Source organism: Manis pentadactyla, chromosome 4, assembly GCF_030020395.1.
Source record: "Manis pentadactyla isolate mManPen7 chromosome 4, mManPen7.hap1, whole genome shotgun sequence".
Taxonomy (NCBI): domain Eukaryota; kingdom Metazoa; phylum Chordata; class Mammalia; order Pholidota; family Manidae; genus Manis; species Manis pentadactyla.
Genome location: NC_080022.1, coordinates 149997941 through 150559784, shown reverse-complemented (window position 1 = coordinate 150559784; position 561844 = coordinate 149997941). Strand labels below are relative to the sequence as shown.

General features: G+C 40.8%; 6 protein-coding genes and 1 long non-coding RNA gene across 42 annotated transcripts; 6 read left to right on the top strand and 1 right to left on the bottom strand.

Annotated features, from left to right (window-relative positions):
• Positions 1–3970: 3970 nt before the first annotated feature.
• Positions 3971–69201, top strand: ZNF207 (zinc finger protein 207). 32 transcript variants are annotated; one of them, XR_008997270.1, is made up of 17 exons: positions 17610–18734; positions 20155–20281; positions 24790–24928; positions 26441–26611; positions 26735–26810; positions 27318–27365; positions 28426–28496; positions 29586–29743; positions 30898–30990; positions 32023–32265; positions 32831–32990; positions 33136–33319; positions 33536–33619; positions 36309–36367; positions 40194–40255; positions 41435–41511; positions 42367–42648. XR_008997270.1 is itself a non-coding variant. In XM_057501180.1 (13 exons), the coding sequence occupies exons 2-13, from the start codon at positions 18694–18696 to the stop codon at positions 33294–33296; spliced, it is 1488 nt and encodes a 495-aa protein (XP_057357163.1). In that variant the 5' UTR covers positions 3971–4087; positions 17827–18693; the 3' UTR covers positions 33297–34224. The 32 variants fall into 32 exon arrangements, 10 of the variants coding, with proteins under 10 accessions (XP_057357163.1, XP_036734920.1, XP_036734924.1 ...); XR_008997272.1 differs by lacking the exons at positions 41435–41511; positions 42367–42648 and adding an exon at positions 64590–69201 and having other exon boundaries at positions 40197–40255; XR_008997271.1 differs by lacking the exons at positions 41435–41511; positions 42367–42648 and adding an exon at positions 64590–69201.
• Positions 69202–75460: 6259 nt separating this feature from the next.
• PSMD11 (proteasome 26S subunit, non-ATPase 11) lies at positions 75461–103249 on the top strand. The gene is made up of 14 exons (XM_036879030.2): positions 75461–75616; positions 77918–78019; positions 83253–83377; positions 89220–89291; positions 89698–89755; positions 91910–92104; positions 95952–96096; positions 96921–96981; positions 98715–98777; positions 100233–100358; positions 100856–100891; positions 101140–101191; positions 101482–101624; positions 101740–103249. The coding sequence occupies exons 1-13, from the start codon at positions 75526–75528 to the stop codon at positions 101622–101624; spliced, it is 1269 nt and encodes a 422-aa protein (XP_036734925.1). The 5' UTR covers positions 75461–75525; the 3' UTR covers positions 101740–103249.
• Positions 103250–107343: 4094 nt separating this feature from the next.
• CDK5R1 (cyclin dependent kinase 5 regulatory subunit 1) lies at positions 107344–111947 on the top strand. Its single transcript, XM_036879018.2, has 2 exons — positions 107344–107800; positions 108129–111947. Exon 2 carries the CDS (start codon positions 108270–108272, stop codon positions 109191–109193), a length of 924 nt encoding a protein of 307 aa, XP_036734913.1. The 5' UTR covers positions 107344–107800; positions 108129–108269; the 3' UTR covers positions 109194–111947.
• Positions 111948–113554: 1607 nt separating this feature from the next.
• MYO1D (myosin ID) lies at positions 113555–472052 on the bottom strand. 3 transcript variants are annotated; one of them, XM_036879015.2, is made up of 22 exons: positions 471613–472051; positions 372694–372902; positions 370704–370797; positions 368362–368527; positions 367075–367128; positions 365359–365454; positions 359113–359229; positions 357200–357403; positions 353608–353753; positions 353421–353535; positions 349467–349637; positions 344782–344852; positions 341084–341158; positions 328662–328794; positions 309203–309369; positions 292757–292964; positions 248690–248913; positions 243637–243781; positions 243038–243142; positions 230347–230460; positions 192632–192786; positions 113555–115958 (listed from the first exon to the last, which is right to left on the bottom strand). In XM_036879015.2, exons 1-22 carry the CDS (start codon positions 471705–471707, stop codon positions 115802–115804), a joined length of 3021 nt encoding a protein of 1006 aa, XP_036734910.1. In that variant the 5' UTR covers positions 471708–472051; the 3' UTR covers positions 113555–115801. The 3 variants fall into 3 exon arrangements, with proteins under 3 accessions (XP_036734910.1, XP_036734911.1, XP_036734912.1); XM_036879017.2 differs by lacking the exon at positions 113555–115958 and adding an exon at positions 145598–146739 and having other exon boundaries at positions 471613–472052; XM_036879016.2 differs by lacking the exon at positions 230347–230460 and having other exon boundaries at positions 471613–472052.
• Positions 472053–472538: 486 nt separating this feature from the next.
• LOC118908975 (uncharacterized) lies at positions 472539–493396 on the top strand. Of its 2 annotated transcripts, none has more exons than XR_005023449.2 (3): positions 472539–473333; positions 473995–474074; positions 493110–493396. It is a non-coding gene; the product is annotated as an uncharacterized LOC118908975 (long non-coding RNA). The 2 variants fall into 2 exon arrangements; XR_008997256.1 differs by lacking the exon at positions 493110–493396 and adding an exon at positions 474179–475872.
• Positions 493397–499086: 5690 nt separating this feature from the next.
• TMEM98 (transmembrane protein 98) lies at positions 499087–512169 on the top strand. Of its 2 annotated transcripts, XM_036879037.2 has the most exons (8): positions 499118–499225; positions 500673–500810; positions 501439–501599; positions 502805–502936; positions 503887–503920; positions 505860–505975; positions 508349–508408; positions 509690–512169. In XM_036879037.2, the coding sequence occupies exons 3-8, from the start codon at positions 501469–501471 to the stop codon at positions 509895–509897; spliced, it is 681 nt and encodes a 226-aa protein (XP_036734932.1). In that variant the 5' UTR covers positions 499118–499225; positions 500673–500810; positions 501439–501468; the 3' UTR covers positions 509898–512169. The 2 variants fall into 2 exon arrangements, with proteins under 2 accessions (XP_036734934.1, XP_036734932.1); XM_036879039.2 differs by lacking the exon at positions 500673–500810 and having other exon boundaries at positions 499087–499225.
• Positions 512170–535681: 23512 nt separating this feature from the next.
• On the top strand, positions 535682–557230 carry SPACA3 (sperm acrosome associated 3). Its single transcript, XM_036879031.2, has 5 exons — positions 535682–536363; positions 551858–552123; positions 552913–553071; positions 553370–553448; positions 556131–557230. The coding sequence occupies exons 2-5, from the start codon at positions 551988–551990 to the stop codon at positions 556195–556197; spliced, it is 441 nt and encodes a 146-aa protein (XP_036734926.1). The 5' UTR covers positions 535682–536363; positions 551858–551987; the 3' UTR covers positions 556198–557230.
• The last annotated feature ends 4614 nt before the right edge of the window (positions 557231–561844 follow it).

Below are 561844 nucleotides of genomic sequence, written 5' to 3'. Positions count from 1 at the left end.
AATCTGAATGTTGGTCAATAGGGAACTGATTAAATAAGTTATGGTGGTAGGCTCTCTTGTCCCTTCCTGGCATGAGCCAGGAGCTCTGTCCTCTCACTTTATCTCTAAATAAAAGCCTTTGCCTTGCTCTCCTAAAAAAATTAAGAAGAAAAAAAAAAAAAGTTATGGTACATGTGGTGGAAAATTAATCCTCATTTTGTAGTTGAGGAAACTGAGGCTGCATCAATATAAATACTCAAACTATGCCTCTGACTCTCAAATCCGTATTCTAAACTGTTATTTTATATCGTATTTTCCTGAAGCAACTCTTGAGAATATGGCTCTGATAGTATGATGTAGATACCCCAGCAGTTCACCTTGTTGTAATTTAGTTCTTGCTTAAGCTTAATCTATAGCCAAAACTAATTTAAGAGAAAGAACAATATGTGTTGCGTCTTGGAATCTGGTGTGAGTCATGAGCAGTGTGCAACAAGAACTGCAAATAGTTCTCCTGATCCTTCTAAGGCAAGACCAGATAAGGAACATGCTGTGGAACTCACCTAACTGGATGACTTGACTCAACATAAGAGGGACTTTAAAAAAACATACTTAGCTTGCAGTTGTTTGGCTAGATGAAAAAGCACATCCTATAATCATTAATAGATGCTTGTCTTTCTGCTTGCTGTAACTTAATAAAAGCACAGGGGAGCGCTGACTTGGTGTTTAGTCTCCAGAGAAAGTCTAAGCCCTCTGTTTAAAACGCCATTCTGACTCGGTTTCTCATTTTCGCCATCCCTAACTGCGACGGTATGATGTGCAGGGGCCTTCAAAATCTAGCTTCTACTTCTCCCTTTGACTTCATGTCCTGTCATCCTCCCCCTTGCTCACTCTTGTCCCTGTCAAATTTCTCAAAAATTCCAATTTGTTTCCAGTTTAACAGTTTTTACTTTGCTCTTTTCTCTACTTGGATTGCCCCCAGGTATTTGCACGTCTTCCTTCACATTATTCAAGTCTCTGCACAAAGGTCACCTCCTCAGAGACACCTTCCCTGACTGCCCTATACAAAACACATCCCACATGCACCTGCATTGCTATCCCATCAGTCTCTATACTATCCCCTTATACTGTTTAGTTTTCATGGCACTTACCACTCCAATATCACATATTTATTTTCATCCCCCACCACCAGAGTGCCAGCTTGCTCACTGCTCTATCCTCCATCCTAGCACATGGCCTATAGTGCTCAAGAACTGTTTGCTGAATTAATTTAAGACTTGGTAACCTCTAGGTACCTTTTTCTTGCATATCTCACCTTACACTATATCAAAGATATTAAAGTACACCTACATTCCACACATCCCACATTAACTTTACATAGAAAAAGTAGTATCTAACATTTATTGGGCATTTAATGTGAGGACTCTTCTAAGTGCTTTACAAATACTAACTCATTTAATTCTCACAACTCCACAAGGTAGATATTACTCTCTTTAGAGTGGAGTAAGCCAAGGCCAGAGTTACTTAACTTGTCCATGGTAAAAAAGCTAGTATGTGGCAGAGTGACCTTCAAACCAAAACACTCTGGCTCTAGAATTTTTAATACCATGAAAGTGAGCTGAGGATTAGCTGGTGTTCTAAAATAATATTTTGTAGCCACTTAATTGAAGTTATTAACTTCAGGGTTGTTTTGTTTTCACTTCTTTAGATCTTCTGTATTTTCTTAGGACAGTATTTTGATTTTCAGAATGTAATTTTGGAACTTCTTTGGTAAAATTTATTCCTAAATATTCTTTCTGATGCTACTTGTAAATGGAATTGTTTTCTTAATTTCCTTTTTGGATTGCTAATATATAGAGGTACAATTGGCTTTTGTATACTGATCTTGTATTGTGAACCTTGTTGACCTCTTCTTAATTCTAGATTTTTAAATGCATTCCTTAGGATTTTCTATATACAAGTGTATCTGTTTGCTAGGGGGCCATAACAAAGTACCACAGACTGAGTGGCTTAAGCAACAGAATTTATTATAGTCTCACAGTTCTAGAGGCTAGACGTCCAAAATCAAGGTGTCAGCAGGGTTGGTTCTTTCTGATGGCTGTAGGGGAAGAATCTGTTCCAGGTCTTTCTCGACTGGTAGATGGTGCTTTTCATCCTTTTCTTCACATTGCTTTCTTTCTGTGTGTATCTCTGTGTCCAAATTTCTTCTTTTTATAAAGACACCAGTCATATTGGTACTAAGCCCACCTTAAAGACCTCACCTTAGCTTGATTACCTCTGTAAAGACTATCTCCAAATAAGCTCACATTCTGAGTTATGGGGGGTTAGGACATCAATTCATTAATTTTTCTTTGTAGGAGGAATAGATCAGTGATGGTGGGGGACACAATGACACAGATTAGCCCATAACAACAAGATCATGCCATCTGTGATTAAAGGTGGTTCTACTTCTCTCTTTCTAATCTGGATTCCTTTTATTTCTTTTTCTTACCTTATTGCCCTGGCTAGACCTCCAGTACAATGTTGAATAGACATGGCAAGAGTGGACGTCTTTATCTTGTTCTATCATGTTCTTTTTCCCATTTTTGTTTTTGGTAGAGGTCACTACCTAAAACTACGTTTATTTAGGAAGAATGAATAAATGACTTCCTGCTACCACTACACTTTAGACTGGTTTCTTTTCTCCTTCAGATTACTGTCACATTCTCTATGAATTGCCTCTTTCGTAGTCTCCACCAATATGTTGTTCACACTTAAACTGATTTTTCTAAAACTCGAATCTAATTCAGCTCCATACTTACTCTGCGACCTTGGCTAAATTACTTCAACTCTCCTAAGCATCTTTTTCTTCATCTGTATTAACAGTGTGACAATACCGGCACCTACATCACAGGCTTCTTGAGACAAGTAAGGTAAAACCACAATGCCGGCATACAGTAAGTGCTCCATGGATGTCTTCTATTATTGCTTCCTTAAGAGTAATATATAATTTACATTACTAGTTAGTCCTATATGACAAACTCTAAGCGCAGCAGAGGAAGTTTAAGTGGTTTTCCCAAAGTTAGGCAGATAGGTACTGGCGCTGGTGTAAAATGAACCCCATGCAGGCTCTTTACCCTGTAGTCCACCTATTACTTGCCTTATTCTCTAACTGTCCTGTTAGAACTTTCTTGCTTCCCGTAGACTTCAGCATGAAGTCCAGCTCCTCAGACTGCTTCTGGTAGCTCCAGAAGTCGACTTTGCCAGCCTCTTCTCTAGGACCTCTAGCCCTACTACCTGGGGGTCTTGTTCAGGTGCTCAGCCTCAGAGACTTGCACATTTTTGTTCCCTTCGTGAGATACGCTTTCCGCCACCTCACTTGCTCCCACTGACCCTTCAAGAAGCCGTTCTTGCCAACCTAACGACCTCCCAGGACCTTCTTCTGAGGTCCTGCAGCACCTTCTGCTTCCTCTAACACCGCGCTGACCGCACGCACTGCGTTGTTTACTCGGCTGTTGCTAATCTGTAAATTACAAGGCAGAGACTACACTTTTGATTTAGCATGTATAATGTCCAACACTACAGAAAGGACTAATGCCGGCAATGAAACCAAATTTTTAAAAGAGCGCTGTCTCAGTTATCCTTTATTTGTAGTCTGCTTTTAATTACGCTGGTGTGAAGGGGTCGGCCTTTGTTTTCCCCATGTCTACACGCAGAATGGGAAAGCACCTGTGACGCCAGCTTGAAAACAACTGGTGCAAGTCCTTGGAAGCTATCTGCCCACAAAAGCGTATCTTGTTCTCGCTAACGAGCCAAGATGCTTTACACTGCAAACAGAAAGGCCTTGGGGACGTGTGCACACACCGCCCCTGCTTACTGGGCAGATTTTAAGAAATCAACAAAATGTTTTGGTCTGTTCCCCGGAAAAAGAAAAGATAAATACGACATCTGGCTGAGGTCCGAGAAAGGCAGTATAAAAATAAAGGAGCTGCGCCACATCTGGGCTGCAGCCATTGTCTATCTTTGTTTGTGTTTTTTGTAAATTCCCAGGACACCTCAGCAGGTCGCAACATTTGGCGCCCAACGTGGGGCACGACCGGTGGCTGGGAACCAGAAGAGGGAACAACTTCGGGTAAGCTGAAACCGCGATAGCTGAGCTTCTGGCATGCATGGGGAATTCCCCGTCTTTAGAAAAGGAATACCAGCGACTTATACAGGGACTTTTGCATTCTATTGGTATTCCTGCTAAAGACAAGTTGTTAAAAGAATTATTTAGTAAAGTACAGAAACATTGCTTTTGTTTTCGTTTTCAGTCTGAGGTGCAACTAAATAATGAAGCCTGGCGAAAAGTTGTTCAAACTCTTCTCCAGGCTCATCAACAAGGGGACACAATGCCCGTCTCCTTATGGTCCCTTTGTAGTTTCATTTCTTAAGCATTACAATTATTGGAAACAAATTCGGAGAGAGACGCTGGATCAGCTGATCTCGCTACACGCGACCCTTTATATGAAGATGTTGCCGACGCTTTAAGCTTGCCACCTCCTCCAGACGAGGGTGGTGGTCAGCAGGAGAGTGGAGATGAGGGTTCTAAGGTCTCTTCCGATTCTCACTCAGACATACAAAAACTTACTGGTTTATTAACAGAATTTCTACAGAAATTAACCTTAGCCACAAATCCTCCCGAACCTTCCCCTTCTGCTCCTTCTTTGCCTGCCTTTCCTATTTCCTATTTCCGCGCCTTCTCTGCCTCCCGAACACCTACTTTCGTGCCGCCTCCGCCCCCGGTTCCGCAGGTGGCTGGACGCTCTTTACTTTCCCTAAGGACTCTTCACACGATATTAATTATAATGATGACTTTCCACCATCCCCCGATTTCCTTTCATCTCCAACTTCATACCCTCCGCGGACTAATTTTTCACTTTTCCCTATTGCTAGACAACCCATCCCTCCCAACCCTCAATATCCTCAAGGAGGAATTGAGGTGACGTATTTACCTGTTGCTTATAAAGTACTGAAGGAATTGAAACAAGCTGTTCAGAATTATGCCCCACAGTCTCCTTTTGTGCTGGGTCTGCTTAATGCCATTTCGGCTGAAAATTTGTTACCGGTAGATTGGAAGAATATTTGCAAGACAGTCTTGGAAGGATCTCAATGGCTGCAATTGAAAAGCTGGTGGTATGAGGAAGCTACTTTACAGGCTCGACGAAATGCCACCCGTCAACCCCCTGGTCCAGTTGAGTCAGAACCTAACTGGGACCGGACCCCATGCCACTTTAAAGGCTCAGGCTGGTCTCTCAAATCTAGCTTTGACTCAAGTAAAATCTATTGTGTTGAGAGCATGGATGAAAATTGAATTATCTGGAAAAATAGTTCCTTCTTTTACAAAACTATTCAAGGCCCAATGGAGCCCTATACAGATTTTTTTTTTTGGTATCATTAATCTACAATTACATGAGGAACATTATGTTTACTAGACTCCCCCCATCACCAAGTCCGCCCCGCCCAAACACCATTACAGTCACTGTCCGTCAGCATAGTAAGATGCTGTAGAATCACTACTTGTCTTCTCTGGGTTGCACAGTCCTCCCATGACCCCACACACATTATACATGCTAATCATAATGCCCCCTTTCTTTTTCTCCCCCCCTTATTCCTCCCTTCCCATCCATCCTCCCCAGTCCCTTTCCCTTTGGTAACTGTTAGTCCATTCTTGGGTTCTGTGAGTCTGATGCTATTTTGTTCCTTCAGTTTTTTCTTTGTTTTTATACTCCACATATGAGTGAAATCATTTGGTACTTTTCTTCTCCACCTTACTTACTTCACTGAGCATAATACCCTCTAGCTCCATCCATGTTGTTGCAAATGGTAGGATTTGTTTTCTTCTTACGGCTGAATCATATTCCATTGTGTATATGTACCACATCTTCTTTAGCCATTCATCTACTGATGGACACTTAGGTTGCTTCCATTTCTTGACTATTGTAAATAGTGCTGCAATAAACATAGGGGTGCATATGTCTTTTTCAAACTGGACTGTTGCATTCTTAGGGTAAATTCCTAGAAGTAGAATTCCTGGGTCAAATGGTATTTCTATTTTGAGCTTTTTGAGGAACCTCCATACTGCTTTCCACAATGGTTTAAGTAGTTTACATTCCCACCAGCAGTGAAGGAGGGTTCCCCTTTCTCCACAACCTTGCCAAAATTTGTTGTTGTTTGTCTTTTGAATGGTGACAATCCTTACTGGTGTGAGGTGATATCTCATTGTGGTTTTAATTTGCATTTCTCTGATGACTAGCGATGTGGAGCATCTTTTCATGTGTCTGTTGGCCATCTGAATTTCTTCTTTAGAGAACTCTCTGTTCAGCTCCTTTACCCATTTTTTAATTGGATTATTTGCTTTTTGTTTGTTGAGGTGTGTGAACTCTTTATATATTTTGGATGTCAACCCTTTGTCGGATCTGTCATTTATGAATATGTTCTGCCACACTGTAGGATGCCTTTTTGATCTATTGGTGGTGTCCTTTGCTGTACAGAAACTTTTCAGCTTGATATAGTTCCACCTGTTCATTTTTGCTTATGTTTCCCTTTGCCCGGGGAGATATGTTCATGAAGAAGTCTCTCATGTTTATGTCCAAGAGATTTTTGCCTATGTTTTTTTCTAAGAGTTTTATGGTTTCATGACTTACATTCAGGTCTTTGATCCATTTCGAATTTACTTTTGTGTATGGGGTTAGACAATGATCCAGTTTCATTCTCTTACATGTAGCTGTCCAGTTTTGCCAACACCAGCTCTTGAAGAGGTTGTCATTTCCCCATTGTATGTCCATGACTCCTTTATCATATATTCATTGACCATATATGTTTGGGTTAATATCTGGACTTGCTATCCTGTTCCAATGGTCTGTAGGTCTGTTCTTGTGCCAATACCAAATTGTCTTGATTACTGTGGCTTTGTAGTAGAGCTTGAAGTTGGGAAGAGAGATCACCCCCACTTTATTCTTCCTTCACAGGATTGCTTTGGCTATTCAGGGTCTTTTGTGGTTCCATATGAATTTTAGAACAATTTGTTCCAGTTCATTGAAGAATGCTGTTGGTATTTTGATAGGGATTGCATTGAATCTGTAGATTTCTTTAGGCAGGATGGCCATTTTGACAATATTAATTCATCCTAGCCAAGAGCATGGGATGAGTTTCTATTTGTTAGCGTCCTCTTTAATTTCTCTTAAGAGTGTCTTATAGTTTTCAGGGTATAGGTCTTTCACTTCCTTGGTTAAGTTTATTCCTAGGTATTTTATTCTTTTTGATGCTATTGTGAATGGAATTGTTTTCCTGATTTCTCTTTCTGCAAGTTCATCATTACTGTATAGGAAAGCAACAGATTTGTGTGTATTAATTTTGTATCCTGCAACTTTGCTGAATTCAGATATTAGTTGTAGTAGTTTTGGAGTGGAGTCTTTAGGGTTTTTTCATGTGCAATTTCATGTGATCTGCAAATAGTGACAGTTTTACTTCTTCTTTACCAATCTGGATGCCTTGTGTTTCTTTGTTTTGTCTGATTACCGTGGCTAGGACCTCCAGTACTATGTTGAATAACAGTGGGGAGAGTGGGCTTCCCTGTCTTGTTCCCAATCTTAGGGGAAAAGCTTTCAGCTTCTCGCTGTTCAGTATGATGTTGGCTGTGGGTTTGTCATATACGGCCTTTATTGTGTTGAGGTACTTGCCCTCTATACCCATTTTGTTGAGAGTTTTTATCATGAATGGATGTTGAATTTTCTTGAATGCTTTTCAGCGTCTATGGAGAAGATCATGTGGTTTTTGTCCTTATTTTTGTTGATGTGATGGATGATGTTGATGGACTTTCGAATGTTGTACCATCCTTACATCCCTGGGATGAATCACACTTGGTCATGGTATATGATCCTCTTGATGTATTTTTGAATTCGGTTTGTTAATATTTTGTTGAGTATTTTTGCATCTATGTTCATCAGGGATATTGGTCTGTAATTTTCTTTTTTTGTGGTGTCTTTGCCTGGTTTTGGTATTAGAGTGTTGCTGGCTTCATAGGATGAGTTTGGAAGTATTCCCTCCTCTTCTATTTTTTGGAAAACTTTAAGGAGAATGGGTATTATGTGTTCTCTGTATGTCTGATAAAATTCTGTAGTTTGCTCTTGGGTAGTTTTTTGATTACCGATTCAATTTTGTTGCTGGTAATTGGTCTGTTTAGATTTTCTGTTTCTTCCTTGGTCAGTCTTGGAAGGTTGTATTTTTCTAGGAAGTTGTCTATTTCTTCTAGGTTTTCCATTTTGTTTGCATACAGATTCTCATAGTATTCTCTAATGATTCTTTGTATTTCTGTGGGGTCCATTGTGATTTTTCTGTTCTCGTTTCTGATTCTGTTGATGTGTGTAGATTCTCTTTTTCTCTTAGTAAGTCTGGGTAGGAGTTTATCTATTTTGTTTATTTTCTCAAAGAACTGGCTCTTGGTTTCATTGATATTTTCTATTGTTTTATTCTTCTCAATTTTATTTATTTCTTCTCTAATCTGTATTATGTCCCTCCTTCTGCTGACTTTGGACCTCATTTATTCTTCTTTTTCCAGTTCAATAATTGTGACTTTAGACTATTCATTTGGGATTGTTCTTCCTTCTTTAAATAGACCTGGATTGCTATATACCTTCTTCTTAGAACTGCCTTCGCTGCATCCCACAGAAGTTGGGGCTTTGTGCTGTTGTTGTCATTTGTCTCCATATATTGCTTGATCTCTATTTTAATTTGGTCATTGATCTATTTATTATTTAGGAGCATGTTGTTAAGCCTCCATGTATTTATGAGCCTTTTTGGGTTTTTTGTACAATTTATTTCTAGTTTTATACCTTTGTGGTATGAGAAGTTGGTTGGTAAAATTTCAATCTTTTAAAATTTACTGAGGCTCTTTTTGTGGCCTCATATGTGGTCTATTCTGGAAAATGTTCCATGTGCACTTGAGAAGAATGTGTATCCTGCTGCCTTTGGGTGTAGAGTCCTATAGATGTCTACTAGGTCCATCTGTTCTAGTGTGTTGTTCAGTGCCTCTGTGTCCTTACTTATTTTCTGTCTGGTGGATCTGTCTTTTGGAGTGAGTGGTGTGTTGAAATCTCCTCAAATGAATGCATTGCATTGTTTCCTCTTTTAATTCTGTTAGTATTTGTTCACATATGTTGGTGCTCCTGTATTGGATGCATATATATTTATAATGGTTATATCCTCTTATTGGACTGAGCACTTTATCATTATGTAATGTCCTTCTTTATCTCATTACTTTGCTTTGAAGTCTATTTTGTCTGATACAAGTACTGCAACACCTGCTTTTTTCTCCCTATTGTTTGCATGAAATATCTTTTTCCATCCCTTGACTTTTAGTCTGTGTATGTCTTTGGGTTTGAGGTGGGTCTCTTGTAACCAGCATATAGACGGGTCTTGCTTTTTTATCCATTCTATTACTCTGTGTCTTTTGATTGGTGCATTCAGTCCATTAACATTTAGGGTGACTATTGAAAGATATGTACTTATTGCCATTGCAGGCTTTAGATTTTCGTGGTTACCAAAGGTTCAAGGGTAGCTTCTTTACTATCTAACTGTCTAACTTAACTCGCTTATTAAGCTATTATAAACACAGTCTGATGATTCTTTATTTCTCTCCCTTCTTATTCCTCCTCCTCCATTCTTTATATGTGTGGTGTTTTATTCTTTACTCTTTTGTGTTTCCTTTGACTGCTTTTGTGAGTAGTTGATTTTATTTTTTGCCTTTAGTTAGCATTTGGTTGGTCTGCTTTCTTTGCTGTGATTTTATTTTCTCTGGTGACATCTGTTTAGCCTCAGGAGTGCTTCCATCTAGAGCAGTCCCTTTAAAATATCCTGTGAGAGGTGGTTTGTGGGAGGCAAATTCCCTCAACTTTGGCTTGTCTGGGAATTGTTTAATCCCTCCTTCATGTTTAAATGATCATCTTGCTGGATACAGTATTCTTGGTTCAAGGCCCTTCTGTTTCATTTCATTAAACATATCATGCCATTCTCTTCTGGCCTGTAAGGTTTCTGTTGAGAAGTCTGATGATAGCCTGATGGGTTTTCCTTTGTAGATGACCTTTTTTCTCTCTCTGGCTGCCTTTAATACTCTGTCCTTGTCCTTGATCTTTGCCATTTTAATTATTATGTGTCTTGGTGTTGTCCTCCTTGTGTCCCTTGTGTTGGGAGATCTCTTGGCTTCCGTGGTCTGAGAGATTATTTCCTTTCCCAGTTTGGGGAAGTTTTCAGCAATTATTTCTTCAAAGACACTTTCTATCCCTTTTTCTCTTTTCTTCTTCTTCTGGTACCCCTATAATGCAAATATTGTTCTGTTTGGCTTGGTCACACAGTTCTCTTAATATTGTTTCATTTCTGGAGATCCTTTTATCTCTCTTGCCTCAGCTTCTCTGTGTTCTTGTTCTCTGATCTCTATTCCATTGATGGCCTCTTGCACCTCATCCAGTCTTCTCTTAGGTCCTTCCAGAGATTGTTTTATTTCTGTATTCTCCCCCTTAACTTGATCCTTTACCTCTTGTATATTTCTCTGCAGGTCCATCAGCATGGTTATGACCTTTATTTTGAATTCTTTTTCAGGAAGATTTGTTAAATCTATCTCCCCAGGCTCCCTCTTGGGGGTTGTTTGAATAATTCTGGACTGAATCAAGTTCTTCTGCCTTTTCATGGTGATAGAGGTAGTCATAGGGAGTTGGCGTGTGTGTCAACTGGGAGAACAATGTCCCTTCCTGCTTGCTGGTCACCTTGCCCTTCTCCATTGCCTGTGCCGACTACCTGCACATGAGGAGGAGCTTCCGGTTTTATTTTCTGAGCCACCATGGGCGGGACAGCCATTGGGGCAGCCCAGAGCCTGGCGGGGAGAGGCAGGCATGCCGGGTGTGCTCTTCTGCGAGAATGGCGACCCTTTGCATCCTGTCCTGGCTTCCTCTGTTTGTGCTGGGCTGCCATGCACCCAGCAGGGCCTCTGAGTCTGGCCTGGGCCGCTGTGGAGGAGGCTCTGGGTGGCTGCTGTGGACGTGGGCATTCTCAGGCTGCTCCCCTGCTGTCGCGGGGCCGTGCAGGATGGAAAATGGACAGGAGGCTGCTTATCACCATGAGGGGCTTCAGAGCTGTGCTGCTGCCAAGGGAGTTAGGGCGCCTGAAGTTCCCCAGGATTCCCAGCCTGCTGGGCCGAGTGTGCTGGGATGGTTCCATCCAGCTGTGAGGCCCCTGTCCCTTTAAGACTTTCAAAAACCACTTGCTTTTCTTTTGTCCCAGGGGTGCCAGCTGCAGGGACCCGCTCACAGGTTTTACTGTTCCATTTCCCTACTATCCAGCACACCATGCACTGTGTGTTTGCGCTCCCAGTGCAGATGACTAGGGCTGGGTATTTAGCAGTCCTGGGCTCCCACTTCCCTCCCTGCTCTGACTCCTCTTCTTCTGCCGGTGGGCTGGGGTGGGGAGCATGCTCAGGTCCCACTGGGCCATGGCTTGTATCTTCCCCCCTTCATGAGGCGCTGAGTTCTCACAGATGTAGATACAGCCTGACTGTTGTACCATATCTTCTGGCCTCTCTTTTAGGAAGAGTGGTGTTTGTTTTATTTTCAAAATGTATATGGTTTTGGGAGGAGATTTCCACTGCCCTCCTCAGACCGCCATCTTGGCTCCTCCCCTATACTGACTTTTTATCCCGTTTGAAAGATGCTGTGTTTCGCAGTCTAGCAGATAGTCCCGCTGCTACTACACTCCTACAAGTTTTAGTCTTTGAAAATGCTAATCCAGAATGTCAAAAAGCCCTCCACCCTTAAAAGCCAGTGGAGCCCTGGTAGATGAATTGATTAGGGCATGTGCCGGAATAGGTGGAGTTGCTTATCAGGCTGAAGATCTATCCGGAGCTACATAGAAGGGGATCCCTAGACCAATTTGCTTTAATTGTGGAAAACCTGGACATACACAGAGAAATTGTAAAAAGAAAAGACCTTTGCCTTCTTCCCCTCAAGGGTTAAAATCATGTAAAAGGTGTGGAAAAGGGAGACATTGGGCTATGGAATGCCGATCTGTTACAGACAAGAATGGCAATCCTCTTCCCCCACCAGGAAACGGCAAGGCAGGGCCAAGGTTCTGGGCCCTGCCGAACGACAATACAGGACCCCTTTCTTTCCCAGTCAGCAATGGGATGGCTCATCAGATGAGCAACCCACCACCTTAAATGTATCTGACCTCCGAGCTGCTACTCTTGGCAGCGTGTCCGCCAATCTCAGTTCTGCCCAAAACTATACTTTATCCCCCGGTGGAGGAGTTTATTAACTATCCACTGGAATCTTTGGTCCTATTCCCCCAAACACTGTAGGGTTGATTATTGGTCATAGTAGCTCTACTACGAAAGGGCTGTTTGTTCATGTTGGAGTAATAGATGAAGATTATACAAGCAAGATTAAAATTATGGCAAGTGTATCTCAAACTATCCATATTCTCCCTGGTGATTGCATAGCACAATTATTACTCCTTCCTTATGTTTCCTTTCCAAAAATAGATCAGCCACGCCAGGGTGGTTTTGGCAGCATAGGAAAAAAGATTTTCTGGGAAACTCTTATTAATGATCAGAGACCTACTTCGATGTTAAAAATACAAGATATTGAATTTTTAGGGTTAATTGATACTGGGGCAGATGTTTCTATTATTTCTTTACATACCTGGCCAAACATATGGGAAAAACAAAGGGCACAAATCACTTTGTCTGGATTAGGAAGCTCTCGGGAAGTTTTTCAAAGTTCCTCTCCTATGACATGTATAGGCCCTGAAGGACAAACAGCTGTTGTATCTTTCTATATAGTAGATATTTCCATCAACTTATGGGGTTGAGATATACTTAAGCAATTTGGTGCATTTCTTAACATTCCATCTTTATCCCCACAGGCTAAAAATATCATGATGAATATGGGCTTTAATCCTCTTGTCCGTGCTGATAACTCTGTCTGATTCTTTAATGAAAGCTTTAAACTAGAGGCCACTGCCCACTTGAGTCCTCAAGCTTTACAATTAGAATAGATACAGACTAAACCTGTCTGGGTAGAGCAGTGGCCCCTACCTAAAGATAAACTGGAGGCATTGAAATCTCTAGTACAGGAACAATTAAGTCTTAAACACATTGAGCCTTCCATTTCCCCTTGGAATTCTCCAGTTTTTGTTATAAAGAAGGCTAGTTAGTGGTAAATGGAGGTTGCTAATGGATTTAAGAGAGGTAAATAAATGCATCAAGCCTATGGGTCCCCTACAACTAGGAGTGTGCCTTACCCTTCTATGATTCCTAAGGATTGGCTTTTACTGGTAACTGATCTGAAAGATTGTTTTTTTACCATTCCTTTACAAGACACAGATAAAGAAAAATTGGCTTTTACTATTCCTGAATTCAACCATGATAGACCCACAACCAGATATCAGTGGCATGTCTTACCTCAAGGTATGCTTAATAGCCCAACTTTATGTCAGGAATTTGTAAACAGAGCTCTCTTACCAGTTAGGCACCAATTTCCTCAAATTCTCCTATATCATTACATGGATGATATTCTTTTAGCCACACCCACTATCTATGCAACAAGAAGCTTATCAATATCTCCTATCCCAGTTGTCCTTATATAACTTATGTATAGCTCCTGAAAAGATACAACAGAACCTTCCTATACATTATCTTGGATACCTTCTAAGTGACACACAAATTAAACCTCAAAGGACTTCAATTAGATGTGATAACTTAAAAACTTTAAATGATTTTCAGAGACTTTTGGGAGACATTAATTGGTTGCACCCATCTTTAGGTATTCCAACCTATGCCCTACAACATTTATTTCAAACTTTAGAGGGCACTCCACAGTTGGACAGCCCTCGCTTCTTTTTATTGAAGGGTAGTTGACACACAGTATTACATTAGTTTCAGGTGTACAACACAGTGATTCAACATTTGTATACATGATAATTCTAGGTACCAGTTGTCACCATACCAAGTTGTTACAATATTTTGACTATATTCCTTATGCTATACATTACATCCCGGTTACTTATTTATTTTACAATTGGAAGTGTGTGTATATATATATATATATATATATATTTTTTTTTTTTGTGAGGGCATCTCTCATATTTATTGATCAAATGGTTGTTGACAACAATAAAATTCTCTATAGGGGGGTCAATGCTCAATGCACAATCATTAATCCACCCCAAGCCTAATTTTCATCAGTCTCCAATCTTTTGAAGCTTAATGAACAAGTTCTTACATGGAGTACAGATTCTTACATAGTGAATAAGTTACATGGTGAACATTACAGGCAGCCCTCGCTTCTTATCTCCCTTAGTGGAACAAGAACTCCAATTTGTTGAACAACGTATTTCAGAAGCCTTTCTTTCACGCCTTAACCCCTTGTATCCTCTCTCGTTGTGCATTTTTCATACTCCTCACTCACCTTCTGCTGCATTAGGCCAACCTCACGGTCTTTTAGAGTGGATTTTTTTACCTAACAAACAAAATAAATGACTAATAACCTATCTTGATAAAATTTAATTCTTAAAGTCGTCATTGCTGTCGTCAACTTCAAGGTGTGGATCCAATCCCAAATTGTTTCTAATCTGTCTTCTTCAGAAATCTCTCAATGTCTTGAATTTCACATCAATTGGCAGATCGCCTGTGCTGGTTTTCGGGGTACATTTGATAATTATTATCCTCCTAATAAGCTGTTTTCCTTTTTAAAGACTCACCTGATGGTACCCCTCACCCTCATTGCTTTGGTTCCAGTGAAAGGCCCTACACTCTTCACTGACGCTTCCAGTTCTGGAAAAGCTGGGTATTGGTCAGAAGGCAAACAGAAAATTGTTCTCTCTCCATATTTCTCTGTACAACAGAACGAATTGTTTGCTATCCTGTTAGCCCTTCAAGATTTCTCCTGCCCTTTTAATAATGTCAGTGACTCTCAGTATGCTGTTTATACTGTGTCCCTGTTGCCTTTTACACACCTACCCCCTTCATTTTCCTCACAACCTACTTCCCTTCTGTCGCTTTTCTGTGCTGACCAATCGCATATTCTTCATCGGCATTCACCCTTTTTTATCACTCATATCTGCTCACATTCTCTTCTTCCTGGTCCCCTTAGATACGGAAATGCTAAATTTGATTCTCTCCTAATAGGTACTATTCAAGCAGCAACAGAAGAATATGCACTGCATCATACTAATGCCCGTGGTTTACATACTCGGTTCCATATCTCACGCCAACAAGCTCGTGATATCCTTCGTTCTTGTTCTATTTGTCAATCCCTTAATACCCCTTTGCTCCCACCAGGATTTAATCCCCTCGGCCTTCATGGAAACCATATCTGGCAAATGGATGTCTTCCAATTCCCTCCTTTTGGGAAATTGCGCTACGTTCACCACACCATTGACACCTTTTCTCATTTTCAGTGGGCAACCCCTTCATCTTCCGAAAAACCTGATAGTGTCATCCAACATTTACTGTCCTGCTTTGCTGTTATGGGTCTTCCCTAAACTTTGAAGACTGATAATGCCCCTGCATATACCTCTAAAAAATTGTCCACCTTTCTACAACATTATCATATTCAACATATCACTGGCATCCCCTTTAATAGTCAAGGTCAAGCTATTATTGAACATGCCAATAGGACATTTAAAGATTATTTACATAAACACAAGGGGGGATGCAGGGGGTTCCCTTATTACAATGACTCCATGAATACTCATATACAAAGTTTTGTTTACTCTTAATTTTTTAAATCATTGGAATGCGCTTCCTAAAGGTTCAGCGGCAGAAACACATTTTATCCCTTTTAACTACTCATTCTTCTGTTTACCAACCTGTTTTACACAGGACTATAGAAGGACAATGGCTCCCAGGACATGTTTTACATTGGGGACGTGGTTATGCTTATGTTTATGTTTCCACAGGGAACCAGTGTGAGTGGCTACCTAGCAAACGCCTGAAATTACATCATAACCAAACGTAGTAGGGATGAGGAATTTCTACGAGCATTCCAAGACCTCAATGTTAGGGCTCGCACTCATACTATGGGAACTAGACAAGCTTCAGTCCCCACATGGGGACAGCTAAAGAAGCTCACCCAAGAAGGTGAACGAGTGGTCTGGCAAGCGGGCCAAACGCTGACACCTTCGTCCCTCTTTCTGATGATGACAGCCATTGTAACATGTCAGGTAGGCGCAGATCGTGTCTCTTGGATTTATATCCCGACCCCCCTCTCTTTCTAGCCGTTTCTTAGGGAGACCCTGAAGTTTTAGTATACACAAATGAAACACAATGGATGCCAGGACCTTTTGACCCTCTCCTGCCTGCACACCCCAATGAAGAAGGAAAGCCAGCCGGAGGAGATAACTCCTGTTCTTTTCCCTTAGAGGCAGAAGATATTCTCCTCTGCATAGGGAAAGGATCTCATTGTCTTCAAATATCACATGAAGCCTGGTGTCTCAGATACAATCATTCTCATTTCACAGCAAGCACCTTTTTGTTATCCACAAAGAGCTTTAAAGTGGGAAATAATACTACAGAGGGACATCCCCCTACACTTGTCTCTTTGTGCCCGATTCCTGAAGTAGATGCTGAGATCTCATCTTACATGGACTCGATGCAGAGGACATACCCCAAAAATATTGATATCCAGTACAGAGGCAAATAACCAGTCTTTCTCTGTTATTCATTAGAGTCCCCATGGCGATCTTAGAACAAAATTTTCTCAAATGTCTCTTAAGTGGCATAAAGAAAACCACAGTATTTCTGCCCAGGCTAAAGAAACTATCATTTGGCATGAGGCAGGGTTAACTACTCCTCTGCCTCATCTGTCTGAATGGATCAGTAATGGTTCAAGGACATATTTGCAAATTGCTTGCAGCCTTTGAACCTGTTAGCACATGGAGAGGAAATATGTCATATAAGAATAATTCCATTAAAATACACTTACATACTAACGGCACTAAATTTATCCAGGCATGTGTACAGTTCCCTTTTCTCCTTCTAAAGGGCTCTGTGACCTGGCACCCTGAGAATGGATCTTTGAATTGCACCTCGGAATGTCAACTTTTTACTTGTATCAATTCTTCTTTAACTTCAAATTCTAGTTCACAGAGCCTTTATCTGCTTCGCGGGTGAACAGAACTCTGGCTCCCCGTGAACCTCACTCGCCCTTGGAGCGAGTCTGCTGGAGTAACTCAATTATACCAATTATTTACTGACCTTACTCATAGAGCAACAAGCTTCGTAGGGACGCTTATAACTGTAGTTTTAGGACTCATAGCTATCACTTCTACAGTAGCAGTTGCAGGAGTAGCTTTACAAGAAAGTCTTCAGAGAGCAGATTTTGTACAAAATTGGCATTACAATTCTCATTTATTATGGCAACAACAACATGATATTGATACTCAATTAGAAACTGATAAACTGATATTCAAAACCTTAAACAAACAGTCTCTTGGCTTGGAGACCAGATTCGCATGCTTACTACGCGGTCCTTATTAAAATGTGATTGGAATTCCACTCAATTTTGTGTAACCCCGATTCTTTATAATACGTCCTCAGAATGGACTAAGATAAAAGATTTTCTCTGGGGACACAAGAACACATCCCCGCAAATACGCGAGCTCCAAACCCAAATAACCAATACTTTCACCCAAGAACTTCCCAAATTAAGTGGAGAAGATATTTTCAAAGGAATAGGTCAGAGACTCTTGGACCTTAACCATATCTCTCAGATTAAGGGTGCTTTGCTTCTTCTCTGCTTAGCTCAGGAACTTTGTTCTTACTAATGTGTTTCTGTTTCCTAGTCTACTGCTGGTGGAGTCGAAGAGAACGAACTGTGAAACGAAATAATCAAGTTATGTCTGTCTTTCGACATGTTCAACCTCAGCTGTGCAATATTTAAAGAAAAGGGGAGATGAAAGGGACGGCCTTTGTTTTCCCCATGTCTGCACGCAGAATGGGAAAGCACCTATGATGCCAGCTTGGAAACAACTGGTGCAGTCCTTGGAAGCTGTATGCCCACAAAAGCGTATCCAAGATGCCTTACACTGCAAACAGAAAGAGGCCTTGGGGACATGTGCACACACCGCCCTGCTTACTGGGCAGATTTTAAGAAATCAACAAAATGTTCTAGTCTGTTCCCCGTGAGAAAGAAAAGATAAATATGACATCTGGCTGAGGTCCGAGAAAGGCAGTATAAAAATAAAGGAGCTGCGCCACATCGGGGCTGCAGCCATTGTCTATCTTTGTTGCTTGTGTTTTTTGTAACTTCCCAGTACACCCCAGCAGGTCGAAACACTGGTGCTATCAGGCGGTTTTTGTTTTTTTTCACGAGTGTCTCGGCGTACCTAAGTCGCTGTCTCCTTCACAAAGGAAGCCTCAGAGGTTAACAAGCACAGCCACCGAGAGCACAGGCCCCTTAAATGAACAAGATGGCGGCCGCGGGTCTCCACCCACTCAGGGCGGATGCCTGGGTCACGTGACCCCCTGCCTGGCACCGCCTCCGGCTGCAGTGCCCGACGGGAGACAGAGCCGCGAACGAGGCCGTCGGCCATTTTGTGTCTGTTTCCTGTGGGACGGGTGGTGGCCGTTGGGTCGGAAGAGTGAACGATTTTTACTTCTTTTTCCTGCTTGTTTTCTCCCCTCTTCTACTTTGTCGGTAGGGTGCGGTTATGGGTCGCAAGAAGAAGAAGCAGCTGAAGCCGTGGTGCTGATATCCTTTGTCGGTTTGAAGGCGAGGCCGAGCGTGGGCGCCGCGCCGTTCTCTCGTGACTGGAACTGGGAAGCCTGGCTTTGGCCTATGGCGGAGAGCGTCAGGGATTTAGGCCTCGGTGTGGGTGGCTTGGTGGCTGGAGGCGGATTTGGGAAGGTTTCTCGGAAAATGGTGTTCCTAGGATGAGAGGCTTTGGCATTTGTGGGTCGTGGGACTCCGTGACTCAGGAGTTTCTTGGTTTGGTGCGAGCGTTGACCCACAAGGGAGGTGCTTTGGACCCCTCCACCAAGGACGGTGTCTCCTGAGGAGAGTTCTGCCTCGCTCCGCTGTTTCGGTGACGGTTCAACAAAGGGACGCTTTAAGGGTACAGTACGCTGATTTGACTATGGAGGTTAAGGCAAGACCGTCCGGAGTCGGTCACCCACCTTTTCTGTGTGTATGGTTGGGTTTTTTTTTTTGTTTTTTTTTTGGTGGAGTCGGTTGTTTAGTAAAGGCTTCTGTTAGCCAACCCTGATTTGGAGCCTTATTTTGTAGGGGATTTGGGGTGGCGGGGGAAGAAGGAGCTTCCGTATCTCTTAACCGGCGCCTTAATCCTCAAGAAACATTCTCTTACAGGGTGGAGTTTCTTGTATCTATTACCTAGGTTTGTAGGATTAAAAAATGTCTCTTATTAATAAAACGTGGCGTCTTTTTGGTATTTTTTTTTTGTGGAAGCGTTAATACACTAAGTTAACGATTTTATTTACTGCCTCGTATCTAAATTGGGTTGTTACAGAACTGAGTTTACCTATATAATAATTAAACGGTTATCAATACTGTGATGTACTTCAGGAAAATCAGACTAGTGAGGTAAGAACTCTTGTATTAATGTAACTCAGCTGTGAAATGACTTGGCGACAAAAAGCGGTACGGAGTTGAAAACAACTTCATGGATTGTTCAAGAGAAGTTGCGTCATTCTTATTCACTATGAACTTATCCTTGGATTCTAAATATATTCTTGAATTCTAAATGTAAATAAATTAATATTTCGATTAGTTTTGTTTTCTACCTAATTAATGAATTCTGTCTTGAAATTCTATCTTGACATGAACTTGGGAGTTTTTTAACATTGAACTCTTCCAGTCCACAATGTGCATTTGTAAATATTGAAATACTGAGTAAAAGAAAAGTTAATGCCACTTAAGTCTATTAAATGCAGGAGTTCGAAACTATGGCTGTTTACCGAGATGTGTCTATTTAGGGGTGATAAATTAGATAATGGGCTTCCAGGAAGTTGAAAATCTTACGTGTCAGATTCTATAGAGTATCTTTGGTTTTAGCTGTTCCTGTATTTTGTTATTTCTATTATAATATGACAAGTTTTTTAATAGGCAGTGTCATTATTGTGTGCTCTTTTTATACCTTAACAATATTGATCAGGTATTGTAATAGAGATTTTGATGATGAGAAGATCCTTATACAACACCAAAAAGCAAAGCATTTTAAATGCCATATATGCCATAAGAAACTGTATACAGGGCCTGGTTTAGCTATTCATTGCATGCAGGTAAGGATTTTCCTTCTATATTTAGTTTTTGACCCCTTTTAGTTTGGAAACATGAAAAAAAATTTGAATTTCTCTTTGGCAACTGGAGGGGTTTTTTTTGTTTATTGCAAAAGGTCAGATAAGATGTCCGGTGAGCTTTAAAAAATAAACCTGTTCTTTAGCATCAAGTAGATAAGCAGTTGATTTTTTTTTGTTTAAAGAGTTTATATTGGTAGTATTTAAATTACTGATAGTTTCTTTTTCGGTTAGATTGGTGACAATTAGGTTTAAGTCACACACACAAAATTGCCTCCGTATTTGGGTAAGAGAACAAGGATTAGTGATTTAAATTTGTGGGCAGACTGACCAGACCATAAAAATTTGCATAATTAGCTGCCATTACTCTGCACTTGAAGGATTTGTTGCAGTCTCTTGCCTGTGGCTGGGCTGGCTTAATTTATTCCATAGACTTCTTTGGAACGGTAGCAATCGTGTTTCATTTAATAACTTCTAGGTGTTTTGAGTCCTTTTACCAGTAGGTAGGGAGAGCTTTGTAGTTTATTATTTTTAAAGATTCAGTAAGTACTTTTATGTCTTTTATTCAACGTTTCTAATACTTTTGCTATTTCTAGACTGTCTGAATTTATGCCTAATTGGACTCTAGAGAGATGTGAAATGATCAAATCCCTATTCATTGGAAATTACTGTTGATAGGAGGCAGGGAAGTAAATTAAAACGTTGCTTCCCATTTTTAAAAAGTTTTTACAGGTTTTTTTTTCACTCCCAATTATGTCACTATAACAACAATTTAATATGCATTCAAAATTTTGAGTCTGTTACATGCTGTGTAACAGCATTTTTTCACATTGGCAGTTATTCACCTGGATATCCAATAGGTCTTCTCAAAACTAACATACCCACTCAAAATTAATATAACACAATGTGTTTCCACTGTGGCAGTTACTATGTTGGGGGGAGGGTTGTGTATTTTCCTCTGTCCTTGTCCCTGCCGCAACAAAGAATTGAAGGGCAGAGACACAGTAGTGAAGCAGAGTAAAAGTTTTATTTAAAGTTACTTAGAGAAAAAGCAGGCGACCTCAGAGAGAGAGCAGCATCCTGAAAGGTTGAAAAAGAGAGTTTAAAATTAAAAGGTTACGCACTTAGAAAGTGTGGGTGACCTCAGAGAGAGGAGCACCCTGAAAGGTTGGGGGTTCCCCTTTTAAGGATTCTTGAGGAATGTGACTAAGAGCTGGGGGTGCGAACTTGATAAGTGTTACATGTGGCTATTTAAAAAAAAATTAAAAATTAAAATTTTAGTTCCTCAGCCATATTTTAGCCACACTTCCAGTGCTCAGTAGTCACATGTGGCTGGGAGATTAGTGTTGTATTCTGTTGGAACATTACCATTTATCACAACGTTCCCATGAGACAGCACGGTGCTAGACACTTTTAGGCACTGAGTATGCAGCAGTGAGTACAGCACAATCACTATTGTGGAGTATAGATATTAAACTAATACAAAGGAAGATAACCTGTAAATAGTTTGTCTTATGGTGATAAGGGAAAACTAATACTAAGTAGGGAGCATAGGGAGGGTCACAGAATAGGAAAGTTCTTAATGAGAAGCTGACTCCTGAGCAGAGATCTGAAAGGAAGCAAGGAAGAGCTTCCAGGGAGCAGCAAGGCTCTGACTTTAGTAGCATTCCTCATACTGAAGGAGAGGGAAAGGGCATCACTGTGCCATGCTATAAAGAAGGCCTCCCTACTGTATTTACCGTTTGAAAAAAGCTGTAACATGCTCTGGTGCACTTTTAAAGGATCACTCACTGCAGGGTTGAGAATAGTGCAGTGAGACCACTCAAGACTAGAGTATTCCAAGCAAAAAGTAATGGTGACAGGTCAGAGTTTGCTGATGGGTTAGATGTAGAATATGAGAGAAAGTGAGGAGTTAAGGATGACCTGTTTGGCCCGAACAATGTGAAAAAATGAGTTACGATATACTAACGTGGAAAGCTGCAGGAAGAACAGGCTTAGCTCTGAGGATACCAGGATTGTGTTATATTAATTTTGAGTGGGTATATTAGTTTTGAGAAGACCTATTGGATATCCAGGTGAAGTTGGATCTACAAGTAATGAGTTCAGAGAGGTTGGAGCTGGGGATGGAAATTTGGAAGGACACGGTTTTTTAAGCCATGATCCTAATAGATGTCCTTCCCTTTTAGGGAGTAGAATATAGATAGAAAGCTGCAGGGACTCTGCTGTGGTACTCCTAGCACTTAAAAGTCATAAGATTAAAAGAAACCACTCAAGGAAATTGAAGAGGTAGGAAAACCAAGAGTTAGTGCCAAATGAAGTGTTTCAAGGAATTATTTAACTGAGTCAAATGCCTGGTGATAGGTCCTATAAGGAGAGGACTGAGATTGGATTAATCTCAAAATGGAGGACATTGGTCAGTTGCCGAGAGTGATTTCCTAGAATGATGAGGATGAAAGCCTGGTTGCAGTGCTTTCAAGAGAAAATAAGTAAGTAGAGGCATTCTTTCAGGGAGTTGAGCTATAGAGAAGAGCAGAAAAATGAAGTGGAAACTGGAAGGAGATTAGTTGAGAAACTGTTAGTAATGGCTTTTAATTGCTTCTATTTATACATACAGGCATACTTAGGAGCTTGCGGGTTGGGTTCCAGACCACTGCAATAAAGCAAGCCAAGTGAATTTTTTTGGTTTCCCAGTGCATATAAAAGTTAAGTTTATACTGTAGTCTATTAAGTGTGCAGAGCATTATGTCAAAAAAATGTATATACCTTAATTTAAAAATAACTTTATTGCTGAAAATTGCTAACCCATCATTTGAGCACTCAGTGAGTAATGGATAACAGATCACTGTAACAAATAATAATGAAAAGGTTTGCTATATTGCGAGAATTACCAAAATTATACTAAGTGAACAAATGCTGTTGGAAAATGGTGCTGATAGACTTAACACAGGGTTGCCACAACCTTTAGTTTGTAAAAACCAACCACCCAAAAACCCATGTAATATCTGAAGCATGACACAGCAAGATATATATACCTGTATAGTCTTTGTTTCGTAGCAACTTGTGAAATGGGCATGACAGTTAAATCTGACACATCCTCCAATTTTATACTTGATAAACCTAGGACATTGCTAGTTTAGATGGTTCACATCAGTGCTTGCTTCTATCTTTCCAACCCAGGCCATACTGACTATATGCAAGCTTGTGAGATACCTAATCCTGGCTGTACTGTACTGGGAGGATTTTAAACAAATCATGTTATTTTTCTCTTTGCAACGCCTTTTAATTAGTCTACGCTCGCTGTTATTTAGAAACGTGAAGACTAGTTAATGTGTATGTGAATGGAATTGTATTTCTTTAAAGAGCATGACTGACTTCATCTGCATTCAAGAATAGTAACATTCAGAATACTTAGGAAATCGTGATTAAGTCACTTGCTGAGGAGCTTTATTCATGTATCTTTTAATCACAATGAAAAGCTGTTAAAGATTAATCAGAAATTTCTGAATTTGTTTTCCATGTCACTTTAAAATTTTTGAGCTACATCTCTTAAGAAGAAAACACTTAGCTTTCTTTAATTACCTTTCTGTTCTTACGTGGAAGTGTCCTGGGAGGAGGAAAAATTGAGTCTTTCTTAGACAAGTATGTCTAAGTTGTTAGCCTAAATCAATAATTACCTGGCTTGAGCTTGCATCAGAATCACCTGAAGGCTTAAAAACACGGGTTGCCTGATTAGATACGGCTCAGGTTGGGGGACTCAGAATTTGCATTTCCAGTCAGTTTCCAGGTAGTGCTGATAGTCTCGGCCAAAAACTTTGACATACTTGAGCCTAAGTCAAATGACATTTGCTGAAGAAACGGGGACTGACAGGGATCTTACATAGTGGCAAAGGTTATCCACATTTGAGCATTGGAAATGTTTGATTAAGCAAAAAACATACGGATGGAGGGTGGGGTGTTTTACAGTAAAATCTTTTTTCTTTTGTGACCTGAATAAATTGAAAGTGATGGGATCACTACTGTGGCAGTGTTAAGTGTCTCGGGTAACTCATTAGCTATGGGTAATGATAATTGTAAATGTCACTTGTTTGTAACTACAAGCTTGTCTCAAGATCCATTCTTGGAAAATTTATTCTTCTGTTTGATAAACTTTATTCAGACTTGAAACTTTGATTTGAGTAGGACTATTAGACATTGCTAGTAATTCAAATATGGTAAACTTGAAGTAACATTTACTGAGCCATTTTTATGTGTTAGACATCCTGCCAGCTTCAACAGAGGCTTTAGAGAGAGAAGTGATTTGCTCAATCAACATAGATAGTAGTGGCAAAACTGAGGATTAAATTCAGATAACTCTCATTTTAGGACCAGACATTCTTAACCTTTGTACTAAGCGGTCTCTGAGTAATTTGAAATTACTCTTTAAAAAGCTTTTATGAGCCACTTTTGTCTATTTGATGGAAGTTTATTTTTTTGCCTTTTTTTTTTAATGTTAGGTGCATAAAGAGACAATAGATGCTGTACCAAATGCAATACCAGGAAGAACAGACATAGAGTTGGAAATATATGGTATGGAAGGTATTCCAGAAAAAGACATGGATGAAAGAAGACGACTTCTTGAACAAAAAACACAAGGTAATACTAAAATACATGCTTTTTTCTTAATACAGCTTCATTAATGAGAGGAGTCCTACAATTTTCAAGTGTAAATTTAATAGTAGATGTTAGAATTATTCAGAATTCCAATTTTGAGTTCTAGTTTTTCTTTACATCTTATATTTGAGGTTGTGTATTTGATTTGTATGTATATATAATAACATTTGGATCATTAAAAAATTTCAGTATATTTTTATTTGTGACTGAATTCCAAGTGGAATTAGCAAGTGTTGAGTCCTTTGAAAATAAAAGTTGTTTTGATTTATGTAACCACTAATTACAATTTTTCTGTAGTACTGTTATTTGACTTAGAATTTGCAGCCAGCTACTATCCAGATGATAGAAGCTGTTATTGATGTTTTGTTTTGAAAAGCATTGCAGAGAAGTCAGACCTCTATCACAATTTTACCTTTTGAAGTGGAATAGAAAGCCCTTTTATTTAAAAAATATATTTTATTTCTAAAAATTAAAAATAATTTTATTTAAACATAAAACTGAGTTAGGGCATAGAAGCCACAGGGCATAAATCTGCAAAGAAGTAAAAAGCTAACCTTTTCAAACAATATGGCTTCTTTCTCACTTACCAACTTCACATCTCCCTGTATGGCCCCGGAAGATGACTGGTTAGCCAGAGACGGTTAAGATTCCTCAAGGGAGGAACAACCTAAGACAGGCACAGTCGCAGGGAAGCCATCAGGTGAGAAATTGGGGATCAACAGAGGTGAGGCTTAGAACCTCACCCCCCCTGTTTTGAGAGAAATCTTCTGCATCCGTGGATGTTTTATTGCCCTTGTATAGCTTGGATTAACACATAGTCTACAGGCACACACCTGATCATCTACATTTGCTCTCTTACAACACTAAACTAAGTTTTCTACCTTTATCTTACATCTACCTACCACTTCAGCATTTTATTTAAAAAAAAAAAAAATAATAATAATAATAATAAAGGGAGAAATGTGGGATCCACATATAAATCAAGTATAAAAATCAAACGAATATTCATATTTGACCTGATTGTTTATAGTTCATAATGCGTGATCAAAACCAAAAGTTTCTGTGATGACTGCCCTTGCACTGTTCACCATGTAAGAACTTGTTTGTTATACTTTAGAAGATTGGAGACTGTTGAGAATTAGGCTTGGGGTTGATTAGTGATTGTGCATTGAGTCCCCTATACAGAATTTTATTGTTGTTAACAACCATTTGATCAATAAACATAAGATATGCCCTCTCAAAAAAAAAAAAACCGAGTTAGGAAAATTATTTTTTACCTGTCAAAATAGGGAAAGGATGTTAACCTTCCTGCTTAGTATAGATTGAAAACACTTTTGAAGAGTAAAGAACAATATTAATTGATTGAATTTTTTGAGAAGAAAAAAACCACATGAGCCAACTGCTCTGAAATAATTTTTAAAAATACTGAATGTCTTAAATTTGCTGAATTTTCTTTTTTTACTCTGTGGGGAAAATTAATTAAAACTTTCTTAGCAGAGAGTCAGAAAAAGAAGCAACAAGATGACTCTGATGAATATGATGATGACGACTCTGCAGCTTCAACTTCCTTTCAACCGCAGCCTGTTCAACCTCAACAAGGTTATATCCCCCCAATGGCACAGCCAGGATTGCCACCAGTTCCTGGAGCACCAGGAATGCCTCCAGGTAGCACATACTCCTATGAGTGAACATTCTTAGGGCTTTATGGATATTGTGTAGAAGATTAAGTTCCTCCTCCTAACCCTGTAATATTAATTTGTGATGTTTTGTTGGAATTGTTATTCATAGGCATACCTCCATTAATGCCAGGTGTTCCTCCATTGATGCCAGGAATGCCACCAGTTATGCCAGGCATGCCACCTGGGTAAGAAAATTCTTTTAATTGGCTTGTGGGCTTGTGCCTAGCACTGATTTTTTTCACCTTGGGTGTTACTATGAATTATATGTTATTTTTTTCTTTCCTTTTTTTTTTTTTGCTTCTAAAAGGTAATGGGCTTTATAAATATTAAGCTTATCTAATAAAGGGGTCTGCCAGTAATTTTAAAGAATATAAATTTGCCTCTTAGTAGATTTGGTTATTAGGTTGTATGTAGACAGCCATCTGCTTCACTTGCATCTGATGTAATTAAAGTAGTTGGTTGTACATTTGAGTTTCTTAGATTCAGAACTGCCCATGACACATTGTAGTTGTGACAAGAAGCAGACTCTGTAAATGATTTATTTGTCAAATCATCAAGAACTAAAATGAATATGAGGTGCTCGTGCCCATCACTTTTACTTAAGTATTGTTGGATGTGAGAGGTATACAATACACTTTCCCACTGTATTTTGAAAATCAGTTAGATTTTGATTTTGTCATACATTTTCACAGATTGCATCATCAGAGAAAATACACCCAGTCATTTTGCGGTGAAAACATGTAAGCATCTCATTCATAATGTAATTCAGGAGGTATAATCATAATGTCATTTTTGTGTGTGTGTTAAATGGTATCTATTCAGTTGACTTCAGGAATTCTCTAACCTTCCTCAATAAAACTTGTAAAATTTCCAAGCTGATGGACATAGGTCTCTTAAAGAAGGGAAATAAAACAACTGTGAGGAAATAGTAGTAAACCCATATAAATAATTCTCTAAATGTGTAGCTGTTTTCCCCAAACTAGTAATGGGACTTAATAAAAAGGGTTGGCATTTAAGAAAGAATATATATTCTTTTGACAAATTACATGCTTTATAATTATAGAAGGTAATTGAATTTTCTTCTAATAAAATCTATTTAGAGAAGCTAATTTTCTGATAAAAATCCTAAGTCAAGAATTCACAAAGTTGTGAATTTTTAAGTGAATTGGACACTGATATTTAAAGGTGAGCTCTTTTAGGGGAAGGAAAATAAATACAGGTTATGTTTTTAAAGTCATTGTTTATTGTTAAATAATTATTCTAAATAAAAATTTAGGCAGCCTGAATACTTTGATTACCTTTAATTTTGGTGGTAGTTTTTCCATGTCCCAACAAAAACAGTCTTTCTCCATGGTGTACATTCAGTATTTGCTTTTGAAAAATCTGACAATTCTAAAATAGATCTTTTTTATTTATATTCTGTGTGGATATTTTCCAAGTGAGACAAAAGGTGATTTTGATTTCGGGTTACCTATATTTTAGATGAATCCCTCTTGTATGTATGTGGGAGAGTATAATATTTCTTCTCAGTGAATTGAATGTATTAAAATGTTTTGTCAATGAATATTGAATTTTTTACCTCATTTTACTGGTAAACCCTAGAGTTTTTTGGTTTTTAGAGGATTTATCTTGATAGGATTATTTTAGTGTGTTGTGTATTCATTCAGCTTGATTACTTTCAATATTAGGGGTCAAATTTAAGTCTTTTTATCTATTGTTTCAGTCTTTAGCCAAAATATTTTTTAATAGTTTATACTATTGACTGACTTTAGTTGTTTCTTGAAATCTGCTTTCTAATAGAATGATGCCAATGGGTGGAATGATGCCACCTGGACCAGGAATACCACCTCTTATGCCTGGTATGCCACCAGGTATGAAATGTTAATTTCATTTTTAATATGGTTGACATGCTTTATTAGTATATTTGTGGGCATTGGTGCATTGTAAGTTAGAATTTTCTAGGTTGATGACTTCCTTAAATTACTTGGAAAGGTGTTAAGATGGACCCCCACTTTTTTGTTTTGTTTTGAAATAGATGTTAAAAAACAGGCTTCAAAGCAGTCAAAATGAATCACAAAGCCTATACACTGAAGCTCATATATTTGAGTGGTTCCGTTTTTTAAGAATATTTTAGATAAGTAATGGACACTCTTCTGGCAAGTAATAGAGAAATCGAACAAACTGTACTAAATATAAATAGCATAGGCATTCATTATCTCATTTAACACAAAGAAAGGTAGATTCAGTGGCTTGGTAATATCAAGGACCCATGGTTTTAAAATTTTCTGCTTTGCTAATCGTAGTTTTTCTCCCTCAGACATCACTCAGGTAGTTAAAAGACGATGCTGGCAAGAAAAGGTGTCAACAACAGTGTGCTCTCCTTTTTCTTTTATTAGGGAGCAAAGTACTTCTCAGATGCTCCTTAACTTCTTATATATATTGGTCAGAAGTAGGACTAATGGACCCTCCAGCTACAAGGGAGCCTAGGAAGTAAAGTATCTTGACTGTTTAGCCTATAATGCAGGGAAAGGGATTTCTTTAGCCAAATAAGTGTGCCACAGAGACCTTCATGATGCTCCTTCAGTCAGTTGCCTTGCTTTTTATGCTTAATCCTAGCAAGTTAGATTTGCAAGCCATAGCAGATTTAGAAGTTTACTAAACCAGAAACATCAGCTTAATTGCTGCTTTGTCCATACACAGGGTTTCTAGTGGTATCTTTCACTTACCAAAATTCTGAGGCGATAAAAGGGAATAGAAAGTTTGAACCAAGATTGTTGCAAGGGGCAAATGCCTAAATTCTTTGGACGTGTTGAGTACGGCAGTTAATCATTAGTGACTTACAGTATAAAAGCATTTTCAATGAGGAATATTTTAACAGCGAAGGTTTGGGGAAGATACTTTTTCCAAAGTAAATGTTTCAACAACTGGGTTTCCTACTCCCCAACGTGTCCTCTGTACAGGTATGCCCCCTCCTGTTCCACGTCCTGGAATCCCGCCGATGACGCAAGCACAGGCCGTTTCAGCACCAGGTATTCTTAATAGACCACCTGCACCAACAGCCGCAGTTCCTGCTCCACAGCCTCCAGTTACTAAACCTCTTTTCCCCAGTGCTGGACAGGTAAGGTGAAATTTCTGAAAGGAGTATACTTACATTTAAAGGTAAAGTGCAGTTCATAGAAACCTTTGAATTGTCATAGGTCAATTTTTTGTTTATAGTCTTTGTAATATAATTTATTAAGTATACTAAGAAATGGCCTATTGTCTTCCGTGTCTGCACACACTTATTTCCTCTACCTAAAAGATTGATTGGAGCCAGAGCTGTGTAGTATGTTACTTTTCTGTAGCTGTGAACTCTCATTATTCTTTGCTTTAGTTAGAAATGAAAGATTAATTTTTGGGGACTTAAGTATTAATGATAATGTTCAGAGGCCTCTTTTACCTGTTGAACTATGAGTGGAATGAAACCAAAGCCAAAGAGGAAACTCCTAAGAACTTAGCAAGTCATATTTTGGGCTTTCTCTAGTCTGCACTAGTGACAAACTACAATGTTACAATTCTGCTGTCCTTTAATGGCTTTTACCTTGTCACGTTTATATTTCCTGCTAGTCTTGTCTTTTTTCAGGACTCAGAAGCTAAAAATGCTTCTGTTGCATACAATACATATATAATGGTTGTTACCTTTGCTTTTTTTTTTTTTCAGTTTAATTAAGAATTAAGTACATGTATGTTCAGAATTACGAAGATCAGGATGTATGTTCTTAATTTTTCACTTTAAAGTTATCCCTCAGATGTTTTCAATTTTCTGTTTATACTTGCTAAATTTAAAAGAATTAATTTTTAAATTCCCTTTAAGCATTTAACTTATGTTTTTGATGGGGATGGGGAGTTTGTTTATAGAGAGATGTTAAAACATTTGGCAAGTCTTTTGTAGAGTAATTGATAGAGAATTGGATTGAAGAGTTAGTAATCATCCTGATTCTCAGTTCAATATACCATTTTTGAAGTATGACAGGGCAAAACACTTTAGTTTTAGAAAAGAAGTTGCGGTTAACTAGGTTTGTTGGGTTTTTTTTTTTTTTTTTTTTTTTTTTGAGGCTCATAATATCACTTTATTGTAAATGCATTAATTGCCTGCCTCTAAATGCGAGGTTTGATTGCATTATACTTTGCATTACAAAAAATGCAATCGATACTGAAAAAAATCTACCACATGGCTTATATTCACCCATTTGTTTGGAGACTTTTCATTGTTTCCTTTCTTTTATGCTACAGATGGGGACACCTGTAACAAGCTCAAGTACAGCTTCATCCAATTCAGAAAGTCTGTCTGCATCTTCTAAAGCTCTGTTTCCTAGCACAGCACAAGTACGCAGGAAGTTGCAGTTTAAAATTGTTAAAATGGCTTTATTACTTAACCCTTTGGACCCTACTTTAAAACTAAATCTTTCCCCAAAACTATACTATGTTTAATTTTTTTAAAGTAAAATCAATGGTATATATAAATCAGTGATATTTGAAAATCTGAACTCACTAATAAAAACTATACCCCAAACTCATGGTTCTAAAGGGTTAAAAAGCATGTAAGCAGTAAATGCATTATAGTGGCCAATGGCTAGCCTGATGCATGATTAAGCTATTTTGATTTACGCTGTTTAATGCATCACATATAATGTAAGGAAATTTAGTATTTTGCATTTGGTTCCAAAGTTGGTCTGGACTACATGTTTCAGATATTTGGTATTCTGAAAAGTATAACACACTACTGGTAGCTTTGTCCTTAAAGGATCTTCCTAAACCCTTTATCTGTGATAATCATGTAGCCATTGTTAATTGGGAGGGCATTGTGTTAACTGTAAAAGAAATATCTTTTGAGGAACATAGCCTTAATGTGTCACCATTGATATTAACTGTTTATGCTATGCTTAGTAACTGAAATTCATCCAAACGTTTGTATGTTATAATTTCTAACTTTCTTGTTTTTTGGAGCTGCTTGGTAGATGGATAAAACAACTTGGTAGATTGATTAAACAACTAATTTAGAAGAGTAAAATTAGAACATTCACGCTATTCCATTGTTACATTTTATCAATCTGGGATAAAAACAATGCTTTATAAATTAAATAATTTTTGGTGAGGGAAGTAGATGACATTTGAGAAGTTACATATGCAGTCTTACTTGATTTTTGTTCCCACTACAGTGTGTTGGATGTGGCTTTGACCCAGCATCTTTGATATTTTTGTGTTGTCTTGAATTTTGTGGAGCGTTTATCATGTTAACATTTCAATTTCATTTAAAGTTTTGATTATTTTTTGAATGTTGGTGTCTTATTTTTAAGTTGAATTTGTAGTAGATACTTGGATTTTGAAGTTTTGTTGACAAAAGATTGTGTTTTACAGGCTCAGGCAGCCGTCCAAGGACCTGTTGGTACAGATTTCAAGCCCTTAAATAATACTCCTGCAACAACTACAGAACCCCCAAAGCCTACATTCCCTGCTTATACGCAGTCTACAGCTTCAACCACTAGTACGACAAATAGCACTGCAGCTAAGCCAGCGGCTTCAATAACAAGTAAGCCTGCTACACTTACAACAACAAGTGCAACCAGTAAGTTGATCCATCCAGATGAGGATATATCACTGGTAAGTTGTGTACCATTGTAACAACTTGTCCATTTGAAAAGTGGAGATTTTCTTGTACACTGATGGTTTCATGATCCGATACTATGCTTACTGAGTGGTTTTTTTACCATACTTATTAAGAACCACAAAATAAGGTGAATATTGCTTGTTTTGATCTTAGATGCATTCCTTCTCCCCACAGACTCTTTCTAAAAGATAGCAGTAATTTTGGGTTCTTGCTCTCATATTAGTTAGACATAGACTTGTAAATTAATTAAAGAAATCGTTAAGTGTGAGGTTGAATCTGCAGAACCCTTGAGGCCCATGTACTAGATAACTTTCGTGCTGGAGTTAATTTATAATTGTTGGAAAGTTGTTAGCCATTCTTCAAATATAAAATGAGGTTTTCTTAAGGCATCAAGATTTTACATAGTTGGACTTTTGTGGAGCAAAAGTGATCTGTTGAGAAGGGTACATTTTTTTTGAAAATTACTCTTACTCTGTAAGATTTTACATGTTTGACTTTTATGCCTAATGAATATCTCTGCATTAAGGTGTTTATCATTGTATTTATTTTTATTCCTAGGAAGAGAGAAGGGCACAGTTACCTAAATACCAACGTAATCTTCCTCGACCAGGACAGGCTCCCATTGGTAATCCACCAGTTGGACCAATGGGAGGTATGATGCCACCACAGCCAGGCATCCCACAGCAACAAGGAATGAGACCCCCAATGCCACCTCATGGTATTCCTCTATTTATGCTTATTTATTTAATGGATTTTCTAAGTATACACATAAAACAAATTTATCTGAAAATACATTGCATTTAAAAGTACAATGCACAGACCAACCCAGTCTATTTTTTGTGTTTATGTTTTTTTTTTTTTAGGTCAGTATGGTGGTCATCATCAAGCCATGCCAGGTTACCTTCCTGGTGCTATGCCACCATATGGGCAGGGACCGCCAATGGTGCCCCCATACCAAGGTGGGCCTCCTCGACCTCCAATGGGAATGAGACCTCCTGTAATGTCGCAAGGTGGCCGTTACTGATCTTACTTCATCCAGTCTAATAGGTTTGGAGATTAAACCTTTTCTCAACTTGTGCTGTTTATATAGCCAAGCTTCCGTCAATAAGGCTTCATTGTGACTTTAACAAACATTATCTTCCCACATACCAGGAACTATTGGACATTTATTTTACATGGGAAATTTATTTGGAATAATAAAGCAGGAACTTTTCCTGAAGTTGCAATTTATACTGTATGGCTTCTTTTTCATGTTTCATCTAGGTTTTTAGAAGTGAAGTATAGTAAATTTGGTTCGTTATATTGTGAAGGCGCTGGAATTACATGAACATACCACCTTAATTAAAGGCAAGTTCTGTAAGCTTACATTGCTATTTGTAAAGTTATGCCTTCACAGCATTTCAGATGCTGTTGGACTCCATGTCCCCAACCTAGCTTGGTGAGGGCTGTAACTGTTTCCAAGTACCTGTACATTGGAACTCTGAATGTATAACAATATTTAATGTATTTAGAATTCCTCATGTTGCAGGGTTTAAGAAATCTGGCCCACCAAGGTCATGTGACTTTTCTGTACTGTTAAACTTCATTGTAATAAAATGAGAGAAAAAATTATGCCTTTTTATTCATAACCCAGCTGTGGACCACTGCCTGAAAGGTTTGTATAGATGCTTGCCACAGTAGATGTCCACGTAATAAAATTCATAGTTACCAGTACAGTTTTGATATATCATTGGATTCTGTCTTTCAATGGAAGATTGTTCTTAAGCTGCATGTTTTAGACTGAACGGCATATATAGAACTGCTAGTGCTTCGGTTGAAAGAAAAACCTAGATACATATGAGTCATTACATAATGGGTATGAAATTTTATATTTTGTCACCTTTCCACTCCTGTAGTGTCAGTACATGTTAGATGTCATAGATACTTTAAAAATAAACCTTACATTACCTCTTTCCTGCTGCTGCTGTTTGAGCCTAGTGCCAGACCCATTGATTTCCTTCTGGTTATTTTTGAGACTGCAGTACTGCATGGACCTCAGAAGCTTTTCAGGTGTATACTTCTAGAGGCTTAGGTGCATGCAGTAGTAGCTTTTTATGCTGTTAATGGATTGGTATATGTTTTAAGTGTAGTGGATTTGAAATTTTTAATTTTGTTTCTGGAAGATTATATCCTTTGATGGGGTGGCTGCCCTCTGTTATTATAAAGGGCTTTATTGTTAACTTTTTCATTCTTGGAAATCGGAATGTTAAGTTATTAGAACTTTGCTGTGGAGATAACTGCTATTGATCAGTATCTTGTGTTACAAGTCTCATAATAATAGCTCTTATTAACCTTTTTTAGGGATCCATTTTTTCTATCTTTACATTTGCAGGGTATTTTTGTGATTACTGAAATATTGAATGACCTGTACAAAGTATAAGAATATAATGAACTCAAGTTGAGTTTTCCTCAATATGAAGTTAAGACTTCTGAGAAAATGGCAACCTTTCTTTATAACCTTTATGTCAAGGTGTAGATAGAAGACATGAAATACAAAGTTTCATTTAGAAGAACAGTCTTTAACATTGTAGGAAAATACTGTAAAATCATGTTTTAATCATAGAAGAGCTTATATGTAGGTGACAACAAGTAAAAATCATTCATTTAAACAAAATATTGCAGGTACTACAAAGCTATTTTAACTATATTTTGCTCCAGTGAAATGTTTTATAGCTCCTGTGTTGTACCATTAAGGTTCGAAATACTACATAGTTTGAAAAGGCAACACCATGTGTCACCAATAATGCATATCTTCCTTCAGCCAGCAGCCAAGCACCCTACCCCATACTGCACCACATGCTTGCCTACCTAAATAGTTCTGAAATTAATACACACTTATATTTGGCAACACTTTTACCACACTGCCAAAGGAAAACCTTTGTTAAAAATCTTTAAGGTGAAAATGGAATGATTAAGTTTAGAATGATTAAATAGGAACCGTTATCCCAAACCAAATGTCTCTTAAGCATTTCATATACAGGCTTATCAACAATCTAAAAATGGGTTAGTAATGTTTTAAATGTTATACAAAGCTTTATTTGCCTTTAATGCAAAGAAAACAAGTATTTTTTATTAAGATTTGCTTTCTGAGGTCAAAAGGGAGAAAATATTACTACTTTTAAATTAGTGATAGAATTCTAATTAAAAATTAATTCAAAGTGTTAACACATGGCACCTAAATTTAGGATGCCATCTCCTGTGTGTTTTATAGTTATATGACTGGTGGTGCACATTCAGTATACTTAAGTGTAATTTATGCATGCATCAGAGCATACTTAAGCTTCTAGAAAATACCTTTAATCTAACTGCTTCTGGGGTCCATATAGTACTGTTAAATCATGAGTGAAACAAATTACGTTGAAAAATTAACTCTGACTTATGCTTCCTTAAATAATAGATGGGAGTTGAGGTAAACTAAACTTCATCTGTCCTCATAGAAGATAATTTTTAGAATTTGATATATTCAGGTAGGCATTGCGATTGCCACCATAATTCAGGAAGTAGTAAGATTAATGGGCTGCCAGCTTTGGCTCTCCTTTCATCTAGTCTTGTATCACCTTTTTTTAAAAATAGGAAAAAGATCTAAACATTTTGTCTGGCACTAGTTTCTATTGTATAGATTTTACTACTATATGACAGTAACAAGATCAGGTGAGGATCAACTTTTGAGTGGCTGCTGGAATTACTTAATTTGAAAACAATATTTTAGTGATCTCTCACATTTGCCACTAGGAATGAGGAAAATACTCCTTGTATACTCCTATTCCATTGATCAAGTTATATAATGAACTTAAACTCAGCTTAATTAAACTTATGGGGGGAGATCCCCAACAAAAACAAGAGCTCAGAATGGATTTATAGTGGACAATAGTTTTTTTAAGAAGAGCTGCTCTCTTTTCCTTTGCTTGCTTGATCATTGGGATTTTTTTTTTATTGCATGTCTTTTAAATTAATTGGGTAATGTTTTTCTAAAATTAAAATTTTCTTCTTCCTATAGCCCTGCCATAGGACAGGCTGAGGCTGAGTCTCAGTGTTGCCCTGTTCAGTCTGAGGCAAGTGGGATTTATTTTATTCCTTACAGGGGCTTTCACAGCTTTATGGCTGTTGGATATTTATGTCCCCAAACTTGCAGCAAGTTTGGTGAAGGCCCCTAAATTTAATTAAACTTAGGATTTTTATACTCTTTTGGCAGAGAAGGCTCTATATTAATATTCATGTTTGTGGTGTTACAATAAACATAGTATTTGATATCTATAACTTCATGTAATTTACTCTGTGTAGATAATATTTAACAGCCTCAGTAAAGCTGGTATTGCTATATTGAACTTGAGTAAATTGATAAAATTTGACATTCTTGATTTGGAGGCATGGAATGTTTCATTCAAATTTTCCACTTTTACTTTCAGGAAAATCTTACTGGTTGTTTTTTCCTCAAACTATTAAATTTAACCTCAAGGATAAGTTTAAATATTGGAAATGCCACTGGATACTGAAGTTTGCATTCTTAATCCCAAAGTTACACATTGAACATTAAGGTTGAAAGGTCATCTGCAAAGGCTTGTGCTAGTATTTTCAAGTTCACCACATTAGAGCAAATGTTAATGTAGAGCCCTGTGAAGAGTGGGATGGGAAGGTGGTGTGTGTGGTGTTTGGTATACCCTACACATGTATAATAGAAGTTTGGGTATTACACACCTGTCAGTATGGATAGATTACTAATTTTCAGGTAGCCAGACTGGAATTGTATCATGTGGTAGTTAGTTTATTGAACTGTGATTTTTGAACATTTTGAGGTTTATTTTCAGGTTCAGTATTTAAAATTGAGTAATTTATGCAATATGCACACACAAAAAGTATCCACATTTGTTTTCAAGTAAGATTTGCTTTTATTTGGTGAGAAAAGTTGTGTTTATGTGTGTATGTTGTAGGGAGTCAAGAGGAAACTGGAAGAAAGGCCAAAACAAACCTGAATTCGTTTTGTTCATCGCTGTGTTTAAGCCACTGTTCTAACCAGATAACATTTTCCTCTGAACAGTAACAATTACCATATAATACAATCTTTAGTGAACCCAGGATTGTGTTGCTATGTGGTTTTAAATCTTGGAAGCATAAAGAAAAAATGTGCATTAACTGAATTTCTTATTTTCACCTTTGTAAGTAGAACATACACTTTTTCTTCACTGAATCATGGGAAAACATTCTAATGTTTGCAAAAATAATTTTGTCGCAACAAATATTCCATTGAAATATTTTTTAATCTCAGTAATTGCACTGTTTAAGTCTCCTTAGTGGGAGATGTTTCTTTTTTCACCTAGCATTCCCCAATATACTGAATTATTTCAAGAATGAAGCCACTTGTCCTCATTCTAATAGTGATAAATAATTATCATTGAAATGGGCTCTGATATACTTGAGTACTGGGAGTGGGAAGGATTTTTAAGAGTGGCATAATTTGTTGAAGGTCTTACCTAACTAAGGTGTAATTTCTTTGCTATCTGTGTGACTCAGACAAATATAATTTTGAGAATTAAAAAACTTTCACATATCTTCTATATCCGTTGGTAAAAGTTGGTAAATGAAAGGAAATGTTGAAGTAACTTTACCGAGATTAAAATTTTGAGTAAACTGATGTTTGTATTGTTTAAGGGATGCAAAAAACCATGTGCCCTAAAAATTTTGTATAAATTAGTTATATCTTTAAAAATATAGTATTCACCTACTTAATATTGAATAACTTTTGTATGTTACTCCAAAACAAAAACTGTTTTTTTTCTTACTGTAACTTTTATGAAAAAGTCTTCTAAAAAAGGAGGGATTCAGTTATAAGACTAGAATGCAGATTGTTGTAAGTAAACCCCCCAGTTAACACTTCTGCTTGCCATCTCATGACTTGAATATCAGTGAAGATTAATCCTTTTTTTTTACCCTTCATTCTCAGTATTTTGTTTTCTGTCACCTGAATCATTTTAATAAATAACCTTTTGTTTTCATAGCATAGAAATCATCTAACTTTTCTGTGTGATATTTCTTGGCAAAATAAGAATCATTTACTTTAATGGTATTGTATATAGTGTCGTGCACATAGTGGGTATTCACAATTTTGTGATTTGAATTTCCAGAACTGTATTTTAATATCTTTACTCTTGGGCATCCCCTATTATGGATTTAATTCATATTAATGGAGAAAGCAGGACTTCAGTTTGAGCTCCTTCAAAGTATTTCTTACTTTTCCAAGTGTTTTCATGGTCTTATTTGGCATTTTTGTTGGGAAATAAGTTTGAAGATAGCATTTTCTTAAAAATAACAGTTATTCAGTACAGCTCAGAAGGAAAATTGCTTTTTATAAGCTTGTATTTCCTGTTCTGGGTTCTATACACTCTTTCATAATAATTTGGCTATAAAAGGAAGACCTTTTTGTTTTCCTCCCAATCCTGGGAAGAGCTTGACAGTGAATTTAGTTTGAAATATTTGAATCATCACTCTTAAAGCATCTATTCAGCTAATCTCATATATTCTCAGGGAAAAATATCTTTATTTTACCAAGCAGGATATAGAAGTCATATTAAGGCAGAAATTAGAGAAAAGGAGATCATCACTGAAGCTAATTTGAACTATTTCTATTTGAAGCAAATTGAACACCATATTACATAACCCATCACTCATTCATGGTTAGGTTCTTTAGGAGACATACTCATCTATATTAAGAGTGATTGTGTTTATGTTTAATTTTGATTGAATAAACTAATTTAACAGGTGATTATTTGGACCCCACCCATTAGTTCTAAATGCTGCTGTATAAGGTGGTGATAGAGCACAGCTTCAGTAATGTGCTGTGTATTTGGTCAGGGGTTTGTATAATGTTATCTTTGTAAAAAGGGGAGTCTTTTATTGGAATTCTCCAAGCCCTTTGGCATTCTTTTACTGTGCCTTGGGTTTTGTTTTTGTTGTATTACTATAGTTAAAGAATCTGTATGCCTTCACCTTTGGTTAAATTTGAGGAACTGGCAGTGACATTCATTGATGCCCAACTTGGATAAAAATGAAGAATGATGTTTCCCCAGTGTTACTATACAGACCATAGTGATTATTTGGGAGAGACCATTATATAGTGTTGTTAGACTTATGAACCTTAAATGTAGTAAAGGGTAGTAACATTCCCTCTCTCTCTATTAAGGTGTCAGTAAATCATTTCTTACAATGCTGTATAACGTTTTATTCATAAATGGTTCAATCAGTCAGAGATGAAAATAAACATTGCTGCATCGTTTCCCAGTGTCTAGTAATAAAACAAGGTTGCCTAGCTACCCAAGTGAACCAAGGGAAGTATTAAAGTTCCTGTAAGTTTGAGTTACAAAACATAGGGCATGTGTTATTTAGCAAAGCTTACCCCTTTAACTGTTAGCTTGTTAGTGTACTTTCAGGAGAAGCAATATAATTTATTTTTTAGCCCGTGTTTTTTAAATCAAATATCTAATACAAGAAAATAAAATCAAGTTTTCAAAAAGAAAATTAAAAATTACCAAAAATTGCTTCCTCTATGGGTTGTGTCTATATATACTTAAGTTTTAAAATGACTATGTTGAAGAGATTTTTTTCCTAGATACGTGCCCAACCTTTTTTAGAGTAACCAGAATGTCCATGTAATAACACACAATACATAGTTTACTAAAATTAAGGTGTGTCCAGGAGATACACAGTGTTATTGATTCATTCTCATAAGGTCACTCTAAATTTAATAGCCAATGTAAGGTAACTTGTAAGACTTAGGGACATTTTTTAAATGTATTAATGTCAGGCTCTGAGGAAATTTAATGCACATTGACTTTAAACTATGGATTGAACTCCTCAGTTTAATACAATTTGTGTTTTTGTTAACTAGCAGCAGATTTCAGCATTTGCTACTTACTGGTAGAGAAGAAAAATCCCACAGCCCTGCCAGTACAGGTTAGTTTAATCTGTAAGTACCTGATGTTCCTATTTTTTTGAAACATATCCATATAACCCACACAAGGAAGAAAGCTGTGCAGTTGCTTAAATGTGAGTATAACTAATAATAGATCCATCGGACACTCTCAGACACTCAATACGTGGGCCAAAGTAGCTCTAGGTTTGTTAAACCTCAGTTGTAATAAAGGCGTAATATTGCTCCTTTATTATCTCGTGGTTGAACGTACGTAGATGTGTTGTACATAAAAGGAAAAGTGAAAGTTTCAATTTGCTATATGCTCGTTTTGACACATGATACAGAGTGCAGGGCTTAGTATTTTAGGGTCTTTTATTTAAGCCACTCCTGTGGTAGTACTCATATTTACCTTTCAACTTTTTACAGTATGCATCAACCTAAGAATATCAGGTTTCCTCACCTGTAGCAATGATAAGTGGTGTGTAATCATAAGCTAGAAAATGTTTTTTTATATTAATCTTTCGTTCTTAAATGATTTTAGTAGTTTGCTGTAAATAAGTACTTGTTCATCTTTTTTGTAAACTATACCTTATTTTGTTGGTGCACCACCACCATGGGTTCATTTACTGTGCACTCAAATAACAAGTCTTACTTTCTTAATATTCAAATGAAAGCTGACCACCCATCAAGGAGTCTAGACAGATTCTTCGTGCTTTCCTTTTGAGGGGCAGTGGGTAGGTAAGGGGTTGTAAAAAATATGTTAAAAGTTTTTATTGTTTTTATTGGTGCTACCAAAATTCATTGTTGTCTTGAACCATCTTTGAGAGATTAACCTTACTATTGTGCTTTTAAGTAGATAAAAATGTAAATCAAGGAGAAAAGAGCAAAGCATATAGTTTATTTAGACTGTACAAGCCTGAAACCATCCTTCCAGTCTTTAGCATTGACTAGGGTACATGGCTTCCTCCTATTCAAACCTTAAGTATAAGAGGTCTAATTTGAGACAGTCTGTCCATAAAATGATCTGATCTTGTACTCCTGTTAAACTGGATGGTGATCAGCCACTGAAAACATAATTTTAATGTTATTTTAAGTGAAAGTCATGTGTTCAGTTAAATTTTTTTTAAGTCAATGATTTATCAACTGAAAATATATATTATAGGCACTTTTTTTTTTAATATAAAATTGCCTGAAGGCTTAAGTTTCATTGCCTTTCACAGTTTAATCTGTATAAGAAATGGTGTAGATACAGTGGAAATGGTTTTCCTTAAACCATCTCTTTAAAGCTGCCTTTCTGGTGAGTACTATTTTCTACTTTATATATAAATCAAACTTTTTCCCTTCAAATATATGTGAAATTTGGGACACTTTGTTTAAAGAAGAAAATGTGAATTTCTGCTTCTTTAGATAGTGCCTGAAACAAATATTAAGAAGGTGATTATTCTACCTCCTGACATTTTCTTCATAATCCAGGTTCATTTTTTTCTGACCTTCACTTAACAGACTATAAAAACTTTGAACACATAAATTGTTTCCTATTGGTGAGGTGGAAAAAATGTTTTTACTCAGAACTAGCCAGCATTTTTAAAAATTAATCTAAACATTTTAGTTGATAAAAGTTTTTCTCAGTGCTTTTAGTTCCCACACTGTACAAGTTTAAAATTTAAGTACCAAAATTTCTGTCCTTGTTGAAGCTGTTAGAGTGAGCAGTTAAGCTGAAGGTAGGGTTGAAGGAAGGATTGCCTGAAATGGTCATGCACACTAATGGTTACAGGATTCTCTTGGAGGCTAGAGAATTTCAAGTGTACTTGTAAATCACTCTAAGCTTGCATGAAAAACTTGGGTTTTATATACTGATTTCTGGGACTGTGTATACCAGTGAAAATTTGCCTTTGAGTATCTTTATAATTACATTATACCCTGTTTAATACCTTCCCTCAGTATAACATGGATTTTCTTTAGTTTTTAGCCACATCCTAGCTAATGTCAGTATATGCTACGTATGTTTGCACATTGTATTTCCTGCTGTAATCTTTGTAAACCAGAAGCGAACAGTCAACTCTTAATGCTTTTCAGTATGAACAGTGAGTCTTCTGAAAGAAATCTGAAAATTGATATCTGAGTATGTGATAATGGTGATGTATTCTTCTAGATAAGCACTAAACAAAGTATGGACCCTCAATTTATGATTTAAAGTGAAGTAAATTTCTAAGGAACTCTGTCCTTTCCTAGCAAGGATAAGCAGACATTGAAAATTTGGTAAGTATGTAACTTTAAATGCATGTAATATTGATGAGAATAAATAGGCAACGTTTCCATAATTTAATTAATATTTGAACACGAACAAGAATTCTTAAATCTGCGACTTAAATGTATGTGTGTCTAGGAATTTTACAAATTTGTGTGCACCATGATTAAATTGAAATGTACCTTACTCTTTGTCTGGTTTGTTTCCTTTTTATTTCATATGATGTGTTAAATACTAATTTTACATTTTGAGCTTTTTTCAGGGTAGAAATAAGTGGCTGTATCTGTTCCAAGAAGAATTATTTAAATGTCCCTATTTTAAGACCCAGTGATGACTTTGAGTTTGCTAATAAGCCTTTGGTTTTTCAGCTTCAGCTAAAACTAACAATAGGCAGCTAATAAATGGGGAGGGGGGGAATGTTTGTGCTTTTCCTGGAATATTATAAGAGTCCTTGTGTATAAGAGTAAAATGTTAAGCCAGTACTTGCTTTTCATGGAGGCAGTGCTTTTTAAATTAAGAAAGGTAATGAGGTTTGTAATCTCCCTCTTCCCTGGGATGTTGTATTAAGGTGGTAAATGGAGGTTAAAATGAAAAGATTTAATTGCTTCACCAGGGAAGGTGATTTATTTCTGAGTAATATGTCTATTTCTTTCCAAACTAGAGTAGCATTATTTTGTGAAGTGATAAAAATATCTCAAAGAGTTGTAGGGAAGAGGGGCCTTTGCCTCCATTCTTCAGGCTTCACTACCAACATTGTACTGGCAAGAAGGGAAGTGAAGAGCAAGTCATACAAGGGATTCGATGGTAAGGTAGCCCTGAACAAAACAAGGGAAGATAAATGGCTAGTCCATTTGTATGATGAAATGGTCTAGCCAAACACGAAACTTTTGACGAGTAGCATAATTTTAATGTAAGTAAATGAACTCACTAAAGGTTGTAATTAAATATTGAAAGATTTACCAATATTAAAACTCTAGTAAATAATACTTGCATTTTGTGGGGTTATTTTAAAATTTTCTTAAATAATACTAGTGCATTCATCACTTTCATGTATCACTTGAAGCCTGTGCAGAAGAAAAATGACATGGATGACCATGTTTATTGTGAATTTTAGTCTACTGATAGGGATTAAGAGGAAGAGATGTTCTTAACATGTGTAGCCATAATAGACGAGAACTCAAAAAAGGCACTGTTGTTTTTTTGCTTCCCTCAGGTGGTTGTGGGGTATTTGCTAGGTTTTAAGAAGCCAAAACTACCATTTGAAAAATGGTGCTTTATTTCTATATTTGAAGCAATTATTCAGTCTGTGTGTTTTCATCTAAAATTTGGAAGGTTTTTGCTTCTGCATTATTAAAAGCAAACCTCTTCTTGTCTCAAGATTATGGCTGATAACAAACATTTGAGTGCCTGTTATTTACAAAGATGAATAAAATTTTTCATTTATTTAAGATACTTGTCTGAGCCCCTTTTATTAAGTTATATTCAGAACCATTTTATATGCATCATCTGTTCTGACTAGTTTTTGATGTGCCTTGGGAAATGAAAGACAGTAAATTTTGTTAAAATATAATGACTATTGGGAGGAAGTAAGGGCTAAATGAAGATGTTTAGACTGTGGGTATGGAGTCTGTGATAAAAGGGTTAATTGAGATAGTAGATGGAACCAGCAATCAAATCCTCCATCACATACTAGCTGTATGACCTTGATCAAGTTACTTCTCTGAAATGCTGGTAATAAATTTCCTAGGATTTTGAGAAAAAGTTACTACATGTAGAAGAACTGAACCTTGTCAGGCCAGTGAAAATGGTAGGAGGCAGGTTAGGGCAGGTGGTTTAATAAAAACCTAAAAATGTTATTTAGTAAATGCATGTGAATTCACTAGCAAGTAGACAAGCAAAAGCCTATTATGTGTGTGGATGCTATCCTGTGTGCAGATACATAGGGAGTGCATCTGAAAAGGGACCTTGGTATTGAGGATTTAAGAAGCCAGCTCTCGCAAACACTTTTGTTGGGTAACAGTATTCCAGGCAGAAGGAATAGTAGGTGCAGAAATTGAGATGGGAAAGCATAACATCTTGGAAGAAAAAATGAAATATGAGCGGTAGATTGGGAAGGGGACGTTTGTGACTGGAAAGGTAGATGAACCAAATTACACTCTGGACCATGGTTTGAATTTTATTCTAATGGAAGTCATTAAAGAACTTCAAGCTGGTGAATAATATATTTATATGATTTTTAAAGGTTGATTCTAAATTGTGTCAGGGTTGGGGGATTGATGGATAGTGTAGAGACTAAAGGCAAGAACCTGGCCCAAAACAACTTGAGAATAACTGGTGTTTTGAATTACTGCGACTAGATGATTAGAAAAATTGGGTGATGCCTACCCTCTCTAAGAAGCACAGAAAGACAAAAAGGTTTGACAGTTGATTTTTTTTCACATGGTTTAGTCCACACCTGGTTTGCAAGACTCACTTTAGGAAATGTTTTTGAGGATTTAGTAAGACATTGAGAGGTAAAGTTTTCCTCCAAGTCAAAGAAGGATAAATGATAAAAAGAACCAAGTGAAAATACCTTGAGTGAAAGTCAAGTTTGGAGGGTAATTTTGTCAGGGGAAAGGTTTGAACTAGGTTCTGAAGGATTGTTAGGATTTGGACAAATTGAAAAAAGTGTTGAAGGCTAGAAAATGCAAGAGTATAGAGACATGTTAAAGTTTAGGGAATGGGACAAGATAATTTGAAGCTAACACATAAAGGTCCTTGAACACCACATTAGGTATATACATTTCCTCTAGGAATTAGACTCTCTTTGATTTTGGCATCAAAGTTACACTGGAGCTGTGGGTTTGGACTGTCAGAAGCACTCAAAAATCTACTGGATCCCCACGGGCTGCAACCATTTCCTCATCTCTGTTGGCCTGGTGTGGAATAATGAGATTCATTATTGGTCCTGACTGCTATTGATTTGGTCGTTAAAACTAAAATCCCCTTCTGTTCATCAGCACTAGCTTAGGATGTTTGGAAGCCTTTGATACCTTAAACCTTTATTTTCCGTGGTCACCTTCCTGTAAATGCTTCAGTGTTTATGCCATTTTCCCTAATTGTAAGACATTGCTCCCCTCCCTCAATCTGTTATCCCCACATTGTCTCATTTCATATAACTGAACTACCTTATCTGAATTCATAGAACCTTCCTGAAATCTGGTTCTCCATAAAAGTAGTTTCTAGTAGTTGTCTGGAGCATGCTATTCATTCTTTCAGATTATTTGTACCTGGAGTTTGAAAGGTGGTTTCAGCAAGCTGCCCATTACCTAAAACAAAGCAAGCCATTATTTATAAATTTGCTCCATTTGGCCTCATGACCTCTTTGACCCTGCTGCTGTAATCTGATTCCTTGTGGTTGCCCTTAATTGAAATCTTTGGTAAATTATTTACATAGTAGGTGCTCAGTTTTTTTACTGATATTCTTTGAGGATTATTGATTGTAGTAGTGCTACTGAAGGCAGTCACACAGCCTTACAAGTTGCGTCTCCTTGTGCTTCCACCACCTCTGGCCACCACAGTATACCCTTGTCAGGTGACTCCTAATTCATGAGATAGTAAAAGCTAAGGCCCTTAATTTTTAGATGCTGTATGTATAAAATAACCTGCACTTAACACCTTATGTTGCCTTGGGCTAGGTATGCATTCTTTATGGCTAATATCTACTATGCTCTGGAATCCTACCAACTCCTTTTGTTTAAGACTTTTTTTTTTTTAGCAGTTTTAAGTTTACAACAATAGGGAAATACAGATAGAAGGGTTTCTCATAGGCCCTTTGCTCCCACACAAGCATAACCTCTCCAACTGTCAAAATCCTTCACCAGGATGGTACTTTTTTTAAATCAAGGATAAATCTACACTGATAAAGCCACCCTGAATCCATAGTTTACACTGATAAAGTTACCCTAAATCCATAGGTTCACTCTTCGTGTTATACATTCTGTGGGTTTGGCTAAAAGTACAAAGATGTATATCCACTCACAGAGTATTTTCACCGCCCTCCAAATCGTCCCTGCTCTGCTCAATTCCCCAACTCCCACCCCTGGTGACCACTGGTTGTCTTACTATCTCCATAATTTTGCCTTTTCCAAAATGTCATATAGTTGAAATCGTACGTTATTTAGCTGCCTCAGATCAGTTGATTTCACTTAGTAATACGCATTTTAAGATTCTTCCATGGCTTGACAGCTCCTTTCTTTTAAGTGCTGAATACTGTTCCATTGGATGTACCACAGTTTATCCACTTACCTACTGACATACCTTGGTTGCTTCCAGGTTTTGGCAATTATGAATAAAGCTGATGTAAACATTAGCATGCAGGTTTTTGTATGAATATGTTTTCAACTGTTGGGTAAAAAAGAAATGCAGTTGGTGAATTGTATGGTACGATCTGTTTAGTTTTATTAAAAACTGCCAAACTGTCTTCCAAAGTGGTTGTACCATTTTGCATTCTCACCAGCAGTATATGAGAGTTCCTCTTGTTCCTCTTGCTCCACATCCTTCCCTGCATTTGATAATCAGTGTTCCAGATTTGGGCCATTCTACTGGATACATAGTGGTAATCTTCTTTTACATTGCATTTCCCTGATAACAATGTAGAGCATCTTATATGTATATATAAATCTTTGGTAAGGTGTCTGTTAAGGTCTTTGGCCCATTTTTTCCTTGGGTTGTTTACTTATTGTTGAGTTTTAAGAGTCCTTTGTAGATTTTGGATATTCAGAGTCCTTTTATCAGGTCTTTTGCAAATACTTTCTCCCAGTCTTGTCTTCTAATTTTCTTGATACTGCCTCCGTAGAGCAACTCCTGCCTCTTAGTGATTTCTAGATTATTCCTTCTGATGTTTCTTCAGCTTCTTTTCCTGTTTCTCATGGTTATAAATGACTCCTCTTTTCCCTCAAGTTGAAACTTGAATGATTTGCAAGTGGCATAAGGGGTAGAAGTCAAGAGTGACACACAGGTTTTACTTCTCTATTTGACTCAGAAGACCGTTCATAATCTGACCCCTGCTTATCTTTATTTCTTGCTATTCCCCCTTGGTACTCAAGCTCTCACTTCCCTCTCTCCTGTCCTTACCTCTTTGACTTCATTAACTTCTGCTTCCTCACATTTACCAAATTTTAGTTTAGAGATTGTTTCTCTTACAAGTCCTTGAGCCTTCATAATGACCTTCATATGTGCTATCATTGCATCAGGTACTTAAAACCACAATGTTGCCAGTTTGTACTAGAGTGTAACCTTGAAAGTAGTGTGTCTTCATTGCACTTCTAAAACCTAGCATACTTCTTCATGGTACTTAAAGAGAGGCACACACTTAATTGCTGAATTCAACTGATTAGCCAATACTGTGTTCATTGATTGCATCAAAACAGACTAGAGGTTGAGATAGATGTGTGCCTTTATTTGAACGTTGTGCAATTTAAATCTGACTAGTCATCCTGATCTTTTGAACAGAATCTTTAGAAAGTACTTATTGGTTGGCTAAAAATAGCCCTTTCCAACAGCAAAGGTCTCTTGGTCCTGAAAAACAATGTAATTTGTGTTTTCTACGGAAGATTAGAAGGATTTTTTGAAAAACTTTTCCTATGGGAAATTTGCCAGAAAAAGTTCTCAATTCCTACATAGTGAAAGATAAGCTCTAGTTTTAGAATAGAAGTAGGCTAGACTAGGGATTGCAAACTGAAATACCTGTAAAAATCAGGTAATAAGAAATGGGTGAAATAAGCCAATTGGAGTGTAGTTAACTCAGGACTTTTTTTAAGCAAGGTTCATGTTGTCTAATGTTCAGTGAAGGTTGACAAATATTACAGAAAAGCTAGAAATCTTCAAATTTGGTAAAAAGGTAGCTGTTAAAACCGGTATGGGTGAAACATACTAACTATAGGACAGTTCTGTGGATCACAGGACTGTGGCCCAGTGTGGATTTCTCGGATGGATGCTGATGTTCGCGGGAATTTATCTAGTGGTTTTCCATAGCAGGAAACCTGATAGTCTCAGAAAGAAGATTTGATAATGGACAAGAGACAAATAATCTGTCAGCATAAGGGAGCATGATGCTGGGGGGAACAAGACTGGTGCAATTAAACCAGGAATCAGCTACTATGATCCAGCTGCAGATTGTAGGGAATAAGTACAGGAATTGGTGTTTAGCATCAGGATTTCAGTTTCTAGAAAGATTTCTGGGCAATGCAGTACCCCAAGACAATTGAGATTACACAAGTAAAACTTCAGAATTATCAGTGAATATTTTGGGTGGGAGAAGACACATCTTGGAAATAGCTGTAGTGGGTGACTAAGTTTCTTACTCTATAGTGTTTGCAAGAGGTTATTCTACCTCTGGTTCATAGTGCCTGGCATGTAGTGGACAATATGTGTTTGTTATATTGAGTAGGTTCATTTCTATGACGTTATACTCAAATCAAAAAAAGCTGTGAATAACTGTCAGGGTCAGGGTATTGACAAAACATACTTGAGTCTTCTTTCTCAATCAGCAGATAGTGAGACAAAAAGGGAAAGAATTTAACTTAGTAGTTCATAATTACTAAGAGCACAGAATCTTATCCCAGGAAATTTGTACAAAGTTGTACACAGTTGTACAAGGTTGTAGGGAATAAGTACAGGAATTAGTGTTCAGCATCAGGATTTCAGTTTCTAGAAGGATTTCTGGGCAATTCAGTACCCCAAGACAATTGAGATTACACAAGTAAAACTTGAGAAATATCAGTGAATATTTTCTACAAAGGTTCATACTGTACCTTTTCTAGAAAGTATATTTTTGTTTAAAGTATTACATATTTTTAAAAATCCAATATGGATCAAATTTTAAAACAATAGTTGCCCACCCCCAGTCACAACCCCAAGTAAGAACTACTTTTAATATTTCTCTTGGCTTCACCTCAGATACTTAACATCCTTCTGTGATTGACATAAATACTGTCATCTATTGATTTCTACTATCTTAGGCAAGGAGTTAGCTCACTTGTTACATCTCACCATACCTTCCCCCTTTATGTAATTATATCACTCCTTTTGTTCCACTATTTGTTACCTCTGTAACATATCTTTATTCCTTGTTCATCAACTAAAGACAATCTCACCTCCTGGCTTAGTGTTTTAAAGATTTCATCATCCTTTCATACTCTTCTTTCCACCTTTCACTTTCTTCTTTGGACAGTTAAATCTCTGTCTCTTGTTTAGCCTGCTTTTGTTATATCCTTTATTCCTCTAATTTTTCAACAATAGTGTAAGCCTTTGGAATGCCTCTTTCCTGTTGTATACCTTTTATAAGGAAAATTCATCATGCAGTGTTACAGAAGTTTGCAGCTCCTCAGTGCTTTCTGATAGATGTTTCCATATTTAGAATGGAGGATAATGTTGCCAAGCTCCACTCATGTGACAGGTACTGTTAAATCAACCTTTTTGTTTGGCATTTAGGAAAAAAAGTAGCCCACAACAAGTCAGATCAGGAAGAAGAAATTCGTGGAGAGAGAGAGAGAGAGTGGGTGTGTGTACATATATATATGTATGTATGTAGATAAATACCCAGAATATTTAAAGCATTTAATTGATGAGAAAAAATGTAATCCAAATGAAAAAGTGGGCAGAGGGTACCGACCGGCAATTCACAGAAGTCTAGAATAGCCAATATATGAAAAGATAATTTCACTAGTAAAAAGGAAATGCAAATTAAAACAAAAGTGCAATACCATTTAAAAACTTATTGCATTGGCAAAAATTAAAGTCTGATGTTAAAAAATGTTGGCAAAGATGTGAAACAACATACATACTGCCAACGGGGATGTATTTTTGCTAGCAACAAAACCCAACTATAATATCATTTAACAAAGTGAAGTTTTTCTCTTGTAACAGCCCAAGCATAGGGCTGGTACGTGTTTGTGACACACATTCCTTTTAATTTGCTGATGTGTCACCTTTAATAGGCACCTTTGTTCACAATAGCTACTCTAGCTACTGCCATTATATCCATCTATCAACCAACAAAAAGGCGAGGGACCATCTTGTCGTTTTAAGGCTCAAATGGATCAATTACCTCTGCTTGTGCCATTGGTCAGAACTTACGTACATGGCCACAGATAGTTACAAGAAATCATGAGAACTGGTATTATATATTATAGTTGGTTATGCACCCATCTAAAATTTGGAAGATTTGTTATTACTGAAAAAGGCAAATTAATATTTTGGACTTCTTAGCAGATGTTGCCATGTACAGTAAACTAGTTCAAGAGCACTTTGGAGAGCAATTTGGCAAGGTTCAGTAAAGTTGGAGATGTACATATCCTTACACCCCATTTCCACTTCTAGATACGTATCTTAGAGAAACCAGACATACAAGGAGAGGTAGGTACAGAAACCTTACTGTGGTATTATTTGTAACTGAAAAATTGGAAACAACCAAATGTTCATCAGTAGAAGAATGATAACTTAAATATGAATAGATAAATGTAGAAAAATACAGCAGTTAAAATGAACCAGGTAGAGGTATGTATGAACATGGGTAAGTACGTAACATTGTGGGATAAAAGCAAAATACGTTATAGCTTAAGCCTGATCTTCAGCTGATCTTCAGCTCCCAATGCAGTGTGCCTTCTGCCACCAATACTCCTTGTCCTTCATGTTATTTTTCTGTACAACCAGATCCTATCCATACACAAAAATATCACGTGCTTCACAAAGCCATTAGTCATTCACTTGGAAGAAATTTGTCTTTCTGAATGTCCTTAATTATTGTTCACAGTTGAGCTTAATGATAATTACATGTTTACGTTTTGGCTCCCTTACTAGAGGCAATACGCATAGTGCTTAGGATTTGAGGTTCTCGAACAGTTTGGGGTTGTAAACTCAGCGTCACATTGTAGTTATATGAAGGTATGGTGATAACAGAAAGGGCAAGTTACTCATCCTCCAGGTCAGTTTTCTCATCTTTAAAATGGGATTAAGTGAGCTACTAAATGTAAAACAACACAAGATCTGGCACACAGCATGCAATTTAAGTGTTTTTGTTAATACTGTTCTTAATTCATGAAGCTCTGAGAGCCAGATCTAGTGTTTGATAAGTGTTTGGGTACATAGTATGGGCTCAATAGATATTTGATGAATGAACAATAAAATTAGTACTTAAGGTATGTAATCTCCCCCAAATACTTAATAATTGATTTATAAGAGAACTGGGTAAATATTTAATATGATGCTGCTGGTACCCTACCAGGTAATAACTCACCTTGCTGGCAGCCATCCTAACTACCTAATACCTTGCCCATAGTTCTTAACCAGACAGAACCCAGGATCTTGGGATTATGTATATTAGGCATTTCTGGTCCAGACACAGCCTTTGTGAGGCCACCCCATGAAAATTTTATCCTTTGGAGTTGGAAAGAAGTGTTTATTTAAATTTAAAAGTTGAGATTATTATACATGGATTTTTATAATTTAGTGATAAATCTCTTAGTTTTGCTTGACCAAGAGGTTTGGATCCAAAGTAGATTTCTTTTGCTGTTTTTTGAAAAAGTAGATAGTTTATATCTTGAGTCTAGGATGTAGTCTAATATTTTAGGGATATTGACAGGAAATATGAACATATTAATATATATTAATAATGCCTTGAATTTATATTCATATCTGTATAAATTGGTGCTTCCTTGAGGAGTTGGTTTCTCTAATTTACTGTTTGTGAATGTCCACTTTTAGTACTAAAAAATAAAACTAGAGCATATCACTAAAGTTTGATTGCATGGGCCTTCATCTGTATTGGTGATAGGGTCTAATGCTCTGAATGTAAGGATTTACATGTATGACTCCCTATCTGACCTGTGTCCCTAATCTCCACTGCTGGAGCCCCTCAGTCTCAACCACAGGCCAAGCTAAACCTAAGACCCTGGACTGACATCCTCCTTGCCCTCAGCTGTTGAACTCATTCTGACTTGAGTGTGATTTTAGTATCTGAGCCCATGTCTTACTTCCACCTTCTCTGCCATCTTCCACCTTTCAAACTGACCCTTTTGTTTCTTGGCATACATGATAGCAAGTTCAAGATGCTGCTCCATCTGCTGCCAGATCTGTCTTATGATTTTTCATGAACTACTAAACTGCCTCAGTTTCCATGTATGATAAAGGACAGACCAGACCAAACAGACATATATTGAAGCAAACTAAAGTTGATACTTGTGCACCACCCCCTCCACATTGGACTGTCCCCATTGCAGACCAGCTGCTGTTTCATGAGACCTTCCTAACAAATACTGCATGACTGATCATTTCTCACAAGACCTTTAGATGTGACTGAATATTTGACCTCTCCCCTTTTGGTTCCACTGAATCCATAGAACATTTTAGGATGCTGGCAAACAGGTAGTTGAAATGTGAAATCTTTTCCAGTTCCCTCTTTCAGAATTTGGTTCGTTCTTTTTGTATCCATAGCTCCATATTTATTTGCCTGTTACAGTAAATAAGGTAGTAAAGACAGTAAATGTTTAAAAAAAGATTTTAAGGTTGATTTTTTTCTGATTACAAAATACATTCATTTTTTAAAATGTGGAAATAAGGTGTGACTTCCGATTGAGTTAGTGAAGTGCATACTTCAACACAATTCCTCTGCCTCAAACACCTAGCAGTAACATAAAATAGTTAAAGAAAAGAGAGAGATGTTTAAAATGGGAGAGAGAGCCTTAGTGGTGAGTGAGGCTCACCATGGGACTCAGGCTTTGGCTCTAGAACCTGGGTGGCTGTTCGTAGAACAGACCTTGCGAGCCTCCGTGACCAAGGTAGACAAGCTAGTCAGTGATTGAAGCCAGGGCTTGGAAAGAAAGCACGTCAGATCGTGAAAGCAGGCTGATAAAATTGTTGACTCACTGCCTGCGACTATTGTTTTGTAAAAAAACTGGGCTCAGTGAGAGTGAATGAGAAAATAACATTTTTTGCTTTTTGGTTTTTTGTGTTTTTTTTAATGGCTTAATGACTGGATCTGTGAGGTAGTATCAGAACAGTAAGCTCAAAACACTACTTAGGACCTAGTTCTTAATTGAAGGCTCTGGAGGAACAATTGAAGACAACTGTAGCCTTCCAGATAGAGTGGGGTAAGAAAAAGAAAAGGGAGAGATTTTAAAAACAAGCAGAGAGAACCTTAACCTTAAGTAAAACCTTTCAAAGCTATTGAGAAACTTAATTCTAGGACAGCCAAAAATGATCATCATGGATGATGATGATCAACATGATTTACACAAGTTGAAAGTAATTTATAGGACAATATGATATATGCTCAAAGAGGTAAAGAATAACATCCATTTAAAAAGAGCATAAGTTTTGAAGCAAAATAGGCAACAACAAAATAAATGCTTAAAAAAGAGCCTAACAGGAATTTTGGATATGGAAAATGTAATTACTGAAATAAGACACTCTAACATGGACATGTTGAAAAGATAGTAAGTGAACTGGAAGATACTAAAGAATTTTCCTGAAGTGTAGCAGAGTGGATAGATAAGAATTATGAAGTGTTAGAGAATTAATTTAAACTTAAAGACTCCAAAATGTATTGAAATGGGAGTTCTACAGCAGTGTTCCTGAGCCTCAACACTATTGACGTTTTGGGCCCAATAATTCTTTGTTGTGGGGTTCTGCCTTGTGTATTATAGGATGGTTAGCAGCCTCCCTGCCAGCTTTCTCCTATATGCGAGGAGCACACCAGTCTCCAGATACTGCAAAAATTGTGCCTGGTTGAGACCACACTTCTAGAGAAATGGAGTAGAGGGAATGGCAGATAAGTAATATTTGAGAAAACCACTGAAAAACTAGATTCAACAAAATGCAAGAATTTTCAGAGGAGGTGTTCATCCTGAGGACCAGGCAGAATAAAAGATAATACACGACTTTAATACAAACCCTCACTTAAAATTTTTAAAGATTCACTTCTGCAAAAAGAAAAGTGAATCCAAAGGGAAGGTGAGGATGTCAAGAAGCAAAAGTAGTTTCTGTAATGGAAAAGGTAGTGGCTAAAAAAAATAATCTGAACATAGAAACTGATTTAACAAGTCAGTACATTTAAACCAACTATTGACTCAACATGTGTGTGTGTGATAAAAAAGCCTGAAATAAAAATTTAAGCCAACAGCCCTGAAATGTGTTGGTCTCAGATCTCCTTTTAAAATTACTGAAGGCCCAAAGAGCTCTTGTTATGTGGGTTATATCAATATTTACCACATTAGAAACTGAAACTAACATTTGAAAATATTTCGTTTACAAATTATAAACCCAGTACAAGTTAATATTTTTAGGAAAAATAACTTTTAAGACAAAAAATATGTGACATTTATTTTACATTTCTGCAAATTGTTTGGCTTAATAGACAATTCTTGTACATGAATCATTTTAGTATATGTATATATGAATCACATAAATACTTATTTCTGAATTGAAATACATGGAGAAAATTCAGCTTTACACAGATATGTAATTTGAGAAGGAAGTATTTTAATAACCTTTTTGCTTGAAAGCTTAAATTTTTTTTTGTTGAAACAAACACTGAGTTGTTTTCCTTAAAATAACAGGCTCACTTCATTTTTTAGGAAATGTCTGTCAAACATACCCATGTCTGTAGAACCGTGGTTTGTCTGCCAGTTGTTCTTTCAAGTACAAATATTGTGCTGTAGAAAAAAGTGGCCAATTAAGCTTAGATCAGTCACACAAGTGCTTTTCCATGAACCATCATAACTGCGTGTGGCTTAAGTGCTTTACCATGCTTCCCACATCGTCACTCAGAATTTTAAAAAGGCATGTATTCGTGGGTCAAAATAAAATTAACAATTCTTACTGCCTCATCAAGGACGTTTTTAAGCATAACTGGCTCCCCACCCGCCACCTCCTGTGAGAGCATAACAATGAATACAATGACTGTTGTAACAGTTTGGTACCACTGCCTTGGTTCATGCAAAGGGACCAGCTGTTTTGCTCATCACTGCTTTTGAGTCATCAATGCAAATGCCATCAGAATGGAAAAAAAGCATCTGGATACTATAAAAATAGCTTTAACCTTGCAGATTCTTTAAAGGGTCTTGGGAAACACACTCTGAGAACTGCTGTTCTAAATTGTAATAACAAGAGAGGATTTGTCCAATGATGTGCTAAGATCCTCTTTGTCTTCCAGGAGGAAGACAAACATAGCTGCAGAAAATGTAGAGTTAAGTGTGCCCTTTAAAAACTAGTAACTACTGGGGAAAAAAAGACATAGAGGTTCCAAACAACTATAAAGGGAAATACAGAAATTATCAATTCAATAGAAGGCAAGAAAAGAAAATAAAAAAGGGTAACAAATACACAGAAAACGCTATATGAGGAAGTAAGTCCAGCTAAGTGGTCACAATAAATGTGAAGTGATTTAACTCCTCTGTAAAAAATTAGTTTGTCGTTGTGAGAAACACACTCACTGGTCTAAATTCAGTAAGTGGACACGGAGACAGAACAGCGGAGCGAGGATTTAATGTCGGCCTTGCAAGGTCGGGTGTCTGGTGGGCAGGCACACCTGGGGAGTTTGGCGCCAATAATTTTATCTCCTAGTGCGCGAGTCCCTCCCTTGGTTCCTCATTGGGTGAGTACACAAGATTCACATTCTTTCCCGGACGTCGCCTAAGCCATTTATATCTTTCTTTTACATTTGTCTTAATTTTATTGGTAGGTTTAAAAAACTCAAACAGGTATAGCCAGGCCCTTATCAATTCCCCCACCCCCACCCTCAGCCTGAGCAGCTTCCACCACTTGGCCCTTTGTTAATACCTTACTGTTAAAATGTTTTAAACCTCCTGGTGGGAATAAATCACATTTAGGTTTTATGCTGTTTTCTAACAGTCATACTGGATTTTTATGAATCCATCTCTAAGCTGCTTAAAAGACAGCTAAAACCTAATTTTGGAAAATGTTGAAAATGAGAAAATTCAGGTAACTAGTAACTAAAAGTTTGTACAGCATTATTATTGGACAAAATTATATTTAAGGACATTACCAGTAAAAAATGATCTAAGAAGATAAAACTGCATCTTCCAATGTACTCACTGACAATTGCAAGGAAAAGATTACCTTGTCATGGTTGAAAAGTTTGATGTAGCTCTATCAGAAATTGGTATAGAATTTTAAAAAGTAACAGCTTACAAAAAACAAAAGCATGCTTATACACGTTACAATTAGTATATGCAACAGAAAAAACTAATAGCAACCAACTCATTCTATGATTCTTGTTGCAAGATTACAACCTTTATATAAGAATGAACAAGGTAGTTCAAGAAAGAAAACTGGAAATTAATCTCATGAGTATAAATTAAAAACGATTCTAGCAAGTTTAATAGTGTGCTAAAATAATATATAATGCACAAAGAGGATTTATTCTGGAAATGCAAGAATTTAAAAATTATTTTAAAATGTCGTATTTATTACTCCTTTGCTCAAAATTCTCCAGTGGCAAGATAAAAGTTCTGCCCTGAAGGCCTTTGTACCTGTGGTTCATTCAGCCTAGCATGGGCTTTGTGAGATCTTTCCTCACATGTCACCTCAGTGAGCCTTTCCCTGACTATCCTACTTAAGTTTTATTTTCTAGCTAGCACTTCTCATCCTCCTGAGTACTTACCACAACGTGTTGTATTGTATTTCATCTTCTAGTTATTATCTGTCTCCCCAGCTAGAATTTAAGCTTCACGAGGACAGGGTATCATATCCAAGAAATCATTGACATACCCAATGTCATATCCAAAGCACTTTTGCACACTTTACTTCATTTATGTCCCAAAGATAGTGAAGGAGGTTTATTTCAACTCAGCGATCATTTATAGAGTGGATTCTATACTAGATCTTGGGGAACCAAAGATAAGACAAGGACCCTGACCTCAGTAATATTGTCAGGTAACAGGACTATACAACCAGAAGTGTAAATGTGAAAACAATTAGGGGAGCACAGATTGGGATGTGGTAATGATAGACAATATGATTCATATATACATATATTAAAATGAACATAAGATTCATATATAAGAATCCAGTTGTCTTCTAGTAAGTCAAACATTAAAGGTTTGCAGAAATGTACAACTAATGTCACTCATTACCTTGTCTTAGAAAACAGTTATTTTCCCTAAAGATGTTAACTAGTACTGGGCTTATAACTTTGTTTTTCAGCAATGTTTTAGATAATGCTTTGGAGGTTTGTATTGTTATTTTTAGGTCTGAAAAAAGATGAAGAGAAATAAAACAATGACAAATCTAGGGATTGAAGTACAGGAAACAAATCAAACAGTAACACAAAAGCCCTTGAAATGAAGAACAGAAAATCTGTGATTTTAGTAATTATTAGTTCCACAGGGGTATTAAAGTGATCAGGTATCAGTAACAAGGGGGAATGGATTTTTAAGTTTTGAGAAGTAGGGAAGCCATTACTTTAGGGTGTGTCTCATAGCTACTCAGAAAATTTTGCTTTTTCTTCAGTTGGGCATCAATGATGAATAAATACTCCATTCATATTAATTACCCTGAATGCTTCCACAATACATAGGCATTATTAATTACACTGATATAAATCTATATACCAAAGAAAGTATGCAAGTTTGCAGATTCCTTTGTGCATTGTGTAAATTCCTTACCTCACCTGAAAGTGACCCTGTAAACACTAGACCAAAAGCTTTGTTAGGAGCTGGTTTTCTTTTGGAATGGGATCCCCTCCTTTTGATAATTTATTCTAACAGAAGACCTCTTCTCAGTACAATAATGGAATTATTTTGAGCAATGCTACCATCAAACCAGAGAAAGCTAGCATTCAGGGCAATCCTAGGGCTCGCTGTCTTCTTCCCAAGGCCAAGTCCAGCTTTTCCACCAGGAGTGGCCTGTGGATGGCAGGCTTGGAATACCTGGTAGGAGGCATATATTAATGTTGCCTAGTCATCTTTTCTGGTTGCTTTTGTGTTATTTAGATGCAGATTTTATCAGTGACTGACCATGACATCAGAAGAACTGAATGCAAGTCCTGATGTTTTCTGAGAACAGGCCTCTGTTATACAGGTCTTATTACTAGGCAAAGACAGTGGTAAAATACAGGCTGATCAGAAGCATTATGCATAATGAAACCTTGCAACTCTGTGTGTATCAATGTATGTGGTGTATGTGTGTGCATGTGTGCAGATTATGAGTTATTAAAGATGACTAACACTGACTGAAGCAGTAATCTCTAATGTATAAAAGAAAAAAAAAACGGGTTTGAAAGACCCTCCCTGACAAGACTTCATGGGTCTGACAATATGCTAGTACTTCTGTGTTGCCATATTGAGGACATGTTCATCAGGTCCTGGAAGCAAAGGCAGGGAAGAGGCCCCTGGAATTAACTAGCTTGCACCAGACACTCAGGTAAATGTAGGACAATTATTTGGCTGAGAAAATTCCCAAGTGAAGTTACATATGTGAAAGTTTCACCATCAGTTACTTGATAAGCACCCCTGTTCTAAGGAGCTAAGATCGAGAGACAGACCATGTCACTTCACTACTAGTCTGTGGCCACCTAACACTAGCGCTTCTAATCCTGTTCTAACTTGTGCTCCTTATTAATCATTTCTCTTCTACCCAGTGGAAGAACACCAAATGGAGCCAGTCGTGGACCTGATGAAGCCCTTTATAAGTGACTGTAATGCTATGAATGACAGTTCTTGCACAGGATGGGTTTCCAAATAAGCCCCTGGGATAGAGTATAATTTCAGAGGCCTGAGAAAAGCCTGAGAACTCCTCAGAAAGATGTGGATGTGTAAAACACCAGTTCTTTCTTTTGTTTTTTAAACAACATTATTTAGATACAACATATTATACAATGCATCCATTTAAAGTGTAAAATTCAGTGGCTTTTAGTATATTTACAGAGTTGTATAGCTATCACCACAATCAGTTTTAGATTATTTTCATCATTCTCAAACCCTGTGTCCATTGGCAGTCCCTCCCCACTTCCCTCCAATGCCCCCAGCCCTAGGCAACAATCTACACTCTGTTTTTATACATTTGCCTACTCTGCACATTCATAGAAATGGAATCATACAATATGGGGCCTTTTGTGACTGGCTTCTTTCATTTAGTGTAATGTTTTCAAGGTTCATCCACATTGTAGCATAGATCAGTACTTCATTTTTATGGCTGAAATATTCCATTGTATGTATAGACCACATTTTATTTATCCATTCACCAGTTGTTGGTCCTTTGGACTAGTTCCTTCTGAATTCTCTCTTTTACGTGGTCTTCACAGAGAAGAGACGCACAGAAGATAACTTGACTTTACTAACTCCATGATGAAAGCCCTGAAGTAGGTGTTTCCTAGTGTGCACGACTTAATCCACTGCATTACCTGAACCAAATATGAAGATTCAAATGACAGAACCAATGTTCCTCAACTCTTCTAGTGTATTTAATGGTACTGTTAAACTATTTACTTGTCCTGGTGGCTCCTAATTTCAGATTAAACACCTTTTGAATTTTTTTTTCTTTTTTTACAGTTGTAACAAAAATACAGGGACAGGGTTGAAATTGGGAAAGGCAGATAGGCAAAATTAAAAATCACCTGTCATCCCAACACTCAAGGACAACTAACTTTAACATGCTTTTAAGAATGAATTTATTTGTGGAAATGGTACATCACAAATTCTGAAAAATGTAAAAAATCAGTAAATCACTTCAAATCCCACCATCCAGAAATAACTTCTAATATTAAGTTAAAAGCATTCCAAACATCTTTCCCTTTAATTACATATATAGAGAGAGAAGGAAAGATGGATGAACAGATAGAAAAAAGTATATAAATGAAACATCATACATGATGATTCTTAACAAAAAATAATATTTTACTTTAATTTTATGGAAGAGTTTCTGGTCCCAGGTGGTGAATTAAGCACATCCTGCAGTTTCAGTCCTTTCCCCCAAACTCTAGAAATTATAGGGAAAAAAATTAATGTTTTCAGAGATGTGCTCTAAAACAAGATGAAGTATCAGAGATTGTGAGAAATTCCTGACTAAAATCGGGTGGGGTAGAACTGAAGAGGGTAATGGCAGTCTAATGTGCTTGTGGCAGTCTAATGCCACAAGAAGTGGGGGCTCCATTCTCAGATGGGAGGTGCTGCAAGCTGGAAGTAGGAAAAAGCCTTGCAATGGGAGCTGGGTAGTAAAGCCGTAGCCTCCAGACCTATTGTCCCTGTAGCCCGCTCCATCCTCCCTTCTGTAGGCCATCCAACTGCAACCACTCTCTCCAGATAGAAGCAGTATCTCAGAGCTAAGTCAGTGTCTCAAGTGGCTGGCAACATCAAGGATAAATGAGTACTGAAGCCCAGAAAACTAGCTGCTGAGGACACCATTGCTCACAGCATATTCTACCCATTTTTCAGTCTTACTGAAAACCACCTGCAGCAGAAACTCCGAAAGCAAATTCGCACCTCCCTCAACCACACTCCTAACTCCAAGGTCAGCTGCCCAAGTGGAGAAAGTGCCAATCTAGTAGGGATCTCAGTGGGAAAAAAAAAAAGGACTTATGATAAAGAATCTCCAGATACTTGAGTAGCACCTTGAAATAGGGTTAAAAAACCAGAAGAATTTCACTGGAAGAAATGTAACTAAGAGAATTGGAGCAAACTTTTAGAATATGCATAGAGAGATGGCAAGGATATTGCATCTATGCAACAAGAACAGGTATTATAAAAATGAACTAAATTGGAGATGTTGACAATCAAAAATGTGACTTAAAATAAAACATTCATTAGGATGGGTTGATTGGCAGAGTGGATATGCTGAAGAGTGAATAGTGAGCTGGAAGATTGGGTGGAGAAATGCAGAGTGCAGTAGGGAAAGAGAATGCAAGAATGAATGACATGGAGGTAGATGAAGCAGTGCTAACATCAGTTTAATAGGAGTGATAGAAGAAAGTGGAAAAAATGGGGGAGAGGTGGCAATGTGCTCTGTTACTCCTACAACTACCATTCCCTGACTGTTCCCTGCCAGCCAGGCTCTCCCAACACAGACACTGAAAATTTCCACAGATGGCTTTTCCAGCCACCTTGAAGCTGGGGGCATGGATGTGTGACCCAGTCCTGGTCAACGGGACCTGACAGGAGTTGTGCTAGGAGATTTCCATGAAAGATATTTCTCCATGATGCCAAGATTTTCTCAAGGAACACCTGCTTTCCTGCTTTTGGGTGCAGTTGTATGGATAACGAGCTGCAGTGACCATCCTGTAGCCCCGGGGGGTGGCGGGGTGGGCAAAAGTAATGCCGAGAATTGCTGAACAGAAAGATGGCCCTTGAGTCCTTACATATGTTAGATATCAATCCCCTATTAACTTGGTTTATGTGGTGTCTTTTATGTATGGAAATAATTTTGATGTACTCCAATTCTTGTTTTCCTGTACAGTTTGTGCTTTTGAAGCTTTGTGGGTCACAGAGTTTCATCCCGTATAGTTTTACTTTCACAGTTGGTTCCTTAACTCCTCTGGAGTTTGCTCTTATAGGTGATGTCGGCTAGCAAGCAGCTTTGTTTTTCTCCATATAGTGAACCAGTTTTCCCAACTTCACCTTCTTTCCCCATTGATTTGTGATATATCCTTTATTGTATATTAAGTGTCCATTATAACTGGGTCCTTCATAGAGTTCTCTACTTTGTTCCATTTGTCTAGCAAATACCTTATTATGGCCTTGCAATATGGCTTAATATCTGGTTGAGCAAGCCTCCTTTTCCCCATTTATTCTTCTGAAAAGAAAATAAGTGTTGCAACTAGAAATTCTATTCCTGCCAAACCACCACTCAAATTTGGAAAAGAAATATGTAAAGAGGCACACGAGAAGCTTAGAAAATTTGCCACCCATAGACTTACTCTGAAATAACTATTTTTAGCTATATTAGTTAGATTTTTCTAGGGACTCAAAAATGTGTTTTACGGGCCTTGGAGTTAACCCAAACATTAGTGGGTGAAGGGATTTTATTTCACTTATTAAAATGAGATTTGACATAAAAACAATTTGATACCTCAGGAGATATTATCTCTGTCAAGAAGCACAACAAGGAGGGCAATAACTTAAGATAGAGCATATCAGATTTAACTTGAAACATTTACTCTGCTTGATGGAGACTAGCTGGCTGGCTTGTAACTGTTTTGTATCGTCACTTTTCCTATTGGCATAGAGAATGGCAAGTGATGTTATTGCTCCTATATAAACAAAGTATTTTTAGGTTCACAAGATTGCTTTCTCCAACAACAGTGTGATATTTTTTTCATGTCACATTTCTCTAAGACAGAACTATACTTTCCAGTTTCACAAATAATTTCTTCAAAATGCTGAAAGGAAAATAAACGTTGCAACTAGGAATTCTATTCCCACCAAACCACCACTCAAATTTGGAAAAGAAATATAGAGGCACACAAGAAGCTTAGAAAATTTGCCACCCATAGGCTTACTCTGAAATAACTATTTTTAGTTATTTTAGTTATATTTTTCTAGGGACAGGAGCCAGGTTCAGTTTAATCAAGAAATGAAACATCTGCCTCCCCTAAGAGTATTCCAACCTAGGGGGGTACAGAGGATACACTTATGGAGTATGTAATCTTTTAGTTGGTTTCTTTGTTAGAAAATGTGCTTTGCAGGAAGAAAGAAGGAGGAAACAATGAGGTACAAGAAGAAACAATGAGCAAATAAATCAGTGGAACTTACTGTCTAAATGTTAATTGGATTAAAAAGTTTTAAAGTAATTATGAATTAAAATTCCAGTCATAGGAACATGGTAGGTATGTTACATTGGAGCAGGCGAGCCCTCAGCAGACAGAGATAAGAACATGCTAAGGCTCTTGGGATCCCGTCTGTTTGAGGCGAGGACATAGATATTTATTAACTCTAGATATTAGAAAAAAAGTTATGTGTGTAACAATTTAAAGGTCGTCACTAGAAGATTAAAAGTTGAATAGAAAAAAATTGAGTAAAGAAACTTGATCAATCCAGTGGAAGGCAGGAAAGTGACAATGAGGAGATAAAAAAGAGAAAATATACTAAGTAAAAAAAAACAAAATAAAATGGCCAAAATAAGTAAGAATATAGATTTGCATAAAAGAAAATGGATTAAATACACAATTTTTAACAAGCTTACCTTGGATTAAAATCACACATATCCAAATCCAGCTATATATTATTTATAGGGGACATACATAAAACAATATAGAACAGAAAATTATATATTAAACAGAAAAAGTTATACCAGGCAAAGAGTAATCAAAAGACACCTGGAGTAGCAATTTAATACTAGTCAAAATGTGATGTGAAAAAAACAAGGAAATTTAATTTTTATAAAACGAAGAATCCATCTAAAAGATTTAACAATCATATTGTTCAAGTAGTGAGGATATGGAAAAAATGGTATTCTGTCATGCCACTTGTGAGAGGGTTAGGTATGTTGATAGATGGTCATGTTGAAAGAGAAATTTTGCATTATCTAATAAAACTAAAAATGAGCCTTCCTTATAATCCAACTATACTTCTAGGTATACGGAGAAACTTTCACAGGTGTCAGGATGTTCATGGGAGCATTGTAACAGCAAAAAACAAATTGAAGGGTAACAATCTAAGTGTTCATTTATAGTGGAATGGATGAGTAAGTGTGGAATAGTCATACAGTGGAATTTATACAGTTAATAGGGACAAACTGCTCCATAGGCAGTTTATTCAGTAATACAGAATGAAAAAAGCAAGATGCAGAACAATGTATGCTACCATTATTAAATTATTAAATAAAAAATGTGCATACAAAGCAATACTACGTATTAGTTACTGATATCTACCTACTTACCTTCTTCCTCTGTGTCTATTTATCCATCAACTATCTGTCTGTTTATCTGTTTAAACCAAATGGAAAAGTTTTTGCTCTGCATGAGAGGGATGGGACTGGAATGGTGGCTTAAAGGGGACATTAACCTTTTCTTTTTAATGTTTTATTTCCTAAGAAGATGTATCAAATTTGTGACATTTGGAATAATTAATTTTGAGTGGTAGGAATGTAGGTGTTTGTTTTACAATTCATACTACTTTTCTCTATTTTTTTCTTAGAAATTAACAACAAAAGAGGAAATTGAAGTAAAATTGAAGAAACGATTGAACTTCACTAAATATTTCTTCATTGGAAGAGCTATTATTTCCCAGACTATCTGCTCAAAGTCAGGAAAAGAGATATTAAAACATTCAGTAATTGAAATTATTGTATGTTTTAGCTACATGTCTTATTTTTGGACACTTTTGCTAAATATCTTACTATAGAAAGATGAAGAAGTTGAAGTTAACACTGGTAAACTTTCCACCTTCTTTCCCCTGTCCCACTGTTTTTGTAGTTGTTATTTGTCAAGTTTTATAACATTACTTTATGTCCTGTTTAGTATTAGTTCTGTATTTAAATGGAACCACTGCTAACCACCAGCAGAGTTTTCCCTATTGAGTTCATTGTTTTGACCCATCACTGAATTTGATTTTATCAAGTGTTTTTTTCCAGAAAAGTTCTTTGTCCTATATTCCCTGATTTTTTTTTTTTTATGTTGAGAATATCTGTCTGTTTCTATAATATTTGAAAATATCTAGACTGGGTATCATATTTTTGGGTCACATTTTAGTTCTTCTGAAATGTGTGGCAAGATCTCATTGTTTTCTGGTTTTGACCCTTGCCTTAAAGAGATCTGAGACAACCCTGATTCCCAGCTCCCCTTCACCCCTCTTAGTCAACTTGTTTTGTCTGGTTGTCCAAAGAATTTTTTCTTCAACTTTGATGTTAAATAACTTAAATGGGTAGGGATCTGTGTCTACTATTCTGTACCAGCATTTTTTTCTTCCTGGAAATGGTTATTTCCATCTATAATTCATTCCTCATGAATTATTCATGAATAATTTCTTCATTTATAAAAGAAAAGTTTTCAAAAATTATTTCTTTGAAAAATTTTACTGTTTTATTTTTTACTTTACTTCAGGGACATCAGTTATCTTTATGGTAGATGCCCTTTCTTCTTTACTATTATTACCTCTATAGTCTATAAATTTCCCAAAGTCTATAAACTAATGTAAATTACAGTCATGGAACAGTGCTGTAGGTATGGGTGGGCAGAAACAAACTCATCTCAGGTCCTAGAAATAATGAAGATAAAACCCTGCAGAAGATTAGTTCACAATACAAAATGACAACACATGAGAAACAATTCTCCAGGAGGGAGAGTCAGCAGACGTAACAAACTGCAGGATTAGAAACCAAGAACATCAAATAATTATCAGATACAGATTCCCATCCCCCTCAGATATGGATTATACACATTGGTTTAAATGACTAAGAACATTAAAGAAGGAACCTAAAGCATAAGGAAGTAAACAATACTTTGAAAGAAGAACAGTTCTGGAAAAGGACCAAATAAATCTTGTAGAAATGGAAATATATATATTTCAATTTGATTAAAACTTAGTAGTGTATTAAATAGCAGATTAGAAGTAGCTGATTATATAATCAGTGAACTATTAAATTCTTAAAAATTACCTAGAATGTATAGCATCTTACTATGCTGATAGACACTGACTGCAATGGGGTGTGTGTGTGGGACCTGATAATAGGGGTGAATGTTGAAACCACAATGTTGTTTATGTGAAACCTTCATAAGATTGTATATCAATGATACCTTAACTTAAAAAAATTACCTAGAATGTAGCATGAGATAAGGAGATGGAAAAGATAAGAAATATAGTGAAAAGGTGCAGATAATCCAACACAATGATGTCCAATAGAAATATAATATGAGGAACATATGTAACAAGTTCTAGGATCAAGGCTAAAGAAAGTAAAAAGAAACAGGTGAAATTAATCCAAAATATCATTTCAATATATACTCAATATAAAAGTTATAAATCAGATATTTTACATTTTTTTCCTACTGTCTTTAAAATCCAGCATGTATTTTGTATTAACAACATAGTTCAATCTGGATTAGCCACATTTCAAGTGCTCAATAGCCACAAATATCTATGGACTATTGAATTGGGCATAACTTAAATCTAAAAGGATTTCCAGGAGAGAAGAGAGGTAGAGGAGGCAATATTTGAAGAGATAATGGTTGAGACATTTCCAGGATTAATGTAAGACATGAATCCTCAGATGCAGGAAGCACAGTTGCTCTGAAACTGTAGAGAGACGAGGGCAGAAGATACATTAAAATTAATCAGAGAAAATGTTTACCTACAAAGGAACTTCAACTGGACTGAGGGCAGTTATCTTTAATCTCTTTAAAATGCTGAGTAAAAATAAGTGCCAACATAAGAATTTTATACCCGCTGTCAATTAAGAATGAGAGTAAAATGAAGGCATTCTCAGTCAAAAACAAAGTATCACTAGCAGACTTTCACTGTAGGAGAACCATAATAAAACACAAATACAGTAAGCTATCTGTAGATGTGGGGAGAAGTGGTAGCATGAGATTTCCAAAGAGAAGTGAAAAGATAATGACATACATTCTGTACTTTCTAGTGTCTTTGTCCTCTTTAGAACTCCAGGGGTAGTGAGTGTACAGAGTTGAGCAGTCAGTACTAGCCTAGAACTGCCAACCTTAGCTCCTTGTCTCTGCTGCAGCATATGAGGCTGAGAAGGAAGAGTATGACCTCTTGCACAAGTGATGATAGCATTCCCCTATTTGCTCAGCTATGGAATACAAAGTGTTTAAAAAGCTCAGTGAAAAGTTAACAGTTATATGAGGAAAGAAGTAGCTTTGGAATAGGGTAGCGTGGGAGAGATCAGGGCTTTGTAGCATGGTTGGAGTGATGTTGGGACAGAAAGAAACTTAGAGAGGGAAGGGAGGTGGCAAGACCAAGGGTGCGAAGTGTAAGATGGGAAAGAATTGACAACTGATTGCTACCCAACTGCAATAAAAATCACCAATTAAACCTTCCTTTAGCTCTCCAAGAGGGCTCCATGAGAAAGAGGAGTAGTGGGTGCTAACCAGACAATTTAATCAGCGACTTAATTATAATTTGAATAGCTGCCATTTATGGAGCACTTACATGTGTCAGCCATAGTGCTGAAGTGTTCTAGTGTCTTTGAAAATTTAATCTTCAAACACTTCTGTGAATGAGGTTCTTTCTATTGTGGTAAAATATACATAACAAAATTTACAAGTTTAACTTTTTAAGGGTACAATTTTGTGGTATTAGGCACATTATATTGTTGTGCAACCACTAAGGGAAGTGTGTGTATATATATATATATATATATATATATATATACACACACATATATATTTTTAAATTCTTATCTTAGTTACTGCTTTATTTATTTATTTTTTTATTTTGGTATCATTAATCTACAATTACAGAAAGAACATTATGTTTACTAGGTTCCCCCCTTCACCAAGTCCCCCCCACATACCCCTTCACAGTCACTGTCCATCTGCGTAGTAAGATGCTGTAAAATCACTACTTGTCTTCTCTGTGTTGTGCAAGGGAAGTATATTTTAAAAATAATTTTACTGATGGAGGTACTTCTTTGCTTTGTGCAGAGACCCCCACACAGATGCCTTGACTGAAACCCCTAGGACTCTGTCCAGTTTTTCCAGCACCAAGTCTGGCTCTGGCTCTGTCAAGAAGTTGGTATTCAAAAACTATAAAGATAAAGCTCTGATGCTGGAAAAGTACACTGAAGAAACATGGCAAAAATTAAAGGAGGCTATACAAGCTATCCAGAACAACGTCTCCATTAAGTACTCCCTGGAAGAACTTATCAGACTCCAAATTAGGAGGCACAAAGACAAGCCCCAGAGTGGAAACACACATCTACAGTTCCTTGAGAACAAGGTCTGTATTCCCCTGACTGTCCCCAGCAAGCAGTGGATTTGCTGTCACTATGATTGTTGAAAACTTTTGCTCCTTCAATTTATCTGCAAACTTGTATAAACAACTGAAGCGGCTTTGTGAACTCCATATCAAGGCACAAGTTCATCAGTTCAGAGAATGAGTGAAATCATTTGGTACTTGTCTTTCTCCGCCTAGCTTATTTCACTGAGAATAATACCCTCTAGCTCCATCCATGTTGTTGCAAACAATCATGATTAGGAACATTTTTCTGTTCCTAGACAGATCTTATGTTTTTTGGAATCCAGTGTTACCTCCATTTGGGACATGGGCTTGAATTATTTAAATCACACATAATTTGTGATCAGAACATTGAGAGCAAGACTATAGATGGGACTCTTCTGTTGATTGAAAAAGAAAGAAATGGTGAAGCGGTTGATCGACATTTGATTCAAAGACTTTTAAATATGCTTTCTGATTTGCAAATTTGCAAAGAATCTTTTGAGAATAAACTACCCAAAGAAACAAGGAAGTTCTATGCAACAGAGGGAAGGAACTTCGTGCAAAAACAAGAGATGAGTGAAATCATTCGATACTTGTTTTTCTCTGCCTGGCCTACCTCACTGAGCATAACACCCTCCAGCTCCATCCATCTTGCCGCAAACGCCTACTGATCTGAAAAAGCAAAAGAATCCTTAACTGACAGAGACTGCATTGAAAGATACAAGGAAAACCCAAACCAGTTCAAGTATATTGCATAAAACTCTGGCCTTAACCTGAACATATGATACTCTTTCCACTTTCAGTGGGTACCTCATGGTCCTGTCTTTTGAATAAATATGGTGTCTGAATAAAAGCAATGTATTAAAAATATAAATGCAGAATTAAAATTTCCATCAATGTTATCACTTAAAGCATACACCTATATGAGTGAAAATTTGTTTAAATGCCACTATCTACAATGTACTTAATCATCTAAAAGTACCTGGGTTATTTCACACTCTTTGCTATCTATCCTCTATTACGATATGTTTAATGTTGTCTACATGTAGAACAAATTACTTTCAGGAAGAGCAGGAATATATCCAAACATTTAAAGGAAAATGGCAAAATGATTTATATACCTGTATGGTTTAAGCTTTATTTACATATAAGAATTAAAGATATCTATTTGTCCTTAAAAAAAAATAACAATTTTATTGATGACCAAACTCAATCTCAGAGTTTAAGTAATTTGACTATTAATTGGTGGTAGAATGAAGACTTAAGCTCCAGGTTTGTCTGACTTCAAATTCCACACTTTTTCTACAGTATGTAGCTCCTTTCACCAAAAGGAGCTTGAAAGGCGTATTTAAAGATTATAAATCTGGGGCAGGAACCTGAAGGAGTTGCTGGTCTTCCATCAGAGGTGTGATTTTGAAATGAAAAGAAGGTTAATGAGAGGTGTATCATTGCTTGCATAATGACACTGAAACCAGGACTTGGTTTTCTGGACCAAATAATCACTTGCTTATACATATTTGTGATGTTTTCCATGTCCACATACCATATGTGTTGCTATTTAAATTACTCGCTTTATTTTTCATTGTAAATTTATGTCCTTATTTTCAATGGAAAACCAGTAGTACTACTGGCCGTAAGAGAATGTATCCATCAAATCAAGAATAAGGAAACCAAAACTCCATGTGGATTCTGCTGCTTTCTCTCAACTTGTTAAAAAGAAAAATGAAAGTATATTAAGGAGCCATTAAGAACATAGCGACACCACACTGAACCTTTCTTCTTAATATAAAGGATTGGAAGGTATTTGGAAAGGGAATATGTCACACTATTCCAAAAATGGGGAATATGCTATGGGTGGGCCTCAGGAGAGTGGAACCAGGAAGCAGAAAGGTGCTAGGAGCTGAGGCGGCCTCTGTGGAGGTGTTTGGATTCCCTTCCATGACATTCCTGCCCCTCTCCACTTATGTACTAAGTTAGCTCTCTACCATCGTGGGTCTGGTTGGTTCCATGTGACAGATTTTGGTTTCCATTCCTTTGGATTACTGGCTCAGTCTCTTAATTCCCTAATTCCTAAGAGAGGAATTGGATTGATCCAGCTAATCTTTCCAGGCCAGCTCCCATAAACCCTAGGTCACTGGCTAATCTGTGACGGCCCCTTTTTCTCCACCAACCCAATCAGCAACAGTCACATAGGGTAGGACATGGACAGTCGGGGCCCTGTAAGGCTGTGGCAGAATGATCCTAGCACTCATCATCCAGCACATACTCATGGAGTGTTCATCATGTGTGTCCCTATTGTAGGAGATGGCACCCTAACTATGGACAAGATTGACAAGGTCCTTGAAACCTTGTGGAGGGAGGTGAGCTTTAAACAAGTGACAGAATAAAATCACAGGCTGTGTTGTCCCAGGAAGGAAATAAACAGAGTGATATAATGGTTACTGGATTAGAGGTACAGGAGATTACTTTTAATGGGATGGCATGGAAGGCCTCTTTGTGGAAGTGGTCTTGGAGCTGAAAGCCAAGGGGGGAATATAAAGGCTTTGAGGTGGGAAAGAATGTTGACATGTTTGAAAAGAAAGAAAGAAAAAAATAAAGGAACCAGATCAGCAGAGTGTGTTCAGGGCAGAGCAGTAAGAGTTGAAGTTGGAAAAGTAGGCAGCAGCCAGATTATGCAACATTTTGTGGACCCAGTAAGGGGGGTGGTAATCAGACCCTCACAAGGCCCAGACTATTAGACACATACAGAGAATATGAAGAAGGCAACTGGGGGAGGGTGAGTGGGAGCTCTTGGTGGCATTGAGAATGTCACATTCCTGAGAACACCTCACATTTATAGTACTGAAGTTTAGGAACATTGGTTACCTACCAAAGCAGTCAATGAGAAGTAACTACTAAGCAGTGGCTAGCTAGTGATCCTTATGAAATAAATTACTTCCACTGTTATGTAATGGAGATGCTATAGGGCAAGAAAATAACAGTTATTCAACATGTTCCATATTATCTCCTATCCTTACAACCTTGAGAACTAGGGTTCATTATCCTTTTTTCTCAGATGAGAAAAAACAAAGATGGAAGAAACTAAGAAACATGGTAAAATCACTAGCTACTAAGTGGCTGGCCTGGAATTTAAAAGCAAGTGGGTTACTCCAAAACCCATGGTCCTTTTATTGCATTTGCTGTTTGATGCCAGTGTTTGAAAGAAAAAGGTACAACATAGGTTTAGAGATCACAGTCTCAGACTTGCGGAGAAAAGGGAATGATCCAGAATGACAAGTGTAATAAACTAGTCCTGTACGCAACTGTGGACTCAAGATTCCCCCCTTGGTCACTGCCTCCTGAAGTCCACTCTTCCAGCCTCTTGTCTCCTCACCCTGGCAGGTGGCCTTATTGAGTAGGTCCTTTCAAGACAGTCCTGGATAATCTGCCTTTGCACCTTTCCCTTGGCTCATGTCAAACACAGGTAGTGGACTGTCCCATCCTTGCCCTTACCCCTTGTCCTGTTATGGAGTATGTCAGCCAGCTTCTCTAATTCAGAATTCTTCTGGCCAGAAGAGGGTAAACATCTTCATGAATGTGCCTTAAGGCCCCACACTTCTGGAGAGAGATGTCTGGTTCACCTCAAAACTCTCACCATAGTGACTGCACAGAAATGGGCTTGTAAATTTCTGAAGTTAGCAAAACTCACCAGCTTGGGAGCAAAATCTGGCAGACACCCCCAGTCTTTTGTAGTACTCCCATTTTGTAGTGATGTGAGAACTCGGTCTTCTCCTAAGATTTCTTCTGTTGAATTCCTTTTGAACTTTTATATCTCCCTGATGGAGGCTGGAAGTGGATGGTTTCAGGACAGGTCTAGACACTTTTTAGCAGATTCTTTGGGAAATAACTGGTAACTCCTCTTTAGAAGGTGGTTTGTTGTTCTCAGCTTTGGAATTTTTATAGCCCATTAATATTCAGGTACAATATTATTAATTGAACACCAAATTGAGAATGGAGGAATGTCTTTTTTTGAGCAAAGAAAGGCTCAGTTTTACATTGAGCTTCATGGAATCTCAGAGTTAGCAGAAATTTAGAAGTTATTTAATCCAATTCCCCACCAATATCCTGAATCCTGCTTACAACAACTTCATGAGAAGTTATCCAGTTTTCATTTGAACATATCCAGGAACTAGGAATGCATTCCGTTTCAGATCTTAGCTCTGTCAATTACCATATGAGCTTCACCAAATTACTCAGACCTCCCTATTCTCTCACCTACGATAGGGCTGTATATAGTATTTTCTTCATAGTCACAGAGGAGGCAATGTTGATTCTCTTTACAAGTCCCTTTAGGGGACAGTGTATTCCATTTTTGGACTGTCTTTACCTGGAGAAAGATCTTCCTCATACCAAACTGCCTCTGTACATTTTTAGCCCCTTCCTAAAGCTAAGCCTTCAGTGTTCACATAAAATGTCTTTTTTCCTTCCATGTGACAGTCTTCAGACATCTGTGATTTTAGTTGAAGGAACTGAAGATAGTGGAAAGAAAAATTACTTTTTTTTTCTTTTTTGAGCTGGGCTGTTAGACTTCTGCATGACACCTGCAAGAGGAATTTACTGAGTGAATGGGTCAAAGATGATATTTTACTTTCTAGTACCAGTTTTCTCTGACACTGGTGGATTTAATCACAGTCTGGCCAGGGTTCTGTATGACTCTAGCCTGGAAAGTGTGTGTGTGTTTTCTCATCCAGGCGTTGTTAGACACTTGAACACATTTGACAGTGGTATTCTTTGCCACATAGTGAATACTTTATAAGATCGTTTATTGCCCTGAAGGGATGTTGAGACGTGGACGCTACAAAGACAAACAGCTTTCAATGGATATCAATCTGGGTGCTTAAAAACTCTCCAGGCTGAAAACTACAAGACACTCTTGAGAGAAATTAAAGAGGACACTAATAAATGGAAATTCATCCCATGCTCTTGGGTAGGAAGAATTAACATTTTCAAAATGGCCATCCTGCCTAAAGCAATCTACAGATGCAATGCAATCCCTATCAAAATACCAACAGCATTCTTCAACTAGAAGAAATAGTTTTAAAATTCATATGGAACTACAAAAGACCCCAAATAGCCAAAGCAATCCTGAGAAGGAAGAGTAAGGTGGGGGGAATTATGCTCCCCAACTTTGAGCTCTACTACAAAGCGACAGTAATCAAGACGATTTGGTACTGGCACAAGAACAGACCCATAGATCAATGGAACAAAATAGAGAGCCCAGATATAAACCCACACATATATGGCCAATTAATATATGATAAAGGAGCCATGGACAAACAATGGGGAAATGATAGCCTCTTCAACAGCTGGTGTTGGCAAAACTGGACAGCTACATGTAAGAGAACGAAACTGGATTACTGTCTAACACCACAAAAGTAAACTCGAAATGGATCAAATACCTGAATGTAAGTCATGAAACCATAAAACTCTTAGAAAAAAACAGGCAAAACTCCCCTGAATATAAACATGAGCAACTTTTTTCATGAACTTATCTCCTCAGGCAAGGGAAACATAAGCAAAAATGAGCAAGTGGGACTTTATCAAACTAAAAAGCTTCTGTACAGCAAAGGACACCATCAAGAGAACAAAAAGGCATCCTACGGTATGGGAGAATATATTCATAAATGACATCTGATAAAGGGTTGACATCTAAAATATATAAAGAACTTGTGCACTTCAACAACCAAAAAGCAAATAACCTGATTAAAAAATGGGCAGAGGATCTGAACAGACACTTCTCCAAAGAAGAAATTCAGATGGCCAACAGGCACATGAAAAGATGCTCCACATCACTAATCATCAGGGAAGTGCAAATTAAAACCACAATGAGATATCACCTCACACCAGTTAGGATGGCCAACATCCAAAAGACAAACAACAACAAATGTTGGCAAGGATGAAGAGAAACGGGAACCCTTCTACACTGCTGATGGGAATGTAAATTAGTTCAACCATTGTGGAAAGCTATATGGAGGTTCCTCAAAAAACTAAAAATAGAAATGCCATTTGACTCAGGAATTCCACTCCTAGGAATTTACCCTAAGAATACAGGGTTGAGATTCAAAAAGACATATGCACCCCTATGTTTATCGCAACACTATTTACAATAGCCAAGAAATGGAAGCAACCTAAGTGTCCATCAGTAGATGAATGGATAAAGAAGATGTGGTACATATACACACTGGAATACTATTCAGCCATAAGAAAGAAACAAATCCTACCATTTGCAACAACATGGATGGAGCTAGAGGGTATTATGCTCAGTGAAATAAGCCAGGCAGAGAAAGACAAGTACTAAATGATTTCACTCATCTGTGGAGTATAACAACAAAGCAAAAAGTGAAGGAACAAAACAGCATCAGACTCACAGAACCCAAGAATGGACTAACAGCTGCCAAAGGGAAAGGGACTGGGGAGGGTGGGTGCGAAGGGAGGGATAAGAGGATTAAAGGGCTTTATGATTAGCACACATAATATAGGGGGGCACTGGGAAGGAAGTATAGCACAGAGAAGCTTACTATGCTATTGGATGAGGTCTTGATAAAACAAAACAAAACAAAACAAAAAATTCTCCAGGCGAGCGAGGGGAGTTGGAGTTAAGAGGCCTCTTTTGCAGTGGGTGGGGTCTAACTAGCCTGGGGCTCCAATTCTTAGGCACCGCCTCTTTTATATATATATATATATAAATTTTTAAAATTAAGGTATCATTGATATACAGTCTTATGCTCAGGTTTCACATGAGCAACACTGTGGTTATTACACTCCCCCTATTATCAAGTCCCCCCCACATACCCCATTACAGTCACTGTCCATCAGCGCAGTAAGACGCTATAGAGTGACTAGTTGTCTTCTCTGTGCTACACTGCCTTCCCCGTGCCCCCCCTATAGTATGTAGGCACCACCTCTTTACTCGCCGACAGGCCGCTAGGCGGCGCTGCGGAGCTTGCAGCCCTCTAGCGAGGTGCCCCCGCCCTCACCCTCACTCCTCGTCCCCCGCGCGGCAGAAAAACTACGACTCCCGTGGTGCTCTGGGAACCGAGGCGGGGGGCCCAGGGAGAAGAGGGGTGCGAGGGCGGGTCTTCCGGGCGTGTGTTTCCGGCGACGGCGGCCGCGGCCGGGACGGTCTGAAAGCGGTAAGATGGCGGCAGCGGCGGTGGTGGAGTTCCAGAGAGCCCAGTCTCTACTCAGCACCGACCGGGAGGCGTCCATCGACATCCTGCACTCCATAGGTAAAGGCCGCCGCGCCCCCCCCCAGTCCTGCGGGAACCGCTTGGCTTGTGTCGGGCGGCGCCAGCGGAGCGGGGCCGGGTTAGCCGGCTCCGGTGCTGCTGACTCACTGTGTGTGAGGGGGCCGGGCCGGGGCACAGGCCGCTAGGACTTCCCGGAGCCCCCGGGTCCCGCCCCGGTAGGAAGCCCCGAGGCACCCCGGCGCCCCCTCGCCGGCTGCTGACTCACGGCGGGCCAGCCTGGGGTGGGAGAGCGGGCCGAGCCGGGCCCCGCCGCTCCCAGCCTCGTTCCCCGCCTGGCCCTTGCGGGCTGGCCCGGGGCCGGGAGCGGAGCCGTGCCGGCCGGCAGCGTGTTCCGACCTGGTCTGCGTCTCGAGTTGAGGGCCTTGGCGGAACCCGCTCCAGACAAGCATTTCCCGCCGTTGTTATCAGCACTGCCTCCTCGGGGTGGGAGCGCGAGCGCTTGCTTTGCTCCTGGAGTTTCCTTACGCGGGACGTTGGGAACTGCTACTTCTTGCGTGCCCCGCGGCGGAAAGCTGCGTTAAAGGGGGACCACACATCTCGGGTTGGCATTTGGTTTGAGGAGGTGACCGAGAGCTTCCTTTGCCCCCATGTAGAGTGTAAGAGCGAGATGTTGGGGTGGGACCGCCCGGCTGGTGGAGGTGACTGATCGTCTAGTCTCCCTGGTAAGAGGTTGGAAGTGAGTTTGGGGAGTTAGTTGTCAGCCGCGGAGTTAGGGAACTCTGGAATCGGCCGGCTGCATATTGCCGGAGAAAATGATGGAAATTTTTCTTAAGGCTGCAATATGATTGTTTTACATCTTGCACAAAGCAAGGAAACTGAAATGGGAGCCTCTGCCAGTCGCTTCTGACAGCTTTCTACCGGGATTCAGGTGTGAACAGAAATAGATTTATGAGTACAGAGATGACTTTTAATGTTCAGTCATAAAGGGTTCAGTTAGGGCATGGGCTAACTCTTAACATGTACTAATATGATCTTTTTAATATAGCTTTAAAAGATTCGAATTGAATCAACAAGTAGTATGAGAATGCACTTGGATGTGGGACCTCCAGAATGTTGGCTTTTATGTTGGCTTATTAATGTCTGTTGAGTTTTGGTACTTCTGACTTGCATGGAGAAAGGACAGTGACCTTAATGTCTTTATCTTTGGGAGTGTTCGAGAAGGAGAGGAGGTGAGGGTTAAGCTGCATCTGTGAACGGATGATATGTAATTAAGGGGTGTTTCATTTTGAAGTTCTGATCTTGACTTATTTCAGTTACAGTTACAGAACCAGAGTCATCTCAGTCACTGCTAATTACGTATTTTTATTCTGTGAGTACACAGTAATACTTAGAACTAATATAAGCATGATTTGTGTCTGTGTGTGCCTAGTGCCTAATATTTTGTCTTTTATAATGTGGAAATTATGGTAAATACTGTAATTAGAGTATTTCTTGCTTGCCCACTGTACTAGGAGAGTTCCCTAAAGGTTCCCTGTTAGAGCAAGCTTGAGTCATGATGCTTGACTGCCTTACTTTTTCCGGACTCCATCATGGAGTATCAAAATCTTGGTTTTTGTCAAGTCATGATGCTTTTAAGAAAAGTGATAACTAGTGATGATCACTAAAATTATCACTACAAAGTTGGAGAGGCTCTTCAATGTTGGAGTGGTAGAATAGTTATTAACTGTTGAAAGTGGGGCAGATATCACAAAGTTAGTTTAATAGGTTCTGAGTCCATTCTAAAGCAGCAGTCCCTCCTAAGGTTCACACTGGCGCTTTGGGTTGTTTTTCCTGAATGGCTTTGTAGGATTCCTTATCCCTAACACATCTGAAGCTGAGGCTTTCCATAGGCCTAAAGTTTATTCTTGACAGACTTTTGACTTCATACTCATCAATAACTTGGTTATTTGATTTTAGTTTGTGGAAGGTAAATGCATACGTATGTTTCCTATTTTTAGATAAGGTAGTGCCTAGAATGGGGCTTTACCGCCCCAAGTATGAAGAACTTGTTTTGTTTGAATTTTGCTTTAACCAGGTGACTGCAACAGAAACCTCAGTGTATGTGGGGTAAGGAAAATTCTACTTGGTAGACTGAAAAAGCACATTTAAAATCACAGAGGAATCTATTTTTATGATTTACATGGGACATGTCCTACATGATAATTTTACTTTTTATTTAAAGCTCTCTAGAATTTGTCTTTTATTAACTGTTTGACTTTGTAATGTCTCGTGAGGGTGAAATTTCCCCCAGTCTTCACTTTTTATTAGAATTTTAAGAAGGTTTGCATTTTCCTCTTCCAGTGAAGCGTGACATTCAGGAGAACGATGAGGAGGCAGTGCAGGTCAAAGAGCAGAGCATCCTGGAACTGGGGTCTCTCCTGGCAAAGACTGGACAAGCTGCAGGTAAGTGCTGCCAATGGGTTGCTCTCTCTTTTACCTGAAATGCTGGGTGAAGTGTCAAGTTTTGTTGGAGTAAAGGAATATAGGAATGCATCCACACAGTTTATTGGTGGTATAATTCAATTTTATTGCCAACTTATTGAGCCTAAGCTTTGTAGCAGGAAGTTAAGTGGCTGTTCAACTCAGTTCTTTTCATGGAAGAGTTTTTGTTCTGCAGGTGAGGAAAAGTCCTGTTCCTGATGGGATATAGTAATCTGTGATTTGTTCCTGGTTTGAATTTATACTGTATTCCTGTATGTACAGGCAGCAGCAGTCTTTAGTTACTTCACCAGGCAGCTCTGATGTATGGAAAGTGGATAGTGACTTTAGGTCCCTGACTTGAAAATGACTAGGGATTTGCTATCCAAGTAAGAGACTTGCTGTCCTTTATTTCTGATACAGAATGAGTAAGATATTAAATGGAAAGAGCCTTCCCAAAATGTCTTCATTGGTACTTAGGACTTTGTGCATGTCATTGCCCAAATACTTTAATTGTAACTGAACTGTTGAATTTCTAGGCTGGAGATGATATTCTGTTGATGGGTTTGTCCTTGGAGTGAAAGTCCTGCTGACCAGAAAGGGCCTTTGACCAGTAAAGTGGTAATATTATTTATAGAGAAGCTGGCTTAAACTTAAAATGGATGGCTTTTGTAAACTTTCAAGTGAATTTAGACCATATCTGATTAGAATGGATTAAGATAAGTAAGTGACCTTTGAATTCTTTTCCCCAAAATTATGTTGTTAGCCAAGAGAACTACAGGTGGAAGCTAGCAAAAGTTACTTGAGAACTGAGATGTTTCCCAATTAAGGGTGAATAGCTTATTAATTATTGGGCTCAGTTAATAGAAAGCTGAGTAACTATGTATGACATTGGGAGGATGTGTTTATGTGATTCATGAATCTTTTTAAAAATAGCATTTAAAACTATCTGTAGTAAGGAAAATAGTTTTTGAATGCTTACCATGAACTAGTTGCTGTTTTAAACCCAAACAATCCTTCAAACAACTTGATAAAGTAGATACTGTAATCCCCTTTACATTTGAGGAAACTGTATACAGAAAAGTTTAATAATTTACCCAAGATGACTCAGCTAGCACATAAGAGAGTAAGGATTTAAACTCCTGTAGTCCCACTTCAGAGCCCATGGCCTCATGGTATAATGGTTATTGCTTTTCACAGTTACATCTGCTTATGGATTATCAGTGGTAGGTGCTAGCCTTTTCATTTTAAGCTGAATTCCCTCCTATTTAACGTATTTATGTAGTCCTTTTGCCTGTCAGTGTCAGCTTGGGGGTTGCAAAATAGTTTGAATAAGTAGTCCATACAAAATGTAATTAATAAAATATTTTTCCTGAAAGAATTAGAAAGCCAGGTAAAGTGATTTAAGTTTTTTCTGTTGTTGACATATCCAACATGTTGAAATGTCTGTTTTCCCCAGTAGCATGGATAATTTAAAATGTCATGTAGTATAGTCACTGTTTCAGAAAATTTATCCAAAAATGTGTACTGTTTTGTTTTAAATTCCTATTTTGTGCTTTTCTCTCTTCTAAGGCCTTGTCCTCCCCTCCTTGTGACCCAATACGTGAGAAGGTTAGAAGTGTAAACTTCTAAACCTATTGGGATTTAACAGGTGAATCATAAAGACTTTCAAAAACTTTTCCAATTAACATTGTATTCTAAGAAAGAGTTTGATGAGTATAGGTATATATAATAGAAACCCTAAGGAAGTCTTGAGGCCTACATTCATTTACCTGTCTTTGCTATTAATAATTGACAGGTTTGTGTTCCTTTGATTTTTGGTTTCCTTGAGGACAGAAAACATGTCTGTTCCATTATCTTCAATTTTGCTTTATTGTATGTTTAATATATAGCTAGCAGCATGCTAAGTACTCTACTCAAAAAGTTTGGTAGGATCCCTAACCAGAAGCAGTCCCTTGGGAATTAGTGAATGAGAGAGCATCTGATACATAATAGTGATTGAAAGTAGTGCTGAACATCATCAAACATGATGTCTGGGCTTGGAATTTGCAGATTTCATAGCCTGAGACTCTTAAAAGGATTAGGTTTAGTTCTGTGAAATCCTAAAAAGGAAGTTCTGGACATATAATTGCAAATAATCTTAGTGAAAATAAGAGGAAGAGGTCAATATGATTCTATGGGAATTAAAAAAAGTTAATTCAGTGTGTATCAACATGGAGAGAAACAATGTAATGAAGAAGGAATAAGAAACAGTAGCAGACTAAATTGAAAAATGAACTGAGTCTTTTGGCAACTAAGAGACCATTTGTTTCTCTGTTAGGGTAAGAAGAATAACACCGAGTGTTTGGAGAAAATACTGTGATTCTAGCAGGTGCTAGAGAGAAAGGCAGACTGTCTAGCCCATGTTTTGCTCCTGCCTTTTCCAGGAAGGAAAATGATTTTCAAAAAGAAAAGATAGAAGTAACATCAGAAAGAGAGAATTAAAGCCAAGGTAGGTGAGAGAAGAGAGAGGAGATAGTCTCTTTAAATAAGTTCAGATCTCTAGGCTCTGACAAATTCTGTCTTTTAATATCAAAAGAACAGTTCTAGCAGATATATTTATAGAGCTACTATTATTATTCTGAGAAAAATCATGGAAGATGGAAGTGTATAAAGAAACTGAGAATGGGCAAAACATTCCAGTTTTCAAGAAGGTAATGAAAAGAATAAATTCTAGATACTATGAACTGGTAATCATCAATAAAGTTCCAGGACAGACTATTTGATAAAGAGGTTTTAATCACTTAAAATCACTTTAATAAGAAAAGACTATTTCATATCCACCTTAGTTCTCTTTGGTTTGCGTTATCAGCCCAGTAGATTCGCAGGGCTTCATAGACAATGGCTTGCCAGCTATTTTTGTAAGTAAAGTTCTGTTGGAACATAGTCACATCCATTTGTTTATATATGTATGATCGCTTCTGCACTACAATGGCCTACCTGCCACTGAGACCACAGCCTGCAAAGCCTAAAATATTTACTATTTCGCTCTTCACAGAAACTTTTCCAACCCCTGGGTTAGAGGAACAATATATATTACTTTTCTGATGTAAGCAGGGTTTGTGAACATGTGCTGTAATTTAATGACAGGTGTAAGTTATGCATTTATCATGACAGATGCATCATCTGTTGACCTGGAGGGAGGTCTCTAGCATCTCGTGATAGGTGTATGTCCTTGTTCTTCTGGTCAGTGTCTGGCATTATGGCCAAAGCCATTTCAGAAGGCATGCTTATTTTTGTAGATGGCTCAGTACGGTAGAGGACAGAATTAAGATTCAGAGTTATTGCCAAATCCAGCAAGATTAAATTCAAGTGTGGTAAGTATAAAGTTATATACTTAAAGTATTTATCAACACAGAGGGTGGGGATTATCTGTTTATGCAAAAAAGATCTTAATGGACTCAGTCTGAACAAAGAGTGCTATAAGAAAAAGCAAAACATGCTGTCTTGTGTTACCAGATCTAGAAAGGGGCCAGATCAAGAGAATTAAGCCATGGCTTTACTGGTCAGACCCCACCTGGAGCATTGTTTTTAGTTCTGGCTACTACAAGTGGTACATTTGCCAACTAGTGTTTCTTCAGAGTAGGGCAACCAAGTGATAAGGAATCTAGGAACCAGGATTTAGAGGGACAGTTGAAATAGCTAAAGGCGTTTAGCTTGGAGAAAGGGAAAGTTAGGGAGATATAAATGGTAGTTGTCTTCAAATATTTGAAGCCATGTTGAAGGAGGATATAGACTTCTGTTTTAAAAAGATTGGTTTAATTTGATCAACATTGGAATAGTCTGCTTTTGAAAATTTCTTTCATTAGAAATTGTTCAGAATTTTTCAGGCATAGTAGGAAATGATGTGGGAGAAGGCACATTGCACTAGACTACTTTTAAAAAGCTACAATTTAATAATATAATTGAAATTTGCATATGTGCAAAAGGAATTTGAAAGGGAGAAATCAGTGGCATGGATGACTCAATAGGACTTTAGCTGGACCTAAAAGGATATCCAAGATTTTACATTGGTAGAGAAGATGGGGGAGAAATTCCAGATGGGAATGCAGCATAAGGAAGTCATGAAAACAGGAATGTGTTTAATCTATACAGAGTGAATGGAGTGGCAGAATGGGAAAAAAATCTTAGATAGTGGGACCTATCAAAGATCAGTACTGGGGAATAAAAGGAAAGATGAATTTTTCCACTATATAGAAAGTCCCTTTTGTACCTGACACAGTCCCATGCAACCTGTGACTATTTAGGCAGATGAGGATTTTAGGACCCTGAATTAGCATTCTCAGGAGGGTAAGGTTTGCTTGCCCTGAATTACAGTTCTCAGGAGGGTGAGTCTACAATTGGAGAATATTAAAGAGGCAGTGGCACTAAAGTAATTTTAACCTACTTTCCAAAAGTACTTACTTAGTTGTTGAAATATTCTCTTAATCTTTATTCGTGTTTCTGAAGATGCTCCCTTAAAATTACTGTACCAGTTTGTTTTCTTATACAGGGGGAAAACACCTCTGTGGTGGACACCTTGTTTGGTTATAGTTTAATACTTAGGTTTGGCAGGTTAATGAGGAATTTTAAAGCATGTAACTTTAAGGGAAGAACACCTTAACTTATATGTGAAAAGTTTATTCACGAGTGCTAGGGAAGTGACACTGCTAGAAGGGCAAACTGAGGAGTACTTCAGGAAGGGAGGAAAAGGTGAACCTGGAAAGGAAAATCTCTTTGTGTTTAGAGCAACTGCTAAGGCAGACTGAGAAGTTAAAAAAAAAGAAATTACTCCTATAACCTGATCAGATTTGTTGGTTGTGAGGCAATGATTTTGTGTGAGGTGGCAGAGACCCAGCATATTTCATGTTCTAGAAAACTGTTCTCTTGAGATTATGAGTACCTTGCTGTTTATCTTTCATTAAGATAGATAAATGAGGCAGAGAGATAGAAGCTTTTTCCAGGGCCCTCATAGTAATCCAGTGGCTGAGTGAGGAATAGAATACAAATTTGGTATATGTTGTTTACTTATTTTTGCTATTCTGTTACCTGCTAAGAATGCTTTGAATTCCTACTAAGTTTCATTTAGACTGATTCCAGTGACAGTACTGGTTTTATGATCTTGAATCATTTTTTTAATGGATATTTTGTCCCTAATATTGATGTTTACTGTTTCTTTTCTGAATTGTCTTCCACACAGAGCTTGGAGGACTCCTGAAGTATGTGCGACCCTTCTTGAATTCCATCAGCAAGGCTAAAGCAGCTCGTCTGGTCCGATCTCTTCTTGATCTGTTTCTTGATATGGAAGCAGCTACAGGGCAAGAGGTAAACTACTTTAATGAAGAAGGTAGACAATATGGAAAAAAGTGTTTAAGTGAAAGAAATGCCTACCTGCACTGTGGTACTAATGGGGAAGGGACAGCTGGGAGGACAGCTCAGGACTTATCATGTCAGTTTCTCTTTGTTAACAGGGCATTTGATACTTTGGGTCTGTTCCATGCTTTGCTTTGTAAGTGGAGAGTGTCAGTGGTCCCTGGAATCCTCATTACATCAGGGTCACAAACTGATTCTTGTCTTTGAGGTATTGTATTGCCACACCTTTGTAATGTTTTCTGTGTCACCAAAGCTCATGGTGAGCACTAAATAAGTCTTGTAGCATCCCTTCTTGGCATGTTTTATACTGCGTATATGCCTTTATTGTGGGGAGCATCCATCTGTTTCTGTCTTGTGTGTGCAGAGGTGACTTTGGTGTACCTGTACTCTCCTCTACAAGTTCAGACTAGATGCTGAGTTGTGTTGAAGGGTGCCTCTTTGGAGTCACTGAGCTGCTTCTAACATTTCAAAGATACCTGTATTTTCTGCAGTTTCAGAGAAGGAGACACTACCAAAGTTGAAACTGATTTTGGAAAATGTGGCAGATTCAAGCAGGGTATATTGTGGTTGCTTGAACCTGTTTGTGACTGTAGTTGTTGTCTTCCCTATAGATGTATTGATCAGTACTCATTGAATGCCTGCTATGTGATAGGCAGTGTTATAGGTACTAGTAGGGGATACATTTGTTAAAAACACAGTCACTGCCATCACAAGGATTATATTTTAAAGAGGAAGACAGGCAATAAATATATACAGCATCACCTAGTAATAATAAGGGCAGGGATAGGAATAGCTAATTAGTTATGTGTCTGATTGTTTGCCGTAACCTCTGTGGGTGTACAAGGGAAAGGTATGAAAGAGCATGGCAGCATATTGAATAAATAATGAGGAATTTCAGAAACCTATGACATGTGGATTCCATTCTGAAGTCATCTCTATTGTAAAATTTGGTTTCTTGCCTTAGTGATTCTTTGAAGCCTAATTTAAACACCATAAACTAATTTCATTTGTAGAAAATTCATCTGTAGAGAAGTCTTCAAATTCATCTCTTTCTGAGAGAACTATGTTTTATGATAGCAGATCAAAAGTGGATAATATTTAGGCCTTTTGACCCAAAGCATAAGAATTATTTCTATGAATAATGTAAAAGAAAAATGTTATTTTTAAAGGGGTATTAGTCTTAGCTAACTCTTTTTTTTTTTTTTAATTCTTATGAAGAAGTGGCACCATCTTTTTTTTTGAAATAGTGTGCCTTCAAATGGGCTGAGCAATAAATGTTAGTTTGAAACAGACTGATACATGTTACTTGGAGTTTTTAGGCAAAAAAACCCCAATAATTATCCAACTCCTCTTTTGTATACTGAAGTTTCTGGAATTTGTCTCTTCCCATAACATAGAGCTGACTCAGTGGATAGAGCCGTATTTATTTAATGATTGGTTCTCCTCCTCTGTGGAAGTCCTCAAATCATACACTGCTTTTTTAACAACTGGCTCGTGGGACTTTCTGGCCTTGACCATGTAGTTCCATGTCTGCTTAGGCCCTCCCTTAACTGTGTTTGTACAGTGCCAGTGCTCGTTGCACATTACATTTTGTCAACTAGAAGCCTTTCTTTCTTTTCATAGGCTGAAGGGAAACATTCCTAGATATTGTCTCATTTTATCACCAGTGTTTCTTTAGTGCCAAGTAAAAGCTGCCGGTTTGGTTGTTTTTGATGATTAACAATTTAGGTTTTGTCAACAGCCACAGTCTTAATCCACTTAGCAGGGCTGCTTCTTCTTTTTTTGTTTTTCTGAGCACAATTCACAGGATCCCTTTATTTAACCAAAATACTTCTCTTTCTCTTACTTCCATAGTAATGATAATGCCTTATTTTTTGTATAATGCTCTAGCAGGGCTTCTTTTAATAATTTTTGTGTATTATAGGTTATTTGCTTGTTGTTGAACAAATTATGAATCATCCAGAACTGTTACACCTGTACCTCAAACTCAACATAGCCATCAACATTCAACCATTTATTAAATTAATGTCAACTCAACTTTCTTCAATGTTTGTTTCTACACCTCTTTTATTTGTTCTTTCTTTGCAACTAACATCTAGTTTGGTTCCTAATTATTTCTTATTTAGGCCAGTGCAAAAGCCTCATTCCATCTTGTGTACCACCATTGTGAGAGAGAGCCTACCAGCTAGCCAGCTCTCTGAGTATTTTATTCTTCTCCCCACTCACCCCCAGCTTGAGCCTTCAGTGGCTGTCCATTGCCATGGAAAATTAGGTATTTAATGGTTTTCTATAGTACAACCTATCACAGCAGCCTGATATCCTGGGATTCTGTGAGGGTACCAAATATGCCAGTTATGTTAGATGCCTGGCTGTTTGCTGAGCAAGCCCTGTGTGTACCTCATACTGTACCTTTCCCTTCTGTAGTCTCATCTCAGGTCGCAGCCAGAAATCTTTGCTTGTTGACTTCAGTGTGATCTTAATTCTGTCAATGATCCACGTCATGATTTGTGCCTATTATTTATTATCCTGCCATATATGACAGTTACTTAAACATTTGCCTTCTTTACTGTAATAAAATTTCATTCAGGTGAAGCAGTGTATACTTTGTGGTACCCCAGAGCCCTTCTCATTTCTAATACCTGGTTACTCCTTAACCATGGCTATCTCACCCACCATACTATTCTTTTACTTTCTTTACAGCTGTAATATTGGCCTTTTTGCCATAACTTCAGACTATTTTGGCCTTGGGGCATTTTTATATATCTTGATTGCTCTCAGCCTGATTTTACCATGGTTTTTTCCTTCACATCACTTCTTACATTTCATTTTGCTTGTATTTCACTTCCTCAGAGACCTTCCTTGATCATCCTATCTAGAATACTTTATCTCTGCTTTACTTTTCTTCATATTTATTTTACTTATTAACATCTGTACCCACCTTAGAATATAAATTCCATTAGGATAACTACTTTGTCCTATTCACTGCTGTGTCGTTGGCACTCAGAGTAGTTTGGCCCAGGGGAGCCACATAACTAGTATTTGTTGTAGGAAGGTGTGGATGTCTTTGTTGTGGTAGATGGTCAGCAGATACTTTGTTAAGACATAAACTTATTGAATTGAGATACAAGCATGAGATACTACATTTGTCTAGATGATTCAAGGTCTTCAACTTGGGGAAATTGGATATATTCATCTTGGAAATTTCTAGCTTCTTTTTAAGTTCTTTGAGTGAGGGGAAAAGATAGAGGAGAATAGATAGATCACTGTCATAGTAGTATTGAGCCCTGATGCAAAATGCAAAGTTTTAGAACATTGTTAAGGGAGTTAGGAACTTTGTGTTGGAGAGTTTGGTACCAAGAGTATGTGGGAAGGGGTGTTCCTTGCCTTTTTAGTGTGGGGACTAACCGTAAGCCAGATCTACAGAACAGTCTTCAGCTTGCTGTGTCCTGAAAGCTGATGATTCAGGTTAGGATCAGGTTAATTGTATAAGGTTTAGAGCCTAGAAAGTGAGGATGTGGGGGTAGGGTAGAAGAGTGAGGATGGGGTGATTGGCAGGGGAGGGTGATTGGCAGTAAAAGAAAATTGGAATGGGCAGGGGAGAAAGGAGACTGAACCAGACCCTTGCCAAACTGAAATTCTGAAATTAACCTTACTTTGCAGAAATCTCTAGGTAGTTGCCTAAGGGAAGTCATTTTTTGGTAAAGTCTATCCAACTAAAACATACAATAGCACATTTTAAGAAACTGTATGTTGAAAATCCTATTATTGAAATAGTTATTCCAGTGGAAAAAAGGAGCTTGTGCTAGAGAATTTGAGCCTTGGAATGGTAGTGAATAAACTTGTTAATTTACCTGTTTTTTTTTTTTTTACCATTGGAATTCACTTAATAAAGGCATTTAAAAAAAATGGTTGGGTGTATTAATTTAAAACTTCAGTATCTAATTGTGACTGCATCAAGCTTTTGTACTCAAGTACGGACTTCCTCCAGAAGCATGGGCTTCTCGCATATTCTTTCCCCTTTATGAGTTGCTGTCAGCGTTAACAAAACACAAAGCCCCTCAAAGTAGCTGTGAAGCAAAGGCAGTGGCCTTTAAAATTCTTCCTTAGAAGTGGAGTGCTGGTTCCACTAGTTAGAGTCCTGGATAATGCAAATCTTGTACCCCATAATTGATAACAGATAGGCAGGGCATTTTTGTGAAGAATCTGTACTCTAGGAGAAATGTCTGGAATGACCCGAACTTATTAAGGCTGGTTGAGGTAGAAAGAGCCCTAGAGATAGAGTCAGTTCTAATGCCATCAGCTGATATGTGACCATGAATGGGTAAGTCACTTAACATCTGAACTGTCAGGGAAATGGGGACAGGTGAAGAGGCTGGAGTAGAATTCAGTGTTTCTTAACTAGGATATACATCAGAGTGGCCATACTATATCCAGACCACTCAATCAGGAGCCTCGGCATTTGTTTTTGTATTGTTTGAAAAAAGTGCCTTGGGTAAAATTGTGATGGTAGTAAGCATTTCTTAGTCCCCCACAACACATAGGACTAAAAGACTGTTTTTTTACTAAAAATATTCAGTAAAATATTTTCAGTTCCATTTATATAATGAACAGAGATCTTACTTTTGAGTTTGGCTTTTCAGAACATAACTCTCAATTTGTGATTGGCTTGCTTTTATTTTAGTCTTTGTAGATTTGTTATGGGGTCAGTTGAGAGAGTTTGGAGTTGGAGATTAAGTAGCCACCAGGGGGCTCCAATGAGTTGTAAAGGTTTCACTGAAACTCCAAGTGGTATGTAATGTCATCCATTTATTTACTGAGCTTAAGACTAAGGAGTTTAAAGCAGACTATCTGTTGTTTCCTTTTCTCTCCTTACAACATCTCTTAGAGAACTTCGGACTTAAATAAAAACCTGTTGTATTAGCAATCAGTGGAATCAGTTTCTTTTTATCTTATGCTCTGATTAAGAATCTTAATACAAAACTTCAGTAACAAAAGTGATACACGGTCTGCGATACTTAATAGGTACTTTGTCACAGCTACTCTGTCAGGGATACCTAATGGCATGTAGACCATCTAGCATAGAACACTACTTTAAATCAGTTAATTTGCATGTTATATCACTGCTTGGGTGGCAGATAGGACTGGAGGTTCAGAGTGCCTTCAAATAAAGCTGAAAAGTCCTTCTAAGTGTTAGACTAATTCGAATTTTTTTTACTCCCTTTATTATAAGTTAAGTTTGCTGTATTGTGAAGATGAATTGATGAATTGGTTAGCTGTTCTTCTTAGTATCTGAAAGGGAAGAGGCAGCTGGGCCTTTTGAGTCCAGGGAAAACAGTTAGGATCAAGGCATTTGTGCCTAGGCAGAAAATTTCTCCCCCTTATTACCAGTATATTCACATTAACACATTACTATTACTGTTTGCAACTATTCAGGGAGAAATTTCTGCTTTAAAAATTCCTCAGCCATTGTAGAAAACTACATTCTAGGGCTATACATATGTTGGAAGTTCTGGGTCCCTTCTGTGAAGGTAGAAGGGGAGTCTTGAAGATGAAGCTCTTTTCCACAAGAACACAGTCTAAGCCCAAAGAAACTTTGTGTATAAAAAGCCAGGCTGATTCTCCAATATGATATAACCATTACAAATTGAGATATTGTGGATCAAGGCATGTTCCCTGAAACATTAAACAGAGCAACTTAGATAATATATAGGGAAGAAATTAAAACTATTCTCCAAAGCATGGTTTTTGGGTAGAATGTGAGGACATAATGCTGCATGTACTGTCTCTGCTTCAGGTCGAGTTGTGTTTAGAGTGCATCGAATGGGCCAAATCAGAGAAAAGAACTTTCTTACGCCAAGCTTTGGAGGTATGTGCTTATGTTAATTGATTTCAGGTCCCTATGCGTTTGACAGACTATGAATGTAAGTGACACCATCCTGATCAAAAGTATTTTCAGCAACTTTGTATTATTCAGACACCCAAAGATTATTGGTAGTAATCTCACTTAGGAGAATTGCTCTGGTTGAAGTTTTGAAAGACAGACTTGCTACTTGGCTCAGAGAAGTAAGCAGCAACATGGTAGGTAAAGTTAACAGTCAGTGGCCATAATGGGAGATGTAGCCATGGACTAGATCATTTCTTTGACTAGATTTGATGCTATCATCAGGACTTGTATGCTCAACAGTAACAATTCTGTGACTGTCAGTCTTTGATTTCTTTCTTTGGCTTTTTTTCCTCCCTTTCCATCAGTCAATGCCTTTTCTCTTTCCTAGGCAAGACTGGTGTCTTTGTACTTTGATACCAAGAGGTACCAGGAGGCATTACATTTGGGTAAGTAAGTTGGTGGAAATTAGTAAGGCATATAGCTAGCTAAATAAATGTATTCTGAACCAGGCTGTACTCTTACTAATATATTAATTTATGTTTGCCTACTTCTAAGAAGGATTTAAGATGGCTTATATTTACTGAATCTGTCATGGAAAACTGCATTTGGAAGTTCTAAGAAACGAGTTAATCTGTCAGATTTATAGAACAAAAGGGTCAAATTACAAGTATTTCACTTATCACAGTTACTATATCTACTTGTAATTATTAAAATCTATTTTATATCTCAGGGTATTAATTGGGTACAAAATATATGGAAACTATAGTGGGCTGACTAAATGCTTTTTCCCATGTGGTCTTTAAATACTGAAGTATTTGCCTACTGCTTTCTTTTTTTTTAATTAATGGGTAAGTCCGGACTGTTTACCCCACATGGAAGAGTATGACTTACATGATCTGTGAGAGTGAAAAATTGCCAGTATTCAATTTTTTATCCCGCAAAAATGGCAATTTCATATGGTTTAAACAAATAATAGCATTTAAAAGTAACAGTTTTATTAAGATATAATTCACAGACCATAAAATTCATCCTTTTAAAGAGTACAGTGCAGTGGTTTTTAGTATATTCACAAAGTTGTGCAACCACCATCATCTGATTTCAGGACATTTTCATCACCCCAGAAAGAACCCTGTGTACCCATTAGTTATCACTTTCCCATCTGTCATCTCTGCACTCCCAGACCTAGGCAACCACTAATGTACTTTCTGCCTCTGTAGATTTGCCTGTTCTGGACATTTCGTATAAGTGGAATCATACAATGTGGGGTTTTTTGTGACTGGCTTAATTCACTTAAGCAAATGTTTTCAAGTATCATCCATGTGGTAGCATATATCAGTACTTCATTCATTTTTATTACTGTGTAATAGTCCATTTTATGGCCGTACCATAGTTTATTTATTCATTCAGCAGTTGATTGCCATTTAGATTGTTCCCACTTTTTGGTTATTGTGAATACTGCTATGAACAGGTTTCATGTGGGTATGTTGTTCTTTGGGGTATATACGCAGGAGTGGAATTCCTGGGCACTGTAGTAACTCTGTTTAACTTTTGAGGAACTGCCAAACTGATTTCCAAAGTGGCTATACCATTATACAGTCTCACCAGCAGTGAGGGTTCCAGTTTCTCCCTGTCCTCACTAACATTTGTTAATATTCTCTGTTTTTTTATTTTAGCTCACTTTGTGGGTGTAAAATGGTATCTAATTTTGGTTTTTATTTGTATTTCCCTAGTGGCTAATGATATTAAGCATCTTTTCTTGTACTTAATGGACATTTGTATGTCTTGGGAGAAATGTCTATTCAAGTCCTTTGCTTATTCTTTAATTGGCTTATTTGTGTTTTTATTGTTTATTGTGGATACAAGTCCCTTTATGGAATATATGATATGCAAATACATTTTTTCCCCCATTCTATGGGTTGTTTTTTCACTTTCTGGAGGGTGTCCTCTGAAGCACATTTTAATTTTGATTAAGTTCCATTTATCATTTTTTCTTTTGTTACACTTTTGGTATCATATCTAAGAAGTCATTGTCTGATTGAAGATGATAAAGATTTACTCCTATGTTTTATTGGTTTAGCTCTTATAGTTAGATCTTTGATTCATTTTGAGTTAATTTTTATGTATCATGAAGTCTTTAGATTTGATTTTCTCATCTGAGACGGGGAAGAAGGTGTATTTGGAGAACACTGGTATGCCCAGAACTCTTTCCTTCCCCCACCAATCCTGGTGCCTGGTGTTGGGTATGTAGTCTTGTGATTGCTGGAGAAGAAGAGAGTGAGATCAGACTCCAAACTGGATAACAAGTTTCAGGGTTTTCTGGATGGAGATTCTTAGTGTATTCACATATTTGGAGTGCTTTAAGACTCTGGGGTCTGATTTTTGTCCTTTGAATGCAGGAAGTTCAAAGACATCTGTGCTTTTCTTCTGGACAATACCATGTTAGCAGAAAATTTAATTCTTGCAAATAGATAACCTCATCTTGAGTTCAGGCAGGTTTCTTTATCCTGAGTGTTCTTACGAGGGTGGGAAAGTGAGATGTTACAGTATTAAGGTACTATGATTATGGCTAACAAAGGGGGGTGTGTATTTTTCTTCTCCAGGTTCTCAGCTGCTGCGAGAATTGAAAAAGATGGATGATAAAGCCCTTTTGGTAGAAGTACAGCTTTTAGAAAGCAAAACATACCATGCCCTGAGCAACCTACCGAAAGCCCGAGCTGCCTTAACCTCTGCTCGAACTACAGCAAATGCCATCTACTGCCCCCCTAAATTGCAGGCCACCTTGGATATGCAGTCAGGTAATACTCATAGCTGTTATGGGATGTTTTCTTAAAGATGATCTTATCTCATAGGTGGAAGGAATGGGGTAGTGGCTGGAGGATAAAATTGTTTGATGGGGCTCAAGCTTCCTCAGAGAAGCCAGTTAGAAGGCTACCTCTCTAGCCAGCTGCCCTCTGCCCTTCCCACTCCCCTCCATTAACTGCTAATAATGCCTAAAATATATTCAGAACATGCTTATTTGTGGTTGACCAGACAACCTGTTGTTAGAGCTGAGGTCCTAGAGCAGTCTACTTAGGTTTAGAAAGCTCTCCGTCAGAGCCCCTTAGATGGTAGCACTTCCCTCCAGGGTTGGACTAACCAAGTCTGTTGTCACTCCGAGACCTTTGTAAAGCATGTTGGACTTTTCCAGAGGGCCTCAGATCAGGGCTGAGGAAAAACTCCCCAGCCTCGGTTTCAGTCTCGTGTAGTGGATAGCTTTCTGATGGAGTGTGAATGTTGGGGCTAGGAGGCCATGGATGTGCAGTAGAATACTTCTTGTAGTTGGCAACTATTAGTTGTAATTTATTACCATCACTGAAAGAAGCGCTGGGACTGGAGGCAGAAGACTAGTGTAAGCCTGGTGTTAACAATCTTTGTTTCCACATCTGTTACAGAGAGAATAGCTGCCCCGCTTGTCTCTGGTGTATTGTTAGTGTCAAATGACATGTTTCATTACTCAGTTTTTAGGAGCAGAAGTTCTAAAAACCAACTTTCCTGGGTTGAAATTTCGGTTTTGTCAATTTTTGGCTGTATGACTTTGGGTAAGCTATTTATCTTTAGCTGATGTATAGAATGGTGGTAATAATTTACTTCCTGATAGGATTGTGATGAGGATTAAATGAGATGATGAATATAAAGCTTTTATGACAATACCTAGCATTGACCAAATATTTGCACTTTCTTTAAGCTGCTGCTCTTTTATTATGCTCTTCCTTAATGGACAAGAGTTGAATTAGCATTGTATTTCTCAGGAAAGAGGCCATTTTTATGTGAACCAGCTTTACTTTTCTTTCCAGGTTTTGTATCACTGCATTTTTACCCCTTATCAGGTGATCCTTCTTCCTGCCTTTTTGGTCTTCTAAATCTTTAGTCTTTTCTTGTCCACTTGGATCTTCCTCTTAATCTTTGAACTGCTTCAGCTGAAAACAGCCATTTCTCTTTTTAAATTGCTGTGTGCAAGCTTCTTGAAAAAGTTGAGAGAGTATCCTCCTTACTAGGTGACTCTGTTGACCCCTTGAGAGAAGTTGAACAACCCCTTTGTAACCTCTGATTTTTGGCAGGGAATTTGACCCCAATGAATACTCTAGGCTTCTTTAATGTCACTGTCCTCTTAGTCCTCTTCCCTTGACTAATTATCTTCAGTCCCACTTTGCTGTCCCCTTTTTCTTCTGACTGCCTCTGAAGTGTGGGTGTTCCTCAGTGTTCTCATAGTTCCTCTCTCTGCTCTGTCTGACTCTTGCCTGATTCCATACTGTCCCATGGCTTTCGCTGCCACGTACCACTGATTGTCTCTTCATCTGGGTCTGCAGTAGCTTCCCTTTCCTGAATTCCAGATCCAGAGTTCTAGCTGCATAATGAATGTATGCACACACCTAAATATTCCATAGATATCTCAGTCTTAATGTGTCAAAACTAAAATACTGTCTAACCTCTTCCTCCTCAATTGTTGTTTTCTACATTTCCTATTTAGTTAACAAATCATTATTGATTAGTTGCTCAAGCTATTATCTTTGGGGTAATTTTTACTCCATTCTCCTTCACCCTTCATATCAACTCAGTTGCCAGATTAGGTTGAATGTGCCTTTAAATCTGCCCTTTCCTTTCCATCTCTGTAGTCACTACTGTCATTAAGGCCTAGACCACTGGAGTAATTGTTTATTGATCTAATTGTCCCTAATCACTTTTACCAATCCACTTTGCCTTATTTGGCCCCAGTATCTTTTCTGAAACAAATCTGATCATGTAATTTTCCTATGGTTCCACATTATCCCAGGCTAAATTTTACTTTAATTTGGCATTCAAAAGGAAGGCAACCTTTCCTTTTCATCCTCATCTCTGGTTTTCAGTCCTAGTCACCAGTGACTTCATGTGTTCCTGCTTCTGTGCTTTGCACATTTTCTCTTTGCTTGGGAAGTCCCCTTTCATCTGTCCTCTTGGCAAAATCTGATGTATTTCTTCCACAGCCAGCTCAGATGTCTCCTTTATAAACCTTTTTCGGTGCCCTTTGCTCTCAGACTTCCCTATCAAAGGTATTCTTTCTACATATTAATGGTACTAATCTCCTCTTTCCATTTTGGTGATGTCTTTCCCTTTGTGAGACAGTGACTCCTTGCTTTATTCATGTATTTCCTTTATAGTGGCTATACCAGTGCTTGATATATGGTAGGCGCTTGTTAATATTTGTGTGAGTGAGTGACAGTCTAGTTTTTTGTTTTTGTTTTTTTAAATAACAGACCTCATATGCCAGCTATGTACTCATAGTCCTCATGTGGCCTCTACTTATGATGTGCTTGGAAAAGCAGTATACCAGTTCTTGGTGCTTATTTTATTTATTTATTTTTCATTAACCATCTTATTTTGGGTCTGGTATATGCTCTTCTAATTCTAGGCTAGGAGATCTGGGAGAATGGTGATTCTAACTCAGCTAGGTTAGCAGTGTTAATAGTTTGTTGGGTACTCTTAAAGGAGCTCTTCTTGGTTGTAGGGAAGGTCCACTTTTCTCCAGGCTTCTAATTAAGAACAGTAGTAGAAGGACCTAATTACTTCAGCCTCAAAATAGGAGGCTTTTTGGGTAGGGTAAAAAGTACTGGGCATGGCATGTATCACTCAATAAATGGTTACTAAGCCAGAAGTTCCCAGGCGTCATGCCAGGCATACCAGGTATGTCACAGGTGGGTTAAAAGTGTGCTGAAACATCAATCTTCTGGGGTCATGTGTAAGCAGTTTCATCCTTTTACTCTAGTGGGCTGAATACTTTCTACATGTACCTTGATGTGAAAAATGTCAGGAAGCACTGTGGTAAACAAATGGATGGGGCTGAGGTGTGTAGCCTCATAAGGGGTAGAACTGATACAGAATCTGAGGGCTTAGCTGTCTCCCAAAATAAAAGGAACCAAACTTCATGTTATCTCAAGTGATGTGTAGATTGGGGGTCATAGCAGATTTAATCAAAGTTCAGCTCATTGGAGGCAATCCAACTTCTAAGCAGTAGAGAATTGTTTAGATGAACTATGGTATATCAGCCTGAGGAGATGCTTAACTATGTATAGTTAAGTTCATGGATTTGGCATTATGTGAAATCTGTATACTGATTGCATCTAAGCAAAAGCACACCCATAAAGGACAAATATCTATAATGAGAATATGAGAGATTGGATTTTTTTGTTCTCCCATGAAAGCTGCTTACATATAAAAATGTCAACTTTAGAAAAACTATCTTAGAGAAATATTAGAACAGGTCATTCAAGCAGTCCAGGGATATTTGCGTCAACTTCCTGACTTGTGAAGGTGATGTCATTTAGGGTAGACATGGCTTTTTCTAGTGGTTCCAGAAGATAGTAGGACTGCAGTGGTGATGGAAAGCATGGGAAAAGATGTTAGAGTAGGTGGTTTTTAGGATCCCTCTTGAGTTGGGTCTTTAACATCTTTGGAATTTGTATTGGCAAGATGACATTGAACTAGCTGACAGAGACTTTGGGCAGGTCCTTTCCTGTGCTCTTCAATAAGTAGATGGGGTTGGGATAGATTTCTGAGGCCCTTTCCAGCGCTGATCTTTCCTGGTCCCATTATTCATGTGGTTCTTACTCCTTTCTTTTCAATGCCCAGGTATTATTCATGCAGCAGAGGAGAAGGATTGGAAAACTGCATACTCATATTTCTATGAGGCATTTGAGGGTTATGACTCCATCGATAGCCCCAAGGCCATCACATCTTTGAAGTACATGTTGCTGTGCAAAATCATGCTCAACACGTAGGTGCACATTAACTTTGGGATATGAGAACTTAAGTCTTTCAGCTAAGTTTCCCTGCCATAGCAGAGATGGCTTGGGCAGGGAGTTTGGCCAGTTAAAGGAGCAGCAGGAGCCACTTCTGGAGCTGGTTGAGGTAGAGGGGGAGGGTTAAAGGTATCCAAAGCACTTTTGATTGCTAGTTTTTCAGAGTTGGAGAGACAGAGTTTAGAAATCTCCTTCTTAGCCTCTTGGAATGTTTTCCTCATCCTGTGGTTATTCTCTCCAGATTAGGTGCTGAGCACAGGACAGAGGGCCAGGAAATAGCTGACAGAACAGTAGCAGCAACTGGGCCACCCAGAATGGGAGTGGGTTAAGAAAGAGGTTAGGGAGAGGTTTGAAAAAGGGAACAGCAGAGATTTTGATAAAGGTCTTTTTATAAAGAATTCTACAGAATTTGTCCACATTCCTTTGGGAATAAATGAGACTGACTGGGACGCTGTTTGGATCTTTGGATTACACAGGGGTGCTGTTTTACTAAGGTCTGTTATATTGGGATTTGACCTTATGCTTAACCATTCTGCCTGTTGGGTTTGTTACTCTTGGTAGGTTTAGTGCAGCTTTCTTTATAACGTTGGAGTTTTCTACTTTAAGTGCTGAGCTTTGGTCCAGTGTGGTGAAGTCTGGCTTCTGTGATGTGAAGGGCATATGGGTTTAGGGCTGGGGACTCGTTATCTCTGTGGGCAGGGTCTTCTCAGTAGAACTCTGAGAAAAAGAAATTTGCTTAAACCTATACTTAGAAATGTAACATTCTGGAACAATTGACCAAGTGTGTCTTTTTTTCTAGCCCAGAAGACGTCCAGGCCTTGGTGAGCGGGAAGCTTGCACTTCGGTATGCGGGGAGGCAGGTAAGGGAATACTGACTGCAGTTCTGATTTCTATTCCCTCTGATGCCAGCTTGTTGTCAGTCATGATGCCCAGTGGGACCAGTGCTCTTCAGGTCTCCATTCTACTCTTCATTCTTTTTTTGCCCCTTTTCCTTAAGCCTATTTAGTGTATTTCCTATAGTGTTAAATTCTTGGTCTAGAGACTCAATATTTTGGTGCTGTCATGGATACCAGGTGGTTTGAGGGACTTAGAGAACTGAACTGTATGTAGCATCTGTAGTGAGTTATATTGTATTTAATTTTGGCCAGAAAAATTATCTGCTGTGAGCCTGACTTGTCAATTTATCATGTGTGGGACGTGAAGTATTGGCTCCTCTGACTCTAGAGCCTGGTAAGGTCTGATGTCCATGTGCTTTGGGGAGGTTGGATTGCTTGGCACAGAAACCAGGTTTTGGTATCTCCCCTGAGTGCTTCTCATATCAGTATCTTTCCACTCATGTCCTAAGTTTTGGGTATTGTGCAAGAAGAAGCCATTCATTGGAGGTCAGTACCCCCTTTGTGCCTAAGTAGGGAAGAATGTGACCTGTGTAAAGATGAAGTCTCAGATGTCTGGATCATCTGTTCTTTGTACTTTACCTGATTATCACTAGTGAAGTAAAAGTAATCTTTCTAAATTTCTAATGCAGTTGTCTGTAAACAGACAGATTGGTTATCTTATTATTTCTTTAGGAGGAATGGCCACAACAGATGACTTCCTCCTTCTCTACAAGTGGCCCTAATTGGCTTTTCATCAGAAAGTTTCAGATCAGCTCCTGGTTTTGACCACAAGAATCCTGTTAATACTGTGGTGAAAGACTCACTCCCCTCTCTAGAACTGGAGTTGAGGAGATTGGCTGAGAGAGGTTAAATGTCCGGGGCAAGGTCAGGTAACTAGCAGGTGGTGGAGCCAGGCTTTGAACTTGGATTTTCTGGCTCTTAGTTCCAGGCTTTTCTCATGACATTTGTTATTGTAGGACAGTAGTGGAGACAAACTATACTAATGGTTAGCTTTTTGCACCATTTTAAAAGTCTGCTGTATAAGATGCACAATCCTAGTTTAAGTACATGGACTGGTTACAAGAGGAGCTTCTTTTGGTCCTTTGTTCCTCGATGGCAGCTTTCAAGCTGGAGTCAGGCTGGTCTAGAAAGATGAATGTTGTAGATTTATTGTTGAATGGAGATTTGACAGCTTGATCACTTGCCTTTTATAACCAGGTTACAAATTGCCCATAACCACTTGGTTGTAGCTTCATCCCTCTATGGGGTTTTAGGAATCAGTGTAATGGGGAGAATTTTGATGCCTCAACCCTGAAAAACCTTGGCCAGTGCTCTACCAACCTAGCAGAATAAGTCTTGGTAAAACAGGGCAAAAAGGAGTCTGAGGGGATAGGAAGTCTTGCAGTTGGGGGAAGAAATCACAGTTTTCTGGCCATTTTCCCTTTTAGCTTGTTCTTCTTTGGAAAATGTTGTATTGGGGTCTGCTTTTTGGGGGGGAAACTTTCTGTTAGTATTAAGTCATTTCAGATCTCAAAGGGCAGATGGGTGGCACAAACAGTGGCTTTTCTTCCCAGGTCTTTGAAGAAGAAAAACAGTGGGGCAGGTTCTTCCTTGTAGCCAGAAGTTGTATGAACATAGCAGCCTGCTTACGAGACTTGTTTGTTGGGATGGGAGTGTGTAAAATAGGTCACTTTCACTATTTTTCTCTTTATTCTTAGACAGAAGCATTAAAATGTGTGGCTCAGGCTAGCAAGAACAGATCACTGGCAGATTTTGAAAAGGTAAGTATGGTATTGGGTTGGTAGGGAACGGGTGGAGAGGAGCATTTAAGTACTTGTAAAAAATTTAAAAAAAATTTTTTTAAGTGATTATAGTTTCATAAGAAGTTATAAAGAGAGCACAGAGCAATTCCATGTATCATTCTCCTAGTCTTCCCCCGTGGTTACATCTCTGTTGTAGCAGGATATCCAAACCAGGACATAGTTAAGCACTTTTGTGCAATGAGACTTGTTGAGTTGTAATACCTCATTTATATATAGCACCTGTCAGTTTCACAAAGTTCTTCCTGTCATCCTTTTTTCACAACAAGCCTATTACCTGCATTTTATGGCTGAGGAAGCTGGGAGTCAGAGAGGATGCTGGAAGTCACAGAGCTAATGTGTGTCAGGGTTTGACTCCATGCCTAGTGCTTGTTGCATGTGGCACAGTCGTAGGTATTCCCTCAGGTCCAGAAATGCCAGGTCTGCTCCTCTGTGGGCAAAAGAGAAATCTTAGTGTGTGCAGCTGGGCTGGAAGATACTTCCAGGCTGATGTTCCAGACTTGCTTTCCCTCCTGTGTTTTTTACTCATGGTTTGCGAAGGTTGAAAAGGGAGAAAAGCTTGTGTGAGCAGTAGGGTGGGTCCTGTGTGTGCTCCTCTGAGCCTCTGTCTTCTCAGTCTGAGTATACAGAGAACGTAAACCTAGACCCAGGAAGAAAACGTTAGTGTGGATGGAGACTAGACTGGCTGCTGCCAAGGTTCATCACCCTTCTGGAGGCTTCTTGCCAGTTCCCACACTTGGCATGCTCTGTTGCTTCCCGTATGCCTTGTAGCACAGTTGACATGAGGTGGGGACGTTGATTTACTAACAGTAATTTTTACATACATGAATAAACAAACTGTCTCCATCATTTTCCTCCAAAGTTTGGAGTGTTCGATGGAACACGTTGATAAATAGGGGCTCCTTGGTAAAAGGGTCTGTCGCCAGTTATTTGGGAGACACTAGGGTTAAAGTTAGAAAGGTACTTTGTTTTCTTTTAATTGCTGAACTGTACTATGCTGATGTTCCTTATAAAATTCCAAGAGCTAGCTATGGAATTCAGCATTTCCTATTATTTAATCTCAGAATTCTTTTCCCCCCAGTGGAGACACTGTTTGTCCTGTAAAAATACATGTTGAGAACTGCTTGTTTAGTTAATTTGATTTACAAGCTGAGCTGCTCTTGGGCTTAAGTAGTTTGAGCTGTTAACGTGGGGCTTTCAGATGGAAAGGTGGTGCCTAGAGGTGGCTCCGTCTTTAGTTCTTAATGTTCCTTTTCTTCTGTTCTCTGTCACGGCTGTTCTTCCATCCCCCACCAAGTCCTCCAGAACCCCAGTCAACCATGTAGTTACAAGGGCCAGCGGGCTATTAAGGAACCTAGGAGTAGAGTGACTTCCAGTGCTCCCCTGTGCCATCTCTGTGACTGGCTCTTTTGGCAGGCCCTGACTGACTACCGGGCGGAGCTCCGGGATGACCCCATCATCAGCACGCACTTGGCCAAGCTGTATGATAACTTACTGGAACAGAACCTGATCCGAGTCATTGAGCCTTTTTCCCGAGTACAGGTAAGAACCCTGCTGGGGCTCGAGCCTTTCTCTGGTGTGAGGGGGTCCTGGCTAGGCATCCTCACTGTTCCCCCTCCCCTCCCATCCAGAATAGGGACTCGCTTCTGGAGTGTGCCTGGTGGGCAAGAGGCCCCCAGGAGCTTGGGCTTTTCTAAACATGGGAACCACAGTTGAGGAGAGGGATGCTGGAGGGCAGAGGCTGGCGGGAGTGCCCCCCTTGTATTGAGTGTAGTCTCCTCCTTGCTTTTCTACTTACTGTGTGTATGGTAAACGTTTTGTCACTGGGTGTGTGGAACAGGAGTGTATATATTGTCTGTAGTGATGAAGGGCAGGCTGATGGACAAAGCACAGGAGACCTAAGCACGGCCAAGAGCGTCTGGCCCTGTAGAGACATATTCAGCAAGATTTCAAGAGAGAGTGATTCACCCTCCTGATCCCCCATATTAGAGGCAAAAGTAAAACTTTCAGTGTTGGTGTCTCTCTGCCTTTCCTTTTAGATTGAACACATATCTAGCCTCATCAAACTCTCCAAGGTAAGGAGTCCTGAGCTTGCCTTGGGGGTAGGGATGGGGGTGGGAGTGTGTTTACACCCAGTGGGCCTTGTTGGAAAGCTCCCAAGCTTCTCAGTGGGGAAAGGGGACGTGGGCTCAGAGCTGGAGTTGCATTGTTGCTGTTGTGTTTTTTAATCCATTTGCCCTAAGACCCTTTGATACAAGGCTTTCACATCAGTGTTATCTCTGACTAGTGGATACTGGTCTTTAATCATGTGCTTTGATTTTAGGCTGATGTGGAAAGGAAATTATCGCAGATGATACTTGACAAGAAATTTCATGGTGAGTAACAGTCACACAGATGAGGGGGCTGGTGGTGATGAAATGGTTGAAGAGACATTGTGCTCTTATCTTGAAAGATGTTTTTGTCTCACTTGGTGGTTTCCTGGGATCCTGGCCCCTCTTGTCCCTGTGATGAGAGTATAAAAAACATGCACAAGTGAACAGGGAGACGTGCGCTCTGCTCTGTATTCCTTTCTGGAGAAAGTCAGGCAGCTGGGGAGTGGGCTGCTTCTCACATGCTTGGCCTCTAACCCCTTCTTTTACCTGGGCCGACCTTGTGTTTCCTGCAGGGATCTTGGACCAGGGGGAGGGTGTCTTGATTATTTTCGATGAACCCCCAGTAGATAAAACTTATGAAGCTGCTCTGGAAACAATTCAGAACATGAGTAAAGTAGTGGATTCCCTCTACAACAAAGCCAAGAAACTGACATAGGTGAGTGCTGGTGCCGGACCAGCCTGGGCAGCGCTGTCTTCTGCCTGTCAAGACTGAGAACCTCCTGGTGGCCTGGTGGCTTACCCAATTGACACTGCTCTGTCTTCTCTTGCAGAGTTGGATCTGTAGCGGTCCTTTGGAGAGTGTCTGTGGCGGGAGAGTGAAACCTTTGGGGAAAATGCTAGGGGATTCTTTTTTCTTTTTGTTCTACTTTTCGCTCGAAAAGTTTTTAAATCCTCATTTGGTGCATCTGTATTCCAGCCAATAGGTGTGCCAGTTTTCATGTAATCTTTACTGGCCCTACTTGGGAGTGGGGAAATTGCTTAAAAAAAAAGAAAAAGAAAAAAAAAGGTTATTCTAAATAAAAGGAAAAGGCTTACACTACCTAAAGCTGTGCTCTCTGCCTCCTGGGAGAAGGCCGCAAAGCCAGGCCCTCCGCCAGCCACTGGGGGCTCCTGATCCACCTGCCTGGCGTCACCTCTCTTCAGAATTGGGTGTTTGCCTGACCATCAAAGCAACGACTTTTTATTCTGTTTGTACTGAACCAAAACAAACAACTGTGTATAGACTGCTATTTTCTTTGTTATTTGAAATGAGGTGTTCCGGTGTTCTTTCCCCTGCCCTATGGCCTGTCCACTAGCCCTTCCTCCAGCAAGAGGGCCGGCAGGCTGGCCGAAGGTCTGCCGCCGCACCTGCACAGCTCCGCTCCAGCCTGTGAAGGAAGGGGAATGAGTCCAGGAGCTGGTGCCCACTCCGGCCACACGAGGAGCAGTGTGGGCCCTTGGGGCCTGCTGTGCATGTGGCTCTTTTTAACCCAGTAAACTAGATTAGATGTCAGTGTTTTAATTGTCCCTTCTCTGCTCTTTTCTCTCCCTTCACTTTCCCCTCCGAACTGGAGACCATTCCCGCGTGTCTCTTCCTTCCTTCCTCCTCCAGGGGATCCAGGCTGTCTGAAATTCATCAGCTTCTCTCCCTTTCCCACTCCTTCTCTCCTGCTGTCAGATGGATTTTTTTCCTTTTTTAAACAGTGATCATCGAAAATGAGACTGTGGGATGTGGGTTTTTTTGTTTTTTTGTTGTTGGATTTTCAAGCGACCTCATGTCCGCCTCCTAGGGAGCTTCTTTCTTTACGTCCTAGAAGTTGAGTGGATGGGAGGTAGAGCACTGTATTTCAGCATGCTTTGTTTTATGATGAGATTGCTTAGCAAGGCGTTAATGCCATCTGGGCAGGTAAGCTTCTGCACCTCTGTTGTGTTCAGCTGTATTTTCTTCCTCTTATCTTCTCTTTGTCTCTTTTCCTCTCCCCACCTCATGCCTTCTTCCTGCTGGCCTCCTTTTATCTTTCTTTCCCTTTCTCAAATTATCCTTCCAGGTTTTCATAATAAATTTATATTTTGTAAAAGGATTTTGTTGTACCAGGTTTTGCATCCTCTGTGAATCTGACTGGCTTTTACTTTCCTCTCCAAAATCAGGTTTTTGTTCTCGAACATCTCTCCCAATCATGTCCAGTCACTGTTTTGGTTTTGGCACCATCAATATCAAATGTACAAACGGTTCTTGCTAACCAACACCAGGTATATCTGATGTTCAGATGAGTTCCAATAAAAACAATTTTTTTTTCAAAATGTGTGTTTTCTTGAGTGCTGGAAGGTGTCTGAACAAAGTCCAACACAGCGCTGTGTAGCCCTCTAGACAGGCCAGAGCTCTGCTGTCTCATTGCTTCATGGAAGATCTTTAAATCTGTGGTTAAGTGGAGGGCTTTGGGTAAGGAAGTTGGTCTGTGAGGTCTGAAATCAAAGATGGTGTTTAGGTATCTTTTTGTTTTTCCAAGGCAGCATAGTCTAGTGAGGACACAGGTTGGGCTGTTAAATCCTCTGAGCCTCTTTCCTCATCTAGATCATGAGGATGGCACATAGGTAACTGGCACGAGGGTTATGTGAAGCAGTGGAAATCCAAGTGCTTGGAGAGCTCTGACTGACTTTCCTACTGCCCCCTTAGACCTTGGGCATGGTTCTGGGGGCTCTGAGGCCACTGGGTGGGTGGGGGGAGCCAGCCCACTGAGCAGTTCTGCTATTCTCTGTTTTAATACTATGTCTCTTACAGGAAGAGTTTTGGTTCAACAAAGGACTTTAAAAAATACTATAAAGGGATTCAGAGCTGGAGCAGAGGGTAGGGGTTTCCCAAGCCTAGGGCAGCCCCCAGGAGCTCAGTTGGGCACAGCCCTTTCCTCTGCTCCCTTTGTAGGTCTGTGACTCCCTCTAGACTGATGCCCAGTGTGTAGCCTGTAGCCACATGAGGCTACTGAGCCCTTAAAGTGTTCTAGCTGCAGCTGTGGTGGACTGCAAGTGTAAATAGACCGGACTTTGAAGACAGTACAGGAAAATAGTAAAGTAATTGAACAACTTTGTATGTTGAACTATTAACATATTGGGTTAAACATGAAAATCCACCTGTTTCTTTTTACCTTTTTAATGTGGCTGCTAGAAAATACCATCTTATGTGGCTTGCGTTTGTGGCTCACATATACTTTTGGATAGTGCAACTCTAGGTCTCCAGCACTGCTTCCCCTCCCAGGCCCTCAGATCAGCTGGGTGTAGGCACAGCTGAGAGAGTACAGTGGCCCATGGGCTGCCTGGGCCCGGCTCCTTATGTAGGAACCCTTGCTGCCACCAGCCCTCATGATGCCAGGGCTTCCTGGTGTGTTCATGAGATACTGAGGTGCTTGGCGCTGGATCCCTGCTGTGTGCGAGTTATGTAATCTGTGCTGCCCAGAAGGGCCACTAGATGCTGCTCTGTGATCCCTGAAAGAACAAAGCGTGACTCCTCAGGAGCCAGGTCTTGGCGCTGCTTTATTTGGAACCCTTTCTGCAAGCTAACTGGCTGGGTCCTTGGCTTCCCTTCCTCAAGGTGGTTTGGGACTGGAGTGGAGGTGGTGGGGAGCATCCAGAGGTTGGGGATTCTCTGACAATACATTGGCAGCAGCCCAGATAACACAGCTAGAGGTAGGCTTCAGTGTAAATAGGCTGATTGGTGGTGGGATGTGGAGTTCTCTGATGAAGACTGGGAAGAAAACAGCTCTGCTTTGTACAGCTGGGTCTGCCTTCTGGGTCCTTGATTCTGCCATTTCTAACAGATTTTTGCACTTCTCTTACTTTGCATTTGGAGTGGTGATGGGAGCTAGGGGGTTGTGGTGGGTGCCTTGAAGCAGGCAGAGCATGCATGGCATGGGTGTATAGGTGTTCTGGATAACTATCAGTTACAGGAGCAAGTGGGCAGGCAGTGCCATCCCATTCATGCTGTCCTGCAAACATGACTTTGCCTTTGACAAGTGTGAGGAGGCTGGGATAGTATTGCAAGCAGCTTTTTGAAGGTGTTAGGGAAGAGCTGGCCAGGCAAAAGCATGAGAGGACACCAGGGTGTGGTCAGGCTGGACAAGGCAAGTGCATGGTTCCTTGGTTTGGGAAACAAGGTGGGGTGAAGTGGAACTTGATACTACCCACTGTGAATTGGGGTTGCTAGAACCAAAATTTGTAGGTGTAGTAACAGTGGGTCCAGATAGTTCTAAGGGGTGGATAATAGGTTAAGAAATCTAGGCATATTACCCCTATGTTTATCACAGCACTATTTACAATAGCCAAGAAATGGAAGCAACCTAAGTGTCCATCAGTAGATGAATGGATAAAGAAGATGTGGTACATATTCACAATGGAATAATATTTAGCCATAAGAAAGAAACAAATCCTACCATTTGCAACAACATGGATGGAGCTAGAGGGTATTATGCTCAGTGAAAGAAGCCAGGCAGAGAAAGACAAGTACCAAATGATTTCACTCATCTGTGGAGTATAACAACAAAGCAAAAACTGAAGGAACAAAACAGCAGCAGACTCACAGAACCCAAGGATGGACTAACAGTTACCAAAGGGAAAGGGACTGGGGAGGATGGGTGGGAAGGGAGGCATAAGGGGATTAAGGAGCTTTATGATTAGCACACAATATAGGGGGGGCACAGGGAAGGAAGTATAGCACAGAGAAGACAAGTAGTGACTCTATAGCATCTTACTACGCTGATGGACAGTGACTGTGATGGGATATGTGGTGGGGACTTGGTAATAGGGAGAATGTAGTAACCATAATGTTGCTCATGTGAAACCTGAGCATAAGATTGTATATCAATGATACCTTAATAATATAAAAAATCTAGGCATATTTTGGGAAATGGAAAGTACTTAACCTTTGATCAACACTACCATCTAAAGGGAACCTCAAGACAGAGGCCAACTTAGGAGTTGAGTCTCTCTCCACTTAGGGGCTGGAGGCAAAAAGCCTGGGATTTGGCTTTGCCTTTGAGAGGAAGAGAGTCCTTGGGCCATAGGACTTGGGGATCACTTCTTAGAGCCCCCATATTGTAGAGGAGGGTTAAGGATAGCTCCATTTGAGAAGGGGTTAGAGGTTATACACTGAGGAACATTCAGAGGGAGGGACACACTGAGCAAAGGCCCTGTCTGCATCTTCCGAGTTAAGACAGCTCCTGTGGATGTTTCTGAAGGGCTGTGGAAGAAGTAGCCCTCTGGGTTTAGAACAATGCATTTTCCATATATGTGTCACTAAGGTCCCTAAAGTTTTCAGTTGCCACTACTGACAGAGCAATCTCTGGGTAGTAAATTCTAGCACTTTCTGGTTTGATAGCATTTTTCTGAATGATACCAGATTTCTGTTCTGCTTAGGGCAGTAGGCAGAGCTGCCACAGGTTGACAGCCCAAGTGTATGGGAGTGATCTAGGAGTCAGGGAACTGGATTTTCTCTGGATTGCTACTTAACTCATCTCTAGGTCTAGAAGTGACAATCTGGTAAACCTATCTATGTTTCTCAGGATTGTGGTCAAATCTGAATCAGTTTCCAGAACCAAACTAAAAACTGAAGAATGGCCTTGGTGAAGGAGCTGGATTCTCATCTGTGAGAGGAACAGTTCTTAGAACCATAATTTTGCTCAGAATTTTATAATTTTACTGGCACCAGGTTTTCAAATTATACATGTTTAATGTGAAAAATATTTAAATCGGAGGATCAAGCCTGGTTGGAGGGAGAGTGGAAATTTTGTGGTCACATTTGTGATGGGTTCAGGATCGGCCCATCCCTGAGCAGAGCCCAGCCAGGGGTCTCAGGGCCCTGTCCCAGGTGTGGTGTGGGAAAGCCAGTTGCTGTTTGCGGAATGGCTCAGAACTGCCAACGACTCTCTGGCCTGGGTTTCTGAGACCTACCAGGGCGGCCGGCATGTAATGGGGTGGGGGAACGGAGGCCCGGGAAGGGAAGGCACTACCGATTTAACAGTGCTCTCGGGAGGCCCGTGGCATTCAGGAGACCTCAGCAAAGACGTACCCCCAACTCGGCGCCTTACTCCGCCAGCCCCCAAGCTTCTTTCCCCGCGGTCGAGGATGTTACATGGAAGGAGGGATCTCGGCGCCTCGGCCTTCGCGCATGGCTTCCCGAACGGCTCAGGTGACAGCCTCAGTCGGGGCCGAGAGCGTCCCCGGAGCCGCGACTGCGGACGCAGCGGCGGGAACAAAGGCAGCACGTGTCGGGGCGGGGAGGCGGGGTCGGCCTAGGCCCCGCCCCGCCCGCCGCGCTTCCCCGGGCCTGAGCTCCGCGGCGCGGGAGGTCCTAGGCTCACGCCGCCCGTCCGCTGCTCGCGCGGTGGCGCAGAGCTGGCGGCGAGCAGTGAGGTGGGGGGCGACCCCCGAGAGCCGGGGCGGGGCCGGAGCCTCGAGTACCCGCCGCCGCCGCCCGAGCCCGGGTCCTAAACGCAGCGCGGCGCGTAGAAGTACCTTGGGGTCGCGGCCGCATCCCTACCCGCACCTCGCGCAGCCCGTGCCGAGGTCGGCAACGGCTCCGGCTCCCGGAGGCACCAGGACCGCCCGGGCAGGCGCGTGGTCCGTGCGCGCGCCCCGGAGAGGCTGCCGCTGGGGTGCGCGCCGGGGCGGGAGCGGGAGCGGGAGCGCGGCGGCGGCGAAGGCGGTCGGACAGGGGGCGGGGACGCGGCGCCTGCAGAACCTTGGACAGAAGCTCCGGAGCCGCCGCCGCCGCCGAGCGCGAGCCCCGCCGAGCGCCGGGACAGCGGTGCCGAGCCGCGGCGCGCATTGCGGAGGGCGCGGAGCGCAGGAGCCGCCGCTTGTGGGGTAAGCCTGCGCCTCGCGGTCTCTTGTTGCCCGGGCCGGGGTCGGGGCCGCGCGGTGTCTGGGCGGGGGTCCCCGGCCGCCTCCGCCCTCACTCGAACCCCTCCCGCTGCCATCCGGACCGCAGCGGTGGCGGCGGCGGCAGCGGGCGGGGGCTGCTGCAGTGGAGGAGCCCTGGCTGCGGCGCGGGGGCGCGGGCGGGGCCGCGGGGCCGGGGCAAGGCCCGGGTGCGGGCCCCGGGGCCAAGTCCGCGGGGGCCGCCGCGGCCAGGGTGGAGGAGCGCGGCGGTGAGCCCCGCCTGGGGCTGAGCACCATCTTGTTTTCCACGCAGATCCGAAGGGGCAGCACGCGTCCCGGGAGCGCCCCCGCCTCCTGCCCGGGGCCGCCGCGGGCTCGGTGAGCTGGTTTTTCCCTCCGGCCGGCAGGCTGGGCGCGCAGGGGCGCGGGCCCCAGCCCGGCGCGCAGCGGCACCATGGGCACGGTGCTGTCCCTGTCTCCCAGCTACCGGAAGGCCACGCTGTTTGAGGATGGCGCGGCCACCGTGGGCCACTACACGGCCGTGCAGAACAGCAAGAACGCCAAGGACAAGAACCTGAAGCGCCACTCCATCATCTCCGTGCTGCCTTGGAAGAGGATCGTGGCCGTGTCGGCCAAGAAGAAGAACTCCAAGAAGGTGCAGCCCAACAGCAGCTACCAGAACAACATCACGCACCTCAACAATGAGAACCTGAAGAAGTCACTGTCGTGCGCCAACCTGTCCACGTTTGCCCAGCCCCCACCGGCCCAGCCGCCTGCACCCCCTGCCAGCCAGCTCTCTGGCTCCCAGACCGGGGTCTCCTCCTCTGTCAAGAAGGCCCCGCACCCTGCTGTCACCTCTGCAGGGACGCCCAAACGGGTCATCGTCCAGGCGTCCACCAGCGAGCTGCTGCGCTGCCTGGGCGAGTTCCTCTGCCGCCGGTGCTACCGCCTGAAGCACCTGTCCCCCACGGACCCTGTGCTCTGGCTGCGCAGCGTGGATCGCTCGCTGCTTCTGCAGGGCTGGCAGGACCAAGGCTTCATCACGCCCGCCAACGTGGTCTTCCTCTACATGCTCTGCAGGGATGTAATCTCCTCTGAGGTGGGCTCCGACCATGAGCTCCAGGCCGTCCTGCTGACCTGCCTATACCTCTCCTACTCCTACATGGGCAATGAGATCTCCTATCCGCTCAAGCCCTTCCTGGTGGAGAGCTGCAAGGAGGCCTTTTGGGACCGCTGCCTCTCTGTCATCAACCTTATGAGCTCCAAGATGCTGCAGATTAATGCCGACCCACACTACTTCACACAGGTGTTCTCCGACCTGAAGAATGAGAGTGGCCAGGAGGACAAGAAGCGGCTTCTCCTAGGGCTCGATCGGTGAGCCCTGTAGCCCGCATCCTGGCTCAAGGATTCAATTGATTTTTAAAAATTTATTATTAAAGCAGATTTTGTGTACAGTATGTGTCTAGCAAAGCCACCGGGGTTTCTCCTTTCCCACCTTCTCTCCTTGGGGCTTTCTTCAGTCCTGCAGAGAACTCTGGGCGCTTTTGAACTCCCAAACCTCGTGCAAAACCCAGAAGATCTGTTCAGAGCCACCCAGGTCACTGGTCTCTCATTTGGAGAAATTCAAAGGACTGCCCTGCCTCTGTGGCCTGTGCCCTTGCTGGACCAGGGCAGGTGAGGCTGCCCGCTGCTCCCTGCATGGGAGCTGGAGAGGGGCCGCTGCCAGTTGGCCCAAGGAGGAGTTGGCATTTCTGGTTGGAGGCCCTTTTCTGGCTGCCGTTTTGGGTCGTCCGTCCATTCTCTTGGTGGCTCCTGAGCCGGCCACCCTGACTGAGCCACAAGGGGGGCTGTGAGGCAAGATGCCCACCGCCCTGGGGAAACCTCTTCAATCGAGGAAAAGCCGGCTTGGTGCAAAAAGACTGTATCCTGTCGTAGGACATGCAGGACTGGGTTTGCTCTTTTTCTTTTCTAGGGAGGAGGACTTTCCTTCAGCGGAGACATGGAACTCACCCCCAACCCCCTTGCCCCTGCTCTCAGCCTTGTTGGTAGTGTTGGTTAAGGAGCTGGTTTGACCCATTAAGTTCTTTTCATTTTGGGTTCCAGCTAAAGGGGTGGGGTGAAGCTGGGGACAACCTCCATGGGTGAGTTTTCATTTGAATAATGCAGCTCAGCCTGTGGCAGAGGCCAGGACAGCTGCAGGTGCCCGTGGATCAACAGCCTGCCTTGTGGGCAGGTGGGGCTGCCATGCCTGAGACCAGGCCGGGGCCCACCTAGGGGCTAAGGCCCCTTGCTGGCGGCGTACATGATAGGTCTGGCAAAGTTGGTGGGATCAGGGTGATGTGATGATGAACCCCTCCCTGCTCCCCCCACCCCCCTTAACTTAAAGCTGTTTCCACACAGTTCAGTTTTTTTCTGAAGAGGAAGCCTTGCCCTGTGAGGCCCAGCAAGACAGCTGGATCTTGGAGACAATTACACGATGGGACTAGAACTCCTGATGGCTTTGGAAGCCTGCTGATTCTCCAGCTGATCATTTGCAGCTGCTGGTTGGGTTTCCACCTTACCCTAGTGGCTGTAAAAACACATGATGTGTACTTAATCAATTTTCTTTCTAATTTTCCCAGATTGGTGGCTTGGGACTTGGGAGAGGACCAAGAGAAGGGAGCAAGTCTTCCTCCATGGCCCATCACTCTGGCTTTGGGAACAAAGACCATCGGGAACATGCTACAGAGAATTCCCTTGTCCGGTCCCAATCCCCCAGGGAGCCTGGAAGAGGGGCTGGGGAAGCAGAGGGTCTTTTTACGTAGGATTAGGTTCCAGGTGGCTGCTGATTTGAGCACAAGCACTACTGAAATTCACATAAACGGGAGAAAGCTGTGAAATTGAGGTCCGGGTTTAAGAGGCCTGGAGCAGAGCCCGCCATCCGTGGTGCTCCGGATACGCGGAAGAGGGCCTGCCCCTGCGGGAAAGCGTTTGCCCTGCTGCGCCCCGCGGCCCTCGCTGAGCCATTCCCGGACTGCCAGATGCTCTGACGCGGAGCTGGAAGGAACCCGCAGCTGCCGCACAGACTTCCCTGCAGCACCTCTCCTCTGCTGGAGTTGTCACAGCCTGTGCGCTCAGATCCTGCCACCATGTGTGACCTGAGGTAGGAGGCCCGTGGGGGCAGCAGCAAGAGGGAGGTTCTGGTGCTGCGTCTCAAGAGGGGGGCGCGCGTGTGGTCACCCATTCGGCCATTCAGCCGGCTAAACCTGGCCCGAAACCATTCATCCACAGGATTCCAGTTTTGTGTGTTTCCTTCTCTTTCTCCATATCTATTTTTTTATTCCTTGGAGGAGGTGCATATTTCCGGAGTGGTTGGGGGCTGAGGAAGTAGCTCTAGTTCAGTCAGTGTGAAGCCTGTCGTGGGATCCTCCGCGCCCGTGCACTGGTCATCAGTATTGTGTAAAGGAACCGAGATACTTGAGTGTGCAAGCAATGAACCCATTTGACATGCTGCTATGAAGACTACTTTTAGGACAATTAAAAAAAAAAAAAAACTAACCTACAAAAAAAGAAAACCTACCCCTTATTCTTTAATTGTTGCTTTTACAGTGATATTGTGCATGCAAACCAGGAGCATTTTGTGTCTTAAGAAAAATAATCTTAGAACAGATGGCTGTGAAAATTACACCCGTGCACAGAACAAGTCACAGGAATAATATTCAGGATTTGGTTTTTCTCTTTTTCTTGTAAACCTTCAGGGTTGATAGATTCTTTCCATGCAGTTATTAGTATTTAGTTTTGTTCCAATAGTTGTTAAAACTTGGAATGAAAAGGGAACGTGCCATTTTTTTCACTCGGGATTATTCATAGCTGTATATTTGAAACTGCTAATTACATGCGTGCGATGTATGTTGGTTTTTAGTGCAATTTCTTCTGTAGCTATTCTTTGACCAAACTGTGGGTATTGTTAATATTAATTTATATTTGTCTCATTTTGTATGTATGTGTAGTGTGTTTGTAAAGTATGTGTGGTTTATAATCTGACAAGTTCATGAAGCTCAGTTTGGCTGTAATTTAATTCCCCTTCCCTTATTTTTATTTATTTTTGTACTGTGCTGATTAAATAAAATGCACTGACCATCCATTACATAGACCTCTTTTTGTGGGCATGTCATTCATGAGCGGGCTGGGGGCCCCTTTTATAAATGATCTCTGCACTCAGAACATAATTGGATTTGTGTTATGGGGGAGGGGAGGGTTAGGGGAGAGGGATTAACAAGCTTGTGTTGACATTAAGGTGATTAACAGAAGCATAGGTTAAGTCAACTCTGGTTCAGTTGCTGTTTGGGGTCAGGATTTGCTCCCCACAGGCTCCCTTAGCTTGGTGAAGCTGGGCGACTGGGACCTGTGGCCAGGGAGGATCAGGCCCAGGCATGGCCTGGTGAGGGCTGGCCAAGTGGGTCCTGCAGGGGCACCAGGCCTAGACCCTGGTAGTGAAGCTTGACTCTGGCTGCTGCCCCCATGTGTCCTGGGCCTGGCCCTGCTCAGTGCCCAGAGGCTTCCAGGCCAGTAGGAGTAGACCCGTGTCCATGTGGCTCACTGCTGCCAGTTTACTTCTGTGTGGGTTTCTAAGAGAAGAATATTGCCCTGGGGCTCCCAGATAAACAGCCACCCCAACCAGAAATAGTGGTAAGGGAGGGGTCGCCTCCCAGCTGTACTGCCAGTGGTCTCTGCACATCATGCCAGCAGCCTAGCCTTGGGCTAGAGTGGTGTGGACTGGACCCTCCGTGGAGGGGCACCCCATTACCCGGCGATAACCCGGGCATCAGGAAGGCCTTTCTGCTCAAGCTGCTCCCTGGGAGATCAGGGTACTTGCCCTCCTCAGGCCATCCCCTCAGTTGAGTCACAGAGGTTGTTTGCTTGCTCCCGCCAGGGACCTGGGACCAGGGACCGGGTGCCATCCTGCGGCTGCAAGGTTGGGGGCCGGGGCATCGTTGCCCTCGCAGGCCCTGCTTGCCTGAAGCTCCCCCACCACTCTGAGAGGTCCTGACTTCTCTCTCCCTCATTCACCTGCCATCCCCACTGTCCCCCAACAACTACCCAGCTTGGGGAGAGGCTGGTTGGCACCCTTCACTCAGGCTCTTTTCCAAGCCGCAGCTATAGGAATCTGAGCCTTTCCTTCAATATAGGAACATGGGTTTGAACTGCGAGGTCCAATTACATGCAGATTTTCTTCAGTAAGTGTAGTGGAAAATTTGTTTGGAAATGTGACAATTTGAAAAAAAATTTTTTTTCCTGGCTTTATTGTAAGACTACAGCATATAATATGCAAAATGTGTTTATGTCATCAGTAAGACTTCTGGTCAACAGTAGGCTGTTATTTTTGGGGAGTCAAAAGTTATATGTGGCCTTTCAACTGAGGTGGTGGTGGCCCCCTCGTTGTTGAAGGGTCATCTGCATACATGCCTTGATTTCAGGAAGTTCATTGAGAGCAATGAACTTTTGAGTCAAGTGCACAGGCTTGGAGATGGTACAAGAAAGTGTTCAGATTTAACACCCCCCCCCCCCTTGTTCTCCCGGCTTTCTTCTTGCTCACTAGTTAATGTTTTTTGTTCAGAAGCCTCAGGTAAATTATCCTCCATTTTACTTATTTGTGCTTAATGCTCCCTCCCATCCTAGGGGATAACAGTTGACTTTATACAAGCTAAAATTTCACAAATTATGGCTTTCAATTATGGATAAGCAGAACACCTTTAAAAATAAGATTTAATGCTTTATTGGTCTTGATAAATCAAAATATGCTTTAGAAATAAAGTTAATTTAATGGAAAATAGGAATATATGCACCAAACCATAAAACTGCATTTAATTAAATCAAGAGAAACCCTTCATCACATCCAATCACTGTGTCTTCCTGCCGCCCCTTGGCACCCTGGAAGCATTACCATGACCACACCCTGAATTCCTCACCCTTTTTCAGTTGTCACACACTGTGACTTTTAGGGCATCACAAAAAGTGCTTGTCAACAGGGTCTTCTGAGAGGCCCTCAGCTGGGAGGCTCTGGTGCTGGGCTGAGGGGCCACCAGCAGTGTCCAAAGGTGGGAGGAAGGACTCCAAACCCCTCCTCCCCTCCAGCCTCCAAAAGGCACCCGTTTGGCATGTTCCATTTTGGTGTGTCTAAAACATACATTTGCATGTACTAGTATAAAGTAGCAACTCTGGGAAAGTAAGTGGGAAGGCGAGGTGATGTTCCAGTTAAGATGGATCAGCTAGTGATGGGGTGATTGGCAAAACTGTGACGGTTGCTAAACTGGGCTGGTGGCACCTCTGTGCTGTGCAGGCTGCTGACCAGGTTTCAAGAATGAGAACAGGATGCCAGTAGGATTCTTTGTTGCAAATTGCACATGGTGCAAATGTTTGTGAGCCCTGGGGACCAGGAGTGGGGGGTGTGCAGGCTGCTGGGACCACCTGGGGGTAAGCCAGGGAATCATGTCAGGTACTGGCGGGGCACTGGAAGCTGCCCTCAGGTGTTGGTGTGTTTTGTGAGGTTAGGGTAGCAGGATAGGAGTTTGGGTGGGGTGGAGGTAGGGAGGGGCGCAGCATCTAGCTGAAAGTGAAGAAAACGGTGGCATGTCCCTCTTTAAGACCCTGCCAGGCCCCTCCTGAGGCGTGGGTTCACTCTCAGCCACCTCAGCACACGGCTGCCTGAGCCTCTCTTTCCTTGAATGCTTCTGGTCAGGGGCCCCGGGCTGCCCGGAGGTTGAGGCTTGGGAGGATGGTGGTCCCAGGAATGATGCATCTAAAGCACATATGCTTTCTTCCGGGCAGAGACAGGTGAGACAGCGGTACTCACCTGGCATGAGGTCTGAGTACCTGCAGCCTGGGCCCCAGCTGCGCCAGGGCTCTGAGCAGGGTGGGGGTGGGCATCCTGGCCTGGCCTGCAGTGCCAGGACCCTGTGCTGTTTCTATTGCTCTACTTCCCGAAATTCAGTGTGCCCCGCCCCACCTGCCCCACCCTAGCTCTCCAGATCACGTGAGATGGAGGTGTCAGCAGGGGAAACTTCCAAACCCCAGCGCTCCAGTCACCCCTGCAGCTCCATTTCTTAATAGTGTTCCTGACAAGAGTGTGGGTACAGCAGACACGAGGTCTGATGAGCAACCCTGCAAATTGGAAAAACAAGTACAGACAACCATGGGCACAGGCTGTGTGGCTGAGTGAGACGGTCCCACGCTGCCATCCTGGAGAGGGGGCCAGGAGGCCCAGGGGCAGCTCTGGGCAGGGCGGACTGGGCAGCCCTGGCCAATGGCCTGTGGCTGAGGGGCTGGCCCTACAGGTGAACCTGCTCACCTGGTGGCGCTGGCTGGCTGCAAGGGCAGGGGGGCAGGGGTCTGCCAAGGAGCTCTGAGCAGCTCCCTGAGCCAGGTCACAGGTGCGACGGTCACCTCAGGGAAGGGGTGGCAGGCTGGGCTCACAGAGAGCAGGGCTGCATCCTCAGCTATTCCACCCAAGCTGCCTGCCCCCCACCTGGGGAGCCTATCTTTGGTTAGGGAAACTGTGTCCTGGGTCCTCCCACCCCTTGGAGGGTCAGCAGCTGGTCACTAAGTCAAGGCATGCTGTGGGCTGACCTGGTCAGCTGAGGGAGGCCTGCCCTGACTGAGGCACCATCTTGCCTGCGGCAGGACATGGTCTCTGTGTCAGCCCGGGCATCTGGGGCAGGGCACCAGGCTCTTTGGTCTGTTCAGTGAGGACCATGGAAAGTCAGGACAGAGAAGATGGAGACCCAAGGCAAACAGCCAAGAACACCTCAGCGGAGGAGCCTTAGAGAAGGCAGAAGAGGGGCTCCTCCCCAGGCACAGACCCTTGCGAGCTGATTTCTAGCGGGAAGCAGCAGGGATTCAGCAATTAGATAGGAGCCTAGGATGCTGAGCAGAGGTGATGCCTGCCCTGGGCCAGCGGCTCCAGGCTCTGCAGCCCTGCTCCCGGGGAAGGCCGCCTCTGGCGAGCAGTCAGTTCCCGGGCACGCTGAGGATGAAGCCCGAGCGGTTCTTGGTGAAGTCGGGCTCTGGCTGGTTGAGCCGTGTCTCCACGGAGACAGTGCACTTCTTGCCATGCAGGCTGCACTGCACGGGGTTGGTGACATTAACTTGAAGGTGGCGCTTCTCACTGGAAGATCCAAAAAAAAGCAGTTAGCAGACAGCCAGAGTGGGGTGAATTTTCCTGGCAACCTCTGGGGCCTGCTATTCGTCCAGGCCCGGTGGGCCTCACAGATGCCCCAGGGGACATGGGCACAGGAGGCCTCAGAGGAGGGCTAGAGAACTCCAAGAGGGTGAGGACAGGAAGGATGGCCATAGCCTGAAACCAGAGCTGTCAGAGAGCAGAGGGGCTGAAGTTCTGGCATCAGGCCTGTTGTCCAGCCTGGCACGCTGACCAGAGGGAGATGCATGGAACCACAGCCGCCAAACCTCTGGCGTGAGCTAACAGTCGCCTGGGCTTTAGATATCAGGTGGGGTTGAGGTTCTGATTTGTGACTGTTTCTCAGTTACCTCTGATTGCAGCAGGAGCCCTGGGAGGCTGGGTGTCCAGGGATAAGTGGACATTCTCCCCACTCACTCTCCCTGAGAGGAGAAATGTCTTCTGTGGGTGCGGGCTCGCCCCTGCCTGTCACAGGGTCCAGCTGGGAAGCTGGGTCTGCCTCCCGTTTCCCCAAGGCCTCGCTGGGCTCTTCTCACCCTGGGGGCCGGACCCACAACGTGGCTGCCACCGAGCACTGAGGTAGGCGGCTCTGCGGACAGACCCCTGGCCCTGGTAGCCAGGGAATGCGGGCACCTTGTGGGGCTTCTGCCTTTGTCTCTGCACGGGAGTCCCTGGGAGCCGCTCACGTCCCCTGCCTGGAGCTCCGTGCCTCCCGCTGGCCTGGGGAAGGCCCAGCAGGTCTGCCACACTCTGGCTGGTCCGGGTGGGGGTCTGTGCTGAGGAGGCCGCAGAGTGGGGGTGGCGGGGCTGGGTGCACCTGCCCTCCAGCTCCTCGTGCAGCACTGAAAGCTTCAGATGCTGCTTATTTTAAGAGCTGAGAAACTTGTCGGAATAGGCTGGCACCTCCCGTCTGCTCACACATGCCCACAGTCCCACGCTGCACCTTGGCTTAAGTCTCATCAGCTTTCTGTGAGCTGGGAGGTGAAACGAGAAAGGCCTGCTGCCCTGGGGCCGCTGGGCAGGACAGGCAGGCCTTGCCCCTGTGCCCGTGAATGCTTTGCTTCCTTCAGGGTAGCACTGGGGGTGGGGACAAGCTGGTTCCCCTAGAACGCTCTGCTGGGTGCCCTGGACTAATGTCCCTCTTAGTGTTGGACAGTGAAAGCTAAGGGTCCACATGCAGCGGGGAGGCCAGGCCCAGCCTGGACATGCTCTCCCTGGGCCACAGGGAGTGCGGGGCGCTTTCTAAGCACTGGCTGGCCAGGAAGGCATGTTCCCTTAGACATCTTCTCCACCCAGGGTGCTGGGGCAACTCCTCCAGGCCTTGCAGATGACACTCAGGACCCCACTGACTGGGCACACTTCCCTGGCGTGCCCCGTGGGTGTGCCCCAGTTTGGGAGGTAATCTGAGGTGTTCTTAAGGGGCTGTTCTCATGGCTGCGTCCTACGTGCTTTCTCATTAAACATGTCATGGAATGGCAGAAAAGGGACACAGGAAGAGACCCATGCTTATCGCTTGTGGGCAGTAGGTATCTAATACTTAATGTCTTGTTGGCTGCAGCTAAAACCTTAGCTTAGACAGCTATTTTTATCCAGCCTTGGACATAAAAATAGCAGAGCCCATCAGAAGCAGTGACTCAGGCACTTCTCCATTCCGCGGGAGCCACGGCTGCTGTGCGGGCTTGGATGCGTGGCCTGTGGCTGCCGGGCCTGGGTGTGGGTCCTGCAGCCCCAGCCCTGGCCTTCATGCAGGCCTGCCTCTGCAGCCCTGCCTGCAGCTGGAGATGCCTCCAGGCCCAGCTCCCCACTGCCCAGGGCCTGCCTCTGCTGCTTCTCGAGCTTGCGTGGCCTCCCTGCCTCCCTGGCCACTTGGCACCGCCTCTGAGTCCCTCTGTGCTGGATCCGAGTCCTCTGGAAGCCTTTCTGGGGGTGTCCCCCTTCTGACCCTGGCAGAGGCCTCCTGGTGGGCATGTGCCCTGCTCCTGGGGCAGGCTCTGCCCCCCCTTCCTGGGTCCCCTCCTCTCCTGTGGAGCCTGGTACAGTGGTGTGCATGCGGGGGGCTCCAGAGTCACCTGGGGCCTCAGAGTCTCAGGGAATGCGTTCTCACATTCCAAGTCAGCTTGGAAAGAGAGGAGGAGAGAGAAGGAGTGGGATCGTTAGCCCCCCACTCAAGTCCGCGTGTTCACAGGGCCCCTCTGACGTGAGACCCCCTGCCGGGCATGCACCCAGCATCGGCAGAGAAGCCCCCAACTCTACCCTTCCTTCCTTGGTTGGGCTCCGGGTACCTCCAGCATCTGTTCTACAGTCTTGGTGCAGGATTAAGGCTGGTGGGAAAATGAAGAGGAGCAAATGGCTATTAGGGAATGAATGAGAGGATGACAATGGTGGACTTCCCCTTGGAAATGGACACCTGGTGTGGGGGTGTGGATGGGGGTGGCTGCAGGATGAAAAATGCAGAGAACCAGGGCTCCAGATGGCTTCTCCCCACACGGGGCTGGGCAGAAGGCATCTCTGGTCCTTTGAGTGGGGGTAAGCCCTGTGGAGTGAATACTGGCCGGGAGGAAGTTGGCGGGAGATGATGGAGGGGACAGAGGAGGGCCAGTTCCCTTCTTCAGGGAGCCTCCAGCAGAGCAGAAAGTAGAGCCCTGCCTGAGGCATCCAAGCAGATAATCGGCAGGTAACTCCCCTTCAGACACTAAGGCGCCCCCCCACCCCAGGCCCCCTCTGCGCAGTGAAAGTTCTCTCTTGCGCGGCCAGGAGCATGGGGCTGTGGGATGCGGCTGAGCTCCGGCCCCCTTCCTTCTCCCTGCCCCACTGCTCCCGTCCCAGCCCTGCGGGAGCTCCTTCCTGTGACCACACGAGCTGTCCTAGGGCAGCCCATGGGTTATCCTCTCCTCCCCGTGGGTGGTGCAGGTTCTCCGTCATCCCACAACAGAGGCCAGCCCTGTGGGTGGAGGAGGAGCCGGCTCGGTCGGAGAGTAGGACTGGGCAGTGCAGAGAACTGACTGTGCAGAGCACATGCTGACTGGCTTCAAGGCCATCTCCTCGCAGCCCCGTGTCTGCAGCTCGGCCTCTCTCCTAGGCCGCAGAGTCTGGTCTGCACTGAAGTGGCAAACACTGAAGTCTAACAACATCCCTTAACTGAATGACAGTTAGGAAAGAAAAGGGGGCGTTAATGATGGTCCCCACACATTCCCCTGGATTTTTGCTTGACTTTTTCTAAGCCCACTTGAGATCTCTCCTGATTCCTTTGAGGTCTGAGTCCAAGAGCCTGAGGACCGTAGGGCCCAGACTCCATGACCTTGTCCAAGTCACTCAAACCTCTTGGTCTTGTACAACCATCAGATGTGCGTAACAGATACTTTGCCTACTTTCTGAGTGAAGGTAAATGGTTTGATCATTCCATCCATCCACGTACTCCCTGTTTACTCCACCTCAGGCATTGTGCTAGGCACTAGAAATACACGAGATGAGTTTGTAGCCAAGATAGGGGGTCTTCTCCTGAGCTTTATGGTGAATGAGGTACATGGGGGCACTTTGCAAGCTGTGAAGCACTGCATGTGGGGAGCATACACTGTATTCTTTGCTTATAGAAGGAATTTTCCATCCTTTCTTAGTAAAGTGCTAAGAACCTCCCAAAGAGATGGTTCAGGAGAGCTTTTATTACTGAATTGGTTTATGTTCTTTATACATTTTTAGCATAGTTCCTAATTTCGTAAGAATGCTTCTGTTCTGAGCATCCTCTTCCTGACTGTCTTACATTCTAGAGGCTGGATTCTAACCCTATGTTTAAATCCTGCAAGTTTAATGCAGCAGTTAGGCCATATGTACTGGTCTCCAATTTTAGAATCCAAGTTCCTGGAGGGCAGGGAGGGAGCTTATGGGAATTCATACACAGGACCTTGCATTGAGGGATGCGTCCCAGGTGCTGCTGGGCACACGTGCACTGCCAGCAAGCGTGTTGTTCTGGGCTTGCTGGGTCAGCACAACTGTGCAGGCCTCGGTTCTCCTGCTCTGCAAACTGCTCTTTTCCAGCAATACAATGTCGTCAATGGCAGATAATGGCAGCCTCATCAACAAGGAAGCTGCTGGGCATGACTGGTCAAGGTCCTTGTAGGGCTTAAAGCTGCCCACTCCATGAAGTCCATTCCGAAGGGAGAGTGGCCAGAAAACCTGCAGGATGGAGACAGCCTGTCCCAGAAGGGAGGCCTGCTCCTTAGCATAGGAATATTCTGTATCGCCACCTTAAGTGATCATGCATGTACGCCTGTGCCCCCACTTCTCCCCTGGCACGGTCCTGAGCAGCCCTGTCCTGATTCCAGTCTGTTCTCTTGTGACTGTGGGGTTTGGGCAGAAGAAGGGGTTGAATATGTGAGTTTATAACAGAACAATGTGGGCAGGAGGAACCACCAGCCCGTCTGCAGAGCTAGGCTAAGCCACACCTGCCACAGGTGGACAGCAGTGTAAGATGATGTGAACTGAATTTGGTGGTTCCTTAATAAGTCAAACATAGACTTACCACATGACCCAACAATTCCACTCTCGGATAGAGACCCAGAAGAAATGAAAACAGGTGTTCAAACAACTTGCAAAGGAATGTTTATAGCAGCATTATTTATAATTAACAAAAGGTAGAAACAACCCAAATATTTATCAACTGATGACTGGACAAAATGTGGCATATCCATTCAGTGGAATAGTATCTGGCCATAGAATGGAGTGAAGTACTGACACGTGCTACCTCACGGCTGATCCCTGAAAACATGATAAACGAAAGGAGCCAGGCACGAAAAGCCCCATGTTGTGTAATGCCACCTCCATGAAATGTCTAGAATAGGCCAACCTAGAGTGGGGTTGTGGGGGGACTGCTTGAAAGGTACAGGGTTCCCCTTTGGAGTGATGAAAACGCTCTGGAACTGGATTAGTGGCGATGGTACCACACCACTGTGAATGTGCTAAATGTGACTAATGGTAAACGTTACTGCATTTTACCACAGTAATTAAAAAAAAGCGGACTGATCTAAGGGAAAAATGACTTTCCCTGGAACCATGTTTTCTCTCCCCATTATTTTGAATTCACCACAATGGTTTTAAGACCAGCCAGGGGTTTCTTGTGCCTATTCTGGAGACAGGGCAGTGGCAGGGTACAGCAGTAGATGGAGGGGATACTCCAGGGGGGCAAGTGGCAATTCTGGCTGGAGCTGCTCCGCACTGGCAATCTTTATAGGGCCAGAGCACCTTCCTTATTTTTTTAAAGAAAAGAAAGCACGTTTTATAGATGGAGGCAGGGCTATCTCCCTCTGATGGAGCACCAGCCAAGTGACAGCTGCCGCTGGAGGCTGACTGCAAGAGGGAGGGGTCCCCCGCCCTCTTCTGTTACAGGATTTAATGGCTCAGCAAACTGTGGAATCCGGGGACTTTCATCTTGTTTCATCCGTTCTGAGCCATCACTGCAGGCAAATGGCCTTTATCAAATTACTCTCCTTCATTTTTCATTTAGACCCCTGTCCCCTGCTCATTTGAAGAAATCCGTGGGTAAACGCAAGACTCAATCATTGTGAGTCCCTGTACCTGCTGGGCATTTATGGCTCCTTCCCAGAAGTGGGCGGCACGACGCCCTCCAGCAGCTGAGGCAGCCCAGGAAACGTTCCTCCTGCCCAGACCCCGGCCAGCTGAGATTAATAGAGTCTCACCCCATGTAGACCAGGACTTGAGGAGATAAGTGAGCCACTTTGTCTTCTCAGTGGCACTCCAGTGGCATTCCCTCCTGGAGCAGTGGTGACCCTGGTCCTACTGTGTGCACTTTAAAGGGAAACGGCACGGAAGTGAGGTGAAGTGCGGTACTCGCTGGGGGTGTGGCACGGAGGTCCTGAGATTGTGAAGCTCACGCAATGTTCTCTCCTGTCTGGTCACAGGATGTGGTGGGGGAAGCTTGCCTTGCAACAGGCGGGTCATTAGTAGGTGCTTTTCAAAGTTATGAGATGTGCAGTAAGCGTTTCATAAACTCTACAGTCACACAGGCCACTCTCCGTCTGGACGCCACTGGGACACGAATGTGTATGCGCCAGTTCTCACTGGGGACAGCGGCTATGGATGTGCTTCCTGAGCTTGTGTCTGCAGAGGTCCACTGTGCCTCCCGCTTCCTGCAATGAGCAAGTCCCCCTGCTCATGTCAAACCACAGAGGGCAGGTCTTTCAAAATCCTGCTGTAGGAAATGCTACTTCTGTTTTTAAGTCAGGGTCAAATGCATACTTTTACCTTGTGACTTCTACAGGGAATCCGAGAACAGTGCTGTGCAATCCAGAGACTGGGTGTCCCATCTCCTGGTCTGTGGAGCCCTTTTTGAGTTTGCAGCTGGTGAAGCATGGCAGGGTGACACCATTTTTATTTAGAAGATAAAACTTCTTGTCACTAAAGGGCTCTCAGTGGGCAGCTTGTCCTAAGGCCCCAGCACAGCCCGCGTCTGCCTCCCCTGCAGGGCTGGGCAGCTCCTGCACTCACCCTGTGTGTGGCCCTGCCACTGCCCCCAGCTGTGCCAGCCGGGATGCCCCTTCCCCACGGCTCCCTCCTCACCAACCACCATCACCCTTTCTCCCTGACCTGCTTTCCTCGTGGTGGCTAGTTACAGAGCCCCCTCGGTCAGCTGGGCTCCACTCTGAGGACATAACGTGAGGGGACACGGGCCCAGAGCTCATGACGTGGAGATGGGCACATGTGACATGGGGATGCATAGCACACGGATGAGGGCCACCTAAGCCTTGTGGCAGGGCTGGGCTTTCAGGAGGTGGCATCCTGGCTGGCACTTCAAGAAGAAGTAGGAATCCTGCCAGAGTTATTTTTTGTCCTCTTCTTTGCCATTAGTCCTTTTAATTTCACTGGCTGTCCCACATAGTGTCACCCGGGCCTGGGGCTTCAATGACAGATCATTGCCCAGTCTGTGTCCCCTGTCCTGGCGTGAGGTCCAAGCACTTATTTGCAGTCACCTACTAGGCAAATCCTCTGAATGCGCCCGACAGGAAGCTCATCCCTGTGGTCCCTTCCCCCAAACCGCTCTGCTCCTCTTGTCAAGCCTGCCGTGCTGAGAGATGTCGCCATCTACCTGGTCACAGAGGCCAGAGAGCCGTGTATCCTGGACGCCTCCTCTCCCTCCCCCGCTCACAGCCAGTCACCACGTTCTATTCATCTCACTTCCTCGGCTTGCGTTTGCCCCACACATGCTTCACACGCATCTTCCACATCGCCATCAGAGAGCTCTCTTAAGGCACAGAAAAAATCTTGTCACTCCCCTGCTGAAATCCTTTCAGTCCTTCCCCAGAGCTTCTGAGAACCACCTGCCCCCCCAGCCCCAGGCTGAGCCGGGTGCTCATCTGTCCCCTGTTCTCTTGCTGCCCCGAATATGCCACAGTGCTGGCTGGTTCTGACAGCATGATTGGAGCTGACAAGCTGCTCCCACTGCTTATGAGCATCTAGAAATGTGCATAAAACTCTACAGAAAGAGTATTTAAAATCAAAGTAGAGGTTGAAGGAAAGGATCATCCCCAGGTGTCAGTAGGACGGAGGGGCTGTGAGGCCAGCGTGGGAGGGAGGGCCCGGCAGACGCCGAGCCCAGGGACATGCTGGGTTGAGCAGGAGTCACACCTGGGCGACGTATGAGGGAACTGGGACTGAGAAAAGGCCATCAGAAGCCTGCCTTCCTGTCTGGCAAAGCAGTAAGGAACACACACACACACACACACACACACACACACGCACACGCGCACACAGTTTTACAGTAAGAAACTGAAGTCTCAAGCTTCCCTCACCGCTTGGGAAGCAAATCGTCTGCAGATCACCAAAGACAAAGGCAAACCTCAAGAACACCCAGAGAGAAGAGACCCACGGCTGGCCAAGGAACAGTAGGACTTCGCATCATGTGTGAGAAAATAACAGAAACACAGACTCTTCAAAGCATTTGAGCCAAACAACCGTTGACCTTGAATCCTATACTGAACCAATCATCTGAGCGTGGGGCAAAATGACAACCCTGGATGAGGTCTTGGAGGGTTGGGCAGTCTTGGCTCACAGAAAAAGAATCCCTGAAGGACATGTCATCAGGAAAGATACTGAATCCAGATGAAAAAGAGTGGAGTGTGAGATGCACTGAGGAGCAAATAAACAGGCAAAGGCAGAGGTAATCTAAATAAGCATTCACTGTAAAAAAAAAAATTAAACAAAAGACCAACGGTTGGGGTTTAAATCAACTAAACTAAAATCCTAGACAACAACATGAGAGATGGGGTGGTGGTTCCAGTGAAACACCCAAAGGTCCTTGCCTCGTCTGGGAGGAGGGTGAGGAGACTGATGGGTTTCCTGACGGCGTGCGCGGGGAGGAGGATCAGTGGCCAGTGAGAATGCTAGGGGGCAATGCACAGCTTCCAAAGAAGAAGGGGGGTGGAAAGAAAGTCTACTTTGGCTAATGGGAGCAGGGAAAGAGAACAAAAGTAAAGAGAAACGTGTTTGGGCACAACAAAACGAGGTGGGCGTGTAAATCTAGGTGCGCCAGTCCACATGGGACAGGCACTAGACCACACAAGGAAGTTCGATAGATACCTAAGAATTAGCACGGGACACAGATTATCTTCTAAGTATAATACAAAAAAAATTAAAAATCAAACAAAATGCAAATATAATAATAGCAAGAACATACCATACTGACTAAGTGCTTTAAAAATATCAATTCACGAAACCCTCATGACAGCGTGAGGTCAGTTCCATTTTCTGAAGAGGAAATGAGGCATAACAGGCTAAGTACTGGCCAAGGTCCCACAGCTGGGCCAGAATCTGAACCCAGGCAACCAGGCCTGGGTCTAAGTTTTAACCTCTATGCATCTCACCACTAAACCATAGGCATTAGAGTATAACCATTGGCTGATCCCCCTATTTACTAGGAGCTTTTGAGCACAGTGCCAAGCTGTGCATTTTTCTCAATAGCTAGTATGGTGCCTAATACAAAATAGGAGTTCCATAAATGTCTACAGAAAGAAAGACTTTTTTTAAAGACCTGATTAAGAAATCAGCTGGGACTTAACTCTGACATAAGACACCAGTTAGAAGACCCGAGGTCAGCATCCAGCATCTTCAAAGCAGGCTTGTTGAGAACAAATTGGAGCCAGTGAGCTGGGCTGGGCTTTGGGGTCCGTGTGCCCTCCCGGCTCCTCCCTCTGTGCAAGGGTCTCTTATGTGTAGAAGCATTTTAAGTGGCACTGAGGATGTTCACTATTTAAGGGATGCTTTTTGGGAAACAAATAATCCCTTTGCAAAGTGAATCACTATCTTGCTCTGTGAATCCAGACTTTCACATACTAGATCCTCCCTCCCCCGGACCAGTGAAACTTTCAGGGAAATAAACACATTTGGTAGGATGACAAACATTTGGACTGATGGATTTTGGAAACATACCACAAGGTTAGAGAAGTTCCTGCAATTATATCAACAAACATGTTATCTTTTTTTTTTTTTGAGGTTGAATGGAGGTGAGGAGACATTGTGGTTCTATGCGAGTTTCTAAGTAATACCTTAAGTATTGCGGACAGATATTTCTGGTCACTTATCTGTTTGCTGACTACAGCTGCTAATACTTAGCATGCCCAGCATAGCTGTAAATGGGTTCTGGATTGGTGGAGGGGAGGATGGAAATCACGACTCTCCATTTATCGAGGATTTTCCATGTAGTAGGCACTGTATTCAACATTTCACATCTCATTTAATCCTTACGAAAACCTTACGAAGCACTGTCATTTTGAGCACTCCATAGCTGAGGACAAAGAAGCTTAGGAAGGTCAAGCAGTTCTTCACAACTGCAAAGTGGTGAGCATAGGAGCTAGGCCCAGGGGGTCTGTCTGTTGAGTGATGCACTGAACCTCCACTCCATTCAGTCTCCACACTGAGATGTTTTTTTAGCTCTAGTGTGGGGCATCACCTCTGCAGCAGGGAATTCTTTAGTACTTGGTGTGTATGAGTCAGAGAAAAAAACAAACTGGAACCTGCTGTAATGATGCCAATGTTTGGATATTCTGATCCACTGTACGTGCATTTTCACCACTTGTGTATTTCTCTTCCTGGGCATTTACTTGTTCACTCCTTGGCTAAAAGCTGACATTGATGTTTCCAGGCATGGCTGATTCCAGGCTGTTAAAGAATGTGATGCTCTCCTGGTGCTTGGAGACTATTCCCTGGGGTGTACTGGTGTCTTGACTTTCTGTTTGGTGTCCCCAAGGAGGACTGTCAGTGCTCCATGGAGACTCCTGGTTCCTGTTTTTGTCAACGAGAAGCTTCCTATTCTTTGGGTGTTGACAGCCCTCCCTGGCAAGGTGGGCGACAGCATGGCCTCCGCATGCTGGCGGTGGCCTGGCTGAACTCACCCCAAGAGGCCCGGGGATTACTGCCTGGTTCTCTGATTTGTTTCCTCTCCACCAACATCAGAGAGCGAGGTGGTGAGAACACTTCAATTTGCTTTATATATTTGGAATCTGGAATCTTTAAGGGCTGCACTCCTCTGTCCATCCCAAAATGACCAAACTAATGCTTTATGCCAGAGCTAATGAGACCTTTCAAAAACAAACTGAAAGAACAAAACCATACCCACAGCTCCCTCAAATATGAGGAAAGAACAAAAAACAGGAACAACAAAACAAGACAACACCAGACCAAGCAAAAACCCTGCCACAAGACAAATGGGCCAGCAGCTGCAGGGAGAGCTGCATCTCCGCCCGGCTGGCGCGTCCTATCTAACGGGAGGCAGGCGCTCCGAGCCTTCAGGCCCTCTGGCATCTGTGTGGAACCTCCCCTCCCTCTAAACACCTCTCCCTTCTCTCTCTAACTTCCCTTCTCAGTGCTTCTGCTCTAATGTCTCTGGGGCTTTATTTCATAAAAAAATATCTGTTTGAGAGCGCTTATCCTTTGCCGAGTTGGGTGTTTTTTTTTTTTTTTTATATCTTTGCTGTTTCCTGCTTACTACTTATTTCTACTTCTCCTATCTTGACACTTCTGTTAACAGCACCTCCAAAGTTAGCACCATCTGTGAACACTGGTGTTTATTTTCTATTCACATCATTAACAAAGGTGCTAAATAAGACTGGATTGAACATGTACCAGGACCCACATCTTTCTGTGAACGGATGACTTTTAGTGGTTTGTCAGGAACACCATTCTGTATTTGGCCATTCAACTGTCAAGAGGCATTGAGCTTATATTTACATGTGGCCATGGGTCACTCCACAGAGGCTAACAGGAGCCCAGTCCCCACGTCTGAGAATTGAACATTTAAGGCGGTTAACAGCTACACACAAACATACTGGGGACATAAACACTAAAAAGAGAGTCATGAAAAGAATGCATAAGATTATTTCCACTGGGTTCTGGGTTACAGAATGGTATTTCTGAACAGGGTTGGGAACTAAGAAAAAGAAGTTTTGCCATGAGCTCAGGCATTCCTCAGCATTGTCTTGAAACATGTTTTACATCAGACATCTGAGTCTAAGGCTCTGGGGTGCAAGATAAATAATAAAACGGCCTCCATTCTCAAGAAGTTCACAGTCTGGGGAGGGAGACAGACTTGTCAACAAACAGCTGCTATGTAAGGTGCTGCAGTCAGCACCCTGAAAGGTCTACAGAGCATGTGCAGAGGGTACAGGGTGGAGGGAAGGGCCCAGTGCCAAGCAGACATGAAGGACTTGTCTGCTCTCCAAGAGGGCACGGCTTTGAGCTGTGTAGCCAGTGGCCCTGATATGCAGACATATCTTCTGGATATACTGGGCTCTCAGCACCCTGACCCAGAACCTGATTTCTCCTCCTCACATCACTCCCCACAGACATGGAGGAAGAGGGGGCTGCAAAAACAGTGTGAGAACAGGCTCACCCAGCCCCGCCAGGCTCTCCTTCCTTTGACAGTGTTCCTCCAGCTCTGACTGCTCCTCGTCCCTGGAGCCCCCCAGCACAGGGATCTCCAAAACCCATAGACAGGAGGCAACAAACTACCTCTTGGAGGATCGAGGAGGGTCTGGACAAACGGAGACATGGACAAACATGCCTTACAAGTGAAATTCAGAGAACGTGCAGGAAATGGCAAGCATGGGGCTGGAGTTCAGGATTCAAGTGTGTTGGGGAGAGTGGTGGGAGACGAGGCAGCCAGACAGGCTGGGTAGAGGACGGACAAGGAGTTTAGCCTTAAGTCTGAAGGCAGTAAGCACACCTTTAAAGGATTCCTGAGTAGACAAGATAGATAATACTTTGTTTTTATCAGTGCACCTATCACTATCTGCAACTGGCTTATCTGATTCTTGGCTTGTTTACTACTGTCTTCCTATGGCCCCCACCTGCTCCCCAAAGGTAAGCTCCACGGGAATGGCCCTTGTCCATACCCACTGTGCCTGAGAGTGTCTGCCACACAGCAGGTGCTTAAAGAAAGAGCAAATACATGAAACTGACAGAGGGAACAGGTGATGTGGAAGAGAGACTGATGTGGGCATTTTAAGGCAGGAAGACCAATTAGGAAGCTGTCAATCAAGGGAGAAAGGGCTGTGGTTGTTATGAGAGCACAGAGTGGTCAAGCAGCAATACCAGGATGCTTTAGAGTAAGGCTCTGCTGACTGAATGTAGGTGGTGACAGGGCAAGTCTACCATGTCCCCAGGTCTTCAGCCAGGGGGCGGAGGAGACAGAGTTTGGTTGGGACAATGCTGTCTGACTTCCTGTGGAAAATGACCCAAAGGGTTTCACTACACATTATGTAGACTCATTGCTCTCCCCTCCTTAAAGGAAACACATGACCCAGTAAGGTAGGCCATACTGATGACACAGTTGTTTTGCAAAACCTATTTTGCAGGCAAATTCTATTAAAATCAGTATTTACAGTATTATTGTGGTGCTGTGTTCTATTAAGCCAATTAGCATGGAACTTGAAAATTTAGTGTTAACAGTGCCAACTATGGCAGCCTGCCTGAGCAGCTGTGCCCTGGCAGCCTGGACACCATTCTTTTCCACCCCAAACCTCTGACCTTTCTAACTTTTAACTCAATGTTATTCTTTTGTTTTTTTACACTTTTCCCCACCATTCTTTCCAGCAACCTTTATCTGAAAATGTCAGATGTTTAAGGCAGTATTCCAGGGGAGTACAAATTATAAAGGAGGAAAAACGACAAGAAAGCCTTAATCTTAGCTTTGCACATAGAGGGTCAAATTCTCTAAAACTGCAGTGACCTATAGGAATTTGGAAACTGATCAATGTCCCACAATAAGCATCAAAGATGGCTTATTGAACAGTTAGTTCAAGTTCCCATTTAGGGGCTGTTAGCCTATCAAATTTTCTCTCTGACACTAACCAGTCTTTTGGATCTCTGGCTATAATACACCCAGGAGTCAGCCATTCCAGCAGGCAGCAGCAGGGGAGAGATGGGGGCTGGGGACTTACAGGTTCTGTGGGTTCCTAGGCACGCCTATTAATCAAGAGAGGAGACAATGGGGCCTGGAGGGGAGAACCTTTGGTTTGGAATCAACTAGTCTGGGGTTGGAATTCACCTCTATGGCTCTGGGCAATTAGGTAATCCTCTGGAGCTTGGTTCCTTACCTGGGATAATTAATTAACAGTGATAGGCTCTCTCTTCCAAAGGACTTTGGTGAGCGTTTAAGGGGAGAACACGTACACAGTGGTTAGCATACTGCCTGGCACTGGTAAGTACCCTGTTAGTTTGTTGATGGAGTAAAGTACATTAATGAAGGAGATTCCTCCATTGAGCATGTTGGTTAAACAAGTGACACAGGGGCTGAGAGGACCCTCCCCCTTGCGTCCCCAGGCCTCTTTGCTTGACTATGGATGGCCCCTTGAGAAACAACTCTGTCACCTCCTAGGTGAAAAGGCTTGTCGATTCCAGAAGGCCCTTTCAGCTTGCTCTTGGGCATCCAGAAACCCCATTTAAGCTGACAAAGGATGATGCTTTCTTTTTGGGGGTTGATGACACATTCTTTTAATACATTTCCACCTCGTTCTCACTAAACCTTGGTGCTCATCCAGGCAACTGTAACCACGGCAAGAATATCTGGGGATTTTTGTTCTGAGGGGAATTCAAAGAGTTTAAAACAGAAGCAACTATCTCATGAACCAACCCCAGAATACTGAGATGAAAAGAAACAAATTGCCTACTTTCTACCACCTGTTTGAGAACAGAAGGATTTGCAGTCAGTTATGTTAGCTAAAAAATGTCCCCTTGTCTCACTGTGGTACAGGAGCCTCTACCACATGAAGATTTTGATGAAAAATCTCCCCCCTGCTCTGATACACCCTTTCATGCTGGTAATAACAGAGGCAAAGCAGGCCTTTCTGTCAGTATGTTCTGCATACTTCTTAGGAGCTCTGCTTTTTCTATTCTGCATTTGCTATTTTTAAGCGAGTACATAATACATCAATTTTCAGACTCTTACTCAATGCTACTGCTGTAGAACTGAGAACTCAGTAATCTTGTCAGGCAGTGCAGAACAATATTACAACAGATGACACAGTCCATGCAGCCTTATTTCCCTTTTCCTGGGGTGGGACATCTATTCCTGGCCCTATAATGAGAGAGGAACCAGTGGCAGTGGTCCAGTCCTTCCTGCCCAGGAATCCCACATCACAGAAACCACTCACCAGGCCGCTGCTGGTAGACACATCAAAGGCCCTGTGGGGTCTCAAGGCCTTTTGACTGCTCCATTATTTTTTATTTTAAGTTCCCAGAAATGGGTTGTTCGGATCCAGGCTGGAGTTTGTTGGCTGGAAACAGAGAGTATGGGTTCTCTCAGGCCACATTTTCCTGCCTCACATGAAGAGTGCCCATTCTCTCCATGATCACTAACTTGATTTAAGAGCCCAAGAGTAACCTGCCCTCGGCCTGTTGCCTAAGAGATTTGATGTGAAGTATCCCCATGTGGCTTCTTGCCAGATTTGCCTTGACCTTGAGTGCAGAAACTCTTCTAGTAGAAAGTCAATTGCATCTGATTTCTTGGGCAGTTTAGGCAGATTTCCCTGCTGTGTGTGTTTTACAGCATAAGTGGCTTCTAATACAGGCCTTATTTACTGCCTGCAGGGTTATCTAGGGGAGAGCAGAACAATCTGCCACTAGGCCTGTTGGCTTGTAGATGGATTAGTCACATTTTCCAGAGATATATTCTTTCTACTTGGCTGGTAAAAATGGGTTGGGTTACTTCTACCAAGCCCTCTAAGTTCTGTCCATTTTATCTCATATCAATTAAAAATGACACAACAAATTAGACCGCTTACGTGATTCTATTGAAAAGTGAATAATTCCGTAATAACTCCACACCACTGCTTTCTACCTAAAGAATGAATTCATAGCATCAAATGATTCAGCCATCCCAATGGGGACCTTGAATTACTGGCTCAACTTCATTAGCATGAAAACAATCAAACCAAAATACACTCTTCCTCTGGGGCTGGAAGTCAGACACCCTGTGTAATATTTAGGTCATGCTGCCTGGGCAAGTCTGAAAAATGGTTCATGCCCTGATTAGACAGTTACATATTTGTTTTAAACGACTTACATAGAAGGGGACCTGCAGGTTTTTTAAGGCAAAGAGAGGTTCTATGATCAGTACTGAAGAAATCTGAAATGGGCTGAGGCAGATCTTTTAGTTCAGCCTAAGTCTATTACCATCAGCTTTAGAGCAGAAATCGAATCTCTGGGTTTGATGAAAAAGGGTCCCCACTTCCTCTTGTCTCCATTTCTGAGAGCCATGGAGCTACGATGCTCAACCCTGACTGCATATGAGGATATCAGAGAAGCACCTAAAAAACAGTGGCTGTAAAACAGACGTCAGGCCCCCTCCTAGAGACTCTGAGTGGACTGATGTGGGCCCCTGTATGTTGGTGTTTTAATGTCCCAGAAGGCTTTCCCATGCACCACTGCCACTGAGCACGAAAAGCCCCACCTTCTCTGGGAGTGACCGGAAGAGCTGGCTTTGCCTTGCCTCAGGTAAATGCTCCGATTGGCTGCTGGGGAACTGGATTGGCAAGTTATGTACAAGTTATATACACAAGTTAACTGATTAACCAAACATTTTATTATGATATATTTTCAAACATATACCAGAGAGAGTGGTTACACAATAATTATTTGGATCAACTTCATGGAAGTACTTTATACACAGGAGGGGCTGAGCTCCCGGTCACTAAGCTCAGAGGAGGGCTGTGGGCACCCTCCAGGCTAGTTGCTCACCTGTCGGATGGCACCCCAGCCCCATCGCTCTGTCAGCAGCCTCTCATTCACGTCTCATCTAAGTCCTTACTGAGGACCAGCCCTTGAAGACACAGTGACATATTTGCAGGCCCTGCTCCTGCCCTCATGGATCCTCTAGTGTGGGGTGGAGACGGATGTAAACATGAATTACAGGCTCATTTATCCTGCTGTTTATCCATAATTCTGGGAAGAGCTCTGAATGTAAGTGCAGAATGCTGTGGACTCACATGGTAAGGAACCTAATCTAGTTTCATCTGATCTTGGCAGAAATGGGGAGCATGTTTTAGAGGAAGTATTACATATTTTAATATCATAGTTTTTAAAAGGCAAATAATAAATGCATATAGCATAATGTTTGCAGGGTATTTATATATAGGGAAATATATAGGGATATATATATAGGGAATATATATAGGCATATATAGGGAAAGCATGTCTTCCTCCACCCTATCCTCTGGCCTCTCAGTCCCCCTCCCTACAATCAACCACAGTTCCACTTACTGTGCATGTATCAGTCCCGATATTGTGCTGCGTGAGTACTGTATATCTATATATTTATTTATTTACTGGGGGGTGACTTAAAAGCCCCAGTTTTAACCACCTTAAAGGTACACCTTTCATGTCTGATGAAAGAATGAGAGTAATGGGACCATGTATGTTATGGAAGCAATGATACTGGAGAGCCCCTGACTCATGACAAGAGTGGTCCAAGGCTTGGGACTGTTAATCAGTGTTTCCAGTGTTTCATCATTTAAGTATTAGGTGTGACCTTCAGAATATGCAAGACGTCATTCCACAACATACTGTTAACCAGATGCCTGTGTGTTGGATATAGTTATGTAGAAAATGATTTTATTTGAAAAATCAATTGGACCAACATGTGTCACAAATCTGTTTCTTTTTGCCGTTTTTCAAACAGAAGGGCAACAGCTAGATATGAGCCAATCTGACATTTTAAACCAGTGCCATTAGAGATGCTATGCTAGCTACCCAGGACAAAGATGGGCAACAGAACGGTCATGGGTTGCGGGTCATTATGGTGGCCCCAGGTGAGCCCACCTGGTTTGGCAAGTTATATGTCTTGTCTCCATTTAGCAGTGTAAACAAAAAAAACTTTTTGTTTATACTGCAACCCCCACCCCCCGCGGGAGTTCAAGCCCTGGAAGCCCCGGGGATCCTGCTCGGGGGCAGCAGTCCCCTGTAGGTGAGCTGAGTTCGGAGGCCGGGACGGGACGAGGTGAGCTAACAGGGCTTCCAGCTCCACTCACTGCGGGAGCCGCGGGGTGCAAGGTGGGCAGTCCGGGCCCTGTCACGCCATGGGGCCGACGTCCAGGTGAGAGGGAAGAACAGTTCTCCTAATCCTTTTAAAAAGCCTCGTTTCAGGTGAGGCATTAAGGTCCCCAAGAACAGCAAACGGGCAGGGCCTCTCCGCGCAGGCCGGTGGGGGATCGCGGGGCGGAGCCCAGGCTCCACGACCCAGCGGCTGGGGCTCCGGAACGTGGGGGGCAGAGAAAGGCGACAAAGGCACCGGGAGGGCGAAACAAAGCGAACCCGCGCCCGGGTGGGCCGCGCGGGGGAAGCGCGGGCGGAGCTGCCGCTTTTAGCGCCGCCGCCCGGTGGTCGCCATGGCGACGCGGGTATTAACGATGCCCGCGCCTGCGCCTGGCCGCCTGGCCGCCACCGCAGCCGGAGCGAGTCGGGCGGGAGCCGGGCGCTCAGACTCCGCCCGCCCTCCGAGGGGCCGGCGACTCTCCGCAGCTTTCACAGCCCCCCAACTTCCGGCTGTTTTGTTTGCCTTTCTGGAGAAGGTGATGATTTGGGGCTTAGCTCATCTGCTGGCATATTGATGAGCTGCCTGGGTTGCTGAAAGGGAATGGGGATGTGGATTTGGGTCAGCTTAAGGGTAGACAACTGGTTTAGGACAAAATCATTAAGACACAGAATACTGGGGCATAGAGCAGGCCTTCTTTTTTGAAAAACTAGGCATACATATTAGCCAGAAATAGTTAAAAGGAAAGGGAAGAGAAAGGGCTACCCCTGCAGACGGGTGAAATTGGATTGGTGGGACCCACCCTGCAGCAGGTCGCTGCATGTGACACTTCCTGCTCAGATTCCTGCTCTAGAAAAAGAAAATCAATCTGTGCACCTTTTTTTGGGGGGTGGGGGGAACTTGAAGCCCAACCTCACAGTGTTCTCAAACTGTATTTCAGCATGAACAGGGATAGGCTCACGAAACTGTACTCTGAGGGTGGAAACTTGCCTTAATCATCTTTCTAACTGCTGAGCCCGTGATGTCACTGGCCGCAAATTAGGTGAGGGGGATGGCCCACCGTGGTGTACAGACGAAGAAGCCTCTACAGCGGACTTCCCAAGGTCGGCCTCCTGAATGCAATGGGGATTGAGGCCAGAGACAGCCTGTTAGCAGGGATGCCTCGCTATGAGCTCAAACAAAGACCAAACGGCGTGATGGGAAGTTTTTGAAAACTCAGCGAATAGCAAAACGTGGGCAGGAACATATGCCTTTCTATCCACCAGGCAAAGTCTCGCCTTTATGACACATCTTGCCTGGGTCTGGAGCATCATACTTTGTTAGGATAATAGAGGCATGTTGATGAATATTAGGCATGTGACAGGGTCAAGTGGGCTGGCTGGAGCTGGCACCCTACTGCTCTACTCTCAGCTGCTGCGGCAAGCTGTGGGATTCCCGGAAATAAGAGGGTACTCTGTCTCACTGGAGTGCTGTTTCCTGACACAGAACTGGGTGTGTCTCACTAGACGGGTGCTGTGTCCATTCCAAGAATCCTAAGTGCTGTATGATGATCCTGGAAGCCACTCTGGTGTCCCAGGGCTGGGAAGCAGTCTTCTCAACCACGCCTTGTTCTTTGCCACAGCCAGTGATAGAAAAACTATGAATAAAAGTAATAAATGTGTGCAACAACATGGATGGAGCTAGAGAGTAGTGTGCTCAGTGAAATAAGCCAGGCAGAGAAAGATAAATGAAAGATAAATGACTTCATTCATTTGTGGACTATAAAAACAAAACAAAACTGAAGGAACAAAATAGCAGCAGACTCACAGAATCCGAGAAGGGACTAGCAGTTACCAAAGTGAAGGGCTGGGGAGGTTGGGTGTGGATGGAGAAGAGGATTAAGGGGCACTGTAATCAGCAATTACAATATAGGTAGGGGAAGGCAGTATAGCACGAAGACAAGTAATGACTCTATGTTGATGGAAAATGATTGCAATGGGCTCGGGGTGAGGGCTTGATAATATGGGTGAATGCTGAAACCACAAAGTTGTTCATGTGAAACCTTCATAAGATTATATATCAATGATAATAAAGAAAAAAAAGTAATAAATGTGAACTGCTAATATTCCTATATTCCAGAATTCTGACCTTCCTGTATTCCAAGGTGACCGGCCAAGCTCATGTTCCTTGCAGGTGGAATGGCAAAGGTGGGAAATGAGTAGGGGATGGCAGGACTAAGGGACTGAGAACATGGGGTGGGGGTTCAGCCTGTTTGTCCAGCAAAGCCAAAAGACAACACACTGTTTTTCAATAGATTTACCTAAAAGACCAAAGCTCAAAGCTGAAAGCTCAGAATTCTAGAACTGAGCCTTCAGAGATGATCTGACCTTGAGTTCTGCTTTAAGTAGAGAAACATCTAAAACATTCTGGCCAGAAGGCTGTCTATTTATTTCTGAAAGACTGATCCCTCAGGGACAGATGGCCCATGCCTCCCTCTAGTATTACTGCATCCTGACAGTGAAGAAGTTCTAAACCATGACAACCAACCTACTCCTTAGAAACACACCTAAAATAGGGACAAGAAGGCCCAGCGCTGCATGTCATTTCGTACTCTAAAACGAGTGTTATGATAGTGAGCATTAAAGCAGTCTTCCTTTAGAGGATGACTTTGTGTGACAAAGGCCCACGAATTCCCACACAATCATGAATAAACTGAAAAAGAACTTTGAGGAAGTTAAAGAGGGATTTTCGATGCCTCACAGAAGTTGCTTCTATGTTTGGTAGAGCTTTAAGGAATATTTAAATACAGATACTAATGAAATTGATGACCAATAATTTAAAATTATTTGGGAATTTGCTGAGATATGGGTAGTGACTACTTCTTGGTCCATGGAACCCTAACCAGCCAACTTGGACTAAATAAATCTGTTTCCCTGAAATATTCCAAATATTTATATCTAATAAAATGTACATATTCTCCAGGAGCAAATAATTTTATGTTCTGTGGTTCAAGGCATCTAATAAATACTCCTTATGGGATAGCACCTCACTCGCCATAGCAGGCCTGATCGCTGTCTTCTAATCATGACTGGAAGACAGTGAACTCAAACTTAAAAAGCCTTTGGACCAAAAAAAATAGGTTCTATGTTGGTCAGAATTAAAAAGTTCTGTCCAGATTACTCTAATTTCTTGAAGGCTGCCTTAATTTTTGGATGTTGACTTAAGAAGAGTTAAAGCATTACAGTGCTTGGAGGGGATCCTTGGTGACCATAGTAGGAAGATGAGACACCCTGTTTCCTAAACAGACATGTGGATCCTGAGTGCATCCGATACAGAACAGGTGAGATGTGACACCAAGACGGATGGGTGAGGAGGGATGGGATGAGCTGGTGCGGAGGGCTTAGACTATGAAGTTAAGGGGCAGCAGGGGACACTAGGTGACAGGGAATGCGGGGCAACGCCAGAGCAGGGGTAGAAAGGTCCCAAAGCCAAGATCACGTCTGCTACACTTTTGAGGAGCCCACTGAGCAATGGCACACTGCTGTCCTTCCCCTGCCTGCCTGCCGCATAGGAAGAAAGCCTGGAGCTGCAGAGGGAGAACCCGCTGGTGGCCCGTCAGAGGAGGCAGGCCAGGGGTGGGGGGACAGGACGGTACAGAGGAAAGAGCAGGGTTTTAGCACAAGGCGGGACCTTCATGATGACTCTACAGCCTTGTTTTACAGATAAGGAGCGAGGCCCACAGAGGCTGTGCCCTGTGCTGGGTCGCTTTAGGTAGGCAGTGGCGGAAGTGAAACTTTCACCTACACTTTGGATTTCTGATCAGTGTCCGCTCATCCCGTTTATGAAAGGAAGGAAGGGCAGAAGTGCGTGTCAAACATCACTGATAATGAAAGAGCAAAATGCAAATGAAAACAGAAAAACTCCCCACAGGAAACTGCGAGGACTCTAAAACCCAGTCCATTCAGTCTTTGTGACTAATAGAACCCGAGGCAGTTTGGCGTCATGAGCGCCAGTTGTGGAATGAGACTGGTTGGGGCAAATCCTGACTTCTCCACTGACAAGCAGCGTGCCGGGGGCCAATTCCTACGCCTCTCCAAGCCTCAGTTTCCTCAGCCATGAAACGGGGATCACAGTACTAACCCCCTCATACCGATTTGGGGGAGATCAGAAGATCGCTGCCTGTGGCAAAGAGCTTCCTCAGCACAGCACCAGGAGCCTGTGTGTGTGTGTCTGTCTATGAGGCATCTGCTGTTACTGAGATTACTACAGAGCTACAACGACAGGGAAAATTCATTTTTCTTACTGGAAAAAATGTAGTAAAAATATGTGTTGGGGCTTTTCCACGTACAGGAAAGCATTTCTATTTTCTTTGGGGTAAATGAGTATATGTATTGTTTTGAATTTCCCACAAGAAAAAAGCATCCTTTTGCTTTTGTCTTCGGTGGAGCATGCTTCCTTTTGACATCAACTTACTTTCCCTTGTTGGTGAGAAAGTCCCAGTCTGAGTTTCACAACTAAAAAAAGGGCTGCTTCTTAGCAGAGCAGAGCATCCTCTCTTTGTGCTCTCAGGCATAGGATGGAAACAATGAAGAAGTTACTTATCTCTGTATTTCCTTACTTTTGTTTTCCTTAGCAAGTCAGCGGGACTTGGTTTATAGCTGAGATCAGGAATTCTCAGTCAGAGGGAGTTTGGGTACCAACATGCTTTTTACGCCACCTAAAACACGCACCGTGAAGTTCGGTCAGTCAGCACGAGTGGGGCACTGCAGACGCCTGGTGTCATTTCTTCAGCTCCTCGTGTGCTGCTCCTCTGACCACTGGCACAGTGGCCCAAAGGCACACGGCCCCTTCCCCCTGTCCCTGTGTGTGTGTCTGTGGCTATCTCACTGAGAGACCTGACCCCTGAGGAGTTTAGATTCCCGGTTATTTTTAGTCTCCTTTAGTTTGTACTGACGCCGTCACACATGGCATGCAGCTGTGGAAAGCAGCTGCTGTGGTTCGATTTCTAGTCAGTATTACTTGGCATTTCTTGTCAGGTGATTTCTAAAATTCCTTGTGTTTTTTCTGGTGATCTCAAGAACTTTTTTCCTGGAGTGTAAGGCAAGATGACGTCAGAGCTGTGATAATTTGATAATTTGCTCCAGGTTGGGTATGAAGCCAGAACCCCTCCAGAAAGGTTTATTTCCACTTTTAGGAACCAAACTTCTCAGCCCCAGAACAGTCAGGTCCAGGACAAGAGACAGTGGGTAGGGGGGACTCTGGCCCCAACAGCTTCTTTAAGCCCCCTCACCCCAAACACACACCACACATCTTTTTCAGTAAACGGGCTGCTGTCTCCTGGGGTCTCAGGAGAAAAGCAGAGAGGATGAGGCTGCTTGCTGCCTGCTGGGAGCCTCCCTTCAGTGACAACAGCTGAAATGTAGAGGCGGCTGAGTCACTCAGCTGGGGGAAAATTGGACCCAACTGCATGCTTCCTCATCTCTTGCTTATGCACACCCACTCATCCGCCATGATGCTTTTGCCTTCAGGCCATTTTGCACATGCTGTTCCTGCCTGGAAGACTCTGGATCCTTTTCCAGAGCAATTGCTATTTGTTACTTGATTCTTAATATCAGTATTATTTTGGGGAGTCTTTCCTGATCTTCCAAGACAGGTTTAACTGTTCCTTGATGTTAATACTTTGCATTATAACCGCCAATTATTCCTCTAGTCTCCCTGCTAGATTGTAAACTCCTGGGCAGGGGCAGGGTCTTGTTCACTGTTGTAGACTCACTTCCTAGCCTATGTGTGTAGACTCACTTCCTAGCCCAGTGTCTGGCTTGGCACACAGTAGGTGCTTTGCAAATATTTGCTGAATGATGCTCTAGCCTCAGCAAGAACTCTCTCCTTAGATCTTTTTTTCCATATATTTTTAAGACTGTATCAAACTCTTTGTTCTTAAAATCACTCTCCAGGCTTTACATTTTATCACAGTGTCTATTTAAGCCAAGTCCTTCATCAGTTCTGAGTTTAAAAGAATCTTCAACTGTGACACCATAGGCTCCTGGATAGGGTCTGTATCTAAGATAAATGCATAAAAGAGAAGTGAAAAAGAGCCAGAGACCTTTCATGTGTATCCTGGTCATCCTCCTTCATGAAGCCTTCTTTTTTAAATGGGCTGGTAAGTTTAGACCCCTATTTTCAAGGCATAGTTATTCTTGACAAGGAGATAGCCTAGGTTTCCAACCAAGAAAATCTTTAATTGACCATCTGGAAGTGTTTTTCATTTCCTTTCAAGAGAATTCTTCTTATAGTAGAGAGTTCAGTTACATACGGTCTCCACAAATGCCCTTCCTTGTCCCCACCCCCAACCTTCTGCTTTGAGCAGATAGGAACAAATGCCAAAAGCAGCAATTATTCGCAGCCCCACACAGCACTGCTGCTGGTGTCTCTCGGACTGCTCTGCATGCTTTTTGCAATGGTGTCTTTCCCCAGCCCTCACCACCAAGTGGCATTTGTAAGCACTAGTGTACATGGTGTGTAGATGATGGCATGTGCCCCTTACAACCGCAGCACAGTATGTGGTATGGGACATTTCTGCCTTAAGAAAGGCCACCGGGACAAGGTCTCCATCTGAACACAAGCCTTCAGAATAACAACCAAGAGCACTGGCAGCTGTGTCTGGGGCGGGCAGGGTGACTGGCAGGGTGGCGGCTAACCACAGCAGGGAGGGTTCCACGTGTCTGCCCAGGGGTGTGTGCGAGGAGATGAACGGTAACTGAGTGTCTAGTCTGAGAGACACTCATGGCACTGTACACTGTAAGCCAGGGATCCGCTTTCTGTCCTCACTGACTTTACATTCTAGAAATACCCTGACAGAAAGGCAGAGAGGCAAGACATTTTCTGTACTAGTCAAATCCAAGGGAAGGCAGAACAACTTGATTCTTATGGCAACAAAACTGGCCTAGCTGGGATCTACCCCACTGAAGGCTTGTACCTCTTGTGCCCAAGCCAGACAGTGGTTTGGGGGAAGAAGGTAGCCTGATCAGAGGAGATGTTTAGCCTCCTCTGTCCTTTGGGGAGGTGGTGGCAAGACACCAATGACCCTATTGCTACTGGAGGCGGCAAAAAGTAAGAAGGCGGAAAGCAAAAGAGCAGCATGAGGAAACTGGTCTCCTCAGAGTCAGGAAGCAGAAGGGAGAGGCACTGACCCTTAGTGGAACTCAGGAGTACATGTGTGGGAACTATGGGGCTGGACAGAAGGGTGGGCTGAATAATGGCCCCACAGAAGAGACCCGCAGCCTGATCACTGGGCCCTGGGAATGCTACTCTATATTGCAAAGAATGGTATTCTGCTGCTATGTCTACATAAGCTCAAGATGGGGAGATTATCTCTGTTGTCCAGGGGGGTCCTAAATGCCATCACCAAGTGTCCTTTTAAGATAGAGGCAGAGGGAGATTTGACACAGAGGAGTAGGAGGCATGGCCACAAAGGCAGAGGCTGGAGCCACGTGGCCACAAACCAAGGGGCAAGAGCAGCCCCAGAACTGCAGAGTCAAGGGGCGGGCTGTGCCCTGCAGCGGACACTTTTGGGCCAAAATCTAATCAGTGACACTGGTTTTGGACTGCTGCCTTCAGAACTGTGAGAAAACAAATTGTGTTTCAGCCACCAAGTCTGAGGTGCTTTGAAACTAAGATACAGTTTAGGTAGACGTGCCATTTGAGGACATTCAGATTATATGGTGGGCCTACTAAGAGAGAGAAACAAGCCTTTCATATTATTCTATTCAATAAATGGAGCCATATCAAAATTCTGCACAAGCACACAACTGTGCCCACGCCTCTCTCCTGGATTCCAGTCCGTGGCTGCTCTTATCCGGCTGTGCGGGGTGAGGTCGCCTTGGAGCAAGTCACGCTAAACTGGAATAGGCGGCTGCGAGCTGAGAAAAAGAATCGTCAAGAGGGTGGCACAGATGCACAACGGCGACAAGAGTGGGAGCAGCAGGGAAGGAGCCCCAGCAGGAGTGCAGGCTGCCCGGAGGGAGGAGTGCGCCCACCAGGCAGGGCCCGGGCCTGGGGCAGCTGGAAGCTGCTGCTCCTGCAGAAGGAATAAAGGGGTAAGGGAATGCCTGACACCTTTCATTCCATCTGAAACTCTTCCCTGGGGATATGCCACCACCTTGGGGGTGTGATTTATTTTGAAAAGAGGACTCTGGGCCTTGACCTGCGGTGCGTGCCATGTGGCTGTGGCAGGAGTGGGTGGCATCACCGGCTCCGAGCCATTTCAGGGAGGGTGAGCCACTTCTTCAGCTCGAAGAATGGCTTCAGGCTTAAGACACATTAGAGGTTCTATGGTTTCTCTTACGGAACACGGAGAAGAGGCACAGGAGGCGAGAAATCCCTTAAGTGAGAGAAGCTCTCTTTGGTCTTGGCAGCCTCTGGGTGGCTCTCCAGGGACAAGGCTCCTCGCTGCCGAGGAGGCCCTGCGCTGACTTCCCATGCAAAGAAACGTGGACCCAATGGTCCTCTCCCTGCACGTCGCTCTACAACTCCAGAGGCCCCAGCTATCCCTGCACTTGGGCACAGCACCCCAAATGCTCGATTGGTTGCCAGTCAGCCTCCCTCACTGAGCATTCACAGCACCCAGGGCACCACAGCAGGTCTGGGCGGGGGTTGCAGCACAAGTAGATGGCCCAGGCCCCCTGCTCCAAGACCAGACAAACACAAATACAAAGGCCTGACCTAGAACAAAAGGACAGGTGACGGGTAAGCACTGACGCCAAGAGGCATGAGCACTGGAGCTGGAAGACCTGCCTCCCCCAAGCCCCCAGCATGCTCTGTGGTCCTGGTTAAGCCACAGAACCTCTCTGTCTTTTTGTCCATCTGTAAAATAGGCTTTATCTAATAACAAATGGCTCAGATTACTAAAAGAATTAAATGAGATAATGTGTGTTGAAAGAAAGCAATTTTAAGACTGTAATTGGGGTCTCCACATATAATGTACAGCATAAGGAAACATATAAAATAACTACACTGAGGGGGGTTGAAAAAATACACTTGTTAGTCAAATTCCAAGAACATCACAACTTCACTGTGACTCATTAGGACACTAATGAGTGATCACTGGAGAAAAGCACATCGAGTCAGTTTTTGTCCCCTTCTTTTAGCACTGCCTTCCCTGCCTTTGGAGAATGGAACCGCCCCCTCCGACCGTGGGCGGGGCTGCCCACCACACTCCCCAGCTTCAGGGGCGGGATTGCAGTGGGCCCTATTCCCTGGTCTCAGAGCTGTAGCCTGGTGGGGGGAAGCATGTGATCCAAAGTGGGCCAAGCAGAGAAAGGTTTTTTGAGCAGGAAAGGTTTCTCTTTCCTTTAGGTTGATATGCTGGTGTAATGCAAGCCTGGAGCTGCCTGTGGCCCAAATTTTCCCTGTGTAGAAGCAGCCTATGGTAGGACAAAATGAGGCCAATACAGAGACTTTGGGGAGGAGAGCTGAAGAGTTGGGCTAGGGGACAAGAAAAGGTCTTGACAACCATCAAGTCCTTGGTGCTTAAGCCCCTGGGGTCCCACAACTGTGAGTTAGTTCCTTCTAGGATGTTCATTTTGTGTTTAAACTGATGATGTCATCTGAAAGAGTTCTGATTTATCTAGTGAGCTTACTCTGCAACACTAAATAAACCTTGATGAAGGGCAAGTAAGACTATTGTTGGAAAAAGATTCTACAAAGGTCATTGTTTTTCCTGGAAAGAAAAAGGGATCAGTCAGCATTTAGAGATATTCCCCAACTTTCTAAACCTGGCTCAGCATTAACAACCTTCTGTATTGATCAAACAAAAGGGTTATGTGCATGCATAATGAATACTAGGAGAGGCATTCAATGAAGGTTTGGCTAAATTATTCTAATATCTGACAAGCATGATCAGCATGGGGAAGTGAATTAAAAATATACACAGACAATATTGCTGAAATGTGGGACAGCATTTAAGTTTCTAGAGTATGAAGCACCAGTTACTGTTTTTCATATTGTTTGCTTATGGAACAGGAAAAATTCATGTCTCAACAGTAGTATCAGGAATCGCACAATAGTACTATCTTAGAGGTCACTGCATTTTCAGCTTGCACACATTCTTGAAGGCTACATCATAATCTGGGTGCAAACCGCCACTGCCAAAGAGCCGGTCTGTGGTGCAGTGGCACCTAGCCCAGTGTGCTCCGCGGGAGAAGAGCACAGCCAGGCCCTGCACTGTACCGCCCCTGGCTTCAATGTGGCTACAGAATTCCACTGACAACTTCTCATTTAAGCGGTGGGAAGGCAGTTCTCTGAAACAAATGTCAGAGACAAAGGGATGGTAAAATGTGAATCCTTTTCTGATCGCCATCTTTTTAAACTTTCAACCAGATGTGATCTGCCTTCTTCTGAACCTCCACACAAGTGTACATCTGCTACCTAAAGGCACACATTCAGAAATTAAGAGATTGTAGCAGATGAAACAGCATAGTGCTAGTATGTCAGGGTAGCCCATGGCCTTAAAAGAGGTGGGGGTATTTGGATTAATCTAAGAAGCATAAATAGACGAGTGTTAAAAGTTGAAGAGAACGAGTATTAGATGGTCTCACTAAAAATTCTAGGCAGGTCTCAAGTGTAAGTGGAGACTATTATGCCCATTTTGCCACAGCAGAGCTGAGGTCCTCCTCTCCCGTTACTGGGTACAAAACAGTTCTATTTACCTTTATCCACCCCAGGGTTATTTTGTGGGGTGGTTACAGAAGAAGCCAGACTTCATTATTGTACCTTGGTTTTCCACAACGAACTCAGTCGGTAGCTGATTTCCTGCTTTCTCTTGTGCCCTGACCTCCTTGGAGCCCTGCCACAGAGGCTCTAGAACCCTCTCCCACGTGGCTGCCAGGCTGACATGTTCTTGGCTTCCTACACTCAGCCACCCCCTCCCCTCCTCATCTTTCTTCCTCCATTTGCACGGCCTCAGGTCATTTCTCTGTGCTGGTAACTCCCCAGTCTATTATCTCTGGCCCACTTGAACCCCACACCATCCATGCAGCTGGTCTCCTGGCACCTGCGCCTGCACGGGAGGCAGCTGGGTTTATTGTAGAGCCACCCACCCAACCGCTCAAGCCAGAAGTCCGCGGATGCCCCTTCACGCCAGCTTCTCTCTTTCACTCTTTCCATCCGAACCAAGTCCTGTAGACTTCACCTTCTAAACCTTTTCCAGATCCACCTTCTCTCCCTTCATCCTTCCTGCCACTTCTCTGTTCAGACTTTCCTCTTACCTCACCTAAGTCGGTGTAATGGCTTCCTCTCTGGTCTCCTGCCTCATCATCCTACTCTTCCAGCTGCAACCACAATGATCTTCCTGAAGTACAAACATGTAAATACAAACACAAAGCTGATCTCTTGTTTGAAACCCTGATGAAACTGCCATCAGGGGAAAAAGTCCCCGACTCCTTCCAGTATCTCTGTGCTCTGCTTACCTCTCTAGTTCCCAGGCTTCTCATTCCATCCCCCGAGCCTCCCCAGCCGCAGCCCTGGCCCCACTCAGCCATGTTCTCTGTTCCTTCCTGGCTTTCACACTGGCTTTTCCGTCTGCTAGTCAACTCTTTCCTCTTAACCTCTTCCCTATTCAAAGTTTATCCTAAGGAAATAATCTGAAATGCCAACAAATATTTATTACAGGATGCTCACTACAGTACAAAAAAATTGAAAACTACCGAAATGTCCACTAAGCATAATTTTTATATGACTGCATAAAATTTTGTGTTAATGGAAAATTACTCATTTTACATATTAAAGGAGAAAACCAAGTTATGAAACTTGCTTTCCCTCACAACTGCATAGATATTAAAATTAGGGTGGCAGTTATTTCTGTATGGCAGAATTACTGGTGATTTTTAAACTATCCTTCATTAGATTTTTCTGTTTTCCAAAATTTACCCATGAACATGGAGTAAGTAATTCATAAATAGGAAAAAAGCATACACACACACACCCACACAACATCTATGAGCAAGGTAAAATGAAAGTGGATGGAGACAGACAATGAATCTATTTGTCAAGGAGGAGTCTTTATACCGGAAGTCTAAATCCTTAACTGGCCGGGTATTTGGAAGCCCCTCAGTGAGTCCTGTAATTCTGCTGCGGACGGCAAAGTGAAAACACAGCTGAAAAGGGTGGGGGGAAGCTCTTGCTGGAGCTTCACTGGCAAATGCGTGGGCTCATATTAACTCCTCATTTTGGGGATGTGTGCTTCCATTACCAAATAAATCCCTCCTTCTTTTTCTCCTCTTTACCCCCTGTGGATTTGGGCATATGTTTTAGCGGTGTTGAACCAGCTGGAAGGTCACAAGAAGAAATGGAATTGAGTGAGCAAAACTGAGTGGTTAACTCTGAAAATCCCCAGCTGCTGCGCTTTGTCGGCAGGGAACAACAGGTGTCACCCTCACCAGTCGGTGGCTAACTATGAGAAGGGCGTGGAAAGTTAACACACACATTTTGTTCCCCAGAAAAATGAAAATCATTCGGCCAAGTCCATACAGCTGCGTCCAGTGGCCATTTGTGGTAAGTTAGTCTTTGCAAACTAACAGGAGACATTTAGTGTGGACCTGAGATTATTACATATAGGGGAGTTTCCCACTGAATCAAAAATCAAACACATACTTTAAAGTATTTTCCATTAAAGGTTCTTTTCTGTCTTAATTAAATCTGGAGTTTAATCCACAAGCAGTATTTGAAGAGAATGGTGTACATTTGGGAAAATAAGATGAAACTTGTGGCTTACACAAAAATGCCATTTCAATGCATAAAATTGAAAATACAGCATCTTTTGCTCACTTACGTATAGTTGCTGATTAAGTGTTCAATTTATGACCCTAGCACATAGTATTTGTTGCAAAGCAGATACTCTAAGAACTAAGTAATCAAGTAATTAAACTAAGTAATCAATAATTAAACATACTTTTGGAACAAAGATTTCAATCTCTTTGAAGAGAGAGAAGACATTGTACTTATGTAATATTTACATAAAACCCAATAATATGTAGATTATATATTTGAGGATCTCAGAGTGTTTTCCATGCAGAAACAAGACTGTAGCAACTTGAGGGAGAAGGGCAAATTTCTTTCTTATGTTTAACTCTATTCCTGAGGAGAGTGTCTGTATGTCCTGAGAGGCAGAGCATGATGAGATGAAGGTGGGCAGAGAAGACGTACAGGTCTCCCAGGCTAAGACCCTGATTCTGTTATATTCTAGATCTGGAAGAAAGGAAACCAGCATGAAATCACAAGTCATATCTTGTTGAGGGAACACAAAAGAAGATCCTATTGTGTTAGGTCATTTTAAAACTCAGAGCTGACTTCTATTATTACAGCTGGATAAAGTGAGTGGGTTCTTATTGGTTTGGATATTAAAATGAACCGGAAATATGGCTGTTTGGGTTAAGTGAGTAATGAATCTTATGTGCTGGTTTAATATCCCAGGCTTTCAAGTGGATAATTCTAAAAGCAATGCCAATTTATTAGTTTCTCAGAATTAGATTTGAGTTGGAAAAAAATGATAGTATGAAGAAGAAAATACTATTATGCAGTATATATTTCATTTTAAAGTTTGACTTCTTTCTTGGAATCTGATCTGGGTCTCATCTGTAGAATTTTCCACTTGACACCCTTAAATATTGGAAATATTCCAACAATTGTTTCTGATTCCTTTTAAGCTTCATTACCCAGGATTTCATTTTGGAAAAAAATCCCATGAATTGCATCCTTTCACAGTCAGAAATCGAAGGTTCACACTTCTTGTCAGCAGGAAGTGGAGGTTGGAAAGAATTCTATTTTTGGAGTTGAAAGGCCACCTCTGACCCAGAAATGTGCGGGTGGATGAAAGATGCTTCTATGTTCTGTCTTACTTGATTTACCCAATGAGAAGGAGTGCAACTGAGCAGACTTGTTTCCTTCCAGAGCTCTAACATAACCCCTATTAACCACGTCTCAAGAATTTCAGATTTCCAGGTGTTTATTTTGGTTTTGTGTGACCCATGTCACAGTCATTTAAACTTAAGATTATTCAAAACCTTCGAAATCAACATCTTGACTTTCTTCCAAGATACGAGGGTCAGAATTTATTCTTCCAGGATCAGGAGATGGGAAACTAAGGCCCGTGGGCCAAATCTGGCTTATTATCTGATTTTGTAAATGAGGTTTTTACTGGAACACAGCCATGACCATTCATTTACATATTGTTATGGATGTTTTTGTGCTACAATGGAAGAGCTGAGTACTTGTAGCATAAAGCATATGATTGGCAAAGCCTAAAATATTTACTGTTTGGCTCTGTACATAAAAAGTTTGTTGACCCCAGATCCAGAAGATAAATAGAGAAATTCAGGAGAAGGCCTGTAGAAACAGTGCCATGAAAGAACAGGACCTATAAATGTGAGTGTCATAAATGTTTAGTTTTTAGGATCTAACATTTTATGTAATTGTCATGAGATGTATCAGTGACAAGCAACATACTAAGACTCCATTTCTGAAATGAACAGTTTAAATTGAAGGTTTACAGTAAGTAGCACCAACATCCATAGAAAAAGAAATGATCCAAGAGACGGAAAGGTAATCCTGGTACACTGCTTGGCTCTGAAGGAAACAGTGTTTACAAAATAATACAAATATAAATGCTAGCTACTGGTTTTCAGCTTTAGAGTCAATCATCAGTGTGGAACAATGTAAAAATAAAGCTATAGGTGTAAAAAGTTCAAGTGGGGGCAGTTATATCTTCACTTGACATAAAGGTGAGTTAAGAGATGGTCAGAAATGCAAATTAAAACCACAATGAGATATCACCTCATACCAGTAAGGATGGCCAGCATCGAAAAGACTAAGAACGACAAATGCTGGTGAGGTTGTGGAGAAAGGGGAACCCTCCTACACTGCTGGTGGGAATGTAAGATAGTTCAACCATTGAGGAAAGCAATATGGAAGTTCCTCAAAAAACTGAAAATAGAAATACCATTTGACCCGGGAATCCCACTCCTTGGAATATACACAAAGAATACAAGTTCTCAGATTCAAAAAGACATATGCACCCCTATGTTTATCGCAGCACTTTTTACAATAGCCAAGATATGGAAGCAACCTAAGTGTCCATCAGTACATAAATGGATAAAGAAGATGTGGTACATATATACAATGGAATACTATTCAGCCATAAGAAAGAAACAAATCCTACCATTTGCAACAACATGGATTATGCTCAGTGAAATAAGCCAGGCGGAGAAAGACAAATGCCAGATGATTTCCCTCATTTGTGGAGTATAACAATGAAGCAAAACTGAGGAGCAAAATGGCAGCAGATTCAGAGACTCCAAGAATGAACTAGTGGTTACCAAAGGGGAGGGGTGTGGTAGGGCGGGTGGGAGGGAGGGAGAAGGGGACTGAGGGGTATTATGTTTAGTACACATGGCGTGGGGGATCACGAGGAGAACAGTGTAGCACAGAGAAGGCAGAGTGGATCTGTGGCATCTTGCTGCACTGATGGACAGTGACTGCATTGGGGTATGGGTGAGGAATTGATAATATGGGTAAATGTAGTAACCACATTGGTTTTTCATGTGAAACCTTCATAAGAGTGTGTATCAATCATACCTTAATAAAAAATTAAAAAAAAAAAGAGACGGTCATGTCTGAAGTTGATGGAATATGAAAAGATTTTTGTATATTTTTGTATTTCACTGAGTCTAAAGCTCATATTTTTTCAATGTGTAATATCTCTGAGATTGGGATGCACCTTACTCTTGATGATACCTTAAAAGTGTAATTGTCACTGTTATTTTTCCTTAGGGGAATAAAAAATAATGGTGCATCTTATAATGGATGGCATCTTAGATTTCATGATGTGGTATTTTGAGTTGTCAAAGTAACTAGTAGTAAACTAAGGGTAATGGAAAAGTTAACAGTAATTGGGACGGAGTGACCAAAGGCAGCTAAACCATCTTCTCTTACAGTCAGAAGTCAACAGATAACATCTAAACAGGATACATTTTAAAAAATGGCAGCATAAGCATATTACTTATATCTTTTATATTTTAAACTCTTCCACTGCTTGATTTGTTTTAAAACCTGTGTAGCATCAGTTTCTTGCAGCTGCTGTAACAAATTACTAAAAATTTGGTGGCTAAAACAACAGAAATTTATCCTTTCACAATTCTAGGGGCCAGAAGTCAGAAATCAAGATGTTGCCAAGGCCACATTTGTCCAGAGACTTCCGGAGGCTGCCGGCACACCCCGGTGTTGCTTGACTTGTGGCCAAATTGCTCCAGTCTCTGCCGTTGTCTATAACTCCCCTTCTCTGTGTGTCAAATCTCCCTTTCCTTTCCCTTGTGAGTACACTTGGGGTGGCGCTTAGGACCTATATGGATAATCCGGGATAATCTCCTCATTTAAAGGTCCTTAATTATATCTCCAAAGACGTTTTTTTCCCAAATGAGTAACATTCATTGGTTCTGGGGATGAGGACATGGACATACATTTGGGAGCTATTACCAGCCTACCCATGCATCAGTTTGATTTAAAAATATATATATAAATCTTAGGTAATTTTACACATTGAAGACCTTCAGTGGCTACCCACAACCTCCAGGATCAAGTTGAAACCATGTATTGGTTAAAAATGTGGTCTCTAAACCACAAGCACAAAAAGTGAAAGAAAAGTAGGTAAATTGGATTTCAAAATTAAAAACTGTGCTTCAAAGGACACCATCACGAAAGTAAAAAGACAAGTAACAGAATGGGAGAAAGTATTTGCAAGTCATACATTTGATGAGAAAACTTGTGACTGGAATATGCAAAGAACCCACAGAACTCAATAATAAAAAAACACAATTAAAGAATGGGTGAAGGAGTTAAACAGACATTTCTTTAAAGAAGACATAGAAAATGACCAATAGGCACATGGAAAGATGCTCTACATCATTAGTCATAAGGGAAATACAAAGCAAAACCACAGCGAAGTAGTATTTCATACTGACGAGGACAGTGATAATAAAAAAGACAGATAATAACAAGTATTGGCAAGGAATAGAGAAATTGGAACCCTCATACACTGTTGGTGGAAACACAAAATGGTGCACCTACTTTGGAAACTAATTTGGCAGTTCCTCAAAGAAGTTCAACATGGAGTTACCATATGACCTAGTAATTTCATTCCTAGGTACATACCCAAGAAAAATGATAACAACTCCACACAAAAACGTATGCAGGAATGTTCATAGCAGCAGTATTCATAATAGCCATAAAGTGGAAATAACTCAAATGTTCATTAACTGACAAATGGATAAACAAAACATAGTATAGCCATATAATGAAATATTATTTAATCCCATATTCTATATTCTAACACAAAAGAATGAGGTACAGATATGAAATATTGTTATGACATAGATGAACCCTGAAAACATTATGCATAGTGAAAGAAGCCAGAAGCCAGTCACAAAGGACCACATATTGTGTAATTCCATTACACGAAATGTCTAGAGTAGGCAAATCTATAATGACAGAAAATAGATTAGCTGGGTTGAGCAGAGGTTTCGAGGGAATGGGTGGGTGTCTGCTGAAGGGTATGGGTTTTTTTTTTTGTATCATTCATATACAATTACATGAGCAATATTGTGGTTACTAGATTCCCCCCATTATCAAGTCCCCACCACACACCCCATTACAGTCACTGTCCATCAGCGAGGGTATGGGGTTTTTATCTGGGGTGATGAAAGTATTCTCAGTTGATTGTGGTGATGGTAACACAGCTCTGAATAGTCTGAAAACCACTGAATTGTGTATTTTAAATGGGTGAAGTGTATGGTATGAGAACTGTATCTCCATAAAACAGATAGATAGGTAGATAGAAAGTCTACAGAATCAGAGGGCCTTTGGTGCGGTGTCAGCTCCAAGAGACGTGTAGACGGATGGGAGAGAACGTGCACACACAGCCTTAGCACAGCCGCTGGCCAGTGGCGGACACCCTGTAAGCACATGCTGTTACCGCCTACCTGGCACCCGCGGCCTTACAGGGCCGGGCCTGGCTCTGGCTGCTTTTCATCACGTTAACCCAATCCAGGGCAGTCTCCACCCCACTCGCGCCTGCACCTGCAGCTCCACTTCACTCTTAAGAGTACCTGAAACAGTTCGAGCGCTCCTGCTTTTCCTACGATACTCTCTCTTGCTCCTCTGCCTTCACTGGCTAATCCCTTTTTTCTTCCCCTTCTGTGTCTCCTCGGCTTTCTCTCCTCCGAAAAGCTTTTCCTAAAGGCTCTGAAAACTGCCCTGTCCTTCCCACCTGGTCAGCTGGTGCTCCTCTGAGCTCCCACGGCTGCTGCATACACTTCTACTACAGCGTTAACGTTCTTGATGCATTTGTCTGCCTGCTTCTTATTCATCTTTATATGCTCAGTGCCTAGTAGAGTGACAGAGAGTAAGAAATGGAAATCTTAAATAACTACCAGGCCTAAAGAGAATTACTGCAGCACCAGCCATATAGAAAAATCTCTTCTAGGGAAAAGAAAAGAGAAGAGAAGACTTTTCCTCCTTGCCATCCAGACTAAAGAACTTCTGTTTCTCTGGGGCTGGGAAGCCTGACACGACTGCTCTGGGGCCTTATCTTTAATGCGTGCAAGTGCAGACCTGCCCCACTGCCTGCTTCCCACAGCCTGACAGGGAGGTGAGGCCACTGCCTCTCTGTGACCCCAGGCAAGCCCTATTTCAGCTGTGGCCCAGTCAGTTTATTAACACTTTATTGATGCACATGTTCAGACGTGTACTTAATGGGAAGGGACATCTAAAGAGCAAAAACAGCATGATGTTTACACCTTGCAACCTATGGAAAATGCATTTGCAAACCCTGTAGGAGGTAATGCTCAAAAAAAAGCCAACAGAAGGAATGACTGTTTCCTAAATAGTCACTATGTCATAAGCACAGTCAGTGACAAATCCAGTGAGGCCTGTGTGAAATGCCCTCCAATGCTTAGAAGTAGCGAGTACCCTAACCCAGAGGTATCTGAGGGGAGCACAGAGAAACCTGAATTCAGTATCTTCAGCTCCACTCCAATGGTTATAATCCATTTGGATTCTCTGGTGAGAGTTGTTTTAAATATGAGGGCTGCCACGCCACACAGCTCTAGTGGTGCCCTCCATATTGTAGCCTAGGTGAGGAGAAACCCATGCAGTGGTGCGCACAGAAACCGTGTGGCCCTAAGAGGGGGCCTTGATGAATCTTCATTGGATAATCCTATGTGTATGAATGCAATAAGGCCTTGCTTAGTTTTATATGACACTGGCCTTCTTTTTTTCTGAAACAACATTGTTCAGATTGTACATATGACTCAATGAAATGGTGACGTATTTTAAAGGAACCTCCAAACAGGAGGAGGGTTGAATTGGTAGTTTTATTATAGGCCCCATCTTAGGGCAGTACTCTTAGCAACTATTAGCAACCTTCTCCTGGCTCCAGTGTATCTTATTGGTGAGGGTTAGAAAACCAATGAAAGGCCAATAGCTCTCAGGCGTCCCTGGAAAATATGGCAGATGTCATGTCTGAAAGTCAGTACATTCACATAAGACAAATGAGACTCAACTACGCACCTTCCTAGGTGTCTTATCAGGCAGGCAGTTGCTTTTCCTTATCTTTATTAAGACAGAAGAGGACCGGCACTGGTGTGTGCACACACATCCTTTACTTTCTATGCTATTCTAAGCATAATACATATGTAAGGCCTGATTAGTCAAATCCCCTACCTTATTTAGTTGATCTGGTAAACATCTGATGGAAGATAAAATGAGTACTTTTATTTCTCTCTGATTTTTTTTCTCTAAGTTTCCTTTCTTCCCTGTAACCAAGCACAGACCTTGCCACCTGCCTTACAATACCCACACCTAGTCACTGTTTAATGTAGGGGAGGAGGGAGGAGCAATCTGTCCACCTTCCAAGTTCCCATCAAGTGTCACTTCCATTCTATACTTCTTTCCCCTCAACACCAGCTGCCCTGAGTCTGCCCCTCTCTTTAGGTAGAGTGCCCAGAAACACGGGCTGAGGACTCAGATGGAACCGAGCTGAAACCCTAGGTCTGCCACGTACTAGCAGTGGGCCTCTCGGCAAGTGACACAGCTTCTCCAGTGTCAGTTTCCTCGTTTGAAAAATGGCAGCAGCCCCCACCTCACGGTGCTCTTGGAGGGCTAAAGGAGGAAGACGTATGTAAAGCACATGGCCTGGTGGTAGTGCCCAGTAAGGAGTCAAAGGCAGTCCCATATTATTTTCCTCTATTGTGCTTCCTGTATATAAAAAGCTTTATTGAGATATAATTCCCATGTCATACACTTTACTCATTTAAAATACACAATTCAGTGGTTTTTAGAATATTCAGAGCTGTATTACTATCACCACAGTCAACTCAGAGTACTTTCATCGCCCCAGATAAAAACCCCTTACTCTCCGGCAGTCACCCTCTGGTTCCCTCCAAACCCCTACCCAACCCAGGCTCATCTGTTTTCTGTCACTACAGATTTGCCTGCTCTAGATTTTTTGTGTAATGGAATTACACAATATGTGGTCCCTTGTGACTGGCTTCTTTTACTATGCATAATGTTTTCAGGGTTCATCTATGTCATAGCAATATATCATATCTGTACCTCATTCTTTTGTATTGGGATCTGGAATATGGAATTAAGTAATATTCCATTATACGGATATCCTGTATTTTGCTTATCTATTTGTCAGTTGATTGTCCCCATTATTAGACTGTAAATACTTTGAGGGATCAAATATTTACTGAACCGATGGGGAACCGGAAGAGAGGAATGGACACCGCTGCTGTACTTCTGACTGACCAGACGCTCCTGCATAGGCATGGCCACTCCCTTGCTCTGCTCCCGTCTGGCCCCCGGTTAACCGGTCAGACTGAGGCTCCACCAGCCCGAAGATAGACTTTCATAGCAAAGACAGCAAGGCACAAAAGGTTAATCACAATATATTCTTAGTGTGATACATTGCCTTCTGCTCAAATTTTATACTCAGTTGACAGTGTGAATGACACCCCTGGTTCTGAAGGTCTCCAGATGATGTTTTTTTCTGTTACTTATTAGTGTCTCTCTGGATAACAGAAGTAGGGTGACATGACTTTCCTCTTTGCTTCCGTTTGTACACTAACAGAATTTAAGGTATGTTTTTCTTATGTTGGCTTTATTTCTAAAGGACTTGGGAACCTTGGGGCTGTGCATCTGAAGCCCTGGGCTGACTTCCTGTGATACTCATTTCATTAGGTTTGAAGAGGCCAAGCTTATAATGGAGACTCACCTGACTGTTTCACACGCCTAGAGTAGCAGGTACTGAGGCCTTCAGAGCCCACGGCTGTAGAGGGCCCTGAGCACATCTGCCTTGGAGCCACCTGGCTGCCTGAGCACTGGTCCTGAGCACTCAGCCATTCTGATGCCGCACTGATGGCAGTGGCTTTCTCGCTATGGAATTGGGCTCTTGGAGCGCACAATAGCAGCTCATCCACTCTCTGGTTTTCCGTTGGAATTCAGTAATGAGCTCATTAAATCACCAAGTAGTTGTGACAGGAAGTCATTCAGCTGCTGCTGATATTGCCATGGAAACTATCCCTCTGCTCAGAGCTCTGTCTGTCTCTGCTGAGGAGCATGGGCTCCGTAATCACTGTCATCCCCAAATAACACAGAGCCATCACGGCTTCTGAGCAAGTCCAGAATCAGGGCATACAGAGACTCTACTCTGCTTTCAGATGAATCCCTGTTGATTTTAGTATTTTTAGCACACATTTCAGTTCTGAACCAGTTGTCTTTTTAATTCCTACATGCTGGCTTCTTTTCAGCACCTTTCCAAGAGAAGCAGACAAAGGATTTCTAGGGGGATACTGTCAGGAACACCATTTAAAGAGAACCCACTCCTTCTCCAAATGCTTGGGCTTCTAAATATGGAAAAATGAGTTCTCCTGTCTTTTAAGGAGAGACCCCAGGAAAGGAATCCCACATTCCATTATAGTTCATATCTTATGAAACCTAAAGGTTTATGAATAGATCAGTAACACCCTAATGCAAGTTCTGAGGTGCAACTCAAAGTACAAAGTGATGTTTGCTTTGTTTTGTTTGCATTATGGGTTATTGCTGAGCTCCCCAACTGCAGGCTGGCCAAGTCACACAAAGGGAGAACTCATCTTATCCAAAGCAGCAATCAAGTCTTTTTTGTACATATTATGGCACCTGGTATATAGTGAATCTTTCCAGGCATTTTACATTCTGTTGCATGATTTAAATTAATCTGCATGAAAATCCCATGAGGCAGGTATTTTTATCCCACTTTGAGCATGTGCAGCTCAAAAGCAATTAGGTAAATTAAATAAATGCCACACTTTTCCACACTGCATAGCATACCCCACCTCCTGTATAAGGGTAATTTCTGCTTCCTTAGAATCACAGATGGTCAGATTATGAAAAGTCATGATTCTTTTCCAACAAACACCTTCTAGGACATCCCAAGTGATTGTCTGGTCTCAGCTGGTGTATCTTCAGTGACAGAGAATTACTAAGAGCCACCTGTATTTGGACAGTCCAGCTGGAAAGCTCCTGTTAGCTTGTTCCTAATGTGAGCAATTATCCTTCTACTGAGTTTCTACTGAGCCCTAAACTGAGGAGATTTGACTCTGGCCAAAAGTTTATCCTCTGGAATTTCCAGGTACAGATGGGACAAGAGGGAAGTGAAAGAGGGGCCTAACAAGAAAGGGTTGGAGCTGAGTGAGGATCTGTTTGGGCTCAGGAGAGGATCTCAGCAAACCACATGGGCAAGTAACCTGCTCCCCCGGGCCACGGGAAGCTGCTGTCTTTGAGGAGACTCAAATGAGGGATGTCTGCTCCTTATTTAGTATTACTGTTTCTTTATATAAATACCTATACCTATCAGATACACACACACCCTCTCCACAAGATGCATGGGATATTTGGTACAAATATAAGCACCAGCATTTAAATATGGACAGTGAGCAGTGATTCCTGGTCCTGCTTCTGAGAACATCAGCAAGGTCCCAGGGAGCACAGCACCAACCTTCCAGCTTTGTGAAGCTCTGTGTTTAGTGGTGTTTAGGTAATTTCTTTCTGCTCATGGGAATGGATTTACTCTTACAAATGCTCATTTGCCTCTTAGACGGCAAGGTCTGTAATATGTGCAGACGTCTACTATCTGTATGACTTGGAGCAAACCTCTTTAATCCAAGTGCTTCACTTTCCTCATCTGTTAAATGCAGGATGCTGTGAATTCCATCACAGGAGTATTGTGAAGTTAAAATGCAAAAGACAAAATCCCTGCCAAAGGTTATCACACCTATAAAAATGTGCCTAACTCAGTATCCTATAACAGTGAATGATTAAATAGAAACAATTTAATTTAAAGCTCACTATTTATAATAGGTCAGTTCTCTCAATTCACACAAAAATGATTTTCAAAGCTTTTAGCAATGATTTATGTTAAGTAGTATTCAATATAAAAATTTTTCCAGTAGTACAGAGTTGGTTCTTTTTCACTGCTCATAATCTAACCTGTTGCAAAGAGGAAGCAAAATTTTCCACAGTTAATCATAGAGGATTAGTAAGGTCTCTATAATACTGTATCATTAAAAATGAGCAGATGATCACAAACTCAGAGTCCAAGAGTTTTAGTTTTTAAAGATTTGTTTTCTAAGTAATTTTAAAAGGTACTTGTGAAAATACTCTGCCTACTTTTAAAAAGTATTTGGGCATAGCCTTTGTAAAAGGAATAGGAATAATAAAATAAGTAATAAAAGGAATAGAAAAAATAAAAGTGAAGCAATTTGAAAATAATCTTTTCATCCAATTCACAGCCATTTCTTCTTAATATCTGTGAAATAGAATTAATCTTGAGTTACAAATGAGATCTTCTATAGTTTCTGACACTGAAAATATTTTATTCACTGTAACTAAACACAGAGCTGCCACTATCTGGTAATAGATGAATTGTGGGAGGTGGGGTCCGTGAAATGGTCTAAATATAGCACTCAAAGAGAATGAACATTAATATAATTATGAAATGGATTAAATCAATATGCAGCATATGCCCAGATCACATGGTTTATTTCCATTTGGATATGACAGTTAGTCTTATGCAGAAAATGTTAAGAAAACCCCACAAAAGGGAAATAAATGAGTCACTTGCTAAAAACCAGAAAAGCTCAGGCTAACCAGCTAGACAGAGACTCAACCATGTCTTTTTCTGCCTCTGTTCTACTTCTGTATGCTGAAAGCATGTCTGAATCACAGGAGAGAAATGTTTTTGGCAAATATACACTGGACACATCCAGCCTTACTCCCACACTTTCTCCATGTCTCTCTCTCTGTCTCACACACACACACACAGACACACCATATTCAGGAGGCTCTGGAATGCATGTGGTTTATTTTTTTTTTCACAGCAGGTGTAACTTTATAATTATGTTTGACCTAGACTAACATTAAAATTTTTTTGCTCTTCCTGAGAAAGTAGCAATCAGCATGAATTTCCACCTTCCATTGGATGATAGCCCATTAACCTTTCTCTCTCTCCTATATTCTCATTAGGATGAAAATTCTGGCATAGGAACTTTATTGTGCTCACCCTGGTATGGTGCCTGGTACATTGCTGGTACTCAACAAGTATTCCTTGAGTGAACTGGGTAAAATTCAGTCTTTGCCCCACTGGCTATCTGTGCTTCCTGCAGTCTGTGAGCACATTCAGTTTGTTTCATTAAGCAAAAGACCAAAAAGTCCACTTATTCTTTTCTTCTTAGAGCTACAAAATGCCAAATTAAAAGAAACTATCCATAATGCCAGTTCCCTTCCAACTATTGCTTTCTCTGTCATCACATATCACATTCAAGATTCTTAAGAGAGTGGTTTACATACATTGTTTTTACTACTGTACCACTTACTCTTTGCAATCCATCTATCCATCCCCTCTGGCCTCCTTCCCATCCATCTGTTCTGTCCACGTACCCTTTTCCTCCCTCCTTTCCTTCCATCCATTCATTTGTCCCTCTATCTCCTTTCTCCCTCCTTCCTTTTCTTCTGTAAATATATACCAGTGCCTGCCACATGTACGTACCGTGCTGGGCACTGGCAATTTGGTATTGAAGAAGACACAGTCTCTGTGGTGCAAGTGCTCTTGATCTGGTGGGAGATACATGTGTGTAACTTCAGCTGCTTAAACTGGGGAATAGTTCCCTAGGATACTCAGCAGTGTACTGAAGTAAGAGAAGCCATGGAAGAAACACGGAGATTCTTCTGGGATGACTGGCTTTACTCCATGTAAGTAACGGTAAACGTTTAACAATTAAAGCCAACATTTATAATGATAGAATGAAAAGTAGCATTGATTGTTAAAATAAAACATAGAACTTTAAAATGGCCTGTGGCTGTTTTAGGATATGATCCGACTGAATGTTGAGTTTACTCTTTTCTGCTCGGGGAACTTCCTTAGAAAAGCCTGAAAAGCATTGATAAGTAGATAACTACCACAAGGTAGTACATTAGGCTAGAAGTAATGATGATAGTGCTGAGGGAATTCCAAGAATGAACTTACAGAAGTGACATTTAAGGTAGCTCTTGAAAGACAAGTGCCTTACCAGGAGGAGGAGGGGACAGTCACTGTGGCAGGGGAAGCAGTGTGCAAACTGTAAGGAGTTGTGAATGGATCTGATATATGAGAAGAACAAGGAAGAGTATCTGAAAAAGGAGGTAGGTTTTGACTGTGAGGTGCTAGAAAGTTCCAGTGCTGGAGACCACTCTCTATCCATGAAACTTTTTTTCTCTTGGTACTGTTGTATTCTGTTTCTCTTACTTTGACAATTTCTTCTTAGTTCCTTCGTCTGGTTTTTCCTCTTCAACACCCCCTCCCCCAGCCCTTGAATTTTAGAGTTCCCTCGAGTTCCTTTTTGGCCATGTTTTTCTTCTTATTCTCTGTATTTGGATTGTTTCATTCACTCCCACTGCTTCAACTTCCTTTCAGCAGCTGGCTTCCAAATCTACATACCCCAGTGGAGACCTCTGGGCTCTAGACACCCATTTCTCACTGCATGGGTATCTCAACCTGGATTGACCCATTCAGCCTTTCAAAATGTGTAAGACCTATGTTGTCTATATTGTCTCCCAGCTCCTCTCCTCCTTTCTAAAGCTCTGTTTCTGTCAGTCTCTACAGTCTAGGTTAATGGAGCCACGATCCACCCAGTCACCCCACCCCCTCAGAAAAATCAAGTCACCACTGCTTTGTTCACCATCCAGAGTCAATCAGTTGTCAGCCCTGCCAGCACCTCCCAGAATACTCTGTTAAATATATCTTTTCCTATAAATCTCCATCAGGAATTCTTTGCTGAGCCAGGAGTTCTTCTGTTGCCTTCACCTGGATTGAGAATCATTACATGTAATGAGAGGTATTACTGATGGGCATATACTGTGCAGCTGGACTGTGTGGGGGCAGAAAAAGGCTAGAATCATTGGCTTGACTTTATCCCTCTTTGGCCAACTGCAATAACTAGTTAGCTGGTCTCCCCCTGATACCAGTTTCTTTCCTCTAAAACCTCCTCCACAATTTTGCAGTCATCTTTTTAATGTAGAAGTCTGATTAAAGATGACAAATGATTGAAATTTATAAAACAGAATGACTGCAGAATGAGAAAGCAACATAAGTGAATATTTATCCAATCTTTGAGTAGGTAAGACTTCTTAAAGGATGCGTGCAAAGGTTAAAGGAAAAGGCAGTTTGACTACATGAAAATGCAAAATTTTTGTAGAAAAAAATAATGCAATTTAAAAAGATGGACTGGGAAAACACTTGCAATATATATGAGGGTTAATAGTCCTAATAGATGAAAAGCTCTTACAAGTTAGTAAGCAAAGGATGAAGGCATCAAAAGACAAAGAAGAGGCAAAGGATATGAACAATTCACAACACATGTACGGATGACAAGTAGGCCCATGGGAGAAAGTGTTTAGTTTCATTTAAGAAATGTAGATGAAAACAACAAAGTTTTTTCTCTGTCAGATTGGCAAATTAAATCCAGTGCTGAGTAATTTGGTAGATGAGGCACATTCATACTTGGCTGGTGGGACCAGAAGATGGCACAAGCTTTAGGAAGCTAATCTATAACTATGTATAAAAAGCTTTGAAAATATATATACCCTTTGACCCCACAAATCCACTTCTAGTATTTCCTAAGGAATTCATCATGGGTATGAATAAATATATCCCTCTCAGGACAGTTATCGCAGCTTTGCTTATAATACTGAAAACTGGAAATATTTTAGATGTTCCACTACAGTAAGACTTGACAAACAGTAAAAATGAATTTCAATTGGTTTTTAGCATGAAATACCATATAGGTATTAAAAGTTGTATTGAAAAAGAATACTTAGTGACACAGGAAGACATTTTCAGAATGTTTGCTCTGTATTGTTCAGTGAAACTGCAATCATAAAATAGAATGCACTGGAAAACAAATCTCATTTTTGAAAAACTATATATATCTGTATGCAGAGAAGATATAAAAATGTTAACAAAGCTTTGAATGCCTGCTTACAGATTTTTTTCAGTGTATTTGTGTACATATTCCAAAGTTTCCACATATAGAGTTAACTTTTATCAGAAAAAGTATTTTTAACCAGAAACACAAAATTCCCCTTTGTTTTGGCTGCCTATTGTGTACTGGATGAGACCCAAATCCCTTTGCCTGATATGTGAGGCCCGTCACAGTCTGGTTCTTCCTTGGTTTTCCAGCCTGCTCTTCCTGCCTACAGTCCTATACTTGTGTCCTACTGCGTCACACACATGTCCACCAACAAGCCTTGTTGTTCCAAACTTGTGCCTGCACAGCTGGGTCCTGCCTTCCTCACCACACTCCCAGGATTAGTTAAGTCCTCCTCCTTCTAAATGGTGTCTCTCCACTTCCGGTCTTCTTCCAATTCCTAAACCACACCAAGTTCTTTTCTACCTCAGGGCCTCTGCACCAACCATTTCTCTGCCTCGTTAGGCTTCACATAACTAGCTCTTTTTCATCTCTCAAACTTTTACTTAAATGTCACTTGTCATCTGGCCTTCTCTGACCACTCTATCCAAAGTAAGTCATCTAAATATTTCACTCCTGCTGTGAAGAACGCCAGTAACTTACATTGTACAGGCAGCTCGGGGTACAGATGCTGGAGCTGAAGAGCCCGCTTGGAATGCCCAACACTAATCAGCTGTGACCTTGACAAGTAACATCACCTTTCTGTGCCTCAGTTAACGCACAATGAAATGGGCCTTTAAATTCTCTGTCTCAGAACCCTGTTTATTCCTCCTTAGATCTTATTACAATATAGAACTATTTTTACTCACTTGTTGATGTGGTTTTTGTGTGCTTGCCCACTTGAGTTTAAGCTCCAGGAGGACAGGGGCAGTGCTCTAAGCCAGGGTCTCACACGTGGTGATGCACACAGTTAGTCGTGGAATGGGCAGCCAAAGACCAACTATTCTGGGAAGTCTGTGTTCCCACAGGACTTTGTATGCTCATCACCAGCTTCTCTTATATTTTTCTAAATCTAACGCATTTGTTTTTTTACAGCTTTTCCCTGAAGTGGACTGTAGGTGCTCCGAGATGAAGACGGTACAGCACCAAGGCCTGGTGCATGGAGGTTCTCAACAAGCGTGTGCTCTGAATGAATGCACAGTGGGAGCTGCTGAGGGGCTCCCTGCGGGTGGGGGCAACCATTCTGGCAGTTGCTACAATTCTTGTAGATGATGAAACACTGCCTACGGATCAACTTCAGTTCACAGAAATCTTTTATAAATTAGGCAGATGGAATTTGTGTCTACAAAAGGTTTAGTTAAATTTTGAAATAAATGTTAGCAACTAATTCTTGGGCTTTAAATAAAAAATGGACAACAGTAAATCTAACATTAAGGCCATAGAATTAAAAGAGAAAACAGGAGTATTATAGTGTTTCTAGGTCTGTCAGAAAGTGAATTGTACTAAATTCCTCATCTAGAGAATTTCTAAGTTCCTTGTGGGATCTGCAAATTGATGATCTTTGTTTCCTTTACAACATGCTTCCAGAGACTTCAAATATTTTACAGATAATGCAGGAAAATCACTCCAGTTAAGGCAGCTTAATAATGAAACGGTCCAATTTAACCAAGATGAATGCAGAGATGCCTAGTGACTTGTGGGACAAAATATCCAATCTAAGGTGTAAGCAGCACATTATTCTTTAGTGAAATAATGTCTGTCTTTCACTTGGTAACCTTTGCCCACCTTTGTAAAAGTAGTCAAGTGGATGGTGCCTGAATGCTCTGTTGTAAACAGTTAGGGTTGGTAATTTTTTTCTATAAAGGGCCAGATAATAAGTATGCCAGCTTTGCAGGCCCTACAATCTGTGTTGCAACTACTCAACTTGGCCACTGTGGTGTGGATGTATTAAGAATGGTCATGGCTGTGTTACCATAGAATTCTATTTGTGGACAATGGATTTAAATTTTATGTAATTTTCAGGTGTCACAAAATTTTATCCTTTTGATCCCCCCCCTCAAACATTTAAAAATGCAAAACCCTCTGGTTGGTGGGCCAGCTTTGGCCTTCGGGCAACAGTTTGCTGACCTGTGCGTGAGTTTATGACAGTTTATCTGTATGGGCAGCTGTGGGGCAGTGAACAGAAATATTCTGAGAGGCAGCGAGCGCCCTGACCTCAAAAGAGTAAATGCTAACACTTGAGTGCTAAGAAAAACAACTTATTTCTGAGCACAATCAGACTAGAAAATAATGTGGGCACTAGACGGTTAACATTTAGGATGGAGCAATGAGGGAAAAAGACTTCACTCTTGGAAGTGCAAAGTGTTCTTTGAAGTTTTATTAAAAGTGTTTTATTCACACTTTATGGGAGCACATTATATCAGGGCTTTCTCACTGCAGGATAAACAGAAAATAAGTAATGCGCTGCTATCATCACATGCTCGCACCTGTGGTTTGAAACAGCAAACAAACCACTCTCCATTCAAGGGCTCTTTGTCAGATAACACAACGGCTAACAATGACGGAGCCCAGAAACGTTCTTTTCAAGAGAAAAAGGCCTCCTCCCCAGCTCTCACTGGTTTAGCTGTAGAATGAATTCCCAGGGAGATAAGAGGCAACAGAGGTCATTTACAAGGTCCATTTCTTCTGCCCCCCACATTTGCTATTTTAAAATGTATTTCTATTCTAAATATTTCACTCCTGCTTTGAAGAATGACAGTACCTTACATTGTACAGGCAGCTTGGGTTACAGATGCTGGAGCTGGAGAGCCCCCTCGGAATGCCCATCACTAATCAGCTGTGACCTTGACAAGTTACTTCATCTCTCTGTGCCTCAGTTAAAGCAGCGAAGAAATGGGGCTGTTCTGAGGTTTTTACATGTGTTAGCATATGGACAGTGCTTGGAATAGAGCCTCGCATGGAGGAAGGGCTGCTTAAGTGTCAACTATTTTTTATTATTGTTATATTCATGTGTTTACCTGGTAACTCATGCATGTAAAAGCACACTTGATTTTAATTTGATCCTCAGCTGGTCAGGCATTATTTCTTTTTTTAAAAATTTTTATTAAGGTATGCTTGATATACACTCTTATGAAGGTTTCACATGAAAAAACAATGTGGTTACTACATTTACCCATATTATCAAGTCCCCACCCATACCCCAACGCAGTCACTATCCATCAGTGCAGCAAGAAGGTATTATTCCTTTTTTATAGGGAATAACAAACTGAGGTTTAGTGGCCCAAGGCCATTCAGCTACAGTCTTCTTTTGATTATGATCCAAATTGTCCTTCAAGAGCTTCTGAATTACTGAATGTGATCTTGAATTTCCTACCCTTTACCTGTTGGGCAAGTTCCATAAAGAAAAGGTTGTATAAAAAAAAGTTTAAAAAAAATCATACACTTGTAATCCATTTGTGATAGGATTTCGGCTGTTTGAAGTTAAGTTTATTTTTCTTCTATGCCTTATTACATTGTTATTTTCATCCCTAATACTTGCTCTCCTATCTTAAACTTCTTTCTCTTTTTACTGGTTAGCTTTTATCAGTCTCTTGAACTGTAAATAAATTACATCCATTCCCAGCCACAGAACTTTAAATGAAGTATTTTTTGACCTTTCAGGTCACTTTCTGTATGTATCAGTACTGTGCTATTGTGAAGTGGTGATGGAGCAGTTATCCTGTAAGTAACCTCATTCAACTGCAAAGGAGGGTTTGATGCAAACTGAATATGTCTATTGTTAAAATATTGACCTATTTTGGGGAATAAACCTAATCCCTCCAGAAGGATGGTAATTGATTCATTGGCCACGACAGGTCACCAGAGGTTCAGTTTCTAGTTTATAAACCCTGCTGAGACAAAGCCGAACAAGACAAGTAGTATTCTAGGAACCTTGCTGCAAGAAAGAAAAATGAGCTATGGAGTGTTTGAATTAAAAATAAATTTTAACACCCAGGGGAGTAAAATAAATGATTCATGATGCAAGACTTTTACATCTAAAGTTAAAATTCTGACTCTCCAGATTAGCTGATGGATCTGAGAGTGCCACATTTTGAAGATTTTTACAAGCAAACTAACAACACTTAAAACTATTGTTACCAACTCCTGCTATATGGTTTGCATTTTTCTTTTTTTCACTTCCATTTTTTCTAACTTCTTTCCTTTCTTTTAATTCTAAAATTCATCCATGTTCATTGGAGAAAATTTGGAAAATGGAGGAAAGTGTAAAGAAGAAACAGAATTTCACCCGTATTGCTATCTCACCATCTAGTATTTTGACATACTAACATGGTAACAATATTTTACATAGCCTTCTAGTAATTATGCTATAAAAAGTTAAAATAATTTTTTCTTTCACTGTTCCCTTGATTATCAAGCAATACATGCTCGTTAAAATAAAGCTTGTAATTGTAGAAAGTTAAAAGAAGTAAAAAAGCTCAAACACTTAGTATTAACCACTTTGGTATATTTTCTTCTATTCCTTTGTATGCCTAACACTCTTTTTGAAGTTGTGACCACAATTGGTATTTAATATTTCATAATTAAAAGACATAATATCAAAAGCCCTTCCCTTTGACATTGAAAAATACGTTTTAATGTCAGTAAACAAGCTCATTGTACAACTATACCAGTTTTTTATATTCTTCTAATGTTTAGGCTGTTTTCTAGCTCTTCACTATTTATAAATGTTATATGCATCTTTACATATAGATTTTTGCCCACATTTCTGATAAATATTTTTAGGACATATTTCCTGAAAGAAGATTGTTAGGACAAAGGATATGAGTACTAAAATATTAGTAATACTTATATCTTCCTCTGACCCTAAATGTATAGTGTAATCCTTGAAACAAATACCATTAACATTTTATAGTATTTCCTTTCAGTTTTTTTAAGGGCAGGAAGACTTTAAAGACTTTTTGTAGTAGAACTTGAAGTTGGGAAGTGAGATTCCCCTGCTTTATTCTAGGAGTGAAATTCCTGGGTCAAATGGTATTTCTATTTTGAGTTTTTTGAGGAACCTTCATACTGCTTTCCACAATGGTTGAACTAATTTACATTCCCACCAGCAGTGTAGGAGGGTTCCCCTTTCTCCACAACTTCACCAACATTTGTTGTTGTTTGTCTTTTGGATGGTGGCCATCCTTACTGGTGTGAGGTGATATGTGGTTTTAATTTGCATTTCTCTGATGATTAGCGATGTGGAGCACCTTTTCATGTGTCTGTTGGCTATCTGAATTTCTTCTTTGGAGAAGTGTTTGTTCATATCCTGTGCCCATTTTTTAATTGGATTATTTGCTTTTTGTTTGTTGAGGTGCATGAACTCTTTATATATTTTGGATGTCAACCCTTTATCGGATCTGTCATTTATGAATATATTCTCCCATACTGTAGGATGCCTTTTTGTTCTATTGATGGTATCCTTTGCTGTACAGAAGCTTTTCAGTTTGATATAGTCCCACTTGTTCATTTTTGCTTTTGTTTCCCTTGCCTGGGGAGATATGTTTATGAAGAAGTTACTCATGTTTATGTCCAAGAGATTTTTGCCTATGTTTTTTTCTAAGAGTTTTATGGTTTCATGACTTACATTCAGGTCTTTGATCCATTTTGAGTTTACTTTTGTGCATGGGTTTAGACAATGATCCAGTTTCATTCTCTTACATGTAGCTGTCCAGTTTTGCCAATACCAGCTGTTGAAGAGACTGTCATTTCCCCATTGTATGTCCATGGCTCCTTTATCACATATTAATTGACCATATTATGTTTGGATTAATATCTGGACTCTCTATTCTGTTTCATTGGTCTGTGGGTCTGTTCTTGTGCCAGTACCAAATTGTCTTGATTACTGTGGCTTTGTAGTAGAGCTTGAAGTTGGGAAGTGAGATCCCCCTGCTTTATTCTTCCTTCTCAGGATTGCTTTGACTATTCAGGGTCTTTTGTGGTTCCATATGAATTTTAGAACTATTTGTTCCAGTTCGTTGAAGAATGCTGTTGGTATTTTGATAGGGATTGCATTGAATCTGTAGATTGCTTTAGGCAGGATGGCCATTTTGACAATATTAATTCTTCCTTCCCAAGAGCATGGGATGAGTTTCCATTTGTTAGTGCCCTCTTTAATTTCTCTTAAGAATGTCTTGTAGTTTTCAGGGTATAGGTCTTTCACTTCCTTGGTTAAGTTTATTCCTAGGTATTTTATTCTTTTTGATGCAATTGTGAATGGAATTGTTCTCCTGATTTCTCTTTCTGCTAGTTCATCATTAGTGTATAGGAAAGCAACAGATTTCTGTGTATTAGTTTTGTATCCTGCAACTTTGCTGATTCAGATATTAATTCTAGTAGTTTTGGAGTGGAGTCTTTAGGGTTTTTCATGTACAGTATCATGTCATCTGCAAATAGTGACAGTTTGGAAGTATTTCCTCCTCTTCTATTTTTTGGAAAACTTTAAGGAGAATGGGTATTATGTCTTCCTTATATGTCTGATAAAATTCAGTGGTGAATCCATCTGGTCCAGGAGTTTTGTTCTTGGGTAGTTTTTTGATTACTGATTCAATTTATTTGCTGACAATTGGTCTGTTTAGATTTTCTGTTTCTTCCTTGGTCAGTCTTGGAAGGTTGTATTTTTCTAGGAAGTTGTCCATTTCTTCTAGGTTTTCCAGCTTGTTAGCATATAGGTTTTCATAATATTCTCTAATAATTCTTTGTATTTCAGACTGTGGGGTCAGTCGTGATTTTTCCTTTCTCATTTCTGATTCTGTTTATGTGTGTAGATTCTCTTTTTCTCTTAATAAGTCTGGCTAGAGGCTTATCTATTTTGTTGATTTTCTCAAAGAACCAGCTCTTGGTTTCATTGAATTTTTCTATTGTTTTCTTCTTCTCAATTTTATTTATTTCTTCTCTGATCTTTATTATGTCCTTCCTTCTGCTCACTTTGGGCCTCATTTATTCTTTTTCCAGTTTCAGTAACTGTGACTTTAGACTATTCATTTGGGATTGTTCTTCTTTCTTTAAATAGGCCTGGATTGCTATATACTCTCCTCATAGAACTGCCTTTGCTGCGTCCCACAGAAGTTGGGGCTTTGTGCTGTTGTCATTTGTCTCCACGTATTTGTTTTTTCAAGCCCTTTCTTGATTCAATGTGATTCCTATTTTGGTTTACTATGATTCTTGCTGGGCTAAAGGCTACATGGAAATTTAACAGCAGCAAGAGCTGTGAGCTGTATTGACAATGGATTAAAATCTGCTTTGCTTAACTTTATCTGTGAGCATCTACATCTAGAGGTTAGTTTGCTGTCTCCATCCTGCCCAGGGATGCTTGGCAGGCCGTTTGTAGAAGCACTTACCATGTTATAATACCAGCCTGCAACACCCTGCGTGGAGTCCTATGGCTGCAGTTCTTGCACAAGGGCTGTGAGTGGAGCCAGGCAGGACTTGGTCAGAATGGGCTGAGTAGGAGCACGTAGGCTTTTCTCACCCTCGGCTCTGAAGTTTCTGATTACTCACACCAATCTGGCTATGAAGCTGCCATGAGCCTCCTCAGAGTCACTCAGGAAAATGTCGGTCAGCAAGCGGTCCCTTTCCTCTCTCAGCCAACACCCTATACTTAGAAATTATTGTGGATATACAGTCAGGGCTGTCACAATGTACAGCCTGGGCTGAATCCACATCCTCCCTTCTCTCTAATCACAGCCAGCTGGCCCTCCTGTGTCCTCCCTTCCCTCAGTTGCTATTTATTTAGTGTTTCCTGTGCTGGGTGCAGTGGGTGACTCACAAATATACGCAACATCACCCCTGTTCTCAATGAACTCAGAGTTTAGTGAGGGAGACTGACGAAGCACACAGACAACTACAAAATGAGAGGAAAGCAATAGTGACCACAAGAGATAAGCCAAGAGCCACAGAGGCCCTTCCATACAGTTCCACTTTCAACACTTCTTCTAAGGAGCCACCTGAGACTCAAAGCCATGTGCCCTTTGAGGGGCGAGGACAGAAATGGATCCCAGCAAGGCCTGCCTGCATTTTGTTGTCCAGTTACAAGGGGTGCTATGTGATCATTCTAGAGACCCAATCTCACAATTATACAAAACAGTGATCACCTTGATGAGAGCCCTTCCTGTCTCATAATGTGTACAACTAGAGATGATTTCATTATCTAGAAAATACTCTCATGGGCTAAACTTGTTCCTTAAAGAGAAGATTCTTCTTTGTAGCAACAGAAGGCATCCTGGCAGCATCCACTTTTACGTGCAGTTCCCACCTCTCTGTCCCTCTTAAGCCTAGCCCTGCTTGCACCCTGGAAACCTGACCACAAGGAGCAAAATCTTTTCAACCCTTGGCTCACTAGCATCTGCTCTGTCACCTCTGGCCAGCAGCAGTTTGGTCAATGTGGATGCCTTTCTACTTAGGGATGACCTGAGCTAGAGCATGGCCATCGGTAAGCACTGTCGGAGAAGGACTTTGTTACCAGGGCCATCTGTACAAGGAGTCGGTGTGTTTCTAATTAAAATCAAACACATTCAGTGATGAGACCCAGCCTCCTATATAAATGTTGGTTTGTTATGTAGTTATCGAGCTTCTAGACTGACAGACAGACGCGGTCCTCCAAGGAGAACTCCTCAAAACTTCCTGGAAGAAACGGATGCTAAACACACATGCACATGAGTTACAACTACAGTGTTATGAAGAGAGAAACTAGCGTGTTATTAGATGGCACTATCACGTTGTCTGGGGAAGGGGTCCAGGGAAGTCTTTGAAATCTGAAAGATGCATGGGGAGTGGGGGTTGGTTCCTGGCAGAGGGCACAGCACCTGGGGCGTCTCTGAGGTGGGAGATGCTTGCTGGAGGAAGTAAAGGGAAGCTGTGTGGCCCTGCAGGTGAATGAGAGGAGCAGAAGGTATAGTTGCTGGCCTTTGGGGGCATTAACAGGGTAAAACTACTGAGGAGACAGTAGTTTCTGGTTGAGAGTAAGGGGACACTGGGAAAGGGCAACAAATAAGGGTGTGCAGAAGTTCACACAGTGAGAAGCAAATGAAAGCTGAGGTGGTTAGGATGTTTGTCAAGCATCCCGAGGACAGGAACCTTGTTTATCTAGTTCATGGCTGGATCCCTGGTGCAAAGAACACTACTCAGCAAGTAACATGTCTCCAAACACATATGTTAAACGAGTGACTGTACTGGGACAGAACCAAGTCTGTAATAATCATGACGAGAACAACAAAATCAGCCACCATCAACTGAGCACCTACTATGTCCCATACCTGTGTGAGATGCTTGGATGGACTAACTTAAATCTAACAACATGCAAGGTGCGCACTGTCACCCTCATTTCACTGATGAGGAATGATAAGATAGATGAAGGTTAATAAAACATTCAAGGTCTCTCATCCAGAGATGGACTTAAATGCAGACCAGTCTTGATCTGAAGCCTATACTCTCTCTGCCACGTCATGCTGCTTCTCAAGCATGAACGTGTTACTGACTTGGGCTCAAGGCCCTTCCGATGACTTGGCTGCTGTGGGGTTGCATGTTGTCCTTGTACTTAGTCACTGAATCCAAGCAGCTCCAAAGGAAGGACACATATGTGCACCAGGAGTGGTACTGCTGCTCACAGAAGTCCACCTAAAATGTGCATCTACCAAAAGTGCCTTGTGGAATGAGGCTGTGCCTGGTAGCTCAGTGGTGTTAATGAGGCCACAGTTAAAGATTCCGTCTCTATGTCCAATTAACTGCTCTGTGGCTTAGAGACACACCCTAGTCCAAACCACCCTACTCAGAGATGCATTTCACTAGTTTCAGAAAAGATGGCTGACAACTGTGGGTGGTTTGGTAAAACCTGTTTGCAAGATTAGGAAAGCAATTCTAAAGGCATGACACAATAATGGCCAGTGGCAGCTTTCTATTAAGAGATCATTTAACCTTCTTAACCCAAACTTAGGCGATCAGAGCTCTTCTACCTTGCTAAGACCCTGCTCCAAAGTACCACCAAGGTTTCCCCACTCTGAAGTATTTCTTAGAACCTTTTTTACATTTCGGCAATAATGTTAAAAAAAAAACCCAGGTTGGTAGTATTCTGAAAACTACTAAGAACCAAAAGACTAAGACACATTCAGAACACCTATGCAACTTAGATGCTGTTCAAAAAATTATACTTGGAGACAGAGATATTCTTACAACCCTTAGGCAAGTTTTGTTTAGAATTAGTTTTTTTCCCTATTATTTATTTATTTATTTATATTTTGGTATCATTAATCTACAATTACATGAGGAACATTATGTTTACTAGACTCCCCCATCACCAAGTCCCCCCCACAAATCCCATTACAGTCACTGTCCATCAGCGTAGTATGATGCTGTAGAATTACTACTTGTCTTCCTCTGTGTTGCACAGCCCTCCCCGTGCCCCCCCATTATACATGCTAATCATAGTGCCCCCTTTCTTCCCCCCCACCCCTTATCCCTGCCTTCCCACCCATCCTCCCCAGTCCCTTTCCCTTTGGTAACTGTTAGTCCATTCTTGGGACCTGTGATTCTGCTGCAGTTTTGTTCCTTCAGGTTTTTCTTTGTTCTTATACTCCACATATGAGTGAAATCATTTGGTACTTGTCTTTCTCCACCTGGCTTATTTCACTCAGCATAATACCCTTTAGCTCCATCCATGTTGTTGCAAATGGTAGGATCTGTTTTCTTCTTATGGCTGAATAATATTCCATTGTGTATATGTACCACATCTTCTCATCTTCTTTATCCATTCATCTACTGATGGACACTTAGGTTGCTTCCATTTATTGGCTATCGTAAACAGTGCTGTGATCAACATAGGGGTGCCTCTGTCTTTTTCAAACTGGGCTGCTGCATTCTTAGGGTAAATTCCTAGGAATGGAATTCCTGGCTCAAATGGTATATCTATTTTGAGCTTTTTTGAGGAATCTTCATACTGCTTTCCACAATGGTTGAACTAATTTACATTCCCACCAGCAGTGTAGGAGGGTTCCCCTTTCTCCACAACCTTGCCAACATTTGTTGTTGTTTGTCTTTTGGATGGTAGCCATCCTTACTGGTGTGAAGTGATATCTCACTGTGGTTTTAATTTGCATTTCTGTGATGACTAGTGATGTGGAGCATCTTTTCATGTGTCTGTTGGCCATCTGAATTTCTTTTTTGGAGAAGTGTCTGTTCAGCTCCTCTGCCCATTTTTTAATTGGATTATTTGCTTTCTGTTTGTTGAGGTGTGTGGGCTCTTTTTATATTTTGGATGTCAACCCTTTATTGCATCTGTCATTTATGAATATATTCTCCCATACTGTAGGGTACCTTTTTGTTCTATTGATGGTGTCCTTTGCTGTACAGAAGCTTTTCAGCTTGATACAGTCCCACTTGTTCACTTTTGCTTTTGTTTCCCTTGCCCGGGGATATATGTTCATGAAGAGGTCGCTCATGTTTATGTCCAAGAGATTTTTGCCTATGTTTTTTTCTAAGAGTTTTATGGTTTCATGACTTACATTCAGGTCTTTGATCCTAGAATTAGTTTTTAAGGCAGGTGGTGTCATATTCTACTTTCCTGTCTGTGGAGAGATTCTCTCTACCTCTAGATTCTTCCTTCTACAAATTTTCCTCCTCATGGCTGCCAGAGGTACTCTTCCAGACACAAATCTCATTAGTTCACTTGCTTTATTTTATAAAATCTATCAACCCCTTTTGCACAGTGTGTAAGTCAGGTGGCCCTGTGATTTATCATCTGTCTGGGACACTCCTGAGAGTTAAAGGAGGCAGGTCTATTAATTACTATGCTGGGGCAACATGTATAAACCAGGGCTGTTCCTGGCAAGCTAGGACCCTGGTCATCTCACATAGAAAGTGCCTGACAGCCTTTCCTGACCCTTCCTGTGCTTTCCATCTCCACACCTCAGCCCTTTCCTGCTTCCCTGCTGGACAAGCAAATGTGCTTGCTTCCAGAGCAGTTCAAAGAGCAGTCTCATGTACTCTTCAAGACAAAGTTAGGTGGCCTGGCCTCTCTGCCTCCATGCACCTTTAATGCAGCTTTTCCTGGACTACCAACCTTTGTTTTTATGTAAATTGCCCCTTTTAGACTGTGAGCTTCTCAAGGTTGAGGGATTGAAATAATCTGTGTGGCTACCCTCAATGTAGGGAAGTGTGTTTCATATGGTTAAGTACTCAGTAAATGTTTGCTGATAATGAATAAATAAATGCCATGACTAGAGCATCGGGGACCTTTCCAATAAATACACTGAGATCTGTGTTATAAATAAATATGTATGACTATAGTGTTTTATTACAGATTTACTGACTTCAAGTATCACAGAAACTTCAGTGGATTTGCACGTCAGTGAGTGTACTAGAAAATTAATATTATATGAGCAATGTGTTTTCTCAGTAGTGAAGACAGAAACAGGCCAATTTCATTTCCATTGTTCACTGGGGATAGTATTGCTCTAGGCCAAAATGCTGAACACTCATCTCTGGAATGTTCTGAGTTGTGTTGGGCCCAAGGGCACTCAGACCTCCTGGGCTTTAACTCACATCTAGTGCTTTCAGACCTGCACAACGAAATCTGTAGTATTCCTTGCCACAGAGAAGACACTGCATGACATTCTTGCGTGGCTCTTCCCTATCAAACCTGTTTCTCACAGTGGTGAACGCCCAAGGGAAGTGAGAGGAAGTTCCCCAGACTGAGACACTAGGTGAGCCGCGGAGCACACGCCCAGCAGCGTGAATTCCCTGTCTCAGGGACGTCTTCCCTCTCCCAAAGCATTATTCTTGGGTGGTGAGCAATGACTGGTAAGCTCTTAATATAGCTAAATCAGAATTTACGCTTATTTTACAGAGTGAGGAAGCAAATGCAACTTAGTAGTCATCCTACTATGATAGCTTTTCAACTGGTGTTGACCTTTAGCATGATTAATTTGAATATGCCAGAGAATAAAATGCATGAATAAAGGAGAGATAAAAGGTCAGAAGATGAATATATGAAGGTATCACAGGATGAGTCACTAACTGGTGACAGCTGTTCCCACAGCCCCTGAGAACAAGAAGAAACCATAGTACAGGACAGGGAATTTTGGTTTTGAAATAGGACCAGTATGCACACCTGTGTTCACTGCAGCATTATTTACAATAGCAAAGATATGGAATTAACCCAAATGCCCATCAATAGATGAATGAATAAAGATGTGGTACATATATATGATGGAATATTACTCAGTCATAAAAAGGAAACCTTGCCATTTGTGACAACATGGATGGACCTAGACAGTGTCATGCTAAGTGAAATAAGCCAGGCAGAGAAAGACAAATACCACATGGTTCCACTTACATTTGGAATCTAAAAAACAAAACAAACAAACAAAAAAGAAATGGACCCATAAATATAGACAACAGACCTTTGGTTACCATGGGGAGGACAAGTGAGGGGTGAAGGAGATAAAAAGGTACAAACTGCAAATTGTAAAATAAGTTAGTCATAAGAATGGAAGTACAACGAATAATACTATGTAATATTATGTAACAGTATTATATAACCAATAATACTGCCATACCTTGGTATGGTAACACAGAACTCCATATACTATGGCAAGCATCTAGTAATGTATATAATTATTGAGTGACTATGGTGTACCTCTGAAACCAATATAATATTGTATGTCAACTTTATTCCAATAAAAAAAATTGATTAAAAAAAAATAGGACCAGATTTCCCCAGTGGACTGTTTAGGATCATTAAATAAATCACCCAGGGATCTGTGAGATATATTCCTTTGGCGGTCTTTAAAAACAGAGCCCTTACTAAGTAGCCTGGGGTGAGTTCTGTTTAAATCTGACTGTTGCCTTGAACTGGCTGGAATCTTTAAGTTCTTCCCAATCCTTAGTATCACAATACTCCACCAATTGCCAGTGAAAGATGAGCAGAACCCAGAACCAGAGGGGCCTCAGTAAGTTATCCGATATGCTCCCCTTCAACAGCATAAGACTTCTATTTTTGGTCCCACTAAGGATGAAAAGCAGTAACAGCTGGAGTTTTCTATCATTGAATTAGTCTTTGATAATCAAAAAGTTGCCCTGTGTTCAGTGAAACTTTCTGGGCTGTGAGATGGGCATGAGATGGTTGCCCCCATGAATGCTCAAACACAGCAAGCTAAGGTAGTCCCACTTTTTAAGGCTCGATTAACACTACCTGCAAAGGGTTTCAAAACTACCTGCAAAGGCTACTTTTGTAAAGTTCATGGAAATCTGAAAGACTGGGTGAAATCCTAGTTTGACCTGATTGCTTTGTGCACAGATAGATTCTATAATGCTAAGTTTTGGGGCGTGAGGTATTAAATTAAATACTGAGGGAGTTAGGGATGGAACCTGGATGGAATTTTGACACATGCCTGGTCCTACTACAAGCACAGTCCCAAAGTGTCTACTGATGCTATAACTAATCTTCCATGAATAAGAGCCACTCAGTGTACATGTCTGTTGTTGGGGGAGGAGGAAAGTAAAAAGTAACAGATTAGTTTTAAGCCCAGGCTGTGGAAAGGGCTGGCTCCACTGAGGAAGCAGTCTAAAAGTGGGGTGAAAGGGGAATCAGAAGTCATGGCAACAGACAGCCTTAGAGGGTGGAGGGAAGGCAAATAAAAACATACAGAAGAGAATTCTCTCGACTGAAGCAACTCAGAACGTCACTTGGAGGAGGACTTAAAAGGGTGGTTCTCCTGTTCTCGCTAGAAGAGGCCAATCAGGAGGTGTCCTCAGCTTGCTGGGCAGGAGAAGAATGCAGAGGCAGCCGGGAGGGGGAGAAGGAGAGGGTGAGGTGGGCTGTGAAGGCAGGGAGGTGGGAGAAGGACATTTTGTTGATAGGAAAGTGGACAATGGACTGATCACAAATTTCTGCTTAAAATATAATATTCACAACCCTCCAGATGGCCCTCCCTTCAGCTGTCCCTGTCCAAGTGTCTATTCCTCTTGCTGCCATTCTTCTGCTCCTTTGCCTGGTTCCAGGATCCAGCCCTTCTTCCTTTCCTGGAACTCTCAATTCCATCAGGGGTGCCAGGAGGCCTAGAAAAACTGTAAATGCTGGTACGGGCTAGGCTGGTTCTGTTAGAAGGTGGTAGAGGACACAGAACAGCACTTACATTAGAATTAAGTTAAATTAAATTAGTGTTGAAATTCCTACAGCCCAAGGGAGGAACTGCCAACTAACCTTTTCTTTTGACACTTGCTGGCATACCTACCACTTTCCAGCACATTTTTAGGTGGAAATTTCTTGGTATTATTTTGGAGGAAAAAAACTTAAAAGTAAGAAATCCTCTTCCCTCCACCATTCACTTAATTTTGGGAAATCAAAAAGCCCTTCCATTCCACATGCAGAAAATCTGACTTTTTTGAGGCAATTAAAAGCCCTACTCTTTTATTTTTTAAAAGTAACACATGCAGAGGGCTGAAAGACACTAAAGCAATCGCCCCCTGACTCACTGCCCCCTTCTTTCATGCTTGTTTTAAATTACTTCTATTTTAGGTATTTTGATAGTTAACTTCAACCACTATACAATATGCTTATACTGTTCTCTCTTAATTTATCTATTTTAGATATTATCCCCTGATTTCCTTTTATGAGATCTGCATTTACAGCACTAATAATCTCCTCTCTTCTCCTCATCCATAACCAAATATAGTTATATCACTTTTGATTATCTTTGTTACATTAAATAATAGATGTATTCTTTGTTTTGCTCCATCAGCAAGAAACCACATCTCCTTATTGTCCGCTGTGTGAGGTGAGGGTGTCAACACCTCCATCCTCCTTCCAGCACCACTGCTTCCCTCTCCACTCCCACCTCCTGTCAGCTGCTCCGGGTCAACACCCTCCAGGCTGACAGAACTTCTGTAACCTCTCCACCAACGCACTATGGATTTTACCTCCAAAAGGCGCTCCTATCCCAAGTATTCCACTCTTAGTGTTTCCTGGTGCTCCATGTAGAGATGAATTCTCTCTTTCCCTTTCACCCCACCTAATTCCTGTCATGCTACCTCCAAAATATTCTGACCATCTTCATTGCTAAACTACTGTGCGAGTCCTCACTTTGTCTTTCCAGGACCAGCCACTCTCTTGTCCTACTCTAATCCATCCTCTGCAAATGGCCAGAGTGATTTCTCCGAAATGTAAATCAGATCACCTCACTCCGTTTGCTAAAAAATGGTCCCTCATTGCAACCCCCTTACCATTTCGCATAAGCCTTAAATGATCTGGCCTGGGCTAAATCTAACTTCCATTGTCCTACACTCTCCCCCTCATTCACTCTGCTCCAGCTGGACTGGCCCTTATATTTTGACTGTCACAAGCTAATTCTTATTTTAGGGCCTTTGCACGTCTGCTTGGTAACACCCCAGATTCCTCCTTTTCATGATTCAAACCCTAACGGAAGCATTGCTCCCTCTGAGAGGTCTTCCATGTGAGCAGAGCAACCTCCTATCCCTGACTATGATCTATCATGTCCCATTTAATCTTCTTCATAGACTCTAGACATTATTTTACTTATTCATATGCATTTATTGTTTATTCCCTTTTCCAGAACGTGAGCACTGAGAGCTATTTTGTTCACTGCTTGTATCTCCACCATATGGAACAGTGCCTGGAACATAGAGGGCATTAAAAAGATATTGACTATTATCAAGTCAGTGTTCTGTAACATAGCTAAGGCTTCTATGCTTTGTCTAAGGTTTACTTCCAAAAGCTGGAAATCAAGCATTGTTTTATTACTGCAACCATGTAATCATTATTCACTACTTAAGTAAAGTTCCAAAATATGTTCTCTCTTGAATGTATTTTTTGCCCCTTGGAATTTACAATTGCCTTTTCTCTTTCATAGTTTAGCTTTTTAAGGATAGACTAAGGCCCCTTAAGTCCTCCTTTTCCCAATGCTGTTCACTGAAGCCCTCTATCTTCTCGTTCTGATCTGGACTGACTCCTTGCTAAGTCTCTACCACAGCTGCCACTCAAGACTTTTTCTCCTGACTTGGATCTACTGCTTCTTGGCTCTCATGTCTTCCTCTTTATTAGCTTACCTTACTGGAATATATCCTCAAAAAATTTCCTAAGAAAGGGTGTCTGAAAGTCTTTGCTCGTCTGACCATATTTTTTCCTGTATTCATTTGTTTTGGCTTTTTTAACTTCATGACTGATTGATTGATAGATACTTTGGCTGGGTAAAGAATTACAGGTTGACGGTACTTTCAGTGCTTTAAAGACGATTTTCCATTGTCTTTTAGCATCCAGTTAAAAGTGAAGAAAATTCACACACATTAACACCTTTATGTATAATTTTAGTCCCAACTAAGACTTCCCAAAAATGACGCTGGAAGAAGACAGAGGAAACACAGTTGTATCGGCACCGGCAGAGACTGATCACTCAGGCTGATGTGTACCAGAGGACATTTTGTAAAGCTGACTAATTAAAATGAACTGAATTAGTTGAAATTACACTGTGTTGGGTAAATAAATTCAATTTCACTTCTTCTAAATATAGATAGTATCTCTACAAGATCTTCTATTTATGGAGCTAAACACTTTCCTGCAAGTCTTTTCCTGCAAATACTTTTCTCAGCAAATGTCTTATTTGCAGCACTCCTTACTTCACCTTCATGGTTCTCAGCACAACTGTCATTGCTTTTCATTATTTATTCGTAAACTCAGGGTGGTAAGGAACAGCATCTTGCTTACTGCTGTAGCTCTGGCACCTAACTTATCAATAGAAGGCCTGGCCCTTTAGAGTCGGGGCTCCTTATTATAGGTTGCAGAAACGGGAGCAAAGCCAGGCAAGGTGAGGGGCAGCTGTAGCCCTCTGAGTCAGGAAGCATACACTGTCGAGCCCTTTTGGCTCTGGGCCCTGACATACAGACAGGGGCTTTCAGGGATTGTGAGCTTGGGAGTCAGATGACTTGGGTTTGAATCCGGATCTGCTCTGCCACCTACCAGCTATGTGATCTTGGGTAAATCATTTACATGTTCTGAACTCCAGTTTCTTCACCTGCAAAAGGGGGATAAGAATATCTGCCTTATAGCAGAATGACTCGGAAGATTAAATCAGTTAATTTATGTAAATAAGTTGACATAATAGAATTTTAAGCAGTTATTACCATATTGTTATTAATAAAAGCAATAAAAAGTTGAAATAAAGAAATCAAACCCAATTTTGATGGAAAAAATCTAGAATTTATATGCTGTTTCACACAGTACTGAGCATGATGAAAATAATTCTAGAGTAAAACTAAAATAATTAACAAGTATCAAAACCTGAAGTTCCTTCTGGTTCAGGCCAAATGTCCTTCATACTTCCTGTGGTTCCATCCCTACCACCCTCAACTGATCTTGCCTATAGAGCTAATTCCATTAAAAAATCATTAGGCAGGAGCCACAAGATACACAGTCTTATGCTCAATTTCTTTTGTATTCTTTTACTTACTAATGAAAATTTTGAATGAGTAAAATAGAAATTATAGGGTTTTATTACAAGTTTTATATTTATAGTAAATTTTGTTTGATTATGCATCAAGTGTTCATGTGATGTGATTATACACAAGAAGGAAAGGATTTTTGGGGTGACGTATGGCCATCAATCCTCTTTAGTCCCTCTTTAGTCCTGTGTACAGGCGGTGGGTTCTCTGCCTGCTCAGGGGGCTTCCTCTTCCCACCCTGTGCCGTGGCCCTCACTCACCACTCCCTTTGGGGTGGGCTTCTCCTGACTTCATTTTCCCTCTATTATCTCTAAGGGTTCCCATTTCTTTTCTTTGGAGTTTGCCAGGATGGCTGCCCTACTGAGAACAGACAGCTAGCTTGAAGGGTCAGGAATGAATTCACCAGATAGTCTCCAGAACTCCCAGGACGATTTGATGCTCAACTACCTATCGTGGCAATCAGTCCACAGTGCCTAACAGTCTCACAGCAGTGGAGGAGAAACAGGAGTTTTTAAAAGGTAGGTTCCTATTATCCTTATCATCACAGGGCCATCTTTTCCTTTTGGTTTGTGGTCAATCAATGCCTTCATGTGAGAGACAGAACAGCACCAGGGGTGCAGAAACACAGGAGCCTCAAAGACACAGAAAGCCTTACATCTGATTCCTTTTTACCTACTTAAGGGAATCCACTAATAGAATCTGAGAACAAAACTACAATAAATTTAGCTCATTGTAAGGCACATTGGGGTGAGTCAGGGAGAAGGGAGAAGCAGCATGTCAGAATACCTAGTTTCCCAAACGTGCAAGACAGAGAGCACTGCAGACCTGGTGAGCTTGAGTTAATATTCATATTATCTCAATCTGATAAACATCAGCTTTGATTTATTACTGCCACTCTTTGAAAAAGAATAAGTGATTTAGAACAGAGATAATGTGTAATATCTAACCATCACGTTTGTCAGGGGCTCACATGTTTATATTTTTCTGTTTGCCAAATGTATACTTTCAGGTTTGAGTTCTGCTCTTCTGAACAGATGGCTATCATTTAACTAACAACAGTGCTGAGTTTATTTACCAAGGATTCACAGTCTAGTCACCAAATAGTGAATATGATTTAGTTTCCACTAGTGACAGTTGAAAAGGGAGCCTAAATAAGAATCTAACAGATGCAACTTTTTGAATTCGAAAAACAAGTTTCAAAGAGACTCTGGAGTTAGCTATCAGAATGCTCAGGTTTATAAAGCATAAGAAATGGCTGGCAGAAATTATACATGAGCAGTTAGCAGAATACGGCCTTGAAACCTCAAATATTTAAAATAAATCACTTGGTAAACATATTTCCCTTTGTTAGTGCTCCTAAATTCTTTTATCAACCTGTATGATAGGTCCAATAAACGGCCACCAAGTAACAGAGGGTCTCATGGATAGGAAGTCTCAAGGGAGACGGGCTATCAGAGTCCCTATGTGTGTAAGGTTTGAAAGCTGTACCCTGGTCTTCTCAGCATTATCCACTATTTCCCAATTACAGAATGACTGTTTTTACCTCGGAATAGAGTAATAACTTCAGAACCCTGCTCCTCTGGGAGTCAGGATTAGCTGCCTGAGCGTGGAACACATCTCCAACTGGATTTTCAAGTTCTCACCTACACACAGATACCTGGAGCTGGTTTGAATGTCTATAGTCTAACCATCAAGTGGCTTGAATGTCTATAGTCTAAAAAACTAATCTTTGTAGTTTCAAGTCATAGAATTTAGGGTAGAAAGAGATAAGCCAATATTTTAAAGATCAGAATATGCTTCTAGTCATCTTTTTTTTTTTTTTTTTTGATTTGGCTTTCACCCTAACACCTCTCTAGAGGCACTTTCAAAGGACACGAAGTCAAATGGACTTTTCTGGGTCTTGATCCCCTTTCATGCTCAGGCATTTGGCCACACTGTCTTCTTCTTTCCAAGATATTATTTAGCCTGTCTTCTTTTACCCTTTGATTTCTCATCTATTAAACACAGGAACTATCCAGGTCCCTCTTTTTGTTCTATGTGTTCTCCTGGGTGACTTCCTCCTGCTTTGGCATAAATTCAGACTTAGTACACTGCCTTCAAGTCCCTTGACCATTTGGTCACACCTACATACTTTTCTGGTGTTTCTTGCCACTGCTCTCCCACGGCCGTGCATGCTGCTACATGGGACTGCATCTCAGTGTTCTTAGGGCCCGTGCATTTTCACTTATCCCCATTATGGCTGCATTTATGCTTTCTTCTACCCAAAATGCACTGCCCCATCACACCTGGACATCCCTCGCTAGACTCCAGATCTCAGCTCCAAGTTCATTAACAGCTTTATGAGGCACCACTGATAACACGATAAACTCCACATATTTAAAGTATTTAATCTGACAAATCTTGAGATGTGTATATATCCATGAAAGCATCATCATATTCAAAATCTCCACCACCTCTGCAAGTTTCCTTATGCTCCTGTCATCCCTTCTTCCTGTCCCTCCCCTTCACTCTCCTTTCTCAGCCAACTGCTGGTCTGCTTCCTATTACTACAGATTAATTTGTGTTTCCTAGAGTTCTATAGAAATGGAACTACACAGTATGTACATTTTATAGGTGGGCTTCTCTCACCAAGCATTTATTCTGAAATGAATTTTGAATTTCATCCATTTGCTGGTGTGCATCCATGGTTCATTCTTATTGCTGAACAGGAGTCTAATGTATGGATATCCCACAGTTTGCTTACATTCGTCTGTTAATCAGCTTTGGGTTGTTCCTGTTGCTTGGTTGGTACAAATAAAGCTGCTATGAACATTTGTGTACAAGTCTTTATGTGGCATACGCTTTCTTTTCCCTTGGGTAAATATCTAGGAGTGGTGTGGCTGGAATACATGGTAGGTAGATGTTTAATTTTTTTTTTTTAAATGGCCAAACTGTTTCCCAAAGTGATATTATAAAGTGACAATCCAAATTACCCAATTGATACACTTACCCAAAATAGACAATTATCCAAAAATTATCCAATAATGCTGAACCCTATCTTAGGAGAAAAGTATTCAGTCTTTTACCATTAAATATGATGTTAGCATTAGATATGTCATAGATGCCCTTTTTCAGATTAAGGAAGTTACTTCTATTGTTAGTCTGCTGAGAGTTTTCAATGAGAAATGGATGTTGGATTTTGTCAGATGCATTTCTGTATCTATTGAAATAACATGTGTCTTTTCTTTTTATTTATGTGGTGAATTACACATTTTAGTTTTTGAATGTTAAATCAACCTTGCATGCCTGGGATAAATCTCACCAGGTCGGAAGGTAGTACTCATTTTATATACTATTGGCTTTGATTTTTCCTTTGATATACTGCTGCAGTGGATATACTAAATTTTGCTTGGATTTTTTTTTTATGTCCATGTTCCAAATGGGTATTGATCTCTAATTTTCTTGTAATATTTTCATCTGGCTTTGGTCGCAGGGTAAGGCTGGCCTCATGGAATGAGTTGGGAAATACCTCCTTTACAATTTTCTGGAAGTTTGTATAGAACATATTATTTCTTCCTTAGATGTAAGGAAGACAGACTTGCCAGTGAAGCCATCTGGACATGGAGTTTTCTTTTTGGGGAAGTTTTTTAACTACTAATTCAATATCTTTAATAGACACAGAGCTATTCTGGTTACTTATTTCTGCTTGTGTGAATTTTGCTAGTTTGTGCCTTTTAAGGAATTTGTCCATTTCAATTACACTGTCCAATTTATTGGCATAAAATGTTAATATTCCTTTGTTATCTTTTTTAATATCTATAGAATCTGCATGGATGTCACCTCTCTCATCGTGACATTGGTGATCCGTGTCTTCTGTTTTCCCTCATCATCTTACTAAATGCTTAACGATTTTATTTTGGTCTCACTGACATTTGCTATTGTTTCTCTGTTTTGTATTTGACTGATTTCAGCTCTGCTCTTTATTGTTTTCTTTCTTCTCCTTGCTTTGGTTTAATTTGCTTTTATTTTTCTGGTTTCTTGAAGTGGAAGCTGAGGTCACTGATTCGAGACCTCTCTTCTTTTCTGTTCTACATATTTAGTGCTATACATTTCCAGGCAACTACTGCTTTAGCAGCATTATGCACATTTTGATGTGTTGTGTCTTCCTATTCATGTGGTTCAAAATACTCTCTATCTTTCCATTTAACTGTTTTCTTGGGTTACTGTGAAGTGTGTTATTTAGCTTCCAAAAATTGAGGGATTTTTCAGAGGATTTTTTTGTTAATGGATTTATCATTTTATTTCCTTTCGTCAGGGATCTTGGATCCTTTATATTGTGACTCATGTCCTGGCACAGAATATGGTCTATCTTGGCAAATATACACTTGAAAAGAATGTGGACTCTGATACTGTTAGGTAGAATGTTCTATAAGTGTTAATTAGGTCAATTCAGTTGATAGGGTTGTTCAGGTCTCTATATGCTTATTTTATGTTGACTTGTTCTATCAGTTATTGAGAGAGGGGTATTGAGATTTCCAAGTATAACTGTGGATTTGTCCATTTTCCTTTGTAGTTCCATCAATTTTTGCTTCATATAATTTGAAACTCTTTTACTAGGGGCATAAACATTTAGGTTTGTTATTTCTCTTCATGAAATGATCTGTGTCACTTTTTAACTGTTATTCTTGAAACAATTATCTTTTAAAGGGATTGAAATAATGAGGAAAAAATCATATATGTATGCATGTAGCTTTATTTCTAGTGCTCTTATTCATTTGTGGAAATCTGTTTTTCCAACTGGCATATTTTTATTCTGCCTGAAGGGCTTCCTTTTCTATTCCTTGTGTTGTGAGTCTACTGGTAATGAATTATTGCATTGTTTGTGTGTCTGAAAAGTCTTTAATTTATCTTTATTCTTGAAAGCTATTATTGCTTGGTATAGAATTGTAGGTTGACAGTTTTTTCCTTCAGTACTTTAAAGATGTTGCTCTACTCTTTTCTAACTTTCATCGTTACTGATGAGAAATCTGCTACATCCTTACCTTTATTCCTTTGTACATAACATGATTTTTTCCTTTGGCTTCTTTTATATTTTTATCATTCTTTTTGAGCAATTTGATTGTGATATGCCTTGGTATAGATCTCTTCATGATTTTTTGTGGGTAACTCTAGGATCTGTGGGTTTATAAAGTTTTCACCAATTTTGAAAAAATTTCAGCCATTATTTCTTTCTGTCTCCCCCTTTGTTTGGGGACTTTGTTATACATGCATTAGATTACTTGAAGTTGTCCAATGCTTCACTGATGATCTGTTCTTTTATCTAAAAATTTCATTTTGGATAGTTTATATTGCTATGTCTTTAACTTCATTAATCTTTACTTCTGCAAGGTCTAATATGCTGTTAATTCCACCCACTGTATTTTTATGTCAAACATTGTAGTTTTCACTTCTGCAAGTCTGACTTGGGTTTTTTGGATATCTTCTGTGTATTTAAGTGTTTGTTTCAACACAGTGATATTAACTATTTTAATGTCCTTGTTGGCTACTTCTAATATCTGGGACAGTTTTAAGTTGGTTTTGATCGACTTTTCTTCTACTAATGGATGGTACTTTCCTGCTTCTCTGAAGACCTGCTAATTTCTGATTGAATGCCATATATTGTGAATTTTATCTCCTTAAATGCTGGATAATTTTATATCCTAGAGATATTCTTGAGCTTTTTCTGGGTTGCAGTTATTTGGAAATAATTTGATCCTTCTGGACTCACTGTTAAGATGTATTAGAGGAAACTAGAGCAGTGCTCAGTCTAGAGCCAAATATTCCCCAGTACTGAAGTAAGACCCTTCTTGGTACTATATTCATTGCTCTGTGAATTATGAGGTTTTTCTGGTTGGGATGCTGGGAACAGGTACTTTTCTCACCCTCTGTGAGTACCAGGCACTGTTACTGCTAATTTTTTGCATTGCTCTTTTGCCCTCAGGTAATTTTCTTATACCCATGTGCTGATCAGTATTCAGATGAATACTTAACAGGATCCCTGCAGATCTCTAGAGTTCTCTGTGTAGCTCTCTCCTGTTTCTGTGTCTGGCAGACCTCAGTAGCCTTGGCCTCCTAAGCCTCCAGGTTCCTCGTCCTTGTATCAGGGCCTGGATTTTCTCTTAAGGCAGTAAGATAGGGCCACTGGAGGGCTCATCTCATTAGTTTGTTGTCTCCATGAATCACCATCATTCATTGTCTGATATCCAATGTCTTGAAAATGATTGTTTCATATATTTTGTCTGTTATTTGGTTCTATCAGGTAGTTGGGTAAATCTCATCCTTGTTACTTCATCTTGGCTAGAAGTGGAAGTCTGCCACTTTCTAAATTTAGAGAACTCCTTTTAAGTGTAGTACAAACACCACTTCTCTTTGATGAAATTTCCCTAGAACATTTCTCCCATTTCTTGCTTCTGTCTAAAGATATACTCTGACCTCTGTGCTTTAAGCCACTTTCTTTTTACTTCTATGAACTTATTATGAGTTATGCATTTGTCTCCCTCAATAGACCACAAGCTTTTTGATGTCAGGAGGTTGGTATTTGCATCCCTAGATTTAAGACAGTGTCTGATAAGTGATTGAACCTCAGAAAGTATTTTTTCTCTTGTTTCTATGGTGCTGTCTAACCAACACTGACTTTTATTTTTACCATCATAGCCAAGTGTGAGTTTACAGTTCAGTAGTGTTAAGTACATTTACACTGCTGTGAAACATCTCCAGAACTTTTCACCATGTGAATAGAAGTATGTATTTTTAACCGAATGAATAAATTAGGTGCAAACTTTTAATCTTATGGATAAACTGTAGAACAAAAAAGGCTGATCTGCTCGAGGGCTTACAGCTACTTGGTGATGGAGTTAGGACCAGAAGCCACACTGTCTGTTTCCTGTCAAAAACTCATTTCTACTAGGTCTCTTAATTCAATGCATATGTTAACCAGAGAAGACCAAGAACTGCCATGCATCAAAGAAGCCTCAGCTGTGGAAAGCCAGGAGTGACTAAGTTCTGAATGGCCTACTTTAGCTAGGCTGGGTTTGGTTTTTTTTTCATTTGTCTTGGTTAACAAGCAATATAATATCCTTTAACAAAAAAAAATTTTTTTTTCTTTCTGACAAAAAGTTCTCTCAGTCATCTAGTACCAGGAGCTGCTTTCCTTTTCCATTTCATACCAAAATTCCTTTTCTCCTTATAGCCTCAGTCAGATTCTTTTCCTTGACTATGGTATCTCCGGGCCTATGTCTTTCTCCCCAAGACCAGGTTGTAACTCCTGGCTTCCTTTTGTAATGATTCTCACTAAGGATGGTAGCATGGATCAAGCTGATTTTTTTCCACTATGAAAATTTTACGTGAATTTACTGGTTACTAGTTAGTTTCTGGAAGAAAAGATACTCTAAAATAATTTTACACTTCTGACTTTTTTTCTGGTTATAAAATTAATAATGACAACTACAGAAAATTCTGACATTTCATAATCTTTGAGACAAGTTAAAAAGAAGTCTGCATCTTTCTCTCTAGGCCTCATAACCAAGGAGACATCTATTCAGTCCTGTGTTCTTACAAAAGGAGCATATGGATTCTTCTGGGGTCCTTACAGTCAGCAGTTAAAATCCACTTCTCAGTTTTAAGCTGGAGAGCTGGCTTATGTGCACAGCCTCTAGTTGTGGTTTTCAAGTCTTGTCCTTATTGCTGATCTGAGTGGGGATCCCAACACCTTGCTTCCCTGTCAGCTTCTTGACAAGGAGAGCCTGAAATTATTTCTAGCTCTTCAGTTGTTGAACAAAGTAAATGAACAGCTGCAACCCCCAGCATACAGCACACTCATGGTGCATCCAGCCCCTGCTCTTGTAGTTGTTGGTGTAACTTCATGAAATACCTATTCACTTCTGTCCCCAGCTGTATTACATTGTTGAGAGCTGTAATCCTGGAGTCAGTACAAGAAAAGAGGTATGCACAAAGGGAAAGAAACTGTAAAAGAGTCCTTCCCTTCTTTCATGCAGAAGGAGGACTATGTTACCACTTCTGATGGGCAAGATGCACTTATCAGCAGGGAAGGGCTAGCAGTTTCCCGCAGCCAGTGGGCCCTGACAGCTGCCTCAGTAGTCTACTGGGAGCCTTCTGAGTGCCGGCCTGTGTTCCGAACACCAGGGAAGCTGCAGTGAACGACAGAAATACGTTCCTGCTTACATGAGACTTGTATTCTAGTTGGTATACATATGACAGAGAAATAAAGCAGTACAGATACTGTCAGACGGAGATGAGAGCATGTGGAAAAGCTAAGAGCAAGGCAGGGGGCCAGGGAGTGCTAGGGTGGGTGAACAGCTGTTCTCTACAGGATGGTCAGGGAAGCCCGATGAGAGGACCTGCGAGCAGAGGTGGCAGACACCCCTCCCTGGGGCCTCTGGCTGAGTAACAGTTCTAGTTTCCAGTACTATGTATGGAAAGTTGGTGCCTTGCTCTGCACTTTCACGCATGCCTCCACTGGGAGGCAAAGGAGGGGGAAGTACAGTCACTCACTTTTTTATCACCATAACTCGACGCCTTCAATAATGATAATTTTAAATGCCCAAAATACTCCTTTAAGAAGATGGACCATAATTTAATTAACCAATCCTCTCTATAGTTGGCTACCTATGTTATTTTCAACCAACTGTAGTTTACTCGAACATTTTCAGTTGGAATATAAACTACACGATTAGCTACCAGGCAGTCAAGGAGAGCAGTTTGGAAATACAGATCAAGGGTGATGAAAATGTGTACTTGGGATCAGGGACGGAGGAGCAGGCGACACACACGGGAGCAGTCGAAGGTGGTGAGCATCAGCGGCGCTGGACAGGGAGGGCCAGGAGAAAGGCCTTGGAGAGGTGGCTTCACTCCTCTGCTCCTTTCACTTTTGGTCAGGAGGCCTCCCCGCCCCGGCCCCTTGCCCACCTCCCTGTGCCAATCAATGGTCTGTTTATTGGTCTGAGTCTGCCAAAGTTTCAAGTGCGAGTTATAAAGAACAAAAGCAAACCACAATAGAGAAGCAGGTCAAGTGTTCAGTTAAATTCAGTAATGGTGCGCTTTTAATTAAGCAGATAATAAAGATACTGCTTATGAAAAAGAAGCAGATGGCACTGACTTCTGGCTTTCATCCACAGAAATAGAACAGGAAAAATAAGAAGCTTCTATGCCCGAGATGGGGGTTACAGTGAGGTTTCCAGCACTCAGACAGGCAAAGGCCTGGACAGCTGCTTAGGGCCGACGGATCCTTTGACAGCTTAATATTGCAGAGTTCCTGTTGACTCTGTAGTTAGGGCGGCCGATGTGAGACTCTGTTTACTAGTGGGAAGAAAAGCTTGCTACCAGCAGGTACTCACCACTGAGAATGAGCTAACAACCCAGAAGTCAAACCCGCCACTCTATAACCTCTGCAAAGCAAACTGGCCTGGCAAAGCACTGGCCCCAGAAAAGGAAACCTCATCTCGGGTTCATGTGAAATACACAATGGGACCATACAGAATGACATGCCAAGAGGTTTTATTTGGGTTTGCTTCAAGGTATTCAAATGCCATGAGAGAGATCATTCACTTAGAAGCCTCTTTTGTTCTTTTCTATTTTTCTAAACAGGAAAGGTAAACAACCATGAATCAAAGCTTACCTATCACAGACCTAAAAACCAGCTGCCACTTATTATTCAGATGAAAAACATTTTAGATAAGTAACACATACATTTATTGCAAAAGGTTTACAGTGAAAAACAAATCTCCCCCACACCTCTTTCTTCCAGTACCCCATCTCCCCTTCCCTCTCCAAACACAAACATGGTTACCCATTTCCTGCATGTCTTTCTAGTAATAGTCAATAATATACATAATTGTATGTGTGTGTCTGCGTGTGTACACACACATGAAAAAAATATTTCCTTATAACTTAACTGGTCGTATTTGAAGTAAACAAAGACCTATTAAAGGCTCTAAGAAGTACTGCAGAGAAACCTGTTTAACTTCATTAGGATATCCTAAAGGTATTTGACTTTGGGGCCCCTCCTTTCCTCCTTGGGTATAATTTCTGGTGCGTGGAAAATAGCCGGAACTTGCTGGTATGGCTGTAACAGGTGTTTCTGGATGGCATCTGTTCTGACTGGCCTGTGCTTGAGCTGTCCTTTTTCTTTAAATGTAAAGTTTATTTCCATATTTTTCATTTTTCATCGCCTTTTCTTATTTTCTTTGCTCCTTATTTTCATACTGCCTACGCACAGTCTCTGGCTGTTTTCTTTCTGGTTTATTGTGTGCTTTGAGTGGGGGCAGCTATCTGCCCAAGAGTATCCCTTGAAGAGGTGAAGTTATTATCTTAGGCTGTCCTACAGTTTCAGTTCAGGTTGTGACTTCACGTGGCCCTCTCTCCAAACTGCAGCGTCCTCTGCCTGAGGCCACCTCTCCCCTCAGCTACCCTAGGTTCTTTCTCTTCAGCCTCCATACACTGGGGCCGGCATGACTGAGAAGTTTCTTTAGGCCACAGGCACTCTGGGAAGTAACCCTGTAACCATTTCCGCTCAACTGACTTCGACCAACAGCTGCAGGCTTGCATCTTATTTGTTCCTACACCTGCTCCTACTGAAGATTTATTTCTTTTGTTTATGAGGCATGAATACTAAATTTTATCAAACAGTTTTTGCCTTGTATTAAGAGCTTTTGTATGAAGAGACTAATAGACCTTCCCGATGGACAGCCTTAGGGTATTGTATTCTTAGGGCAAAGGCTAATTGGTCACGATGCATTATTCTTTTGAGATACTCTTGGACCAAATTTTGGGCATTTTATTCACGATTAAAAAAAAAACCTCTGCACTAAAGTGGGTTTGGATTATAATTTTCTTTCTTTTTGCTATCCTATTTGTCTTGGGTATATAGTGTGTTGGCCAGATAAAATGAGATGTTTTTTTCAAAAATTTTACTTCCCCTTTTCTCTCTGAAATTTGACTGGAATTTTGCTCATAGACTTTAAGTCCTAATCCTCTCTCTTTATGTCTTTTTTAAGACAATAACTCCTATTCAAGACTAGACTATCAATGGTATGTTTTGTTATTTTGAGGCTTCCCTCCCAACTTCTAACTAGAGAACTTCTCAGCATGTACTTAAGGGAAATTATCTGGAAGATAATTGGTCTGGACTTAAATTCCGGTCACCATTGGATTTCCATGATTAACCCAGGGACAAATAAGATTCTGCCACATCATTATGCTTCTAAAACACAGTATGATTTTCAAAGTCATGCCAATGATATGATACTTGGCAATAATGGAAAATGGCTAGAAAAAAAATCAAATTAACCCTTTTTCAAGAAGTCAACAGCAAGCTGATGACTGTAACTCTGAGTCAAAATTCTAACTGAATTTTCTGGAGGGAGGAAGGAGAGATTTTCTCTCTTATTTGTACTTGACCTCAATGCATAGGATAGGAACATCAAGAATGAATTATAAAAAAACCTACCATCTTGACAACCTTCTTCTTTTCCCTCCATTTATAAATTTTAAAGACATTTATAAATCTTACATATGTTAAAGATAGGAGGGAATGCAACTAGAAACATATCTCAGATGCATATACTAGGGACAGAAAACAAACTGATGGATTCTAGGACTAGATTCACATTTCCTGCCACTTGTAGAAATTCTTAATAGGGGTTGGAATTTGGTTAGCAAGGACCCAAGAATGAGAAAAAATACTTCAACTTTTCAGGGAAACACTATTCATTAGTACAGGCATCCCAATTAACATCCCTTTTGCACATACTTTGCTAAAACTAAATATTAGGAGGAAAATAAGCCTGCTTATTTGAGTAGTAATGCCTTTTTCATGCTTTGCCTTTCTACTCTAAACTCTTCAGTATTTCTCTAAGCTTTATAATTACTTGGCAGATAGAAGGGAATTTTTCAAAGGCCTATATGTTTATTATTATTTTTGGTAATTCCTTAGATTCTTGATTTTTTCTACCAGATGACCACTAAACATTGTTTTTTTTTATAGCATTTAAAAGCATTTAGCTATGTAAGATATTTAAAGATCTATTTTGATCTAGAATACATAACATAAATGATCTGTGCAACCTACTTCTAAAATTATATTCCAAATATCTAACAGCAAAAATGAACACAGTAGATTTAGACATGTAGACCTCGGATTCTAAATATACCTTTGTTCAGAGAAAGAAAATCCATGTCTAAACCTAAAGAAAAAAACAATACTAATAAGGAATACTTGATTACTTCTGCCAACTTAGGAAATGTCTTTTGGGAAGAAACGAAACTGGCCATTGGGCTCATTTCTCAGTCACTGAGTTCTGAGGAGAACTTCTTGTGGCATCAGGGGGTGGTGGGCAGGCAGAGACAGCATGCCATAATGGGAAGAACATCTGACTTTGGAGTTAGAGAAATACCCTGCCTCAAATGCTCCATGACCTGCTGTGGGAAGGAAAAAACCCACCTCTAACAGAACTCCAATAAATAACGAGCCCAAATCACTCCCCTGCTTAAAATTACCCATTCTCTGGTCCCACAATCCTCAGGATCTGCTTCTTGCTTATATTTCTCACTTCTTTTTCACTATACACACACATACATAAGCACCCAGATATCATCTAGGGTTACTATGAAGGTCTCAGAACATGTCACGTTCCATCACAACTCCATGTTTTCAAAGAGGTTACTGACTCTCTCAGGAATTCCTTCAGTCTTCATGGACCTACATGTCACTCTAAATTTGCCTTCTAATTTGTTTAAATTTATAGTAGACACACTCACTGATTACATTTGGAATAAATGAGAAGCTATGACAATAGGAACATAAAGTAATTTTCCTATCTTTTGGATTTAATGACATTTGGATTCGCAGTGAAAAAGTCACCATTAGGGAAATCTCTCATTATTGGTTCAGCTGGAGGCTGGAAAAGCAGAAGATCATTCCTAATCATGGATGCTAATTTGCCTTCTGTGAAACAGATGATGTAAGTTTTCCTTATGAAGGAAAATAACTCAATACACTAAAATTGGCAAAAAGCAAGTTCACGGAGAATTGCGATTAAGATTTGATATGTTTAAAACTTGTCTTAGTTACAAAAATCAAACTTTACCTCTTGAAATGATTCACCAGAACTCCAACAAGTTCTCCAATTCGGCTCTCAGGGGTTGGCTGTTTGCTGAAGAGGCAGACAATGAGGTCTTTGTTGTCTTTTGTATGGAAGACTACAAGTTGGTCCTTTCCATTGGAGACGCTTAGACCAGTCAACTGCAAGGAGACAGAGCATAGAGAATTATTAGGATGGTTCTCAAAAGAATAAATTTTAAAACACATTTTGTAATTTAGTAATACATTTTTGCTCAGTAACTGATGGCTTTAATTTTTATCAAGTTTCATGGAATAAGCAGATGGAAGGAAATAATAAAGATAAGAACAAAAATTAATGAAATTGAAACCAGAAAAATCGTAGAAGAAAAATCAACAAACAGAGCTGGTTCTTTGAAAACACCAATGAAATTGCTAAACCTCTAATCTGAAAGAGTAAGAGAGAAGACCTATCTATAAGTATCAGAAACGCAAGAAGAGACGTCACTGCAGGCCACATAGGCATTAAAAGGATAATAAGGGAATATTTTCAACAGCTTAGATAAATCAAATAATTTCTTGAAAATCATAAACTACCAAAAGTCACCCAAGAAGAAATAGATAACCTGAATAGTATTGTATCCCTTATAAAGAATTTAAAGTTGTGGTTAAAATGTTTTAAAAAGGAAAACTCCAGGCTCAGATGAGTTGATGGGTAAATTCTACCACATATTTAGATAAGAAATAACACCAATTTTCCATATCTCTTCTTAAAAATAGAAGAGAAGGGAGTATTCATAACTTATATGGCCAGCATTATCCTGATACCAAAAATAAACAAAGGAAGTATAAAAACTAAAACCAATATCCAATATCCTTATGAACCTGGCTGTCAGAATGGCCAACAAAATATTAGCAAATTGAATCCAACAATATATTAAAAACAATAATACACCATGACCAAGTGGAGTTTATCTAAGAAATGCAAAACTAATTCAATATTCAAAAATCAATGTAATCCATCATGGCAAGAGAATAAAAAAGAAAGCCACAACATTACGATTAGCATGTATAGTGTTGGGGGGGCACGGGGAGGGCTGTGCAACACAGAGAAGACAAGTAGTGATTTTACAGCATCTTACTACATTGATGGACAGTGACTGTGAAGGGGTATGTGGGGGGGACTTGGTGAAGGGGGGAGCCTAGTAAACATAACATTCTTCATGCAATTGTAGATTAATGATCAAAATAAAAAAAATAAAAATAAAAAAAAAAGAAAGCCACAAGAGCATATACATTTATACAGAAAAAGCTCTTGACAAAAATTCAACATCCATTCATGATAATAACCTGTCAGCAAACCAGGACTGGAGAACTCAACCTAATAAATGACACATACAGAAATGCCACAGCTAAATCATACTTTGTGGTGAAAGACTGAATGTTTCCCCAAAGATCAGGAGCAATGCAAGGATTTCCACTGTCACTGCTGCTGTGCAGCATCATACTAGCAGCCATAGCCAGCGCAGTAAGGCAGGTATAAAGAAATTTAAAAGGCATACATATTGAAAGAGAACAAACCAATGTACCTATATTCAGATTGTATGATGGTCTACATAGAAAATCCTAAGGAGTCTACAAAATAGCTTCCAGAACTAATAAGTGTGTTTAGCAAGGTCATCAGATACAAGGCCAACATGCAAAAATATTTCTATATGTTAGCAACGAAAAGTTAGAAACAAAAATTTAAAAACAAAATTATCACAACTCTGAAAACAAAAATACTTAAGTATAAAATGTGTACAGAAAATATCTGCAAAGATATATCTGATAAAGGACTTGTGTTCAGAATATATAAAGAATTCTTAAAACTCAACAAGAAAGCATACAACTCAATTATAAAATGGGCAAAAGATTTGGAAGTCATTTTATCAAAGATGACGTATGGGTTGCAAATAAGATAATGAAAAGATGCTCAAAATCATTAGTCATTAGGGAAACGCAAATTAAAGCTACAATGAGGTACCAGCACAAACCTATCGGAATGGCCGAAACAAAACAACAACAAAAAAGCTCTTGACAAAATTCAACATCCATTCATGATAAAAATCTCTCAGAAAACCAGGATTGGAAGAGAACTCAACCTAATAAAAGTGACAGTATCAAAAGCTGGTATGGATGCAGAACAACTGGAACTCTCATACATGGTTGGTAGGAATGTAAGTGGTAAAATCATTGGGAAAACAGTTGGGCAGTTACTCAAAAAGTTAAACATAGTTATCATGTGACACAGCAATGTTACTCCTAGGCATTTATCCTATGGAAACAAAAACAGGTTCACACAAAAACTTTTACATGTTTACAGCAGCTCTATTTATAATGGCCCAAACCTAGAAACTGCAATATCCATCAATGATGGATAAATTGTGATACATTTATACAATGGAATGCTATTCAGGAATGAAAAGTAATGAACTAATGATACAAATTATTGATACACAACAACATGAACACATTTCAAAGGCATTATGCTGAGTGAAAGCAGTCAGCTCAAAAGGTTACAGACTGTGTGACTGTTCAGGTGATATTCTCCAGGAGACAGAACTACAAGGATGGACAATAGATCAGTGTTTGTTAGGGATTTGGGGCTGGGGGTAATCTGATATAAGGGAGTTTTTTTGGGTGATGAATGATTCTGTATCCTGATTGTGGTGGCGGTTACACAAGTCTATATACCATAACCACCACAAGACCCAATTTATTGATTATATGTTAGTTAAAAAAATATGCTCTTTGGTTGTTTTGACCCCTAGATAACTTATTTTGTCAGAAAAGCAGAAGCCTGAGTGATTTCACGTTCTGTGGTTTGTTCTTCTATTGCGGAAAATACTAAAGTGCCACCTCCTGGCCACCACAGGTGCTGTCAATCCAGCAATCAACCGCAGGCAATGCAGAGCACCAGGCAGTGTTGGGTGGAGAGGGAAACACCAAAGATGCTCTGACTGGTGTCATCCCTGTTCTAGGGGGATTCATGATCCAGTGGCATCAGTGGAAGAGACAGATTCCAAATAACTGAAGAACACTTCAACAGTTCATGCATTTGGGAGGCCATTTAGTTCCATGCCCACACTTCACAGAAAAGGAAATTGACGATCAAGGAGGTTTGCTGATTTGCAGACCCTAGAAGTAGAACTCAAGCCTGCAGACTGACCCGGATCTATAGTCTTTATCACAGCAAGCTTTTTCAAATATCATGGACAAATGAACATATGCTGCATAAATAAGTATTCCTAAATGTCAAGTGAATAAATTTTCATAGGAGGTGAGTTTTGGTTGATTTTAAAGAATGACATGGTCAGTGCTCAATGGAGAGAAGGGAAAATATTGAAGGAATTAGAAAGTCCACAATCGACATAAGTTTGTGAAATAATTTCCAAGGCCACAGGTAAAACAGCATCTCAACCTTTCTGCCACTTAGATATCTATCCCATCCAGATGACTGTTACACGATCCAATTAAAAACTTTTTATTCTGTGATACTGACTCTCATTTGGTTATTTTGCATGCCAATATGCATATTTGCATGCCAAATTCCAAACTGAATTTATGTAGCACCTCACAGGACAGCTTGATTAAAGCCTAATAAAATGAGAATTTAACAGAAGTAACTCTGCTAACATTTTGCAGTAGCCTTAGCTGCAGGGGTTCAGGGAAAAGCCAGATTCAGCAGTGAAGGCTGAAACCACCCAGACAGAGGATCCCTCCCCAGTGCTGCCAGGGCAGGAGGAGAGGAGTGTTGGATGCGTCCCACTGGGAGGGTGCGCTTCTCCGCCCGCCGTCCCCTACTGCACTCCGCTCTGTCAGGGGGCTTCATGCTGCAGGGAGGAATTGTTCATGTGTCTGTTCAGGCCTATGGGCGTGCCAGAGTCCCAGAAGAAAAGAGGGAGAACAACAGCTAATTTCTTCCGCTACACAAATAATGAAAGATTAAGCCCCTGTGGTTGCCAAGGCAGGAAAAAAGGCACCCAGCATGTCTCCTTGGGCTGTGGGAGACAGGATGGCTCACCGGGAAAAAGCAGTGGAGCAAATGAAGAAGACCTGGCTGTTAGTTCCAATTCAGCCACATGATTTTGAGGGAATCATTTAATTTCTTAGGACACCTGTCTCTCCTTTTCTGCAAAACAAGAGTCACACTAGATGCCTTGCCTCCCTTATAAGATGGTAGTAAGGATCAAGGAACAGCAACTCAGGGGTGTAAGAAGATAAATAAGCAAAACCCCTCTGCCTTCAGTTTTTACACTCTAACCTAAGAGAGTGTGCCAGCAATATCTGAATACCTTTCCGTTAGTACCAGGCAAAGGGAAGGTATTGTATGGAAATATATTAGCTAGGGCAGGCATCACTGCCTGGGTTATCTTTGGGCAGCCACATGCTCAAATAAGTTTCTCTGAACAAGAGTGAAATCTCCTTATCAAGGCTTCAGCCTATAAATTGCTTTCTTATTTCTCATAATCCACTGGATCTATGCTGGATAAATCTAAACCTTCCTCTTCTTTGGTACTGAAGATTCAACAGGGCAGATACAATCTCTGATTATAACCCATCTCCATTCCCTCAGACCCCCTCAGGAAGGAGGCCCACACAGTGAACACAACTAAACAAGTACAAACACTGAGCAGTTCAGAAGGAGGAGGCTAGTCTGAGCAATCAGGACAGATGTCTTCCTTTGCAATGGATTAGGTGCAAGAAAGCAGAGTAAACTAGAATAGAAAATCCCTAATTTGTATTTTCATTTATGAAATAAGTTCAAAACACACAAATATCAGAAAAAAACAATCCTGAAAGATAAACATGATAAATTAAAAACACAGTGCAGCCAACAGTAAGTAACAGAATAGATACTCCAGAAAATCCAACAATAAGAAAATTTCTCAATGTCAGAAAAATTTGAGACTTTAGAAAGGAGTCACAGATACCAACCCAACTTAATTAACAGAGAATCATATGGAAATGAAGCCCAGAGGAAGTTTTGAATTTCTAGAATAAAGGGAAGCAATCTTCAAGTACGTAGGCACAAAAAATAAGTTATCTGCACAGAAAAATAGCATTCAGGTTTACATATTTTTTTAAAAAAGTTGTTTTTTCTGCCTGAAAATATAAGAAGGTGTGGGAAGAAGAAAAATATTAATTTTGTCATCAGTCACAGAAAAAGAAAAGTAAATCCATTTTGGTCTTAGTATTGAGTAAGAGAGTTAAGTTTAAATATTTAACAGTAATCCCTCTTAGAACTTAAAAAATGTATAACTTTCTAGTCATTAGTAAAAAGGGAATAAATGGAACTTGACCAACGAAGCAACTAGAAAAAAAGGAAGGAAACAGCGCACAGCAACATAAAAAATAGAAAGCATTTAAATAACATGATTAAATTTAAGGAAAAACTGTCAGTTTCTACGAGAAATGTGAATGGGATACACCTCTTTTATTGGATGAAGACTCAGAGATTAGGTCAAAACCAAAATTTACCTATACTCTGTTTATAAAAGATGCATGTGAAACAAAAAGAAGAATAAAAAAGGAGAGGATGAACCACAATGAGTTGTCACTTCACACCAGTGAGGATGGTCAACATAGAAAAGACCAGGAACAACAGATACTGGTGAGGATGCGGAGAAAGGGGAACCCTCCTACACTGCTGGTGGGAATGTAAACTAGTTCATTGTGGAAAGCAATATGGAGGTTCCTCAAAAAACTCAAAATAGAAATACCATTTGGCCCAGGAACTCCACCCCTAGAAATTTACCCAAAGAAAACAAGTTCTCAGATTCAAAAAGACACATGTACCCCTGTTTGTTACAGCACTATGTACAAGGTGCATGTAAGCAACCTAAGTGTTCATCAGTAGATGAATAGATAAAGAAGATGTGGTACATATACACACTGCAATACTTCAACCATAAGAAAGAAACAAATTCTACCATTTGCAACAACATGGCTGGAGCAAGAGGGTATTATGCTGAGTGATATTAGCCAGGTGGAGAAAGACAAGTACCAAATGATTTCCCTCATTTGTGGAATATAACAACGAAGCAAAACCAAAGGAACAAAACAGCAGCAGACTCACAGACTCCAAGAAGGGACTAGCGGTTACCAAAGGGGAGGGGTGGGGGGAGGGTGAGTGGGGAGGGAGGGAGAAGGAGAAGACAGTGTAGCACAGAGAAGACAAGTAGTGACTTTGTGGCATCTTACTACACTGATGGACAGTGACTTCAATGGGGTGTGGGGGGGACTTGATAATATGGGTGACTGTAGTAACCACATTGTTTTTCATGTGAAACGTTCATAGGAGTGTGTATCAATGATATCTTAATAAAAATAAATAAATAAATAAAAGGAGAGGATGTTGACAGGTAGGAACTACACTTACTGAGGTTGAGTGTAGATAACTGTCGAATTATATGTTGTACACTTGAAACCAATATAATGCTGTATATCAACTATACTTCAAATAAAAAAATGGAAGGATGGGTAGATATGAAGAAAGTAGGGATGGGAATCACCATAACAAAGAAAACCTAAAGCAAAAACACTTTTGTTTTATACTGACAAAAAGTATAACTTAAGAAATGAAAACCACCAGTCTTCATGCATTGAGTAACATGCTATTGAACCATATAAGGCACAAAATGTTCTAATACAAGAATAAATAAATAACAGGAATAAATAATTTTATTCATGGGTCATGTGGGTGACCCAGTCTTTGGCAGCCCAAGCAGACAGAAAACAAATGAGGATCGAGAGGCTGAATAATCAATAGATTTGATTAGCAATTATATGGGACTTTTACACACATTTACTATGGGCCTGAGACATTTACCCATATTTACTATGTGTTAGGCCACAGAGTAACACTCTTCTCCCCAATTACAAAAAGTGGGTTATACATTGGTTACATTTTATATCACAGTGCAATAAAAGCAGAAAATTATAAAAAGGTTAATGACAAAGCAACCTGATTATTGAGTATTAAAAAAAAAACCCATCTCTTTAAACAATCCCTGGGTAAGAGAGATTATAGTTGCAATTACAGATAATAAAGAAATTCATGAGAAAAAGAATTTTATACATCAAAATACATGGATTCAGCCAAAGCTGTATTCAAAAGAAAACACATTGTCTTAAATACTTTCATTACAGATAAGAAACGCAGTATATTAAATATCAAAAGAGCTAGAGAAAGAACATTAATCTATTAAAATAAAAATAAGTTAAAACTTGAAGTTGATGAATGAGAAAAACAACATATTATAATCCAAAAGTTGATTTTTTGGAAAGACCAATAAAAGATCCAAACACTTGGCAGAATCTAATCAAGAAAAAAACAATGTAAAAACAGAAATATCCAACATTAAGAATGAGAAAGGGATTTAAGAAAAGATGTGTTGACTTTAGAAATTATAAGAGAATAACATTTACAATTTCATAGTAATAAATTAAAAAGCTTGTGAAATGCATGATTTTATAGAATACAAATTACTAAAACTGACTAGGAAGATAAAATAATCAAAATATTCATAACTAGGGAAATTTTTTTTAATGTTAGAAAACATTGAGGAGTTAGAAAAACTCTCCTAAATGTTACTGGGCATTGTTCCAGATGATTTTCCAGACAAGTTTCTAAGGCCCATGCAATTCCTATGTTACTGAATGTGCTCTAGCACAGAAGCAGCAACCCTCTGAACTAATTTTAATTGATCCTGGTTGCAAAACTTGATAAAGATCTCTTACACATATACCCTCCCAGCACTCTCCCCCTCCCACCCCCGAGAGACCAATCTCACCAGCACAGTTGCTAAATCCAAAGTAACTGACAACCTGAATTCAGCAGGATAGTACACCATGACCAAGAGGGTATACTACACGAGAGTGAGGATTATTCGCTTGCTAACGGGAAATATATCAATATCACTCAGCCTATTAATAGGTCACATTTATGTGTTATCTATGTGCTTATCTAAGCAGCATTATCTCCTTACAGTCAGGCTTGACAGCTTCCATTTTTTCAAGCCAAGTACCAAGTTTTGTATTTTATCACTTCTACTTTAGAATACACCACAGGATCTAGAACAGTACTTTTCTCCACAGTAAGCTGGTAAATCCTCAGATGTATTTACTATTATTTCATCTCCATAGCAGTGGCTTTAATTCTTTTTCTAACCACCTGGTAACCTTGGGTGGCAACGCACTCTGGGTAAAGGACAGATCAGACTTCCTCCACCAAATTAAAGTACTAGAGGACTAAAAACAAGTATGATGGCTGCACATGGAGACTTTTGCCAGGATCTTTTAATATAATTTTTAAATGATAGAGACTACAGGTGACAGGATGTTTACCAGTGACAGAGCTGCCAGTTAGTCACAGGGAGTACCAGCCCAGAGGAAGGGAGGGGAGCAGAGAAGGGAAGCCTCGAGGGAAGTGGAGAGAAGCTGCACAGCCCTGGTGCTAGGAAGGGAGAAGACAGTCCTGTGCTGGGGAGCAGGAGGGAGCTGCCTAGATCCAGGAGAGACTGAACTGTCTTTGTGCTTATACATGGCTGGGTGGGTGGGACTCTAGAGCTCAACCTACTGCCATGAGAATAAACGTGGTATGAGCCCCTCTGAACTCCCGACCTACCCTTGTCTTTATTTGGTCTCACTGAATTCATAGTGAACTTGCCTGAGGAGGGGAATCCCCTCCTCCCAGAGCAACAGGTATAATTATATAAAAAGGTCAGGGGATGAGGTTAATACTCCTCAAAGTCCATTGTAACTACATGTCATGTTGCTTACTGTCTTTTCACTTCATATTTCTCTGTTTCCCTGTCTACACCTTTATGTCTCTGCCTCTCTGTGTGTACGCACATGCTTTATCAGTGAAAATTGTGGGGCCTCCAAATGCTAGCTGGAAATTCCAGAATCCCAAACAATAATTTCAAGAAGGTGAAGATTTCTGGAGAATGTGTTAATCACAAGAATAGGCTCTAACATTTTATGACCAAAGACTATAATAATGCAACAGGCCACAGGACCCTGAGCTCTTGTTACTTAAAAAAGAGTTAATACTTTAAAATGATGACCAGACAAGTGAGTATACAAGGGTTCTTGTGATTCTAGACTCAGGTGGGAGGTAACCCCCAGCCTTTGAGTCTTCCCAACTGAAGCTGGATATTGTGGAACAATGGCAAACTGGTTCCACTGTGCCCTTACTCAATTTCTGATGCCTGGAATCCATTAACCCCCATAATAAAGTGGTGGGTGCTTTACTCCACTAAGTCTGGGGTGGTTTGTTATATAGCAATAGTAACTGCAATAAAAATGTGGAAGGAGGGGTGAGGTGCTACTCTAACACAATCCTTAAACAGTTGGCACTGGCTTTGGGAATTGGGTGGAGCCTGGAGAAGCCTCGAGGAGAGTGCTGGTGGAGTGATGATTGCCTGGATGTGGGTGGTCAGTGAGGGCCTGATGGGAAGCAAGGAAAATATTATTTCAAGCTTGAGGAAAGGGGACCTTATGAAGTGGCATAAAATTGGATAACACTTTGCCTTTGGGAAGGTAGAGACTAGAAAATGTACCTAACCCATTCAATGATCTAGATAAGGATTTCTAGACAGAATACTGAAGATGCCATCTGGCATCTTCTTGCTGCCTGTGAAAACATGGGAGGGGAGAGAGAGAGGATCTTAATAAAGAACTGTTCAGCTTTTATACAAAATTGAGAGGAAATATAAAGATGCCTGTACTTGCTGGGTTTGAGAATAAAACTGTTTCCTACTCCCATCTTCTCCAGATGGCAAATGATTCTCAAATTAAGAAATGGTTTCAGGGCAATGATCAAATCCAGAGTGGAACTGTGAAATCCTTTGTCAAAACCTCAGAAAGATCTAAGGCAGTACTTCATAGAAACTTCCAACATACTGAAGGCTTTATAAATAGCTTCGGGGTATGCCTTATAATTTTCTCTATTAAACAACAGGGCTCTTACGAGTCTCAATGGCCTGCCCCATAGTAGCTCAAAAGGAGCATGAGGTACAAGAGAGTTTATCTTGCAGAGATTTGTGGGTGTAGTTTTTGTCTAATGAAATGGATCATAAAGTGATGCACAGTAAGTCCACCAAGAGTTCAAAGGAATTGTATCAGGTTGGACGGAAAAGGAGAGAGACAGTACACAATGTGACAAGGCTTTTGGGTCCCCAGTCTTTGGTGGCTGAGAAGCAAACTATGAAGGCTACTTAGCTGGCACCACAGATGGCTGGATACTGAGATGGGCCTCCCACTCCCCATTTCTTGGCCTGGGTACTGTCTATTGGGGTATCACTACTGTATGCTGGGTATATGGGGCAGACAACTTGCCCTTAAAAAGCTCTGAAGTTCACAGGTCTTTAGACTGAAGGAGCGCTAGAACAGAACTACACCTGGGCTGACTTAGAGGCTGAGATCCTGGACCTCAACCCTGACCCTGATGCCGTCTGGGGAAAAGACTCTGGGGCACCTTGGTTGGGGCTGAATGTGTTCTGAATGTCAGGGTAATATAAATACTTTTTGACCAAGGGGCAGACTGAGGAGGATTTAAAAAACATGGTCACAAATCCTTGGACACTCCTCTGTTGAGAGATGGGGGTCTATGACCTGTCCCCATGATCTGGCTGACCACAGACTTGCTTTTAACCACTGAAGTGCAACTAAAGTAGAGCTGCATGACCTCCAAGCTTAAGCATAAAAGGGGATGCAGCTTCCCTCTCTCTTGATCACTGGGATACTCATGCACTGAGCCCTATGCCACCTTGTAAGAAGTCTGACTGCCTGGAGGCCACCATGCTGTGAGGAAGCCAAACATCTCCCAAAAGCCTCATAAGGCTCTCCAGTTAGCAGTCCCAGCCTTCAAGTCCTCCCAGGTCAGGGGTCAGTCCTCTGAGTGACTGAGACTTCAAATGATTCCAGCCTCCAGCTCTTGAGGAACCCCTAACCTTCTCCTCTTTCCAGCTGAGCACTTAGACACTGTAAAGCAGAGAGAAGCCATCTGCTTTGCTTGTTCCCAACTCCCGAGTTAAAGAACCCACCACAACCATAATGGCTGCGGTTGTAAGTTTGTAGTAGATTGTTATGCAGCAATAGAGACCAGGAACTAGACCTTAACTTTGTAAATGCATCATTTATGCCTTTAGAAACAAATATCACATTCAAAAATTTTTTTTTGCTATATTAGAACATTTAAGAAAACTGTATATTTTAGAAATGTTTTTCAGTTTCACTAAACATGGTAAAATTATTCTTTTACTTTCATAAGGATTCAGTTGTTATGATTAACGTCAGTTAGTGAATGTGCTTTAAGACAGATGCATCTTTAGATCTATTGGACTTCATATGACCGTACCCCTGGATCACAGGCTCCAAAAATCATACCACAATGTGTAAACCACATGATATTCTATTGGTGAAATAAAACCTATTACACAAAATAGGGACTGCAAGCAGTAACAAAAAATTGCCTTAAAGCCAGAACAATAGACTTTATGCACAAGTACCTAGTTATGAGCCTAGTACTATGGATCAATATTATTTAGGTCAATGAAAATAACTGTAATCAACTGACTAAAGGGCTAAGTTTATATTATTGATTGACAAGGGCTTTCAACCCTTGATTTTAACAGCTTGATGAAAGCAACTCAGTAAAATTCTTCAGTGAGTTTCTGATACCAATCCATCTAACTGCACTGAATGAACAGAATCAACATAGTGATCTTTGATTTCTTCCAAATATTCCACATCCTGCCAGGGATTAAGGGCATCAGCAGGAAGGAAATTTACAACCTAGATAATAGGCTCATCGCAAATGAACTTTGTACTTTACAAAATTAATACAAACTCCTTCAGAGAGTGTCACACAGGAAGCTGGGCCCGCCATTGCCTTCTCTATTAATGTAAACGCTTGGCTCATTTTTTTTCCTTGTTAAGGACCTCACTTGTGGTACACAAATTTGGCTTTTTAAAATATGTTTCTGAGGAGGAGCCAAGATGGCAGCGTGAGTAGAGCAGCGGAAATCTCCTCCCAAAACCATATATATCTATGAAAATATAACAAAGACAACTCTTCCTAGAATAAAGACCAGAGGACACAGGACAACATCCAGACCACATCCACACCTGAGAGAACCCAGGGCCTCGTAAAGGGGGTAAGATACAAGCCCCGGCCAGGCGGGACCCGAGGGCCCCTCCCCCCAGCTCCCGGCGGGAGAAGAATAGGCAGAGCGGGAGGGAGACGGAGCCCAGGACTGCCGAACACCCAGCCCCCGCCATCCGGGCCAGAGCGCAGACACAGTGCGTGCAAGGAGCCCTGGATGCTAGGGAAGCAGGGCAGCAAGAACAGTGAGCAGGTACCGGAGGCCTGGCGCCGGAGGACATGAGAAAAGCGAGCGGCCACTTTTTTTTTTGCTGTTTGGTTTTGGCGAGCACTTTTTGGAAGTCTTAAAGGGATAGGGACCCCAATACTAGGGAAACAGGGCAGCAAGACTGGTGAGCAGATGCCTGAGGCTGGCACTGGAGAATAAAGAAAAACGAGTGGCCATTTTTTATTTATTTATTTTTTTTATTAAAAAATTTTCTTTTTTTTTTTTTTTGTGGTCATTGTTTTGTTTTGGCGGGTGCTTTTTGGAAGTCTTAAAGGGGCAGGGCGGGACACTTAATCCAGAGGTAGGGAATCTGGGGATCTCTGGGCATCCTAATCCCCTGGGCTGCAGGGAGCACGGAGGCCCCTTAGGGAGATAAATAGCCTCCCGGCAGCTCCTGCTCCAACGCGACTCCACCACTTTAGAGCGGCATCCCGAGCCAGGCCACGCCCACAGCAACAGCGGAGATAAACCCCATAGCAGCCGGGCAGGAAGCAGAAGCCCTGTCTGAGCACAGCTACCCAGCACAAGCCACTAGAGGTCGCTGTTCTCCCAGGAGAGGAGGGCCACAAACCAACAAGAAGGGAAGTTCTTCCAGCCGTCACTCGTCCCAGCTCTGCAAACTATTCCTATCACCATGAAAAGGCAAAACTACAGGCAGACAAAGACCACAGAGACAACACCAGAGAAGGAGACAGACCTAATCAGTCTTCCTGACAAAGAATTCAAAATAAAAATCATAAACATGCTGACAGAGATGCAGAGAAATACACAAGAGATATGGGATGAAGTCCAGAGGGAGATCACAGATGTCAAAAAGGAGATTACAGAAATGAAACAAACTCTGGAAGGGTTTATAAGCAGAATGGATAGGATGCAAGAGGCCATTGATGGAATTGAAACCAGAGAACAGGAACACATACAAGCTGACATAGAGAGAGATAAAAGGATCTACAGGAATGAAACAATGTTAAGAGAACTGTGTGACCAATCCAAAAGGAACAATATCCGTATTATAGGGGTACCAGAAAGAGAAGAGAGAGGAAAAGGGATGGAAAGTATCTTGGAAGAAATAATTGCTGAAAACTTCCCCAAACTGGGGGAGGAAATAATCGAACAGACCACGGAAATACACAGAATCCCCAACAGAAAGGATCTAAGGTGGACAATACCAAGACATATAATAATTAAAATGGCAAAGATCAAGGACAAGGAAAGAGTTTTAAAGGCAGCTAGAGAGAAAAAGGTCACCTATAAAGGAAAACCCATCAGGCTAACATCAGACTTCTCGACAGAAACCCTACAGGCCAGAAGAGAATGGCATGATATATTTAATACAATGAAACAGAAGGGCCTTGAACCAAGGATACTGTATCCAGCACGACTATCATTCAAATATGACGGTGGGATTAAACAATTCCCAGACAAACAAAAGCTGAGGGAATTTGCTCCCCACAAACCACCTCTACAGGACATCTTACAGGGACTGCTCTAGATGGGAGCACTCCTAGAAAGAGCACAGAACAAAACACCCAACTTATGAAGAATGGAGGAGGTATAAGAAGGGAAAGAAGAAAAGAATCTCCAGACAGTGTATATAACAGCTCAATAAGCGAGCTAAGTTAGGCAGTAAGATACTAAAGAGGCTAACCTTGAACCTTTGGTAACCACGAATTTAAAGCCTGCAATGGCAATAAGTACATATCTTTCAATAGTCACCCTAAATGTTAATGGACTGAATGCACCAATCAAAAGACACAGAGTAATAGAATGGATAAAAAAGCAAGACCCATCTATATGCTGCTTACAAGAAACTCACCTCAAACCCAAAGACATGTACAGACTAAAAGTCAAGGGATGGAAAAACATATTTCAGGCAAACAACAGCGAGAAGAAAGCAGGGGTTGCAGTACTAATATCAGACAAAATAGACTTCAAAACAAAGAAAGTAACAAGAGATAAAGAAGGACACTACATAATGATAAAGGGCTCAGTCCAACAAGAGGATATAACCATTCTAAATATATATGCACCCAACACAGGAGCACCAGCATATGTGAAACAAATACTAACAGAACTAAAGGGGGAAATAGACTGCAATGCATTCATTCTAGGAGACTTCAACACACCACTCACCCCAAAGGATAGATCCACCGGGCAGAAAATAAGTAAGGACATGGAAGCACTGAACAACACAGTAGAGCAGATGGACCTAATAGACATCTACAGAACTCTACATCCAAAAGCAACAGGATACACATTCTTCTCAAGTGCACATGGAACATTCTCCAGAATAGACCACATACTAGGCCACAAAAAGAGCCTCAGTAAATTCCAAAAGATTGAAATCCTACCAACCAACTTTTCAGACCACAAAGGCATAAAACTAGAAATAAACTGTACAAAGAAAGCAAAAAGGCTCACAAACACATGGAGGCTTAACAACACGCTCCTAAATAATCAATGGATCAACGACCAAATCAAAATGGAGATACAGCAATATATGGAAACAAATGACAACAACAACACTAAGCCCCAACTTCTGTGGGACACAGCAAAAGCAGTCTTAAGAGGAAAGTATATAGCAATCCAAGCATATTTAAAAAAGGAAGAACAATACCAAATGAATGGTCTAATGTCACAATTATCGAAATTGGAAAAAGAAGAACAAATGAGGCCTAAGGTCAGCAGAAGGAGGGACATAATAAAGATCAGAGAAGAAATAAACAAAATTGAGAAGAATAAAACAATAGCAAAAATCAATGAAACCAAGAGCTGGTTCTTCGAGAAAATAAACAAAATAGATAAGCCTCTAGCCAGACTTGTTAAGAGGAAAAGAGAGTCAACACAAATCAACAGTATCAGAAACAAGAAAGGAAAAATCACGACGGCACGACGGGAAAGGAAAAATCACGATGGACCCCACAGAAATACAAAGAATTATTAGAGAATACTATGAAAACATATATGCTAACAAGCTGGGAAACCTAGGAGAAATGGACAAGTTCCTAGAAAAATACAACCTTCCAAGACTGACCCAGAAAGAAACAGAAAATCTAAACAGACCAATTACCAGCAACGAAATTGAAGCAGTAATCAAAAAACTACCAAAGAACAAAACCCCCGGGCCAGATCGATTTACCTCGGAATTTTATCAGACATACAGGGAAGACATAATACCCATTCTCCTTAAAGTTTTCCAAAAAATAGAGGAAGAGGGGATACTCCCAAACTCATTCTATGAAGCTAACATCACACTAATACCAAAACCAGGCAAAGACCCCACCAAAAAAGAAAACTACAGACCAATATCCCTGATGAACGTAGATGCAAAAATACTCAACAAAATATTAGCAAACCGAATTCAAAAATACATCAAAAGGATCATACACCATGACCAAGTGGGATTCATCCCAGGGATGCAAGGATGGTACAACATTCGAAAGTCCATCACATCATCCACCACATCAACAAAAAGAAAGACAAAAACCACATGATCATCTCCATAGATGCTGAAAAAGCATTTGACAAAGTTCAACATCCATTCATGTTAAAAACTCTCAGCAAAATGGGAATAGAGGGCAAGTACCTCAACATAATAAAGGCCATCTATGATAAACCCACAGCCAACATTATATTGAACAGCGAGAAGCTGAAAGCATTTCCTCTGAGATCGGGAACTAGACAGGGATGCCCACTCTCTCCACTGTTATTTAACATAGTACTGGAGGTCCTAGCCACAGCAATCAGACAAAACAAAGAAATACAAGGAATCCAGATTGGGAAAGAAGAAGTTAAACTGTCACTATTTGCAGATGACATGATACTGTACATAAAAAACCCTAAAGACTCCACCCCAAAACTACTAGAACTGATATCGGAATACAGCAAAGTTGTAGGATACAAAATCAACACACAGAAATCTGTGGCTTTCGTATATACTAACAATGAACCAACAGAAAGAGAAATCAAGAAAACAACTCCATTCACAATTGCATCAAAAAAAATAAAATACCTAGGAATAAACCTAACCAAAGAAGTGAAAGACTTATACTCTGAAAACTACAAGTCACTCTTAAGAGAAATTAAAGGGGACACTAACAGATGGAAACTCATCCCATGCTCATGGCTAGGAAGAATTAATATCGTCAAAATGGCCATCCTGCCCAAAGCAATATACAGATTTGATGCAATCCCTATGAAACTATCAGCAACATTCTTCAATGAACTGGAACAAATAATTCAAAAATTCACATGGAAACACCAAAGACCCCGAATAGCCAAAGCAATCCTGAGAAAGAAGAATAAAGTAGGGGGGATCTCACTCCCCAACTTCAAGCTCTACTATAAAGCCATAGTAATCAAGACAATTTGGTACTGGCACAAGAGCAGAGCCACAGACCAATGGAACAGACTAGAGACTCCAGACATTAACCCAGACATATATGGTCAATTAATATTTGATAAAGGAGCCATGGACATACAATGGCGAAATGACAGTCTCTTCAACAGATGGTGCTGGCAAAACTGGACAGCTACATGTAGGAGAATGAAACTGGACAATTGTCTAACCCCATATACAAAAGTAAACTCAAAATGGATCAAAGACCTGAATGTAAGTCATGAAACCATTAAACTCTTGGAAGAAAACATAGGCAAAAACCTCTTAGACATAAACATGAGTGACCTCTTCTTGAACATATCTCCCCGGGCAAGGAAAACAACAGCAAAAATGATCAAGTGGGACTATATTAAGCTGAAAAGCTTCTGTACAGCAAAAGACACCATCAATAGAACAAAAAGGAACCGTACAGTATGGGAGAATATATTTGAAAATGACACATCCGATAAAGGCTTGACGTCCAGAATATACAAAGAGCTCACACGCCTCAACAAACAAAAAACAAATAACCCAATTAAGAAATGGGCAGAGGAACCGAACAGACAGTTCTCCAAAAAAGAAATACAGATGGCCAACAGACACATGAAAAGATGCTCCACATCGCTAATTATCAGAGAAATGCAAATTAAAACCACAATGAGGTATCACCTCACACCAGTAAGGATGGCTGCCATCCAAAAGACAAACAACAACAAATGTTGGCGAGGCTGTGGAGAAAGGGGAACCCTCCTACACTGCTGGTGGGTATGTAAATTAGTTCAACCATTGTGGAAAGCACTATGGAGGTACATCAAAATGCTCAAAACAGACTTACCATTTGACCCAGGAATTGCACTCCTAGGAATTTACCCTAAGAATGCAGCAATCAAGTTTGAGAAAGAGCAATGCACCCCTATGTTTATCGCAGCACTATTTACAATAGTCAAGAATTGGAAGCAACCTAAATCTCCATCGATAGATGAATGGATAAAGAAGATGTGGTACATATACACAATGGAATACTACTCAGCCATAAGAAAAGGGCAAATCCTACCATTTGCAGCAACATGGATGGAGCTAGAGGGTATTATGCTCAGTGAAACAAGCCAAGCGGAGAAAGAGAAATACCAAATGATTTCACTTATCTGTGGAATATAAGAACAAAGGAAAAACTGAAGGAACAAAACAGCAGCAGAATCACAGAACTCAAGAATGGACTAACAGGTACCAAAGGGAAAGGGACTGGGGTGGATGGGTGGGTAGGGAGGGATAAGGGGGGGAAGAAGAAGGGGGGTATTAAGATTAGCATGCATGAGGGGGTGGGAGAAAGGGGAGGGCTGTAGAACACAGAGAAGGCAAGTAGTGATTCTACAACATTTTGCTATGCTGATGGACAGTGACTGTAAAGGGGTTTACAGGGGGGACCTGGTATAGGGGAGAGCCTAGTAAACATAATATTTGTCATGTAAGTGTAGATTAATGATACCAAAAAAAAAAAAAAAAGGCAGTTCCTGTGTGGTGACCTCCAATGAGTTCTACGCAAGGGTATAAAGGGCGTATAAAAGTGTAGGCAAAGGGCCTGTTTGTGTTTATACAGAGGATCAAAGCCTAATTTGGATACCCCGAAAATGAACTAAGATACGATATGAAAAAGAACTTCCAACATCAGCACTCTCTGGAAGATTCATGCCAGAAGATGATCATCAAAAAACCCCAACAAAGATCCACGCACTGCTACAGGTGTAGATGCACTCATCCCACCAGTTCCTGGACTTGCCATGGGAATGAAGAAGGAGATATCTAAGCTGGCCTGTGCATACAGTAAAACAACAAATTTGACTGGATCTATACTGTTGGAACTCAACCAAGAATTAGGAGAAGTACAAATTGTAGCTCTCCAAAATCTTACAACTACAGACTATTTACTGTTAAAAGAACATATGGGATGTGAACAGTCCCCAGGAATGGGTTGTTTTAATTTGTCTGATTTCTCTCAGACTGTTCAAGTTCAGTTGGACAATATCCACCATATCATAGATAAGTTTTCACAAATGTCTAAGGTGCCTAACTGGTTTTCTTGGTTTCACTGGAGATGGCTGGAAATTACAGGTATGCTTTGGTTATGTAACTATACTCCTATTATGTTAATGTGTGTGCGCAATTTAATTAGTAGTTTAAAACCTATACATGCTGAAGTTACTCTACAAGAAGATATGTCAAAGAAATAATTAATCTTCCCATGTTTTCTTCCACCTGCTACTTCTATAGCTTTTCTTCTTCCTTCCTAATTACAACCCTTAAATAGAATTTGTGCCTCATAACAAATTTACCGAGTATCATAATTCTTCCAAGTGGTAAATATACCTCAAAACAAATGCTGGGCATAGAAGCCACAGGGCATAAATATGCAAAGAAGTAAAAAGCTCACCTTTTCAAACAATAAGGCTTCTCTCTCACTTACCAACTTTACATTTCCCTGTATGGCTCCGGAAGATGACTGGTTAGCCAGAGACGGGTAAGATTCCTCAAGGGAGGAACAACCTAAGACAGGCACAGTCGGCAGGGGGGTCATCAGGTGAGAAATTGGGGATCAACAGAGGTGAGGCTTAGAACCTCACCCCCCCCTGTTCTGAGAGAAATCTTCTGCATACGTGGATGTTTTATTGCCCTTGTCTAGCTTGGATTAACACATAGTCTACAGGCACACACCTGATCATCTACATTTGCTCTCTTACAACACTAAACTATGTTTTCTACCTTTATCTTGTATCTACCTACCACTTCAGCATTTTATTAAAAATAATAATAATAGAGAAATGTGGTATCCACATATAAATCAAGTATAAAAATGAAATGAGTATTCATATTTGAACTGACTGTTTATAGTTCATAATGCATGAGCAAAACCGAAGGTTTCTGTGATGGCTGCCCTTGTACTGTTCACCATGTAAGAACTTATTCACTATGTAAGAATTTGTTCTCCATGTAAGAACTTGTTTGTTATGCCTCAGAAGATTGGAGACTGACGAAAATTAGGCTTGGGGTGGATTAATGATTGTGCATTGAGCATTGACTCCCCTATACAGAATTTTATTGTTGTTAACAACCATTTGATCAATGAATATGAGAGATGCCCTCACAAAAACAAAAACAAAAACAAACAAACAAACAAACAAACAAAAACAAAGTACACAATTCCAATTGTAAAATAAATAAGTAACCGGGATGTAATGTATAGCATAAGGAATATAGTCAAAATATGGTAACAACTTGGTATGGCGATAGCTGGTACCTAGAATTATCATGTATATAAATGTTGAATCACTGTGTTGTACGCCTGAAACTAATGTAATGTAATAATGTGTGTCAACTACCCTTCAATAAAAAATAATTTTCTACAAAAAAAAAAGAAAAAGAGAAAAAAAAAATTTCACATTTAAATTTGTCAAATTCTTCCTAGGAAGGTAATTAGAACCTACTGGTCAAGGGTATCAGCCAAATGGTTGTTTTTGTTCCGCTAAAAATCTCCGACAGGCCTGTTGAGGTCTCTCTCCCAGCACATCTGGCAGTCTGACTTCTTTGTGTTTCTCCTGCAACTTGGAATTCAGTAGTTTCACCAAAAATTGAATTTAAATTCCAAAAAGACTGCTCTTCTCTTCAACAAGTTTTTAATACCAAGCCATGTAGTAGAATTCAACTAAATCTTCCCTGAATCTCCCCATACTTTCCATTTTCACATGTTGCAGCATCAATATGCCTGCCTGTAAGAGAATGACTCCCCTTCAATTACCGCTTCAGATTTACTGTTGTGGGCTTGGGAACAGATAATGTGAATCATCATGGGGCGTGGGAGTAGCGGTGGGGGTGGTAGGGGGCAGGACAAATGGCCAAGGGGCACACCTTTAGAAAGAGCACGCAAAGCTCAGTGCACACTCTGTCATGGCCACTTCGACTATTTGGAAGGTCAAAGTGGATTGTGACAAACTTCAGAAATTACACATCCTCCCACTCATATTCTATTTATCCCCTGTGGCTCATAAGGTCGATGGCTATCAACCTTGGCTGCGTATTAGAATCACTGGGGATACTCTTGATTTATACAGTCTGGGCTCAGGCTGGGCATCTACAGTTTTTAAAAATTCCCCAAGTGATTCTAATTGCACATGATCATTGATTTAGGTAAAATTATTAAATAAACGGGCCCTAGACAGTCAAATTATTTTACAAAGGTAGTTGTTTTACTAATTGGATCACATTTTGTATTATCTATTTTAAATTAATTTTTTTCTCTCTCTTAAAATACCAACCTAATTAAGTTGCTTTTCTTATTGGTCTTTCATTAACCTTACAAAGTAATGATCATCTCGATGCAAACAGATTATTCACTCATAATTTTAGATTTCCCTTCCTTGTCCTTATGTTTATCAACAAGCTGAATCCCTGTGTGCTGTACCTGTCTGTTTTAGGGATGTTGAAGGATTTTTTATTGTATCCTGGCCATTTTGGATATTGTGCTATCAGACTGTGAACCTTATTTAAATCTTCCATTTTAGCAGGTTTCTGCTAAAAATGGACCAGCAGAGGAAGGGGGCATCCACCCTTTACTGCTGGATGGGAGTGGCAGTCCCAGTCCCCTAGCTGGCCTCCACTGCCACTACCCTGGTGGGGAGGACACGAGGCACCTCATGTCCACTGCGGGGGTGGGGGGTGGAAATGGAAACCCAGGCTCTTCACTTAGCCTCCCCTGACGCCAGGAGAGGGAGAGGGGCACCTGAGGTTCCCCTTTGGGCTTCCTTGATGCCACCCTAGTGGGGATGGGAGTGGACGCCTCTTTACTGCCAGGCAAGGGAAGAGTTCTAGGCTTTCCACTAGGTCTTTGCTGATGGGTGTTGGGTGGCCTGCAATATTTCCCCAACTAGTGTTTCTCTTAAGAAGAGACTTTATTGTCAAAAAGGTTTCTGTTTGGCTAGGCTGCCCATTTCCTGGTCCTTTGGCAAGAGGGAGTGAGCTTTTCTTGTCTGTGCCCACTACCATTTCTGGGTTGGGGGGCTTCTACAGCATCCAGCCGGGGATACATAGCAGGCAAAAAGAAAACCCGGAGAACTCACTGCCATGTCACTTCTCAAATCCTGAGGTCTCTAGCTAGTGCCACCTTCTTCTCTCCACCACTCAAAGTTTTCTCATGTTTATCACATAATCTAATGTCCAGGGTTTTTAGCTCTATTTAGTGAGAGGGATAGGGAGTAATACATCTATTCCATCTTGTCTAGAACTGGAAGTTCCAACTTTCTATTCCAGATTATGCATGAGAATGAATTAGGAAATGCATTTTTCTCCTTGGGGAATTTATAATGCAGTGGAGGAGTCAGGAGGCACACGTTGCATGAGTAGACAAGAGCCCTGTTTGGGGAGAAGGAGCTGTGGATTTCCCTCTTTAAAATACAGGTAATTCTCAAATGTGAACATCAAGCTTAGCCCTTTCTCTGGAGTTCCAGAGGGTTATCTCTGCCAGCACATACCTATGACCCGGCCCAATGAACACATTACCTTGCCTTAACTATCCTCCTTGGAGCCTTATTTCAATTAAATGCCATCAGTCACACCACATCCCAAGCCTAAAAGAAAAGTCCCCCTCCGCTTCCCTCACTCATCCATTCTCACCTGGGGGGCGGCACAGAACAGTGAAAGTGAGCAGGCTCTGGAGCCAGAGAGCCAGGCTCAGTCTGGGCACCGCCACTTTATGTCCTTGGGGGAGCATTATCGGTGCTCCGTGCCTGCTTCTTCACCTTAAAATGAGGATAAAACACTAGCTATTTCATAGGGACGATGAAAAAAAATCATCTACATTAATACAAGAAGAAAACGAAGCTAGTGCACGGCACATAGAAAATATTTTTAAAAATATTAATTTTAAGAACAACTCAGAAACCTCTTAGGGCTTGTCTCTTCTATCTCCGGTGACACTGCCATTGAGATTATTCTAAGAGTCCCTGAGATGGTATTTATTTCACCAGCCTCTCATTTCAGTCCATACTTTGTAACGCTGTCAGAATTAGCTTCCCAGAAGAAAACATTATGCCAATCTGTTGCTCTGCATTGCCAAAAGCAGTAGTCACACATCCTTTAAAAATCTGAACAAAGCTACAAGTGCCCGGTGCAGAAAATACCTGTGAGCTCCTGACAGTAGTCCTTGTCTGGGAAGCACTTCTACCCCTTCCATGTGCTCCCACAGCAATTTATGCTTGTCTTGTTTCAGCAGCCAATAGGCTATACTGTGACGATGTCTGCATGTCTCCATGTCTGCCTCACCCACTGACACTAAGTAGACACTGTGCCTTCCTCCTCTTTATCTTCCTAGTCCCTAGCACTCGTACCACACTAGATGGTAGATGATCAAAATTTACTGGGTGTGTGGAAGCAATGAGAGTAAATAGATGAGGCCAAAAGGTTCTTTGCTCAGGAAACTGATGGTCTCCATGTGTCCCTCTCTATCAAAGGCAAGCCCTTAATTCTAGCCTTAGAAGCCCAGTTCCTGTTGGCCACCTTACAGGTAATCTCCCCTTTCTCTCTGCAGCTTCTCTGCATGCTCCCATCCACTCTCTGGTTTCAGCAACTACACAGTAATGGCTTCCAAATCTGTGCCTCCATTCTGGATTGTTGTGCAGACAGTCAAGTGTGGGTAGACCCCTCTATTTTATGTTTCTCAAACACCACAAATGAAATCCATTTAGCACTGAACTTACTTCCACACTCTCCTACTGTATCCCTGCTTTCCCCTTACACTTCCCATCCTGGTGAATAAACAGCAACGCCATCTAACCAAGCTGTCCAGGAAAGAAAGCTTTGAGTCTAGACCCTTTTCTCTCCTCCAGGTCTATAGCCCATTGTTTCCACCACTTAAATAGCTCTCCAGTACAATCACCTTTACCCCTCTTAACTGTCCTGGCTTGAATCCAAGTCCTTGTAATATCTTTAAAGGATTACAGCAGCTGCCTTTAACTGCTTTCCCTGTCTCCAGGCTTGACCCACTCATTCACCCTATTTATTCATCAATACCTACATACTGAGCACCTGCTATATGGCAGCAGGAAGAGTCTGTGACCCTTCTCTCATGGAGTCTATGTTCTAATGGGGAGGATGGGGGAGCCAGCGGGTAAACAACTTGATAATGTGACATGAAGAACAAAATAGTAGAATAAGGGCAGAGACAGAGACAGAGGAGGGAGCTGGGGGGTATCATTGTAGACAACCCCTTTGAGGTTATTTTGGGCAGAGACCTGGAAGCAGTGAAGGCGCCACATAGGTATCTGGGAGAATACTCCTGGCAGAATGAAAAATGGAAAGAATAAACAGTGAGGACATGGAGGGCTGACTTCATTCTGCCCTCTGGTTTCTACAGGCATGGGATTGCCAGTTTATCAGGGAGTTAAGAGCAGCTTATAATTACTGAGTATTTTTCCATGCGGCAAGAACTATGCTAAGGACTTTACATGCATTATTTCAGGCTTAGTTACATGCATCTCATATCAGGCTTCAATATTTCCTGAGCTGGGTGCTATTGTTAAAACAGGGCATGAATTCAACTACCATCCATATGCTTCCATATATCCTACCACCTTTGTTTGCCAGACCTTACTGGATGTGGTTTCTCTTTTATCCTTTACCATTTATAGTGCAATATAAGGTATTTTTATAACTCACATGCATTCTGAAAGGGTAAGGGTGTGGAGGAGCAGGGGGTTAGTACAGACACTGGAGGTGGCTTTCTTAGGGGAATGACTGTTCCATCTACAAAAACTAGACATAATTTAGCAAAGCCAGGAGAGAGTATCCTGAACTTGTTAACTTACCCTGTTACACGTACCTCCCACCCCTGGCACATTGTAAAGATGTTTTTACTTGGATATAATTCCAATAAAATGAAAACAATTTTAATGTCTGTTATATGAGAAAACCAGATTCTCCCTGTATGCACTTCATTATAACAATTCAGTGTAAAAACGTCTGCTCTGGATTTCATCCAACAGCAGAGAAACAAGCTCATTTGATACCTATGAGTTCAGGAACAGTGTAGCCCACCTCCCAGTGCAACAGTGTGTGTGTATCTCCATTAGAAGGAAGGAAAATCATCAAATAGGTGATTTTATTCTACTCTTGTTTAAGGAAAATCTTCTGGTAGGACAGTCCTCAAACTTGAAACCACAGTCGGTACCGTAAAGAAGATTTAATCTTTATACAAACTATGAGATCATGAGGCTTTCTAGAAAAACCATGCACAGTCTCTCCCTCCCTCTCTCCCTGTGTCTGTCTCTGTTCTTTTTGTATGCAACACGTGTACACATGCACACACAGAGGTGAGAAAAAAAATCTAATGGCAGAATTGAATTTAGGGGCAAGTCCAACTGTCAACAGAAGTTTGACAAGAAATAGCCAGAACAACAAAAGTGAATACATTTGGGGAACAGAATCATTAGATCAGTGGTTCTCAACACTGCTGCGCATTGCACTCACCCGGAGAGCTTTAAAAGATGCTGATGCCTGGGTCTACCAATAGAGAATCAGTTTCATTGGTCTACAGTGTGGCCCTGGTATCAGAATTAGAAAAAAAACTCCCCAGACTATTCCAGTCTGCAGCCAAGGAGAACCTGAGTCAGAAGCTATTAACATTTTTGATTTGGCTCTAAAAGTGGAAACTTAATACAGTAAAATTCAAAATAAGAATCAGGTTAGCAATGCAAGCACTCCCATTCTTTGCTGGTCTGCACGAGACTGTAGTACCTTTTCCTTATCTTACATGTTTCTTCTTGGAAAAGACAAGATTACAATTAAGAGAGAAACAACTGTGCAAAAAAGAAGTACAGTGTGGCAGCTCTCTTCAAAGGGGCTGGGCTTTTGGTTTGGTTTTCCTTTCCAACAGAAATGAAGCAAAAGGTTTTCTTTTTCTTTTTTGTATCCTAGTGGGCTATATGTACCTTGAGAGCCCCTGATTTGCAGAACACGGCCAATACACAGGCTCTCGTCTTGGTTATGTACTTCCTGTGGGATCCCCAGGGCCTCCAAGTCACTTGTCTTTACAAGGTTAAGATGAAATATTTTAGAAAGTGATGATTATTATAAGGAAAACTTACCTAACAGACAAGGGAGCTGAGAGACAGAGAGCGAGAGAGAGCGAGAGAGAGAGCGAGTGCACTGTAGGCAACCGAGCTGGGAGACGCCCAGCCTCCAGGCTCACTTGGGCTCTAGTGTCTGAAAAGTCTGCGCTGAAACCCTGCCCTAGTGACTAGCGTCTCTGAGAACTGTTTTCTTCATTTATAAAATGGTAGGTAACTTCCTGCACAGGATTCTGAGAAAGAAGGAGATATAACATATATAAACCATCTAACAAATGCCTGGCGTTCAGCATATGGCAAATGTTAGGTTCTGTTGGTTTTTTCCTTTTCTTAAGACAGGATTCAGCTGTATGTGCTATTCATCTTGTGGTGGTGGAGGCAGTGTGTGTGTGGGGGCAGTGGTAGCAGGTTTTACCAATGCGATTCCAAGGGCGCTGGGGTCAAACAGCGTCGGGTGTGAAGCCCGGCTCCATCCGCTGTGAGCTCTGTGACCCTAGGCAGCAGTTTCCTCCTGAGAGAAAGGTACCGTGGCCATCTGCACCTCATGCTGCCACAGGCCTGCTTTTGCCAGGGCTGGCTCCCTGCCTCTCCCGTGGGCCCCTGGGGCCTTGTGGGCAGAGACGGGTGATGTACGACTGCGTGGCTAGTACCCGGCAAGCACACAGCACATACTAGGTGCTCAAAAATGTTTACTGCATAAAAGAGAGCTCTGAGACAACAGTTATTTACAAGGAAGCTATTATGGCCTCAGTTTAGTAACATCTATTTCTGCAAATAGATTGTTTATGAATATGCCCCATTTAGGGCTTTAAAAGGATTTTGTTTCTAGCATTCTGACCTCTAGGTAAATATGATGCTGTTACACTAATTTTCTTGGTGTTTGGTGTTTGAAAGGCTTTGTGTTTCTCTAATGTGATAGCTTTTTAAGAGTCATAAACTAGCTCTAATGATTGTTACTTTAAGATACTGATTTGGTCTTTAATTGCATTTCCAAGTATAGTACTGATGAAAATGGACTCTACCTGTGCCTCAAAGCACTGACTTTTGACATTATGTCAGTGTGCTTAGGGCTGTTTAACATATGCAGTGGTCTCTAAGTGGTATTAACAAAAGGCATTTACTTCTAAATACATGGCAGGAAAACAATCAGTTGGGTAGTTCTGAAATTCTTTCTTATTAAAAGAAAGAATGAAAGAACATGGCAAGATGTCACATTTCTTAGAAGTATTTTAAAACCATGTGGCTCACTCAAATCCAATAATAAAAGTCACTGAGTGCTAAAAAAAATTATAAGGAGAATGGAAAGATTGTTTCATTGCCAAAGGCATCAGAGCAAGAAAAGATTCTTGAAAAATTAAACTGAAAAAACTTCTTCAATAGAGACATCACTTTTCTTTAAGAGCAGAGTTTCCAAATATTTAATATTGACTAAGTAGCTCTCTTTGTTATAACAGGCAAAAATGTAAACGTTTGCACAAGATGTTCAAAATAATACAGCTCTGGGACCTGCTGAGAGTTAATTAAGAAGGTAAATTTATTACCTAAATAAATAAATAAACCTGAGAGCCACTTCGTGTCTGACATTAAGAGGTCATATACTTTCCATTAAAGAGGACTAATAAATATAGTTTAAAAGCTCAGAGAAGGCGGGCGCACACCAGCTCAGGCGGTGCCAGACATCAGCTGACTGCCTCCATTGAGATTACCATGGAAACACCTTCTCCTGGGACACTGCCAGGAGGGAAGGGTGCTTTGGAAATGGTGATGGAGAGCAGAGCCCTCAGCCGATGGATTTCCGCAGGGTTCACCCCTGTACACGTTACAAGGACAATCCATCTTCCAGACGAAACGATACGTTTCTAGCGAGTCACATCAGATAAAGTAATAAAGCATGAAGCCTGGCATAATTACAGTCCATTTACCTCTACACAAGTCACATCAGTTCAGTAATTGTCTCTTTTCTCTCTCCTCTGCTTGCTTCGTATTTTCCACAAAACTAAAGGAGGTATTTGTGTAATTAATTGGCTACTTCCTTGGCCATCAAACCACACTGATAAAAAGGGACTATATCAAACAGCATTAATGGGCAGAATCAAACATTCTACAGTACCAGTCCATTGGGCAAAACTAACACAATTCACCAACAAAAGGACAGGAAGAGTTCCAGCTGAGATCAGGTTAAATGTTTCAGTTTATATGGTCTCACTGGAAACCAGTGAAGAGATTTTATGTTTACGCAAATTAAACTCAGTCTTGGCAACCCTCTCCCAGAGTGCTGCCTGGGGTGAGCCAATGTCCGCATGAACTCGAATGGCACAAGAGCACTGATTCCCCCAACTTGCCTCAGCTACGGGGGTGCGGACTTTTCCACGAACTTACAGTGCTCTCTAGGTTGAGTCTCAGAGGTAAAGAGGTTGTGAGCAAAGTTTCTGACGCAGTAGTACTCATTATGTGGGTGATTTCTTGTCTTTGTTTTCCCTATCGAGCTGAAGAGCGACCAGGAGCCTTGCAGCTTTGTAAAACATTCAAATTCTGACCCCACAACCCCCATACAAATTTTAACCATCCTTGGTAACTGTATTGGGATTAATCCTTTAATTCAATATTACACTTTACAAATATAGCATAGAGAGTGACTCAAGGGGAGGATACTAATTTGACAATAACACAAATTCCAGCTGGCTGAAACCCTAGTCTAACTATGCAGTATTGTACAGTGTAAGTCACTCTGTAGCTAATAAAGGGGTCAACTGTAAGTTGAATGTTTCCTTCTAAGATTGCTGTTTATAATTATTTGACCATGACATTTGTGAGAACAGTGTTTACTGAAAATATTCTCAAAAACTTGCCAATTTCCTATTTTTATTTTTCCTGTGAAGAGTGACTGGAATCATTATTAAATGATAGGTTGACTGAATAATTTTTGCTAATGAGAGGAAAAAATGGTTCCAAATTTACCTTTTAGCTATATTTTGCTTAGGCTTACAGAAAGATCTGTCTTTACCTCCTGAACACAAATCAATTAATGGCAGAGAATGGAGAAATGATTCTTGTAAAGATTAATGGAGACCCTGGTAGATGCTGAGTTACATAGTTTAGGGTAATAGAAAAATACATGATACCACTGCACACCTGTTAGACTGGCTAGACTTTTAACAAATGGACAATACCAAATACTGATGAGAAGGCAAAGTAACGGAACTCTCAATTCACTGCTGATGGGAATGTAAAATGATACAGCAGCTTTGGGACACAATTTGGCAGTTCTTCTAAAGGCAATGTAGTCTTATCACATGACCTAGCAACTGCACTTACATTTACCCAAATGATTTGAAAATTGTGCCCATATATAAAAACTTGCATATGAGTGTTTATAAAAGCAACTTTATTCATAATTGCCCCAAATTGGAAGTAACCAAGATGCCCTGAAGTAGACAAAGGGATAAACAAACTATGATACATCCATATACCCAAGTATTACTCAGTGATAAAAAGAAATGAGCTGTCAAACAAAGGAAAGGCATGGAGGAACCTCAGATACCTATTGCTAAATGAAAGAAGCCACTCTAAAAAGGCTACATACTGTATGATTCCAATTATACAACATTGTAGAAAAATCTCTACATCTATAGAGACAGGAAAATGGTTAGTGGTTGCCAGGAATTTGGGGGAAATAATAGTTGTAGGAATACATAAGAAATATCAATCTTTTCCTCTCTGGCTGTCTGAGGATTGACTACCATTATGAATGACGCAGTTACTATCCAGACCACGAAGTTCATGACCAACCATTTAATTCAGGGGAAAAAATATAATGTCCTTCACCCTGGGAAGCCAATAGTTCCTGAGACAGAAATTCAGGAAGATCTAGTCAAAATGTACAAGATCACATCAACTGTCATCTTTATATTTGGATTCAGAATCCACTGGCTTCAGCACGATTCATGATTCCTTGGATTATGCAAAGAAAAATGAACCCAAATACAGACTTGCAAGACATGGGCTGTGTGAGAAAAAAAAGACCTCAAGGAACCAAAGACAAGTAAAGACGTTTTTAATAGGAATAACAAACTGGTGGCCTGTGGGCTGAGTATGGCTTATAGATGTGTGTTGTTTGGCCTGCCTGGCATTTAGCAACCAGGAGATTTTATATAAAATACAGACTTCACTTTTTTCTTGGAGAATCCAAAGATTTGGCATACTGGACTCAGGCATGATTAGGGTGGGGTGGTAGCTGCCCCATGGTGGGGTAATGCAATTCATTTATTTCTGCACCTGTCCGTCTCCCAGAAGAATTTGACTTTTTGACTAAGAAAGTAGATAAGCAGTGAGTTGTCTCTTCTGGTAAGATTTGCTTTACTACCACCCTCAGCTCTCTTTCCCTTCATACATATGTGGCTAAATGAAAACACTGTGTTGGGAGGGAGATGAAGTTGAACCGAGGGGCATTTAGACATTAATTATTTTTAGAGCCCATAAAATCTTTGTCCTACAGGAATCATAACAGTAATTGGCACAAGGATAGCCAACAGAACAAGAGTAGGGAAACAGAGACACAGAGACACATCTGATTTGTGACAGATGTGGACTAAAGAGCAATGGGGAAGAGATGGTCTTTTCAGTTGATGGTGCTAGGTGAACTGTTTATCCATATGGGAAAAAAACAAATCCTGTGCTGTAGCCTCTTGAATACATAGAAATCAATTCTAGGCAGACTGTAGGTATCAACGTGAAAGGCAGAGCAATAAAGCATACAGAATGCAACAGAAGAGAATTTCTTCACAACCTTGGGCTAGGGACTGATTTCTTAAAGAACAGTAAAAAAGCATCAGCCTTAAAGGAAAAACTGACAAGTTGAACTACATTAACATGAAAAATTTTGTTCAGAGACACCATTAAATGAATGAAAAGGCAACACACAGAGTTGGAGAAAATACCTGCAATACATATAACTGCCAATGGGCACATAAGTAGACCATAACAAAGAACTCCTAGGAATCAATTTAAAAAAGAAAACCCAGTAGGAAAATGGGCAAGAGACTTGAACAGGCACTTGACAAAAGGCAACCAAATGACCAACAAACATATGAAAAGGTGCTCAACCTTATTAGTAATAAGGGAAAGGCCAATAAAAACCACAATGCATATCTGTCAACAGATGAATAGATGAAGATGTGGAATACAAACACAATGAAGTACTGTTCAGCCATGAGAGAGAAGGAAATCCTGTCAATTGCAACAACTTGGATAGACCTTGATGGTCTCATGCTAAGTGAAGTAAGTCAGAGAAAGAAATATGTATGATGTCACCCATATGTGGAATCTAAAAAAAACTGAACTCACAGAAGCACAGTAGAGTGGTCTTTACCAGGGGTTGGGAGGTGGGGAGGAATGGGGAGATGTTTGTCGAAGAGCACAAATTTCCAGTTAATAAGATAAGTAAGTTCTGGAGATTTATTGTACAGCATGGTGATTATAGCTAAAAATACTGATTCATATACTTGAAAGTTGCTAAATGAGTATATCTTAAATGTTCTTACCATAATAAAGCAATGCTAATTAAGTGATGCAATGGAGTTGTTTGCTAATGTTATGATGGTAATCACTTGGCAATATATAAGCATATCAAATCAATATGCTGTATACCTTAAACCTAAACATCAATTGTATCTCAATAAAGTTGGAGAAAACCCCACAGTGCATAACTACCACATACCTATTAGACTAACTAACATTTAAAAGAATGTCAGTACCTAGTGCTGGAGAAGAAATGGGAACAACCAGAACTTCCACATGTAGTTGGTGGAGGTATAAACCAGTACAACTACTTTGGAAAACTGAAATTATCTACTAAAGTTGAACAGCAATTTTACTCCTGGGTATCTGTCCAGTGAAAATGTATGCACACAAACACCAAAAGATATGTACAAGAATAATTAAAAAAAAACAAACTTCAAATATCCATTAACATGTGAATGGAAAAACTGTGGTATATCTTCACAAGGAAATATTACACAGCAATGAACACGAGCAAACTTGAGTTATATGAAATAACATGGATACATCTCATGAATATAATATTGAAAGAAGCCACATGAAAAGGAATACATAGAGTCTGCTTTCACTTATATTAAGTTCAAAATGAGCAAAATTTTGTCTGAGAAGGAAGTAGTGATTCAGAGGGAACACAAAGGGGGAGTTTGGGAGTCTTACTAATGGCCTATATCTTGATTTATAGTGTTGGTTCCATAGGTATATTCACTGTAATAATTCATTAAGCAATACCCTTAAGATCTGTGCACCTCCCTGCATGCAGGGTATACTTTACTGAAAAAGTCAGAATAGTTGTCCAGACGTGAACAAGTGGCAGAGGGTATATCACATGCCAGTAAAATATTTCAAGGGTCTGCAAATCCAATGATGTCAGTTCTATTTAAATTACCCCAAGCCTCATGAAAAAGTTTGAAAATCTCTATTCTAATGGGATACTGTCAACAGAAAATGAACATAACAAGAAAGCTACATCAAGTTCTAGTTCAGACACTCATGTCTCAAGAGAAATAGGATGAAGACTATTTTGTTTATTAACATAAGGACTAACAATATTGCTTCGACCTATTAAAAAGATGGTAAGAGTGCATAATGGGGCAATGGGGCAAAAAGAGGAAGGAGATTTTTAAGTCACACAATGAAAAAGGGTTATCTTAGAGTTTCCTCCCCTTCCCCTCCCCTCCTCTCCTTATAATCCCTCAATGTGTTTTGCTTTAACAGAAACTGACCATCACAATACAACAGATAATGATCTGTGAATTCTCATATTAAAAAAATAATTTAGGGCTATATTGACTACAGAATAATAGCTTCATGTGGTGCTATATATATATATAAAAGAAACAGATTGTCTCACAAGCAATAAATGGACTTAAAATTTGCTGACTTTCCCTCACTATAGAATGAACACACACACACTCTAGATATATACCACATATATACTTGGAAAATTACCATAGCTCAAGAGAAGAATTCACAATGGAAATGACAAGGTAATCAGAATGGAACAATGATAGTACTACACATTATAACATGCAAAGAACAGCTCAAGCCATTCTTAAACACAAATTTATAGTGTTCAATGTGGTTTTAAAAACTAAATTTAAAAACTAAAGCAGTTAATCCCTCAACTCAAAAAGCTGGAAAAAGAATAAAGAATAAACCCAGAGAATGGAGAAGGAAAATTAAGAGCAGAGCTCAATGAAGAATATTGAAATCAATAAAATAGGTCTCTAGCAAAACTGACCTTGGAAAAAATGAGAAAAAAACACATCTAATCAGTATCAGGAACACAGAGCAGTAAGTCACAGGCCCAGATAAGAGCTCTTCAGTCCCGGTCCTCTGCTAGCAGCTGGCTTCCCTTCAAGCAGGTGCAGCCTTGGTTTTAGCTAGTGGCTTCCCTTCCCCTCTGAGGATGGCCTAGGGGTGCATCCCTGAGCGGAGGAGTGGCCGGGGGTGGTTTTCTTTCAATGAGGCTGTGAAGCAAACATTAACGTACTTCACATGCTGTACAATGATGGTTCACACACTGCACCCAGGCTTTAATTATTTTTTGCCTCACTTGCTTCACTTTTCTCTTGATGTACCTCCCTCTTTTTACCCGTCTTCACACACAGCTCTCTTTCTTCCTTTTTTTTCCTCTCCTCCTCCCTCATCCTTTTGCTGACGTATATATAACATGGCATTCAGTGGAGTACAGAAACCTCAAGTAAACAGCTTGGTGGACTCTAACATATGTATACGCGTGTGATCACGACCAGATGAAGCTACTGAGTGCTTCTGGCCCCTAGAAGGTGCTTTCCTCCTTGCTCGTGTTTCTGTGTCTTTGTTGTTCCTTCTGCCTAAGACACTTTTCCACCAAGTAACATACAGCTCATTCCTTACCTCCTTCAAGTCTTGCTCAAATGTCAGTTTCTCAGTGAGGCCTGATCACCCTATTTAAAGTTGCCTATCTTCCTTCCCTATTTTTTCCCTTATCACTTTCCACTGGATTACATGTATACACATACATACACGTACTCCACACACATCTGTCTATCTACCTATCTGTCTGTCTGTCTGTCCATCCATCCATCTATCCATCTAGTCTGCTTTCCCCCACCACAATCTAAGTTTTATGACAGCAGAGATGTTTGACTGTTTTGACACTTCAGTGCCCCAATATCTATATGCCTGACATATAGTAGTCCTCAGTCATTATGTGTTCAATGAATGGTTTAGTTGTTGAGGTTACAATGAAACAGTCTGTCTTACAGCTGCCTAAAGCCCCAAATGAAGGTAATTCCTAGCCTGCCACTCTCCCTAACTCAGGTGTAACTCAGGTGTACCCCCCCTCTCATTGCTTGACTTTCCTCACATTCATTACAACTCAAGATCTAGCAGAAAGAACTGCCTACCAGGATGCTGCACGACACAGCTCCCAGAGAGGATGTGCACCTGCCTGCAGAGCTAAAAGGGTGAGCAGGGGTGTTTCTCCTCCCAGCATGCAGAGCCTGTGCTTTGCAGGGAGGAAGCAGTCAGTTAACCTACCACTGTGACCCCCTGGGCGCTGGCTGATGTGTCTATTAATTAAGTGCTTGGGACACATAGGTGCTGCTGCTTTACAGAAGTTCAATGGGCTAGGAGATGTAGAGACAGTGAATTGGTTGAGTGCTCTTTACAGTGCATTAGGAAAGCAACGAATATTGGTCCCATACTGCCTGGCTGGAAGCAGTTAAGAAAACACATTCTGCTGCAAGCACTGATGAAGAGCAGGTTCAGAAAAACTGATTAGACACATAACCAAACTTCAGCATCAGCTTAATTCTCACCCATGCTGGGCATTGACGGGCACAATTTAGGTCCTGTTTAACAAAGACTGGGATCCTGGCAATTGGAAAAGGGGGAGGCGGGAAAAGTCCAAGGGCCCAATGATGTCTGGTGAGCTAAGCCTATGTGAAGCTTCTCTCTCACGGGAAACCTAATGACCCACCCAGCATTAAGCACGATCTGTGACCAAGGTCAAAATATGACTTGGACCCAAGCACAGTAGTCAAAAATTATAGAGGGAATAGATTAATCATGCTTAAAATGAATTGCAGTAATTATCCGTGCTACAGTAGGGAAAGTCAGGAAAGACAATGCATAGATTTGCAAGTGCTTGACGAGGAACTAATGCATGGATATGGGTCGTGCAGAATTGGTTGCTATGGTGAGGCCTCAGCTGAGACACTGTGTTGGATGTGTTACCACAGGAGGACACTCCAGTGCTTTGTGGAGTTGGCTGATTTGGTCTAAGCCTAGTGCTGGCCCCATGTTGTCTGCCAAGGAAAGTGACTGTCTTAAAATCTGAATGGTGGTGTTTCCTGGGCTTGAGATTCTTCTCCCTTACCACCAGGCATATCTTTACTAAAAACAAAACATTACTCAAGATAATATTAGTCACAATCTGTCCTCGGAACCAGAAAAGTCCAACAAACACAGGAAAGGAACCGATGCGGAAGAAGTGAAAAGTGGAGAACGTGAGGAGATACATGTGGGAGCCTTAGCTGTGTTTATTGATGACTCTTATTTCTAAAAGCATTCCAATTTGATTCTGAAGCACAGTGTTCCTATGGTTCTTTCCTTTCCTAGAATAATTCATAGTCTTATGGAACTGAAGGGAAATTAGAGCTCATTTAGCAACTAAAAGAGAGATGAGCAAATGAAGGACACTGAGAGATTTCCTTTTTACTCTATTTCCTTCAGCAATTCTTTTTCCTACCACTTAATGGTGAATGTTCTTGAATCATCTGCCCTCTTTCCCCCTCTAGACTCCTAATTTCAGCCTCCAATTATACATGGAGCTGCTCTTAAATTTTCAAGTGCTGAATTCTTTCCCCTCTATAATATTAACCTTCCAATCATTTATGGAATGGGTATTTGTAAGATTCACCACCAGTAGCTGAAACTCAACGTGGTTAAAACTGAAATCATTTGCCTTCATACCCTCCAGCTTTTTTATCACCATTATGAGCATTACTATTTTTTAAAGGTTCCTTGTTTTTAACTTCAAAATATTTCTATCATACAAAAAATATAAAGACTAAAATAAGAAATACTTATGTCCAGACTTAACCTTTTGCCATACTTACTTGAGACTTGAAAACATTTTACAGATACAGTTGGAATTTTCCTATCCCATTCAAGCTGCTCCCTCCTACAAGGTAGCAGCTCCTCCAAAGTTAGTCCCTCTGGCAAGCATGCAGAATTGATCTGCAAGGTACAAGGACGAGGGCAGGGGAGTGGGGAAGTGACTCAGGGAATGGAATGAGCCAGTAGGGCCCATTATTAAACCAGCTATTGCTGGGGGCAATTCTAGCTTGTTACTACAGGGAAGCTCTAGGAAATGGTGTAGAACAGCTGCAGAACTGCCCTGCCAATGAGTGATGTAGCTGCAGTATTTATATGCCCCACCCATTAGTCATTTAGATGGGTAAGGGTGGGTGTGCATTTCCAGCCCTCTGTGTCTGAGGGCAAAGTGGGTTCTGGCAGCCTGAGGGCAGCATTTTGACAAAGATTTTGTTAAGATGTTGACAAAGATGGGAAGTTAGGTTGTTTTGTATACAATGATGAAGGAATAAAAGGGTAAGGTCCTGATAGCATCTGTGACTGTGTGTCTGTCCTCTTGACATTGTGTTACCCGTACTGCAGTTGTTAAATATTGTTAATTCTTATATGATCGATAACATTAATAATGATGATACAGATGATAAAGGAGAAAAGTGATTATAAATATATACCAGTCAACATGAAAAAGGAAGGTAGTTTGGGAAAATAACTTCAGGTCAAAGAGTTGTTGACTACTTTTATATCATGTGCCTGATGGATATCCCTGTAATAGTAAGGAAAAGAAATAAAATGCATATCATAATTTATTTTTTGTTTGGTTCCATACTTTATTAGACTTCGACAAAATTTGATTTTCTCCCTCATCTTCTTTCATCTCCTACTTTAAAATTGCAGGGTTATCAGGCTTAAACTGTGATTGATATATAAGAGTATAAGTCTTGGCTAAGAAGACTACATACAATCAAGAATGTCTTAGAATATCATTTTCTTCTTAGCTGCAATCCATTAGTTTTCTATTAAAAGGGAGAAAGATTGTGTATGTGTGTGTGTGTGTATCTGGGGGGAGGGCATAATGGAGACAAATCTCAACCCCACAATCAGGGCAATAAGCCTGAAGTGATATTCTAAAAATCATTCACAAGGCCAAGAATAGTTTGTCTTCTCTGTACCTTACAACCAATAAGACTCCTGATTTAGCAAAATAAAACTACGAAACAATGTTTCCTATTTTTTTCTGTAGAGACCAAAAGGATTTAAAATAATCTTACAGAATATTCCTTATAGATTACACTATTGAACAAAAACAGACCTCCCTCTTTAAGTACTAGCAGGCAGAGGAAAATCAACTGACATGTGAACATCTTTTTGAAGAATCAGAACAGTCAGTCACCTGTAAGGCAGACCCCTTAAGCAGGAGGAAAAAAAAAACCTCATACTGATACTCAAGGAGACACCCACCCAGTTTCTTATTTGAAATAAGAAACGGTTACAGAATTTGAAAACCCCATGGATAACTGAGTGGATTTAGATGAGAGGTAAAATATATTAGTGAAAAGAACTTCTGGAAACAACATAAATTTTACATCGAAAAGAAAAGTAATATTTTCATAGAGTAATTTTCTATTGTTTTTCCACCTGATTCCATTTCCATATAAAAACATCCTTTACTCAGGGAGAAGAGGAGAATGCTTACGTTGTACAGCGGGATAGTCTTCATCACTTTGTACTGCTTAGTGGGATCCATTTTATACAGGTGACGATCAGTGACAAAAATCGCCCTGTCTTCCACCTTACTGAATCGGTTCACCTGCAAGAAACATACAGACCACAGCATCTCATTAAGAATGAAATACAGTGATCTGTTAGTAAAGTATCTAGGGACAGCAGTAGCTGGTTGTGGAGACACATTCTATAATTGTGCACCATGTATGGCCCGTTCTACTGGGTGCAAGAGAAGTCTAAAAGGAATAGCAGTTTCCAGGCTTTTGGAATTTTAGAATTTAAACCTCACAATTTTACAGTTTAACAGGGAAAATGAGAAAAATGGAGAAGTAAAATACTAAAAACATGTAATCCAGATACTATAAAGAAATGAAAAGACAACCCACAGAATAGGAGAACATTTTTCAAGTCATCTATCTGATGAGGAAATTTTATCTAGAATATATACAGAATAGACCATGTATTGTATTTAGAACATATAGCTAAATAATAAATATACATAAAGAACAAAGAAAAAGTAGGTAAAGAATCTGAATAGATATTTCCCCAGAGAAAATATACAAATGGCTAATAAGCACATGCAAAGATGCTTGATATCACTAGCCACCAGGAAAATGTAAATCAGAACAACAATGAGATACTACTTCCTACCCACTACTATGAAAATAATAAAAAAGACAGATAATAGCAAATGCTGGCCAGGATGTGGAGAAACTGGAACACTCATCACTACTGGTGGGAATATAAAATGTAGCAGTCTGGCAGTTCCTCAAGTGGCTAAACACAGAGTTACCATTTGACTGAGAAATTCCACTCCTAGGAGTGTACCTAAGTGAACTGAAAACATATCCACACAAACACCTGTGCCCAGATGTTCATGGCAGCACTGATCATGACAGCTACAAAGTGGAAACAACCCAAATGTCCATCAACTGATGAATAAATAAAATGTGGTATATCTATACAATGGAATATAATTTGGCAAAAAAAAAGAATTCAGTACTAATACATGCTGTATAACGTGGATAAACCTAGAAAACATTATGTTAACTGAAAGAAGCCAGTCACTAAGGACCACATATGGTATGATTCCACTTATATGAAATGTCCAGAGTAAGGAAAGCTGTAGAAACAGAAAGTACGTTAGTATTAGCCAGGGTTGGGGAGACGGGAGGTTTGGGGGTATGACAGCTAAGCGGTGTGGAGGTTCTTTTTGGGGGTAATGAAGTGTTCAAAAACTGATTGTGGGGATGGATACATAACTCTGTGAATATACTACAAACCATTGAATTGTATACTTTAAAATGGTAAATTGTATGGTATGTGAATTATATCTCAATGAAGCTGTAGGAAAAAAAATGCAACCCTTTCTGAAACAACTTATTCTTCCCTTTTCCTAATGCACTGGGTAGGCATATTTCAGATTAAATTCCCTGAAATACAGTGACAGTATATTGGACAATATATAGTATAATAAACAATATATATGTTCCAAAGTAGACAGTGCCATCCTACTGCCTGCAGCATAAATGTCTCATAATTATTACTGTCCATGAAAAAAGTGGGCCATCTGAGAAGGCAGTAAGGGCCCCATGTAGAAAGGAGTCAAGCAGAAGCCAAGTGGACGTCTGACGTGGGTGTGGTACTGGGGATTCCTGCTTTGAATGGGAAGACTAGGGATCTCCAGGATCCCCTGCTATTCAGATTCTATGACTCCTTTTCCTGGCTTTCCTGTTTGCACTATTCTACTTATTTCTTCTAAGGGCTCTGCTCCCAGAGGACACATTTCCTCATGTTTTGCTTCTCTTAAATGTGCATGATTTCCTACTCCCTTCTTTCTTTACGTATGTATATTTCAAGAATGCTGTTCAAGTTCTCATTCCATTTTAAAACCTCCTCAATTTCTATAGAAAAATGATCACTCTTTTCTCAGGAACTTCTATCACACAGTTGTAGAATGAATATATAGGATACATGTAGAATTAATAAGGAAACAAACAAATTTACATTGAAACCAAAGGGCACAGGGTTTTTCTTTCAAAGCAGAATACTTGAGAATATGAGGAGCTATTGGCTTAAGTGCTTTTGATAATGTAGAACAAAGTCTCCTGAACTTTTTGTTTCAAAAGAAAGAGAAGAAGGTGGGCTGGTGCTTATAAATAACAAGATGACAAAGCTACATCTATCCTTAGTCTGTATCTTCTTATTATGAAGTTTAGTTACCATCTACATTTCTCTACTAAAAGGGCAAATGTTTTCACTGAATAATTGGAAAGTTTTAATAATTTCAAGGACAGTTAACTTGTAATTGTTAAGCCACGGATGCTTATGGAAAAATATTCTCGCTAAAATAGTTGGGTAGAACACTGTGGTTTTAAACTTATCACAGTTGCAGGTATGTTTGGCAAAAGACGTTGATTTTACTTTATCTTGAGAAGCTTGTCTACTGACTATGATCTCAGTAATCCAGGTCTAAGTAACTCAGACAATATGAAAGGTTATACAGGTTGTCTTAAAATTGGAAGTATATCAAAAGTGGGTTTCCTTGTAAAATAGCTACAAATAAGTTAACAAAATAGTTGTAAATACATCTAACAAATTCTCTTCAAATCACAGTTAAAATCTCACATCAAACTGTATGATTGATTTCGGGGGGAGATGGGGAAGGCAGTATAACACAAAGAAGACAAGTAGTGATTCTATAGCATCTTACTATGCTGAAGGACAGTGACAATAATGGGGTATGTGGTGAGGACTTGATAATAGGGGGAGTCTAGTAACCATAATGTTCATGTAATTGTATATTAATGATAGCAAAAACCCCCCCTCAAAACAACTGTATGATTTCTTTTCTTTTTAAATGAAGCTCAAGAAACAACAAAACTAATTTAAAGTAAAATAAATGAGAAGAGTGGTTGCCTTTGGCGGCAGCAGGGCTTAGCTAGGAGGAAGGGAGCTTTTGAAGGTGATGGAAATGTTCTATGAAGATACAGAATGTATCTTTGGAACATAACGATGCCAGGGTTCTTGTTCGTGGAGCTGAAGAATGAACTTCGCAAACATTCAAGGTAGGAGGGCAAGGCAGAGGCTTTTATTTAGAGAGAAAGTGAGAGGACAAAGCTCCTGGCTCAGGCCAGGATGGGACAAGAGAGCTCCAGGGTGGTGTGTTGTCTAGGGATTTTATAGGCGGTTGAGAGACAAAGGGCTAGGGATGCACACCTGCTAAGTGGTCCCAAAATGTTTATCTTTGAAGAGACATTAAGTTTCTTATTAGTCTTCCTGGTTATTTATGAGAATTTTACTGCTCTGATTTCCAACCAGGAACGCAGCTTCCTGGTCTGGGAGCATATCACTCAAGACTGCCTGCTTTGCTTCCAAGGTGGGCTGAGTTACTGTCTGTTAAAAAGTATTTTAAGAAAGTTACTTTTTAAGAAATTGGGTTTTAAAATGCAATCTTATTTTCAAGATGGAATCCTTCCTGTTTGTTTGGTCAAAATAAATTGCCCAGGTGGCAAATCACTTGACTAGGACTGGAGGAAGAAAAGCAGCACCTGGGTAAAGTCAGAAAAATAAGCTGGGCGCCCCCAGCAGGCCAAAGCAAATCCACAATGGATTATCTTGCTTTGTTTTTTCCAGAGGCCCTCACCCTACTCTGTCTAAGCCCATGGTCCCTGTCTCAATAAGATAGGGGTTGAGATTTACTTGGGTGTATGCTCTAGTCAAACTCACTGAATGGTGTACTTCAGGTTTGTGTATTTACCTGAAAATAAATTATACCTTAATATAAATGCATAAACCAAACAAAAACAATGTAGAATCTCAAACATACAGGATGTATTTTTATTTATGGCCTTATTATTTCATGGGCAGCAATTCTGTCTTCTAGCTAGACTGACAGCTCCTTGAGCGTCATCATCACACAGTGCCTTTTTTCGTGTATCTCACGGCCTCCAGTACAGAACTGGGCAACCTGCAGCATCTACAACATCCTTGCCAACAATCAGTTGGTTTTAAGAGCACTCTTAATCTCCAGGATAATGTCAAGAAGTCTTCTTCCCCATATGAGCCAATAAGAACAGTCAGACTGGAAAACTGAGAGAAGATGGCTGCAGCACACTGAGGTTGCATAAAGTAAGAAAAAATTTTCCAAGTGGCAAATGAAAGCACAGTTGCTCAATAACTTAGATCCCCAGCATGCAGTTTGGAAAAACTTCACTTCTGCACCAAAGAAAGGGGAACTGGAAACTTCCTGCTTTTTTATTTCTGAGGCTAGAAGCCCCTTTATATTAGTGAGCTATCTCTTTAAAAAAAAGCTCCTCAACCTAGTTTGTACTATATGAGCACAAAGCTTGCTGATTTGGAATTATTTATTCTTCTGGTTGGAATTGTTGAGATTTATTTATTTGTAATTGTTGATTATTTATTTTCTTTTATCTCATCAAGTGTCTTTTCCATGAGCTAACTTTTCCCTTCCGAGACTAAGTTTCTAGAGGGCAAGAACTTCCCGACCAGCTATGACGACAGAATTCTGCACAGAGAAAGCTGACCAGGCAGATCTGGGAGGAACGCAGCTGTGCCTGTATTTGCAAGGCTGTATTACTTGGTAGTAGATCCTCTTATAAAACCTTTAGACTCACAATTTCATTGAGAAAAGTGTATTTCTATAATAAGAAATCTAAAAATGGGATTTAATTAATTTTTTCTACATTTTTAAATTCAGCACACGACTCCTATTGATGTTAGTAAAATTATACTGGTTTACTCAAGGAATTTGATAAAAATTTTTTCCAAAATTTACAGTGTGTATTTTCAAGCACTTGAGAGGCTGCTGATATACAAAGGAATGATAGGAGGCCCTTGTCATAGGAATCTTACACTAGTAGGTGAGGTTGAGAGAAGAAACTACGAAGTGACAATAATTTCATGTAATGATAAATATAAAGAGTAGAAAACTAGATAATGGGATTGGGAGAAAATATATTTGTGTGTGTGTGATTCTGTATAGAGTGCTACCTTACTAGTGAGTCAGAGAATGCTCACATTTGCAGGTACTTTTCCTAATGGGCCCAGTTAACCCAGGACAGTTTATAAATAAGTAGGTTAACTACTTGCTGATTAGGGTGTTTCAATTTCAGATTTGGGTGACATTTAAATCAAGGTACTGAGCACTAAAAATTTGAACTACAATGTCTTGCTTCTTGTGACCAGAAGGAAATGGAAAGCAAAACAGAACAAAAAACCCACTCAAAACCTTCCCCTGAGCAGAATAAGGCAAAGCCTGATGTGACTATCCCTCATTTCTGCTCCCAAGATCTTACTTTCAAGATGCAAAGATGTTACACATTAACCTGAAAACAATGTTACCGTTGGTAGGCTATTCAGCTAACTGAATTAGGAGAGGTAGGACAGGATACAGCAAACTAAAATCCGAGTCCATCTGAGTTTTATGCCCGCCTCTCCTTTTTGTCTCATAATTTAAGAATCATCAGCCAATTCTCTAAACATTCCCTGTGTAAGCATATTTTTGAGTCTTCGGTATTTGGTACAAAAACAAAAATGGTGTTTGTAATTAAGAGTAGAGATTGTGTGGTGAATTTTTAACTACTTTTGATAGTGATTATTTACTTCACATAGCAATGGTTTTTGCCATAAAAGAGAACTGGCACTCATCAGAAGACGTGAAATAAGGCGATGGTAGAACTTCTGCATCAGCAGTTTTATAAGCTGGTTTGCACGACACTAGTCTGATGTGATGCTCTGTGAGAAAGAAAGAGTTCCAAGTCATGTTGGTTTAAGAAACACTGCAAACCAGGATATTTATAACCCATGAATATCTTAAAGGCTCTGAGAATTCTGCAATTAAAAGAGCATTTAAAAAAAAATTAAATGTAAATTAATATTCAACAGAACCTTGACTTGTGAAATCCACAGTGGAGAACACTCATCATCTGTATCCATCTTAGAATATGGAGAATAATGAATGTATTGCAAAGGAAAAAAAGAAAAACCTAAGGTCATACAAGACTCAAAACCAACAGGCCACAGTAAAGTGGACAGCGCTGTCTTTTTTTATGATACATCCATGAGTCAATCTGGAAAACAACAAACAAAAAATCTCAAAGCAGCCATTTTATCAAAGAGCTGGTTAGAAATACTACATTCTTTTATGTAAGAATATAATTTCTAAAGAGAACAGGTCATAAGTCTTTACTATTTTTAGTAACTCAAATCATCCTTAAACATGAATCAAGTGAGTGAGAAGGACATCACGTAACAAAGTAAGTTTTAAGTTGCATAACTTGGCTAAATCAAAACGGCAAAGAAAAATTTTAATATACATGTGTAAATTTGTAAAATCAAACTTAAATAAAATAATTATGGCACAGGATACTATTTTTCTTCCTCTTACATTCATAAACTAGAAGAAAAACTGGATCACAGACTCAGTATTAGATAAGATGTCATCTTCTTTCTTCTATTACCCAAAGAAAAATCCCAATCACCTTACTTTTGACTAACCCTTCTGGTGATCTGTATATAGGGTTAGTCAGCACCACAGGGGGCCAGATATAAAGCTTCCCTGGACAGTTAAACCAGAAGAAAATATATTTTGGATGAAAATAGTTATTTGCAGAAGTTCCTACCTTAAAGAGCATTTTATAACTATAGTTAATGGAAAGTGGGTGTTTCAAAAAGAAAGCATAAAGAAGAGGGCTTCACTGAAATCATATCAGGTTTTACCTTGGTATGTCCTTGGTTCACAAGTTTCTAAGAAAGACTACATAGGCTATTGTGTGAAGAAATATTACTTTGCACTGACCTTAAAATTATGACTAAGAATTTTTCAATCTTTATCTAGGAAGACAGGGAAAGATGCTGTCAGACATCAAGTTCTGATCACTGGAAGGACAAAATCGGAGGCACCGGCTTTTCCACAAATGACATAAATCTCAAAACCATCCAGTTGCCTCTGAATCAACTTTTCTGATTACCAATTTGACTTCCCAGATATCATTATACTAGGAAGGAAGTATCCTAGATAGTAGATATGAGAAGTCACTAAAATGGTACTTTGTTTAAGCCACAAACTGGCATTATGGCTTATACCAATTTGGGTGAATATATGAATCTGGTTAGCAAAAGTCACTTCTTGATTTTGTCTGACCAACTCTGGGTACTTGTAAAATAAGACTTTCTGGATCTAGGAGTTCAGACTTAAGACTCCACACTTCGGCAACCACCCCAAGACACTGCCAGCAAGCTTTCCTTGGTGATGTTTATTTCATTCTAAGTTTAAAACAAGTTGCTATTTTGTTACAAAAAAGTCTATACTGAGTTGATCTCTTCTTCCTTAGAAGTTTGAACACTAATACCATTAAACAATAATTCTCCATTGCCCCTCCTGCCTCCAGCCCCTGTAACCACTATTCTACTTTCTATATCTATTAATTTGACTAGTCTAGGTACTTCATGTAGGTGGACTCATACAGTATTTGTCCTTTTGTACCTTATCCACTTAGGTAATATCTTCAAGGTTCATCCATGTTGCAGCAAGTATTTCATTCCTTTTATGGCTAAATAGTATTCCAGTGTATGGACACACATATTCTTGATTCATTTATCTGTCAAAGGACATTTAGATTGTTTCCATCTTTAACTATGGTGAAGAACACTGCTGCTATTGTGAAGAACATTGGTATACAGTCAATTATTTTTAAAAGAGATTTAAATAATAAGAAAAATATTACATATTAACCCATGTAGCTACCATTTCTCTTGCTATTCATTCTTTGGAGTATGCTCATCTTTCTGTCCAGATCATTTTCTTTCTGCCTGAAGGATTTCCTGCCTCTTTTCCTGTAGTGCATATCTTCAGATAAGCCTGAAAAAGTCTTTTTTAAACTTTGATTTTTGAAAGATATATTTGATGGGTATATAATGCTAGGTCAACATTTTTTTTAGTAAGAAAAAACTTTTAAAGTTGTTGCTCCACTGTCTTCTTACTTGGATTGTTTTTGACAAGAAATCTGATGCATCCTCATCTTTTTCCTTTGTCTTTTTTCGCTTCATCACTGCTTTTAAGCAGTTTGATCATGTAATGTATACCTTGGTATAGTTTTCTTCATGTTTCTTGCATTTGAGGCTTCTTGGGCTTCTTGGGTCTATGAGTTTATAGATTTCATCATGTAAGGAAAAATTTCAGTCATTATATTTTCAAATATTAAAGATTTCTCCTTTTCTCTCCTGTAGGGATCCATGCACACTTATATTAGGCCACCTGAAGTCAGCTCACGGTGTCTTAATATTTTGCTCCTTTTGGGCATCTTCTGCCTGCCTCCCCCTGTGTGTTTCATTCCGGGTAGTTTTATTGTTATATGGTCAAGTTTACTAAACTTTCTTTTGCAATGTCTAAACTGCAATATCTAAATTGAGTTTTTTAAAGATTTCAGACACTGACAATTGCACCAGAAAGAATAAAATATCTAGGAATAAATCTAACCAAGGAAGTGAATGACCTACACCCTGAAAAATACAAAACACTCTTGAGATAAATTAAAGAGGACACTAATAAATGGAAATTCATCCCATGCTCTTGGGTAGAAAGAATTAATATTGTCAAAGTGGCCATCCTGCCTAAAGCAATATACAGATTCAATGCAATCCCTATCAAAATACCAACAGCATTCTTCAATGAACTAGAGCAAATAGTTCTAAAATTCATATGGAACCACAAAAGACCCTGAACAGTCAAGGCAATCCTGAGAAGGAAGAATAAAGCAGGGGAGATTATGCTCCCCAACTTCAAGCTCTACTACAAAGCCACAGTAATCAAGACAATTTGGTACTGGCACGAGAACAGACCCATAGACCAATGGAACAGAATTGAGAGTCCAGATATTAACCGAAGCATATATGGTCAATTAATATATGATAAAGGAGCCGTGGACATACAATGGGGGAATAACAGCCTCTTCAACAACTGGTGTTGGCAAAATTATACAGCTACCTGTACAAGAATGAAACTGGACTACTCTCTATCTCTATACACAAAAGTAAACTTGAAATGGATCAAAGACCTGAATGTAAGTTATGAAACCATAAAACTCTTAGAAGAAAACATAAGCAAAATTCTCTTGAATATAAACATGAGCAACTTTTTCACGAACATATCTCCCTGGGCAAGGGAAACAAAAGCAAAAATGAGCAAGTGAGACTGTATCAAACTAAAAAGCTTCTGTACAGCAAAGGACACCATCAACAGAACAAAAAGGCATCCTACAGTATGGGACAATATATTCATAAATGACATATCTGATAAGGGATTGACATCCAAAATATATAAAAAGCTCATGCACCTCAACAACCAAAAAGCAAATAACCCGATTCAAAAATGGGCACAGGATCTGAACAGATGCTTCTCCAAAGAAGAAATTCAGATGACCAACAGACACATGAAAAGATGCTCCACATCACTAATAATCAGAGAAATGCAAATTAAAACCACAATGAGATATCACCTCACACCAGTTAGGATCAACATCCAAAAGCCAAACAACAACAAATGCTGGCAAGGATGTGGAGAAAGGGGAACCCTCCTATACTGCTGGTGGGAATGTAAATTAGTTCAACCATTGTGGAAAGCAGTATGGAGGTTCCTCAAAAAACTCAAAATAGAAATACCATTTGACCCAGAAATTCCACTCCTAGGAATTTACCCTAAGAATGCAGGAGCCCAGTTTGAAAAAGACATATGTACCCCTATGTTTATCGCAGCACTATTTACAATAGCCAAGAAATGGAAGCAACCTAAGTGTCCATCAGTACATGAATGGATAAAGAAGAGGTGGTGCATATACACAATGGCATATTATTCAGCCATAAGAAGAAAACAAATCCTACCATTTGCAACAACATGGATGGAGCTGGAGGGTATTATGCTCAGTGAAAGAAGCCAGGCAGAGAAAGACAAGTACCAAATGATTTCACTCATCTGTGGAGTATAACAACAAAGCAAAAACTGAAGGAACAAAACAGCAGCAGAATCACAGAACCCAAGAATGGACTAGTAGTTACCAAAGGGAAAGGGACTGGGGAGGATGGGTGGGAAGGGAGGAATAAGAGGATTAAGGGGCATTATGATTAGGACACATAATGTAGGGGGGGCATGGGGAAGGAAGTATAGCACAGAGAAGACAAGTAGTGACTCTATAGCATCTTACTATGCTGATGGACAGTGACTGTAATGGGGTATGTGGTGGGGGACTTGATAATGGGAGGAATCTAGTAACCACAATGTTGCTCATGTCAGTGAGTATCAATGATAACTTAATAAAAAAATCCACATACAAAAAAAAATTTCAGACACTGTATTTTTCATCTCTATTCATAACATATCTATAATAATTGCTTTAATGACCTTATCTATTAATTCTATAATCTGTGTCAGTTCTGGATCAGTTTGAATGATTAGTTTTTCTTCTCATAGGTTGTAATATCCTGGTGTTTTGTAAACCTGGTAATATTTGATTGGATGAAATGCATTCTGTATTTTATCTTCTGGGTGCTGGATATTTTGTAGTCCTATAAATATGTTTGAGCTGTCGTAGGACACTGTTCTGTTACTTAAAAACACTTTGATTCTTTGGGGTCATGTTTTTATGATTTCTTGGGTGGGATTCGGGCAGCATTTAGTTAAGGGCTAATTATTCCCCACCAGTGAGGCCCAGATTCTTTTTTTTTTTTTTTTCTCCCTACTTACTCCAATCCCTCCCCCATTTCCTTCTTCCTCCTCTACACTTTATATATTAGATGTCATAATCTGCACTTTTTGTGTATCCCTTGACTGATTTCGTTAATAGTTGATTTTGCTTTAATTTTGTACTTGCTTGGTAATTATTTGGTCTACTACTTTTACTATTGGTTTACTTTTACTGGTGAAGAGGCCCAGATTCTTATCAGTACTTTACCTAATGTCTCATGAGTCACGAGGTTTCCCAACCTGGCACTATTTGCAGCCATGTATGCCTACTGGACATTGTAACCTCTAACCTTTTTGGGTGGCTCTTTCCCTCACCCTGAACAGTTTCTTCATATGCATGTGCTGAGCAATACTCAGGTGAACTACCTGAGGTGGATCCTCTGTAGATTCTAGAGTTTTTCTCTTTGCAGCTGTCTTCTCTGGTCTGCTTTGCAAACTCTAGCTGCCTTGGGGTCTTCCTAGCTCTCAGCTCTCTCTTTTCAATGAGGGACTCTACTGAGCTCTGCTTGGCTCTCCCTGCTCACACCACAGGCTAGAACAGCTCTCCAAGAAGTAAACTGGCTAATGGTAGGGCTCACTTTGTTTGTTTCTCATATCTTAGGGATTACTGTCTTTCTTGTGCACTGTCTTGAAAACCATTGTTTCATATTCTTTGTCCTTTTTTAAAAAATTTATCATTCTTCCATTCCTTTTAGTAAGCTGTGTTGCTATGTAAGCTATGTTGTATTCTATTGTGTACTGACATGGTTATTCATTAATCCAATCAAATACTGATGCATGTTTATTCTTCCCTCAGTTTTGTGGCTATTACAATGTACAAAACTGTACATACATCTATCTTTGGATATATGTGTGAATATATTGCAGAGTTGTGGAATTCGTAGATGAAGTGGCCCGGGCATTTAAAATTTTGATAGTTACTGCCAAACTGTCCACCCTGAAGGACTGTATCTTATACTCCTACCAACAGTGTTTCCCTAAATCCTTGCAAACACTGGTTGTTAACAATTTTAAAGTTTGCCAAATTTACTGTTGAAAAATAATATTTTATTATTTTGATTTGAGTAATTCTTCAATTAGGTACTTTTTGAAGATTTGAAACAAAACACCTCTAAAATCACCTAAACCTGGGTCTCTGTTATGAAGCAATTCTTAGATACATTTCTTAATTCCTCCTTTGGATATTGGCATATTTATGTCAATATCTCTTCTGAGGTCAATCTAGGCAACATTTTTCTTAAATTCACCCAGTTCATTAATATTTTATAATTTATTTGCATAAATTTACAAAATGTTCTTTTATAATTATTTCGATTTCCTATTTTTTGAAAACAAGTATTTTAAGATTTTTAAAAACCCACTGTCCCTTTGCCTTCCATTTTCCAACTTCCATTTGCCCAATTGCTATCATCTCCAAACAATCACTGTCCATACATATCCTGCTCCAGATAAACAAATATATTCATAGCACATAACTTATCCTCCCCACCCTCCAAGCTTCACTTATGTCCACCCTTTTCCAAACTATGTCCTTTCTCCTTCTTCCCAATTGTGAACAAAAAGGACTAACTGACCATTTAATACAAGGCCGACCAGCAGGTGCTATGCAAGTTACACAGCAGTAAAATACAACTCCCTCACCTCCAGGAGGGCCCCATTCTCTTGTTTTAAAAAGAAACAGTTACCAACAATATTGGCTTCCCTTAGGAAAGCTTTCCAGCCTAACTCTAATAAAACTGTGGTCTCTGCAGCCATTCCATCACCAATGCCTCGCCACAGAGGCATAGCTCACTGATACCGCAACGAGTTACTCAACTATTGTAACGTTTTACTGCGGTCATGGTTAAGTTTCGCCTGCATCTGTGTTTTCTTCCCACGGAGGTCTGCCTCGAGCTTGCCTTACCTTGCGGACATGACAGGAAAAGAGTATGTTCATGTATTTGTCCTTGCGTTTCAGTTCATTAGCAACAGGGACGAAAGTGCCTGAGGTCTGAGGCGTGTCTGGCTTCTGTAAGAAAAAGGAAACACGATGAAATGAGTACGCAAAGCGTTTTAGACTAGACAGCGCCCTGTTAGTGTGCGGCTCCTGACCATGCTCCTAGTTTTCTCCCCATTCCAGACGGTAAGCTGCTGAAGGGCTGTTAGAACACCAAGGGCCCCACGCAATTTTTAAAGTAAGGAATGGGAGAGAGATGAAATGTAGCTTTGGGAATAATTAATATAAAGGTGGTAATTAAAAGTAGTTGCTGAATTATGCAAGGGAAGGTTTAAATGCTCAAAAGAGTGTACCTAACACATACGGTTATAAGATAAGAATGCTTCTTAAAATGGGGGAAACATCAACTATTGTATACTTAAGAGGCAATAAAAACTTTCGGTTTAGTATTTCTTGTAGAAATTTAGTTTTTGGAGGTGCCTTATTCTTTCTACAAACTCTTGGAGAAAAATTCTCCTCGTTGTAAAGGGAGGAGGATAGATTCCACTTTGTTCTCCTGGACTTACTGAAGCAAGATAGTTGCCTTCCCAGGCCCGCTGGAGCCCAAGGTCAGCCCTTTGTCCTTTCAACATTTCCATGGCCGCGACCTTTGCCCTGACCTGGGGCAGGTCTGAAGCAGGTATGCTCTTGATAAGCTGGGATGCTCTCCATCTGTAAGTAAATAAACAAAAGGTACAAGACTTTGAAAACACAATCCCATTCATTCTCAAAAATAACTGAGTTTCCATTAAGCAGAATTAAACCAAAGTACTTGCATGCTACCCTAAAAAAATAAAATGTCTCCAAAATATACACAGAACTTCATTAAATACACATAGTTTTATGTGGGCAGAGATTTTTATAAAACTTGAGTTGTCATTTGTAAGTTTTGAAAACAACTAGAACTTAGAGATAGATGGACTCTTGTAATATTTATAGTTAGGGCACAGAAATTTTGGATTCGCCATTCATTCATTCAACACATGCTTTCTAGGCACCTGCTGTATACTCCAGATGCTGTTCTAGGCACTGGTGGTACAGCAGTAACACAGATGAAGGTCCTTTCTGCCAGGTATTTATATTCTTGAGAGCAGACACAGCTGATAAGCAAGTCAACAAGTGTGTAAGATGTAGTAAGTGCTATGGAGAAAATAAGGCAAAGAAAGGGGGATAGGAGTGTGGCTGGGGCAGGGGGAAGGCACAGGAAGCACAGCTACTTATGAAAGGGTGTCCAGGAAGCACCACCAATGGATATGTGAATATAGACCCACAGGAAGTGAGGAGTTGTCTGGATATTTGAGCAAGAGTGTTCCAGGAGGAGAACACAGCAGGTGCAAAGGCTCTAACTGGTGTGCTAGGGGATCAGCCAGGAGCCCTGTAAGGCTGAAGCAGAAGGAACACGGGGGCCAGCGATGGGAGGGGAGGTCAGAGGGAGCTCCAGGGCTAGAATCCATAGAGCACAGAGGCCATTATCAGGACTACCGGCCTTTCTACGAGATGAAAAGCCACCGGAAGCCTTTCAAAAGACATGGCCTGACTCCTGCTTTACAGGACCATTGTGATCGCTGTGTGGGGAAGGCTGAAGATGGCTGGGGACAAGACGGCCAGTTAGGCAGCTGTTTCCACGATGTACATGGTAGAGGATGGTGGCTTGGGTCAGGGAGGAAGTGGTGGAGGTGGAGACGGGTGTTGGTTCTGGATATGTTTTGAAGGAAGTGCCAATAGAGCTGCTGATGGATTATATGAGAGGGCAGGAGAACAAGAGAATTTAAAGACGACTCCAAGGATTTTTTCGGCCTAAGCAACAGAAAGCACAAACTCAAAATAATTTATTCTTGATTGGTTGGGAAAAACCAGCACAAGGTCTGTTATTTTCTTAGTGACATCCTAGCCCTACACAGTGCTTATGCCCTCTTTTAGGCCATGGAGCTTGAAGCAGGGGGACTGGAAGCAAACTGAGAACTTCCTTATATCTGATGAAATACTCAAAGTCAGTGGTTGTGAAACTATGCATCCATGGAGTCCTAGGAGATGCAACTAAAATTGAGAAGTGGTGCTCTTTCCCTAATTTGCATACATACATAATTCATCAGAGAGACTGTTTTCCTGAGATGTATTCTTATTTCAAGATGGCGACTTGAGCCTAATGTTTGTTTCTCTCTCTTAAATTCCTACAGTAATAACCAAATAAATATAAAAATAAGGAAAAATCTATAGCAACACCAAAAAAAGGGAATGATGTCAATAGCCTGGAAGATGGGAAGACTTCCTGGGAGCTCGGAAGCAGAAGGGATGGAGCTGTGGAGAAGCAGCCCAGTGCTGAACAATCTGCTCAGTGGAAGGGCAGGAAGCCTCTGGCACAGGTGGCCCTGAGAGCTCCTAAGCCTGAGGCAGCAGGGGCTGGAGGTGAGGAGGGGAAGGACTTTAGGGTGGGAGCTGTGTCGGTTCCCTGCACATGGAATGGCCACCATGGTGAAAAGGGGACGTGTGTCACGGAGATAGGGTCAGAGAGAGCAGGTTGCAAAAACAATAACAAAGTTGAGCTATTGTTGAGTAAAGGCTCAACGAAACAGTGATATTCTCTTCTCTTCATTGTATGGCCAACCAACATACCAATAGGACAGACTGTCCTAAGATCATTCTGGAAGATGCTGGAAGAGTGACAGGCTGGGAGCAGTTGTTGGTCAAAGTCGAGGCCACTGGGGAGAGGCACAGCCTGCAACCCTAAGTAAGTGGCTTGCTGAACCGCTCCCCAGTTAGCTCTTGGGCTCCAAATTTCATTCTCGATGGGGACAGGTCTTTGTTCTGTCTGCCGGTCTGTTTCAGCTTGTGCCTGGTCAGCTGTCCCTTCCTCATTGCCCACAGTGGCCCAGGACAAGGTCCATATCTGACTGACTCCAGAGACCCACGGCACAGAGGCATGCCAGGGAATCAGAGGCCTGGCCTGCATGCCAAGGGGAGAGCCACACAGGCTTCTCATCCTCATCAAGCAAACTGTCACCTATAAATATGTGTAGCTGGTGACAACAGCTGCAGCCATAAAAATCACCAGCCTCAACAATATGAAAAGGGTAACAAAGCTGGGCATGAAGAAGCCTCCGAGCCTTCCCAGAATAAAAAGAATTACTGTGAGGAGCAGGAGTGAGCTTTTTATAGCTAGACACACACTGAGAGTCTGGAAAGAAAACAAAAACCTCACAATCACAGTGGAATTCTTTAACACATTTAGCATTCTACTGATCAAAAAGTTCAAGAATAAATTAAATAGGATCTAGTGACTAGATCAGGAGTTGGTGAACTACAGCCTGTGCCAAATCCAGCCCATGGCTCGGTTTTGTACCTCTAATAAGCTAGGAAGAGTCTGTACATATTTAACAAAAAACAAAACAGAACAAGGCAAAATCTGTAACACAGACCAAATGCAGCTCACAAAGCCTAAAACATTTACTATCTTCACAGAAGACAACTTAAGATAGCCCTTAACAGAAAGGTTTGCCATTGGACTAGATTAACATAACTGCTAAGACTGATTCAGTGTGTGCGTGTGCGTGTACACATGCAAGTGCATTCTTTTCAAAATGCTCATTGCCAATAAGCCTTCAGAAGGCTGGGACTGTCTTTCACATCTTTCTTGTTTGATCCCACATCCCTTGTTTGATGCCCACGACACAGCAGGCATTGAGTAAATATTCGCTGAATGAATAAACTGGATTTTACAATATTAATCAATTCTAGGCCATAAGTAAAACCTCAAAATCTAAACAGAACACCGTACAGGCTATAGGGCAACATAATCAAAACTGATGATTCCTTGAAGCCACTAAAAATATTACACAGATCTTTATTTATTGTTATCGTCTTGGACAGGCCTCCAAGACATTTTAAAGTACAGTCATATAACCATTCATATAAGCCTTCTTGTGCCAAAAAAGACAGGAAAAAAAGCCCAAATCAAATATGACTGGGTATGCATATATACTCATAGTATGTTACAAATATTTTCCATAGTGCTTTGTATGTGTCAGACACTATCTGAAATGCTTTATATGTATCTATGCATATTCCTTTCAACAACAGTATGATCAGGTACTGTTATTTTGGCCATTTACAGATAAGGAAACTGCAGTACAGAGAGCTTATCTAATTTATCCAAGATTACACAGCTAGTTAGAATGGCAGAGCTGGAATATGAACACAGGCTCCGGAGTCTGTGTTCTTAGCTACTCTGCCATGCCATCTCTTACATGTGTGTATGTCTGTAAATGCACAGACACAGACTTAGAAGGATATGAACTAATTGTTAATAAGTGGTATCTCAGGGGCAAAAATAAGATGGGACAGAGGAGAGGAGGTGGGGAGGATTTCAACTTTATATCCTACATATGTTTGTATTATTTCACTTTTTAAAAAGACAATGAGCCTGTACTGATGTATAGCTTAATTTGCTTTTTAAATTATGTCAAAATGCAGGTTACAGAGGATATACCATTTACGAAAAAAATATCTGTGCATGAAAAAGGCTGCCATGATTTACAACTAAAATTTATAGTACTAGACCTGAGAACTGTGAGTTATTTTGCTTTCAAGAATTCTATATTGTTTGATTTTTTAAAAATGAGGTATCATTTCTTTAAACACAAAGCAAATGAGATGTGTCTTAAAGATTTTTCATGCTATGCGTTCTTATCTTCTGAGAGCTGCCACCAATTATACAGAGCAACATCTAAGGAAGATAAAATCTGATGTAGCACAGAATTATAAATTAGTTATTTTACATTCATTATACCAATTATTGTATAGGGTTCTTTGTGGAATACCATGCTGCCAAAGGACCACATCTGAGAACCATTTGCTTAGGTTATGTGATTAGATGGCTGTATCTAAGACATTGCTAGATATATCTGGTACACACTGGTAACAAATAAGCTCAAAAAGTGAGGAGAAAGGAGCTATGAATAACTACAAACTCAGAATCAGGGCAGTTTATAAAAAAATGAAGATCAATTGGAAAGGTACCAAATTTTACATGGGCATTTGTTCATTTATGTAAAAAAAAAATAGCTTTCTCTAAAACAGCTGTTTTTCTCCTTGCACTTTAAAATCATCTGGGAATTTCAAAAACGACCTCTGCTTGGGCTGCCCTACTCAGGTCCCTTAAACAGGGCTTTCTGGAGGTGGGACTTGAGCATTGGTACGTTTCATAAACTCCTGGTGATTCTAAGGTGCAGCAGGAAAGAGACCCACTGGTTAGAAAGATTAATGGACTTTCTGGTTTGAGTTACGTGTGGTGATTTTAATAAATAGTTATTTCTTGCCAGCATGCCAATAGCTTAACTATGGCTTGACCCGGGGGCTGAGGCACACTTCAGTCAACTGCTACAGGAATAATACATGGACAGACTCATTATTTTGAGAGGTAAGCAGATGTCCTCTGAATCCCAAACCTACAAATCTAGACATAAGGTAAAAGTAAATGTCGTAACAGCAAATAACTCAGCCACTATCACAGTCTCAGATTTGTGACTTGATATATTAAGTCGCTGCCACGAATGGACGTAGCGCTTACCAACAAGTTCTTACCTATTAAAAATTGCCTGTAGGGTTTCCTCGAAATGCCGGAGAACTTTAGGTGGGGTTGGCCACTTCACATGCTTCCCACGGTCTCTCATGGCCCTGATGCCGTGGAAGCGCCTGGCCACCTCATGGATGTAGGACTTCACTTTGTAGCGCCGGTAGTATCTGATGATTGTCAGAGCTGCCTGGGTCCTCCGGTACCGCATACGGGCCAGGGTGCCCCGCCACACCTTTACAGAAGAGAAAGAAAAAGGAAAACATTGCGGGTTGACTGAATAGTAGATGACTTTGAAATTGTAGGAGCTCCTCTACTTATAAATACCAGCGGGGGAACCTGGATGTGTCAACAAAATCAAGAGCCAAAGTGTGTCCGTTCTGCCTGCCACCAAGAGGTGGCGCCAGGAGTCACGTGCGTCCTTCCGTTCCAGCTGTCTGGGAGATCACTGTGTACGCTCGAGGGCGGGCTGACTGAATCAGAGCCCTGTTTTAACTTTATGGTCATGAAAAGAAGAAACCAAAAGACAGATATCTCTGGATAAGTATTTTAAGGACGCAAGATGAGCCAGACCCAGAAGCCATCCACATCTAGTTATCTTACAAAACCGAGCTTTATATGGAATATATACCTTGGCCATTAGTATAATGTCACACTGGACTTACAAACCGACTTATACACACCCTGTCAGCCCCTCCCCGCAGGTGCTATATAAACTCCCACAAAGTTAGATATATTCCTGGGGAAGAGGTAAAACAGATCTAGGAATTTCAAATGAATCTTTGTTAAAAAATTTTCAGTGCTCAGAAATCAATTAGACAATGTATAAATGTCTCAATGCTCATTTTCTCCAGGCCTGGTGAAGTCAGAGATACCTACATTTTTTCCAGGATCCTTTGTCCAGGTTCCTGTACTTCTCCATCGCCCAAGTAGAAAGACATTTGGTGTAACTGTCCCTTCATTTCTGCTCTTCCCTACATATCCTTGCGACCACCAAGCTTCCTCTTTCTTCCATAGTATTTCTAATATAAACCCTTTTCTTTTCCTTTCTGCTACTGCAGTCTCCAAGACCTTAAACCACTTTTTCTTGGATAAACTCCTTGTACACACTGGCATCATGCTCTAGTTGATGTGTTACTGCGGTTACTTAATAACCATTCCAATTCTTGGGTTGGTGGTATTACTTCCCTCCTTGTCTCTGGCCTCTCAGGACCAAGATTTTCAACCTCTAGTCAAAATCCACAGTATGGAGTTTCCACACGCCCTCAGGTGTCTTTTATTTCTTCTTAAATCCCCACCCGTGTCCAACAGTTTCTCAGAAAAGCGTGCCCAGGGCCTCTTTTATTCTGTTATTCTAGGTCTGTCTGCATGCAGGCTCCTACATGGGCACTGCGTGCTTACAAAGTTCTCCTTCTTCAGCCTGCTGCACAATAAAGACAGGCCTGTTTGCAAACTACACACAAGGCCGTTATCAAGACCCCAAAGAGGACCTAATGGGTCAAGGAAAGCCAGGATATGTAAGGGAAACATGAGACATGAGCAACTTGTGATAGGAACCCAGAGCTCACGTATAAGCAGAATATATGAAGACAGCGAGGCAAGGAAATAGCTCATCAGTGCATGTGGCTCAGCACAGGGACCCTTTCTAGTCAAAACGGCTCTCTTCCTTGTAGATGAATCCTGTGTGCAGATGGCTTTGTTACGCCTCCACGCAAGTGCTAAAATACAGGCCCCTTCTTTAGTATCTTGGAAAACAGAAAAATACAATTTGAGGGTGGAAGTCTGTGATTCAATTTCTTAAACAGCACACATTTTTAAAGTTTCACCCTGTTTGTTGCTTCTCTTTTTTTAAAGAGGACAGAAATTAAGACTCCCTGGAGCCACATCGATACAGAAAATCAATCTTTAATTTTCATGAAGTGTTTTAGAAAGCTTTTAATAAAGTATTTGTGGTTAGATGCTTAGAAATTTGAAAAAAAAAAAGCATTTTATAAGGAAATACTTTAAGAGTAGGGTTTTTATTTTTTGATGTTTAAAATTTCATTGGTGCTGTTGGCTTAAGTTCTGCATAGCTGAGGAAAACAAACAGCACCAAAATACTTATAAAAACAGACAGCAGCCCTTCCTTGTGCCCTCCTAACCCTGCCCAGCAGTCTCATTCCACACAAGCTACCTTAACTGCTTCTTCTGGTATCTACAAATGATGCACATATGCTGTCATTTCCTGGTTGATCATTTTAGACACTATCCAAATTACACAAGTTGGTAATTTAGCTCTTACCACTACCCTTACCTCTCCTCTATCATCCCAAGAATAATTACATAAAAATGTTAAGTCGACAGGGTTTACATGATTATACATTATATTACCTATAATATCTGTAAGTGATTTATATATGTATATATATTTTACATAGACATTTGGTTTATCTCCATGCCAGGGAGTATAGCATGACTATACTTCCTGTACTTTGTCACATAAATTTGTTTTTACTTATAGTTAACAACTGACTTTTAAAAATCTGCTTTATTTTCTATATACCAACTGCTAATTATTGCCAAATGCTCTAACAGATGCATCAAATGATCAGCAGTTTTCCAATTGTCCAGCACACCGAGTAAATCTTTTTCTTTGATGTGCCCTGTATTCTTATGCTCTTTTCACAGCGCAGTCCTGTCCTGGGACCTTTTAAAGTACTCTTCCACATTGGATTCCTGATGAAATAAGTGCATCAGAGGTTTGCTTCACTGAGTCTGGGATGTATTGTAGTCTTTCTTTTTCTTCGTTTTTCCTCCCTCTAGTAGTTTTCAAGAAAGAGTACATGGCCAGTAAATTTGTATTCTCTTCAGTTTCCTTGAGAATCATAGCAGTTGCTTAAAATACTGTTTCTTGGGGAGCAAGAGCAGGGTAATTGAGAACAGGTTTTGGACTCAGGTTGCTTGTGTTCAAACCCTGGCCCCACTCTTACCAGCTGGGTAAATCTGGGACAGCTTCTTCTTCCTGATTTTGTTCCCCCTTTACCTATTTCACCCATACCTCCATCCCCCTTGGCCAAGCTTCTTAATTCCGCTGTGCCTTAGTTTTCTTACTTGCAAAATGGGGAAGATAATGGTGCTTATCTTGTAGTGTTCTTGTGAAGACTAAGGGAGTTAATATACACAAAACCCTTAAAGTAGTGCCCGGTGGGTAGCCGGTGCTCAGTAAGCATTAGTTATGACTGTTTGAAAGTCTATTCTCTTTTTCTTAGTAGGCTCTGCTAATTTTTTATACGTGCAGGTTTTCTGCCTCAGTCACATGCCAGTGTGACCTGGAACTCTTTAAGGAATGTGAGCCAGTCTTTCTCAGCCCACTGTTTGTCCCCTGATAGTGTTGGATTGGGAACTGTTTTATTCTTCCACCAATGATACGGACTGGATGGCATGGCTTATATGCCCTATTCAGCCTTTCAGCTGCCCAAGCGGAATGGAAAGAGAGCCAGGGTTTGGGTAGCTGCCACTGAATTCCTTTCTTAACCCGAGTGAAATAAATACACCAGAGGTTTGCTTCGCTGAGTCTGGGATGTATTGTAGTCTTTTGCCTTTGTTAAGGACAAATACATATATATATTTTTTTATGGAGCTTCTTCTTGGTTCAGCTGTAATAACTAATCCAGCAGATTCTTCCCCTATTCCTTGCCCACTTATTGTTTTATCAGTGGCAGGAAAAAATGGTAAACCTTTCTTGACTCTTCTTGCCTGGGGGAGAAAAAGTCTTCTTGATGGAAGAATCGGTCCCCAGTGGGGGTGTGGGTCTCTCCAAGCCTTCCCCCTGGTACACCTTTTCACTTAGTGCCAGCACTTTCAAAAGTAAAGAGACTTTTCAGAATTCCTTCCTTGTGCTTGTCTATATTCCATTCTTCTCTTTGGTTTGGGAAATGTTTTTTTTAGCACCTTCATTCAATTTGGTCCCATTTTTCTTTTTCTGTATGGCACTTCTCAAAGCTTATGATACGAAGTTGGAATCTTTTCTTGGTTTCAGGGTTGATGGCATGCTGTATTCTTACTTTTTATTATTAATTTCTGAAAATTTGGGGGAAGGTATTTTGTGACCCTGCATCAGCTTTATCAGAAGTCTGTTAGGCTTTATTTTTTTAGTATCAGAGAAAAAGTAGCACTGAGAAATTACAGAGGAAAATGGTTTTATACAAAAAATGATTCACGCATTTTTTTTTTTTTTTTACAATCTATAAAAGTTTGTGTGTCTGTGTGGTCTGCAGGCTGGAATTTAAGATATAAGACAGATTTTTCCATTTCCCTCTTTGTTTAAAGCAGCTTAAGGTGCTGGGTTTTTCAAGAGTCATACAAAGCTTACCTCTGTAAAGGGCTTTGCCTGGTGATGGAGTATCAGAAAGCAGAAAATTAAGTGTTATATTCAATAAGCAAATAACTAATGCTTGTTTGCATATGCTATAGAGGCTCAACAAAACAAGGCAGCCAAAGGGGCTCTCGATGAAACAGCATTAACACTAAAAGTGGAACCAACCGGACATTACGTGCTTTATGATATGATGCAAGGGACTGGAAGCTGACAGTTGAAGGAGACATAATGGGATCCAGGAGGGGAAGTCAGCAGAAGATAAAAAGCAGAGAGCAGACGGACAGTGGGGAGGGCAGGAAGTCCTTGCTTAGCTAGAAAAGAGGATAGACAAGAGTGGATGACTCAGAAGAACACCTGAGGTATAAAGAAAGTTAGAGCCACAAGGCTCACTGCCTTGCCACAGAGTTTTGGATCCAGTTCCTCTCCAGTATCCTTACCCCCATCTAGTCATTTCCCAGCACAGTAGCTGGAGTGATCCTTTAAGAGGAAAGTCAGATCATGTCACTTCTCTGCCAAACACTCTATCACGGCTCTCCACTTCAGAGTAAAGGCCAGAGTCCCTCCGCAGCCTGCCAGGCTCCCCTGCGTGTTGGCAGGGTACTGCCCGCCTCCCCTCCCACCGTCCTCTCCCTCCGTCACTCCGGCCACACTGGGTCCCTTCTGTACCCTCTGGTCTCACAGCCTCTGAGCTCGCTATTCCCTCCACGTGGGATGATCTGCCCCAGACACCACATGGCTAACCTCCTCACTCTCTGTCTGCCCAGCTGTCACCATCCCGATGAGACCAGCCCTGACCACCCTATTTAAAAAGCCAACCTGCCTCCCCTCCCCTCCTGGGACTCTCCATTCTCCTTACTACGCTCTTTTCTTCTCTTGCCTCCAGCGTTAACACTTAACACACCACGTAATTACGTGTCACTGCGTAGGTTGTGCTCTTCCCACACTGGAAGTTCAGCTCTGCTAGGCCAGGGATCTTCATCTCTTTTGCTCACTGATGAATCTCCATTGCCTAGAACAAGGCCAGTGACATAGTAGCCACTCAACAGCATTTGCTGAAGGAATGTTTTCAACTTCATCTGGGCCCAATACTCAATCTTTCATTTCAGCTGTCATGTGTCCCATTTTCAAGAGCTTGTTCTCCAAATATTCCTTGAAAAGCATGTTTCTTCTTGTTTTACAAAAGCAGCATCTTGTCCTTCCTTTCTGAATATATAAATCATAGTTTTACTTTTTACGCTGCTCTCTGCACTGTATTTGTTCTTCCCCCGTCAGTCTTGGTCTTGACCTTCTGTGTTAGAGGCGTTCCTCCAATGTTTGGGGATCCTTGGCTGTTCCATTCACTAAAGAGCGAAACACCACTCGGAAAGTCTGTGTATGTGCTTCGCCACGGACTTCACTGTAGAGGGTGAAGAGGCAGGGGACCAACCAGCTGTGCGGGACCCCGGAGTGTCAGTGAATCAAAGTACCTTTGCTTTGCTGCCAGCGTGGAGTGAAGGGGATGGGAGGAATTGCCAGTGTCTGGACTTCCATTTAATTTCCTTGGTTTCAATGTGGCCTGGACCCGCTCCTCACTGTGCCCGGTGTCCCCAGGGCAAGAGCTTCTCCGGTTCAGCATCTTCAGATAAGCCTCGTGTGTTCTATCAGAATGAGACGGAGGTAGCCAGCTGGCATTGTAGGCCTAGTAGGAGACCTGAGTGCCTAAGTGCTCTTTATATACAGATTGTCAATCAGCCTCCTACTTCAGCCCCACCCCTCACCCGTCCCTGCACTGGCAACGGGTCTTTCCTACCCCTGAACCTTCCTACAGCCCTCTGGTCAGTGGGCTGGCTTGCTTGTCTGACCTCTTCTCTACAGGCACTTATTTTTCAGCTTTCTCCACCTGCTCAGGGCAGTCGCCACATGTTCACTTACTTCCAAAGTTTTATTGATGCCTCTTGCCTGCTGTTGTTTTCCATGATGGTTCTGTATGTCCTTGTGGGTCTCTCCAATTTTTATCCCTTACTGCTCATTTAGGGGTTTTGAGAGGGACTGGATATAAACATGATCGGCCATGTTTCACCAGATGTTTTTATACTGCCATCCTAACTGCAATGTTTTCCTCTGGCGCATACCTCCTTAGTGGTCAGGCGTTTCAGAGCAACATCTGGCAGTCATTACAGTAGAAGACACACTTTGCAAAAGATGTGGGATTCTTAACAGGTTACACTCTGTTAAGAAGTAGGTCAATTATATATCTTCAGTTTCAGAAACATAGATCAGCTTTCCTTCTTTCCTTTTTCCCCCTAGTTCTCCATGTTTTTTTTTTGTTTTTGTTTCCTAGTAATTATGGGTGTTGGACCCTTTCTGTCCTGTTTTCAAACAGCTGCCTGGTGCTCTAAATTGGATATTCTCATGGCTTCCATAATTGGAATCCTTCCAAATTTCAGATTCCCAGATTCCCAGGCCCTCCATGCTTAGGAACAACTTTTGAGAGAAGCACCTTCTATTTCCAACCTTAAGTTCCTCATATAGTAATTCTGGCAGAGTTCTGACAGTTTATGGTTGTTAAAGAGTTGAGGTAGAGGATAATTTATTTAGGTACCAGGTTGAACTCTGAGTAAATTGTAAAACACACAAATCCTATCTTTGGTATCCATGGTGTAATTTGATATCTCATCAAACTTCAGTAGTATGCCCTTATTCATGGTGTCAGTTTCTTGCAGTCAACTACAGTCTGTAAGCAGATTTTGCTCCTTCTGACATATGGTCAGAATGTCAACAGTAGCCTAACACCACATCACAACGCCTATGTTGTTCACCTCATTTCATCGCATCACGTAGGCATTTTATCATCTCATATCATCATAAGTACTTGAAGAGTGAGTGCTGTACAAGATATTTTGAGAGACAGAGAGAAGGGACCACATTCATATAACTTTTATTATAGTATTTATAATTGTTTTATTTAATTATTAGTTATTGTTGTTAATCTCTTACTGTGACTAATTTGTAAGTTAAACTTTATCACAGGTGTGATTGTATAGGAAAAAAGTATAGTATATATAGGGTTCAGTATTATCTATGGTTTCAGGACATATCCCCAGTGGATAAGGGGAGACTACTGCAGAATGACAGCTGCATCCTATTTGGGAGATTTCATGATTTGTTAATGAAGGCATAGCCTGTTTTAGGTATTATTTTAAAGAACACTAAAAGGCAGTAAGATCTTCCTGAGCTATTCCTCTTCAACTCAAATCTTTCTATGAAGAACAAAATGAATAAAGGCCTGATGTACTATTTTTAAAAGGCTGGTACCCATGTTTTTACCAGAATAGCAGGTTAATATATACCAGGAAGACAGAGCAGATATAATTTATAGGTTTTTAGTTTAAATTTTGACACAAAAATTCCTTACTTTTACAGACAAACTAGTAGCATTTTGAGATGATCTAGGGGAAAATTAAGAAGCAATGAAATAACCAAATCTAACCAAAGGTAAAACCATTAAAATAAAGACAGAGACCAAACAAACAAGAGTGCATGTGAGTCTATCATTCTAAGCTGTCCTGATGAACTTAATTATGTGTGTAGGGTGGTGTGCGTGCCTGGGGGAGTGTACTTTAGACATGATCACCCCTGAGTTGCTCTACCTTGGTCTGGTACACCAGCTTGCTGATTCAGTTGACCTATCAACCTTCATTTCAGGCTCGTAAACTTTACATGTAGCCTTGTCCAGACCCATCAGCTTAGCAATTCTTTAGTGTATATGATTACCACCAATTAATGATTTCTCTACTATGATGATGCCATGATCTGACAACCTCCTTGTAACTCTAACTTCAAGAAGCAACTGAACCTCTTGGTCAATTACTATAAAAAGAACAGCTCAACATTAACTCCATCAACAAAACCCAAATTACAATTATTTTGAAGACAAATGAAAATAACACTACTGCCGCTAACGGGCTGAGTAATTCTGATGGGCCTTTCAGGACTCAGTGTTATTCAAAAGTAAACACTCTGTAGGGCTGCGCTTTAGAGGGGGAGGTAAAGATGGATAATTCATCTTTAAAATCTCCAAGGTCAAGGCTGTCTCAAAATTGCTTATTGACATAGAATTATAACATTTTGCTCAAGTGTTTGGGCATTTGAGCACATCTACTGAGGCATCTAGGGATGTTCTGGCTTTTTCTGAAGATACCCACTGCCTTCTCCAGGCCCGGATCCACCTCAATCTAATACTGAGGTGGCTTACCACCTGCTCACAGTACAGTTGGGTCTTTATCTTGCATAACAATGCTCAGATGCTTGCAAATGGTCTCAATTTTGAATGGCTCCCTAGATTACAAATAAATTCAGATAATAACTGATATCTGAAAGGACCAGTCAAAGGTGCATCCTAGCACTCTCTTCTACAGAGCTCCAAGGTGAATCCTGGGACATAGGGCCTTGGAAATGTGCTCTGAAAAAAAGTTCCATTTTCAGTAAGTTTGAGAAAGCTGTGTAGTGCAGTTCCTTTTTGGAGATCCATGACACAGAAGCATATGAAATGCTCTGAGAAGCTCCATGTAAATAAACCAATTTTAACTTTGTTCAACAGAATTAAAAAAAACATGTTTGACTATAGAATGCTTTGTACACAGATTACTCATTCATTTCAAAGGGGTTAAGATATGCCACTTTGGTTTAAGCATTATTTTGAGGAGTTTCCCAAATTCCTACTGTACATGTGGTTTCTGTAGGAAGTGTGGAGGAAAACAGGAGACACCTATGATGTCCTGGAAAAAAACAAAATGTTATTGAGATGACTGAGAAAGAACTCCAATTCCTTAAGACATAAGATCTGGTCAAATGCCAGTACAGCGTAAACTTCCATGTAACAAAGCTTGAATTCCTCCACTACAGAGAGAGGGTGTTTCAAGGAAGTCCAGCACCACCCAGAGGGACAGCTCCCTGGCTGTTGTGTCTGGTGAAGTGGAAAGAGTCCTGCCCTGGAGGGAGAGGCCAGCATTTCCCAACGACTGAGGGGCACTGGGGAGTCAACTTTCATAGCCTGGAGGCTCTTCATCTGTAAAGCAAGGATGTTACACTAGATGTTTTATAAGAGCACACACTGATATTCTACCACCTGATAAAGAACAAAATATTTTAAGAGTTATTTCAAAGGTTCTTTCTGATACAATGTGCACATGGAGCCGACAACCACTATCTTTGATGTTCATCTGATTACTGTTTTTACCATTAAGGGAAGGGAGAGAAAATGTTATTTCACTATTATGTGTGAGGCCTTGTGCTAGGCACTTGACATGCATTAAAAATAGGTACTTTAAAAGCTCTTATTTTTTATATATATTTGTACCATAGAGTTATACATTTCTCTTATTAATAATTCACCATAAAAAGAGCAGGGCCTATATTTAATATAGGTTTCTTTTAAGTCAAACATTAATGTATTTTCGTTGGCAAATGCTTAGCTTTGGACCTATGCACCCTGCTTCTACAGAGAAAAGCAATTAAAATTCACAGCTCTTGTTGGCAGCCTGACTCTCGTGGGAGGCAATGGAAGATGGTGCTAGCAGGGTTTTGTTGATGAGTCTTCCTCAACGTACCCCTGCAGCTCCACATGCCAAACACTTAGTTACCAGTGTGCACTAGGACAGCAATACTGGGTGAAGATGCTTCCATGGAGGGGAATTTTCGAATCTTGAGGGAAGGGAATAATCTGGACAAGGGCCCTTGGATTACTTAGGGTAAACATCAAATAATTCCTCTTTTCATTTTCCTGTCTTAGATTGTAATTAGCGTAAAGGGAATGGCAAGATAAGAAAATGTACAATTAAAGGCAGATAGTTTTTCGACAGTTCAAGTTTATACAACACGAATTGAACATAATATGATTAAATAACTATGAATACCATTAATGGTCATAACTCAATTACAAAAAGAAAAAGTATACAACTGCATTATTTGGGTGCATGATTTATCATAAAAGGTGATACATGTGACCAGATTAGTAAGTAGATGATGCTAGAATAATGTGGTGACATGAAGAAATGTTATGATTTAGAGAAAACTCTAGATAAAAATGTAGATTTTCTCAGTGATGTTGAGATTTTATATTTGTGCACATAACTGTAATTATTTTTATAATTGAAAATCCTACCAGAAACATAATCTTATACTTATAAATCTGAAAAATCCTACTGCTTAATCTATTTGTTCCCCAAGAAATGTTTTATAACAAACACAATATTTGGAAGTTGAGGCTTCTTAGTTACATACCAGTCAAGTCAGAACAGATATAAAATGGATGCCAACAAGAATATGATCAATTTTTCCACTAACTTCTCTAGAATCTATTTAAAAAATAAATTTGTATTTTTATCAGTCATTTGTAATTCTTTTTGGTAAACTGAATATTTCTATTTTATCCATTTTCTTTGCATTTCTTTTTTATCAACTTGTAGGAGCTTTTTATAAATTAAGGAGACCTTCCTTTGGTTATTGGTGTTTGAAATCTTTTTCTAGAACGTCAATGACCTTTTGATGCTGTTTAGGGTACACTGACATATGTAAGTTTTTTTAAATTTTATGTAGTCAAATGGATTTACTTTTCCTTTATTTAACAAACATACATAACTGAGATTATATAATAATGATAAAATTCTTTGAAATGCTTTTTATTTGATACATCAGGCATATTTTCCCATGTGATCAAGTGATTCTGAATGATCTCACAGTACTTAGATGCATTTAATTCAGCTAACCAACCCCCCTACTCTAAGATATTTCTAGTGTTTTTTTTCCAATTATAAATATCACTTTAGTAGTATCATTGTATGCAAATTTATGCACACAAATGATTTATGGCAAAGTTCTAGAAACAGCATTGCTGTTGTAGCCCATTTACATTTTCAAGTGCCACATAATAAAGTACTCATTTCCAAATTCTACCACGTAAACAGTTAAAAAGAATCAAGTAGATTAATAGGATTATATAGTGTTGCTATGATTAAATTACTCTATTAGTGCTATTCAACTTTTTAGAACTCACTAGCTATTTGAATTTTTTCTTTTGTGAATGGTCTCTTCTTTTTTTTGACCGTCACATATGCATAATTTCACATAATGATTGGTAACTTCTTAATGTATGAAATAAGTAACTTTTTATTACATTTACAAGGACTTCTTAGCATTTTGCCTTTACCATCTCGTGGACTTGGTTATTGGTTTAGGCCAATAAAACATGACAAGAATTTTGCTAGGTGGTTATGAGAGAGATAATTTATCACTTTTCTGAGAAAATGTCCAAGGACTTCTAGAAGTGACTGACTCTCCCTGAACATGGAAGAAACACGAATGCTGAAATGGTTAGAAGTAATCTTTCAACCACAAGGGGGAGCCACACTTGGGATGAGGATGATCCGAGAAGGCTGACTAGAGAGGCTTCCAGTTGTATGAAATAAATCACCATTATACACTATGCCAATTCGAATTATATCTGTCTCCCTTCCTCACTTTCTTTTGTTTTGGGCAACAACTGTATTTCTTAAGAAACAGAAGTTTTAAAGTTTTGGGCTATCTATCTTGGCCTTTATGAGTTCTTTTGCTGCTATGCTTAGAAAGGACTTCCCTACTTTAAAATCAAACATGTGCCCATAAAACAAATTAATTTTGTTAAAATATAAGTTTTATGGGGCAAGGGTGGGGACACTTAATCACAAGTAGGAGACAGCCTTTATTTTACAATCAATTCATGAATGGCAGGAGGTTGTGCCTATTTCAGTAGATTATTCATAATTGAAGATGTGTGAAATGCCCACTAAAGCTCTAGATTGTTTGAAATACAAATGAGTTACCAGCTACAGCTGATGAATAAGACGGGAGAAATGTTCTATTTGAATAAAACTCATGTGAGTGGACTAGATCGAAGTCAGCTCCTACCTGGGCAGGCATTAAGCAAGAGTTAACATTGGAAATCTTTATGAGAACGTCTCCTCTGAAATAGTGCTGTAAAAAGGAAGAAATCATGGGGGAAAAAAAATACATATATATATATTATATATACATACCCCCACCCACAAATGGACACACACATTTATATATATTTATAATATATAAAATTACTTGAAAGCAAAAGGCATAAGCTATAGTGAAAGGGGTATAAATGATAGATTTTAAGATCCAGTCATAATAAATCAGCAGTTTCATACAAAATCAAGCATATCTTCAGAGAACATCAAACTGCTTTCCACATGAACACCAGCCTTACTTACACTGCTAACAAGTTCTTTCTGTATGTGAACCTTGTAAACATCTTAGGATCATCAAAATCTACCTTCTTTTTCTTTTTTTTTCATTTATTTCAGTTGGCTTGTGATCAATGTTTCATGGGACTCAGCTTCAGCTGCCCTCCAGGCGTCCTTCCAGAAAACCCAAACCCAAACCCCAAACCTCCGGCTGAAAAGTTGTACAGACACAAACCCTGCTGCCCCAAACCTTAAAGAAATGGATGTGCACCGGCGGTAAAAAGGGACAGAAGCACAGACACTGTAGTGCTACTGCTTAAATGCCTTCCGATGTCCAAGTCCTTTCTTGTCTCAGCCTCTTTGCTTGTGTATTCCCCTCTGCCTGAATTTTTTTTCTCCTTGGATGTTTCCTAGGGTTGAGTCCTTCTCATTCTTCACGTCTCAGCTTACTGGCCCCTCCTCAGAGATGTCCTCCCTGACCAAGGTACACTTCCCTTGTCCTCTGCATGACTGCCCCAACCTGGCCCTTCCTTTCCTTGGTACTCTTACACAACTTGTAATTATTTGTTGATTTATTTTTTTTGCCTCACTCTTTAATTAGAAAAGTGTGCTCCAGGAAGACAAGGACTATTGCTATTATATTCATCACTGTATTTTCAGAGTGCCTAGCAATAAACACGTTTTTGAATGAATACTTATTGGCCTGAATAAACTAAGTATCTTTATTCGAAGTTTTAAAGATGACTGGTTTATCTGTAAAAAAAAGGCCCCATGGAACGTTTTACATCCAGGAAGGGCTCAGTTATCTTAGGGTTTAAGAGCTCACTGAGAAGGAATAGACAGCTCATCCAGGCACACAACTGAAGAAGAGCCAAGCAAATTATAAAGCGCTCAGGGGAGAAAGACATGGCAGCTGCCACACAGCTCTCCAGTCCTAATGGGATTTAAAAATCAGTGTTGATTTTTCATGCAGTCTAGCATGAATAAACACCAACTCAAAAAACTGTTGACAGTTTGCCAATGAGCAACATGATGCATGAAAAAATCCTGATTTTCAGTGAATATTCCTTGTACGTGAAGAGAAGTTAGCTAACCCTGTAAAATCTTCATCTCAAGTAAGTTGGTTCTGTTATAGCTATGAAAATAGGTATATTCTAAATTAAGTTCCTACTTCCCTGTTCATTCCAATTAAAAGGTTTTTTGGGAAAAAACTTCTCCTTTGCCTTTTCTTTCGTTGGCAAAAGTCAGCACCTCAGTGTCACTGCATTTTATCAAACGACCAAGGAAAATATGACATGGTACATCCTTATTCTCTCTTGAGGTCAGTGAGGCTGAGAAAGAGTCCCTAACTTTCACTGTATATCACTCCTTTTCTCACTAGGCCTGTGAGAATCATTAAATCCCCTATTATTGCAATGAAAGGGAAGAGGAAAAAAACAAACTGGTTGGAAAATTCTATCAAATTAAAATATACAAATATTACATACTGTGGTCTCAAATGAACAAAAATCAGATTCCAATTAGGAATCAGTTCTTGGTTAGACGACTACTTGGATGCATTTAGATGAAACAGCTCATCCTTCCCAGCACACAGCTGTGAAGACGAGCCAAGAGAATTATGAATCGTTCAAGGAAATGAACTAGCTATTCAAGCTCATAAGCCACAGATGACATGAAAAGATACAGTTATTAATTAGCTTTGGCTTTAACTCAGCAGCTGATAGTATGTTCCTGCTTCCTCCTCTTTTTGAGAGGCTATCTAGCAGAGACTGGAGCCACAAGCCACAGAATGCTGGCAGCCTGCAGAAGCTGGAAGAGGCAAGCAATGGATTATCCCCTCCAATCTTCAGAGGGAGCATGGCCCTGACAACACTGTGATTGTGGCCCAGTGAAACTGATTTCAGACTTCTGGCCTCCAGAACTTCGATAGAATAAATTTCTGTCATTTTAAGCCATTACATGTGCCCTAATTTTTACAGCAGCCATAGGAAATTAATACAGGTGGTTTGTGGAATAGCTGTGATGAGTTAATATATAGATATCCAGATTAATAATGATAATAACATTAATAAAATAATGCAGTGTTAATAGCAAACACATATACCTGCCACGTGCTAGGCACTATTCAAAGTATGCTGGCTATATTAACTCATTTAATACTCACAACCACACTATAAGGTGGGAACTGAGGCACACAGAGGCCTAAAAGTAACCCAAGTGTCTTATGGTTGACAGAAGCCAAGACCTTTCTGCTGGTTAGGCAGTAGTAGAGTCTATAAATTATATAGAAGTTAGTGATTCTTCAATTCTGGCAACAGGGTTAAAACTTAAAGGCTTCTTTCCCAGTAGGGAACAACTCATACCTACTAGTTACCTCATTTGCTTGGTATTATGAAGATAGCTCATTTAAATGCACATGAATAACTCTTAGGTATTAATGAATATCTTCTTTCATATATAACATAACTAATACAAAACTTTATAAATCCTGAACATCTAGTATTGAGTCATGATAATATAATTATACCATTGATAAAATGCCACCCAGTGCCACTGTGTACAGGGCATTATGTTGGGACTCTGGGCAGAATATGAAAAAGTATAAGGACACTGCTTCTCTCAACAGTTTATAATCTAGTTGAGGCAGTAGGAAAATTATGCAAAATTAATAGATGATCTACAGACTATAGAAATTGGGAGTATCCAGCAGTAATTTCTGAGCTGCAGACATCCTATAGATCATCTAGCTGAGAGGTTCCCTGCCCTGACACCTCCATGGCACACCTTATGGACATTCATACGTGCAACACACTCCCAGGGGCTGTACAATCCCTGAGATGTGCCTTTCTTACTCACTCAAGGAAGCAAGTATAAATGTTACAGAAATAACCTTGAAATAGCTCTTACTTACAAATGATTGTCTTTGATAACTTATTATTAGTAACAAATTACTCATAATGTACCTCATACCTGATTGTGATAGATGTACCCATATCCAAACCTATCATTTTACAGATGAAAGAAGTGCTGAACCTAAAACCTTACACAAACCTAAAACCAACAGAAGGCCCACAGTCTTGCCTCCCAATGCACTTGGTGTCTCAGAGAGCCACAGGGAACTGACATGGATTCTGGGGAAGGATGAAAAGATTATTTCATTTAGACTGGTATGGCCAGGAGGGCTTTAGGGAGGCGGTGGAATCTAATTAGAACATGAAAAGCAAGGCAAACCATATGTATAAGCATATAGGTAGAAAAGAAAGACATGTTTGGAAGTTCAGTGAGAAACAATAGTGTTGCCAGTCTTGTAGGGGAAGATGTAGCTGGCTGGAGCCAGACTCTGGAAGAGTCCGGTCTTAATTCTGTAGGTGACTGAAGGGTTTCTGAACAGACAAACATCATCATTAACACTAAGACTGTGATGCTGTGCAGATGAGGGTCAAGGAGGGGAGCCAGGAAGACCCCATGGAAGTGGTTCAGGGGCAGAGCACCCAACCATTACCATCTTGCTGCTGATTTTCATCCTGGAATAGCCCCTCACGGTGCACACAACATGTCTTCAGCTTTAAAAATTGTGCATGCCCGTGTGTGTGTGTGTGTGTGTGTGCGTAAGACAGAGTAGGACAAGGACTGGAATGATACATTCCAAAGCGTTAATAGTAGTGACCTTTTCTGGTGGTGAGATAATGGTGATGTTACTGCCTCGTTTACATAATTCTTTAATATTTCACAATGAAAATGTATTATTTTATAATAAAAACTGTACATTAAAACTTTAGATGGACCAATGTGCATACAGCTATATGTCGTTCCTATTTAAAATCTATTTAAAGTATAATAAACTTGTGAATAAAGTACCTGCATTTAAATTACAAGTCCTTGACTGTATTTTTCATTCCCCAAGATGGTCACCAATGTATTTTCTATGATAATGTGGTTTCTTTGAGTTTTGGTATCTATACAAATGCAACAAAACTAAGCAAAGACAGCTGACTAGTAAACACCTTATTTTGAAATTAAATTTTCTTAAAAATATAGTCCTTCACTGGAGTGAATCTGAATAGATAGCAGTGTCTGGCAACATTAAGATTTTTTGACAAAACCACAGAATATAAATAATCCTAAATTTTTCTTCACTAATGAATAAAGACCCCCAAATAGAATGACTTTTCAGTTGCTCCTCAGTATATAAAATGGGTGTGTTTGTGCACATGTATGCATGCACAGGTACTTCTAGAATTAACAATGTGGTTAAAAAGGAATCATACTGAACATCCTGTTTTTGTAACACATTTTTCACTTAACATTTATCATGAACACTTTCGATGTTACTAATTTTTTTTACAATGTCATTGTTAATGGCTGCTTAGTTTCTTGCTGTATGGATATCAACTTTACATAATGAATTTCATAACCTTTTTCTCCATTATTTCCTTTCATGAGAAATACTGGAAATAAAATTCTTACAGCTTAATTTTTACATAAATTCTTAAGAATTTCCTTGGTAAAATTTTCTGGAAGTGTAATTGCTACATTAGAGGCAAACCCAATTTCAAAATTTTTTTGGAAATACATTGCTCAAGTACCTTTCAGAAAGCTCTCCACCAATTTACTCCTATGACAGGAGTATACATATCCTCAGCAACACTGTGTGTGATTAAAAAAAAAAACTGAGTATTTGATAGGTAAAAATATGGTTGCTGGGCATTTCTTTTTTTCTTTATGGACTGATCATCTGTATTTTTACTCAGTTTTTTTGTGAGTTATTTATTTAATTTAATTGGAAGGGCCTTTTATATATTAAAGGTATTTATACTCTGTTGGAATTAAAACAATAGAATTTAAAGCCTCTAAATGTCTCCCACAAGAGAAGTTGAATGCTTTAAATATGTGCAATAAATAATGATGTTTCCCAGAGCACGCTAAATATTTCATAAACATTTTTTTTGGTTAGCAAAATTTAATGGTCCAAGCAGAATGTGTTTAAATGTGCCATGACAAAGAATCTGAGCAACTTCTGATACACTTAGATTCCTTGGTAGTAGTTATATACATTTGCCATAGTAAGAAAAAAAGAATAAATCTCAGCATTTAAACCTTACACCTAAAACACATGCATTCTATTATATACCTAATTTGTAACCAGGATGTATTTTATCATCCATAAAGTGTCTTAACTTAGTAAAATATAGACGACCCTTGAGCAATATGGGTTTGAACTGCGCAGGTCCTCTTATATGTGAATTTTTTCCAATAAATATATTGGAAAAAAATTTTTGAGATGTGTAACAGTTTGAACAAACTTGTAGATAAACTAGAAACATAGCTTAGAAATATCGAAAAACTTAAGGAAAAGTCAGGTATGTCATTAATGCCTAAAATATATGTAGATACTAGTTTATTTTATCATTTACTACCATAAAATCAACAGTAGGCTATTAGCAATTCAGCTTTGGGGGAGTCAAGTTATATGCAGTTTTTTGACTACACAGGGAGTCAATGCCTCAACCCCTATGCTGTTCAAGGGTCAACCGTACGTGGCAAAAGTATGTACTTCAGAAAAGTCTTTTTTTTTGGAAAGTCTGTTTTAAAAATCATCTTACATTATATCAGCATAGTCACTAAGTAGTAAGTCCCTTAATATTCATTACCTGGTTATTTCTAAAAGGACTGGAGGAATCTTACAGTAAAAGTTACACATAATGGAGTCACTCAAGCAAGGACAGGACAGCTAGGCGGTGGGGTCAGGGTGCAGGTGGGAAGGGAGAGAGTCACCACTGAAATCCCCAGCTGAGAATAGTTCCCAGGTTTGAGTACAAATCTGAGCCTGGAGCTTCCTGGCAGCTATAGAAAATGGAAAACTTCATGAGTTGAATGGATTTCATTATTTAGTAACGTTGGTAATTAAAGTAAGTACTCCCTGAATCTAAATATGCATTTTATTTTGAAACAGTAGTTTTTGTTGAGGAGGAAGAAAAATTAATTGCTCAGCAGTAGTTCAGTGGTATTTTGTTTGGCTTGGTTGGGCACATCTTCAGCTACTTGTGTAACACAGTCTTCCTCCAGACAAGCTTTTCTCCCCCTATCTATAAGATTCTTCATTTGAGTCTGGGGTAGCAATTTTCACTGAATTGTTCAGAAGTTTTGTGATTTAATGTAAGTAAGCATCTACTCACCAAATCATTTCCTCTTCACTAATTAATTCCTTACAAAGAGTCAATCTCTTGAGCTTCCAGCAATTAAAAAAGAAAAATGCAATAAGAAAGTAGCTATGGTTTTTTTCCTTTTTTTTTTTTTTTTCCTGCCACCACATATAGGGGCCATAAAGTGTTGTCATGGAGACAACATCTGCTGGGTTATGAGTGACAGGTCTCAGGAGAGAGAGGTGTCTTGGAAAGGGAACATCTCATGTTAAAAAAAAAAAACAAAAAACACGTGGTGAGAGAGAAACCAGTGCAAGCTATTTTACTAAGCATAGTGGGGGAGCTCATTTGAAAGGTGTATTTAAGATAGCAAAGAATAAAAGCAGTATTTCCCCCTTCCTTTCATCTAACATAGAAAATGTTTTCCTTCTGAAGGGGTAACATTCCTTTTAAGCAAATCTCAAGCATATGTACATATCTTGGCATAATTACATTTAAAAATTGGGATTCACACTGATGCACCAAATTGGTTGCCTTAGTAATGAGCTATCACCCGGGCAACGGATTTGCTGCTCTTTCAGGAGAGCAGAGCATCTGTTTCCAAGTTACATGGGAAGGGGTTGGGGAAGGGGCGGCAGGGGTTTCTTACTGGCAGTATCTGAGAGGAGACAAATAAGAAACAAATTATTTTTGACATGTCACCATTACTTTCCAAATATGCTTTCATCTTTTTTATTCATTAGTTTTGGGTAGCAGGAGGAAAAGGGGGGCCAAAATAGAGAAAGAGAGACAGAGAGAGGAAGGGGGGAGGGGTAGAGAGAGAGAGAGGGAAAGGAAGGGAGAGACAGAGAGGATGCTCTGTTGTTCCAGTGTCAAATTTTAGCTGAAGCATTTTTATTGTTCCAAGCTTTGCATCTGTCAAGTGCAAATACTAAATGCGATCAGATATTGGCTTATAAATCAACAAAAACTTTCTTCATTACAGTAAAATCAATGACTTATATACAGTGATGTTATTGTAATAGTACGGCTTAGTAACATACGTAGGGGTAAGGTTTAAACGTTCGATACTCATTTTACTAAATGTCTTAAGATGATAAAAACTCCTTGGTTTCTTCATTAAGAACATAACCCTTTCCCATACCTATTTTCATTACCATTACTTACCAGTAAATGTTGGATATACTTCCTCACTGGAGGATTCTGGTTTTTGGTTTGTCTTTCTTCTCCTCCTGTGTTCTGGTTTCACCCTGACCTACTTTAACATGCTGGTTATTATGAATAAACCATGATCTCCTAATTGCCAGAAGAAGTGGGCACTTCCCAGTCCTTATTTTGCTGCTGTTTCTGTTTGATGCTGGTCTTTCCTTCGTGAGATTTGCTATTTCCTTTGCTTCCCTGACTCCATATCAACTGCCTGCCACACCTTGACTTCAATTCTCATTACCCAACATCTTGACTTGAATGTTTCATAGGCATCTTGAACACATACTGCCCCAAACTATTAATTTTCTCCAAATAATGCACTCGCTTCTGCACCTTCTATCTCTATCTCAGCTGTTAGGGATACCAGCTATCCAGGAACCTGGGTTAGAAACCTGGGAATCATTAATTCCTGACTTTAAGCATTCTCCCATCCAAATAACTATCATGGTCTGCCAGTTTTACCTCCCATTTCTCAAATTTCTCCCCATTTCAACTATCACTATGATATAGGCCCCCCATTAGATTTCTCCCAGATTATAGCAACAAAGCTCCTACTTGGCCATCCTGCCTCCAGTCTCGTTGACCTCTAACCTCCCCGACACAGATCTATTTAAAACCTGAAAATAGACACATAACTTCTATTAAACCATTCAAAGGGAATTGCACTGAATATGGCAGGAGGGAGGTGGACTAGATAACATGATATCCCTTCTGCTAGAGAAGTGTAACAAACATCCCTCAGTATAGCTGAACTTCCAAGAAAGCAAAGGACCTACTCACGGGTCAATATTAGGTTGGTCAAAATTTAAAATTCTGGCAATACTTTTTTGATCTGTATCCTCAGGCAAGGGAAATGAAAGCAAAAAATAAATAATTGGGACTACATCACACAAAAAGCCTTTGCATAGCAAAGGAAACCATCAACAGGACAAAAAGGCAAACTAGTAAATGGGAGAAGATATTTGCAAATGATATATCTGGTAAGGGGTTAATATCTAAAATATATATAAAGAACTCATACACTTCAACACCAAAACAAAATGAAATAAAAAACACCCCAAGTGATTCAGTTAAAAAGATGGGCAGAATACCCAAACAGACATCTTTCTAAAGACATACAGATGGCCAACAGACACATGCTCAACATGTGTTTGATGCTCAACATAACTAATTATCAGGGAAATGCAAATCAAAAACACAATGAGATATTATCTCACACCTTTCAGAACAGGATTATAAGACAAGAAATAATAAGCCTTGGCAGGGATGTGCAGAAAAGGGGGCCCTCGTGCACTGCTGGTGGGAATGTAAATTGGTGCAGCCACTGTGGAAAGCAGTTTGGAGGCTCCTTAAAAAATTAAAAACAGAACTACCATATGATCTAGCAATTTCATTTCTGGGTGAAATTATATCTGAAGAAATATGAATAAATATCTGAAGTATATTCCCTAGAGCAGCAGTTTTCAAGGTCTGATCTGGGGAACCCTGAGCATTATTGAGCCCCTTCAGGGGATCCACAATATAAAAACTAATATCATAGTAATACCATTAGGTTCTTTGCCTTTGTAATTCTCATCTTCTTGTGAGTGTACAGTGCAGTTGTCCAGAGGTTACACTACCAGTGAGGCCATAATCACTCTGACAGCTAACAGAATGTGTATCTGTACATTCTTGAATTTTCTAAGGTAAGCTCTTTGGGCTCCTCAAAATTTGAGAGTAACTGCCCCCCACAGACTTACTCACTTGGAGACAAGGACACATGTACAATAATGTTCACTGTAGCATTACTTGGAATGACAAAGAGTTGAAAAACTAAGTAAGTATTATCAGTAAAATAAATAACTTATATAATGAAGTAGCATAAAGAAGTAAAAGAAAATAAATTAGAGCTGCAATTATGGACCTAGTGAAATTTAAAAACATGCTGAGTGAAAAAACCGAGTTGCAGAAGACTTTGTAGAGTGCAGGAAGAGTTCTGTAAGCCATGGCAACAAAAGTATAATCAAATCAGGTGACCGCCAGCCTTGACTGGCAGTTACTAATAAGGACATGACAGAATGGGAGCTTGTTGACCGAGGTGATTTGAGAAGACAAACCCTGAGCTAAACCTTTACATCTTGTTAAATAAATAAGGGAAAAGTTAGTAAATATTTATATACTTGTTATAAAATTCACATTAAATCCAAATTTAATTCTGCCACTGTAAATTGCACTGCTGCCATGTATGTTTATTTTGTAATTATCCATATGACTGTTTTCCAGGAAGGCCAAAGAACTTTCCTGTAACACTGAAAGGGCTGTTTTAGTAATTCCAAGGGCTAGGACTAGGCTACATTTATTATGGAGAATGTTTGAATATTTTTGTAGAAACGTTGTTTCTTATATTTGTCATAGTTCATTTTAGCCACTAACCTTAATGATAATTAACCCACTATGACATCTATGACCCAGCTCTAATGAACTCAGTCCATATAAATGGTTTATGAAATACAAATCAAGGTCTGTCTTCCCTGTAGATATATTTTCAAGTAAAATATGAATCTAACAGAATGGTTCTCAAACTTCCTGGCATCTCTTCTTCTTCCAGAAAGCCTTCTCTACCCAGCTCAGGTCTGGGCCTCTTCTCTGAGCCAGCTGGTGGTCGTTACCGACCTGAGAATCACCTTTACAGGTACCCTACCTCACTGGTGTGAACGCTAACACATCTTCCTCCCGACTGGGTCATCAGCTTCTTCTGGGTGAAGTCTTGTCTTCTTCATTTTTATGTCCCTTTTCAGTAATGAATGAACAAATCCATGTTTATTACTTACTTAAAAATGCATACTAATGGATTCACCGCTGAATGTTATCAGACATATAGAGAAGACATAATACCCATTCTCCTTAAAGTTTTCCAAAAAATAGAGGAGGAGGGAATACTTCCAAACTCATTCTATGAAGCCAACATCATTCTAATACCAAAACCAGGCAAAGACCCCACCAAAGAAGAAAAATACAGACCAATATCCCTGATGAACATAGATGCAAAAATACTCAACAGAATATTAGGAAACCAAATTCAAAAATACATCAAGAGAATCATACACCATGATCAACTGGGATTCACCTCAGGGATGCAAGGATAGTACAACATTAGAAAATTCATCAACATCACCTACCACATCAACAAAAAGAAGGACAAAAACCACATGACCATCTCCATAGATGCTGAAAGAACATTTGACAAAATTCAACATCCATTCATGATAAAAACTCTCAACAAAATGGGTATAGAGGGCAAGTATCTCAACACAATAAAGGCCATATACGACAAACCCACAGCCAACATCATACTGAACAGCGAGAAGCTGAAAGCTTTTCCTCTAAGTTCGGGAACAAGACAGGGATGCCCACTCTCCCCACTGTTATTCAACATAGTTCTGGAGGTCCTAGTCATGGCAATCAGACAACACAAAGAAATAAAAGGCATCCACACTGGTAAAGAAGAAGTCAAACTGTTGCAGATGACATGATATCGTACAGAAAAAACCCTAAAGACTCCAATCCAAAATTACTAGAACTAATATCTGAATTCAGCAAAGTTGCAGGATACAAAATTAATATACAGAAATCTGTTGCTTTCCTATACACTAATGATGAACTAGCAGAAAGAGAAATCAGGAAAACAAGTCCATTCACAATTGCATCAAAAAGAATAAAATACCTAGGAATAAACCTAACCAAGGAAGTGAAAGACCTATACCCTGAAAACTATAAGACACTCTTAAGAGAAATTAAGGAGGACACTAACAAATGGAAACTCATCACATGCTCTTGGCTAGGAAGAATTTATGTTGTCAAAATGACCATCCTGCCTAAAGCAATCTACAGATTCAATGCAATCCCTATCAAAATACCAACAGCATTCTTCAATGAACTGGAACAAATAGTTTTAAACTTCATATGGAACCACAAAAGACCCCGAATAGCCAAAGCAATCCTGAGAAGGAAAAATAAAGCAGGGGGGATCTCACTTCCCAACTTCAAGCTCTACTACAAAGCCACAGTAATCAAGACAATTTGGTATTGGCACAAGAACAGACCTACAGACCAGTGGAACAGAATAGTCCAGATATTAACCCAAACATATACGGTCAATTAAGATACGATAAAGGAGCCATGGACATACAAAGGGGAATGACAGCCTCTTCAACAGCTGGTGTTGGCAAAACTGGACAGCTACATGTATGAGAATGAAACTGGATCACTGTCTAACCCCATACGCAAAAGTAAATTCGAAATGGATCAAAGACCTGAATGTAAGTCATGAAACCATAAAACTCTTAGAAAAAAACATAGGCAAAAATCTCTTGGACATAAACATCAGCAACTTCTTCATGAACATATTTCCCCGGGGCAAGGGAAACAAAGGCAAAAATGAACAAGTGGGACTGTATCAAGCTGAAAAGCTTCTGTACAGCAAAGGACACCACCAATAGAACAAAAAGGCATCCTACAGTATGGGAGAATATATTCATAAATGACAGATCCGATAAAGGGTTGACATTCAAAATATATAAAGAGCTCACACACCTCAACAAACAAAAAGCAAATAATCCAATTAAAAAATGGGCACAGGATCTGAACAGACACTTCTCCAAAGAAGAAATTCAGATGACCAACAGACACATGAAAAGACGCTCCACATTGCTAATCATCAGAGAAATGCAAATTAAAACCACAATGAGATATTACCTCACACCAGTAAGGATCACCACCATCCGAAAGACAAACAACAACAAATGTTGGTGAGGTTGTGGAGAAAGGGGAACCCTCATAAACTGCTGGTGGGAATGTAAATTAGTTCAACCCTTGTGGAAAGCAGTATGGAGGTTCCTCAAAAAACCCAAAATAGAAATACCATTTGACCCAGGAATTCCACTCCTAGGAATTTACCCTAAGAATGCAGGAGCCCAGTTTGAAAAAAAGACATATGCACCCTGTGTTGATCACAATAGCCAAGAAATGGAAGCAACCTAAGTGTCCATCAGTACATGAATGGATAAAGAAGAAGTGGTACATAGACACAATGGAATATTATTCAGCCATAAGAAGAAAACAAATCCTACCATTTGCAACAACATGGATGGAGTTAGAGGCTATTATGCTCAGTGAAATAAGCCAGGTGGAAAAAAACAAGTATCAAATGATTTCACTCATCTGTGGAGTATAAGAACAAAGAAAAAAACTGAAGGAACAAAACAGCAGCAGAATCACAGAACCCAAGAATGAACTGACAGTTACTAAAGGGAAAGGGACTTGGGAGGATGGGTGGGAAGGGAGGGATAAGGGGGGAAAAGGAGCATTACTATTAGCAGCATAATGTAGGGGGGTGCACTGGGAGGGCTGTACAACACAGAGAAGACAAGTAGTGATTCTATAGGACTTTACTACGCCGACGGACAGAGACTGTAATGGGGTATGTGGGGGGGACTTGGTGATGAGGGGAGTCTAGTAAACATAATATTCCTCCTGTAATTGTATATTAATGATATAAATAAATAAATAAATAAACAAACAAACAAACAAATTAGTTAATTTTAAAAAATGCATATGAGAAACTTTCTCCCACATAGCCATATATCACAGTGTTGGAAAGAACACTTGTCACATGTTTCTTGTCACAGCATACTTAAAGGACATATAGTCAATTCCCAACTTCCATCACTTAATTCAAGGTCCATTTTTCTTTATTTCTTTCAACATTTAATCAAGGGCAAGAGGCATATTTTTTACCATAAATATTCCCCTTGAACAAAGCAATGAATAGACTGGCATGGGGAGCAACCTCTGTTATCACATAGCAATACCCTTTCCTCCCTTCCTGTAATTCACTTCATGCTTTGTGGTTACCCAAGCATACCTTTCCCAACCCACTTATGGCTCAAAAGTCACTTTTACCAAAAAAAAAAAAAGAGTCATTGATCACTTTTCATTACTGTACATATGTTAAGAACTGATTCATACTTTCAACATAAGTGTTTCTAACCAATTGTAGTAAAAATGTATCTTAGTTCACAATGTCAAGAGTAAATGACTCAGACTTCATTGGCTGTCTACCAACGTCACTTAATAAAGGAATTTTGCCAAACTGCATTCTTCCTTCTCTCTGAGCATGATGTCATCACCACCTTTGCAGCAAATTTTACAAACTTTTCTTCAATAGTGTGAGTCATACCTGTTTGTCCTATAAGAACTACATGCTAAATGATGCCACTGTGGTATAAATGAATAGTGGTTCAAAAGTTGGATGACTGGGTTCAAATCCCAGTTCTGGCATGGACCACCTGTGTGACCTTTAGCAAGTTACTCAGCTCCTCAGTGGCTTTAATTCTCTTTCCTAGTAAATGAAAATATTAGATACTCATTCACAGGATTCTTGCAAAGACCTAGATAATATATGTAAATACTGTGTGTCACTCAGTAAAAACTAGCTATTATATTATATTAGTTTTCTGTTTTTATTTTTTATTACTTTGAGGGCAAAGTAATTGATTTAGTATGAGAGATGATTATTTTGCTTTTAGTTGGAGAGATAAAACACTTGACTGGTTCCACAAAGAAGTCAGTAAACTTTGTTGTAAAGTGATGTGAAATTCCCTAATGGCTTCATGCCATTACTTGATAAGGTTTCACAATAAATAATACATCAGGGAATGGGGGCAAATAAATAACTAAGCAAATAAAATCCGATTTTCAGATAACGATTCTATTCACACTTTTTCTTTTGGCTCGTTTACAAAATTATTATACTCAAGTCTATATTAACCTTTGAGACTACTTATAATTAATAGTTATATTATTCTCAGCTTCAGAATTTACTATTTTCCCTATGTTTATTCTTTAGTCAGTGACTTTTAATCCATTACAAGACCCTTCTTATGATTGGTGCTATAATACAACCCAGCAAACTTAGCAAATAAATACAGAACATACAAATTGTATCAAATCTTAATGAGAACAAACCAGCCAGGGCAGTCCTTGTGAAACATGAACCACCTTTAAAAGAAACATGGAATTTTTAAGGATGTAGTGATATGTCACTGAAATTAAATCAGTTAATATGATCAGACTAGTGTGTGTTATTCTGAAAGGTGTCTTTCCTAACCTCAACCATCTGCGGAAAGACATTCCTGAGTCACCTGGGAATAATGTACACTAAGTACATGTCAGGTGATGCTAAGGCGTTATTAATTTTATGTGGTATGATGATGGTATTCTAAAATCCTTATCTGTCCAGATTAGACTGTTTTATAAGGGATAAATGATAATGTATCTGGAATTTACTTTCAAAACACCAAACCAAACCAAACACACATACGTCACACATATATGCATGATGTGAATCGAGATAAAATAAGAATGGCAAAATATTGATAACTGTTGAAGTTGATGGATGGGAACATGGGGATTCTTTATCCTATTCTTTCTACTTTTGTGAATATTTTCAATTTTTCATGATAAAATATCCAAAAGGAAAAAGAAAATATTCCTTCTTTCAAGTTATACTAAGAAAATGAGTATATACTCAGCCCCAATTCAATAAATTCCAGAAGCTAGAAATAGTATGTGTAACATTCCATGATCATAATGCAGTAAAACAAATTTCTAACAAAATTAAAAAATGAAACAAAACATGCAACACAAAACATGGATAGCTTGGAAATAACTTGGAAAATATTTTTAAACAACTTTTTGGGAAGAAAGAAATCTAAACATAAAAAAATAATTAAATGATAATGTATTGGGGCCTTTATGTACAGCAAAAGTAGTTCTCAGAACAAATTCCACAGTTCATTATTAATAAATGTGAAAGAAAAAAAATGCATAAAACAGCTCTAGGAGCTGGAGAAAGATAATCTCTTGCTTGCTTCTGCTCAAAAAGAAGGAATTAATGAAGATAAAGAGTAAGATTAATAACTTAGACATAAGAAAATGGTAGAATTAGTAAACATATCAGAGAGCTGGTTCTTTGAGAAAAAGTAGTGAAATATATCAAGTTGATAAAAAGAGAATGAGCACAAATCAAATACACAAAATAAAAAATGAAAGAGGGAATGACTAAAGATACAAAGGAAATGAAAAGAAACATTAAGATATGACTTTGTTCAGTTCTAGTCAATTAAATTTGAGAAAGTAGATGATTTCCTAGGCAAATGTAAAATTTTATAAACTGATCCTACAGAGGATATATACAATAAGAACAGACCAATTATTACAAAGAACTAGAGGGAGTTGTTTAAAGGACTCCAAGTGCCACCTTTCAGATGTCTTCACAGGAGAACATGACCTGAAGAGACCAACGTCAGTGCTCTCTGGACTGCTCCAAAATATGGAGAAGGGAAAACGCCTATGTTATCTGGTGAGGCAAATATAATAGAGATACTGCACCTATTAGTTGAACTCTCCGCATTGTTAGCTCAGAAGAGAAAAAAATTACATGGCCATCTTGATAACTGCTAAGAAGTAATTTTATTTTGTCCAATGTCTATTCTTGATTTTATAAGCACTCTTAACACAACTGGAATAGAGGGATGCCTCCTTAATATGCTCAAATATATCTATCTCAACCAGTACCATGTATAAATAGAAACCACTAGAAGCATTCCCATTAAATTCAGGAACATTTCAAGGCTGCCCAATATCACCACTCCAGGAAACTTCATAAAGGGGCTCTGCAGCGTTGGGCCCCCTCCCCATTACACAGTGGCAGCTCGAGGGCAGCGGCCCAGGAGAAGTGCTGCTAATCCTCAAGAACTGAAGGGAATTTTCCCATGTGCCATCTCAAAAGGACGCTGGATCTTACATGCCTTTTTATGTTTTCTAAACATTATACACTGTGTACTTAAATGCTGCTTCTTTATTGATAAAACTGGGTATTTTTGTATAATATCCTCACAAAATCAGTTTAGCAGTAGAATACCAAATAATTATTATTCTGAATTAAAAAAGAAAAGACCACCAACTAATTTACAATTCCACATTTATGGAAACCACAGAAAATTACAAACAGCACTCCCATATGATTTTAGCCCACATTTAGACTATTTTATTTCACTAGCTTGAGGTCTTTTTCTTCCTTCCTCAGCTTCACCATTACCTCCTTTTCTCTTTCACATCTTTTCCACAGTTTCTTCTCTACTCAATCCTTGGTTCTCCTCATGCTGCCTCAGAGATTGTTCCAACTTTGCTATTACTTAATAATCAAACCACTATCATCATCTAACCAGGAAGCTGCGAGACAAGCAAAAATAAAATTATAGGAGCCAACTGACCCTGGGGCCCAATGAAAAAGAAAAGAGGAGACTGATATAAGGAAAAGATGGAATGTGAACTCAACAGTCCAAGCAGGTTTATTGCTAAACCTGAGAGGGCCCCCTCTGTCCTGGCCAGCAGAACAAAGGAAAAGGGGTCTCTAACAGTCCAAGAGGCTTTTTATGGCCAGGGTTTTTGGTGGGCTCTTTGAGGGGAGGGGTCAGGGGAAGGAGGGCTTGTGGCTTGCTGATGTGTCCTCCGGAGGATGCTTGTAGCCTAGGTAAGATGACACCTAGGTCTCTCTGAGATGGTGGGTGGCCTTATTCAAAAAGGTGGTACTCCTGTCTGGATTCTATCACAATGGAGCTTCTGTTATTTTGTATATAAATATGTCTCTGTAGTTTCACATAACTACAATAGAACATAATCAACTGACTTCAGGTTAAAGCTTGACTGTGGACCCCACAGCTCATTGTATCACGGGTGCTATAAGCTACAAGCCAAATTTAGGACTGAAATAAAAACCAGAAAACTCATGGCATATAGTGTGCAGTGGGGCAGGGGCTAGCATGGTTTAAATTTCCAAAGGATGGGTAGCTCTTGATGCTGTGGAATTCATGAGCTATACCTATTATTCCAGAGTACCAACAAATTGCTTGAAGGAAAATGATTCGAGCTTTAAGCTATTATTAAGAAAGAAGGCCTATGTTTAGTAGCCTTCAATATATGACATAGGAAAGGCCTTGACCTCTTAATGACACCATGGCACATTGGAAAGGGTAATTCCATTCCTAAGGCTAGGATCAAAGCTGTGCCATCTGAAATAGTCCAAGATATGACGAGTGACTAATTAAGATCTCTGTCTATAATCAACTATGGATGTCCTTTAAGAAGGCGCTAATTCCCCTAAATGAAGACTCAACCCACAAAAGTACTCATCTGTCTTATAGGTGGGTCCAGACAGCCACTCTTCAAATCCAGTACCCTATTCCAAACTTACTGTTAATGGTCACATAAAGATAAACTTCCCCAATTACTTTTCCACCTCCCTTTGAGAATCCATCTTCAGTCAACTATCACCTTTTATGGCAATTTTGATGTTGCCCATGATTCCCTAGAATGAACATAAATCTAAAACTATACATGCACCAAAAAAATAAGGGAGTTTTGAGTGGTTCTATACCCCACTCCTCTTCTAAGACAGCAACATATTTTAAATTAAATGGATTCAGAATATTAGAAAATCACGACTCTTTGTAATGCATTTGCTATGATATTTTCATTAAAAACTGTTAATTATTAATTAACTGTTAAAACTATAGTCTTCTTTCAGGATTTCCCCAACCATGCAACAAATATATGTCTTATTTTCTGAGAATTAATGAATAAAAACATAGAGGAAGAATGATAAGAAACCCAAAACCAGAAAGGTCCAGGTTGAAGAAGGAAAAAAAGCTAAGACAACAGAATTAACTTGGACAGGCTTGCCTTACAATACGCTTAATAACAATCATTATACACTTCAACTCAGCCCCATGTGTTTATTGCTGGGCTGACTTTACTTACCTCCCTGTACCTCCTTGCTGAAAGCTCTAATTCTAAAAACTTTAAATAGTTTCTTCAGTGCTGTATGGAAATACCACTTCTCATTCAAATGTGATGCAAAGCACACACACACAAACTCAAATGTATAGAGTATGGGGTAAGTGAAGTGATTGTGCACTATGAAAGGAAGAGAAGAATGACCTTCAAAAAAATCTTTCAGGCTATATATCCTTTAGTGATGCAAAAATCTGTATACTCAACGGGGCCTTTTTATAAACTGCTTTTTTAAATATTCAGGCAAAACTTTCAGGTTTTTGGTCATTCGGAAAGGGTGTTTATGAGAATAAAAATGTTTAGTGCTTCAGTGAGTCAAACTTTTTCAAACATGAGTTGGTGGGAGCATAAATTGGCGCAGTCTTTCTGGAGTCCATTTGACAATGGGTACAGAAAAATTTTAAGTGCGTATCTTTAAAAGCAAAAATTTTGTGCCTGAGAATTTATTATAAGAAAATAGTCAAGGATGTTTACAAATGCTTAACAGTAATAACAACAGCTAATATTTGTTGAACTCCATGTCAAGCGCTGCTCTAAGTAAGCAGAGATGTGCACTGTAAGATGTGCAAACATTGGAAATACCTAAACATCCAGTTAATAGATTGAGGAAACTAGAGTAAATCACATTAAGGGCTAAGTCAGCTATTATAAGTATGCAAATAAGTGTTTGCACATATGAAGATATAACAAAAAATTATTATGCAACACTGGTATGACATAATTTAAATTTATATTTAATATAAAAACATTATATTTTAAAAGTTTAAGTTATATTTTTTCATTTTTCTACATGAACTTATATTGCTATGACTTCTGTACTATAAAACCAATAAAAGTCTTTGAACTCTAAATGGTTATTTCTTAAAAGAAGATTATTCCTAGTAATTTCAAAAATTTCCTAAAATGTCAAGCATACGACCAAGTCTGTAAAGAGAAAGATGTACTAAACAGATTATCAGTAATTCTTGATACTGAGCACTTAACGGTTTACACAGTGACAGTGAGAAGCTACAAACTTTTTTATGAATCAGAAAGCAATGTGTTCTTTACCTCTTTTGCAATCTTTGTGTTTATGCAGTTTATTTCTTTAAGAAAAACCAACTTTGGAGGTTCTGGTTTTAGTCAATATTATTGATTCCTTCTCTTCTAACTTGCCATTAAATATCTATTAAGGTACAGAAAAGGTATGAAAATATACTGTAGGCAAAGCCAGGTTCTCATGTGTTAAAACTTACTGTAATATACTATAATAGACACAGTATGATATTGGCATGATAATTGATATGGAATAAAATTGTGAGTCCTGAAAAAAGATTCAATGGCAAAGGAATCAAATAGTGAATCCTGAAAAAGATTCAATAATATAGGGGAATTTAATATTAGACAAAGGTGGAATTTCAATTAAGTGGAAAAAAGAGGAATTTTTAAATAAATGGAATTAGAACAGCTGGTTATTCACCTGGAACAAAAATGACTCGGACCTGTATATCAAACCACATACAAAACTGTCTCTCTAGAACAATCCCAAATGAATGGTCTAATGTCACAATTATCGAAATTGGAAAAAGAAGAACAAATGAGGCCTAAAGTCAGCAGAAGGAGGGACATAATAAAGATCAGAGAAGAAATAAATAAAATTGAGAAGAATAAAACAATAGCAAAAATCAATGAAACCAAGAGCTGGTTCTTCGAGAAAATAAACAAAATAGATAAGCCTCTAGCCAGACTTATTAAGAAGAAAAGAGAGTCAACACAAATCAACAGTATCAGAAATGAGAAAGGAAAAATCACGACGGACCCCACAGAAATACAAAGAAGTATTAGAGAATACTATGAAAACCTATATGCTAACAAGCTGGGAAACCTAGGAGAAATGGAGAACTTCCTAGAAAAATACAACCTTCCAAGACTGACCCAGAAAGAAACAGAAAATCTAAACAGACCAATTACCAGCAACGAAATTGAAGCGGTAATCAAAAAACTACCAAAGAACAAAACCCCCGGGCCAGATCGATTTACCTCGGAATTTTATCAGACATACAGGGAAGACATAATACCCATTCTCCTTAAAGTTTTCCAAAAAATAGAGGAAGAGCGGATACTCCCAAACTCATTCTATGAAGCTAACATCACCCTAATACCAAAACCAGGCAAAGACCCCACCAAAAAAGAAAGCTACAGACCAATATCCCTGATGAACGTAGATGCAAAAATACTCAACAAAATATTAGCAAACCGAATTCAAAAATACATCAAAAGGATCATACACCATGACCAAGTGGGATTCATCCAAGGGATGCAAGGATGGTACAACATTCGAAAATCCATCAACATCATCCACCACATCAACAAAAAGAAAGACAAAAACCACATGATCATCTCCATAGATGCTGAAAAAGCATTTGACAAAGTTCAACATCAATTCATGATAAAAACTCTCAGCAAAATGGGAAAAGAGGGCAAGTACCTCAACATAATAAAGGCCATCTATGAAAAACCCACAGCCAACATTATATTGAACAGCGAGAAGCTGAAAGCATTTCCTCTGAGATCGGGAACTAGACAGGGATGCCCACTCTCCCCACTGTTACTTAACATAGTACTGGAGGTCCTAGCCACGGCAATCAGACAAAACAAAGAAATACAAGGAATCCAGATTGGTAAAGAAGAAGTTAAACTGTCACTATTTGCAGATGACATGATACTGTACATAAAAATCCCTAAAGACTCCACCCCAAAACAACTAGAACTGATATCGGAATACAGCAAAGTTGCAGAATACAAAATCAACACACAGAAATCTGTGGCTTTCCTATACACTAACAATGAACCAACAGAAAGAGAAATCAGGAAAACAACTCCATTCACAATTGCATCAAAAAAAATAAAATACCTAGGAATAAACCTAACCAAAGAAGTGAAAGACTTATACTCTGAAAACTACAAGTCACTCTTAAGAGAAATTAAAGGGGACACTAACAGATGGAAACACATCCCATGCTCGTGGCTAGGAAGAATTAATATCGTCAAAATGGCCATCCTGCCCAAAGCAATATACAGATTTGATGCAATCCCTATGAAACTACCAGCAACATTCTTCAATGAACTGGAACAAATAATTCAAAAATTCATATGGAAGCACCAAAGACCCCGAATAGCCAAAGCAATCCTGAGAAAGAGGAATGAAGTAGGGGGGATCTCACTCCCCAACTTCAAGCTCTACTATAAAGCCATAGTAATCAAGACAATTTGGTACTGGCACAAGAGCAGAGCCACAGACCAATGGAACAGACTAGAGAATCCAGACATTAACCCAGACATATATGGTTAATTAATATTTGATAAAGGAGCCATGGACATACAATGGCGAAATGACAGTCTCTTCAACAGATGGTGCTGACAAAACTGGACAGCTACATGTAGGAGAATGAAACTGGACCATTGTCTAACCCCATATACAAAAGTAAACTCAAAATAGATCAAAGACCTGAATGTAAGTCATGAAACCATTAAACTCTTGGAAGAAAACATAGTCAAAAACCTCTTAGACATAAACATGAGTGGCCTCTTCTTGAACATATCTCCCCGGGCAAGGAAAACAACAGCAAAAATGAATAAGTGGGACTATATTAAGCTGAAAAGCTTCTGTACAGCAAGAGACACCATCAATAGAACAAAAAGGAACCCTACAGTATGGGAGAATATATTTGAAAATGACACATCTGATAAAGGCTTGACGTCCAGAATACATAAAGAGCTCACAAGCCTCAACAAACAAAAAAACAAATAACCCAATTAAAAAATGGGCAGAGGAACTGAACAGACAGTTCTCCAAAAAAGAAATACAGATGGCCAACAGACACATGAAAAGATGCTCCACATCGCTAATTATCAGAGAAATGCAAATTAAAACTACAATGAGGTATCACCTCACACCAGTAAGGATGGCTGCCATCCAAAAGACAAACAACAACAAATGTTGGCGAGGCTGTGGAGAAAGGGGAACCCTCCTACACTGCTGGTGGGAATGTAAATTAGTTCAACCATTGTGGAAAGCACTATGGAGGTACATCAAAATGCTCAAAACGGACTTACCATTTGACCCAGGAATTGCACTCCTAGGAATTTACCCCAAGAATGCAGCAATCAAGTTTGAGAAAGACCAATGCACCCCTATGTTTATCGCAGCACTATTTACAATAGCCAAGAATTGGAAGCAACCTAAATGTCAGATAGATGAATGGATAAAGAAGATGTGGTACATATACACAATGGAATACTACTCAGCCATAAGAAAAGGGCAAATCCTACCATTTGCAGCAACATGGATGGAGCTGGAGGGTATTATGCTCAGTGAAACAAGCCAAGCGGAGAAAGAGAAATACCAAATGATTTCACTCATCTGTGGAATAGAAGTACAAAGGAAAAACTGAAGGAACAAAACAGCAGTAGAATCACAGAACTCAAGAATGGACTAACAGGTACCAAAGGGAAAGGGATTGGGAAGGATGGGTGGGTAGGGAGGGATAAGGGGAGGGAGGAGAAGGGGGGTATTAAGATTAGCATGCATGGGGTGGGGGGAGAAAGGGGAGGGCTGTACAACACAGAGAAGGCAAGTAGTGATTCTACAACATTTTGCTATGCTGATGGACAGTGACTGTAAAGGGGTTTATAGGGGGGACCTGGTATAGGGGAGAGCCTAGTAAACATAATATTCGTCATGTAAGTGTAGATTAATGATATAAAAAAAAAAAGGCAGTTCCTGTGTGGTGACCTCCAATGAGTTCTACACAAGGGTATAAAGGGCATATAAAAGTGTAGGCAAAGGGCCTGTTTGTGTTTATACAGAGGATCAAAGTCTAATTTGGCTACCCCGAAAATCAACTAAGATACAAAATGGAAAAGAACTTCCAACATCAGGACTCTCTGGAAGACTCAAGCCAGAAGATGATCATCAAAAAACCCCAACAAAGATCCACGCACTGCTACAGCTGTAGATGCACTCATCCCACCAGTTCCTGGACTTGCCATGGGAATGAAGAAGGAGATATCTAAGCTGGCCTGTGCATACAGTAAAACAACAAATTTGACTGGATCTATACTGTTGGAACTCAACCAAGAATTAGGAGAAGTACAAATTGTAGCGCTCCAAAATCTTACAACTACAGACTATTTACTGTTAAAAGAACATATGGGATGTGAACAGTCCCCAGGAATGGGTTGTTTTAATTTGTCTGATTTCTCTCAGACTGTTCAAGTTCAGTTGGACAATATCCACCATATCATAGTTAAGTTTTCACAAATGCCTAAGGTGCCTAACTGGTTTTCTTGGTTTCACTGGAGATGGCTGGTAATTACAGGTATGCTTTGGTTATGTAACTATACTCCTATCATGTTAATGTGTGTGTGCAATTTAATTAGTTAGTAGTTTAAAACCTATACATGCTGAAGTTACTCTACAAGAAGATATGTCAAAGAAATAATCAATCTTCCCATGTTTTCTTCCGCCTGCTACTTCTATAGCTTTTCTTCTTCCTTCCTAAGTACAACCCTTAAATAGAATTCGTGCCTCATATCAAATTTACCGAGTATCATAATTCTTCCAAGTGGTAAAGATACCTCAAGACAAATGCTGGGCATAGAAGCCACAGGGCATTAATATGCAAAGAAGTAAAAAGCTAACCTTTTCAAACAATAAGGCTTCTCTCTCACTTACCAACTTTACATTTCCCTGTATGGCCTTGGAAGATGACTGGTTAGCCAGAGACGGGTAAGATTCCTCAAGGGAGGAACAACCTAAGACAGGCACAGTCGCAGGGGGGCCATCAGGTGAGAAATTGGGGATCAACAGAGGTGAGGCTTAGAACCTCACCCCCCCTGTTCTGAGAGAAATCTTCTGCATACGTGGATGTTTTGTTGCCCTTGTCTAGCTTGGATTAACACATAGTCTACAGGCACACACCTGATCATCTACATTTGCTCTCTTACAACACTAAACTATGTTTTCTACCTTTATCTTATATCTACCTACCACTTCAGCATTTTATTAAAAATAATAATAATAAAGAGAGAAATGTGGTATCCACATATAAATCAAGTATAAAAATCAAATGAGTAATCATATTTGAACTGACTGTTTATAGTTCATAATGCATGAGCAAAACCAAAAGTTTCTGTGATGACTGCCCTTGTACTGTTCACCATGTAACTTATTCACTATGTAAGAATTTGTTCTCCATGGAAGAACTTGTTCATTATTCTTCAGAAGATTGGAGACTGATGAAAATTAGACTTGGGGTGGATTAATGATTGTGCATTGAGCATTGACTCCCCTATACAGAATTTTATTGTTGTTAATAACCATTTGATCAATAAATATGAGAGATGCCCTCACAAAAAAAAAAAAAGAAAAAAGTACACACTTCCAATTGTAAAATAAATAAGTAACTGGGATGTAATGTATAGCATAAGGAATATAGTCAAGATATTGTAACAACTTGGTATGGTGATAGCTGGTACCTAGAATTATCATGTATATAAATGTTGAATCACTGTGTTGTACACCTGAAACTAATGTAATACTGAGTGTCAACTACCCTTCAATAAAAAATAATTATCTACAAAAAAAAAAAAACTGTCTCTCTTCCTAATTTCAAACTATATCACAAAGCTACAGTAATCAAAACAGCATAGTATTGGCCAAACACAAAGACCAAAGGAACAGAATACAGAGTCCAGAAATAAACCCATACTTAAATGGTCAAGCAACATATATAAAGGAGGCAAGACTATATATATACTATTTATAGTCTCTTCAATAAACTGGACAACTACATGCAAAAGAATAAAACTGGATCATTGTCTTATACCATATGCAAAAATAAACTAAAAATGGATTAAAGACCTATACATAAGACCTAAAGCCATAAAACTCCTAAAAGAAAACATGGGCATTCACTGGAGATGGCTGGTAATTACAGATATGCTTTGGTTATGTAACTATACTCCTATTATGTTAATGTGTGTGCGCAATTTAAGTAGTAGCTTAAAATCTATATATGCTGAAGTAACTCTACAAGAAGATATGTCAAAGAAATAATCAATCTTCCCATGTTTTCTTCCGTCTGCTACTTCTATAGCTTTTCTTCTTCCTTCCTAATTACAACCCTTAAATAGAATTCGTGCCTCATATCAAATTTACCGAGTATCATAACTCCTCCAAGTGGTAAAGATACCTCAAGACAAATGCTGGGCATAGAAGCCACAGGGCATTAATATGCAAAGAAGTAAAAAGCTAACCTTTTCAAACAATAAGGCTTCCCTCTCACTTACCAACTTCACATTTCCCTGTATGGCCCCGGAAGATGACTGGTTAGCCAGAGACGGGTAAGATTCCTCAAGGGAGGAACAACCTAAGACAGGCACAATCGCAGGGGGGCCATCAGGTGAGAAATTGGGGATCAACAGAGGTGAGGCTTAGAACCTCACCCCCCCTGTTCTGAGAGAAATCTTCTGCATACGTGGATGTTTTATTGCCCTGGTCTAGCTTGGATTAACACATAGTCTACAGGCACACACCTGATCATCTACATTTGCTCTCTTACAACACTAAACTATGTTTTCTACCTTTATCTAGTATCTACCTACCACTTCAGCATTTTATTAAAAATAATAATAATAAAGAGAGAAATGTGGTATCCACATATAAATCAAGTATAAAAACCAAATGAGTATTCATATTTGAACTGACTGTTTAGAGTTCATAATGCATGAGCAAAACCGAAAGTTTCTGTGATGACTGCCCTTGTACTGTTCACTATGTAACTTATTCATTATGTAAGAATTTGTTCTACATGTAAGAACTTGTTTGTTATGCCTCAGAAGATTGGAGACTGACGAAAATTAGGCTTGGGGTGGATTAATGATTGTGCATTGATCATTGACTCCCCTATACAGAATTTTATTGTCGTTAACAACCATTTGATCAATAAATATGAGAGATGCCCTCACAAAAAAAAAAAAAAAAAAAAGGACAGACTTTCAATGGTAAAATAAATAAGTAACCGGGATGTAATGTATAGCATAAGGAATATAGTCAAGATATTGTAACAGCTTGGTAGGGTGATAGCTGGAACCTAGAATTATGTATATAAATGTTCTACCACTGTGTTGTACACTTGAAACTAATGTAATGTAATACTGTGCGTCAACTACCCTTCAATAAAAAATAATTATTTAAAAAAAAAAAAAAAAAAGAAAACATGGGCAGTAAATTCTTGGACATCAGCATTAGCAATTTTTTTTCTGGATATGTCTCCTTAAGCAAGAGAAACAAAAGCAAAATAAATAAGTGGGACTACCTCAAACCAAAAAGTTTCTGCATGTCAATGGAAACAAAAAGGCAACCTACTGCATGGGAGAATATATTTGCAAATGAAATATCTGAAAGGGCCTAATGCCCATGATATATAAAGAACTCAAACAACTCAACACAAAGAAAACCTAAGCAATCCGATTTAAAATGGGCAAAGTACTTGAATGGACATTCAAGAAGAGATATGGATGGCCAACAGGTACATGAAAAGATGCTCAACATCACTCAGCATCAGGAAAATGCAAATCAAAACCACAATGGGATATTACCTCATACCATTCAGAATGAGACAAGAAATAACAAGTGCTGACAAGGATGTGGAGAAAAGGGAACCCTCCTGCCTACTTGGTGGGGTTGCAAACTGATGTAGCCACTATGGAAAGCAGTATGGAAGTTCCCAAAAAAACTAAAAATAGAAATACTATATATTCCACTTTCAGAAATTTAGTGAAGAAAACAAAATCATTAATTTGAAAATGTATATGCACTTCTATGATTATCACAGTATTATTTACAATAGCCAAAATACGGAAGCAACCTAAATTATCTATGGATAGATGAATGGGTAAAGAAGATGCAGTATATATATACAATGGAATATTACTCAGCCATAAAAAACAATGAAACCTTGCCATTTGTGACAACATGAATGGACCTAGAAGGTATTCTGATAAGTAAAATTAGTCAGATAAAGACAAATACCATATGATTACACATATATGTGGGACCTAAGAAATAAAACAAATAGACTCACAGGCCCAGAGAACAGACTGGTGGTTGCCATAGGGGAGGGGGTGGGGAATGGGGAAAATAAGTGAAGGGGGAAAAATATTAGTGAAAATATTCAATATCTTGATCTGGGCAATAGTTACATGAGTGTATACACATGCCAAATTCATCAAGTTGTACACTTACCATTTGTGCATTTTATTATATGTACTTCAATATAAAAAAAATTTTGAAAGAAAAAAACAGTATCTCCTGATGCTGCTCTCCTAACTTCCAAGTACATTACTGTAAGGATACGGAAAAAAATAAAAACACACACCACATGGAAAGTTAGGTGACTGATGTCCGATTCCCAGAGGCTGAGGGAAATTTCCACTTATTTTATGTCCTGTGGAGTTGGTTGAAAGAACATAATCAGTAGACCACATATATCATAGCCTAAAATGGTCTGCTTGAGAATTCAGAGGAAGACCCTTATTCCCCACCCTACTGCCTCATGGTTAGGAAATGGAAGATCTGTATCACAGAGAGGATGGGACAGCATTCTTCCACAGTGGGAGGGATGGTTCTGGAGGAAGCCATTCCTTGTCTTCTAGAATCTCTCTCTCAGGCAAAATTATAATTTCTGACCAGGAAGAATGCAGTGGTGCTGTAGAGAGGACCGAGAAAGGGGGAGCTGTGGTAGGGGTGTATATCTGGAATTGTAACTGTTTATGTACAAGCTAGGCCATGGGGCTGTGAGGGGGAAGGGTGGCCCTATCTTTGGCTAGAAGAGCTGTACGAGACTAAAGTCTGTGGGATGCTGACAACTGTGGTTGTCAACAAAGTTCTACTGCGGATTTAAGAGGATTTTACCGGCCACCAAGTGAACAGTCAGTGCAGGGCAGGGTGACTACACAGTTTATTATCCATGCTGAGACACTTGGAGAGTGAAGGGGTACTGCTGATATTGACAACAGATAACATGACTGTCCCAACCAAAGTAAGAGGCAGGGTTACCGTGGCTCAGGGCCAAAGCCTGGGCCTCAATCTCCTGAGGAAATATAAAGAAGAGAAACGAAGTACCAGATCTTCAACAAGGCACTGCTACCAAGTACTGAAGATCAATAGAAAGGATTTGAATATACAGAAGAACAGATGCACGACCAGAATTTACTACGGCAGACAGAAAACAGATCCAACTTGCAAATTTACAAGCAGTCTGGGGAAAGAAAACAGAACTGAGTAAAGGCAATATAAAAAACAATAGGGGGAAATGGGTTTAGAATGAGACAATTTGGTATTTCACTCCACAGACCTTACTAAGTTCTAGGCAAAATAAATGAAAGAGACCAACACTTAAAATATCTCACCAATGAAAGGGAAGAGAAACCTTCATTATATGCAGGTGATAATAATTTCTCCAGAAAAACTAACAGAATCACAAATATGAATTAAGAAAAGGTTCATGCTGGATACATATGGAACATAAACCAGTGTTATTTCTCTGTACCAACAATGCCATATCGAAAATATTCACAGCAGTAACAAAAGCAATCATATCTAGGAATTAACCATGGATTCATAAGGCTGCTCTAAGTATAAAGGTCGAAGAACTGATTAAAATAAGCCTATTCCAATAATAATAATAATAATAATAAGGGAGAAATGTGGGATTCACATATAAATCAAGTATAAAAATCAAACGAATAATCATAATTGACCTGATTGTTTATAGTTCACGATGCGTGATCAAAACCGAAAGTTTCTGTGATGACTGCCCTTGCACTGTTCACCATGTAAGAACTTATTCACCATGTAAAAACTTGCTCAACACATAACAACTTGTTCGTTATGCTTCAGAAGATTGGAGACTGTTGAGAATTAGGCATAGGGTTGATTAATGATTGTGCATTGAGTCCCCTATACAGAATTTTATTGTTGTTAACAACCATATGATCAATAAATATGAGAGATGCCCTCTCAAAAAAAAAAAAAAATAAAAAATAAGCCTATTCCATATTCTTAAGATGACTTAATATTGTAGAAATGTTAATCCTTTCAAATTAATCTTCAAATTCAAAGCAATCCAATTAAATTTATTATTGAATTTATGAACACAATAAGCACACGTTAAAATTTTATACTGCAGAATAAAGGTCTACATACAGGTTGACCAAGGTGGTCTACATACAGGTTGATACAGGAGAATAGAGAAGACGACTTATCCTAGCATGTGAGACACAGTACCACTAAGACATACTATAGTGAAAATAAGTGGCATCAGTGCAAAAATGGGTAAATATAAAAACTTGGAGATATGTTTTTTATATATATATGTGATAGTACATGATAAAAATGGTATCATAAGTCAATGGGTAAAGGAGAGATTGCTTAGTAATGGTCTTGAGATAACTGACTCACCACATATAAGAAAATGAAACTGGATTCTTATATAAAATCACATACACAGGTGGATTCTAAATGGATTAAAGACCCAATGTGAAGGGTAAAACTAGAGCTGACCCTTGAGCAATGTGGAGGATAGGGGTGCTGAACCCCTGCATAGTTCAAAGTGTGCTTATAAATTTTGACTTCCCCAAATTTAACTATTAATAAGTAGACTGGGAGACTTACCAATAACATCAACAATTGATTAACACATATTTTCTATCTTATATGTACTATATACTGTATTCTTACAATAAAGTAAGCTAGAGATAGGAAAATGTTTTCTCAAATTGTCACAAATTTCCCCCACATTTTCCAACATACTTACTGAAAAAAATGCCTGCAAGTGGACCAGTGCATTCAAACTGTGTTGTGTAAGGGTCAACTGTATACATTAATAGGCAAAAACACACAATAGTATCCTTGTGATCCAGAGACAAGGAAAGCCGTCTTAAAATTCCAAACCACAATATATGAGGCAAAGAATTAAAGAATTTGATTATGTCAAAATTAAGGATTTTTTTCAACAAAACATATTAGGGGTGAAGTTATATTTATAATGTCTAAGTAAGTATGAGATTAATGTGTAAAATATTCAAGGAATAACTGCTAATCAACAAAAAAATAATACCAATTCTCGTAGAAAAATGAACAAAGGATATGAACTGGCAGTTTGCAGTGAAACTCAAAAAGTGGACAAGCATTTAATGAGATGCTTAGATTCAAGGTTAAATCAGACAAATACAAAGTACAACAACAAGACACCATTATACCTATTAGTCTGGCAAAATTTAGGTAGCTGGATGATACTGGTAAGGATGCGGGCGACACAGTGATACGGCTGAAGAGTTGTTGTGGTGAGGAACTTTGCAAGACTTACACAATCAGGTCTACATAAACCTAGGACCCAACAACTTTTCTCCTGATATATATCCCAAGGACATTCTTATAAGGCACATGATTTTTTAAAAAATACATTATAATTTTTTACATTCAAGTACTGCATATGGAGGGTATGGAAATAGTATGGAGGATAAAGGGGAAACATGGGTGAATGCAATGAGAAAAGGCCCCGCACAGAGTAACGATGACAGGGACCATGATCCAACGGGCGTCATTCAGCCAACAGTTCAGTCAAGGGTTGGCAGCGGGTAATGATGGGCCAGGGAGGTGGTGTCAAACATGTTGGCAAAACTTTCAAATTACAAGATAAAATTGCTGGACCCCAAATGTTGGAATGCCCCAGGGCTCCTAGCAGGTCCTCTTCTATGTACATCCTCTCCACATCATCTAATCTATTCAATACATTTTGTTTTTTAATTCATGAATTTATAATCCCTAGCCCAGCCTTTAGTTCTGACTTCAGACTCATAAATCTTTCAGTCTTTCCTTTTTTTATGTAGCTTAGCTGAGGGAAAATAAACTCAGTTATCTACAAGAGAAAAAGTAAGCTGCTTCAGATGTCTTTCCAACTTTAAGTACCTGAAGACATGTCTTGAGTTTTGAGGATAAAATAATTTTGAACTCAGGCAGCCAAATAGATCTTCCATGTGTGAAGGCAACAGAAAACATCCTAGGATATGCGCAGATACAAAGAACACATGATCACACTTGAATCAAAGAAAATTAATTTTTAAGAACTAATTTTTTAAGAACACAACTAATTTTTAAGAACACAAAAGCAAGATGTTACCCTTATGTATGAAATATAAAATTACCTTTTGTAGAAAGAGGACAATCCTCACAAGCATCTGGGAGCGAAGTTCTTCCAAGGTAAACAATGTTCGGGGTGTTCGAATGAAAATTTTGGTCTTCCCATAAGCTACATCATCCTGAAAACCGCAACGTTCTATCAGTTTCTTGACAGCCTCTTTGTCTGAAGGAAGGTCATGGTTGGGCCAAGTGAATTCAGAGATCATCTTGTATCTGGGTGAAAAAAGAACAGGCCTCAGATTAATAGACAAAAACCATAGAGTCTCAATAGATTTCAAGATTTCTCAATAAAATTAAAGATGCTTCATAGACAGAAATAAAACCAAATTTCTTGGCAAACTAGGAATAAAAGTGAATTTCATTAATCTGATAAAAGATGCAGAAAACCCTTCTATACGATACAATACTTCATGATACAACTCTTACTAAACTAGGAATAGATGGGTACTTCCTTCACTTAATAAAGGTTATTTACCAAAAACTTACAGCAAATATCATTAGTAAAGGGGCACCCTTGGAAGCATTCTTCATACAAACAGAAACAAGGATGCTTCTACCATGCATTTTCTAGCCAGCACAGTGAGACAAATAAATAAATTGGTAAATGATTGGGCAAGGAATAAAACTAAATTACTTATGAACAATATGACTTGCTTCAAAAGAAATCAAGATTTTCATATAAACTATTTATCATTAAAAGAAAACTAAGCAGTGTTCTGCATATAAGATCAACACACAAAAAAATGCAACACACCCTGCATTTCTACATACAAGGAGCCAATAGTTCTTACCATGCTGGTTTCTCGTAAGGCAGTTTCCTGCACCCCAGCATCTTGATTTGAGCAAGCAAGATGGAAGTCAGAGTCACAGTCTTTTGTAGCCTCATCTCAAAAGAAACATCCCATCTCTTTTGCCAATTTCGTTTTTACTAGAAGGAAATCACTAAGGCCATCCCACACTCAAGGGAGGAGGGTTACACCTTGTATAATGCATGACTACCAGGAGGTGGGGATCACTGCGACCATCTTACAAGGCTGACCTACCACAGTGCCGTCCATTTTTTCCTTTGTGCAAAGTTGTTTAATATATGTAGTTAAATTTAGCAAGTTTTTCATATATTGCATCTGAATTTTAAGCCATAGTGAGAAAGGCTCTCCTCAGGTTATAGAGTAATTCAATCATATATTCTTTTAGTACTCATGTTTTCATTTTTTATATGTAGATCTCTGATCCATTTGGAGTTATATTTGGTGTAAGGTATGAATCCAATTTTATCTTCTGACAAATGGTTACCCAAGTTGTTCCAACACTATTTACTAAAAAGTCCATCTTTCTCCCTATGATTTAATATGCCATTTTTATCATATACTAAGTTTTCCTACGTACTTCAGTTTATTTCTGGACTTCCTGGTCTGTTTCATTGCTCTGTCCATCTGTGCATCAGTACCACATGGTTTTAATTATAGAGATTATATTTCACTATCTGGTGGACTCTCTCCTCTTTCTTTCTTTCTTTAAAGGTTTTTCTAGCTATTCCTGCATGTTTATTTTTCTACATGAACTTTAGAATCAATCTGCATAGTTCCAGGGGAAAACAACCACCAAACAAATAAATGCTTGTTGGTGTTTTTATTAGATTCCTACATTAAATTCATAAAGTTTATCTACAATATTGTATTGTTCTATACAACAAAAAGGGATGTCTTTCCACTGTTCAAGTCTACTTTTGTCCCTTTTGGGAGTCTAAATTTTCCTCAGAGGGCTTTACACATTTCTTGTTACTGTAATAGATAACTAAGTGGCATCTGATCCCTTCTTCTTAGCCCCTGTGACAGCAGGCTCTCCTTGGTGTCCTTCTGTCTCTCTGGGTATTTCTTCTTGATCTCATTTTCTGGTTATTGTTTCTCCATTACTGGACCCCAAATGTTGGAGTGCCCCAGGGCTCCTAGCAGGCCTTCTTCTATGTACATCCTCCCCACATCATATCATCTATCCCATCCATTTTGTTTTTCAATTCATGAATTTATAATCCCTAGCCCAGCCTTCAGACTCATAAATCTTTCTCTTTCCCACCTGTTCAGTGCCTGCAGTTACTAAAGCCATAATCCTGAGAATTGTATTTGATCCTTTCTCTATCATTCCTTCTAATCCATCATCAAATCCTATTAGCTCTACCTTCAAAAGTGTACTTAAAATTTGACCATTTTCATTTTTACTGCCACAATCCTAATCCAAGCCACCATCAAGCTTACTACAATAGACTCCTGAATTGTTTTCCATTTCCTCTCCAATCCATTCCACATACTCAGCTGCCAGAGGTGTTTTCTAAAAAGCTTTATATCGTTTTTGTCTTTCACTGCTTCCTTCCTTTACCAGTATTCTCCAATTGCTATTCTTCAATCTTTTTTGGGTTCTGTCATGGAGTTGTGTCTTTCTTGCTTTAGAACCTTTGCATATGCTGTTCCCACTGCCCACGATACTTTTTAATCTATTCCTTGGAAGGCTGGCTCCTTCTCATTCTAGATCTTCCTTCATCAATCATCAACTCCCACCCAATTATTCCTCTCTATAAATTTAAAAGCCTATTCACTTGCCAGATAGGGGCAGAGACAGAAACCAAATGAAACAGTTTTAATGTCAAGAGAAAGGTAATGTCACATGGAAAGAGGAAACAAAATCAGAAACTTAAGTTCATTACAAATTCGGGCCATAATACAAGTAGTCATGGTGTGTTTGAAGTTTTAGGCATATTGCAGAAACTGTAGGCAACCTCAGTACCACACTGCTGAGCTACAACATCAGGGAAAAGGCATTTCCTTTTTTTCTCAGTGGTAAAGGGCACGGCCCTAGTTCTCGAGCAAACTAGTACCTTGAACTTGTAAATTAAAGAGCTGAACTCATCTGTTTCCTGACAAGTAGTTTTACCTCCCTGGAAGACTATCAAAAAAAGAAGAATTTGAAATTCTTCTTGAGGCTGCAAAAAGATGGCTGAGCAGGATGGCAAGGCAAAAATGTACACACCGAGGAAGCAATTACAACAAACACAACTAACCCCGAAAACAGCCTGAAGACTGCAGAACAGACTGTCTACACCTGATGAAGAGAAGACCCCATCGAGAAGGGTAAAGGACCCAAACCCTTCCCCACACCAGCCCACAAGCAGGAGGGAGAGGAATTGAGTGGGGAGGGGATACACACTCAGGAATCTGGCACACCTGGCCCTGGAAATCTGCTCCCAGAATACGAGTCCACATTGCACTGGGCTTCAGTGATGGACCGGGTTGGACACCAGGGAGAGTTGGGGCACTCTGGGGGGCTGAGGTTCCTGTCACTTGTGGAAAACAGGCATGCTCTGTTGGTTCCACTGAGACCCAACACAGAGGCAACAGTTTGTAAGATTTACCAGCAGCAGGAAGTGTGCCAGAGGGGCAGGCGGGGTCGGAGGGAGCTCGCTCTGGAGGAGAAAGGGCAGGCAGATGACACTTTCCCAGCCCTCCCTTAGCCCAGTTGGTCAGGCGCTTGTGGGAGCCAGCTCCAAATGCTCCATCTTCCTCCCTGGAGGCTCAACTTCAGGAAGGCACTTTCCTGCATCCCCGCCCCACCTGGCCCACTCAGTCCAGCAGTGGTCTGACGCTGACTGGCTGTGAAAGGCGGCGAATAATACTTTCTTGGCTTTCCCAGTCATCCCTCAGCCCAACTGGTCAGAGGCTTGTGGGAGGCAGCTCTGAAAGGCTCAGCCACACAGTGGAGCTCCCCTGTGAGCCTGCCCTGCTCAGCACACTTGGCCCAGCAGCTGTCCAATTTTGCAGACTGGCAGGCAGAGGGCAGATTACACTTTGCTGGTTCTCCTGGCCCTCCCTCAGCTCAACTGGCCAGAGGCTTTCAGGAGCCAGCTTTAAGCTCTCCACCTGCCCCATTGGCTCAACCCCAGCACCCCATAGTGTGCCTGCCTGCCCAGCACACTTGGCCCAGCAGTGGTCTGCCATTGCTGACTGGCAGGCAGAGGATGGCCCACACATAATGAATCTAGGAAGAAGCACCTCACATCACAGAGAGGCTAGCTGTCGGGATCAGACATTGTTAGCAGACAAGCAGAAAGGTGGGCCATGCCCAAGCCCACCAACAGCAACTGCAGCTCAGCCACAAAAGAGAACCAGGCACTGGTGAGCAGTGAGTCTTGAGCTTCTGGACACCACAGACACCCACTTCATAAAGCCATTATTTTTAAGACTTGAAGGCATAGCTGATCTTCAAAGGAAGAAACACAGAGACCCAGATAAAATGAGAAGGAAGACAAATATGTCTAAACAAAAGAACAAGGTAAAAAAGTGAAAAAAGGGCTAAAGGAAATGAAGATTAGCAATCTTCTTGATAAAGAATTCAAAGTAACAGTCGTAAAGATGCTCACTGAACTGGGGAAAAGAACTGATGATCTCTGGATTTCAACAGAGAGAGAAAATATGAAAAAGGTCACTCAGAGCTGAGGAATACAATAACTGAAATAAAAAACACAGCAGAGGGAATGGACAGCAGACTGCTGGGATCAGAGGAAAGAATCAATTTGATGCAAAATAGAGAACAGGAAAGTAACCAAGCTGAGGAACAGAGGGAAAAAAGAATTTCTAAAAATGAGATGATGTTAAGAGAGCTGTATGACAACTCCAAATGAAACAATATTCACAAAATAGGCATCCCAGAAGGAGAAGAGAGACAAAGGAGTAGAAAGTCTTTTTGGAGAAAAAATAGCCAAAAACTTCCCCAATATGGGGGAAGAAATAGACATCCAGGTCCTGGAAGTGCAGAGAGCCCTTAAGAAGATGAATTTTAGGAAGACAATACCAAGACATATCATGATTAAAAAGGCAAAGATTAAAGATAAGGGGAGAATTTTAAAAGCAAAAAGAGAGAGACAGACAGTTAACTCTAAGGGAAATGCCATAAGGCTATCAGCACATTTCTCAGCAGAAACTGTACAGGTCAGAAAGGAGTGGAATGAAATATTTAATGTACTGAAAGGGAAGAACCTTCAACCAAGAATTCTCTACCAAGCCAGGTTATCATTCAGAATTGAAGGAGAGATTAAAGTTTCTCAGATATATGAAGGGTAAAAGAATTCACCCCCATTAAGTGAGTGTTAAATGGACTTTAGATGGAAATGTTAAGTCTAAATGTTTTTCATCTGTGAAAATCAACCTGCAGTAAAGGTAGTAGACCAATTATTTACAAAGCAAGTATGAAGTTAAAAATATAAAAGTGGCAAAATCAACTATATACAATATTGTCAAGGGATACCCAAAGATGTAGATTATGACATCTTATACATAAAGTGTGGAGGAGGAAGAATAATTAAAAAGTAGTACTTTTAGAATGTGTTTGAAATTGAGTGACCATCAATGTAATATAAACTTGTATATTTAGGAAACTATCCATGAACCTTATGATAACCACAAACCTAAAGCCTATAATAGACACACACAGATTTAAAAACAAAAAAGACAGAAATCCAAGCATAACAATAAAGAAAACCATCAAGTAACAAGAGAAGTGTAAAGGAGAAGGAGAAAGGAACAGAGGAGAAAGGAACAGAGAACAACAAAAACAGCCAGAAAATGATTAATAAAATGGAAATAAGTACATAGCTATCAGTAATTGCCTTAAATGTAAATGGACTACATGCACCAATGGAAAGACAGAGTGGCAGAATGGATAAAGAAACAAGACCCATCTATATGCTGCCTACAAGAGACTGATTTCAGACCTAAACACATATATAGACTGAAAGTGAAGGGATGGAAAAAGATATTTCATGCAAATAAAAGGGAGAAAAAGACAGGAGTAACAGTACTTATATCAGACAAAATAGACTTCAAAATAAAGGAAGTAAAAAGAGACAAAGAAGGACATTACATAATGATAACTGTGGCTAGGGGGTTATCCATTTTGTTTATTATCTCAAAGAACCAACCAGTTCTTGGTTTCACTGATTTTTTTCTATTGTCCTATTCTTCTCAATTTTATTTATTTCTTCTCTGATCTTTATTATGTCCCTCCTTCTGCGGACTTTGGGCCTCATTTGTTTTTCTTTTTCCAGTTTCAACAATTGTGACTTTAGAGTATTCATTTGGGATTGTTCTTCCTTCTTTAAATAGGTGTGTATTGCATAATGCTTTCCTATTAGAACTGCCTTTGCTGTGTCCCACAGAAGTTGGGGCTTTGTGCTCTTGTTGTCATTTGTTTCCATATACTGCTTGATCTCTGTTTTAATTTGGTCATTGATCCATTGATTATTTAGGACTATGTTGTTAAACCTCCATGTGTTTGTGGGCCTTTTTGTTTTCTTTGTACAATTTATTTCTAGTTTTATACCTTTGGGATCTGAGAAGTTGGTTGGTAGAATTTCAATCTTTTTGAATTTACTGAGGCTCTTTTGGTGGCCTAGTATGTGGTCTATTCTGGAAAATGTTCCATGTGCACTTGAGAAGAATGTGTATCCTGCTGCTTTTGGGTGTAGAGTTCTGTAGATGTCTGTTAGGTCCATCTGTTCTAGTGTGTTGTTCAGTGCCTCTGTGTCCTTACTTGTTTTCTGTCTGGTGGATCTGTCCTTTGGAGTGAGTGGTGTGTTGCAGTCTCCTAAAGTGAAGCACTGCATTCTATTTCCTCCTTTAATTCTGTTAGTATTTGTTTCACATATGTTGGTGCTCCTGTATTGGGTGCATAGATATTTATAATGGTTATATCCTCTTGTTGGAGTGACCCCTTTATCATCATGTAATGTCCTTCTTTATCTCATTACTTTCTTTGAAGTCTATTTTGTCTGATACAAGTACTGCAACACCTGCTTTTTTCTCCCTATTGTTTGCATGAAATATCTTTTTCCATCCCTTCACTTCTAGTCTGTGTATGTCTTTGGGTTTGAGGTGAGTCTCTTGTAAGCAGCATATAGATGGGTCTTGCTTTTTTTGTCCATTCTATTACTCTGTGTCTTTTGTTTGGTGCATTCAGTCCATTTATATTTAGGGTGATTATCGATAGATATGTACCTATTGCCATTGCAGGCTTTGGATTTTTGGTTACCAAAGGTTCAAGGGTAGCTTCTTTACTGTCTAACCATCTAACTTTAACTGACTTAGTATGCTGTTATAAACACAGTCTCATGATTCTTTTTTGCTCTCCCTTCTTCTTCCTCCTCCACTCTTTATATGTTAGGTATTGTAGTCGGTACTCTTTTGTGTTTCCTTTGACTGCTTTTGTGGATAGTTGATTTTATTTTTTGCCTTTAGTTAGTATTTGGTTGGTCTGCTTTCTTTGCTGATTTTATTTTCTCTGGTGTCCTCTGTTTAGCCTTAGGAGTACTTCCATTTAGATCAATCCCTTTAAAGTACACTGTAGAGGTGGTTTGTGGGAGGCAAATTCCCTCAACTTTTGCTTATCTGGAAATTGTTAATCCCGCCTTCAAATTTAAATGATAATCTTGCTGGATACAATATTCTTGGTTGAAGGCCCTTCTATTTCATTGCATTAAATGTATCATGCCATTCTCTTCTGGCCTGTAAGGTTTCTGTTGAGAAATCTGATGATAGCCTGATGGGTTTTCCTTTGTAGGTGATCTTTTTACTCTTTCTGGCTGCCTTTAATACCCTGTCCTTGTCTTTGATCTTTGCCATTTTAATTATTATATGTTTTGGTGTTGTCCTCCTTTAGTCCCTTGTGTTAGGAGATCTGTGGGTTTCCATGGTCTGAGCGACTATTTCTTTCCCCACTTTGGGGAAGTTTTCAGCAATTATTTCTTCAAAGATATTTTCTATCCCACTTTCTCTCTCTTCTTCTGGTACCCCTACAATGCAAATATTGTTCCATTTGGGTTGGTCACACAGTTCTCTTAATATTCTTTAATTCGTAGAGACCCTTTTATCTCTCTCTGCCTCAGCTTCTCTGTATTCCTGTTCTGTGATTAACAGTCTCTTGCACCTCATTTCTAGTCTGCTCTTAAGCCCTTCTATTGATTCTTTCATTTCTATTATCTCCTTCCGGACTTCATCCCTTACCTCTTGCATATTTTTTTGCAGGTCCATCAGCATGGTTACAACTTTTATTTTGAATTCTTTTTCAGGAAGATTGGTTATATCTATCTTGCCAGGCCCTCTCTCTGGGGTTGAGTGATTTTTAACTGGACCAGATTCTTCTGCCTTTTCATGGTGATAGAAATGGTCGCCAACAGGTGGCGCGTGTGTCAGCTGGGAGAACAAAGTACCTTCCTGCTTGCAGATCACTTTGCCCTTCTCTGCTGCCTGTGCTGGTTACCTGCACACAGGGAGCAGTCTCTGGGTTAATCCCCTGAGCTGCTGTGGGCGGGGCAGCCCTCGGGATATCCTAGGGCACTGTGGGGGGTCGCAGACAGCCAGGTGTCTTCTCCTGCGAGAACATCACCCCTTTGTCCCTTCCAGACCTTGTGCCAGCTTCTTCTGCCTGTGCTGGGCAGCTGCATACTGGCGGCAGGCTCTGGGTCTGGCCTGGTTAGCTGCGCACTGGGAGAGGACCCTGTGTGGTTGCTGTGGGCAGGGCTGCTCCCCGGCTGGTCTGCAGCCATGGCGAGTCAGCTGGTTTGCTTGCAGTGCTGGCGGGGGGAATAAATGGCAGGCTGCTTATCACCGTGAGGGGCTTAGGAGCTGCGTTGCCACCCAGGCAGTTAGGGTGCCTGCAGTTCCTCAAGATTCTCCGCCTGTTGGGATGAGCGCACTGGGACTATTTTGTCCACCTGTTAAACCCTTGTCCCTTTAAGACTTTTAAAGCACCAGCTTTTATTTTGTCCCAGGGGAGCTGGCTGTGGGGACCCACCCACAGTCTCTGTCTCAGATTTTACTTTTCCGTTTCTCTAATATCCAGTACACCATGCGATGTGTGTCTGTGCTCCTGGTGCAGATTACTAGGGCTGATTATTTAGCAGTCCTGTGTTTCCACTCCCTCCCCACTCTGACTCCTTTCCTCCCGCCAGTGAGCTGGCATGGGAGGAGTGCTTGGGTCCCACTGGGTCATGGCTTTATTGAAATTGAATTGTTAATAAAAAAAAACTCCCAACAAAACTAAGTCCATGACTAAGTGGCTTCACAGGTAAATTCTACAAAACATTTAAAGAGCTGATATCCATCCTTTTTAAAGTATTCCAAACAACAGAAGAGGACGGAATACTTCCAAACTCATTCTGTGAGGACAGCATCACTCTAATACAAAACCAGACAAAGACAATACAAAGAACAAAAATTACAGAAAAATATTCCTGATGAATACAAGATGTAAAAATCCTCAAAATATTAGCAAATTCAAAAATACATCAGAAGGATTACCCATCACAATCAAGTGGGACTTATTCCAGGGATTCAAGGATGGTACAATATTTGTAAATTAATCAATATCATATACCACATTAACAAAAGAAAGGATAAAAACCATATGATCATCTTAATAGATGATGAAAAAGCATGAGACAAAATTCAATATCTATTCATTATAAAAACTCTCAATAAAATGGGTACAGACGGTATGTACCTCAACATAATAAAGGCCATATATGACAAACCTATAGCTAACATTATACTCAGTAGCGAAAAGCTGAAAGATCAGGAACAAGACAAGGAAGCCCACTCTTACCACTTTTATTCAGCATAGTACTGGAAGTTCTAGCCATGTTAATCAGACAAGAAAAAGAGAAAAAAGGTATCCAAATTAGGAAAGAAGAAATAAAACTGTCACTATTTACAGATGATATTATACTACATACAGAAAATCCTAAAGCCTCCACCAAAAAACTATTAGATCTAATTAACTAAAAAGCTTCTCCACAGCAAAGGAAACCCTCAACAAAACAAAAAGGCAACCCACAGTATGGGAGAATATATTTGTAAATGATATATTTGACAAGGGGCTCATGTTCAAGATACATAAAAAGCTCATACAAGTCAACAACAAACAAATAACCAAGTAAAAAATGGGCAGAGGATCTGAAATTTTCCAAAGAAGGCATACAGATGGCCAACTGGCACATGAAAAGATGCTCCATTAGTAAGTGTCCATCAATAGATAGATGGATAAAGAGGATGTGGTACAAATATACAATGGAATATTATTCAGTCATTAAAAAGAAATCCTATCATTCATGGATGGACTTAGAGGTATTATGCTAAGTGAAATAAGCCAGGTGGAGAAAGACAAATACCATATGATTTCACTTACATGTGAAGTCTAAAAACAAAATAAAATGAACAAAACAGCAGTAGACTCATAGGCACTGGGAAATGACAGGTGGTTACCATGGGGGAGGATTTGGGGTGGTGAAATAGATGAAGGGTATAAAGAGGCACAAAATCTCAATCATAATAGAAATTAGTCATGGGGATGCAAGTACAGCATAGAGAATATAGTCAATCATTCTGGAACATCTTCCTATATTGACAGTAACTATAGTGGTTGGGGTAGTATATAGCTGTTGAATTACTATGTTCTATAGTTGAAACCAATACAATATTGTATATCAACTATACTTCCATAAGAATGTATAAAAAAATCCTTTCTTTTTTCAATAAAAATTAAGAAAAGTGACAAGTAAAAATTTACCTTTAAAAATTCTGCAGTAAACCTTAAAGCAAAAACTCACTGTGGAAAATACTACCTTTTCTCCCACCATCATTGGAAATATTAGCTCAACATCTGACACATTTTCTAACCCACCTCATGTTCCACTGTTAATTAGTTCAGTAAGCATGACAATGAAATATCAATTTATCACTTTGAATAAACTCATTTTGTGTAAAGTAGAAAAAAATACATAGCCTGCAGAGTAGGAATAGGCTATTTTCCCAGATGTACACCAGTACTCTTCTTAGATGATTCTAGAGGGGACCTAATCTCAATTTATCAATTAGGTAAACTTCAGACTTTCCACAATTCTCTTTTAAAGGGTAAGTTTAATATATATATATTGTGACTAATATGCTTTAATTTTCTCAACTTATTTTTCTATTTTCTATTAGTATGCTTTCTTATTGTTGTTTTCTACCCTATTTTCTCTTGGACAGATGAGTTTTCTTTATTCCATTTCATTTTCTCCTTTGATCTCAAAGCCATCCATTCAACTGTGAGGCAATACACTGTTCAAGAATAAAGGCTCAGGAGCCAAATGCCTGAGTTCAAATATGGCTCCATCACTACTTGGCTCTGTGGTGTGGGGCAAGTTACTTAAACCTTTCTCTGCCTTAGTTTCCTGATCTGCATAAAATGGGAGCAATAACCTCTCCTTATGCAGGTGTCAGCTTCAGTGACTTACTACAGGTAGAGTGCGCAAGAGTGCCCAACACACACAGTGAGCACTTCTCAATGTCAGCCACTATTACTGTTATTGTCTTGAAATTTTTAATATATAAAAATAATATTTTTATATGAAAATACATATTTGCTATTTTTCTGCCTAGTTATCAATAATATCCTTTCCATAAACACTACCAAAGCCTTTACTTCTCTAAACATCTCACTCCCATTTTAATTTCTGTTCCAGATTGTCACTAAAGACTTTTTTTTCCTGTACAATTGATATTTGTTTAGATATAAGAAAAAGTTTTTACTGATTCATTTGTTCAGTATTTCTTTTTTGCATTCCAGGTTCCCTTTCCGCATTCATTTTTCTTTTTGACCTGGAGAATTTTTCAGAGAGGGTCAATGAACAGTAAACATTCTGAGCCCAGATATGTCAGAAAATGTTTTTATTTTACTTACCCTCTTGAATGAAATTTGGCATGGAATAAAATTCAAATCATAAAGTTCACTTTCCTTCACTATGAAGATACTGCTTCTTTGTCTATTTGCATCAAATGTTACTAATGAGAAGTCTGATGTCAGTATGATTCTCATTCCCTGGTAGGTAGTTTGCCTTTTTTCTTGGGAGCTTTAAGTACTTTTCTTTATCTCTAACATTCTAAAAGCAAACATAATATACTTATGTTTCATTAAAAAAAATTCATATGCTTTTCACTCAGGGTAGTCTTTCCATCTGAAGATGTATGTCTTTTCTCGGTTCAGGAAAATTCCTGGCCACTGTTAGTCCAAATAGTGCTTGTCTCCTGTTCTTTTCCTTCCTTCCTTGTGGTGCTACTGTCCAGGGGGTTTAGGCACTCCTGGGTCCATCTTACATGCTGCTTGACCTTTCTTTAGTCCATCCATCTCTTTTTCTTTGTGATAAGAACTGGAAGAAGTCTTCAGTTTGCCCTTCTAGCTCAATAATTTGTTCTTTTTAAAAAAGTTAAATTTTTAAAAATTGTGGTAAAATTTACATATAGCAAAATGTGCACATTTAAATATCCAATTTGTATACGTTTTGAAAAATGTATACACCTATGAAACTGACACCCCAGACAAGACGCAGAATATCTGTAAAATCTCAGAGAATTCCCGTATGAATGATCAGTTGTGTTCTTTCTCCTTGAGGCTGACTAACCACTGTTATGATGATCTTACAAGCTGTTGACCCATTCTCCTAGTGAAGGACAACTCACTCTTAAGTTGTGTTCCATCTGATTTTAATTTTCTAACTCACTAATTACCTGTTCTTGTTCCTAATTTCATATTCCTATTTCAGGACTATAAATTTATCTCCTTTATCTCTCTAAACATATGAAATAGGCTTACTAATACCCTTGACTCCTTGGTCTGGTTCCTAGTGGGTAAGGTTTTACATTTATTGAGCACTGTCTCTTTCTCATGGTCTGTTTTTTCTTAGATGTTTGTTAAATTGTCTACCTCCATAGAGCCCTTCTGTGTACATCTTGGGCTTCTGTTGGGTGTAAGGCCTCCTGTAAGGTGGCTACTCTTGCTCCCTGGTCTTGGTCATGAGGCCTCTGATGTCTTCTTTGCAGCAGGTAAGGTAGTGGCTTGTCCCAGCCATGCTGGCAGCCTCCTGGGGCTGCATCTGTGGCGAACTCCAGCGTAGCAGCCAGGATGGCCTCCTGAATGGCAGCTCAGGCCTCACAAGGCAGCGTTTCCTGAAAACTGAGACCCTGGTCTTCATATCTGCTTTGTATCATATTTAGGAGACAGTCATATTTTCATATTATCAAAGTGCACTGAGAACCCCCCTTCTTGATTCCATGGTGTGGCTGTGCATTTTCTTGGCTTTAAATACAGTGTATTTTATGTTATTTGGGGATGTTCATGGAGTGGAAATAAGAGAGCTAAGCTTGTACCACTAGACCACTGTTTTTGAAATTCAGATTCTTTTAAATCTTTTTTATTTTTACATGAGTGTTAGAAAACATACTCCTATCATTATACCCGTCTTCCATACCATAGAACAAAACACGAAAACCTCCTGAGTTAAAAGCAAAAGTTGGTAAAGATATGCATTTGCAAAATTCCTTGTCCCTTCCAAAGCGAACTTCCTTATTGTTCTCTTACTATAAGTGCTCTCATGGTTTCCACTGTCTCATGTTTTCAGCTCAGCCCCATCCTATAGTTACTCAGATGCACCTTATTCACTGTAATATCTAACTTCTGCTGAGTTTTGACAGGTGATAATATAAAAACAAATTCTATGACTAAGCAATTGCTAGAATTCTATGAGTGATAACAATAGACTAGTAATCTAATAATATAATTTAACACTGTTTGAAATCAAGACTCAGAATGAACACACCTCTACTCATGAAAACATTCCTACTATACAGTTTCAATTAAAAAAAAAGAAAACCAAATTTAAAGAATATTTTAATATGGAAAATGGTCAGTTTTGAGCATGACCTTCTGATCAGTGTAAAATTAAATCTCAGTTTTCCAGGTTATTAAGCGATACAGTTTTATTCACTCTCAGAGTCTCCATTAGGGCAATCCCGTTCATTTCCGTGCACAAGTAGCTGAACTCTGGTGGAAGTAAACACTGCCCTGAGTGGTCTCACTGTACCTTTATAACCTCAGATCTCAAGATGTTCCTGGTGGAAATCCTACTATGCAAATCTACACTTTCTCACTCTCCAAAATGAGAACTCTCATTTTCCCTCAATCCTCCTACACCACTTCTCCTAATCCTCTCTCAGCTCATGACGCTGCCTCAGAGTTCACCGAGGAAACAAGCAATCAGATAGGAACATCACCTGTCATCAGCCAACCTTTGGGCCTCCTGCACCTGCATCCCTGGTCTTTGCCTTTGTCCTGTTGCTATCGGGGAAGAGTGTCTCTGGCTCCTCTCTAAAGCTGATAAACCTTCCACGTATGCCTGAGATTCCATCTCTTGCCTTCTCAAGGATGTTATTATTATAATTATCTCCCTCTCTCCTGCGTCACTGGTTTCTCCATCTGAATCATCCCCACCTGCACACAAACATTTTCTAGTATCTCACATCCCCCACCATGGCACAAATTCTTCAGTTGTCTATAGTCCTCCAGCTCCTCTCTTCACTTTCCCATCCTGCTTAAACTGGGCTCTGCCCAAATGAGTCCTTTCTCCTTTGACCTCTATGTTGCCAAATTGAGTGGTTAAATGTCTGCCTTTATTTTACTTGATGGCATGTGGCGCAGCAACATTCAGTATGATGACCCAACTTTTCTTCCTGAAATGTCACCTTCTCTTGGCTTCTGTGACATAACTCCCTTCTGGTATTTCTTCTATCTCATCGGTTGCTGTTTCTCTTCTCTTTGCTGGTTCCTTCATGTCAGACCACAAACTTAAATGCTGGCACTGGCTTCCTCTTCTCTATCCAGTTCCAAGACATCATATAAAAATAGACTCCAAAACCTCCACCTCCAGCCAGGACTTCTTTCCAGAATTCCACATATGTGTATATAATAATCTACTTAATATTTCTACTTAGATGTTCAGTAGCTATTTCAAACCTAACACAGTCAGGAGACAAATCTTGGTTCTATCTTCGCACCTGTTCCATGCCCCCCTGGTTCTTACCCAATATTCCTTATTTTAGCAAAGAGTACCATGCTTACTCAGATGCTCAAGTCAAAATCTACTTGTCATTCTTCATTCCTCTTTACTCCCCTCTCATCTAGCTAGTCCATAAGCCAGTTTGCCAATGTTTCCCCCAAACCTGTTCTGAATCTGTCCACTACTCTTTGATTTACAATAACCCCGTGTTTAAGGCATTATAATTAAGCTACCTCTTCTAGACTCCTGCAGTAACATCCCTGACCATCTCCTTGCTCCCTGTTCACATGGCAGTCATGGTGATCTCTCCAAACATACTTCAGATTGCATCACTCCCTGCTTAAAATCCACCAATGGTTTTCAACCACATTTTGCCAAGGCCTAACCTTCTTACTCGATTACAAAATTTAACAGGTTCAGGACTCTGCCCATCTCTCTGATCTCATCTCACACCAGTGCCCTGTTGCTCAGCATCCTCTAGCCACACTAGGCTATATGGGATACCTAAAATGCCACGTCTAGTGCAGCAATGGGGCACTTCCCCACTGTTTCCTCTGTCCTACCTGTTCTTTTTTTCTCATCTTTGTATAGCAGGTTACTTCTTGCCATTATGTTCTCCTTAGATACTCTTTTGAGCAACCAGTATTTTATGCATTTATTTATTCCTATCTTTGTGGAATCTGTAGTCTAGGACACGGGAAATGTTCAATACTTTAAATGACCAAAATTTAAAGCATTATTCCTATGAGTCCTCATAGTCAACTATCATTATTAATAGTAAATAACAGCAATGACATCTCACATTTATTGAGTGATTACTGTATGCCAGGCAATATATACAATGCTTTGTATGTATTATCTCATTTACTCTCCAAGCAACCCTACAAAGTCGTTACTATTATTATCCCCATTTTCCACATGAGGAATATGAGGCATGAAACAGTATGTGATTCACTCAAGGTCCAAATGCTAAGAAATGGTAAAGTTAGGATTTAAACCAGGTGGACTAAATTTCAGAGCTTCCATGATTAACTACTTCATATTTTGTTATTATTATAATTACTAATATCAACATTGATAAGCAGCATTAATTGAACATCTGTTATGTATTAGGTACCTAGCCTTTTTACTTGGCTTGATTTAATCTTCACAACAATAGCCTTATGAGGTAGTGTTATGCTCATTTTACAGATGCAGAAAAACAGAGTCTAACATGTTACCTTTCTGGCCCGAGATCACACAGCATATGAATGGCACAGGCGAGATTCCAACCCAGATGTGACATTCCAAATCCACGTTCTGTCTACTATACTACAATGTCTGCACTTTCCCCCCCCAAAGAAAGAGCATTTTTCCATGGTCCATAAACCATGAATTCAGGGAGACTCCTGCTGAGTCTGGGAAAGTCTTTCATATGTGCTGTTTCCTTGACTCCTGGTCATTCAACAGATACTTTGATTGTTTAACACGTGTTGATTCACTGTCATACATGGGAGGACTGTCACTCTCAGTGTTGTTGCTTTGTCTTGTCTACTCTCACCTGTGAAGAAACTTCTCATATGTCTGGCGGAAGGCAAAGCCTGCCCGACGCACCCTCACGTTCTCCAGCAGTCCGAGATACTCTACTTGATGCCGGCAGCGTTCTTCATCAAACACCTGTGGGGACTTCTTGTCATTGGGTTTGATGCAACGTACGTAATACGGTTCCTAAAGAAATAAATCAGCAAATGATAAGTTTCCCTGGAGAAAAATCCCAGACTAAGGACACTAACATGCAGTTAGGGTTAACTGTGTCAAATTATGCTCTGTGCCTCTAATTTCTCAGGCATATACTTGTGAATAGTTTTTCTTTCTTTCCCTGCAATTAAGGTTGGACGCTCTCATGCATTCAGCTAAAACTTTGTTTTATTATACTTTAGGATTCATTAGGAATAGTAGGGGACAAAACTAGAGAGTAATTGAGATATATAAATATAGAGTTTTTGCATATTTATGAAAACATGGTTAAAAAGTAACAGAAGGAATGATTTAATATGAAGTATGGAACTATACAGTAAAGATGAACTGCGATGATGAATATTAAGCACAGCCCAGGTACACAGTAAGTGTTCCATAAGTGTTAGCCATATTATTATTACTATATTGCATTAGTTTGTGCTTTTGAAAAAGAGATGAAAATTTATAAGTAAGTAGAGAGGTTACAAAACCCCCTGTGTTCCAGAATAACCATGTGTCCATGTGGCCCCCTCCTCTGGGTGGTATGCTAGGTGACTGATGGCCTGGGGATAGTCAATCCAGGCCTGCCTTATCCATGGACACATCTTATTGGAATGCCCACCCCTCTGTGGAAGGTTTCACTCACTGGGGCGCTAGGCACACAAGAATGATTCCTTCTAGCATAACACCTAGTACGGTCATAAATCGCGTACTTTCTTTGCTCACACGGAGTCTCTGTCCCCTTGCCCCTGGCACACACGTGGTCTATCTCGTCACCCCATATAAGCAGTGCCCTCCCTGACCATGATAGTGGTGCATAATCTCGTCCAGCCGGCTGCTCCTGGACCCCCTGTAGGTCATTCCTCACATGGTGTCTCCAGGTCTTTTCCCGGGTCTCTTGAACCCTTTCCCATTACACTTCACTCACTTGGGCATGAGATCAGACTTATGATCACACACTCCCTGAAGGTGTCAGTGACTAAAAAAGGGCAAAAAATCCTTTCTTCTGTGCCAGTTTTGTACCATGCATTAGATCATTACTCCTTTTAAACATAAAACTGTGCTTGGCATAGATCCTGGTACTCTGAAGATAATAAATGATCACTGGATAAATCAATGAGGTCAAAAGTATCCAACTAATCAGTGCAAAGCGTTATTTCCCCTTCTCTGATCTATTATCTATAAGACACACTTTAATTATGAGATAGAGTCATCTGTAGCTAAATTAGGCAGTTCCGAGCACCACTGAGGGCTAGAGGTAAAAAGTAGTAAATAGTTTAAGACGTAGGAGAGATCTGAAGAATGTGAATTTACTTGCATTTTGAACGAATAACAGTTTTCGACATCTAAACAGGAAGCTCCAAGTATGACTTCCATAATGAAAAGTAATGCTGTTTTCTTCCTTTTTCTAGGCCCGCTATATGGGTTTCTTATTGTTGCTGTAGCAATTACCATAAACTTGGTGGTTTAAAACAATACAAATTTATTCTCGTATGGTTTTGGAGGTCAGCAGTCCCAGAGGGATCTGTAAGTCCAGGGAGAGGAAATCCCGGGGCAAAATACCTCTAAAAAGCAAAATCAGTCAAAGGGAGAAACAAAGTTTAAAACCCGTTTGTTGCTTACAAACTGCAGTCCAGGGTCATCTCTCTCCTCTGCTCCTGAGGAAGCAAGCAAGCAAGCCAGCCAGCCAGCCAGCCAGCCCCTCCCTTTAAACTCTCAGGTTCAGACATGCCCTCAGTTGCCCAGGTAACTACACATTGATATGGAGATGACCTTCTCTCTACCCCTGAGGATATGCAAATGCACTAAAGCCAGGTGAGATATTCTGGAAATGTTACAATTTTACCCAGTCCAGAAATCTCACCTTACAATCTACTCGTTCCCCTTCTTCCACAATGGTCCCTGGGAGAGAAAACTGGAGCATTGTGACCAGACTAATGACATAACAATAGCAACAGCAATAAAACCGTAACAATCCTCAAGCCAGAGGATTCAGCTAGGTTCAAAATCTTATGCAGATTAAGTCCATAGCTCATCCATTCCATAGGCAGGCAGTAGCTGAGGGTTCAGAGCAACCATCATGCAGCAGCTGCAGCCAGGGGCGCATTCAGACCACAAGGACTGCAGGAGAAAATAACTTTAAGGGTGATAAGGTACATGTTTTAATGACACCAGCATAGGCAAATCTTGTCCATCAGGTAGGATACATGCAAGAGAGTGGTCTTGTGATAAAACAGTGGCAGGAAAAGGATCTCATCCTGGTCTAGCATACAGACTTTCACCCCTCTCCCTGTGGGAGTTACAGATGGGTCGATATATAGGGCTATGGGAGGTACATGCACTGACCATAAAGATAAAACAAACTTCCCTGCAAGATGCTCTTACCTCCTGGACGTTTTGGGTACACTACAGTGACCTTTGGGGGCCATTCAGCTGTTACTCCAGGAATACAGACGACGCCAGCTTCCAGGCCTTTCCCCCAAGGTGCCAGAGGGCCAGCCATCGCTGGTCCATGTGTCAAAATGTCCAGGGTCAGGTACATTCAACAGTGTCTCCAGGGCTTAATGCAGTAGGGGCTGGCAGCAGAATGTTGCTCTGCTGGCTATAACCTGGCTTCAATAGCTCACCTTTGGTTTGGATGTACAATTGTATAGGAGAGGCAGCAAGGTGTGTGAGCATATCCACAGGGCTCAAAGCTCGTTTATGTGGCTTCTCATTCAGAGGCGAACTGTCCATACACAAACTGACCAACCCTGTAGACTACTGGTGTCTGCCTTCAGGCCAGATTTCAACAAACTGTTGTACCTCTCTATCATGCCTGCCCAGGCAGGATTATATGATACATGAAATTTAACCTTTATTCCTAATTGCTACACCCATCCTTGTAGTCCATGTCCAGTAAAGTGGGTGCCTTGATCTCTTTCAATCACCTGCGGCTGGCCATAGGCTGCAGAGAGGCTCCAGGCCCCTCTTGGTGGTTTTGCTGATCTGCACAATGTGCAGGAAAAGCAACCAATAGTCCAGTAGCTGTGTCCACACAAGTCATGGCATACCAATTATCTTCTGATATAGGCAGAGGCCCAATATAGTCTATTTTCCACCTGACAAGGGGTATTGGCCCCCTTACTATTGTACCATGTTGGGTGGGACTCCGTAGTCCCTCTTAGAGCACACAAGGCACTCCTTCCGGGCTTTGCTGATTTCTTCAAATGTCAGTGGAAAGCCCTGCCGACAGGCTACAGCCCACATTGTTTTTGCCCCGCATGCAACAAATGCTGGTGTAGCCATTGGGCCACATCAGAGGCAGGCTTTCCTTCTAGCCAGCGCACCTGGGTCAATGTGTCTGCTTCATCATTCCCTGGGGATGCCAAAGGCAAATGGCCAGTCACGTGATATACAGTAACAGCCTTAGTCTGACCAGAGGCCATAGGTCTTGCCACAACTCTTGCCCCCAAAGGTACTGGTGACCAACCATTCAGTTGGCATGACACCATGTCAGTAGCCACAGGGTCAAGCCCCCATAGATAGCCCAGCTGTCAGTGCAGATAACTATGGGGGAAGGCTCCTGGGTGATCATGAGCCCTACTGCCCGCAACTCAGCCCATAGGCTGCTCTTCCCCTCTCCATCATCCATCCATATTGTCTCAGTCTTAGGATGGAAAGCCACAGCCCTCCACTTCTGGGGCTGCCCACTACTGGAGCTGTCTCTTTACCAAGCATCTTCAGGTATAGGGGCTTTTCCCTTCTGATAAGAAGTCTCGGCTACCAAGGGCTGAAAAGCAAGTTCTTCCTGCTTTCCACTGGTATAGGTCACTGCCCCAATAAGCGTTGGAGTTCTTAACTTAAGGGGCTAGCGGAGAGGGCACTGCGCTGCTATAAATATGCACCCCATTTGGCCAGGGCAGGTGTCTGGGTCATGCCACTCCATGGCCTTTGGGTCCAGTCTTGCACCCACCCCGTGATGGGATCTGCTACCCAGGCTACCGCCTGAGGTACCATCTTCTCCTGTTTTAAAGGCCCATCCAGCTGTAATTAAGAAAATAAAAACAAAACAACCGTGGGTTCCTCAGGGGTAGGAGCAGCTCCCTCCCCAGCTTGTGGAGCACTCCATGCTGCGCCCCTATACCCAGGATGAGTTGGTGGACATGAGCGTCTGGTATAGGCAGAGGCCATCTGAATCTCTGCCTACATGACTTTTACTTTGGTCGGAGCTGTTTTGGTGATGGGCTCTGTAGCCAGCAAGGTGTGGTACACAGCAGCCAGTTGCTTCTCTATCACAGTGTACCAGACCTCTGATCCTTTCCATAGTTGTGACCAGAATCCAATAGGTTGGTGTGTCTGCTAAAGCCACTGCCAAAGACCCTATCCAGAACCATCTTCAGTTACATGAACATCTAGTTCACAGGGTATTGATGAGTCCATTACATTCAAGGCCGGCCTTGACTACCCGCTTGGCAGCAATAAAAGCAGCTGCACATGTCTCATCCCAGTCCCACCTGATGCCCTTTCGTACCAACCGGTATAAGGGCTTCAGAATTTGTGCCAAGTGTGGGATAAATGCTCTCCAGTAGCCCAAAAGACCCCAAAACTCTTGTAATACTGCCACAGTGGTAGGGGTGGGGAAAGCCTGGACCTTGTCTATAACTGCTTCAGGAACAACTTTAGTTTTATCCAACCAGACAACTCCCAAGAATTTCACAGACAAACCAGGTCCCTGAACCTTGGTACTGTTCACAGCCCATCCTTTTTCCTGTAGATGTTGCAACAGTCTAAGAACTGCCCCTTCTAAATCTGTAAGAGAATCAGATGTGAGCATAACATCATTACGTAGTGATACAACCGCACTGTTTGCGGTTTCCTCCATGTGGCCAAGTCCTGGGCTACAAGTCCATGACAGATGGTGGGACTGTGGAGATATCCCTCTGGAAGGACAGTGAATGTCCACTGCGAGCCCTCCCATGTGAAGGCAGACTGTTCCTGGCTTTCCTGTGCTATATCAATAGAGAAGAAAGCATTAGCAAGGTCTACTACATAATGATACATTCCCAGTGCATGGCTGAGGGTGTCCAGAATGTCTGCTATAGAGGGGACAGCAGCATGCAATGGGGGTGTGACTTTATTCAATTCCCTGTAGTCTACAGTCACATGCCATGAGCCATCTGGCTTTCTCACTGGCCACACTGGGGAATTAAAAGGACTATGAGTTGACTTTATGATACCCACCATCTCCAACTCCTTTAGAGTTTCTCCAATTTCCTTGTGCCCCCCAGGCAATTTATACTGTTTAATATTTGTCACCACCAAGGTACAGGCAGAGCTACAGATTGGTGCTTAGCATGTACCCTCAGAACTGCCTTTACCATATGTACCTTCAGTCTGAACTCACCTGCAGTGGTCTGTAATCACAGGCCCTGCAGGATATCGACCCCCAAAATATATTCAGGAATGGGAGAAATGTACATGGTATACTCCTTTGGGGGTAAACGCCAATGAGATTTGGGCTTTCTTCACTCTAATTGGCTTACCCCCACAGCCATCTATCACAGCAGGGGTCCAGGGAAAACACTCAGGGTTGCCACAAATCAAAGAACACGCAGCTCCTGTGTCCACCAGCACCAGGACACATTGTACATTCACAGGGGACCAATGAATTGCTAATTCTACATGTGGCCTCTGGTCCCCACCATGTTCCCCAAGGTGGGGACTTTGACCTCCCTCTCTTAGTTGAACTGCGATGCCCAATCATCCTCCTGTGGGGGTGAGGGCTCAGGCGAATCCTGAGTACTGTCTCCCATGAAGTTTTGTAGGGACACAGGCCGGGCATGACCCTGGTTTCCGTGTCCTGGTCCTCAGCGGCTGGAACTGCTGCTCTGGCTTCAATTGGTGCCAGTTCTAACAATATTCTGTTGGGCTGCCCATCAAGTTTTCTTTCACTACCCCGGCCTTTATCAAATCAGACCACATCTGGGTCCTCGAGACCTTCACGGGGCCTTTTGCACCTCTCCTTTCAGTCGTGGCCTGTACTGCCCTCCATGCCCTTATTGTTTCAACCTCCCCCAGATCGGCTAAAGTATGAGTAGCCTCCCTTATGGGTTGCCCTAGGTGGGGGGCAAGAGTATTCACTAGGGACCCAAAGAGAGATGTGGGAGCTCAATGCAGCACCACGTTTCTCATTCCTATAGTGAACACCTCCTCATCAGGGCCCTGGGAGTATGTATTACAGATGATGTTTTTCATACCCAATTGCTGCAGTACCTGCTGGAGCTCTGCATACTTTTTCCAACTACTGGGAAAATATGGTAAATCACCCTGATTAGGCCAAACTATCCTGATGGTAGCTGTCAGCCATTCCAGGGGTGTCTGATTCCCTGAGGCGTGACGGGCATTTTGCATCCGCTGCCAGAGGGAAGGGTGAGTCATCAGGGAAGCCATTCTACTCATTTCAGTACCGGACACAACAATGTTTTCCACTCCAATATCCCAGAGACATAAAAGTCATGTAGGCAAAGATTCCGATGGCCTCCGTCTATACCGGACGCTCATGTCCACCAGCTCATCCTGAGTATAGGGGTGGGCATGGCGTGCTCCACAAGCTGGAGAGGGGGCTGCTCCTCCCCCTGAGGAGCCCACGGTTGTTTCCTTTTTATTTTCTTAATTACAGCTAGGCGGGCCTTTAAAACAGAAGATGGTACCTCAGGAGGTGGCCTGTGTAGCAGATCTGCCAACGGCCCCGCCTCCTCCTCTTCTCCCTCGGGCTCCTCCACCAACAGCTCCTCCTCCACCATTTCCAGGGCTGAAGGTGCTACTCTTCTCCCCAACCCCCCTCCTCCACAGCCCCCTGCAATATGGTTTTTCCTGCCATCTCCCCCCTTGCCACTGCCAAGGAATCTTCTAGGACCATGACCTGTCTTTTCAGTAACTGTCTCTCTTCTTTAACAGCATCCCATAGGTTATCACTCAGCTCCTCCAAGTGATGCTGAAGTGTGTCTCTCTCCTGCCTAAGTCCCCTTTCTCCTCGCTAACCCTCTCGATAATCCTGTCTTTCTCCTGTATGACATTTTCCTCTATAAAAGATGAAAAGAGACCCTACAATGGCAGCTGCTACACGGCCCCCTAAGGACTCCAAGCAGTCTTCCAACTCACAGAGGGCTAATTCTGCAGCTTCCGGTATTTCCACCCTTCCTCACTTCTGGAGAAGGCCCCAACCCTCTAAAAGGCACTTTACCCTAGACCAATTCCCCGTTAGGGGTTCCCAACTTGGAAGCCCTACAGCTGGGGGGATAATAATAGGTGAAGCAGCACCCTCTGCCGCTGCGTCCACTGGGGCCTCCCCACCATCCACAGGAGCAGCCCTCCCAAAGGTCGCACCCATTATGACAGATTTCAGGTTCAGAGGCACCCTGCCAACTGCCGCCAGATGTAAGTCTGGGGAGAGGAAATCCTGGGCAAAATACCCCTAAAAACTAAAATCAGTCAAAGGGAGAAATAAAGTTTACAACCCGTTTATTGCTTACAAACTGCAGTCCAGGGACAACTTTTCTCCTTTGTTCCTGAAGAAGCCAGCAGGCCAGCTCCTCCCTTTAAACTCTTAGGTTCAGACACACCCTTGGTTGCCCAGGTAATTACCCATTGACATGGAGATGACCTTCTCTCCACCCCTGAGGATATGCAAATGTACTAAAGCCAGGCAAGATACTCTGGAAATGTTCCAATTTTACCCACAGATCTCACTGGGCTAAAAATCAAGGTGTCAGCAGGCTGTTGTTTTCTGCAGGCTCTCAGAGAGAACCTATTTCCTTATCTTCTCCAGCTGCTAGAGGCTGCCCCCATTCCTTGGCTGACAGCCTCCTTCCATCTTCAAGGCCAGCAATGGACTCCTGAGTCTCAAGGCCACCTTATGGTTCTGACTCTTCGGCCTCCCTCTTTCTCTGTGAAGGGCTCTTGCATTTACATTGGGCTTACCTGGATAATGCAGGATAATCTCTTTAAGGCCAGCTGATTAGCCATCATAATTCTACCTGGGCATGCAACATAACATATTCCCAGGTTTTGGGGAGCTGGGACGAAGATATCCTTGGGGGGCTGTGGCTATAACTTAAAATCAATCTCTCTTCCTTCTTTGTCCCTGTTTCTTGGTATAAAACTTTGAAAACCTTTGGAATCTACTCAGTGATAGAATTATTTTGTGATACTAATGAGGTGACTCGCACCCAGCCCCTAGGTAGCTTCTAGATGGTGGCTGGTCACCAGAAAAATCTTCCACAAGATTAAAGGCATGGAACTTTCAGCTGCTTGACCTCTGGGGAGAGAGGGGCTAGAGACTGAGTTCAGCTAGATAGGAGCCAATGATTTAGTCTTGCTTATATAATGAAATCCTGAAAGCAAACAAACAAACAAACAAAAACTCAGGCCACCGAAGCTGGGAAGGTGATGCACCCTGACTCCACAGAGACAGAAGCTCCTGCCCTCAGGACCTCCAGACCTTCCAGACTTTGTCACGCTGTGGATTCCTTCATCTGGCTTATACGGGCAGTTAGTATAGAGAACTGGTGTTGAAATGCAAGGCCAATATTCTGCCTAGCACACCTGTCTTTTTTCATCTCATCTGCGGTAGACTGAAAAGCATGACTACACTAGTTTGCAGCACTTCCCAGCAAGAGGTGGATTTTTCACCCCAACTCCTTGAATTTGGACTGGTCTTGTGACTTGCATTAGCCAACAGAATGTGGCAGAAGTGCCTTGAGAGGCTTCACCCTTTTAGAACACTTCTGCCATCATGTGAAGGGATATAGATTCTGCAAAGAGGTCAAGTTATCCCGGCCACCCAGCCATGCCCTGTCAATGTGTCATTTTAGACCATCCAGCCCCAGCTGACTAAGGTCACTTGGTGAGCCCAAGTGAGAACAGCAGAAGAGCTGGCGAGTCAATCCTAATGGGAAACAACGAAGTGTTGTTTGAAGCACTACATTTTAGGGTGACTTGTTATGCATCAATATCAGATAACTGATACTTCTTCCCTATTTCTGAATACCAATCCTTGGCTTAGCTTTAAGCAGAGGATCAATATTGTTGCAAAGCACAAACAGAATCTTACCTTAAAAATAGTAAGGGGGATCAAATGTTTACTAAATCCAGAATGGTTTTCAAACAGAGCATTTATATGGGGAGGTTGCAGCTCATTTTTGAAAGGGGCTTAAAATAAATTTAAAACAAACTTAGTGGGATGGGTAAATGTGGAAATTGAAGGCAAATTCTGGCGTACTAAGACCCCCACCCCATAAGATCCAATCACCACCAACCAGATGGTCGCCCACCCCTTAAGATCCAATCACCAACGCAGAACACACCCTACCCCTACTCCTTAGAAACGCATTTCCTCACCCATGAGCTGCTGCTCCCTCTCTCTGGGGGCAGCCATTTTCTCTTTCAGATAATAAAATCTCTTGCGTGGGCCCATGTCTCCTGAGTCGTTCTGGGGTAAGGAGGGTCGCGGCGAGATACCCTTTCAGAAATGGGGGGCAATTTACTTGAGGAATTTTTATAAGTGTCCTGGGATGTAGGGCCATTGGTGAATAAATGAAGAGAAGTGGCACTGCACACAGTAAACATTAAAATACTACTTAGTCTATATGTAGCTTTGGTACTGGTGAACAGAATAAGCATTAGAGAATCAGGATGCTTGTGTACTGGTCGTCGCTGCTCTCAACTAGCTGTGATAGTCTCTCTGAACTAACAGTCTAATTTATAAAATGAGAATATCATTTACTAATGAAAGACTAGGTCAATTAAACCAACAGCCATGCTGGGGAACTCTAGGACAGGCAAATAAGATATGCAAAACATTTGGGGCCAGAACCCAGGAGAGGAAGGAAGACAAGGACGGTCGAGAGACCTCCTTTTTTTTTTGTCCTGGGGAAATTTGCCAACTCTAGAAGAAGTGGATGGGATCAGAGTAGTTGTCTTGACAGTCTCACGGGGATAATGGGACTGAGATTAGACACTAGGGTCTGATAAAGAAGAGATCATAGGTGAACCTCTCTCACTTTTGGTTGGGATCCAAACAGGCTACCACTAGCAATACGGGTGAATCAGAAGTAGGCAGTCCTTCACAAGAATCACAGTTCAGCTTTGAATTACTTCAGTTCTTGACACTGGAATAGCTGAGTTGGAATACTAGTGCTCTTACGTGCCTAGAAGGAGCGAGGGTAAATTTTCCATAGAGAAAAATGACATAAATGTGGGCCTCCAATTATTTCTATAAGCAATTTTGCCAACATAATGTTTGGAACAAAATCAAAATTAACCAGACTTGTAAGGAACCAAGATAACATGAATTAGAAACAGCAAAACAACATGCAAAATAAACAGACCTGCAGGGGTCTGGATATTGGAGTTATCAGAGATATTAAAAAACTATGCTAACCATGTTCAAGAAGACAAAAGACAATATTGAGAACTGTTTTTTTAAGAACTAGAAACTATAAAAAAGGACCAAACCAAATGGAAAACCTAGGGCTGAAAAAACGATAATGTAAATTAAGAACTCAGTGGATCAGAAGAGTAGATCAGAAGTCTAGGGAAAAAAAGAGTGAACTAGAAGGTAGGTGAGAAGAAATTTCTCTGAATGGAGCACAGAGGAACAAAAAGATAGAAAACAAAGAAGAGAGACTGAGAGCCGTGGAAGATACAATGAGACAGTCCAAGTAACTGGGGTCCTGATGGGGAGAAGACAGAAGGGGCAGAAGCAATACGTGAAGAGCTAATAGTTAAGAACTTGGCAACTGAATAAAATAATCAAGCTGTTGCACATTGAAGAAGTCCTGCCAACTCAAAGCAGAATTAAAAAAGAATCCACACCTAGTTATACTGTAGTAAAGCTTCTGAGAACCAAAGAAAAACAATTGGAGGAAAACAGAATACCTGAAGGAGCAAAACACAGATTCACAGCTGACTTCTCAAAAAGAAGCAATGGAATTCAGAAGACAAAAGAGTATTAGCTTTGAAGTGCTGAAGGAACTGCCCAGAATTTTACACCCAGAAAAAATGTTCTTCAATAATAAAAGCGGTATAAAATATTCCCAGGGAAGCAAAAATTGAAGAATTTGTCAACATCAGGCCTCAGATAGAACAGGATGATGTTCAGGCATAAGAAAAATGGTCCTAGATGACATTCACAGATGAAAGTCAGTGTGATACAGAAAGAGGAAAAAGTAAGTGATAAATGAGTAAATCTGAACAGTTACTGACAATGGTGATGATGATGATGATGGTGTCATCTTACTGGCTTTAAAAATATGCATACATAAAACATATACAATTTAAAAACATGACCAAAATACATCTAAGTTGGGAGGAAGGCAAACGGTATTAAAATGTTTGATGGACCTTGCACTGTTCAGGGAGGAGGTAAAGTACCAAATAATATTAGGTTTTTATATTCAGGAATGATATTGTAACAACTCAAGTAACCAACAAACAGCATTCTGACATAAATCTTCTAAAATAATAAAGGGAATAAATGGAATCATAAAAAATAATTGTAACAGTGAGTGGTGGTGTGGTGTGAGGGAAGGGTGCCTTCTTAGGTTAAACTCAACATTCTGACTCAAAAAACTTACAGGCAACATGTGACATGCATTTACTCAGGACAAGAACATGGTTTGCCAGTAGGAAGTGTCAGGGTCCTTGCAGCAGTCCACACAGCAGTCAGGTGACAGGCTGGGGACAAGGAGATGAGATCCACATCAGGCAGGTGTGGGAAGTGCCCTTGGTTTAAAAGCCTCATGCCATATGGGATCTAACATCTTTTGAAGTACCTTTTTCAGGGTCCATGATGGGGACCATGGCTAACATTTGAATCACTGCACTCAGGGAAGCCCAAAAATGTTATCCCCATCAGAATTTTTCCAATACAGATGCAATTTACCAACAGGGGCACTTTTATCAAAAGCAAGGTTGCCTGGTTTTTATTATATAGTTGATACACATCTCACTAGGTTAACAGGAGAACAGAGCTAGAAATTTAACTGAGGTTAAGGATTTAACTATCAAGCAGAAGGAAATTGATAAATTTTGTTTTTATTTACTTTTTGTTCACAATACTCAATCCAAAAGAAGGTTAAAAAGAAAAAAAGAAGAAATACGGAAGAGTTAAATAGAAAGTGCTAATGAGGACAATTTAAATGCAACATATGTTAAGAGTAAATGCACTAAATGATTTATTTGAAAGACAAAGATTGTCAGAATGGATAAAAAACCAAAAACTATAAGCTATTTAAGAGAGACATACTTGAAACATAAGGATAAAGCAAGGTTGAAAATAAAAGGGTAGAGAAGGATAGACCAGGCAAATCTAGCCAAAAAAAAGTTAATGTAATGATTTTATTCATACAAGCTGACTTTAAATAAGGCAAATAGCAATACAGAAATAGAGAAACATTTCATAATGATAAATTACTCAAACACTAGGAAGAAAATAACAGTTCCAACTTGAATAAACCCTAATAAATACCCAAAATACTTATAGCAAAAATTGAAGGTACAAGGAGAAGCAGACACATTCAGAACGAGGGTAGATTTTATCACATTCCATCATTGACAAAACAAAGAAATTAATAAGAATGCAGTATAACTGGACAATATGATTAGTAAAACTGACCTAATGGGTGTGTAGAGAATAATACAAACTATTTTTATATATAACAAAACAAATACATAAAATATAACAAATTTCTATGGATTGAAATCACACAGAATATCTCTCTGAACAAATGAGATTAAGCTAGAAATCAAGAGCAAAAAAATAATTAGAAAATCTTATGTGTTTGGAAATTAAGAAATACACTTCTAAATGACCACTGGGTTGAAAAGAAAATTAGTGAGAATTAGAAAATATTCTGAACTCAGTAATTTATATAATCTGAACGGAATAGTATTGACTGATTATGCACAGGAAGTGGTAACACTGGATTAGACACTAATGACCAACTAAAAATTGTCAGATAAGGAATCGAGTGGAAATACTTTCTCTATATTTAATCAGCATTCTGTCTCAATTTATAAGTGCCACCTCCTCTCTCATTTATAAATATCCAGACTGACTCAGCCTAAGGAATCCTAAATTTGACAAATTCTAAGCATCTTATAAAGGTTAGATTGCCAAAGTTAGTAGTGATTTTATTCTCTTGGACTTTTTAACCAGTTTCTCTCCACATTTTTTGTGGAAGTACACAATCAGTATACGTGTAAGCCAGAGGCATTGTATTTAGGCATTCATCTGTTTAACCTGCTTTGAACACTGTCAGAGTCAAAGAGAAACAGGCAAATTCAAGTTCATTTAATAATTTACTATCTGTTTAGAGCACTCTACTAGGTATCAAGAGGTATATAAAATTAACAGAACTCATTCCGTGTGTTACAAAAATGTATAATCTAGGTAAGGAGACAAAACATGCATTTAAAACACTGGGTAGACTCTGAAAAAGTGGGGTTAGGGACTTCCACTTCTGGTGATGGAAGACCAGGCAACCTTCCTGCTTAAGTCCCTAAAAAAAGCACTGGACAAGATATGGGAGAAAAAAATCTTCCTAAATGTAGCAAAGAGCCAGAAAGAGAGTCAAAATGAGAATTAGACTAAAATCCAAGAGGGGTAAGGCCAGCCTTTGTCCTGGGGGCTATTGTTGATCTGGAGAGGCCACCAGAGGCTGAGCATAGCTTCTGACAGCCTTTTGGAGCTGAGGGGATGAAAGCTGGAGTCGGAGGCCACGGAGGAGCGATACTGGTCTGGGATCCTGAATAGCTAAACCTCAGAGTTCAAGGAGAATGGAAAACAATTTGGCCCTTTGAGGGACAGCAGCCCATCGCCGAGCCCCTTCAGGTCCTAAATTGGATTAAGGTGATCCCAAATTGTCAGAATTTCTCTAATGGTTTCAAATGTCAACTTCCAACTCCTATTATGATTGGGTGTTATTAACAAGTATATCAGTATTTTTTCTTTAATCTGATTTGACAATTTTTATCATTTACATTCAGTTTAAGTCCTAACATATTTGGATTTATTTCTAGAATTTTAATATGTCCTAGCTTTCCTATGTTCTTTTATCTCCTCTTTCCCATGCTTTGTAGTGCTGATTTTTTTTTCATTCTGGATTTTTCCCCCTCTGCTAGTTTGAAAATTATAACCTCATTCTCATTATTAATGAGTACACTAGAAAATTTTACATGGATTTGTAACTCATCAGTTACAAGTGAAGCAGTATTTTTATCCTTTTCTTGAACAACTAAGGAAAGGACCTTAAGCACTTGAATTTACATGCTATTGTTGTGCTACTTAATGCTAATTTTGTATTTTAATCCAATGAGATATTATTTTACAGTTTATTTATATGCATCGATTTACCAATTTCTTTGCTCTTATTTTAGCACCTCAGACTTTCATTTACTATACTCTTCCTTCTGCCTGATGTTTATGCTTTAGAATTTCCTTTAGTGTGGTTCTAACTTCCTCAGCTTTTATTTTTCAGAAAAATTCTTTATTGTGTCCTTATTCTTGAAAAATATGTTCTCTTGGCATAGACTTTTGGTTTGCAGTTCTTTTCTCTCAGTTTAACTGTATCTCCTTTGGAGATAATATGTTTTTAAGATATTTTCTTTGTTTTTGATGTTCTGGGTTGTCTCTAGGTACTTAGATGCAGATTTCCTTTAATTTCTCCAGCTTCAGATATACTAGACATCCTGAACCTGTGGAGTGTGTCTTCTATTTTGAAATTGTCAGCAATATTTCTTCAAATATTGTCCTGTCCATTTTTTCCTCTCCTTACATAACTCTGATTAGATGTACCTTAGGCCTTTCATTTTTACCTTCCATGTCTCTTTATGTTTCATTTCCAGATCTAAGTAGAATTCTGGGTAACAATTCTTGCTTTCATTTCCCTGTTCTCTCTTCCGCTTTGTCTAAACTAATTTAAACTTACCCATTGAGTTTTTAATTTTAATTATTTAGTTTTATTTCTACCAATTGACTAGTTACCTGCTCTTTCTCATATTTTTAGGCCTTTCATTTCTTCAAACACATTAAACATTCTTATATTCTGTTTCTGATGATGCCAATTTAAGAAGTTTTCATGAGTCTAAATCTGTTGTTTCATCTGACTCGCATGTACGGTATATTTCTTAATTGAAATATAGTTGATATACAGTACATATTGGTTTCAAGTGAACAACATGGTGAATTGACAATTATATACATTACTAGGTGCTCACCAGAATATGTGTAGTTACCATGTGTCAACATCACATGTGGTATTTTGTTTCTTTATACGCATAGTGATTCTTTACTGGGAACTCATTTTCCTTGCAACTTTATCCGTGGAAATTCTTTAAGGTCTGGTAAAATAGTTTCTTTAAGAAAAGTGGTTTCTTCAAGGAAAAAACTGTTCTTGCGTCTGTCATGCCTAGGGGCAATACCAGTTGTAGACCACTTTAAACTTAATTGTTGGCATGAGCATTTTCATTCACTGAGCCCCCCTGAACATTCAACCCATCCCACCAGCTCAGCACCAAGGACCAGGATAGGCAGTATTCCTTTCACAGAATGAGGGATTACTTCTAGCTCACGGTAGCCATATCGCTTTGAGGAGGCAACCCTTTGAAGAACCACAATGGTGCGTGGGATGTGTGTGTGTGATCTCCCATTAGACACTCTACTTCGAGCAGGCCCTCAAAGTTACCTCCTTTAAAGAAACCCTACAGGGTGAAAGGAAGCTTTAGTGACTGTTTTTTCCTTCACTCAGTTTAATTCTGCCTTCTCTCAGCTCCTGGCCTGCATATTTCTTACTTTCTGGTTAGTTCACGGCTGCATTCAAAAAGTTGATTTTTATATTTTACCTAACATTTTAGTTGTTTTCAGTTGGTTTTAGTGACCACTTTGTTCACCATGTTATCAGAAAATGCATTACTTGTGTATGGTTTTAAGATATCTTTACACCTACATTACTAGGTGAAACTGATCTATTATTTCAACCTGGTGAAAGGTAATATTAATCTCATAAAATGAATTGGGTAGCGGCCTCTCTTCTTCCCACCCTCTGAAACAGTTTGTATGTAAAAGGGGTTCCTGGCTCCTTGAAGGGTTTGTAAAACAGTCTGGGCCTGATGTTCTAGGCAGAGCTGGGGGAAGGTAGAATTCTGATTAGTGAATCAGAATCTTTAAGTTACTGATTTACTCAGTTTTCTATTTCTTCTCGAGTTAATTTTGATAACATTTTTCTAGAACACTCATTTTTCAAATTTGCTAGCATAATATTCTATGTTTTTTACAATCTCTGTATGAAGTCCTTTTTTCATTCCTAGTATTGATTTTTTATCGGTTTTATTAAATGTTTATTTCACTTTTTATTTGTTTTAATTTTTGCTATTTAAAATTATTTTCTTTGCTTCTTTCTTTAGATTTTGTTTGGAGTTCTTTTTATTGAGGTGTCGTGGATATACAATCTTATATTGGTTTCAAATATACAACAGAGTGGTTATTTTCTTTTTTTTTCTTTGGAGTTCTTTTTCTGGCTTCTTGAGTTGAATTTAATTCATTTTCTGTGAATCTTCCTTTATTTTCTTATAAAGGCATAATGAGTGGATTGTTTTAACAGTATCCTCCCAATATAGATGAATTCTTTGTCATGTAGTTCTAGATATTTTGAATTTCCATCGTGATTTCCTCTTCAACTTCTGAGTTATTTAGGGCAGCATTTTTTTTCTCAAGATCCCAAACACATAAAAAAAAACCTTCTTAAATGCTGAATTTATTTTACTTGCTGTGAGGATGGAGAACGTATCTGTATATACATTTGTTAAAATGGGTGAGACTTCCCTTGTGATCCAGCATGTGGTCAGTTCTTGTAAATGTTCCATGTATACTTGAAAGGAATATGTACTTCTTATTCTCTGGGTACAGAGCTCTTTTGCTCTATTAGATAAAGTTTAAATTGTGTTTTTAAAGCTTCTGCATTCTTACTAAGGTTTTTGTCTGCTTGATCTATCAGGTTTTGGTAGAGTTGGTTTAAAATCTCCCATTAGGGTCGTGGACTTACCAATTTTTCCTTTAAACATTTCCAGGTTCTTTTTTTGCTTTATAAAGTTCATGGATAATTATGGTTATGTTGTCAAAATGGCTTTCATTTTATTATTATTAGTTTATCTGTATTAATACTGTTTTTCTTAAATTATATGGTCTCTCATGTTAGTATTGCTTTTAACTATCTTTTTAGGGAGGGTGCTTGATACATCTTTACCATTCTCTTTGTTTTTCATCTTTGTGCATAGCGTTATTTAGGTATTTCCTATAAGGACTTTCCACCTACTTAGTCTTTTTAGTCTATTTACATTTATGCTGAGTACCAATTTTTTGGATTTATTTCTATCATATTATTTTGTATTTTCTAAATGTAACATTTTCCTTTGTTTCTGCCCTGCCCACCCTCCTGCCTTCTATTAGACTGATAAACTGTCTATATTCTTTTGCTTGTCCCTGCTCTCTCCCTCATTGTCCCACCTCTGCAGACACACAAATTGGGAAGCTATGGCAGTGACTGCTAGGCTAGTTGCCTACCTCATATCCAGTATCTTTTTCTTACTTTGAAACAGAGTGCTTACTTCTAGCTGGGTGCACTGCTGACCAGAATAAAAATGCACTTCCCAGCTTCCCTGGCAACTAGATACAGCAAATGAGATGCAGCTGTAGTGCTGAGTGAGCCTTCCAGGAAATCCCTCTGAAAGGGAAGAAGCTCCAGCTGCCGTCTTGGACCCAGAGGATGGACAGCAAACACGAAGGTGGCACAGCAGAAAGACAGAAGGACCCTGGATGCCTAGGAGCCTTAGAGCTGCTATACCAGTCATGGGAGACCTTCTTCTGTACTTCATTTACAGGAGAGAGAAAATAATGCTCTCTTCTGTAAACCACTAATTGTGGGGGGAAGGGGTTCTTTTACTAGCAGCTGAATGCAATTCCTGACACAGAAATTACAGATGGTTCTAGAACTTTTACTTTTTGAAAATGCACATTTAACTACCAATTTTAGAAAATAAAAGTGATTATTTTCCAGTTAAATGAATCTCATCCATTTTATAAACCACATATTTATTAAATAATACATTTTATAAATATGTGGTTTATAAAATACATTTTATAAAATTCTGTGTTCAACTTGGTGTCTTGTGCCATCTGCCTGCCTTCTAGGTTCCCTTTCGTTCTTGTTGGATGAGGCAGGTTGAGGGGGACATGCGGAGAGAAGCTGAGAGGCAAGGGGAAGAATTCTAATGGTAGCCTGGTCTTCGGCTCCTGTGTCCTCACACCTGCCTTTCTGGAGGTTTGACTACACAAGCCAACCGAATGAGCTTATGTGTTGTCACTTGAGGCCAAAGGATTCTGACGAAAACAGAAAGCCACTGAACAGATGTGGTCTTATGGCATTTGCCTAATTTACCCACTGTGAAGCAGGAACAGTATAGATTTAAATTCTTGGAGAGGAAGTTGATTTTTAAAAAAAGATAATAATGAAAAAAATCCACGGGAAAAGCACAAGAAGAGAAAAGTAAAGGGGCCAAAAATAATGAGTTCCAGAATGTGGCCTAATTTATCAAACTTGTCAACAGTGGTGGTTGAGTAGAAATCTGTTCTTTAAGGAAAAGAAAAAAGCACCAGAAAACTAGGCTAAAGTTATCAAATGGTATTAGACCTCAAAGGAACAATAAAAAGCAGAAATAACTGTCAATAATAAACTTTTTATTTCATCTGTTTAAAATAGTCTAAGGATAATACTTACATACTAAACTTGCTTTTAGAACTCTACCTGGTCATTTTGTATTCAGATACAATATGTGCATGATATGTTACTATTTAAATCAAGATTTTTCAAAGCCAGGCCTTTTCTTCAGCATAGGGCCGAAAGTCAGGAATGTCAGACATATTTTATACTTTATATATGTGTGTGTGTGTGTGTGTGTGTGTGTGTGTGTGTGTGTGTAATTTTTTTAAAGATCTAAGACTTTCCCCTTGATGAAAACAGTACGATAAAAAGCCCAAATTTAAGAAAAGCATTTCATCTGTGACACAAACCACATTAAAAAATGAAATAAAACAGGAATAAAATTCTATATAACATTCTTTAAATATATTTTCAGTTTGATTTACTACAATTACGCAGAAAGCAAATCATATGTACATTCTCTATAACATACACCAAGAGGGAATCCAAGAATTAAAATGGATATTTAGAAAAGAAAATCATTACCTTTGATGCAAGGTTGTCTACTAAAGCGATCATGGAATTCTTAAATAAGGTAGCGGCAGTCAGAGGTCGCTTGGTCACTTCTGTGATACTCAGTTTGCCTTCGGGCCACATATTCTTCAGCACAGGATTTGAACTGAGAAGCAGAGAACCAGCAATTCAAATGTTACATTCAAATAAGCTGAATAAGAATCGTTGAGCAATTTCAATGTACTGTGCCTGGGGAGTAACAACTGGACTGTAGACTGAACTCAACAAGGCCTAATTGGAAAAATGATTCTATCCAGAAAATTATGCTGAAAGTATAACAACAGATATTGCACCTCAGATGGAGGAGATGTTTCTGAACTATGCACATTGGAACGAGTCTTTAAGCTTCTTTAAAGTGACATCCATATTATTACCTAGGACCTTCACGTGGTTAACATGGCCTTACAGTATATACATAAAATAAAATGGTTATAAAGAATGAGGACACACCATTAGTAAGAAAACTGTCCTCAAAGACATGGCTGAAAACATGAAGTGAAAGCATATTCTAACAGAAGCATTCACATAGGACAGGTAACACTACAGAAAGCCAGGTCTTTCTAAAAATACAGACAGGAATATAAAACGGACATATTTATATTGTCATCTAGAAATCCCTTCCCTGCAACTGAATTTCTGAACACATTTATAGGCAGCCTTGGCAGTTATGATATTTTATTGATATGTCATAGGACTACTGTAATCCAATTCTCAGAGTGCACTCCAGGCCAGTTTTCATGCTAACAATGTCATTATTTGGCTCTGTGGATATTTTTAAAAACATGGGTGATGGTCTCAACTCTGACTTTCTCCCTGTTTCATTGTGGGTGCTTTTGATTGTAAAGTAATTGCAAATCGAAATGCTGCTTGCTTACTGGAAATTTCTCTTGTCAGAATTTTTTTTTAATTGGTTGGAAGTGAGAAGGGAAAAGACTTAACATGGACATTCTCTGCTAATTGGGTTCTCTACTGCCATCACTTTGACCACTTTTCTTTCGCTGGTATAAAATTGAGAAAATTGTGACGGTTTCCCGAACACCTGTAAATTTCTGTCCATACAGGCTCAAAACAGTAACTGCAAAATGCCAGAATAATGACAAAAGAGCAAAGAAGATAGATGCTAAGGTGAAGATTGATGGGGCCTATGGGTGAAGACAGAGCAACGCTCCTAGCTCTCACCACTGCAAGCAGGCAGTGGGAACTACCATCAAAAGTGGTTATAAAATAACGCAAGGAGAGGGGCGGAAGATGGCGGCGTGAGTAGAGCAGCGGAAATCTCCTCCCAAAACAACATATATCTATGAAAATATAACAAAGACAACCCTTCCTAGAATAAAGACCAGAGGACACAGGACAATATCCAGACCACATCCACACCTGAGAGAACCCAGCGCCTCGCGAAGGGGGTAAGATACAAGCCCCGGCCCCGCGGGAGCCGAGCGCCCCTCCCCCCAGCTCCCGGCGGGAGAAGAGCAGGCAGAGCGGGAGGGAGACGGAGCCCAGGGCTGCCGAACACCCAGCCCCAGCCATCCGGGCCAGAGTGCAGGGCCCTCGATACTGGGAAAACAGGGCAGCAAGAACAGTGAGCAGGCACTGGAGGCTGGGCAACAGAGGACATAAGAAAAGTGCGCGACCATTTTTTTTTTTTTTTTGCTTTTTTGCTGCTTTGTTTTGGCGAGCGCTTTTTGGAAGTCTTAAAGGGACAGGGACCCCAATATTAGGGAAACAGGGCAGAAAGACCGGTGAGCAGAGGCCTGAGGCTGGCACCGGAGAATAAAGAAAAACGAACGACCACCTTTTTTTTTTTTAATTAAAAATTTTTTTTTTTTTTTTAATTAAAAAAATTTTTTTTTCTTGTTTTTTTTTGTGGTCGTTGTTTTGGCGGGTGCTTTTTGGAAGTCTTAAAGGGGCAGGGCGGGCCACTTAATCCAGAGGTAGGGAATCCGGGATCTCTGGGCACCCTAACCCCTGGGCTGCAGGGAGCAGGGAGGCCCCTTACGGAGATAAATAGCCTCCCAGCAGCTCCTGCTCCAACGCGACTCCACCATTTTGGAGTAGCTGCCCGAGCCAGGCCACGCCCACAGCAACAGCGGAGATTAACTCCATAGCAGCCGGGCAGGAAGCAGAAACCCTGTCTGCGCGCAGCTGCGCAGCACAAGCCACTAGAGGCCGCTGTTCTCCCAGGAGAGGAGGGCCACAAACCAACAAGAAAGGAAGTCCTTCCAGCCGTCACTCGTCCCAGTTCTGCAGACTATTCCTATCACCATGAAAAGGCAAAGCTACAGGCAGACAAAGATCACAGAGACAACACCAGAGAAGGAGACAGACCTAACCAGTCTTCCTGACAAAGAATTCAAAATAAGAATCATAAACATGCTGACAGAGATGCAGAGAAATATGCAAGAAAAATGGGATGAAGTCCGGAAAGAGATCACAGATGCCAGAAAGGAGATCGCAGAAATGAAACAAACTCTGGAAGGGTTTATAAGCAGAATGGATAGAATGCAAGAGGCCATTGATGGAATTGAAATCAGAGAACAGGAACGCATGGAAGCTGACATAGAGAGAGACAAAAGGATCTCCAGGAATGAAACAATATTAAGAGAACTGTGTGACCAATCTAAAAGGAGCAATATCCGTATTATAGGGGTCCCAGAAGAAGAAGAGAGAGGCAAAGAGATGGAAAGTATCTTAGAAGAAATAATTGCTGAAAACTTCCCCACACTGGGGGAGGAAGTAATCAAACAGACCACGGAAATACACAGAACCCCCAACAGAAAGGATCCAAGAAGGGCAACACCAAGACACATAATAATTAAAATGGCAAAGATCAAGGACAAGGAAAGAGTGTTAAAGGCAGCTAGAGAGAAAAAAGTCACCTATAAAGGGAAACCCATCAGGCTAACGTCAGATTTCTCAACAGAAACCCTACAGGCCAGAAGAGAATGGCATGATATATTTAATACAATGAAACAGAAGGGCCTTGAACCAAGGATACTGTATCCAGCACGACTATCATTCAAATATGACGGTGGGATTAAACAATTCCCAGACAAACAAAAGCTGAGGGAATTTGCTTTCCACAAACCACCTCTACAGAACATCTTACAGGGACTGCTCTAGATGGGAGCACTCCTAGAAAGAGCACAGCACAAAACACCCAACATATGAAGAATCGAGGAGGAGGAACAAGAAGGGAGAGAAGAAAAGAATCTCCAGACAGTGTATATAACAGCTCAATAAGCGAGCTAAGTTAGGCAGTAAGATACTAAAGAGGCTAACCTTGAACCTTTGGTAACCACGAATTTAAAGCCTGCAATGGCAATAAGTACATATCTTTCAATAGTCACCCTAAATGTTAATGGGTTGAATGCACCAATCAAAAGACACAGAGTAACAGAATGGATAAAAAAGCAAGACCCATCTATATGCTGCTTACAAGAAACTCACCTCAAACCCAAAGACATGTACAGACTAAAAGTCAAGGGATGGAAAAACATATTTCAAGCAAACAACAGTGAGAAGAAAGCAGGGGTTGCAGTACTAATATCAGACAAAATAGACTTCAAAACAAAGAAAGTAACAAGAGATAAAGAAGGACACTACATAATGATAAAGGGCTCAGTCAAACAAGAGGATATAACCATTCTAAATATATATGCACCCAACACAGGAGCACCAGCATATGTGAAACAAATACTAACAGAACTAAAGGGGGATATAGACTGCAATGCATTCATTCTAGGAGACTTCAACACACCACTCACCCCAAAGGATAGATCCACTGGGCAGAAAATAAGTAAGGACACGGAAGCACTGAACAACACAGTAGAGCAGATGGACCTAATAGACATCTATAGAACTCTACATCCAAAAGCAGCGGGATATACATTCTTCTCAAGTGCACATGGAACATTCTCCAGAATAGACCACATACTAGGCCACAAAAAGAGCCTCAGAAAATTCCAAAAGATTGAAATCCTACCAACCAAATTTTCAGACCACAAAGGCATAAAACTAGAAATAAACTGTACAAAGAAAGCAAAGAGGCTCACGAACACATGGAGGCTTAACAACACGCTCCTAAATAATCAATGGATCAATGACCAAATCAAAATGGAGATCCAGCAATATATGGAAACAAATGACAACAACACTAAGCCCCAACTTCTGTGGGACACAGCAAAAGCAGTCTTAAGAGGAAAGTATATAGCAATCCAAGCATATTTAAAAAAGGAAGAGCAATCCCAAATGAATGGTCTAATGTCACAATTATCGAAATTGGAAAAAGAAGAACAGATGAGGCCTAAGGTCAGCAGAAGGAGGGACATAATAAAGATCAGAGAAGAAATAAATAAAATTGAGAAGACTAAAACAATAGCAAAAATCAATGAAACCAAGAGCTGGTTCTTCGAGAAAATAAACAAAATAGATAAGCCTCTAGCCAGACTTATTAAGAAGAAAAGAGAGTCAACACAAATCAACAGTATCAGAAACGAGAAAGGAAAAATCACGACGGACCCCACGGAAATGCAAAGAATTATTGGAGAATACTATGAAAACCTATATGCTAACAAGCTGGGAAACCTAGGAGAAATGGACAACTTCCTAGAAAAATATAACCTTCCAAGATTGACCCAGGAAGAAACAGAAAATCTAAACAGACCAATTACCAGCAACGAAATTGAAGAGGTAATCAAAAAACTACCAAAGAACAAAACCCCCGGGCCAGATGGATTTACCTCGGAATTTTATCAGACATACAGGGAAGACATAATACCCATTCTCCTTAAAGTTTTCCAAAAAATAGAGGAGGAGGGGATACTCCCAAACTCATTCTATGAAGCTAACATCACCCTAATACCAAAACCAGGCAAAGACCCCACCAAAAAAGAAAACTACAGACCAATATCCCTGATGAACGTAGATGCAAAAATACTCAACAAAATATTAGCAAACCGAATTCAAAAATACATCAAAAGGATCATACACCATGACCAAGTGGGATTCATCCCAGGGATGCAAGGATGGTACAACATTCGAAAGTCCATCAACATCATCCACCACATCAACAAAAAGAAAGACAAAAACCACATGATCATCTCCATAGATGCTGAAAAAGCATTTGACAAAGTTCAACATCCATTCATGTTAAAAACTCTCAGCAAAATGGGAATAGAGGGCAAGTACCTCAACATAATAAAGGCCATCTATGATAAACCCACAGCCAACATTATATTGAACAGCGAGAAGCTGAAAGCATTTCCTCTGAGATCAGGAACTAGACAGGGATGCCCACTCTCTCCACTGTTATTTAACATAGTACTGGAGGTCCTAGCCACGGCAATCAGACAAAATAAAGAAATACAAGGAATCCAGATTGGTAAAGAAGAAGTTAAACTGTCACTATTTGCAGATGACATGATACTGTACATAAAAAACCCTAAAGACTCCACCCCAAAACTACTAGAACTGATATCGGAATACAGCAAAGTTGCAGGATACAAAATCAACACACAGAAATCTGTGGCTTTCCTATATACTAACAATGAACCAACAGAGAGAGAAATCAGGAAAACAACTCCATTCACAATTGCATCAAAAAAAATAAAATACCTAGGAATAAACCTAACCAAAGAAGTGAAAGACTTATACTCTGAAAACTACAAGTCACTCTTAAGAGAAATTAAAGGGGACACTAACAGATGGAAACTCATCCCATGCTTGTGGCTAGGAAGAATTAATATCGTTAAAATGGCCATCCTGCCCAAAGCAATATACAGATTTGATGCAATCCCTATGAAACTACCAGCAACATTCTTCAATGAACTGGAACAAATAATTCAAAAATTCATATGGAAACACCAAAGACCCCGAATAGCCAAAGCAATCCTGAGAAAGAAGAATAAAGTAGGGGGGATCTCACTCCCCAACTTCAAGCTCTACTATAAAGCCATAGTAATCAAGACAATTTGGTACTGGCACAAGAGCAGAGCCACAGACCAATGGAACAGACTAGAGAATCCAGACATTAACCCAGACATATATGCTCAATTAATATTTGATAAAGGAGCCATGGACATACAATGGGGAAATGACAGTCTCTTCAACAGGTGGTGCTGGCAAAACTGGACAGCTACATGTAGGAGAATGAAACTGGACCATTGTCTAACCCCATATACAAAAGTAAACTCAAAATGGATCAAAGACCTGAATGTAAGCCATGAAACCATTAAACTCCTGGAAGAAAACATAGGCGAAAACCTCTTAGACATAAACATGAGTGACCTCTTCTTGAACATATCTCCCCGGGCAAGGAAAACAACAGCAAAAATGAGTAAGTGGGACTATATTAAGCTGAAAAGCTTCTGTACAGCAAAAGACACCATCAATAGAACAAGAAGGATCCCTACAGTATGGGAGAATATATTTGAAAATGACACATCCGATAAAGGCTTGACGTCCAGAATATATAAGGAGCTCTCACGCCTCAACAAACAAAAAACAAATAACCCAATTAAAAAATGGGCAGAGGAACTGAACAGACAGTTCTCCAAAAAAGAAATACAGATGGCCAACAGACACATGAAAAGATGCTCCACATCGCTAATTATCAGAGAAATGCAAATTAAAACTACAATGAGGTATCACCTCACACCAGTAAGGATGGCTGCCATCCAAAAGACAAACAACAACAAATGTTGGCGAGGCTGTGGAGAAAGGGGAACCCTCCTACACTGCTGGTGGGAATGTAAGTTAGTTCAACCATTGTGGAAAGCAGTATGGAGGTACATCAAAATGCTCAAAACAGACTTACCATTTGACCCAGGAATTCCACTCCTAGGAATTTACCCTAAGAATGCAGCAATCAAGTTTGAGAAAGACAGATGCACCCCTATGTTTATTGCAGCACTATTTACAATAGCCAAGAATTGGAAGCAACCTAAATGTCCATCAATAGATGAATGGATAAAGAAGATGTGGTACATATACACAATGGAATACTACTCAGCTATAAGAAAAGGGCAAATCCAAGCATTTGCAGCAACATGGATGGAGCTGGAGGGTATTATGCTCAGTGAAACAAGCCAAGCGGAGAAAGAGAAATACCAAATGATTTCACTTATCAGTGGAATATAAGAACAAAGGAAAAACTGAAGGAACAAAACAGCAGCAGAATCACAGAACTCAAGAATGGACTAACAGGTACCAAAGGGAAAGGGACTGGGGAGGATGGGTGGGTAGGGAGGGATAAGGGGGGGAGAAGTAGGGGGGTATTAAGATTAACATGCATGGGGGGGTAGGAGAAAAGGGAGGGCTGTACAACACAGAGAAGGCAAGTAGTGATTCTACAACATTTTGCTATGCTGATGGACAGTGACTGTAAAGGGGTTTATAGGGGAGACCTGGTATAGGGGAGAGCCTAGTAAACATAATATTCGTCATGTAAGTGTAGATTAGTGATAGCAAAAAAAAAAAAAAAAAAAAAGGCAGTTCCTGTGTGGTAACCTCCAACGAGTTCTATACAAGGGTATAAAGGGCATATAAAAGTGTAGGCAAAGGGTCTGTTTGTGTTTATACAGAGGATCAAAGCCTAATTGGGCTACCCCGAAAATGAACTAAGATACGATATGAAAAAGAACTTCCAACATCTGCACCCTCTGGAAGACTCATGCCAGAAGATGATCATCAAAAAACCCCAACAAAGATCCACGCACTGCTACAGCTGTAGATGCACTCATCCCACCAGTTCCTGGACCTGCCATGGGAATGAGGAAGGAGATATGTAAGCTGGCCTGTGCATACAGTAAAACAACAAAATTGGACTGGATCTATACTGTTGGAACTCAACCAAGAATTTGGAGAAGTGCAAATTGTAGCGCTCCAAAGTCTTACAACTACAAACTATTTATTGTTAAAAGAACATATGGCATGTGAACAGTCCCCAGGAATGGGTTGTTTTAATTTGTCTGATTTCTCTCAGACTGTTCAAGTTCATTTGGACAATATCCACCATATCATAGATAAGTTTTCACAAATGCCTAAGGTGCCTAACTGGTTTTCTTGGTTTCACTGGAGATGGCTGGAAATTACAGATATGCTTTGGTTATGTAACTATACTCCTATTATGTTAATGTGTGTGTGCAATTTAAGTAGTAGCTTAAAACCTATACATGCTGAAGTTACTCTACAGGAAGATATATCAAAGAAATAATCAATCTTCCCATGTTTTCTTCCGCCTGCTACTTCTATAGCTTTTCTTCTTCCTTCCTAATTACAACCCTTAAATAGAATTTGTGCCTCATATCAAATTTACCGAGTATCATAATTCTTCCAAGTGGTAAAGATACCTCAAGACAAATGCTGGGCATAGAAGCCACAGGGCATAAATATGCAAAGAAGTAAAAAGCTAACTTTTTCAAACAATAAGGCTTCTCTCTCACTTACCAACTTCACATTTCCCTGTATGGCCCCGGAAGATGACTGGTTAGCCAGAGACGGGTAAGATTCCTCAAGGGAGGAACAACCTAAGACAGGCACAGTCGCAGGGGGGCCATCAGGTGAGAAATTGGGGATCAACAGAGGTGAGGCTTAGAACCTCACCCCCCCGTTCTGAGAGAAATCTTCTGCATACGTGGATGTTTTATTGCCCTGGTCTAGCTTGGATTAACACATAGTCTACAGGCACACACCTGATCATCTACATGTGCTCTCATACAACACTAAACTATGTTTTCTACCTTTATCTTGTATCTACCTACCACTTCAGCATTTTATTAAAAATAATAATAATAAAGAGAGAAATGTGGTATCCACATATAAATCAAGTATAAAAACCAAATGAGTATTCATATTTGAACTGACTGTTTATAGTTCATAATGCATGAGCAAAACCGAAAGTTTCTGTGATGACTGCCCTTGTACTGTTCACTATGTAACTTATTCATTATGTAAGAATTTGTTCTACATGTAAAAACTTGTTTGTTATGCCTCAGAAGATTGGAGACTGACAAAAGTTAGGCTTGGGGTGGAATAATGATTGTGCATTGAGCATTGACTCCCCTATACAGAATTTTATTGTCGTTAACAACCATTTGATCAATAAATATGAGAGATGCCCTCACAAAAAAAAAAAAAAAAAAAAAAAAAAAGGACAGACTTCCAATGGTAAAATAAATTAGTAACCGGGATGTAATGTATAGCATAAGGAATATAGTCAAGATATTGTAACAGCCTGGTAGGGTGATAGCTGGAACCTAGAATTATGTATATAAATGTTCTACCACTGTGTTGTACACTTGAAACTCATGTAATGTAATACTGTGTGTCAACTACCCTTCAATAAAAAATAATAATTAAAAAAAAAAAAAAAAAAAAAATAACGCAAGCACGTGTAGAGTATGAATCCAGTTTTGTTACTTTCTAGTCCTATTCCATAATTTTCCAAAGATACACATATCAATAAAAATGACCACATACATAGTTCTTCAACTTTTCATTCTAATCTTTAGCATACAGAGAACTTAAGGAAATGGGTCTCAATCTTTAGGGCACGTGATACCCAGATAACTTCCTAACACCTACTCAAAAGAATTTCCAGAAAGTTGAGCACGTTTGAAAATTCTGATGCATGCCGAAGACTGAAGATCATAGGTTTTGGGGTTATGCATTTTCTACCCCCAAATTCTACCTTATTCACTGCTGGCCATATTTAGACACTATTCCTGTACTAACACAAATGGAAGGGAATGTTGGAAATGAAGCAAATAAGATGTTTACTATTATTTTATTATTAAACAGTGGAGTGATACATAATGGATCAAAACAGACAAATACAATCATTTTAAAAAGAAAGAACTTTCCAGCCATTATGTCATGAATGTAATATTAACAAAACAGTTCACAAACATTTAAAAGAACCCTTTTCTGAAAAGGGAAGGTTACATACCCAGTAGATATAACAGAGAAGGCAGAACTTACATGGCTAATGAGAGAGTAGTGAAGTCATGTCTGTGCACCTGGCATGCCACCTGCTAGCTCCCTTCCTCCTTCCATTTACACTCTCACTCACACATGCACACACATGCATGCACACACATGTTGCATACATGCATGCATACTCTCAAGGTCTACAGAGCTAAAGATCCAAGGATTACTCTTTAAACATATGTAAAGAAAGAAAAGATTGTCATTTGGGGTTGTTGTTTAGTCATAGAAGCATTAAAAAGTGTCCAGTGGCAAAGGCAGCCCAAAAATCTAGGAGAAAGGCTTTATCCAAAATAACTCAAGACTGCCCATCCCGCTGGCAAGGTCTTTCCTATCACAGAGATACATACAGTGAGCTACAGTCAGTAGACTTTTAATCTTTCTACACATTTGGCAAGACCATCCCTATTGTGAAATGGATTCATCTTAGCTGAATGCCTTTAATTATTTGGTTTATCTAAGTTCCTCTGTTCTGATTCTGTGCTTACCAAGCAACTAAGCATTCTGGATTCTATGCGTAATATTTTTCACTGTCAATAATTAAATTAATAAACTAGAATTCTCACTGTTATTTGAATTCCCAAGCAGGTTTTCTAGTAGGGAAACATAGCCTGTCATCCCAGTGCAAGTATTCCATCCTACATGACTATTAGGTTTCTCACTGGAAATAAACCCATATACCGCTTTGTTTCTACACTGGTCCTATGATATGACCTTGGGGTTATGTGATTCTCCTGCTAGAAGGTGGAGCTGCTCTCCGAGAGCCAAACCTCTGGGCCATGATAAACTCATGAAGGTAACAAATGCCACTGTCTGCAGCCTGCTAGGGCACAGCCTGGCTGCCCTCCCCTTGCAACGCACTCTGCCACTGCCACTGGCCAACAGAAGTCATGCTTCCAATTTGAGTTTTTGATGTTTCCTACACAGAACAAGGCCAGACTCTGTCACTGCTCCTCCAAATGGGTGCATCTTACCTGATAAACTGAGCACTGAAACCTCCTTCTGAAAGTCCATTTTCCCAATTACTGTCTCATATTCCCTCTCATATTCCCATGTCTCTGTAATTTTCTAGTGATTGACAGCTCCATCACCATTCTTGGTGGCTTCCCCATCCACACTGATGAACCATTTCACAGCTAGAAGAACTTCTTGAAAGAACTGCTTAAATACAATGTTTCCACATTCTCATTTTCTGTATTCTCTTGAGCCCATTTCAATCAGAGATTTGTCTTCACAACTCCATAACGTTGTCTTCACAACTGCACCACTCTACTGAAACTAGTGTTGTCAAGAGTCCCGCATTCATGATCTGGGCCCTGCTGTCCTGTCCAAATTCACTCCCCATCAGTCACCCTGTCCCTCACTGTTCTTAGGCATGTTGCCTTCTTGCTGTCCTAACACATCTGTGCTCATCTGCACCTTAGTGCCTTGGTACTGTCTGCTCTCTCACCTGGAGTGCTCTTCCCCCCCAAAATGCTCATGGCTTGCTCCCTCACTTCATTCAGGTCTATGCTCAAATGTCACCTCTTTTAAGGAGGCTTCTCTGACTACTGTGTCTACAAGACCTCCCTTGCCCTTCCTTGTCTGTACCTTTCAAGCTCTTACCTAGTTTATTTTTCTTCACAGCATTGGTCACCATCTTAAAGTTAATTGTTTTCTTGTTTATTAAGTGTCACCTCCACTAGAATGTAAGATCCATGGGGGCAGGGATATAGTCTAAATTTTCCCATAGCTGTGGATGTGTGGCTCAGAGGTTCTCAGTTCATTTTTGATGAGCTACTGACTAGCTGAATAAGTACACTTAATAAATGAGTGACTATAATTATTTAATCCAAAAGAAGAAGCTGGCTAAGAATCTTTTCTTCTTCCCAGGGCTTCTTTTCAAAGAAAGTATCGATACTGGGTTTGAACTTGCTCTCCTTGGCCTGGTTTTATTTTGCCAGTTTTTTCACATTTTTTTAGGTTTGTGAGAAGGTTCTGCTACTCAGGACCTATCACTGGCACTAGATGTCACTTTGATATTAGAGTGGTCTCTGGAGAATCTGAGTGTGGAAAGCAATCAGCTGGGCCAGAGGTTATCTGACACTCTTCTCATTGCCCCTGGCCTGGGCCCGGGAACTGCTGAGTACCCTGGATGGGAGGCCCAGAAGGACGGCTGCAGTGAACAGGACACCAAGGTAGCCCAAGGGAAATCAAGAAAAATCCTATTAGTAGCAGGTCCCTCCCCTAAGTTTATAGATTTTATAATCATAAAATATTATTTCATTCATTAAGTATGATCAAGCAGAACTACAAAATCTGCCATAGTCTTGAAATTGTCACATAAAAATAATCATGTACGTGTATATTATGCAATATATATGTTAAAGAGCTTAATGCAAAGATAATGAATAAAACTTCAATCCTACCTGTTATACAGGAGGCGCTTGAAATCTTGAAATAAAGTGTCTTTGTTTTTGTCAATAAAACCAATGACAGAATACCTAATAGAGAAAAAAATATAAAGAAAACATGCATTATTCACCAACCAAGAGCCACATTAAGCTTTTCTAGAAGTCTACAAATCTTTCCACTGTTAATTATGCAATCAAACACCTATAAAGCTGATACTGTTCATTTTGTTCTGTGTTAAAGGATGTCAAATTTTCCTACTAAACAGAGGGGATGGTGTTTCTATCCCTCAAATGGAGTGTAGACATCAGTACATCATTATGATTAAGATCACCATTTTCTACTGGTTTATCACTTACCTCAAGATGACTTAAAAAGACAGCTGTATGTATCACCCAGCATTCCTAAGATAAGAGCAAAACAGCAACATACAGGAACTAACAGTCTCATCCATACGGAGGTCACTGACTTGCCTAAGTTCGCTCAGTGTGTTCAGGGTGGGGTAAAAGAATCCAAGAACTGCAAAGGATGATAAGAGGAGAAGGAGAAAGGCAGATCATACAGGAAAATAGACTGAATGAAGTGATGGAAGCAGGCACATGCATGGAGTTCTTGAGAGAAAATGAGGAGGCCAAGATGCATGGTTTAGAGGAAGGGAGATAAGGTCCTGGAAGTCCAGCTAGGAGTGCAGTTGATGACAGAGGTAGAAATGGGAGCTGTTCTGCTGCATGACTGGCATGGAATCCAGGAGTGAGCTCAGCGTTGGGGGGTATAATGCAGTGGAGGATTCTGGGAGATTAAGACAGAGGCTAGAAGGTTGAGCAAACAGTAACTTGAGATGCAGCTGCTCCTTCCAGCTCTGCTTTCTTGCCTGTATTTATTTTCTTCCTTGACAATCACATCAGTATAGATAATTCTAAGATTACTAACCCTGACACCTTAACATGTTTCAGCTGGCTATGCATTTAACTCTGCAAGAAAATCCCTTCAAGCTGTGCTGCCTACTGGCACTTTAAGGCCACCACATCCAAGATTATTTCCTCACTTCTCCCAACCTAGGCCTTTTTCCTAATACCTTCAAGTCAGTTTTGATTAAGAAGCAAACAGTTCAAATTAAGAATCTATTGTCTAACCTATAAAATTCAAACTTCAAAGTCCTTAATTTGGCCTTTAAGACTCATTATGATTTGATCTCAATCTACTGTTCCAGGCATTTCCACTTTTCTATGCTATAAAAAGGATACACTCCAGTCAAATGGACTGAGTTGCTATTTCCTGAATATTTTTAGCACCCTTCCCACTTCCTCCTATAAAAATAATTCTTAGCATCAGCTTTCCTGGGTTTATGCCATACAGAAAGAAGTATTATACCATTTGCTTATTCTGAATCCTGACAACATTTATTATTGCTCATATGGAATTATTTTAGACTATTTCATCAATGAATGCATGTAAATGCATGTATGTATTTATTTATTGATACACATAACATATAGACTTATGTGTATCAATAAACAAACACACACAAACTACATATGCATCCTACATGGAAAGCTCTTTGTGGGCAGGTAACATACCTTATAAAGTACTGTGCTCACAGAAGATTTCCAGTAAAAATCTGGAAAAGGACTGAAGGGGCTTAAGGAGTGAAGGGGAAGTCTGAGGCACTGAATGTCCCTCAAAGGGGCTGGCCTTGCAGTCTCTAAGGCCTCTGTGCAGCTCTGCTTTTATGCCCTTCTGAGCTGAATGCCATTCCTTCTAAGTGGGGCCTGGGTTTTCAGTGGGAGACACCCACACAGTGCTGGGCCTTTCCTCTTCAGTATCCTGGAGCCTGGGAACAGGACCTGAAAAAGTGGAAAACGGTGCCCACTCTAGCACTAATGGCTACTTTGACAGATGGGGTGATAATTTTGAGCCGAATTATTTTATGATTCTAGAGTTTTCATTTAAATCAGACAGCTATTAAAATTTTTTTCAAATGTCTTTTCAGCATTTGTAGAGATGATCATTTGCTTTTTTTGGTGTTGTTTAATCTCTTCCCATAAAGGGTTGTATGAGTAGAATTCCTAATGTAAAAAATAAAGAGGAAGCAAAAGAAGGAAGTTTAAACAATAACACAAAAAGGAGCAGTGTTCAGGGACAGCCAAAGCCTGTAAGTATAGTAGGCTGAATGATGCCCCCCGACAGACATCCATGTCAGATTCCCTGGAACCTGTGACTGTCACCGTATGTGGTAAAAAGTGTGATTATGTTAAGAAGCTTATTCCTTGTTATCCAAGTGGGCCCTACATGCTGTTGTCACAAGAGTAATTTTAAGATAGAGGCACAGGGAGTTCAAAATTGGGGTGTCACAGGGTCCCACTCAATGCTCCCATTCTGCCCTATAGCAACTTACTGTGTATCTGCTTGTACCCACCACTACGCATTTAACTCTGTAAGAAAATCCCTTCAAGCTGTGTTGCCTACTGGCACTTTAAGGCCACCACGTCCAAGATTATTTCCTTGCATTGTCCAGTGCAATTTCATTCAAGCTGTTAGCTTCTTCAGGGCAAGGCCCATCTATCCATCTTTCTATTGTAGCTCTTCACGTACTTCTGTGACTTATTCATCCATCAGCTGATTCTGACTGAGCACCAACTATGTCAGGAACCGTGCATGGCCACACAGTGTGTTCAAAATCAAGGAATGAATGAAGCTATGCGGACTCTTTTTTTAAGTAAACAGACACACCAAGAGAAGGAGACAGTGTGACCACAGAAGCAGAGACCAGAGGGATGCAGACGCAGGCCAAGGAATGCCTGTAGCTATCAGAAGCTACAAAAAGCAAGAAAAAATTCTTCCCTATAGCCTCCAGAGTGGGACCCCATGACACCCTAATTTTGAACTTTTAGCCTCCAGAACTGCCAAAGGATAAATTTCTGTTGTTTTAAGCCATCAATCTGTGGTCACGTGTCACAGTAGCCCTAGGAAACTAAAATACTAAAGCTACTGTACTTTTTAGTTATATTTTCTTACCAATTTCTACTTTCATGTCATCAGAAAATGTAGCCTGTGAGGATTTTACTTTTTCAAATAATATTAAAAAAATATTATGGTGACGCTGGTTTTTACTCAGTTACCCAACTACCTGTAGATCACACACAGTAGTGACGCCGGCCTCGGGCCTCTAGGCCTGCTGTCCCTTCGGCTCGCAATGCTCTCCCGTCTCCCACCTCTCTTCCTAATTCTGTCCCCTGACTAAGCCTCTTTTCTTTCCATGGCTCAGCATGGGTGTCGCTTCCTCCAGAGACTTCTCTGCCCTCTTCACTCTGGCTGGTTACTCCCCCTCAGTGCTCCTGTTCTGCACTACAGCGGCTTACTGTGTATCTGCTTGTACCCACCGCTATGCTGTTAGCTTCTTCAGGGCAAGGCCCATCTATCCATCTTTCTATCTTAGCTCTTCACGTACTTCTGTGACTTATTCATCCATCAGCTGATTCTGACTGAGCACCAACTACGTCAGGAACTGTGCGTGGCCACACAGTGTGTTCAAAATCAAGGAAAGAATGAAGCTATGTCAACTCTTTTTTTAAGTAAAAAGATTAAAATCTCCCGGCATATAAAATGACTGAAAGTGCAAATGAATAGAAAGATAATTTGTATTTTCCCTGGTTATGTTTTCTGAAGTGAGGGTGCATGCAAATTCTCATATCAGGTACCACATTAAGATACTCACACTACATCACCCGCGTAATGGCGAATTCGAAAATCTCGGTCAAACTCCAGGATTTTGTCTGTGGCACAGAGCTAAAAAATCAAGGAGATAATTTTGAAAACAGACATTTTCACTTTCCCGAAAATATATCCAACTCCATACAAGATGACAATAATGGCACAGTTCATGATCTCATTATGAATCAAACTGCACTGTGTGGAGCTTGATTTAAATATTTGGTTTCTGTGGTCAGGACTGTGAGCTTTCACCAGAAGGCCACACAGCGAGACCCCATTTCGCAGCTGCCCCTGCAGTTGGATATGGCTGAGCAACCAGATTCTGGACAATGGATGGCCAGTGGAAATGAGGTGTGGCTGTTCCAGACTTTGCACTCTTTAGTTTAAATCAGCACTCTTTTCTCCTCCTGGTAGTTGGATGGAGAGAAAGAGAGTGCTTAGGGGATGGAAGAAGTCTGGGTTCCTTAGATAAAAACAGACTTCTCTTGTCTACGACACTGAAATCTTGGCTGCTATCTTAATGCAGCCCAGACAACCTGATTGCTTCTTTCTCCTCCATGTTCCACTTAAGAAGGACCATACTGAGGGCTTACTATCTGCTAGGCATATTCATCTCATTCAACCCTTATGACTCTCTTTTACACACATGGAAACTAAGGCTCAAAGAGGTTAGGTAACTGGCCCATGGTCACATAGCTAGTAAGTGGTAGTTCTGGGAAGAATTCTTGGGACTGGTTGTAATGTCTGTGCTCTCCTATGTACTGAACAGCCTGGCTCAACTGTCTCCTGCTAAGGTGAGACCCCAGTTCACAGAAGACCAATCTTCCACAGCTATTCCTCCTAAGAGGAATACTTCACAGGAAGGCAGTGTTTATATAGCTCTGGTGCTTTCCCTAACTTGCTTCAACTTTGCTTGTTACTGTAGCACCTAGATATCTTTGTCTGCCCTTTGAAGGATCACTTGGTATCCTACAGGTCCTGAAGCAGATGTCCAAGAATCCATAAAGCACCGAGCACAGTTACATACAAAAACCACTTAGGTTGAAGTGTCAGATAATAAACAACCTCAGCCAGAATGGTGGGTTCTAGGCCAATAACTAGACTGCTAAAGGAATAATTAGTTTATTAATCTGACAAGTGAATAATTTCAGGAGATTAGAGTCAAATTTCCAAGGTTCAAATCTTGGCTCTCCCATCTTCTTGTTCTGTCTCCCTTAATAATGACTTATCTCAGAGAGTTCTGAAGGTGAAATGGACTACGGAGACCAAGGAGTCTAACATACAGACGGGGCTGCAAGATATTTAATTCTTCTTTCCCTCTTTCTCTCTCTTATCAACCATATTTACAAAACACTTTCATTCTTGGGTTCCCAAAGAAAAAGGACACAACAGCTTTCTTTTAAAGACACCTAAAGAGGTGTTTACTCTAACTGAATATTCTTACATTTGGATGATGCAGTCTCAACTGATCTGAACATCGAAGATTTTAGATTTTACTTTACTTAAAAAAAATAATGTTATGTGTTTATCACTTAACTATATATGTTAATATTTTAGTTAGTAATACTATGGTTTATTGGGTCATTTGCCTACCCCTCCATGATAGCTTTAATACATAAGAAACAGTTTAGCCCCTTAATAAATACAAGCCAGGAATCTCTTTTTAACATGTCAATAACTCTAGCTTATCAGTAACTAATAGCTAATGGTAATAGCTGGCTTAACATACAGGATAATAGCGTTATTTAACAGAAAGATTCATAGTGATGAAAATACCCTGACAGCTTGGTTACTTCACTGCTTTCCCTCATTAGGCAAAAATCCCAGAAGAGAACATACACCTCAGGACTTGTTTGGGGGATGATACTGGAGGAAGGAGCCACCTGGTCTGAGAGCTGGGGAAATCTGGGCACCCACATTTGAAGAATAATGAATTCCCATCTCCACAGATAAACTACTGTTTAACATTTCCTATTAAATCAGTAACAACTGCTTCAAATTACTATGTACAGTTGCTACCTTTAAGAATGAGATTGTATTTCAAAATATTTGGTTGACAAATTTAACTTTAAATTGCCAAGGTGAACATATCAAAATGAGGTGACTTCTCATGTGAGATTTCACAGTTATTTATTTGAATCAAGTGGAGCCTTGCACATTTTAGTTTAGAATTCAATATTCCATAAGATCTATTTGGTATGATTGTGACCAATTCAACTTAACTTTACAAACACCAATTGTCTACCATCTGGTAGGCACAATGGTAGGCGAGTTTCCAAAACCTGAACTGGGATTATAAAGGACATTTATTTATTTATTTATTTATTATTTATTATTTTTTTTTATTGAAGGGTAGTTGACACACAGTATTACATTAGTTTCAGATTCAACATTTATATACATGATAATTCTAGGTACCAGCTATCACCATACCAAGTTGTTACAATATTTTGACTATATTCCTTATGCTATACATTACATCCCGGTTACTTATTTATTTTACAATTGGAAGTGTGTTTATATATGTATATATATATATATATATTTTTTTTTGTGAGGGCATCTCTCATATTTATTGATCAAATGGTTGCTAACAACAATAAAATTCTGTATAGGGGAGTCAATGCTCAATGCACAATCATTAATCCACCCCAAGCCTAATTTTCATCAGTCTCCAATTTTCTGATGCATAACGAACAAGGTCTTACATGGAGTACAAATTCTTACATAGTGAATAAGTTACATGGTGAACATTACAAGGGCAGTCATCACAGAAGCTTTCGGTTTTGTTCATGCATTATGAACTATAAACAGTTCAAATATGAATATTCATTTGATTTTTAAACTTGATTTATATGTGGATACCACATTTCTCTCTTTATTATTATTATTTTTAATAAAATGCTGAAGTGGTAGGTAGATACAAGATAAAGGTAGAAAACATAGTTTAGTGTTGTATGAGAGCACATGTAGATGATCAGGTGTGTGCCTGTAGACTATGTGTTAATCCAAGCTAGACCAGGGCAATAAAACATCCATGTATGCAGAAGATTTCTCTCAGAACATGAGGGGGGAGGTTCTAAGCCTCACCTCTGCTGATCCCCATTTTCTCACCTGATGGCCCCCTGCGACTGTGCCTGTCTTAGGTTGTTCCTCCCTTGAGGAATCTTACCCGTCTCTGGCTAACCAGTCATCTTCCGGGGCCATACAGGGAAATGTTAAGTTGGTAAGTGAGAGAGAAGCCTTATTGTTTGAAAAGGTTAGCTTTTTACTTCTTTGCATATTTATGCCCTGTGGCTTCTATGCCCAGCATTTGTCTTGAGGTGTCTTTACCACTTGGAAGAATTATGATTCTCGGTAAATTCGACATGTGGCACGAGTTCTATTTAAAGGTTGTAATTAGGTAGGAAGAAGAAAAGCTATAGAAGTAGCAGGCAGAAGAAAACCTGGATAAAGGACATTTATAACCCATCCTTCAAAGCCAGGACATTTGCCCGGGTGATCACACCACCTTTCAAAGCATCAGTCTAAATGATTTAGGTTGCTACTAACTTTGCTCATGGTTCTGTCCCCAGCACCCAGGACTGTACCTGGAAAGTGAGAAGCACTTACTAAGTACTTGTGTTATAAATGGGAAATGACTGGCCCTAATGTCAAAGATCAGACCACAGTATCTGAAAGGTGACTTGTAGTACAGCTACAAGTCAGTCCTCAGGAACAGACCAAGGAGAGTATTTTAGAAATAAACTGGCTAAAATAAACAGCAGCCAGTAATCTATTTCTTGATTTGTGCTTTATCTAGTTAATTGTGGAGTCCTACTGTTCTGATTACATAATTTCAAATGGGATAAAATTAGAAAATAGATTTACTTGTGCTAAAAAATGGCAGTGCGTCACAGATTTATATGGAAATATGGAAGAGCAGAAATGTGTGCTCCTGTCTATACACAAGTCAAGGAGCAAGGGGTCTGTGTTTCCTTCATCTTATGGTTGCTAGACAAGCAGGTATTTGTAGGAAACACTCAGGGATGACAGTGTGCCCCTCCTAGGACAATTATTAATGGCAAACATACTTAGTGCCAATCATGGCGCAAAGGTCTGATAACCGTAACTGCCACCCACCGATTACAGAAACATGATCTGTTTATAGTAATTTTAGAATGTGAAAAATGGGTGGTTAAAAGGATACACATTCATTTAAGGAATGAATTTCCCTGTGACAACTAGAATTACAACTAGAATTTCTGTTTTCAGGAATGTCTGTAGAACTGTGCAGAACACACAGAGTACATGTTAAAACTGAGGATTACAGTAAAAAGTCAAGGACAAAAGCTATTTTCAGTGCCAAAATTATCAGGTGCAGGAGCAACATTCTGGCACAGGAACAAGGACTCTGTACCTATTGGTTACAAATGACATCATGCTTTCTAAAGAATCATGTTCATTTTTCCTATTTCTAGAAGCTCTGGAGCTCCCCCTCCTGGATATTATGATTTTTATCAATCTTGTCACCCTGTAAACCAGAGAGGCAGAATTTAGCCAGAGTAACAAATCATTTAACGAATGCTTATGGCCTTTCTTAGTTGAGTGGACATCCTGTAAGCCAACATATAAAGCATTTAATTCTGTCATACAATGATGGAAACCTTTCAGGTCAGAAGGAGAGGAAGTTTGCATTGAATGTATTACCTTCCGGCTGGAAAAATGACCATGTTTGCCCAATTTACTGTTAAGCGCTTCAAGGAACATTTCATCAGTGACCTTGCCAACATTCATGCAGGCATCATCCAGGATTGAAATGATCCCTTTGTGTTGCTGCTCCACAAGGTCCACGATGATCTGATTGTTGAAGTAATCAATCTGAGGGACCCAGAAGGAACCGATTCCAAAGGGAACAGAAATAGGAGAGGTAAAACACCAATGCCTCCACATGTACCAGGAGTTTTAATTAGTGCTACCATGATGTCAAATGTGTGAATAACATTCTTGAGGTCTAATATCAAAATGAGCACACATTCTATCAGAGGTTTATTTTTTTATTTCTTTGTTGACTTTATATTATTACTTTGTTTTATGTGAATATAGCTCAAGGCAAAAATTATGAAGTAGATAACATTTCTCCCATCACTAATTCTTGTTTTAATCCTGTCTCCACATCCTGTACCTAACCCTACCCCTTCACACTCTCAATCCCCTAATCTGTTTGCCATTAACCACAAGACCCAGATTCCGCTAAGTACCAACAAATAACCTTAAAGTATCATTTTATATACAAGTTGATGAGGTTAATGTATTACACAGGATTTGCATTTTTATTTATATGGCCCTGAATGACTAAAATCCAAAAAAGCATCCTCTCTAGTTTTCCCAAAATTAAAAAGCATATATGGATCTAACAGAGTTTTGATGTTTTTCTGGGTATAACATAAAAAAATTTAATTCTGAGATTTAAGTATCTGTAAACAATAAGAATAAGCTTTTCATCTATTTCATGAGCTGAATAAAGTTATAGGCAACTTCTGGCTTTTCAACAACATCAATATACACAAAGTTGATACAAATATCTTCTTCTATATCTGTTTATTCTGATAGCCCACAGCATACACATCACCACACACACACACACAGAGCACACACTGGCCTAACTCAGGCTAGCTGTGCATCATCTGAAGACAAGACAGCTAATTATCATACACTTTAATCTTGTGCGTGGATGTGCCCCATCTCATTTAGGAGGTACCTTAACTGAATGCTGTCTCCGTTACCTCCTGTAAGATCGATATACTCATAATGGACTATTAAAGTCTCTCCTGCATTCCTGTGCCACGCTATTTAAAACCCAAGGACTCAGGCAAGTTATCTGTCTACAGCTTTCAGCTCCATTCCTAGACTTTCAAGTTCTATTCTGTATCCCATGGACTGAACGTGTACAGAATGGGTGGTTTTACTTTCTTTTTTGTACTTTCCTAAATTGTCTAAAGCAGTGATTCCCAGAAGATGACTTTGTTCTCCAGGGGCATTTGGCATTGTCTGGAGATATTTCTGATGGTCATGAGTAGAGGAGTGTTCCTGGCATCCACTGTGCAGAGACCAGGATGCTGCTCAACATTGCACGGTGCACAGGGCAGTCCCCGCACCAAGATATATCTGGAGCAAACTATCAGTGGTCCAGAGATAAGGCCCTGGCCTAAATATTTACTTTAATTGTGGGCACGTGGTAAATAATTAAATAATCAGGGAGAAACATTATTTTCCTCTTTAGGAAAAGTATCTTTGCAATGCTCAGAAAGCAGGAACTCTGTATTAATTAATACCTGAAGTCTCAGTCTTTGGGACTGTGGGGTTAAAGAGTGCCTTTTGTCTGTGGGTGAAAAACTTCCCTAAAATTCCAATCGTATAACTAAGAGCGGTTAGTCTTTGCCAAAGAGTCCAGTAACTCTTAATTTGTAAGTTTAATGTTGCTGCAAACATTGCTTAAAGTTGTGGAGTTCAAACCAGAGTCTTCCAGCAACCTGGGATTCCTAGGAGGTTCCTCAGGGGATGGAGGCAAGGAGAGAAGTGAAGGGATGGTTCAGGGGCACACAGATCTGGGTCTCCCATTCCCACTCCAAATGGAGCAGCTCTGTGCCTGAGAGTCAAGTTCTTAGCAGCTAAAAATGACTTGTAAACTGCAGACCATTAGGCTTTAAATGTGGATCAATTAGGGAGACTTACCGATGCAAGGTCACATATCACCTATGAAATAGACTGGAAGAAAAACACTGCTCCTGAAGCCAGTTGAAACTCTAGATCTAACAGCCAAGGACATACATGAACAGAGAGACAGGTGACACCTCAGGAATCTGATTAGCAAAAATCCAAACTGTGGGACACTACACAACAAAGGACTCCTCTTCAACGGAAGATTGCAAGGGAAAAAAAAAAAAAGGAGATGGAGGAGAAAATCTATAGGTAAGTAGACGCCTATCAACCAGTCGCTACGTAAGAACCTTATTTGGATCCAAATTCAAACAACTATAAAAACAAAACAAAACAAAAAACTTAAGACAGCTAAGGAAATGTGAACACTGGCTGGATATTTGATGATATTAAGGAATGAGTTAATTTTTTAGGTGTGATAATGGTATTGTGGTTATGGTTTTTGTAAAAGTATCTTTTAGAGAAACACACTAAAATACTTATGGATGAAATAATGTGATATCTGAGATTTGCTTCAAAATAATCTGGTGGGTAGGTGGGTTCGTAGAGAGTTTTTTTTTTTTAAAAGGAAGAATTAAACATTATGTCCAGAAGTTGAGGTTTCTAAAAGAGACACTGGCCCAGGATAGAGATTTCAATTTGGGGCAACCTCACAGGTAGTAACTATGACCATGGAGTTAGCCTTTTGTTTCCTCCAGGACACATTTTTCTTGGTTTATTTTGCTAAGAATTTTTGCATTTTTAGGGCCTGTGTTCCTTTTTCAAATGTTTGAGAAAGCCTCCTGCAATTATTGACTTTTCCCTTTTTCAACTATGCCTGTGGAATTTGATACTCTGATTTGAAAGGGTATTTTTGATCAGTATCTCTGAATCACATCTGAATAACAAGTTTTAGGATTGAATTTACTATAAAAATCTAACCTACCATCATACTTGCATATTATATCACACAACAAATCCATTCTAAGAATGCTACATATCAAGTTACTTAAATTGAACTGAATTATGTCTTAAATGTGTTATGAGAGTTCACCATTTAAATCAAAATTGTAGATAATCCTATTACAAAGTAGTAGGATTATAAAGTAAAATCCTATTATAAAGCAACTACCTATTATAAAGGTATTTAATAAAGCAACACCTATTAATAAAGTACCTATTTATTTACACAAATAGATAAAATTTATGCTAACATACTTGAACAAAATTTTTTGTTATTCTAATGTTTAACACACGATGGAAGGCAAAGATTCCATTTCAGACAGGAAAGCTATTTATTATACTATTGTCTCCTTTTTCTGAATGAGAGGGGACAGAAAATAGGAAGGTGGAAAGGGATCTAAGAGTAATTTAAATATAGCGTATCAAATAGCTTTTTATTATTATGCTAGGTATCATAAAACAAATACTGAGGGGAGACACCAAGGAAAGGAAATGGAAAGAGAAGCTGACAGAGGGGTTGTCTTGCATGGGTTTCACAGAATATGAACAGAAGTGAAGACAATAAAAATTCTGTTTAGATTACAAAGTAGAGGAGGAGAAAAAGAGGAATAAGAGGAGAAAAAAGAAGAAGAGCAGCAACTAAACTTGGTTGCAAAGTCCAGCTTATTTAAGGCAAAAGTTGCTGCTTCTAAATGACACTAAACTCTAACAGTCAGATACAAACCAGAAAACCTTTGTGGCATCAGTTATAAAGTGAAAATGTTAAGTTTACTGGCCATAACTCATCATTTCTGCGCACTAACAGTGGAGTCTATCAAATTACAGAAATCCCACCTATCAACCCTGCAAATGAACTGTATTTAAATATCCTAAAAAGGAAAGCTAAGGTTTAGATGTTTCATGTCCCCAAAAAGATTAAAAAAACCCAACAACCTAAAATGATTTGACATTATCAGTAATGTGTGACACGCATGGAGACAGTTCCCACAGGGGCCCACTCACATGCTTCCAGGGGATCCCTTCCCGCTGGTATTCTTCTTGCTCTTGCTTCAGAACCAGCTGAATGAATAGCTGCTGCAGTTTTTCATTGCAGTAATTAATGCAGAATTGTTCAAAGCTGCACGAAGAGGATAAATTAGGTTCACACAAACAATGAACAGTAGAGTGTTAAGTATCTTATCCGGTTTACCTGTTGTTGTCAAAGATTTCAAAGCCATAGATATCCAAGACACCAATGACAGTGTTTCTCCCACGGACTGTGGTGTCATAGTTCTTGACCTCAATAATGTCATTGATGCGAGTAACAATCCAACAAAAAAGGCGTTCGTATATGGCCTGTGAGGAAAGCAGCATCATGAAATCTTGCCCACTTGGGAATGAGTCCTCTGTTCAGATTTGTGGTAAGTTTTAAATTCCCATCCATCTACCCCTTGCTATTTACCATAGCCATTATTACTCTAAGAAGAAATATTGGAAATGCAGATCATCTGATAAAAAAACTACACGATGGAGGCAAAACTGAAGTAAATGGTTTGGATTTCTAAAAGATTATCATTGGTCACTATACACGTTCTATCCCAACAACATTCCCCAGGTACATTTCCATGTCCAACTATATCAGTAATTTGCCTACTCCCTCGTATAAGTCACTTGACTGTTTTATTGTTAATTTCATCAACTATAAAGAGTGGGGAACCAATGAGTTAATATCTATGCTCCACTAAAACTCTGAGGAGTCTAAAAATATAAACATTGATTTGTAATGCTAAATAAAGGTAAGAGCCAAAAGGCCACAGTTTGAAATTCCTTGAGAATTAAAAATAAATCCAATACACAAGGTTACACATTCTGAGACACACATGAACCAACACCCATGCCCCTCACCCCTAAGCCATTTCATCTGATATTAAGCAACAGTATTATAATACTACTCCCAAATGTATTATTCCAATGCAGACCTCTCCTATGGGCTCCAGACCCAGTGCCTGATTGCCTATCTGAAAGCACTCTCAGATACCAGCAATCTCAAACTTATGTCCTGTCAGGACTCTTGATTTTCCCCCTTCTAACTAAACACTGTTCCTACCCTACTTCTAATCATGAATAAAAGGCATCAGAATTTACTGATTTCATCCAACAAATGTTTGCTGAGTATGAACCATGTGCAGTTTGTTGGAGGTACAGTACTAAGCAAACAGAAACATGGTCTCAGTCTCCAACGAGCGTAGGGAGCAGGTGAAGGTAAGAACCACACACTCTTAAATGTGAGGTACATGGGATCTCAGAATTTAACTTGTTCAGTGTTTAGAGAGGCCAGGGAAGGCTTCTCTGAGAAAGTGGGCTGAGATCAGAAGGCTGAAGAAGACTGAACTAGGCGAGGAGTGGAAAGAAGAGCAACGGGGAGCAGCATGTGCAAGGGCCCTGTGGTTGGAAGGAGAAAGGGATAAAGACAATTTGTAAGGCCTGAAAGATTAGTGTGCTGGACAGAAGAAAGGAGGTTGGAATATGGTATGAGATGAGGCAGATGTGGACTAGAGCCAGACTGTATTAGGAATTATCCTTGATTCCAACAGTCCCCACAACAATAGGTCCTGTGGATTTTTTTTCTGAATACAGTCTGTCTCAACTCATCCCTTTCTCTCCATTTCAACTGCTATCTTCCTAGTCTAAGCTGCCATTTTGTCCCCCCTGGATGTCCTTTAATTGGTCTCCTTACTTTTATTCTTGCCCTAAGATTCTCCATACTAAGGCCAGAGTGATGATTTTAAAAATTGATATTTCCTTCTGCATACGTGGATGTTTTATTGCCCTGGTCTAGCTTGGATTAACACATAGTCTACAGGCACACACCTGATCATCTACATTTGCTCTCTTACAACACTAAACTATGTTTTCTACCTTTATCTTGTATCTACCTACCACTTCAGCATTTTATTAAAAATAATAATAATAAAGAGAGAAATGTGGTATCCACATATAAATCAAGTATAAAAATCAAATGAGTATTCATATTTGAACTGACTGTTTATAGTTCATAATGCATAAGCAAAACCGAAGGTTTCTGTGATGGCTGCCCTTGTACTGTTCACCATGTAAGAACTTATTCACTATGTAAGAATTTGTTCTCCATGTAAGAACTTGTTTGTTATGCCTCAGAAGATTGGAGACTGACGAAAATTAGGCTTGGGGTGGATTAATGATTGTGCATTGAGCATTGACTCCCCTATACAGAATTTTATTGTTGTTAACAACCATTTGATCAATAAATATGAGAGATGCCCCCCCCCCACACACACAAAAAGTATACACTTCCAATGGTAAAATAATAAGTAACCGGGATGTAATGAATATAGTCAAGACATTGTAACAGCTTGGTATGGTGATAGCTGGTACCTAGAATTGTCATGTATATAAATGTTGAATCACTATGTTGTACACCTGAAACTAATGTAATGTAATACTGTGTGTCAACTACCCTTCAATAAAAAAATAATTATCTAAAAAATAAAAAAAAATTTAAAAAATTGATATTTCATGCCATTATGCCTGCTTAAAATCCTCTACTCTCCACTGCACATGCATACATTCAAATTCCTCCAAAACTAAAAGCCAAGCCTGAGGCTTATAAAAGTAAAAAATGGAATACTTAGCAACCTAATCAGTCAGGAAAAAAAAAAATGTGTAAACTTGGGAAGACAAAACATCTGCCATACAGATAACAGACAAGAATTAAAGCTATGTGATCTTACAAATTGAAAATAAAAAGACAACCGCCCTAAAGAAAATGTGCAAAAGATATATCCAAGCAATTCTCAGAATAGATTTAACTGCCTTACAAAAATAGGAAAATGCTCAAATATATTAGTAATACAATTAAAGTAACAATCGGGTGTTACATAAAATCAGTAAATACATGTAAAGTTTAAAATCAGAGTGTCCTTAATGGACTGACAGTTACCAAAGGGAAAGGGACTGGGGAGGATGGGTGGGAAGGGAGGGATAAGGGTGGGAAAAAAGAAAGGGGGCATTACGATTAACATGTATAGTGTGGGGGGTGCACAGGGAGGGCTGTGCAGCACAGAGAAGACAAGTGGTGATTTTGCAGCATCTTACTATGTTGATGGACGGTGACTGTGAATGGGTATGTAGGGGGGACTTGGTGAGGGGGAGAGCCTAGTGAACATAATGTCCTTCATGTAATTGTAGATTAATGATACCAAAATTAAAAAAAAAAACAGGGTGTCCTTTGACCTGGCAAGCTCATTCATGGGAGTTCATCCAACTGACATAAAAGCACTGGTGTGTAAGGACAGATGTACATGGGTTTCCAGCACTGTTTTTAAAGGCAAAAGAAAGGAAGTGAGGTGAATGACAGGAGGAGAAGGTCAATAAATTATGACACACACCAGTGCACAGACATCTAAACAGTAGATCAGACTTGCATTAGTTCACTGGTTCACAGGAGTCTTCCAAGAAGCGTTACTGAGTGAGAGAAGCAAAACTGAGTGCCAGGCAAGGGGCCTGTACAGCAAGAAGGGGCCCTGAGAGGTCAGCTTCATCGGCTTCCTGCTCAGTTGGCACCTGTTTTACTCAGAACGTTTTCTGGCAATGATGCTCAAAGTCCAGGGGTTTTATTGAGGCTGTGATAGCTAAAAGGGATCATTACAGTTTCCGAAGCCATAACCTACTTTCAAGGAAAGCCTGAACACATCGTCATAGATGTGCAATAAAACTGCAACTGAGCTCAACATTAGGCGGAGAGAAGTCAGCTAACATCCCACCTTAGCAAAGGCGTCCCTGCCGTAGCTAGCTTCTTGCTCCGTGTGCTGTTTGTCAATAATGTCACGGCCCGTAGCCACAGTCCGGTAGAGAAGGGCTTTCTCAACCACATCCGTCTTGGTGGAGAGCAATTCTGCTATGACGGACACAACTTTGCCGTTTTCAATAAGAGGCGTGTCACCATCCACCACAAATTTTAAGTTTCCCTAGACCAGAAGTGAAAAAACAAGACACACCATTTCCAATGAGATTCTGAAACACTGTGTCAGGGAACTATTTGCCAACTTAAGATATAATTCAGTGACTCTGTCTGTAGCACCCGTTTTCCTAAATTCTTATATAGCTCATAAAAGAATAAAAAACCTAGTGCTTCACTGTCTCTTTTTCTCTTCTCCAGACATTAACCTCTCTTAATCTTCAGTATATGTTTTTCATGGGTAGACATTTTACTTTTATGTAGTCAAACCTAGGAATCTTTCCTCTTTCTTTGGTGTCATACATAGATCATTCCTGTTCCAAAGATTTTATGAGTATTAAATATTTTCTTATATACTTGCACAGTTTTGTCTTACATATAAGCTTTTAACTCACCTGGAATTTACACTGCCATATGGTACAAAGTAAGAATCTAATTAATTTTTTTCAGATGGTTAACTGTTCCATTTATTGAATAGTCTAGTTTTTCCTGATTTGAAATGTTTAATTTATACATTAAATTCCTCCAAGTTTCTCAGTCTACTACATTCCACTCTTTCAATAAGCAATAAATACTTAATTATCTACTAAGTGTTCAGCACATCAATGAGTCTACTGATTAATCTGGTGCTGAATTTGTGCAACAAGTTTTAAAGTACCTTAGCTTTTACTAACATTTTTAATCTGGCAGAATTAGTCATATTCCTCTATTCCCTTACTCTTACCCTTCTATTCCTCTTTAATACATTTTATTTGATCTTCTTACATGTTCATTGTTGCACGTAAATTCTAGAGTCACTATATCAATTTATAAACAAAATTCCTGTTTGGATTCTGAAGGATATTGTTGCACTGTATTTATAAACTAGTTGAAATGAGACAATTTATAATGTTCCTAGACTTCACGATATTTTGCTGTACAAGATTATTCACATAGGTCCTGCACATTTCTGAGTCATTTACAGTTAAATCTTGCCACATTAAAGTGAAGGTCATTTTTATTTGATTTTAATTTATGTTGTCATTTATTCTAAGGTTCCAGGTTCATTATATTTTCAACATCCCTAGTTGTATTAACAGTAATGAAAGAAATCTGACACATGATTCTTCATTTCTTCTGAGTCTGATGTGGTGTAGTGGAAAATAACTGGACTATAAGTCAAACAACTTGATCTACAGTGTCAGCTGCCATGAACTGGCTGTGCCTTTGAGGCACTCATGCCACCCCTTACAAAGCTCATTTCCCAACCTGTTAAATGAGATGATAAAAATTCCAATTCTTGCTATCTATAATTCTATGTTTCAAATGCTATTAGAAATCTAACCTGTTCAAAAGATTTTCCCTTATACTGTGTATAGTCACATCATTACTCAATTCTTTTATCCTTGAAATTAACCAGTTCAAAGTCTGACATAATAGTAAGACAATTAACTAAAGCCACAATCTCAAAACCTATACTGGTTTGGAAAAATCTCTCACAATATTATAAAATGATAGCGAGAAACACAGGTACAATAATATTTTCAAAACATGAGAGAAATTTTCTCTACATGAATTAGTTTTTCCTGTGTAAAAATATTTATTTCTACTAATGTTTTAGAAGGTAGGAAGAAAAAAAAAAGAAATTAATTTTTAAATTTACAGGGGGAAAAAATTTTTCTGAAAGAGCATCCTGTCTCCACAGGGAGGCAATATATTCCGAAAGATGTCCCTACTCACCAAGTGAAGAATAGCAGCCAAAATTTTATACACTGTTTGAATCTCCTCGGGTTTGAAGCCAATTACTTTCATGGCATCAGCTACTACTTTGAATTCGGCAGCATCATTGATAGATGACTAGGAATGAAAACAGAAAACTTAACTCACAGACATTTCAAATGAGCATTAAAACCCAGCGACTGTGAGATTAAATTCAGGGTTAGCCATCTGATTTGATGCTTCTGTTATTGAGTATCTAGAGAGAATAAAAATGATTTCAGGGGTAGAAACACCACTCGGCACACACAGTGCCCACCTGTGTATGTGAGTGCTGCTGACACCCAAAAAAAGCACCACATACTTTTCTGGAACCTTCAGTGAGGGAGCAAGTCCTGAGCTGGCTCAGAGAAGGTGATAGCTGCTCCGTGATTAGTGGGGGAAATGGCCTGGGATGTGAGATCGCACATGGAACACCGACTGTGGGGCCTCTAAGACCCGTGACCGGCTCTTACTGCCGGTGGCTTTCTGCCCTACAAAGAGCCTGGTGCAGGCTGGGAATAACACTCCCCCTCTTACACGGTCAGGCTTTGCATTTCACAGGCAAGAAAAAGCAGGACCCCAGAAGCAAAGCAGCCTGCCTCAATCACTCAGCAGGGCCTCTAACTTCACTGCCTCACAGACCTTCAGCATATCAGACCTTCAGACTGGGTCATGAAGGTTGTCACAGATTCAATATTTGTGTCCCCTCAAAATTCATATATTGAAATCCTAACCCCAAGGGTGATGGTATTAGGAGGGGGGGGCCTTTGGGAGGTGATCAGGTCGTGAGGGTGGAGCCCTCACGAATGGGATTAGTGTCCTTACGAAATGAGACTCCAGAGATTCCTCATCCCTTCTCTCCTGTGAGGACACAGTGAGAAGACACCACCTATAAACCAGGAAGTGGGCCCTCACCAGACACCAGATCTGCTGGTACCTGGACCTTGGACTTCCCAGACTTCAGAACTGAGAAACATTTGCTATGTATAAGCCACCCAGTTTGTGGTGTTTTTGTCATAGCAGCCCAAATGGACTGAGCCAGGGGCTCAAAGATGAATTCTCTGCCTTGAGGAGCAGCAGCCATCAGGTTGGAAATGACAAACATGCCAACAGAAATTCACAGTGAAGCAATGGGGGCTGCCTATCTTAGATGATCTCCCAAGTGGCAGCTCTGGAGGGCCTGACGGATCCTCTCCTCAGGAGTTTCTCCTCCTGCTGGGACCCAGAGGCCTACTCTGGAGTTCACCTGCTGAGGAGGGGTGCAGGGAGGGGTCCTCTCTGTCTGGTGAGTATGTGTTCCCCTAACACAGTCAGGCAAGCTCCTCTGCCTACCGGTGACCTTTGGCAAGATGCTTAGCCTCAGCAAGTCTCGATTTCTTCATGGGCAAAACGGGTATAATAATCTCTTTGCTACAGGGTTGTGGTGAGAACTGAGTGAGAATTTATATAAAGCATCCCTTTGCCCCTAGCACATAAAATGCACTCGATGAGTTTCTGGTGTTACTATTATTATAAGCAACCGTGTTGATACTGCAAAGAAACATGATAAAGAAATTTAAAACTCTTACTGTGGGTAATTATTAGCTGCTTGCCTAACAGCCATTCCCCACTCCCCTTTCTTTCTTGCTGCCAGGACCCTGATCTGTTCACTCCTGTCTGAGTTCACAGGTCCTTCAGGCACGGTCTCCCCCCAGCCTCAGGATGGTGATGATTGGGGCTGTTAATTCTAAGGAGTGTGGTAGTTATTTGTTGGGTAGATGCTGGGAGGACATTATTAGGAATTAAGAACCTGGTGAAGATGCTTCCTAACATGAGAAATTTAACTGAGTGGATTAGGGGTGGGTCACTTTCATTAACAGAAGTTAGGCTGGAGAAGGGAGGCTGTCCTAGAAGTGCGACACAGAAGATTCCTATGCTGTAACAGCGCTCACTAGTCTAACAGCCACAGCGATCTTACTCCCCTTACCAAGACTGGTCAGCCATGGGCATGTGAGGCTGTTCTGGCCAATAAGACATGAGGTGTCCAGGGACATCAGCCAGGAACATTGCCTCTGCCTGTAACATCTGGAACTGCTGCTGTCATTTTGGGCTCATGAAGAAAACTGGCCTAAACACACAGGCCAAACCCAGTGAGGACGGCCAAGCAGGAGAAACAAACATCTGGGTCCCTGTCAACACTGTTCAGGCGCTGGATTGACCAGCTCTGGAACTGCCCCATCTCAGGGCTTCTTGGGAGATGATCATCTTATCTTTTATATATCTAAATTTATTATATAATTAAGATTTTAATTATAAAATCTTATATATAAAATATATCTTTTACTTATTTATCTTAGAAATTATTATTAATTATCTTCTATGTGAGATAATTAAGTTCCTTATTGTTTTTGGAGACTCTTAATTGGGTCTTCTCTTACCTGCCACCCAAACTATCTTAATTGTACATGATTCCTATACTTTAGGACTATTAGATAAAATTATGATACAGAGTATAATATAGTTATTAAAATCATTCTATTAATTCACCTGTATTAATTACTTGCTAATGGAAAGATATTAATGATTACATTGTAATACAATATAAGGCATACTTAATCAGGACTTCCTGTATGATTCCCTTTTTAAATATACATAAGCCATTATCGATAATTATACCTGTATGGTGAGCTTTAGTGTATTTTTGTTTCCTTTTGGTTTTATCTTTATCTAGGTTTTCACTATAATCATTTCACTTCTTTGTTTTTTTAGAGAGGAATAAAAAACAGCAAGGGAGAATAGGAATGGAAACTTTCATGAAAAGGGAATCTGAGCTCAATTAAGCTGAGAGAAAAGGCTAAATGTTAATTTAATCCTTGGTTTCTGTGAGGGCTCTACAAGATCAGGCTAAAAGTAATTTGGCCAATAAGATAATTTGATTAAAGAGGAGTATTTCCAGTCACTGGATTTTTAAGTGCTGGTTTTACAATCCCTTATGCCCCTCTAAGTGGACCTATTCTCAGAGAACTGGAGTGTTGCCCTCCATTGTTTTGTTCATTTTCAATTAATTTTCAGCCAAACATCTTGCTCTCAGATGATTATGAAAATAAAAAGTTCATGCAATTTAAATGTTAAACAATGGAAAATTAATTGCAAAACCCTAAATATCATTTATTTCTATGCAGCAATAAAAATGATGCTAAACCAGTAATGCAGGTATAATGAACTCCAGATGAATAACAAAAAGAAAAAAAAGAAAAACCTCCCACATCTTAGATATTTTCCTTTTATAAATTCTGTACTTCTTCCCCAACAACAAAAGCAATTCACTTTTTATTATAGAAGAAATTTAAAATCCAGAAGGGCAGAAGAACATAAATATCCATAATCTGATTCATCCAGAATAAACAATTAAAACCTTCATCTATTTCCATCCATATCTAATTTTTTTGGAATCATTAATCTACAATTACATGAGGAACATTATATTATGTTTACTAGACTCCCCCCATCACCAAGTTCCCCCCACAAACCCCATTACAGTCACTGTCCATCAGCGTATTAAGATGCTATAGAATCACTACTTATCCTCTCTGTGTTGCACAGCCCTCCCCGTGGCCCCCCCACATTATATATGCTAATCATAAAGCCCCCTTTCTCCCCCCCCACCCTTTATCCCTCCCCAGTCCCTTTCCCTTTGGTAACTATTAGTCCATTCTTGGGTTCTGTGATTCTGCTGCTGTTTTGTTCCTTCAGTTTCCCTTTGTTCTTATACTCCACAAAAGAGTGAAATCATTTGGTACTTGTCTTTCTCCGCCTGGCTTATTTCACTGAGCATAATACCCTCTAGCTCCATCCATGTTGTTGCAAATGGTAGGAACTGTTTTTTCCTTATGGCTGAGTAATATTCCATTGTGTATATGTACCACATCTTCTTTATCCATTCATCTACTGATGGACATTTAGGTTGCTTCCATCTTGGCTATTGTAAATAGTGCAGCGATAAAATAGGGGTGCATCTGTCTTTTTCAAACTGGAGTGCTGCATCTTAGGGTAAATTCCTAGGAGTGGAATTCCTGGGTCAAATGGTATTTCTATTTTGAGCATTTTGAGGAACCTCCATACTGCTTTCCACAATGGTTGAACTGATTTACATTCCCACGAGCAGTGTAGGAGGGTTCCCCTTTCTCCACAACCTCACCAACATTTGTTGTTTGTCTTTTGGATGGTAGCCATCCTTACTGGTGTGAAGTGATATCTCACTGTGGTTTTAATTTGCATTTCTGTGATGACTAGTGATGTGGAGCATCTTTTCATGTGTCTGTTGGCCATCTGAATTTCTTCTTTAGAGAACTGTCTATTCAGCTCCTCTGCCCATTTTTTAATAGGATTGTTTGCTTTTTGTTTGTTGAGGTGTGTGAGCTCTTTATATATTTTGGATGTCAACCCTTTATTGGATCTGTCATTTATGAATATATTCTCCCATAGGTGTAGGATACCTTTTTGTTCTATTGATGGTGTCCTTTGCTGTACAGAAGCTTTTCAGCTTGATATAGTCCCACTTGTTCATTTTTGTTTTTGTTTCCCTTGCCTGGGGAGATATGTTCATGAAGAAGTCACTCATGTTTATGTCCACGAGATTTTTGCCTATGTTTTTTTCTAAGAGTTTTATGGTTTCATGACTTACATTCAGGTCTTTGATCCATTTCGAATTTACTTTTGTGTATGGGGTTAGACAGTGATCCAGTTTCATTCTCATACATGTAGCTGTCCAGTTTTGCCAGCATCATCTGTTGAAGAGATTGTCATTTCCCCATTGTATGTCCATGGCTCCTTTATCGTATATTAATTGACCATATATGTTTTGGTTAATGTTTGGAGTCTCTATTCTGTTCCACTGGTCTGTGGCTCTGTTCTTGTGCCAGTACCAAATTGTCTTGATTACTGTGGCTTTGTAGTAGAGCTTGAAGTAGGGAAATGGATCCCCCCCACTTTTTTCTTCCTTCTCAGGATTGCTTTGGCTATTTGGGGTCTTCTGTGGTTCCATATGAATTTTAGAACTATTTGTTCCAGTTCGTTGAAGAATGCTGTTGGTATTTTGATAGGGATTGCATTGAATCTGTAGATTGCTTTAGGCAGGATGGCCATTTTGACAATATTAATTCTTCCTATCCAAGAGCATGGGATGAATTTCCATTTGTTAGTGTCTTCTTTAATTTATCTTAAGAGTGTCTTGCAGTTTTCAGCATATAGGTCTTTCATTTCCTTGGTTAGGTTTATTCCTAGGTACTTTATTCTTTTTGATGCAATTGTGAATGCAATTGTTTTCCTGATTTCTCTTTCTGCTAGTTCATCGTTAGTGTAAAGGAAAGCAACAGATTTCTGTGTATTAATTTTATATCCTGTAACTTGCTGAATTCCGATATTTGTTCTAGTAGTTTTGGAGTGCAGTTTTTAGGGTTCTTTATGTACAATATCATGTCATCTGCAAATAGTGGCAGTTTGACTTCTTCTTTACCAATATGGATGCCTTGTATTTCTTTGTTTTGTCATCTGTATCTAATTTTATGTATTTATATAACTTTCTCCCAACAAAGCAGGGTTATACTGTAATTATTGTTTTATAATCTATTATCAACAAACTACCTTATTTTTAAGATTAACTGTAAAATGACTAGCAGTAAACTAAACAAATAAAAAAGCTAAAAGTGTGTATGTGTGTGTAAGGGCTGGCATGCCAGGGAAGGGGGAAAAAAATGTAAAAATTTGAAAGCTGAACAGAAATGCTCCAGAACTCACTAAACATCTGTAGGATACATCAAAATCAATATTTGATAAAAGGGCATCTCTGGTATTCTTTTCAACCAAAATACTTTCAAGTTTTTTTGTCTTACCAACTTGCTCTTTGACTAAATCATATGGTATCTTCTTTAGTGGTGGATTTCCTAGTTGCATCAATATTTTTATAAGGTCGAAATAAAAATAATAGGATTAAAAATCGAAAGAAAACACAAGATCTCATGAGAAACTTATTTCCTGTCAGATGGTGGTAAAATACAGTAATGGGTTATTAAGCAAAGTTGTTGAGTCAATAACGTATTGAATCTCTGTCCCTGAGAATTTAAAAAGTAGAACAGAATAAGAGTCAATCATTTGCCCAAGGCAGAAAGCTGGATCAGGTAATTATTAAATGTACCCTGTGATTCTTCATCTGATTCTATATCTGAGCAATCTCAAAGAGGAAACTCTCACCTTTAATTGAGCCCCTGCACGGATGTAGTTGTAAGCTGAAAGGGATTTCTGGAGACGTAGAGAGCGTAGTATCTGTTCTGAACCTCCTTGGAGTAGCTGAAAAATATTTAATTAAAAATAAATTGGCAAATACATAATGAACCAAATATACTAAATATTCTAACAATAGCAATCCAGCTTTTATTCATTTTCTGGGCTTAATCCATTTAAGACCTCCTGTTTCTGGTTTTAAAGAATTATTTTTTTTTACCTTGAACATAAATGACTTCATAAATCATTGGTCATGAAGAATGTTCTGTAGTCAGGAAGAAAATTACTTAAAAAGTCCTAGCTCTTTTGAAACATAGGTGGCATAAAAGGTTCTTGCTTTTACTATACTTGTTGGTAAAACAGAAGCCTGTGCTCTGTGGTGGTCACTTGCTTAGCAACCTTATTATCCAGACAGGATAGAGTTGTGCTTCAGAATTCAGAAAATTCAGACCGCTATTGCCATGGAAAAAAGAGAAATCAGCAGACAGTCATATGCTGAGTCACACTGGAAACAGCTTTTCCTCATTAGTCTCTATCTCCGGAAAGGAGGAAAATTGGATGATCATGACTATAATGTTGGACAAAGACAAATTTTAACACTTTCAGCCAAGTGTGGAAAACACTGGGGAAAAGTTATGGGTTCTTGAAGTAAACAGAACTCTTTTATATTTGGTAGAAAAACAGTTTACTGAAAATATCAGGAATTATCAACAAAAACACCAATATAATAAGGGTAGCCCTTTTATACAGAACATGCCTTTGGAAGGCATTATGTTTAAATTCTCTGTATCAAATTGTACATTTTGTTTTACTTAAAAGGTATATAATTATCAGATTTTAAAAACTGATCTTTTTTACTAAATGTATCAGAACTTGTATATACAAGTGAGCCCTGTCAGAGCAGTTACCTAGAGGAAACTGAACTCAGCTGAACTGTATTCAACTGATATTGTCACCGCTCAATCACCTTCAGACAGTTAAACATGAGAATCAATCTTGTTGATTAATCCAAAACAGTATTGCTTAATTTGATCACTCACTTCATTTATTAAGCATTGGTTTGTATTACTTTGGGCTTTAAAAAATTATGATAATGTCTCAAACTTGTTCTTTGAGTATAAAGACTTGCCAGGATGAGGGCTATTTTAAAAGATTCTGCCTTAGACTCTAAAAGCACTCCCAGAAGACATATTCAAATTTTTTTCCCTAAGCAATCACAGCTTTGATGGCATAAAGAAGACAGCTCTCCTTTGAATTCATAAATCTGTTTTTTTTCAAGTAATCATATTGCTTTATAGACTCCATGAGCAAAAGAAACTAAATTTGTATTCCTATCTCTGGAATTCCCAAAAATGGGAACAACAGCTTTGATTCAAAGTAAAACAAAAAAATTTAACATATTCAGAATTCACCATTTCCTACAAACTGTCACCTACACTGCAAAGAAATGTAGGTGATGCTCAACCAAAGCATTTGAGATTGCCACCAGCTCTTTATAACAGTCATGCTCCATGGAGTGTGTGTGTGTGGGGTGGGGGGGTGGCACACGCGTGCACATGTGGGTAACCTGTCCTGGGTCAATGGAGGCAAGGGAGGCACAGGACAGGGGAGACTCTGTTATGGAAACAGTTATACCCTGCATAACTGAGCAAATAATGGATTATCTGCACAACAGTAGACACTAACCTGATAGAACGAATGAAAGCTTCTTTCTCCTGGCTGTTGGACAATTACTCGAGACTAAGAAAAAAAACACATTAAATCATTAGTCTGAGAATGTACGCCTAAAACAAAATGCAAGCCACTTTCTCAGGGAATCCTGTATCAAAATGCACTTCAATGTCCTAAATGGATAGTACCTTCTAAAACCAAGTCTCTTCTATGGGGCTTTCTGTGCAATTTTTTGATAATTCTTTTTACTCTGTTTAAAACAGAGTTCCTTAAGCTTTGCTTTCTGAAAATGAAGCTATTTTGATTTTTTAAAAAAATCTGGAGCCTAAAGATGGAATTTCTTCAGGGTGGGAGGAATTAGAAATGGGGAGAATAGAAAGGAATGTTTAGGGAGGAATATTCTCAACATTCCTTTCCCCAGGGTCTGCTGGCATTTTAAAGAGCAGTGCCTTATAACCTGTAATAAAATCAGCTGAGCAAGATCAGTCTATAGAGACCACTGCCTTAGATGGTTCCCAAAAGATTGCTATTAATATGTTAATTCAAAGGGATCTTTTTTATTGAATATGTGCATAAAGTGAAGCCAGGAAGCACTTTGGAAAAAAACCTGATAATACCTGGTATTTCCTGTCCTTTTTTAACTGACTCTGATAAAAAAACTTAACTTCCTTAACAGTCTGACTTCAATTTAATAAACAAGATAGGTTATGCTGCATTATTCTGCCATAAAGGATGCTGAATAAATGAAAACTAGAAGAAAATGAGATTTCAAATTAATTAAAGTAAAACCCTATGGTGGGAGTATCAAATCAGTATGCTGTACACCCTAAACTTATGCAGTGTTATATGTCAATTAGATTGCAATTAAAAAAAAAGAGTTGTATGGGCATGATTCTTTGGAAAGAGTGTTGTTTCATGGAATGGATGTGATAGCTCTTTAGTAATGCATTTAAAAAAGAAAAGGGAGAGGGTGATGTGTAATAAAAGAAGAATTAATCCTAGATTGGCTTTTAGTTAAACCTTACCCAGTAGTTGGCGCATATTCATGTCACTTCCATCCCCTCCCCTCCCACACCTAAATCTTTATCTACAAAGTTCATAACTTTTTCCGACTTGATACTGTAAGAGGAGAATACACAAGACGAGAATATCTTGTCACAGAAAGCTAACTGAGAAGCAAGAAGGGAGGGAGAATTGGGTTAAAAGCTACTTTGAAGCGATTAAAGAAATTTTATAAACACAATAAGGTTTAAAAAAAAACAGCACTGTGAACATTACCCTCAGAAATCAAGCACATTTTACCTTCTCCAATAAGTAGTTATTGATATGCCCACCAATAGGGTCCCCCTTGAAGTCAAAATTGATATCCATGTATTTCCCAAACCGGCTTGAGTTGTCGTTGCGGCTGGTTTTGGCATTTCCAAAGGCTTCCAAGACACAGTTGGACTTCAGTAACATGTTCTTCACCCTTCAACACAGACAGATGAAAGTTGCTGTAAAAGGTTTCAGAGGCTAGGCCATTTGAAAACTAGATTCCGTTAAAACACACATCAATGCTTTCACAAAGATGTTGACAGCAGCATCAATATCAAACAGAAACCAAACCTAAATGTCCACCAATAGGGATGCATAAAAATACATTTTTGTTTCCCAGTATAATATTTACTGACAGAAGTTGTCTAGAACATATATATGAATGAGAAATTATAAAATAACATGTATTGCAAGATCTTTGTGTGCGTGCCTACACGAGTGTAGGTGTGCATCCACATGTGTTAGTAAATGCTTAAAAATCTGGAGTGAACAGTACACAGAATTCTCTGTGGTTACCTAGGTTGATGGGGTAGGTAGGGCAGGATTTCAGGGAACTTTCACCTTTAACAAAATACTGTCATTTTTGTTTTAAAATACTGTTATGTTTTTATTTACAGAAATAAAAATCTTAAAGAAAGATATGCACTGAAAAGAAAGAATAGGTAATACAGAAAATGATACAACTTTCAAAAGTCCTTGCTTATAAAGCAGAATACTGAAATTTGTTGTGTTTATTTATGCTTCATAAATGTGGTCTTTATTAGTTTAAAACTGCTCATCATTTTGTTTAAAGCTGTATGGAATGTCTCCTATGTATTGGTTATTTAATTCATTCTTACTCAATAAATGCTAACTTTCTATAGAGAAGAAGTCTTTCCCAATGGATACATTTAAACTTCATGCTCATCCTTACATCTTTATTTTTATTTGTCTGACAAAGTTCCTCCTGCATGGGCATACCTGCAGAAATAACTTGGGCCAGTGAAATACACTGACATGGCAGATCCACTGTTCCCTCCACTACCACTCTATGGGACCCTATGACCTTTGCTCCCCATGAATGCATGCATACTTTTAAAACACTGGGGTGGGGAGAAACTGCCTGCTTATAATAAATAAAGGAAACTGTCTATAAGACATAGTAAGATATGCTCATGAAAGACTAGTAAATGTAGATATGCCACACTCTACCAACTGGGTTTAGAAATAACTTAATTCTCAGCCAGTTACTCTCTTGAGCTTCTTAGGAAATCAAGGAAAGTTACTCATACCCTTGCCCTTGTCACATTAGATTGCAAAGTCAGAATCAGAAGTGGGAACGCCCCACTCTTAAGAAGAATGCCTCTTTTGACCTGACACTCCAGCCCAATTACGATGAAAAGGGAAAGCCCACGTAGGGCAGTCTAGCCTAGTCTAAATCTTCTTTTTTACCAACCCAGAGTCCTTTCTTCCCATTCATAAAACCCAAGACTGCCATGTGTTTATGAGTAGGACTCTTAAGTAAATGAATACTAAGCTACAAAGTAGCAACTCTGGAAAACTTCTTTTTTTCCTTTTCAAAAAGTCCACACCACATAAGAATCCAAGTCATGTGGCTTTACAGCCACATTTTTCACTTAAACAAAAAAAACTGCATCCATTCAATTCCTCATATATTTGTTAAGTAAATACTATGTGCCAGACACTGTGCTAAATGCTGGGCCCTGGACAGTGTACTCCAGCTTTATTACTCCTCTTACTGTGAGCAGCATCATAGAGTGGCAAGAATCTCTTCTAGATAGAGATATTTAGAATTCCTAATGTTAGGAGTTCGGCGGTCCCAGGGACAGCAAGGCATGGATCTGCCTCCCAGTGCCCCCTTTCATTCTGTGGAACCCAGGGTAGCTCAGAACACAGTTGAAAAAAGATGCTGGTGCATCATAAGATTGTATATCAATGATACTTAAAAAAAAAAAAGATGTTGGTAGAGTAGGAAGAGCTAGGGACCTATGAGTTTGAAAAATAAAACTACTAGTGTAAATCATAACATCTTTGTTGAGCATGTATACCATTTAAGGCAGCAGTTATAAACTGGACTGGGGACAATGGGGACAATTTCATTTCTTTCAGCTTAATTTTCTTTTGTTTTATATTTAGATAAAGGCTACCATAGTATTTTTCTATTGAAAACAAATGTAGAAATAGACATAGAGACACTATGCAATAAGAGAATCAAAGTGGTTTCATCACCCATAAGCTCAGCACAAATTAGTAGGCCTCGTCAAGTCTACAGAGAAAAATGAAAGAGAAGCTCTGACGGGAATTTCTCCTCATTTTCTGATGGCCCGTACCTTTCGACCTCTGCTCTCTGACTGGGGTTGGTGATGGCCGCGATATACTGCATGATGTACTTACTGGCTTCTGTTTTTCCAGCTCCACTTTCCCCTGGTGAAAAATTATGCAAGGCTTAACACTGTAACTTAAACTAAGAGTAAGTTAATTTTTAATTGAATAATTTCACAGTTTGATATTAGTTATTTAAAATCCCTTGTGTCTGCTGTTTGCTTTTTAAATTTCATCCTGTCTTAATACATTGGTTTTAACAGATTTCAACATGTTTGGAAAAATATAAAACTACTATAAAATGACACAGATTACAAATCAAGACTTGCTTAGTAAAAATATCAATAAATGTGGTGAACTAATTCTTAGACTGAGGTTCAGTACTTGGCAGTGACTCTTAAGTAGAGCAGTGAAGAAACAACTAGTGACTAGAACAGTGGCCACAGCAAGATTCTATAACCTTATTTTCTATAGCAGAATTTAATCTTAAAGGGGATGAAATAATCCCTTCAGCAAATTTAAGAGTAATTGTAGTGAAAACAAAACAAGTTCCAGACATGGTGTTGCAGAAAAAGCATGACAACTGGTATGCAGGGGAGGGGAGACAGGCTCAACTGAGTTATCTACCCAATTTTTAAATCTGACCCGAAAATTCCACTTGTAGACATTTACACTATGAAAATGATAAAAATATTAATGTAATCAATAATAATAATCTTCAAATGTTTTAAGAGTATTTCTGTAGATTATATTACGTATCATAGCTAAAACCTAAAAATAATATAGCCATAAGTAGAGGACTAAGTAAAATAAATGATTCAATTACTCAGTGGAATGCTACACAATCATTAGAGAATGAATTACTTTAAGAAGTACTCTAATGAAAAGGTGTCCACTATAAATTGTTCAAAGGAAAAACAAGTTATATAATAACAGGTATAACATAATTCTATAATAGAATTACCTATGCATGTATGACCTTACGTATTTGCACACATACATAAAATGTAGAAGTGGATAAATACTAACATCTGTACCACTGAATTTTGGGGAGAACAAGGTACTCAAAGGGAAGGGATTTTCTGCTTTTACTTTATACACTTGTATGATTGTTTGCTTTTTTCCCTCCTCCTTTCTACAATCAGGAAACATTGCTTCCACAATTTGTTTTAATAAAATGCAGTCCTAGAAGATAATCCTCCAACTCCAACACTAAGTTAATTGCTTACCTCCCCCAACTCTTAATATTCTCATCTATAAAATACAAACATAACTGTCCTACTTAACAGAGCTGTTTTGGTAACCAAAATGGAATAAAGATCATAAAGTAATTTTTTAAAGCATAAAGCCACTAATACATTTGCAAAGTATTATTAGCACCAAAATAAATTCCCACAGTTTGGGAGAAGTCATCCTGGGTCAGTGAGCAGATATTTTTCTGTCCCCATTTCACTATACAACATTCCTTGAAGAGCTTAGCATTACTTAGAGAATTCAGCTCCAGTTCTTGGGTGTAAAGGTCTGCCTCCCTCCTCTTCCTCCTTCAGACTTAAACCTCCCACCCTCAGCTCCCAATTACTGGCCCCCAAGCCCACTGGTCCCTGGACACTAGCTCCCATTCACCAATCTCACTTTGAATACATTCTTCATTTCTTGTACCTCAGGATTTTGTTTTCTTGGTTTCACTCTCTATTTAAAATAATTTTGCTACATTTTGTGTGTTTGAGATGGCAGAAAGGGCTTTCTGTTATCAGTTCACTCTACAAAATAGACCAGATATTCATCCAAATGTAATATGGAATCTGTAAATAAACTAGACTAGAGGATGCCGGAAATAATATAAATAATTTGGTATTTAATAGTCATTTTTTTCTCCTATAAAGTTGCTTACATGTCTAACTTCTAACTTACCTTTCTAGTCAATCATTTTGATCTGTGAGTACTTAACAAGTTAAACACATTTTGACCTTGCAAGTATAGCGGGCCCCCTTAAAGTACCTGATATCACAATACAAGTGTCTTTTGATCGCCTCTTCATAGCTTTGTAAGCAGCATCAGCAATAGCAAAAAGATGAGGCGGTCTCTCGTACAGCTCCCGCCCTTTATACTGCTCGATTGTGTCTCTCCCATAGATGTTCAGTGACTTGTAAGGATTCACAGAAACAACGACTTCTCCAATGAATGTGTAGATGCGCCCTTTTTCAAATCTGTATAGAAGCAAAAGAAAAGGAAGAAATAGCTGCTGTTATTTAGAAATACTATTTCTTTCCTATGAAGTCTTATTTCCAAAAAAATCCAAATATCCCAGGAACAATGCCTGAAATGACATTTCACTGGGGTGAGCTTACTCTTACAGACAATGCCTGAGGCTGTGTCCATTCAGATGCTGGTGGTAGAAAAGACCAGTAAGGGTTAAAAGCCAAAAAAGAAAAAAGAATTTTTTGGAGGTTGAGGACTTCCTATTTATGAAATACAGAGTGGTAAGAAGCATAAAAAATTATTGAAGACAACCTAAGAGCTCTAGGAAGAAAAGAAATAGAAGTTAAAGCAGGTCTTAAAACATCTACTCAGTCAGCTTCCCAGTTATAAAGACAACTGTCCAAATACATTAATGTTTTTTTCCTTCTTGAAACTCCTGAAGTGTTAGTAAAGGAATAAAAACAGTAAAATCCATAGCAGAGAGAATGGTGGGAGACACAATATACATCAAATTCATTTTTTAAATGATTGCCTAAAATTTCATGGCATAGATGTATCGTCATTGATTCAATCATCCCCCTTCCTTCCTCGTATAAATAATACTGTAGAAAATACTCTTGACACCTAATCTTACAAATCAGTGCTTTTCTTTCTGTGGAATAGATTGATTACCAGGAATGGGATAGCTGTTGGAAAAGGATGGGTATTTTTAAAGATATTTTAATATAGTCCCACCTTTTTGCCATAAAAGGCTAAAAGCCACCCCATATATAATTTGTATGTATAATTGTACATGGGTATAGTTTATTAATGATTACATAAGCATGGAAAAATATGGAAGACGACATGTTATGTGTTAGGTATCCTCTTATATTGTACAACAGTTGATGAGGAAGATTCCAGGCCTGTCTCATCATGTTCTTTCTCTGAACATGTACAACAGTTGATGTGGGTGGTTGGAAGGAAGCCATAAGAACAAAGTTAAAACAAAAACAAAAACGCCAGCATATATGAAATGATTGCAACTACACAAAATTACGTTTGTATGTTTACCAAAAAAATTAAATATAAAATTTAGAAAACCCATATATATATTCACTATTTACATGTTAACTCATATATATAAACATATGAACCAGAGCTAGGCCCAGCACCCAGCTACACAAGTGGTTGCCACTAACACACTCCACCTGTCAAGAGGCACAGAGAGGCATACAGCTCACTTCCAAGAGCTGAATGAAGGGGATGCCAAGATGGGCAAAATGCTGGTCCACAGCTAGGAGCTGTGTCTCTAAGCATGCTTGCTGTAGGACCAGGGCTACGGGGAAAGAACTAAGCATTTGGGACCCAAGGCAAGCGTTTCCAACTTCCTTCACACTGGAATGAAGGCTTGGGCTATAATTAGGAGCGGAAACAAACAGATGTTGATAATGTCAACCATAAATTAAAACCAAGATTTTTATCAAGTAGCTAGTATATATTTAAGTAAGAGTTATTAACCATTTTAAGGTTATTTGTGCATTTTTCTACTGTAGTTTTCCTATGCATCCTCTCTATTGTTAGATGGAAAGTTTATATGGCAGCCAAAAGCACGGACTCAGGAGTCCTTTACATCTGAGTCTGAAGCTCAGTGACATCTTGTGAAAGCTACTTAACCTCCATGTGTCTCAGCTTCCTCTTAAGTAAAATGGTGATAATATGTACCTCTCTCCCCCTGGCACAGAGTAAATATTTTTTTAAAAAGGGAAATTAATCTTATGTTTCCAATTATGTTCTGTGTGAGATTTTTAATAAATACCTTATTAACATTGCTACTTAAATCACAGCAATCCCTACACACAAGGAATTAATTCAATAATCATAATCTGATTCCCTGCCTCAGTTGTCAATTAACTGTAAGTCACAAGCAAAATGTCTACATAACTCACATTCAAAGACCCATGAAAATAATAAAAAGCTAAGGTTCACTTCCTCAGACTTTCTGGGTTAACCTGTAGAAAAATTTGCAGGACCTGATCAATAGCTGTCTTCAAGTATGAGACTTAAAAGGACAAGACTCTAGTTGTAAAAACACTGTCCAAATAGAAAAAAATAAAGAAAAGGAGGAGGATGTTAGGAGAAAAAAATATTACCTCCTAAGTCTGGAACTCTGTAAGAGACACGGCAAATAATTTTCTGAGAGTAGAATGTTGTTCTAAGATTCCAGGCCTGTCTCACCATGTTCTTTCTCTGAAATTTCACTTTATTTCAAACACATTTTTTAAAAATCAAAACTTCCAGGCATAATGTTTGTAAAACACAATTAAAATATATGAATAATATCATCAAATGAGTAACTATCAGCTTAAAGACTGTGGCAAAGGTTCAATAAAATTCAATATTAGATAAAATGCTTCATAATTTACAACATGTTAAAAGCTTGCCTCATCTGAAACTCCAGGTTTGGTTATCAAAGATTAAAACTTCCTATTTGGTTAGGGTTAAGCATCACCACTAGATGGTGCCAGTATACATTTTAACACCAACCCAAGACAGTGCTTTGGAAAGCCGCAGGGTGTGAGGTGAGCACTCAGGTGATGCAGTTCCTGCTTGCAGGGTTTGCCTCCAGGAGGAATTGATTTTATTATCCCGGGTGATAAATGGGGTGATACCATCTCCTGCAAGAACCAAGAAAGGCATTTCTGTGATCTCTATGTGCAAACCTTTTATGACAAACTTTTATAATGCATTCTTCAAATATTTATTCAATATCTACTTTGTGCCAGACACTGGGCCTAACTCTGGGAATAAAAAAAGGAATAAAGAGCAGGTAAATATTGCCAATAAATAACAACAATATAGTCTGATAGGTAAGATAATATGCTGTGGTGGCAAAGATTATCACAACACACCCCTTGCAATGTGGAATCCTGAAGAGTAACACACAAACTCCCCAGCAGAGCACACAGGTCTCTGGGGTTCCTGGCCTCCACATTTCTCTTCACTTGACTTTAACTACCCATAACACATCCAGCCATCCAAACCTCCCACCCCTGTCCCCCTGTTTCTGTCACTCCTGCTATTACATTAATGATCTATTTACAGTTCCGAAGATACCAAGACTTCATGGTTTGCCCATAGGAGTTCATTCTGCCTAGAATACCCTTTCCCACCCAGTCTCATCTTTCCCCATCTGCTTGGCAGTCTCATGCCTTCCTCAAAAGCCTAAGCATCAGCAAATTTAGGAAGCCACTCTTTAAAAAAATTTTTTTAATTGAAGTACAGTTGATATACAATATTACATCAGTTACAAGTATAAAACACAGTGACTTGATTATTCTACATTGCTTACCCCAACTAGTGTACTTACTGTCAACATAGAAAGATGCTATAGAATTATTGATATTCTCTATGTTGTACTTTTATCCCTGTGACTAATTTGTATCATGATTGAGATTTTGTGCCTCTTTATCCCCTTCATCTATTTCACCCACCCACTCACTCCAACCCCTCCTTCATGGGAACCAACAGCCACTTCTCAGTGTCTATGAGTCTATGTCTGTTTTGCTCATGTTTTTTTTTGTTTTTTTGGACTCCACATATGAGTGAAATCATATGGTATTGTCTTTCTCTACCTCCTTACTTCACTGAGCATAATACCCTCTAGGTCCATCCATGTGGTTGCAAATGGCAGGATTTTTTTCTTTTTTATGGCTGAATAACATTTAGTTGTATATATGCACCCCATCTTCTTCATTCAGTCATCTATTGATGGACATTTCGGTTGCTTCCATATCTTGGCTATTAGAAATAATGTGGCAATAAACATAGGGGTGCATATATCTTTTTGAATCGGAGATTTTGTTTTCTTTGGGTTAAATTCCAAGGAGTGGGATTCCTGGGTCAAATGGTATTTCTATTTTTAGTTTTTTGAGGAACCACCATACTGATTCCCATTGTAGCTGCACCAATTTACAGTCCTTATCAGTAGAATGAGGGTTCTCGGAAGCCATTCTTGATACTCCAACATCAATATATGGTCTTTTCTCTGTTTCGATTTTTTTTTCTTTAGAACTTCCCAAACACTTAATATAGCTTAACAGCAATTGATTTTTAAAACTTAATAAGTTTAAAAATATTTATTGAATGGGCCAGATATTTTCACTGGCTTCCACATGAGACAAAGAAATTTTTAGAAGTTTTTGAATTAATGAGCAGCAATGGAGAAAATGTAAAGGTAATAATGCCTTTGGAGGACAAACAGTCTTCCATAAAGGAATTCTGAAATATTTATTAAATCTTCATGTCACTTATATAAAAAAAAATGACCTGCAACAAGAAGTCAAGATTCATGTAAACCCTTCAGCTTAGTCATAGGCAGACTGCATGCACAACGCCAGGGAGAAGGATGACATGGGGATGCTGGGGGAGAGGGCAACACACAGACAATAGTGAAGACACCTGTTCACTGTGGGCTAACCTGAACGTAATACGAACTTAAGCATGAAGACAGAGGTTTTCAGGGACTGTCAAGGAACTGCTGGAGAACGAGGACGGAGCCAGATCTGATGTGGTATGATGGGCTTTGAAAGCCCGGCTGGGGGAGTTGACATTTCACGTGGCTGGTACCAAGGAATCAAGAAAGACTTTACTAGCCAAGGAGATCAATAAAGCCGCCTGCAATGAGGGGACTAACAGGAAACATGAAGGAAAGAGAAATTTGAATTATTTTAAAGGGAAATCGGACAGAATTTGAACACTTACTGAACCCAAGGGACAAAAATATATTTAATTTTGAGGAAAACAAACGTATTTTGGGCGATGAGATTTCAAATGCACTCTCGAGGCTCCTAAACCCAGTTCACCCACTAGCAGAATTCAGTGTCGCCCTGATTGGCTTCTTAAACTATATGGAATAAATTATGATCAGGAGGAAAGGTCTCTGTGAGTACTGTATACTCAATAAAATCGTTACTCATGAATAAATATTACTTATTTCATTAAGAAGATATGCTTTTGGATAGGTGTTGCTTGATCACATTGATTTGGCCTGTTTTTCGGACCATTTCAATGCAAATGAAATCTTAAGTTGCTATGAACATTCCATACTTCTCAGGAGATGTGCTCACCTACACACACCATTTCTTTGCCTCCACCATCTCTTCAACCAACTTCAATCCGGGTTCCAATCCAGCATGTCAATAAATCTTGATCAAACTTCCCAAAGTTCTCACTGAAACTGTTAAATTCATTGGTAGATTTTTCTGCGCTCATCTTGGTTTCTCAGCAGCGTCTGACAGTGGCTTCCTTTCCCTAAACACTCTCCTCTCCTGGCCTCTATGGGGCACATTCTCTGTTCTTAGTCTCCTTTGCTGGCTCCTCCTTTTCTAATGACCTCCAGACTTTCAACTTCTCTAGGGTTGAGTCTGGTACCAGCTTCAAGTACCATCTAAAGAAGTCCCGTTTATGGAGAACAGGATAATCACTGGCTCTATTCTACCCTCTGAAAATTAGCAACAAGAACAACAAAAAAGACAAAAGAAAAGGTATCTGTTATAAACCAAAATGCTAGCCACCACTCTGAAACACAATCTATGAAGAATGGTTGTGAAGCGCTATGAAAACTAGATCTAGGTGAGGGAGGCTAAGAGTGAATGTGCGCCCTTGCAAAATCTCAGGCACAGGAGCAGAGCTCTCCAGAAGGAAACTGCAGCTCCTGACTGGCCAGACCAACAGTCATTTGATGAGAATGGCAGGGAGTCAGGATGCAAGTGCCTATAGAACAAAATGAGCACCACCTGACCCTTCTGCATAGCTGCAAGGTGGGACCAAACGAAGAAATGAATAGAAATTACATTTTTGCAAAATGCAGGCTGTCAGATTGGTGAGGCCAAGAGAAGACGTGGGTCCAATTGCTCCACAGCAGATTATCTTGATAAATGAACAGAGGAAATGCCAACTCACCTCCCAGGAAGTCTCACTGTGTGTGGACGGCACTTGTTGGTCTGGCAAACTTCTTGTCATTTCAGGGAGGAATGTTGGTGAGAAAAGGTTTAGAAATAACAGCTCCTAAACTCAGCGATCCATGGTCATGCCTACACTACCTTTCAACAATGAGCTAACTCAGAATGAACCACACCTATTCAAAGATGGCAATAATCTAACCAGAATGGGGCCCATGAGAAGATGCTACAAGAAAAAAAGCAGACAAAGAATCCAAGAGACAAAAGGCAGATTAGGAATATCCAAGGGGAAAAACCTCTGTCCTGCTGGAGAAAAATTATGGAAAAATATTTTTGCAAAGAACATACAGAAAATGTAGCTCTCTAAACCCTTGAAAGAGACTGAATAAAACATCATTAAAAAAAGGGGAAATAATGGGCAAAACCATTTTTTAGAAAATGAGAAACTGGAAGAGCTCAAGGAAAAACATGGAAGATGAAAAAGGCCCATAGAAATGAAGGTAACGTGAAAAGACATAAAAAGGGGGATGGACGCTACTAAAAATAGACAGGGACAAGAAAAAAAGGCAGAGAAAAGCAAAATGAAATGGAAAAACAAAGTTGAAGTAAAGCAGAAAGAAGAAAATTATAGATGTGGGAGATAATGGAGATCATACCACTGTTGTTCCTGAAGAATTTAGTATATGATAATGGTGACGTTTCAAAACAGCAATTAAATATACCTATAATAAATGTCAGCACATAGTGGTGCAAAATGGGCTAGTCATCTGGGAAAACAAAAAAATCACAGATCATTCGCGTGCGGGTTTGAATAGTGCCCCCTGAACAGATACACTGCAGTCCTAATCCCCAGTTCCTGTAAAGGTGCCCTCACTTGGAAACAGGGTTTCTGCAAGATGAGGTCTTGAGGGTGGGCCTTAATCCCACAGGACTGGTATCCTTACGAGAAGAGGAAATTGCCACGTGAAGACGGACAGCCAGGGAGGGCACCATGTGATGACAGAGGCAAGCGTGACTACAAGCCAAGGAATGGCAATCTGTTGTTTTAAGCCAATTTGTGGTGATTTATTATAGCAACTTTGGCAAACTAATACAATTAGTTATACCAAAATAAAGTCTATGGATATATGTCTCCATTTACAAGGAAACATAAACCAAATCAACAATATGATACAACTTTTCACCTATAGGTCAAGAGTTTTGATAACAAAACATGTTATTAGCAAGAATATGAAGTCACAGTTATCTTCCCCATCACAGGGATCATCATAATTTGCGGACTCCCTTTCAATCTATTTTCTGTATAGCAGGAAATAAGATCTAAACTATAAATCTAGTTGCTCTTTCTTATCTTATATCTTTTCAGTGGGAAGGCTCAACATCAAGACAATGTGACACCCAGATCCTGGTCTCATGCCACTACCTCTGATCACTGTATGGGCAAGTATAAAACAAGTTCTTCCCCATCAGCACTGCCCCTATCACCCATCACCCTACACTTGCTTGTTTCCTTTAGTAGTTGCTGCAAGTAGTTTCACATCTACTTGTTTATGTCTGTCTCCAGGGGAACAGAGACCATCTATTGTGTTCATGCTTTATATTCAGCATGCAATAAGGGCTTGGCACTCACAGGGAATGGTTAAGGGTTTGATGAATGAAAAAACAAAGGAATGAACGAAGGAGTCCCTTTAGCCTACCTCCTCTCTCTCAGAAAATGGTTTTGCATCCTATTTACAGAGAAAATTCAGGTTATCAAGTGTGAAAAACTTCAAATCACCTACCCTCGTTACCATTTTTTTCTATTTCTGTACTTAGTTTCACTTCTCTTATTTCCTTGGACTTTCAAAAATGGAGGGAGGGGTTAAATACAGCAAGATATCACCATTTTTAAATGGGCCATATCCCCATGTTCCAACAGAAAATAATCTTTTCCTTCATGTGGGCAACTTCATGTAATCTAGATAAAAATAGCAATTTTTGTTCCAGGAAAATAGAATTAAAATAATACCTACTCTGACTCACACTCTGAGACAGGTTTTTCGTTCTTAAAGGACGTTACAGAATATGTGGGGTTGACTAGGAAGGTATCAGTATGAACTCACAGTATGCAGTGGGATGATGGGAGGGGAGGGGAGAGGGCGATGTACATGCACACACACATTTCACACAACTCTCTCTGTCACTGAGACAGCCAAGAAGCCACAACACCCAGATATTAGCTTGTAAATACTATTCTTCTGGACAACAAGGACCCAGGCCTTCTTGGGGAAAGCTTATTCTGGGGCTGAGACAAGGAAGGTACAAGAGGAGCCTGGAATATCTTGTTGAACCAGAAAGTAGGGAAGTACTCAAAGGAGCAGCCTGAGTGGGCTCCCCGTGGCCAAATCTGGGACCACATGAGCATTAAAGTAAGTAACACCAGCAACATTATAATCCTTGGAGTACAATCAAAATCTATCAGTCCATATTGACATAAAGAAAGAAAGAAATAAGGAAAAGCTCTTCCTTGAAGTGGAATGTCAAGAAATAAAGAAGGAGTGATATGTTAGAAAATATGTGCGTATGCTAAAACTCGTTGAAAGGGTGACAAGAACAGGGTATTTATGTAGCCTTAAAGTAGCTCCCCACAAATTACCTATTAACTGCAAAGGGAAAGGCAGTGGCTTCACAGTGCAGAAAACTTGTGACTGCTTAAACCAAATGAACAAAGTCAATATAACCAATATTGAAACAAACTGACATACATGCCTGTGACAGTTAAATTTATGTGTCCATGCAGTGCCCAGATATTTGGTCAAACGTTATTCTGGGTGTGTCTGTGAGGGAGTGTGGATGAGATTACATTGGAATCAGTAGACAGAGAAGGCAGAGTGTCCTCCACAGGCAGCTGGGCCTCATCCCATCCATGAAGCTCTGATTGAACAAAAGGGTGAGGAAGAAAAGAATTCTTTCTCTCTGGAGCCTGAGTATCTTTGAGCTGGATCATAGGTCTTCTTCTGCCCTTGTACTCAAACTAGAACTTCTAACATTGGCTCTCCTGGGTCTTCAGCTTGCCAGCTGCAGATCTTGGACTTGTCAGCCTCCCTAATCTCTTTATATATGTACACATAAAAATATGCACACACACATATGTATCCTATTGGTTCTTTTTCTCTGGAACACCCAGACTAATACAGATTTTGGTGCCAAGAGTAGTTCTAAAGGAACAGAATGTAAGGGTGAGTTTTCTGAATTGGTTCTGGGATTTTTGGACTTGGCTCTCTAATCTGATCAGATTTAAAGCCACTAGTGACTCTATTTCCAGTAGTACAGAGAGGACACTGGTAGTCCATGGGATGATCTGGCAATAGAGACATACAAAATATCTCCAGGATATTCCTAATCAATCTCTTAGAAGAAGCAAGGAGCTGGGTGACTGTGTATGTGATACTTTTAAACATTTTTGGAAAATTAACAAATATACGAGTTTGGCTGGTAGCTCCTATGCCACTGGACAAAGTGATGAATGAAAGAATGAGCTTAGGGATTAAAAGTTCCAGCTCAACTGCTGCAAAATGACTGGAAAGCTTTTGTGAGTGCTTCCTGAAGGGGAGCCCTCTCTCCAGTAGCTGCGCTGAGAACCCAGACAAATACAGCGCCTTCTGATAGGATGCAGTGAGAAGGATGCACAATCACTTCTGTGGTGTCTGCCAAACACATGTAACCTGAACATGATCAGGAGGAAATACAACACAACCTAAATTGAGGGGCATTCCACAAAATAACTGGAAAATTTTATAGCCAAGAAAACAGAGAAAAACTGAATAATACAGAAGATTATAAGAAATTAAAGATATAACAACTAATTGCAAGCCAAGCGCCTAGTTTCAGTATTCTTACAATTTGTCTGTAAATTTGAAATTATATCAAAATTAAAAGTTGCTAACAAGAAAATCCAACTTCCAATGTTCTTTATATAGTAGGTTTTAATTTTTGTTAATTTATTAATTTTGAATAGGCAATACAGACTCATAGTTAAAGATTCAAAAGACATAAATGGATACTGAAAAGTGTTTCTCTCATCTTTCCCACAGCTTCCCTCATGAGGTAACTATTGCTATTGTGAATTCTTCTGGAAATAGTATATTCATACATACTGTTTTTTACATGAATGACTTTTTTTCTCTAATTAAAACATGTACCTTGCCAATAGTTTCATGTAAGTAAACAGAGAAAAGCTTCATTTTTAATGCCTGCATAGTATTTCATGTCACAGGTGAATGTACAATAATATATTTAATCAGTCCCTATTGAACATTTAGGTTATTACCAATATTTTGTATGAACAATGAAACTATACATTTAATAGCATATATGTCTTTCTGCATGTGTATGTATATCTGTAGAACACATTTCTAGAATTAAAGTTGCTGGGTTCAAAGGATATGTGTAATTGAAATTTATGAATTACTGCCAAATAATTCTCCAAAGAGGTTGCAGCAATTATACTCCCAATGCATGAGAGTTTCTATTTCCTGGGTGTGGGTCATTTAATCAGTGACATTGGCCCATATTAAAAGGATGGCCTATATTGCAGTTTTACTTTGAAAGCACACAGAACTTTGACCCTTTCTTTACTGATGCACTAACATTGCAATGTTCATTAGCTCATGGCCCACTTTCAGTGAGGTTCAGTTCACCTTCCCCAGTTCTTAGATGAGAACCTCTCCCAGAGTAGAAGGCATCTTGCTTCTGCTTTTTCTGGAAAATCATGGTCTCCATGTGATGGACTCAATTCATTTTGTCCTTCATGTTAGACTGCATGTTCCTGAGATGGGAAGGACTATGTGTTGGAAGGATTAGGAGCTTTGGAGTCACATAGGCCTAGAGCCCTAGGCTTGAATCCTGGCTCTGCAAGTTACTGATTGCATGCATTCATGAACACCTGAGTAATCAGTATATGCCATGTGCCAGACACTATGCTAGGAGCCTAAGCTGCAATGAAGAAGGTATGGTATTACTGTATTTGAAGGTTAACATAAACAGGCCATAGTAAGCACAATAATAAAGGGTTTAAAGACTACATTATTTATCCTTTCCCTCTTGCTCCCATTCCTCCCCTCTTTCCCTCCCCTGCCTATTTCTCTGTCTCACACACACACATAAATACATTCCATCATGCTATTTCAGAAAAGATTTAAGGCAATAACAAAGATAGAAAGGATGCTGTGGATGCTCAGAGAAAGGATTACTAAACCAGCTTTACGAGTGGAAGGGTTCAAAGACAACATCCTAAAAATTAAGTTATTAGACGTGGGCATTATTTATGTGATGATACACTCTCCATATAGGTATTTCTAGGCACTTCTTGGCTTACACTACCTTAAGAGCATCTGGAATAGGATGCCTTATTTGTGTTTTACTAACATGCCTTGGAGGAGAGCGCCTGAGAAGCACCACCACTGCCCGCCAGCCTGGTAGCTGGTAGCCTGGACCCTCTCAGCCGGGGAAAGGGTGCGTTAAAGTGCATTCTCTAGCCTGACTGCAGTTTAGCACTAACTGGCTCTAGGATTGTGTGTAAGTTATTTCATTTTTCTGTGCTGGACGTCCTTCATCCACAAACTGGGACAATACCAGTATCTACTCAGAGAAATGAGACACTCTGCTCACTGGAACACTGGGCACACTACTGCCATGTGGTAGGAGTGCAGTGACATGAAGTCCTGTTTCATGATGAGCAATCCTGCAAGCCGCCTGAATGGCAGGAAATGTCTTTCCTCCCCTTGGGTCCCATTGCCCCGTTGCATCTGTGCCGTGCTGTGTGTATCACAGCAGCAAGGGTCACTGCTATTAGCGCAATGCATCACGATCTAGCTTGGCATGACGCCCGGAGAGCATTCTTCTGGCAGTTAGTTCACACAGACCCTCAAAAGCCAAAAATCCCTCCATAAACTGCGTAGGCTTTCCACAGGACGTAAGGGCCACTGGCAGTGGTTGTACTGGCTTCCTGAGTTCATCTCTTGATTTTCTTCAGAACAACTTCTCCTCACACAAGCAGTACAAAGCTAGTTAACAAGAAAGAGTGGGCAGGAGATGCTGGATGAATTATTAAAATAATTTTTCTTTTTTCTTTTGTTTCGGAAGCACTGTGCTTGGTGCCACGAGAGAGGAATGAACAGGCAGACTTGTCTCCACCCTAATGCAGGGCAATGAGGACAGACACCAAAAAGGGGCTGCAAGAAGCAGCAACAGAATGTGCTCTGCACTGACTGAGGGGGAACCGGAGTTTGGGGCATCCAGAGCAGGGCATCATGAGCACACTGCAGCAGAGGGAGCAAGGGGAGAGTGGTGTGAGGGTGTCCAGGGACAGGTGAGACACGGCAGGCCTGGCAGGTGGTGCAGGGGTTTGAACTTTATCTCAAGGGCAGAGTTTTAAGTATTGCTCTCAATAGTTTTTTGTAAGCCCCCTGAGACTGCAGGATGGACAGGACTGGGTGCCTGGTAAGGGAGCAGTTAGGAGGCTACTGCATTGGTCCTGGAAGGAATGAGCGGGGCTTTGGTTGGGAGAGGGCAGCGGACAGAGACAGGAAAGGCTTTAAGAGGAGAGGCTGAATTGATTAGACAGGGTAACTTATTGGAAGTGAGAGCAGTGAGGACGGTTTCTCACATGAGCTGTGGAGCAGCCCAAAATGCTGTTAACTAATGAGGATGGGACAGGAGAGGAAGAGCAAAATTTTAGCAGGTGACTGTGATTCAGGCAGGCTCTGCTGAGTCGGAGATACCTGAGCGAGATCCAGGTGAAGATGCTGCCCATGCTTCTCTCTCATCATCTAATTAAACCTGGTCTGTTGGACACAAAGGGAAACAATACACAGGATGGCAAACACTGAGTATCAAGAGCACAGAGAGGGCAACCAGAAATCCTAACCTGTCATGGTGGGCGACTGCTGCAAGGAGATCATGTGCTCTGCTGACCAATTTAAGAGCAAGAAAATTTTTTAAAGAAATAGGAGATACCTGGGTTTTGCTTAAAATATTTTTATTAACTGAATGTGATTGGTAAGTTCCCAGCAATTCTACCTTCCTGGTAAAAGGAAATAAAATCAAACACAACACCTGTTCCCATAAAGGTTATCTAGTAAGGTTCCAGGCAAAGAGGTTAAAAAAAAAAAATGCAATGACTACTGTCAAAATCTCTTGGATTATGAAAACAATTTAACCAAACATCATAATTCATTCACCTGGCAAAAGGAACAGAATATTTTATAGCATATTTCAATGAAAACAAGATAGGTTTAGAGGATATAAAAAAATAATCTGTCAAATATGACACCGCAAACCATGCCCATAAATACAGCAGCTGGGATGACTTCTATAAATGGATTGCTTCTCAGTTTTTCTTGTTTTGTCTGCTGGGGGTGTCTGAAAAGGGCTCAAATTCCAAGTCCACCTTGATAAGGATACTGACCACTTACACAGCAACTAACACTCAGTCAACTAGTCACTTTAATGGATGAATCTCTACTATTGCTGGTGTCAGGACATTTCCAAGCTGGGTACAGAATCCGTTAGGTGAAGGCACATGTAACTTCAACGCACTGTTGAAAATGAACCCTGAAATGGTTACATTTTGATGCTGCAAGGAAGGTTGATCTTTCCATGAGATTAATGAAAGGTTTATAAGTTTACCAAACCCACATCATGACATGCAAATTGTCTGTTTTGGTCATTTGCCACCCTATGGCTTTTTAAATAGTATTTAATTATTTAACTGACCAAATCAGTTTGTTAAAATCCTAGTAAAGCCAGAAACTGGTGAACTGCCCCATAGTAAAATCATTATAAACGACTGCAAGAGTCTTTAGAAACTATACCCCTCAGACCATAGATGGATGCTTAAATATTCACACACATTTAAAATTAGTATAATACACACATAAATCCACAATGAGGATGTTACATGCTTTATAATGTCAGCACATGAATAAATCACAATAGCATTATTCAGCAATGAACTGCTGAATGCTTAATAATGACAGTCATGAAGATCAAAACAGGAATAAAACTTTCCTATTAATAACATGATATTATTTTTGCTCTTCTGATCAACAAATACCCTATAGGGCTAAAGTCTTACACTTTATTTCTTTTCATCCACGTAATCTAAAAAGAATTTCCTATTAGAGTAATCATTTGGCTATGCCTGGCGTGCGTAGGGAAGTAGTGAACAGCTTTTTGCCTTAACCAAGGAGTTAGTCTATTTGTAAATCAACACTGCTTTGGAAAATGAAGGATACCTGGACCTGAGTTGGAAAGCTCTTTGGTAAGAATGTGTAACTATATGAATTGATAACAATTATGCATTTTAAATAATACTATAAACCACTTAAACTACAGTACTGAACACTCTGAAAAAAACAAATAAATAATCTCACAGATGTCTGAGGATTGTAGCAAAACAGGATAAATTTAGGATTCTTATCTCATCCTGCCCTCAAATTTATACTGTTAGGAAGCCTCTTTACCTTACACTGTACCTCAGGTATTCCACTCCCTGGAGCTCTCTGGGTGACAGGAAACCTAACAGGTGCACCCTGTCACTTTTGCACAATGAAGCCTTAATTAGGAAGTGACAGAAAACCTAATCAGTCTACTACAACCCTTTTTAAAAACTGTAGTTCCTTATTCGATTCCATAACATGTGAAGGCTTTGATAGGTTTAAGGCAAGGTTTTTCCCAGTTGTTACTGAGTCTTGAGACAACCAGATAGGAGCTTTTGGGTACAGGCTGGGTCCTAGCTGTGGCAAGAGACACTCAGGAGAAATAAATGTCTAAGTAGCAGTGTGAACGGATTATTTCTGTTCCTACTGTGACAACACCTGTGTAAATTCAATAAACAAAGTCTCACTAAAATGGTAGTGTGCACTTACTGTGCCAAAAACTACATCATATTTTCTAATGTTTGTTGCTCATTGTAAGTTTATTAAATATTAATGGAAAATCTCCCCAAACCACCTTTTGTTGACGTCACATGCGTAGTTACAGGTAAGAAGGAAATTACCATACATCTAAGCTAATCACCTAACAATCATCTCTGCTTGGAGAATCACAATACAAAGCTTTTACTGACCTGGAAGGTTGATCTATTTTTACTACAGAATGGATTGTGTCAGAGTAGGAAAGCTGGAAAGTCTCCCAGATGCTCCTAAGTTATGTGTTCATCTATTGTTTCTGCTAGGGTGAATTATTGGCCATCACAGAACTGAGCAGGTTTTTAAGACAGCAGTAATATTTATTGAATGAATAGCCAGATACTTTGTTAGCTGGCTCTACTTGGCTTTCCTTGTCAAAAGCCAGTAACACCTGATAAGGCCACTTTTTCTTGACAGCTTTAAATTTTGCATTATCCTTCTGCTTCTTATATTTGACATTTTCTCTTGACTTGAGGGTTTGTTTGTTTGTTTTTTAAAAAACAGCCTTTGTTGTGTCTAAGGTTGAGCGAGGGGTTAACCTCCTTTCCCCTATCAGCAGTGTAGGATTTATGTTATTTAGGTGGCTGTGGTGTTTGGACTGGACAACAGCATGGGAGAAGGAAGGAGGCTGATCGGCATACCTCTTATCCCAATGCTGGAAGTGTCTGAGGGCACAGAAAATTCCTACAGTGCGAATCTGGTGATACTGGCACTCTGATGGCAACAGCTCCAGAGGGAAATTAAAATGTCAGCACCCCTGTGATATAATGAGTCTGAAGAAATATATATTTCCCGGGTATATTTGGTCTTCATTCACAGCTCCTGAAGACACTGCAGAGTCTTAAAGTGAAATGGGTGTCTTAATGAGAGACTTCTGGACGCCTCCCCCATGCCCCCAGCCCCTGACCCAAGGTGGGGGCTGGAGGTTGAATCAGCCAATGGTCAATAATCGAGTCCATCATTACTATGTAATGAAGCCCTCACAAAAGCCCCTGAGAAGAACGTATTGCTCTCTTGGATCCTGCTTCTCAGTGGGAGACAGCTTCCACCCCTGGGGAACCAGAACTTCTCCAAGTGCCACTGAGTCAGGCCCTAAGCTCAAGGATAGAAGCTCCTGTATTTGGGACCTTGCCCTATGTCTCTCTTCATCTCTTTATTAACTTGTATTCTTTATTAAACTGGTAATCACAAGTGTTTTCCTGGGTTCTGTGAGCCGCTCTAGCAAATTAACTGAACCTAAGGAGGAGGTCGTGGGAACCTCCAATCTGCAGCCAGGTTAGAAGCACTGGTAATTGCCTGGGGCTTGTGATCAGTGTCTGGAGTTGGGGAGTAGGGGTAGAGGGCAGTCTTGTAGGATGGAGCCCTTAACCTGGGAATCCGGTGCTGTCTCCAGGCAGATGGTGTCAGAATTGAGTTTTCGGATACCCTACTTGTGTTCGAGAATTGCTTGCTGTTGTGTGTGTAGGAAGATATCCCCCTCCCCCTCACTGGAATCAGGTCTGGGAACCCGAAGAGAGTTATACTACTGTAATACTGCTGCATAACACTATTGTTATATAGGAAGAAAAAACACCGACATAACCCCCCAGTGAAATATTAAAGGATGCTCACTGGGAACCCTCAGTAATGGTTGTTTATTTGGAGCTAAGAGTTATGTTATGGAACAGGAGCTTAATTTGGAGCGATTTAAACAAGATATAAAAGGTAAAAGTCATCAGCTAACACCACTCTGCAAAGAGTTTTCATCTTTACAAAATATTTGAGATGTTGATTTTATAGCCTTAATCCTATCCTGTACTCATGTTTCCTAAGAAACTGTGAGCCAGACTTCTTTTTAATTTATTTTTACTTATTCCTAGTATACTGCTGTTGGACCCAAGGGAAGTTTTACTAAGGGAGGAGGGACCTGGAAGCATTAAGAGATTCATTATAAAAATCTCAGAAGTATTAAACAGGCCCATATTCAATTATAAAAATCAACACATCCCAAAGACAAACATTTTATGGATAATCTGCTACCCTGCTTTATCCAGCCAGTCTTTTTCTCCAGTCATGAAAATAACCAAGTGTTGTCTCTACACAGGATACCAGACATCAGGAAGCGAACTAAGAGAGTAAGAATGTGGTGGCAAAGCAAAGAGTCAAAAACTAAAAACTGATCAAATCCATCAGGAAATGGAAAAAACAAATAATTTTCCCTATTTTTTCTTAGTTCCTCAAACAGAAATTAAATCATTTTTATTGCTAGATCCAACTGAGAAAGGAATGTATGTAAGCAGATGGGTTGCCAATTTAGGACAACTACTGCAATATTTATTTCTTAAGTGTCACCCCAACCACGACTGAAAACAGAGCTTCAGAGGCCAATGAAACAAGCTTTCACTGCCCTTAAAAAGCAGTTGTCCTCTAGTTCAATCTTGCTCATTTAAACAATAAAGTTTCTCTAAATGTTTATTAATATTACATTTCAAAAAGTAAAATGAAAGCTAACCCTCCACATAAACAGCATTATTTCCAGATCTTCACTTAAATGACTCCCATTGTCTTCTGTGTATAAGAATTGAAACTAAATGATGTCATTGAACAACTAAAGATTTTATAATTTCAGGAAATACTTCGTCTTAAGTTTTTGCTTATAATTTATCTTATGTTTAAAAAGTCAAGGGTTTGGCCAGCAGGGCCAGTACGTTTGGCAGAGCCAAGGCTGAGGACACTGCTGGCCTGGTCAGTACGTGTGGTGGGACCAGGCTAAGGATTCCGTCCGTGCAGCTGGGGTGTCCAGCAGGGCAGGAGTCGAGGAGTGGCCCACATGGTGGGGAAATTCATTACAAATAGGAAGACTGAGCAAATACATAAATATGTCAAGGATGATGGGAGCCAGGTTTCTCACTACCACAAAAGGAAATCACATATATGGACACCATGGTATTGGACTGAAATGGGAGGTAGCAGTAGGAACTCAAGATATTTAATATATATATAGACAAAGAAATAGACACATATGTATGTATGTGTGTGTGCGCATTTTCCCGCCCAAACTCTGATTGCTGAGAAAGTCTAAAGGCAGTAACACACCAGTAGCCACAACCAAACCTGCTACCAAGGCTAAACCCAAGGCTTTTGGGAGAAATGGCTGATTTCATCACTACATGAGGGAAAGCAGAAGAAGAGGGCTTGGAATCTGACTGAGGCAAAGTAAGGAAGTTCTCAAAGGATGACAGGGCCATGCCAAATGGGTACTGCAGCCAGCTGAAAGGGGTTTCCATTATCCAAGAGTGGGACAAACAGTTTAGCTTATTTGGGAAATAAAGAGAATGAATTTCATTGTTGACTGTCTTTGCCCCCTTTGTGGCTGTGTGGACTACAGCTTTTATCCTGACAGCCTTTTAGAAGACACATAACCATGATTAGACCTAAGTGTGGGGCTGCACTGGCACAAATGCATCGCCAGAAATGACCAAACAGCTTCGATCTAGGCCCTGTACACAATATGGCTGCTTATTTAAAATATCTAATGTGTGGATTCCAGCATATCAGCAAATATGCATATACTTTGCTGATAAGTGTATACAGAGACCTTTGATACAGAGAGGCAGTGCTTGATTTATGCTTTGAGTGCTTTCTTATGTCAGGGTACTAACAACCAGATGCACAGACAAATTGTTTTGCTTCTTAGCACATACAAAAAATATATAGTTTTTTCTAAGTTTTATTCTCAAAATCAAATAGAGGAAAATATTTTTTCTGGGAAATAACTTTTAAGACATGGTATCAATTAGGTTAGCCTTAAATGTTCCTTTTCTTCAAATTCCAACTAAAAGATTAATCACTTAGGGAAGAAAATTCTTCCTCACCGTTGACAATCCGTGGTTCATGTTGACTTTTAAAAAAATTTCATCCTGAAAAAATTTCAAACTTCAAAGTACGGAGAGCATTAAAAAAACTCCCAAATATCCTTCATTCAGGTGATCCACAATTGTTAACATGTTTTCACATTTGTATTATTCTTGCATGTGTGTATATATATATATGCACATACAGATGTAAATACACAGTATTTTATTTATATAAATTATAAGCTATTTCTGAGATCAACCAATTTATTTCAGCCTCAGAATTATACATTATTTTGTTCTTCAAACGATACATAACTCAAGTTAGGAAAAGTAACTCATGGTGCTGGTACAGCTGAAGGTTTTGTCTTGGTGTGGTTTGGGTTTTGGTGGGTGAATTATGCTATTACACACTAGTCCAGTAATCAAACAAGGCTATATCTTTGGAATCCAGGCTGGTAAGGCAAGTAACTGAAGCAGAAAGGCAGTAAGCCCACAGGACCCAGTGGGGACCAGACAAGCATGTGCCCTGCATAAAGGGAGCAGCTGTTGCTTTAAGAAGTGGTTCCTATTTTGAAATGTGGGCTAAGTTGTGTCAGGATTTCTGATTTTTCAAGAGAAGCTAGGAACAGTGGGTTTTTAAGGGATATCCTATTTTAAAGTGGAACTGATGTTTAAAAGTAATAAAACTAGTTTAGGCAAAAAAAACCCTACTTCATCTGTAACTTGTATACAACTCACCATGCTACCAGTTGACATGTGTAGCAATAATTACATTTAATTTCTGGTGATGACTAACAGAAAGTTCTAATACCATAAATGGGTAATAGACATTATGCAAAACAATGAGAGAAAAAAAACCCTACCCTACCCTACCCAATTGCTCTTGCAAAGGAAGTGATGCAATATAAACTACACACAGTATAAATAAAAAAGGAAGGCTGAGCTGGCAAGCATAGATCCCGTATTGCAAAACATCTGCAAAGCAGAGCTTTGTAAAGGAACCTTACTGAGTCGTCCCACTTAAAAAGAATCTGGCTTGGACATAGTAATCACCAAGAACTTTGTAATGATTCCAAAGAACAAAGACTTTTGTTTTAAATTTTTAAAAAAGAACACAAGCAAAGAAGATCCCTTTGCATTCAAAGGCTGACCCTAAGATTATACAGTAAAATCAGCATGTATATATTATTGATTAATATGACTAAGGTTTATTTTTGGCTTCTAGAACAATTCTTCAATTTGTTAATCAAGGTATTATCATTACTCATAAGATAAAAGTGATCCAATTTATATTTTCAAGCATCTCATCATCCTTTAAGAAATACATCAAGTCCCAACATTTCCATAAAGCTCTTCTTGGTACCGCTATCATTTCTCTCTCTCTGCTGGATGCTGAGGACAATTACTGCATCTACAACTTATTTGTCAATTAATCAGATGCTGCATTGGGGCTTCTCTTCTATTATCCTCTTAAGCTATTGAAGATTGTACTGCTATTTAGTATTTCAAGTGCTCCCACCTTTCTTTATATTCTCCAGTAGTTTCTAGAACAGTATTACCCCAAGTGTTCCAGTCTGCAAATTGTTTGTTGTTTGGTCTGTGGTAAGTAAGGAAATAGCATTTAGAAACTTTTATGGCAATTTGACATTACAGTGACAGCCAAGAGCGAGATCAGTGAACTCATTTTAACAAAGTATAAAGTGTTTTAGATGCTGTTAAACTGTCATGATGAGGTCGTGTGTGACACAAGCTGCATATTAGTCATCCACAGTAGGACCATACTACAGTGGGTAATACTTGAGGATAGTTTATCAACTCAAACTCAAAAGTACATAAAATCTCAGGAAATGTAAGCATTATGTTTATAATTATTTACAATCTTATTAACGCCTGTTTTAAAATTTACAGTTTAGCTCTACTTGCTAAACTAGGAAAGCAAAATCTGTATTATTTATTTTTAATGCAATTTAACTTAATGCCTAACCCTTGGCAAAACAAGTTTCACACACTATTTTGTCCAGAGATGACACACCTTTTCTGATGGGAGCAGCTGAGTGAACCAAGTGATGGTGATCAGAGCAGGTCCAGGGGAAATGAAGACCAAAAGAGTCTGTGTTCGGTTTCACTGAGAGGTATGATTCCCTCATACTGAGACTGCTTTGGGAGCCAAAACTGATGGTGAGGTGTGTCACTGACAGAGACGGCTAATAAAGCAATAAAACCATCAAAATAAGGCAATGTTTACATATAAAACATGAAGAAATAATCTCAAAACTAAAAGAATTCTTTGAAAGAAAAAGCACTAATTTAAAAAGCTGACATTTATGAGGTAGTCAGCCCTGGTCAAGACAGCCCATAAAGACATCAGGGTTGCAGCTAGGCTGGTTCAAAGAAACATAAGCCTTAGATCTGACCTCAGAAGAGCTATTTCAGAGGCTGCTTGCTTTTTCCTGGGGTTTCAGACACTCTCCCTGAGAGATGTGTGAGCTCAAATCGCATTGTTCTTTCCAGGCTATATGCAACTCTGGGATTTAAATTGTCCTCTGAGATTCTGATGAGAAACAGATCATGATTATAAAAAGTAACCTTATGCTACTGCACCTCAGTGTTGTTATGCCTTTATTTTTTCAATTAGAGTTTAAATATATTTTTTAAATGTATATTTAATAGATACCCCATTTGTAAATGAGAATGTCTGGCTTTCTAGAAAGTGCATTAACCTGTAAAAGTGAACCTTCAGATTTGAATGTCTATAGAGATTAATACGCCTTTTAAATATGTCTCTTCGGAGTAAGGATTATATTGTGTTACTGTTGTTTTAGAGCTCTCTGGGTGTTTGGCTTTCCAAGGCAATACTGGTCAGTTCCTTGCTGTTCACTATGAATGAATTACTTATTTCTTTGCCTGCCATTTAGTTTCAGCATACTCAGGAAAGGAGTGGTGCAGAATAAATGGTGAATGGCATTTCCCATCTTATAACACTGGCAACTTGTAAGGCTTAACTAAACATAAAGAAGTACAAGTATAGGTGGATTTTGCAATTCTCTCTGCTCTGTACATATGATATACCCACATACATAGTGGAGCAATAAATCAATTTCCTTTAAGGTAAGTTAACAGTTCTACAATTCAGATTTCTCAAAATTGAGGGTTTTTTTCAAAGGATTTTTTCATGGAGTCAATGTAAAACAGATTGGGGAAAAAAACCCATAGAAATTAATATGCATTAATTCTACTGTCTTAATAGATATTAATAGAAGGTAAAGAGTAAATAAACTACAGGGTTTAAGGTAGTTTAAACATTTTATTGCTAGGTCGAAAATATAAAAAATACTGGTAAAATATTCCAACAGGGCAGCCTTAGTTCCACTCTCCAGAGGTTCCTGCTGTTAATAATGTCTCATACATCCTTCCAGAAAACTTTATGTGCCTATCTTCCATATATATTTACTTTTAAAATAAAATTATGCATATACACACACAAACACACAACCATATAATCTGATTTACATGTCACTTTTTTCAATCAATACATCTTCAAAAATATGGCAAAGACAGAGCTGTACACCAAATATTCCATCTATTCTCCCATATTCCAACCCCTTCTTGTAGTTATGCAGGGCTATCTTATCAGTTCTGTCCAACTAGCTGTGTAATGCACAGACCCCTGGGCCAAAGCACAGAAAGCCGGCATGCACACCACCTGGTGACTGAGGAAGCTCCATGTTTGACATGGCAGAGCCGCAAGACCGAAGCAGCCTCAGTGCTCAGTGGCTGCCTGGAGAGTTTCCCAGGTCCACAGATTTTATGTGAGTGAGAAATAAACCTTTGTTATTTTCAGCCACTGAGACTGGGGAGCTGTTTGTGACTGAAGTATGACCCACCCTAATCTAATTCAGCAACCTCTCTGTAGCAGCATATTTACACACCTCATTTTTCCAAACAACAGTACAGAAATTTCATCACTGATACCTACTGATAAACTTTCAGGTTGCTCCTACTTTTTTTATTTTTGTTGTTAACTATAAACATACTATCGTTATCATTCTACACACAATTTTGCTAACACACCTACAAATATTTCTGTAGGGTAAACTCTGTAGAATTTAAGTAGAATTGCTGGGCACTGAATAGTGGATTAAAAATTTTTCAACGATACATTGATGATCAAAACTCAAAAGGCAGACTAAGAAAAGCAACAAAAGTCTCCCTCACACCTTATCCCACAACTTTCAGTGCCTTCCTCTGACTTAACCAATGCTATCCAGTTCCTATGTATCCTGAAAAGTTTCACAAACATATGCAGATTTTTACACCTATTATATATGTATGTAAATATGTGTATGAATATGCACATACAAATATACACAGGCTCATAGGTATATTTAGTGTTGATTCTGAGAGAGATCCCTAAATCACTTCTCAAGGAGAATGCCTTCTCTCCTACACCCATCTGGGGCTGTTTTAAAAAGAGGTATTCATGCTGTGTTTCTGAACTCAGCTATAATAACAAGTGCTAGCATTGGGGCAGGCCTTCAACACTACCTTCATAGAGGAGGTCCAAACTATAACTGCCAGGTAAACGAATAATCTAGGTAGCATTTGTAAAACAAATTTGCGGTGATCAAGGTGCCCCAAAGGCAGGCCAAAACTAGTTACTGCTTCCTCTCTACCTGAAGTCAGTGAAGTGGGCTGAGTAAGGGGTGAGGGTAATGCAGGATGGAGGGACTGAGCAGCACCAGGGACAGAGCAGGTGAGTGGAGACAGGGGCAAGGAGACCGAGGTGGCTGGACGGTATCTGCAGGCAGTGCGAGAAGTGGTCCAGCAGTTAAAGTAGTGACGAGCATCAGGGGCCAGTGTGACAAAGGACTGCAAGGAGAGGAGAGGTCCAGCCAGCAGACCCGAGGCTGAGAGGAAGGGCTGAGGAGCTGTTGGCAAGAGAAACATAAGGGAGGATGCAAACAGATGATAAGAGCAACCTTAAAGTTTAGAGTTCATAGGTTCAGTAAAGGTATAGAAGGCTGGGCTTCACTGTGTCAAAATGTGTGGAGTGATTTTCCCAGGTAATTTAGGTCTAAATAGCAAATTGAAAAAAATGAATGCTTCTGATCACTATTTTTCATATTTATAATTTTAGGGGACCATAAGTCTGTACATTTAATAGACCTTTAAATAACTGTCCACTTATCACAATTTCCTGGGCTTGGGGTGGGAGTATTTTTGGTTTGGGAGTTGTTTTTGTTTTTTGTAATTTAATAATTTTCATGGGCCTCTTAAAAAAGCAGGTCAACTCAATTATTTGGCTTTGTAGATTCTGAATTAATGTTAATAGGCAATGATTACTTGACTCACTCCACCTCATGGAAACCTTTGCACAGACAGCTGTGGAAGCAATGGCTTCACCAAAGGAAGGTGGGTTTCGTAAGAGAGCGAGATGGCTGTCACTTCGAAGGCTTCTGGCCTGAGAAAGGCAGTAAAGGAAGAGGAGGGCTCGAAAGAGACTGGGAAACGCAGCAGGAGGAAGTAAAGGGGAAGAGGCGGGGCTCTTGAGGGCAAAAGAGCCGCATTTTGAAATTTTCCTTCCAGTTCAGTTCAGACATTTCTTCTAACCCCCTATGGAATACTTCCAACTAGAATGTCTCACAGGTAACTAAGACCCTATCTCTTTAAAACTTAGCTCGATCAAACCTGTCAATCAAACCTACCCACCCAGTGGTCTCCCTCAGCTCTGTGTGAATGGCTACCCACCTAGCCAAGGAGAAACTGTAAACCATGAGGCTCTCCTGCCCTATCCCTACGCCCAGTCACTGAGGATGCCACAGCAGCATCCCTCAAACGCTATCTTGCTCAGCCCTACCCGTTGGTCTGACTTGATTTTCTACCAATACCCACTATCTAAGTTTTCCTGATTTCAGTATGACTCCCAATTCTTCATAGTTAGATCATCTTTTTTCCTTGTAATTATGAAATACTTCAAACACTGCAGCAGACACTGCAGGCTCTCTATCCAAATTCACACCTCCTCCAAACCCCTCTCTTTGTCAGCAGAGCCCTGAGTCTGTTCAGGGGCTCATCCCCCTCCCAGCTACCAACAGTCATTTGTTCAGGGAATGGAATCCCATCCCCAGCTCCAGGAATGAATGGATCTTGGTTAGTCTAAGCTAAAATTGGGAATTCCAGTCCCCTTGTCAGTGATCAGATTAGGAAAGTTTCCTTGATCTGAGTGAAGATTAGAATGTTGTCATATGCACACAGAACCTGATTTTTCATCTTGAGGTGAGGTGAGTCAGTCTAAAAAAGGACAAGTCAAAATGCTGAGGGAATGGGAAAAACCTGGGTCTTTGAGGACACAAGTGAGCACCCAGATTACCCAATCTTGGATCCATCCTACCTCTAACCTTCTTGTTATAGGAGAGAAATAACCTTCCTTGTTGTTTAAGCCACTTTTATTTGGGTTTTGTTGCTTGTAGCCAAAGCAGCCTGCTACAGAGAAAAGCTGATAAGCTTAATTTTGAATACTGAGTTTCAGTTGTGGGACGTCCAAATAGAAACAAGATCAAAAAATATGGTGAGAGGAGTGCAGAGATTCGAGAATCTGTACAGAAGTGATATTTAGAGTTACATAGAGTAGCTGAAGTCACCAGGTATGATTCCAACTAATGATGGCTTCACAATTATTCAGTGCTTTTTATGTACCAGGCACCATTCCAAATGTATTAAAATAATTATCTCTTTTGTCCTCACAACAGTTTCCATCCCCGTTTTACATGGCAGAAATGAGGGCTGGAGAGGATTAACAACTTGTCAGAGGATACAGAGCTTGGGGGTGGTAGTGCCATGGTTTAAACCCAGCAGGCTGACAACAGAGCAAATGCTCCGAAGTTCTTTATGCCATGTTATCTATGCTTAAATTATAGGAAGAGAAAACAGCAGAGTCATAAGCAGCAGTATTCAAAGAAAAAGAGACAAGGCACAAAACTTCTGGAGGTGAAAAATAAAGGAGCAACTTCAATTGGAATGAGGCCAAAGAAAACAAACTCTGAAAGGGAGGGAGCTGGGGAGATACCCAGAGTAGCAGGTCAGGGGAGAGGTCCTGACCCTGAGACAGCCTGTGGGAGCTCAGTGCAGGACAGAGAGGCGACTGCAGCCTGCAGGCAGATGGGAGACACCAATTTCACCTGCTCACAGTTTTCTTGAGGAGCAGCATATTTTCATGCACTTAGCTTTCTTGTCTTAACAAGATACTAAGTCACTTACAGACAGGTAAACAGTATTTGAGTACTAACAAAATGCCAAGCACTAGGCTAGGTGGGAACTTTATATTATGTAATTTAATCCTCACAGTAACTTTAACCATAATCATGAGACATTATCTTTTCAGGGATAATTTTACCATGCAAATATAATTTATAAGTCATTCACACACATCAGCAAATCCTGTAAGTTCAACCTTCAAAATCACCCAGAACTCAATCATTTCTTCTATAAATAGTCTTGGGCACTTACGATTTCCCAATATTTGGAAAGAGATTCTGGCACTGACTTTAGTTTTTCTTTAGTACAAACTTGAGTATCACTTTGTAGCCAAATCTGAAAAAGACTGGGTCTTACACATTCTGTTACTCATTTATACAACAAGTGTTTATTGTGCTGGGCAGTGTGCTAAGGGCTTAAATATAATGGTGATCAATATAAGCATGGTCTGAGAGCCCCCAGAAAGCCTAGTGGGAGAAACAGAGAAATAAACAGGAAAATACAGCACAGGCGCTATTGTCATAGAGGAAATGTGGGGTGACACTGCATCACTAATGAAGGACAGGGAACCCAGAACTCAAACATCTGAGATGACCCAAGAAATATCATCTAAGTTGAGAACTAAAGGATGTGTAGGAACTGCCAAGGTGATAGAGGAGTGGTGGGAAAGAGTGGTGTTCTGCACAGAGATCACAGCTAAGAGTGACCTTAAGAAAAAATAAGGTATGCTGGAAGGGAAGTTCAGGGAGGCTGCAGCACAGAGCACAGAAACTATACTGTAGGTGAGGGGAAGGGAAGACAGGAGAATCGGTCATCGATGGTGCACAGCCTTGCAAGGCATGTTGCGAAGTACAGGCTTTATCCCCAAGGCAATGGGAGAGTCACTGAAGGATTTCGAAGCAGAGGCATGAGGTGCTGACTTTTGCATTTTAGAAAGTGAATTCTGTCCATGGCATGGAAGTACTAAGACTGGGGCTAGGGAGATCAGTTAAGAGACAGCTGCATCCAAGGGACCGTTAGCAGAGACCTAAACTAGAATATGGTGGGAATCAGCTTCAAAAGACATTTAGGAGATTGAATGGACCTCATCTGGTGACTGACAAGATGGGGGTGGAAGTGGTGGGGAGAGAGATTCATCAGGAACAACCAGATTTCTGGCTCTGGCCTTAGGTGGAATGTTTAACACACAGTAGCTTTTACATGCTGGTAAATTTTTCAAGGCAGCAACACTTTTTAAAAAAGTGACCTGCCAGAGTCATGGTCAGCCTCAAAAAATACTTTAGTGTTGACATTTAAAATTTTTTTCTTCCCTTTTTCCTACTGTACCTATAAATAAGAGTAAATGCTCTCTGGATTTGTAAACACAGAATGTGACCTTGTTAAATGGTGTGGGAGGAAGGAGGGTAAACAAAGGGCCTACTTGATCAGAGTAGCCATTAAGTTGGCTGTTTCAGGAAGCACCAAGTAATTTGGAATAATAGAAGAAAGACTGAGAATTAGAGACTATTTTAAATGAAACTGGATAAAGTGAAGGTTCCTATGGCCAGGATTCTCACCTGGCCCTGGTCGGCTTGCTCACTACATACATGTGGGCAATATGTTGCTATTGACTCTACATAATAAAGAGCTGGGCCCAGTGCTCTGGGTGACACGGTGGCATGGCTGCATGGCTACACAGCTGTAGGAGAGCAGAGACTGGGCTGGTAGCAGCGCCAAGGACAGAGACTGAGATGGCTGCGTGGACAGAGAGGCCCAAAGGCAGAGACCAGATTGCTGCATGCAGATTCGCTCCAAGTGGACAGGGATTCTAGAGATTGACCTGCCACCATGGGAATAAAGTTGGATATAACCCTTTCGCCCTAAGAACATTCCACTGTCATTTCTTTGGTCTCACTGAATCCATAGTGAACTTGCCCGGGGCTGAAACCCACTGGCAAGACAATGTTGTTTCTTCTAAGTGGGGCATATTACAAATTAAGACGTAAGTTAATCATTCTTGGAAATTTAAAGATTTACAGTAGAATTGCTGTATTAGCTATTAAACACTGCTTTATAGCAATGTTAGTTGAAATAACAAATACTCCAAACTTTCAGTGGCTTAACAGGAGTTCGTTACTCCCACATTAGTCTAATACAAATGTTTCTGGGCAAGGCATCGGCCTTTGCTCCATGCAGTCATCTAGTGACCCACTGGAAAGAAACTCTTCCACCTTCAGCACGTGACTTCCAGGTCACCTTGGGCATCGATGACCAGCCTGCACAAGGAGGCAGAGTGTGCAGAATCATAGGTGGGAGGCTTTCATGAGCTAGACCCGGAAGGGGCTAGACCTCAGAAATTCCACTGACAAGTACTGTCACATGACACAGGTAACTGCAAAGCAGGGTGTGGCCCAAAGGGGGAGGCAACAAGTTTTGGTGAATAGCTGGCAGTCCCATTATAGATGGAAAAATTCTGAGGACACTATATATGACATTCATCTTTGCAAAGCCTAACTGAATCTCAAAGAAAACAGGAGTTCAAGTACTTAAATATTGGGGAAAAAAAAAAACCTTATGAAAAAAAATTACCCCACAAGAGAGCCATATTATTGTATGAACTACTGCTAAAAGAACTGTGGAATACATACACTGAAGGAATGTAGGAAAAAACAGAAAATTTCTAAGATCTTAATTACAGAAGTTGCTCGTTTCAACCTGGGTTTTCCTTATTCACTAAGCAGATAACAAAAATATTATGGTAGAAGAAACCATTCCACACTTGTGGTTCAATAAGAATCATGGATATTATTTCTAAAGGACCACAAAACCCCAGTTAGTAGATATTAATTACTTAAATCAAGTAAATTTTCATGTGTTAGCTCTTATTCTCATAATTTTTATATAAAGCACAATTATTATTTTAGGTAGTTCAAGTTCAAGGAAACAAAATCCAAATATGGAGGTGTGCCCCAAGAAACAACCTCCATATTTATAATTTGTTCCTATGAATGGAAATTTACAAACCATGAAAGTGCCTAATTTATTGATCAGGATAATAGGTTATGCTGTGGTAACAAAGAAACCCCTGAAATCTCGATGGCTAACAACATGTTTTTTCGCTCATGGGAGTCCAGTCCTGGCCAGGTAGCCCTCCTCCATCTTGTAGACTTGCCAACTAGAACAGGTGGCCTACAAAGTTGCCATGGCAAAGGAGACAGAAATGACGAAAAGCACATTAGCTCTTAACCATCTTAAGTATCCCAGCCCAGACTGACACATATCACTTCTGCTTAGAGTTCTGTGGCCAGTACTAATCTTGCAGTAATGGCAGGGAGGGCTAGGAAATGGGTACAAGCACAAGGTTATCTAGTGATTATTGTCTTGGCCACAAACCATAAGCCCCAGTTCTTAGGTACATTTTCTCCTGTAAATTTAAAAGTTGTATTCTGGCATATCAATTAACTTTTTGTAACTTTATTTACTATACCAATGAGTCTGATCATTGAAATGATAAATTTCTGCGCTTGCAAACTTAAACAAATCCTTTATCCATGGTGACCTAATAGCAGTTAACATGATCTCAAGCCCTGTGTGAAGCAGCCGATTGATTCCTCTCAACATCTCTTAGCTACAACATCCTAAAACAAAGAATCCATTCATCTATCAGTCAATAAATATTTATTGAGAATGCCTATGTATCTAGCATGATGTGTGATATGAAGAACATAGCAGCAAAAAAGATATATTTGGTTCCTGTCCTAACAGAATTTACAGTCAAGTGAGGGACACAGTTTTTTAAAAACTACCAATAACAACATTATTACAACCCAGATAAACTAGATATAGGAAGAGGGAGAGCAGAATGCTAACACAGTATTTAACATGAGAGCTATTAACTGACTTAGGGAGGGTTTCACTGAGATAAAAGCAGGACCCTGAAGGATAAATAAGAGCTAGACACGTGAAGAGGGAAAGTTAAGAATGTTCTAGACCAAGGGAACACAGGCTGTGGAGGGAAGGATTGGAAACTTTTGTCCAATATTAATCATTACTTCTAGTCTTGAGCTCTGAAATAGTTTTAATAATTCTTTCAGTTTCTTCCCCATTTGATTGCTGTAGCACTACAAAACTGAATTTTAGTACTAGAGTGTGCTCCTAACCAATCAAGTCTGCAATAGATTGCAAATTTTTTAATAATATCTTCAAATACTAGGGGAGGGGAAAAATTTGTATATGCTTTTTCTTTGAAAGCACTTATACTACTTATTTGCAATTAGTAACCCATGAGTGAGGTCACTGTTTTAGATATTGTTTTATGTTTTAGAAGTGGACTAAATCTAATAAATGGACATTCTTAACTCAATTGTAGATACTGCAGAAAACAGTCTTTCTTCTTCAAATACAACAAAATCCTGTTTTTGGATTTCTAAAATAACTTAAAAATTTGTATTTTTAACCAAAAGGGAGGAAGACAAATAGCAAAAGAAGCCATATCGTAGAAACTTTTTGGTTAGGAAAAAATCACAATTCACCTATGTAACTTACACAAATAACTATCTGTGCCTCAGTTTTTACTTAATGAGGTACTGGTCGAACAACCTCTAAATTCAAATCCAGGTCAGACTATTATGACTGTAAATGCATGTGGTATTTTTTGTACCCCAAATGCCGACCTGTCAAATTTAAGCATAAATCTACCCCAAATAATCACCTAATAATAAACTGCACATTACTGTGTTTTATGAGTTGTACAGTTATGTACATTGTATAATAACAAATTGTACACTGGCACAATTTATACAATAACTAGTGGTGCACTGTGCAAAGCAAAACTTTCACTGTGCATGGAAATGTCTAGGAAACCTGAAAAATCAATACAGCCCTAGAATAAATCATAGTCTATAAGAACAAAGATATTTGAAAATTATTCATCAGGGTAGTGAACCAGAAGAGAATTTCGAGTTATTGTTTAAAGCTAAATATTGGTATATTTTTATAAATAAAATAAAAATAGTATTCACCTTGTAGCTACTTCACAGTAATGTTACAGGAATGCATGTAAAGAAATCTAGAAACTTTTTTCAGTCCTTAAAGATATGGAGACTGAAACTTCTTTAGTCTGCTGAGGAACAGGAAAACATCCATATTATCTAGTGGTTTAGTAATAAAACAAACGGGAACAAGAACACATTTCTACCCCTCTTCTGTATAGTCATAAAATATATATACATTTTCTGCATTTTGAAAACTAACACTTTACATTCCTCCACTCATAAAATGATTTCAGTTTTAAAAATCGGTCTTGTCGCCTAAGCACAGGAGTTATTTTTAAGTTAACCATGTTCAAGGAAAGTAATCATTCCCAACTATAAAAGCCTACAAAGTTAGAACTTGTTTTCAGCTCAAAAATTTAAAATATTAACCACAAAAGAGTCTAGTAAGAGACTGATGTTACCTCTTCCTCACTGTTTTTCCAAACCATTTCAAGCAGTACAATAATAGCCAACATTTACTGAGCCTTCCTGTGCCAGGCACTGTTAGGTGGCTTGTACACATGAGCACACTTAATATTCACAACAATCCAAAGTATTATACACCTCTTCTATTACAAATAAAGAAATTGAGACCTCAGGAGGTGGCTGATTCTTGCCCTCATTCGAGCATTAAACAGAAGAGCTGGGACTCACCCAAGCAGTCTACTTCTAGAGCCAATGCTCTTAGGCACTCCATCCTGCAAGCACTCCGTACACAAATATTATTTATGCCAATGCTCAAACTGTTGGGTCCCTGCTGCCCATTTTCCCAGCACCACCAACTGTGGTTCCACACAAAAGCCTCTGCTTGGAAGGCAGATTGGCTCCATCTCCAACAGTAGTTCCAGCTCCATGGGAAGATTTCTAACAGCTGACACTGCACAGCTGTGGAGGCAGATGCCAGGTGGACACATTCAAGATGCTTCTAGCTCACAGATAAAAAAGTGGGGATTGTACATTTCCAGCCTTATTTTCTAGAAGAGATGTTGAAAGAGTATGCTGAGGGAAAGAAATGTGAAATAAAAGCCTCACTCTTCGTTAGCCTGAGTTTTAGAGCCAATGGAGACATTATTAACATATACTTTGTTGTCAGAAAGACTTGGGTTCAAATCTTAGTTCCACCACCTGCCGCATCTTTGATCTTGGGTATGAAGTTAATCTCTCCAAGCCTATTTCCTCATCTGTAAAGTGATGGTTGCTTTGGATCACAAACGGTTGCTTTGAGTACTCAATAAAGCAGAGTATGTAATATGATACTGGGGTCTACTTACCTTTATTTCTGAAAGAAGTAGTAAGACTAGAAAATCTTTAAAATCCTTTCCAGCTATAAAATATTGTGACAGTCTGCTTCATTTTCAGTTCAAAACTTTGAAAAGATTAATCAAAATAAAAAAGAATTCCACTAGAGTGGTTGTTACTTCTTCCTTGCTTTTCCCTTAAACTGGAATATGAAAAAGTTGGATATGGCTGGAAAATGTTCAACCTACAAAAAAGGAAGTTAGCAGTTGTTGAAAGTCACTGCAGCTGGTTACTTACTTTATTCTGAAAGCACTGGCTGTTGATACAATCACACTACAGAAGAACTTCATAATGCTTGGCTAAAAGCAATCTGAGATGACACAACAATAATTCCTCATCATGGAGAGGTCGGCTTCATCATTGATTTTAGTCTGGCTAATCTGGTTGCAAGACATGAGAGCTACGCCAGCTTGGTTACATCCAGGGAAGCTGTCCAGGGAAGTGAGGAAAGGCCGATCTTAGAGGTGTCCAGGGGTAGAAATGGCTGCACCCGGAGCTGAAGGGTTGTTTCGTGGCTTCTGTTTCTCTTGTCTCATTCAGTCCATCCTCCGCCCTTCATGAAACAGCTCCCTTGGCTTTGATGAATTTCTCTTCCCTTATAAATCTGATTTGCATATGGCTTTGGCTTGCCATAGCCTCTCCCCTCATTCTGTACCTGAGGTGCTTTCACCCTTGGGTTAATGTATGTTTACATATGCATATGTACTTTTCTGCAGGGAATGGTCCACACTTCCATCAGATTCCTCAATGGGTGATGACCCCAAAACGGAATAAGGACCACTGTTCTGTCTCATGATGCTCTCCAGCTTTAGTTTCTAATGGTACCTCTTGTAGGCATTCATTTTTCTAATGCCAAATTCCTATGCAATAATAATGATGACGACTACCACTTATGGAGCTTAGAGTATGAGCTAAACACTGCTGTAAGGGCTTTATATGTGGATTAACCATTTTTAATTCTTAAAACAACATCTTATAGGAGCTAATATTTTACAAAAAGGGAACAAGGGCATGTGAACCTTGAGTAACTTGCCTTGATTATACAACTAGTAACTAGTCTGAATCTGAACCTAGATAATATACACAGCATTTAAAATGGGATGAGTTAAACTTTCTGAGTTCAGCCACAGGTTGCTGGTAAGACCACAGGTTGGCTGCTTTGGATCAACTGCTCTCCCAGCAGTGGCAAAGTGAGGGTGGACGGGAGGCAGTGGGTGGCTCAAAACACAGCCACTGCTCAGCAAGGCCACAGCAGAGTAGTTTCTCTTCAAAAGGGTATAGGTGGTGGCAGGAATACTTAATAATTAATGTCTAGTACAACCATCACTTTCACTGTTTGCCTTCTAGGAATATTTCAAAATCAACAAACTAACAAACTAAAAACTATGTTTGAGAATTACAACTAAGGTAGAAATAATACTGTGGTTGAGAAATTAGGGGTGGCCAGGAGCCTGACAGCTGAAGAGAGGTAAAACTAAATCACACACACACAGACCCCAAAATGAACACACAGCCCTGATGCACACGGGGCTTCGCTATGGATCCAGGGAATTCAAGTCCTGGCTTAGAACTGAATGTTCCATAGACAGACCTAAACTCACTACCAGCTATGTTAGTTTATTCACCCAGGACCTAACCCATACTAGAGAGCCTGTCATGGAAAAATTCCTCTTGCTTATGGACAAACATAGGATTATTTCTATTTCTATAAAATACTACAAAAAAAAAAAAAGAAAGAAAAAAGAGAATATGCACACAAAAAGTGTGTGTGTGTGTGTGTGTACACACACACACATACTATGATAATTTTGCCAGATCAGGTAAAAATCATGGCCAAAAACAATTTTAAAATGATCTTTGTGGTAAGCAGAACAATGCCTCACTCCTACCCCAACAATGTCCCCATCCTAATCCCTGTGAAACTTTCACCTTACATGGCAAAGGGGAAATAAGGTTGCTCAGAGAATTTTAGTTCGTAATCAGATCATTTTAAAATAGGGAGACTCTCCCATACTACCTGGGTGGGTCCAATGCAATCACGAGGGTCCTTAAAAGTGAAAGAGGGCGATGCAAGACAGAGTTAGAGGGATATGTCACTACAGAAGAAGGTCAGAGCTCAGGGATGTGAGAAGGACTTGGCCTGCCATTGCTGGCCTTGCAGATGAAGGAAGAAGGCCCTGAACAAAGAAGCACAGGCAGCCTCTAAAAGCTGGGGAAGGTAACAAATGGGGATTCTCCCCTAGAGCCTCCAGCGCGGAACCAGCCAGGCTGACACCTTGATTTCAGACCAGGGAGACCTATGCCAGACTCCTGACCACCAGAACTGTAAGATCATAAATTTTTTAAGCCACTAAGTTTGTGGAAATGTATTACAAGTAATTTTTTAAGCCTTTATGAAACAAGAACTTAGAACAAAGATAAATGGCTCAGAAAAGAAATGATACAACTACTTAAGGCAAAACAAACAAACAAAACTTAGAGCTCGGAAAAGAAACAGTAAATAAAGTAATCACGTACATTTTAAAAAGTTCACATTGGAAGCAACAAAAAGGAGCAAAGACTGATGAAAACACAGCGGGAGCTATGGAAGGTTAGCTTGAGAAGTGAGAACATGCAATGGCTAACAGAAGGATGGGAGAGAAAGTAATAGACTCAGGAAGAGACAATGGAGAATCAGCATATTCTCTGACTGGTATCTCTGAAGAAGAGAACATACAGAAGTGAAAAGTTATTCCAAGAAATTCAAGAAGTTACCTGAAGTGGTCATCCTGAAGGAGTATGTATGTTCTGAGATGAACTAATATGGATGAACGAACGCCAAGACAGGGTGAAGTTACTGTGCTTCAGAGACAAAGCAACAATCCCTTCCCATGCCCTCCCCAAAAAACCCTAATTCTGTGAGCATTAAGAAAAAGAAAAAAAATAAAAATCAAGCCACAGCCACCTAGAAGGAAAAAAATCAGGCTGGCTTCAGACTTTCAGTAATGTTCAACCTCAGAAAACAGCATAGCAGTGATTACAAAGAGAAGTGCAAGTGAAGAATTTTACACCCAAACTATCATTTCAGTATATAAAGCATCAGACAGTGACTTGAAAATGTGCAAGAATGGAAACAAACAAGTTCCCGTGAGTCCATTTCAAAGGAACTGACAGATGAATAACAGACCAAGAGATGGAGGGAGACACTGTAGCAAAAAGACAGGAGGCTAATGCTGGATTCATTAAAGAAGATGGAAAATGTCATTAAAAAGTGACAGTGTATATTGGAAACAATAACTTAATTAGAAAAATTCAGGAGGCGGAGAGGAAAAACTGTTGAAGGTTTATTCTGACTTCCTTGTCTTCTATGATGAGGGTCAGTAGATACTGTTCACGGTTCAGAGGCTAAGTTATGAATAAATACGTGCTGTTATTTAAAGGTGTCAAAAGTAAACTTGTACCCAGTATAGCTAATTGCCTACCTTTGACCTTTCTTCCTAACAGAATCCCAATTTGGCTCAGAGAGGCAACAGGCCCAGTTAAAAAATACTCACTTTCCCAGCTAGGGGTGATGGTATGATATCGTTTTGGTCACTGTCATGTAAGTTGAGGGTTTCTAGAAAAGTTCTACTTCCCCAATACAGACACCCCTTTTTCCTTTTCCTCTTTTCTTTCTTCCTGTCTAGAATGCAGATGAGAGGTTGGAGGTGAAGTGACCATATGACCATAAGACAAACATGAGCACAAGAGTCACAAGCCAGAGAGAGCCACGTGGCAGGGCACCAAGGACCAGTCATACTGACGGCACTAGGTAGCAATGGCCAGCCCACTGCTGAGCTCTGCACTGTTCCTTTCATGAGAAAATATCCTGTTTGGTTAAACCACCGATGTTGGGGTTTTATCATAATCCTAACTGAAAATCACTACAAAAAGTAACGATTGTAATGTAACTAATCAAAAACAGGGTGATGAAAGGGAGAGGCGGAGTATAAAGTTGTAGTTATAAAGGTTACTACTAGAAAAAAAAGACCTAAAACCTAATTGTAAATGTTCAGATTATTGGAAGGAAGATACACATAAAAAACAAAGCAATGCACCCATTGAACACTGGGTAAAACCATTTAAGAAATATTAAGGGGAAAAAAAATACACAAAATGAGACAGAACTAAAACGAACATGTCTGTCATATAAATAAACTGTCAAGTAAAATCCTTTAAAGCAAGATTCAGAATGCTCACAAAATAAAATCAAACTACACATTGAACACACGAGATTCATTTGGAAAAAAACAACTCTGAAAACTGGTTCAAATTCTTCCAAAAGAACATAAACTTAAGGCAACCACATGCAAAATCTTAAGGAACTTTCATTTTGGAACTTGAAAAGCTGGTTTTAAAGATGAACTTTAGAAAAGTAAAGAACAATAAAGAGATTTTTTTCCTTTCACACAGCAAAGAGCATAAAGGACCAACTATCATAGTTACAGTTAGTGCAGTCACAGCAATGCTAACAGCTCCCTGCTAGGCCTGGGCTTGGAAAGTACCAGGCACTGCCCACAGTGCTCTGCCAGTATTATTATCTCACTTAATCCCCACAACCCTATGAAGGAGCCAGTCTGCCCACCCCTATTTTACAGAAGACACAACTGGGATTCAGGAAGATTGCATAACTGTTTGAGGTCACACAGCTAGTAAGTGATGGCTAGATTTGACTAGGGGCCTCTTCCATCAGAACTGCTGCTCTCGTCTAACACTGCACCAAACTGCCTCCCAGCAAAACTCCTGAAGCTGATTATAAGGGACTTCCATTCATATAACAAGCATGTGATAAAGGGTGGTATTTCTAAATAATGAGAGTAAAGGACAGATTACTCAAAGATTGCTCTGAGATAGTGAATCTCTATGCTGAAACAAATAAAATCAGAGCTCACCCTCACATATCTTAAACACAAGTAAGTTTTGAAGGCATTCACAATTTAATATAATAAATAAAAATATGAAGTAGCTGAATATTTTCATAACCTTGGGTTTGAAAGGGTCTTCATAATTATGATACCAAACCCAGAGGCTGTAAAGGAAAAACTGACAGATTTGACCATACAAAATTTAAGAGCTTTAGTTTGCAAAAGTTATTACACACAAAGTTAAAAGAACAAGATGAAAAATATTTCCAACCTATACATTAGAGAGGAGTAATATTTTTAAAGTTATTGAAATCAGTGAGAATATGACAAATTACTAAAAATGGGCACTTTGGAGCAGTTGAATAGCTAATACAAGTCAGAAAAGATATTCAACCTCACTAACAATCCAGGAATGTACAATAAAACGACATACCATTTTTCACCCATGAGATTAGCTAAAGCTGTTTACAATTGCAAAGTCTAGAGTTAAAGGGATAAGGATTTTGGTTACTTAGCATTTGAGAGTAGTTTGGCAAAATGTATCAAAGGGCCTTAAAATGATGAGTATGTTTGTGCATATGCAAATGCACCAACAATCACATTTCTAGGTATCTCTTCTATGGAAATACTAGCCCACTTGTGCAAAAATACTATATAATAATATTCAGGGCAGTATGCTTGTAATGCCAAAACATCACAAACAACACAGCAATATCTGTGAACAGGAAAATGATTATATCCAAACCATGACACACAACCACTGGAAAGAGGGAGGCGGCATTCAATATACTCACATGGAAAGAGGTTAAGGATATATTGTATTAAATGGAAAAGAAACCATATTACAGAACATTGTTATGGCATGGTCCCTTTTGGTTTTTAATTTGAAACTGTGTGTGTATACATGTGTGTGCATACATACACACACACACACACACACACACACACACACACACACACATGACCTCTCTACCTCTCCTTCTCTTCTGTCCTTGCTGTCTCTCTCCTCTTACATAGGTAACTAGTTGATTGTTCAAATGCTTGCATGCTATGGAAAGAGACATGCCAAACTTTCAGTGTTTACTTCTGGGGAGCAGGATTGGTAGAAGGGAAAGGAGAGAGGAAATTTCACATTCTACTTCATTTACTTCAGATTGTTTGAATATTACTAGTCTGTTTTCCTTTAGTAATTAAAAAGAAATAAGTATAAAAAGTAAACCAAAAAAAAGTAACAAATGTGCAAAAAAAAATTAGAATAGATGGTTTTATCCAAAGAACAGTGTTTCTTCATTATTTCAGCTGTGCTTATTTAAAAACTGTATACTAGAAATACTTGTTGAGCTTATTCAGCTTTGTATGGAACATTTTCACACCCAAATTAAGTACTATCAAAACAAAAATGTCCACACTACATTTACTTTATAAAGCAGATTGTATTATACAGATTATTTAGTTCAAGATTAATTTTCTTTAAGTAAGGTAACATGCTCATACTCTCATAGTTTTCAAACACTACTCATATTTTTAATTGCCATGGGATGATGACAGTTAATAGCTGCTGTATTAATAGAATATATTACAAAGCTATAGTAATCAACACCATATGGTATTGGCATTAAAAACACACATAGACCACAAAAAAACCCCAAATAGCCAAAGCAATCCTGAGAAGGAAGAATAAAGCTAGGGGGATTATGCTCCCCTACTTCAAGCTCTACTACACAGCCACAGTAATCAAGACAATTTGGTACTGGCACAAGAACAGACCCATAGACCAATGGAACAGACTAGAGAGCCCAGATATAAACCCAAGCATATATGGTCAATTAATATATGATAAAGGAGCCACGGATATACAATGGCGAAATGACAGCCTCTTCAACAACTGGTGTTGGCAAAACTGGATAGCTATATGCAAGAGAATGAAACTGGATTATTGTCTAACCCCAGTCACAAAAGTAAACTCGAAATGGATTAAAGACCTGAATGTAAGTCATGAAACCATAAAACTCTTAGAAGACAACATAGGCAAAAATCTCTTGAATGTAAACACGAGCAACTTTTTTCTGAACACATCTCCTCGGGCAAGGAAACAAAAGCAAAAATGAACAAATGGGACTACATCAAGCTAAAAGGCTTCTGTACAGCAAAGGACACCATCAGCAGAACAAAAAGGCATCCTACAGTATGGGAGAATATATTTGTAAAAGACATATCCGACAAGGGATTAACATCCAAAATATATAAAGAACTCACACACCCCAATGACCAAAAAGCAAATAACTCAATTAAAAAATGGGGAGAGGATATGAACAGACAATTCTCCAAAGAAGAAATTCAGATGGCCAATAGGCACATGAAAAGATGCTCCACATTGCTAATTATCAGGGAAATGCAAATTAAAACCACAATGAGCTATCACACCACACCAGTTAGGATGGCCAGTATTGAAAAGACTAAGAACAACAAATGCTGGTGAGGATGCAGAGAAAGGGGAACCCTCCTACACTGCTGGTGGGAATGTAAATTAGTCCAACCATTGTGGAAAGCAGTATAGAGGTTCCTTAAAAAATGAAAAATAGAAATACCATTTGACCCAGGAATTCCACTCCTAGGAATTTACCCAAAGAGTACAAGTTATCAGATTCAAAAAGATATATGCACCCCCATGTTTATCCCAGCACTATTTACAATAGCCAAGAAATGGAAGCAATCTAAGTGTCCATCAGTAGATGAATGGATAAAGAAGATGTGGTACATATACACAATGGAATGCTATTCAACCATAAGAGAGAAACAAATGCTACCATTTGCAGCAACATGGATGGAGCTGGAGGGTATTATGCTCAGTGAAATAAGCCAGGCAGAGAAAGAATGATTTCCCTCATTTATGGAGTATAACAACAAAGCAAAACTGAAGGAATAAAACAGCAGCAGACTCATAAACTCCAAGAAGGAACTAGCAGTTACCAAAGGGGAGGGGTAGGTAGGGAGGGAGGGAGAAGGGGATAGAGAGGTATCATCATAATTATACATGCTGTGGGGGGGATTAAGGCGAAGACAGTGGAGCACAGAGAAGACAAGTAGTGACTCTGTGGCATCTTACCACACTGATGGACAGTGATTGTAATGGGGTATGGGGGGGGGGACTCGATAAGGGTGAATGTAGTAACCACATTGTTTTTCATGTGAAACCTTCATAAGAGTGTATATCAATAATACCTTAATAAAAAAATTATAATTAAAAATCCCAGACACATAGATCACTGGGACAGAATACAGAGTCCATAAATAAACTCATGCATATATATGGTCAATTAATTTATAACAAAGGAGCCAAGAATATAGAATGGGGAAAGGATAGTCTCTTCAATAAATATTGGGAAAACTGTAGAGCTATATGCAAAAGAAAGAAACTGGACCCTATTGTATGCCATACACACAAATCAACTCAAAATGGAATAGACTTGAATGTTAGATGTGAAACCACAAAACTCTTAGAAGAAAACACAGGGTGTAAGCTTGATAATAGTTTTGGATTTAACACCAAAAGCAAAGACAACCAAGCAAAAACAAACAACAGGACAACATCAAACCAGAAAGCTTCTACATGGCAAAGGACACCATCAATAAAATGAAAAAGCAACCTAGAACTGGGAGAACATATTTACAAATCATGTATTTCATAGGGTCTTATAATATCCAAAATATATCAAGAACTTGTACAACCCAAAAGCAAAAAAACCAAATAATCCAATTTTAAAACAGGCAGATGAAATGAATAGAACCAACCCGAAGTCCATAAATGGATGAATGGAGAAACAATGTGGTATATATATACACAATGGAGTATTACTCAACCTTAAAAAGGAATGAAGATCTGACGTATGCTACAACATGAATGAACCCTGAAAACATGCCGAGTGAAATAAGCCAATCACAAAAGGACCAATGATGTATGATTACACTTACGTGAGGTACCTAGCATAGTCATAGACACAGAAGGCAGAATAGTGGTTTCCAATGATGGCAGTGGGGTGGGGTATGGTTAGCGTTTAATGGGGACAGTTTCAGTTTGGGATGATGAAAAGTTTCAGAGATGGATGGTGGTGATGGTTACAAAATAATGCAAATACACTTAATCCTACTGAAATGGGTTCCTACTCATAAAGGGTTAAGATGGTAAATTTTATGTTATGCCTATTTTACTTCTCTGTATTTACAACCTCCAATCTATTCAACTAATGTGTACCCAAAAAAAAGAAGTTTAAAGGCAAATTCTCTAGAATCTATAGCCCACAAAACAGATGGTCATGACTATGTACACAAGGAATTGTCTTTTATGCCAAAGCAATGAGGAAAAAGTGAGCTTTTAAAAAAAAACCCTCATATTTAAGCAGATAAATATTTCCATAATAGTTTCAGAAACCTGGTTTTCAGGTAAAATATGACACTTATCCTTACTTACTAACTACATTTTCACTAAGGAAAAAGGGGTAACATTATAAAGCACCGAGAAATAACTCTCACCGAGTCAGAACCACACCACTGGCACAAGCACATGATCACTAACTGCTAAATGACAGGCAAAGAGCAAAACACTGGACATGGGGGAGGTTATAAGCACACTGGAAAACACTTCAACGTGAAGGCCCCAGCGGTTCGAGCTGACATGGAGGCCAGTGATACAAATGGCATGCATTATTTTCCAGAAAGGCTCTGGGTAAGGGGTCATTGTTTTGTGTAAGTAAATCAGGCTCTAGTTTTTTTCTCTTATGTTGTTACGAGGACAGGACAGGAAACAGGTGCGAAAGCCAACAAACAAATCCGAGAATGAGTGGGCTCCTGGCAGCGGAAACCACATTCCCATGTTCTCTTTAGGTCTATATTCAGACGCAGGATGGGAGTGGGGACTGGAGAGAAGGTGAGTGGGAGGGAAGATGCAGTGTAAGCCCCTGGGCAAAATTAATTACTTCATATTATATAAAGGAGTAAAAGGAGGGCGAGAGCTAAGTTTTGAGTTCCTGCTTTATGACAAGAGGTGAGGGGTCACTTTCTATGCACTTCTCTTATTTAAACTTCACAACCACCCTTCGGGGGTTGTGTTCTGTATTACTGGTTCTATTGGTTTTGCATTGTTTCATTCCTGTTTTACTGCTGCAGAAACTGAGGTACACACAAGTTGGGCAAACTTTCCTGAAGCCACACTATTAGTTAATGATGGAGTGAGGATGCACATCTCGGCGTCGCACACCAATGCTCAGGACACCCTGAGCTCTATGCTGTCTCAATTCCACACAAGCAGGGAAAAACAACTTAGGGACAAAAATGGAACTGATAGAAAGAAAATATGCCATGGTGGATGCCAAAATAAACTACAAAACATCTACTTCTAAGATGAGATCTTAAAATAATAGCAAAAAAGAGTCAACAAACGGAGAGGGGCTGAGCAGGCATCCTAAACAGAGATGCGAGATATACTTAAGGACATTTGTGAGGAAAGTCTTCTCAGGGTGCTTACACCCCCAACCTCCTTTTCAGGCAGATATTTATCAGAACATCAGATATACCCATTTTTCAAACAAATGGCTAAAAAAATCACACGCCCAAGTGAAAAGTTATTTTTTCCCCTTTGAAATATATATATTAACTCTGCATGAATCCTAGACACATGGGCTTTAAGGCCACTCCTGAGGCTGTGCCCCAGTTCTCACTTGGCAGGGGTGGGAACTTGAGTCTCATGGTGATTTCTGAATGAATGAGGAAATACAGAGACAGAGACACAGACACAGTGGAATTGTGTGTAATGAAAAGTGCCTAGCAAAAGACCTATTATAAAATGTCTTTTCATCTCCTTTGCCATTAATCAAATAAACATTTGTTCTAAGAGTAAGAGTTGACCTAATAGATTTAGTCATTTTAATTAAGATAGCACCGATTTTCCACGAACTAAAGTGTAGTCCTAGAGTCATATCTAAAGTTAGAGGGAAAAGAGCTCGAGTAGGGGCTTGAGATAGTCTCCTATGAATAAGGAAAACTGATTACAATGTCTATATTAACTTTTATGAAATAAACTTTACTTTATTCACCTCAACTGTGTTCTGAATAACTGGGGAGAATATAGAAAGTAGTAACATTGAAATCAAAATACTCATTATTAAAGCAAAATCCCCCATCCAATGAAAATGGCATTTGTCACAACTATGACTAGAATACTAAAAATGTGTAACAGCATAGTACCCCCAGGGGCTGCTATCACTGAATTAAAGTGGGATGACTGAAAGCAGCGTAGGCAGAATTAAGGCTTTGAACTACAGTGGGGCATGAAACTGATAAAAATGGTGATGTAGAAACTTTATCTAGTGACATAAAAAATACTGTAAAAACACAATAAATGAGAGATACAGCTTTATACCTATTTATGGCATGAATCCACTTTGACTTTTTTCAAATCATATAGGCATTTGTCATATGGGCATATACCTATAAGTAGAAAAAAAAAGTCTGGGCAGATAAATACAAAATATTAACAACAGTTATTAAATGGAATAGATTTTTCTTCTTCTTAAAACATATTTTCTAATTTTTTCTACAACAAAAGAGAAAGGTTTTAAAAGATACTGACATGAGCACAAAAGACAGGGATGGTGAGGTTTTTAAAAAATACATTACTGACATGATCGATAGAAGAAATAATGTCACAAAATAAAAAGAAAACAGAATTTTCTAAGCAGCAATTTTGATGGAGTGTTAATCTATTCAGCAAATGCTTTCAAAATTCAGCTGAAAAAGAGTAACATTATTTTAAAGCACATCATATTCACTTGGAGGAGAAATAGCTTTTGATAACTTTTTCTGTTACATCTTGCTGAGCTTTTACTGCAGGAAACCTATGAAAAGTACCCTCTGCTAATGACACTCAGGTGAATTGTCACAGATGGAATATATTTCACTTTTGTTCTAATTAATTTGTGTGCATTGCTTAGGAGTACCCTTTCTGATAAAGCATTAAGTACTTGCCGATAATGAAATCCTCAGTAATCCCATTAAAATATCTGTTTAAAGAGGAATGTGATCATCAGGCTTCTATTAATTTGTTTTTATATGAAAGCTTAGGACTGGTACAAAGTAACATATGCTCAAATCCAAGTAAGGGAAAAAACAAAGTAAGTAATTATTGATGCAATGAAAAGTAATAACCAGAACTGTGTGCAGTAAAAATATTGTATTGTATTTATTAACTCAATTTGTGCCCCAAAGTATTTGATTTCTTTTGTACACATTTAAAATAACTTATGTTGGTACCAAATGATTTCACTCATCTATGGAGAATAAGAACAAAGATAAAAACTGAAGGAACAAAACAGCAGCAGACTCACAGAACCCAAGAATGGACTAACAGTTACCAAAGGGAAGGGGACTGGGGAGGATGGGTGGGAAGGGAGGGATAAGGGAGTGGGGGGGGAAGAAAGGGAGCATTATGATTAGCATGAGGTGGGGGGGCACAGGGAGGGCTGTACATCACAGAGAAGACAAGTAGTGATTCTATAGCATCTTGCTACGCTGATGGACAGTGACTGTGGTGGGGTATGTGGCGGGGGGGCTTGGTGATGGGGGTGCCTAGTAAACATAATGTTCATCAAAAAAATTAAGTAAAAATAACTTATGTTGGGGTGTTGTACTTAGGTTTACATATTACTCTTAAACAAATATTAGACAAGTTCATGTTGATCTGCTGCTTTCTTTTCCTGGAATTTGAATTGCCAGATGAAATATCCAGGCATGCTGCTGTTCATTACACATAAGTGCTAGGTGTCTGTCACTATCTCCTGACTTTTTTTCCAGGTGAGACCATGCAGTGGCACAGACTGAGTCAGACTTGGGCCCCTGTCTCAGCTCAAACGTTTACAGGCTGTGTGATTCTGGATAACCGCCTCTCTAAGCCTCTGCAGACTTGTGTGCAAAACTGGGATTACAATATTCTATTAGGGTAAAAGGATTAATCAGATGAATGGACAAAAGGCATTCAGCAGTGCTTGGCAGGAAGTTCATACTCAAAAAAGTGATACCTACCTAGGTCAAAGTCTAGCTATACCACTTAGCTGTGTGAATTTGAGCAAGTTAACACAACTCTCTGCCTCAGTTTCCCCAAGTGCAAAATGGAGGTAAAATACCTGCTTCAGTAGGGCTGTTTTCAGAGATAATGCATGTAAAGCACCTAAACTGTGCCTGGCAGTGCTACACGAGTGTCAATGCTTGTCACCACGTTGGTGACGTGGAGCTGTGTAGGATCCTTTTAACTCTGTTTTCCTCTAACAGAACTACTTGTATTGGTTCCCACTGCCTTCTAGCCATCTTTGCTTTCTCTGTCTAACATCTATAGATGAAATGAAGCCTGAAACAGACTAGGCTCTCCATAAATGCATCTTAGAAGAAAATAAATGAAGTTCGACCTTTTCACCAACTCTCTGCATCTTCTTCAGGTGGTGCCTGAGGCGATGACTGCCCTAACCACACACATGGCCAAATGCTTTCCACCACTTACATACTTAATAAATGCTAACTGATTGTGTATGTAAGGCTGAGTATTAAAAGGAGAAAAGACTTCACAAATTCATAAACAAATTCCCATTTCATGCCACTGTATCAAGATGGCTATTTTTCATAATTTCTTACTAAAGTAAATACTATTCAGAATCTTCAAAGTAATATTAATCAAAATAACAGTGGTTATATATTATGAAGTGTTTAGCTATAAAAAATGCTTAAATATGACTTATCCTCCCAATCTTCATATAGCTACTATTCATATTTTAGGGATTAAATATGGTATATACTGTATTATTTCCTAATAACATTGTACATTTATTAAAATTAATTTGTAGTCTGTGAACACACATTAATGAGAAGGGCAAAGCAAGCTAAGAAAGGAATGGATGTTTAAAGTAAAGGCAGCTGCATTAAAAAACTCAATTTCACCAATTTTACTGACTTGAAAAGAGGCATGTTTATTTTTAAAGTAAAACTTAAAAAAATGTATAAAGAATAGAAATTATACACGATTTAAGAATCCACTGTCCTTTAAAATGCAAATAACTTTTAACTTGGGTACAAGTTAGCAGCCTCATTTATTTCATTTATAAAATGCTTTTGTGCCTACAAAACATACTGAAATCTTCCCCAGGGACCTTTGCATGGTTCTAAAGTAGTGCTGTGTATGGCAGCCCTGAGTCTTGGGTGTTCAAATCATAAACTACAATCACAGTAACAAGTTCCCCCAGAACTGAATTTATACCTCCAGCCTGGACTCCTCCCTTGAACCTCAGAATGGTATGTCCAATTGGCTCTGTAAGTACAAAAGACTTCCATCCAAGAATGGCCAACAAATTAGTAGGACATTTTGGGAGGGATGGCAAATTGTTCATTCATTCATTCATTCATTCCAGTCACTGGGAAAACAGCAGGAGCTAGCATACATGTACCTGCCTTCAAGGAGCTGATAGTCAAGTGAAGGTGTCCATGCCTCTGTCCCCATTACCATGATTAAAAGGTACCTGTGGGTAAGGTCAGGATCAGCAGGCCCCCCACTTCCCTGTGAATCACCTGAGAATCACCCTCGACTCTTTCTCCCCACTTACCTTCTAAACCAGTGAACCAACTTGCCATCAAGCCCTCGTGGGTGTGCCTCAGGAAAGTGTCCTATGCAGTCAAACTCTAACTCCACTATCACTCTATCCCCCAGCCTTCCCCATCTGCCACCTGAGAGCTACGGGATTCCCCTGACAGCATCTTGGCGCCAGTCACTCCCCACCCAGTATGTCTCACACACTGTGCCTGGAGTTACCACCCCCAAAACAAACACTATCCCCTTTCCTAAACTTCTTTAATAGCTTCCATTGCCTATAAAATACAAGGTCCTGAGCAATTGGGTCCCAAACATACCTTGACAGGTTCATCAAACACAGCTCTGGTTTTGTCCCCCATGCCATTCCCTGCCTGACTGCTTGGAAAACACTGATTAATCCGCCACTCAATACTTGACTAAAATAAGAGAATGCTTCCCACTGTGTGATCTAACTGTTCATACTTCCATCAGCATTGAAAGCATTATGTTATTGCTTCTTTTGTCACTATACAAGCTCACTGACGGGACCCTATCTTTAGTTATTTCCCAAAGTCTACGCTTAGCAGAGCACCTACAACAGAATAGCACTCCATCAATGTCTTGAATAAATGAATGAAAAGCACTGCTATAAAGAGTTTTCTTATACAGCCCTGAAATCAGTTCCCTGGAATGGCTCTTACCTTCTGACACTGGTCCCGCTTAAGACCACAGAGCATACAACAAGCTCTGTGTCACAGGAATGCCCTTCTAATTTGAGAACAGCCATGAGTTCCTTCTGGGCATTTCCTCCCCAAGAGAACCACGACCAGTTCCTTCAGCCTTCTTTCTCATATCACAACCTGGAGAGTGTCTACCGTCTTGGCCCTGCTTCTGAACACGGTCCAAGTCCTGTACATCCACTTAGAATGGTGGCACCTAAAACTGAGTGAGCATGACTCGCACTGCTGCAGTCACTACTCTTTCATTAATGTAGCCTAAAAGGGAATATGTGGGGGTTTGCACTAATTGTTGGTTCATACCCGCTTACCACTGGCTGGGGATTTTTAAAATGTGTAAAGATTAATGTGTTTCCATTACAAACGCAATTCTCATTAAACACGTTTGTAAACTAAAAATAGGAAGAAAAAACAAATCCCACCAAAGACATCTAATCCATTGAACATAGTGTGTGAACTAATTTTTTAATGCATAAGTGAGTTTTGTTTTATATTTTTCCAACCATAATATATATTCAATTTAGACATACTTTACATACCATAAAGCATTTAAAAATATTTGATTGAAAATAAACTGTCATTTATTGCACACTGACCACATGTTACTCTTACAGGTGAGAGTAGTGAAGCTTAGGAAAATGAAGGAACTTGTCCAAGGTCACATGTTACTTTTTCCCCCAATTTTTTTTAATCAGTGGGAAATGTGAGGGAGTGTGTGCATATGAAATGTACAGTATGCTGAATTTGAACAATGTACAGAGACCTCTGCACACCCCAGAGATTAACAAGTAGAAAACTGTCATCATGCCAGAGGGTTCTCTTGTGCCAATTCCCAGTCAATTCTCCTGCCCTGGGTTAACTGCTATTCTGACCTCTATCACTGTCAATGAATTTGCTGTTCTTGCAAGGTTACAATTGTAAAAGGAGTACAGTTTGTTATGTACTCCTTTGGTGTGTCTTTTGTTCAACATAATGATAGTGAGATTCATTCATTTTGCTGTGTGTATCATTAGTTGGTTCTTTTGTTATTGTTGTGCCATATAGGAATATGACAATTTATTAATCCATTTTTTCTGTTTATGAACATTTAGGTTGTTTTCAGTTTTTGACTAGTTTGAACTGCTTTCAACAGCCTTGTTTATGCTTTTTGGTAGACATATGAACTCATTTCTCCTGCATATATACCTAGACGTGGAAGAGCTAGACTGTAAGATGGGTGTATATTTAGCCTGAGGAGAGCCTGCCAAACAGTCCTCCCAAGTGACTGAGTTAATTAATACTCTCCTGAGCAACAAGTAATGATAGTTCCAGTTCCTTCTTATCCGCAGCCACATTTGATTTTTGTCAGTCTTTTTTTATTTTAGTCACTCTGATGAATACGTAACACTATGTTGCGGTTTTTGGCTTGCATTTCCCTGATGTGCAATGATATTGTAGTTAATGATCATTTAGTTATCTTCTTTTTAAAGTTCTGCCTATGTTTTTTTAATTGGACTTTTTTTTCCTTTTTTGGTAGGAGTCCTTTATATGTTCTGGCTATGAGTCTTTTCTCAGACATATGTATTGTGCAAATCTTTCCTAGAGGTAGCTCATATTCATTTTAAAAGGCTATGTATTATTCTATCAGTTAGATGTGTCATTTATTTTCCTATTGCTAGATATTTAGACTATTTCTTATTTTTGCTGTAATTAAACACTTTGATGATCAACTTTTAAAGCTTCATCTGTATTTAAATTTTTTCCTTCACCTAGGTTCACCGAAGTACAATTACTGAATCAATGTGTATGACCATTTGGCATTGATACAGAGCTAAAATGCTTCAAAACTAATTTTACCAACTAATACTGATATTCAACAATGTATGAGAATACCCACTGAATGTCCTCACTGACTCTGGATTTTAAAATGTATATTCTTTTGTCATTTGACAGGAAAAAATCAGTACTTTATTGTTTAAATATTTAGTTCTGTGACTTAATAAAATTGAAAATATTTTTGTTTAGCCATTTATATTTCACTTTTGTAAATGGTCTGTTCAGCAGAAAGCATGCATTTATCTACTGGGGTCTTTGGAGTTTTCCTCATTTACTCAAGGTATTAAGTTTTTCTTTTCCTTTTATAGAATAGTTGAATATATTTTTGTTTTGTATTTACTGCAATTATTTCCCAGGATATAATGTGCTTTGTGCTTTTAAAATTTTTACATAGTGAAATCTGTGATCACATTCAAATTTAGAAATGCCTTTTTCCTACTAAGTATTCCCTATAGATGTATTTCTCTATCAATATTCACATCCACTTTCTTCTAGTTTGTAAAAATACTTAACTTCTTAATCTCTTAAACTTTTGGGGGGTACTATATTGGATTCATCTCAAACTATCATCTTTTTCTAAATAGATAACCAGCTGTGTCAGTCCCACTTACCAAATAAATATTCCTTTCCTCTTTGGATTTATGATGCATGAATTATCACTTATTAAACTTTTATACATGTAATAGTCTCCTTCTGAGCTGTCCTTTCAGCCCTATCAATTTGCCTGTCCTTACAACATCATCGTACTGTTTCCATTCTTGTAGCCTTGTCATTATTTCATTTGACCAATATTCAGTGAGCACCTGCATTGTGCTAGATCCTCGGGTGAAAATAGTGAACCAGACACACCTGGTCCCTGTCCTTATGGTGCTTAGAGATGCATCAACAAGGCAGTGACAATACAGTGTGAAACCTATGACAGGAGGTGGTCAGGCAGCTAAGAACTTGGACTTGGGGATTCACGAAACAATTCCTGAAGGACGTGATGTCTCACGGCTCAGCAGAGAGCACAGTGAAAAGCTCTGGAAGTGAAAGAGGAAGGGGCAACTAGAAGAGCCTGAGAGCGACTCATTGTGACTGGCGTGCGGGGTGGAGAGGAGAGCACTGGGGCTGAGGCCGCGGGAGTATCCAGGGCGCGACCATGCACAAGGCTGACAGTGAGCTTCTACTTTATCTTCTGGGCGAGTTAAGCCACTGAGGAGTTCCATCATGGAGCAAAGTGTTCAGATAGGCATTTCTGAAAGGCCATGCTGGCTATAAGAGGATGAAAAATAATTTACTAGAGGAAGTCAAGAGTATAGCCAAGGAGCCTACTTAAGTACCAGCAGCAGTAAGATTAAGTCTTGACTCAGGACTCTTTTGTTCAAACTTTCCTGTGCTACTATCACATATTTATTTTTCCAGATAAATTTTGAAATTATGTTCCCTCCTTTACACTTGACCCTACTACAATACAATTGTGACTTTATTTGAAATCTCATTGAAATGTTCAATTAATATTGAACTACAACTTTATATATCATTTTCTCTAAGGTTTTTGAATAGCTGCTGCTAAGCCGTATCTCTTGTCATCATTATATATATATTTTAAATTTTATTTTGTTATCATTAATCTACAAGTACATGAAGAACATTATGTTTACTAGGCTCTCCCCTACCCCAAGTCCCCTCCACAAAACCCATTATAGTATCATCATATATTTTTGCAAAGATAATGAATGGCTGTTAGCAAAACAAAAATAGAAGGGAAAAGGCAGGATAGGAGAGCCTTAATCTGGACCCGAAGTACAGGAAATGTCAAAACCCAAAGGGAAGCAAATAAAAGGACAAAGCCAATAGGCAGACCGTGCTGTTGGAGAGAGCCAGATGGATAGTCTGTAAATGGAGTGTTAGACACAAGTATGCCTAGGCCCCAAAGAAGAAAGAACTTTATTTTTCCAAGAAGTTAACAAAGAAAAAATCTTTAACCATAATTCAAAACATGCTAGAGTCTTATCACAATAGCTACAAGCCATAGTAGTGGAGCCTAAGAACCACACGGGTCGAAAGACCCCAGAAGAGACTTTAAGTGCGCGCTAAACCTGGGCCACGCTAAGTGCTTAGTAACTTTGTGTGACATCACTTCGTCAGTTATAGTCTGGATTCTCTCACACCAAAGTGAAGGGAAGCAGCAAACCAGGAAATTCTGTGACAAATTGAGGGCAAAGGGCTACTTACAGAGAAAGAGAATGAAGGAAAACCGGGGTAAGGGGGCTCACCCTGTAAGGAAGAAATACATTCTCCTTGTACCCTCACTCTTCAGTACTGATAAACAAGAATGCGCACATGATTCTGCCAGTGGAAAAAAGAGAGAAATCGCCAATATTGTTATGCCTCTATTTGTTCTCAGGATTTTCAAGGCATTTTTTTCCACAAGAGATTTGTTAGTCTGAGAATGGTGTGAGTGTTATTTTCCAATATGAAAGCAGAGATATGTAATTCAAATCAAAATATGAGAACCCGAAAGACTGCATGGTCTAACAAAACTACTAGCTAGATAAAGCCAAAAAGACTTGTACTCATGCACTTCCCCTTCCAGGGCTCCCATTCAAAGTCGTCTTCTTTAGAAAGAGTATTTACAGAAGACTTTGTTTCAATTACAATCTTCTTAATCTTTTATCCGGGCAAAGCATAATCCCTTTCTTCAGATGTTCAGCACACTCAAGACCCTGGGGCTATGACGATGAAAGGCAGATGTGCCTCCTACCCTCCTGGGCTCTGGGCTCACAGCACAACAATTACTATACAGACAAGTAATTAGATAATTAGAGGACAGGGCCCAGGGTGTTGCCGGAACAGGAGAGAGAGGCATCAGGGGAGTCCGGGAAGGTAGCCTGCAGGAACTGACACCTAGGGGAAGGCTGTGGGGGTAATTCACAGGACCCACAGGCTGGGAACCGAGCTAAGAACTGGAACCAGATACTGGAATGGGGCAAACCCACCTGGGTGTAGGTTACAGGTGTGCTCTCCCAGAACATTGCAGAATTAGAATTCAGCTTCCTAACCTGTGATTGGATTACAGGTGTGCCTGCTAGCCAGAAGTGCTGCCTCATCCATTTCCCTCAACAGGCAGTAATATTATTACCATTTTCTACATGGGTCATGGCATGAAAATGGCTGGGAGTCACTGCTTGTAAAAAACTCAGGAAATGCTGTTTCAGTCTCTGCTAGAATTCTTATTTGTTCGTATTCTCTCTCTTTTTTTTTTTTGCCTCATTCTATTACTTTTTTCTACTCTTCAATCCTCTTGCAGAACTTAACACCCAACAGTTCCAAAATATACACCTTCTGTATTTCAGCCACCAAAAGAAAGAGGAAAAATGATTTCATTTGAAATATAATATCCTAGTGAAGAACTGTGAGAGGTCCAGCTAGAGTCCAGTGTCTACCCTGGACCAATCAACAATGAAAAAGGAGGAATATGTTGTATTTAAATTGTGGTCCCCAGAGTTACCATCTGACTAGCTTGGAGGGAGGGATGAAAGTCAGATACAACACCACGTTGACACTACAAGATCTGAATGCTGAAGCAAAGGATCCAGGAGACAGGGTAAGGATGATGGTTCAAAGGTGCAAGATGATAACTGAGTGTCCCTGGGAGGATGAGAGGGGATGGGCCCCACTGCAGGGAGGGTGGGACTGGCCTGACAGAGGATGAGCACAACTGTGACAGGAAGGAAGGAGGAAAGAAAGGGTGAAGACACAGGGGTTAGATGTGCCAGCAGCAGTGGAAGTTCAGGAGCCCAGACTGAAGAAGTATTGCTCTGGGAAGCAGAATGGCGATGCAGGAGAGAAATATATTGGTGGGAGGAATATGAAATAGATGCTTTGCAAAATGAGAGAGCAGCCTAGAAAAATACAGGAGGTATGCCCAGCAGTCTTAGGATCTAAGTGAGGTCAGTGACTGTAAGTTTATTGATACCTATCTGTACAGTAGTGTTCTTTTCTCCAGCAAGTCTCAGCAGCCCCAATATTGGATCTATAGAGGCAAATAAAAAAGAGCAGCTTGATAGGTCCAGGGCTGGGCTTTTGCCAGATGAGGATCACTGAAGAACAGTGGAACAACAGATTAAGGTTGAGAAGACAGAGACGCACTGAGTACAGCAAGGAGAAGACAAGCAGTGACTTGATAGCATCTTACTAGCTAACGGACAGTGACGGTGGTGGGTGGGGGTGAGGACTTGATAATATGGGTGAAAATTGAAACCACAATGTTGTTCATGTGACACCTTCTCAAGATTATATATCAATGATACTTTAATATAAAAAAAGTAAATGGAAAAAAAAAGATGCACTGGAACTTGGGTTGATAATCCTGGGTCAGAAGGGAGAAGCAAGAAGCAGTATGAGTACAAGAAGATAAATGACATTTGGGAAGAATACCAAGAGCACATGGGATGTGAGGTCTGACCAGTTCAGTTGGCTGCGAGGTTTCGGGACAGTTAGTTCCAGCAGTGCCCCAGTGTGCAGGGATCACTTAGGCCTCTTAGGAGTCAGATGCACACTGGAGTGACGGTTTCTCTGATACTGTTCTTGGTCAGAAATACTCAGTTATTCCTCAAAGTCTTCATATACTTTCTACTAACTTAAAAGGGTGCATATCTCCCTCTCTCCCCATCATCTCTTCCGCCTTCCCCCACTCCTACCCCTCCTCTTCCCTCCATAAACTACCTGCATTCTTTCTCGGGTCAGGTGATCTACTCCAACTGGAGAAAAGCTGCATGCTATTTCTAAGATGTTGCTGGCATTCCACCTTCCACTCATAGTGTTTTACATGCATTGTCCTTTGCTCATTCAGAAAGCACTTCCCATTCTAAGTGCCCAGACTGCAAAATTGCATTAACTTCAAAACCCAGGTTAATATCCAATTTCTGAGGCTCTCCAAGATTCTACCTAACCCAAATCATTATTTCTTATAATATACAGGTTTTTTTTTTATTCCACATAGTTAATATGGTCATTTGTTTTATTCCTAATTTTCTTTAAGGACAGAGATTCTTTTTAAATTCAAATTTTAAGCGTGTGTGTGTGTGTGTGTGTGTGTGTGTGTGTGTGTGTGTGTAACTGGAGACTAAGAAATACTCTTGATTGAAAGTACTCAGCCAGCCAAAGAAGTAGACAACCACCTTCTCATTCTAAAGCTTATAAACCACACTGAGTTTCTATAAAAAAAAAACAAACTCCTGTGACTAAGGAAAAAATGGAGAAGTGTGTTTACATAAAATGTATTCAAAGCTGCACAATAATCTGACAAATTAGTAGGGGATGTTGAATGATTCAGATGAAATGCTTAGCACTGACTACTAGCCTTATGTTTCTTAATCACTAAGTCATGTTTTCTGTGTAGTATGCCAAGGAAATTCAAAGTCACCAAGTTTGCTATTTCCCTACCTTTTAGGGGAATAGAAGAGATGGAAATAAGGGAGATTCAGAAGTCAGAACTAAAACAGCGGCAGCAAGTTTCATCAAAGTACTACAGGCAAAATGTTGGCTTCACAATTCCCTAAAGACACATGTAAACATAATGTCATCTAGCTAACTTTCAACTAGGATTAATATGAAGAAAGTCCATTAACAATGACATAAATTTTCTTCTTCAAAATGAATATGGCATTACCCATTTTGAAGACACTTTCATGCTCTGGTGAATTAAAGCCACTTTACTATAGAGCAATCCAGCAAAAAATATAGAAATATTAAATGTACATACACACACATAATGTACATCCCTTATTTTACTTCTAGGAATCTAAGAAAACTAGACACACACACACAAAGATACTCATTTGCACAATGATACCTTTATAGCAAAAAACTGAAATCAGCTAGCTCACCATTAAATAAATATTCTATTGTATGGAATATAAGAAATATATTAAATGTATAAAACATGAAAAAAGTTTAAGAAGAGTATATATGTATGATCTAGTTTTTACAAAGGTAAAATTTAAAGTAACATTAATATGTATGTATACATGTACATGCATGTATACATGTATATGCATGTGTGCATAAAGACAGAAGAAATATACACCAAGCAATAATGTCATGGGGGATGTGAATTCTAAGAATTTCTTTGTACATTTTATACTTATGCAATGCTTACATTTTAAGTTTTGTATAACTTTGTATTATATAATTAGGAACCTATAGATACTTTAAAGTACATGTATAACTATTAACATGTAAAAATATCAACAGTACATATTTAAGTGAAAAATGCAGGATAAAGCATCATGTTCTCATACTTGTGTCTTTTAAAAGTTACACGTACACAAGAAAAAGAAATCTGGAAGTATATACCAAAACATTGAAAGTGGCAATTCTGAGTAATGAGATTTTATGTGATTTTTGTTTTCTCTTTGTAACTTTCTGTCTGGAACATTTTTAAAAATAAGAACTGCATATTATTTTTATAAATAAAATTTTCATTAAAAAAATATGTCTTCAATTGATACTTCCAAGAGATCTAATAAGGCCCAACAACAGATCAACAATAATGAATTATTTTAATTCTATTTCCTCTCTCTATTTACCCTATTTTTAAAATTTTGCTTCCTCTCCCTATTTGTGATAGATAGGCGGCTAAAAGAAATAATCAGCAGAGGGATTAAAGGTGGAGGCTTGAGAGGTGAGACAGAGGCTTCCTCCTAAAACCGCATATAATACGAAAATATAATGAATACAACTAATCCGGAGAAGGCAGCAGGAAAGAGGACTGCGCCAGACAGCATACCCCTGGAGAAAAGAGCAGACCTCACGGAATAGGGTAACGTACCAAAGCGGTGGCCCAGCAGGACTCAAGCCCTTCCCCCACCCCAGCTCACCGGCGGGAGGAAGAGGAATGGAGCAGGGAGGGAGTGGAAGCCTGGGACTGCTGAATACCTAATTCTGGAGATCTGCTCTGGGAGTGCAAACCTACATTTCATGGTGCTTTCATGATACTCTCATGATTATGGGGTTGGAAAGCTAAGACAGGCAGAATTCCTGGAGAGACTGAGATTCCAGCTGCTTGTGGAAAGCAGGGATCCATATCCAGCTGCTCTGGGGCAAAAGCTTATATACCTGTGTGCTCGGCCCACTGGTTCAGGCAGTGGAGACAGGCAGAGCAGCTGGGAAGCAGGAAACAGGTCTTTCCTCCCCCCAGGGCAACAATACCGCTCCCCTGTGACCCCCCCCACACTGTTTCAGGGGCTGAGCAGCTCCAGAGACTACAGCTTCTGGACACTAGAGGGCGCCATACACAATTTTGAAAAGCCAAAGTAACCTGGTACAGAGTAAAATTAACATAACCGCTGAGAAAGATGACATGGACCTCATGACCCTTCCTGAAGGGTAGTTCAAAATAAAAATCATTAACATACTAATGGAGGTACAGAAAGATATTCAAAACTTAGGAATGAATTCTGGTTGGAGATCCAATCGTTGAAGAGCACAATGGAGGGTCTTAAAAGCAGATTGGATATGGTGGAGGAGATGATAAATGAAATTGAAACTAGAGAAGGGGAATACAAAGAAGCTGAGGCACAGAAAGAAAAAAGGATCTCTAAGAATGAAAGAATATAGGGATACCAGAAGAAGAAGGGATAGAAAGTGTCTTTGAGGAGGTAATTGCTGAAAACTTCCCCAATCTGGGGAAGGAGATAGTCTCTCAGGCCATGGAGATTCACAGATCTCCCAACACAAGAGAACCAAGGAAGACAACACCAAGACATATAGTAATTAAAACGGCAAAGATCAAGGATACGGACAGACTGTTAAAAGCAGCCACAGAAATAAGATCACATACAAAGGAAAGTCCATCAGGCTACCATCAGATTTCTCAGCAGAAACCTTATAGGCCAGAAGGGAGTGGCATGATGCATTTAACGCAATGAAGCAGAAAGGCCTGGAACCAAGATTACTTTATCTGGCAAGATTATCATTTAAATTTGAAGGAGGGACTAAACAATTTCCAGAAAAGCAAAAGCTGAGAGAATTTACCTCCCACAAACCATCTCTACAGTCTATTTTGGAGGGACTGCTATAGATGAAAGTGTTCCTAAGGTTTAATAGCTGTCACCAGAGGTAATAAAACCACAGTAAAGAAAGTAGAACAGTTAATTACTAAGCAAATGCAAAATTAAATTAACTATCCCCAAAGTCAATCAAGGGATAGACAAAGAGTACAGAATATGATACCTAATATATAAAGAATGGAAGAGGAAAAAAGAGGAGGAGAAAAAGAAAAGAACCCTTGGATTGTGTTTGTGTAGCATATTAAGTGAGTTAAATTAGACTCTTAGATAGTAAGGAAGTTAACCTTGAACCTTTGGTAACCACGAATCTAAAGTATGCAATGGCAATAAGTACATACCTATTGATAATCACCCTAAATGAAAATGGACTGAATGCACCAATCAAAAGACACAGAGTCACTGAATGGATAAAAGAACAAGACCCATCTACATGGTGCTTACAAGAGACTCACGTCAAAACCAAAGACACACACAGACTAAAAGTGAAGGGATGGAAAAAGATATCTCATGCAACTAATAGGAAAAAGCAAGAGTTGCAGTACTTGTATCAGACAAAATAGACTTCAAAACAAAGAAAGTCACAAGCGACAAAGAAGGACATTTCATAATGATAAAGGGGTCAATCCAACAAGAAGATATAATCATTATAAATATGCTCCCAACACAGGAGCACCTACATATGTGAAACAAATACTAACTGAATTAAAAGGGGAAATAGAATGCAATGCATTCATTCTAGGAGACTTCTATAACACTCCACTCACTCTGAAGGACAGATCAAGCAGACAGAAAATAAGTAAGGACACAGAGGCACTGAACAACACATTAGAACAGATGGACCTAACAGACATCTACAGAACTCACCCAAAAGCAGCAAAATACACATTCTTCTCAAGTGCACATGGAACATTTTCAAGAAGAGATCATATACTAGGCCACAAAAAGACCCTCAGTAAATTAAAAAGGATTGAAATTGTACCAACCAGTTTCTCAGACCACAAAGGTATGAAACTAGAAATAAATTACGCAAAGAAAATGAAAAAGCCCACAAACACATGCATGCTCCTAAATAGCCATTAGATAATTGACCAAATAAAAACACAGATCAAGTAATATATGGAGGCAAATGACAACAACAATTCAACACCACAAAATCTGTGGGACGCAGCCAAGGCCATGCTAAGAGGAAAGTATATTGCAATACAGGCCTACCCCAGGAAAGAAGATCAATCCCATATAAGCAGTCTAAACTCACAATTAATGAAACTAGAGTTTCATTAATTCCTATCAAAATACCAACAGCATTCTTCAGAAAAAGAACAACAAATAAGGCCCAAAGTCAGTAGAAGTAGGGACATAATAAAGATTAGAGCATAAATAAATAAAATCAAGAAGAATAAAACAATAGAAAGAATCAATGAAAGCAAGAGCTGGTTCTTTGCAAAAATAAACAAAATAAACCCCTGGCCAGACTTATCAAGAAAAACAGAGAGCCTACACACATAAACAGAATCAGAAATGAGAAAGGAAAAATCACTACGGACACCACAGAAATACAAAGAATTATTAGAGAATACTATGAAAAATTATATGCCAACTAACTGGATGACCTAGAAGAAATGGACAACTTTCTAGAAAAATACAACCTTCCTAGGCTGACCAAGGAAGAAACAGAAAATCTGAACAGATCAATCACCAGCAACGAGACAGAATTGGTAATAAAAAAACTACCTAAGAACAAAACTCCTGGACCAGATGGCTCTACCGCTGAATTTTATCAAACATTTACTGAAGACCTAATACCCATCCTCCTTAAAGTTTTCCAAAGAGTAGAAGAAGAGGGAATACTTCCAAACTCATTCTATGAGGCCAGTATCACTCTAATACCAAAACCAGGCAAAGACACCACAAAAAAAGAAAATTACAGACCAATATCCCTGATGAACATAGATGCAAAAATAGTCAACAAAATATTAGCAAACCGAATTCAAAAATACATAAAAAAGATCATCCATCATGATTAAGTAGGATTGATTCCAGGGATGCAAGGATGGTACAACATTCGAAAATCCAACAGCATCATCCACCACATCGACAAAAAGGACAAAAACCACATGATCATCTCCATAGATGCTGAAAAAGCATTCGACAAAATTCAACATCCATTCATGATAAAAACTCTCAACAAAATGGGTATAGAGGGCAAATACCTCAACATAATAAAGGTCATATATGACAAATCCACAGCCAACATCATACTTAACAGCAAGAAGCTGAAAGCTTTTCCTTTAAAATTGGGAACAAGACAAGGATGCCCACTTTCCAAACTTCTATTCAACATAGTACTGGAGGTCCTAGCCACGGCAATCAGACAACACAAAGAAATAAAAGGCATCCAGATTGGCAAGGAAGAAGTTAAACTGTCCCTGTTTGCAGATGACATGATATTGTACATAAAAAACCCTAAAGAATCCACTCCAAAACTACTAGATCTAGTATCTGAATTCAGCAAAGTTGCAGGATACAAAATTAATATGCAGAAACCTGTGGCATTCCTATACACTAACAATGAACTAGCAGAGAGATAAATCAGGAAAACAATTCCATTCACAGTTGCATCAAAAAGAATAAAATTCCTAGGAATAAACCTAACCAAGGAAGTGGAAGACCTATACCCTGAAAACTACAAGACACTCTTAAGAGAAATTAAAGAAGATACCAATAAATGGAAACTCATCCCATGCTCATGGATAGGAAGAATTAATATTGTCAAAATGGCCATCCTGCCTAAAGCAATCTATAGATTCAATAGATTGAATTGAATCTATTCAAATCTATTGAATCTATAGATTTGATAGGTATTCAATTCCTATCAAAATACCAACAGCATTCTTCAGCAAACTAGAGAAAATCATTCTAAATTCATGTGGACCCACAAAAGACCTCGAATAGCCAAAGCAATTCTGAGAAGGAAGAATAAAGCTGGGGGCATTATGCTCCCCAACTTCAAGCTCTACTACAAAGCCACAGTAATCCAGACAATTTGGTACTGGCACAAGAGCAGACCCATAGACCAATGGAACACACTAGAGAGCCCTGATATAAACCAAACCATATATGGTCAATTAATAGGATAAAGGAGCCATGGACATACAATGGGAAAATGACAGCCTCTTCAACAGCTCGTGTTGGCAAAACTGGACAGCTACATGCAAGAGAATGAAACTGGATTGTTGTTTAAACCCATACACAAAAGTAAACTCGAAATGGATTAAAGACTTGAATGTAAGTCATGAAATCATAAAACTCTTAGAAGACAACATAGGCAAACATCTCCTGAATATAAGCATGAGCAACTTCTTACGGAACGCATCTCCTCGAGCAAGGGAAACAAAAGCAAAAATGAACTCATGGGACTACATCAAACTAAAAAGTTTCTGTATGGCAAAGGACACCATCGACAGAACAAAAAGGCATCCTACAGTATGGGAGAATATATTTGTAAATGACATATCCGACAAGGGGTTAATATCCAAAAGATATAAAGAACTTACATGCCTCAACACCCAAAAAGCAAATAACCCAATTAACAAATGGGCAGAGGATATGAAGAGACAGTTCTCCAAAAGAAGAAATTCAGATGGCCTACAGACACATGAAAAGATGCTCCACATCTTTAATCATCAGGGAAATGCAAATTAAAACCATAACAAGATAACACCTCACACAAGTAAGGATGGCCAGCATCGAAAACACTAAGAACAACAAATGCTGGTGAGGGTGCGAAGAAAGGGGAACTGTCCTACACTGCTGGTGGGAATGTAAACTAGTTCAACCATTGTGCTGGAGGTTCCTTAAAAAACTAAAAATAGAAATACCATTTGACCCGGGAATCCCACTCCTTGGAATTTACCCAAAGAATACAACTTCTCAGATTCAAAAAGACATATGCACCCCTATGTTTATCGCAGCACTTTTTACAATAGTCAAGATAAGGAAGCAACCGAAGTGTCTATCAGTAGATGAATGGATAAAGAAGATGTGGTACATATACACAATGGAATACTATTCAGCCATAAGAAAGAAACAAATGCTACCATTTGCAACAACATGGATGGAGCTGGAAGGCATTATGCTCAGTGAAATAAGCCAGGCGGAGAAAGACAAATGCCAAATGATTTCCCTCATTTGTGGAGTATAACAACAAAGCAAAACTGAAGGAACAGAATAACAGCAGACTCAGAGACTCCAAGAATGAACTCGTGGTTACCAAAGGGGAGGGGTGTGGGAGGGCAGGTGGGGAGGGAGAGAGAAGGGGATTAAGTGGTATTATTTTTAGTACATATGGTGTGGGGGATCACGGGGAGAACAGTGTACCACAGAGAAGGCACATATTGGATCTGTGGCATCTTGCTGCACAGATGGACAGTGACTGCATTGGGGTATGGGTGGGGACTTGACAATATGGGTAAATGTAGTAACCACATTGTTTTTTCATGTGAAACCTTCATAAGAGTGTATATCAATCATACCTTAATAAAAAAAATAAAAATAAAAATAATCAGCAATAGAACAGGAGAAATGACAGCACTAAAATAATAAAAAGCAGTTGCTTCTAGCTCTATGAAAAAAGACAGGAGTGCCACAACATTGACATCATTTTACATTTTCAAGTTATGATTCCCAAAGAGCTTTTACAACCACATGTTATGTGGTTCTCAATCTATGTAAAAGCAGGGGAAGTATCATCTTCACTTTTAAGATTACTGAGTTAGGAGAGGTAGAGGCATATGTCTAGTGTCTCAGGTTGGTGAGGGACAGCGCCAGCTTGCACAAGGCAATATGGCAGCCACTAACCACATGTGGCTATTTACATTTAATTAAAATGAGACAAGATTTAAGTCAATTCCTCAGTTGCAATAGTCACATCTCGAGGGCTCAAGAGCCACAGGTGGTGAGTAGCTACTGAACTGGATAGTGGCAGATGTATAATATTTCCATTACCACAGAAATGATGTGATTCCTACTCCAGTAACATTTTCCATTCATGAGGTGGCTTTCTACACCCTTGCTTTGGTCTCATAAAAGACAGGAAAGTAACACTTCTCCAAAGAAGAAATTCAGATGGCCAACAGGCACATGAAAAGATGCTCCACATCCCTAATCATCAGAGAAATGCAAATCAAAACCACAATGAGATATCACCTCACACCAGTTAGGATTGCCAACATCCAAAAGACAAACAACAACAAATGCTGGTGAGGATGTGGAGAAAGGAGAACCCTCCTACACTGCTGGTGGGAATGTAAATTAGTTCAACCATTGTGGAAAGCAATATGGAGGTTCCTCAAAAAAACAAAAAATAGAAATACCATTTGACCCAGGAATTCCATTCCTAGGAATTTACCCTAAGAATGCAGGAGCCCAGTTTGAAAAAGACATATGCACCCCTATGTTTATCACAGCACTATTTACAATAGCCAAGATATGGAAGCAACCTAAGTGTCCATCAGTAGATGAATAGATAAAGAAGATGTGGTACATACACACAATGGAATATTATTCAGCCATAAGAAGAAAACAAATCCTACCATTTGCAACAACATGGATGAAACTAAAGGGTATTATGCTCAATGAAATAAGCCAGGCAGATAAAGACAAGTATCAAATGATTTCACTCATCTGTGGCATATAAGAACAAAGCAAAAACTGAAGGAACAAAACAGCAGTGGACTCACAGAACCCAAGAATGGACTAACAGTTACCAAAGGGAAAGGGATTGGGGAGGATGGGTGGGAAGGGAGGGATAAGGGGGAAAAGGGGGCATCACGATTAGTACGTATAATATAGGGGGGTGGATATGGGGAAGGTAGTATAACACAGAGAAGACAGGTAGTGATTCTATAGCATCTTACTACGCAGATGGACAGTGACTCTAATGGGGTATGTGGGTGGGACTTGATAATAAAGGGAGTCTAGTAACCATAATCTTGTTTATGTAATTGTACATTAATGATAGCAAAATTAAAAAAAAAAGACAGGAAAGTATTATTTGATGATCTTACTCTACAAGACATGGATCTCTGAAAAATTAAAGGAAAAAAAAAACCTGTGCTGAATTAGGATAACTGAAAGGTGGCTGGTGTAGCTAGAGATAGGGAGTAGCAGGAGACAGACACAGAGACTGGAGGGTGGGGTACGACCTCTAGGGGTGGCCTACCTAGCAACTACCCCCTCTCTTCTTTCTCTGTAACAGAACTATGATTTTGCTTAGGTATCTACCCCTGCCCCACACAGCCTTTGTGTCCCCAGAGTTCAGGGACTGGTCTGCGATGCAACTTGGGCTTAACAAAACAAGATGAGAAGTTAGCTGATAGGATAACACCCTAATGTGGCTTTGGTCTTGACCTCTGAAAGGTTGAATAGCAGAATACCTACTTCGTTGTGTCAAGCATTACCCAAAAAGTGCAGGAAAATCATATGGTCACACACATTACTATTATAGTTATATGTCATCAGCATAACAGAGTCATCAATATGGGCAAAGCATGTCATTCAGACTTACTAACATAGGTCAACTAAGGATAAGTATCTGGATGTACCTTGGTGTGAAAAATCTAATTTTGGGCTTTATGTATTGAAATTCTATCATCTGAAATAGAAACATATTCTTGCAAAAAGTAAATTATAATAATTATATTTCTGAAAACTATTAATTTTATGTATAAAAACTACCAAAAGTTTTCAAATCATTAAATAAAAAAGGAAACAGACTGACAATAAAAATATTAAGAAAGCACATTCCTATGTAAACTTTGGGAAAAACATGATATCCTTTTGCAGCCAAACATTTATAAGAATTTGAATAATCAAGACAGAATACAAAGGTTAGATGGTAGCATACTTCTCATCTTTGTAGAATCATGACATTAATCACAATAACCCTTTTAAAACTGTACTGTATTTCTTACTTATGTGCTTCCATTTAGGCCATGAGTCTGTTAAGAAGAATCTCAATTTGGGAATTCTTGTCTTGTGGGAATGAATTGGAAGCAGAATTTCAACTCTGCCAAACTTACAGGATGAAACATCAGTACAGAAAACTGTCATGCAATTTTCAATGGAATAAACGTGGAGAAGGTTATGAGTGCTTTTGGAATTACAAGCATATGCTGCTTTGTTCACATATTCCAGAGAATAATTATAGCCCAGCAAAAAGAAACTTAATTGCTGGTTTAAGCAGAAAAATGATGGCCACATGTCATCTTTCCTCAGTTAAAGATAAACTGCAGAACTTTCTTTGGAACCATCTCATCACAAAATGTTCAATGTGATGAGACAGCATCTACCACATATTAAAAAGATGGCCTTGAACAAAAGAAAGCTTAATACCATACTCAGCATATAAGAGCTAATGGTTTGTAACAGTTAAAATACAGAAGCAACCTAAGTACCCATCAATGGATGAATGGATAAAGAAGATGTGGTACATATACACACAGAATATTACTTGGTCATAAAAAAGAAAGAAATCTTGCCATTTATGACAAGATGGGTAGACATAGAGGATATTATGGGAAGTGAAATGCAGTCAGAGAAAGACAAATACCATTTTTCACTTATATATGGAATCTAAAAAACAAAATAAACAACAAAATCCAGAAAAGAAAAAAAACCAATGATTGCTTGTACAGAAAATAATTCATCTGCTGCAAAAGATACTAACTGATGAGCCATGAAGTACAAATCTTTCTTACGTGATACCTGCTCTATAAAATCTCCTGTCATTCTATTTCAGAAAAGATGCTGAAAAGGACATCTGCAAAAGCATGCAATGAAAAATGGGTCCCCCTCTACTTTAAACAGTTAATTCATTTTAGATTAAATGAGATTAAAGAGACATGATATGAATCCTATACCAGGAAAAAAACTGCCATAAAAGACATTATTGGAGGCAGTTGTCAAAATCTAAACATGGACTTTGATACAAGACTATTATCTAATCCAACATAAAATTTCCTGTTTCTGCTACCTGCACTGTGGTTTTATAAGAGATTCTCTTTGTTTTAGGAAGTACCCATTGAAGTGTTAGGAGTAAAGTGGAATGTCTGCAATTTACTCTCAAATATTGGTGGGGAAAGTGATAAAGTCAATGTTAAATAATCAGTGAATCCAGGTGAAAGGTATATGGGAGTTCCTGTAACTTCAGCAATTTCACTTATGTCAAAATAAAATGTTACAAAAAAACTTAATTCGTCTCTCTTTACATTTCCTTAAGAAAGCAAGGAGTCCTATAGGAGTCAATTCTCAGAGTGATTAGGGAAACAATGTTTTAGATATTGGAGAGGCCTTTAGTTCGCTTGAAGAGTCACCAATTTCTGTGGTTAGCTCTCTGACAGTTATGCCAGGTCTAGAATCGATTCACTCCTTAGAGTAGAAAACATTCTTGTTTAGTTTGGTATCAATTAGTGACTGCTTCCAGCTTGAACTGTTGGTGCAGTTACTATCTAACCACAGTCTCCCACATACTTACTGTCATGGCATGTAGCTGGACTCATTCAACCCAGCACTCCAAATCTCCCTCGTTCCTTAAAATATATGCTCTAAGAGAACAGCCCTGTGATAAAGAGGCTCTTAGATGACCATTTCACTGACAATGCCAAGTTCCCTAACATTTCTCTGCATCAATGAAGTTAGATAAACATATACTATAAAAAGAAGAAAAGAAATATATTGTTAGAAATAAACACTATGTCGTAGGACATACACTTGGAGCAAGCAGTACCTTAAAAACCAAGTGTGCTCATCTTACAGCTGTAAAAACATGCCTGAAGCCTGAATTGTGGAGTTTCATGTACTTTCTACAGTTTAAAACAAAACACAGAAGGAAATGCACGTTGCTAGCATGACATGTCATCCACAAATAATAAGTCTAACCCTTGAGCTTATTTTAGAAACTCTCCTCACTAATTTGCCTGTGTTTTTGAATAGCAAGGAATATGTTTTCAATCACGGAAGGTTACAGGGAAATTTTTGTGGTAAAAACTGGCCTTCCACTGGCATAAAAATTATCATTCTTACTGCAGTCCTTTGGGAAATAACTTTTTTTTTCATTATTGTCAAGTAGCTTTCAAACCAATTTAATAGCTACTGTTCCTAAGAATGCTTGTTTATATCCACTGAAAACTGATGTCACTCAAAACCATGTAAGAGAAAAAATAATAGTAAGCTGGATAAAGAATTTCTTTATAATATTGTAAGAGAGAACCAAACTATGTGAACTTTTCTCATAAAAATGATAACTTCCCACTGACATTTAAATAAATGAACAATTGTCCTCTAACACATCACACAATTAGCCCTCAACTATTGTACTGCTGTTTTACCATTTTCACAGCAATAATACCAAAAGAACAGAGCCATTTTACTTTGAAGCAAAACCGTATTTGATGTTAATTTTTAAAAAGTATTATTCACGTAAAATGTCTGGGTAGTACAAAAACCAAATGGCTTTTGTAAATGCTCTATTACCTTCTTTTTCACGGTGTCTCTAAAATTCCAGTAAGTCTTTATTGCACCTCCACTAACATTCAGTAATTCTGCACAGGAGTAACATAGTGGTACTGCCTTTCCCCTAACTCAACCTTATATACCCTGTTTATTTGTTAAAACTTCTGTTTTACCAACCTTGTTTTTTTCTCTTACCAACTTGTCTAAAACTTAACTGAAAGCATTAGCAAATTAAAAGGGAACAGAGGAATACCAAGGACCATGGAGTCAATCTCTTGTTTTTTTGTATTTTCTTTTTTCAGTTTTTTTTCTCATTTATGAGAGACTAAACCCCCTTGTACTTACTTTAAAGTTATTTAAATTTGCTTGTAAGGAACACTTTCTCAGTTGAACAGCTGATTACTTAGCTTCTCTCCTGCACCTGGGCTGCTAAGTACTGTGGAGACATCTCCTAGAGCAACAGATGAGAAACTACAAATGTATGGTTTTCAACCCTAGGAGGACCTTTGCCATTGATTGGCAATCCTCATAGTCATCCTTAAACAGCTCCTGTAACCTTCACCAGCATCAGAAGGTAAACCCACTCATCCTCACCTCACCCTGAGGTTTCTACCAGTCCCTTCACTCTCAGCCAATGTTTTACCTTCTATTTCACAGAGAAAAGTAAGTCTATTAGAAACTCTTCCAACTACCTACCAGCTTGCCTACATCTACTCTTGTCCTGACCATCCTTTCAACCCGTGCCTCAGAAAGAGCTGAACCCTGAGCTCTGGACCCCACCCTCACCTACTTCCTCAAGCAACTCTAGTCCCACTAATATGCCTAAGTCTCATCCCTCTTTAAAAACAAACATAAGGCCTCCCATCAGTTCTGCAGCCCCTCCACCCAATAACCCTCTCTTCTTTCCTGCTCTTCACAGCTATGATTCAGGAACAAACCACATACACTTCATCCACGTCTCAGTTCACTGGACCTGGCTCACAGCCTACCTACCCTTATACCTATGCCTGCAGTCACCCCACCCAAGAGATTCATCCCTCCCGTTTATGTGACCTCTACAGCACTGATTACTGCTGATGCTTTCTTCCAGAAACCCTCTCCTCCATCAGCTTCTCTTATACCATTACTTTCTAGTTCATCGTTTTCTTTTATTGACTCTTCCTCCAATAAAACCCTTAAATGTTAGAGCTGTCTGTCAGTGGGAGTAGAAACTGATACAACCATTTTGAAAAACACTTATTAAAATATAAAACCTTACCTCTGTTTATATTTCTCAACCAAGTTCTCTACCTCTAGGAATCCATGCTAAGAAAATGTTGGAATTGTAAGTAATGAAAGAAATAATCCTCATACAGAAATATTAAATGAATGTTATTTATAACTTAATAAGATGATGCTATGCTCGAACTACTGTTAAATGGAAAAAATATGATGCAAAATTGTCTGTACAGTGGTATCTCAATTGTGTAGAAAGTATATGCATAGGAAAATGTCTGGAGGGAAATATTCCAAATGTTAACAACAGTGATTTTCTTGGGAAATGACAACTGAATTATTGCTGAGTCTTATTGTCTTTACATATTTTTGCACTTTGTTCAAGTTTTCTACAGCAATCTTTTATAAACTGAGAGGAAAAAAAAACAAGGACGAGAAACAAAATTCAGTAAGTGGGCCTAAACTCTTTTTGAATGGTGGTGTCGGTTCACTCTACACATTCTCCAGCAGGAAATCTCACGTACTCAGAAGCATCATGTGTCATTAGGTGACTCTGACCTATGTCCCTAGGACATGTTGCTCTTTGAAGCTTCAGAACTGTGCCTCCATGTGGCTTCTAGATACTTCTGTGTGATGACTCACAAGAACCATAGCCTCAACCTGTTGTCTTATCCTCCATCCCACACTTCAAACCTCCTTTACTGTAGTCTTGGTAGACAGCACCACCATTCCTAAATTCCTACTCTGGGTAACTAGGTGAGTCAGATAATACTCTTCCTCCAGTGATATCCAGTCAAATACCAAGGCCAATCAATTCTACCTCCTTGATACATATGAAAACCATGCCCCCTCCTCCTTCCCACTTTCTCATTATAGTCTCACCTTTCAATAATTTCCTAATTTGTCTTCCTACCTTCAGCTTCAGCCACGTGATAATGTATCACCTTCATAATACCATAGTCATTCTTCTAAAATGGAAATCTGATCGAGTCATTTCCCCATTTAAATGACTGGGATTCATTCAATGGCTTCCTATCACTACATAATAAACTAAAAAATCCTGAGCATGGAACTTGTTAACTCATTCTTATTCTCTCCAAATCCACTTGTCAAGTTCCTACTCATTCTTTAGTTCAAACATCTCTGGAAAGCTTCCCTTTATTCTAACCCCCAGAAATAGATGTGCTCTCTCCTGAGTTCCTGCAGCATGGCATCCATCTCTATCGCAGCATGGATTACACTGCTGTAATACTTCTATGTCTATCTTTCCATCTAGATCTGGGTTAAACATGGGCACGGATTGGATTCTACTCATCTTTGTATCTCTAAAACATAGTACATAGTTGGTGAATAATTACATGTGCTAAATGCTTAAGAGAATGAATGATTTGGCTACAAATGAAAAAGGACAAGATGGATTAACAAGTTGAATAAATTTTTTTCACTCAACTGAACCAACGCTTGAGGAATCAACATATGCAAGATGGTAAATTCACCCAATTAATTACTGAAACAAACAATAAGTTCAACAGTATGAAAAGTGGTGTCTGCCTTAAATTTACATAGATATCTTGCAGTGATTTTTAAAGTATGCAAATTTTTGACTTAATTCGTAAGAATCTTTCCCTAAATTTTTTTCTCTTCCTGAGGTACACATTTGAAAGTCACCTTTCATAGCTAATGGTTTCAAATGTAAGCAAAAATTATCGGGGGGGCGGAGCCAAGATGGCGGCTTGAGTAGAGCAGCGGGAATCTCCTCCCAAAACCACATATATCTATAAAAATATAACAAAGACAACTCTTCTTAGAATAAAGACCAGAGGACACAGGACAACATCCAGATCACAGCCACACCTGCGAGAACCCAGTGCGTCCTAAAGGGGGTAACATACAAGACCCTGTCCCGCGGGACCCAAGTGCCCCACCCCCAGCTCCCAGCGGGAGAAGAGTACGCAGAGCGGGAGGGAGACGGAGCCCAGGACTGCTGAACACCCAGCCCCAGCCATCCGGGCCAGAGCGCAGACACAGTGCGTGAGCGGAAGACCCTGGATACTAGGGAAACAGGGCAGCAAGAACAGTGAGCGGGTACCGGAGGCCTGGCGCCGGAGGACGTAAGAAAAGCGAGCGGCCATTTTTTTTTTTTTTCTGTTTTGTTTGGCGAGCGCTTTTTGGAAGTCTTAAAGGGACAGGGACCCCAATACTAGGGAAACAGGGCAGCAAGACCGGTGAGCAGATGCCTGAGGCTGGAGCCAGAGAATAAAGAAAAACAAGCGGCCATTTTTTTTTTTTAATTTCAAATTATTATTATTCTTATTATTTTTTTTTTTTGGTCGTTATTTTGTTCTGGCGGGTGCTTCTTGGAAGTCTTAAAGGGGCAGGGCGGGACACTTAATCCAGAGGTAGGGAATCCAGGGATCTCTGGGCACCCTAATCCCCTGGGCTGCAGGGAGCTCGGAGGCCCCTTACAGAGATAAATAGCCTCCAGGCTGCTCCCCCTCCAACGCGACTCCACCATTTTGGAGCAGAGGCCCGAACCAGGCCAGGCCCACAGCAACAGCGGAGATAAACCCCATAGCAGTCGGGCAGGAAGCAGAAGCCCTGTCTATGCCAGCTACCCAGCACAAGCAACTAGAGGTTGCTGTTCTCCCAGGACAGAAGGGCCACAAACCAACAAGAAGGGAAGTTCTTCCAGCCGTCACTAGTCCCAGCTCTGCAAACTATTCCTAATACCATGAAAAGGCAAAACTACAGGCAGACAAAGACCACAGAGACAACACCAGAGAAGGAGACAGACCTAACCAGTCTTCCTGACAAAGAATTCAAAATAAGAACCATAAACATGCTGACAGAGATGCAGAGAAATATGCAAGAGATATGGGATGAAGTCCGGAGAGAGATCACAGATGCCAGAAAGGAGATTACAGAAATGAAACAAACTCTGGAAGGGTTTATAAGCAGAATGGATAGGATGCAAGAGACCATTGATGGAATTGAAACCAGAGAACAGGAACGCATAGAAGGTGACATAGAGAGAGATAAAAGGATCTCCAGGAATGAAACAATGTTAAGAGAACTGTGTGACCAATCCAAAAGGAACAATATCCGTATTATAGGGGCACCAGCAGAAGAAGAGAGAGGAAAAGGGATGGAAAGTATCTTGGAAGAAATAATTGCTGAAAACTTCCCCAAACTGGGGGAGGAAATAATCAAACAGACCACGGAAATACACAGAACCCCCAATAGAAAGGATCCAAGAAGGACAACACCAAGACACATAATAATTAAAATGGCAAAGATCAAGGACAAGGAAAGAGTTTTAAAGGCAGCTAGAGAGAAAAAGGTCACCTATAAAGGAAAACCCATCAGGCTAACATCAGACTTGTCGACAGAAACCCTACAGGCCAGAAGAGAATGGCATGATATATTTAATGCAATGAAACAGAAGGGCCTTGAACCAAGGATACTGTATCCAGCATGACTATCATTCAAATATGATGGTGGGATTAAACAATTCCCAGACAAACAAAAGCTGAGGGAACTTGCTTCCCACAAACCACCTCTACAGGACATCTTACAGGGACTGCTCTAGATGGGAGCACTCCTAGAAAGAGCAGAGCACAAAACACCCAACATATGAAGAATCGAGAAGGAAGAATAAGAAGGGAGAGAAGAAAAGAATCTCCAGACAGTGTATATAACAGCTCAATAAGCGAGCTAAGTTAGGCAGTAAGATACTAAAGAGGCTAACCTTGAACCTTTGGTAACCACGAATTTAAAGCCTGCAATGGCAATAAGTACATATCTTTCAATAGTCACCCTAAATGTTAATGGACTGAATGCACCAATCAAAAGACACAGAGTAATAGAATGGATAAAAAAGCAAGACCCATCTATATGCTGCTTACAAGAGACTCACCTCAAACCCAAAGACATGTACAGACTAAAAGTCAAGGGATGGAAAAACATATTTCAGGCAAACAACAGCGAGAAGAAAGCAGGGGTTGCAGTACTAATATCAGACAAAATAGACTTCAAAACAAAGAAAGTAATGAGATAAAGAAGGACACTACATAATGATGAAGGGCTCAGTCCAACAAGAGGATATAACCATTCTAAATATATATGCACCCAACACAGGAGCACCAGCATATGTGAAACAAATACTAACAGAACTAAAGGGGGAAATAGACTGCAATGCATTCATTCTAGGAGACTTCAACACACCACTCACCCCAAAAGGATAGACCCACCGGGCAGAAAATAAGTAAGGACACGGAAGCACTGAACAACACAGTAGAGCAGATGGATCTAATAGACATCTACAGAACTCTACATCCAAAAGCAACAGAATACACATTCTTCTCAAGTGCACATGGAACATTCTCCAGAATAGACCACATACTAGGCCACAAAAAGAGCCTCAGAAAATTCCAAAAGATTGAAATCCTACCAACCAACTTTTCAGACCACAAAGGCATAAAACTAGAAATAAACTGTACAAAGAAAGCAAAAAGGCTCACAAACACATGGAGGCTTAACAACACGCTCCTAAATAATCAATGGATCAATGACCAAATCAAAATGGAGATCCAGCAATATATGGAAACAAATGACAACAACAACACTAAGCCCCAACTTCTGTGGGACGCAGCAAAAGCAGTCTTAAGAGGAAAGTATATAGCAATCCAAGCATATTTAAAAAAGGAAGAACAATTCCAAATGAATGGTCTAATGTCACAATTATCGAAATTGGAAAAAGAAGAACAAATGAGGCCTAAGGTCAGCAGAAGGAGGGACATAATAAAGATCAGAGAAGAAATAAATAAAATTGAGAAGAATAAAACAATAGCAAAAATCAATGAAACCAAGAGCTGGTTCTTCGAGAAAATAAACAAAATAGATAAGCCTCTAGCCAGACTTATTAAGAGGAAAAGAGAGTCAACACAAATCAACAGTATCAGAAACGAGAAAGGAAAAACCACGACAGACCCCACAGAAATACAAAGAATTATTAGAGAATACTATGAAAACCTATATGCTAACAAGCTGGGAAACCTAGGAGAAATGGACAACGTCCTAGAAAAATACAACCTTCCAAGACTGACCCAGAAAGAAACAGAAAATCTAAACAGACCAATTACCAGCAACGAAATTGAAGCGGTAATCAAAAAACTACCAAAGAACAAAATTCCCGGGCCAGATGGGTTTACCTCGGAATTTTATCAGACATACAGAGAAGACATAATACCCATTCTCCTTAAAGTTTTCCAAAAAATAGAGGAGGAGGGGATACTCCCAAACTCATTCTATGAAGCTAACATCACCCTAATACCAAAACCAGGCAAAGACCCCACCAAAAAAGAAAACTACAGACCAATATCCCTGATGAACGTAGATGCAAAAATACTCAACAAAATATTAACAAACCGAATTCAAAAATACATCAAAAGGATCATACACCATGACCAAGTGCGATTCATCCCAGGGATGCAAGGATGGTACAACATTCAAAAGTCCATCAACATCATCCACAACATCAACAAAAAGAAAGACAAAAACCACAATGATCATCTCCATAGATGCTGAAAAAGCATTTGACAAAGTTCAACATCCATTCATGATAAAAACTCTCAGCAAAATGGGAATAGAGGGCAGGTACCTCAACATAATAAAGGCCATATATGATAAACCCACAGCCAACATTATACTGAACAGCGAGAAGCTGAAAGCATTTCCTCTGAGATCGGGAACTAGACAGGGATGCCCACTCTCCCCACTGTTATTTAACATAGTACTGGAGGTCCTAGCCACAGCAATCAGACAAAACAAAAACATACAAGGAATCCAGATTCGTAAAGAAGAAGTTAAACTGTCACTATTTGCAGATGACGTGATACTGTACATAAAAAACCCTAAAGACTCCACCCCAAAACTACTAGAACTGATATCAGAATACAGCAAAGTTGCAGGATACAAAATCAACAACACAGAAATCTGTGGCTTTCCTATACACTAACAATGAACCAACAGAAAGAGAAATCAAGAAAACAACTCCATTCACAATTGCATCAAAAAAAATAAAATACCTAGGAATAAACCTAACCAAAGAAGTGAAAGACTTATACTCTGAAAACTACAAGTCACTCTTAAGAGAAATTAAAGGGGACACTAACAGATGGAAACTCATTCCATGCTCGTGGCTAGGAAGAATTAATATCGTCAAAATGGCCATCCTGCCCAAAGCAATATACAGATTTGATGCAATCCCTATGAAACTACCAGCAACATTCTTCAATGAACTGGAACAAATAGTTCAAAAATTCATATGGAAACACCAAAGACCCCGAATAGCCAAAGCAATCCTGAGAAAGAAGAATAAAGTAGGGGGGATCTCACTCCCCAACTTCAAGCTCTACTATAAAGCCATAGTAATCAAGACAATTTGGTACTGGCACAAGAGCAGAGCCACAGACCAATGGAACAGACTAGAGAATCCAGACATTAACCCAGACATATATGGTCAATTAATATTTGATAAAGGAGCCATGGACATACAATGGCGAAATGACAGTCTCTTCAACAGATGGTGCTCGCAAAACTGGACAGCTACATGTAGGAGGATGAAACTGGACCACTGTCTAACCCCATATACAAAAGTAAACTCAAAATGGATCAAAGACCTGAATGTAAGTCATGAAACCATTAAACTCTTGGAAGAAAACATAGGCAAAAACCTCTTAGACATAAACATGAGTGACCTCTTCTTGAACATATCTCCCCAGGCAAGGAAAACAAGAGCAAAAATGAACAAGTGGGACTATATTAAGCTGAAAAGCTTCTGTACAGCAAAAGACACCATCAATAGAACAAAAAGGAACCCTACAGTATTGGAGAATATATTTGAAAATGACACATCCGATAAAGGCTTGACGTCCAGAATATATAAAGAGCTCACATGCCCCAACAAACAAAAAACAAATAACCCAATTAAAAAATAGCCAGAGGAACTGAACAGACAGTTCTCCAAAACAGAAATACAGATGGCCAACAGACACATGAAAAGATGCCTCACATCGCTAATTATCAGAGAAATGCAAATTAAAACTACAATGAGGAATCACCTCACACCAGTAAGGATGGCTGCCATCCAAAAGACAAACAACAACAAATGTTGGCGAGGCTGTGGAGAAAGGGGAACCCTCCTACACTGCTGGTGGGAATGTAAATTAGTTCAACCATTGTGGAAAGCACTATGGAGGTACATCAAAATGCTCAAAATGGACTTACCATTTGACCCAGGAATTGCACTCCTAGGAATTTACCCTAAGAATGCAGCAATCAAGTATGAGAAAGACCAATGCACCCCTATGTTTATCACAGCACTATTTACAATAGCCAAGAATTGGAAGCAACCTAAATGTCATCGATAGATGAATGGATAAGGAAGATGTGGTACATATACACAATGGAATACTACTCAGCCATAAGAAGAGGGCAAATCCTACCATTTGCAGCAACATGGATGGAGCTGGAGAGTATTATGCTCAGTGAAACAAGCCAAGCAGAGAAAGAGAAATACCAAATGATTTCACTTATCTGTGGAATATAAGAACAAAGGAAAAACTGAAGGAACAAAACAACAGCAGAATCACAGAACTCAAGAATGGACTAACAGGTACCAAAGGGAAAGGGACTGGGGAGGATGGGTGGGTAGGGAGGGATAAGGGGGGGAAGAAGAAGGGGGGTATTAAGATTAGCATGCATGGGGGCGTGGGAGAAAGGGGAGGGCTGTACAACACAGAGAAGGCAAGTAGTGATTCTACAACATTTGCTATGCTGATGGACAGTGACTGTAAAGGGGTTTATAGGGGGGACCTGGTATAGGGGAGAGCCTAGTAAACATAATATTCGTCATGTAAGTGTAGATTAATGATACCAAAAAAAAAAAAAAAAGGGCAGTTCCTGTGTGGAGACCTCCAATGAGTCCTACACAAGGGTATAAAGGGCATATAAAAGTGTAGGCAAAGGGTCTGTTTGTGTTTATACAGAGGATCAAAGCCTAATTTGGCTACCCTGAAAATGAACTAAGATACGATATGAAAAAGAACTTCCAACATCAGCACTCTCTGGAAGACTCATGCCAGAAGGTGATCATCAAAAAATCCTAACAAAGATCCACGCACTGCTACAGCTGTAGATGCACTCATCCCAGCAGTTTCTGACTTGCCATGGGAATGAAGAAGGAGATATCTAAGCTGGCCTGTGTATACAGTAAAACAACAAATTTGACTGGATCTATACTGTTGGAACTCAACCAAGAATTAGGAGAAGTACAAATTGTAGCACTCCAAAATCTTACAACTACAGACTATTTACTGTTAAAAGAACATATGGGATGTGAACAGTCCCCAGGAATGGGTTGTTTTAATTTGTCTGATTTCTCTCAGACTGTTCAAGCTCAGTTGGACAATATCCACCATATCATAGATAAGTTTTCACAAATGCCTAAGGTGCCTAACTGGTTTTCTTGGTTTCACTGGAGATGGCTGGTAATTACAGGTATGCTTTGGTTATGTAACTATACTCCTATTATGTTAATGTGTGTGTGCAATTTAATTAGTAGTTTAAAACTTATACATGCTGAAGTTACTCTACAGGAAGATATGTCAAAGAAATAATCAATCTTCCCATGTTTTCTTCCGCCTGCTACTTCTATAGCTTTTCTTCTTCCTTCCTAATTACAACCCTTCAATAGAATTCGTGCCTCATATCAAATTTACCGAGTATCATAATTCTTCCAAGTGGTAAAGATACCTCAAGACAAATGCTGGGCATAGAAGCCACAGGGCATAAATATGCAAAGAAGTAAAAAGCTCACCTTTTCAAAGAATAAGGCTTCTCTCTCACTTACCAACTTTACGTTTCCCTGTATGGCCCCGGAAGATGACTGATTAGCCAGAGACGGGTAAGATTCCTCAAGGGAGGAACAACCTAAGACAGGCACAGTCGCAGGGGAGCCATCAGGTGAGAAATTGGGGATCAGCAGAGGTGAGGCTTAGAACCTCACCCCCCCTGTTCTGAGAGAAATCTTCTGCATACGTGGATGTTTCATTGCCCTTGTCTAGCTTGGATTAACACATAGTCTACAGGCACACACCTGATCATCTACATTTGCTCTCTTACAACACTAAACTATGTTTTCTACCTTTATCTTGTATCTACCTACCACTTCAGCATTTTATTAAAAATAATAATAATAAAGAGAGAAATGTGGTATCCACATATAAATCATGTATCAAAATCAAATGAGTATTCATATTTGAACTGACTGTTTATAGTTCATAATGCATGAACAAAACCAAAAGTTTCTGTGATGACCGCCCTTGTACTGTTCACCATGTAACTTATTCACTATGTAAGAATTTGTTCTCCATGGAAGAACTTGTTCGTTATGCTTCAGAAGATTGGAGACTGACGAAAATTAGGCTTGAGGTGGATTAATGATTGTGCATTGAGCATTGACTCTCCTATACAGAATTTTATTGTTGTTAACAACCATTTGATCAATAAATATGAGAGATGCCATCACAACCAAAAAAAAAAAAAAAGTACACACTTCCAATTGTAAAATAAATAAGTAACCAGGATGTAATGTATAGCATAAGGAATATAGTCAAAATATTGTAACAACTTGGTATGGTGATAGCTGGTACCTAGAATTATCATGTATATAAATGTTGAATCACTGTGTTGTACACCTGAAACTAATGTAATGTAATACTGTGTGTCAACTACCCTTCAATAAAAAATAATTATCTACAAAAAAAAAAAAGTTATCTTAGTTTCCTAAGAATAGAAAAAAGTCAAATACTCTTTTTACTGGAAATGTCAACAAACTGGAATTATACTGGAATCAGTCCAAACTAAAGAAAAATCAAATCTCTTTTTCACTTTATGAAGAATTTCTTTTCCATTTATTCCAAACACATGCAATAGGCAACCCCTGGAAATTTGAGTATATTAATCAGAATTATCATGAAAATCTAACTCATAAGATGTTATGAAGAATTAAATGGATCCTGGCAGCGTAGAGACTATCGAAAATTTATGAAACTCTGAAAAACAGATCTCTTCCTTGCTTAACTATTCAAAATTCCTCATAAGTGAGTCACCCTTCTCCAAAAAAACAAAGTTCCACCTGAAATAAACCTTGCACATCTAAGGAAATCAACTTCAGTTCTGTCTGGCCAACAGCAGGAAATTACTGATGAAGCTATTTCCAAGCAACAAATAATCAAAAATAACTCTTGCTTCACTTTGGGATACACTCTATACAGGGTATATAGTGGTGACAGATTTAATTTTATTTGACAAACTAATATTAGAATTAGTTTGCATTTCCTGTCCACAAACCTACTAAACCAATAAAACAGAGCCTGAGATTAAAAACATCCCATAAGTGTGCAATTCTTGGAGTCATCCAAGACTCAAAATGAATCAGAAAATAATCTGAAGAGAAGTGATAAACATAGGGTAAAGGTTGAATAGGCACAATAAAGTATTTGATTACAGTTACAGAACACCTGCATTGGGATAGGCAGTTGGGGTACTTTGCTGGGTATGATTACTGTCAAGTAGCTATACTGTGGTCCCAAAAAGATACCAATGTAGATATACAAATGTGTGTGTACACATGTGTGAATGTCACCTCACACACATACATATATCCCACGTGTGGCAGTTGCTCCTTCAGTCTCTGCAAATCCACTAAAGTCATGACATACCTTTAGTTGACATTAAGAATTGTGGGTTAATTTACAACTGCATCAAAAAGAATTAAGTATCTAGGGATAAATTTAACCAAGGAGGTAAAAGATCTATACTCTGAAAACTGTAAGACACTGATGAAAGAAACTAAAAATGATGCAAATAAATGTAAAGATATTCAGTGCTCATGGATAGGAAGAAATAATATTATTAAAATGGCCACACTACCCAAAGCAATCTATAGATTTAATGTCATTGCTATCAAAATACTAATGGCATTTTTAGATGCCATTGGAGTCATCCAAGACTCAAAATGAATCAGAAAATAATCTGAAGAGAAGTGATGAACATAGGGTAAAGGTTGAATAGGCACAATAAAGCAGATAATCCTAAAATGTGTATGGAACCATAAAAGACCCCAAATAGCCAAAGCAATCAGGAGAAAGAAGAACAAAGCTGGTGGTATCACACTCCCTGATTTCAAACTACATTACAAACCTATAGTAATCAAAAGAGTGTGCTACTAGCACTAAAACAGACACATATATAAATGGAACTGAATAAAGAACCCAGAAACAAAGCCACTCGCACATGATCATTTAATATATGACAAAGGAGGCTAGAATAAACAATGGGGAAAAGATAGTCCCTTCAATGAATGGTGGTGGGAAAATGACAGCTACATGCAAAAGAATGAAACCAGACCACTGTCTTACACCATACACAAAAATAAACTTGAAATGAATTCATACAAGACCTGAAACAATAAAAACCGCTAAAAGAAAACACAGGCAGTAAACTCTTGAACACTGGCATTAGTAATTTTTCTCTGATGTATCTCCCCAGGCAAGGGAAACAAAAGCAAAAATAATTAAGTGAGACTCCATCAAACTAAAAACCTTCTACAAAGCAAAGGAAACCCACAAAATGAAAAAGCAAGCTACTGAATGGGAGAATATATTTGCAAATAATATATCTGATAAGGGTTAATATCCCAAATATATAAGTAACTCATACAACCCAACCAAAAAAATAAATATTCCAATTAAAAAGCAGGCAGAGGACCTGAAATTTTCCAAAGACAACCTACAGATGGCCAGTAGACTTATGAAAAGATGCTAATCATCACTAATCATCAGGGAAATGCAAATCAAATCCACAATGAGATATCACCTCCCACCTGTCAGAATGGCTCATATTAAAAAAACAAGAAATAACAAGTGTTGGCAAAGATGTGGAGAAAAGGGACACTTGTGAACTGTTGATGGTAATGTAAACTGGTGCAGCCACTATGGAAAACAATATGGAGGTTCCTCAAAAAATTAAAAATAGAAATATCATACAACTCAGTAATCCACTTCTGGGAATTTACACAAAGAAAATAAAATCACTAATTTGAAAAGATACCTGTACCCCTATTTTTATACAGTACATATATATATGATGGAATATTACCTAGCCATAAAAAAGAATGAAATCCTGCCATGTGTGATAACATGGATGGACCTAGAAGGTGTTATGCCAAGTGAAATAAGTCAGACAAAGACAAATATCATATGATCTCACTTTTATGTGTAATCTAAAAAAATAAAACAAATGAACAAATAAAACAAAAACAGACTCATAAACACAGAGAAAAAAGTGGTGGTACCATAGTGTAAGTAGGTATAGTGATGGGCAAAACAGTTAAAGGGAAGAGAGGTACAAATTTCCAGTTATAAAATTAGTAGGTCGTGGGGATGAAAAGTACAGCATAGGGAATATAGTCAATAATACTGCAATATCTTTGTATGCTGACAGACAATAACCACACCTATTATGGTGAGCATTTTGTAATGTATATAATTGCTGGATGACTATGTTGTACACCTTAAACCAATATAATACTGTATGTCAACTATACTCCAACTTAAAAAAAAAGAATTGTTGGTTAATTTTCATTGGCTGCAATGAGGTTTATGATGCCATTGATAGGGTCAAGGTCTTCTACCAACTCCTAATTGCTGCTGACTTTCAAATCGTTTCTTCAACCACTTCCTTGAAGGCTCCTCATTTTCTTTGTTTTAAACACTTTATACTGAAGTATAATATACATAAAAATGCACAAACTGTTAAGTGTACAACTTGATGATTGTACCTTAGTGCAGTCACACCGTGTGATATTCCTGTATCAAGAAGACCAGTACAGCAGCCCAGAAGCCCTCTTCTAACCTCCTCTAATTACTGCTCCCTTTCTCCTCTCCAAAAATAACTATTATCCTGACTACTAACACCACTGATTCGTGTTGCTTGTTTCTGAATTCTATATTGACAGAGGCATAGGGTAAGTATTGTTTTGTGTCTGGCTTCTTTTGCTCAATATTATAAGTGTGAGATTAATCCATGCTGATTCATGTCACTATAGTTTGCTCATTTTTGTTGTTATGCAGTTATTCTAGTGTATAAATACCACAATTTATTTTTCCATCCCACTCTTGATGGAAACTTGTGTTCTTCCCAGGTTTTGGCCTTATTCCTTATTGCATTTTGACATCTAATGTAAGTTTTCCTTTATTTCTGCTTTGTAGATCTAGCACTATTCTTTTTTCATGCTTCGTATCATTCATTAAAAAAAAATTTGTCCACTATTACAGATCAAAACAGTTCTTCAGAATGCAAACTAAGTAGCGGAGAAAGAGGCCAAACAACACACGTTGCAAATGTATTCAGCTCTGACAAGTGTAGCAGAGATTTCTCTGGATGAGGCTGGAGCACTGGCACTCAGTGGCCCATGCTACAGTAGTCTGCAGGACTGGCTTTCTTGGTCTGAGTGTATTCATTCTCCTTTTACACCCACTTTTAAGGAAGATACTTCAGAACTAATAGCATTATAAAGACAGTACTTGGAGCAGCTTTAAGCAGAATCTATCTTGGTTGCCATCCCTCCAAATGTGCATGCAGATGCCACTTATGGACAGTGTTCTGGGAAACAGCAGGGAGCATACAGCTGTGCCTTTGTCAGTAAGGGCACCTTGCATAGGCACAAAGACTTGGTATCTACGAGGGGAGAGACACAGGCAATGTAGACAACAAGCATGGGTGCCTCGGGTCCTCCGCATCCTGCCCACCGCTGCTGCTCTGCATTCCAGGGCTTCCCATCTCCTCAGCGGGCTTACCTTTAGCATTAGACCCTCTCTTCTCTTACACTTCTCTCCATCTCTTTCTCCTGCATCCTTCCCATCATCATTTATTCAGACTCAACTCTTCAAGCTTAAAAACAAAAACTCATCTACAACCTCCTGTAGCTCTGGCCTTCTCTCCTCCCTGCAAAGCCAGCTTCTTAAAGGCCTCATCACCACTGTGTCTAGTTCTTCAGCCCTTCCCCACGCACTGTCCAACTCACTACAACTGTTTTCCGCCTCTACCTCTCAGCCTAAACCACTCTCATGAAAGTCACCAATGCCCTCCTTGATGCTTTATCGAACAGACACTTCTCATCTTCCTTGACCTCTCTGGAGTGTTCCACTTTGCTGGCCATGCTCCTCTGCTCTTGACTTCTGTGCTAACACACACTCCTGTTTCCTTCCAGCCTCCCTGGACGCTCCTCTTCAGGACCCTGTTAGGGTGCTTTTCCTGATGATCCCTTAAACACAGGTGTTTCTCAGGGTCCAGTCCTTTGCTCTCCTCTCACACTTGAGGCTCTTTGTCTATAATCTACATCTCACAGGCAGGTCCCATGGGCACCTCAATCTCCGTGCAAGAGGAGGTATTGCTAGACATCTCCTTTTTCCAACATTTTTTCCAATACTGTATACATAGAGTGAGCACACACACACACACACATCAATATCACTGCCCCCTATTCCTTTCCTTATGTAAGAAGCAGCAGGAGAGCAAAAAGAGCATGGGCTCTGAAGTCAGGTCAGTCTGCTTTCAAATTCAAATTGCCTCTTAAATTAGCTATGTGATTTTAGGAAAGTCACTTTCTCTCTCTGAATACCCGTTTCACACCCTACACACATAGTATAATGGGTAGAGTACCTATCTGGGGACTGAACAGATTAAATGAACAAGTTTATTAATTTAATTAGTTAAAAACTACCTAACACAGGGCCTGATGCCTGGTAGCTGTCCCAATCATTAGTTTCCTCCCCATTTTCCCTTTTATGGAAGCTAGTCCTGTTTCTGTAACTATACCGAATTTAAGTCAGCACTCCTATATGAGCCCTCCAAACCTGTCGCACTAGTCTTCTCATTGCCCTTCATGGAGGCACCTCTACATGGAATGTTGTCTCCTGCCATTCTTCCTTCATGCGCACCTAAGGCTTACTCATGCTCCAACACCCAGCCCAATCTCATACCTCTATAAAGACCTTCCTTAATCACCGATGCTCACAGAAACCTCCTCCTGATGTGTACTGAATACTGGTACCCACGATCTGGCCCTTATTATGTACTGCTTTATGGGGGTACTTCCTTCTTTATGTCAATGCCTTTTTTATTTATGTCATTAACTTCTTGCAGGGAATTGCATATAGTCCGTGGTATACACAGCCTCTAGGAAAAAAGTTTTAAATCACACGTGTTGATGAGCATGAGAGGCCAGTCTCCTTTGATGTGTAATAACGGGAACAGAAACATCATTTAATAAATTCAATATTACTTTAAAGTATGTATGTAGACACTCAGAATCTAAGAACTTGGGACCTTATTGACCATGAAACCTATTTCCACATGCACAATGTCCTTTTAACACTGGCCTCAGTGAGTGACCTTCCAACTTCTTTTTCAATAAAATCCCCAGAACCAGAGACTCCCTTGGGAATCTATTTGATGTCTAGGTGGCAGTTCCTTTTATTTAAAAAAAAAAACCTCAAGCTTACAAAAAAAAAGTTGCAAGTACTTTCTTTCCTCCTGAACTTGACAGTAACTTACTGACCGGATGCCCTATCACCCATTCCTAAGTATTTCCTTCAAACAATGACATTCTCCTATACGACCATCAAAATCAAGAAATTAACATATGCTACTTTTAGTAACCATGAATTTCTCAAACACCAAATTCCCCCAGATGTCTCAATAGCATCCTTTACAGCAAGAGAATCCAGCTCAGAATCATGCTTTACCTTTAGTTGTTATGTCTCTTTAGTCTCTTTCATTCTACAGTATTTCCTCAGCTTTCCTTGATTTTCTTGAACTTGACTTTTTTAAGATTACAATTATTTTATAGACTGTCCTTTGATTTGAATTTGGCAGACATTTCCTCTGATTAGATTCAAGTTATGCATCTTTAGCAGGAATGTCACAGAAGCAGCAATAGTGTGTTCTTGCTGCACCTATTCACACAGTATGTTATCTAATTTGTTCCATTACTGATAGTGTTCCTTGCAATCACTAAGATAGTGTGTCTGCCAGGTGACTTCTCTACTGCAACAACATTCCTTTTTTTTCTTTGATATTAACTAATGAGCATTCTATAGGGAGAAACTAAGTCAGTATCTCATTCCTCATCAAATTTCAAGTGACTCATTTATTACTTTATGTATTAGCTGATGTAAGTATGGACTCACAGCTTATTTCAATATGATGCTCATACTGACCCAGATGTAGCTAGTGGGTGCTCCTTCAAGCTGGTTTCTGTGTCCTGACCTTTTCCATCATTCTTTGAGGACTTCCTTGTTTTTTGGCACAGGAAGATGGCCCAGGCTCATCTCACTTTTTGTTTTAAAGTAGGGAAGGATGTCGCTCATCTTTTTATTTACAAAAATGGGATTATACAACCTGTTTCATTAAATATATATCATGGCATCCTTTCAGACCAACACATACATACACAGCCTTCTTTCAGTTTGATCTGTAATATTCCATAGTGTGGATGGACAGAAACTTTTGTGCTCAGGATGCTCTCAGACCTCAGCCGAGGTACCTCTGCATCTAACTGTTCATCTGTTTCCTTTATAATATTCTTTATAATAGACTGGAAAAAAAACAAGTAAATGTTTCCCTGCATTCTATGAGCCATTCTAGGATATTAATCAAACCTGGGAAAGGGGTCATGAGAACTTTCAGTTTATAGCTGACTGGCCAGAAGCACAGGTGATCACCTGGACTTGCGTTTGGTGTCAGAAGCGCGGGCAGTCTTATGGGACTGAGCCCTTAACCTGTGAGATGTGATACTACTCAATGGAGATATCAGAAGTGTGCACATTAAATTTGTAAGACACACAGTTGGTGCCCACTGACAACGGGGATTGTTTGGTGTACTAAAATAAATTATGTCCTGTGTCTTATTCCTTCAGTCATTCCTAAATGACATAGTTTCAAGTGTTGTTATCACACTGAGCATTCTTTTATGAATGAACACCATTCTGTATACATAGCTTGTAAAAGTATATGTGGTAGGCATTCTTGGTTGTCTATTCAATATCCTATTCTGCCCTTATAAATCATTCTGTCCTAAAAGAATCCAATTTCATTCAGTTATCTACTCCCTTCCACACAGCTATGTGCTTCAGGAAAACTGTGCTCTATCCTCAGCTCTTGACGACTCTGAAGCAATCATGACAACCACATTCCTTGGAACCAGTCAGATGGGTTTAGTAATTTGCATGTGAGCAAATGCTGCCCAGGAACCCTTGAGGAAATCTTCCAGGGACTTCCTAAGAAAGAGAAGCATAAACAAGCAAATGGTTCCCCCTCCTTCCTCAGAAGGTTACAGTGTCTGGATGGGATGCACTGACCAGCTGCAACTGTCTTCCACCAGCCTGAGGATGAGACCAGCACAAGAAGGACAGGATGGAGATAATCACAGGCTAGTTGATCTAGAGCCCTTAAGGACTGGCCAGAGCCTCTCTTATCAGTAGAGTTCTGGATGGGTGTGACAATATGCTTCCTTTTTGCTTATGTCAGTTTGGTTAGATTTTCTTTTAGTTGCAGCCACCAGCATTCTAACTGATAAAGGTGACAGAGGAACTACCACCTGCTCCCAGAAAGCTAGGGTATGACAGAGTGGAAATACCATTTTGTATTTCTTGATAGGGCCCAGGTCAATGTTGATACATAAGACAGACTACCAAAACCCTCATCTCTGGCACTCCTACAATGCTATTTTGTATTTACATTGTAGCCCTTCAGTAGAGAGCTAGAGATTTACTTATTATTTACATTGTTAGCTTTTCCATTTTGTCAACCTGCTCAGATCTTTTTAAATAAGTTACTTTTAAGTGGGGGAATGCCAAAGGGAGTTAAAGAATTGCTACTTGATTGCCAAGCAATAGAGCTGAGAAGAAGGTGTAAAAAAATACAGAAAGAGGACACAGATTTTTCATTCCAGCAGAGACCATGCCAGTGAACCAGTGAAGAATCCTGGACTCATACACACTTTCTGTGCTCCTAACTTCATGTATCTGTACCTAACTTCGGTATCTGTACATCAGCGAGATAACCTCAAGGTTCCCTTCTGGCATTCAAATTCTATGACTTAGAGATTTTCAGGAAATTCATGGCTCAGAATTCTTCTTGTATTGCTTCAGGCAAAAAACCAAAAAGAGAAGCCACAGAAAATCACTTGCAGCCTATTAGTTATTAACAAGACTGACTTATTTCAAATCAACAAAACACTGCTCTTGGGCTGCCTAACTCTAACAAACAGATTTGTTACAGTACGGATTAAGACAGGACTGAAAGAAAAGTGTGGAAAGCAATTGCCAACTCTGCACTCTGTTCACCAACAGGACAAAAGCAAACATTCAGAACAGCCCCCAGACCTGGGGAGTCCTGGCAACTAAAGGAAGCCCAGATACATAAATGGATGCTCTCACCTTGAAGTGACTGCAAGATGTGTAAAGCTCTTCAACTGCTCCCCAGTGTATTTAAGTCCGAGTCCTTCATTTCCCAAGGCCCTTTGCCAAGTGTGGCCCCTGACCAGCTCTCCACCATTACCTGCCCACAGACTGCCCAGAGACTCCAGCCTCACTGGACACCCTTCAGTTTCTGAAACACACCCAGTGGCCATCTGATGGTCTGTCAGTATCTCCCTTTCTCCCTCCCTATCTTGGGATGCATTCTGCCTGGCCTGCACTCTCCTTCCCCATCTGATTCTCCCAACCCCAGATCCCTCCCCACCATGCACAGATTTCTCATGCTTCTGATCTCCCGTAAAGCCAGCTTCCTCATAAAGCGCCTGCTCTGTGGCCTGCACACACACAGCACTACTGTTTCCCCTCCAAAGGGAGCCCTGCTCTTTCCCTTCATAGCATTATTACTACTTGTCATTATGCTTCTGTTGCTCACCAGTTTGGCATGTCTCCCAGCTGATTTATCAGCACTATGGGACAAGAAACCACATCTATCTGGGTTGCCCTACATATTCCCCTCCACCCCAAAAATGAAGAAGATGTGGTTGCCATTATATTTTCAAAGACAACAATGGCATGGAAAAATGCTTAAAATACCATATTATAAGAGAAAACTATTTAGAAGATTGTATCTTGTAAGAAAAAGATTACAAAATTTAAAATATATACACTTATATATGTATATGAGAGTATAAAGAAATATAGCAGGGTATTAACAAGGATGATGTGACTATACTTTTTTGTACAGAGAATCTGGTGACAGAAACAAAAACAATACATAGTATGTTAATGGTGGACAACATAGGGTGAAAGTACAGAAAACTTGTTTTAAACATGAAGAATACAGCATGACTATCAAAGAATTTAATTGATCTAATAATCATAACAGAACTAAGGACACTGATTATTTGGGTAAGTTACATCTGTTAATATCCCACTCAGGCAACATTCCACTCATACGCCATTTAGCTTCAAATAGAGTACAAGTGTGGAGTGAAAAAAACAGTGGCCTAGGATAGTGGTTCCAAACCTGGCTGCACATGAAAATTACCTGGGCATTAATGAGGCTTAAGATATCAGAATCTCCAAGAGGTAAATCCAGGGAATTTGTATACTTTTAAAATGGGTAATTTTGATACAAAACCCAATTTAGAGGCCACTAATAAACCAAAAAGTTACAAAAAAGGTTGCTTTTCATTAAAAGTTTCAGAAAAGACAGGAACCTAGTACGCAGAGATGCAAACACTAATAGCAGCTGCCTACCACAAATCCACAGGCAATCACAAAGCACACACAGTGTGGAAAAATCCACCCATCAAGCTTTGGTTCATTCAGCTATACAAATAATTCAAATACCAAGGGCAGCAATAAGCTTTATAGTAGTGCCTTACCTACTCAGAACTCAGCCTTGGCCTACATGCCTTTCCAGCCAGACATACCAAAGCAATCAAAAAAATACCTCTAAGCAGAGAAGATAAAAAACAGACATCTTCAAACTTGGGCCCTAGGATTGATACACCCATTCATCCCCTCAGTCTTTACCAGGACACATTAACTTCTTCTCTGTACTTCCTTCTAGGAGTTCATCCCAGAGCAGATTAGATCTGTAAATTCAGAAGGGAGAGAGGTTCACAGGAAGGCACACTGAAAGAAACTATAGAAACTTACCCACATACAAGAAAAAGTTAAATTGTTTAGAACAATTTGGTGTGGAACAAAACATTATATACACACACACACACACACACACACGTATATATATCCATAAATCAAAAGGGCATGAAACGATCATTCACAACTACGGTCATGATGTAAGTTATTAATAAAAAAGTTAAATTGCATTCTTTATATTCTGTTTAAGGAAGCAAAAATGAAGGAGCATTAACATTTGAGAACCCTCGACATGTTTAGAAGAATCAACTAGTTACTGGTTATCTCATTTGATGAAATAACCTTATAATGTAGGGCTCGGTCCCATTTTAAGACTGTGCAAGAGGCTCAGAGAACTGAAGTGAACTGAAGTAAAAGTCATACTTTGTATACAATACAACCATGTTAAAGTTCAGATAACTGAAATGTTTCCTTTGCTCATTATTTTGTAGTGCACTGCCACATTTTAAATCATTTTGGTTGGAAATATTTCTAATTGTGTGTGTGTATGCGTGCGCAAGGACAAAAGCCATCTGGAAAACCATCACCCAGAAAGTGGTTTTCAAACTTTTCAATGTGATAGCATCTGTTCTGAAACAAAAAAATCCTTTGGAGCCCTAATACATAGCAGCAATGCTGTTCTGTTGAAAGCAGAAGGGAGCAGGTGGCCTGAAGCCCTACCCCACCCCCTACTTGGAATCCAGCACTGCTTCTCAGGTACCTCTAGGGCCTGGGACACCACAGAATGCAGATTAAAAATAGCACCAATCCAAATGAGCTCAGTCAATGGCTTTGTGGCATAAAAGCATGTCCCTTAAAAAATTCAACAAAAGACACAAAGCTACATAAAGACATCATAAAGCTGGTAAAAACGTAGTCAACTTGCTTAGGTAAGCAACAATGTAAGACAGGTCAGGATGACTGTACCACTAAAGTATGTTGTATGGTATCTACAAGTTTGGGGTCTACAAGTCTTTTAAAGGGCAAAAAAAGATGCCTACCATTTCACAGACTTTCAGTATATTTTAAGGGCTTGTTGTTTTCACGAGTAATGGTAGTTTGCTTTCCTATCTTCTCAAAGACTGAATTTACAGCAACAGAAAAATCAGATTATAGAATTATATAAAATGCAGTAAGTACATAGTTCAGGCCGGAATCAATAATGCAGAAGTATTATGCATTTATTTATTCATTCATTGAAAGAGGTGAAAACATTTTGTCCTTTATGCCTGGAAATAAGCCTTCAGAGATGACAAAGACCTTATCTTCTTTAAGGTAAAGTCCTTGCCCTCAGGCCTTGACTAATATTAGTAAACAAATGTAACTAACAGGACAGGTCGGATCAACGAGAAATTCCTCACAGTTGTACTTACTGACAACTAGACTACAGATTTGTTATTTTGAGGGGTTAAGGTTTTCTTCTTAATTACAAGGAACCTAGGCTAGGATGGCAGAATCAGGCTAACTCAACCTCATTATCAAGGACTTATTCTTATAATAAACTAAAATTACCTAGATGTCCATAAAAGCCAAAAAACTGAAACGTGACCAATTTTAGGGTCATCCAAAATAAATGTTAAGTTTTTTTTTAATGGAGTTTGACCTTTTTTTGTTTTAATTGACTATAAAATTTTTCTTGACTTTATACTGAGCACAAAGCAGCTATCTGAGATAGAGCCGTTTGAAAGCACCCTGACCCCGCTACAGATGATCCTCTATTGTACAAGTTACTCAAAGCAGACTTTGTGGTCAGAGGGGAAAAAAAATTGTTTGAGATTCTCTTGGTGTTTGCTTCCTTGTTTTAGTGGAAGCCATTTTTTGACCAGTTCATTTGCCTCTAGCGCTTATGTGACCTTTGTGTGTGACAATTACTGCCCCCAGGTCTTAGTAATATGGCTGTGAGAGATGTACAGACAGGAAGGATAAAAGCAAGGTTGTGCTTGTATCTTGATCCATTTTTCCATCTACTCCTGAAGTTTTTTTCAGAACCCTGAATTGGTCCATGTCTTTTTTGGAAAAAGCTATGTTCAGCATTAAACAATCTTTTCATTAAAGCAAAATAGCTTTACTAGAGAGCTAATATTTCAGCCCCCATAAAGTGAAATTCATTTCTATGCTGTACACCAAGGAGCAGAAATTGGAGGAAATGTAGGCAGTTTCGTTCTAGGCACAACAGTAGCCTCATCCCACATGACCAGCTATGGCTAGAACATAAATCGGGCTGTATTCAGGACTGAGGCCAAGACAACAGGAGACTGGAAGGTGGGTAAAGTCTGAAGAAGGAACCAGTGGACGCTCTCGAACCCCTTCTCCATCAACTGCAGTCACTTCTCAGAAGTCTTTACTACTTTAAAATGGCCTGCTTTCCAAAAGTAGACCATTCTGTTTCACCAAGAAATATTTAAAGTCATGGTCAGATTCACAAGCTGGCTCATGAATGTGTCTTTAACCCACAATGAGATGTACATAGTATTCACCACACAGTCTGGTACCGAGTCTTGGAAGTTCTGTAAGTAGGCATAAGAAAAAGGAAGAAAAATTTCCATTTCCTCTTCTAGGCCCAGAGATGAGATGAGCCACAAATGTTTTAAATGAGCAAAGTTTTCATTTGGCACCCTCCCTGTTATCACAGCCTGCCTACCCAAGAATGACCTGAATTCAGGCTATACCTGGCCCATCCCTTCCCATCAGTGCTCATTTCTCCATCCCAAGTCGGCCTTGTGCCTGAACAGTTACACGTTGCAAAATTAATTCTCAAAAATGAAATTCTCAGTCCCTTCTTCTGATCTAAACTAGGCATAAGAAAGAAAGGATTGGGCAAATTTACACTAATGTGCCTGTGCTGCATTTGAAGTATTTGACGTTTTAAGAGGATTCTTATCAACCTAACTCAATCTCTAGTTGGGAAAATTTGGGGTGGCATAAGACAGAAATGAAAAAAGTGCAGACAATGTAGGGGAAAATATTTTTTGAGCAATGAAAGCTGGCTAGCAGCATGGCCAGGCCACTCGTGCTGAGAGTGGGTGGAGAGAGAGAAGAAAGGAGGGCCAGGAGGGTGCAGGCCACTGGGCAGGGGGACCATGTGAGAGGGCTGTTTCCAAACGGGAGACTCTTATTTCCAGCAGGGGTCTGCTCACATTCTAACTCTTCCACAGAGCATTTTCTACCTATTCCCAATCCCACTTTCTCCTTTTCTGAATTTCCTAAAACTCTAGTATACAACATATATACAACTCTAAATTACATTGTCATCAGTTTTCTCTTTTTTAGAAATACAGTAAATTGATTCCTTCTCTCTGGAACGCCCTTAAAACAACTGACTATCCACACTATTCATTTTACTCAATCATATTCTATTTTACATTCATCCACTTGTTAAGTATCTTTTACTTCCAATTAAGCTATCCCCAAAAGATGGCTTTTTAAAAAGTAACCCCCACCAAAATACCCAACAGAGCGATAAGCATAAAGGAATTCAAATTACTGCTAGTTTTAAAGCTAGAACATTATATTAAAAATATATAAGGTCTATAATTAAACAAGGAAATAAGTTACAGATACATATTTTTTAAAAGACTATCTTATAAAGGTTCATCACCCTGGGAATTTCAGGCACTAATGTCACTAACCTTCGTGAAAACAGAGAACAGCAGACATGAAGAATAAACTGTTCTGGGATATTTGTGAATAATATGAACATCTGATTTCCTTCCCCAAAGATTTTAAAACAATTTTCAGGAACTACACAGTGGTATCGCTGGAGGGAGCAGGATTCTGAATATGTTTAGGGTGACAGGTCCAGAGAATTGGGAATAGCAGGGTATGTGGGCTACAGGGCTGAACTGAGAGGGGATGAGAGGAGACAGAAGCCCCTACTGACTATCTACTCTGCTTTGGGTACCACAGTGGGTGTCTTACAGGTGTTATAATTTAATCTTCACAACAACACATCATTTTTACAGATGAAAAAACTGAGGCTCAAGGAGCCTAAGTAACTTGCTCAAGGCCACGCCACACAGGTGGCAGTAAGGGAATAGAGACAGGGCGAAGGTCCACATCTGTGTATCTCCAATGCTCTTGCTCCTCCACTAGATAACCCAAACCCCTTCTAGAATGTTTTTCATCCTGGTGCCCCAAATAAAACCAAAACAAATGAATCTGTCCTAGTGAGGAAGGGAAAGGTGAAAAGAGATGGCTCTTCAGCTGTTAGGTCAGGGCGGGGAGGTGAGGCCATTTGGGAAGGATTCAGGAAAAGTTAACATTAGCTGAGAGAGCGTTATGGACCACACACTGACCAGCCACTTTTTTACACATCATGTGCTTTCTTCCCAATAACCTTTAAAGGCGATCATTTTACATATAAAGAAACTGAAGCTTAGGGAGGCTAACTTACCCCAAGTCCTACTGCTAAAAAGATTAAAGTGAAGCTGGGATTTGAACTTGGTAAGTCAGGTCTCAAAAGCCTGTGCTCTTTCTACTGCTCCTTGTTGCAAGCATGCTGTCCCTTTTTTTTTCTTCCCATAAATGCTCAAAAACTAAAGTTTGGGAAACACTGTTCTATTAAGAGATCTAACCAGTAATTATATAACAGTTGAACTTAAAAAAGAGCCTGTTCCCCCCAAGAAACAAAATGGTCAACTCAACCAAGGAATTTAATAGACAAAGAGAAGCTTAGAATGTATATTACAAAATGCTGTGACCCTCTGAACCCATTTATGAATACAGCTGACATTTTTATAGGCTCATCAGCAGGTAATCTCCCCAGTGGGCCTGGAGCTACTGTTGAAGGCAGATTTCCCTAGCAGCTTGACTTGGCAGTTGTTCGGCAATGACCCAATCCAGTCCCAACAGCAGCAGAGCAAACTACGCCAGAGAATTATACTAGGGCCAGTCCTTGAGTGAGGGTCCTTTTTGCTGAACTGGCTCAGACTTAGTTTGAGAATGTCAAAAGTATAGCTGTCCCCATTTACCATGCAGACATGGGTCATTAAGTAGATTCATTTGTATCTATACCAGATTCACCATGTTTGTCTCCAAGTTAAGCCAAATGCCAAAGCTTATTTCTTGAGTGTACTAGTAGAACCCTTCGGAGCCCTCAATGAAACCCACGAGCAGCAGCTTCTGAGTGCTTGATTCCACCCACATCTGGCTCTATTTGGGAGCTAAATTCAGCAGAAGTCTCCAGGGTCAACAAATGACCCTGAATAAAAATAGTCTTGGACATCTGTCATGGAATAGGAAAGGAAACAAGACGCAGGGTGATTCGCTCCAAACCCAAATTCTCATTTCTGTCCCAATATGAAGCCAATGTGCAAAACAGGCACAGAGCAAACTGTCCTTTTCCGAAGCCTCTAAAAGTAGTTGCCAAAGAATTTCACGTGGAAGCCAAAAAAGATTTAGTGTGCCATTCACCTCTCCTATAAATCTAACTACAGTGCTTCTAACTAGAGCTGTAGTTGGAACCAGTTGCAGATTTACACTTGAAGACCACCCAGAGTATCCAAGGTTTTGCCCCTGGCAAGCAAAAGGAACCCTTTGTTCCACCAAATTTTCCAATGACCAACCAGCCACAGAGAAAGGGTACAGAGATTGTGTGGTGAGTGTCAGTATGTGAGTGTATATATGCACGCACATGCCTGTTCACTGCCTTCCTACTAATTTTACAACTCGTTCCTCCAGCCTCCCCGACAATTAAATTGTATTAAAATAAGTACAAAATTTTGAGAAGATTGTACGGTTTTTAAGTTAAGAATTCCACCGCTTGAAAAATAAGCAACTAACAGCTGACTGCTTAGTGAACTCATTTTGCAATGTATTGAACATGTAAGTACCAAATTCTTTAGAATGATAGAAAACATAAAAGAACCAGAGATGGGTTTGCTTCACAGACCCATATCTAATTCAGCATTCATAATTCATATTCTCTTTTTTATTAAGGTATTATTGATATACACTCTTAGGAAGGTTTCACATGTAAAAACAATGTGGTTACTACATTCACACATATTATCGTGTCCCCCCATAACCCACTGCGGTCACTGCCCATCACATACTCTTTTTCTTAAAGGTTCCCCCACCCCACCCAATTATAATGAGTCTTAAAGGACCACAAGACCTGGATCCATCTCTGGACAGGACAAACTCTCTGTCTTTGAGGAACTCACAGTTTGGTGGGAAGGCAGGGATGCAAATAACAACAATATAACATGATAAATCCTAACAGTTACGACCTAATGTCTGTGTATCCTGAGAGCACAGGTGAGACTGTAACTAAAGCCTGCTTTGGAGGATTGGGAAGGACTTCTCAGAAGTGGTGTCAAAGGATAAGTCAGAGCATGGCAGGCACGGGATGAGGGCAGAGATGAGGGGGAAAGGACACTCCAGGGGGTGACGACAGTCTAGGCCAGTGGTTCTCAGCTGCGGACAATTTCGCCCCCTCCCCCAGGGGACATTTGGCAGTGTCTGGAAACACTTTTGGTTGTCATAACTGGGAGAAGTGGTGCTACTGGCATCTGGTGGGTAGAGGACAGGAATGCAGCTAAACAAGGCACAGGACAGGCCCCACAGCAAAGCACCAGCCAGCCACGAATGGCAAGAGAGATGAGGCTGGGAAAGCCTGAGCTAAGCATTGGTATAAAAAATATGTTGTGTTAGGTTACAAGGGAGAAGTTGCTTGTAGCTTTGGCAAGCACAATGCTTCAAATGACTATTTTTATGAAAGAGAAAAGTTAGTAAGAAAAGAGAGGAGGAAAATTAAATTTCCCAGGAGCAAGTTATAAGGCTGAGCCACTACCAATACAGTTAGGAAAGTGGACCCCTGGAAGCCCAAGGTGTAGCTCAGCCCATGAAAGGACAAGCACGTCTCTCCAGGACGCTGTCCTCGGCTTGAGTCCACTCCTGAGCAGCAGCCTGCATTCTTCCTTTGAGGCAAATGGCTAAGTCACAGTGAGGACGAGATGTTCCATGCAGCTCGCCCTGGCGGGACTCTCACTTGGAAAGAGGGTGCAAAGCTGATGCTAATGCCGAAAGAACTCAAGTACAAGAATGGCCAGAGGAAGAAGAAAAGGAACCAAAGGGCTCCAGGTCCAAAAAGAAAGCAGCTACAAAGGAAGCAGAATGTGGTGGGGATGTGGTGGGGATGTGGTGGGGGTTAGGGCTGTTGGCAGGACTTGGCCTCACCACGAGGGCAGGACATGCTTGAGCAGGAACCTGACTCCTGGACACAGACCCTTGACAATGGAGTGAGAAGCTCACCACCTCTGCCCAAACCAGCAGCACCTCCACCTCCACCAAAAGGAAAAACAAATAAACAGAACCAATCTCTGCCTTCACAAGGCTTCTAGGAGGGAAAAAAGGAAGCCCTCCAAATTCTAGCAGTTTTGGTATAAGGGTAAACAATACAAACTTAAACTCCTCGGATATACTAATCCATCCTAGTTCACACCACCCTTTTAATTTTACCTCACCCGGATTCATGCATGGACAAACACCTACATCAATTTTTAAAAATAATAACAGAAAGATAAAAGTTGCATAACTGTAACAGACATCTAAAAATCAAGCTTTAGCCCCAAGAGGGGAAAAGGCCAGCAGAGTAGCAAAATAAGAATATAATTCTACGTGGACAATGTCATAAAAGCTTGAGGGAAAAATTGGCGTTCCTTTTTTTCTCTCACTCTCTAAAAAAATGTCACAAGGAATGTACCACGGGCCCGGCATTAGGCTGGGTGCTGCTGTTAGGAAAATAAAATTCAAGTTTGGATGACGCAGACCCCTGAAACAACTGCAGCCTTAAGTGCCCGACTGTAGGTTATAGACTGTAAACGAAGGTAGAGGGCCTTGCAGAAGAGCTAGGTGGAGAGTGAGGACAGGACTTGCCTGGCAGGAGTGAGAGGAGCTGCAGCGTGGGGCAGGCAGGATGACTGGGCACATGCACACATACCCATTGGGAGATGACATACTCAGATTTCACCTACATACAACCATAAATATACCCCTAGTAGGGTCCAAACACCCGTGCTCCATGAGATGAAAACACCTCAACAGCACATAAGGGCTCTCAGATCTGCCATGGGTTTCTGGCCACCTTCTGCAAAGGGAAACAAATGTCAACGGGTCACGACAGCATGAATCCAGGATCTCATGTGGGTAAACACCAAGTTTTCTGGAGGGACATCAGGGTGATATGAAATCCAGACTTGCTCAGAGAGAGGGCTGCTTTCCAGCTGGTTTATCAGGATTCCCAGCAGGAGAGGAGGGTAAGGTTGCTGCTTCCTTTGCTGGGACTGTGTTTACAGCTACCGTGAACCAACGACTCCCAGAGAGTCAGTAAATCATGAACAATCACTATACCTGTACACTGAGAACTGCGGTCACTTCTCAGAGTGGTCAAGTACACCCACAAATGAGACCATATAAATATACATGCATGTCTTAACATCAAGGTTCTTGACTAACTTGTGAATGGGTGTAAAGGTGGACCTAGAAACCCAGACATTAGGCAAGGGTCCTGCTAATGAGAGCTGGTGATTCCTCCCACGACTCCTCAACACCAACTCTTTCCCCTCCAGACAACTTAGTTTATTCACCATCACCCAGAGTCAGCTTTCATGTTCCACTCCTCTGCTCAAGCCACTTTATCCACCTGGAATGTTCTCCATCCACCTAGACAAACCCCACCCATCCTTTCTGACGCCTCTTAACTTCTCTCCTCTACATTGTGTTTCTGAGCCTGAGGCTTTTCTCCTTCTTCTGAACTTCCAGAACAATTAGTTTGTACAAACTACTTAGCAAAGAATAACCTGAGCTCTAATGAGGCTTAACTCTTCTTTTGTTTTTTTAATTTAGTATTTAAATCAACAGAAATTTTCATCTTTCTCCCTGTCTTCATGACGTGTCTCTATTGTTCCTCGAGTCCTTCACCTTCATATAACACCTGCACAATGTAGAATTAAATCTCAAGGTTCTCTTCTGTGCACACAGGAGTTAAGGTAGGCTCACTTTAATAATCTTAAGATTCAAGTCTCACACTTAGGAGACTTTGCAACAAATGATATGTGAAAGCAAAAAAGAATATGAGTGCTGAAAAACCTTGGTGATCCCCATTATTTTACAAATTATGAAATAGATACACTGGCTCAAGGTCAGATTGTGGTAGGCACGTGCAGAACTCAGATCTGCACCCCTACTCCATACTTTGGGACATAATGAAGCCTGGCCAAGAGCAGATGAAAACTCCGTGGGGGTTGCAATTTCAAAGATTTTTAGGACGTTTTTTAAATTCTTAAAGTTAACAGGGGTAATTAATACTGAGAAGTAGAGTTAGTTAAGCACCCAAACCTAGATTATGATTCTCATGGTATAAGCTATGGAGTGCTGCTTAGCTCTTAACTTTACAAGAAATGGGCTAGAACTTGGAGGAAACACACATTCACCAAAACTCAGTTACTTTGAAACTCCATTTACTGTAATGTTACAAGAAAAAAAAGTCAAAGAAAAGTCTGCTTACATATTCTCTATCAAGAGTGAAATAAGCACATGTAGACTTTGTAAAACAAATTCGTCTTAGAAGCCCATTTTGGGGCATTGAGTCTGACTACATTTTCAAGGATGTCAGTAACACAAGGGCTCCATCTATAACTCCTTGAAAAAACTGAAACCATGAATGCCTTGTCAAATTCAGACAGTTTATCTTGGCACTGGCAAGCAGAGCAGTCTCTTCGATGTCTGGAAACGTGTCTAATTACGTTTAGACAGTAACTAAAAAATAGCCAGTGTCCCGGAACAGACAGCTCGGAGATCTCTCCATAGCATCCTGGATGACATGATGGAACCAAGCCAGGAGAAAAAAGGAGGAGGAGGAGGAGAAAAAGAAAAGAACCAAGTGTAAAATCGGGATGAGACCCCAGACGCCTTCTAAAACAGCCTCCAGTCTCCCAGGGCGTTCGGGGCGGCCACCACTCTCCCTAAAGCTTTTATTTTCCTTTACTTTTGTTTCCATTAGGTCACCCGTTCCGCCCACATCACTTACCTGGGGCAGCGCACTAGTTTACCCAGCCCCAAGCGCGGCCTCCAGCCTAGCGAACCCCTACCCATCCGCCCCTCCGGTCGGGGGGCACCCTGGGTCACCCAGGCTCAGTACGGAGCTCGGCACGCCCCGTGCACTCCCCTGCGGCCGCACCCCAGGGCGTCCTCTCTCGGGAAAGCGCAACCATCAAGCTCAGCCCGGACCCCCAAACGGCCGCACTCCTTCCCTCAAGCTCTATGCACCCCCGACACCCCGCGCCGCAGGGGCGCCCCCTCTCGGGGAAGCGCAGGCTCGCGCCACCGCGCACGGCCGCTCCGCCCTCACCTGAGACGGAGGTTGGCCATGAACTCGGGCATGGACACAGTGTCCATCAGCACGAAGTCCGCCTTGCCGAACTCCAGGCTCTCCTGCTCCGCCATGGCGCCGGCGGACGGCTCAGGTGGGCGCGGACGGGCTCAGGTGGGCGCACTCAGCCGGGGCCGGCCCGGGGGCGCGCTGGGCTGCAAGGAAGGGGGCGCTGCGCGCCTCTCGGCAGGTCTGGGCCGGACGGAGACCGCCCTGCTGCTCCTCGGCGCGCTCTCGGCCGGCGCGACACACCCGGCGGTTTCCGCTTCTCCCGCGGAGGCTGCCCGGCGCTGTGGGGGACGGGACACCGAGACGGCGACGGCGGCGGCTGGTCCCGCCTCCGGCCTTGGTCTGGCCCCGGCCCCGCGGCCGCCCGCCCCGCCCGGGCCGAGGCTCTCCGGCTCCGCCCCGGCCCGGCCCACCCCGCCGGCCAAGAAGCCCGCCCCCGCCCGGGCGCAGGCCACCGCCTCCTCACCTGGGCGGCGCGCACGCGCGGGGCGGCGGCGGCGGGGGCGCGCGCCGGGCCGGGCCGGGCCGTGGAGGCGGGCCTGCAGCGCCCCCTGGGGACGGGCGCTGAGATCTTCGTGGGGGGCGGTGCCGAGTGCGTACGTTGGGAGGGTGGATGGAATCAGGTTTCCCGCCGCCGCCGCCGCTGGGGTTTGGTAGCTGCCGGCAAAGTTACAAAAGTAGCTCGTGGAACTTGTCTCGAGGATAATTCATTATAATTCTGTCACCCTGCCACGACGCCCAGTTCTGCTCCTCTGCTGATGTCCTCTCCATCCTTGAAATGATGGTTCATTTACAAACTGGGAGATAATAATGATAGCTACCATTTTAGGGACACAAAAACGCCCAGAGCTTTTCTAAGCACCTTAGAATCTAAGTACTTTGCCACAAGGCTAGGAAGTGAAGTTGCAGTGTCATCCTGGTCAGTTGACTTAAGAGCCCCAGCGTTTAGCCACATGGCAGAATGTTTTCCTTTTCCAGTGGGCCACGGATTCATTTTTCTCTTTCACTCGTCTGTGCAGGCCATCAAACCTTCTCTTATGTTGTTATGAAGTTTTTAATATATGGATGTATCATCTCCCTAAGATTATTGTAGGCTTCTTGAACATGAAGCCATGTCCTCACTTTCTTGATATCCCCTGTGGCACCCACCAAGTAGCTACTTGTATTTGTCTGCACAGGTAGATAGGAAACCTGCAGAGGTTCAGTGGAGCAGAATAAGTTGTGTTCTCCAATTTATAGATACATTGGTTGAACTTGGACAATTCTTTTGGAACTTAGACTGCATTTTCTCAATGAAAATATATTATAAATGGCTTTCTGAAGCAGATGCACCTCTTCAGTCCTGTTTCCATTAGGACTATTTTCTATTCCAAAATCTACTAGGAAATCTAGAGCCCCCAAATACCTGGCTGGGTTCCAGGGCTATGGCTCAATTTGAGATGAGTAAACCAGACAGAAGGACCCTGCTCAGGGCTTGCTGCAGCTGCCAACAATCTACCCTTGCCAAGAGAGTGGGAAAGGCTGCCTGATCATCTCCGGAGAGAGCATCTCTGCCATCAGAAAGTCGACCATGGCACAGGCTGGGGTGCAATCTGACCACCATTAGCAGCTCTCCTTCTTCAGAAGACACCTCTCTGGATCTCAGTGTCCTCATTTGTGGAATAAGACCTCTGGGCTAGACACTTTCCAAGGTAGGACTGTCCTTTGCTTGGGTTATTTGTGTGGGTCGGTCAGTGGCTAAGCAGGTAAATTGCATAGAATGTGGCACATTCCTGAAATGTCTTGTATTGGTACATTTCCACATAATAGAACTGAATTTCAAAAAGAAAAGAAAGAAATATCAGATTTTTGGCAATTTGGAGTAACCAGGGACCACATTTAACCACCAATGTGAAAATGGATGTGTGTATATTCCCTGAAGCCTCGGGGTGGTTACAGCAAAAGCGATAAGGTGGTGGGTAGGATCTATAGTGGGATATAGCTGTGGTTTTCAAATGGTCAAAGGATCTCTTGTTTTAATCAGTATTTTGTACAGGAGCCCAACATATAAAACATACACACAACATATACAAAGGCTATTTTGTAAATTTGAGCCCAAATTAGTATAAAATCTGGTATTGAGACCAAAGAAACTCTTCTGATGAGCCTACATCTGTCCAAAGAGACTTGCCATTACCTTAAATCATCCTCAGGATTCCAATTTACTTTTGTATATGGTTTCAGTTGTACAGTACCAAGAAAATTCTGTTTTACATGGCTAAGCAGTAACTTGTTTCTCACAGTAGAACTTTACAACCTTTTTTTAAGGCCAATGCATAGCTACAATCTTACTAATCAATGACACATTTATAGGAAGTTACAGCATATGCAGAGATGGCTGAAGAAATGAAGCATCGCCATGGTGTATATTCAGACAAGGTAACAGAGAGCAGGTGAGCTCATCATTAATCTCCCTTTGTGATAACATTTGGATATAAACATTATCTTATATTGTTATTAAGTGTTTAATATATGGATATATCATCTCCATCCATAGGTATGTTTGTGTTACAATTTAAAATATCCTAAAACACCAAGTAGAAGTTAACATTACCAATAATGGAACATACTGCCATCAAGAGTGATGTGAGGAGCAATGTGATCTCCTCAAAAAGACAGAGCATCACTTATCTGCAAAAAATGCATCTACTGAATCTAATCACGGAAAAGCATCAAATAAACCCACCTTGTAGGGCATTTTAAGAAACAACCAACCTGTACCCTTAAAACATATCAATGACATGAAAGACAATGAAAGCTGAGGCACTGGTCCAGGTTAAGGAACCCAAAGAGATGCCACAGCTAAAGGCAGTGTGTGACTGGATCTCAAACCAGAAAAATGTAAAGGACCTTGCTGGATCAACTGGTGAAATTCAAATACAGACTGTGTCTTAGTAGCATGGCACCACTGTCACCTTTCCTGAGTTTGATCCTTGTTCTGTGGTTCTGTAAGACAATGTCTTTGTTCTTAGGAGATCATTTCTAAAGTATTTAGGGGTAAAGGGTATGATGTCTCAAGCTGTTCGGCAAAGAGAATATAACCATGTGCATGGATATGTATATATATAGGTAGAGAGAAATGGGTAAAACAAATGTAGCAAAATGTTAGGATCGGTGGATATTAAGAATGTACGGGAAATGTGTATCAACTACACTTCCATTTGTAAAAAGAATGTAGGGGAGCCTTTGTACACCATTCTTGCAACTTTTTTGTAAGGTTTAAGTCATTTAAAAACATAAAGTTAAAAATCAAATAATCTAAAATTGTTCTAAAACGTTAAAAAGTTTATTTTTAAGAAATCAAGTAATACTTAGAAATGAAAGTCCCATCAGAAGTTTTCTGATGTTCTAGAACTAAAAACAAGCACACACTTTGAAAACTCTGGTATGGAGTATCTGTTAGCTCTGGCTGCCATAGATGTGCTAAGAGATTATAAATAATAAACAGATCATTCCAAAAACAAAAATAATTTGTTACCTTAGTTGTCAAATATGGCCATATGCCCGACAGATGGTTCCTCTTGTTCTCTGCCACAAATTCCCTTCCCTGTTGTCCGACCCGTCAATCCTACGGCCTTGCTAACTTCTGCTCACTCCTTAGTGCTCAGCCTCAGTATCACTTCCTCCAAGCAGGCTCCCAAGATCTCCTATGTCAGGGTTGGCCTTTCCTCCTCTGTGCCCCCAGAGCACGCTGGAAGTGTCATCTCTGTCGCAGTACTGAATAGACTTGAGTCTATTGCCCATCTATCTGCTCGGACTGTGAGGGCCTTGAGGACTGGAAGCCAAGTCTGTTCTGTTCTTGGAGGTAACTCTGGCACCTAGTTAGCATAGTGCTAGGATTTGAAGCTCTTAATAAACACTTGTTTGATAAATGAATATGGAATGCTCTGTGAATATATGGGTTGTGTAATGTGAGGTTGTAACTCCAGCCCCCTTGGTAGATTTTCAGCACTAAAATCAGTCTTGGTGCGGATTTATCTCATTCTTATTCTCCTGCTCCTGGAAACAGGACTTGGGGCTGTGTTCACTTCTCTTGTGGGGCCAGGCACACACACTGCATGTTCATACTGAAGAAAAGCTGTTGTTCTGAAAACTCTATGGTTGTCAACTGTTGCAGAGAATCTGCTCTGGGTTATCTGTGAAATTCAACTCTGAATTTCCCTCAGCAAATATTTGCACAAGTTCTGCCTTCCCAGAATGCTTCTGGGCTCCCACCCTCCCCTCCCTTTACTAGGTGTTCTGCATCCAGGAAGACAGCTCACTGGAGCCTGAGTCCCTCAAGACAGAAGCGGGAAGGCCAGGAGAAACATATTCACACGTACATTGAAAAGGCATTTTATAAATTTATTTTATCTGCCCAACTTATTCAAGAGCAGAAGAAAGGCAAATTTATGTTGCAAAATGACTCCATAACTATATGCATTCACAACCATATAGAAATTATATGGAACTCTGGGCCTTAGGTATTGTCTAAAATATGCTTCTTCCTCTTTCATGCCTAAGGCTGGATTTGAACTAAAAATTATACCTCAGGCACAGCACACATACTTTCTGTGGTTTCTGAAGCCTACATTTAAGGAAATAAAAACAGACGCAGCAGTTGCCTCCTTAGTGTCATTGATGACTTGCCCACCTGTGGTCCCCTTCTCTTCTACCCCCACTTTTCCCCACACCACTTTCACTCTATAGACATCTCACAGGACACAAGAAAGGGACTTTTCATAGCAGAAGTCACAGTCGGCAGCCACCCTGAAAGCCCAGAAAGTGACTTTAGAAGTTTGTTTTCTCATCTCCAAATATTAAAGACAGGATCAGCCAGCCAGTTGCTCAAGACCAGGTTCTGCGTCCTAGGGATTTCTTTCCCTGTCCCTGTGGTCTGGCTGTGCTTTACCTGTGACAGTGTTGAGGACAAGAATCTTTCTCCGGCTCTTTGGAATGGCTGATACCATACATGGAGCTCCTTTTAACACAAGGAGCCTGAGCACAGAGGAAGCTGGGAGGTACTGAGACAGGGACTATGGGATTAGGCAGAGTACGGTGAGGGCCTCCAGAGAAAAAGCAGAGCAAGATAATTACAGTCAGAACAATGTAATAATATGCAAAGAAGTCCCTATCAAAACTCTGTGTTAAGCATTATGCAAAGTCAGAGTCACACTAATTCTCTAGGGTAAAGATTTGTATACATGACTAGGAATATAGGCTTTCTTCAGTGAAATCGCTTAAAGCTCAAAAGGCCAGGAGCAACTTGGCCTGGAATGTTTGAGTGTTCTGCAGATAAAGAAAAGTATCTCAGCAGAAACCATCACTTTATTGTATCAATTACACCATGACAATGTAAAATTTACCTTATCCTGCTAAAAGACCCAGTTTATTTTAATTGTAACTATGTGCTATTTTCCCTTCTCTAATCGTAATCAAGTAATCTGCAACCTAGGCAAAAGACTACTTTGGTAAGTAATCTCTACTATAAACAACCCAAGCAAAGAGACAACAACCCAGCCCACCATGGGGGCAGGGCAGGCAGTCTTACAAGTCTGCACCCCTAACCCTTTACCCTCGTTCCTGAAAATCTTCAACCGTGCATAAAACCCCTAGACACTGAGCCAACCACGGACTCTCTTGTCCCCTCCTGGCGTGAGCTGGGAGCTCTGTCCTCTCACTTATCTCTAAATAAAAGCCTGTACCTTGCTCTCCTACCTTGAGTGTTTGTGAAGCTCATTCTTCGACTTTGTGAACAAGAACCCCGGCATCCGTACCAGCTGGAGGTGGAGGAGATGGAGGGGGAAGGAGAGGAGGAGGGGCGGCTGCTCTCAGGTTGGAGGGCAGCAAATGGACGAGAACAAGATATTCATTCCCAGTCTGTAGGTTTCACTGTCCTTTGCTGAAAATATGGGGATTTTTCTTTTCCAAGACAAATGTATTAAGCATGTACACAAAACAGTTTGCACATGGACTACTGTGTACCCCCCACCCTCCTGTCCCTCCACCCAAAATACCCTATCTATGGATCCCAAGATCTCCTGAGCAAAGGCAGGGTCTACCACAGGTCCTAATCCGTGGGGGAATGGAGAAGAATTTAAGCAAGCCATCACTGTAAGCCTCCTGTGAGTCACCAGTCGTGGGCTGTCTCAAGGCACATCCCCTTTGTGGACTGTGGAGCCACAGAGTTAAGGCCGCAGGGAAGATAGAGTCAGATAGTAAAGGTGGACAGAGCCTGGAACTGCCTCCAGAATTTTTCCTGCCTGTGACAACATAGTTTCTGACTATAAACATTACACCAGAATGCATCCTTTTTATTAATTACAGAGGTGCTTATCACACTAAGTTGGAGGTGGCTGTCCAGGCATGTCCCAAACTCTCTGGAACAGATGCCATGCCGTACCCTTCCTTTTAACTCCAGCCCTGGTACCTGTCTGGTGCCCCTTAAGATATTTCTTGAATGGAGTAGGTGAATTGATTAGTGAGTTAATTTATTAGTAAAGGGGGTGTGTATAGATGTAGTAGTATATTTCAAGGAGTATGTGGCATTTCTCTAAGCTCTAAGCCCGAAAATCACAAACTCTCAAGCTATTCTGGCCGTTGGAAGTAGTTCTAGAGTGAAAAAATTAGAGAATGTGATAGGAATCCACAAAAGGGAAAACAAAAGGCACATCCACAGTCCATTCATGAACTGATGGTGTATGAAGGCAGGATGACTCAGCCTTTAAAATGTGTAAGAGTCACTTGGGAACTTGCTAGAATTGTACCTTGAGTCCCACGTCAGGCCTCCTGAATCAAAAATCTGCATTTTGACAAGATCCCCAAGGGGTGCTTCTAGTTTGCAGACAATTCTCTGAGTAGCAAGATTTTAAGAAATCTCAGTGGTCATATAATCAAACACGGATGCATGCCCTTTGCAGATGGGGAAACTGAGTCCTGAGAAGAGAAGCTGAATTTGAGAAGGGCAGAATAAAGCACTGGTAGAGCTAAGACCAGAACTTCAGACTTCTGTGGGTAGATAGTAGATTCCACGACCTGATGTGGACAGCCATATGTGAGACAGTGTGCAGGGGGAGGAGTAGAGAGAAGGGGGGCAGCACCCTAGATCTTCTCTGGTAACCACAGTACCTCCCTACCCCACTCGCCGTTCGGGGGGCTGATGTCCTCCTTTTCTCTATGCCCTTTTTTCTTCCCTTTTAAAAGCTTGGAGGAGAGATTAAAGAAGATATTACAGGGATTGGGGAAGATTCCGATTCCTTTCTTCCCTCCACCTGACACAGTAAGAAGTAGTTAGTACTAATATCACCCACCATTAATATATCCTGTTAGTATCTACAGAACTGACATTCTGGGAAGAGCGTGACATCATGTTCAAGGTGGCATCCAATCTGCCCCCCATGTCCCCTCTCCGTTGACCATTCACCCAGAGTTTCTCAACTGGTGAGGTGCAGTTGTACTCACGATGACATTACAAAGCAGAGTATGACCGTCTGGCTTTTTCCAACTGGATTAATTCTTGAAACTATGTAGAGGTAGAAATAATATGAGGAGTATTTCTATCCAAATTATGACAACCTGAACCCTAAAGAAATGATACAGGGGAGAATTTCAATGTTTGAAAGCAGAATCCACAAAACCTAGGACCATGTAATCCAGTATCCCACCCAGTGCTTGAGCCTCTCTACAGTTACTACAATGCCTGGGCCATTTGACCCATTAGACCTCCCCCATGTCCTGCAGATATCACACTAAGCAAGCTCCAACACCCTTTCACTCAGTGTTACTCCTGAATCACTGCCCAGACTCACTCCAAGCCTTGAATACCAACCAGCTCTCATCTTCTGCTCTTGTTACTGATTACCCCTATTTATGAGCTTGGTGTGTCCTTTGGATCTGATATTTATGAAGACAAAACCAGGTTGAAGTGAACTGTAATCAAAGAGGGGAAGCCAGGGTCACAGCCAGTTAAAGGAGGCACCTCCTATGTTTTCTTGAGTTGACCTCCTTTTGAGAGTTTCTAGTCATAGAATCCTAATTCAATTTGCGCTGATCTCTTTGAAGTCTGCTTTCACAGTGCCTAAGGACAGTGTCTACGTCTGACTGTGCTTATTATCTCTTACCATGTCCCAGTCACTTTCTCCTAGTGTTCCCACCCTTTCCAAGTCTCTGATTAGCTTTCTTTTTATTAAGGTATCATTGATATACACTCTTATGAAGGTTTCACAAGGAAAAACAATGTGGTTACTACATTCACCCATATTATCAGGTACCCCCCATACCCCACTGAAGTCACTGTCCACTCTGATTTAGCTCCTTTATACTGAATAGGATTCGGTTCAGTGAAGCATTTTCCCCATCGCAGAGGTGCTACACAGGCACGGCGTTGATGGTGGGGATTTTCGGTTTAATAAGCAGCTCAGGAGATTCTGCTGCAGGAGGGGAGGGGGCCTAACTTAGAGAAATATTGATGGGAATCTTGATGTCAGACACATTAAAGTTCAATTCCTAGCTCTACAACATACTACCTGCGTGACCTTGAAAATCCTTATAAGCCTCAGATTTGTCATCTATCAAAGGATGACAAAATCCATCTCTGAGTGTTAAAACTGAAATGAGATGACATCTATAAAGTGCTCCCTAGAATTCAAGGCAAGTACTGGGCATTCAATAAATACAAGATAGCATTGATATTAGTGTAATTGCTTCTTTTATCTTCACTACAGGGAAATTATTAACAAGTAATTCTTTTTGCATGTCTTTTTTATCAAACTGAGATTTCTAATAGATGCAGGTGAGTGTTCTGCTCACCCTGTGATTATCTTTGTGTGAGTTTTGTGATTCCTATCGTTAATTTTTTTATTTTGCTATTATTAGTGTACAGTTACATGAGCAATATTAGGTTTACTAGACTCCCCCTATTATCAAGTCCCCACCACATACCCCATTACAGTCACTGCCCATCAGCGTAGTAAGATGCTATAGAATCACTACCTGTCTTCTCTGTGTTATACTGCCTTCCCCGTATCACCCCTACGCTACATTATGTATGCTAATCATAATACTCCTTTTTCCCCCTTGTCCTTCCCTTCCCACCCAACTTCTCCAGTTCCTTTGCCTTTGGTAACTATTAGTCCATTCTTGGGTTCTGTGAGTCTGCTGCTGTTTTGTCCCTTCAGTTTTTTTCTTTGTTTTTATACTCCACATATGAGTGAACTCATTTGGTACTTGTCTTTCTCTGCCTGGCTTCTTTCACTGAGCATAATACCCTCTAGCTCCATCCATGTTGTTGCAAATGGTAGGATTTGTTTTCTTCTTATGGCTGAATAATATTCCATTGTGTATATGTACCACATCTTCTTTATCAATTCATCTACTGATGGACACTTAGGTTGCTTCCATTTCTAGGCTATTGTAAGTAGTGCTGCGATAAACATAGGGGTGCATATGTCTTTTTCAAACTGGGCTCCTGCATTCTTAGGGTAAATTCCTAGGAGTGGAATTCCTGGGTCAAATGGTATTTCTATTTTTAGTTTTTTGAGGAACTTCCATATTGCTTTTCACAATGGTTGAACTAATTTACATTCCCACCAGCAGTGTAGGAGGGTTCCCCTTTCTCCACATCCTTGCCAACATTTCTTGTTGTTTGTCTTTTGGATATTGGCCATCCTAACTAGTATAAGATGGTATCTCATTGTGGTTTTAATTTGCATTTCTCTGATGACAAGCAATGTGGAGCATCTTTTCATGTGCCTGTTGGCCGTCTGAATTTCTTCTTTGGAGAAGTGTCTGTTCAGCTCCTCTGCCTGGCTTATTTGCTCTTTGGTTGTTGAGGTGCGTGAGCTCTTTATATAATTTGGATGTCAACCCCTTATCGCATATGTCATTTATGAATATATTCCCCCATACTGTAGGATGCCTTTTTGTTCTCTTGGTGGTGTCCTTTGCTATATAGAAGCTTTTCAGTTTGATATAGTCCCACTTGTTCATTTTTACTTTTGTATCCCTTGCCTGGGGAGATATGTTCATGATGAAATTGCTCATATTTATATCCAAGAGATTTTTGTCTATGTTTTTTTTCTAAGAGCTTTATGGTTTCATGACTTACAGTCAGGTCTTTGATCCATTTTGAGTTTACTTTTGTGTATGGGGTTAGACAATAATCCAGTTTCATTCTCTTACATGTAGCTGTCCAGTTTTGCCAACACCAAGTGTTGAAGAGTCTGTCATTTCCCCATTGTATATCCATGGCTCCTTTATTGTATATTAATTGACCATATATGCTTGGGTTTATATCTGGGCTCTCTAGTCTGTTCCATTGGTCTATAGGTCTATTCTTGTGCCAGTACCAAATTGTCTGGATTACTGTGGCTTTGTAGTAGAGCTTGAAGTCAGGGAGTGTAATTCCCCCTACTTTATACTTCCTTCTCAGGATTGCTTTGGCTATTCGGGGTCTTTGTGGTTCCATATGAATTTTAGAACTATTTGCTCTAGTTCATTGAAGAATGCTGCTGGTATTTTGATAGGGATTGCATTGAATCTGTAGATAGCTTTAGGCAGGATGGCCATTTTGACAATATTAATTCTTCCTATCCATGAGCATGGGATGAGTTTCCATTTATTGGTATCTTCTTTAATTTCCCTCATGAGTGTCTTGTAGTTCTCAAGGGTATAAGTCTTTCACTTCCTTGGTTAGGTTTGCTCCTAGGTATTTTATTCTTTTTGATGCAATTGTGAATGGAATTGTTTTCCTGATTTCTCTTTCTGCTAGTTCATTGTTAGTGTATAGGAAAGCCACAGATTTCTGTATATTAATTTTGTCCCCCACAACTTTACTGAATTCAGATATTAGATCTAGTAGCTTTGGAGTGGATTTTTTAAGGTTTTTTTAAGTACAATATCATGTCATCTGCAAACAGGGACAGTTTAACTTCTTCCTTGCCAATCTGGATGCCCTTTATTTCTTTGTGTTGTCTGATTGCCATGGCTAGGCCCTCCAGTACTATGTTGAATAGAAGTGGGGAAAGTGAGCATCCTTGTCCTGTTCCTGATCTGAAAGGAAAAGCTTTCCACTTCTCACTGTTAAGTATAATGTTGGCTGTGGGTTTGTCATATATGGCCTTTATTATGTTGAGGTATTTGCCCTCTATACCCATTTTGTGGAGAGTTTTTATCAGAAATGGATGTTGAATTTTGTTGAATGCTTTTCCAGCATCTACAGAAATGATCATGTGGTTTTTGTCCTTCATTTTGTTGATGTGGTGGATGATGTTGATGGATTTTCTAATGTTGTACCATCCTTGCATCCCTGAGATGAATCCCACTTGATCATGATGGATGATCTTTTGGATGTATTTTTGAATTCAGTTTGCTAATATTTTGTTGAGTATTTTTGCATCTATGTTTATCAGGGATATTGGTCTGTAATTTTCTTTTTTTGTAGTGTCTTTGCCAGGTTTTGGTATTAGAGTGATGTTGGCTTTGTAGAATGAGTTTGGGAATATTCCCTCCTCTTCTACTTTTTGGAAAACTTTAAGGAGGATGGGTCTTAGGTCTTCACTAAATGTTTGATAAAATTCAGCAGTGAAACCATCTGGTACAGGGCCTTTGTTCTTAGGTAGTTTTTTGATTACCAATTCGATTTTGTTGCTGGTGATTGGTCTGTTCAGATTTTCTGTTTCTTCCTGGGTCAGCTTTGGAAGGTTGTATTTTTCTAGAAAGTTGTCCATTTCTTCTAGGTTACTCAGTTTGTTAGCATATAAATTTTCATAGTGTTCTCTCATAATTCTTTGTATTTCTATGGTACTGTAGTGATTTTTCCTTTCTCATTTCTGATTCTGTTGGTGTGTGTAGACTCTCTTTTTTTCTTGATAAGTCTGGCTAGGGGTTTATCTATTTTGTTTATTTTCTTGGAGAACCAGCTCCTGCTTTCATTTATTCTTTCTATTGTTTTATTCTTCTCAATTTTATTTATTTCTGCTTTAATCTTTATTATGTCCCTCCTTCTACTGACTTTGGGCCTCATTTGTTCTTCCTTTTCTAGTTTCATTAATTGTGAGTTTAGACTGTTCATTTGGGATTGTTCTTCTTTCCTGAGGTAGGCCTGTATTGCAATATATTTCCCTCTTAGCACAGCCTTCTCTGCATCCCACAGATTTTGTGGTGTTGAATTATTGTTGTCATTTGTCTCCATATATTGCTTGATAGTGTTTTTACTTGGTCATTGATCCATTGATTATTTAGGAGATGTTATTAAGCCTCCATGTGTTTGTGGGCTTTTTCATTTTCTTTGAGTAATTTATTTCTTGTTTCATACCTTTGTGATCTGAGAAGCTGCTGGTACAATTTAAATCTTTTTGAATTTACTGAGGCTCTTTTTGTGGCCTAGTATATGATCTATTCTTGAAAATGTTCCATGTGCACTTGAGAAGAATGTGTATCCTCTTGCTTTTGGGTGTAGAGTTCTGTAGATGTCTGTTAGGTCCATCTGTTCTAGTGTGTTCTTCAGTGCCTCTGTGTCCTTACTTATTTTCTGTCTGGTGGATCTGTCCTTTGGAGTGAATGGTGTGTTGAAGTCTCCCAAAATGGAATGCACTGCATTCTATTTCCCCCTTTAATTCTGTTAGTATTTGTTTCACATATGTAGGTGATTCTGTGTTGGGTGTATGGATATTTATAATAGTTATATCCTCTTGTTGGACTGACCCCTTTAACATTATGTAATATCCTTTTTTGTCTCTTGTGACTTTCTTTGTTTTGAAGTCTATTTTGTCTGGTACAAATACAGCAACTCCTGCTTTTTTCTCCCTATTAGTTGCATGAAATATCTTTTTCCATCCAGTCTGTGTATGTCTTTGGGTTTGTAGTGAGTCTCTTGTAGGCAGCATATAGATTGGTCTCATTTTTTTATCCATTCAGTGACTCTACGTCTTTTGATTGGTGCATTCAGACCATTTACATTTAGGGTGATTATTGATAGGTATGTACTTATTGCCATGGCAGGCTTTAAATTTGTGGCTACCAAAGGTTCAAGGGTAATTCCCTTACTACCTAACAGTCTAATTTAACTCACTTCATATGCTTTACAAACACAACCTAAAGGTTCTTTTTTTTTCCTCCTCCTCCATTCTTTGTATGTTATGAATCATATTCTGTACTCTTTGTCTATCCCTTGGGTGACATCTATTTAGTCTTAGGAATACTTCCATCTATAGGAGTCCCTCCAAAATGCACTGTAGAGGTGGTTTGTTTGAGGTAAATTCTCTCATCTTTTGTTTATCTGAAAATTGTTTAATCCCTCCTTCAAATTTAAATGATAACCTTGCCAGTAGAGTATTCTTGGTTTGAGGACCTTCTGCTTCATTGCATTATGCCACTCCCTTCTGGTTTGTGAGGTTTCTGTTGAGAAATCTGATGACAGCCTGATGGGTTTCCCTTTGTATGTGATCTTTTCTCTCTCTCTATCTGCTTTTGAAAGTCTATCTTTATCCTTAATCTTTGCCATTTTAATTATTATACGTCTTAATGTTGTCTTCCTTGGGTCCCCTGTGTTGGGAGATCTGTGCATCTCGATGGCTTGAGAGGCTATCTCCTTCCCCAGATTGGGGAAGTTTTCATCAATTACCTCCTCAATAACACTTTCTATCCCTTTTTCTCTCTCTTCTTCTTCTGGTACTCCTATTATGTGAATATTGTTCTGTTTTAATTGGTCACACAGTTCTCTCAATATTCTTTCATTCTTAGAGATCCTTTTTCTTTCTGAGCCTCAGCTTCTTTGTATTCCTCTTCTCTAATTTCTATTCTCTAATTACCGTCTCTTCTACTACATCTAATCTGCTTTTAAATCCCTCCATTGTATGTTTCATTTCAGATAAGGAATTTCTTAATGATTGAATCTCCATCTTAAATTCATTCCTGAGTTCTTGAATATTTTCTGTACCTCTATAAGCATGTTTATGGTTTTATTTTGAACTCCCTTTCAGGAAGATTGGTGAGTTCTGCTTCATTTGGCCCTTTTTCTAGGGTTTGTGAAATTTTGGTCTGAACCATGTTCTTTTGAAGTTTCATATTTCTGTGTGGTGCCCACTAGTGCCCAGAAGCTCCAGTCTTTGGAGCTGCTCAGCCCCTAGTGAGGTTGAGGGTCATAGGGGAGCGGCACTGGTGCCTGGGGGGAGGAAAGATCTGTTTCATGATTCCCGTCTTCCCTGCCTGTCTCCTGTATCAGAGCCAGTGGGCTGAGTACACAGGTGTAAACCTCTGTGCTTGGCATTTCTAGCTGTTGTAGGTGGGGCCTCCCTCTGGCTGGCCTGATGCCAGAGCAGTGACTGCTGGTTTGCGAGCCAGTGCCGGCAGGCCAGGAGGAAGGTGCAGCACGCTGCATGTCACAGTGGGGGGCCTTGGAGCTGAGTAGCCAGCCAGGGGGATGGAGTACCTGAAGCTCCCCAAAGTTCCCAATCTTCTGGTCAGAACGCGCCCAGACAACCTTGCTCCCATCCCTTCTCCTGAGCAGCAAGCTCCGTGCAAACCCTGCCCCTTCAGCAGCCCTCTCGCTGTTAGGGAGCCTGTCAGACTGCCTGCCTTTCCCTTGTCCCACAGTGGCTGGATTTGAATCCTATCCTCCACAGCTGGAATCTGTCTCTCAGGCACTCCTCCTGTCCCAGGTCCCCATCCTCTAGGGCACCACACAATGTAGGTTTTTGCTTGCAAAGCAGAGCTCCAGGGCCAGGTGCTCAGCAGTCTCAGGCTTCCACCCGCCTCCCCGCTCCGTTTCTCTTCCTCCCGCCGGTGAGCTGGTGGGAGAAGGGCTCGGGTCCTGCGGGATCAAGGCTTTTGTACATTACCCTGTTTCGTGAGGTCTGCTCTGTTCGTGGGGTCTGTGTGCAGTCTGGTGCAGCCTTCTTTGCTGTTGCTGTTTTAGAGTTAGTTGTATTAACTATATTTTCACACTATCTATGGTTTTGGGAGGAGTTCTCTGTCTCACCTCTCATGCCACCATCTTGAATCATCCCTATTGATAATTTATTTCCAGTTCTATGCATGGCCATGGGCCTTTTGATTCAGATCAAAATTTGCTGAATATTTTTGAATGAGTGAATGCCATCTAAAAGGGCCTTCTGTGCTACACCCCCACAGCAGCATCACGTTTGTGCTCACAAGCCCCCAAATGCTCCCTAGCATGCTCTTGTCATTATAGTACTGGGTCCGTTCCCTCAAGGCCCAACGCTTCCCATTGCCCCAGGCTGGTGAAGAGTGCCATCTCACGAAGGAGCCTTGGTGCTACCAGCCAGTTTGTATTTACTTCTTTGCATTAAAACTTCCAATTCATTTCATGGTATAATATATGCCCTGTGCATATATTACATGTTAAAATAGAGAAAATGAGAGATGGGCTAGTGATATGAGAGTGGGAGTTGGGGTGGTGGGTGGGATGTGTTTTCACAACCAGGTAATAGGGAACCATACTCTTTCACAGAAGTGTTCAGTTTGGCTTCTGTTGTTGCATCAAAGGATTAATTCAGAAGACTTGAGCCTACTCTGTGGACAAGTGACATTAAAATTTCTCCATCAAGGAATAAATACACACAGCAGTTGTGCACAGCACACTTGTGTAACGACAAGGATTGAGGGCTCAGGTATTCAGGTTTGGAAGGTGGTAGAAGGTAGGATTAGAAGCAATGGCTCAGGGGTTAGTGGTGCCACCATGCATTGTATGTGACCCTGGCAAGTCACTTAAGCCTCTGGGATTCAGTTTCCCCTTCTATAAAGTGAGAGTAATACTATTACTTTGCCTCAAAATGTCGCTATGATATTTAAATGAGATAAAGTAGGTGAAACCCTTAATATGGTGTTTGGGACATCGTTAGGACTGAATAAATGCTTGCTTTCATTATCCACCAGTCCCCTCACCAGGACTTTGATGTGGCTCATAACTAAGTGGGAAAGGAAAGAGTCTGGTCTAGTTCTCACCTTTTGACACCCTGGTTCTTTGGTGCCCGCTTATCTGTTAGTTTGTGTCAGGTGGTCACTTCCTTGTGGTTGAGCTGATACACTAATTGCAGGGAGATCATGGCCTCTATCTACAATTTCTCAACCTTCAGTCTTGAAGTACGGAGACTTTCTGGCTTTCGTATTCATGCTTTGTCACCTGAGTTCCTCATTGCTATTGCATAACCAGGTAACTATTTACCTTCCAGGCAACACATTTCTGTCCCAAGGCAAATACAGCATGGCATCAGAGCTGCTCCTCCCACCCCACCCCCAAATCTATTGGAGTTGCTTTAGAAAGGTTTTGTAGTTCAACAGATCCCCAGTCTGGCTGGTCATTAGATTCACTGGCAATGCTACAGAAACATGCATCTTCCTGGGTCCCACTCCCAGTCCTTTTGAATTGAAACCTTTGTAGCTGAGAACCACTGTAATAAGAACACCTGGAATTGCTCGTATAAAAAGAATAGTGTCTGAGATTAGAGTGCACTGGTGAACTGATGGCCATTACATCAAAGTGGGTATCTATCTTTCATATGGGAGGGAGTGAAAGGAGGCTTAAGATTTCTAGTTTCTTGCCTTATGTTTCATCAGGAATGCAACACAAGCCTGCTTTAGACTCTACACCTAACATCTCTTAAGAAGTCTGAGAGGGTTCATCCCCTGCAGGTACAAGGACTAATCACTGACTTTATTAGGGAAGAGTGCCTTCCAGCTCTGCCTATAAAACTCTTCGGAGTGTGCATTTGCCTCCAGCCAGTGCTAGGACCTGGAGGCATGGGGAGTAAGCCCTCCACAGGTACTGTGTTTGCTTATGCCCCCTAAGAGTCCCTGAGAAGAGACTATAGTTTATATCCCAGGCAGAATCAAGTATGAGTGGGCCAGCTTGGCCTTTGGGAAGAAAAGGAGGAAGAAGAAGGAGGCTTATTTTAGTTACATGGGGAAAATCCTAAAGCAGGTGAGTTGGGACTCTCTGTGGAAGCTTCCCAAGACAGGTATCATGTTGGCCCTGGGTGTGCTCTTGACTTGAACTTATTCTGAGACAGGAGTCCTTCTTCACACATTTGAGTTCCTGCAAAGTTGTGTGCAATGAACTTCTACAAACTGGTCTGCTACTGGCTGCTATCTTCTCCCACTTGGCTCGCTTTCTGTTGGCAGCAACTCTGAACACCTGAGCTCTTAGTGTCTCTCTTTTTTGTATCTGTTGACAGGCAAGCTGTAAATTGATTCTTAAATGCCCTCCTCTTTTCTTGTAGAGAGGGGATCCACCACACCTCGTCTTTCTATCACTTTGAAGAGTTGCATGATCAGGTTCTCATTAAGTGGTGTTCTGTACTTAGAATTACGTAAAAAACATAGAATGTATCTCAGGATGCACCTCAAGTGGGTAGGGTACTCATTCCTTCTTCTCACTCACCCAACCTCACCCCCATAACATACAAATTGTAGAAAACAAAACTGGAGAAGCCTTCCCCTTCAAAAGAAGCTATGGCAAAGAAAGTGGGGAGAGTCTATGAAAGATGTGCTGAGGCTTGATATTGGGTTTTGCTTTATGACAGTGAAGTGGGGCTGAGTGTTCATGTGTGTAACTGTAGCAGAGACTCCTGTGTTCCAGTAATATCTTTTGGAATATGTTGCTTATCCTGGGAGCAGAAGGGGGAAGTGGGATTAAGGAAAGACAGGAGAAGGAGAGGGGTATATGATACAGAGCAGGGTTTCCCCACCCTGGTACTACTGACACTTTCTGATGGGATGATGTGGGGACTGTTCTGTGTACTGTAAGTCATTGAACAGCATCTCTGGCCTCTGCCCACTAGAGGCCAGTACCACCCTCTTTCCCAGCCAAAAACATTCACAGATATATATTGCCCAGTACCCCCCCGGGAGGATGCACTTGCCCCCCCATTGAGCGCCCACGCTGGAGAGCCAGCATTTGGCTGGAGGGCCCTCCACGGGAATATGTGGACCAAGCAGTCTGCTGATTATTAGTCTGTCCTTAACCATGTGGGGCTGGCAGGCCACTCTGCTTTTTCAAGTCTCCAAAAGGTCGGGTGGGTGCATTGGTTCAGCCTCTCAGACTGTTAGGATAAAACAAGATGTTGATTGGATAAATGTATGGAGTGTCTAAGTGCAAGCCAGGTCTGCTACAGGAGCTCAGCTGAAAACGATGTGGTTCCTGTTGTAAAGAGGCTCACAATTCTGGGGCGGGGTGTGTGAGGTGGAGTTGGGTTAGAGGGGGGAAGTATTGAGGAAATGCTCATAAATCATTAGAACCAGGAGAAACCTTTAAGATCCTGCTTCAGGCCTTTTCTAATCACAAAAAAGAAATGGGCCCAGTGTGAGAATGACTTGCTTACATGACATCTCTAGTCCAGGTGGACCTAGGATTAGAGCCCTGGGTGGGTGATCCCCAGGGAGCAGTGTGGTTTTTGACCATCTCAACTGCCTTTCTAACTTTAGACAAGAACACGAATGACATGAGGCCGGTTTTGAGAACACTGAGTGTTCCTTTTCTCAGCTGGAGGTTGTGTGAAGTGCAGATAAGCCAGGGTGGCACTTGGGGAACAGCCTTGATAGATAGGATTTGAAAGGTGGAGTTAGGTGTGGGCCTGGTAGTTAGAGGTGACAGATACACAGTGGCTTGGAGACTGAAAACAGGGGCACATCTGAGGAAGAGCAAGTTTTCCCAGCTTGGCTGGAGATCACGTTGGCACAAGGAAGTAAGGCTGGAAATGGAGAAGTGTTAAAATGCTTCCTAACATGAAATATAGAATGTGAGAGTATACTCTAAATGAGAATCCTCTTTTCCATCTGCAGAAGGTGTTGGATTGTTATCTCTGCTTCTGTTTGGAAAAACCCAGGCTCACAGTTGAAGTGACCGGAGTTGGTCTGCATTATCCAGACAAGGGTTATCTTTCTCACCAGCTACCAGGTCCCCTGCCTCCATCTTCCTCAGCCAGTTGATAGGTCCAGTGGTCTAGTTTCTTCATCCATCCCTTTGGGTGGTTTGTGTGGCTCCACATGCGCATGAACCCACAGAAGCTGTGGGTGTGTGAGTGCTAGGTTAGACCATAAATTGTTTACTATGGGAAGCCTCCACTTCTGTTTCACCCTTGTGCCATTTTTGTTCCAGATCCCCCCAGACTTAAGTGGGTGCTTCTGGGTCTTGGAGGTACTGGGCTCTCTGGTAGACTGGAGACAGGAACAGGTTAGCCTGGAGGAGTTAGACTGTCCTGCTTCAACCACAGAAGGGCTGTCACCAGCAGAGAGGTCCTTAAAGCAGTCGAGCTGAGATGCTCTCAGAAGAGCTTTTGAATAAATGAAGTGTTTCTGAATGGCCCTGTTGTGGAAATGATTGCACTTGGCGAAAAGAAATTGGGTATTTCAGAGAGCTGAGTTGGAAGACAAGGTATCTGAGAAGTGCCTGCTGCAATGGGAGTCGGGGTGCCAGCACACCTGGTCTCTGGGTCCTGTGTTTTTAGCCTGACTTAATATATGGAAAATAAATAAGTAAAAGGCATTTTCTCTTGTGTGTGTTATGCTTGCTATTGGTGGCTTTCATTTTTTTAGGCATGCTTCTCCCATCTCCTGAGCTTGCCTTTGGAGAATATAACTCAAACCTGTTCTCACCAGCTCTCCTTATTCCTACCCCAGGGTGCACTGGAATGAATATATTTTTTTTAAACTTAAACACTTTTATCTTGATTTATAGGAATTAAAAAATAAAGAGAAAAGGAATATATTTGAGTATAAGACTCATGGCATTAGTTACATATGGAGCACTCGCATAATAGCATGTATGTAATAAGTGTGTGTCTGTCAATTGTATAAGCTGGTCCCAACTGTAGAAAAACAAAACAACTATAGTATCATAAAAACACAATAGGAACAGAAAGGAAAAATGGGCTGATATATTTTAGATGTGGTGGTACGAGAAAATCTGGTTAGGTGATGTGAAGGAAGAGAAGGTGCTAAGCATAGAGGAGGGTTATGGGCTGAGAGATCCGCCTGAGCAAAGGTCCTGAAGCAGCCAGGAAAGTATTTAGCTTGTTGGAAAAACTAAATGAAAGCCGGGTGGTTAGGTTCTAGCAAGCAAGGGGGAAGTACAGTAGGAGAAGAGGTTAGATAAAAAGGCTGGGGCCAAGTCATGCAGGGTTTTTTTTTATTCCAAGGACAGTGTGATGCTGCTGAAGGATTTTACTAGGAAATTGATACCTTGATTAGTTTGCTTGTTTTTTAGTTGGGATTTATCCTGTGGTGAAGTGTACAACTCTTAAGTATACCTCAGAGTTTTACATTACACACACACACACACACACACAGATTAAGATACAGTAAATTTGCATCCTTGCTGCTGCTGTGTCAAGGATAGATTGGAGTGTGGAAATGGGAAGAGTAGTTAGAAATGTTTTGCATGAGTTTAATAGAGAGATGATGGTGGCCTCATGAGGATGGGTAACTAGCAGTCAAGATGGGAAGAAGTGAAGAGATCTGAAGTGAATTTGAGATAGAATCAACACAATTTGCTCATGGAATGGATATGAACAGTGAAGAAAAAAGCAATGATTCATAGTGTGTTGAGCAATGTGGTGGACAGTGGTTCCAGTGACAGACTACAAGAGGGAGAAAAGGTGTTTTGGGAGAGTTGTAAACTGAGAATCCCATTCTGGACATGTTAGGTTTTAACTATCTGTGAAACATGCAAATGGAGATGTCAAATAGGTAAGAGTGGACCAATGGTACAAATGTGGGTGTTGTAGGCAGAAAAGGTGGTATATAAACCAGCAGGAATGGGTGCGATTACCTCGGAAGATGGGGCAAAAAGGAAAAGAGAAGACAATCCAGCCCCATGGTCAAGCAGTGCTAATATGTAGCAGCAGACAATGGAGAACTGACAAAGGATTCCAAGGAGGAACGATCTGAGAAACCCCGGGGCGATGGCATCACGGAAGCCAAGAGGGAGAAAGTGTTCCAGTCGGCTGTGTGCAATCCAAGGGAGGGTGCAAAAGGACAGATTCATGTCCATTGTACTTGGCGACATGAAGATCATAGTGACCTTGAGAGGTAAACTCACTGGAGCAAGGGCAGGTATCAGACAGATTTGAGCAGGTTAAAGAGTGAATGGGAGATAGTAGAGCTTTTTTGATGGTGTGGAGACAAAAGGAGAAATTTACCATTGAAAAAGAGCAGAGACTTGGGCAGGTAGCCAGAGTCACTTGATACACAGAGAGATTTTTAAGGGGAGAGGTACTAGAGCTTAACTGTTTGCTGATAGGGCTTTTAGAGAGAGATATTAATTAAGAAGAAGGTAGAAAAAGGCAAAGGCATCAGGATGCTGAGAAGGTGAGGGGGGTATCAAGTTCAGAGCAGAAGTGAAGGAGAAGACGCGTGCAAACATTGGTAAGTTTAAATTTGGTGACGAAAGGTAATTGTGCACTCGCTCCCTGACCCCCTGCCTTTTCTTGCAGGAAACAAATCAAAGTGGAGGAAGATGGCATGGGAGGCTTGAAGATAAAGTGTGAAATCATTGTCTAAGGAGTAAGAGAGTGAGACTTGCCTCTGTATGTGAGTATATAGTATGTCTCTATGGACAGATAGCTCACCAGGAATGAGTGGCTGCTTAAGGTGTATGATCAGGACTCAAAAGCAAAGCCAGTCTTGCTGTTTGACCTTGTCTAGCTGCACATATCTGCTCCAGTGACGATGTAGAGAATGCAGAGTTTGGGTTCTGCCAAACCGAGTTAGCAAGGAGAGAGGGACAAGGGAGAAGCTCCATGATGGACTATGCAGTCCAGGCCAGCCAGAAGGGACAGGGGAGGAGAGGGTCAATAACATCATGGGGTTCATAGAAAGCACAGAAGATGCCGGGTTTGTAAACTGAGTCTGCAAGGAATTTCCCTTCTCTAGCACCACTTAGCATGAGCTGACCGACAAGGGCACTTGCCTAGAAAGCAGCGGTGACACCCAGTGACCACTCCTTGAAGTGCACCTTCTCGGTTTTAGGATGTGGGCAGATCCTAAAGCAATCTTACCTGAAATAATGAGTGGAGTGGGGTTTCTGCTCCACTTGGGAGCCCCTCAAGCCCTCTCCCATCCTCTCTATGGTTGTCTCTCAGGATGCTGTATCTCTGCCCCTAGGCTCTCTAAGGGGATGGAGAGGCTGCTGCTCAGGTGGGCAACCAGACCTGGGCTTCCCTGCTGGGTTTCTGCTGTCTTCGGGATTCAGGGCAAGGATCCTAGGATGGATTTGAGCATTCCCAGAACCCCACGAGGGTTTAGACAAATGCTGAGTAGGGACACCAGCCTGTTCGAGCCCACAGGTGTCCTGGGGAATTGTCAGCTGGGCTGACTCAGAAGCTGAGTGAGGACTCCTCTCTCTACTACTTTCAGATTGCTGACAGTCCTCAGGGATCTGAGAGGGTCCCAGTGTCTTTGCTCCACCTACAGTGCCCCACACACTGGCTTCTGGCTTAGTCTAGAGAAAAACTCAGCTTCCTTTCCAAGCCCTGTTACCCCATCATAAGTACTGGGCTTAACATCTGGGCTAGGAAGTTGGTGTCCCTCAGTTAGGGGCTGAGGGACATACAAAGAGGACCAAGAGAGGACATCTAACCCCCTTTGCAATGACCTAATGTACTTTTTTACTCTTTGACTAATTAGCTTGTCAAAGGACTAGGACCTGCTGTTTATCTTCCACTTTAAGAGGTTAGTAAATCAGATTTTAAGTTCACACCTAAAGGGTATAATGAGGATGTGTCCTCGGGGCATGAACTCTGGAGTGGAGCAGGTGAGAAAGATGGTTTCTGAGGTGGTCAAGAAACGGAAGAAGCCTATCTGCCTCACCTCTAACCCTGTTCCCTTATCTCACAATCCCCAGTTTGAACTTGACTTTGAATTTAGGGCCAGCCTGGTATTGTGAAGAGTCTGCACTAACTCGTAGTGAGGTAATCGCTGGACCATGTCTGCTGCTACATCTGTAAAATGGTGATGGTAACGCCCAGAGCGCAGGTGGCATTGAAATGCAAATCAAATATATACATGAAAGTGTTTCCTACACTGGTAGAGTGCTTCGGTTTCAGGAATTATTATTAGATATTTACACCAAGGTGGATCTGATAAGTTTTAAGGAGAAAGAAAAAACTTAAGGGCAATGAGATTCCATTAGACGTGGTAAGCTTCCCATCACTGGTGGGTTCCCTCAGAGGCATATTATAGGCTAGGCCCACTGCACAAATTTCAGACAGACAATTCTAGTTCAAATCCCAGCTTTACCACTTAGTAGCTATAGAAATATATTTAATTCTTTGTGCTTTAGTTTCCTCATATGCAAATTTAAGGGATTACTGTAATAATTATGGAATCTATATAAAGTACTTAGCCCAGTCCTGGCACATAAAACATCTAAGAAATGGCAGCTAGTGTGTTGAATACAATCATGATGAAATGTTAAAGGGAGGAAATGCTGATGGGTCAGATTTAAAGCTGAACCCAAATGACTTTTCTTTATTGGTAGCATTAAATCCATTTTTAAAAATTAAAGTGTAGTTGATGTACATTATGTTGGATTATGTTGGTTTCAGGTGTACAACATGGTGATTCAACAATTATGTACATTGTGAAATGTTCACCATGATAAGCATGTTATCATCTGTCAACAAAGATACTACAGTATCATTGACTATATTCCCTGTGCTGTACTTTTATCCCCGTGACTAATTTATTTTATAATTGGATGTTTATACCTCTTTATCCCCTTCACCTATTTCACTTATTCCCCCACTTATCTCCCCTATGGCAACCACTAGTCTGTGTGCATTAAATCCAATTTTGAACCAACCTCCTCTGTATTAAATAAAATATGGGATGCTATTTCCCCTTATACATACCTACCCATTATTCCCCAAATGCTTGAAAGCAAGAGAGAATTCCATAATCCTCAGCCCCCATCCCCCACCATTGCCCAGGTGCACATGCCCAGTGTTCCCCGGGGGAAATCCCCATTTACGGTCTCTATGTGTCCACTCCTCCAGTTGCTTTGACATAGAGGAAATTCAAACTTGGCCTTTGCTCCCAGTGGGGAACCTGGCGCAGCCATGCCTTGCTAACTCCCAGGCCTCCTCTAAGCCTTCTCCTCTCTCCCTGCTTCCTGGTCTTGCTCCCTCACTCCCCTCAGCCCCAGAAATTCTGAGAATTTGATGGCTTTTGCTCCTGGAGGTAGACTGGCTCGCTATGGTCTTTGTCCGTGCCCACAAACCCCTCCCTAGCTGGCTTCTCCTTGGACAGCTGTTCACTAGCCTATATAAGTGTCTGGACTCAGAGTCAAACTAGGTATTTAAAGATATATATATATATCTATATCTATCTATCTATCTATCTATCTATCTATCTATCTATCTATCTATCTATATGTTTGTTTCTTTGTTTTGGTCTTGTAGGGTAGGGGAGGAAAAGTAATTTCCCCCCTAACCTTCTAGACTCTTGGCTGACATGCCCTGCATAAAAAGATTAACAGGAGAAAAACAAACAGAAGTTTAATAATATGTATACCTCCTGTATACATGGATGATATCCAGAAAAACTGAGAAACTCCCCCAAATGGCCAATGCCATCACCTTAAATACCATCTCCAGCTAAAGACAAAAGAAAGATATTGGAGGTGGGAGGCCATTTGTGGGAGGTTACCAGAAAAGCACAATAAACAAGGGTAGGCTGTTATGCAGATTTAGGTTGGTGCTTTTTCCATTGATAAGTTTCTAGAGATTTAGTCGTCCTTCTTTTCCTAGTACACAGAGGACACACAAATGGAGATTTTCCTTATAAATGTGAACTTCTCTTACAAAAGAGTAACTTCTACTCAGTTCTCAGAGCTTTTCCAGTGTCTGCTGTTTCTTAAAAATAATCAGCCTAACATAATCCTTATGCCAAAGAGGCATATTTTGGCAGTGACAAATTCCGCTCTCCTCGTCTTTACCACTTGTGTTATAAATATCCTAAAGTTAAAGCTTTCCTTTAGGTCTCTCCTATGGAGTCATAAAATCCCAGACCTGAGCTACAAGAGATCATGTGGTTTAGCTTCTTACCTCCAGGCCACCCAATGTCTAAACTACCCAAGACAAAAATAGTGCCCCATTCTTCTTAGAGTATCTCCCAGAAATGGAAGCACTTACTGTCCCCAGTCACTCATTCTGATGTTTGCTGCTTTGCTGTAAGCCCATCTTCCTTACACAGATTGTAGCTTCTCCATGAAAGCACTTTAGAGGGTAATAAAATCATCTCCAGCTTCCCAAGTGCCAATAGTGGGAAACCTTAGCTGCTCACAGGGTCAGACACTTAACAAAAAGAGTGAGACTTGAATGCACGCGCATGCATTGTATGCAGGGGGGAAGGTGGTGGGCCAGGAGATCAAGCCTGGAGACAGCAGCTGCCTCTCTCCTACTGACCTTCTCTACCAATGGAACGTGGGCTGCATTTGAATTTTCCAGGCAAGCTAGAAATCTAGAGGTATAAGTGAAGTTCCTGATTAAAAAAAAAAAATACTGGCAACTAATTTGATTTTTTAAAAGCTGTAAGCCAAAAACAAAAACAAATACCCCCTACCTCTGTGGGCTGGATGTGGCCTAGGGGCAATTAGTTTGCAGAGCAAGCATTAAGCTGTGAGGGACCTAGTCTGCATACTTTGGTACTTGTCCCCAGTACTGACATTAGACTGGTCAGCTGGGACCCTGCCCTGGACCTGAGACTTTAGTTGGCCCTGCTCTGGTCCCTGTGTGTTCCTCACAGGGCTGAGAGTTTGAGGTCCAAGGGGGTGACCATCTATATAGGCTCATGCCTGTAGACTATGTTTCTGGCATGCTGGACTCTGGAAATCTCTGCCCAAGTAGCCTCCAGCCTGTTTCCAGGGCCTGCATGGACCTCTGTCCTTCTGAAACAGGGACCATGGGTGTAGTCACAGTAGGGTGAGGGCCTCCGGAGAAAAAGCAGAACAAGATAATTACAGTCAGAACAATGTAACAATATGCAAAGAAGTCCCTATCAAAACTCTGTGTTAAGCATTATGCAAAGTCAGAGTCACACTAATTCTCTAGGGTAAAGATTTGTATACATGACTAGGAATATAGACATTCTTCAGCGAAATCGCTTAAAGCTCAAAAGGCCAGGAGCAACTTGGCCTGGAATGTTTGAGTGTTCTGCAGATAAAGAAAAGTATCTCAGCAGAAACCATCACTTTATTGTATCAATTACACCATGACAATGTAAAATTTACCTTATCCTGCTAAAAGGCCCAGTTTATTTTAATTGTAACTATGTGCTATTTTCCCTTCTCTAATCATAATCAAGTAATCTGCAACCTAAGCAAAAGACTACTTTGGTAAGCAATCTCAACTACAAACAACCCAAGCAAACAGACAACAACCCAGCCCACCTTGGGGGCAGGGCAGGCGGTCTTACAAGTCTGCACCCCTAACCCTTTACCCTCATTCCTGAAAATCCTCAACCGCGCATAAAACTGCTAGACAATGAGCCAACCATGGATTCTCTTGTCCGCTCCTGGCATGAGCTGGGAGCTCTGTCCTCTCACTTCATCTCTAAAAGCCTGTACTTGCTCTTCTACCTTGAGTGTTTGTGAAGCTCATTCTTCAGCTTTGTGAACAAGAACCCCGGCATCACTTCCAAAGCAATCTCACTGCTTGGTGTGGGCATCTTTAGTCTTGAGGCATCATGGCCTGGGAATGGCTGTTTGCAGGGTGAGGGCTGTGTCCCCATGAATGCACTGGAGTCCCCCTTTCGTATGGACAGAGTGAAAACAGAAGGAGCAGGACTGCCAGCCAGGGTCTTGCATTTCTACTCTTGCCCCTGGCAGAGCACTTGTTAGGGGCGGACCTGCTTGTCTGCTCAGTGTGGGTGAGGCCATAAGAAGAGCTATCATTGATTCACATTTACCCTGGGCCAGGCTCTCTCAATTGCATTATGTACATCATGTTATTTGACTCGGAGGATGCTTACAAGTAGTAGTCCCATTTTACAGATGAACAGCCCACAGCACAGAGAAGTGCAGCAAGTTGCCCAGAGCTAGTGAGTGGCAGCGCCAGGATTTAACCAGACAGTGTGCAGCAAGGCAGACCAGTCACACTGGGGAATCTATCGGTGCTCCGCCGCCCCCACTAGACGGCCAGCCTGGATGAGGGTTGAGCGGGGTGGCAGGGACCCTCCGCCTCCCCGCCTTCTGCCTGCCAGGGCCTGACCCCGGCGGGGGCGCGAGGGCCGCCTGTTGGGGCGCTGGGTGACTGCCTCCCAGCTGCCCAGGCCTCCCCGGCCCCAACCCCCGGCCCGTCTGGGGGCCTGGCGGTGACGGCGGCGCCTGGCAGCGGGGGATTTGGAAGCCCGGGCCGGCAGCTCCCCCTCCCGCAGCCCCTCGGGGGTTTGGCCTCTCCGGGGACTTTATCTTGATTCCCTGGGACGGCCCCGCCGCCTCCCGGCATGCCCCGCTCGCTGGAGCCGCCCGCGTCCCGCGCGGGGACTTTGCCTTCCGTGGGGGCCCGGCCGCGGGAGCGCCACCGGGATGGTCGCGGAGCCGCAGCCGGAGGTGGGTGAGCCCCGGCGCGCGGAGGGGGCCCCGGGAGGGCGCCCCAGCCCAGCCGCTGTGCAGCGGGCGGCTGCGGGAGACGAGGGCGCCGCTCGGCCGCTGCGCTGGGGGAGGGGGACCCCGGCCCGGCCCGGCGGCTGCTTTGTTGGGGTCGCGGTGCCCACGGGCACAGCCGGGGCGCCCACAGTCGGGAAAAGTCGGAGCCGCGCGCCCGGAGCCATGAGAACACGGCGCCGCGTGGCGGGGGTGCGGGGATGCTTGTCCTGGGTGCCAGGGTGGGCGTTCTGGGCGGAGGGCTGGGGGAGGAGGTAGCAGCTTGGGTCTGTGTTATCCCTGTGGATTTAGAACCTAACAGACGGAGAGAAGAGAGACAGAGAGGAAGAGACCGACCTCCCCAAACTTGTGCAAAGAGAGAGAAAAACTCATCCAGAAACATACACAGAATAAGGAAAGAAAAAGAAAAACACAACAAAGAAACGCTCTTACAGACAAATCAGAGAGAAAGACAGCAGAAACTCAGAGAACGCCCACACGCACTCGGAGAAACACGCGCAAAACTCACAGGAAGAGAGAAGGAACAAAGCGGGTGGTCTCGGAGTCCGAGGGCAGGGGGGCGGGGAAGGGAAACGCCGGAAGAGGAGAGACCAGAGGGGTGGGGGAAACAAGCCTGGAGAGGAAAGAGCAGGGAGAGCAAGAAGTGGAGAAAGAGGTAGGAAAGAAAAAGGGCTAAAGGAAGTAGCTCTTCAGAAGGGACAGTATAGAGAAACACACATGTAGAGAAATCGAGGCAGACCCTTAGAATTACCCGGGGCTCTCTGCTCCCAGAGGCAGAGAGACAGAGATGAAAGGCAATACCACATCCTTCTCACCCTTGTATCCAACTGAGTTCGGGTGGGATATCAGCTCTGAGACCTCTGAGGAAAGGCCTCCTTGGCACCTTGAGCCATCCACCTTGTCTACTTGGCAAACTCCTAGTCATCCTTCAAAGCCCAGCTCAAGCATCCCCTCCCCTGTGAAGAAGGCTTTCCCAGAAAATGTCATGCGAGCATAGTCACTCTCTTTTCTGTGTACTTATGCATGTGGCCCAAGCATGTGGACTTGAAATGGTTGAAGTGTGGTACAGGCACATGGGATTGAGGGGTTGCGGAAATAGAAAATAAGCAAACAGCAAACATTTGACTGCTTGGCTACCTCTTCCCCAGCTCCTCAAGTCTTGGGGTCCATGTCTTACTTATCTCCAGTCTCCAGATTCCAGCCCAGGGCTTGGTGCATAGTAGATGACCAATACATACTGAACAATGTCTGGGAGCATTTGTACCATCTAAGACATGCAGCACAGAATAAGTCCAAATAGATCATTTCCTCTATTTGGAGATGTTATAAGCAATATTCTATTTCACCGTCTCAGGATCACAGAGGCTCCTAGATTCGAGCACCCTTTTTGCAGGTGGAGAAGTTAAAGCCCAGAGAGGGGAGGACACTTGCTCAAAGGTGCACAAATAGGAGGACTGCAGTGAAGTAACGCTGTGAATGCATACTTTTCTGAGGTGTGCCTATTCCTCCTGCTGAGGACTTTTTCCAATAGGTATGAAAGAACCCTTGATCGAAAACAGGCAATAGGCAAGGAGCACTTTAACACCACTTCTAAGTTTCCCATTCTGAAACTGATAATTAAAACCTTTCCAGAACTTTTAGAACCCTCCTTCCCCCTTAGAAAGCTAAAGGGAGTGAATGCCCATCTCCGTTTAAGTGGTTGACTTTCTGCTTCCTGACTACATAACCTGGGACAAATTATTTAACCTCCTTGAAGCTCAGAGTTTGCAGCTATAAAATGGGGAAATCTAATAACCTACATTACAGGACTGATCGCAGAGTTAATTCACACAGTGCGTGACACAGAGGCGACCCTCAGTTAAGTACAGTCTCACCCTTCTTAGGTGGATGGATATTCTTTCATGCATTTGTGTAGAAGTGAAAAAACAGTGCTAGTTGAAATGTTTCCTTTTGTTCCAGGTTCTAAAGGCCATCCTGGTCCAACTGGTGGCAAACTCTTTTAAAGGAAAAGGCAGATTTGGGGCATGACATAGAGTGCATCTTGATTGTGCTCAGGCCCTCAGGTCTCTGCAGGTGACTTGGGGGAACCTAGTCTCCCTGCCCCCTGCTGTCTTTGGGCTCATCTTTAGCAGACCTGCTCTGCCCTTGTGTCTTCCAAGCTTTAACCCACTGGAGGAGCTGCCAGAAGCATGGAGACTGTGGTGATTGTTGCCATAGGTGTGCTGGCCACCATCTTTCTGGCCTCCCTCGCAGCCTTGGTGGTAGTGTGCAGGCAGCGGTACTGCCGGCCCCGAGACCTGCTGCAGCGCTATGATTCCAGGTGGGTGCACCCTGGATAAGGGGAGCAGGGGGAGAGGGGCTGGGGGTGGGGTGACATGGGGAAGTTGTGCTGGGGGGTTCCAACCAAAGGAAAAGAGAGGAACACAAGTTGGGGCAACTCTAGCTCAGTGTTTTGAGTCTCTGAAATAATACCTGAAGGATTCCTTCCCAATGAAGACCTCAGAGCTAAAAATGTTACTTAAGCCCCCAATATCCTGAGTGTCCTCTGACTGTCCCTGAGCTAACGACAAAGTGGCTGACCATGTTCATCTAGCATAAAGGTTGGCCGTATGTCCCCAACTGGCCACCTCACTTAGATCTGGAAAAGCCAAAACCCTTTTCCAACCAAGCTCATAGGGACAGAAATCTGATGCCCAGTGCTCCAGCCACACACCTAAGCACCAGACACTCAGTTTTGTGAAATCCTAGTATACAGCTGTCTCTCTCTTTGCTCAGATTTCTTCATGATGCATTTTATGGACAATACATTTTATAAGCAAGATCTATTTTCAGGTTAGGGATGTTTTAATTGACAGATCCTTAAGGGACCAGTGCAACTAACCCTTAGTTTCTCTTACCCCTCTATCTGAACCCTAGCAGCATCTCTGTCAAGTGGTTAATAATCAGTAAATGCCCATTTACATGATCCAGGAAAGCTCTGCTATTGAAAAGAATGCTGTGGCATCTCAAATTTGAAAGAACCCTGTTGTAAAATAGAAGGTGTTACTTCTCCCACTTCTCCAGTGTAGCTTGGAGGGGATGGGATTGTGTGGGTGGACAAGGTGCTTCTCTAGAGTGATTCTGCCGACTGAGGATGGGGTACAGGTAGATCTGGGTAATAGGAGCTTGAGCTTCTCTGTAACAGGTAGCCTTGCAGGGAAAACAAGACAGGATATTGTTTTGTCCTGAAGGAGCAGGCCTATCTCACACATCTTGGTTGTAGCCCTGCTCTTTCTCTGAGTCGCTCATCCCACCCTGTTTCTCTTTTGTTTTGTTTTAGTGCGTCTAGCCTGCCTCCTTGACTCACTGTCTAGCCACATGCCCTGTCCACAGTTCAGTTCCACTTCGGTTAGGTTTGGATCAAGGACAATTCCCTGCTTTGCTTAATACTCGCTCATCCTTCTGGGGGACATGTGGGCCTCTGTGAGGACAGGGCCAGCAGCAGTCCCCCATCATGAAACCACTTGCCTGGGCTTTTCCTTCCAGGCCCATCGTGGACCTCATTGGCGCCATGGAGACCCAGTCTGAGCCCTCAGAGTTAGAACTGGACGATGTTGTCATCACCAACCCCCACATTGAGGCCATTCTGGAGAATGAAGACTGGATTGAAGATGCCTCGTAAGGCCTTGGGGACCATTTGTTTCCCTACAGCCCCCTGGGGAGGGTAAATGGGGCTTCTGGGTGCCCTCTGCTGGCTTCCTTTGCAGAGCAATTGACCGGGCACCCAGGAGCACTGTGTCACTTGCTGTTCTTTCCCTAGTCCACATCGTGGAGCAGGGGTAGTCAAATGTGACATGCCAGTTTGTCCTTGCCCCCAATTGTAGACCTGAACACTGAGGCTCACAGATAGATGGCAAACGTAAATGTGCTTGAGTTATCCTTGGGGTGCCCATGAATTAGACACTCAGGCTCCAGGGATGGAGCCTCTGTCTTCAGCATCCATCAGGGATCTCTCCACCCAGTAGGAGCCCCTACATGTGGAGAGGTGTATGCCACTTGGTTCTCTTATCGGTCACGGGGCAGATGTTTATGGGGCATTCTGTGCGGGGCACTACAAATACTAAACTGGTGAGAGAGACAGAATTCTACTAAATACAGCATTGCAGGAACAATAGGGAGGGGGTCTCTGTGCACAGATTGGTGAGCACACAGAGGAGGCAGCGTCCAGAGTTGCTTGGGGTGGGGAGGTGGAGGCAGAGTTCACAAAGACTATCACAAAATAGATGCCTTTCAACTTACTTGGGTCTTGAAAGGTGAGGTGTTCTCCAGGCTGAGCAAGAGAGGAAGGATACACTGCACAGAGGACCAGCGTCAGAAGCCCAGGGTTATAAGAGCATTGTTGGTGGGTGGACAGCAGCCCCAACTGGAAGAGTAGGTTGGGTGGTGGAGGGGAAAGGGTAAGGAAGGAAGGCGCTTCCTCATGTAGCTTGTGGACCTGCTCATTTTAACATGGAGGTGTTCCTGCTCCCAAGTGGTCGGGCTGTTTCAGAGTTAGATGAGCAGAGGTGGTGGCTGCAGGGAGGTGGGCCTTACAGAGAGGCACTGACAAATTCTTCTTGTCTCCCCAGGGGTCTTATGTCCCACTGCATTGCCATCTTGAAGGTAATACTCCCTGATTTCTGTGTGAGATAAAGGTGGAATGGGGGTTCATCAAAGCACAGACTGTTCAAGTGGAAAGGGACCCTGGGAAGGGCACTGAACAAGCCAGAGGCCTTTTCTAACCTGCCCGACACTGGCGTTTCTCCTGTTTGCTTCCACTCCTACTGGATGGTCTGTAACACTTTAGGATTCCTCAGGCCCTTTCAGAGGCTTTATTTCACCTGGTCCTTGTAACACAATGACCTGCAGAAAGACTGCATAGGTAGTCAGTAGCCACAGTGTCACCAACTCTGGAGAAAGCTGTGTGCCTGAGTCTGTAGCTGCTGAGGGGGACGTGGGACTTCCCAGCTTCTCCTGGACACTTTCTTTCATTAACAGAGACTCAGAGCCCTTTCCAGCAGCTGAGTTCTGTATCTGGACTTCTCCAATTACTAGAACGTTCCTTCACCAGCCCTCTTTGGCTGTGGCAGTAATCAGCCAAATGGGACAATCAGTGTTAAAAATGGGACAATCAGCTTGAAGGCAGATTTTATTCTTTTACTGCCTGCAGCCTCTAGGACTGGGTGGAAAATTTCATCCCATCTGCATTTTGGGAAATTTTGTTTCAGCACTTGTTTTTCAATTCTTTCCTGAAAAAAGAGTAATATTGAAAAGGCCAATTGCCAATATTGTTGGTTTCTTCATTCCAGTAACCTGGGGAACCACACATTTATCTCTTTGTCTAGTAATTATTCAAAATTTCAAAAAAGGCAGCTTTATCTTATCTTTAGTGTCATTCAGTATACGATATTAAAAGGGCTTTCACCCTACCTCTTCCTCAGCTGCCTGTCTTGGGGAACAAAGAAATGCCTGGTAGGAGTTGTTGTCACAGAGTCTCGGCTTGTTATTGAATTCCAAAAGCTCTTTGGGTGTAGATGTGGTTGTAGAGACAGATAGGTTTAATGACTAGAGCAATAACACCCTATCACATCTCCCTTCTCCCAGCCATGGTGTGTCCTGGCACTAGGTTTGGGTCTCCTTCCCTTGCCTATTAGAGAACAAGAATTAATGACACCTGAAGGGGATAAATCAGTCTTAGGGAAAGAGTCTTAGCTGAATTGGAATCAGTGGTCAGATAGCAGAAGAGGCTCTAACCTTTCTCTTGGGAGCTTAAGGCCTTTTGCTTGGCCTCCTGACCTGGAGTCCCGTGATGGGGGCCCAAGGGAGGGGCCTGGCCTCTCTCCTGGGCTGCTTTCTTGCCCCCTCTGTTCTAGCCCCAAGTATAAGGCAGGTAATGGAACTTATTTTCCAGGGACAGAAGCTCAGCCAGGTTCTGAGGCTGGGGAGGCATGGCAGGGGGAACAAAACGGGGACAGACTTGCAGGTGGCTGCACTGCTAGTGGTAGACGAGAAAGGCCACGTGGCACAGTCTTGCCTTTTTCCTGCTTTTTCCCAAGGCCTTTTCATCATCATCTGAACACACTTGCTAATACATGACCGTAGAAAATTGTTAAAGTAAGTCCCTCATAGGAAACTGGAGGATGTGCATATAGGGAACAGTTGCTCTTTGTCCAGCCGTGTTTCTGAGGTCTCCCCTGGTGGACATATTTATCCTTTCGGAAGACTAAGCCATGAAGTGAAAAAAGAGAAAATGGGGTTTCCCCCCTAAGCCAGGAGGTGAGATTAGAGCACATGATTTCTCCTAGACAGATTATTTCAGTTTAGACTTCTCTGAGCTGAGGTTCCTGCCCCTCCCTCCTCCGTTAGCCATGTTCTTGGCTTTTGCCCCTTCCACCCCGTTGCCTCTCATCTCTGTGTGCTTTTCACTTCAATATGTTAGGTTAGGGGGCCCAGCTGTGGGATGGGGCCCAAGGCGAGGGCCACATTTGTCTTTGTGGGGGTGGCAGAAACCCTTGGGGGAGCTAGGTCACCCCTCGTCACCTGTCCCTCTCTGCTGCCTTAGATTTGTCACACTCTGACAGAAAAACTTGTTGCCATGACAATGGGCTCGGGGGCCAAGATGAAGACTTCAGCCAGTGTCAGTGACATCATTGTGGTGGCCAAGCGGATCAGCCCCAGGTGAGCCTCTGGGACCTTGAGGTCCCCACACGCCACGGGGGAAAGGGAGGGGCTGGACGTGGTGATGGCAGGCAGGCGCAGCCTCTTCCAAGAAACTGCACAGGCAACTTGAGTTATTTATGTCCCAGACATTTGGAGAGCATTCAGGAAGTCTTGGAGACGGAGAGACTTTCAGGCTAAGGGGGGGGGGTCTCACAAAGCTGCTCCCACAGTGCAGCATGCACCTTTCCTGAAGGAAGGAAGGTTTTTCCTGGGAAATTTTAGCGGATGACTAGTGCTGACTCAGCTATTCTGCAGATTCCACTGGCTGCTGCACACCAGCTGGGGCTGCTTTCCTTCCCAGGCTCTGGGCCAGTGAGCACATTCCCCACTGGTGCCTGTACCCTATCTGCAGTGACTTCTTGTTCATGCCCGTCCCAGTCCTATCTGTACTGGAGACTAGTTTGGGGGACCTGGTCCTTAGCCCTGCATGGTGGTCACCCACAGCCCCATCCATGGCTGAGCCAGCAGCTCCAGGACTAGGTGGGAGGTAAAGCCATCTATCATTCAGATCTCCCAAATTCCAGGCTGTCTGCAAAATCCCGTGTGGGAGGCAACCAGCAGGACTGCAGTCAACAGCTACGCCCCCTCCTTTGGGCTTGATTTTGTGAAGAAAAATAAAGCCCTTTTCTTAGAGAGAAGGGTGGCACTGAGTTTGTGCTGCCATCTGGTGGCTGGTATGTGGATGTGCCCAAACTGGGAGTTGTCCTAGTCCAGGATGTTTATTTAGGCACGTGGCCTCGCAGGGAGGGTGCCTCCATATTCCTGGCTGAAATATGGTGGCACCCCCTGTGAGTTCCAGGGGCCCTCACCGTCCTGGTTACCATGCCATTGGATGGATCACGAGGAACCAGCCCTCTGAGGGAATATGAAAGAGTTGGTGCACTTGAACGCTGTCCAGGGAGTTCAGTGAGTTGATAAAGTGGGAGGGAGATAATCCAGGGGAGGGACTCAGCTCAGAACAGTTCTTGGCTTTCTCTGGAGCTGTCCCAGGGGTATGTTAGCCTAGATTGGCCCCTGGCCTGAAGCCCCTCCAACCCAGGCTCGGGGCAAGCACCACACATTTCCCTGACCATCCTTTATGGGTAGAGTCGGCATTACTTGTGGGATACCAGGTTATGGCAGGAGGGGTCAGAGGAGGGGAGAGATTGAGATTTCTGAGGATGAGTGAAGTCCTAGGTGATAAGCATTACCACTGGTGCTGGAGTGACAGTGTGGCATTGCTCGGAGGGTGGACCTAGCCTGAAGCTCACTGGCCTGCCCTACAGAGCACCTCACACTACTTCCAGAATGTTCCCTGCTGTAATCCCATCAGGGCCCTCGCTTTGTCTTTTTGCCCTCATGCTTCTTTCTCCTTCTGGCTGTTTTTTGTCCCCATTGTTTTTCTTGCTCCATTTATTCCACAGTGTGTTGATAGCATATTAGTTTCAAGGAGAGCGGCTCCAGCTTCAGGGCACTATAGAGAAAGGAGGCAGCTAAGACCCATGCTTCGAGTGGCCCTGCCTCTGCATCTCCTCACCAGCCCCTCTGCCTTGACACAAAACCAACCATGTTTAAGGGCGTCTGTTTTCAGGTGCTTTTAGAAATCAAACAATTTATTATTATTTTTTCTTCCTTACTATTCAATGGTCCAGGAATGAGGATTTGGATGAAAATTTTGAACAATGCAAATCAGAATGAATAGTAATTCCTCTCTGAATTTGATTTTAAAAAATTAATCATGAACTGTACCATGTGTTCAAAGAAATCCAGTGGAGCGGTTTGAACCCAAATTAACCTTGTGGGTTTTTTTTTTACTATTCTATATAATTACCTTTAACTATAGGTTATTTTTTTAAATGAACACAATAGTAATAAATCTTCTAAAAGTTAAAGCATTGCAGGAATAGATTATCATGGAAAATGAAGGAACCCCTAGTTCTACCCCCTCCCAATTCCTGAAGGTAACCTGGAATTAAATGGTGAGGATTCCTCCAGACATTTCCCCCTGCATTTCACAGATTTTGTCTATTTTTATGCAAATAGTCAATCACATTTTATATAGTTTGGCAATTTGCCTTTTTAATTTAGTAGTACATCTTGAACATCATTCCAGATGCATAAACTTAACATGCTTTAAATCACTGGAACGCAAACAAAACCAGAAAGTAAAATATTCTCTAAGCTGAACCTGAAGTCTTTCTGTTTAAGTCTGAGAGTGCAAAAGCCATGAGCTGAGGAAGCACTAAAGGCTGGGCTTGAAAATCAAAGGAGAAGAATTGGGATCAAGAGAGGTGGAAAGGGAGGAAGGAGATAAGCAAAGTGAAATACTGACCACTGTTTGCCTCCCCTCAGAGTGGACGATGTTGTGAAATCAATGTACCCTCCATTGGACCCCAAGCTCCTGGATGCACGGTGAGGCGGGGCACAGAGCTCATGGGCAAGCTCCTTTTCCTGCTGGAAGCGCCCTGTTTTATTACCTCTCTGAGGTTGGCTGTCCGGGTTGATGGGGAGAGAGGGCTGTCTGGCTGGATTCCTGAGGCCGCCTGGGCTTTGGGTACCATTCCCTGCAGTGTGAATGGTCACCAACCAGTAAGCTGAGCCTGGCTGGGTGATAGTGGCCAGTGCTCTTTCTGAAACCTGGGAGAAGGGGAGACAGTCTTAGATTTAGAATTTTTATGACTAAACAGCTGGCCATGCTAAGTTCTCTCTGCACCTTCCCTCCTTCCCATGTCCCTCATTGCTCTCTGCTCTTTGGATCCTGAAGTAGACATGCCTTTGCTGAGAGTGCTGCCCAGTAGGTGGGTGGAGCGGGTGGTGAACAGGGCAAGGAGGATGCAAGGGACGGGCCTGCTGGCTGTGCTCGCCTTCCACAGGGCAGGAACCCTCTCTCATGATCCTCCCTGGTATGCAGGGCATACTTAGCCTTTTGAAATTATGTTTCTCTACCAGATGCAGACCCATTTTAAAAAACCCAGATACTTTGGTCTCTTAGGGTTGTATGACTGCTTCGTAGACCTGTTGTGTAATGATTGCCAGAAAGGCGGTGGGTCACAGCTCTTCAGTTGGTTTCTCTGCCCCACTCTTGTTGCTGCCCAGCTGTGTCTGTGGGCTAGTAATCTGCAATATGTTGCCAAATGCATCATGCACCTTCACTGTATAAAATACATTCTACAGTGAATCTTTCAAAATTGAAAAGAATCCTCCTCCTCAATTTGGTTTTCAATTAAAATTTTTTTAGAGTGGGATAAAGCAGCTCTGGGCCTTAGTGATCAAGATTCCATAAGGGATGCTCAAGGTGGGGGTATGTATATCCTGTCTTTAAGTGGGCATCCTGTGGGGATGTGCTCCTCCAACTGGCTATATCCAAATTGTCCCTCAAAACACTCTTCTGGGAGATGTTCATAGGTGTGCTGCAGAACATGGGTTCCACAGTCTTAAATAAGATAGTGAGTCAGCGTATTATATTTTCCCCTTAGGCTTCATCTTGCACACCCGAGGCTCTGAGAAGGGCTTTCACCTTGTGTAAGCTAGCCATTCAAACTTATTTGAGCATGGAACCGTCTTTAAATTATATACTCACCAACCTCCTAGGGAAGGGACTCCAGTTTGGAGTACACTAGAATCTACCTATTTGGGTGTTGGTGCAAAGTCCCTCATTTCCTAGGGAGTCTGATCCTGTTGTTTTTTTCCTAGGACAACTGCTCTGCTCTTGTCTGTCAGTCATCTGGTGCTGGTAACCAGGAATGCCTGCCACCTCACTGGGGGCCTGGATTGGATTGACCAGTCACTGTCAGCTGCTGAGGAACACTTGGAAGTCCTTCGAGAAGCAGCCCTGGCTTCTGAGCCAGATAAAGGCCTCCCAGGCGCTGAAGGTTTCCTGCAGGAGCAGTCAGCCATTTAATACCTGCTGGCCAGCAGCTGACCATGAGGGCCAGCCTGCTGCCATCCTCAGTGGCTCCGCTGAGCCTTCCACTTTTTCCCGTAGAGTTAGTTCTCCCATTCCAGCTGTGTGTGCACAGTAAAATGGGAGGGCCCCATCAGTTGTGTCTCTGTTGCAGTTGCAATTGGTGGCTGGTGAGTGGCAGTCTAATACCACAGTTGGGGGAGATGACATTTACCATCTGTGTAGCAGAGCTTTGAAAGCTGGTGGATTAGAAGCTTTATTTAGCTCACCTAGTATTTTCAAGAAAATTGAGCCACCATCTAAGAATCAGGAGGTTTCACATTAAAACCAGGATTTCTGGCTTCTCCTGAGCAATCAGAAGATGAGGCAACTTTGATTTGCATTTTCAAAAGAGGGCAATCCATTGAAACTAGGAGTTGCCTTTTTTGACAAGACTTGTACTCTCTCAGCTGGCCTGTTTCACTTACTTGTATTATCTGCCTGGTCCTGAGGCATCTGATTCTCTTCTCCTTCCCAGGTTTGGGTTTGAAGGTGAGCACCACGGCTTGATTATTTCTTTTATCACTGTGCCTGCAATTTTACCCAGTTACCACTAGGGGGATAGTAAACATACACTTAGGTTTCTCAAGTTTGTGGTTATTGAGTCAAATTCAAAGGCCTGGTGTATGGTGAGTGTCGGGAGCCAGTCCAAACCGCCCATCTGATGGCAGAGCCCAGATGCCCAGAAAGAAGGAACTGCAAAGCGGACTTCTGAGAGGAACAACCCTGCTATCTCTTATTATTATTATGGTGTTTAGAAATGTTGTTATCGGTCACTTATACACCTAGATTAGAAAACCAAATTTAAAATACTTTGGGAGAAATGTTAGAGGGAAGACCCCCTTAATTCTTCCAGGTGGTAAAGATACCTCAAGACAAATGCAGGGCATAGAAGCCACAGGGCATAAATCTGCAAAGAAGTAAAAAGCTAACCTTTTCAAAGAACATTGCTTCTCTCTCACTTACCAACTTCACATTTCCCTGTATGGCCCTGGAAGATGACTGGTTAGCCAGAGATGGGTAAGATTCCTCAAGGGAGGAACAACCTAAGACAGGCACAGTCGCAGGGGGGCCATCAGGTGAGAGATTGGGGGTCAACAGAGGTGAGGCTCAGAACCTCACCCCCTCAGTTTTGAGAGAAATCTTCTGTGCCCATGACTGTTGCCCTTGTTTCGCTCGGATCAATACCCAGTTTATAGGCATGGATCTGACAGTCTACACTTGCTTTCCTACTGCACTAAACTCTACTTTCCATTCTTTATTTTATATCAATTTAAATATCTTTTATGAAAAAGTAAACTGTGTTAAACAGCTTTCTATTAGAAACTGTAATCTTTATTCTTTTTACCTACTATTTCAACATTTTATTAAAAAATAACAGGAGGGGGATGCGGAGAAGATATTGGAAACAAGCATCACGTTATAATAAATAAGAATTATTTGAGTAGATTCCAATTCCCTCTCCCCGCCCAACTGGGCCCATGAGGAATTTCTAAATGACTCCTAGACCTGTTGGGTCTCGGGAAATAATAGAACGATAAAGGAAGGTCATCATGAATGATGGCATGTCAAAGGGCCTGGCATGATTACAGAGACTCTCCCAATAGAAAAGATCCCTACCACAGATATTACTGTAAATGGTTTAAGGAAACTCTAAGACAGACATGCCCCTGCTTCCCTCCTTAGGAAGAGAAGTGGCCTGACTGGGTCCCTATTCTTTCTGATTCAGTGGTTATTATCCCCTTACATCATCCCCCCCAGATGCAAATCTCTACAAAACTGGTCACTTACCCAAGAGTACAGAGTTTTCAGTTCCCGCAATTACAATCAACTTAGTCTTGCTACACTGCTTTAATGATACAGTTTTGATGTTTTTTAATCTGCACGTAATGCTCTAGATCTAGAAAAATAGACTTAGCTATATTTGTTAATCAGATGACTAGTAACCATGGCTATTTTAGAATCAATAATAAGGAAACTGAAATTAGGGCCCAGGCCAACCAGGCGTGAGGGAACAAGTCTTGTTTGTTTCAAGACCGCCAGGGAAGCCAAGCAAGCATAAGTGCAAAAAATTAATGATTGCTAAGGCGCCAATAATCTAATTTCTAGATTGACCTTTATGTGAACATTTTTTTTCTGAAAGAATCAAATGATCTAATCTCTGTGAAACTATACTCAGAACATATATAACCTTGCTAAATTTCAATAAAACAGGCCAGGCTCAGCTTTTGCTAGTGTCAGTGTCTGTGTCCTCATTCATTCTGTCAGTCGCCGACGCCGTCAATCCTTCAGGGACTCCTGGACTCGCCGGAGCTGGACCCTGGCAGGTGGTACCCGAACAGGGACCTAAAGGTAAGCCCCCTCAATACGGGATGGCTAGGATTTCACACTAGGGTGCTGCAGACCCCCCCTGTAGAGATAGGCAGGGTGAGAGAGAGTGTGTAGGTCAGAACTATAGGTTGAGAAGCAATGGGCCATACTGAGTGTAAAGAAAGAGGACTCTTTATTGAAGTTTTAATGCATATGCTTGGAGGTAGGGGTATAAAAGTCACCAATGGACAATTAGTAAAATTCTTACATTTTGTCCAGGAATGTTGTCCTTGGTTTCCTGACCAAGGCACTGTGAGTCTCGCAACCTGGCAGAAGGCTGGAGAAGATATAAGGGAACATTATGCCAGCCACAGACCTGAGAAGGTCCCTACAGATGCCTTTGCATTGTGGAATTTAGTCAAGGAGGTTTTAGAACCTAAACAGCAGGTAGAGACCCTCCTGCAAAGACCACCCAACTCCGGGTCTCAAGAGGAAAGCAATAGGCAGAAAACAAAAGGCAATAGGAAAGGATATGGCACTAATAAAGAAAGAGACAAAAAGGAAGATCCCCTTGGGGAAGTTGATGAAGATACTCCTTTAATTCCCAAAAAGGAGAAACAAACAACATGTAAGTCATGCTGGCATCAGCTCCTCCAGATGATGATGACATCATTGACCCCACAGATCAGGCAGGTTTGGAGGAGGAAGGTGCCAAATTTAATAATAAGGCTTATCCACCTAAATAAGTTGCCCCTGCTTTAAGGACAAAGCCTTCCTCCAAGAATCCCTTTGTAGGACCTTCTGAGTCTACTCCTATTAGTAAAACTCAGAGACCACCACCGTTCCAGCCTCCTCCCCCCAGATTTGATCAAAAGACTCCTACTGCAGTAAGGGCTGCCTTAAAGCAAGCAGAACAAGGAGACATAGAATTTATGTGTTACCTAATTATTTTTGGAGGAGAATTTGATGATGAAAGCGTCTCCTGGGAGACCATTCCATATAAATTATTAAAAGAAAGGTCGCCTGCAAAGACTATGGTCCCTTGGCACCTTACACTTTGACATTAGTAGTGGCCTCATCTGGTAAATGGATGACACCACTACTCTCTGTAGCAAAACCTTGAGTGATGCTAGCCTCTGTACCCCTTATGATGAAAGATTAACTCCAGAAAAAGAAAGGAATTTAGAAGAAACTGCAGCCCAATATTATCCTTTTAGAATAGGTGCTGCTCAACTAGCTAAAAATCCTCCAGATTCCAAAGTATCTATAGTCAAGTAGGTTAAAAAGAAAGAAGGCAATTGAATATTAATAATTCAAATCTTTGTGTCAGTTTGTCTGTCTGTGTATACATTCTTTTGTGAAAAGTGTTACTAACTGTAGTCATTGCATCTCAGTTTGTATGTTTGTGTGTCTAAGTGTGTAAATGAAAAATATTTTTTTACCTCCGGATGGTATTAATAAAAATTGATTTAAAGACAAGTGCTTGTAAAAATTAGGCATTCTAAAACTTCCAAAAAATTCTAATAAATAATATTAAGCATTAATGCTAATTTAAGTTAAACTGAAATGGACATCTCCTTATGGTTTATCTAAAGTCATTTAAGTTGATGTTATCTGTTAAATCTTTCAAGAAAAAATGCTTAAAAAGAGGTTTGACTTTGTCTAATGTTTGGTAAAAGTTTTGTGAGTAATCTAGCACTGTTGTTAAGAATGAGTAAACTAAGTGTAGCAGGTAAACATCTTAATAATTGTGTGTTACAGTGTGTATACCAACAGTGTGAGAAACTTTGTGGAAGAATTAATATGGTCATGCTATATAAAATTAAAGCAAATGAGTCTCAATATCAGGTACACAGCAAAATTAGAATTTTGTTCTTAGTTAAAAGGACAAAGTTTTCTTAAACTGTTAGCCTGCTCTTAATATTGAAAGATTGCAAAGAGCTTTCTAATTGTTTTTATCAAAGCAGCTTCTCATGCTTAAAGTTTCAATGAGCTGTCAGAGTATTTAAGAAAATAAGGTCTTACTATTAAAAGATTAAAAGCTAAACTTTGCTAACAACTGTGTAACCTTTTGCATTTGCCTTTGAGGTATTTTGTTTTCATTCTGGTTAAATGGATAAGTATTGCTTCATGGCAACCTATAATCTTATTTAGGCAAGTGCCAAAGAAACTTTCTGACAGTTTCCCAAAATCAAATTCAAAAAAGTACTTTTACCTCTAGCTAACTCTGATATTTTCCAGAGGGACCCTGGAACATGTCGGAGGAATTTTTTTCTCATTGAGAAAATATTTGGCTAAGTTGGCTTATTTATCTGATATATATTTACCTAGAAAACACTGCCAAAGATGATGCTAAGCCTTATTACTAAATGTTTTATGTTACAAATATATCCAAATTTCCTTATATCAATTGTCTTAAAGTGAGTTTTCATTAAATCTTTAAATATTATCATTTGCAAGTCTGTTGGAGTCTGGTTCTTCACTGGTTTAGGAGTAATCAAACAGTGAAGTCTATTGTCATTTATAGTCACTGTTTGGTTGCTCCTGAGCTTGTGAGGAGCTAAATTTCAGCAGAACAGGTGTTGATTACATAAGATTAAGTGAACTAAATAATTCTGTGGCTTTTTGTCTTCAACTAATTCCAAACCTTTAATAAAATGGAAGACCTGCTTACAGGGCAATAGAAAGGGCCTGATGTTTTAATAATCTGTGGGAGAGGATATGCTTGTATTTTTCTACAGGACTCAGATACACTCGTGTGAGTATCAGATAGACTCATCAAACAGGTCTCAATCACCACCAACTCCCCGCCACACAACTTCCCAAGACAAGTGAAAGACCCCGCCTAAGAAAAAACCTTGAAGAACCTCTCACTCTGCAAGATTCCTGAGAAGCTCTGTGGTCACGACTGCGGCTGCGATTAGCAAGATCAACTTGAGGAAGTGACCCTACGACCTGGGACCAGATAAAGAAGCTGACAGAGGAAGCCGAAGCTGTAGTTCACCTTCAGGGTTTGCCTATTACTAGTAAAACTCTGTTTATTGCTATGCTTGGGTCCCTCCCATTTTGACCACATTCCTAAACGGTAAAAATTTCTTACAGTCTGAATAATGGCAAATTGTAGCTTCTGTCAGACCAGTAACACTGCATAGACCCACAGGAAATGCTGTTTATCAATCTTATACCTGTTTGCGAACTCCATATGCTTTTTTATTATCTCAAAATTATATATCCATGAAAATTAACAAAACTATAGATAAATTTATCATAAATTGTAATAGTTGTACTCCTTCTACCTGTATTTTTGTAAAAAATAATGCAAAAGTCATTTCTATTGTGCGCCATCCCCCATATCTGATGATTCCTGTTACTTTAAATTCTACATGGTTTGATGGTTATGGGCTGCAAGCACTTCGTGATACCAGCACTCTCTTACTTGGTGGAAAGCATTTTGTGGCAGCTCTCATTCTTGGTATTGCTGCACTCATTACCTTAGCAACTTCCCCTTTTTTTTCAGCTGTAGCCCTAGTACAGGAGACCCATACTGCTGCTTTTACTGATCACTTGTCTAATAATGTATCATTAGTTTTAGCCGCTCAAGAGATTATTGATAAAAAATTAGAGTCTAAAGTTAACACTCTGGAAGAAGCCTTTTTAACCATAGGAAGAGAACTTATGACCCTTAAGGTACGGCTAGCCCTTCGCTGTCATGCCGATTTCCACTGGATATGTGTTACCCCTTTACAGGTTAATGAATCCATACATTCCTGGGAAAAGGTTAAAAATCGTATTATGGGAATTTGGAACCACTCAGATTTAAGTTTAGACCTCTCCAAATTACACCAAGAAATTCATGATATTAGTTAAGCAGAATAAGACTTTTCCTCCTCCAGTGTTTCCAATACCTTTTTCGAAAATCTTTCATCCTACATTCATAAAACAAGTTTTACATCTTTATTAATTAATATTGGGATTTGTAGAATAATAATATTTGCACTTCTTATTTCCCTTCCAGTCCTCGTCTCGCTCTTAAAAAGCAGCATCCAGAAGGTGGAGATAGAGCTTCAAACTTTAAAATTAAAAAATAAAAAGGGGGGAGATGTCGGGAGCCATTCCTAACTGCCCCTCTGATGGCACAGCCCAGATGCCTGGAAAGAAGGAACCACAAAGCGGACTTCTGAGAGGAGCAACCCCACTATCTCTTATTATTATTATGCTGTTTGGAAATGTTGTTATTGGTCACTTATACATCTAAATTAGAAAACCAAATTTAAAATACTTTGGGAGAAATGTTAGAGGGAAGACCCCTTAATTCTTCCACGTGGTAAAGATACTTCAAGATAACAGCTGGGCATAGAAGCCACGGGGCATAAATCTGCAAAGAAGTAAAAAACTAACCTGTTCAAAGAACATTGCTTCTCTCTCACCAACTTTACATCTCCCTGTATGGCCCCGGAAGATGACTGATTAGCCAGAAATGGGTAAGATTCCTCAAGGGAGGAACAACCTAAGACAGGCACAGTTTCAGGGGGGCCATTAGGTGAGAGATTGGGAGTCAACAGAGGTGTGGCTCAGAACCTCACTGCCCCAGTTTTGAGAGAAATCTTTTGCGCCCATGCCTGTTGTTGCCCTTGTCTTGCTCGGATCAATACCCAGTTTATAGGCATAGATCTGACAGTCTACACTTGCTTTCCTACTGCACTAAATTCTACTTTCTATCTTTATTTTACATCAAGATTTAAATATCTTTTATGAAAAAGTAAACTGTGTTAAACAGCTTTCTATTAGAAACTGTAATCTTTATTACTTTTACCTACTATTTCAACATTTTATTAAAAAATAACAGGAGGGGATGCGGAGAAGATATTGGAAACAAGTATCAAGTTATTGTAAGATAAATTTTAGCCGAAATAAGTGGGCGAAGAGAGGCAACAAAGGGCCAGGTAGTTTGAGTGCAACTCCAAGGTGATGTTCCGCAGTCTGGGTATTACAGGCAGGGGAAGTCACACCCAATCAGGGAGGTGGGGGCTTATAAGGGATTAGGAGGGGGAGGGGTGGGCAAGCTATCCTAGGGGGCATGGAGAGGTATGATTGGCTAAAGGTGACATAATAGACAACTAGAAACTTTTTTTCCTTCCAAGTGGGAGGAGGCTGACATCCGGGTCTTAGTTGGCACATCAGAAGGATGGAATTCAGGAAGAGCTGTCCCCTTTCCATATAAGGCACGGATCTTGGGGTCTGGTCTGTTCTCCCCCTATGGCATCTCTCTGTTCTGTTTGCATGTCCTTGTTTTTCCTTCCTCCAGCCTAACAGTTATAATAAATAAGAATTGTCTGTGTAGGTTCCAGTTTCCTCTCCCCACCCAACTCAGCCCCGTGAGGAATTTCTAAATGTCTCCTAGACCTGTTGGGTCTCAGGGAATAATAGAACAATAAAGGAAGGTCAGCATGAATGATGGCATGTCAAAGGGCCTGCCATGATTACAGAGACTCTCCCAATAGAAAAGATCACTACCACAGATATTATTGTAAATGGTTTAAGGAAACTCTAAGACAGACATGCCCCTGTTTCCCCGGCTAGGAAGAGAAGTGGTGGTAGGTCTTTTGTTCCATGACCCTAACCCTCTCCTACCCTGAAGAAGGAGCATCAGACTCAAATTCTGAATGAATAAGGAATTACTCAGGAATAGGAACTGAGTGTGAAAAGAATAAGATCTTGGAAGTCAAACAGACTTAGGTTCAAATTTGGGCTCAGTCATTTACCTTGTGAGCTTGGACAAGTTACTTAATCTCTTTCTGGTCTTTAGCTCTCTCACCAGTAAAATCAAGGCTACTATCTCATTGGATTGGGATGTCAGTCAAATGAAACGGTATTCATTCCAATGAGATCCAATGTATGCCTGGTATTAACTAGCCAGTATTAACCCCTTTCTCCCCACAGCCTCCATGCTCTGATGCAGTGACCCAGATGGCATAATCTCAGTTACTATGGCTCTGTCCAAGCAGAAGCATCTGTTCATGAGCTCTGGAACTGAGTAGCCAAAATTCTGAAATCACTGTGGTAGGCAGAGTGGCCCAGCCTTGTCCCTACACCACCCAAAGTATGTTCACAACATGAGGACAATCAAAGCTCTTGGTTTCTTATCAGCGTTCCCAGCGTTGATTGCTCAAGCTCACATTCTTTCAGAGCACAGCCCAGGGAGCCTCCTCCAGCTTGTGAAATTCTCCAGATGGAGCACATGTTCCTGGCATCCAACTCACCCTGGCACTTACCCTGACCTGCCTCATTCCAGAAGTTCCTCTAGTCATAGACTCTACTCTGGGTACCCACAAGCCTGATCTTTAGAAAATGAATTGCAGTTCAAAGCCCCTGAGGTGCTTTATGACCTTGGGCATTTTGGGAAGGTGTCAAATAAGAGTATCCATTTATTTCCTCCTTCCCTCCCTCTATGGTCTTCTCCCTCCTTTCTTAACAACTCCAGGATTTGTGAAATCCTCCCTTTACCAGGGGGAGGGAAATCCTTCTAACTCCTTCTACCAATCTCTCCCTCCCACAAGTATGTACTGTTTGCTTACTCTGGGAGGAAGGGTGCTAGGTGCTGGGGATATGGGAGGAAAGGCGTGATCCCTGTTCAGCAGCTGATGGAACCATGGCTGTGGCAGTGCAGTGTCGAGGGATGTGTAGCAGGGGGCCCTGGGGCACAAAGCAAGGAGCAGGGAGTTGATACAGGGAAGAAACCTGGGAAGAGCTGGTAAACCATGGCGACTTGACAGAGGGTCAGAGAGGTGTCCTGGGTAGACCAGATGACATGGGCAAGGCCAGGCACTGCTTGTGTGAGGAAAGCAGGTGACTGGGGAGGGTTGGAGTGTGGGATAGTAGGGTGATCTGGACAGGGTGTCGGGTCAGGGAGGACCCTGTAGGTCACATGAAGGAGCTGGAGCTTTATGCTGAGCATTATGGGGACCATAAAAGGCTTTAAGTGGTGACTTGGTCAGATACTCAGTTTAAGAGTGGGGTAGTTTATACCCATGATGTTAGGCTCCAGGGCCCAGACATTTCCCCTAAGTCTGAGAAGCTCACGATGTGGTCACAGTATATAGCAGGGTTCGCATCTGGCTGGGAAGGGAGGAAAGGAGGCCCTAGGCATCAGCACAGAAGGTGCTGGGGGTCATAACACAGTCATGCTGGGTCCACTTTCCGTAGTTGATTCCACGGTTAGTGTCAGGACTGCTGATGAGCAGAGTTTTCAGAATCTGCAGCATCGCTGGGTCTTTGCTCTTTCATCCCATCTGTATTTTTATCATTCCTATTTTACAGATAAGAAAACCAAAGCTTGGAGAGATCAGTAACTTTCCTGGGGTTAATAAAAATCAGCAGGAACTTCAACTTTCCAGCCTGTATCACTCACCACCACTCCTGCCTGCCTGCGGGTCGGGGCTGGGGAAGTCCATGGTGGGAAAGAAGCAGAGACAGCATCATTCCATTTTCTTCTGGTTTTAATATTTTTCACTTAAAATAAAAATGGTGGTCATGACCCATAGATTAATTTCATGGCCACTAGTTGGTTACAACCCACAGGATGATAAGACCCTGGGCAATAAATGGGGGATGGGGCATGGGTGAGCTATTCTCTCTCCATCCAAAATGACTTAATTTTATCCGTTTTAAGTAAAACATGCATTTACCAGGATAGTGGCAAAAGTTAATGGGGCAAAATAGAATAATTAATTGATTACATGATTGATTAGCTCAAGAGTCATCTGTTGAGCATCTATGTGATCTTGGAATGAATAAAAATACAGTGCCCTCTTGAGGCACATATAATCTACTGTGCAAAGAAACCCAGGCAGAGTCTCTGACAGATAATGTGGTGAGTGCTCAGTAAGGAAATGGGTGCTTGATTAGAGTTAGAGGAGAGCCCCCAAACCCAGCTCATGCAAGTATCCTGAAGGTGGTGATGGCTCAGAAGAGCTGTCAGGGAGTGAGTATGAGCCAGAGAAGAAGATTGCGGGGCGGTGGGTAGAAGGTGGAGGAGGACAGAGAATCCAGGAAGGGCATATTCCATACTGTGCTCAGGAAATTACTGCAAGTGTCAGGTGGGAGGTGGGGTGTGGTGGGAGATGAGATGGGAGAAGAAGGTGATGGCTAGACCTTCGACTTTCCCTCTGAGTGGTAAGGAGTTACTGAAAACACTCTTATTTTCCCTTGGACAACTACCAATGATCTCTGCACCCACACCAGACTTTGATGTTGTCCTAATTTAATAGACGAACAATGGCTTAGTGTTGCGTTCATTTGTATTTCCCCAATTACTGGTGAAGTTAAACATTTTTTCATGTAGTTATAGCTATTTGATAGTTCTTAATTATTAGCTGTTTGTACTTATTCATGTCTTTTGCCCTTTTTTTTTACTGGGATTTTAATATTTTTCTTGTCAATTTTTATGAGCTCTTTATATATTAAGGATAACAACCCTTTGTCCTATCACATGTACTTTCCTCAGCCTTGTCACCTGCCTTTTAGTTTTGTTTAGGATGGTTTCTGACATCTAGAAGTTTTAAATTTGGGTGTAGTCAAATGTATTGATTTTCTTTCCCTAAGTGATTTCTTCCATTGCTTTTATGCTTAGGAAATTTCTCATCTAGAGATTAAATAAATATCACCGAAATGTTTGAAGCAGTGGAATGCCACGGATGGGTGATTGATAATATCCACAGGTTAGATGTAAGCAGGAATGAAAACACAGGGTAGAAGGAATCAAACTTTCCTTTTTCCACCCCAAACCCAGCCCAAGGTTAAAGGTAGGAACATTTAGGGATCAAAGATGAGGAGTGCCGGGGAGAGTCCTGAAGGACTCGTAGGTGTTCAGGCAGGCAGAGTGGGTGCGAGGAGCATGGAGAGGAAGCTGCGTGTCCCAGGGTAGGATGTGATGGGATGCAGCAGGTTTGCTTCCGTGAGAAGAAGCACTGATGGGAGAGGGAGTTGCAAGAGAATCAGGGAGAGCCAAGGAGGGCCCACAAAGCATGCCAAGAGGTTGGGACTTTATTCTGACACCGATGGAGAGCCACTGAAGATATGAACCAAGGAATTCTCGGTGCCTCAGGGAACCAGTCTCTGTAGAGTTCCATTTGAGGAGGCACAGCCTGGCAGTCAAAGTAACCAGAAAGGAACAGCAGTAACACGCTCTGTCACAGACAGTGGCATTGGTCTGCCCTCTCTTAAGGAACAGTCTCTCTTCATCTGGATCAGATGATGGGGAGATAATGTCATCTCTCATCCTTCCCTTCCCCTCTCTTCTCTGGTCCCAGGAAACAGGCTGGGCTTTGGAAAGAATCACACCTGGATTTGGATCCTGACTCCCAAGCCATTGCCTTTCTCACCTGCCTGCCTGCCTGCCTTCTGCAAATTCCATTTGATACTATTACATGCCAGGCATGTTGGGGATGCAGGGCAGAGAAAAACCGTGAGTGATTTCTGCCCTCCTGGGATTATAGACTTGTGAGGGAAGACAGATATTAAGCAAATGATTGCTTAAGTAAATATAAAAAGATTTTACATTATTTTTAGAAGGCAGAATCTTATGAAAGATTATTAGGGAAACTGATATATCAACATGTCAAGGAAGGCATCCATTAAAAGGGATCTACTATCTGGAGGATAAGTGGGAGTTCAGAGAGGAGGAATGGAGACATGAGGAACAGTCCATGCAAAGGTCGTTCAGAAGGACAAGAACTGAGACAAGGCCAGTGTGACTGGAGAGTGGACAGGGAGGAAGAAAAAGGAGACAATGAGGCTGGGGGTCAAATCATGCCAGACCTTGTAGGCCATGCAAAGGACCTTGGTCTTTATCTGGAGAGTGATGTAATCATTCAAATGGTTAATTCAAAGCTGGTGAGGTTGGAATGGTGAGGGTAAAATTGTAATATTTCCAGAATATCTCGCCTGGCTTTAGTATATCTGCATATCAATAGGTGTTCAGAGGTAGAAAGAAGTAGGGCTTTAGTGCATTTACATCATTCCTCAGGGGTGGAGAGAAGTTCATCTCCATATAAATGGGTAATTACTTAGGCAAGGAAGGCTTATCTGTACCTGAGAGGTGAGGGAAGGGCCAGTTTTGCTTCTGCTGGAGCAGGAAAGAGAGAGGGCTTGGGACTGCAGCTTGTGAACAATAAACAGATTTTAAACTTTATTTCTCCCTTGGACTGATTTCGGTTTTTAGAGGTATTTTGCCTGGGGGATTCCTCTCCCTGAATTTACAAATGGGTTGGGGGTAGGGACATAACCAGTTTTATATTTTGAAAAGGTCCTTTTGGCCTCTATATGAACAAACAATTGGAGGCAGCTGGAGTAGATAGGGAAGGCCCTGTGCAATTGCATTAGTTAAGACAGGAGAAGATGGTAGCTTTGTGTAGGCAGGGAGAGGGAAATGGAAAATTACAAGAGTAGATACATTTGAGAGATTTTTTAGGAGATAAAAATGACTAGGATTTGGGGTAGATTGGATATGGGACAGGATGCAAGAAAATAAGGTGTTAAGAAAGCCTCCCAGGTTTCAGGTTTGCATGCCTACCTAGGGACAGGGATTGCTGGTAAGGAAACACCAGTGGAAGATCAAGTTTGGGGAAGATATTGAAACCTCCTGTTTTGGACTTGATGTGGGGAATTTGAGATACCTGAGATGAGTTAGGTAATGGCTGAAGCTCAGAGAAGACTCACTAGGAGATTTTTCATAGGTCATTATTATTTGAGTTATGGCTGGGGATATGATACTAGGGAAAGAGTATGGAGTTAAAATAGAAGAAGGCCTCAATGAACTCTAACTTGAAATGTGATCTTTGGCCTATCTAAGGCTCTTATAAAGTTATTTTGATGATTAAACCATATGCCCAATGCCTGGCACTTAAAAGCAACTCAATAGGTGCTAGATACATTACTACTCTGCTCCCTTTATTTTATTTCTCAGTCTTTTCTGGCTCTTTCTATTACAGCCAGAGATGTAAACAATTCTTCTGACTTGAGATGGCCTGAGGGTACCTGGTGCATACACCAGCAAGCACCGCTCTCCTCGGAGACCCAGCCCTGGAGAACTCCCTGAGAGCTCCCTGAAACTGAGCTAAAGGTACTTTCAGCCTTTGTTTAGTTAACCAAGTCAACACTTGGATCACCGATTTTCTTAGCACACACAACAACATCTACCTTAGAATGATAATTATGTCACCTCACATTTCTAGAACAGTTTGTATCTTTTCAGAGGATTTTCAGAGTGATTATCTCTGTTGTTTATCACAGGGTTTTTCATTATGAAATTCATTTGCATATTTTATTTGCCTTTAATTCTTTTCCCACTGCTAAAACAATGGCATTTTGAGCAAATATGCATAAGGATGACTTACAAATTCACTCCATCCCCATTCTCCAGCTTCCTTTCTCTTGTTTCCTATTTTATTTTTAAGTCATGAGTTTTATCTTCCTGGTGATAATCTTTCACATGTTTCCGTCATTCTCAAAATCACAATTCTGTTCTTTCTTCTCCTTTTTGGCATCTGACTACTTCATCTCCTCTCATCAATAGTGAGGGTTCTGGCCCCAAAAGTCCATTGTTTCGGCACTTTCGGAAACTCACCTATTTGACTCCTCTTCACCTCATCTTTCTCCAAGGCAGGTGCTCTTTATTCTGCACTGAGGCTTCGTGTCAGCTTCAAGGAGAGATGTGTTTGCAAGACAGCCTCACAATCAAGCAGCCTCATCCAGGGTCTTCTTTTGCCCCTGACATCTTAAAGATTCTCTTCTGCTTCTCAGACTCAATTCACTCCTTTCCCCTCTTTCTGCATAATATTTCCTTGATTTTCCCTTCTGTGTTCTTTTTTTTTTTTTTGAGAGGGTATCTCTCATACTTATTGATCAAATGGTTGTTAACAACAATAAAATTCTGTATAGGGGACTCAATGCACAATCATTAATCAACCCCAAGCCAATTCTCAACAGTCTCCAATCTTCTGAAGCATAACAAACAAATTCTTACATGGTGAACAAGTTCTTACATGGTGAATAAGTTCTTACATGGTGAACAGTGCAAGGGCAGTCATATCACAGAAACTTTCGGTTTTGATCACACATCATGAACTATAAACAATCAAGTCAGATATGATTATTCGTTTGATTTTTATACTTGATTTATATGTGAATCCCACATTTCTCCCTTATTATTATTATTATTATTTTAAATAAAATGCTGAAGTGGTAGGTAGATGCAAGATAAAGATAGAAAACATAATTTAGTGCTGTAAGAGGGCAAATGTAGATGATCAGGTCTGTGCCTATAGACTAAGTATTAATCCAAGCTAGACAAGGGCAACAAAACATCCACGGATGCAGAAGATTTCTCTCAAAACATTCCCTTCTGTGTCCTTGATCTTCATCTGCTGCTGTGTTCAACCTCTCATTAAACATGTGCCAAGCACCTGCTAAGAATCTTCTCGGCTTTGGGGATTCAGACACCCCTGCCTTGGTCCTTGACTGTGAGGTACCCACAATCTGCAACAGTGGGTCTCAAATCAGATGGCACATTTGAATTATCATCTGAACAGTTACAAAAAATATGAATACCAAAGTCCTAACCCTGGAGATTCTGATTTAATTGGTCTTGAGTTGGCCCCAGCCATTGTTATTTTTTAAAAGAGACTCTGATGTGTAGCCAATGATGAGAAGCACTCACTGGCTTAATGGAGGAGACAGAGGTGTAAACAATAGATTTTAATGCAATGCGAAGGCAGGAGTGAAGAGAAGCCCCTCATTCAGCCCAGGAAGCCAGAAGGCAAGGACAGTTATCCAGAGGAGATGACTCAGAGCCCCATCACATTCTAGAGAAGCTTTCACAGAGCCCTCCCTTCCTCCCAGTTTTCCAGTAGGATAGGGGAAAGAAAAGCCTCTCTTAAAGTAGCATTAGCTTCTGTCTTAGGCAATAGAAGAGCAATTATGACCAAGGGCTTTGGAGTCAAGCCAAACTAAATCCAAATTTCAGCTCTGCCATTCACTAGCTGTGTGGCCTTAGGCAAATGGCTTAATCACTAATCACTCTGAAATCTCAATGCTCTTGTCAATAAAGTTTGTGTGTGTGTGTGTGTGTGTGTGTGTGTGTGTGTGTGTGCACGTGCGAGGGAGTCTAGCCCACTGCCTTACAACTAGTAGGTGCTCAGGAAGTTGTAGCTATGTGTGCTTGGAAGTACCATACACGCCTGATAATGTGCAGACTGACTTCCTCCAGCAGCAAGTGCTCAAGTGACCTGCTGTGGTCTCTCTGCGGGTGCATGCCTGCCTGAGGGGGGCGCACTTCATTTAGCCCACCTTCGTGCGGTTTCCAAAGGCTAGTACCTGAACCTCAGCCCCTGGGTGCGCTCTCCTCTTGGCTTCTTTCTGTTCACATCCCTAGTTGCTTCACCTCTTCTTTACCTCCCAATTGTTTTTCAGTATTTCCGCCTGGCCCATTGCTGGTCCAAAGCTCACTGTGCATCTGAGCATGATTCCCGCCCCCTCCTCCGCAGCACCCTCTGGTGGCCCTGGGTGATTTCTGTTATGTTAGCCGAGAGGTTCGCTGCCGTCGGAGATCGACAGGCGTGCCCGTCCTGCCAGCCCTGGCACGGAAGCCGTGCTCCTGCTTGTGGGGTCACTTAGTCACAGCAGCGGGCTCCGGCTGGTCAGAGCTGCCCACAGCCCTGCCTCAACACGTGTGTCCTCAGCGACCCTCCTCCTCCTGGGACTGCAGTCCACTTCTGCTTGGCGTTGAGGCAGTTCAGAGAACTCGATAGCCAGGCCCTAAGTCCCAAGGGCACTGCCAGGTTTTGTACCTTGGGCAGTTCTGGAATTATGATGTTACCATAGTCTCCCTCCACAGCCTGTCCCCCACTCTCTTGGAGCCTTTTCTTGCCCCTGAAGCAGAGCTCTGAACACTGCTTGTTGGACATACCTTCTCCCTGGGTGCCACCTTCACCTGTCTCTGCCCCCGTTCAGCTCCAGGGCAGTCCCCAATCCTGCTTTTCTGGATGCAGCATAGCCTCTACTCCAGTCTGCCACCCTGGCTTTCTCTCCCAAGTACTAGGATTCTGTTTATACAGACTTCTTATTTTGGTTCTTTGATTTTTTTCCTGTTTAGTGATTTCTGTGTCAGTCCACATTTATCACGTCTCTCTGCTTTTCATTATCTACTTCTGTAAATGAAATTACCTATATTGCTCCTTACAACTTTTTGCCTTATTCTTTCCTGTGAGAGGCTTTCTCATACTGTTTTTCCAGGTGGCCCAGCCCCATCTGGTTTACAAAAGGTGAGCCAGACTCCCTTTCCCGAGGTCACTCTTGTTGGACTAGTACTTTCCTCCCCGCCTGATGTGCTTTGTGTATCCCCCCATGCCCTCCCCTTGGGAGAACACACCCCACACCCACCTTGCTGGAGTCTGTGGGGTCCTTACAACATGCCTAGGGGATCTACATCCACTGGGGTAGCAACTATTATTCCTGTTTTGAAATTAGGAAAATGTGACTTAACGAGGAGGAAACTGAAGCCTAAGCAGGGACCTAACTCCAAGCTCATGTGGCTGGTAGGGGAAGAACTGGGAAGAGAATGCATGCCCAGGAATTTACAAGCTGTGGTGGCCCCAGCGCCCCACCCTGGAAGTGACAACTGGGCAGTCAGCCAGTGCAAGGGTGAGTGCTGGGCCCTGCTCTCAGGAGGTTCCCAAGTGGTGTGAGCCTCTGACCCTGTCCCACTGGCCTGCTGGGTTAATGATTCAGAATGGCAGATGAATCACTATGATTCTATTTATTTTTAGGGTGTCAGCCACAGGGACTCTGGGAGCAAGATTCAACATCTTCCCTTGTACATCAGATACGAAGCATACAATCTCTTTCCAATGGTTTTCTGGTTTGACCATGCCTTATAGTCAGGGTTCTCTGCTCTATTTGGGTGAGAAGTCCAGCTATGAGGCCAAAATCCATGATTCCACTCAACTTCCTGTTCATGTAGGATCACACGGTGTGTGTGCATTCACATGTGTGCATGTTCAAGGGTAGGGGCTTGCTATTGCTTAAGCTAAGACTAAAAAGGGGAGACCTGTTGTTGGACAGAAGACAACATCTCCCCTTCTCACCTTTCTTTAGAAATGTCACTCAAACTTTCTCTGTGTGAGGGAGGTGTGCCTTCTAGGAGCTTACATCCTTGTCTGTGGAGATAAGCTGAACTTCCTCTTTAGGCCTGCTCCCATCTCTGCAGGCAGGCTTTGGGCATTTGGGGGGATATGTTCCAATACTTGCCTTTGGGAATTAAGTCCCGTGTATATTCTTGGTCTGATCTGAATCCCCAACACAAATTATAGGAAAGCCTATAGTTTGAGAGTGCAAATGTACCAGATATGTAAACTTGATATCTGCTTCTCACTTGGCTATGATATGATCCTTGTGTGCTCATGCCATCGATTTGATCTCCTTGGAGCCTGGAGGAGAGGAAGGAGTATGTTACCTGGGGCCCTGACATCTGTTTCAGGCGAAAGGTGTGATAACAAGTCATAAAGGCACAAGCAGTGTGAAGAAGTTCAAAGGTACACTCAAGTTCAGAAACACAGTATGTTTAGGACAAAGAAAGCGTGGAGTCATCTACCCACTTTTGGGACTCTTTTTCAGAGCATTGGACGATGCTAAGCTGGGGTGACCTTAAGAGACAAAGGCGCCTCATGTACATTGGGTCCCTACTGTGTGTTTGGGGCTATTTTAACACTTCACATGCATCTTTCATTTAATCTTCACAACAAACAAACAACAACCTTATAAAAGAGATATGATTATTTCCACTGACCCATGGCACAGAGAGATGGAGACACTGGCCCAATGTCACAGAATGATTTCATAGCAGACTTGGGTTGGGATGAGAACTCAGGTCCCCCAAGTCCCATTTTCTGGCCTCCTTAGCATAGTTTGCTTAGTTTTATAAAGGCTGGATCTGAACATGGTCCCTGGGATGCCCCTCCCTGGGAGGGGCCGGCAATGGGGAGGACAGCCCTGTTCTCCAGGCCTCCCGCTGGCTGTGGCGCCCTGGTCACATGGATTGTGGGTGTGACTCTGGGTTCCTTTCTTAAGCTGAGAGTGGAGAAAATTTTCCCGCTTGGGGATAAAGTTCAGAAGATGTGGCTGGCTGGCTGGCAGCTGTGAATAAGGAACCAGAATGCCTGGAATACAGCATGATACGTACCAAGACAGAGAAAGAACCCAAGGTCGTGTACTTTTTTCCGGGTGCAAGGCTGCCCCCTTTTGCACACTCCGAGTGCCATGGAGAGCTTGCCATTGGGAGTTATTGGAAGTTAGGATGTGTCACTCTTCTCTTCCTTTCCCTTATAGAATCAATGAATTATACAAATATAAACCTTCCCTTCTAGTTAAGATCTTAGTCTCATATTTTTAGTCTTTCACTCTGAGGGGTTTTTCTGAGGCTTATTCAAATGAAGTATGTGTTAGGGAGGACCTGCCCATGCTGAGACCCCAAGTCCTGGGCTTGGTGTGAGGCTCATGACTCCTGCCTGTCCCTTAAGACTTGGCTCAGCCGTCATCTCTTCCAGCTTTAGACTGGCCGTTCTCTCTGTCTGGAACATCCCCTGTTTCTCGGTTCTTCCTCAAGGCACCATTCAACTGTTGCCTAAATGATGGTAGCCAACACTCATACATTAACACTTCATGCCAGGCACTGTTGCAAGTATTTAGATCTATGCCCATTTTTAAATTAGATTATTTGGGTTTCTTTAGTGTTGAGTTGTATGAGTTCTTTATATATTTTGGATATTAACCCCTTATCAGATATATCATTTGCAAATATATTCTCCTACATGGGAGGTTGCCTTTTTGTTTTGTTGAGGTTTTCCTTTGCTGTGAAGAAGATTTTTAGTTTGATGTAGTCCCACTTGTTTATTTTTGCTTTTGTTTCCTTTATCTGGGGACATGTATCCATAAAGAAATTTCTCATGCTGATATTCATAATATTCTTGCCAATGTTTTCTTCTAAGAGTTTTATGGTTTCCAGTCTTACATTTAAGTCTTTAATCCATTACAGTTTACTTTTATGTACGATGTAAAACAGTGATCTAGTTTCATTCTCTTACATGTGGCTGTTCAGTTTTCCCAACACCATTTATTGAAGGGACTGTCTTTACCCCACTGTATATTTCTTGCTCTTTTGCCATATATTAATTGACCATATATGTGTGGATTTATTTCTGAGCTCTCTATGCATTTACTTAATCTTCTCAAGAACACTATAACATAGATATCATTCTTATTAACATCTTGCAAATGAGTAAAGTGAGGCACAGTGATGTGAAGTATCTTGTCCAAGGTCACTGTTAATAAGTGGCAGACCTGGGATTGTATTCATGTTTATTTCCAAATAAAGAAATGGGCAGCATGGTAGAGGGAAGAGCATGGACTGGGTTCAAATCCCAGCCCTACCACTTAAAGTTGTGTGAGGTTGGCAAGTGGCTTATTTGAGTTTCAATTTTCTCATCTCTAAGTATGGATAAAACATTGAACATTATATAATTGCTTCTGAGGTTTCAAAGAGATAAAACAGTGAAGGAGTTGATTATTCATGAATAAGTAATAAATATTAGTTCCCTTCAGTTTTCCTCTCCCAACTTTGGAATCAATGAATTATACAAATATAAAACTTCAGCATAGAATAGGATGTCAGATCTGGAAAGGATCTTAGCTTTGCCCTAGTCCAAGACTGAAGGGCAAGGAAGGACAGCACCTACTCAAGGTGATGCAGTAAGGTGGTAACTGACAGACTGTGAGTTGCCTTCTGTAATATTTTTTATTTAACATATAATATCTATTCTCCCCTCTTTCCTTAGTAATAGAACCCCAGGTTTTTAGCAGGTTCATGGATTCTTAGAAAAAGTACATTTCCTTAGAGTAAGTGTGGCCATTTGACTATGTTCTGGCCAATGAGATGTCAGTGGAAAAATCATGGGATTGCTTAGTTTTATAAAGGCTGCATCTGAACATGGTCCCTGGGATGCTCTTCCACTTTCCAGAAGACTCTTTTAAAAGGGAGGAAGCTGGTCCTTCTTTTCCCTTTCTTCCTTCTTGCTTGGAAGGCGGATCTGACAACTGGAGCTCCAGCTGTCATCTTGGGACAGGAGGATAAGTCCCATCCTAGGAATGATAGAGTTTTCACCCTAACCTGAGTTATCTACCTCTGGATTTATTTTACACAAGACAGAAATAAACTTCTGTCTTGTTTAAGCCACTGTTATTTGGGTTTTCTGTTCCTTCAGTCTAACCTAATCCTAACTGACAATATTAAATATGGACTCAAACTAAGCTCAATAAATGTTTGTTGAATTGACAGTGGGTCCCCAAGACAAGCCTGGCTTGTTGTTCTCCATTTCTGCAGGGATTGGTGAGAGAACCTGCAGTCTTCACAACAAAACATCCTGAAGCCCTGAAATGTCTTCTTGCACTTTCTGGGTGTGGGTAGGCTTGCCTCTGGAAAGTGGCTGGAACGTGGTTCTCAGGTGGTCTGGGCCCTGCCAACCTTGTTTCTCCAGCCACAGGGGAACAAGTTCACGGAGAGAACTGCACTTCGGTTCCGAACAATGGCCTCTGCATCAGGCTTGTCCACCTGAGTGCTAAGCCATTGAACAGAAGAAGCCTGAGAGCCCACTGGGCTGGGCTGGTTACCAGTCCTGTCATTCCTGGTTGCAGCTACTGGCATATTTTGAAATTGATGGTTTCTTTCTTTTTCTTAAAAAAAAAATTATTCCTCCTTTTGCTTTTTTCCCCTTTCTGAATTAATTTTTTTCATCATGAAATATTTCAAAGATTAGACAAGAATAGAAGGGAGCACAATGAATACCTATTTATCTACTATTAAACTTTATGAGATCTTAACATTGTGTCATATTTGCATCAGATCTCATTTAAAGAAAAAACATTACTGATATACTTGAAACTCCCTCTATATCCCACCCCCTTTCCCATTCTTCTCCCACCTCCTCGGAAGTAACTATTATCGTGAATCCTGTGTTTATCATTCCTGTGTATGTTTTTATGCTTTCACTACATATTTATATATCCATTAATGCAATTATTCAGCAAGGTTTAAAATTTTATATATGAATTGTGGCATACTCCATGTATCGGGTCTTCCTCTGAATAATTATAGCACAATGTATTTCTCCATTTTCCTGTTGTTGGATATTTACATGATTTCCTTTTTTATAACCTAAATTATATGAAATTATATTGTCTCCTGGGACACACATGAGAGAGTTTCTTTAGGGCAAGCGTTAGCAACTACAGCCCATAGGTCAAATCTGACCACCACCTGTTTTTCTATGGGGCTGTGAAAGAATGGTTTTTAGTTTTTTCTTTTTGATTTTAATTTTAAAAATTGCTATACAATACACATAGCATAACATTTACCACTTAAACATTATAGGTGTGCAGTTCCTGAATTAATTTTTTTCATCATGAAATATTTCAAAGATTAGACAAGAATAGAAGGGAGCACAATGAATACCTATTTATCTACCATTAAACTTTATCGGATGGTAAATCCATTGTTGTGGAACCATCACTCACTGTCTTTCTCCAGAACTTTTTCATCATCCTAAACTGAAATTCTGTGCCCATTAAATGAAAAACTCCCTATTCCCCTTGTCTACTTTTCTACCTTCTGTCTCTATGAATTCGACCTTCTAGGTGGCTCAAAGGAGTGGAATCATATGGTATTTGCCCTTTTGTGCCTGGATTCCTTCACTCAGCATAATGTCGTCAAGGTTCATCCATACTGCATCATGCATCAGAATTTCCTTCCTTTTAAGGCTGAATAATATTCCTTGTAGGTGTATACCACATTTTGTTTATCTAGTCACCCATTGGTGGATGGTTTTTATATTTTTAATGGATGAAAAATAAGAATATTTTGTGGCACATAAAAATTATATGAAATTCAGTTTTCAGCATCCATCAAGAAGTTTTATTGGAACACAGCCACAGGCATTCATTTGAATATTGTCTCTGGCTGCTTTCATGCCAAAATGGCAGAGTTGATCAGGGTGATAGAGACAATATAGTCTGAAAAGCCTAAAATCTTTACTCTCTGGTCCTTTACAGAAAAAAGTTCTCTGGCCCTTGCTCTAGAAGTAGAATAGTTGAATGGTAAGCTATCTGCATCTTCAGCTTTACTAGTTATTGTGAAATTGTTCTTCAAAGTAATAAGACCGAGTAGTGTTTGGGTTTTTCAGTTTTTTTTTTAAATAACTGGACTCTTTTTAAATGAAGGCATTGGAAGGGTCTTAAAAGGCATCGTGTAGTCAGCAATATTGCTGCATAACAAACAACTTTGAAATTTCAAGGACTTAACAGCAAGTATTTACCTTGGGCTTCTGGGCCTGCCTGTTGGCTAGGGTTTGGCTCACCTATACTGGGCTCAGCTCAGGTTGGCTGCAAGCTGTGGGTTGTCCAGTTCTGCTCCACAGGCCTGGTCAAAAAAATAGGGTCAGAGAACTGCTGTCCCAGGCCCACTTGCTGGTGTCTTGCCCCAGATGGACAGATTTTCCAGGATGTCTTTTGTAAGCCTGGTTTTGGCGGGCTGCTCAGACTTGCTGCTGCTGGGCATTCACACCAGCCAGAGCAGCTTTCCTGGCATCTGCTGCTTTTACCCTTGAGCTTGTGTTACTTAGTGCCTTGAACCTTTAGGGCTGCCTTCTCCAGAAGCCAGAGGCTGGCCCTAGAGCTGAAATTCTCCCCTTACCCAACCCTGTCCTGAGTTCTGTCTGACCTGGCTTGTTCTCAACCTCTTGCCCTAGACTAAAGGGAAGTGGGTGGTTTTTAAGACCAAGTGTTCAATTCTTCTGATAAAATAATTTGATAAAAGCTTATGGAATAACTCCATTGCCTTTGTACAAATTAGCTTCCTTTGATGAGGAAACCGAATGATAACAGAAGTCACTTTCTCTGGAGAAATGAAGGATTATTCAGGAGAAGAGCAAGTTTGCACTCATTTAAAATGCTTAAGGAACTAGAACAGGGTAGCTGCTGTTTGCCTCTCTTTCTCATATGGGTGCCAAGTATCCCCTTCTGTCTCCTCTGTCTTCCTGTCTGTCTGTCTCTTCTGCCAAGCCCGACTCACTCCACATTCCCAGCACTAGAAATACACACTTGGGAGTTTACAGATCTGCCTTACCGTCCCACAAATCCTGTGCATGTTTGCAGGACTTGTTTTAAGCAGTGTGGGTTCTGAGCTCTGTTGTAGTCCTCCAAGTGGTAACTTTAGTGAGATGCTGGCTATCTGGATTTTAGATCCAGTGGAATGGCATAAGTTCTGATCAGTCCCGGGGGTTGCATCTCTTTGTATTTTGAATGTTTGATTGTAGATGTTTAGCCTTAGGACTTGGCATTTCAGAGTATTAGGTAGCTGCATAGCTTAATTTATCTACATCTTAGTTGACCCTTAATCAATAAAAGATGGTCTTGGCTTAACCATGGGACAGATTTTGTTTTATAAGATTGCTTTCTTTACCACTGCTCTGGGGTAGGATAATGCCCTCCCAACTTTAAAAAGTGGTCATCTTAACCTCTACTGATGCACACATTTTTAGGGGTGTGATGGAGGAAGGGAGAAGATACTGGGGTTTAAAAAATGGAAGTTAATATGCTTCACCCTTCAGATCCTTATATTGATTCAACAACCAATGCTCTTTTCCACATGTAAAATGAGTGTGAGCAAGTGTGTGTGTGTGTGTAGGTGGGAGGGTGCCACTGGCCACCAAACATCTTTGTCACGGAACCATAGGAGGTGTAACAATGTCATTTCTCATGGAAGTATTGATAAGAATGCAAGTGAGTCTAGACAGGCAATACATTGACTGAGACCCATCTGTGGTTCTTAGCACATAATAACAAAAGGTAACATTTATTAAGCACTAACTGGGTATTTTCTCCCACTTGAAATTCACAAGGCTCCTAATTAATTTGCATTATTATCATCCCTATTGACAATTAGGTCAGTCAGAGGGAATGGCAGAGGAGGGGTTTGAACCCAGGTTATACTTGGCATTGAAACTTTATAATCACCACTCTGTATTGACTGAGCTCTTGAAAGATTCTTCCAGTGCAAACTTCTAAAACTTTCTGACAGAAACATTTCTCTTTAGGGTGGGTCAGAGGCTCAACTACAAGCCTGTGTATTTCCAAAGCCCAAGTGCTTTTCACCTCATGAGGCTGCCTGCAAAGCCTAAGATCCATTGCTGTCCATTGGAAAGTTTCAAAAAAATATGATTGTTTCAGAGGTCCCTCCTTCCTGGTGGCTATTGAATGAAGACACTTTTCTGTAAATCATAGTTCCTTTGAACTGTTTTCCCCTGCTGATCTATTATGATTTTTTTTGTAGAAAAATAAATGTTATCTATTAAGTACCAACTACATAAGGTTATTTATTCCCTTTTTCTCCTCTTACCAATATAGGAATGGTAACATAAGAATAATTATTATACTTGAAGAAATACAGGCAAGCATACTCATTTTTGTGTGTTTATGGTCTTTCAAAACAATGCAAGTAAAGTCAACAGGAAGCACAGCTAGAAGACGACAGTGTTAGGAGGGGCCGTGTAGATCAGATCGTCAAACCAGACCACAATGTCCTTTTACAGGTCAGGAGACTGAATGCAGCCTAGAGATGCGATGGCTCGTGTAACACCATACAGAAGGGCAGGGCACCTGGGGAACCAGACTGGAGTTGCTCTGTGCTGTCGAGCAAGGTGTTTCAACATCAGCATGATTGACCATTGGGCTCAAGAACTCTTTGTGTTAACGGTGTCCTGGGCACTGTATCTCTGGCTTCTGCCCCCCAGATGCCAGTAGCATCCCTATCCTCATTGTGGTTACCCAAAATTCCTGTAATCATTGCTAAGCAGCCCCTGAGGGGACAAAATCACCTGTACCCAAGAAGCCCATTGAGCAGCATGAACCTGCAGCTCAGCTCTTCCCTAGCAGTTTGGGAGGGAAGTTGATTTTGGGTGCTAAGGGGAGAAAGTTTTTCCTCCTCCCCCCTCCACCCAACAGCACCTTGGGAGAGCTCTGCTGGGGTGCCTGGCCTCAACCTGGAGAGAACAGCTCTCAGAGAGGTGTGGGGAAGGTGCCAAAGAAGCACAGCATGAAAGGCAGACCTATGAGAGGTACGTATCATTATCCCCACTTCACAGATGGAGAGGGAGGTGTTCAGAGGGGTGAACAGACCCATAGAACCAAATTATGGTTTCTTTTCCACAAACCAGAAGGAGCCCCATATAATATGTAGGCCACTTGTCCCTCAATCTGTGCTCTGGGCCCATTAGCAATAATGTCAGAGGGCTCCGCTTACATGGTATTTGTTAATTACAGGAGGGGTGTGTTAATATGAAATTATGTTCTGGAAAGTTAGATCTGGTCCCTCCCCTGACTCTTAACTTGCTGTGGGTCCTGGAGCAATTTGCTTTTCCTCTAGGGATTTTTGTCCTCCCGCTTATCAAAAGAGGTTGTTGGATTGCACCAGGGCTGAGCAATCTCCCGGCTGTTCCCCATCAGCCTCCCCATACCCCCACCCTGAGACTCAAATGGGGCAAATAAAGATGTTTACAGGCTAGATTAATTTCAATTAAAAATGAGACTATCTTTATTTAGTCCTATGAAGGAAAATGTATATTCTTAAAACTCAAGATTAACTTGTTTCATTGACAGGAAAGATGTTAAATGGTTTTAGCCACTAAAATGTTAATAATGGGCCTTTTGAGGAGCAGCAACGTGGAGGCCAGTTTCTAACCATTTACCTAAAATTACACCATGAACCAAATGGCAAAAGGAGACAGGCCACAGGTTAAGTATCACTGGATGTGGTCTCAATAGTCTCTTAGGTCTGATGAGTATTTAAGTTTCTGTGTGTATGGAGAGTGCCCCCTGGTGTAAATCCTTGAGCTACAACAATGTGTGTTGTCCGGTTGCTCCTGCAGAAAAAGGTTGAAGGGGTTTTGGAATAAGACCAAAGATCGTTTATTAAGAAAGAAAGCAGAGAATCACATTTTTGGAACCTTCTGAGAGGTACCGATCGCTTCGTAGTCAAAGAGCTTGGGTTTTGGGGTTGAGCTTAGTTTCAAATCTGTGCTTCAAGGCTGTATGCCCTTAAGCTAAGCTACTTCTTTCAGCCCCCCTTTATCTGTAAAACTGAAATGTTCCTACCTCTCAAGTTTCTTTTAGGAGTAGATAAAGGACATAGGCACTGGGAGAATGATCAAAGAAGAAGATGGAAAGGTAGGGCCTGATTGTGAAGAGTCTGTGTTCTATGCCAAAGAGCTTGAACTTGACTCTGGCCGGTGGAAGCCTGTTGGCAGAAGTGACATGATAGGACTTGTGTGTTGGAAAGATAACTGGTGGCAATGTGGACAATGAAGTGTTGGGGCCTTAAACTTTGGTGGTGGTGATGGAGCTGGACTAGATGGGAAAGATGTTCTGGAAGTAGAATTGACAGAATATGATGGGAAGGAGGGTATAGTCAGAAATGGCAACATGTGCATGTATAGCTGTTAAAATGCTTTATAAGCTTTCTTATGACTTTCAAAGTAATTTTATGAACTAGATTTTATAATTATCATTCTCATTTTATATGTAAGGAAACTGATAAGGACATTAATAAATGGCCGAATCAGAATGTTAAACACACACAGGTCTTGGGTCCCCAATTCTGCCTTTATCTCTTAGATAACATTGCTTCTCAAGATTCAGCATGCAGTCACCACAGAGAGGCATTCTCTGTCCAGGGTCTTATGTGTGCTGGGCCCCCAGACTGTGCAATCTCCCTGGTTGCTAGGAGTCTCTCATAATTAGAGTTCTCAGGTTGCTAGGCGACCTGAGTTGCTAAGAGTCTCAGTTTATTATAGGTCTTGTGTTGTTAGGAGCCCCAGGTTATTCAATTTTTCGACTTATTAAAGGTTTCCTGGTTCCCCAAGGCCCCAAGTTCTTAGAGACATCAGTTATTGGGGGTCCCAGGCTCCTGAGGTTCTAGGCTCTTAAAGTCATCAGCATTAGTCCTCCACTGGTTACTAGGAATCTCAGGATTTCAGAGGCCTTGGATTTATAGAGGCCTTAAGCCTTTGAAGGTCAGTTTACTGGAAGCCTCACCTATTAGCATCTCTCAGTTGTGTGGGTTTCCAAATTGCTAAGGAAGTAGACTCAGATTTTTAGGTCTCATGGTTGCCGAAAGTCATAGGTCAGGCATGCGGTTTTCACCCTCCTGTTCAGCCTTTCTCTATCTGATCAGATAATGTACCAGAAGCTTTGTTTTTCTTAGGTGGTTTCATCACAGATGACCTTGTTCAGCTCCTGAGGCCACACTGACCTGATTCATTATACTCAGGGTTCTAACCACTTAGACCCTGGTCTGAAGGCCTGTAGAGCAGAAACTTGCCACAATTCTAAATAGACCAGATGTCGAAGCACAGTTGGGTTATGTTTATGTTCTAATCATTCACTTTCTAGCCAGTCATTTTAAATAATCTTAAATAAGACTCTGTGGAAAACTCCAGAGTTGACTGCTCCTCATTTCTAATTATTTTATTAGTGAGAACAGCCAAACTCGATTGTGTGCTTTAACTTTTTTTAAATTAAGGTATCATTGATATACAATCTTATGAAGGTTTCACACGAGCGGCATTGTGGATACAACATTCACCCATATTATCAAGTCCCCACCCCCACCCTATTGCATTCACTGTCTATCAGCGTAGTAAGACGCTATAGAGTCACTACTTGTCTTCTCCATGCTATACTGCCTTCCCTGTGACCACCCCCTACATTATGGGTGCTAATCATAATGCCCCTTAATTCCCTTCTCCCTCCCTCCCCACCCACCCTTCTTAACCCCTTCCGTTTGGTAACCGCTAGTCCCTTCTCAGAGTCTGTGAGTCTGCTGCTGTTTTGTTCCTTCAGTTTTGCTTTGTTGTTATATTCCACAAATGAGTGAAATCATTTGGTACTTGTCTTTCTCTGCCTAGCTTATTTCACTGAGCATAATACCCTCTAGCTTCACCCATGTTGTTGCAAATGGTAGGATTATGGCTGAATAATATTCCATTGTGTATATGCACCACCTCTTCTTTATCCATTCATCTACTGATGGGTACTTAGGTTGCTTCCATATCTTGGCTATTGTAAACATGTACACTTTAACTTTCAAAACAATTTTTACTATCAAATAATAGTAGATTCACACAAAGTTGCAAAAATAGTATAGAGAGATCCCCTGTACCCTTCATCCAGGTCCCCCAATGGTGACATCTTATATGACTATAGCATAATATCAAAACCAGGGCATCGGTATTGCTACAATGTGTGTGTGTAGTCTTATGTCATCTTATAACACATAGATTTGTGTACCCACCAGCCCAATCAAGATACAGAACTGCCCCATCACCACAAAATCTTCCCTGTGCTGGCCCTTTATAGTTAAATGCATCTTCCTTTCTCCCCAACCTGTGTGTTTTTAAATGCATTCACATAACCTTTACCCTATGCCTTCTGTGAGCCTCACCCATCAACAGTAACAAAAAGTACAGAGATTAAATATAATACACTCCTGGCTCTGGAAGAGGACATAGACAGGGCTACAGTCACATACACCATAAATTACAGTGTGATGTAGTAGTTCTGAGATGGGGATAAACTCAAGGCATGGGGCAATAAAATAGATTGGAGGATTTAGGAGGTAGAGAGTGTTGGATTAATACTTTCTGCAAAAGTTGCACTGCTGGGCTGATTTTGAAGGGTGAAGTAGAGTTATTGGTGCCCAGTAAGGTGAAAATTCAGGCAGAAGAGTCTGGGGAAGAGTTGGTAGGTTAGCGCTGTGGAAGCCCACAGGGTGGTGTTGCAGGGGACGGAAGGCTGGAGGAGTTGGGAGAGGACAGCCCGTGGAGGACCAGGTGTCTGCTGAACTGAGTTGGCTGAACTTAGTCCTGCAAGTGACAGAGAGCCAGCAAAGGTTTAAAAATGGGGAATGGTGTACCCAGCTCTATCATTTAGATGCAGGGAGAACAGTTAGGAAATGATTGCAGTCCCAGATGAGACAGCTGGGAGTACCATCCAGAGAGCAGATACGGAAGAACCATTTTGACTTCTGGAGGACATCAGGATGTTGGGGGAGCAGGACAGGGATGAGCAAGCTCTCTTTCCAAGATGGATGTTTCTCCATTTTCTTTCAGCTGTATCAGTTTCCCTGAGAGCAAATCCCTAGGATATAAGTCCAAGATGATGAATGCTGGTAGAGTAATTCCCTGCTTACCCAGAGATCATGTGACTTCAGTGAGGCACAGTATGGCACAAATTTGGATGAAGAAAGGCCCTTGAGAAGTTAAAACAAGCTCTGCTTTTACTCTACAATACCTTTTAGGCCCTTTTACTCAGAGCCTTTTTGACAATTCAAGTGCAGTTCTCAAAAGTATGGTTACATGGTATCCTTGCCCCAAAAGTAACAATAATTAAAACTACCTTTTCTTGAGTGTCTGCTTGGTGCTAGGTTCTTGCAAGATGCTTTGCATGTTGTCTCATTAATTCCCCCAACAAGCCCTGGTGGTAGTTCTTTTCAGTTCATAGGTGAGGATTTTGAGGCTCCAGAGGCTAAGGGGCCTCACCAAAGTCACAGAGCACCTAAGTTTTAGGACCCCAGGACTCCAGCCCAGGTCTGGCTGCTCTCAGCCACCTGCCTTGCACTTTAGAAGCCACGGATCATGAGAGGGAGGGGAGAATGTCAGCCAGTAGTGGCACCAGGGCACGGAAGGGAAGAACATGGAATGAGGCACCCGATGACTGTTGAATGGTTTTTTACCAATTTCACACGAGAAATGAACCAGTCAGTGTTCTCCAGAGGAACAGAACTAATAGGATAACACATAAAGGGAATGATAGAAAAATTCGCTTAGAACAGTGGTTATATATGATTTATTTATGACAGTCCAAAGGCTGTCAGGTTCAAGACCCAGGAAGAGCTGATGTTTTAGTTCAAGCCCCTAAGCAGGGAAAAAAGCCAATGTCGCAGTTTGAACACAATTAGGCAGGAGGAATTCCCTCTGATTTGGGGAAAGTCAGTCTTTTTGTTCTATTCAGGCCTTCCCCTGACTGGATGAGACCCACCCAGATCAAGGAGGGCAATCCACTTTACTCAATCTGTTGATTTAAATGTTAATCTCATCTAGATTGGATAAAGAAGATGTGGTACATATACACAATGGAATATTACTCAGCCATAAGAAGAAAACAAATCCTACCATTTGCAACAACATGGATGGAGCTAGAGGGTATTATGCTCAGTGAAATAAGCCAAGCGGAGAAAGAGAAATACCAAATGATTTCACTCATCTGTGGAGTATAAGAACAAAGGAAAAACTGAAGGAACAAAACAGCAGCAGAATCACAGAACCCAAGAATGGACTAACAGGTACCAAAGGGAAAGGGACTGGGGAGGATGGGTGGGTAGGGAGGGATAAGGGGGGGAAGACGAAGGGGGTATTAAGATCAGCATGCATAGGAGGGGTGGGAGAAAGGGGAGGGCTGTACAGCACAGAGAAGACAAGTAGTGATTCTACACCATTTTGCTATGCTGATGGACAGTGACTGTAAAGGGGTTTATAGGGGGGACCTGGTATAGGGGAGAGCCTAGTAAACATAATATTCTTCATGTAATTGTAGATTAATGATAACAAAAAAAAAAAAAAAAAGGAAAGGGGGATTACTCCCTGATAGGATAAAACTAACTGTAAATCAACGATTAATGCATGCTTTAAATATCCTTAATTTTGATCATTTAAAGGGTGTCAGATGATCAGCTATGGAAGTACATTTTTCTGATAATATTCCTTTCTTAAAAAAAAAAAAAAAGCAGTTCCTGTGTGGTGACCTCCAATAAGTTCTTCACAATGGTATAAAGGGCATATCAAAGTGTGGGCAAAGGGTCTGCTTGTGTTTATACAGAGGGTCAAAGCCTAATTTGGCTACCCAGAAAATGAACTAAGATACGATATGAAGAAGAACTTCCAACATCAACATACTCTGGAAGAGTCATTCCAGAAGATGATCATCAAAAAACTTCAACAAAGATCCTGGCGCTATTGCAGTTGTAGCTGCATTCATCCCACTGGTTCCTGGAATTGCCATTGGAATGAAGAAGGAGTAAAACAACAAATTTGACTGGATCTATACTGTTGGAACTCAACCAAGAATTAGGAGAAGTGCAAGTTGCAGCGCTCCAAAATCTTGAGACTACAGACTATCTACTGTTAAAAGAACATATGGGATGTGAACAGTTCCCAGGATTGTGTTGTTTTAATTTGTCTGATTTTTCTCAAACTATTCAAATTCAGTTAGACAATATCCATCATATCATAGATAAGTTTTCACAAATGCTTAGGGTGCCTAACTGGTTTTCTTGGCTTCCCTGGAGATGGCTGGTAATTGTAGGTCTGCTTTGGTTATGTAACTGTATTCCTATTATGTTAATGTGTGTGTGCAATTTAATTAGTAGTTTAAAACCTATACATGCTTAAGTTATTCTATAAGAAGATATGTCAAAGAAATAATCAATCTTCCCATGTTTTCTTCCATCTGCTACTTCTATAGCTTTTCTTATTCCTTCCTAATTACAACCCTTAAATAGAATTTGTGCCTCAGATCGAATTTACCGAGTATCATAATTCTTCCAAGTGGTAAATATACCTCAAGACAAATGCTGGGCATAAAAGCCACAGGGCATAAATCTGCAAAGAAGTAAAAAGCTAACCTTTTCAAACAATATTGCTTCTCTCTCACTTACCAACTTTACATTTCCCTGTATGGCCCCGGAAGATGACTGGTTAGCCGGAGATGGGTAAGATTCTTCAAGGGAAGAACAACCTAAGACAGGCACAGTTGCAGGGGGGCCATCAGGTGAGAAATTGGGGATCAACAGAGGTGAGGCTTAGAACCTCACCCCCCCTGTTTTGAGAGAAATCTTCTGCATCCGTGGATGTTATGTTGCTCTTGTCTAGCTTGGATTAATACTTAGTCTATAGGCACACACCTGATCATCTACATTTGCTTTCTTACAGCACTAAACTTTCTACCTTTATCTTGCATCTACCTACCACTTCAGCATTTTATTAAAAAAAATAATAATAATAATAAGGGAGAAATGTGGGATTCACATATAAATTGAGTATAAAATCCAATGAATATTCATATTTGACCTGATTGTTTACAGTTCATAATGTGTGATCAAAACTGAAAGTTTCTGTGATGACTGCCCTTGTACTGTTCACCATGTAAGAACTTATTCACTATGTAAGAATTTGTTCACCATGTAAGAACTTGTTTGTTATGCTTCAGAAGATCGGAGACTGATGAGAAAAAAATAAAAATAAATAAATAAATAAATAAATAAATAAATGTTAATCTCATCTAATGCATAGTAGAGTGAATATAGACAACAAATATTATAATCATCAAACTTGCTAAGAGACTAGAATCCAATTATTCCAACCTTTGAAAAGAAATAATTATGTAACATGATGGAGGTGCTAATTATGGTTATAATGGCAACCATATTACAATATATAAATGTATCAAATTAACAGGTTGTCCATCTTAAATTTATACAATATTATATGTCAAATATTTTTCTATTAAAAAAAGTGTTCATGCCATCCAGAAACACCCTCATAGAAACACCCAGCATGATGTTTGACCAAATATCTGGGCACCCTGTAGCCCAGTTAAGTTGACACATAAAATTAACCATCACAAGGAGGACAACAGAATAACAGAGACACAAAACTAAAAGGATAGGCTGGTGTAAGACTATGTAGCATAGGGTTAGTGACTTTACATGCCTCAAATAATGTCTTGCAATTACAGACATATACTGTGATCAATGATGTTAAGAATAAGGACACATCTTGTTGAGAAGAGGTCAGTTCTGTCTGCAGTGCACTAAGTTTGGAGCAGATCAGTGAATGGGCCTTTCTCTAGGAGTTCCAGGGTCTCCTTCCTTGCAGCCAGAGGACTCATTTTTCAGTTGCCACAGTAACCCTGGCATACCCTTTGGGGTCAGCGTCAGTGCTCTCCTGATGGAGCCCTCTGAGCTGAAGGTTTTCTGAATCAACCAACTAGGTGATTTTCATTCATTTCTCCATTTTTTTACACAGCATTTTTTTATCTAGTTCTTGACAATGGGAAAATAGACACGAGAGACCCATCAGGCATCTCCTGGTCTGGTAGGAGTGGTAGAGAAAGAAGATACTGATGCAGTGTGATAGAGGCTGAGATTGCAAACTACTAGTACTGGATGCTGTGTATGGATGTGGGGGATCCTAACTCAGCCCAGGGAGTCCAGGAGAGGAAGTCAAGCTTCAGTGATGCTTCAGTGAGGACGAGAAGCTAGTCAGAGAGTTGGAGCAGAAAGGGTATGGTTGATAGAAGAAATAACATATAATATCATATAGGGCAATGGATGTAAAACAATCACACATTTAAGGAATTATAAAAAGTCTGGTTAGAGCAGTGGTTCTCCTTTCTGGTATCACTCTGGAATTACCTGGAGGTGTAAAAAAAAAATTGCTGCCAGAGATTTCAATGTAATTGGTCTAGGGTGGGACCCAGGCATCAGCATCCTTTCTAAAGTGCCCCTGGGTCTGAGAACCAGGAGTGTAAGAGCTGTTCAGAGAGCTTAAACCTGAAGGGAGCTGCTGGAGGATCTCTGCTGGGTTGTGGCCAAAATCTGACATGAGCAGAACTCAGCAGAGAAATAAAGACCCTCTGATCTCTGACTGGGGCCCTGTCTGCCCTCATAACTGTTCTTTTGAGCTGCTGTTTCTTATTCCCGATTTAAAAGTGAAAGTCAAGTGAGAAATAACAAAACATACAATAAAACAAAATAAGCTGAAAGATTACTCAATAAAGAGAAGTAATAAAATGGTAAAAGCAGGCTAATGCAGGAAGAACCCAAAAACTCAACCAGGCAGAATCACCACCAAGGGCCAGACAATAAAAACAATAGCTAAAATGTACTGATCTAAGTGGTAAGCATCTTCATGCATTGAGACAGCAAGGGAGGATTATTTCCATTTTACAGAGAAGCAAAATGAGGCTCAGGGAGATTAAATATCAGTTCCAGTGGGAAGGGCAGGGTAATGGATCCATTTTATAGATGAGGAAATGAGGTTAACGTGCCCAAGACTAAATAGCCAGTCAGGGACAGAGCAAGACACTGAGTCCAGAGCTCTTTTCCCTGAATAAAGGCTCAAGCCTGGCTATGCAGTGGAGTCAGCTGGGGAGCTTTTAAGAAATACTGATACCCTTACTACGCTGATGGACAGTGACTGCAATAGGGTGTGGAGGAGACTTGATTATATGGGTGAGTGTAGTAACCACAATGTTTTTCATGTGAAACCTTAATAATAATAAAAAAAAAGAAATATTGATGCCAAAGAGACATTACTTCAAAGAAGATATGCAAATGGCTAATAGGCAGCTGAAAAAAAAAGCTTAATGTCACTGATCAGGGAAATGAAACTAAGCCACAATGAAATATTGCCTCCCACCTTCCAGGATAGCTATTATATATATATATATATATATATATATATATATATATATATAAAAGACACCAAGTGTTGGTGAGGGTGTAGAGAAATTGGAATCCTTGTATACTGTTAGAGAGAATGCAGAATGATGCAGCCACTATGGAAAAAAGTATGGAGCTTCCTCAAAACAGAAGAAAAATGGAGGTTTCTTCTATTTTTAGGGAAAGCAGAACTACCATATGATCCAGCAATCCCACTTTTGGGTATTTATCCAAAAGAGTGGAAATCAGGATATCAAAGAGATGTTAGCTCTCCTCTGTTTATTGCAGCATCATTCACAATAGCCAAGATGTGGAAACCACCTAAATGTCCATTGACAGATGAATGGATAAACCAAATGTGGTACATACACACAGCAGTATACTATTCAGCCTTAAAAAAGAAGGAAATTCTGCAATAGGCAACAACATGGCTGAACCTTGAGGACATTATGCTAAGTGAAATAAGATGGTCATGGAAAGAAAATACTGCATGATTCCACTTATATGAAATATCTAAAATAGTCAAGTGCATGGATTCAACAAAGAGGATACAAAATCAATATAAAGAAATTTTTTGCATACTTTTTTTTTTATTAAGCTGTCAATGATATACAATCTTATGATGGTTTCACATGAGCAACATTGTGGTTTCAACATTCACTCATGTTATCAAGTTTTTGCATTCTTATATGTGAACAAGAAACTAGCAGAAAGAGAAATCAAGAAAACAATTCCATTTATAATTGCATCAAAAAGAATGAAATACCTGGGAATAAACCTAACCAAGGAGGTGAAAGACCTATACTCTGAAAATTATAGGACACTGATGAAAGAAATTGAAGAAGACAGACATAAATGGAATTCTATCCCATGCTCATGGATAGGAAGAATTAATATTGTGAAAATGGCCATCCTGCCCAAAGCAATTTACAGATTCAGTGCAATCCCTATAAAAATACCAATGGCATTTTTCAATGAACTAGAGCAAAGAACAGTAAAATTTATATGGAACCATAAAAGACCCTGGAAAGCCAAAGCAATCTTGAGAAAGAACAAAGCAGGAGGTATCTCACTCCCTGATTTCAAGCTATACTACGAATCTACAGTGATTAAAACAGTATGAAACTTGCACAAAAATAGACACATAGATCAGCAGAACAGAATAGAGAGACCAGAAATAAATTCACACATATATGGTCAATTAATATATGGCAAAGAGCAAGAAATATACAGTGGGGTAAGGACAGTCCCTTCAATAAATGGTGTTGGGAAAACTGAACAGCCACATGTAAGAGAATGAAACTAGACCACTGTTTTACATCATACACAAAAGTAAACTGTAAATGGATTAAAGACTTAAATGTAAGACTGGAAACCATGAAACTCTTAGAAGAAAACATTGGCAAGAATATCATGAATATCAGCATGAGAAATTTCTTTAAGGATACATGTCCCCAGATAAAGGAAACAAAAGCAAAAATAAACAAGTGGGACTACATCAAACTAAAAATCTTCTTCACAGCAAAGGAAACCCTCAACAAAACCAGAAGGCAACCTGCCATATGGGAGAATATATTTGCAAATGATATATCTGATAAGGGGTTAATATCCAAAATATAAAAAGAACTCTTACAACTCAACACTAAAAAAACCCAAATAATCTAATTAAAAAATGGGCAGAGGACTTGAACAGACATTTTTCCAAAGAAGACATACAGATAGCCAGCAAACACATGGAAAGATGCTCAACATCACTAATCATCAGGGAAAGGCAAATCAAAACCACAGTGAGGTATCACTTCACACTGGTCAGAATGGCCACTATCCAAAAGACAATAAATAGCAGGTGCTGGTGAGGATGTGGAGAAAAGGGAGCCCTTCTACACCATTGTAAATACGGCTTGGTCCAGCCACTGTGGAAAAAAATATAGAGGTTCCTCAAAAAACAAAAATAGAAATACCATATGGCCCAGCAATTCCACTTCTGGGAATTTACCTGAAGAAAACAAAATCGCTAACTAACCTGAAAAAATATATGCACACCTATGTTCACTGCAGCATTATTAACAATAGCAAAGATACGGAAGCAGCCCAAGTGCCCACCGATAGATGAATGGAGAAAGAAGATGTGGTACATATACACAATGGAACATTAGTCATAAAAAGGAAGGAAATCTTGCCACTTGCAACAACATAGATGGACCTAGAGGGTATCATTCTAAGTGAAATAAGCCAGAGAAAGACAAATTCCATTTGATTTCACGTCTATGTGGAATCTAAAAAATGAACAATAAAGAAATAGATCCACAAATATAGACAACAGACTGTTGGTTACTGTAGGTTGATGAGTGAAATAGGGAAAGGAGATAAAGAGGTACAAACTGCAAATTGTAAAATAAGTTAGTCATAGAGATGTAAGTACAACAGAGAACTTAACCAATAATATTGTAATATCTTGGTATGATAATGGGGTATCTACACCTATTGTGGCAAGCATCTAGTATACAATTATCGACTCATTATGTTGTACATCTGAAACCAATATAATGTATGTCAACTTTACGCAAAAAAAAATAGTGAGGTTCATAGAATCAAAGAGTGGAGTGGTGGTTGCTGGGTGGTGGGGGACTGTGGGAAGGGAAACAGGGTGTTACTAATCAGTGGGCATTACACTGCAGTTAGGCAAATAAGCTCTAGAGATCTGCTGTATAAATTGTACCTACAGTCAACAATACTGTATTGTACACTTAAACATTTGTTGAGGGTAGATCACATATTCAGTGTTTGTACCATTAAAAAAAAAAGAAGTTGTGATGCTATGCTGGGCCAACTGTCACTTCTGACCTGGTTGGTCTGGGGGGTGGCCCAGGCAGATAGGGTGAGCATGTGTGATTCCGTGTGCTTCTGACTGTGCTCGGCCCTTAGCAGTAGCTGCTCCCGTGTGTTGAGTGCCCTGAGGGCTGAGCACTGTACTTCCTTAAAGATGTTCTAGGTTATGCCCAATTAAGAATTAAGGAAAGTGAGAGTTAAGGTACTTTCACCGGCTCACCCAGATGGTAGCCCCTAGGGCCTGTGTTTGTTCCCAGCCTGAGTCCAAAGGCTCTGACCTGGGGCCCCTGTGGAGAAGGGGCATGGTTGTCACATGCCCTTCCGTTTCACATCTCTCTCTCTCAAGACTCAGGGTGGACAGCATTGAATCATCATCATCCAGATGGAGAAAAGGGGTGGTTTGTGACTTGGCATTAAGGAAGAAGAACTTTCTATCAGTCAAAGGAGTTAGACAGTGAGGTAGGCTGCCTGGGGAGGCAGTGGGCACCTGCCACCACCATCACTGGGTGGCCCCCTGAAGGATCTGTGGGCAGGACAGGCACCATCCTTAATCTTGTGTGCACGTGCAGAGGTGGGCAAGGGGGTGGGCTTGGACACTCCTAATATATCTCCAGGCCCAGAAGTTCAGGGGCTCAGGGAGAAAGCTCACTGGGTGAAGAAGGTTCTAGAAGATGAGGTCACAGAACTGGGGAGTTCCAGAAGGCCCTGCCTTGGTCTGGAGCCTGCCTTCCCTCACCATTCTTTTAAAGCTGGGTGCCTGGGGTCCACTGCTGTGTCAGCTCTGGTGAGGACACCTGATCGGTTAGCCCCCTTCCCCTCCTCCTGTAGCTATCAGCCAGGGCCTGGGACTCATCTGGGAATAGAATGGTGGTGGCAGAGATGGGGGGTCCTGGGCTGGGAGGGTGACGGGCTGAGAGAAAGAGACCATGCTGGCAGGTCTCAGTCTCTGAAACACCAGACCTGACTCCTTATGTCCCAAGACCTGCTGTGAAATACTCAGGATGAAACTACTTTTAAGTCACTTTGCTACAGAAAGAATCAGAAAACAGTCTCTGAACAGCAGTCACATTTTTTCTTCACATATAAATTGGGGATATGAATCCTACCCCCCTTGAATAGTTGAGAGGATTAGATGAGATTAAATCAGAAAACATCCAGAAAAGGCCCAGCCAGGATTTAAGAACTCAGAGAGGTTGTCTTCCTCCCTCTCACCCCGACACTTTGATGAATGGGCTCCTGTGCTTGTGGCCATAACCTCAGGGCACTGTCGTTTTGGAAGCAGCACTGATCAGTCACTCTACACCAGCAGCTCTACTTGACTCTTAGGACATGAAGATAGAAAAGACTGCGGTTGGCCTCTAGGAGCTCTCTTTGTGGTGGGAAAGATGAACGTGTACTGCACTCCAGTGAGGGAGGGTGGGCAGAGTGCAGGGTGCTTTGGGAGTGCTGGGGCTGTGGCCTGTTAGGAGAACTTAGCTGGGAGCTCACCTCTGATGTGACCCCGTAAATATGAGGAAGAGTGAACCATGGAAATGAGAGAAGGTTACTGTTCTAGGGAGCAGGGTCATCACGACCACACGGTATGGCATTACCACAACTCGTAAGTGAGCGACAGGTCAGCAGGGCTGGGTACATGGGGCCTCGTGGCCATGCTTGGAGCAGTGCTGAAGGGAGCTATGCAAGGGGGTCACAGGGCCAGGCTTTTTGTTTCAACAATGCATTCTGGGAATGTGCGTAGGATCGTTTGGAAGAAGAGTCAGAGCTGGATACAAGGGACCATCAGCATGCCATGCCTAAAATAAGGGGAAGATGGTGCTTTCGGAGGGAAGGTGATTCAACAGCTCTTTGAGGTTGACTGACTGGGGACGGCGGAAGGATATAGTGATGGAGATAAGGAGTGAGGAATGACATCCGAATTTCTAATTTGCATAAATGGGTTTAACTGAAGAAACCTTTACGAGTTGCAGACCAAGCAAGGGAAAGCATAGGAAGAGCTGGTTTTAGTGGAGCCCGGGCTCTGTTTTAGACATGCTCAGCGTGAGGTGACAATGGGATAGCCAAGCAGAGACGTCCAGGAGGGAGCTGCATGTGGGTGCATGGCCCTGGGGAAGGGGCACTACAGCCTTCAGGAGGCAGGTAACAGCAGGGCTGCGGTTGGGTATCCTGAAGTGGAAAAGAAGAGGGTTCGAGGTAGAAGTGCTCAGAAAGCATATCAGCACTGAACACCTGATTCTGACAAAGGGGAATCAGAAGAAATAGCCTGGGAGAAAGGGAACATGGGAGAGGGGAGCGTCATGGAAGCCAGGAGGGGCAAGAGTTTCAGCAAGGTGGGTGGCCCGCGTGTGAAATGCTGCTTCGAGTCCCTATAGAGCCAGAACTGATGGGTCCTCTGGATGGGGCTGAAGAGTTTCACGCCAGTGGCCGTGGGGAAACTAAATTACACTGGCTTAAAAAATAAGTGGAGGTGAGAAAAAGGTCATCTTTCCCCTAAGAGTTTAGGTGAGAAGAGATGGGGAGAGATGGGTCAGCATGGATACTGACGGGAGTCAAAGGAAGGTATTTTCGAAGCTGGGGACCTAAGCGTGTCTCTGCAGGCAGAGGAAGGAGAAGCTGGTGGGGAGGAGACGCTGACCGTCCTGAGAGAGAAGGGCTGGCCGTGGGGCAAGGCCAGAGATGGAAGGGGTGAAAGCTAGAGCCAGTGGAAAGGTGGGCTCGCAGGGGTAGGGGCACGTCCTCCTCACACCAGATGGCGAGGATGAGGGTGGATGAGGTTACGGATGCCTGTGTAAGTGGGAGGGGGCTTGTAGAAAGAGGAAGGAAACCCCACACGGGATCACCTGGTTTTTCTCAGCAGGGCAGGAGGTGAGTTCTCTGGGAGCTAAAGGGATGGGACAGGGAGGAACAGGGGCCCAAGGACGGTCCCGAGGGTCTTGAATACCCTTTGAGGGAAATGGGGGCGTTAGTGCTGGGGCTGGAAGTCCTTCACAACAGCAGCAAGGACTGACCTGTTGTAGAGTGAAGAGCGAAGTTCCCTCCGTGCCTTTCTTTCTGCTTCATTCTTTTGTTAGTCTTGTAAGGCAGGTGGTATTAATTTCACCATTTTATAGGTGAAGGAAATGAGGCCTGGAAAGTGTTCAAAGTTAGAGATGTTGTAAAACACAGAGGTGGGCTTCAAACTCAAGGCTCACCGCAAAGTCACACCCTTAACCCTCCTTGTCACCCACCACAGCTAGAAGGTCCAGAGGGACGGGACATATGTTTGTAGGGACTCTCATTCTCCAGCTTGAGAACTGTTGCATCTTTTGACACCATGAAGATGGAGAGCAAGCGTGGTGGGGGGAGCTCACGAGAAAGACACGTCAGAGGTGGCGGTCAGGGAGACGCTGGAATTGGGAGTTACTGAGGTGGGAGAGTGTGGGGTGATGAGAAGCAGAGACGACAAGGCCATGGGAGCAGGGGGCTGAGATAGGGCGGAGGAGGGGGTCATCCCAGGGGGCATGTTGGGGAGTGGCCTGCAGAGCCATTGTGGCAGCGAGGGGGGCAAACCAAAGGGGTTGAGGTGTGCCTCGAGGGAGGAGGGGCTTTTTCAAGGTGATTGTTTAGACAAGCGGTGGGCGTGAAGGGGAGTTTCAGTAGCCCTAACCGTAACCCTGACCTTAACCCTAACCCTTGTGTATGGGAGAAAGAGCAGACCCCATGTGAGGCAGCCCAGGGAGCCCAGTGCTGGGACACAGCTTCCTTGGCAGATGGGCTTAGGGGGACTTACACTGATGACCCTGCTCGGCCCATCCCCTCGGGGCACATCTGCTCACAGCCGCACCTCCTGGGGTTTTGGAGTCACATTATCTTTCAGCTCATTCCAGACTTTGCCCCTTCCTAGTTGTGAAATTTTGGACTTTAGGATTCAGTAATGCCTGGCATGTAGTAGGGAGCTCAAACTCTGTTCACTTGCTCCCTGTTTCCTTTCCTCTTCTCTCTGCAAGGCAGGGTGGCATAGTGCAGGACAGGAAGGGAGAGGTGCTGGCCTTGGGGAACCCTTTGGCAGATCTCAGGGCATGGACTATGGGACCTGGTTTGCAGTGCTGGAGCCTCCTCTCCATCTCCCTGTTTCCCGTCTTCCAAGGGTGAGCCTTCCGTGAGTGGACGACTAGGGCCACCGAGTGCCTGCCATCTCAAAGCCCAGCGCTGGGCCAGCGTGGTGCATGGAAGCCAGGAGCCAGGCTCCCTGAAGGTGGCGGTGCCCGCTGGGGGTCATGCCACTGGCCTTTGCCGTTCTGCTCAGCTGCCTGCTCACCTCAGGTCAGGCCAGGGTCTACAGTCACTGTGAGCTGGCCAGAGTGCTGCAGGATTTCGGCCTGGAGGGATACCGGGGACACAGCCTGGCTGACTGTGAGCACCCCCACCCCGGCTGGCTCCAGGATCCCTCCCCTGCTCCTCTCCCTTCTACTTCTCACTCAGGGGGTGTGGCCTCGGGAGCTTTCTGAGCCTCAGCTCTCTCCTTTGTAAATAAAAGGATTAGATGAGATGACAGACAGCACCCAGCTGGAGTTAAATACTTAGTAGGCAGGCAACAGGCAGCCACATCAGTACAGCCCTTTCATTTCCCTCCTGCTAAAGTCAGAGGCCAGAGGAACAGACTAGCTGAGGCCCTATTCTTAATCACAGCCACAAGGATGGGACATTCCCACTGAAGCTTAGGGAAAGATGAGCAAACCATTAATACCGAACTGCTCCTGCTGGCAGCAGCTGCAGAAGCTGCTAAGTACAGCCACACTTGGACTCATTTTCCTCTAGTCCTAGGCCTCTCTATAGGTCCCACCTGTGTCTTCCTAATCTTGCCTCTAAAGATTTAGTTCTTGCTCATTCATTCCACAAACATTTCCTGGACCTCACTATGTCCTGGACAGAGAGACAGCAGAAAGATTGCTGGCCAAGGGTCAGGAGGCCTGAGGCTCAGTCTTCATTCTTGTTACTTGGTAGCATATATGACCTTGAATAAGTCACTTTGCCACCTTGGTGGATTCATTTGCAAAATAGGTGGGAGGGTATCTGTCCTGATCACCTTGAAGCAAGAGTCAGTGCTTGAGGAGGCAGCATGTGGGCCCCACACTGTGAGGGCTCTGGTCTTGGGGGAACAGCATCATCTGGCCCACAGGCCTGTGTCTCCACCCTACGCAGGGGTCTGTCTTGCTTACTTCACGAGTGGCTTCAATACAGCTGCTGTGGACCACGAAGCTGACGGAAGCACAAACAATGGCATCTTCCAGATCAACAGCCGAAAGTGGTGCAAAAATTTCCGCTCAAATGAACCCAATCTGTGCCACATGTACTGCAGCGGTAGGCGGGGCCATGGGCTGGGGCTAGCAAGGAAAGCAGGGTAGGGAAGGTGGTGAGGAGGTCCTCCATGCCTCTGACTTGGGGCCCCAGATGGGAGGCTGTCCTGAGAGCTATAGGAATAGAGGGGGATTGCTTTTGATGTGGGGTGTGTTAGAGTGATACCTATGCTTCCAGAGGGGTCAGGAGACAGGGTTGGGTTAAGGGTGGAGGAGGGTGTGTATGTGAGACAGACAGACAGACTCTGGATGTCCAGTTCTGCCCCTCCTCCCTCACTGTGTTTCTTTGCCTCCCACTCCAGACTTGCTGAATCCTAACCTTAAGAGTGCTGTTATCTGTGCCATGAAAATAAGCCAGCAGCCCTTGGGCCTGGGCACCTGGTAGGTAACTTGGACTGGAGGCCCCCAAGGGAGGGTGGCCAGGACTGGCGGACAACCTCAGGGAACCAACCATGCCCGGGTGCCCACTTTGTCTCAGGGACCATTCCGTGGCTTCATGACCTAATCCACACAACAACTTTTGGTGGTAGGGGCTACCACCCCTGAGTATGCAGACAACACACTGAGTTTCAGGAGGATAAGCAATTCACTGGGGGTCACAGGGCCAAGCCAACATCTTTCAAGATTTGCATACATTGGAAGGCCTGCCGACTAGCCATGGGCCTAGTAAACCTTTTATGTTTGTCTTTAAATGTGGCATCTCTGTCTAGGCAAATGTGTTTTCAGGTGTACAACAGATGAAAGAGGCGCCCTGCCTGGAGTGGGTGGGAGCTTGGAGCTTCATCCTGTCAGCCTTCTCTTGTCCCACTTCCTTCCCACAAATGGCCTTTGAAGCCATCCTCACAGACAAGGGAGTTGGAGGAGAACCCGACAGGGCACTGGATTAGACTTTTGGTTCTCAGAGTTGCCTCTGAGGCAGTGGCCCTGCCTCTTCTGATGGGAGTTTTACTGCTTAGAGTCTCCAAACCCCTTTTATTCCCATTGCTGGATGAGAGACCAGCCAGGACAGAATGTGTACGGGAGAAGGTCCATACCCCATGTGGCTGGACCACCAGGACCAAAGACAGCTGTGCTGGTGACAGGCTGGAAGGGTGATTTGGAAGACATTAACTGTCAGCCCAAGAGCAGAAGGAGGGGCAGAGAGCAGAGGCAGGGGTACCAGTCGGGAAGGCTTTGCAAGAGTGTGGGTGAGAGCTACAGGGTCTGGACTAGGTTGGTTGCATCGGTGATGGACAGGAGAGGGGCAGGGTGTGAGGGGCTGTGGAGGAGGAATAGGGACCGGTGAGATGTGGCCAATAAAACAGAGCAGGAGGTGAGAGGACTATGAATACAAAGAAGGTCTGAGATGGGCTTTGACGATGGCCCCAGCTTTGGAGATGTGTTGATTTGAGAACAGTTGAAGTCCTAGGGACTGAATCTGGAGTGAGGACAGCTCAGCAGGACATTGTCACATCTATAAAATAGGAAGGGTTAGTGCAAGCTCAGTAGGAATCCAAGGGCTTGAGGCTTTCAGGGTACCACCCTGGGCTGGAAGAAGCAGGTCCTTTTGGGTTAAATCCTGGAATAACTCTCTTCTGTGTACTGGAAGTAAATGCATGGTATGTATAACCCCTGAGAATAATAGGAAGTGGTCCGAGAAGGTAGAATGGGTGCTCTTTACTCCTCTTGCAACAGGCAATTATTGAGAACCCATCTGTGCGAAGCTCTGTGCTGGGTGCTGGGTTTCAGGGATGGTGCTGAGACCTGTCTTTGCCATCAAGGGTCTCATGGTCTAACAGAAGAGACAGACAAGGCAGTCAGTCATCAGCTGTTCTTGGCTGATAGATCTATAGAGGTCCTGAAGGGACACTCTTGGTCATTGGGCTCTTTGGTGATGACATCATGGAGGACACTAGCTATCAGTTTGGAACCCCTAGGAACTTGGGACCCCAGGACCCCAAGGTCTTACTTATCTTTTTCAGGACACTTGTGTGATGCTGAACCAAGGTAATGGCCATCAAAGAGCCTGTAAACTATAGTTATCAACAACGGAAAGATCCAGATGGGTAGCCAAGGAGAATTGGGTGTGGGGGAAGTTCTGTCATTTACTAGCTGTGGACCTTAGCAAGTAATTTCACACCTAAGTCTCAGTTTTTCATTTGGAATACAAGGAACATAATATCTGCCCAATCTACCATATACGGCTGCTGGTGAGTGGCAGATAAACGGAACAGTGCTATGTACACTGTAAAGGCTTGTGCAGGCAGACCTCAGAGATACTGCACATTTGGGTCCAGGCCACTGCAATAAAGCAAGCATCACAGTAAAGCAAGTTAAATAATTTTTGTTTCCTACTTCTTATAAAAGTCATGTCTACACTATACCATAGGCTGTTAAGTATGCAGTAGTATTATGTCTAAAACAAAATGTGCACACCTTAATTAAAAACTACACTATTGCTTAAAAATGCTGACCATCATCTGAGCTTTCAGCAAGTTGTAATCATTGGTCACAGCTCACCATAGCAAATATAATAATAGCTAGAAATATCGTGAGAATTACCAAAATGTGACACAGAGACAGGAAGTGAGCGTATGATGTCGGGAAAACAGTGCCAGTAGGATTGCTCCATGTGGGATTGCCACAGACCTTCAATTTGCAAAAAATGTAGTATCTGCAAAGCACAATAAAATGAGGTATGCCTGTATTTATGTAAAGGGGCATCCCTTTCAACAGAAGAGGTGTGGTGTAGGAGAGTGTTGGCTGGGGCTCTAGGCCCCAGGACCCCGGGTGAACTTGCCACTGACTCCAGGGTGAACTTAAGCAAATTACTCTCTAGCTCCATTGGTGAAAATAAGGAGCCTACATAGATGAACTTTTTAAGGGCCATTCTCTCCTTTTCTTTCTTCTTCTGGAGGGTTCTTTGCTAGTTAGTGTAATTGACTTGCTTCTCTTTCCCTTGCTAGCTCCTCTCCTCACCTCATTTCTGCTTTCGAGTGCACACCTCCCTCCCATTCTTCTCTGAGCAGGGCCCAGAGACTGCAGATGATTTGGTCTCTCCTCTTCCCCATCCTCTATCCTCAGGGAGGCCTGGAGGCATCACTGCCAGGGCAAGGACCTCAGCGACTGGGTTGATGGCTGTGACATCTGAGATCCTGTCTGGGTGGACCAGGCCATGCTTATATGGGAGATACGGTTTGGTTCCTGACCTAGGCTTGGGAAGACAAGCCAACTAATAAAATGTAATTGAATATAAATGTGGCTCTCAGCTATCATTGTTTCCAGATGACATGTTGGCGTCAGAGCATCTTAGGGTTTCTTCACCTGAGCTGGGCTTCAGGTGGGCTCTGAAACAAGCCTATCATGGAAGGCTTGCCTCATTCTTGGAGGCCTGGGATCAGTGCCTCCCTTTCCCACACCTGGCAGAATTTCCTAGACCCTTTACCTGGATCTAGGTTTGCCAAATTTAGCAAAAACAAACAAATAATAATAACAAAAATGGGATGCCTGAGTTGATTTTGAATTTGAGATGCACAACAGATGAATTTTGCTATAAGAAAAATTAAAAGTTTGATCTGAATTAGACAATCTTAAATATTGCACAGGACATACTTATATTAGGAAATGATTTGTTGTGCTCCTGAAATTCAGATTTAGTTAGGTGTCCTATTATTTCTCTGGCAACCCTATCTGGGTCTGGTGCGTACCTCTGGCTTGTTGGGAGGGTCCTCGGGACACTTATTTCTGTGGCTGTGGGTTGCAGAGGGTGGCTTGTGGTGCTGTGGCCCTCCAGTTGGTGATGGCAGAAACAACGGGGGAACCAACAGTGACTGGTGCATGGTAACCAGCAGGGGCTTCAGTTACGGCTCTCACCTGGCTCTCCAGTGCCCTCTAGCTATGGGAGGTCCAAGTGTCACTGATAAGGATGGCAGCTGTCATAGCCTGAGTAAGGAAACTACCATTCTTACTCCACACCAGACAACTCTGGGAGGCTGCAGGATGGGGTGGAGGGTGCCGGAGGCTTTCAGGCAGGAAACTACAGTTATTTGCCTTCCTCAATAGGTGGGAGGGTCGAAGGAGGCAGTTTTGTCTCCCATTAACCTCCAGCTCATGCCTCAGGTCCCTTGGAATGAACCGTGTCTAAATGAGGAAGGTGGGCAGAGTCTCTGGATCACCAGGGATGTGGTGGCATGAGTGGCAACCAAGGGGATGTCTGAATTCACATTGTAGATTCTTCCAGAAAGGCCTAGGGGAGCCCTGCAGGTGCTGTTGATTGAAGCCCGGCTGGGGACTCCCAGGGAGAAGAGAGGTTTACAGTACCTGCCCTCCCACCCCAAACCTGCCATCTCCAATGCCACTGGTCAGCACACTCCAGGCGGGTGGCTGAGTGCCCACGGTTGGTGAGGCAGGCCAGTTTCCTTTCACTGCTGGTCTCATGTTGGGTCACTCCCATCCCCAGAGTACCAGCTGGCTCTGCCATGTGTCCCACCCTGGCTTTTGGTTCTGCAGCCCAGTGGAGGGCTTGCTTCCAAGTCAAGGTGATAATACACCTTGAGGGCTGCTCATGCAAGTGCACAGTGGGGAAGGATCAGCAGGTTGTTGGGAGCTGAGGTTTGGGAGGATCGGCAGCTAACAGATGCCTTCTCGTTAAGCTCTAGCCCCAGAGAAGTTCTGGAGCTTGCCCACGGTAATGCGGTTGGTGGAGTCAAGATTCGGCTGTGGCTGTCAGATTCCGAAGGCTGCATGCCATCCTCAGCATGTCCCAGCCTCCGTAGCTGGACTAGCTGGCTGGCCGCCTGGGGTGGGAAGGCACAGAGGAGGGAGGCAGTGGAGAGACAGCCCACTTCTCCCTGGCAGAGAGCCACCCTTGCTCAGACACTTCAAGTTCTCTGTTTCCAAGTCTTTGCTCAGGGATCTCCTCTACACACTCCAGCAACTTCCACCCATCTCCAGGCTTTAGCCAATGCCTTCTCCGTCTCAGCATGGCAGGCAGACCAGGAGCCTCTTCTCCAATGAGCGCGCTGCACCTTATGCACCTCCACTGCGGCTCCTGATGCTCAGGCTCTCATGTGTGTATCTATTGCCCACCTCTGCCTGACTATATTCTGGATCCCTGACGTTGTGTCTTTTTGATATATGAGCCCCTGGTGCCAAGCACAGTGTCTGCTCAAAGCAAGCATGCAGAACATGCTCATGGGGTGTGGGAGCCTGGACAGACAACCCCGCCTAGAGATGGGAAGCCTTCTTCCAGCTGTTTCTGCACCCTCCTCCCTCTAAGGTAGGTTGAGGTGGGTATGCTTTGGGGCTCACCAATCTTGGGGCTACTTGAACTTGGATAAAATTCCTTTCAAAAAGAAGCCACAAGGTCTGAATTACACTTAAGACACAAGGCCCACAATGGTGGTAAGTTAGCCAAATGCACCACTTCCTTCAGAGGCATGGTGTGGAGAGCAGCTTCAGGGAGATAAAAATCCAGATTTCCCAACCTGAACATCCCTCAGAGCCATTAGCAGGGGATTGGGCATAAGATGTCCATAACGGTGCATGTGTGGGGCTCAGTGGCAGCTGGAGAACATTTTATGTGCATTTTCTGCATGTGTGCATGGAACCCGGTCATGGGTTGTTTGCAGAGTGATGCTACAGTTGCTTTCTACTAATGCAGGTCTCCTCAGTCCTCAAAACCTCCACTTGCACGCAGTGATTTTATGAGCTTGCGTCTCCAACGTTCTCTGTTCATATTCATTTTCTGCTCATTCATCCATTTTGCCATCTGTGAGAACTCATTAGTGCCCAAACTACAGCAGGTGCCAAAGGTTTAAAAAAAATTGTATAGGGGGGAAACACTTGAAATTGATCAAATCCTATCTACATTTTCTTTTTCCCTCCTGTAAATTGAAAAATGGTGGTCATTATGTCATTTTAGGAGGAGAAGTACTGGTTGCTCTTTGTAGCACTGAGATGCTCTTTGGGAGGAAAGTGTAGTATTTTCCGGACCAGGGTGTCTTTGCTATAGCTTAGGTGCATCCCTAGACAGTCACAGATGGGCTCCAGGGGTCCATAATCCTCCTAAACTGTATGCAAGATTTTTATGTGTATCTATGTGACCATGTGCATTTTTTTCTGGGGAGAGTGTTCATAGCTTTCACCTTATTTTTAATCCAAACAAGAATAAGAGTCAATGTTTTACAGGGAGAAAAAAGGAAAGAAAGGATAGAAAGAAAGAAAAGGTAGAAAATTCAGCTAATTTAATCCTCTTAATTCCTGGAAACTAGGCATCATCATCTCCATTTTAAAGGTGGGAAATAGAGGCTCTGAACGGTATGTCAAATATTTACTTAGAACCCGATCTCCATTCTCAACTTAGATTTGTGAGTGTTAGAGCTGTCATCAGAGGGATTATCTGCCCATTTCCCACTTCCTCTTCTTTTTCAGAGGAGGAAACAGAGGCCCAGAGAAGTGAAGCAGATTTTCCAAAGTTATATGTCAGTTTACAGCAGAAATGGGTTAGAAAGTCAATCTTTTGACTCTCTCCAAAGCCTCTGCCAACCTATCACTTTGTTCTTCCCAGGCCAGTGAGCACAGGTTTCACGGAATGTTGAACGGATCTAGTAAGATCCTCTCCTCCTCCCACATGTTCTCAGGCCGGGTTGGTTCCTGTTCCCTGGTCCCCAGGGACTTACCTGCCGGCCCCAAACACACTCAACCCATCAGTCTCAGGAATGCGCAAATGCATGCACGGAATGGTTCCTTGTACTATGAGTCTCAGATGAATGGGGAGAAAACCATCAGTTAAATAAATCAGCCCTTGGTGTGGGAAATACCTCCACAGACACCTGGAGGGCTGGGAAAGGAGCTTGAAGGGCTTTGCTGTGACACTCCCCAGGCCCTCCACCCTTAGGCACCTGCCTTCCTCTCCGGAGTCATTTTGGACACTTTCCCCTCTCACTTCTTTGCTTGGGTCCCCTGGACCTACATGCAGTGCCCTAAGCTGTGCTTTCCCCAGCACTGCCGCCACCCCGACTTTGCACACACTGCTTTCTCACCCCACTTCCACTGCAGAACATGGGCCCGTCTCTGCAGTCACCTGTTCACTTGTCAGTGTTCCCTGCTCAGAGGACACCATCCTGGAAGACATGGATAATAGTCAATCAGTGGGAGTCGGATGGATGGCAAACCTGGGTCTTCGGGTGTTCTCTCTTTCCACATTGTCTCCTCCCTTCCCAACTATGCCAGGAGGGTCTGCCCTGGCCGTGAGAGGATTCGAGCTGGTGATAACCCCCTCCTCCTCCCCCACCCCAAGGAAGTGAATTCTTGGCCTCTCGGAGTCTCCCTTTCTTCTCTGTACCAGTGGGGTTCGTTCCTGGGTGCTTGCTGGAGGCCCTGACCACTGCTCTGAGTTTAGTGCTCAGAATAGACTTGAAGTCTCTGAGCTTCTGGAGGAAGAGCTTCTGGGTTTCTCCTTGGGCCTCTAGGCTCAGGCAGGCTGGGCTGTGCTTTACGTGAGCAAACGCCATCCCCATGAGATCATACCTGTGGCAGGGCCTGCCTCTGCCTTCCCCCTTCCCGGCTCACAAAGGACCTTTCTCCAAATTCCCTCTGTGGACCCTTTCTCACTAGGTGTGTTTATGGTTAACACTCTTACAAAAATAGCCTCAAGCTGGAAAGAGGAAAATAAAATAATTCTGTCCTCCCTCTGCCAGAAACAACCAAGTAACAGGGTGGAAGCCACCAGCTTAGTCCCTGGTGCGGCTGCTCAGGGACATGCTTGTTCCTGTCCCTCTCCTGAACTGCCCCAACGCCTCTCATTCTGTTTCTGAAGTCATGTGCCATTATTTTATCAACTGATTGATTGATCTGACCCCTTTGACGTCACTGATACTCATCCTTGTGGTTTGGGCTCGTGATTATTCCAAACTCCTGACCTTCCTGTCATGTTCTGGATCATTCTTGAAAATGTGACACATCCCCAGGTCTCCTCTGTCTACCCAACCACTCCAGGTCTTCACTCAGAAAGTGATCACACACACAGCTCATTGAAATGATGATAATGAAAAACACCTTGCCATTCCCAAGCATGTAGGCATACAACTGTGTCTTTTGTTAACATCCAGTTAATAACAATCAGTAATTGGCTATGGATTTGCTTTCTCAAAGGTCCTAATTTCTTTTCTTTAAGCGGGTTGAGTATGCAGATCTGTTCCAAGAGGAACAAAGCCAGAATCTCTAGATTGGAAGGAGCACATATGAATGTGAGCCCCACAGTAATCCAAGCCTGTTAGAACACTCATTGTGAGATCACGAATTGATCTGAAGGTTTATTTTTTTTAAAAAGAAAGCCAGAAATCCAATGAAGGAGTTCAAATTGCAACTAAAGCTATGGATTTTTAAAAAATTTATGAAACTGTTAAAACTGGAACGAGGCAGAGTATCCAACAGACGCCTAACTCACTGTATAGATATTCCAACCGGTTCCATCCCTAATGAGAGCAATCGGAAGGCGCTCCCCATTCTCCTGCCTCTGACAGTCCAGACACCAGCAGGATACTTTATAGCCACATGCAGAAAGGATCGAGTTTAACTTAGGAGAGGGACTTCATGCCCTGGCAAAGTCTGGAAAAATGGTCTCTTTCAGACTTTCTTGTTTTAAGTCATCTTGGTGGGCCTACAAATGGAATTATGGGCCTGGCAGCTTGGGGGTGTAGCTTTGGCACTTCCACGAGCTCACTGTGTGACCCTAGCCAAGTCCCTCCCCTTCACTTTTGGGTCTGCTCACTTGGAAAATGAGGCAGTAGGCTATC

Bases quoted from the DNA above. Each gene is read 5' to 3' on its own strand.
- TMEM98 (XM_036879039.2), top strand. From the start codon at position 501,469: ATGGAGACTGTGGTGATTGTTGCCATAGGTGTGCTGGCCACCATCTTT. The intron at 505,976-508,348 runs GTGAGCCTCTGG...GCCTCCCCTCAG, and splicing joins GCCAAGCGGATCAGCCCCAG to AGTGGACGATGTTGTGAAAT. The intron at 508,409-509,689 runs GTGAGGCGGGGC...TTTTTTTCCTAG, and splicing joins CCCAAGCTCCTGGATGCACG to GACAACTGCTCTGCTCTTGT.
- CDK5R1 (XM_036879018.2), top strand. From the start codon at position 108,270: ATGGGCACGGTGCTGTCCCTGTCTCCCAGCTACCGGAAGGCCACGCTG.
- MYO1D (XM_036879015.2), bottom strand. From the start codon at position 471,707: ATGGCGGAGCAGGAGAGCCTGGAGTTCGGCAAGGCGGACTTCGTGCTG. The intron at 292,965-309,202 runs GTGAGAGTAGAC...TTTTTCACCCAG, and splicing joins TATGAGAAGTTTCTTCACAG to ATACAAGATGATCTCTGAAT. The intron at 243,782-248,689 runs GTAAGAACTTGT...ATTTACTTACAG, and splicing joins CTACAGGCAATTTTTAATAG to ATGGAGAGCATCCCAGCTTA.
- ZNF207 (XM_036879023.2), top strand. From the start codon at position 18,694: ATGGGTCGCAAGAAGAAGAAGCAGCTGAAGCCGTGGTGCTG. The intron at 20,282-24,789 runs GTAAGGATTTTC...TTTTAATGTTAG, and splicing joins TAGCTATTCATTGCATGCAG to GTGCATAAAGAGACAATAGA. The intron at 32,266-32,830 runs GTAAGTTGTGTA...TTTTATTCCTAG, and splicing joins CAGATGAGGATATATCACTG to GAAGAGAGAAGGGCACAGTT.
- SPACA3 (XM_036879031.2), top strand. From the start codon at position 551,988: ATGCCACTGGCCTTTGCCGTTCTGCTCAGCTGCCTGCTCACCTCAGGT. The intron at 552,124-552,912 runs GTGAGCACCCCC...CACCCTACGCAG, and splicing joins GGGACACAGCCTGGCTGACT to GGGTCTGTCTTGCTTACTTC. The intron at 553,449-556,130 runs GTAGGTAACTTG...CTCTATCCTCAG, and splicing joins CCCTTGGGCCTGGGCACCTG to GGAGGCCTGGAGGCATCACT.
- PSMD11 (XM_036879030.2), top strand. From the start codon at position 75,526: ATGGCGGCAGCGGCGGTGGTGGAGTTCCAGAGAGCCCAGTCTCTACTC. The intron at 75,617-77,917 runs GTAAAGGCCGCC...TTCCTCTTCCAG, and splicing joins CGACATCCTGCACTCCATAG to TGAAGCGTGACATTCAGGAG. The intron at 100,359-100,855 runs GTAAGAACCCTG...CTTTCCTTTTAG, and splicing joins AGCCTTTTTCCCGAGTACAG to ATTGAACACATATCTAGCCT.